This window comes from Tyto alba, unplaced genomic scaffold (assembly GCF_018691265.1).
Source record: "Tyto alba isolate M040663 unplaced genomic scaffold, T.alba_DEE_v4.0 Super-Scaffold_28, whole genome shotgun sequence".
In the NCBI taxonomy this organism is placed as follows: Eukaryota; Metazoa; Chordata; class Aves; order Strigiformes; family Tytonidae; genus Tyto; species Tyto alba.
The window spans coordinates 18,990,907-19,563,286 of record NW_024881302.1 but is presented as its reverse complement, the minus strand read 5'-3'; the positions used below and the strand labels follow the sequence as shown (position 1 = coordinate 19,563,286).

The 572,380-nt window shown below is 45.1% G+C and overlaps 16 protein-coding genes, 1 long non-coding RNA gene and 1 pseudogene across 78 annotated transcripts; 5 read left to right on the top strand and 13 right to left on the bottom strand.

Annotated features, from left to right (window-relative positions):
• Positions 1-24,761: 24,761 nt before the first annotated feature.
• On the bottom strand, positions 24,762-38,701 carry ROGDI (rogdi atypical leucine zipper). 5 transcript variants are annotated; one of them, XR_006165865.1, is made up of 12 exons: positions 38,641-38,701; positions 36,290-36,361; positions 34,235-34,317; positions 32,803-32,857; positions 32,175-32,255; positions 29,645-29,740; positions 28,285-28,383; positions 27,683-27,796; positions 26,886-26,935; positions 26,213-26,339; positions 25,537-25,655; positions 24,762-24,990 (listed from the first exon to the last, which is right to left on the bottom strand). XR_006165865.1 is itself a non-coding variant. In XM_042798749.1 (11 exons), exons 1-11 carry the CDS (start codon positions 38,680-38,682, stop codon positions 25,614-25,616), a joined length of 861 nt encoding a protein of 286 aa, XP_042654683.1. In that variant the 5' UTR covers positions 38,683-38,701; the 3' UTR covers positions 24,762-25,613. The 5 variants fall into 5 exon arrangements, 3 of the variants coding, with proteins under 3 accessions (XP_042654683.1, XP_042654684.1, XP_042654685.1); XR_006165866.1 differs by having other exon boundaries at positions 24,762-24,963; XM_042798749.1 differs by having other exon boundaries at positions 24,762-25,655.
• A 1,670-nt stretch (positions 38,702-40,371) lies between these two features.
• On the bottom strand, positions 40,372-68,582 carry GLYR1 (glyoxylate reductase 1 homolog). 6 transcript variants are annotated; one of them, XM_042798465.1, is made up of 17 exons: positions 66,826-66,891; positions 65,886-65,978; positions 64,724-64,760; positions 63,441-63,520; positions 55,900-56,038; positions 55,034-55,276; positions 51,930-52,016; positions 50,967-51,023; positions 49,819-49,869; positions 49,624-49,697; positions 47,708-47,807; positions 46,413-46,523; positions 46,004-46,105; positions 44,765-44,927; positions 44,168-44,347; positions 43,544-43,668; positions 40,372-43,171 (listed from the first exon to the last, which is right to left on the bottom strand). In XM_042798465.1, exons 5-17 carry the CDS (start codon positions 55,984-55,986, stop codon positions 43,097-43,099), a joined length of 1,455 nt encoding a protein of 484 aa, XP_042654399.1. In that variant the 5' UTR covers positions 55,987-56,038; positions 63,441-63,520; positions 64,724-64,760; positions 65,886-65,978; positions 66,826-66,891; the 3' UTR covers positions 40,372-43,096. The 6 variants fall into 6 exon arrangements, with proteins under 6 accessions (XP_042654399.1, XP_032841728.1, XP_042654396.1 ...); XM_032985837.2 differs by lacking the exons at positions 65,886-65,978; positions 66,826-66,891 and adding an exon at positions 68,498-68,582; XM_042798462.1 differs by lacking the exon at positions 65,886-65,978 and having other exon boundaries at positions 66,826-66,906.
• Positions 68,583-68,849: 267 nt separating this feature from the next.
• On the top strand, positions 68,850-70,985 carry MRPS34 (mitochondrial ribosomal protein S34). Its single transcript, XM_032985874.2, has 3 exons — positions 68,850-69,273; positions 69,351-69,393; positions 70,264-70,985. Exons 1-3 carry the CDS (start codon positions 68,956-68,958, stop codon positions 70,539-70,541), a joined length of 639 nt encoding a protein of 212 aa, XP_032841765.2. The 5' UTR covers positions 68,850-68,955; the 3' UTR covers positions 70,542-70,985.
• A 2,433-nt stretch (positions 70,986-73,418) lies between these two features.
• Positions 73,419-149,820, bottom strand: MAPK8IP3 (mitogen-activated protein kinase 8 interacting protein 3). 31 transcript variants are annotated; one of them, XM_042798431.1, is made up of 33 exons: positions 149,447-149,820; positions 129,239-129,359; positions 128,346-128,416; positions 127,496-127,587; positions 123,632-123,655; positions 118,966-119,110; positions 113,463-113,709; positions 110,658-110,760; positions 107,945-108,063; positions 103,713-103,724; positions 102,311-102,328; positions 99,924-99,981; positions 98,851-99,003; positions 97,193-97,274; positions 95,276-95,427; positions 94,629-94,685; positions 93,981-94,151; positions 90,629-90,755; positions 89,698-89,793; positions 88,062-88,223; positions 86,959-87,124; positions 86,310-86,495; positions 85,508-85,694; positions 84,591-84,713; positions 84,242-84,322; positions 83,640-83,707; positions 82,076-82,224; positions 81,063-81,234; positions 80,824-80,937; positions 79,373-79,411; positions 77,335-77,514; positions 76,961-77,104; positions 73,419-76,386 (listed from the first exon to the last, which is right to left on the bottom strand). In XM_042798431.1, the coding sequence occupies exons 1-33, from the start codon at positions 149,762-149,764 to the stop codon at positions 76,265-76,267; spliced, it is 4,059 nt and encodes a 1,352-aa protein (XP_042654365.1). In that variant the 5' UTR covers positions 149,765-149,820; the 3' UTR covers positions 73,419-76,264. The 31 variants fall into 31 exon arrangements, with proteins under 31 accessions (XP_042654365.1, XP_042654366.1, XP_042654371.1 ...); XM_042798432.1 differs by having other exon boundaries at positions 95,276-95,424; XM_042798437.1 differs by having other exon boundaries at positions 95,276-95,406.
• Positions 149,821-165,014: 15,194 nt separating this feature from the next.
• LOC104368731 (major facilitator superfamily domain-containing protein 1-like) lies at positions 165,015-178,215 on the top strand. The gene is made up of 13 exons (XM_042798655.1): positions 165,015-165,270; positions 165,453-165,553; positions 168,030-168,154; positions 168,249-168,304; positions 169,039-169,182; positions 169,646-169,804; positions 172,238-172,353; positions 173,267-173,367; positions 175,251-175,362; positions 176,006-176,143; positions 176,716-176,855; positions 177,019-177,130; positions 177,423-178,215. Exons 1-11 carry the CDS (start codon positions 165,249-165,251, stop codon positions 176,830-176,832), a joined length of 1,191 nt encoding a protein of 396 aa, XP_042654589.1. The 5' UTR covers positions 165,015-165,248; the 3' UTR covers positions 176,833-176,855; positions 177,019-177,130; positions 177,423-178,215.
• A 5,046-nt stretch (positions 178,216-183,261) lies between these two features.
• On the bottom strand, positions 183,262-194,670 carry JPT2 (Jupiter microtubule associated homolog 2). Its single transcript, XM_042798656.1, has 5 exons — positions 194,535-194,670; positions 189,031-189,176; positions 188,389-188,531; positions 186,410-186,455; positions 183,262-185,669 (listed from the first exon to the last, which is right to left on the bottom strand). Exons 1-5 carry the CDS (start codon positions 194,576-194,578, stop codon positions 185,485-185,487), a joined length of 564 nt encoding a protein of 187 aa, XP_042654590.1. The 5' UTR covers positions 194,579-194,670; the 3' UTR covers positions 183,262-185,484.
• Positions 194,671-196,837: 2,167 nt separating this feature from the next.
• On the bottom strand, positions 196,838-247,316 carry CRAMP1 (cramped chromatin regulator homolog 1). Of its 3 annotated transcripts, none has more exons than XM_032985894.2 (21): positions 246,909-247,316; positions 244,242-244,591; positions 237,236-237,423; positions 235,426-235,579; positions 233,358-233,441; positions 230,641-230,689; positions 222,737-222,822; positions 221,859-221,982; positions 220,645-220,726; positions 218,242-219,507; positions 215,953-216,130; positions 212,518-212,699; positions 211,788-211,862; positions 209,449-209,530; positions 208,598-208,702; positions 207,408-207,586; positions 206,762-206,842; positions 205,179-205,413; positions 204,734-204,898; positions 203,950-204,095; positions 196,838-201,492 (listed from the first exon to the last, which is right to left on the bottom strand). In XM_032985894.2, the coding sequence occupies exons 2-21, from the start codon at positions 244,588-244,590 to the stop codon at positions 201,328-201,330; spliced, it is 3,975 nt and encodes a 1,324-aa protein (XP_032841785.2). In that variant the 5' UTR covers position 244,591; positions 246,909-247,316; the 3' UTR covers positions 196,838-201,327. The 3 variants fall into 3 exon arrangements, with proteins under 3 accessions (XP_032841785.2, XP_042654546.1, XP_042654547.1); XM_042798612.1 differs by lacking the exon at positions 246,909-247,316 and adding an exon at positions 245,074-245,165; XM_042798613.1 differs by lacking the exon at positions 246,909-247,316 and adding an exon at positions 245,074-245,165 and having other exon boundaries at positions 220,654-220,726.
• A 463-nt stretch (positions 247,317-247,779) lies between these two features.
• Positions 247,780-348,145, top strand: IFT140 (intraflagellar transport 140). 4 transcript variants are annotated; one of them, XM_042798950.1, is made up of 30 exons: positions 247,780-247,944; positions 257,710-257,885; positions 259,146-259,367; positions 263,078-263,199; positions 263,873-264,015; positions 268,042-268,217; positions 271,223-271,311; positions 272,484-272,590; positions 273,385-273,533; positions 279,030-279,233; positions 279,603-279,675; positions 281,168-281,259; positions 282,139-282,266; positions 283,934-284,051; positions 284,500-284,627; positions 287,148-287,298; positions 290,331-290,462; positions 291,577-291,773; positions 338,781-338,958; positions 341,530-341,720; positions 342,765-342,860; positions 343,216-343,348; positions 343,438-343,581; positions 343,996-344,124; positions 344,319-344,501; positions 345,492-345,698; positions 345,938-346,150; positions 346,235-346,401; positions 346,739-346,880; positions 347,671-348,145. In XM_042798950.1, the coding sequence occupies exons 2-30, from the start codon at positions 257,739-257,741 to the stop codon at positions 347,869-347,871; spliced, it is 4,362 nt and encodes a 1,453-aa protein (XP_042654884.1). In that variant the 5' UTR covers positions 247,780-247,944; positions 257,710-257,738; the 3' UTR covers positions 347,872-348,145. The 4 variants fall into 4 exon arrangements, with proteins under 4 accessions (XP_042654884.1, XP_042654886.1, XP_042654885.1 ...); XM_042798952.1 differs by having other exon boundaries at positions 247,842-247,944; positions 287,151-287,298; XM_042798951.1 differs by lacking the exon at positions 247,780-247,944 and adding an exon at positions 251,777-252,983 and having other exon boundaries at positions 287,151-287,298.
• On the bottom strand, positions 292,537-322,890 carry TMEM204 (transmembrane protein 204). The gene is made up of 3 exons (XM_032985922.1): positions 321,825-322,890; positions 306,763-306,918; positions 292,537-294,268 (listed from the first exon to the last, which is right to left on the bottom strand). Exons 1-3 carry the CDS (start codon positions 322,102-322,104, stop codon positions 294,024-294,026), a joined length of 681 nt encoding a protein of 226 aa, XP_032841813.1. The 5' UTR covers positions 322,105-322,890; the 3' UTR covers positions 292,537-294,023.
• On the bottom strand, positions 339,994-367,847 carry TELO2 (telomere maintenance 2). The gene is made up of 21 exons (XM_033003967.1): positions 367,743-367,847; positions 366,995-367,272; positions 366,361-366,429; positions 365,524-365,671; positions 365,043-365,145; positions 364,192-364,260; positions 363,165-363,306; positions 361,856-361,992; positions 361,007-361,095; positions 359,879-359,989; positions 359,201-359,286; positions 358,818-358,909; positions 357,660-357,776; positions 356,595-356,666; positions 355,868-356,038; positions 355,060-355,151; positions 354,160-354,259; positions 353,682-353,746; positions 352,917-353,032; positions 349,551-349,661; positions 339,994-340,112 (listed from the first exon to the last, which is right to left on the bottom strand). Exons 2-20 carry the CDS (start codon positions 367,197-367,199, stop codon positions 349,558-349,560), a joined length of 2,088 nt encoding a protein of 695 aa, XP_032859858.1. The 5' UTR covers positions 367,200-367,272; positions 367,743-367,847; the 3' UTR covers positions 339,994-340,112; positions 349,551-349,557.
• Positions 367,848-368,296: 449 nt separating this feature from the next.
• On the bottom strand, positions 368,297-378,531 carry RNPS1 (RNA binding protein with serine rich domain 1). 4 transcript variants are annotated; one of them, XM_033003994.2, is made up of 8 exons: positions 378,452-378,494; positions 375,159-375,350; positions 374,649-374,804; positions 374,125-374,316; positions 372,790-372,892; positions 371,354-371,507; positions 370,738-370,879; positions 368,297-369,437 (listed from the first exon to the last, which is right to left on the bottom strand). In XM_033003994.2, the coding sequence occupies exons 2-8, from the start codon at positions 375,227-375,229 to the stop codon at positions 369,332-369,334; spliced, it is 924 nt and encodes a 307-aa protein (XP_032859885.1). In that variant the 5' UTR covers positions 375,230-375,350; positions 378,452-378,494; the 3' UTR covers positions 368,297-369,331. The 4 variants fall into 4 exon arrangements, with proteins under 4 accessions (XP_032859885.1, XP_042654706.1, XP_032859887.1 ...); XM_042798772.1 differs by lacking the exon at positions 378,452-378,494 and adding an exon at positions 377,657-378,118; XM_033003996.2 differs by lacking the exon at positions 375,159-375,350 and having other exon boundaries at positions 378,452-378,531.
• A 3,650-nt stretch (positions 378,532-382,181) lies between these two features.
• LOC116964396 (collagen alpha-2(I) chain-like) lies at positions 382,182-394,615 on the top strand. Of its 2 annotated transcripts, XM_033003957.1 has the most exons (5): positions 382,182-382,350; positions 388,970-389,122; positions 390,926-391,971; positions 392,112-392,290; positions 393,778-394,615. In XM_033003957.1, exons 3-5 carry the CDS (start codon positions 391,563-391,565, stop codon positions 394,153-394,155), a joined length of 966 nt encoding a protein of 321 aa, XP_032859848.1. In that variant the 5' UTR covers positions 382,182-382,350; positions 388,970-389,122; positions 390,926-391,562; the 3' UTR covers positions 394,156-394,615. The 2 variants fall into 2 exon arrangements, with proteins under 2 accessions (XP_032859848.1, XP_032859847.1); XM_033003956.1 differs by lacking the exon at positions 388,970-389,122.
• A 5,845-nt stretch (positions 394,616-400,460) lies between these two features.
• On the bottom strand, positions 400,461-411,995 carry LOC104364439 (annotated as a pseudogene).
• A 29,647-nt stretch (positions 411,996-441,642) lies between these two features.
• On the bottom strand, positions 441,643-449,374 carry LOC116964405. Of its 6 annotated transcripts, XM_033004002.2 has the most exons (8): positions 448,918-449,236; positions 448,320-448,407; positions 447,401-448,018; positions 446,298-446,435; positions 445,398-446,110; positions 443,797-443,887; positions 443,535-443,681; positions 441,643-443,404 (listed from the first exon to the last, which is right to left on the bottom strand). In XM_033004002.2, exons 4-8 carry the CDS (start codon positions 446,362-446,364, stop codon positions 443,208-443,210), a joined length of 1,215 nt encoding a protein of 404 aa, XP_032859893.1. In that variant the 5' UTR covers positions 446,365-446,435; positions 447,401-448,018; positions 448,320-448,407; positions 448,918-449,236; the 3' UTR covers positions 441,643-443,207. The 6 variants fall into 6 exon arrangements, with proteins under 6 accessions (XP_032859893.1, XP_032859890.2, XP_032859888.2 ...); XM_033003999.2 differs by lacking the exons at positions 447,401-448,018; positions 448,918-449,236 and adding an exon at positions 449,253-449,374; XM_033003997.2 differs by lacking the exons at positions 447,401-448,018; positions 448,918-449,236 and adding an exon at positions 449,253-449,305 and having other exon boundaries at positions 448,320-448,434.
• Positions 449,375-449,828: 454 nt separating this feature from the next.
• Positions 449,829-458,011, bottom strand: AMDHD2 (amidohydrolase domain containing 2). The gene is made up of 11 exons (XM_033004003.2): positions 457,666-458,011; positions 457,008-457,144; positions 456,182-456,321; positions 455,760-455,814; positions 455,110-455,322; positions 454,083-454,171; positions 453,593-453,737; positions 453,222-453,329; positions 452,418-452,486; positions 451,870-451,971; positions 449,829-451,486 (listed from the first exon to the last, which is right to left on the bottom strand). The coding sequence occupies exons 1-11, from the start codon at positions 457,746-457,748 to the stop codon at positions 451,398-451,400; spliced, it is 1,230 nt and encodes a 409-aa protein (XP_032859894.2). The 5' UTR covers positions 457,749-458,011; the 3' UTR covers positions 449,829-451,397.
• A 7,342-nt stretch (positions 458,012-465,353) lies between these two features.
• ATP6V0C (ATPase H+ transporting V0 subunit c) lies at positions 465,354-477,590 on the bottom strand. Its single transcript, XM_033003991.2, has 3 exons — positions 477,167-477,590; positions 467,457-467,640; positions 465,354-466,181 (listed from the first exon to the last, which is right to left on the bottom strand). The coding sequence occupies exons 1-3, from the start codon at positions 477,240-477,242 to the stop codon at positions 465,977-465,979; spliced, it is 465 nt and encodes a 154-aa protein (XP_032859882.2). The 5' UTR covers positions 477,243-477,590; the 3' UTR covers positions 465,354-465,976.
• Positions 477,591-493,228: 15,638 nt separating this feature from the next.
• Positions 493,229-524,316, bottom strand: TBC1D24 (TBC1 domain family member 24). Of its 8 annotated transcripts, none has more exons than XM_042798396.1 (11): positions 524,259-524,315; positions 521,570-521,668; positions 520,634-520,690; positions 515,916-516,051; positions 509,757-510,791; positions 507,372-507,389; positions 503,401-503,559; positions 502,378-502,441; positions 500,192-500,287; positions 499,528-499,762; positions 493,229-497,815 (listed from the first exon to the last, which is right to left on the bottom strand). In XM_042798396.1, the coding sequence occupies exons 5-11, from the start codon at positions 510,713-510,715 to the stop codon at positions 497,661-497,663; spliced, it is 1,686 nt and encodes a 561-aa protein (XP_042654330.1). In that variant the 5' UTR covers positions 510,716-510,791; positions 515,916-516,051; positions 520,634-520,690; positions 521,570-521,668; positions 524,259-524,315; the 3' UTR covers positions 493,229-497,660. The 8 variants fall into 8 exon arrangements, with proteins under 8 accessions (XP_042654330.1, XP_042654328.1, XP_042654327.1 ...); XM_042798394.1 differs by having other exon boundaries at positions 520,634-520,687; XM_042798393.1 differs by lacking the exon at positions 515,916-516,051 and adding an exon at positions 522,372-522,532 and having other exon boundaries at positions 520,634-520,687; positions 524,259-524,273.
• LOC116964399 lies at positions 503,566-508,396 on the top strand. Of its 2 annotated transcripts, XR_004408739.1 has the most exons (3): positions 503,566-503,860; positions 505,855-506,007; positions 508,129-508,396. It is a non-coding gene; the product is annotated as an uncharacterized LOC116964399 (long non-coding RNA). The 2 variants fall into 2 exon arrangements; XR_004408738.2 differs by having other exon boundaries at positions 503,566-506,007.
• Positions 524,317-572,380: the final 48,064 nt, after the last annotated feature.

Here is a 572,380-nt window from a genome sequence, read left to right as displayed (position 1 = left end):
TTTCAAGGAGAGGGGGGAAGAGGGGGGAGAGGAGGGTGTGGAAAGCGGGGATGCAGAGAAAAAGAGAGAGAAACTGAAAGAAAATAAATGCAATTGTGGAGAAAAGCAAGTGCATTTTATCTAGACTCATTCAATCAAAAATAAAGAAAATAACCCCACAAACAACACAATGTTGCCAAGGGAAACCTTCAGGTAAATTAGGGTTCAACAGACAAATTTCAGCCACAACCATTCAATCCATCATAGCAGATGACTAAGATGAGTCCCTCCACATTGGGGCAGGGCTCTGGTGGTGAGGATCCACATGTATGCTTTCAGTTCAGGTAACAAGGACACACAGAATACAGTTGTGCATAACAATGTGCTAGGCAAACTGCAACTAATGATGGGGGTCCCCAAAACGGAGCAACTACTCCAAGCACCAGAGGTGCCTGCACGTGACACAAGGCAGCAGCAGCAAAGGTCCCTCAAGCATAGCTGCAGTAGCAAAAGAGTGGTCAAGTGAAATCCCCCTTTCACTTCCAAGGTATGTTTGTTTGACATGGAGATGTAGGATCGATTTAAGAATCTCCCTCCTGATCTAGAAGGGAAGGCCACAACAGCACTCAGCAGTTAAAGGAGGTGTGCTAACAGAAACAGGCGGAGAACCCACACAAAAGAGAATGTGGCACAGTTTAGCACGTCGCTCAATTCTGGGAGATTCCTGTCCCCCACAGGGAGTTTTACAGCTCTGAAAGGGAGATGAGGCTTGCCCTCCAGCCAAGGAGGATGGTACAGATAGATCTGAGAAAGCCAATACCAGGGGAAAGAGCTGGGAGTGGATCTGGAAGCATCCTTGTGTCCTGCACTGAGAGCCATGAGCCCTCCACTGCAAGGCATGCCAGATTTATCCATTGTCAAGCACAACAGCCTTGATTCCCAGCTACTTCCCTATGCTGCAGAGAGGGTCAGCGTGCACCTAAAGGCTCAGGATAAGTGTTGTCTGCAGAAGCTACCAGGAGCCCTGATATCTGAGACATGGCAGGAGCAGTAGGACATGAATGCCTGGCCGCAAGCGTTATCCCACAGTTGTCTATCTCAGCAGAACATCAGGTAAGCTCTACCCGTTAGGTAGGTGTCCTCCGTGGCAGAGGCAGTTGCTGGCCATGCCTGGAAGTCACCCCCCTGTGATTATTCACTCAGCTCCTGCTCAGATTTTGGCTAACCCAGCTCATGCCAAGGTCTGATCTATCCTGGCAGCAGTGCCATTAAGTCAAAGCAAGAGGACCACATAGGCATGTGTGGTGCCCAGAAAAAGTTAAAGGGCCATGATGCAGCCATGACCACTTGCAGCTGGCTGTCTTCTGCAGCTATCATCTTTTGTCTGGCAGTTTCCTCAGAATCCACTAACTTATGGAAATGGTATAGACCAAACCTCCAGGCTGGAGGGTAAAAAACATCAGCTTACTCAAAAAGCTTTGGATGCAGATCCAAGAGCAGCTGAACTGCTGAGGCTTTCCTGTTTCCCAGTGTGATACAGGGGATGCCCATACTGTGACAGAGGAGCAAGAATGAGCGCTCTCACTGTCGGCTAGGTAACTAATTCTTTTTGTTTTGCTCATAGTTGCGTGTTTATAAGTTATGAAACCTTATGACGTGAATGGTGAATGAGTGAATCTGTATGTTAGACTAGTCTGGGAAAAAGGAGATTGAGCCCGTGTTTATTGTGCTTGTTTGCTGAATTTCTTAATGAGCTCATGACATAAAGTTTAAATCACAGAGTACGTTGTCCTGTAAACTTGAGAGATCCAAACAGACCGTAATACCCCCTATAGAAGACTGCACCCCAGGCTCCCAAAAGGCTCTGCAGTATGAAGCGCTCTGGAAGGCAGCAGTGGCAGCTGGAATGCTGGGAGGGAGATTACTTTTGTCAGGTTATTTACAGATGTCTTACAGTTGTAAATGACTTGACAGATCTAATTTATTCCTGATGTGAAGGAGAGTGAGCAATTTTCTCGAGCTTCTTTGCCATCTGGATCTATTTTGCTGGACAGGATGAATTAGGCATCATCCAATGTTAACAGTAAAGCCTCAAAATTTGCCCAGGCACCCAGACAGATGACCACAGCATGTGTTTCAACCCCAGCCCCAGCCATTGCTGAGCCATGGCAGAGCCAGGAGTCATCCTCCTCTGGAGGAAGTGCTGGGAGCTCATCTGATCCTGGGTGCCGAGTTTTGGTTCTCCTGGGCACAGAGCCCACACAGTACTGTCACCAGGGGTTTCTCCTTGGGCTGGCTGGAGATCTCTGGTTTTGCTCTGTGTTGTGATGGTTTGGGCAGACTAGCACACTGTGTTTTTCTCATGTGAAAGACAGTTTACTCTCCCTGACTGATAGTGAATGGCTTGTAATTACCTTAACTATAGCTCTCTGTCTCTCCTAACATCAGACAGAGACCAGTACTAATTCAAGTATATTGGCAGACACACACTATCATTTAGCTGGTTGGCTCATGCAGGGACCTGGCAGAATCCTTAATAAGTACAACACTAACACAGTCAAGCCCTGGAGATTTCAGCTGGGGTCAGGAAAGACATGAGGAGGCAAACATCTCCCTTGAGCATGGAGCCTGTCTTCTACATGGGCTGGGCTGCATTCTCCCATGCCTGTTTTGCCATCCTCCCAGATATATCACTTACGTAAATGGTGTGGATAGGGAGCCTGTAGCATGACCTGGCATTAAAATAACATAGTCTGGGCTTCAGAACAGGAGTCACAACACTTCCAGATGCCGTCAGAGCAATGAGTATCAACCCAGGCAGAAATAAATGGCTCCATCTGCTCTTACAGCAAGTCCATCCGTCCCCACTGATCAAGAGCATTTATCTTTCAGAGAACAATAATTTCATTTGGATGAATAATGCTCCGGTCAATGGGAAAATAATCTGTGCTGGAGATACCAGGGTTGCTATTCTGCTTGATGTTTCTGGGTGGACACATAATTTCCTTACAAAACTGCACTCAGTGGATGAATTGGGTTTAGCTTCAAGGCCCACATGACTGCCATATACATAATCCCATGTTAGTCAAGTCTTTTTTTTTCCACGTATCCAGAAAGCATCAGTGAAAATAGTTCCCATATTGCCAAGTCTTGAACAGAAGCCAAGGAATATATCAGCAGGCTTAGAGGACACTTGTGAACAGACTAATCCACTCAAGAGACAGTATGTTACCAGCTTTCTGCTGGAATGGCTGGAGGGGCTGCAGTGGGTGTAAAGCGGGAATTACTGTATAGCAAGAGAGCATCAGAATCTGAGTAGTCTAGGGGACAGCACAAAATGGGCATTAGAGCCTGGGGGCGGGGGGAAAGAAAAGAAACGCTAATTTTCTCATCTCTGCAATTATTCTGTTTTATAAGCCGGCTTGTGGAAGCACTAGGCACACGATGAAAGGGAAATGCCCTGCCTCAGCGATAGCAGAGGTGTGCCCTGCACCAGTTTTAGCTTGCATTTTCCCTCTGTACTCACCCTCCCCATGTAGCCCACCTACTCCCCATTGGCACCCCAAGGACCTGACAACCCTCCTCGTATGCCCTTCTTCCCACCCCTCAAAAGGGTCATAAGCACCCATGGGAGCCTCACAGCAGGATCTTACTGCAAGATGTACTGCAGCAGGCAGCTCCCCTAGTTGGTCTAAAGGCACCAGAGCAAGTCAAGTAGTGGCACAGAGAGAATGAGGTGAGGATTTATAGCTCTGGGAGCAGCTGTTGGGAAGGGAGTTGTGAGCTCCTACTAGAGCTGGGGTCATAGGATTTTTGCTCTTCAGTCACCAATTTTACCTTAAACTTCAATAACATCAAGATGAGCATGTGAGAGCTGGTCCCACATCTTCCATTTCTTCTGCCACCACCTGGGACTGAGCACAAACACCTGCCCCTTCTTGGAAAGCCAGCAATGGTTAAGCTCATTCATTGTGCTGGGGCCTTCAGACACAACTGTCCCTGCAAGACTGAGTTGAAACAATCTTCTCAGCCCTCCAGTCCTGGCATCCATTTGTTCTGTGGGTGTGACTGCCCGAAAGTTCACAACAACTTGCATTACTGTACCAATAAAAGGATCCAAATGGAGTCCATTGGATAAGCTCCAATTTGCTGGGCTGGATTCTGAATCAGGCCCTCCCAGAAAAAGGCACATATTTCAAGGGAATATTAAACACAAGTTGTTTAGTGCCATCTAAAAGACCAATGCATTCAATTCATGCCAACAGCTTTGACACATGAGAGAAATATTTTCCATTAAGAAACAATCTCCATTAACAGAATTACTTCAACCTGTGCTCAAGCCACTTCATTAACTGCTCTTGTCCAAAAAACAGAAACAGAAGACACTTGACAACAGCGAAGAGACCTCACAAATTAGAGCAGTAGAACCTGGGCGGAATACACAACACAGGAATATGTGAGCACAAACCCTTGCACAAGGCCTGTGTGGAGCCAGCTGAAGGCTCTCCCATGTCGCATCTCCACAGTACCTGTCCGTGCCACTGCCTGTGAAAACTGCCTGCTGTATATCTGAGCAAAGGGGCCACGCTCCGTAGCACAGCCACACACTGCAGGGGCCTCTGCTAGCAGCAGCCCAGCCCCCTGCATGCCCAGCCTGGCACACAGCCTGCCCCCCGCGCAGTCAGATACATGGATCCCATGCTGAAGAACAGCCTCCACAAAGACTGCAGGTGGAGCAGGCTGTTTGCATACCTGCTAATATTAGAATATTACACAGCTTGCTTCTAATGAAGTGTTCATCCTGACTTCGTGCTAGACAGCAAAATCCTGGTACTATGTCCTGTATGGCTTCCTACCCACAACACCTACCCATGTCCTTCCTACTCATACTAATGACTCCCAGCTGGCTGTTACCCCAGCCAATAGCTAAATCTAGAATGTTGGTCTTAGCTTAAATTTTTCCCAGATGTTTGGGGCTGTTTCAAATAAAGTCACTTGCATCTTTTCCTTGAATACTTTAATGAAAAAAGACTTCCTGGAGAGAGATGATTTTAAAGCAGGGGAAGAGCTAAATGTACACAGTTGTAACAACATGAGCTTCTTCCCTGAGCCTTGACTCCACCACAAGCTGCTGCTGTTTTGCACAGGACCTGGTGCAGAGAAGGAGCGGTCGCACTTGAACACCACAGCTTGGCGATGCTCAGATTACCTGAAGGCTGGCAGCACACTCCTGAAGGCTCTTCTGGGCCTTCAAACCCAAGGAGAAGTAAACATCTCTGCAGAGCAGGAGATCAAGCCAGAAGCACAGGTTTTGCCTGCACCAGAGAAAACTACACTTTAATGGTTTCCTTCACCCTTCTGCCATAGGCTGAGGAACTGCACTATCAAAACCTGCTCTCAGCACAATGCTCCCAGGATAAACTATGCCTCTGAGTTGGAGAGAAGGCCCAGAGAGGCAAAAAAGATTGCCACGGAAGAGCTTGAACATAAGACCACATTCTCAAAACACTATTTTAGCTAGTCAGAAGTTCTGCCCTGATCCTTGAACATACAACTTGTATTGTCCCAAAGGTCCTTGGTAATGCTGACAACTTCAGAATCTGATTTGATGGCTGATGCATATGAAAGTCAGACTTCCTGATGCTCCTTACAGAGGCCAAAGAGAAAAAACTCTTCCTTTCTCCCTGGGGCAGAGTGATGAGCCTCTTTTGCATCATCAACCTTGTGCAACCCCCAGTCACACAGAACCATCTCAGCTCAGGAATCTGAGGCTCTCTTCAGAAGAGCTCAGTTCCTGCATTGACCATGGGGTTAAATGTACATTTTCATGTCTTCCGTCTTGCTAGGAAGGGTCGCCTTAGCTCCTGTAGAAGTGCTGGATCAGGCCTGTTTGTTGACTCCAGGCAGACAGACCCAGTGGACCACCTGCTTGATCAGGCTTAAGCAGCAGCATCCACTTGACTTACTTAGGACAAGTTAGTGACATGGGACAGAGCTGTTCACTTCCAGTGACACAAATACTCCTTGGGATGGGAATCTCTACCTTCACCATGCATCAGTGCCAACAAGCACCAGCTTGCCCACAAGCCACTCTCGTGCAGCTCTTCTCACTCGCTCCACAGAGCCTGTTACTAGTCAAGTCCTCTGAGAGAGAGCATCCCCATGAGCTCAGGATGCTCTGCTGCCCCAGGGCTCCTTTGGGATCACAGCTACATTCCTCCAGAAGGCAGCATCTGTCACAGCCCCACAGGACCTTGCAAACATCTCCCCAGATGAAGCAGACTTAAGGCAGAAAGGCTTACTCCAAAAAGGCTACAGGATTTTCAGGACTGCAGGTACTCACAGTTTAAGTCCTGGGTACTCACAGTTTAAGTCCTCCCAGGCTCCCTTTACCCAGAGACTGCAAGAGTCTCCCAGGCAGTAGCAAACCACACTTTGGACTCTTTTAGGGGGGAGGGAAACAAAACAAGACTTTAAACAATTGTCCTGGGTTGAGTGAGTGATGGAGTTTTTTGGTGGCAGGGGAGGGGGCTATCGGGGCGGCCCCCTGTGAGAAGCTTCTCGAAGCTCCCCCAGCTCCAAGTCAGCTCCACTTCTGTTTGGGAAATTGAGCCAATCGGCTGTGCCTCTGTGATAACGTATTTAAGAAGGGACGTGGTGACGGGCAGTGGGACTGGTGAGGAGGAGTTGCTGCAGCTGCATGAACACCAAGGTCAGTGGAGGAACGGAGGAAGAAAGGAGGGGGGAGGTGTGCCGGAGCAGAGACCCCCCTGTATCCTGTGGGGAGATGGCTGGGCGGCCCCCCTCTGCCACCCATGGAGATCTACGGTGGAGCAGACATTGATTTGTGGCCTGTTGCTCCTGCTCAGATGATCAAGGTTCTGTGCCTGAAGAAGGCCGGGGTCTCCTGGGAAAAGGCAACCCCACTGCTGTAATTCAGTGCTGGGAGGATTGCAGCATGCGGGGGAGTCCCACGCCGGAGCAGCTCGGGAAGGGCTGCAGCCGTGGGAGAGAATCCAGTCGGAGGAAGTTAGTGACCCATGACAGAGCAGTGTGGGGAACGCTGCGGCCTGTGGGAGGAATTCAAGTTGGAGAAAGTTTGTGGAGGACTGTCTCCTGTGAGAGGGGGACCACGATGGAGCAGGGGGAATGAGATCCGGACACTCCCCTCACCGAAGATGATGGAAGTGGCAGCGCTGACTGCACCCCCCATTCCCTGCCCCTGTGCCCCTGGGGGAGGAGGTAGAGATATCGGGAGCAGAGCTGAGCCCGGGAAGAAGGGAGGGGTGGGGGGAAGGTGTTCTCAAGATGTGGCAATGCTTCTCACTGGCCTACTCTGTTAGGTGTTGTTAGCGTCTGTAATAAATGTATGTTCTTTTTTTCTTCCCCTAACGAGTCTGCCTTTTGCTCGTGATCATAAAGGGGAATTTTTCCCCATCCCAGTCCTATCTCGAACCCCAAGCCTGGCTCTCTGTCCCTTCTCATTGCCGGAGGGGAAGGGAGAGAGAGCTGCTGCATTGTGGTTGGCTGCCAACCAGGCCTAAACCACGACAACAATGTAGCCCTAGAACAGCTAAGATGAAGTAACAGGCCAAATCTATTTCTACCCTTCTTCTGAAAGCTCTTGAGCCCTACTGCTCTCAAATGAGCTTGTAAAAACTTGCCAGAGGGCTGCTCTGCATTCAGAAGTTACATCAATACATGGCTTTTACCAAGCAGGGAGGCCACATTATCTGCAGTCATCACTCAAAAGGTTTAAAGCTTACCTGTAGCAATGTAGCGTTCTCCTTGACCAGCCCCAGCCTGGGGCTCTACCCCAAACAGGGACAGGCAGCATCATGGGTCCATTGCCTCCTCCCATGCTACAGGACTCAGCACGGGAAGCCTTCCAGAAAGGGTTGTGCATCCCCCCACTCCTTGTCTCCCCAGGAGGCCCCGCGGCAGTGCAGTGCAGGCAGAGCTCCCCAGCAAGGAAGGAAATGGAAACCAGGGGTTTAGTTCAAGACTGCACAGCTCTACCTTCTATTTTACTGGCCATGCTGCAGAACAGAAACACTGTGCTTCCTGACTGTCTTCTTCTGTCCTTTGAGACCCTCCACCAGCACATGCCAAGGTGCTCCCAACAGTGCCCCATGGCAGCACTACCTCAGACAGAGTTTGCAGATGCCTTTCCTGTTTTTTTCCACCACTAGGCTTTTTTTATATACACACACACACACACATATATATAGGGAGCAAGGGAATGGGCATGGAGTTGAGGGAAGGCATGAGGATCTAGCTGTGCTGGTGAAGGAGATCCTGAGCATAGCAGCCTGCCAAGCAGACACCATCAGAGAGAGCAGAGCATGCTCCCATCCCTGGCTGGCTCTGGAGTGAGCAGGGAGCAGCCCTTGCTGTTGGACTCTGCTCCAGCAAAAGACAGCATGTTCCCCCAAAGAGTGAGCATCTGGCAGGTGCAGAGCACAGCTGGGTCCAGCCCCAAAGGGAAAGGGTTTGTGAATTAACTGCAGCACCAGCTAATGGCAGAGAACAAGTGAACCAACACAAACCAACACACAGGGCTCCTGCAAGCAAGAGTGAAATGAGACTGGTCAGCAACAGATCAACCCCTAGTCCCAGCAACACAAACCCTAAAACCACTCAGGAGCAGCAGTGTCCTGCCCCTGGGGCAGTTGTCTATCCTGGGCAAGGACTGGTGTGAGATTACAGCTCTCCAGCTTCTCATCCCAGCTGGCTTGGGAGGGACTTTGATGTGAGAACTGGATTTTTCAAAATACCTTTTCCTGTGATTAATTTAAAGCAGAGTGAACAGGAGATTCTTAAGCAGTATTTAACACATGCACCTGTCCTGCCAACACCTGAAACAGCCACTGCATCACAGGAAATTTCTGCTCTGAATAGCAATGCTAGCATGCTCTGCCTGCCCGAAGTGAAATATCCCCGGACTTTCTAAGAACAGGCAAAGATAGTTTCCTAAATTGGAGCACTGCATGAGCAGATTGTATAACACGCTTAAGCTTGACAGAGCAGTGTTCAGTCTTAGAATACCCGTCAATTGCTTTGTTGTGTACAAGTGTGAGGTGAGTATATTTATTACAGCGCAGCAAAAAAGTTAGATAGAGTTAGACATATAAGCAGAAGACATCACTCATTTCGTCTGCACAGAGAGTCCTTACAGATGCCAGATCAACAGAAGGAAAGAACCAAAACAGGAAAACATAACAATTGGGGCTTTTTTTCAGGATGCTTTACTCATGGCAGTTCCACAGTCAGGAAAGTAGACTACCTGAGGAAACATGAAAAAACAAGGGGAAAGAAAGCACTCCACAAAACAGACTGGTTAGGAGAGAAAATGAAAGCAGTTAAGAATGATCTGCTCCCCAGCCAATCTATAACAAATGACCAAAGCTAGAAAACTGGTAAGGGAAGGAAGGAGACTGCTATAACCAACAGAAGTAACTTGAAGAGCTGCAATTCTAGCACAGACATGACAGAAAAGTTAATGAACACTTCTGTTCGCCCTTGGCAAGTGGACATAATGTGCTCCTATCATGGGATGCTGAAATACTCAAATACTCCCCAGCAGTAATGAAATCTGGCAATCAACAGAAACACCAGAAGCAGGCTGTAATCAGCAGAACCAGAAAAATTGCATCTAAATTTTCTAGGAACTCTCAGGACAGCCAACAGTGGCTTTCAGTAAATCTTCAAACTCTTTGAAAGGTCTCAGGGCTGGCAGAGAAATTTGCAAAAGGAACCAGGGGGACACAGGTAACTATACAGCCATCAGCCTAATGCCAACTCAGGAACATAATAGAAAAGCTGAAATGGGATTCTTCAATTAATATGTCACTTGATGGTAGGACAGATCTTTTACAGCTGTCTTCTTACATAAAATATCCACTTGTATTGAAAAATATGAAATTACTTTGATCAGAGCTATTTTCGATAACCCCACTTTGATTGGTACTATCAGATCATCCCTGAATGCAGAACAACACAAAATCAGAATAATGCACGATAAGAAGGTTAAACCTCCATTAAAATCTGTACCACAAACTACATCTAGAAAGGGAGAATCACTGCTGAGTGAGTACCACTAGTGGTGTGCAGTCCTTCATCACCCATCTTCTTTGGCAGGCTGGAAGGAGGTAGGCATTTAGCATTTCAATCCAGCTGAATATTGTCTTGTTGTGTTAAGGAAAAAAAAAAAAAAAAAAAAAAGAGAAGCCCCGTTTACAGGATGGGATCTCAGACCTAGCTGGAAATGGAAGTTGTACACACTCAGGATGGAACCAAAGCATGCATTTATTTTACCAGGCAAAATGATAGTTGTTAGAATTGGCAGCAAATCCTCCACCCCAACAGTGGAAATGTTCGAGCTCAGGTCAAAGGCTTTCTCAAAGAAAAGCTAAAGGTCAGCCCCAGTGATGGGGCTTGCAGAAGCTCGTGCAATCCTAGGTTTGCAGAGGAGCAGAGGTTCCTGTCTGACCACCCAGGCTTTCTGGGGTGAGCTTGGGGCTAGAAATATCCTCTGATGGGCAGCTCACCTGAGCAGAAAGTCACTGAGTGGCTCCCTTGGCCCTCTCATGCATTGGTATGAGTGTTTGTATTCCCTCCCTGTCTTCTTCACTCATGATCTGACTCCTCACATGGGTTTTGACCCCCAAATCTGTGTTGTTTAGTGTGGGCTGATCATGCTGATAACCTGAACAGCATTGCCCACACCACTACAAAGTACATAGAGCCTGGAGATCTACTTAAAGAAGGAGAAATTGCTCTCGTATCTATCTTGCACTTCTGAACACCCAGCAGTCACAGGTGCTGGAAGTACACCACGCTCTCCTGGGGGTGACCAGTCCCAAAGTTTAAAGAGGGCAGCTCAGGAATAGGGGGAGCAGCTGGACCAGCAGTGGGAATACAGCAAGGGGGGAGCAGAATGAACAAAATGGGGAGATGCAGCAAGATGCTGAGTGATTTTGGCTCTCAAAAGCCAAGGACCACCTCCCACACTAGCTCCAGCACTTTGGAGACCATGTTTCTCTGTGACCACAAATCATTTTTGCACCCAGAGGTGTGTGAGACACAATCTCTCCATTTTCACCAGCTGCTTAACCTAGTTCTTCCTCATGCTTATTTGCACCTATCTAGCCACTCAGCAAATAAATGCAGCATTTTGCTTCTTGCCCATTCGAGCTTTCAACCTTCCCAGGTAACTTTCCATCTGTCTGCACTCAGCCATCTAGCTGGCCATGTGGACAAATTTATCCAGCCACTATCTCCTCTGGTGTCACTGCCCCATCCCAGCTCTCACAAGCAGCAGCCCAACAATGAGACATAAATGTAATTCCCAACTCTGGGCAACGAATCAGCGCACGTGGATATCTTTCCATCCTGGTTTTGAAGCATTCCTATCCCCTGTGGCTTCACCACAGCCCCTGGCTGATGGAAAGGAATATTAGTCTGTGAGTCCTTATGGAATGGTGCACCTGTCTCTTCCTCTGACCTCTCCAGACACAGGCAGGACTTAGAAGACTGCCCAGGCCTTCGAGGACTCAGCATCACATCTACACACAGCCTCACCCACTGTACATGGCTCCTTTGCCTGTTAATGCGAGGACAGCAGCAGGACCAGCCAGATCCTTCCAGATCACTAGACAGCAAAGGAATCTTACTGCACTGAGGTCTGAGACTCTCCAACAAAGCCTCTCCCACTCCAAGCATGCACCATGTGTGCATCGTTGCTCCTCAGCTTCTTTCTTATAAAAAAAATAGCAGCAACAATATCATAAAAATAGCAGCCATAACAGTCCCCTACCCACTTTTCATGGGAGCTTGTAAGGTCTTGTTAACATTCCCTAGTCCTTTTGAACACTAATCATTTTCTTGAGACAGAGTTAAGCCTGGAAATAGGTGTGCTTTATTAATAATAGAAGACAGCTGGGGATTTTCAAACCATAGAAGCAAGAAAACAGTGCCTAATACTTTACCTAGTACATGCTGTCAGAGCATCCTCCACCCAAATAGACACTGCCTCTCACTAGCCGCCCCAAAAAGCTGAAGACACCCGAGCATTGGCAGGCTTTTCAGTGGGCCTTCCCTCTGGATCCAGCTTTTCCACTACTCTAACACTGCCTTCTTGGCTTGCTGAAATGTCAGTAGCTCCCTCCTGTCTAAGACATATCTTGAGGATGCAGCCCAGCACTGTCATATTCAGGCTGAGCACCTATGGATTCATGTATTCTGCCAGGATCGAACGTTTAGAGGAAAAAAGTCAACACATACCTCAGCCCTGCACTTCTCTCCTTTGATGCCAGCAGGACACCTCGTGCACAGGCCTGTTGCTGATCAATACTCCCTGGGAGTGGAGTATACTGGCTTTTACTAGCTCCAGTCCCAGGGACACATATGCCCTCTCCCCTGTATCCCAAAGCTGATTACACAGTCTTGCCATGATGTCTCCATCCACTGGACTGCTCTACAAGAAGCAAGCAGGGACAGCCTCCTGGAAATGAGCAACAAAGCAAGGTTTCCCCCCCCAGCGTCCCACCCCAGGAATGAGAGCCAGGTCCTGAGAATGGGGAACACTAGAAGGAACAGCAGCTCTGCTAGCGCAAAAACCTTAAGACCTGGGTGTTGGGTCTACCAAGCGAGTCACCTTCAGATGCAGGAGGCCATGCATCAACCTCTGCTCCACCTCCTCCCTCCTGCTGAGGATCAGGGAGATGAGAACAGACAGGCGTGAAACTACACTTCACTGTGATTCTGTGGAGCAAAAACCCAACTGTAAAATCATCTTGCCTGCTGCCATTTCAGATAACACAAGCGCTGTCAAGCCTGGAGTGTGTCTGTGCAAAATCCTTGTCTCAGTCCCCAGGCTTCCTATGAGGAGGCACAGACCCCACCCCAGATGTCGTGGGAGACTGTACCCAGGCAGTGCAGCTGCCAGCATTTGGCTCTGCAGCAGGCTGGCAGAGCCCCTGGGTGCCTCTGCTCATTGGCACCAGACCAGCACACACTGCTGGGAAGAACCATCCTGCTTGCACTTCCACAGCACCAGAACTATTCTGACCCCATGCTGCCTCCCTGAGGAGTGTGCCATCCATCTCCAGCCACCTGGAATACACATCCAGGAAAATCAAGCCACAAACATTTTTAACACCATTAACTAAGGCTATGACAGTTACTACCAGCTAAACATCTAGCCCTTGTAAACTGGAGGTAAAATTTCAGCTAAACTCGCAAGATCTTAGGGCTGCTCAGCTTGGCTCTAAACCCACATCTTTGTCTCACACAACGTTCTGGCTCTGTTTGGATGGCTCCTTCTGGCAAACTAGTTTTGTTATGTGACTTTTTTGTTGTTGTGCAAACACAAAAAGCAGCTCTCAGTATGAGACGTTCCTGTCTGTGAGCAGCATTCCCTCGGGACTACTGTACTGCTCAGTATTATGCACAAGGTTTTTATAAGAAATAGATTTTTATAGCCTCAGTGAAGAGCACTGTGGTCTGAAATTCAAAATCAGTTTTGCATCTTTCAATGCGAAACAACATGGAGGAGCAGGAAAGGCAGAAAATATTGCCAAGAAAGAGGAAAAATTGCAGCAGGTCCTATGGATGCTGCTCTCTGATCCTGCAAGAGAAGGAACATGGGGGTACAGGGGCCAACCGCTGGAGCGGGGCCTCCAGCCTGGTCTCTCCAGCCCAGCAAGCAGCATTATGCTGCTGATAATCCCAACCCACACTAGAAAAAGCCCCTCCTTGGGAGCTGCTTTAGGACAGCTTCCGAAAGCAGAAAGCCAGGGCCTGGAGAAAATCTCTGCCCAGGTACCTCACCCCCAGTACAGTGGGTACCACATAAATGGAAATCATGTCGGCAGCACAGTGGGAAGGCAAAGTGACTGTGTTTGGTGGAGGCAGGTGGGGAATGCTGCAGAGAAGTGCCCCTGGCCTCCATAAGCCCTTGGGGTGGCTGGGCTGCCCCCACTGACAGCGGTTTGTCCAGCCAGGCCCCTGATAACACCAGCCCAAGGGGAAAAGCGTGACTTCCTCCAGCGCTTGCCACTGCCTGGCTGCTCCCGCTCAGCCTCCCCCGGCCTGCTAGCCTTGGCTGACCCCCAGGCCAGGGCTGTCCCAGAAAGCGTAGCAGGACCACGAAGCCCAGAACTGCTGATGAAAGGCGAGGACCCCTGCCCTGGACTGATGTCTGAAACCAGGGTCTGCAGCCCTGATTGGGCTTGAATTAACTTTCCTCCAGAGGTATGAAAAAGCCCCCACCATGCACCCAGGCTCCTTTATTTCCTCCTGGGACACTGCTAATTGCAAGCCATCCTTCTGGACCTGGTCCCTGCTGCCCCAACCTGGAGGACTACAGTGGTGAAGCATGGTGTCAACTGCTCACTCTAGGGCCATAGGCTGCCAAAATCCAGGTCTCGTCCTGCTGGCTGGTTTTGGCCTGGGCACAGCTCCCCCTGTGCAGTCTTCCCAGTAACTGCTCTGATAAAAACATAGAGAAGGGCATAACTGCACCTACAGAGTAGGCTGGGGCCAAGGTTTTGAGCAAGCAAATCCCAATGAGAGCTGCAGGTCAGTGCTGGTACCAGACAGGTGACAGAAGCAGGAACGGCCTGTGCAAGGGCTCCTGAGCCTCCGTGCTGGGCTAATCCCTTGCAGGATGCCACCTCCCAGCTCATCTTCCTTGTTACCCACTGCAATTCAGGTGACGTGAGACCTGCCTGTCTGAGAGCTCCCAGGAGCCAGCAAGCAGCTGGTGTCCAGATGCTGGAAAGGGCTACCTGCAACCAGGCCAGGAGTCGGGGCAGGACTTCCACTCCACAAGAGGTGGGTACTAGAGGCCCTGTCCCCCTCACCCTGGCCCACCCCACAAAATCTTTGCCAGTGCTGGCAGAGGACAGCTGGAGAGAGGCTGGTTTGCTGATTGCCCAGGGATAAGGTGAGCTCTACAGTTGGTGCCCCCTTCCTTGGCTGGCTCCTGGGGACCCACGCGGGCAGGCATGCACCCACCAACCTGGGTGAAGGGGTTATCCACCACTGCAGCATGTTCTGAAAGACTCTTCTTTAAGATGATGTTCCTGGTTAGTAATCACAAGGACCTGAAAGATTATTTTTAGGTCATCAGGGATTTGCTGCCCCTCAGCATATACACACAGACATCCTTATACAAGGAACATGAGTGCAGCTACAATCCCTTTATGCAGAAGTGAATTCAGCAAGAAAAAGGGAAAGCAAGTAGAATGCAACCACATAAAGCGAAACTGCGCCAGGCTGATGGTGAGACATCCTTGCAGGACCTATGCAGGAGGGCTAAGCTGTTTCACAGCCTGTGAGATAAAAAGCAGGCATGATCACGCTATTCACCCCTGAACTACATAGAATATCTCAAAAGCTGGAAGGCACCCATAAGGATCATTTAGTCCAACTCCCTGCAGGACTAGCAGTTTAAAAAATGATCATAAATTAGAAAAAAATAGCCTCATTCTACAATATGGTAGTTCAGTGATTTGCCTCGAGCTGATATTGGCTGGATGAATAAGGATGGCCGCACTCCAAGAGTTGCAGTCAACGGCTCGAGGTCCAAGTTGAGAGCAGTGACGAGTGGCATCCTCAGGGGTTGGGGACAGCACTGTTTAACATCTTTATCGGGCACATGAACAGTGGATTGAGTGCACCCTCAGCAAGTTCCCTGACAGCACCGAGCTGTGTGGTGGGGGACAGGCTGGAGGGCAGGGATGGCATCCAGAGGGACCTGGACAGGCTGCAGTGGTGGGCCCAGGCAAACCTCATGGAGTACAAGAAGGTGAAGTGCAAGGTCCTGCACATGAGTGGGGGCAATCCCCAGCACAAACCCAGGCTGGGCGAGGCGTGGCTGGAGAGCAGCCCCAAGGAGAGGGACTGGGGGTGTTGGTGGGGGGAAAACTGCCCATGAGCCAGCCCCGTGCGCTCACAGCCCAGAACCCACCCGTGCCCTGGGCTGCAGCCAGAGCAGGGGGGGCAGCAGGGCCAGGGAGGGGATTCTCCCCCTCTGCTCCGCTCTGGGGAGACCCCCCTGCAGTGCTGGGGCCAGCTCGGGGGCCCCCAACAGCAGAAGGACACGGAGCTGCTCGAGCAGGGCCAGAGGAGGCCACGAAGATGCTGGGGGGGCTGGAGCAGCTCCCCTGGGGGGCCGGGCTGAGAGAGTTGGGGGGGGTCAGCCTGGAGAAGAGAAGGCTCCGGGGAGCCCTTCGAGCGGCCTCCCAGGGCTTAAAGGGGGGACAGGAGAGGTGGGGAGGGACTCTGGATCAGGGGGTGTGGGGATAGGATGAGGGGAGGCAGTTTTAAACTGAAATAGAATAGATTTAGATGAGATCTAAGGCAGAAATTGTTCCCTGTTTGGTGGGTGAGGCGCTGGCCCAGGGTGCCCAGAGCAGCTGTGGCTGCCCCCTCCCTGGAAGGGTTCAAGGCCAGGTTGGACGGGGCTGGGAGCACGGGTCCCTGCCCGGGGCAGGGGGGTAAAACTAGATGGTCTTTAAGGTCCCATCAAACTCATTCTACAATTCTATGATTCTGTGATATTACTATTCATTTTTACCTGCTGTTAACAACTTGTGGAAAATAAATTTTCAGTATTCCATTTCTTTCAATCAGTTGTGTTGCTCTTTCATTCCACTCAGATGAGTCAATCAAAGTACTGTGCCTTATGGTTCACAATCACTTTCCACTTTCTTATTCCCTTTCACTAACATGATACCTTCAAATTCTCTGTGTGGATTTGGATCTGTCATGTGTCAGCCCTCCCAATCCCACAATCTGGGCAGAGGAAAGCAAAGCAAGAGCCACTGGAGGTCATATGGAGCAGAGGGGCCCAGGCACCACTGGGGGAGGAAGCCGAGTGCTGGGCTGGAGAGGTTTTCTTGCAGAGCAGCTCCTCCGGAGCATACAGAGAGCCCTGTGTGCTCAGGGAAGAGCAGTGCAACGATCAGCAATTGGGTACCACACGTGCTGCCTGAGACCCCACCTGTGAGCGGCTCTCCAGAGCCACAACCCCACAGCATGGCTGCAAACCTCCCCGCTCCTTCCCAGGTCACGCTGTGACACACCACAGGAGAGCACAGCCACAGTGTGGCAGAGCCGCGTGTCCCTACTGTCCCCTCCCAGGCCCCCAGCTCACACTGTCAGTCTTGAAGATGCATGTGGCTGACAGGATGGGCACAGACACCTTGACCCCAGGAAAAGGGCCGCCCTCTGGGGTGCTGCCATGGGGCCAGGACAAGCCTGGCATCAGGCTCCCCTCTCCTCAGGGCTGAGCCAGGAGGCAAGCTGCCTCCAGGCCCTTTGACCGGCTGTGGGAGGGCTGGGGATCCACCTCTCCACAGGGCTGGCACTTGCATCTGCCCAGCCCTGGAGCTGCCCCGCTCCTGAGCACCGTACGACTGCCTGAGGTTTTTCTCCCAATGCTCCTCTGCCAGCCCCTGTGCCTCCCTGCCCCACAGCAGGTACTGTCTGTGGACAGAGATGCTGCTGTCCAGGGACAGAGTAGCCAGCTCTGCCCTAGGCGCTTGGGAAGGGGACAGGGGGCAGAGTTAGCACACAGGCATCAGGGTAAGGCCAGGCCTGACTAACAGGGAAATGTGACACTGGGAGGGAGGGAATGAGGGCAGGGCCCTGGGCCATTCCCTTCTCCTCCCAGGTGCCAGCTGCCAGCAGCCCCAGGCATGGCCTGTCCCTTGCTCCATGGCGTCAGGCCTGGGAAGCATGAGCCAAGGTCCCACTCCCCTGCCCTCTACTCCCTGCAGGCAGGGCCACATTGCGCTGGCAGCCACGGGGGCTGGGGTCTCTACCTCCTTGCTGCCTCCTCCGCCCATTCCTCCTGCAGCAGAGGCAGCCCACGCTTCCAAAATGCTGCAGGCCCTTCCCATTGCCATGCACCCACCCGGCTCTGCAGGCTGGACCCCAGCTGTCCCTCATGCCAAGCAGACCTGCACAGGAGAGCGGGGTACCATGCTGACCCAACAGCCTCCATCTACAGCAGTTGCATGAAACAAGGGCTGCTTTTTCCTGACACAAGAAGTCTTGCCAAGCTCCTGCTCTAGCTTCGGCACAGTGTTCCCCACTCTACAAGGACAGCCCTAAGTCAAGGCTCACCATCAGGGTTAGAAGGATCACCGTGACCCCAGGCGATGGCCTGCAACCTCCAGCGAGGGACCAGCAGAGCACAGCTGCGCTTCTCTTCCAGCCCCACCTGCGAGCAGGGGCTGTCTTGCTGGCCAGCAGGTCTGTAGATCAGCTACCTGGATAAGCTCTGAACAGAAATGGAAACGATAAGCCAAAGCCCAGACCTGGAAAAAGAGATCCATGACCTCCTTCCGGCTGGTAAGAAAAAGGTTCTTTGAGACCGAATGGGATATTGCTGCTTTTGCCATGTTCTTCATCTTAGTGGGTGAGTGCATAGCTCAGCATAAGGCATGTGCCAGACAGCTTGTCTCAGTCATAGGCTTGGCAGGCAGCTGCCCTAATCCCAGCAACTTGTGCAGCCCCCCCAGCAGCACAGCCCTGGATGGAGAAGGGCAGTGTGGCCACTCCATTTACATTCAGCAGGCAAGGGCTGCAACAGCAGTGAAAATACAGGGACCCTGAGGAAACATTCCCTGTGTAACATCTTCTGGTTGCAAGACCACTTTCATTGCCATGCCACCACCCTGCCTAACGCTAGCACAGTTTGACCAGTCCAGGCTCCAATGGTGGTTGTGGGGTTGCTGTACCCTGTGTGATGTACAGCACTTCATGCAAAGTGCTGCAAGGCTAACAGGGGGGAAAAGGGAGAGCAGCGAGGTAAGAAGGTACTTGCTGAAATGTGGGGTGCCATCAGGAAGACAGAGGCTGATGCTGATGTAACTGCTCACTTTTCTCTGGGGACTGTGCTCCTGCTGCTGGGACTGTGGCTCCCTAAAAAAATACAAGGTGATAAAACCCAGCCCGCTAACCCAAGAATGACATACAGGAGCTCCCAAGGCTGAGGCCCACCCTGCAGTACCTGTGTTACTTGTCAAAATGGTGGGGGGGGGGGGGCAGGGCAGTAAGCAGGCAGAGCACTGGACAGACCCTGCTCTTCCCTGTAGACACACTCATGTCTCAGGAGAAACACATCCCAGCCACCAAGGGAGGACATTCACACAGGGAAGGCGATGGGGAAGACAGAACAGGCTGAATGTGCTTGAGCAGGCACAGACGTGCCCAGGACATTTGCACTGTTCTGGGGGAAGGAAGTGGTACCTGGGCTTGAGCACGGACACTATTTCAATTTGTGTGTTCACGCACGTGCAAACTCTATCATCCCCCACCAAAACAACTAGATTTTCAGAAGGAAAGTGGGCATAGGCAACCTGGCAATGGAGCCCTAAACCCATCTCCACCCCACAGCTGGACAGAACTCTTCCTGCTTCTTCCCTCTGCTGCACCTACAAATCAGAGACTGTCTTCAACTTGAGTGCCAAGAGCTGCCCAGCCATTTCCATCCTCCCCTACAACCTCAGCAGCAGCCCTTCCTATTCTCTGTACATGCATGAATGCAAACGCCATGCATGGTACCTGCAATGCCATCCTGGGCCAACACACCCACTTGAGCCAGTCCACCCCACAGTCCTCTAAGATACAATACCTTAATGCAGACTTTTCAGCCACAAGCTACAGATCGTCCTCAGCTACTGCAGCCAAAGTGTCCCCCCATGCAGAGCCAGCAGCCGGGGGAATCACCATGGAGTGAGAGCAAAGAGAAAGCAGGAGAAACTATTGTTTCCCTCCAGCTAGAGGCTGCAACCCTTTCCAAGCTCACACTCGCTGATCACCAAAACATGCTGTGGAGCATCTTCACACTAAGATCCCTTCTAGGATGACTGAGTGGGAAGCTATGCTTCTTTTCAGAGTTTTCTTTGGAGGGCTCCAGCTCTTCTATTACAGGCTTAATTTTCAGCAGGACTAAAAGTGAAGCATAGCACTATCCGCCGGCTGTGAACATCCATTAACAGAGGCAGCACAAAGCTCTGAAGATGCTTCAAAAGCATAGCCACAGCTTCTGGGAACCCTTTTAGTCCCTGTAGAGGTATTTGGAGCATGTCATCAGTGACACAGCTTCCTTTATGTGCTGCGTCCATTTTAGAAACAGTTTACCTCACTCTTCCCAGGGGACACAAAAGCATATGAAGATGGAACTGCTCTGTACAAGGGAGCAGTGGCTCCCTCCTCCCTATTGCCTTTGCAGAGAATGCTTGGGGCACCAAAGAGAAAGCATGTTCTTCATCCAGAAAATTAGCAATGTCTCCAATTTGAAAAGCATCACCCCCTGAAACAAAAAAGGCCCAAACAATAGGCCTCAAACCAAAGTTGACTTCTGAGTGAATTCCCCAACCACCAACCAGCATCTTAGCAGCATGAAATGCAACCCTGGGAACAATCCCTGAAAACTACAAGTAAACAACAGGAAGTAACTATAAATCCCAAATGTAAAGAAAAACAGAAACTCCTCAGACGTGCCTGGATCCTGGCCAGATCCGGACACGCCTGAGTGAGGCACGTCAATCTACTGGCTATCTCCCGTGCATTTTGTATAGACTTGTTTGTTAAACTGTACAAAAGCCAGACCCTCTCACAGCACAGACGCAGACCTCCCCTACGAGTGGGCGCCCTGCGTGGGACTTCCCAGCTGCCGGGAAAGGCTCTGCGACCCTTCGCTGGGACGGGGCTCCCCAGCTGATGCTCGGGGCGGGGGGATGGTAAAGTAGGAGGGCAACTGGTGATGGATCTTTCTTAATCACTATAGCCAGCTTTATGTAGTAATGACTAGGTGCATTACCTTGCTTATTCTTTCTGCTGCTTTAAACTAAAGTAAAATAATCCCATTTCTTTAGCTTGGTGTCTGTGTCCTTTGTGTTAACCCCGCCAATTGGCAAAACACCCCCTTATCTAGCATCTTTATAGTCCCAGGTTAAGTCAGGTTTTCAACTGCTATAGTCCCTCTGCTTTAGGGTGATACTCTGTGTCCCCATAGGTGACCCTTTTTGCTGGTGTGCGTACAGAGCAAGAAAGGTCCAATTCTATCCTGAAAACACTGACTCCAGAAGGCGGCACCCTGAAAGGCAGCCAAGCACCTACTCATGAATGGGAGTGGTGGTACATGTCCTTCAGTTTCCACCATAGCTGGAAGGCAGGATGAGGCCAGGGATGTTAGGTGCAATTCCAAGCAAGTCCTGGCAGTGGCAATACTTGAGCAGACTGGCATCACCACACACATAGACCTGTAGTTTCAACTCCAACTCCAGGAAAAAATGACTGTATCTTTACAGCCTTAGCTGTTCTTGTCTGCTTAGTGCTGAGACTCTGGGAAGAGTAGCACGAGATCCTGCTCAACATCTGTCACTACTCTGCAGACAATGCAGAAATAGCTGCTCAGATCGAGACAGACTAGAGGCAGCCGTAAAAAAAACTTTCTTCATTACTCTTGTAGTGTGTGGTTCTGCTCTGCTAATGGCCTGCTGCAGTGCTGTTGTTAAAAGCTGCCTAGCAAGTGTCTTCTCCATCTTAGTTTGGGCAACTCTAATTCCTTTTCGAAGGGTACGTAGAAGCGCAGCAGCAGAGGCTCATGGACCAATGCCTTCTCTGGTTTCAAAACCAGCAGCATCCAGGCAGCAGCAACTCAGCTGCTGGACCCATCAAAAGCAGGCACCCAGTGGATCTAAGCAGCAGACTTCTATCCCCTGAAGACTAAGTAGAGATTCCCTGGACAAAAGGGAAAAAGAAAGGTGCCGTGAGGAAATGTTTTGCTCATGAGAACTATAGCTTCATAGTTCTCAGAACTACACAGAACAAAGGAAGCTAAAAAAGAGAATAAAAACCCAGCCCAGGAAAAGGCAGACAATCCCATAACTTCATTCTGCTCCAGTTGCACAGCAGCATTCATCAGTGCATGTACCAATCAAAAGCCCTTGCAGTACTGCAGAGCAGCTCAAACTTCACATACACCTTGTGCTGCCAAGCACTTGCCAGAGATTGTGGCCCGCAGCACGTTTGAGTTGCATTTGCAAAGGGAAGGGTGGGCTGCCAGTAGCAAACCCAGTGCCAACCTCACTGGGCTGCAAAAGCCGAGCCCTTAGCACCTTGGAAATTTTCTTCTGCACTCGGTTTAGTGGGGAAAAAGAGGTAAACTGTATGCTGTGCTTGAGCGGTGGGGTTTTTGGTAGCAGGGGAGGAGGCCACAGCAGTGGTACCTGTGAGAAGCTTCTTGAAGCTCCCCGGCTGCAAGTCGGACCCACCTCTGGCCAGGGCTGAGCCAATTAGTGGCAGTGGCTGCACCTCTGTGATAACGTATGTAAGAAGGAGAACCAGGAAGTGATTTAAGACTTGTGAGGAGGAGTTACGAGAAGGATGAACGCCCAGGACAGTAGAAGGAAGAAAGAAGCGGGGAGGTGCGCCAGAGCAGAGCCCTCTATCCCATGGGGAGAGGGCAGAGCCGCCCCCCACTGCCACCCATGGAGGTCAGTGGTGGAGCAGAGGTCGACCTGAAGCCTGTGGAGAAAGCCACTCGAGGGACAGATGGCTGTGCTTAAAGTAGGCCGGGACTCTGAGGGGAGAAGCAGCCCCCGCTGTTGTGGTTCGGCGCTGGGAGGACTGCAACACGCGGGGGTGAGCCAGGACAGAGCAGCTCGGGAACGGCTGCGGCCCGTGAGGAGGCCTCACGCCAGAGAAGGTTCCTGGAGGCCTGTGTGCAGTGAGAGGGGAGCCCCGGGGAGCAGGGGAGGGCTGGGCGGCGTTCCCCCCACCTCCCGAGAAGGAAGGAGCGGCGAGCTGGCTGTAACCCCCATCCCCTGCCCCTGCACTGATAGGGGAAGAGGGGGAGAGATGGGGAGCAGAGCTGGGCCCGGGGAGAAGGGAGGGGAGGTGTAGTTGGATGTTGTTATGCTTCTCACTGTCCCACCTTGTCTGTTAAGTATTGTCTTTGTTAGTGTTTGAATTAAAAATCAATGTTCTTTTTCCTCCCCTAAGGAGACCATCTTTTGCCCGTGACTGTAATGGGTGAGCCACCCCTCCCTGTCCTTATCTGGATTCCTGAGCCTTTTTTTCTTCATTTTCTCCTTCCTGTTCCTGAGAAGGGAAGGGGTGAATAAACAGCTGCATGGTGCTAAGTCACCCTCTGGGCTCAAACCACAACAGACTGTCAAGTCTTTTAGTTGGTGGACTCTTGCTTTATCTTTCAAACCACTGAGTACCAGCTCAGGGCCAGCCTCTTCTGTCGAATCCCACAACTACCTTGCTGTTACCCTGTTCTGTAAGAGTAACCTAGGCAGTGTTCTGTAGCAGCTGCCACTGCCATCTAGCAGTCCTCACCACACAGCCACTGTGCATCAGAGCTGGAATCAGGACAGGTATTCCATTTTGCAGACTCCTGCCCTCCAGAACTGAAGACGACTGTTTTTATCAAAAGAAAACAAGATACACTGGGTTGCATGTGATATCCCTATCAGCAGGAAGCTGAGTTGGAAAGGATGTGGCGACACTGATTGGTCTGCACACACTAGTGTGAATTAGAAAAGGAGCCTCCTCCACACACAGGGAGGGTTAAAGAGCAGCACAGACAGCTCTAGAGAGGTTATTAACTATAAAAATAATCTCATCCAAGAAGCTGTTAATAGTGAGCAGTTCACACACACACAACCACTTTCTAGGCAGAGAATGGCCTGGAACAGAGCAAGGGCTGGTAAATGCACACCCAGGGCCATGACTGCAGATAGTCATAAGGCTAATTGACTGGAATCAGTAATGGGCTTGCTATTGCATCAGCCCATCCAGGCCTCTCTACCTTCCACTTTTCATTACTTACTAACAAAGACATCCATCAGTCACAGCCTGATACTCGTTTGTAGGATCTATTACTGCCTGCAACCTGTAATACTAGCATGTGTTACACCAAGCACAGCACCAAGCATCAAGTCCTCAGAGAAGGAGGCTGCAGCAGTAACAAAGCTGTCACTAACACACTCAGGATCCAAGGGATCTCACAAAGGGACAGAAAGGGAGGTCACAGACAAGGTAGGCCGCACGTGTCCAGAGCAGAGATCTATGCAGGGGAAAAAAAAAAAGAAAAGCAAAGCAACATACCTACCTCTAGTTTCTATCCTTGGAGCTATTCAAAAGCCATCTGGACATGGTCCTGGGACAACAGCTTTGGGTGGCCATGCTTGAGCAGGGGAATTGGACCAGATAGAGCCCAGAGGTTCCCTTCCAACTTCAACTGTTCTGTGATTCTGTGATGTCTTCCCTTTGAGCACAGTGCACTGGAGAGCTGTGAAGATAGGCTCCAATGGCCCTGACATTTTATAGGGATCTCGGTGAGCCTGCAGTCTTCACCTCAGCACACATGTAGCTCCTGCATCAGGTACTCCAGTGAGGAAAGCCACCGGAAACACAGGCTGGACAGGGCTAGCTGAAGCCAAGCAGGAGACAGGTAATGCTTCCTTTGTTAAGCTCCACCTACAGCCTCTTCCAAACATGATGGTCAAGGGAAGTTTGATGAAGTACTTTAAGTAGTACTCAAGTGTCAGACAGCACTGACCTGAGGCTACACAAACCAGTACCAGCCTTCGAAGAGCTGCCCAGATCTGCCTTCAGAGACCACTACTGTTCTCCCGGTAATGCAAACAGTAATCCAGCATGCATAACTAAGAACAGCCACTCATTTGTAAGACAACACATAATCTTTGATACTCTTTCATTCTCAGCACTGACAGCCCACAGGAAAATGGCAGGTCTGAGGATCTTTATTTCACAGTTATCAATGGCTAGAGGGATGAGTTACATACTGTAGCATCCATGGACAGGCAGCAAATCATAGTAACAATGTGGTACTCACTTTGGGTTTAATGACAGGATGTGAGACTGCACAGCTGTGCTTAAGGTACTGAGGCAGCTCCAAAGGCTGGCAGTGAAAACAAGATACTAAACCTGGAAAAAACCAATTGGCCCAATTGGCTTAGGAAAAAAAAAAAAAAATATTATCACATTGATGCCAGGGAAAAAAAAGAGTTCAAACAGCAGCAAGTAAGAATATCCCCAAGGGGGAATCACTAACACAGGCATGGACAGAACAGATAGGAGAGGGAGAAGCCCAGTGCTAGTCATAACCACAGCTGAACCAGATCACAACACATTTCACTACACGAAGCAACATGCCCTACACTTTCAGTGGTGTGTTAAATCAGTCTGTCTTAATCCCCTCCCAGCCAGTTCACAGTCCAGCAGTTAGTTACAGCACTGTGTGCAAATACAGTTAGTGAGAGTAGCCCACAGCTCCCCATCCCTTGTAACAGGCCACTGTAATTCATCAGTCTTGAAAAGTACAAGCCACGCAATGCATATGAGAACGAAGACAGGCGGAAGCTTTCACCAACCACACAGCATTGCTTGGTGCCCTGTTTATGCAGCAGTCCCAGGTTACTAAAATTGTGTCTCTGGACACACTGACCCTACCCTGTGGAAGGCCACATGGTAGAAAACCACAGCACTCCTCAGGCTGACCTGGACTCAGCTGGCATGTTGAAAACAAACAGGGAGATGCTGGAAGTGCTGTAAGGGCCCAGAGACTTCACAGAGAATTAATACGGTCTGTAGTTCCAGTAACTGGAGAAAACAGAGATCTGGAAAGCAAGAAAAGCAGTTAAGTTCCTGTATCCCTTGGGCCATAGAAGAAAGAGCATATAATAGGTGTGTAAAGATTGAACTTTACAGCATTATGCACACCAGTACTGCATTGCACAAGAGCAGATTTGCTGCTGTTGCCACTGAAGAGACTGGGAGCACAAAGTTACTGGCTCAAGCTGGCACCCAGGTCAGCTGCAGAGCTGGAACTGAACACTGGTCTACTAGAACCTAGTTTGCTGAGGTCTCCATACCTCCTCTCCAGCACCCTGGCATTTCCTCACATCCAGATCATTACTGAGAACACAAAAGTGTCTATCTGCTCCTCTCCTTCAGGTCACCAGTTCAGCAAACACATCTGCCACACTACTACACTTATCCCAGATGGCTGTCTGCTAGGCAGTGCCAGCCAGCTCCCTGGCTCCAGAGCATTGATTCATTGCTTGTTTTCAAGTTTATAAGTTGTACAGAATAATACCACCTCAGATTTTTAGGAGATCTGAGGTCCTCTCAAAATCCAGAGTTAAAAGCAAAGCCTCTTCTCTATGGCTATTACCTTGTCCTTCAGTTGCTGGCAAAGCTGCAGTGAAACTGTGAAGAAGACAAGGGCATCATTTAACCATGGTATAACACATTCCACTTTATGGACGTGGCTGACTTCATACCGCTGGTTGCCAAACTCACTGGAGTGGGGGAAAAAAAAGAGCACAGTTTTACACACAACAGCACAGAACACAAAACTCAACTGTCCTCCATTCTCACAGAAGATACCACTAATATTTCTACTACATTTAAAACAGCACCTGGTAAAGTTAACAGAATGCAAACTCTGAATCTACCTCTGATCAGATTCAGAGTTAAGCTAAATCTAATACGTTTAAGGTAGAAACTTTACAACTTTCCCGAGAGACACAAAGGCAGGAAATGCAGATAGCAACACTAATAACCTAATATTCACTTTAACTGACAACTCTCATCTCTAGACAAACTCGTGGCACTGTGTGTGGCGGTTGTATACTGGAAAGTCACATCTTTGGGCCTTTATGACTGAATCATTAAAGAAACACCATTATGGCACCTGTGACTTCACAGGCACAGCAACAGCAAGTGACTCAGTCCAGATTCTCCACTTAACAGATGCTACAGTCAAAACTGCATCCAGCCATTTGGATCTCATCCTCTGCATACTCCTCCACCTGTTACACAGTCCTTGTAGTGACTGTACTTACAACATGGCTCCAGGGTTGTGTAAAATGGACCCTCCAGCAGGTTTGAAGTTCTAGAGGAGAAGGAAAAGGTCATTAGGATTTTGATGCAGTAAACAAACTACTTAGAAGGAAGACATTTAAGGTTTGCACTTTCAGTAGCCTGGCATCAAGAAATGTCTATACTGCATCTGCCTGAATACTCCATTCGTATGGAATCCACGTCACTTGATCTCTTGCTGCTCCTTCATGAAAAAAAATTCTACACAGTGGATGAGCCCAACTTAGCTCCAAATTTTAGCACCACAAAAATAAGATCAGAATATCCAGAAGAAAAACAAAAGATAGATTTTAGGAAAAACAATCCTTATGGAAGGACTGCATTTCATAAAGCTAAAGAATTTAATTCTGGTTTTACAGGATATCAAACTAACCCAGAGGCAACAGGTGAAGCAGAAAAGTATCCATCGAAACTCCATTCAGAAAGCCCAAGATGCTACTTTGATGAAACCGAATTAATACATTTATGCCCTTCCAAAATTATGCAAAATTACCAAACTGTATTGTAAGATAAAGCATTAATTGTCAAAAAAAAACAGTTACTGGATTTCTCCAGAGCACTGGTATTTTCTTCTGGGCTATGACCCACACTAGATTTAGAGCCAGTGTTCTGTCTGCATCAGATCTAAACAGAGACACTTAACACCATTTACAGTCATTTCTGTGTTATCTTATGCACATAACATTGCACTATGTAGCAGTGCGATCACCTTACAGTGAGATGTAGGGAGAGGTAAATAAACAAGGGTAGGAGATGTCACCTTGGTTGTGCTGGGCTGCAGCAGGTGGAGTTGGTAGACAGTCAGGCACAGCTTATTCAGGTTAATATAGAAATTCACAAGGATGTCTGGAGGCAGAGCAGGGGTGAACATTTTCTGGTGAGAAAATAAGTGGTTTCTTTGTCAGTGAAAGAACCATTATTTCTAATGCTGGTAAATCGCTACCTTTTTCTAAGCCATACTACAGTTATCCCACAGGAAGAAGGACACTGGAAAAGAAACAAAGACTGAGCAGCTCACAGGCAATGGTTATTCCTCTTGCTGCACCTGATCAAATGGTGTGTGCATGATGGTGACAAGAGAGGATGGAGCAGTGTTCACAAAGGCAAATCATCCCTGGACAAGATTCCTGGGCAGAGAACAAAACTTCGTCTCTGAAAACCAGAGTCCTTGTGCCCAAGTCATCTGCTTTCCCACAGGAGGATACAGAGCAGCCAAAAATGCTCAGGGTTTGCACCCGCTTCAGCTCTCTCTTTCTCCCTCAAGAGACACTTCAGAAATCCATTTCCATCAGGATGCAGCACAATTTCCTAACTGTTGCATGCTGACAGACTATATGGAAATCTAGACCACCACATACTTACTGTGAGACCACTGGAGGCAATCTCTGGTAGAGTCAGAGTGGCTGGAGTGGTAAGCCGATTTCGGGCTCTCGAGAGTTGTAGCATCACAGCATCCATAAGCTACAAAATAACATACACTGCTGAGCTCTAGATAGTGTGCTACAGAAGCCTACAGCCTTTTGCAAGGGTTACAATCACCACCCTCAGCCCCTCACCCTTCCAGGAATCCAGGGACTTACTGGGAAGGAGTGGCTCCTGCATAAATACAGTTTAACTGTTACCACTGTCACAGACACCTGTGAGACAGGCCCGGAGTGTTTAATACCAGAGAGTGAAGAGAGAACAGCTATTCATTAGAAGAGTAAGAAGAGAACATGAGATCAATTATCGATGCCACAAAAGCATCAACAAACTCATCATCAGCTCTTCCGAGGAGCAGGCATTAAGGAAAAACAAGCTGTGTTCTAGTTCTCCCCATTCCCACATCATGGGTACAACGACTGCTGAATGGGCCTCCTCTGTTCATAACTATCTATGAGTTAGGGCACTAGAGAAAAGAACCAGCTCACTGTCAGTCCAATCCTGTCAGAAACCACCGTTCAAAGGCTCTATTCAGGTAGACCTTTTCCAGAAAAAGTGGGAAGCAACATATGTCTGTTACACAGCTCACAACTCCCAAGATGAAGGCATTTTATATTATGACTAATTTCTATTCCCTACTTCCATGCAAAAGTAAAAAGGCAATACTTTTATTACCTAGCTTCTTCCTATTAGCAGCTCTTGCCCATGTGGAGACTAAAATGGTTTAGCTTTCTCACATTTGATATTCTGATGGGTAAGTCAAACTCTGGAACCTTCAGAATGTGCTTCCAAGCAGAGGGCTGGGCTTTATTGCCACACAGCAGCTGGTCTGTATCAGACAGCGTCAACTACTACTGGGAAGTGAGAAGTCACTTTCAAATCATCAGTAAATCAAGAGTACTAACTGTAATCTTTTGTTTGCTGATGACTGCCTCGTTTCTTCTCTCACCAAAAGCACTCGCTGACAGAGAAAAGCATGAGCTGTGTAACCACAATCATCCAAAAAAAAAGTCAAGGGAGATGCTCCCAGAATACCGCTGCTGTGCAACAGGGCACCAACTGCTCAGATTACTGTTCACCATGACGTACAGCCCTGTTATTGATGCTAAACTGGTACAGATTAATATCAAATATGAGGTCACATGGATACTCCTCGTCACAGGTACATATGGGTACAACTGGGGAATCCTTTTCCAGTAAGAGACCCAGGACAGTAATATGCATTAACTGTGTTTAAAGCAACAAATGGAGGGAAGAAAAATGCATGCTCCTACCCAAGTAGAAAGAGCTTTCTCCTCACCTTGAGAACCTCTGAGCCTGTTTTGAACTGGTAGTTTACATCTCTGTTCACAAGGAGGTAAATGGCCTGGTTAACATGGTTTCTAGCATCCTGGATCTGCAAAGGCACAAATGCAGCCCTATTAAATAAACGCTCTCTATAATACACTCTAGGAAGTAGAGGTTTCCCTGATTACCTTGTTGGCCCTAAGAAAATGCTGACTTCTCCAACATTGGGGCCATTTCTCTCTGAGTACAAGACACTCATAACACTAATCTATCACTGTTGCTCAGATGCATTATTGGGTTCTTCACTCAAGGACTGAAGATACAGAACAGCCTGACAGCTACAACCTGGACTGTCAATAAGAATATTGCTGCTGCCCTGAAGGAACAGTGACATCAGGCACTCTCATCCTGTGACGATTCTGATCATAACTGTTCAGGTAGAAATCCTCACTGTTGATGGTGTATGGCAGTCAGGTCTAGCAACACAAATAATGATTTATTCCTTAGAAACTATTAGAGCTAAAACCAATGACGTAAATTACATCAAGAGCAGTAATAAGCAGCAAACATTGGTATCTAATACAGCATCTCTGGCAGTATTCCAGAGTCCTTCTAAACTGTTGGGGTTGAGAGTTATCTCCAGGAAGTTATCAGGAAGCTGCCATCACGCCGCTTGTGTGGAACTTGATCAGACTAAGGACACAGCTAGCTTAAGTCACTCTTAGGCAAGACGGCGTGCAGCCACGAGACAATTATCAATGCAGGATTGACAGGTCTATCCCAGTGCTTTCATGGGAGCAAGGACAAACCAGAGGAAGAAGAAGATGGCCCTGGGAGAAAGTGACTTGTGTTCAGTTTCAGGCAAGCAGTAGGAAAATTGAAAAAAAGCAAAGGGGTAAATCAGAGGGTACAATAAATGGAAAAGGTAAACAGGTAAACTTGTATGAGAGGTGGCTGCTGGGAGATGGTTAACACAGCCTGGGATATTTGTAGTTTGATACATCTACATTGCTCCCTAGCAACCCCATATGCCAGCTTATCCTTGTAGAAGCCTCCCTGGCATAGATCTGAGCACTGTTTCCTTCTCATCCAGAGATCAGGGATCATAGAATAGCTCTGCTCTTTAGAAAGCACAAGGCACTGGAGGCTACAGAGAGAAGAGAGAGATTACAAAGTCCACTATCAGACTGCAGAGAGATTCTGCAGGCACATGGGCTATAGCATCTCCAAATATCATGCCTTTACGACTCCCAGATGCTTTCAAGCAGGCTAAATTACACTTGCAGTGTTATCCAACCCAGCAGTGCTAATCCTGCTATTATAAGGACTTGTTTCATTTCTATTCCTCCTTGATTTTGCTCTGTTTTCTAATCAAGTTCCTCAAAACTTATTCGCCTGCACTTGCATTCCTTAAAAATGTGCCTATACTACAATTTCTTACCAATGATTTTACTTTGCACAGAGACTTGGCACAAAACTCCAACTGGCACCACTCACTAAGGGAAGAAACTCACAATACTTCAAGATGCTACCTTTTAATTCAGACAGGACAGAGATCTCCACATAATCACTGTAAATGCTTCTGTGCAGAGTCCTTTAGGCACTCACATTCCACATCTGAATAACATTAGAACATAAAACTCTTCCAAGTAAACAAAGGAAGGTGCTTTCTATAAAAGCTGGTAGAAGCCTATCAACCAGGAAGCAGTACAAAACACACACAAAATAGGATGCACTGCTGAGTGTTATCACAAAATCTTCCTATGCCTTGGCATAAACAAACTCAGTCAAGTTTGGCTTTAACATCTCAAGTATACAATTTTCTAGATTTCCACAAAGTTACCAGGTAGAGCTTTCACTTTGCTGCCAAAGCAGCCGCTGGAAGCTGCACTCAAGACCAAATGCACTGATCACCTAGAAAAATCTAAGCCATAGAGTAGTGACGCACATGGAATACATCCTTCTCCGACCTACTCGGGTATGACAAAGTAAGCATGAGAAACTATGTCTCCAAGATCAGGCACTAGGATCAGGTCCTGAAATCAGGTATCTCCCAGCAAAATGATGGGAAAGAAATTCAATGTTCTGGAGAGCCACAACCCTTTAACTCCTTAACTGAGGGAGCTCAGCTATGCTACAAGAGCACAATGCAGTGAGATTTGTTCTCAGCATAAAGAAATGCTTCTGTAAGAGAATGAGAGCAAGCTACTCAAAACCTCTGAAGTTGCTCTTCATCCTGCTAGCCTGGGTTTTATAAGCAGACACAAGTCCAGTACTGCACAGGTACCCTAGGCACTCCTTTTAAAGGATTATGACTGCTATCCAGACAGCCTTCAGCTCGCTGGTTTCAGGAAGAAGCAGAACCCACCTCTCTCTTCTAACAACATAACTGAGTTTAATTGCACCTGCTTCCTCCCTTAGCCTTTATCACTGGAGCCAATGGAGGACAGACACAACCTTCTTTCTGAGAAAGCAAGGGGCAACAGCTACTGCTTGGAGAGTGTAGATGTTACAGAGGGGTAGGCATCTAAAGTTAACAGTACCTGCTGCAATTTCCACTGCTTGTCTTCCCGAAACGCAAAATGCAGGAGCTGATTATTTCTGGGCATTTTCAGATTAACGTCCTTGAAGAAAGAAACAAACACACACATGAGAGCAGACAACCGCCAATATGCAGAACATAAAGACTGCCAGTCTCACTCCATTCTGTCTCCCAGACTGTCTTGGCAAGCTGCTTGCAGCAGTCCTGGCACAGCCAGAACTTCGGTCTTCCTACAGGAAGATGTTAATACAAAGGATAAGTTGAAAGGCATTTATTGAATTTGATCCAGGCAGGACACAGGACCTCATCTCAAAAGACCCCCAAGGAAATTTGATATTACACAACAAATGTGGTAAAAGCAAGGAATCCCCATAAAAGTTGATTCCACCACTCACCAGAGAGTGTGTGTGTTGGGGGAAGGGGTGATAGATGCTGGATCTTGGCAAATTTCAACAGCTGCTGAAACATTAAGGTTTTAAGGCCTGTTAGGGAACACTGACAAAGAATACTTACCAGTCCCTGGTAAAGCATAACAAGGATGACCTCTCCCTTGAGGTCATCAAAGTGTAATAAAGATGACTCCCACCCCTTGATGGTACCACAAAGCAAGAAGCATGGCAAGTACTCACAGCTTGACACAGGGCATCTCCCTGCAGCGTCAACACACCTTTTACCTGGTCTGTGCTGGAATGAGAAGAAGGATTTGGGCAACACAAGTCACAGGAGGCAAGAGACACCTACCAAAATTTCCAACTTGACACTGAACCTCCCTGTCTCGTGTAGCTAGCCAAGTTCTCTTCCTTTAGCTGGGGGAAGTAGATGAACTCTACACACACTTTCAAGTCCCCAGGTCTTGGCTTGCAGCCAGCTACTGTGGTATTCCTTATGAGCCACCTCACCCTAACTGCCCTGCCTAAAGCATTATGTTCCTTTCTGTTCCCAAGCTTATTTTGTGTATTACCTATCAACACTTTGGTTGCTGTTACAGACAGCTCTAGTAGGCACAAACACAAGATACTAGATGAATTAATGACATTGGAGTGCTACATGGTCCATATGGGAGTTGAAAGCTACAAACTCCACCCTGCCCAACCCCCCAACAAGAAAAAAAAAAAAAAAAAAATACCCACACCTCAAACCCTTTAAAAGGTCCTGCAAGATGGCTCACATTTACAGTGAACAGTGGGGGAAAACTGAAGCACCTGGGCCTTCAAGAACTCAGTTGAGCCATATTTTACATTTTAATACACTACACAGAGACTCTTTAGATCAACACTTTTTAAGATCTGCCTTGCAACGACGAATGAAAACTAGAATCAACTTTAATACTTCAAGATCTGAAGAAAGCAACATTCAAACCCAATACAGAATCACTGCATCATTCTATAAAATGCTCACCATGCTGTTTCTAAGGACCAAGGTCTCCCACTTTGCAACAAGCTTGCAACCTCTGCCAGAGTGCAACTATTCAAGGCTGAGACCTATGCTGAAGATCAAAAAATGGACAGCTATTGCAGAAGTGCACTTCTATAGCACCTTCTACACAGGTCTGTTTGCTCTGTGCCAAGTAGATTTATTATTGCTATTTTAGGGAGGTTAGGACAGAAGTTAAGATTTGTCCATAGTCAGAGTCAAAAATTGAGCTAAGAGCAGAACTGAAGTCTTGTTAACTGCAAATCCCTGTGCCCAGAATCAGAAATATGCCCCTTGGCAAAACTGCTGACAGCAGCACACTGATGCAACATACCAGCGTGTGGTTGGGAATCAATGACTACGTCATAGGTGTCAGTAGGAAACACCACACGTCTGGCTAAGGCAGCCCCTGGAGCATGGCTACAGACCGTCATAGTAACCTGCCATAAGTTTGTTCACTTGTTTTCCTTGAGGTGAAATCTGGTCTTAGAGCAAACCCCTTTGCTCTGGTGGGGCCGTGCAGACCTTTGCCGCAGGCACCCACGGAACAGCGCCCTTCGCTGCAGGGGGAGCCCCCCGGCACAAAGAGGGGCACGGCGGGGAGCGGGGCAGAGCGGCCGCAGCCCACTGCCCGCCACGACCACTCACCCCGCTGTGCTCAGCACAAAGTTCTCCTGCTTGACAGCTCCTCCCGAGCCGCTGGCGGGCAGGGCAAACCGGTGAGAGGCCTCCTGACCAAGAGAGGACATAGTGAGTGCTACAGCATCCACCTGGGCCCAGCCCACCACAAGCCAGGAACAAAGACAAGGCAAAAGCAGATATACAGACACTGGCAAGTGGCGAATTGTGGAGTGGTCACCTTTGCACGCCTCCCACAACCCACCTAGCAGAGCACTGTCGTGGTTTGAGCCTGGTCAGCAACCAACCCCCGCAGCTGGTCACCCTCCCTTCCCCCTCCCCACCTGGGAATGGGGGAGGGGATTAGAGGGGTGCAGGGAGACTCGCAGGCTGAGATAGGAACAGTTCAACAATGGCAATAAAACGAGAACAATGATGATGATAGAAAAAAAAAGAAATATATAAACAGGCAATGCACAATGTAATTGCTCACCACCCACTAACCAATCCCCAGCCCGTTCCCGGCCAGCGACCCCAAGATACCAAAATCTTGCAATCACAATCCTGAAAGCGAGAGAGAGAGAGCTCCTTCCCAACCACCCCTCCTCTATATAGTGAGCATGACATTCCATGATATGGAATATTTCATTGGCCAATTTGGGTCTGGTGCTGTGGCCGTGCTCCCTCCCTGCTCCCTGTGCCCTTGCGCACGGGCAGGACACGGGGAGTCGGAGAGTCCCTGAAGTCTCGGTAGCAGCTGAAAACATCAGTGTGCTATCAACATTCTTCTCATACCAAACCCAAAGCTAAATGCAAAACACAGCACTCATCTAGTCCCTGAAAAGGAATATTAACTCTATTTCAGCCCAAACCAGGATAAGCACACAGAATTTCGCTCATCCTCCTGCAGGACAGCACACAGCCTGTGAGAAGGCTCAGTGCGTGCCGTTCATGACAAAAGGCGTTGGAAATCCCACGCTCCAGCTCCATAACCCGGAGCCAGGCAAGGTGGGCAGTGCCCAGAGCGGTTGTCAAGCTGCCCGCAGCAGGAAGGGCACTCTGCACAGCCCGTCCCTGCCTGTCCTCAGGCGCTGTGCTGCTGCCCCTTTCTCAACACGCTTGCTGCCCAGGCTGCCCAGCGCAAGCACCACAGGTCCCATACCCCCATGGGAAGTTTGGAGTGAAAACCAGCACTCATGACCGGTTATACTGGCTGGTGACTGTCCTTTAATCACACTTCACCCTTAAAACTGTAACAAAGTCTTCAAAACAGATACTGTATTTACAGATACTTCAGGTTGTCACCTGCTACTGAGTCACATCCTGGGTCAGCACTACAACACTCCTACTCCCTCTGGCAGCTGTCCCTCACCTCTACATTTTTGCCCTGCTCTTGCATCACCCACTAACCCCCACCAAAACCTCAGTGTTAAGGGGCTGGGCCTGCTGAAAACTAACCTAGCAGGAAAGTGGCAAACTCTCGTGCGCACAATCCCCCTTGGCCAGTTCACTGCCTGGCTGCCTGGAAAGAGCCAAACCTGGCAGCCCACGCTTAGGCTGGCAAAAGGGGCTGAAGACCTGGTTCAGCTGAACACTTGATGCCTCTGAAAGGGGCAGGTGCCATCAGAGAAGTGGGTATATGGAGGTAAGGATGGTTTTGAATGGGGAGAGTGCATGCTACTAATTACTGCACAAGTAGTAGCTTGCCAGCTAAAGGCTATCGTGCTTGTTTCTGCAATCACATGATAGAGTTACAGGCAGATCCATATTCTCTGTTCCAGAAAATATTCAAATCTCGGGCAAATGCTGGGCAGACAGGTCTGTCTGCTTCCATGTCCCTTTTCAAAGCACCTCTCTCAGCAAAGAGGGTCAAGAACAGAGCAATGTAAGAGAAATCAGCTTTATTATGAGTCCTTGAGTCAGACAGCAAGCAAACACTTGGGACAGCACTGGACATGCGTGATGGACCTTTCTGTGCACCCTCTACCAAGATTTTTTCTCTCCAGGGGAAAGCTATCACCATTCCTCACCTGGGAGAGCAACAAACCCACAACACAAAAAACAGATGAAGCAAATTAACCTTACCTTCAAAATATCCTGCAGCTGTTTCAAAACAGCATGGACCTCTTCTTGTAAAAGCCATTTAAATTCTTCTTCCTATGTTGTGGAAATATAGCAGTGGAATCATTAGAAGTCAAACACTGGAAATAAATCTCTCAGAAACATTCAAATTATTTAAGTTCTAAGTATACTGCTATGTCCATGATGTTTAAATCGCATGCTAGAAGGAAAAGAAAAAGACTTCTTCCTGATTTGTTGAAAGGCCTTACTTTCCACTCCTCCACCCCAGTCAAATGAACTGTCCTCATTCTTCTTCTGACTTTGCTTAACAAAGCAGTAATCTTACAAATCACTGTGCCAATAATGACAGAAGTAGGAAATAAAAGGCAGCACAGGATGTGAGTTTCAGAGCAAAGTGCAGATCCTGCTGCTTCAAAATCTAGGGTATCTTTTTTAACTGCTGGGGTGGGCTTACCTTGGCTGGCTGGATGCCAGACACCCACCCAGCCTCACCCACTCCCCACCCTCAACAGGACAGGAGGAGGAAATGAGATGAAGAGCTCATACCTCAGGAAAAAGACAGGCAGATGCCTTACCAATTATGGTCACAGGCAAAACAGACTCAACTTGTGGAGAAATTTGTTGTCAACTAGATGATGAGAAACAAAGACAAAAACTAAAACGCTACTCCTCCTCCCCAGGGGCATTTTACCAAGCAACAGCAGCCTAAAAATAAAGCAAACTAAACTGGAAAGTGGCAGGGGGGAGGGAAAGGCTGAGGACTCCCAATCATTTGGGCAAAGTCAGTACCAGGTTCAGATCTGATGACACCGCCTCAGGCCTCAATCAGTTGTCTGCTACAGAGAAGTCTGTATAAAGCAGATCCTCAAACCACAGCTAAGAATTCCTGTTAAACCACAAGACCCCATGCAGAAGATCATCAGAGAAGTAGGGACAGAAGCAAACAAGGGACAAATAAGAGACTGACACTTGCTACCTTGTAAGAAAGGAGAAACTTGATACATGGAAATTACTGGAAGGGAATGAATTGAGCAGGTTGCCCACAGAAAAACTGGAAAGGTGTGGTCAGCTTAGAAATTTAAGCCTGTGGTTCAGTTCCTGTTCACCATGAGAAACACAAAATAACTACTCACTGATGTGTCATCACCTTATGCAAGAGTTATCTGAACAAAGAGTAGGACAAGGACAGTTTAGTTTCAACAAACATTCATGCAAAGCAGGTACACACAAACAAACTCAGGTAGGATTCTTTGTTATCCTTCAAACCAGTGTGGGTGCAGGACCACTGACTTTCAACATTTAATTGTGTTTTAGGTGTCTGGGCATCATATTGACATATTGGATTCCTTGCTCTTTTGTTCTCTGTAACACTCTCTCTCCTACAGGTTCCCAAAGGAACAGAAATCACATGGGTAAAGCAGATGCCTTTAGTGGCTCCACCACCTCACTGTCATCACACAGATGTTTCTACTTTATGTCATCATTAGTGTCTTTCAGCCCCATGGCAACAGCAAAAGATCTTATATCCATTGGTATTAATTTCAGACTAAGCCAAGTTAATTCACCACGTTTGTGCACTACACATCTGTATTTCTGAGGAATGTTAGTCATATAATTCCAAATCACGTTAATTTTAGAAAAATCTGGTTTTCACATGAGGCTTTCTGCCTAGCCCAAATGCATCTCCAGAATTCCCTCCCTAGATAGGAATTTTTCACTACTTCTTGCAGCTCACGTTCCCGGAGATGTCTGCAATGTGAACTGGTCTACATCCTTCCTGCCTTTATCAAGACAAGGCTGCTTTGACATACCTGCCTGCCATTTGCTAGGCCTGGTTTTCCATCAAGCAACCTGCTGGACTATGAAAAAATCAAGGTCACGTAAGACATTTCATTGTTTAACGTAAGTAGGACTGCCTCCAGCCCTCACCTGCCTCTGGACTCAGCCGAGACCAATGCAAGGAGCGGCGTCAATCGCAACCCGCCCTTGCACTGCTTAGGGGAGAACACCAAAGCGGAGGCTGTTAAAGCAGAGACAGAGTCCGGCGGAGCCCACGGCCTGCTGGGCGGCCGCGGCCCGGAGGCCAGCACAGCCCCGGAGCCCAGGGCCGGGCACCTCGGCACGGCCCCGCCGCCGAGCAGGAGCCTCCGGGCCCGCGCAGCAGCGGCCCTCGCGGCCCGCCCCGGCCCAGGCGCGGGGAGCCGGGGGCAGGGCACGGCCTCACCGCCGCCCGGGGCCAGCCGGGGCGGGCGGCTCCCCACCCGGGCGCGGCCGGTCGGGCCGGGCCTGCGGAGGTCCCGGCCGCCACCGCTCCACCGTTGCCACGACAGCGGCGAGCCCCCCGCTCGACTCACCAGCACCCCCCGCTCCGCCGCACTCGCCATGGCCGCCGCCATCCCGCCCCCGGCCCCTCGGCTGCCAGCCCCGCCCCCCGGCCCGCCCCCAACGCGGCCGGGACGGCTTCTGATTGGGCAGCACCGCCCTCTCCGGGCGCTCGAGGCGTGACGTAGCAGGAAGGGGCGGGCGGATGCCGCGGCGGGCGCTGCCTCAGCGTCCGGGGCGGTTTCCTGTCAACCTGCGGTAAGTGCAGCCAAAACTTAGAATCATAGCAGAATCCTCAAGAATGGGTAAAGGCAGGGAAGTCTCATCAGCTCCTTCTCAAAATTTTGAAATTTAAATAAATTCATACTGGCAGTGAAGTCTTGGCATGAAAGTTGGTGTGTTCCTTTCCCCAGCGGAGGAACTGGTGACGGAGGAATGGCACCACCCACTTCCCCACAGCAGGGCAGCCTGTGGGGGGGAGCGCATCGCCCGCCCACAGAGCAGGTGAAGCTCCTGATGCCGCCCGTTTCTGCTGTCAGCACGGCCCTGACTCCCTGGCCTTCCTCCATCGCTTTCTATCACAGCGCTAATCCCGAGTTTTTCCTTATGTTAGCACCTGTAATTCAACTGAAGCACACCATTAATCAGTACATGAACACCTACTGCTGTTGGACAGCAAACACTGCCTAAATCATCAATAAGCGCTCTTCTGGAGCTTGCAAACACCTCAGTTAAGGGACCTTGTCTTGGAAAACCCCACTCACTGCCAAGTTAGTGCTCAAAAAAACCCCAAACACTAGAAGGAAGGATACTCCACACAGAGCAATCAGGTCACCAGGCTCCCAACACTTACACAAGACAAGTCACCAGCACCAGGAAGTTCCTGGACTTCCATCTTTCAGCATTCTCTCCTTTAAAACAACTTTCACCCTCCTCTCAGTCCAGATGCACACAGTCCTCTACATACGAAGGCTGGAATTTATCCAAATTCATCCTCTGTAGTGCCTCACTGACAAGATTAGGCTTCTGCAATGACTAAAATGCTCACAGGCATACTGCTGTTTTGCAGCAACTCTGATTTTTGAGTGTTTTGAGGAACACAAGCATTTCTTTAATGCCGCAATACAGGTTTGACAGGCTTTAGAAACTTCCACAAGAACACTGTGTTACCAAGAAAGGTTTTATTCTTTTTGCCAGTAGCTTTGTTAATTGCACAAAAAAAATTTTGTTTTGCCATTTAAACATTTTCACACATCCTATTCTGAATGACAAATGTTAATTAAAAACAAGGCAAAAAAATAAAAATTCACAACCTTAATTAACTATAGGATCTATCATTGAGGAAAGAAGAAACTGCTTTTCTTACAAGCTTTTCACAAGTGTCACATTTTCTCTTTAAAAAGGAGGGAGTCAAAAAAAGCAAATTGCTAAAACAGAAATCCTCATAAAAAGGAACTTTACAGAATTGTCAACGATATTAAGACAACATTGACTAGCCAGTTTTATTAGACCATCTCAATCCACAGCTTCCCCCACTTCCCTCCCCAAACCTCAGGCCTAGGAACACCCATGTTCATCCTAGAAGATCCATGTTCAGAGGCTACAGACATAAATACAAGAATCCCAGTGAGACTGACACGAGTCAATCTCAAACAGCATCTGAAACAGTTGTTTTCACCATTTCCATCCCTCCTCCTCACTTCACATCCACTTCAGAGCTCTGTCTCCTTCTGCTCCTCCCCGGCATATCTGTGATCGTATGGTTGGCTGGGCAGCACCACATCCTCCAGCCACTCTACATCCACCTACCTCACCAGAAAGCTGCAGTCACACTTTCCCAGGATAAATTACAGTGTTTAACTAGTCCACACCTGCCACTCCCACATAAATAATGATCTCCATTTTGAGAACTACAGTATTGCTGGAAAACAAAACCTGCAGCAGTGAGTTGCCCAGGGAGTGGTCCTCCCTCTCAAATGCAGTTCTTTGAATTCACTATGAAATACGTGTCACAGGACTTGAAAGACTCTTTTGTATTCTCACTCTATACAGAGGCACCACCACAAAAAAAAAAAAAAAAAAAAAAGGGAGATCCTCCATTACCTTTGCTCAGACCCATTCACCTTCACTCTGCTCCAAGAGACCTCCACAGGGACAGGGTGGGGACACTGGTGCACTGGCTCAGCACTGATTGACTCTCAACCGGACCAGAAACAGTACTTCCCTCTTCCTTCCAAAAGATTTCTTACACTCTAAGGTTTTACCTCCTGTCCCCAAAACCACAATTTCCCCCAGATGCCCTCAATATAGAATTCATGTAAGTGATTCTTAACTGCGGCATGTTTAACCAAGGAATTCTGATGCTACCTGCTGAGTCCGGGATGGGGGAAGCAAAACTTTGTCAAAAGCAGGCTAATGGCTGTTTATCCTGGGTAGTTATATGTGCCTTTAATATGAAGATCTACATGCAGAATGACAGTTGTACTGCCAAAGAAACATGTATGTATAACTAGTATTGTTCACATATACTACTGACAAACGGGCAAAGTGATGTCTAACAGATCAATTACTAGATGTTCACCACAGGACATAATGCATAACACAGTATTAGCCCACAAATAATAGTGATCACAGGAGGTGAAGTATTCAACAGAGTAACACTTACAGCATTAGATGTCATGATCCGTAATGAGTATCTGATACTTTTGAAACTGATCTGTTTCTTAATACCGTGCCCCTGAACCATATGCACTTGCTGCAAAGCACGATTGGTAAGAAATCCTAACCCACACAGGAAAATTTCCCTACACAGCCATTAAGTTCCTAGAAAAATAAGACGGTGGGAGGGACAGACCTCACAGATTAAAAGGAACAGTCTAATTTGAACTTGCTTTCTTTCATTTAAGAATCCCAGCTCAAGGGAGGAAATTGTGCCACTGAGAAGTGATTTTGGCCAATAAAACTTCTTACTGGCACTTTACTAACTCTCAAATCTAAAATGCAAGAACCCTCCTAAAAGGCTAACACTGAGAACAATTTAAAAACAAACAATGCATGCTCTGTGCATTTTTAGAGACAGGCATCCTTTGGACTGTGTTGCTCTGCTATCAACACTGAGAGCATCTCTGCTCTCTAGCCTTGGCATCTGCAGTTAAAGTCCCACGTTTCTAGTCTAAAGCTCAACAGTTGTCTTAGCCTCCCATTTTATTTACTAGTTATTCTAGAAGTTGGTATCTGACCACAAGCAGAGTCACAGGTACAGGGAAAAGTCTCGTGCTGTGCTAGTGTTGGAACCCAGAGTAGTAACACTAAGAACATATATGGAAAATCTGACATGTATAAAGATCACCAATCAGTACACAAAAATATCCCTGTGAGGTAGGTAATCATCACCCACCTTTAAAGATGGGCAAACTGGCTAAGAGATATAACTACCATGCAAAGGCCAGAGAGTGAGTGTGGAAAGGAGCTCAGGATTCTCAATCTCTTCACTCTATGATCATTCTCCTCATGCCTTTCAGACTTATCACTCTGCTTGTGACACTGCTACGATCCAAGACACCTTTGTAATTATTGAATACAAGAGTAAATAACAAAAAGCAGTAAGTAAAGCAAAATAAACTAAGGCCAGGAGCAACCCTAAGGTTTGTTCCTTCTCCAAATAAAGTATCTCTGGCCCCGTTTTAGGCTATGTGTTTCTCTTGCAGTTTTCTACGCAACTGTGTTGATCTCCAATGCTGTTTGCAGGACGGGCAGCTGTGATCAGCCTTTTAGGAGGCTTATTTACACTGGCATTTCCTAAGCTATAGTTGTCTGTTCAGGGGAAGACATGGATACAATCTGTTCTTCTTAACAATACAAGGGAATTTCTCCAACAGAGTGCTGGGGAGGTGGAAGTTTAAAAAGAAACAGAATCAAGACAGTGTTGCATGCAAGCCCATTACCTTCTGAAACTGCCATTCTCCTCCATGGGAGGTGCTTTGTTCTCTAACAGTGGCTAATTAACAGGAATGCTCCTCACCTTACTTGGGACCAAGGACTTTAGTGATATTCACAGGTAGATGGGATGTATGTCACCTGTCCCCTTGATGCAAAGAGTCCAACACACACATTTCACAGCAAAGGAGAAAAGGGATCATTAGAAACAGCATCTTGGACAAGCATACAAAAAGGAAAATAAAAGCAGCCAAGCAGCAGATTTCTGGCAGAGTTGCCTCAGAGCTTCTCAACAAGCCGCCACTGTTCTGTTCCATGACTGTCAGTGCATGGCATGGATTTTTCTAATTAGACTGCAACAATCCGAGCCCCCTCCTCCCCCCCTTCTGCCACCAGGGGAAGGCTCACCACAGCAGTTGCCTCCGTGGCAGATCTCAAAGTCTGTGTATAAAAGGAAATGGAGAGACAGAGATGGACTGGTCCAGAGTTAAAACCCAGTATCATAATAATATTAATCAATAATCATAGTATTAACAGTAAGAACAGTGCAGCCTAGTGGATGTAGGCCCTATACACTGCAGACATGTCGTTGTCTGATTGGTCCAATGCTTTTGCTCGTTTATAGACCTAGAGAAGAGAAATCAGAAAAAGATCAGTTCCTGCTCTTGTGCAAAGCCTTTCAGCAGAAAAATTTCTTTCATGACTATTGCAAAACAGAAAACCGCATAGTATGTCAAGTCACTAGAGCAGCGCAGATCAGAACACACCAAGTCTTGTTGAGGCCATCTGTGTTTACCGATGTGACATTCTAAGGGCTTCTACAATCAAAACAAATCCAATTCCATCCTAGTGAAAATATATTTCAATCGCCGGTCCATTGTCTTAGAGATGACATATTTCTTAGATTTTTTTTTTTTTTTTGGTCTCTTGCTGACAAATGGGTCTATTGAAGAAATGTTGAGAACAGTGAAGAAATTCTGAACACTGGGTAACTCTTACCTCGTTGGCAGCAGCTGCCATGGGAGTTGGATGGTTGACAGAATCACCCAGTGCAATAGCTAATCTAAGATCCTTCTGTATGTATTTCAGGTAGAAATCAGGTTTAAAGTTTCCTTGCAAGATATCTGTTGAGAGGAATGAGTGCAAAAAATAAGCATGACAAAAGTAAATCAAGCCCACGCTGCAAGGGCAGGCAATTCAACACCAAAATTCCCCTTTCCCATGCTGATCACCAGGAACATTGCTTTTAGCTCTTCTGTCTCTGCACTCTATCTTCACCTGTCCACAGCAAACTATGTCACTACTGCCCACTGACAAAGTGAGCTCAGATTTCTAAGCAGCTTGACCTCCATATCACTTATTACCCTGCCCCAATGAAATCCTCACTGTGAACTCAAGTCCTAAGCTGGCTGTAGACAATGCAGAGCCTGGGGTGGATTCTCAGAAGCCCTGGCTATGAAGGGGAAGGAATGGAACTCAGCTCTTCATTTTCACAATGCTTTAAATACCCAGAATCCCATGCTGATGAAGATGGGATGGTTATTTTCTCCCTTTTGCCATTATCTGAAATGCTGCTAGGTTGTGGCAAATGTCCTATAATATAACAATGTAAGAGAACTTTACTTTGGCACTTTTGGTCCAGGAAGATGCTGGCAAGTTGTCCCTGATTGAGGATATCCAGAAGGGTCTGTTGGGACTGGCCAGTCACTTGAGCCAAAGTCAGTCCTTCTGCTATCGTTGCCATGAAGCTGCCTTGGACCATGTTGACAATCAGCATCATCTTGGCAGCATTGCCTACTTCACCTGGGAGTGAGACATACCATTGGGCATTCCTCCAAAACAGATACAGCAGTCTTGCTCCCCCATCCCACACAGTATTAACATTACTAGACTCAAGCACTTGGCAGCTCTCCCTTCCCCTGAAAGACTTCAGAAAACTCACCCGATTTCCAGGAACTCAAAGGAAGGGAGAAATCATAACGAAGTATGATTTTAAAATAAAAAGCAACACAGATCCTCCCAAATGAGACAGTATTCAAAACAGAAACCTTAGGCTGGAGGCTCTGAAATTGGCCAAGTTCCAGAAGAGCAGGCCAGTTTCATATACTGTCCAAGAAGACAAGAAACAGATGGCACATATGCCTCTCTGACTCCTTGCTGGAATTTCCAGCCCTCGCACTGACTAAGAAACTGCTATCAGGCCCTTTGTGTTTCAGTTACCTAGGAAAAAAGAGGTCTTCCCCATCGCTTGAAAACAGCTACTGCAGTCCTCATATAAACCCCTGTCGCCAGCTGCCAGGATCACAAGCATCCCATCATTAGATAGCTGCTGATTTCCTGAGACCGGTGCTTCCAAAAAGCGACCACCCCGGGACACTATCACCTGGAAAAAGAGCATTGCTGGTTACTTGTGCATGAACAGCACACATTGATGCCAAGTAGGCAGCAGAGCAAGAACAATGTTTAGGGCATTTCTGTCCCTGAGGACAGAGTTTTGTAGCAGAACAAATAGTTCAGACATATAAACTGGAGGGGAAAGCACTAACATGTGACACACTGCATCCTGAAAAGGGTACTCAAGACCAAAAGTTGTCCTTGCACTCCAGCAACACCTTCCTGCACCCATCACTGCTGTGCATGTTTTAAGCCACTGAACTTATGTGCTTCTGTCACAGCACCCTATAATGGCCAAGGAACCAGTGCTGAAATTGTACATGTGGTGTAGGAATCTCAGAAAATTGACTGTAATGCTATTTTGCCCCCTTATCCCCAAAGGGGAAGGCATTTGACAGATCTCTTCAGCTAGAGGTTTATTAGTATGTACGACTCTATTCTCCAAATTCATGTTACACACTATTGCATCACCAACATGTCTGCTTCACGAAAACTAGCTTCCTTTCTTTGTGCAACACCACACACTGCCTTTAGGGCAGAGGTTAACAATCACAATGCCAAAGAGGAAATCAAAGATACCACACCTGAAATAATCAGAGCACTACTACAGAATTCCTCTCTATAATACTATTTCTACAGATTGAAACATGAAGGTATTCTTTTTTCCCAACCAAAACACTTAAAATAAGCAGATTATGCATTTTATCAGTCTAAGGTCAGTTACTAATCCAGACAATGCTTACTCCTCCAGTTCGCTACAGAATACCAATCTGGCTATCAATACTTAAGGGATCAAAATTTGGCCAGCTGTTTGTGCTGGTGTCAGCTAACAGCCCTGCCCAATCTACAGGCTCTGCTGTTATCACCAGGGAACATCTCATCCAATTTTGTTTGCTGGTCAAGATTTGACAGTTTATTTTGTCTTATTTGCCTAGGACTTGAGCGTCTCCTAAAAGAAGCCCAAAAATCTTCAGAAGCATCTTTATTATCAACAGTACCACCTGAAGTAACCCACAGTACTGCTGCTGAATCGCAAATGTTAGAAGTTCAATTCAATGTTATTACCTGAGCCAACTCTGTGACTGTATCTGCATCCACAGTGGACATATCCACGTAACACTTCCCTGGGCGAATCCCCTGCAACACTCCACTTGGACCAAGTACCAGCTGTGGGGAACAGAAGAGCGGTAAAGCAATAGCGTGTCTGCAAAGAAACTCCAATCCTGCAGGACAGCAGTTCAAGTGAGCCTGGCACCACAGTGGCAGACTCCTAGAGGGATATCAAACCCCACCCCTTGGGGATTATTTTTTAAAAAAAAGTATGATTTTTGTCAGGACATTTATTTTTACACAGCTGCACTGCCCAGCATCTACAATGACCCAGGCTACCATGGTCAGTAGGAATCAGAACTGGCATTCAGTGACTGTATCTTGTAGTCTAGCTGGTGAAGGAAAAATAAGAGCTAATCCTTACATCCTTTGCTGCTTTTGGATCTGATACACAAGCAAAGGTGATGTCACAGGTGGAGACAACTTCAGCGGGGGTTCTTCCCAGCCGTGCCCCCTCCTGGATGAACAAATCACACTGCAAAAGTCACAAATCCAAACATAAGAAAAATTAAGTACAGAGCAAATGGGTTCTCCAGCATTTTGCCGAAACAAACTCTGCTGCTGGACCCAACTCAAAAGGAGTCAGGCATATGAATTACTGAGCAACTGGGTTGTCTTCTGTTGATTTGTCCACATACACATACAAGGGGCTCTTCTGCAGCTTTTCTGAAACCCCAAGTGAAGAACTTCAAAAGAAAGACACAGGAAAAGAGAACGTTTAGCTGAAATGATAAAAGATTGAATGTTGTGATTTTTGGAGGAGATGAGGGAAAAAAATTGGTAAACAGACACAGCAGAAGGTGTTACTGGACAGTAAACAGATATATGCACAGCTGAGACTGACATGTGTTTTAGCAGGCTGATGCTTCAAGAATCTTAGCTCCTTCTTACCCTATCCACTCATACCATCCATATTTTGAAGTTTAAAAAAAACCCACAATCTTTCAGTGCTTTTTAGCAAAGTAACCACAGTGCCCTTCTCGCCTTTGATATTCCACAATATCATCCGAGTACCACAACTCTCCCCAGTTACCTACTTTTCCTCCTCCTCCGCAAATAACAACACTGGCAAGAATGTAAGTGTAATAGAAGCTCCATTTTAACTTTGAATACACCTATAAAACCCTTCTCATCCTGGTCTTATGACAAAGCAGGTTTTCAACAGAACCTCTGTCATTGCAGCATGAACAGCACAATGGATATGTAGAGGAAGCTGTGGTCAAGCAGTGCATCTTACCGCACCACTCCCAGGCACCAACGACCTAGCACTTGGTGTTTTTGTACAGCTCTATGACACAATGACTTGGCTATTTACATCAGCAGTATTTCCAGAGGCACTTTACATTGCATTCCTCAACACATATACAACATTGTAATTTTTCTGTCAACTCTCTCATGTCATACAAGATGGCAATGGGGTGGGGACTGCTCACATTAAGAGTGACCATACTAGGACAGGCTACAGCTTCATCCAGTCAATAGTAGCCACCAACAGCCATCTAGGAAATAACAGAACAAGGTGGCAAGCATATACTTGAGTTTCTTTGACATCTTCTCCCAGGCATCACCAACTGATCACTCCAGTCTCCCTGAGCTAGAGGTGGTAACTACATGTTTAGAAAGGGTTAAATATCATCTGTACCTTAAGCACATGCCTACCTTCTCAGCAGTCCGGTTCCAGACAGTGACAGTGTGACCCATCTTCAGTAAGTTGGAGACAATGCCACTTCCCATCAGGCCAAGTCCCAGAAATCCTATCCTGAGGGGAAGAGATAAACATTAATGCAATAGAAAGCAATTGGTGTCAGCCTCTCATAGTCTTGAAAAGGATGAAGAGCTAACCCTGAAGTATCACCAGCAAAAAAAATCCCCAAACCACAACAGAACCAAACATGTTCCCCTGTAGTCAAAGCTAGTACAGGCAAACTGAGCTTTAAAAGCAAGCTGGTATTTATTTCGCTTACCAAGGACCCCTATTAATTTCCTGAAGAAAGTATTTAGTCTGCTTCAGGAGCCTATCTAAATATTAAAAGATTTGGGTGGTCTGAGTTTTTTTTTGTTTTGTTGATTTGTTTTATTAAAATTGCTGCTCTTGTGCTTTCTTTTGCCAGTCATTGCCCTATTGAAGACAAAGGGAACATTCAGAGATCAGCAGGTGCTTGTCTAATTAATCTTCTGAATTTTAAACTAAGTCACATGTACAATGACTTGCTTATACTACTGAATGATACATCACAATCTTTAATAGAGCCCAGCAAGTACTACCGGGCTAAGCATCATGCACAGACCAAAGAAAGACCTAGTCCCTGCTCTACAGCTGTGATTTTGGACAGACACAGAAAGAAAGGAAGCACTAGGCCAGTACAGGTCACCATGAGAGACAGTACAATAGTCCCAGACAGCAGCTGCCTTCCCCCATGCTTCTCCCTACCTCCCCTCAAAGCCAACAAGAGTTTTGCTTCTCCCATTTCAGGGAAAAGACAATGTGCTAACAAGTTCCATCTCTACAGTTATCTGCAACAGGAATTCCTTTGCAGTCATTGCTGCAAAGACCCTTTTATGCACCATGCAGCTAGCTTCCTAGCAAAATCACAATTCTAGTAGGAAATTCTCAAGCGTTCAGTTACATGTCTGACGTAACTTCACGACAAGATCTGCCTGGCAATTCCCCAGTAAATTCTTCAGAATTAGCCACACTACAGATGCGCTGTGGCTTTCGCAAGCCACCTGCACTCTCCCAGCTAGCCATGCTGCCTTTTGTTAGAGAAAATTCATTCAGACAGGTCAGAGCAAGTCACTATAGGCTAAACAGCCCAAACAAGGTCCACCTATTTTCAAGTCTCTAAAACAGAAGAGATATTTTCTCTCCCAACCCACCTCTGAGCCACGCTTTCCTGAGACTATTTTACCTGAACAGCTTCATTGTTATTTTGGTTGCCCCCAAGTACAGTTGAGAACTGACATCCCATAAGAACGACCCCAATGGAAAACAGCAAGCTGTGGCCCGAGCTCAATTTGAACAGAGCGGAAGTTAGAGTGAAACAGGAAGCTTAAGTTAGGCTCCTCTCACTCTAGAAAGGAGAAAGGGGACGTTAGAAGAAACCAGAAAGCTCACGTGCTACACAGCAAAGCTCTCATGCTGGAAGAACACGCCTCTCTCTTCCTCTAGTGTTCTGCATGCTCAGGAGAGCAATTAAATAACACCAGTCAACTGCCAAGCACTACTGGAGAAAGATACCCTTTTATCTTTCTGCCTCATACGGCACTCAGAAATAATGCTTAATGTTCTGCAGTATTCCCTGCAGGAAAAAGGCAACTGCAGAAAAGCCCTGAACTGCAAATATACCCAGGCCAGACCTTATTCTGAATTTTTCTACTGTATAGCCCCTGTTTGGTTTTAGCTGCCTCCCTCCGCCCCTGCCCCCCAAAATCAGTTTCACACAAGGACAGTGAAGATCCATAGAAGGAAATGTTAGGTTTATTTATTCTCAGTGACAAGCTGGATAATGGCTGCATGTATGAGCTGGGAAGGAGAAAAAGGAAGGGAAATGGCTGAAGTGCGTTGGAGATCTTACTTTTTGTCTGTAGGTGTGATACTGCCATTGACTGCTGTGCTGTCTGCTGCCTGGATGGAGGTGGATCCTGTTTCCTGGGAGGGGGTGGGGAGGAGGAGGAAGAGGGAAAAAAAAAAATAGAGTGCAGAGCTCTGGAGGAACTGCAAGTCCTCACGACAATAAAGAAAAATGCATCAAAACCAAGATTTGCCTTACCTCTTCACAAACCTTCAACTTCTTTGTGATGGCTTGATAGCAGACAGCTGGCTGTATGGAGAAGACAAAGCATTCAAGGGAAGGACAGTGCTGATTTGCTCTGCTGAGCAAACAGACCATATTATCCTTGTTACATAGAAACAGGCAGCTCACCCACAGACCCCCACCTGCAAAGCAGGAAAACTCTGAGGATGCCCTCTATAGGAGAAAATAAAAACAAAACCCTATTGCAACATACTAAGCTCTTCCTTTCCCACCCTTCCCCCACAATTCAGCTGGTATTCTGATACAGGTACCACCAACTCCTTTCTTAGTTCATAGGACAGGCTCCCCTAAAGGCAAGGATCCAGGGCATCCCTACTTTCACATTTGGCCCAAAGAAACCAGAGGTCTCTAAAGCCTGACATAGAGCACATTGCCTCATATCTATGCTCAGTATGTCAATGCAGCTGTGGAAGTAAAGCCTTCTTGTTAATATAAGGCGGCGCATGGTTTTCAACAAACATTAAGGTGAAGGTTACTCCTTTCCACGCTGCTTATTGTGAGCTTGTCTAGATTAAAACTGTTAGCTGCTCTTAATACTTCTGGCTCTGCCCAGATCTTCAGCTAGATAGAAATCCTTTTTCATCCAATTTGAGCTTTCCTCTTCCTCCTGATATTCACTGAGAAGATAAAATCCTGCAAGGCTTCTGACTCTGAGGAAATAAATTGGCTGTATTTTACATGAAGCTTTTCAGGTCTTGGGAATTCTCCTGCCATATTCAGTTACTTGACAAGTTCATGCAGTTGACAAAACTGGTAGGACAACCAAAGACAATCAAACAACAGGGGTTTTTAAACAGAAAACCAGCTTTTCCTACCCCTCACTGTTCAACCTACAGAACTTACAACAAATCTGTCAAATCCTGGTGCTAGATATTCTTTAATTACTTCAGCTACTCACTGTACTCAATGCTAAATCACTCTAAACCTTAAGGTTAGGAAGTAATTGAGCTACAAGACTGTATATGAGAACTTAATTGTGGCTAGACCTCACACAACAGCATTTCAGAACTCTTTACACATACTCCTTTGTACTTAGTCCCAGCAAAGGGCAGGATGCCAAGCTAGACAGACCAGCAAAATGATCCTCCCTGCCAAATCCTCACCTTCTCTGTCTGGCTCAGCAGGAAGTGATGAAAGTGTGGATCACTGTCCTTCACAGGCTACAAAGACAGAAAGTAAAGGCTCAGAAACATACCCAGAGAGTCACTGAGCAACCACAGCACAATTCCCTTGTTCTCCCAAGCTGCATGAGAACTATAACTTAAGGTGGAACATATAAAATGTATCAGCTGTATCAAGCAGCCTGTTTCAGTTATGCAGTTTACATCGTTTCATTCTCAAAAGCCATTCAAGTAAAATTTCTCATTTTTGGACATCTGTAGGAAAACCAAAGAAGATTATGAGCAAGATTAACATGGCAGGAAGAGATCTGATATCCCCATTTCTTATTCACAAGGGAATGAAAACACTTATTTTCTAGTTTCTAAGAAACTCTTTCAAACAGCGTTCTGGGAATTGTCTGGAGATTATATCTGGCACTGTCACATGCTAGGCAAACCCATATTATCAGCAACAAGGACTGTAGGCCCAGGTGTCTCACCTCCCTGATGAGCATCATATGCACTAGCCTAGTCATGCCGTTCTAACTTGGTTTTACTGATCACTTATTTATGCACAAAAATTAAAGGTTTCCAAAAGCTGCTAATCAATCAAATGAAACTGCCCCATATGATTGTATCCAGACCCGGAGAGAATACCCACATCATCTCCTCCAGCTTTGGAAAGCCAGTCCCAGAAACATTTTTGAAACAAGTGCAAAAATGAGTGCATCAAGTTAAGTATGAATCTCCAAATGGTTCCACAAAGACTAAAATCTCACTTCCCAGCATGCTTTTTAACTGCTCAGGATATCGTCTAGCTTTGTTACACTACATCATGACAGAAGAAGAGCATCTTTCTTGTTCCTAGAAGATGAGAAGATACTGCTATTTTACAGCCCAGACAAAAGATTCTAGATTTGCTTGCAAACTCAGCTCCTAGATCACATATGTTGTAAAGTTTCTCACCTCACTGACGTTTGGTGGCCATTTAAATCCAGCCACTGTTCCAGTCATCACTCTCTTTACTGTACTTGACTCTGGAATTGTGAGGTCCTGAGGAGATAGAAGGCGGATCAGAAAGAGCTTACAACCTGGTTCAGTGGCTGGCCGCAGCATGTTGATCATATGAGCACACATACAGTTTTGAAAAGCACTACAAATGCCTTCCATTTCACATGCCTTTCCATGAAGTGTTCATATTTAAACACACAGTATATTAACAACACGGGTGAGGTGAAGAAAACATGAACTGCCAGCAAAGGAATTCAACCAGTTACAGCTTCTGGAGAATCCATTCTTCATATGTAAGAGGAATCACTGCACTTGTGTAATCATGCAATGAGCAGAGAAGCAAAATGAACACACTTGATTCACCATTTTCTTCCAGTGGATGCAAAAAGCTAAGTAAGTGGGTGAAGAACATCACCACAGTCAGAGGTCTGAAGTCTTCTAATCACAAAAAAAGTATCCTACCTGTTAACAGAAGAACCTTCAAAGCACGAGGCTGATACTCACATCTGCTCAAGTTTGCAGAATTCATGAGACAAACTGCTATGTGGACTGCCCCATTCACTCAACAGGCCCTGATTTGTAATGTCATAATAATACCTCATGCCACTGGGTTTTTTACTGTTGAGCAGATTAAAGTTTATCTTTCTTATTTCCCCAAGATATACAGGTTAAAATAGGTACTTATTCTATATATCATAAACATATGCTATAGACATATAGGTCTTTATGCTATATGAAGAGAACATGCAGGACTTCTGCATAGTTTCTGTTATCTTCCTGAAGTGAGGGTTCAGGAATGGAATCGCATTCCCCTCCGAAATTACTTCCTGAAAATGCACAATACACCTTAGTGTCCATAAAGAAACACAAGAGAAGAGCATTGTTTGCAAAAAAGTTATGAGCAAGACTCCTGGAGGTAACCTAGCTTTATGCAACTGTTTTATCTGTTAGCAGGGACAATTTAGACATCAGTCTCCAACCTTAAAGTGTCCAGGGAGAGCCTCGCACACTAAAATTCTCTCCTTAGGAGACCACGCTGCTGTTTCAACCGGTAAAGCGTGGATGAAACCTGCTCTGATACCTATGTAGTCATGTTGGTCCTCTGAAAATATATATTAAGTTTAAAAAATTAGATTATTTGAATGATCACATATGCCTGCAGAGCATTTCTAGATAGAGCACTCCTCAGCAACGACTGGATTCTTTAATTTTGTGCATCCTTATTACCTGGAAAGCCAAAATTTGGACTGTGATAGGGCAAAACCCCTAAATCTCAACACTGCGGTAATTCAGGACAGCGACATAAATGTTTTCTACCCTAGGGTTAAGAATCTGAAGAAATTCTGAGAATCAGGCAAGAACACAAGAAGATTTTAAAATTATTTCACAGGCTGAAAAATAGTACTAAGGCAGTACTATTACATTTTCATGGCAATTTCTTTAATTGTCAGTACATTACTTTCCAGAAGCTATAAGGCTACTTTCCTACATTAGCCTGCTTATTTGCATGGTATGTGGCCAGACATTTATCACTTAGCTGGCCACCTCTTTGTGATAAGCTGTTTAAAACCACTCTGCTTTCAATATGACAATAAAATAATTTCTACTACCACAATTAACTCACTCTAAACGCTCTGATGACCTCAGGTAGCCAATACAGTAGAACCTACGGATGTAATGCACCAACACATGCAGAATTCTCCCAGCCATTAGTTTAAATCAATTTTGGAATTAATCTAGATCAAAGACTCAAAAGCATTTTGCAAGTGGAAAAAAATGCCCAGTGGCTTACTGTAACAGAAATATATGAAGATACAACATGCTCATAGCAAGACACTTTGAAAGGTGAACGTATGTTGCCAGTAAAGTGTTTTCCTGCAACACTGCACGTCAAGTCACAAGTTCTGCAATTATTAGTAAGAATTCACAAATATGCATCCATTCCTTCCTTCCTCCACCTCCCCCCAAAGAAAGAAACTGATGGGGTCTGTTGTACAGCCTGATTTAATAGAAGCTGGATCTAAAAAAAAAGCCAGTATTTCCTTCACAGCTAATATCAGAGATGATCAGCTTCATTTTACCACATCAAGGAAGAGTTTCCTGTTCAATCAGTGAAGGCCAATCCATTCACAATTTTGAAGATCAAAGACTACCATCTTGACTTGCATCCTTAAGTACACTGAAAGCAAAGATTGTGAAGCACAGTATAACGTGATCCCTTTGAAGCACAGGTGAGCAAGCAGGCTGCTGCATGGTGTATCAGCTGAAGTCTCCCAATGGTCTTCAGGTGTAGTCTCCAATAGAGCATGTGCATTTTAATAATCCACTGAAACAACTATCCATTTGGAAAAGGAAGATCTGGACCACAACAATGGGTTCCACGATAAATAAAAAGGCTGGAACACTATATGAAGGTATACAAAGTATTGGTGGCTATCATTGCTGCCACAACATCCAGAAATAACAGGAAAGTAATGGGGATAAAATAATAATGCTCCAAGGTTGGACCTGTATAATGGAGGATGGGAATATATCCTATAGCACAGAAGCTGAAATGAATACAACTAATTCTTCCAGTGGACTCCCCAGGCTATAAGAGTTTCTTCTTTAAGCCCTAACCCTTAGGAATACCCCAACCTCTGTAAGTACTGAGGGTGACGTTAAGTGACTACTAATCAATCATACAAAGTAGATGAGATGGGAGAAGTCAGGAATCAGATGAAGAACCAGATCTCTTCACTAATCCTTCCCACACAAACTGAACTTGAGGGATGGCAAGATGAAAGGTGGAGTCTCGTGATAAGGCTCTCAAAGCCCTCTCAAAGACACAAACAGAGCCACTCAAAATAACTAACTGGTAAAAATTAGAGGAAGAATCAACAATATGCTTGCCAAAGGTATCAGGCAGACAAATAGACTAGAAGTAGCAACATGGAACAGCTTAAAAAAAACTGATACTGAACTGACTCTTCCTGCTGGCCTGTTAGTCAAGGTGCCAGTCAACCCTAGAGTCCATCTGCAAAGTCCACAGGGCACTGGCGGACATGCACAACACAAACCTTCTCATCCTTCGGTGGACGCCCCCGCTTTCGGGGGCTCTGATCCTGGGCTCTTTTCAAAGGTGATTTTGATCCTCTCTCTGACGATACAGAAGAGACCCTCTTTTTTCCTTCCCCTGTGCCCTTCTTCAACTTCCCTTCAGACAAACTGGCTTTGCGTTTCTCTTCACCAGCAGATTGCTTGCCTCTTTCTTCACTGGAATTACGCCGATTCTTCTCTTCATTGGAGTTATGGGAAGACGCCTGAGAGATTACAGAATAGAAGATGGTAAGGAAAGAAGAGGAGAGCTGGAATGACTTTCATGCAAACCAAGGATGTGAAGGACCCTGTGCTGATTACTATCAAGCAAAACAACAGCACAGTAACTTGAAAACTAGATATTTGTTAGCCTTTTGCAGTCTGCGAGTGAAGTTCCTAGTTAGGTCTCCTGCAAAACCACATCAGTTTAAGTAAGCAAGTAACAGAACAGGCCGCTTGAAGATTTCCTGGGAGTGTGTGCACATATATGCACTTCCAATATACTAAAGACAGGATTAGTAGATACCAAATTCTAGCACAAGACTTATGACTGATATATCAAACCACTGTAAGCAGATCAATTAGCCCCTTCAGTTTCTCCATCAGTTTAACAACACTTTGTTTCCCACCAAACAAGACTGAATGGGGAAGAAGAGAGGATGGGGGGGGGAAACCAACAAAAAAAAACAAACAAACAAACAAAAAAAAAAAAAAACACAAAGGAATGAAAGTGAACCCTCCTTCAACTTGCCAGAGGCAACAAACTCCTTTCACATAAAAATGCATCTGATCATCATTCATGCCAAGGCTTGTTTTGATGCACGCAGTAAAAAAAGAACACACTCACCTGGTCCTTGCCTTTGTTTTTTCTAAGAAACTCCTCTACAGCATCCACAGCTTGCTGAAAACGCTTACCCTTGTTAATCTTTATCATTTCCTCCTTGTGAGGGTGGTAAGGCTTCAGCTGTTCTACTTTAATCCAAGCACTAGAAAAAAAAAACAAAGACAAAAAAGGTAGTTAGTCTCCAAACAGCAACTTTCTCAACCATCCCACTTTTAGAAACACACAGATACTATTTTTTAATCCAGAGCAACTGACAATAGCAGCCCAAACTCACTTGCTTTCTACTGTCTGAAGGGCTGAAACTTCTACATTCACTGAGAAGTTTCTTCTAGCACTTTTACTTGGTTTCTCTCTCGAGTTTTATATCTTCTCATGCTAGCAGTGCTCCACTCTAGCGTTATTCATATTCTCTATCAGCAACACAGCTTTTGGATGTGATCACAGGTACTTGTTTAGAACAAAGGCAGCCTAGTGACTGCTCTTGTATCGCCAGGAGGAAAATCCACAATCACATGCCTCCACATAAGGCAGCCAATATTATGAATCTGCTCAAGAGGATGTTGAAAGTGGAGGCCACATAAAAATTCTAAGACATCAATCAAATCTTGAAACATACTGTGCACACATTAAGTGTCTGCAAAAACTGGAGAAAACCCCCAAAATTATGTATCTCACAACAGAGACAACCACAACTGAAGTGAGTGCAAACACTGCAACTCATTGCTGAAAATATTTCTGATATACCTTGACATTCTGCATGAAAACAACATTTTCAATTTTGAGGAAAAAGAGCCATTTTCTTCACTGTTGATGTTTTAAGATAAACTGGTACAGTAGCAGAGTATTAACCTGATTGCAGTCTTTTAAGGAAACTCAAATGACTACCCTGTTTGTGCTGCTGGTAAAGATGACTTCCTGACATTTACCAAATGGTTAAGTGGTCAAGTACAGGGTGACAACTTCACTTTCCTTTACTGCAGCTTAAGGAAATGCCTTTGCTTTCAACATTCCTTGTGGCTCTTGCAACAATTAGGACTACCCTTCCTCTCTCCCCAGATTCAAGCCCAGGCTTATCAGCCAGACTCTTAAAAAGCTATTTCCATCCTGCTGAAAACAGGCCTGCGTAAGTTTTATAAAAGCTTTTCCTGAGCTAGGATGGCCAACAGTGATTTTTAGCATACAATAATCCAGCACACAGTAAAAAAAAAAAGCCAAACTGATTTTCTCTGGTTCCAAAACATCTCAGTGTTACAAATGCTGACTAGTCATGACTATAGGTTTTAAGTATTCTCCAGTACGGCCTAGTTCCTGCAAGCATGTGAAGTGGTTTAATAGCCGCCTTTTCAAACACTGTAAGCAACGTGTCATACAGCTAAATTGGATGTAAAGGTGAACAGAATAATAGTAATAACGCTTTGCTGGATCTTGCTTGTCCTCTCTTCATGAAGTAGTAAAGCCCAGTAAACTCTTCAAAACTTCATAGAGATCTTTCTCTTCAGTGGCATTAGCCATTGTTTGTAATCAGTAATCAACTTGCTTAAAGTCACATTGGGAAGATGAGACCTCCTGCTAGAACTCACTGGAAAAAAATACTAGCATTCTTTCCACACTGTCAGTATAGCCTACATTATGATTCCACCATAACCTGGAAGCAGAATCCAGTACTCTTTTGCACACAAAACTGAATCCTTTTGCTTAGTTTACATCATCTTCACAACAACTGACTTAAAGTACTATAACAAGTCAAATAATTACTTTCAGACGAGAGCCTGCTGTCCAGGAGCAATTTAGAGAAACCCTCCTAGCTGTTTAGACATCATAGTGAAATGTATCTTAAAATTCTCTTACACTGTAAAGCTCTTTGTGGCATTCAGCAACAAAGCATCCCTAGGTACAAGACAACATCAGCTAACAAGAAGCCATTCCACTATGTATACAAAGGACACAAAGTTTTGGAGTGCATTATAATAAAGCATGTTAAACACTGTTGCCAGATTTGAGTTTCTAAATGGAAATAGCTTTTCTCTATCAAAACATTCTCTTCGGTTTCTGCACATCCTATCCCTCATCACTCCACATGTTCGTTACCTTCCGTTCTCATTACTTTTCCATTGGTATGGAGAAAGTCTGAAGCACAAAGCTTTCTCGCTCCTGGCTTCGAAGGTGCATCTTGGCACTTGCAATCCCTCAGGACAAAGAGCTACAGAACTGAGACAAACTGAGTGAAAAACAGTCTTAAATGCTGCCTCAGGATGGATGGATGGATAGATAGACAGACAGACAGACAGATTTGATCGATCGATCTTTTCCTTTCCAGTTTATTCTTTGTATCAGCTGCCTGGACAGCCTTCTATAAGATACAAACATGTCTTTTGAGACCAGATGCCAATAAAGGATTTGTGTGCAATGTCTGAAACACTTGAAAACATGAAAACTTTCCACCAAACAAAATAATTAATGATAATATAGAAGATCTCTGTTAGGCAGTAACCTCCAATCCAATAAAGACCAGTAATTAGCTAAGAGGTCTCTAAGATACAACATATAAAAGGAACTACTGTTTCTCTCCTGACTTGGCAGTGAATTAATGCCCTAGAAAAGCACTAGTGACATTACATTACTGAAGACATCATATTTAAGATGAAACTGTATTCATACTGCTGCACAGAATCACCTGTTATCTGTAAAGAATGGGCTAAATGGAAAGTGAAAAGATGTAAAAAAAGAAAAACATGTTAGTAATGGGTTTCTTTGCTCCTTTCTCCATACTCTTCCTCATCCCCTCCAAAATATCCTCCTTATAAAGCCACTATTCATGTAAAATCCATGTTATATTCATTAATATTAATCGAAACTTAGAATGTTTGTAAAGCAGAGGCAAGTATGAAAGTGACCAGGAGCTGCATGGAAAACAGTTGCACAGAATAGATGCAACCAGGGATACCAGATTCAAACCCATGATGCAAGCTTAGCATGGGCAAAGAGACCAATGAAAGTGGAGCAATATCCACAATTACTCACTTTTTGGAAGCCTTACAGTCACGCATAGAAAACTGCAGCACTGTATCTCCAAATTTCTATTACTACAGTCTGCTGAAAAAATTGATAAAAGTTTTACACTGTAGCAGTTTAGATGCCCACACTAAATGCTAACACAACCAATTTTGAAAGTCAAGAGAAAATTGCTTGGTTATTTACAAGCCCAGTATGTGTGAATAAACAGAGAAATCAAGATGGGTTTCCTGCTCCTAGAATGGAATGCCCCAATTTTCATCAGTAAAATAACTCAGATGGCTGAACTCTGGAATTTCGTATGTAAACTTCTTAATGGAAAAAAAAAAATAAATACAAAAATGACCACATTGAATTAGCATAAACGTCCATGCAGCTAAAAGGATATGTAGCAAAAGCAAACAAGCATCAGGGCAATACTGAAATAAATTCTAAGTACTAGATTTTTAAAATTTGTGCAATAAAAAAAAAAAAAACCAAAAAAACCTGCAGAGTACTTACACATCCCATGATATCAGTAAGAGGTGGAAAAGCTTTGACTACAGTCATTTTCAGCTACGGCACTCTGCCTGCAGGTATATCTAACATCATTCCAACTGGCTCCACTATACAGCAGTCTGGCTGCAGCAACATGGAGCTCTGCCTCACTGAAAAACACCAGCAGTGTAACCCTGTCAGCTTACCCTATACCCCCTGGCTCCTCAAACTGCCAGAGTGCCACATCCAACTCCTGGCAAACTTTAAGCCAGTGTTTTCTGATTTCAGGACCTGAAAGAACATTTTAGAAAGACTACATCCAGAAATTTCTCTCTCCTTGAAAACCAGGGAGAACAGTGGCAGAAGAAGGTAGGTGTTTGCATCCCAACAGGATATAGCGGATGGGAAAGCAATGAGTACTGCTCTAAAACCACTGTGCCTGATGGAAATAGGCTGCAGATTATTACGCCTACCTTGGATTGCAAGCTTCCTCCACTTTTTCCTTAATGTATCAAGTCAGGATGTGCCCCTTGACCCCATCAGATTAAGGAGGACTATTTAGTTTTGTACTGGTGCTTCAGAAAGGTGCTGTTAGTAAGAATGGACTGCTCCAGCTTCCTATTAAGACTTTGATATATGTGACTTGCAAGACCATTTGCCTATTACAGAATATCTAAGGGGGGAAAAGGGTGGGATGGGAAGTAAATGTGTGTGTACACAGATCTCTGATGACTGTGGGACTCTCCCTAGCGTTTTTATGAAACATAGTAGAATGATACCTTCCAAGCAATGATTTTTTGCTTTGACAATGTCATAATGAATTCTCAAGCATGCCATGAAATGTAATAATATTTTCAATTGGATGAAACACACCAAGACAGACTTGTATGCTATGGCCCTGTCAGTCTATTAGTTCTAACTACTAAAAGCAATAAATGCCCATATAGAGCAGTGTCTAAGTTCTTATGTTGCAGTACTTGACTACCGGAATGATCTGCAAAGATTTCCTAGGACAAGACTGTTGAGCTTGGGAAATAAAAGGGGATCTTAAAAACTATCTTAAAAGCACAGTTAGAAACACAGATAAGAGGTCAAAGTTCCACTTCTATTTAGAAAGACTTAATTTAAATTGTTCTTTATACTCCCATAATTGAATGTTGTTACCCAGCCAAGTCTATGGGCAGGAAACATCAACTCTTCTTGATCTTAAATGAAGAATTCTTTTCACATGACTTGCTCTGGAAAGAAAGACTCAGAAAAAGAACTCCTAGGCAGGATAGAAAAATCTCCTTATCAGTTTGGGGAATAAGTTAATAAGAGACATTACATGAGTATGTGCATCACAATTAAGGCAATCACTTAAAATAGGACATGGGTATTATATTACTGCTATGAACATCAAGTTGGCTTTCACTGTGGTAAAGCACAGGTGTACTTCACAGTTTAAACAAATAATCAAGTTGTTTTTACATGGGTAGAGAATCCTTATCTTCCAGAAAACCTTTCACTTTGAAAGTGACAGAAGCAACTAACTCCACCAACACAATAAACACATGAAGCACAGAGCTCAGTAGAAACTTTATCAAAAGCCAAGTCTTAGAGCACAATCTGAATGCATTCATGCTCTCACATTTATGTCTTTGGCCAAAACTACTTACAGTCTTCCAGTTAATGCATTTCCTTAGTCACTGCAGCATCACACAGGACCAGTATTAGTATTCAATTCACAGGTAAAGGAAAATGCATTTTCTTCTGTGCCATATCCCAAACCATAGAGGATTTCACAAATGACAAAACTTACATCTATATATATACACACTACACCAAAACCACTTCTGAACTCATCAGCATGTTTTTACTCACCCCTCCACTCTGCTCAGATGCATGCACAGCAGTTCTTACTTCCTAAGTAGTTTTCTCCTTAATCTTTGGTATGACAAACTGGAACCACAGAAGTCAGGAGGAAACAGTTTTTACCTAGCCTGAAACAGTGTCATTTCTGGCCACAGCAGTCACCTGGGAATCCTCAGAAGAAAATAAAAACTATCAAGTCTGAGACTGCCTACCCATCGACAAACTGGCTGGCAATCCTCTCAGAAGAGGAATTCTACCCAGCAACTATCATCACCTTCACCTTACACACAACTGGACAACAGGCAAATAGTTTATATCCAGATCCTCACCCAATAAACCTTGACAGAGCAAGGTGATAACAGAAGAGCTGTAAAAATGGATCAGTGGTCACCTTACAAACTTGAAAGTGGCAGAAAGAGAAAAGCGCTAGAAAACAAGCAATGTGCACTAGGAAGAATATGAGTATGAGTAAGTGTACTCGTCACACCATGGACTACAGTCAGTGAGGGAGCTCTGCATCCTCGTATTCATCATGCTATTCATTATGTAGAGTACTGACATTTTGTCAGCTACTTATTTCCACTTACTGTTTATACACACCTAGATAGAAGTATTTGCAAAACACAGTAGTTTACTTGCACAAAATAAGTAAAGGGATTTTCTCTTCACGCTCACATTTTAAGTGAAGACATTTACATTTTTCCTGATTTGGTTCGTTGATTGTGTTCAAATATAAGGATTTTCTCAAGGAGCACACTGGTTAGAACACCACAGTTCTAACCAGCACACTCTTAAAAGTTCCAAGTCACGACAGAACAGGCTCGCAAGCTTCTCTCTCTCCTATCAATATTTTTAAAAAGAAAAACAAAGGGGACAGTATTTATTTCTAATTAATTTTCAGGTAGGGCATGCCAGTCAAAGAGAGCAAATTTCTAAATCAAGCTTTCTAAATCAATTTAGTAGGATAATATTACATTTCACAAGCTGAAGATGGGGAGGGGGAGCCACGACAATGACCACACTACCTTACTCTGCCAGACAACTGGATTTTCCCTAGCCAGAGCTCTAAAACCCCGTAATAAATCCCAATTATTTTGCAGTTCTGAACTGTTGATTTGCAATCATGCTGCTAATCTCAGCTGCAGTACCTCAGACATATGACCACTTTTTCCAAACTTGTCTTAATACAAAATATCTCTATATTTGATTTAATAATGTGAAATACAAGAATCAAGAACAAACGATCAGGATAGAAATAGTGAATCTCCTCAACTTTTAGAACTTGATTAGCTCAAATAACCATGTTTAACAATGCCACCACCAAAAAACAGTCTCTGCCCTCAAATCAACCTTCACCTGCCTTACATTACTAAAGATCCAACCAATGTTCCTATTAGTATGCAGCATTTACTTCTACTCCATCAAGTTTAGACCTCAGTTCTTAATGGAAAATTACTTTTAAATAGAGAAAAAATAATTTAGCAGTCAAAAATAATTTCCTTAAGAAGCATCCATTAAATGGTCTCAGTTCTCCTTTTTTTTCCAAAAACTAAAGTGTTTTATAGTCTTCCACAGATATTTGTAGTTTTCTCCTCTATTGCATGACTTAATACAAAATAGCAGAAAATAAAGAGAAAAACTGAAAAATTAGCAAAATTATTTTCAGTTTCATGAAATACCCAAGTTCTCGGGTTTTTTCCAGACTAAGACAGCTATGATATTTGGAATCAATAAATTCTGCCTTGTAAAAAGGTAGTCTACAACAGTTCTGGCCTTCCTATACTGTAAAGTCTTCCCAAAGCACAGCAAAAATGTTTCCAGTCACCAGGCATGACGGTTTAATCTTTTACAAATGGCAAGTATATAGCAGTTTTATTCTTCTGGCAGAAAAACAAGTGTATACTCTTAGCTGTACCTTTCTCATACATCTAACCCAGTCACATCACACCAACTCCCCTAAAAACAGCAAGCTACCAAGAACTTTCCTTTACAACGACAACTAAAACTCTAACATGATTAAGTATGTAAGTCTTTACAGTCTTCATACACCCACAAGCAGCTACAGCATGCAATAATAGTTGAAATTTTTTTGTGTATAGATCATAAGACAATCCTTTGCAAATTAGTGAATATTTCTTCCGTGAAAGATCCATATTATATGGCACAGTATTTTCATCAGATGAAAACAAGCAGGTACATACTGATCTTCTGTTCCAAAAAACTTCACAAAGAAGCACTTTTTTCCACGAGGTTTCTTCAGATCTTTAGGTGGATTAACAATCTGAAGGTGATTAGAAGTGAAAGTTAACAAGCACATAATGAAAATTTATACTCTGCGATTTTACTGTCATGTGTTACAGCTACTGTAGATTTTTTTTTTTTTTTTAAATCTGACTAGGATGAAAACTTGAATCTGTTTTAAGTTTTTCAAGTAAATATGCAACCCATGTATTTCCTTAGATATGGGTATGCTGCAGCAGAGTGAAAAAGTAACCAGACTCCACCAATAACACCCCCTAAGAATGTGGTGATGTTCCTTCTCCCTGTTGCCAGTAGACGAGTGAGTGAATTTTCTAAAAATTTGAAAGCCAAATGGCATTAATAAAAGTTTGTTCCACTTAGGTAACTTTTAATATTTACATTTAAAGCTTTGTCTTTATTCCCAGAATAGATTACTTGTAAAGTTTAAAATATTAATAAAGACAAAAACTGTCGTCCAGTCACACAGGTGACACCTGAAAGACTGTGGGGGAGCCTGGACTTAACTTGATCCAATAACCAAACATTTATGGTTGTCAGCCACATTGACAACACTTTTCCCTGCCACATGCTGTTATCTCAGCATTTTAGTCCTCATACCTACACCAAAAATAAAAACAAAGTTCTTTTAGAGAAATAGAAATAATAAAAATGGCACATATCATTAATTTTTTTTTTTAATCTTCTTGGCCTTTCATCAGTAAAAAAAAAAAAAAAAAAAAAAAAAAAAAACCAAAAGAGAAAGTTTAACTACTCCCTACCACCAGAATTATTACTCAAAAACCATAGCTCTGAAACAGTATCTTGAGAAGCCAGACTCTTTATTTCTATTATTTAACACAGGGCATTTAACCAATTTACTATGGGAGGAAAGAAATCTGTCTTGCAGAATATGATAAATCTGGGAAACACAATCAGTTCCAGAGCTGGATGAACTGCTCTGTTGATGTTCATTCCACCTGAACTAACAGCTGTTAGTGACAGGATGAGCTTCTAGATCAAACAAAACCCTAAACTGGTTCACAGTTGAGATTTGTGGGGTATGTATTTAAAAAAAATAAACCAGTCACGAAACAAACAAAAGACCCGGTATTAATCTTCATGAAGTGCTTTCAAGCAAAGCTTTTTCTGTGCAGAAGGAAAAAGCAAAACAAAAAAAACACCCCAAAACTAAGAAAGCAACAATGAAAAAAAAAAAAAAAAATCAAAAAGAAACAAACCTCACCTTTCCTGGCCATGGAGGATACCGGCCCAGCTTCCCCCTAGAGAAAAAAAAAGAAAGTATTAGGCACTAGAACCAGAGAGAAAACAATTATCCCATGTCTAACTTTTTTGCATTACATCGTATTTTTCATATTAAGAGAGTTACAACTTGCAGCCAAAACCTACCGTGACAAGCAAGACCTGCCGCTGACACACAAGCATTCCATTATCAGATGCCTGCACCTAAACTAAGCCTCTAAACAGTCTGCATGAACGCGATGGGCTATCAGAACTTAAGTGAACAGAACAGCAGCAGCATAGCTACTGCCTGGAAGATACAATGCTATAGTGCTTATTACTCTTGTGAGACTGGATATCCCCCACAAAGAACTGAAAAAAGTATTGATGCAGGCAATCAAACCAAAGTTCAGGCTGGCAACTTCTATCCATCCGAACAGAAGAGGCTAGTGAGCGGAGCAGCCACCAATTTCCAGCTCAGAGAGCTGAGATTCTTAGAGGTTCTCATAGGAAAGCATTAATGGCAGAATCCCCTGAACAGGTGTTCCATTATCACTTTCTTCAGGTGCTCACCACCACATTAAGATGTGCTAAAGATACAAAAGAGCCATAAGAAAGGCAGAAAAGTTTATGTCCTACACTTGTAAATGTTTCCGTTACAAAAACTACACAAAACTATTTCTTCACAGAGGAGGATGAGAGGTTAGTCTCAGCCTTCAGCATGGTGGCTTTATCATTACCTTAACTTTGTCACTGACTTGGGCTGCAGTACTCTCACAAAACTTTATCAGTCACTGTCTTGCAAGAGACTGTCAAAGAACCTGTGGAGCCCACCAGCTCCTGAACCAAAAATTCTCAGCAAGTGGTACTGCAGCCCCTCCTAAGATGCTACACAGAGGATTCAGTAGCGATGGTCAGGCAGGAACACTGCCAAGAGGTGTGACAGTGTCTCATACCTGCTGCTTCCATTCTTGTACATCCATCAAAATCTTTCATATGTTACTGCCTTACTGATAGAGCTCTTCTGAAGTGGTTCCAGGCACAGTACCTGTCTAGGTTGGCATGTACAAAACTAAAGATAATCTGCATTCCAACACTGAGAGCAGTGTACTCCCCAAATCCTCGTTTGAAAGAAAATTTGCTAAAAGGAACCAATCTTTACTTACTTTGCTATATAAATTAGACAACTTCACAGCACTGTCAATTTTTCGGATGAGAAACTGCAGTTGTCACAGCCTGGAGCACACGTTTCCTTTTATCTGGGATATAAATATAAATGCATGCACTTGCGTGTCGGGGATTACCTATTTCTTGCAAGCCATAGCAGGACACTCTAGCCTATCAAGTACAGTAGAGCCCATTAACTTAAAAATCTGGGCCTGATGGAACCCCCTCAGTTCTGATCAGGAAATACAAAATCATAGGTCTCTGATTATTTGAGAGTAAAACTGAAGTGTCAAAAGGAAATGGCTTCTGTGAGCTCCAACAGGGACATCCTAACCCGCAAAAAACCCTCTGTCTTCCCAGATTGTTGTGTTGCTTTTTTAAAGCACTGCCAAGAAACGGTATCGTTGGTCTCCCTAAACATCTACTAACTTATTTATGTCCCTTCTCGCCTTCCTTGGCAGGAGACCGTATTTCCCACCGAGCCCCGCATCGATCGCCCCTCTGCCCCGCTCCCCTCAGCCTCCTTCCATCTTACAGAGGCTCTTTTACGCACCGCCTCCAGCCAGCCTCCGGTGCCGGCCGGGCTGCGAGTCGAGCCTGCCTCTCCTCGGCCACCCCCGGACCAGCTCCGCGGCAACAGACTAGCCCCCGCCGCCCCCCGCCCCTCCTCACAGCACCGCCGGGGGATGGCCTCGCCACCGCCTTGCCCTGCCAAGCCCCGACCCCGGACCCGCAGTCGCACTTCGGGTGTCCCCCTCGACTACGGGGCGGCAGCGCTGGGCCGGGCCCGGCCCGTCTCCACTCCCGCCACGCCGCGCTCCCCCGGGCCGGGCGCAGCCCCGCCGCCGCCCCACCTGCGCCCCCGCTGTCCCGGGCGGAGCCCCAGCCTCATTCCACAAGAGGGGTCTGCCCTGCCGCCCCCCCCACACCGCCACTCACCACACCAAGTCTCCGAGCCTCAGACTCACGGCCGCCATCTTACCGACAGAGCCACCAGCCGCACCCCGCAAAGCCTGCCGGGACAGGACGGCACCCGCCGCGGGAGGGGGCGAGGGGGAGCGGCGGGGGCGGTGCCGGCGGCGGGGATTGGGCGGCCCCCATCACGTGGGCGGATGGGCCGGTACCAGCCGCTCCCCCGCGGCGTGACCACAGGGGCGGTGCCGATTGGTGCCGCGGCGCTGCCGGGCGGGCGCGAGCCCCCGGCGCGGCTCAGGCGGAGCTGTCAGGCGGCAGGACTCTGGGCTGAGCACAGCGGGGTGAGGGCTCGTGGCGGGCAGTGGGCTGCGGCCGCTCTGCCCCGCTCCCCGCCGTGCCCCTCTTTGTGCCGGGGGGCTCCCCCTGCAGCGAAGGGCGCTGTTCCGTGGGTGCCTGCGGCAAAGGTCTGCACGGCCCCACCAAAGCAAAGGGGTTTGCTCTAAGACCGGATTTCACCTCAAGGAAAAACAAAGGAAGGATCCCGTTGCTACCCGAGACGGCTCGCTGTCAGGATGCCAGCTCTTCAGAGTGGCTGGATACCAGAAGACATTTGTGACCTGCACTTGCATCTCCCAGTGACCCCCATCAGGCCACATTAGGAGGTGGAGGGTTTTAGAACGTGGTTTGTGCTCCATCTCCTGCTGCAGCAGCCAGGAGATGCTGTCTCCAGCTGACTGCTGTAGAGTTACATATTTTTGTTCAGATAACTTGCTGTGTTTGGCGCTGTCCTTCCCTTCTGTGCTTCCTTCTCATGGGGGCCACCCCTATAGCCCCCTCCCCTGCTACCAAAAAAAACCCCGCCACTCACTCAAACCCAGAACAGCATATGACTAAGCCAATTTCACAATTTTTCAAGCATTCTTGTGTCCTCTTTTGCTCTGGTACCCCCCCCCCCCCAAACCTGAATGTAGGAGGTGCCTTAAAGGGCACAAGCTTGATACCAGTGCTGCATAGCCCTAGATATGAGCTATGCACTGTACCCTGCAATAAGTGGTTTAATTGCTCTGCTTTTTCTCCCAAATTTGGGTGGATTGAGGTCAAGTATCTTATTCTAAATTGCTGTTTGTCAACTTAATCAGGTACGTCCTCCTTACTACAACTCCCCTGTCCTTCAAAAGAGATGCACCATATGAGGAGAAAATGTCCTATTTTAAGATCATTAACAGCCTTTAAAAGGGGTGTTTTACTTTTCTGTTGTTGTTGTTGTGTAACACACCCCCTACACCCAGCTTTTCCTCCACACATTGATCCTGGCTGCTGACAAAAACCAGTCCTTGAATGCTTTCAATAATGGACTCTGCAGCAATACTGGAATAGATGTGTTTCCTTCGATATACGACATAGGTTTAAAAATAAAAAAACCTTTCTCCTGACAGGTTTAATTTGCCGGTCTGTAGCCAAAATCCAGGGGCTAATATAGCCAGACCTCTGTATTTTTCTACTCCTTAAATCTATGCTATGGGCAGCTGTTCCTGGCTGTGCTGTGTTGGTGCTCCGCAGCTGGAGTGGTTCCTGCGAGGGGAGTTTTCTTGTCCCTGGGAACCGAGTTACGAGACCCAGCCTCTGCTCTTGGCTGAGCTTCTGACGCTGACCTCGGGCAGCCCTTCAACATTACTTTAATCTTCCTTAAACCTACCTGAGTGGTTTACTCTCTGGCTTCAAAAGTTCCCTTCACCAGGGCCTGAAACAGGCAAATCTGTTCAAACGGATTTTTCTACCCCAGGCTTCCCGTTATTAAGATCCATCTCCACAACCGGGCCGTGCTGATCCAAGGGGGCTGCCCGGCACATCACCGCGCCGGGCCGGTGCTGAGCCGCGCCTCCCGACCGCCCGGGGGCCTCGGCCGCGGCTCACGGCCGCAGCCAGCACCGCGCACCGCGCCGGGCGAGACCCGCCGGGCCGCTGCCTGGCCGGGCTGCTCCGAGAAGCGCCGCGGCGCGGAGCCGCCGCAGCCCGGCCCTGGGCCGAGGAGCCGCCTCGGTCCGCCCGCGGCCGCTCCGCGCCCCCGCAGCCCGCCCCTTCGTTCCGCCGGCGCCGGGCGGGGCCGCTTCCGGCTGACGCGGGAAGTGCCGCGCGGGGCCCCGGCGCGGCGCCATGGCTCGCAAGAAGCTGCCCCGGCCCATCGCCGCCATGGCCAAGAAGATCCGCGAGTACCGGGCGCTGAAGAACCGGCCGCGGGAGTCGCAGCGCTTCGCGCTGGACTACGAGACCATGCGGCGGCCGCTGACGCAGAAGCGGCTGCCGGCGCGGGCCTGGGAGGACGTGCGGCGCGAGAACCGGCTCTTCGCGCTGCTCTGCCGCCTGCCGCGCTTCGGCGTGGGCCGCACCGTGACCCGCAAGTCCTGGATGTGGGCGCACGACGAGCCCTGCTACTGGGTCATCACCAAGGTGAAGGTGGACTACACGGCCGAGGTAACCGCCGGCCCCCAGGCCCCTGCCCCGGCGCCGCACCGCTCGCTACCCTCAACAGGCTCTTGTTTTCTTTGCAGAACATGGATCATGGAAGAGCTTGGGGCTACCTGACCTTCAGAGGTAAAACCGGCTTGTTTTCCTACACGTGAGGTTTGGAGGGAGCATCTGTAGACAGGGCTGGAGAATGACGAGGTAGGGGTATGGGTGGGTGGGAGAGCTGCAGGAAAACCAGAGCCCTTCTGCTTGGGAAATGTTTTTCTCAGATCTGCTGATCAGAAAAGCAGTTCCCCATATATTTGTTTCAAATGCTGGGATCTAGCCCCCACAGAAGGGGCACTGTGGGAGAGCCGGCGTAGGCTGACAGCGGGGAAAAGACGGTGTACTAACAAGATTAGATGAGGTGACAGACTGCTTTGAGACTTTGATAGCGAGGCATAGAATGAACCCAGGAAGGTATTCCAGGTAAAATTGTCAGTAAAACAGGAGTTATGGCAAGTAAACTTATGTTACTGGGATTTCAAATTAATATTTGGAGTTGAGTGAGTGAATTTCTCTCTTGAAAGCTGCTTTATGTTAGGCATATGATTGTCGCTTACTAGAGCTTCTGAAACATTTCTCATTCAAGTTTTAAAGTTGTTGGGTATTTTTAACATTAAATTTCCCAGGGAACTTTAGTCAGTGTAGAGAAACTACTTTTGTTCTTTAGCCATGGGAACTGAACCAGAGAGAGACGAAGTGACATTTTAAATTAAGAGAGGGAGTCAACCACAGAATTGGATGACTTGCCTGTTGTCCTTTCAGCCTGTTTCTGTTTTCTGATTTCCAAAGACAGAAGTGGGATCTCACAGTATAGCAGGGAAGATACGGTCCGATCCTTTGAAAGATTCCTTTACTATTGTCTGTTGTAGCATTTTTGATACCAGACAGTCAACACTTGCTGCATTTCCTTGGGGGATTTTGTTGTCACTGGTGTTTGTCATCTTTTCTCAGGCAAAACCGAAGAAGAAGTGACAGAGATTGACAAAGTCATGTATCACGATTGGCGTATGGTGCCCAAGCACGAGGAGGAAGCCTTCAAGAAATTCACCCCAGTGCCAGAGGAGACCATTCGGTACCTTCCGTACCCACCTCTGCTCCGAGCCATGATTCTCGCGCAGTGGCAGAAAGAGGGAAAACCAATCACAGAGGAGCCAATGATTGACCTGGAGAAGGTCATGGCCTCTCCCCGTCAGCATGGAAAGAAAAAAGCTAGAGGGACACCAGTATAAAGACTTGTTCTACGTCCTGAGCTTCCCACATGCTCTCGCTGTGTTAGAAGCACATCATCTTACAGAAGATCCCCTTGACCACTGTGCTATGGTGTGTCCGGGTTTCCTAGCATTCTCCCCAGCCCCGTACAGTCACCTCATCTGAAAGGAAAGATGCAGATACATTCATTTTTATTTTTTTTTCCCCTAACTTTGGTCTCAGTCAGCAGAGGAACCTTCTTGGTTCTCTTGTATAGTCTCTGAATGCATGGTTTCTGTCATCCAGCTGCAGTTCTTTGGAGCACAGTTTCCATTACAGCCTGAAAATTAGGTTTTCAAGAACATATTTCAGATAATTTGGGTCCTACATAAATCACAGAAAAATGACTGAGAATACCACGTTATTTCATAGAACTCTGTATGAATGTATCTACTAATGAAAATAAATGTTTTCTTATTTCTGCATCAAAGTTTTAATAAAACTTGTTATTTTTTTTTTTCAGTGCATGGAGATCATTGTGAGATCCAAATGCAGAGCCATTAGCTTATCAGGTACAGGCACAGCATTGAATTCCTCTTAACTGCTGCAGAATCATCCGGGTTACTTACGTATGATGGCAATGTACAACACAAGAGGAATGCAGTTTTACTCTGGATACTAAGCTTATCCAAAACTATCCGTTTCTGATTCCCAGAGATTGCTGTCAGGAGATACGAGAAATAATTTTAATTCTGGTGATGCAAAGTGTACAGGATTGGCTTTTGCTATTTGAAGGCAATCGCAGATTACCACCTGTTCCAGTGCACTGCAAACATTACAAAAATGCAACTCCTTAGTGCAGTTCTTAGCAGCTTATTTAGTTCTTTCATCTGCTGTAGTAGGTAGTCAAGAAGTGCTGTTCCATTTGCTGCAGCATCGTGAAATCACAAATAGCCTGAAGGGATTTACTGAGGGAAAACAAAAACTGGACTCTGCCTTGCCCAGTGTGCCCAGCTGGCCTGGATGGGACAGGGGAGCATGTGGCCTCAGCCACCAGGGAAAAGGCTGTCATCAGGCAGGAGCAAATGGATCAACACTGGCTACCTCGACTCCCACAGGGTTCCCCACCAGAGGCTCCTATGGAATAAGAGGGAAGGTTTTTTTCATGAGTTAAAAGCCAGCCCTATGACAAGGCTGGGAAGAGCTGAGCTTTTGGCCCCCTGTTGTGGCATCATCAAAAGGGTGTAAATAACTGATGCTAAAGGCACAAACAGTTTGAGGCTGTGAGACTTCCCGCTGCAGCTGGTAGAAAAGGAGCTTCTCTGGTTTCCACAGCCTCTGCTGCCATGGGCCTTACTGCCCTTACGGTGATTGAGGTGCTACTGAACCAGCACACAAACCAAGGATGAGTGAGGTGGGAATAGAGGTGTAGGTGCCAGTTAGGTGGGATGAGTAGAACAATCTAGCCCTCTGTCCTGCACAGGCAGGAATGGAACACAACCCCAGCACGGGCAGCACCCTCCCTGCCGGGGCACAGGCCCACAGGGTCTGAGCACAGGGGGCAGAGCCGAGTGCTGGTAACAGGGTCCACCAACAGCCCCAGACAAGGCAAGAAATGATCCACAACCAGGGTCCACCCAGGCAGCCCATCCAGGAGCAAAAGCAGATGGAGATAACACGCCATAAAGCATAGAACCATACAATGGCATGGGTGGGAAGGGACCTTTGAAGATCATTCAGTCCAAACCACCCAGTCCAAGGAGGCCATCAAGAGCAGCTGGAGACAGGCAGTTTCAGCACAGCTCAGGCAAAGACTGAAGGCCCCAGCTGATGCTTTGAGGCTCCCGGGCCAAGGGTGGAAAGGGCCCGTGCATGGGGGGTGCCCAGGTGGGGCTAATCAGGACAAATCATGGCCTTAGCAGAGTGTCTTCACACAGAGCCCTGGGCAGCCCAAGGGCCTTGTCTGAGTGTGAAGGTCCCCTTCTGGAAAGCTGCACAGCCCCCATTTGCCATGTGTTCAATGCCTAGAACATGCTGGGAGTTCTGCCAGGCCTCTCAAACCTGTGCATTAATCTCCTGGAGCTTTTAACAGCATGGAGTGGGCTGGCTGAAGGATGACAGCAGTGAGCCCCTTCCTCAGCCACCCGGGTGAGTGCCAGCCATGGCTGCAGTTCCCACAGTGCCTTGCTCAAATTGCTCCTGGCCTCATCAAAGGGTGCAGTCCCAGGGGTGCAGGATGGGTTCCAGGACCTGTTTCCAAACCTCCTTGCTGAGGTGCTTCTATTAACCCAGGAAGCATTGGCCAATGTACTTCACCCTGGCCTGCACACAACAGCAGTGCAGCTGACAGTCATGGAGGTGACTCACCTTAGGGACCCCTGCTTAGGGCAGAAGCCACTCCTGGTGTAAGGAGGTGGGTCCCTTGTCTATTATTGCTATGTACAACCCCGGAACTAATGCAGTTCTACAAAATAAATACAAACATGTCTAAGTGCTGCTGGGACCAAGAGGAATGTGCTTCCTGCAGTGTGGAATGTCACCGATTCCTATGGGACTTTGTGAAGTGCCACCCTGTCTTGGCAGGGGACACAGGCAAACTGAGTCTTGAAAGCTGAGCCTGATATGTTAACCCTGAAGGGGACGACACAAGGACAGCAGCAGCTAGCCAGCAGCTGAACACTTGTCTGTTCTATCTTTTATTTCTGACACCAGGAGAAGCTGCAGATTGCACCATGGCTTGCAGGAGCAGCGCCTTCTGCTCTGACCAGAGTGAGCAATCCACATTTCACTTTTTGCCACTAAATTGCTCAAGGGTGAACACTTGAGCTGCCATTCTCACCCTTTAAAGTGTCTTGCTGTTATAAAAGACTGAGCAGAAATCCCAGTGTCTTCATAGGAATGAGATGCCCTGCACCTGCTGATGTTAACACATTTATTACATACAGAACAGATATGGTTTGTTGTTTGATAGCATAGGGGACAAAGCAGGGGAACGTATTCATACAGCAGTCTCTTTACAGAATGCCATCTTCAGACCAAATAGCGGAGTTTACAGGCCTTAAGACACTTTTTAAAATCCTTTTGTAACATACAAGATACTTTACATACATCACAGTGGAGATAGATATGACAGGGAAGTGTATTGAAGCCAGTCAGTTCTCACCTTGCTGCCCAGCAGCCACCAAACACCACAGGAGCTGACAGCAGTGGCTGGTTCTACTTAGCTGTAGCTGCCCCTCTGGGATATGTGCTTCTCTTGGAGGAAAACATGCACTGAGCTGGAAAGGAACCTGTTGGTAGAGGCCCGAGACCAGTTTCCTTATGTTGCCAGGGCCCAGTGGGTGACAGGAGACGGAGTACTATCACTTCAACTGCTAAAACCAGATACAGAACAAACAGTTAAGAGGTAAGAATGTTGCGAATCTGTATTTTCCTATGGAAGAGTCAATAGAGCTAAGGAACTGGGCCTACTAGGACTTTTTTTTTTTTTTTTTTTTTCCTTTTTTCTCCCTTCAATTAGCTCAAATTATGAAGTTTACCTGGCCCTAACTGGTGAACTGTTACACATCTGTGGAATCTGTGGTCTAAATGTTGATCTTATTAACTCCAATGCACTCTGTGTTGTGATCCAAAGAGTTCTTCCTAGCAGAAGCATTCGGGAAAAGTGAATGAGAAGACTGGCACGGTTAGCAGTGCTCCAAAGAAATGTCCCTGGTGAAAGGTCCCCCTCACATGCAGGTGGTGACTCCAAGCATCCATTAGGCAAATGGCAGCCACAGAGCCAGGTGTGCCAACGGCTGGAGGACACCATCCAGCTTGTTTCCTACCTCGGTGAAGAGTGGTGTGGGTGCGTGTGCCACCAGCACCGCTCACAGGCAACGTGGCCACCACTGTGGCTCTGTACCTTGGTGCCTGAGGCCTCTGTTCTCCAGAGATGTCCTCTTGCCTCCCTGCAGGGGAAATGTATATCCAAGCCTTTTCTGAACTGTGGATCCAAAAATCATTTCAGTACTGCTGCACTGGAACAGATGCCACATGTTAGAGCTTCCCCAGGGAATACTGCATCCCTGCAGTACATGAGTAGCTTCAGACCACAAGCCTTGGGGGCAGCCTGGTCCATGGCAACAAGCACAGGACACAGCTGGGAGCTTTCCAGGAGATGGAGGCTTGTCCCCCTGCCACCACACTGGGACACCCTTATGAACCCCAGAGTGCTGCACACCTAAGGGAAGAAACAAGATGACTGTCAAAGATGACTGTCAGGAACTTCCAAATTCATCACTAACTACTGCTACTCGCTCTAGTCCTGCACATCCAGAAGGGACTGTTCAAAGGAAATGGAACTTGTCCTTGTGAAGACAGGACTGTTTCCACTGTCAGAAAGGGAGGACAAACCCCTCTATATCTGGAGCTGCCATGTTCTGCATCTGGAGCTCAAAATCGCTCCCTCTGGCCCCATTTTTTGCTGCTTGTAAGCAGGAGGCACACTTGCAATCCCCTAGCGCTGCTTACACAAGGAGAGCTGTCAGGATTTTTCTCGGGGGTTGTCAATTCTTTCCAGGAGTCAGAAATTTCCAGCTTTGTAAACTACTTAGTAGCAAAGTCACTGCTCGCTATGTTAGGTAAAAGAGGTTGGGAGACCGGGCCTTAAGTCCTTTTTCTGCACGACCTCAGGCAAGACACAGCCTTTCTATACCTTGACTGCACCTACACAGTCTTTCCTAAGTGACAGCCACAGTGTGAAGGAAAACAGATATCTCCTTCCAGCAGCTCCTGGGATGGGGCAGACCAACATCATCTGCCCTCACCTGCTGTTTTAAAAGCCAACAAACGCTGTGCAGAGATAGCTTTCTCCTGAACCTTTCAGAATGAACTCAAGAATTCTTTTCTGCCTAGCATTTCTGGAAGGGGGTGTTAAAAGTATTGCTGTCTTTTCTGCTCTTAAAAAGAGCAAGGTTCCAGTACCCCTTGGCTACCAGTTTCCAAAGGCCCTGTGGCCTTCATGATCAAACACCCGTCTCCCATCTGAGGCCACCAAACAATCCTCTCCAGACACACACAGTCACCCAGGACACAACTGCTGAGACAACGGCAGCAGCAGAGGAGGTAGACTTTCCATCTGCAAGTATGGAGGATGTGTTCCCCACAGTAATGGCACTGCTGCCTTCTCCAGCCAAACAGCAGAAGTGCTGCCCAAACCCTGACACTCCTTTCTATTGAGGGTTCCTTGGACCTGGCTGCTCCCAGTCCACGGGACATTATTCTGTGCTTAAGGGTGGATAAGGTAGAGAGTCCACTGGTGAACTAGAAAGGACTTCTGCTATGGTGCTGTAGAAGTTGTGATTCACCATCACTGCTTTGGCGGGGTCGCCAGGGGGATGTACTTCTTTCTCATGCAGGTGGGAGTGAGGCAACCTGCTGGAGAACCTGAGCCACCACCCATACAGCTACCAGCTCCCAAGCGCTGGGCAAAGGCTTTGCACAGTTCTAGCTCCAAGCTTCACTTCATCGATGCACTGTCATTACTCTCCTTGTAGATGCCAGCTCCAGAGCAGAACAATAATCCAACCACGCAGAAAGCGCACAGGCCCAAGATGAAAGCGGCAAGTTCAGAGGTTAGAAGGGGGTTACAGTCCAAGGCAGGAGCCATTGCAGTTGTCTGGGGTCGGTTTCCAGCAGTAGGTATAATGCAGGCATTCTGTATGTACATCTTGGCATTCAGGCGGGAGGAGGGACACTTAGATTGGTAGGAATTGAGAAATTTTCACTCAGGGATGTATGATACCTGCCACACAATAATGTGGCTCCTTTCAGCCTTGGAAAGTACTGGCTTCACCTGGGTGGCATCTCCTGCATTCTCCTCTGTCTCATCATCTTCTCCATCCCCTGAAGACAGAAAATGGAGAGTAAAAAAGGCAAGAAAAAAAATCCCAAATTGCACTGCTCTGGAATACTTCCAAACAGGCTACTACTCCTGTTACAGTCTCACCAGTCTAACAGACAGCACAAGTTGAGACCTTCCTTTATGCCTGGAGAACATTTATAGCAACAGGACTGTATGGATGAAACAAACCATTTCCAGCACTAGGGAAAACAAGCCTTCCTTTTGGGGAAGCCAATGTTTATAACATAGCACCCTTGAGCAGCACAAGCGATGACAGTGGGGCAGAAATGTTTGAAGCCAGTGGCACAGATGGTTTTATTCTTCCCAGGGCCATTAACACAGACTGTGTGGCAATGCAGGCACAGGTTGGGGGGCAGGGTTTGGCAGCCTTGTGCTGCTCCTTGTGCATTTTCCTTGTGTGAGGAAAATGCGTGCTATCTGCCCCCACAGCCAGAGGCAGGAGAAACAGAGAGCAGTGCTTTTCAGATTTCACTCCCCACAGCAGTGATCGCTCTCTCCACAGCCACGGCCCTGCACACCCTCACATCCCAGATGACGCCCACCATAGGCACTCACCAATCCGGAAATCGATGTACCCTTCTCCTCCACTCAGCACCAGGACGTTCTTCAGCTTCTGCCCCTCAGTCTCTGTGGCTGCTGTGCTGGGGTTCTCCGAAGGGCTGTCCAACACGCTCCCGTTCAGGGTTGCTAGGACATTGCCTGGGAGAGGACAGAGGTGCTGTCAGTGCCGCTGTTCAGCCCTCATGCAGTTAACACACACATACACATGAAATCTGGAAGTTACTGCAGTTTAAACTACTGATGTCTGAGCCACGGTGATCTGCAAGCACTAGAAAAGGCATGGGACAGCTGCAGATCAGCTCAAGCTCCTGCTGCAGAATGGATGGTGGAACAAGACCTTCACAAGGAATGGCTGTGCTCCTCCTTACCAGGCACAGAGACGAAGAACTTGACAGCATCACGGTGACCGTGGAAACAGAGCTGTGCCTGAGCCATGGAGCAGTAGGGAATGAAACTGCTGGCAGATTTGTCACTGTTGTCATCACCGTACACGTGGATGACCCCACCAGAGCGGCTGCCCTCTCCAGAGGTTGGTGAGGTCTTGTTGGCTGGGGACAGGGAGGAGGAATTTTGTCAGCAATGGATTTGATTCCCATTTACAGAAGGGATTCAATCAAAGAGAAAACTCATGAGCCATGAAGGAAAGCCTTTAAAAGTAAAGGTCTCTTTAAAGGTCTTATGTAAAGGATGTGATGGAGGAGACCACACTAGACTATACAGACCCTCTCTCTTAGGCTGGCAACAATCCACTCATGGTAACAAACTACTTTTTTTCACTAAATCTAGTATCTGGCTACTAATCAGGCACACATCCCTGGAGGTGCTGGGCAAGTGACCTTCGGGCAAGCTAGACAAGGTCTCTGAGGTGTCCCATTGAAGGTCTCTTAACCAGCAGCAATCCTGTCCAGCCTCCAGAAATGACCTACAGTCCCTAGGATCAATTTTGGTCTTTTGTACCTGGCAGGGTATCCAAAAATGTCCACTGTACCCATGAGACATCAAGGGCACCTGGAGGAGAATTACTGCTATTTTCTGGATTGGTGAAGTTGCTCAGTTTCCAAGTCAAATCCTTTGCTCATGCCAAGATGTGAGCACAGAGGCAGTCTCTTGGTCTGGTGAAGGCCTCTCAGCCCAGTAAATATCACAGCAGTGGAGTGAGGTCTGTCCTTATTCCTTGATTTTAGTTGTGACACAAGAAGATCAGCTGCTCAAGCAATGAACACCTGAAAGATCCACAACTTCCAAGGATTTCAAGGTGGGCTCAAGGGCCAGCACCTTCCACGACTCCAAGAATGTGAATGCTTCCACCCACCAAGGAACAGAGATCAATGCTCAGAGCTCAGGATGGGAAATACTTTCTTTCTGCATACACCCACATCAGTAAAACAGAAACAGTACTAAAATAAAAAGGCTTTCACTTTCTGTGAGAGTACCGAATTGCTTGCTTAATTATCTGTAGTTCTGTATTTTGGCTTGGGCTGGATTTCAATTATTAAGTAACTTGGACAAAGTAGACTTTTACCTATCAGGCTCAAGCCAGGATAGCGAGACAAGTACAGATGTTTTGATGGAAGAATAAAAATCAATGTGTGCAGGGGGAAGATCCCCAAAATGAAGGCTCCCTGCACCTCTGTGCTTTGGTTTGCTGTGAGCAGCTATGACTGGATGAGCTCATCTGACTGACAACAGGGCTGGTACAGCACTTCTTCTCACTCAGTATCTGGCTTCTTACTGCAATCAACATCAGATGCTTTAAAAGGAGGAGACATGTTTTGATAATGCTTCTGGACAGCCACAGAAATGTCTCACTATGAGAAAAAAGTACTAATTTCTGACCCGGGAAAGGCTAAGGTAAGAATAAAGTTGAACTCGGAGCCTGCCTTACACTGACACAAAATCAAACAATGCTTAATGTTTATCAAAGTCCCCTCTGGTTAAAAGTCCTGGTTGATTACTTGTAGCTGGCAGGCATCACAGCACCTATTGCCATTGCCCTGGAGCTGATGAGAGAAGCATCCTTGGAAAACCAAGGATGACCAAGGAAGACCTCAGAAGAACAGTCCACACCTACTTACTGGAACTCTGATTGAATGAACCTTTACAGTCCCCATCTCAAACCTGGCCTACCACAATAAGGGAACTACTGATAAAGAAAAGTACTTTTAACACAAAAAACCCCACAGAGGAATGGATGATGAAATGGATGACAATGTTTTTAGCCATGGGAAACGAGGATATTTACATTACTGTCTCTCGTCGCTTTTCTCAGATGCAACTTAAAATGAGAGTGATGAGGAAAAATAGATGGAGAGAACCGAATGACAGGATGGAAGGGTGGGAAAGCAACTGCAAAGGTAAATGGCTGCAAAAGGAGTGAAAGCTGAAGGAAGGAGGCAACGGACTTACCCCGGAGCCCAAGGAGTTGGCCTCGGTGGAGGACTACAGCTAGGCACAGGCAAGGAGTGGAAGAAGGGCATGGGAAGAGACAGGCAGGACAGGAAAGAAGAAAAAGGTGATTACTGGGAGAAAATTCAGGGAGCAACAGAAATGTATAAAACCTAGAAAAACTGCAATGGGAGCTACAGGCTCAGATCACTTTATACCAACACTGTTCTTGCACACTTTGCTTTTATCTTACAAGGACAAATATAGTATAAGAGAGGGACCATGGTCACAAGGATCCATTGCTAAAGTTTCTCATGAGACCTTACTGCTTACCACATTTTTACAGAAACACCAGAAGATAATGCAACTAGTTTACTAAGGGAACAAGCTTAACTCAGAATTAGGACAGCAGCCCTAAGAAAGCATGGGCTCTAAAACAGGGTTTCAGAAATGAGACCGAGATTGCGATGAACAAAAACGACTGTGTCACTGGCTTCCTGGTGTCAGCCTCAGGCATATCCAGGTCCACTAGCCTTAGAGGAGACCATCTCAGCCCTGACTTCCAGGAGGATTACAACAGGTTTGCTCCTCTTATACGAGAGCCATTTACTTCTCAGATTTCCTGCTAGCAGTGGTGAGAAAAACGTTAATTTCGCTGCTTTCTGTTGAAAGCAACTGCAACCAGCCTCAAATCCTACTGCCCCATTATAATATGGAACAGACCTGCAAAATCAGATGCTGACTGGCAGGTACAGAACAGGATTACTAAGAGCTTCAACTAAACTTCCAGCTCCAGAGATGCACCTATTATCTACTACTGCTGGGTCTCCTCACCAGGTTGGTGTAGGATACTGATTTCTACTTGACTGATAAAGTTGAGCCCTAATTTGAGTAAATTAAGCATTTCCAAGGTCAGTTTATGGAAAATAATGTTACAGAGACATTTAGATGTCTCTGCCAAAACAAAAATTCCAGGGAGATCTTCCTGGTGCCTTCTCATCCCATGGCCTCCTTTTGGAGACTTACTACAGTTCCCAAAGCTTTGTTTCTCCTGGTTTCCAGTAGCTACAGAATCAGTTCACATCAGTCTGTTCTGTTAAGGTCATGCTCAAAAAAGAAGACTATACAGATGGTAGAGATGTCATTGGTCCCCCAAGAAGGAAATGGCTTAAGCTGAACTGAAAGGACCTATTTGGTTTTAAACAGGTTAAATCCATCCAACTGAACACTTAATTCATTAAGAAGGAAGAGTTAAACCAAGTTCAGGGTTGCTTGTACTCAGGGCTCTTCTATCTGAACACTGCTATGATCAAAGCTGTACCAAGTTCAGAGTAAAAATGTCTGAAAGGCATTAGCCTGCCAGAGCCATCTGCCGTGCTGCAGAAATAACATGCAAAAGTGTTCTTTTTTTGGGGGGGGGGGAGGGGGAGTGGGGAGTGGGTGCAGAAGTATCTCCAACAAATGTCACTTACTCTCGGTCAGTGGAATGGAGATGACAACACCATTCCCTGTCCCTACCCAGAGGCGGTTGCCAGCAATGAGCAGGGCTGTAATCCGCACAAATGAGAAGCCCAGCTTTCCAGTGCCTAGTGAGAGTGCATAAGAATTGAAGAGTCAGTTATGACTTTGAGCAAGGTCTGCTAATGAACTTTGATATCTCTTTGATCTCGGTAAGCAAGAGACCATTTACTGACAGTCCCTACTGCCTCACCTAGCATCTTGCTGACGTAAGGCTCAATGTCGACATCTTGCAGATGTTGATGGCTGTGGGCATGGTAAAGCCTCAGAGTGGAGTCCAGACGGATAGAAACCCATACTCCATCTCCAATCCATGCCAGCTGTCGCACCTGACTCTCCCGCCGAGGGTGAGCATCAAAGGATTTCTGAAATGCCAAACAAGTGGACCAATGTGAGTTCACAAAAGGTTTGCAATTATCTATACATATACTCCATTTTCCTCAACTGAGATCACTTGCTTGGTTTTCAAAGGTCTTGGAGAAAATATGTTAATGCCAGCTGACCTCAGAAGTTCACTACAGTATACAGAAAATCTCTTGTTTGAAATTATAAATTGTATAGCAGTTCTGCAGAGATTATGGTTTTTGCAGACCACTTCAGGAGCAAGAACGTTTAGAAAACAAGAGCTTTCAATGTGCTTGATAGAAAAGGAAAGCACACAGCTCCTGTATAAATTCCAAAGATCAAACTGCCCTGGCCCACTGATGTGAACTTCAGATTCAGCGCTGCTTCTCCATTTGATTAGAATTATTCCAGGCACTGTCAAATAGGTTTGTACCAACACCACTGTATTGATTTTCAATCAAAAGGCTATAAACATCATTTTTTTCTTAAGCAAGTGGGATCACTGGGGCTTGCTGACTGTACTCCTCTTTTGTGCCACAGTGCCTACAGATGGAGAAGTCTTAGACTATACATGAAGGGTAGCTGCAAAGCACACATGTACATTTGCACAGTACGTGACCTCACAGACTCACTCGTAAAGGCAAAGAAAGTGCTCCGTTTAGACTTATCAGAAGATTTTTAAGCTCTGCAAAGGGAGGAAGGAATAAATCCCCCCACAGCAGACTGGGTCATAACACAACCCAGATTGACAGTCTGGATCCTACAGTCAGCAATGACAATATGACACGGCAGCAGAGAAGAGCTGTAAGAATAAATACAACACAAGCATGTACATGCATACGCACACATTTGCTTTCTTACCTCAATCTGCATTGTCTTAGGTTGAATAACATGGATTTTGTTCTTGTAGCCACACCAGACTCTATCATATACAACAGCCATGCAGCGGATGGAATGGTGAGTGTGACCAAGGTCCATTAGGTGGTAATTGCTGAGATCCCACTGACCATCTGATGTGAAAAACAAGTGTGGGAAGATGCATCTCCTTCATGACATGTCAGTATACAATAAAATCATCTGCTGTTCTATGTAAATCTAGGTATACAGGCTTAGCTAATACTCAAATGCTCATTTTACTTACATCTGTGAATTTCCTGTGAATCCATAATACTACTTTGGGCACAGCCTTACACTTACGAACACGTGACAATAATGTTTAGTTTGGCAGACTGCATGTTATCCAAATTAGGCTAATTTATACGTACTTTTATTGTAATTAAGTGAACAGGCTTCTCTAACAAGTAAAAAAAAAACAGCAGGGGAAGAATAAAGACAGCCTAACAAGACTATGCAGAAACTTAAAAAGAAATGGACCTTGTGGTGAGGCTTTCTCATATCACAGATGGACAACACAATTTCCCCGAAGTGTCAAATCCAGCATAAGGAATCAGTCTCCCTTCTCTCATTCTTATTTTCTAACTAACCCAACAGATACTGTGTCCTTCACAGACAGGTGGCCTCTATGTCACGGGCCTTTACCCTATTTCTGATGGGAACAATTTTTATGTGTCAATGATCAGGCTTGAACTCATTACAAAGGGTGAATCAAAATTTAGATTGCACAAAACCAGAAATCTCTGTATTTCAGCTTGCTGGATAAACTGCTGCTCAATGAATAACTAAGTTCTTAATATGCAAACATTAGTCACAGTTAGCAAATTCCCATGTGCTTTCAGGTATGAACACAGCTCAGGAACTGCAAGGAAAAAACCTACAACAGTGAAGAGGACAAGAAATACAGAATTCAAAAAATATCCTGAAGTGACAAGATTAAGGCACGTTCAATTACTCAGCCATTTTTTTTGAAACAAGAAAAAATGACCGTATGTAATGCAAAGTCTCCATTTATTTGGCATTTCCAGACTTTCAGACAATCCCAGCTTTGCTTGCTGTGTCTGCAGTAATCAGCTAAACTGAGAGCCCAACTTCTTTGGGAAGCAGCAGGCCTATTTGCAACTGCACAGATGATCTGCTCGGGTACTGGCTCAGCTGTATGGAGCTCCCTGTGCATGCCCTGTCACAGCTGATTTGTGAATGCACAGTAACACTGATATGGCCCAAATGAACTAAACTTACCAAGCATGCCTCAAACAACTGCACAGCATATGTATTCCTAAGGTGTTACATTTACTCTGCATGTGCTACACAGCACACACACACGCTTTTGTTCAGAAAAGCTCAGGAAATGGTGTTAAAGTATGCTGCAGATATTTCAAGATGAGGATTACATGTGTATAATAGCTATGCATTTCAACCGTATGTTTGTACTCTGGCAAGCCAGCACCTTTCCTTCTCAGCTTAAAATAGCATTTAATTCACTGCTACACTTTTGGCCACATTTGCTTTTTCCTTACTACGTTCTTACCTTCTCCCCGGTGGAATATGGCTAGTGTTCCATCTGCCAGAGCAACAAGAACCCTCCCTTTCACGTGCCTGAAATCACAGAAAAGTAAATGCTTACAAAAGTCTGTAGAAGGGACCAACATATCCTTTCTGACATACACACATACCATCTTTATGTTCTTAATTCCCATTCAGTTTAGCACTTTCAGAACATCCTGCAAGGGCCGAGAGTCATACCTTTTCACCTTTGTTGTAGCAAGATCATCCATAAATTTTCCGTTGCGGTTAACTTCTTCACACTACAAACTCCACCAATTCCAACAAATTCCACCTCACTGACACCCCAGTGAGATTTTGCCTTTCTCCTCCCCACTTATTTCCTCTTGATACTACTAATCTCATTTAGTACCTTATTCTCTGAATTGGCTCAGGTTTGCAGTTGAGCAGGAAAACGGTTCAGTAGGAGGCTTTCCAGTAACAAAAACCTTGGGAAACCTTCCTCACAAACCAATGCACTTAGAAGAGCAAAGAGAAATACGACTGACAAATTGCTGTTACCCCCGTCTAGAATATCACTTAGGCACTGAACGTTCTCCTTCAGCGTCTCTTGGCATGCACACTTACACTAGACTCAGTACAGAGTCCTTCAGCTTTATCGAGTGCAGACACTTCTTCCAGTTGGATACAGCCGAGTGCACATAAAGCCTGTGAGAAAGGACAGATCAGGGAGGGTTAGCAGCAAGGCCCCACATCTTCAGCCTGACTAGGCTTGAATCTTTTTTTCTGGTAGAAAAGCTAGAGGTTAGGTAAGGAAGTGAGGTTAAATCCCTGTGCCTATGATGAGCTGAGGGCTCAGAACAATAAGCAACGAAAATCTACACCAGAAACAAGAAGTGAACTAAAAGTGTGCGGATGTGAAAAGTGGAGCCCACCGAACTGAGGTGACAGATCTGCCAGCCCAAGGGCAACCTACCAGCCATTCTGTGCTCCCAGCCACATGGTGGGGGCAGCACTGGTGCAGGTCCCAGCAGCATCCCCATTCAACTCCTGATCTGGCAGTGTTGTGGTTGACTCTGTCTTCAGCTGCTCATTGTCCCTGAAGAGGCAAAAGAACACTGTTAGAGGCTTTAGTAGCATCAATGTACAGAATGCTCATCTACGTTCACAGTCTGGCATTCACAAGCAGATAAGGGCCCATGTATACACAAATCACTTCCTCCTCTTCAGTGTTCTTTAACTGCTTGACTCCTGATTCTGCAATTTGCAAAGCTTCCTTTTTTTCCCCTTCAATACAAATAGGAAGTATTTAAAATCTATAGAACTTAACCTAGTGTTTGGCAGTAGCATTACATATATAACATCTTCTCTGTTAATTTCCAACTTCAACAGAAAAAACTTAGAACAACTTGGTCATTTAGGAACAATTTTTATCCAAGACTTCCACCTTGCTCCTCACGCCATCACATCAGACTCATTTGTCTTAAGAATTTTTGGGCAGTGAATATGCTTTCTTCATTATCCTTACAGCACATTAGAGGTACTACTAGAATAAATAAGTTGTAATTTTTACCCATGAATGAGTAAGTTCCTTCAATAAGAACATTAAGTGTGCATGTACTTTGGAAGACCTGTCTTAACAGCTGGTCTAAATTCATACTGAGAGACCAAATATTTGAACTTAAAACAGCTGACAGTCTGCTGCAGGCTGAACCACGTTTATTTTCATTTCATTTCAATTATTTGTCATCCCGTCTGTAAAACTATTTGGGCACAAAACTGAAAAAAAGTTTGACACATTATCAGAAGATAAAGCTGGTTCTCCTACCAAAAAGCTTATGGAAACAGAGCTGATAAATAACTGAACTGGCACTTTGGCCCCAGACTACCTACCCATTCTGCCTAAGAGGTGCCTGTGCAGGGACTGGATCTGTAAACACGTGCTCCGTGAGGGGCCCAGGCCGGGCCTCAGCAGGCTCTGCCTCACCTGGACCGTTCTCTGGTACCTCCATAGCTTCTGTTGCTTCCTCAGTAGACTGGGACTGGTTGACCTTCCCATTGCAGACAGCAGCCACTTCACCTAAAAGACAAAGAACAGTGTGAGGCACAATGGAGAATGAACTGGTAAGTTACCTATACAGAAATCAGGCTGTTATTTTTTAATTTATTCTTCTTTGCCAAATTCAATCAAGCCCTGAGCCTGCACCACAGGCAGCAGATCATTGAGTGTTTTTTCCTGCTTGGATGGGCAACAGAGGCTATTTTAAAGTGAGGTGCAATCTGTGACTAGCAAACCATCAGAAATTCTCCAGGGCTGCCCACTGCAGTATGGAGTCAGCAAGGGCATCATTATAGTTCTCATATGGGCTTAACTGACTTCACAAGAAGACTTGGTTCACAGGAGAAAGCAATGAGAACAGAAGCAGTTGTAGCAGGGCAAACATATCACCTGTTCAGAATACACTGCTATATGACCCCTGCAACCAGGCTGCAAGATGTGAATCACTCAGAGAGAAAAGGAGGGCTCTGAAGAGAAATGTACCAAAAGGGTCTTTGCTCTTCCTGTACCACATTAACAAACATCTTGAGGTCTCTGAAGTAGAAACTCAGGGACAGGATGCAGCTGTAAGGCCATAAACTCATACGGGACTAGCTATAATTGGACTGCTGTTAAGTTTTATGTCCCAAAACTCACTCTGTCCCTTGTCCAGCACAGGTGTGTCACCACGCGAGGAACAGTTGCTTCGTGGCACATTGCAGCGGGTTGCACAGCCCACCAGAGTGATTCCTGCCAAGACACCATCTGTTCCAGATGACTCTTCAGGATTTACATCTCCCTCCAGAAAGATCTCGCCTGGAGGATAATCACTCTCACTGGCCGCTGAAGGGCAAAGAACAGATTCTCCCATAAATCTAGCTGTCACTGCTAATTTAAATGTAGCAGTACTCCTGAGGTGACCATACGGATGGAAGATGCTGACCCTCAGGGTTCACTGCCCCGGGGAGGCACCACAGCATCAGTCAACGTCATGGCGAATCCCCTCATCCCTAGCATCAACACCCAGGCCAGCTACAGAGCCCTCCCAAACCTGGGAAAGCTGAGTCTTGCTCCCAAGAATCATCCTTTAAGTGACAAAGGAACGACTTACTAAACATTCAACAGTGAGGGATCTCCACAGAAACGTCCTACAAGAAGGCAAGATCCGAGTTACGGTTTTGAGGGACAATTACAGAATGCAGCAGGCTCCAAGGGTTAGTTCTGAAGTGAGGATCCTGCTTTTGTCACTCCTCAGTGGAGCAGGTGACCCTGGGCAGATCACAGCCAGTGCCTGGGCCCCACTTACCAGGGATGCTGGAGATGCAGAGCACATGAGCATTGCAGACAGTGAACTGGTCCACCACTGTGCCAGGCTGATTGGCATCAATAATTACAACTTTACTTGTTGACAGCGTGCTAGTGAGGATCCAGACACGACTGGATGTGGCATCCATTTCATGGACTTCCTTTGCCTTCAGGAGAGCAAACACACAGGCAAAATTAGTGCTGCTCTCAGATCAGATTCAGCATACTAGTGCTTGGCAACATTTACACATGCAAATACCACAATGCCAGCCTCAAAGAGCAAAGCCTCTTCCTAGCTGATGCAAATAAACAATATCAGCTATGCAAATTTCATTCACATTGCTGCACTAGTATCTAGATAGAACACCGTCCAAAGAGCCTATCTGGCTTCCTAGGGCAAGAGAAGTTTGGCCATTAATTTGTCTTCCAAGATGTCTGATTAATGTATCACTGAACATTCACTTTAGACAAAATACCATGGAGCTGGGCTGCACTCAACCTACCAGCTTAAGCAAGCTCATCTCAGAAGACTATAGGGCAGGAATGTAAGACAGCTGTGGGAAAAAACTCCACAAAGCAGAAAGGATAAAATGCTGTATTATTATCTGCAAATTACAGCTTGGTTCTTAAAAAACCAAACCACCTAAGACTGTTAAAAACCAGACCTGAAATACAAATCTCAAGAGCTTCAACTTCTGAACCAAATGGGCTCATGGACTCTGCTATGTCTATGTTCTTTTTGACAACCCTTTGCTGGAATTTAATTATGATTTTTTGAATTTACAGTGATGAGGATTCTATAATCTTCCTAGCAAGATCATCAAGCACTTAATTATCCTTACTATTAGGATTTTTTTCAAAATTCCAAACGTTTCAAAAGCAGAAGCTGGAATATTTTTTCCTGGATCATTTATCCCAAATCACACAGAAAGTTACTTGAGAGCCAGAACAACACCACTACCCTGGCCGACAAGACAATGCCTCAAAAGTACAATTTAGAGCATTATATAGCATAGTAGAAAGGCATTAAGAGAGTGGGCATGTCAGGGCTAGAATGAGAAAAAACACCAGAGGGGGAAAAAAAACCCAATTTTGTTTTCTGACCTTCTTCTTTTCAGGAGATGTATGATTACTTTTGTTGTTCTCGCCTTCCACTTCCCTGTCACAGGTGAGGGGATCACGTCCAGGATCCAATTTCTGCCCATTCCCAGGCTCCTGATCCAAAGGTCTCCATCCCATGAGATTGACTCCAGCTGCACACCACAGCTAAGCAACAGAGACAAGAGTCTTAAACTAAGAATTTTGGAGGGTCCTGGGTCTCTTTAAATTCAGACACCTTTGTAGAGAACTATGTGGGACACATGTCAAACACCTAAAATATTTAGTTGAAAACAACAGATCTTGTTGACTTCTACTAGAAGACATAGTCAGATTTGATGGAGGCAAGATAAAGGCTCTCTGTAATCTAGAAAAAAACACTGTTTTTTTAACAGATGTGACTAAAAGATTTAAAGAAAAAAAAAGGTAATAAATCAGATGTGTAGCTGAAAACAGGCTTCTGAAATGTCCTCAGTTTTTCTGACTCTGGGGTTCCTAAGTCATTGTAGCAATGCAAGAAGAACATGGCAGATGCTACTAGCTCAGGGTATGATAAGCATGACTGCTTAACTAAAATTGACAGTGACTGCTTAGCTGACGATACACATTCAGTGCATTCCTGTTCCCTAGTTCCCCTCCCACACCTGGCACTCTTCTGCTTCCTCACACACTCCTTTGCCCAAAAACCAGTGTTTGTCTGATCTTAGAGAGATAATTAAAGAACTAATACAATAAAAAATTAAGGTTTTTTTTTTTTTTAAAAAAGGGAAATGAGAAAAAAAGTTCTCATTTAGCTCCCTACATAACAAGTGTAGAGTGAAAGAAGCACACTGCATATTTTATGAAATAAAATTAATTTAGCTAACTTCCTATAAGCTATTTCCAGATATTTTTTTAGAAGAATGCTGGGAACAGGACTACAGAAACAAATACTGGATATATCCAAAATCATAAAGGAAAGATGCTCAGGAGAATATTATCCGAAGATCATGCCAATCATCTAGAAACAACTAACAGTGTAAGAATTTTCTTACAACTTAATCATCAGAATGACATCCAAAAATCAGCTCTGAATGAAGTTAATGACAAACTGCCTATTTCAAAACAACTAGTTAGAGCAGACACCTGCAGAGATGACCACCTATTCTCAACTGCAATTCTACTCAAAATATTCTAGTACTGATAGACAGCTTCACAAAAGTGTCCTCTATATAATTTTGTCCTGTTACCAGTGAATCCTGGTTAACAGTGGAATCTAAAAAAAGTGATGAAACGCATTTTTACTTTCACCTGTTTGTTTTCATTAATTTTTATATTGTTCTGTATTATACCCTAAGAAGTCTTAGCAAAAAACGGTTGCTGATATTGTATAAAAGCTGTCTCAAAAAGGCGTAAGATGTAAGACAGAAGCATGGGACCTAGCAACCAGAATCAGCTGAGAATTATGTCCTCAGAGAGTGAGGTACTTTTCCCTACATATACTAGAAACCACCGCTCAAAAAAAGGAAGCAGAAGATAGAATTTTGAATATATAATGTACAAAAAAATAGAGTGCTGTAAAAATTGCATATTCAGTGACCAAAATTCTTTGCTTATTCCATATCCCCCTTCTGGGCTGGAATGGTATGCAGAGACAATGTACCTTCATGGTTGGGTCCTTCTCTACTAGTGGGCGACAGTATACAGGCACGGGAACGTTTTTCATGCGAGTGTCTTCCTGACCACCATTGGGACTCAGCTGTGGGGGAAGGGAAGACGAAAAATACATTACAAAGCTGTAAACACCAAGCTATGGTAAGAGAGATGTCACTAATATGGCAGAACCAAACTTGCTAGCCCTGGAGATGGGTGCTGCTGAGGTTTCATCTCACATCTTGAATGAAACAGTGTCCCTATAGGGATGGGAGCAACCTACCCAAGAGACTGCCTCTCTCACCATGATATAGTGCCCCAGTTATGGTCAACAGAGGCTATATGCTGCACTCCTGATGGAGAAAGGGTTGTTAATGGGCGCTCCCTGCAAATAAGTTAAAACACTGGTGTTCCCTTCCATCATGGCCTGAAATTCATCCACTTTCAAGCCACACTGCAAGACTCCGTTCTTTCAGGTGGTCTTTGACCAGTTATATGAGTCATAGGCCAACAAATAAGGCTGACAACATTTGATTTTGTATTACTGCTGGGGACAAATAGAAGCAAACTGCACTGCATTTGATTTTTATACCGAACGATTGGTAAAGGTCTCGGAGTATAAATGAAATATGTAATGTTCAAGCCCGATTACGATAACAAAGGAAATAAAACCAAGTATTGGGCTCTGAACAAAGAAGTTTAATTAATTCCTTTTGGTTTAGGGTAAGGTTTTCAGCACCTTGATGCAGAGGAATGCCCCCTCCATTGACCTTGGTGGGGGTACAGAAAACATTAATTTGATCTTGGCTACAATTATCATACAAATACAACACGCACATTATACCTCTAAATGAAATATTTAAGGACTATGGCTAAAGTTACCAGTGGGAGAGTTAGGTCTTCACTGTGAGGGCTCAGCCTGCCCGGTGAGTGGTCCCTACCTGCTTGTACTTGGCAGGGAGGCTCCAGCCACAGGCCTGCAACCGCCCGTCATCATTCCGCACATGCTCCCGGACCTGGCGGTACTGCTCCCGTTTCTGCTCCCGACGTGCTGAGGATGTACAGTCACTGAGGAGAGAAGCAACAGTGTTACTTCTCAAACTGGTTGAAAACAGAAGCTGAAGATTAAGCAAGTGTCACCATAGCAGGGGAGAAAACAAAGTAAACCAAATCAATTTTTGAAAACAGATGCAGGAAATTGGAGACAGAACAACACTGTTAAGAAGCAGACACAGACATCCCTAACCTCTAACTCCCATTTACCCAAGTGATGTGGCAGGGACAATTCATTGTCATCTCCACTTCAGTGCTCCATGAGCCCTTCAGAAACAGGGAATCAACCTTCCATAAGACCTATGAATCTATGAAAGAAATTACACTAATTTTTGCACAGCTGTTACAATTTACTGATCTAATGTCTCCATCTGGAAGGCATTTTGAGTTCTTCCCCTCTTCACTAACTGCCCACTGCAGGAGAAGATCAAGATCCAGGCCATCTAAGGAACCTTAAAGTGCACAAGTCCATGGGACCTGGTGAGATGCATCTACAGGTCCCAAGGAAACTGGCAGATGAGATGGATAAGCCACTATCCATCATACTTAGGAAGCCGTGCAGTCCAATGAAGCACCTGACTGTAAAAGGGGAAACATAACCCCATTTTTAAAAAGGATAAAAAGGAAGGTGTAGGGAACTACAGACCAGTCTGTAGTTCCACTCTGCCAGTCTTCGTGCCTGGCAAGATCATGGACCCTCCTGGAAACTATGCTAGGGCACATGGAAAATAAGGAGGTGACTGGTGATAGCCAACAGGGCTTCAATAAGTGCAAATCATGCCCAGTGAATTTAGTCACCTTCTACAACACTGTTACAGCACTGGTGGAGAAGGGAAGAGCAACTGACGTCATCTATCTGGACTTATGCAAAGCATCTGACACTGTCCTGTACAACATCCTTGTCTCTAAGTTGGAGCAACATGGATCTGACAGATGGAGCACTCAGCAGAAAACAAATTGGCTGGATGGTTGCACTCAAAGAGTTGCAGTCAACGGCTCCATATCCAAGTGGAGAGCAGTGACGGGTGGCATTCCTCAGGGGTCAGTATTGGGATCAGCACTGTTTAACATTTTTGTTGACAACATGGAGAATGGGATTGAGTGTGCCTTCAGCAAGTTCCCTGACAGCACCAAGCAGTGTGGAGCGGGGACAGGCTGGAGGGCAGGGATGGCATCCAGAGGGACCTGGGCAGGCTGGAGAGGGGAGCCCAGAAAAACCTCATGGAGTTCAACAAGGCCAAGGGCAAGGTCCTGCCCATGAGTCAGGGCAATTCCCCTCACTGAGTGAGGAGTGGCTGTAGAGCAGACCTGTGGAGAAGGACGTGGGGTTGTTGGTGGGGGGAAAACTGGCTGTGAGGCAGCCCCGTGCACTTGCAGCCCAAAACCCACCCGTGCCCTGGGCTGCAGCCAGAGCAGGGGGGCAGCAGGGCCAGGGAGGGGATTCTCCCCCTCTGCTCCACTCTGGGGAGACCCCCCTGCAGTGCTGGGGCCAGCTCGGGGGCCCCCAACAGCAGAAGGACACGGAGCTGCTTGAGCGGGGCCAGAGGAGGCCACGGAGATGCTGGGGGGGCTGGAGCAGCTCCCCTGGGAGGCCGGGCTGAGAGAGTTGGGGGGGTTCAGCCTGGAGAAGAGAAGGCTCCGGGGAGCCTTTCGAGCGGCCTCCCAGGGCTTAAAGGGGGGACAGGAGAGGTGGGGAGGGACTCTGGATCAGGGGGTGTGAGGATAGGATGAGGGGTAACTGTTTTAAACTGAAAGAGGGGAGGTTTAGATTAGATAGAAGGAAGAAATCCTTCCCTGTGCGGGGGGTGAGGCGCTGGCCCAGGGTGCCCAGAGCAGCTGTGGCTGCCCCCTCCCTGGAAGGGTTCAAGGCCAGGTTGGACGGGGCTGGGGGCACCCTGGGCTGGGGGAAGCGGTCCCTGCCCATGGCGTGGGGGTTGGAACTAGGTAGCCTTTAATGTCTCTTCCAACCCAAACCATTCTGTGATTCTATGATTATCGTCAACAATTTCTTTTTCTGTCCATTTTAAAGCCTTCTCTGCTGACAAGGAAAATATGCACTAATTGCTGTTGAAACTGCTGGTTTCAACAGGTCAACTCCAGCTTTGCACTGCCAAAGGTTAAAAGGAAAACTGATTTGTGAGTTCTTAAGATACATTTTAATACAAAAAAGGCTGTTTGAATATCAGTTCCAGTTCTCAATAGGTTTTTAAAGTATCATTCCAAGGTACAAACAATGTTGGCAAAAAAAAATCCAATCCAAAACAAAAAACCCTACGCGCCTACACAGATAATGTGTATACTTGCATATATACTTGTAATATACTTACAAACAAAACCACTGCTAAAATAAAACACTTCCCTGCACATGCTTCCTCCCCTGGGAAGAGGATGAAACTTCTGACAGGAGTTAGTCACATCATTTAATGCACTGCTGAAAAGCACTCAAGACACTACACAATGACTATGATATTGTAATCAGATTAAAATAACAAAATAAAGGCTGTGGGTTATCTATAAAATATAAATTTACCCTTCTGAAGACAATCTCTCTTCTCCTGATCTATCCTCTTTCCAACAAATCCTTCTTATTGCAGTAGTTGTAATACTTTACCATCACATTCTCCAAAGTCCTTCCACAAAAACATACCACATATGAAACTGTACAACCTCGTAATAGTAGAACGCATTTTGAAGTCAAGTACAGCCCAGAAGAGTTTTCTCCCTTCATGTTGGAGACATAAAGAATAGGGAGAAGACTCTGCAGTAGCAACACGTGGTTAAGATTAAAACCAAATATAGTAACCTAAATGTGCTGCTGGGAGAACTTTTCTCTTCATCTAAACTCCATGACAACAGGGTTGGGCAAAACATTCCATCCCACTGTCCCAATGCTGCCATCACACTCTACCACAAAAGCCCTACTTCATTCTATCACACGGTCTGCAAACACGAGTGCAGAACTAGGGTTGAGGCCAACTCAAGCCCACAGTGGTCCCTGCTGAGGTGAGCCATCATGGCCTAGAAAGCCACGGCAGCGATAGGTTTGGGAGGACAAAGTGTGCTGAGCCCATTCACGTGGTAACTGATGAGTGAAAGATCAAGGAGATAAACCACAAGAGTCAGAAACATACTAACAGCACACAGACTTTTTTCTGAAGTGGAGAACAGCTTATTTTAAGAAAAGTTGCTGTATGGGAGAGCTGCAGGGGGACCTGGCTTGGCACACAGCATGCAACTCACTCTTCAGGGAAGAACTCCAGGGTGCGGCTGCCGGAGGAGATCTGGCACATGGTGTGACTGCGACGCTGGCTGAACCCTGCTGTAGTTGGAGACTTGTAGTGGATGTTCACAGATGGGTAGGTCCTCTTTGCTGGTGGGGGACTCGAGGAAGAGCTGAACAGACGGCTGAAACTAGGGACCGAAAAAGGCCAACAAATAAGAGAAAAGGTGCCTTAAGAGACAACACACCACAGATTCACAACAGGGGATGCAAGAGGTATGCAATCAGGAGCTGCAAGCTCTTCATGAAAACTTGTCCTACTTTAAACATACAGCTAAGTTCTCAGTTTGATTGACATAAGGTGTTTTTAGCTTCCAGAAACAGATATCCTCTGAAAACAGCCCTTTATTAAAGCTGATTGTGAGTGTATGCATGTTTCCATTCCACGATACTCACAATCTTTTTCAGCTTGTGAAACAAAACCAATGCCTATGTTCAGATCGGATTTTAATTTCACTACAAAGGAAGACCTTGAAGGCAAAAAGGTTCAGCTAACAACATTTTAGTTGACATTTCATTAATGTCAGAATTTATTAAGCTGCTGTCTAAAGTAGAAACGGCAACACTTCCCCTTTTCTTAATCTAACACAAACCACCAAAGAACTTACAACTGCCAAATGGTGGATTTCTTCTTCTCCTGGACGGATGGGTGCTCACGGGAAGCTCTAAGAACAAACACAGCAGAAGCAAGTTAATTTCAGCATCTCTTACCCAAGTTTCTGCCAACCAGCATGCCACTTCCATCAAGGAAGCCATATCAAAATTCAGAATTCATTCTAACATGTTTCAATACACCATAGAGGAAGTGACAGGCACTGTTCTTTAATGTAAGCACACCCAACCACTCAATGTTGACATGAAGTGCAACTGGGTTCAACAGAACTTTTATCAACTCCCTGCGGTGTATCATTGCCACAGTCCTAATCTGGTAACTACAAACCCCAGCATTATCATCACATCAAGCCATAGCCTTTATAATTCATTAATTTGAAGCAACCCTATAGCTTCTCCTAGCTTAATTAGAACACAAAAAACAATCAAGACAAACAACTGCCCAGCATCTCCAAGTAACTATGGCAACTATGGCACAGGTTCAGGAATAAGAGAGAATTAGGTACTAGGAGAGAAGCATCTACAGTTTGGAAAACTTTCAGCACTTCTCAACCCACATCTTGGTAGGGGTTCCATTAAGCACAAGGTCTAACATGGCCAGGTTCTGTTCTAAATAAGAACATTCACCAACACCCAGTCCTACCTGATCATCTCCGTCCACCTGACAGCCTCCTGGAGCTCCATCAGCCTCTCCTTGTATTGATTGCGCTCCATCAGAACCCGGGCCATTTCCACACGAGTGAAGCGGCGGCGCTGAGCTATAGGAATGTTGTCCTGCAGGGGGGAGGAGCACTGCTTCAGCCAACAAAAGATGGAAGGGGATTGATGTTAGTACAGGGTGAGTCAGGAGACAGAAAAGATGTATTTGTTAGTTCTCCTTCCATTCTGTTTGGTTACCCCCGTATGAGGTGCTAATCCTAGACAATGAGGCCCAAACAATGGCCCACAGACCTCTGGGGTGTTCTGCAAACCCATGGAAATTAGAATGAGAACGACCACCAAATTAAAAACCTCACCCAGGGACTATCACCAGCAAGGTGCTTTGATAGTCTGCAAGGAATTATGAGAACTGGCAGTGGTCTGTTGGTCCAGAAGTTTGGAAGCCCAAGTTTTAGTTCATTAGCAAAGACAGTCACAAGCAGCAGGGAACACCATGTAATGCCATCCATCCCCTCAAGAGGACTAGGAAGGAGGTGTTCTGTTACTACACACTGATAAAGGTGTAGGGCACAAGAAACTGAAGAAAGGCCCTTTTCTCTCTGGTGACTCAGCTTGGCCTTCCAATGAGGGCACGTGCAGCTTTAGCTTAGAAGGCAATAGGAATAAGATTGTGTTTGTCTCATTGGAGGAGCTGAAAATTAGAGCAACACGTCTAAACTGGGGAAAATATCTGCCCAAGAAGAAATCATAAGGATTTGGGGAACCCATTGCTAGGAAGTGGCACTGGGTTGTGCCCAGACTGTGGCAATTCCCAAGCTCAGCCTGGCTGCTGAGTACTGCTGAGAGCTGGAATAGTGCAAATTAACCAAGTCCCTCTCCAGCTTCCTCGGACTTGGAATAAACCTGTGTGACCAGTCAAAACAAAAAGTGTATAAATGAAAAGGAACTTTACAAACTTTTTTATTTCAAAAAACAGACTGCCTGTCAGTTCAGCTTAAAAGAAAACCAGCCCTCTCCAGCATTTCACAAGCACAATTTGAAAATTTTCCTATCTACCTAAATTCTCAACAGACCAAGTTCACCCCAGTTAAGTCAAGAGAATTAGGCTAGAATTGAACTTGCTCCAATGGCTTTTAAAAAGTAAGAATGCGGTAATGTTGAAGTGTACCTAATTCCCTGTCCTAGCAGAGTGTCATTCACAAGGAAAATCTGTTACCGCTTTGGTTTGTCTTTTTTCTTGGCTACAGTTGGTCTTTGTTGAAAAGCCTCTACCTCAGCCAAAGCAGTTTGAAGAGCTATCATAGAAGAACAGTCCATGAGCCTTTTCCACTTGTATCCTCTAACAGGCAGTACTGTCTTACGTAAAATAAATAATGAGAAAAACAATGCCGCAAGATTGAGATTACAGAACTAACAAAACGCAGTTACCGCTGCAAAGCTGTCTGTATAACCTGGATTTCACTGCACAGTGTCCTCACGGCCTACAGCTTCACTGCCAATGTGGAGACAAGCTCTCCTGGAGAAGCCCGACTATCACAAGACCCTGAGAGAAACCACACTGTGCACTAGACTTTACTGCAAAACCAGAGAGAACCAGATAAAATGGGAAGGTGATGAGCAGGGCACTGCTGTTGCACTGTTCTGCAGAAACCACATCATGCATGGTATTGCCGCTGTGTCGGCTGCTCATCTTTGCCAAACTGTGGTTTGAAAGTTGTATGAAGAAGTAATCTCACAGCACCTGTCTATTAGCAATGCTCATCAGCAACAGTTAATCAGCTCTGCCCTCATCATTAATGAAGGAAGATCAATCTGCATCTCAGGACTCATATATATGACGTAATATAGAGTAAGTATATAAACCCCCTTTCCCCGCAGGCATTTTAGTAATGTAATATACCAATTCTGTACAGAGATAGCTGCTTACATCCTCCACCTCCTCTTTGGGTTCTCGTCGGGCAACAATCGCTTCAGATTTCACTCTAGGAAACAGGAAGAAAGGCATCAAACCAGCAAATGATCATGGCTGGCCCTGAGGTGTTTTGGGAGGAGAACCATTTATGGGAAGGTCTGTCTGCATGCATCACAAGGAGACATTTTCAAACTGCGAGCTGAATGTACAAACTATGAGATGCTTCTCTGATATTTTTCCCTCTCGCAGCAAATTACTCTGTACAGCTTCACCAATATCACCCTGTTTCTTTGGAACATTTGATGTAAGCACCAAAATACTGACCACTGGAACAGTCCAGCCGATTTCTATTTCAGAGCCATAATCTATGTTCAAATGTCTGATGAGAACTTAGCCATGGGAAAATTGAGCCATTATCAGCAGTGAAAATGCTGGCTTAAGTTCTTCTGTTGGGCTGCTTCTATTTGCAATGCAGTGAAAAAAGCATTTAATGGGAAGCACAGTTCGCCATAATGGTAAAAAAGAGAACACCAAATCCATGTTATTAAAAAACCTATAGTATTTAACTGAGTGCTTTTAATTTCTTTAAACTCCATACTGAGGTGCAGTCATGAAGTCCCATTTGAATTATAAGCACTTTCATTAACAGCAAGGACACTGCAGGAAAAAAAAAAAATGCTGTCTCCGTCTCCTAAAAAGGCACACTTGCCAGTTAAAAGTCCATGTCCCTACAGTATATTATATTATACTCGTTATGAGAGACTCAAAAGGCATTTTAAAAAATCAGACCTATTTCCACTGCTTGTGAGACTACTTTAATTTCAGGCATTCTGAATAACAAAGAGACAGGTCTGTGTTATTCTTGGTGATTCTGTGCTCAGATTATAGGGGAAATCTTCAGTCCCAGCTGCAAATAAACACTGTCTTCTGAATTGAGATAACACAGTGCAATGTACAGCTAGTCAAAATGTAATTGCGTTGCTTTGAGCCCCATGGGGCATCTTTAGTTTTATGGACGTGAAATCATGAGAGGCTTTCCTAGGCATTCAGGCTCCAGTTCCTCTAGTTTGAGTGGAAAATAAGAAATGGGATCTCTCCAAATGTTACCGTTGTTGGACTTTAGAATCTCTTCTGCTTCTTCTTCTCATTCTTAACATGAACAATGAAACAACTGACAATACTGGCATTTAAACAGTGTTTGTGGGCATCTGTTTTAGCTCTTTCATTAAATGAATGGGCATAAATTCCCCTCAGTGCTGTCTTGGCTGCTGCGAGGATCAAGTTCCTGACAGTTCCCTTCAAAACTATTGGTTTTGATATTCCCTTTTTTATTTTTTTAAATTGCAAATTCAGACTCTGAACACTTCACTCCAGGGAGCCTAGATTTCCAGTTGCTGCTGCAGAATCTCAGTCCTGGGGAGGAAAATCCTGCAGGTTTTCTAAGGTTCAATAATCCATTTCAATCCAATAAAACCAACGTAACACTAAAAATATCTCAGCCACCTACAATCATCCTTGAAGTGCTCTGTAAGGTACCTATGAATTCCAGTGCTAAGCTCCATGAGGGAAACAGTAAAGCTAACAGGGGAGGTGGGTTTATCACTCATGTCCTTCCAGCTCCCTGGGGCAGGCTGTGAATCACTCACCTTTTCAGCTCCTCTTCCAGCTCCTTGACTCTGGTCTCCATTTTGGCTTTGGCCTGCTTTGTTGCTTCAAGCTCTCCCTTCAGCACTTCTTGCTCTCCAGACAGCTGGTCGACCTTGGCAATCAAATCATTCTTCACAACGTTCAAAGCATTTCTTAAAGGTGTGAAAGGAACAATAAGCAAAAATACTCAAAACCACCAGCTGTCCATAAGAGAGACCTGAAACTAAAGTCACAGGCACTACAAGAAGAGTTGAAATGAGAATATTTAAACAATTCAGTGCAGCTATAACTCATGGAAAATTAGATTTTGGCAAGAAGGAGATGCTGAAGAACATACAAATCACCATAATTGGTCAGGATGAAGTTTGTCCAGTCCTGTATCCTGACTCACAGGCCAACATATCTCCTTAAGACGGCAGAATACTGCAGAAAGAGTACTCTATCACCTGAATAAGACTGAAATCTATTTTTAACAAAATTAAGATATGAAATACACCTTTTGTAACTGCTGTTATCTGTAATTGTGGGTAATTGTGGATGATGGTGATATAAATAAGCATGTCCAATCAGCTCCAAAATATCTTAAAATCTTTAAAATCAGCAGCTTCCTATCACAGTTAGTTCTCCAAGTCTCTTCTGGGAGTACTTTGCCTTCCTCTTCCTGGCTGCTTAGCTTTAGTATCTGGTTTGCCAGCCTTTCTCAAAAAGTAAGTCCATTACATTGTCTGCTTCTCCTTTATCAACTATTAAATCTTTGCAAACTCTTCTCAATAATAAGAAAATTTTCTTTTCAAATATCAAACTTTGCAAATAAAAACTGATTTCAGTTTGGATCAGACCCTACCAGCACACGCCCAGAGACTTCACCCTAGTGCCCGCTGAAAGGGAACAGTTAGGAAAGTCACTAAGAAGAGCAATTCCTCTTCTACAATTGAAGGAACAAGTATTCAAGAGAACCTATTACATAAATGAGCAAGCCCCTGTGAGGCAGGAGTTCTGACCAAGACCTACTTCAAGATGACATCTCATTTATAACTAGGCAAGCAGTTCAGAGCACGCAACAGTTCCTTACTTGGTCTCCAGTAGCTGCGAGTTCTCCAACAGTAGATTCCCCACTTCTTTGCCCATTCCTGAAAAGAAACGCCAGGCAGTTTTCACCTGCTTGCCTAGAAATATGAAGCTTGTATGGCACTACCTGACTCATTTTTGAGAAAGAGAAATCACTTTTGTTAGGCTTTCCTAGGCTTCTATGCCCTGCTGTGGAGAATGGCGTGCCTCTTGCTGAAAGACCATGCAGAACAAGCAGAGACACCCATGTGTCCTTCTGTAAAAAGCCCAAATACAGACCCAGATTCTTACCCCAACTTTCCCAGATTCCCCTGAGAGGGACAGAGAAGAGAGCTTCACTAATGCAAATTAAGGGAAGTCAAGTCAGTAACTCCTGATTCAGCCATGAGTTACTGCAACCATTTTTTGTCATCACTCAGACAGAAAGGAGGTAGAGGTTCATGGGTTTGTCACAGAGGACAGCAGAACATTGTCCAAACTGCTGGCCAGATCTGCACATCAGTGATTTTCCTTCTTTCTTAGTATAAGTTAAATTTTCTGTTTCTCAGTACAGATTTGGGATCATAGTTGTGACCAGTTCAGTTCCCATTACCAGACTTCCACTAGAGCAATTTTAATAGGACTTTAGATTGTCCGTATCTCTCTCTACCTTTAACAGTCTTCCCACAGATGTTTAAAATCTGAAGTCTCAGTCCCATCACTTAAGACCCACACTCAAGAAAACACCTACATCAGCCACGCTGCACTTGCACTTGGGCATCAATATATGACAACTGCAATATGCAGACTGGGTCACAAGCGTTTTGAAAAATCTGGGGCTATGAGTGAAAGTTGAATTCAGTACTTCATAAATCCAAACAGAAAATAATTTAGGGACCAAATGCACATCTGGATTGTTTGCTGGCTCCTAGAGTCAGCTTCTGTCTTACAGTGGGGAATAGAGGCCATCTGAGAAACTAAAGGCAAAGAGGCCTCTCCCTGTCAGGGGACAGTGCTGAGGGTTGCAGATCATTTCTCACTGCAGAACCCAGAGCATGAAGAAGTCTCACAACCATCAGTGTTTGTGCTGATATGCTCCTTGTCCTGCCCTCTGAACTACCTCTTCCTTTACAGCAAAGACATCAACAGTTTTCATGATCCATTATTTGCTGATTAATTAATATTTGCAGTAAGATAAAAACAACACAAACTTGAAGTAAATGGAAGTTAGAGAAGCATGGTAGCATACAAGAAGTGAGAACACGCCACAACACTCCAACATACAGATCCTCTTCCCACAGTTAAATGGGATGAATTTATGACGGCAAAAGCAAATTCCCAGCAAGGATGAGTAAGAAGCAGCGTTTTCAAGTTACTTTTGAAACATTAGTGGACAGATAATCAATCACTTTGATGTTTCAGGCAATGTATTCTTTGGATGCTGTGTCAAAGAATACTGAAAACGGCAAAAAAGTGAGAGACACTAACTGCAGTGTAAACTGAGGTGTATTTTTGGTTTGGTGAGGTGAATGACCTGTAGCCCCTTCTTTTGTGTCATGCCCTATGTTGATCAGAAGACAAAAAAGTCATCTATTTATTAAATTATTTTCTTGTTCCTTTTTAGTGATTCTACAAATTATCAAATATTTAGCCAGTAAGACATTAAAATGGCACAAGGATGTTACAAGTGTTGAGAGACATCAAGGGAAAGAGTTCATCCCCAGTTTTTTTAGACTAAATAATTTTCGTTCTCATTCTTGAGTCATCTATCCCTCTCTGCAGCTGCTTCTGGGAGAGAAAGGAACTCTAGTGAAGAGGGTGAGCTATCATGTCAGAACTAAAAGCTGTACAGCATCCCAACTATGAGTATCCTCACCACAGCTCTCACTTTATTTGTGTGTGACAAAGTGACAGCCCAATGCTTCAACCAGGGAGAGGTCTGGAGGGCTAGTCTTGCAATAAGGAAACGGATGAACCCTCCCAGAGCCATAGAATGGACACTATGAAATAAACTTATGCAGGCTGTAATGGGGAAGTCCTGCTCATGGGGAAAAAAAACACTACTGTGGAGTGACTAAAAGGAGATCTCTTCACCCTTTTGTGGCATGAAGCAAAGGGAAGAGAGGTCTGGACAGAGCCCATCCTACACTGTCCACCTCCCATAGCCAGGCAAATAGTGTGAAGCATCAAAGTGGATAATCAACTACAAGAAACAGAGGAGAATCCCCAAACCACCATTACTGACCAGCTGCATCCTGCTTCCTGGAGAGGTGATACCACCATCACAAAAAACCAAACCAAGGTAATGCAAGACACATGGAGGAATGTTGAGTGGATGGAAGAAATTTAGAAAAAAAAATGCACATTTTAAAAAAAAAGAGAAAAAAAAAAGAAAAAAGGCCTTCGCCTTACCAAAGAAATCATCCCGTACTATGAGAGCCATCCCATACGAGAAAGGGAACAGAAAGAGATGGGGACAAAGGGGAAGAAAGGAAGAGAAAAAAAGCAGCCATTAAGTACCAGTCTGTAAAAAACAAACAGAGCAGCTCACCATCTGTGTGTGGTGCCAGTATATGTGATGGTCAGTAGTAACTAATCTGCATCTTGTTCTGCTGCAGCCTGCCCTAAGAGGGATTTACACCTGAGAAGTCAGGACAAGCTCAAGATGAGCTCATTTGTTTCTTCCATCTTCATCATTTCCCCCAGACTACACATCTTTGGGTTTCCCATCCCCGCAACAAAAGTAATTCAACAGACATTATGAACAGGGTGAGGGAACGACAGGGCCATGAAGAAAAACAAAAGGGGGTTGGATATCAAAGCTCTCATCTGGGCTTTTTGCACTGGCTCAAATCCACCTCCACACTGTGGCAAACTCCAACTCAAGTTCAGCAGGAGGTTTTCTGAGAAAGGACCACAAAAAAGTGGCTTACAGGAAAAATAGTTTGAACTAAAAGAAAGGATGATGCCATCCCTTTTGCTCATAACCTCACAGAGCCAACACCAAGAGGTGTCAGGCAAAGGAACATGATAGAGCTTATCACCTCACAGCACTGGGCTATTGTATCTGCATAAGTCACCTGCCTTTACTTCAGGGAAAACTTCATTCAATTTGCAGTGAAATCAAAAGAGATCCCCTTGACTTCATCTGAAACTGCATCAGGGCCCAAGTGTATTTTATGGAAAGGTGCAAACGTTCTGATGACAGCACGTGGCCCTAAGGCAGTGAGTCTCCTCCAACAAAAGACTGAGCTGTCACTTAAACTCCTGTCAAAAGGCAAAGCTTCCACAGAACGCAGAGGCTTTGCCACTCTAATCCATCAAGTGTCTTTAATGTCACTGCAGCTATTCCAGAAGAGGGCCAGTATGCATCAACTAACCCACAGCAGGCATCATGCACATGGAGGGATTCCTCACGGCATGGTTCACTGAGAGGACAGTGGGAACCTAGTTCAATTCTGTGCCCACCCAAGCTCTGATCCAAGCACAGCACCCGTCCTAACAGGAAAAAAAGCACTCTGAGCCCCAAGATCTTGAGTGACAGGCCGGTGTAACACAGTGGAGCAAACCTGCAGAAAGCCACACAAGGAAAGCTTATCGGAACGCAGCAGGTGTGTGAACACAGAGCAGGGACGTCCTGCTGCCCAGGAACCTACTGGTGCGAGGCAACCAAGCGAGGCGAAGGTGGGAGAAATCTGCAAAGCCAATCGTGTTTGGACAAGAGCAGGGGAGTATCACATGTGTATACCATGTCATTTGACCTCGACAAGGGAAAAAGAAACAAGAAAGGAAACTGAGCAGAGGAGATACACACCTGAGAACTCCCCTATGGGCCATGTCCAGCGAAGCACAGAGAGACAAGGGAAAAAAGGAAGTGAAAAAAGGATCAATCAGTGACTGAAACCAACAAAATAAAAATTTTGTTCAAAGAAAATTAACAATGATTCAGCCATTTCAATGTCAAAAGGCATGGAATAGTAAGGACAGGACCTGCCATGACTGTAGATGGCATGACTCTACATACAGGACATAAAAAAAAGGGAAAGTAACCTGTGGTACAACTGAAACCATATGCCTCAGCTACCTCTTTTTTCAGACATGAATCTTAGGCAATCACATCTTACTGGACTCGATAAACCTTTATTTTCTCTTTATTTAGTTGTGTACCACTAAATGCAGAACAGCTAGTTCCCACTACCTTCTCATTTCCCCTCCTCCCTTTATGATCCCATGATTTTAGCAGCTAGATCTTTTGATAATAAATGTGCTCTTTAGTGATATCTCAACTTGCAAAAGACAAATTAGTTGCATTTAAAAAACTTTTTTTTCTTTTTTTTACCATGCAGTGCTGAGACTCAGTTTGATAATCCCACTTCAACTTCTGTAGAAAAAACTATACATAAACTTACCGCTAATATGGCTGAATTTCTCTCTTCACCACAAAACCCTTGTTATTTGAAGGGAGTTTTTAACCTCCAAAACAAACACAGTCGGGTATCCTAAAACTGAAAGGAAGGACCTGCCCATAACATACAGCCAGACTGCTAGTGCTCCTTCACATCCAGAAACTCTTGGGATAGGGAAGAGCAGGAAGAGGGAGATGGGAGAAGGGGACGCCTACCCAGGATTGGGAGGCAAGAACTTGGAATTAACGAGTGAATACACAGGAAAACAGCCAACTAGTGTTCCTAAGGCTGGAGTGAGAAAGAAGGGAATTTGGTTTAGAGTTACCACTACTAAATAATTGTTCTCACTCCACATTTTTCTCCAGAATACCTCCTATGCAAACTCATGTATGTAAAGCACTATTAGACACAGGGGGGGAAACCAACATATTTATTATTTTATATTCAAAAACCGCAATGAAGAGTGATAATTTTGTACCACGAAATGTTGGCCACTTTGCAGATATCTAAAAGGAATGAGTGAGATTTTCCACTCAAGAAAGAGACTTGTCTACCAGCTACTGCTCAAGGGTCATTTCTGTAAGATCCTTCTATTCTGAAGTCCTGTTCAATGAGACTTCTTTTTCTTTAAGAATCTGAGTCCAAAAGGAGAGGATATTCTTTGAAGATCGATTGCCAAGTTTTGAGAAAAACTAGAGGAAATACTCAAATTTCACTTAGGCAGGGTGAACTTCATTATTTCTTCTGATTTAAATAGAGAAGTGAGCTTCAAATACAACCCAGAAAGAGAGGGAACTCTTTTGGCTTTTGGATCTTGTTTCTTACATCATGTCCATGAAGTACAATTTCCTCTGTGGCTCTTCAGACTCAAAGGTACAGAAGGAAGACAGAACAATTTATCTAACAAAAAAGGAAAAATTTTGAATAATGTTGACAGATTTGTCAGTACTAAAATCTAGCCTTTTGCTTCCACCCCATCAGGCTTTCTACTGTGCAAAGCAATTTCATTTCTTGGTCAAACACATGACCTAAGATCTCTCTCTGTCTCCATCCCTTTGTACATTCCTGGCAACACGTGTGTTCATTTTAAGGAACGCTTTTCTGTGGACATAGTCAGTAGCCAGAACTCAATAAAAGGATTAATTAGATTAACATTTCTCACAGAAAACTCATACAACTACCTAACTTCATCTCAGTCCATCTCCGAGGTTTGAAAAGGAACCAGGAGAAGCCTTCCTATTCTGCTAGCCTGCCATGCAATCACCTGCAAGAGTTTTGCTGCTCTGCTCAAACCAGAAAATTGTCCCAGAACAGCAATGTGCTCTTCATAAGCCACCCTATGCGATCTTCATAAGCCACACTTACAAAGGCACTGTTTAATGGCCTCTGCATGTTTTTATTACAAGTGGTAACTGCCAAACAACAGACATCTCACAACCCAAAATCAATCACTGGTCTTTGGGCAGTCTTATTACAGGAAGAAGTGAAGCACCTCTGACTTTCACTGAAACTGTGATGATCAACCTTGCAAGGTTTGGGCAACTAAAATCTTTGGGCCCTTTGAAAACAGTCTGCATTTCTTACTGATCACTGGGTCAGACTACAGGGTAATCCAAAGGGGATGTGGATTCCCAGAAGGCTGACTTCCAGAGTCGGGAAACAAGTTGTCCAAAGCAGTTCATACACCAAACAAATAATTTTCCTGAATAGTAATGCTTAGAAGCTGACAATCCCTGATGTCCCAGCCATTCTGGGGAGAGAAGGAAAGCAACAGTTGGCACAGCGATTAGTGGAAGATAGCCATATAAACAACCATACACTCTCTTAGATAAGGATGCACCTGAGGACCAAGATAAAAGAGATGGAAAATGGGAAGACTGTCCGTGTTTTTACAGCTTTGATTCTGCTAGGAAGAGACTTCTTGTTAATGTATGGGGGCTGGCTACCCAAAATTTACTCCACAGAAGGTAGATAAAGCTTCAACCATCACATGTACTTCCTTCCGTCATGTTCACTTTAACTCTTAAAAACTTTAAAAATTCTTCATTTTGTAAGTATCTGCACACAGTCTCTCTAATTGTAGGCAGAGAAAGCCTGTGCATTCATCCTGAACCTTCTGTAGTATTTTTTTTCATCTGGAAATCTTGATTTGGAGGTGAAACAATAAATATTTTAACACTTCAGGCAGTGGTCATCGATCCATGCATGACATCTCCCTTGTATGTTGCAGGGCTAGCACAATGCTTCTAAGAAAAAACAACAAAAAAAACCCCAAAGAAAAAAACAAAACAAAACAAAAAATCTACCCATATCAAAAAGATATTGCAAGTGTTCTGATGATAGTCTGGATCTTGTTCTTATACTCCAGTCACACTGGTGCCTACAATAGTAACATTTCCACAGATATTTTATTTTGTCTTAGATAAAGCAAGAAGCATTGTATTAACCTCCTTTCCAGTCTTCAGTCCACACTTTCACGGTTAACTGTTTGGTGAATAGGGTAAAATCTATGCCCTCTGCAGAAACATAACCCTTTAGAGGGTCCTGATACAAGACTCATATTCAAAGCTAATGTCTGTATTTTCCTGATTTAATTCTGCAAAGGTGAGCTGCTGCAAACCTGTGATGAGATTCAGCTCATCCTGTTCTGAACATATATACAGTATCAAATTTGTAAGATTATCCATAAGCAGCTCTTACATCAGCAATCACCAGAAAGGAAATGTATACTTCCAGATCCTACTAAATGTATAGTAATGTATACTTCCAGATCCGCTACTAAAGCATGAAAGGCATACTGTTAGAGTCCTCATGTCTTCTAAGGCTCCGTTAAATCAAGCAGTAAACTGGAAAGTGAGCTACGGTTAAAAATTTGTGAGCTGCCTGTGTTGTCTGCGTATTCAAAGACCACTCATACTGTCCTGATTCAGGAAAACAGGCAGCAGGACTTAAGAACATGATTAAATTCTGTCATCAATTAATGTCTAGATACTCAAGAGTCCAACATCAAAAAGTATGACAAGGCCTCAGACTGCCTCCTGAGGCAAAGCTGCTTCTCTGACTGCTCCAAAGTCCTGGTCAGGAATATGGAATACAACCGTACTTTAGGTTTTACAAGCTCTTTCAAAATCAGCCTAAAAAGTAAATTACTACATCTCTTAGACTGACTATAAAAGGGTAAAAACTGCAATACAGACTGCAATATTTCCGTATTATTTAAACTTTTAAAACTTAACAAAATTAGTTACTTTGTTGCAAATTTTAAACAAACTATTCCAAATGAAATGGCTATTGTGTAAAATTACTGGGTGGGTGGGTGGGGAAATTTGGGGGAGGAAGCCGAAGGAGCAAATTTTGCCTTTGAACAGTTTGTGTGGGAGAATCCTGTAGAAAAGTAACTTACATACATAAAGACAACCCAAATAAAAGTTACCCAACAGTTTAAGTTATTTTCTAAGTAAGCATTACTGTACTGCAGGTACATATTTCAGTCACATGATGCCTCAATTTCCATGCCATTTTTCAAAAACCTAAACATCCAATTTATGAAAAAAAGAAACGAGAATTTAAGTACTTCTAGAAGCTTAATATAGTTGTCATTGTACCAGAGAAAACAGAATGGTTCTAAACAAGTTTTTACCTAGCAGATCTGCTCCTTCATCAACATCTCCGATAACCTCAGACCCTGCTGTGGAAAGTTCATGATACAGAGAGTCTGTGTTGATGCCAAATGCTTTGTTCACAATCCCTTGTGTTGGGCTGTTGTTGAAAGAAAAAAAAAAAAAAACCAAAACAAAACAAGGACTCTTGTTACTTGGCAACATTTAAGCTAGAACATTTTTCTATGAAATACTGAGCATCCCAGACCATTGTGATCAAAACCCTGAGAGCACACTCCACCTGTTCATCATGGGCTCATTCAGGGTACATACGGAATTTAAAAAATCATGGTTTATTCCCTGTATCAAGGAAAAGGACCGATCATGCACAGCCTCAAAGCTCACCCAGACAACTTCCTTTTAAATTGTAACAGTTAATGACTATTCAATATTTGATTGAAAAATTTCAATTTGCAGAAGCTCTCAGCTCTGACTTTTCAGACTCTGCAAGGATTCCCACACTCCTATCAATTTAGATAGCAACCTTAGAGAGCAGTAAGATCAGATAAGGACTCAAATGTTAAAAAAGGCAATGGCGTTCTCTCTTTGCCAACCAGTAACTGAAATCAGCCTGATGGTCAGTTTCTTCTTCGGGTGAGTGCCAAAACGCGTCTTCACATGTCAGCAAAATGTATTTCATTAAAGGTAAACCAACGTTAATGTTTTCTAATCATATCATATGGGAGCACATTTCCACCTCTTGGTGTCTTTGGTACCACCAAGAATCTTCTTGCATTTCTTGACAGTCTCATGGCTCAAAGAGACAATAGCTGTTACAGGAGGTGAGGGTGAGGCAACCTCTGGGACTGTTGTTGCCTATTCTAAAAAATGGTCTTTATGTGGGTATAAACACTTCTAAGTGCCCTGACTTGTATGAGGGGAATCAGCCAGCACGAAGAGAATTGTGCAATTTTTCCAGCAGTCTAACAGAAAGGTCAGTACCACTGGAGATTATCTCAAATTGCGTGGCTTCATTCTTAGATAAATCAAGTATCGGTGATAAAGCCTAGAGGTTACAAATGGGGTGTGGTATTGCCTCTCATATTGCAGAGTTACAGCACATTGCAGAGAAAAGGAAAAAAAAAATGGGTTTTTTTTTTTCAATTATAGCAAAATTACATCTGAGAGCACTGATGAGTTACAAATGGGTGCTGTGACTACACCAGATTTAATCAGTTCATGCAGTCTAATGGACAGCATAAGTGACAAGAAGCAACCAGCACTCAGTGTCTAACCTGAAGACCTAATTCAGCTTGACTCTACCTTTTCAGCACTCAACTTTCAGAAGCTGCATATATCTCAGAAGCATTCTGCTTTTAAAGCAGCAAGCACTGTTCAGCAGCTTGAATTAGCTTGTGTCTCCTGAAGCTTTCAGTCTCCCTATCTGCATGAGAAATCACTGCCTGAATAGCTCCCAGTGCAGCAATCCTCTCGGTTCCTTTGTTTTCCTTGGTTTGACCGATTTTCAATCTGATCTCATCAGTCACTTGTCTTCCCTGCACCTGACCCTAAAAATTGTCCACGCATCCTACATATTCTGAGGAGAGCTTAACAGTATGTGGTTTGAGAGCTGAGAAATGCATCTGTTATTGCTGCTCATATCCTTCTCGATGAGGGTGCTCAACAGGGTGAATCCAGTCCAGATTTGGACTGTGAGAAAATACTGCCTTAACTTTGTCAGAGTACTATCTTCTGCATACCTGTAACAGCTAGGGGATTATTTTTGCTGGTGTGGTGCCAAATTACCCTCTGGATGAGGGTAAAAATTAATGAATCCTGTAAAATTAACCACCTGACCTTAGCAAAAATGAATCAAGGTACCTAGCCTAATAATTCTAGGCTAATACATGCCTCACAGGAATACGGTGCCAAGATTAATCGCCTTTAGGGAGCCCCTTAGTTAGCACAAAATGGGTGATGGATAAGAACAAGAGCAACAGAGTAGTTCAGGAGAAGTCTGCTAATTCAGAGAACGCTGTTGAGGTCCTGAGCACAACGATGGGTCAAAATTGCTCGGACCAGCCTCACCCGGGACCCGCACCCACCCACTGGCTCAAGGGCTCCCTTTAACCTCAGGCCTGTGCCTTCAGTCCTCCTCTGAGCTACACTTTAGGTGTACTTGTCTTCAGCCCTGTCTCCCTCTCATGGCTAGCGCCAGGACCTAATTCATCCCCTTGCCTTGTCTGGGGCTGGAGCCTGTTATCAGTTGTCTGCCCTCCCTGCTCAGAACCTGCAGCACTGTGATCACGGGGGTTACTCATGGAGCAGCCCTGCTCCTGCTCTTCAAACACCTGAAAAAAATTAAACTGAAAAAAACATTGAGGTTTTAAAACTGAATTCAGAACTGATCTCTTATTAGACAAATGCATCTTTTCCCTCTCTCTGATAGCTTAAGCCCATCTCCCCTTTGCCTGTTTTAAACTTCCTGTTGCTCCATCTCTCCGTCCCCCCTGATGCAGGAAGGCAAGCAAGGCCAGTTCTGGGTCAGCTGGACAGGTCCTTCTGCAGATTACCAGCAGACATTTGCCTTCTCTGGAGAACCCAAAGAAGGTCAGGGCACCTCATATTCACACTAGGCAGAGTATATGGACTTTCTCGAACAGCTGCATCTTGAACTCAGTGTGAGCCACAGCATCCATTCCTCACTCATAAAACTAAGCAAAAGAGAACACAGTGAAAAGTCACAGTCTATACCTGTTACCGGTGCGTTCCAACCGGGGGTCTTGACACATATCCAGCTCTGGAGTAGAGTCTATAATGTCCTGAACATCGGACCACTCATCGCTGCTGCCCATTCCTAGGTAAAACAATACATATGATCTACAGGATCAGGATTTCACAGGATGCTGTTCCTTGAAGGGACTTTCACAGCTTTGAATACTGAGGTTTCAGAACTTCACGGTGTTGCGTTCAAAGTCTTAAAATAGGAAAAGAAAGTGGCTGATCATCTAGAGTCACAAATGCACCAATGCTGGGACAGTGCCCTCACAATTGCAGAGCAGGAAGACCATAAGCATCCCCTCCCCTCCATCACACCAGTGTCACCAAGGTCACTGGCGTGAATCCCCATTAAAATGTGATAATCAGAAATACTTCATCCATTAAAAAAATTTCAAATAAACTTTTTAATCTGTCAGTAAAAACTCTCAGCTAAAGCTGTGTGATTGAAGATTAAAGACAACACAGTGATCTTCTGTATAGCTCCACAGAGATTACTGTAGTTATGAACCAGCACTACTTGGTTTTAACAGAAATATTTTTTCAATACAAATTCTCAGGTCTACAACTGGTTTAGAAACCCATTACAGTGAAATTTCACTTGAAAATTGATACTTGAAATCTACTCTGGTTTCTATATAAAGCTACAGCCTGAAGCCAATATTTAAAGGAACTTCCTGTTCTTGTCAAGTCACATTTATTAGAACTGTTCAAAAGCTCAGGCTTGCACCTATTCAAAACAAGCACTATAAACACAGTGTCTGTTCACACAAGAAATTCTTGGAGGATTGAAGACCTAATTTGTAAAGCACATTAGTCCTTCAACAATGTTAGATGTGAAATTTTTGATCTTTCCAAACAGACTCAGTAGCCAAAAATACAAAGCCCATGACAACCTGGGTGTGGATTTTATTCTTTTAGGCTGGCATTATGCACCATCTGGCAACAAATGTCACGTTTGAAGACAAAGCGTGATGTGTATCTGTTGCCAAAGTAGGCATCCATACACCTGTGGTTCTCAAGCTCACAGAAACAGAGGCTTCCTTCTCTTTATTTTTTCAAGCTGGGAAGCTTTTCTGCAAATACCTTTGAGTACCTTTTTTTGGTAGTTCAGCTCTAAGGCATTTGCATCATTGAGAGACATCTGAATTATAGATGCATAAAATACATAATTAAAATTCAAGTATCTGTGTTTCTTCTCAGCATGGAGATCTGACTTTGCATTATGTGTGAGAAATAGCTGAAAGGCTGAATATGCATAGCACATAGGAAAGATGCAACTATCTGCCTTAAGCAGATTCCACAATATGATACTTCGACCAAGAAAAAAGAAGCTTTCACATGCACAATGACTTCAGAGTTGCACACATATAGAAGAGAGCAGACTTTGGCCCAAGAAAGCTATTGATGGTAAATGAACTTGTAAAGCAGCAACGGTAAAAATAAGGAAAGTATCTATAGGAAACTCAAAATACTGACATCTATGCTTAATTTCTCTGACACCAATGTTTATACTGACTTGCCTTGGCCTGGATCACTGAACAGATCACAATTTAACAGTTGGTTACGAAGAAGCCATACGTTTTTATGGAGAACTACACTAGTTGCTGGCAGATTGACATCTGTGACCCTGGGACCCCCTCAGCTGCTAATATAAATACAGAATGGGATTCAGTCACAACAATTTTCATTCAAATCCTAAAACAAAAGATGTTACATGTTGGTTTATAGTCTTAATTTGTTAGGAACCAGCTTGTAAACTTTAGCAGAGAAATTTCCCCTGTATTACTTAAGAAAGAAGATGATCATTTGGTTCAGATGCTAACCTTGGAGACCCAGGCTCATACCTGTGCTCCTGCACAGATTTTCCTTATGATCTTCAGCTAGTTTTACAGTCCTTTTGTATATAAGTTCATGACCTGTAGAACAGGCCACTTCTCATTTCTGAAGGCTGCTAAAAGTCTAAGTACACTACAGGCTGGGAGTTGCTCAGACACTATATTGGCATAACTATACTAAAAATCACAGAAAGGGGCTTTTATCATGTTATTACACCATTTTCTGTATGTGAACAGCATAGTGCAAAAGGCTTAGGTGATGGTTTTCCTAACAAATCATGAATTCAAATTACTAAAGGACTCCAGGAAGTGGAGAGAAAACAACTGTAACTTCTGAAGATTTGGGGGGTTTCTTCTATGAGAAGTATGGTAAAAGAGAACAGCTTATTTAGCTGAGAAAAACAGCTGGATATAATTGCTATTTTTAAACACATTAAAGTGTGGGATAAACACAAGAAGAGAAAATAATCATTTAACATGACTGACAAATCTGGCATATGAACAACTGGATATAAAATACTTATTATTAAATCCAGAGAGAAAACTAAATGGAAGATTTTAACTACCATATTGATGAGGTCCAGAAACAGCTTTCCAAAAGCTCAGTCTCAAATGGGACCTGACTGTTCATGAAGGACTTGACTGTTCTATGACATGCACGAATGCAACTGCAGGGGATTGAACTCAATAACCTATTTCCACTCTGTATATTTGTTAAACTATTTGTATTACTGACATTTGAAAAATTTGCTACTCAGAAAACTGCTAACATCCAACTAGCCCTGTCTCACTCGTGCATCTTTCTAAGTAAGGCTACCTCAAATTCTATACTTGTCAATCTGGTTACCCCTCAGTCTCCCAGCCTCTTCCTGTAACAGTGGGACACAAGCAATGGGAAGTCAATTACTTTAATGAACAAGTACCCAAGCTCCAGCTTCCATACCTATGCTGACATTCCTCATCTCCTGTGTGACCTGGACTTCCATGTTCCGGCTGTTCCGCTTTTCTCGTGCCCTCTTATTGCTCTTGGATGTTCCGTTATATTCGCTGATGGGCTGGATGCTCTCATTCAAGGGTGTGACGGCAGCAGAGGGCACAGATGACGTGGGTGTGTTGGACTTGGTTCCAGTGGTGCTCGGTGTGGCAGCTGCTGAGGACTGCCCAGATTCAGACATTTCATCTTGGGGGCACTATGGCAATTCCAGGGTGGGGGAAGAACAAAAAGGGAAAAGTACAGCTATACATTTCAATTAATCTCCCATTTGCTGGTGTATGGCTGCCTTAAAGCATAATGGAGAATGAGTACCAGCTCACTGGTACCAGCTGCATGTCCAACACTCGCTGGTGACACTAAGCACTGCAACCACAATGAGGCAGTGAGTTCCCGTGCTGAACTCGGCAAGCAAAGCCCACATGTGAAAGGGCTGATATCCTTCCTCCTTTATTACTAAACACTGTTCTTCACAAGTCACATCAGTATGTGATCTCTTCATCATGTATCTCAGGAAAGGTGGTCTTACCATGAGTAAGAGCACCTGCAGCTCACACCAAATATAGTGGAAGCTGAAAGGCTTTGGCATTTGCAGTAAGCCAGGCCAGCACTTCCCAAGACTGGAAGACAACATGGATACTGCTTGGGAAAGGTCTGAAGTGGCCTCTTACAGGTCTTGGATGATGTCATTACTGTAAGCCATCAACACAACCTGGATGAAAGAACAGCAAAGTGGGTTTGACACTAAACTGCAGAAGCAAAGCAGATACCAAGCTAGGATGGTCTGACTTCGCTAGTGCAGGAGACCTATGTCCCCATACCACCTTATGCTTGACAACACAGTAGAAACAGGTGTGGTCTCCCCACTTTCAAATGACAAGACAACATAACCCAAGAATTCAAAAATCAGAAGCTGACAAATTTAACACAGGAGATGGATTCCCAGTGTGAAATGCGCTCAAATGGCTCTCAGTTTTACAGACATTACAGCCCCATTTCTTGTAATACCACCTCCTGAAAACCATGGGAGGCTTTCAAGATTTTATACTGTCACCCTTGTTTGTCAATTAAAGCAGCACTGTTTCACAGCTAGCCAATTAATGTCCTGACCAGTGCTATGATCACTCCCAGACCCAAATGAGATCTCCCCACTCTTCACAGCAGCCCACTCTAATTACTGCCTGCAGGGAGATGACAAAAATAATGTTGAGAGTTAGATGTGATAATGAGTTGCAATTGGGTGCAGTGACATTCAGCATCTACACAGCCAAACCCAGCTTTAAACTTTACTACTTGCCTCTCTCCTCCTGTGCACGTACTAGAAAGATTCTGATTCTGCTCAGAGGCTGCACTGAGCCTCCCAACATCGGAGCTGTGACTCTGTTTCAATTCACTAATGTAGAAGTCTCGTTCTCTTGTTCTAATAATAACTTCACAACATGACCAAAAAATTAAAAATGGGATGAGAGAGAAGACTGAAAAAAATGGTGACTTAACCCTTTGCAGCCATATTTTTTTTAAAATCTGGAATCTTATTAAGATCTTCCTTTAATTAGACTGGCCTCTGTATGCTTATCTTAAAATACCCTGCTGTATACTGAACTGTGGAAGTTAAAGGTTTTACATTGCATCTGTGCATTTATATTGGAAATTAAGATGTTTTAAAAATATGTTACCATTAAATATGATCCATATTTTGTATAGAGTTTCTGCATTGTCAGTCCAAACAGCACCCACATTCCCACATGGACATTCAAAGCATCTCCCTGCACATTTACTGATTTTAGCGTCAACACTGAGATGGGGACTTTTCACTTAGACTACTGCATATGAAAGCCACACTTCCAACATCTACCTCATACTCCTGCTTTGGGAACTACTTTCCTAGTACGTAAAGAAAAAAAAAACAAAATGGGTTTTTGAGAACAAATATGATCCAGTAAGCCTTGTGATACTTAACTATAGTTTGCTTGCTGTGCTTTCTAATGCACAGAAGGACAAAGAGTATCAAATATAAAGTGCAACCATAAAACATCTTTCCCTAAACAAAACTTCTGTTGGATGAAGGGACTGAGAGATGTTCTTTTACCCACTCTAAGTCTATAAGCATATCGAAAGTCCATGAGCATCTTAGCACTGTAAAAGAGACATGTGGGTCCACATTCCATTCCTTGTTCATTGGTACTAGATGTCATTCAGAAACCCTGTATCATCAGTGTCTATAGGGCAATATTTGTATCAGAGATATCCTGTAACTTGTTTACTGACATAATCTGCCCCTCAATCAGAACACACCAGTGAGTAATTACCATGGTCTTTCACCTACTCTTTGGTTATAAATCCAAGTTTTATATTTACCTAGAAAACATACTTTATCAACCTACCAGTCTGTGTTGGAGAAATTCCTCCCAAATGTAAATATTACTAAGGTGCTCCTCTTCACAGTCCAGAAGCTCTATTAATCTTTGCTTGTATCTTCCTTCTATTGTCCTGAGTGCTTTATTAATTCTAAGTATTCCACTAAGTGCACAGCTCTCCTCTACAGCATAGGAGGCATTCTCCATAACCCATAGCTCACCCAAAGAATATTCTCCACAATCATCACTTACCTACAGCCATACCTGTCAACCTCCTAAACATCAAATGTGTAGTAGTGACCTCCAATATGCATTGCAAAGGCCCAACATTCATAGCAGTCATATGTCACCATGAGAAGCCACAATTGTATGGTTATAACACTGAAAGCATAGTACATAAAAACGAAAATGTTAAGAACTTTCATCTCCAAAACATTATATAAAATAAAGGTACAACTGAATGTAAAAATAAAATAATGACAGCAGCTAAAACAGAAAATAGTAATAATAAGTATACAAGGACACTTAAAATATAACCATAATGTGGCCCCATGAAGAAGTTAAACTAGTCAGAAAAGTCAGGATATACATACTGGGAAGGTGAGTGATGTGTGTGCAGTTGATGTCAGTGAAATATCAGAGCTGTTGAAGAAGAGGCAAGGAGTACATGAGCAGTACTGCTGAGATTTCAGTCATGCAAAATATTTGAGAAACAGAATTCCAGTTAGAGAGTGTGCAAGAAGCTTGCAAGAGGAAAATCTCCATTTCAAATTGCAAACCTAGTGAGTCAATCACATCTTTTAATTTTTCATAGGTTTGCTCCATACTCTTAGGAAACCCTCCATAACACACTACTCCACCCAAGACTTCCAAAGCCCAGGCTCCCTAACTCCACCCTACTGGCTGGCCTCCTTAAACCCAGCATCCCACTTCTGAGTTTCCCTAACGAGCACCAACAGAAATCCCAACACTACCTGTCAGATACACTTGCAGTAGCACAGTACTACTTCTGCACAAAGCTTTCCTGTAACCAGAAATTGATTTCTTTTTACCTGACACCACCAACAATCACCAAGAGATCCAGTCAGTAATCTTCCATTACCTGAACTTGGACATCAAAGCTTCCAATTTATCTGGGTTCCTGTTGTATTATACTGCAATGCAGACACTCGGTTACCAGTGAGATCCACTCAATTTCTAAAAGAAGTTCTGCAACAGTACCACTTACAGAATTACGCCTTAGCAAGTCTGCAGAAGATGGATTTTCCCAACATCCTCCCAGCTCTTCTCTAAAAACTAACCCCTGCCACACACACCTGATCGCTAGAGAGCTCGAGGACACCATCACACCATAGTGTGCAGCACTGCCTGGAGATCACAAGGAATAAACTGGTTCCAGAACCAGAAGCAGATTGGTCTCCAATGCATTTTGGTTGCTGTGTCCCTGCAGCAGTGTTGTGTTGGCACAGCACTAGTCTGAAGAAACACATTCATGCTCTATCTTCACTTCCACCATCCTTAATTACAATATTGCACTGTGGCATTGCCATTCTCTAATTCCAGGCAAAGCTCTCCAAAAATGACTGTAGGACCTGACTGGCATTCTGCAAGTTACTACATTTCCCAAACTTCTGTGCCTCTAACACTACAGTAAGGGTTGGGTTCCAGGAACAGTCTCCACCCTATACAAAGATTTTGCTTTTGGATTTCCAACTTCCTATGACGGCAGAGGGCTGACAAAGTGCTAAAGTTTGTGCTGTGCTAGGCCTGGCTACTTTACAAAGGTAATGTTAAAAAAGGGAAGTTGCTGCTTTGTTTTCTGCATGAATTTTGAATTTGTCTGAATTTGTTGTGCTACGCATCAAGAAGGCCATTCCTCCATAGTCCCTCAGTCCAAAGTACCATTAATGTAATCTGGAGACATGCAGAATGGGTACAACAACAAGCTGTGGGTTTTCTTTTTTTTTCTCTCTTCTTTGCCTTTACCACTTCAATGTATTTTACAGGATGAGTGATTTACAACTTCTCAAAAGGAGACCCAGTCCTTAGATGTGACACAGAAAACACATGATGTCCTACAAAGTCCAGGCAGAGAGAAATTAAAGTTTTTCAGACACTTTTAAAGCAAACCATAAGCGCTCTGAGATACTGGTGGACATAAGGCATCCTGTGTAGATGTATCACTGGCTCTCAAGCCTGTCACCGGGCATTTGTAGAACATCATTCAAAGAGGAATTTGGTGAGATCCTGAGCACAAAGGCTTTGAGAAGTCTACAAGTATAGATCACGGGAAGTGTGGGTTACCATGTGTAGCCTAAACTGTAAACAACTGCAGTGAGCTGTCAGCTAAGGGTAAAACATTTGGGTCTTTGGGCTTAGACCTGTCTCCAACTGGCAGAGCAGAACACCACAAGCAACAGGCAGAACCATGCAGATGCTTCAGTGCAGTTGCAGTGATGTGAGTTTTCTGGCAAGTCCCAGTGCAGAAGGCAGCCCACTGAAGGAGATAAATGTATTGAAGGTAGACAATGCATGCCTAGAGCAATGAAAAGATATATGAGGAACTTTAAGCACAGTGCAAAACTTGGGCAACCAGAGAGGATTAGTTGATCTTTTTACTGAAGACAGAAAGACCAGAACAACGATCAGTCAAAAAGGACAAACACCGGAGAGCAAGTGCAATCCAATGCCTGGTCCCAGCTGACATGCAAAAGCACTGCTCTTATCAAGAGAGAGAGAGGGGGGGGACAGGTTCCACCATTTCCTCTCCCAAATAAGCTACAAAAAAGTGAAATATTTATCTTCCCTAAATCTGTAACTGCCTCCCCACACATTCCTCTCAACTTGGGGCCAGCCAACTAAAGGAGATTATCACAGAGACATGAAGCATGAGGAGCTGTGTCAAATCCCGCCCGCACCATATGCCAGATCTGCAAAGGTATATCCTCCCACAGCACAGCTACCAAGGGAGCAGGCGCACAGCAGGGAGAGGCTGCAAAGGGTTATGGACACATACTGATCTCCATCTTAATGAAAACATGGGATGCTATTGACAGCGGGAGAGTGGGAAGCCCTTGCTCTGTGACGGTCTATAAAACCTTGTAGCTGGAGTTGGACTGCAGCTGGCCGAGGTCACTCAGGTGCCAGTGGTCCAGTGTTGGGACGATCTTGGCCCCTATCTGCCCACGTACCATGCCATCCGCAAGGGGGAAGACATTCAGAGAGTTAGGACGTTCCTTCCTGCTAAAGAGAGAAACAGAGAGAGAGCAGAAACCAATCTGTTAGCTCTTTACAAGGTTCTTATAGAAAAGAAACAGCACACTAGCTTATGTGACATATTGATCACCAGAAATTGAATTGCACTCCTTCCCGCACATAGCAGCTGTATGAACTCCCAACTCCCACAGTGCTATCTACTCAGAACCATGGTGTCTACTGCTAGAGGTATACCTCTTCCTGGAGAGATTCTAAGAGAGAGGGGGTCAAGTGATCACAACAGGCATGATGGAACACCAGTACAAAACTTTTTGGGGGAATGCGAAAGTGCAGGGAACCATCAGCCAATTTAAGTCAGTGTATCTTCTGAGAAACAAAGGTACTGTGGTAAAACAAGTCACAGCAAACAATCCTCACAGCAACCAAAAAAAGCTCCCATAGATCCTAGAGTTGTCATCACTGGGTCAGGAAAGCAGCTTTTAAGAGTCATCTACATGACACTTATATATATTCAACCCCAAATCTGGTTACCTCCAACATCAGAAATCAGAGGGTTTTGGATCACTTCCAGTATTAAGCAAGAAAAATAGTATTTGTACTCTCTGATCCCCATTCCATATCTGTATTACAATGCACTCAAAATTCAGAAATTAAACACAGGTATAAATGAATGCATCATTCATATTGCAAATTGTCTGTAATTATATTTTCTTTAACCTCTTCTTTCTGGCAATTGCAGGTGACTAGCTAGCTGCAGGTTTGATTCTGAATATAAAAGGTGGCGCAGGTTTTGTGACCAAGTTCCAGTGGGAGAAAATGTAGAGCAAGCAGTGGAGGTGGGAACAGCTACAGTACCATGGTGAAACCAGCAACTGGTTTCGTGACAGAGAAGCAGGCCTGAAGGGACTGAGTACACATGCATTTAGGGGCTATCCCCAGCAGCCTCTGCTAGCTGAACTCCAGTGGCCCTGAAGAAATTAACTAAGCTGATACTCCATGTGACGTGCACCCACAAAGGGGTTCAATGATGGTACTTCACCTACGCCGCTACAGGACTTCCGCTTACGGGTGTGGGGTGGTGAAATCTGCCCTTCTGTACACTAGTATTAGTAACAGTAGACCTTCGCGTGTCTTTCTTTAATCATCATCAACACTGGTCTGACGACCAGGCTAGGCAACCATCACAACCACCTCAGCCATGACCATGGGCAAAACAGCTACAAGCAGGACCTAAGGCCTGCCAGGATGTATGCAAACACACTAACACGGGAGATGGTGCATAAACCAGCTCATTTATGAAGGAAGGAGGTGGAGTGCCTAGCAGAGGAGACAGTGTTTGTGAAGAAAACCAAAATGCCCAACCTTTCCATTCTCGGCACTGCCCAGCTAACACAGTGTGCAGCCCTGCTGTGTCAGTGTCGCTCATGGTAAGGAATAATCACTCTTTGTGGCCTATCTTAGATAGGCAGAAAGGTGTTTCTACTGTGTCCCAGGAAGGAGATTTGGAATGTACTTTTCCTAGGAATCTGCATTAAAATCCTCTCCTGAAGATTCTAAAGACTCATACATGGAAGTTTCACAGACAAACCCTCTTATGATGTTAGCACATAACTGGATTTTAGAGGAACACAGATCATCGACACAACCTGATTAGCCTTACTTTCTTTTATAGAGAAGATGCAATCATCTTTCATCAGATTCAAAGCCAGAATCATATATGACAGGGATTATCAGTCTCCTTGTAGCCTTTCCACTCAAAAGGCATCCTGGTGCATGTTACTTTTAAATATTTACAGTTGCTGAAGGTTTATAGAAAACATTCCACTGCTGTTTGCCTAAATACCTGATTTATGACCTTGTCCTGGTTTAGGCCGAGAGGGCAACTGAGCACCACAAAGCCATTCACTCATTCCTTCCCCTATCAGGGATGGGAAGGAGAATATGATCATCTAAGGAGGAATAGCTCATTCATTATGGTCATGGGCAAAAGACAGACTCGTTAGGGGAAGAAAACATCACTAATTCAAACGCTACCAAAGACAACACTTAAGAAGCGCAATGACATCCAAACACACCTCCCCCTCCCCTCCCTTCTCCCCGGGCCCAGCTCTGCTCCCCATCTCTCCCCCTCCTCCCCCAGCAGCGCAGGGGCAGGGGATGGGGGTTACAGCCAGCTTGCCGCTCCTTCCTTCTTGGGAGGTGGGGGGAACGCCGCCCAGCCCTCCCCTGCTCCCCGGGGCTCCCCTCTCACTGCACACAGGCCTCCAGGAACCTTCTCTGGCATGAGGCCTCCTCACGGGCCGCAGCCGTTCCCGAGCTGCTCTGTCCTGGCTCACCCCCGCGTGTTGTGGTCCTCCCAGCGCCGAACCACAACAGCGGGGGCTGCTTCTCCCCTCAGAATCCCGGCCTACTTTAAGCACAGCCATCTGTCCCTCGAGTGGCTTTCTCCACAGGCTTCAGGTCGACCTCTACTCCACCGCTGACCTCCATGGGTGGCAGGGGGTTAGCCCTGCCCTCTCCCCACAGGATACAGGGGTCTCCGCTCTGGCGCACCTCCTCCACATCCTTCTCCTTCCTTCCATTTACCTCAGTGTTCATCCTTCTCGTAACTCCTCCTCACAAGTCCCAACCGCCTCCCAGGTTCCCCTTCCTAAATACATCATCTCAGAGGTGCAGCCACTGCCACTAATTGGCCAGAGGTGGGTCTGACTTGGAGCCGGGGGAGCTTGGAGAAGCTTTTCACAGGGGCCACTGCTGTAGCCCCCTCCCCCTGCTACCAAAAAAATGCACCACAGAAACCCAGCACAGACCTCTATCCTGCCATTTATACCTGCTCCTAATAGGTCATGATGCCAAAGTACTTTTACCTCTGTTTGTCTTCCTGCATTTACCTCTATATCCTACTGCTATCATTCCAAGACCCTCAAAGTTTCTAACAGCTGTGTTTTAAGTTTCTAAATAACATACTAGGGAAATTTCTCCCCTAATATGAAATCTTCACCCCTGGCACTGTACTGATCTAAAAGCCACAAAACATATAGTCAGTTACGTATAAGAGATTATGAAGAGATTCAGAACTAGAAATTAGAACTTTTCGCCACAAAGACAGAAAATTCCTAGTTTTACAGTTAAAGAAATAATTCAAGGGTCCCAAAGAGTCTACTTCAAATGATTCATTCTTTTCAGGGAGGGGAAAAAAAAATAGGCCATTTTTTGAGACACTTTAACTATCAGTTTCATATCTTTCCTATTCTTCAGGTTAGAATAATGGTCTTAAGGGAGTCATGCTTCACAGGTGTACACAGCTAGAGAAAATTTCCTGTAACTGCAAAACATTCCTTGCAAAACAAGTGGTACAGTCATTACATGCTATTCTATAAATGCTTTTGTGACTGCTGGGATGGCCTGATGTAACTCACTGGCAGCACTGAGAAATATGAGCCATCCCAAACGTATGCTGAGAGACACTAAATTATACTTCCTCTTTAGGTAATGTCTATCAGATTTCTTTTGGGAACCCATAGCTGATTTCTACGTTCATATACAAATACATGCACATTCAATATGCAAAGAGATGCAGCACCCCATTGAATATACAGGGAATGTAAGAACTTCACAGCCCCTGCTAAACAGAGAACAGAGCTATAAAGCCTCCATAGCATCAGAAGCTGTAGATTTTCAGGAAAGGATTTTAATGTAGATTGTTAGGAAATTTCCTTGCTGAGTTTCTTTGGAAACACCTTCCAGCCTCTGTTAAACCTCCCATGGAAAAGAAAAGAGCAAACACCACAGAAAAGCTAACTTCAGCTTTGCAGTCCTGGACTGACTACCAGTCTTCAAAGAAATTTAGAGTATCCTCAGGGCTGGACTAAATTTTGAGTGCTGGAGTAACCTTCATACATCCAATTCTTTCCAATACAGGGTGACTCTTAACACTTGGCTAGTTTTACCTTGTGTTATAAGGTAAAAAACAAACTCCTCAATAAAGTTTTGCAGTAGCCAGAACCTGGGATCAGGATGCTCTACAAGTAACATCTTAAAGCTTATAAAACATAACAAATCTATGATTTGTTTGCCAGCATTTAAAGGCGAGAACTGCTCTCTTTGCAGACTCTTGGCATAGAACTCACTGGCCAGCCCAAAGTCAAAAATGCCTTCAGAGAGCTACTAACAAGGGCACTCATTTTCTGCCCTGCTCAGAAAATATGCATGCCTTGTACTCTATAGTAAAATAAGGGGTAAAAGATGACTTTTTAAAACATTCTGGTATGTGAAGTGTAAATGTCCAATTACAAAGGACTGATCCTATTTTGGGACTGAACTTCTGCATCTTCTGCATATGAGTACACAAACTTCTTCCTGATGCATTATCCCAGCAGCCTGGTGGCTCCCTCCGCCTCACTCACACAAGCAAGTCTAACACAGGTGCCAGTAGACAAAGAGGGCAAACGCAGCGGTACAGTACATTCCCAGCACCACACTGTTGCCACCCAGCAGCAACCTCCAAAACTAGCATTAACAAAGTTAAGATGCAGCAATAGGATTTACCTTTTCCTCCATGACTGGCGATGACTGCAGTGACAAACATAACAGCCAAAACAGAGCACCAATTGCACAAAAAGCAAGACAAAGAAAAACAACCATTAGAGAGCAAAGGTCATGCAAACATGCAGCCCTACAACAGACACAGGGTACACATGCACTGTAAACCACACCACATGGAAGTGTGCACTGTACCCACTACCCTTTTGGATGGCAGTCAATACACTCCCCCCCTCCTCCCCCAACAATTCTTAAACAAACTTCTCCCAAGTTTCAGGCAAACATACTCAGTGTACTTACGGTCTTATGCAAATATGCACCCCTATGCAGTCTAACACACCAAAGCACACCCACAGATGAAAATAAATAAATGCACTCACATTTGTGTGACAGGGCATGAGAAATTATGCCCGTGTCCCCCCTAGCGTGCACATCGGTGCACCAAGATACACAAATGCTGGTGTTCACCTCCATCCAGCTGTGCAGTGACACAAAAACACACATCTGACCCAGGTGCTTGTGCACAAGCATATACAAACACAACTATACACACACATACACACACACACACACACACAAACAGTGCAAAGCTTGAAATGAAGGAAGAAGTCCCATTTCCCACTGGTGGTTCCTACAAACTCAGATCACAGCCCCATGAGGGGCTTTCATAGCCATACAGTGTTTCTTTTTTTTTTTTTCTGCCCAAGAAGACTAGTAATATGCCACAATTAAAAGGGTGAAAGACTAATTTCTAACATGAAGAGGCAATTCTTGATGAAAATTTGCCTTCATCCCAGAGAATGGCGATCTTGCAGATATAACCAGTAACACTTCTCACTGTGCATCTCTTTCACAGAATGATAACATAAAGCCACAATTAATAATAGCTTCTTTGAAAGTTAGGGTAGCAAGATCTCGTTAAAACCAATTTCTGCCATGCACTCCAACCCAAATTTGGCAGGTGCATATATGAACCAACCTTTAAACAAGAGAGGCCCTAAGCATGCTTTTGCCTATGGTGCTCTCATAATATATTTCCACATATATATTTTTATTTACAGAAGGATAGGTGGGAAGGGAAACAAGCCTAACACACTTATCCCATTTCAGCTGTAACACCAGGATCAGACCATGTTCTAGGAGCTCAGTGTGCATTTCCAGACTGCAAAGGAGGGAGGAGAAGGAATAAAAACAGTATGATAAGGGAGATTTTATCTACAGAAGAACACCTACAAACAGCTGGCTCTCTACACCCCTCATACCTGTCTCTTTTGCCTAGGAAGGCTGCCATTTTGCTATTTTTTTTTTCCCAATAGATTTTTAAATTTTGGACAATCCAGTTTTAGCTAGACCTCAAACACTGTATTTTTTAATTATTTTTATTTTCCTGAACCACTCTGAGACTGGTGTACTGTTTTGCAGAAAATAGAGCACAGCAATAACTCGCTATCCCGCCCACTCAACAACTACAACAGCTTTTAGTTACTGCTCTCTAGAAGAAATACTGCAAGACACTCTTTTCTGAAAGGACTATTCAACGGTCAGAAGAGGAAGGGTAAATAGTCCCCCCCTTAATTCACATATAACTGTGTCTTTCTTTATGTAAGGCTTTCATAGCCTTACAAATGAGAGTATAAAAATCTTATCAATTGATTCAGATTAAATCAAGGATCTTTCTTTGAGATACCAATATCTTCCAGCTGCAAGTTAGTCTTGTAGTCAAGCTAAAGAAGCATCTTTAATTATTATGTGAAGTAATGAAATAGCAAATAAAGAGTATTGGAAAAAATTCTTCACTGGCTGGGTGGTTGAGCACTGGAACAAGCTTCCCAGGAAACTGGTCATGCCTCCAAGCCTGTCAGTGTCCAACAAGTGTTTGGATAATGCCCTTAGATACATGGTTTAACCTTTAGGTTTCCCTCTGTGGGGTTGGGAGTTGAATTCGATGATCCTCATGGGTCCCTTCCAGCTCAGGATACTGTATGACTAAGGCTGAAGGGAACCAACAGGAGTACCAAGCTAGTTACCAAAGCTTCCAAAGATTGTCTTTTACTACTCCCTTTCCATCCTTCAAGCCCCTTTCATTGACAAGATGGGGTTGAGTCTCTTTTCCTCTCCCCTTTTCTTTCTGACAATACACAGCCAAAACTTTGCCAATTCGAATTCAGTCTTTTCCAGAGCAGTCCAATCCAGCAACAGGGAGACACAGCAGACAGAGGGTATTTACATGTCCTGTGCCAAGACCTGAAATTTCCTTTCTATTACATTACCCCAAGAACAACTAACATTCTGGTATTTAAGTGTTACAGATTTAAATACACGTTACGAAAATATCCTCACTTATTCTTTCTTTATTCTTAATTTGAAATAATTTTGCTCCTTCTTCATCTCCAAATCTTGCTCAATGCTCTTCTTTTGCATTTCATCATCTCTACTAGATGACACGTCAAAAACCTTTATGGCTTTCCATTTATCTGTTCTTCCAGTACTCTCACCTCTGTGTCCTTGCCCATGTTGCCCTTTATGTATAGTCTGACATGCCACCCCCAATCCTTTTTTTAGCCTAATGCTTCCCAAAGATTTAGGTTTTGAGTGAAGTTCAGTGATACTAACCAGCTGAATTTCACAGGTATTAACCAAGATCAGCCAGACATATTTTGTAAGAGGTGAGTGGGATGCACCTATCAGGCACTCTTTTCCGAGTATTCCTGTGCAGCTGGTACCGTCTCTGTCTATTTTTCAGAACAGCTCCCACAGCTTGTGGTCAACATGTATGTAAAACCTTTTAACATTCCTCAAGGCCAGAAGAAACTACAAAGTTAAAAAAAGACAGGAAAGGTCAACTAATGGATTTCATCTTCCGCAGCATATTACTTGGTCAATATTGTTCCTCTGGAAAACACTGTTTTAGTTTAAAACTTCCTGGGTTAGACAATGTCACTATAGTGACATTGCCTAATCATCATATGCTAATGAGATAATTAACACAAATAGTCATCTGTCATTCATAAAAACTGTGACAGAAAACATCTTTTTAATGCCTGAGTGATTTAACAGATTATGCTTAATCTGAGTAGATTATGTGTTATGTGATCTATTACTTCTCTAACCAGTATTTATGAAATCACTTCCACTTCTCATCCCATGGGCAATGTTACTCATATGTAGTGTCATCACAAAACATCTGGTTCCTTCACATACCACTTTATACCAGATCTATCTGTACTGAAATCAATGTAACTGTGACTTCTGTGCTTTAAATTTGTTCTAAAACTACGAAAGACTAGTTCATCTATATACTGAACTTCTTTCCTACCCCTGCCTTCTTTAAGCAAAAGTTGATTCTTACTGGTGTGGTGCTCTGAAAACAGGGAGGGATAGGCAGGGAGGGAGGAAGATCAGTTACTTGGGCATAGGTAGGTCTACTGGGTGACTGACTTACAGAAAGCTTCCCTTGAAGGAACAGGGGAAAAAAAATCCTATAATGGCTAATGCATTTAATTGCTACAGTTTTGCTGGCCATCACACATACAAAGACACACACACATACACACAAATACTTTGACACCTCCATCAAATGGAGGAAAAATTTTTACACGCTGCCTGAAAATACAAACATATTTTTCCAGAGGCCACACCACAAATAGCAGCACGACAAAGCCTGAGCTTTGTAACAAAACACAAAGTTCCTTGTCATCAAGCCTTAGAAAATGTACCCACAACTCATCCACAACCCATTATGAAAAAGCTTCAACTACAATCCATGCCCACAGGGAAAGATCCTGCTTCTGGTTCCTCTCTCTCAAATACGCATACTCAGTTTGTATATTCCTGAATGGAATACATTACATGGAGAGGTTATGGCCCTACCTTCTCCCAGGTAGACTGCCCTCAGTTTGATTATTTCCCCCAACTTGCTGCATCTTAGATCGCTCAATGTGTTCCACGTAGGTCTGGATCATCTGTGAGGAAAGAAAAATCCATGAGCCAAACAGAGGAGAAGAAGAGACTCATTTTCTGCTTTTGTTTGATCTTCTCCAGCATTCATTTCCAATTCCCTTTCTTTTTTTGCACATCTCGTCTTTGCTTTTGTCTTCTAAACTGATGATGTAAGTGAATGGACCAATCTGACAAAATCTCACAGCAAATGGTGTTGGAAATGACCTAAACTTAAATCTCACAACAGAATAGCCATGAAAAAGCATATGCAAAAATAATCTAAGACATGTCCTGGAGGCTCATTGGCAGTGGGAGATGAGATAGTGGGACAGTGTTCATAGAATCACTAACAGAACAACTAAGGTTGGAAGGAACCTCCTGGGGTCCATCAGGTCCAACCCCTCTGCTCAAACAGGGCCACCTAGAGTTAAGTTGCCCAGGACCATGTCCAGGTGGCTTTTGAATAGCTCCAAGCATGGAGACTCCACCACATCTCTGAGCAACATCTGCCAGTGCTCACCATCCTCACAGTGAGTAAGTTTTCACTCGTGTTCAGAGGGAGCCTTCTGTGTTCCAGTTTGTGCCAGTTGCCTCCACTCTTGCCACTGGGAACTACTGAAAAGAGACTGGCTCCATCCTCTTTACACACTCCATTGAGATATTTCTGATGTTCCTAAAGTTCAGAAGCTCTAGTCATCACTAGCAATGTAAAGCTGAATTCTATGACATGACTTTACATATAGGCTAAGAGTTTACTTATTTAGAAATAATGACATCTTACCTCTGTGTGACGCTGATGTAGAGCATTATACTCTTTCTTCATTTCTGATTCACGTTCCTCCAGCCGTGAAACTACGAAGAGAAGATTCCAGCCATTAGCTTACACAAATCAGGCTCTCAAAGAAACCAGAAGTCTCAAAGCCTATTTTGTTAGAAATTAATCTATACCTACTGAACAAAACAAACAGAAACAGAATAATGCACAGTGTGGAATGTGATCTTCATTACAAATTCAATTCATGGGTACCTGCATGCTCCCAAAATGAGCAGGCCAAGTACTGCAATAAGACCAAAGAAGCAGAGTTCTTCAGCAGTAGCCTGGTGCCCCATAAGTGTCCTACTTTGACAACAATTTAAACAACCCTCTGGGATGGACGCCTCTGGCTATCTGAGGAGCAGAAGTACTGGACAAAACACCAAAGAATTTTGAGGGGAAGCTCAGCCAACAAAACACAGCTACACACGATAGGGAAGTATTTGTAAAAAAATAAACAAACAATAAACAAACTGATAAAATCTGTAAAAATAAACAAACAATAAACAAACTGATAGTTTCTATGAGAAAACAAAGGTGAGGTTCTATTCAGAGATAAAGAGAAACTGGAAACAAGGTTCATTCCAAAGCTCCATCAGTGACCAAAATCTTACACCTGGAGAGACTGAGCATGCCCCACACAAGAGAAGCAGTGAAGCCACTACTGGATTGTTATGGCTACATCCCATCCTTCAGAAGGCTCAGAATTTTATATCAAAGTAAGGGATAACGAGACACTTCAGACTTTGTGTAAATTACACTAGAACAAACAAAAAGTATGAAGAATATTTTCAAATTAGTAGTATTCATGTGTGGAAGGCATAGTGCATAAATCATGTCTGGTGTACAACTTAGCTTACTCTGATCTGCATAGTTTTTAGTCTTCAGCTCCAGCTGTCGAGTCTGAAATTCAAGGTGTTCCACTTGGATTTGTAATTCTTTCTTCTCCTGCTCCAGTGCATCTTCAAACTCTATAAACTTCTGAATAGGTAAGAAGAGAAGGAGGCACGGATGAGGAATAAATGCAAAATGTGTTTGACCTATATGACTTTTCCTCTCCTCATAAAAAAAAGAAAACTGAGAGAATATAAATTACAAAATAGGAAATAAGATTTTTTAAGAACTGTAATTAGTATAATAGCATTTAATCAAGCTGAAGAGACTATTTTATATGAAGAAGTATTAGCTATCTTTAATGTATAATTAATACATAAACTAGCCCAACATGAGTTATGTAAACCAGCGCAACTCTATAATCTTCAACATCGTTCCTCCTCATGCCAGGCTGAATTTTTATTCTTGTTAATTTTATGTCAGAGAAGACAAATTCTATTTCTATGGTCATACATTTACAAATGTGTATGTCAGAAACCTTCAGACCAATTCCTCTATTTGTGAAGCCTTAGAAAGCTTCACCTATAATTCACATGGCAAGTAAATTTTGCAGAAATGTCCAATTATTTTGGAAAAGTTAACCACAACTACGGGCAGCTGAGAGGAACCTCTGTACCCAGAGATGGTGACCTGCCCCAGCAGCAAACTCCAGAAGGGCTCTGTGGTATACAGGAACTGAGGGAAGGAGGAGAGAAACAGGCAAAGGAGGAGGTTCACACAGCAAATTTAATGAATTTATACCCAGCAAGAAAAAGCGTGGCTAACTGCTCTTGGCAAAGAAGGGAGGGAAGGGATTATTGCTGCTAACTCCCATTAGCAACAACAAAGCAGCAGCTGTGCACACAGCATTGTGGAGTCTTGCACAGAACACTGGGCTGAAGGGAAGATCTTTAGAGATATACTCATTTCATGATGAAAAATACAGCAGAAAAATACAACATTTCAGGCTATTATTTCTGTAAAATGTCACTTTTGATCTGGGAGCTTTAGTCATTCTCTGCATTGAATACTAGCATGCACAGTAAAGAAAAGTAAGACGTGTAACATTCAGCCAAGCTCCACTGTAGTGAACTGATATTACACATTACTCTTGATATAAGCTGTACTCACAGTCACTTTAATTAAATATTTAAACTAAACAGGGCTCCTGGAAAGTGAATAGCACCTTCAAACCTCCGAGTATAACTAAACAAGCCTGGTTCTTGCACTATATATGGTCATGAGAGTTTTTCTGCACAAAACACTAACATGTACCCATGTTGCAGAAACTCTCAAACAAACAATAAAAAATAAAATTTATTTTTATGCACAATTAATCAACACTCTACAAACATACAAACAGTGGGTTCAAATGCCCATGAGAGGAGAACAAACTATCACCACACAATCCTGGGGTTTAACGACAACCCAAAACGCCATCCAGATGTTTAATGACAACCCAAAACACTCAGTGTAAAATAAAAGGACTCTCAACCTCGACTAACTCCTTAGGGCAGCGTCCCAACCCACAGGAACCCTGAAGAGTTTCCTTGGGCAGCGTCCCAACCCAAGGGGAGAGTCCTTACCTGCAGCACGCTGCTCCGGGTGGGATGAGCTCCAAACAGCTCCCCCTGGGGCCCCATTTCTACCGGAGACAACCTGACCTGTGGTCAGTACCAGCCCCTGTTGGCCAAGGACCCCAACTGCCATAAAGCCTGAGAGCAAGAGCACGGGAGAGGTTCAACAGCCAGGAAGCCACATTTTCATCAGGCAGGTGCACCTGCCACAACCCACACGCAGTAATGACCCATAATCCATACTTCTGGACTCAGAACTGATCCGGTTCTAGTAACACCCCTGACACAAACTTGTGGAAAAATCCCTAAGTCTCAGAAAACATTTGCTCTGTTAACCACATACAACCTCTCCACAGCAAACCAGGTCTAAAGTGTGGTACCACCATGCTTACAATGGCATAGGATACTAAGGCTATCTCACTAGCTTCATAGTAAGTGCTATCCTGGCCTTGTGAACAAGCCTTGTTACAGCACTTCTGAAGAGCTACATTCAAGGAAGCTAAAACTACAGCACTGTCTGCACCAACCAGTCCAGTAATTAAAACACAAACCTGTCAGCTGAGCATCAAGAACACGTCTGGGGCCAGGATCAGCCCTGGCTTCAGAGCTGCAAAGGAAGAGAGAGAGCAGGCAATAAAGCTGAGTGGGCTTTAATCTACCTTTAAGATGTTTATAGAACACGAGGAACTTGTAGGAGGCAACTTGGGGCTATGAAGTGATCACAAGGGTGCTCCGCTCCTGGCCCTGCCCTGCTCCTCTCTGTCTGTTTGCAAAATGCTCCTTAGGTTGAGCTCTAACAGATCCACCAGCATATGCACATCGTCTGGCTGCAATCTCCTCTTTCTAAAAGCATGAATACTGGTGAAGAAAACCCTTCTCTCACCCTCCTCTGTACTCTGCACAGGGGAAAGTGTTGCTTATCCACAAATAATGCCACTCAACAGGACATGGCAATTTTAATTTAATAAAGTAAAGCCTCATTGTATTCTAAGAGACAGACTCTGGTGAAAATCATTTTTGGATAAGATTCCCACAGAAACAAGTGCATTTAAATGCACAGTAAGGTTATTTTCTTAAATTCTGCATACGAAACAACACGCTTATCCTGCATTCTCAGGATAAGCCCTGTGCAGATTTTCTGTTACTTTTACTGGAATAATCAGTAGTGACACTGGAGCCATCACTATGTTCGTGAACTGGATCTTCTCTCTGTAGATGACTGAAAGGCTACTTCATGTATTATTCTTGCAGACTTTTAAAGATGTTCAGTAAATTCATCTGAATGAGTCAGTGTTCATTCCTATATACCTGTATTTATAGAAACAATCAAATGCATTTTAGCCATGTCTCATTTTTCTGCACTCGGTGTTCTGCAGTGCCTTTAATCTTTAACTGGGTTTTTAACGTTTTTTCCTTCCTGCCCAAATATATTGCAATAAGGGTGGGGGTTTTCCCCCATATGTTTTTTTTCCAGGAGTATTTTCTAGAAATACCAGAAATGCCAATACCTTTCTTCCGCTATAAAGGAGTCACCTCAGAGGCTAAACATTTACTTCTTAATTAAATTTTAATACTGTACAAAGTTTTAGTTTTTTAAGTAAGCATTCCTTCTCTGAGATGTCAATTAAACATTGAACACCCTTAGTCACTCACAAATATCCAGCAATGTTTTATGGATTTTGACAAATTTATAAAGCAATCAGCATTGTAAATTTTCAGATTTATTCTTGAAATATTTTCCAGAATAACAATATAATTTTAAAATGAGTAAAAAGGAAAAAAAAAAAATCCTAACTGACACAGCTACCCCAAGCAACAGACCTAGAGAAGCAGCAGTTTAACATGCTCCATTTGGAGGACTGATCGAAGCTACACTAACAAAAGCTATTTTCCTGGTATAATGTCTATCTCATCGCAGGGTTTTGCTGGAACCACTCTGTGCTAAAGCTCTATTGATAAACCCTTTTAATTACAGCCAAGGGCTAAATCCCCATCACATCGCACTGGCTCAGCTTTCACTACCCTCTTGGCTCAAGATGCCCTCCTGCTCCTAGTTCTCCACCCAAGAGCATGACACCCAGGTCAGGCAGGAATGAGATTTCCAGCAGCAGCAAAAAATGAATGGACTTTAAGGAAAATATTCACAGAGTTCTTGACAATAAATTAGGAAGCAAAAGAAGGTACAAGCCCAATTTTATCCCCACTATGTAGGTCATCTTTAATAGGATTCCTGGATTTGCTACTGCTGTTTTGGTTTAATTCAGAAGAAACTGACTGGAAGATTAAGTCCTCTACAAATAATGGCTCAGTCTTCTTATTCAGTCCTGTCTATTTTGCAGCCCAGAAGTAATCAAAGAAACAGAAAATGAGAAATCAATTAACCATTTGGAGAAGAGACATGGAGACAACAATATTAAAAATTAATATTACCCTAAGTATTCTCAGGGAAAAACAGCATTTCAGATAAATGCATTGCAGTATATCCTGTCGGCTGAAATCAAACAACATTTGTGCACAGGGACCCATGGGCTCTTTACTCTCCCTGTCTCCAAAACACCTTTTAGCTGATCCTGCATCAGAAACCATCTCAACTGAGGTTCTCCCTGTGCATCAGAAGGTCTGAAGGGCTAAAAATAGGAAGAATCCCAGATTCAGAGGAGTGAATGGCCACACCAGCGGGATAAGGATGAGGTTTCACTGCCAGGGCCGTCCCCAAGGAAAGTGCATGGCTTAGCACACAGTCACTGCCACTCAACCTTCATGGTACAAGTCATCTCTCATCAAGGTATTCAGGGAGGCTTTATTTTTTTTCCGCAAGCCAGCCAGCAGCAGACATTTCATACAGCATCCAAGAAAGAGACTTACTAGCCACTCAAAGCAGCAGAGACTGAAATTACCTAGCTCAGGAATATGAGCACGTCCACAAGCACAACTATGCAGTGCCAGGAGTCTGGGGCAAACAGGCACTTCACATACATTTGTACCACTCTTGTGAACAACAGCCTCCAGAGAAAGAGACAGCAGAGGCAGCACTTCGTCTACAGCATGATGCTGTGCCATGGTCCTCAAGCTCATGTGGCTCATGGACCATAATATACGGCTGCAGATGGCCCAGCACCGCCCGGGCTGGCTACAGTCTCCCTCCTGTCCTAACTCAACCTGCCAGGTGCATCCCCTAGCACACAACACATCCTCCTAGCACATGGTGCCCTCTGCACCAACCCTTGCCTTCCCATGCTGCTGGAAACTCATAGCAGATCAGGAGAAACAGGGAACACAGACTGAATAAAGCATATTTTTTTATTTTTTAACAACCAGACTCAGAGGCAGTTACACTTTAAAACCAAGCACATATTTTTGAGTGAATGCAGCTCAGTAAATAAACATCCATAGGCATTTCGGATTTTCCATTTCTTTTGGGGCAGGTGTGAGGGTGGGGTGAGTGGTATACAATCCTGGCCCCACTGAAGCTGTGGGAATGTTCTCAGGAACTTGAAGAGGACCAAGATTTCACTCCGACCTTTTAAACCTCCTAAAAATAAACAGGCAGAAGGGACACTAACTTGAAAGTCACCTTCCCATGTGAACATTTTCTGTCTGCAATATTTACAAAAAGCAGCAAAACCACTTATAACAGAAAAATAATCCTTCTGGTTTACTCTTGCTTCTTGTGGTTTTCATCTAAGTTTCTGTGTAGCCAATCCTATCTAAATGCTGCACAAATGTTCGACGCACAAAGACGAAGCTCCAGCATCTCTGGGGGTGCTAACTAAAATCAGCAAGTCCTCATAAGGGAAAACAATATTCATATGAATCAAATTCATACTTCTGGCCTCAGAAATAATGACAGAAAAAAATTCCAATGACTTACTGAAAGCAGATACTGCAGATATTACTCCAGCTTTATTATAAACTTAAGTATTTAACAGAGTAAGAGTGGGCCAAAAACAAAATACCCAAAACCAGACACCATATCCTTGTAGTCTTTTTAAAGACATTTTAAAATAACTGAGTTACACTATTTACAAAAAACTCTGACATGAATTACAATGCCCAGGGTACTAAGCTTAAAAACTGAAATGCAAATTTGCTGTCTGCATTCTTTCAATTTAGTGCTGCCAAGAGGCAAAATAAATACGGTGCTGGAGGAGAATCACAGGCTTAACTTGCTGCTATGAGCTGCCCTTGATTTCAAGGGTTTTCTCATTTGCAGAGCCAGGTGCTGCAACGGATTTTCTCTGATGGCACAGAGCTCAGTTCAGACCCACACCTCACTGATTTCATTAGAAAACAAGAATAAAAAGAACCAGGTAATTCTCCTGATGGTTAAGTACTTTTTTTTTTTTTGAATCCCACTATGAAAAAGTAGATGAGTACACTCGAAGAAGAAACAGCCCACACTCCCAGTAGTTCTCAACAGGAAGGCTGACCACAGCATTAGTATTTTTACTGTTTTTTAATAATTTTTACTATTTTTCTTCCCAGAGGCTCTATGCTTGCTTTCAAAGAATAATTTCTGAATATGAACAGTTACAGTTAAACAGATAATCACATCAGTAATCTAAGAAAACTGGAGTATGAAACTGCTATATTTAAAAATTAGTCACGTGGCTTTTTTTCTGCTAGCCTCTATCCCCAGATTTCAAGCAGGAAAACTGGTCTGTAATAACCCAGGATTATGACAAACAACAATGGCCCACACACTAGTCTTTACAGAGAAAATATCTAGCGTAAAATCATCTTAAGGCAAAAGAATGAATATTCCTCTGAAAAGCAGTGGTACAATGAAGATTGCTTGGCTTCCTGCTTTAGAGCCTTTTGCAAAGGAAGAAAATGACTAAAGATAGTAGCATATAATCAAAAATCATCACATCACATCAGTGATAAATCAAGCAGAGAGCCAGAGATGCACATATATACAGAAATCTCATTGCATGGCCTTAATCTGCAGTGGCTGGTAGTTTGTACAATGGTATTGCACACCTAAGGGAGCATCCGGAGTTCAATCTCAGACCTGTCCCCTTGTCCCTCTGACGACAGGAGATGGCAGTGCTGTGAGTGTAAAAGCAGCGATGCACAAAGAAGCAAGGAATACACACCTGGCAGAGACATCCGCTCAGAAACAGAGGTCTGCTGGTGAAGTGGGGAAGGGCTCGTGCTGCACCCAACTCCCCAGGGGAGGCCATCTCACCTGCAGGAAGCCCACAGCTGAGAGAGGCAATGCTGGCTGTGTACTCCACCTCACAGCTTCTTGGCAGCACCTGATTAGGTTGTCAGTTTAGCGGATTATGTTGACAGTACTGTCTTAGAAAACACAACAAAGAAAGAGGCCAAGTTCTGGCTATTTAAATCTAACCTCTTCAAAACCAAGTCTCCAGTCCCATTATCAGGCCTGATGACGATGAGTTTTACACGTCACCCAAGGTGAAGACCTTGTTCTTCTCTCTTAACAGGAGCCATTTCACTCAACAGCAACTTCAGAAAGCGATTCAGCAAGTCACACTTCCTTATTGTAGCTCCTGTAAAGGCACTGGCCACGGTCGGATGTCAACAATGCCAGAGCTTCAGGAACAGAGTCTTATAATCTTTCCACTTTGACAATCAGAAAAAGGATCCTTAAATTAAGCTACTTCTCAGAATGACGGTGGTCATCAGCAAAATGCTCCCTCAAGAAGTAAGTTCATTTTCAATAGTTGATATCAGGGCAATTCTGCTTCTCACTTTATGAGGCAGCCTACACTGATGCAACTACTTTTTAGGAGAGACCATTAGAGCTGTCTAAAAATCAACAAATAGTTTAAAATCTCAAACTATGAATAGATGTTCAGGTTTTTATCCTTGTAGGCATTTTATATAAAGTCAAGTCACTTATTTAGCAATGCTGAAGTAGAAGATTAAGGAATTGAGTCATGTCTACCTTACATCAATGCTAACTTGAATCCATTGCATTAAAATATTCCTAATTTCTATCAGAAAGAGAAGCAATACAGATATAATTAGTGTTTCCCTTGTGAAAACAAAGGTTTTGCAAATATTTAAAGGCATTCTCCCTCACTGGTCTCAACAGCTGAAATGCACCCTCACAAAAATAGAAAATTAGGGCTATCAGCCCACACACAGTGATAAAAGCATACCTAAACTTCCAATTTGTTGGATCTAACATAACATGAATTTTAGAAATATTCTGGCTCCCTGAGAGCAGAGTTTCACTAACACATAAAAAGGGACTCCTTGTATTTCAACTGATAATCACTCACCTCACTCCTCCATGCCCCAAGGTGACAGACCCATGGGTTTGAGAGTGCTCTGAACAAAGCTCACCCTTTCTCCTGGAAGACCCATGTCTTCAGAAGACGCTTCTCCTGGTGATCCAGGTCAATCCCAGCCACAGCACCCAAAGTAGGAACCTCAGATCCCCCTGCGGCCTGGATGCTCCCCAGCAGTATCAACACGCAGTGAAAACCCAATACCTCTGTAATCCATACAAAAAGAGTCCTCAACCAGGAACTGTGCGATAAGAAAATACACAATCAGTAAGTGCAAATTTTAATAATAGCCCGTATCTTCTCCATCTCAGAAGGATCTTAGTTACCACAAACAAGATGCTACCTCAAGTATTAGTTTTATAAGACATGGTTCAGAAGACCAAACTACAACACTCCCATAAGTGCACTGACAAAGAGCAGTCCACAAGCTGAAAAAAAGTTCAGCTGCAACTGTGAAATGAAGCAATCAAGAATTTAAAACCCCTGACTACACCACACTTTTTAGAACTCACAGGTAATTCATTTACCATCTTAAATTTCATGCTTGTTCAAAATCTTATGCTTCACCTATCACAAAGTTCAAACTATATTCACAGTACAACTTATGCTACACATCAGCCTTGGGACCAGGAGGTGTCTTTTATCAGGAATGCATATTGAATACCTAAGATATATAACACTGATTCATCACATGAAGATGCTTACCCATAGATATGCATTGAACATGGAAAAATAAATATTGGCCTTCTTTGGCTGAGGTCTCTGACCTCAAGTAAAGCTGACAGTGAAGAAAGTAATTTATTAGTAGAACAGCCAAAACGTTGTAAAAGAGAACACCTCTTTCCTCCTCCTTCCCATTTCTTCTGACACATTATAATGCCATTTTAACTGTATTTTTCACTTAGTTTTTATAATTTGCTACTCCAGAAGGACACATAGTACACAGTTTCATAATGGAAAGATGCTCTGAGCTATGCCCTGTGTCTGAATCTTTGCTAACCTTTTCAAAAACAAATGCACTCCTGAAGCAACATTTTCATCTCCATAAAAGCATACAACCTTCTAGTGAAATAACATTTCCTTTACATCTGTAGAGCTTGAAGATAAAGATTTTTGTTCCTGTTGCTAACTTCAAGGATTCAAAAAGACATCTTTTATCTGCTAGATACTCTATAATCATAGATTGGTCTTTGAATGTCTTCTGCAAAATAAATGTCTTTTTTGTTGATTTATGCAAAGATTACCATCTCCTATATTCCTCTTCCAAGTGATCTGAGTCTTTTCTCAAAGGAAGATCACTTTTTTTTTAAGATGCTCTCTGTGAAGTAGGCTGGGTCCTATAGCACAGCCAGAAGAGGCAGAGGGGACCCTCCCATACTCTTGACCCTGCTCCAGCTCTGCCTGAGACACGGTTTGCCCATCCAGCCACTCACATCTCCCAGTGGCACTAATGACATGCTCACTAGGCACAGAAGATGCACTGGAGGAAAGAGGTGCAGAAGGAAGGAATGGGTTGCTAGCGGAGTTCTCAAAACTGTGTTGAGAACAGCCTTGACCCGTATTTTCACTGGCAAGCATGGCCAACAAGAAAGGAGGTGTGACTATGAAGACTTGCAGATGACACGAGACCTGGAGATGCCATTGGCACTAAAGAGAACCAAACAATCACAGGGGAAGAACTGGATGATGTTGAAAGCCAGAGCGATACTAGGACTGAACAGCACACAAAGGCAAGGGCACACACATAGGAACAGCCATTTCTGCTGTGATGAGGAGGGTTGAAAGGAAGGAGCTGATGACAGAATGATTAGTTAACTGGACCCCATGGTGACATGCTCTGGGTCAGGTATAACTGCAGCATGAGGAGGGCAGAAAGGAGACAGACATGCTGCTGCCTCCTGCCACTCCACATCACAGAGACTGCACTGGACCACGCTAACAAAGGTGACAGCCCTCAGATAAATCTTATTACTAGGACTTTGAAAAAGGCAGTGTGACACTGGGTTACTCCTAGGACAGCATTCATGCCATCATACGAAGCACTGGTAAGACGTACCTGGAAAACCACCCACTATTCCTCCTACCCCTCAGGATCAACCCAAGCACCAGATGTGGCTAAGTGTTAGTCAAGGAAGAGGGGGATGAGGGAATCTGTAGAACAAGACTAGTCTGGCCAGGTGACACACAGGCACCTCCATGCTACTAGGACACACAGCACAGGCCAGCTAACCTGCCTTTTTCAACCAGGGAACAGAGAGCTTGGCTCCAACACCTAGCAAATGCAGACCAAGATAGGACAGGACCAGTTTCCATTAACACAGCGAACAAAGACATAAGTGTTTGATAGAGTGAAAACTTACTAACAGTAAAGGACAATGCCGGCACAAGAACAAACCAGTAAAACCAGGCCATGAATGAAAAAAAACAACTCCACTGCAGTTCATAAGAAGGTAAGAGTAGAGGAAGGACATTGAGGCAGGAGATTTAACTAATGGTTTAAAGACCAAGCTTGACATATTTATGAAACTGATTACATAACTCCATTGCCTGCAACACGAAGGGACTGGACATGCTGACTCAGGAAGGCCCTTCCAGTGTTACTGTCCTAAGTTTTTAATTAATGGGAGTCTTTCTAAGAGTGCTAGAGGCAAAACAGTCACAGTTTTGTTACAAAAATTACCATGCAGTCGGAAGTCCATAGGGATCAAGTCTGGAGTAACTCAGCTTAAAGCAAGGCAGTATCCAGTGCTGTAACTATACATACTATAGTTGCATACATACTTAATACTAATATTAACTTAGATGTGTGTGTGTATAAACATATAGTAATAGACCATTCAGTATTAAAACAACAGGTTGAGTGGATGCTGGATGCTCATCACGTTGCGACATGCACAAACCTCCTGTTTCACATGCTGCTTCCACAACAGGCTGTACTATGGATGCTGGACACCTGGACAGAGGCATTCTCAGTAAACTTACATGGTAAATACTAGTTTAAGATAACTTTCCTTATTTTAAGAGTGTAGATGTTCATTTCCTCCCAAATCATGGAGTCCATCATACTACAAATACAGCAAGTGGAGAGCACCCAACAATTACTATCCAAACTCTTGCCTCTTTGATTTTTCTTTCTTTCTGAATTTTTTCACATATGACACTGCATTATTGAAGTTATGATTTTCTGTTTCCTGCATAGCTTAGGACAAGCCCCCATTCAGGGATATAAAAGATACTGATGCACTGGTTTTAAATGCTGAACAGAAACAGAGCATGGATAACAATGGATAATGAAACAAATATTAATGGAATAAACATTTTGAAAAGAAAAAAAAAAATCAAAATTATGTAAGCTAGTAATGTAAACTTTCTTCCTTTGTGAGGACTAAAGCGTATTTGTATGTATTTTTGTATCTGGAGTTATGATGCAAATTATGTGGCAATTTTGATCCAACTCAGGCTGCACACTACAGAAGCCACCCAGCTCAAGGAACAAAAAAGCAGGAAACCAAGGAGGTGAGACTAAGGTGGGGATGGTAAAATGTAGGCAGTGTTTCAAATAATTGGATTTACAAAGATGCTGCAATTGCATTTAATGTTGCTAGAAAAGGTGGTTGTGCTCAAAAATTGGGTCAAATGACGTAACTATTCTGGGAGGTGCTTAAATCATTATTTTACAGATATAAAAAATTGTAACAAAGTGAGTAGGAGATTTGCCAAAGACCACCGTGCCAGTGAGCAGCAGAGAAGCCATGGAGACTCCAGCAGAACGGGTAGCAGGCTGGTGGGAAGGGCAAGGCTCACTGCCTTGAGCACCCATGGCAGAGCCCTAGAACAGGGGTACAGCCCCACTGAAGCCACAGCTGCCAAGGAAGGAATGAAGCTGACAGCCAACACGAGATGGACAACCTCCACACCATGGCTGTGATCAGCATGGCAGCCAATGGAGCCTGGGATGTCCCTGAAGCTGAATGTGTGGCATGTGTTCTGCTGGACTGGGACCTTCAGAGAGAGGACAACTAGTGAAACCAGATGGCAAGGACTAATGGGCACTGCATTTGGAAAGCCTGATTCCTCATAAAGAAGTGGTTTAGAAATAGGTATCATATGGTCAGTGTCTATTGCCTGTCACAAATTGATTTTGTTAGCTTTCTTTAAATTAATAAAACTTGTAAACTAAAGAGTCTGCAAATTCATTTAATCTCATCAGTGTAGACTTCATACCATTTATTAGAAAAATTCAGAATAACTAATGAAGCATTTTTAGCAAATGGCTTTCCAACAACTGTTTGTCCTATAACACCTCTAATATGCTAAAAAAAGCTATTGTTTTTACACTGAAAAAGTATTCTGCACACAAACTTTTTATGGAGGCAAGATCAAAAAAGTAAAGGGAAGGACAAGCTGCTCCTGCATTTCTAAGAGCATATTTTCCTCTGCCAAACTCCAGAGCATTACATCTTGTATTTTAGCTCTTAGTCTGCATTTGGTACCCCTCCATCAGACCAGCTTGGCTTCTCACCAGAAGAACGTTACACCTCTCCCTTGCATCTCAAAACCAGCGTTGACTAGTCCACTGGCAAGACAGATCCCGTGGGACATGAGGTCCTGGGAATAGACTGGAACATTCGGCATCTTTTGTGACGCCACACTGCTGCCAGCATGGGTTTCATCCACACTGTTGCCCCTAGTATGCACCCTATCACGTGCCGACTCGCCTTACTCCTGATGGAGTGATGCACAAAGAAGGAAGCAAATAAAAAAGGGCAGACTACCATAATACTAAAATCATAGTGTGGAACAGAAGAGAATGGCTGCTGCTCTTAAACCTGTGCAGACGACCTCACAACTGACGTGAGCAGGGGCAGGACAGGAATCAATCTAGAACTGCAGCAAACCCTCCTTCAGCTTGCAGGGGCTGCTCTCGACCCTCACACATCTGAGTAGAGAAAAAGCACCATTTAATTATTTCCCAGCAAATGCCTCTAGTTCACCTCCAGGGGAAGGAAAGAATTATCCGTATCACCATTACTTGCATTAACATTGATCCTAGTCCTGCATCAGAATACACACAATGGGATGTTAAATCTTTGGCTTACAATCCTATTTAGTTTTATTGCTACAATTTTTTGTAAGGAAAGGCATGCTCAGAATCTAAAGATTACCATCCTTCACATGGTGAACATGCTGATCTTAGGTCAAAGTAGTGACAAGGTTGTCACTACTGCTAAGGATGGCTAGTAGGTTTATTTTATCATTTAAGAAGGAAGGGAGAAAATTAGAGTTGTTATAACTAATGCTGCCTACTTATAAATTTGAAACACAGAGGTCTCTAGAAACGTATTTTGTTGTTCCTTACTTTTTAAATACATAGAGCTACTCTTATTATCTTCAGATGCTGAGTTTTAATTATAATCTGCAAGATGATGATCAATTCTGAATCATGTTCAAGTGACATCACTGAGAAAAGACATAGGAGAAGAAAGAGAAAACTTTATTAATAACCCCATGATTTAAGTTTTTTCTCACCCAGAAGACATGGGATCACTTTAGACACTTACACTTGCGTTGCTTTTTATTTCTGAACAACTAAAATGGATATATTTTGGAAACTTAAAACAAGTAACGTGGAAAGTATCATAAATATGAAATCTAACAACTGCATGCTCGGTAGAAAAAAAAAATCATTACAAATATCACAGTACTTTTCACAAAAATAAAGAATCTAGTTTCTCCAGGACCAACAGCTTTTGTAAATCAAGACAATTGCAAAAGCGCACTCAATGCAAATTGGAAGAACCCTCTAATAACGACACAGATTCTGCCACCCATTCTGTTGATGAAATCTGGCGGTGCCCACAGGCTCCAGGAATGGACGAAGAGGGGTCTGAAGAATACAGAAACAGATCTCGCACACAGATGGCTGTGCAGTCAGTCTGCATTTCATGCTTGCCAGTTACTTTCAACTGCATATAGTGGAAAGGATCCACGTGATAAGCAAAGCCTTTCTTTATCTGGTATCTGCTATTCCCAAATGCTTTCCTCCTTCGATGCTATGAGGTCACCATCAAGCTGCAGAAACTCCCATTAATCAGCTATTTGCAAGGTCAGGTTTCAGGGTGGGGAAACAGAAAGTGCCTTCCCAGGCTGCGATTCATTTCACAGAGAAAGAAAATAGCAAGGCAGACAGGAAAAAAAGCGCTTATAGTGGAGAACACCAGAGGTTGGAGCACAGAGCATCACCCTTCTTCACCATCTTAAGAGGAATTAGTGTATGAGGGAAGAGCAATACTTAAAGTATCCCTTAACAAGAGAGGGGTATGGATTTTCAAAAGCCTTTCTGCTGTTTGAGATGCAGATAGGAGCTAGTGAATCTTGCAATTTTGTCACCCAGTTGGAGAGCTCCAAGTACCTCAAGCCACACAGGAACCTGTGGCAACTATAGTCTGTGCCTCTTACAAAGGACCATCTCTTCCCAAAACACTGCCCACTGGTTTTCAGACAAAACACCAGAAGCATCTTATTACATAAAAATTAAATACTGGTAAGTGAACATGCTTATCATGTAAAATAACAATGAAAATAGCAAGCCATAAGAAGTGATGGCCATGGCAACATGCCATCAGACAGAAATGTTGCTTTTTTTTGGAAGTGGGAAATGATGACACCTAGGTGCCTCCTGAACACAAGTCCCCCAGTAGCAATGCCAGCGAAGGGCTTTTATAGTTCACATCCTTTTTGGGTCCTGGGAACCTCAAGGACCAGTATATGCTGGGGCCATGCAGCTGGAAAGCAGCTTGGCAGAAAACTGAGGGTCCCCACGATCACCAAACTGAACATAAGCCAGCAATGTGCCCTTGAGGCAAAGAAGGTGAATGGTGTCCTCAGCTACTGCCAGAAGGTTCGAGGAGGTGATCCTTCCCCTTTATTCAGGACTGGTGAGGCCATACCTGGAGTGCTGTGTTCTCCAGCACAAGAGAAACATGGACATACTGGAGAAAGTCTAGTTATGGGCCACAAGGATGATGAAGGGGTTGTAACACCTGGGAAAAAAAAAACTCAGGAGGATCTCATCAATGTATATAAATACTTTAAGGGAAGGTGCAGAGAGGACAGAGCCAGGCTCTTTCCAGTGGTGTCCAGTGACAGGATAGGAGACAATGGGCACAACCTGGAACACAGGAGGTTCCCTCTGAACATCAGGAAACCTCTTTTCACTGTAAGGGTGACTGAGCACTGGCACAGACTGCCCAGAGAGCTGGTGGAGTCTTCATCCTTGGAGATACTCAAATGCTGCTTAGATACTGTCCCAAGCAACCTGCTGTGGGTGACCCTGATTGAGCAGGGTGGTTGGACCAGATAACCAGATGACCTCCAGAGATCCTTTCCAACTTCAACCAGTCTGTGATTCTGTGAAAGTACCCAGAGCACAGATATACCCATGGGGAAGGCCCAGAAGATGACAATTCAAAAGACTTCCCATTGGGAATGTCACATGTGGCAGCACACACTGCTTCAAAGGGTCTCTGCTGCCAAAGCTTCAAGTCACACCACCAGGCAGCTCGGAGCAGCACTGCCCACCTCTCGGTTGGATCCAACAGCGAGAAAACAAGTCTTTGAGAACCGCAGCCTGGAAGGCTCTGCAACGTGGTCGCATGCCAACTCCTCGCCCCCAGAGCCAAGCAAAGGCCCAAACACTCTGAAATGGGCAGTGTCACCTGCCCTCCAATGCCTGCAGCCCAGAAGCACACCCACCACCCCAGGCAGAAAAGGAGTCATTTAGAAACAACAGCCACATCTACTGAGACAGAGACTTCCTTAACCGCTTTCCAATGGAGGTTGCTTCCAGGTGCTGGACTGCTGTAGCACAGGACACAAGCTACAGAAACCTTTCACAAGAGGGTCAGACCTCTGAACTAGCACTAGGTACTTATCATTATACCATACATATATGCATGTTAAATGAGCATCCAGTTTAAAAATTCTAATGAGCATTAATTGATGTTGCAAATCAATGGGCCAGGGTCTTACTTTGCTATTAACGCACCTTTATTTTATTTTGACAGCCACCACGATTCCCTGGAAATGTATGAAGTTTCACTGGAAGCAGTGTTCATGCAACAAGACATCAGAAGGCCACCTCCAGACTCCAGATTCAGCCTTGTTTTCTGACCTCCAAGAAGCAATCCTCATGTACACCAGCCATCCCTACACTTCTGTGCTTCCTGTCTGTGAAAGCTTTTACATGCATTTACACGTCCATGCTCATCCTGGAATTAGTGCCCAAGCATGACTGACAATCTCTGCAGAAATTAGCATTTAGGGCACATGGTGGTGGTTTTCTTCAAGAGAAGAAGACTCCAGAACACTAGGAAAGCCGCTTACATAAAATAAAATAGCTCATTAGAAGTAGACCCAATATAGCTTGTTTTCCCTGGGGATTTCTACTGGTTTCCCCTATCCTTTTCTCCATCCCAACTCTCCCCCCCATGTGTCTTCTGAGTAGACACTAGGAAGAGATGGCATTTGCACATGGGACCCACCTGTCCCAGACCCATGTGCTGACTGTCCTGCTGTCTACTACTGACCTGCACACTGGCAAGCTCAGCCTGTTTTTCCTCCAGGCAGGACCTCCACTTGGCCTTTCTCGCTTATGCTTTTCACCAAAAAAAAAAAAAAAAAAAGTATATATATTTATATATATAACTAGCCCTTTTTTTTTCTTCCCCCCACAAATATGGCTAAAAGCAGTGACCAGCTTCCTAACTTACTGGGGCTGACTGCTTAACAGAGCTATCGCATATGCCTTATTTACTTAAAAATCAAGATAAAAACAATACTCAGCCAATAAAAATAAATAAAATACCACAAATAAAATACACCACAAATATCAGGGCCACAAAGGCTGTCAATGGACTGGAGCATCTCTCAAGAGGAGAGGCTGAGAGAGCTGGGGCTGTTCAGCCCCGAGAAGAGAAGGCTCAGGGAGATCTTACCAGGGTGTTAAGTACCTGCTGGGAGGGGGCGAGGACGAGGGAGCCAGACTCTTCTCCGGGCAAGAGGCAATGGGCACAAATTAAACCACGTGGAATTCCATTTGAACACGAGGAAGCACTTTCTCACTGTGAGGGCAGGCAAATGCTGGCACAGGTTGCCCAGAGAGGTGGCAGCATCTCCATCTGTGGACACGCTCAAACTCTGACTGGATGCGGCCCTGGACAACCGGCTCTGGCTGATCCTGCTTGAGCACGGGGTGCTGGACTAAGTGATCTCAGGAGGTCGCCACCAAACTAAACACTGCTGTGATTCCATGAAACACCATACCTTGCAAGCAACAATCACTCTATGTTCATACACAATACAAAACAGATGGAAGAAAACAAACAAACAAAGAACCCGAAAACCTGATGCAATCCCACATCTTCAGTAGCTTGCAGGTCACAGAAAACTAAAACGTTGTGTACTAAGCCCCATAACGAGAGACTGACAGCACGGCCTTATTTCAAGAAACTTCTATTTCCAATCCACTTGCCTAGGTGCTTCTGCTGTCCTCTTTTAGGACAAGTGGAAAAGGTGGAGTCACTCTGCAGTGTTTAGAAAATAAAGCAGTAATTTGCTTTTGGCAAGGACTGTTTTAAAAGATAATATATAGAATCATCTTGGAGAGAGACAGAAGAGTATTGAGAAGGAAAACTTTCCTTTATAGCATTTAGCAAAAGTGAAATGGAAGTTGTTAGAAACAGCCCTAAGTTGACAAAACATACCTATAGAGTCTGTTGTGCACAAATGCACAATTTCTGCATAAAGACAAAACATCAAGACTTGATGGTTCTGCAGCAGTGGTAACAAGGCAACACAATGTACCATTTTATGCCAGAGAACAATGCCCACACTTGTGGTTTCAGTTACTTTGAAATTAATAAACTAATATAAAGTAATTATAACTCATGGTCTTTTGACACGATACTTCAAGAGAAGAACAGAGCAGTTTTTCATCTCCAACTTCCAATCTCTCAGTCTCACTTGAACTGTTGTAATTAACACGCATATGCAGAGAGGAATCAAGACTGGGGTCAAATCCTGTTCCCAGCGGAGGATTCTCCCACTTAAAAGTGAGTATCTCACCCCAAGACTCAAGGCACAGCACAGGAAGCTGAACGCTGCTCAAGAAGTAGGACAGACCTTCCCTGGTTACTATGGGCCCTGCTACAGATCGGGAATCCACATTCTGGTGGGAAAGTAATTTTTCTATTTTCTGATTGTTTACAATTATCTGGTGGACAGCAGAATTCTCTGTAATACATAGATTTTCACCTCCATAACATGTAATTTACCACACAGTAAGCAGCATCTGGGAAACAGGTGCAGGTAAATAATGTATTTTTTGCTATATGCAGAGTGAAATACTAGCCATATAGTCCATACAAGATATTGTAACAGCGATTATGTAGGGGCAGAATACTCATTTGTTATCATGAAAAGCACAGTATCTATCCCTTTTTGGTAGCAAGTCTCCCTACAGACACTTTTTTTTCCTTACTTACATTGAGCTGTGCGTAATGATGACAGAGTATCATCACCGTCGATGCTTTTTAAATCTCAGCAAGCAAACAGTAACCTGCCATGGTTCTTGAGTTTCCTTGCAGGGAATGTAACTGTTGTCTCTACATTTGCTTCCAGAAAACACATCCTGTATCTAGTAAGTCAAGAACAGAAATCCACCCAAGTCCAAAGGTGCAACATCATTCCCACTGGACCATTCCACTCCCCATTTGTAGTCCCATTTTTTTTTTCCCCATAAACAGTGCACTTTTTAAGTTTTATTTCTCAGAAGCTTCAAAATACTGCCTCTATGCAACATTTAATAAGTCAAGTTTCAGGTACTCAGAATAATTTTTCAATCCCTATACGCATTTGAAAGAATTTTAGAGGATAATTGATTAGTCCATTAATACATAATTAAAACACAGTACAAGAACTTTAATTGACTGCCTCTCGCTTTCGCTATTAGTAATGGACCACAAGCGTCCTCCTCATTAAGTTAGCAAGATTCTTGCACGCAATTATTTAGCAACAAGAACACAGCTGCAAAAACACTGCATGGTGCTTTACAGTGTTCTCCAGTTCAAAAGCTATTTCAGTAATTACCCTTTGCCAAATCAGAACTTGACTCTGAGGAAGACTACTAAATCTTCTGCTATTTCTTAGTCTAAAAGATTACAAAAAACCCACTTTTTTAATAAGTTCTGTAGTGAAAAGAGGATAATGTGGTGGTGATGCACTTCTTCCACCATCAATGTTCCATCCTGCTTCACAGACTATCACTTCAAGAGGCTTCACAGTCCTCATTTATCGCCGAAAAGATGCTCTTGATTTCAGCAGGGCCAGTCGTAGATGTAGGAAGGAAACAGTGCAAGTCACATCCCCTTTCTGTTTTGTCTGCATCAGAATCTTTGTAACCCAATGATTTTCGTTCCTTTCCACCAGAGGGGTTTGTTCTTCTCATGATCCACTTTCAAACCCCCCTCCCCCCCCCCAGGCTGAGCAGCTCTAATATGGCTCTCGTGGGAGTGAATCCATAGTCCAGGGAACTGCAGATGCTAACTTTGGAAACTACTTTATTAGGGTTCAAGGTGTAGTTTTGGTAGAAACAAGTTTCAAAAATCTGATGGTATACTCTAATGCTAATTTCTCACTTGAACTAAATAGATTACTGCTGACATTTAAAAAGCGGTATAGCTGCACAGAAATTGTCAATTCTAAGAAGCATTTTTTTAAACCACGAATTAGCATAAATGTCAAGTCCTCTATTGTGTTGTTGCCTTTCTAGAGTGAATTCCCCAAATCCGCAGGACTGCAGCTATTCGCGTGGAGCTTTTTTTCTCCCCGGCTCCTCGACAGGGGCAGACCCCCTGCAGAGGCACCCGCCCGCCCGGTGCCGCGGGAGGAGCCGGCCCGGGCCGCGCACCCCGCGGCCTTGCCCGCGCCAGGCGCAGAGATTCCGCCCGGGGCGGGCAGCGGCAGCCCCGCGCCCCACCCGCGGGCGGGGACACGGCTCGCAGGGCCCGGGCCCGCGCTCCCCTTCCAGAAGGTACCGTCGGCCGCTGCCCCGAGCCCTCCCCCCCCCGCCGCCCAGCCCCGGGCCTGCCGTGAGGGGACCAGCCGGCGCCGGCCCATCGAGGTGACAGAACCGAGGCCTGCGGGTAGGCGGCCCCGCCACAGGCCCCAGCCGCCCCCGCGGGCTCGGCCCACCCGCCCCGCGGGCCCCGCCCGCCGCGGGCCCTGCCCTGCGCGGTGCCCAGTGCCCCCACCCGCCGGGCGGCCAAGATGGTCGCGGGGCGGCGTCGCTCACCTCCTCGGCCTGCTTGCGCAGCGCCTTCTCCCGCTCGTACTGCGTGAGGAGCTGCTCGTTGTCCTCCCGCAGCAGCTCCAGCTCCACCTCGTGCTCCTGGTTGTCGGTGAGCACCGAGTCCAGGTTCTCCAGCACCGTCACCACCAGTGGCATCAGCTCCTTCACCACCTCCTCGTCGTAGCAGTGGATCAGCCTCTCGAACTCGCGGTAAATGCTGTTGGCGAGGCCCGAGACCCGCTCCGACATCACTGACCCCGAGCAATAATCGTCGCCCGGGTACCCCCCCACGCCGCCATCGTCCAGCTGGATCTCCAGCATCCTGCCGGCCCGACCGCCTCCCGCGCCGCTGCCGCTGCCGCCGCCGCCGCCGCCGCCGCCGCTGCCGCCGCCGCCGCCAGGCCCCGCCCCGCCCACCGCGTCACGGGCCGCGGGGCCCGGCCGGGGCGGAGCGCGGCGGCGCCTGTCCCCGCGCGGGCGGGACGCCCGTGTCGGGGCGGGGGGCGCAGCTCCGCGGGCATCGGCGCTTCTCCCGCCGCAGAGGCGCGAGGCCCCTCCGCGAACGGCACCGGCCCGCCCGAGCCGCCCCCCGCGCGCAGAACGAGCCCACCCGTGGCCCTCTTCCTCCCCCCACGGCCTGTGGCCAGGGGACGGCGGTGAAGCGTCAGCCGCACGCAGGGGCTGCGCGCAGTGCACAGGAGCTTCACGCGTGGCACCCCGGCGCTGCAGAGCGTCGCACGGCAGAGGTGCGGGGAGCGCGGGCAAGATCCAGCTCGCAGGATGCAAATCACGCTGCGTGCCGGAAAGCCATCTTCCCCGGGACCCGCGGCAAAGACTCGGAAAGTGCAGCTCTGTGCTTTGGCCCATTCGGTTCACCCTCACTAAAATTCAAACCTGGGTGGCCACATCCTGATCTGGACCCCAAAACCAAAGGATTTTAGGGAAAATAAGTTGCCCCCAGCCACGATATGTTAACAAGCTACAAACCAGAGAGGCCTTCAAAGTAAATGATCTGAAGGTCACAAACAAATCAATTCTTTCCTGTTTACACTCTCAAATTCTGCGTCATCTAATGAAAACATAAGAAATGTTACCTGACCTGGATGTTGTTGAATCTGAGGCCTGATCTAGAAGGACTCTTGAGGGAGGGGGACAGTTTCCAGCCAGAAGAATGTTGGAATTTAATGTTGCAACCCAATTATTAATGAAAGACCTCCTAACACCTTCAGACTTTCAAGTCTCTTCCTAGTATCTATGAAAATCAGAGCACTCCTTTGCTCTGTACATGTTAGTTGCTTCTATTTACTTAACTATATTTCCAAGATAAGGCAGCAATAGTTACTACAGTGAAAGGAGACAAGGACCTATTCAGACAGGGATGAACTGGCAGATAAAACCAGAGGCCAAAAGTAGCCATCTTAAGTCCTAGAAAAAAAAAAAAAAAAAAATTCAGCAACTCAGCCCTTGAAAGTAGCAGCACAATTGCAAAAGTTTATCACTAGATTTCTGTAAGCAGCAGTACACTCTCAGATTTGAGAGGCAGACTCCAGCATCCACAGCATAGATTACTAAAAGGCAAATTGATGCATACGATACTAATTTATGTAATACAGAGTCTAACAATAGGGTAGAAATGGGAAATACTGCTCCAAAATGGCTATGTTATCAGCATCCCCCAGTTCTCACTGATGTGATGAGAACATTTCATTATGTTGTTATTCATCTCAGTACCCTTTTGCAAAATATCCTTGTGAATAATCCACTTGTGAGAGATACTGCTTTTTGGGTTCTTAGCTGAGAAAGTAGATTCTGGAACATCAAGGACATACTTCACTATTCTTAACAAAGAAAAAGCAAATTAAATTCTTCACATATATCTAAAATTCAAATGCTTCTCATTTAGCCATTCTAATTAGAAATCAAAATTGTTTACAAGCTAGGTAAGTGGTTTGCGTCACTGGAAAAAATAACATAGGCAAATAAGAGATTTATTAATTAGCCAAGATGTTACTCTCGTTAAAAAAAAAAAAAAAATCAAGCCCTAAGAAAGATTTTATTATAAGCAAAATAACTGTTCAATTACCTTATGATCAGAAATATTCAAATAAGGTATCTCTAATGTTCTCTGAAGGATTATTTATTTCCACTTTCAGGGGATTTCCAACTAATTGAAATGTAAATCTAAACCACAACTGTTGCAGGTTTATTGTGATAGTTGCCATTTGTAATTTTCTAAGCAAAATATTTAAAAGTTACAGGGCAAATTTATGCATAGGAAATATGACCAAATCACTCTTCAGGAGTTAAACTTTCCTTTGTAGCGCCCCAAATTCCACTCCTCTGGTACTCAACTGCCTTTCAGCAGTGTTTACTTCTGTCTATTTTAGGGGTGCAGAACAGCCACTGAGAACTCATAAGCCAGGAAGAACAGATGGCCAAACTGATATTGCAGTAAGATTTCAAATATTAGGGATGCATTTTTTCATCACTGGGGCAACACTTCTGCCTGAGCCTAACAAACAGATGCAGGACTTCATGCCAACTGCGGTAATTTCTGTTAGATGCATATATATTAACACCCAGGAAACTACAGTGTGGCTACATTTCGGGTGCCATTCATCCAAGTCCAGTCTTACTTCTTCTTCCTCAGATTTCTACAATTCAAGAATAGACACTTAAAAAACCCCAGTCATTGGACAACTTAGGTGTTTAGGATCTTAGAACTTTAAAGCTGTCACTTTAAAAAGCTCTATAACTATAGAGCTTTTCCTGCAGAATCAATTAGTATTTTGTACAGTGCTTTTTTAAAATTAAAAGGAAAATGGCTAAAGAGAAGCTAAGAGAACTATACAGCCCATTTATTATAAGGAAATGTTTTCAGTTTGGGTAGTAAAACAAGGAGACCACACAACTGCTTAAATTAACAGCCTAAAATCAGAAATAGGTTTTCAGATTTAGTATAATAACAATACTGAAAAAGGCTGAAAAACTTGGGTAAGAAAGACATACCTGTTTTATAACACCACTGAAATCTGCATTTTGCAATACAGCAGTATTTAGACTAAACCAAGATAATTTAACAGGTCTGATTTTGTAATCAAGCAACACTTTACAGCAGTAAAGACTTGTTTGTATCTTTCTAGCTGCCTTTAAATAGTTTACATCACTAGAGTCCCAATTATTGGATTTGATTAGACAAACTGAACAAATCAAAATATAGATAGTCTCCAAATTTCAACTGGGCAAGGCTACAACCAATAGTGTAAACACCGTGACAAAAAAGGGGATATGCTCCCAAGTTATATATGATTGTGTTGTTCAGAGGCAAATTCAATGGTTCAGTCACCTAGAATATCATCCCAGATATTAGTGGTTGTTATTAGGCATGGCAATAAAATTGGCATGATAGAAAACAACGTGGAACATTTTGCTCACAGATGAACTGAGACACCCACTTCCATTTCTATGGATGTGTCATAAAACAAGTTTCCCTATCTAACAACATCAAATAAGCATACCCAATGTAACCTTCTGATTCTGGTGACTCATATGCTCCTCTAAACATGGGAAAATTATATTTAATCTGAATCTCCAATTTACTAAATATCTAGAAAAGAAATACCCACTAAACCAGTATGCTAGTACTTATATGTAGCTATTTCCCCTTCATACATGCAATGAGTACTAAATCAGATAAATCCAATTGGTTTTTCAGAAACTGTCAGATGTAGTGAAGAAATATGTACTACTTTCAAATAGGTCCTCATTTAAAAAGATATAATAGTGTAATTCAGATCTTGAACTTTTTCTTAAAAATTTTTTTAATTGCACAAATGAGTGTCCTCATGCTTTTGTAAACAGACAAATTTAACATAGTTTTACATGGATTTAAATGTTGCCTTCATTGGAATTTACAGATAAATTTGTTTTCTTAGCATGTACAGGGAAAAAAAAAAAAAAGTGAAACAGAAGATTAAAGTGAATTGCTTACTTTCATGGAAGAGAAGTGAGATCATCCTGGTCATAATGTAATCAAAAAATTATCCACAGTACCAACAGGAAAATGTTTCTATAGCCCATGCAAAGTAAACAGAGCTTAAGGTGGATGAAATTTTCATCACCTAAACAGGGTCATTTTTTTTTTAATCATTAATAGTAAATAAAGTAGCATGTAAAACTCCAAGTACAAGCTACAACAGCAGCATACTAAACACTAGACAAACTGAGGCAGTAAGGCAAAAAAGGCCCCATCTAGAACAATCTTGTGATCAAGGGAGAAAAAACTAGCAAAAAGTCTTGAAAAAATATGGGCAACAGGGAATTTTCCCATACAACAAATGAAAACTAAATACTAAGGCAGTCAGTTGTATGTAGCAGCATATGTATGGGCATATTTGACGAGATGAACAGTGGGTTCAGTTTTGGGCCCCTCACTACAGGAAAGACATTGAGGTGCTGAAGAGCGTCCAAAGAAGGGCAACAAAGCTGGGGAAGGGTCTGGAGCACAAACCCAGTGAGGAGCAGCTGAGGGAACTGGGGTGGGTTAGCCTGGAGAAAAGGAGGCTCAGGGGAGACCTTATGGCTCTCTACAACTGCCTGAAGGGAGGTCGTAGCGAGGTGGGGGTCGGTCTCTTCTCCCAAGTAACAAGTGATAGGACAAGAGGAAATGGCCTCAAGTTGTGCCAGGGGAGGTTTAGGTTGGAAAATTAGGAAAAATTTCTTCACCAAAAGTGTTATCAAACATTGGAACAGGCTGCCCAGGGAAGTGGTTGAGTCATCATCCCTGGGGTATTTAAAAGGTGTGTAGATGTGGCACTTAGGGACATGGTTTAGTGGTAGACTTGGCAGTGCTAGGTTAATGGTTGAACTCTTAGAGGTCTCTTTCAATATTAAAGGTCTCTACCAACCTAAATGATTCTATGATTCTATATCCTGCAAGCAGAACTTGAGTGGGATTACAGCAATATAAGTATTAATGACTTCTGTAAGAAATAACTGTCTTTGGTATGTACGAGTCCACAGATCCACAGCAACATACTCAGTGACTCCCATTTCATAACCACTAATCAGGTCTTACACCTTCTTGTGAATATTGTCTCTGGTTTAGGGAGGGAAGAAACTGAGGCAAAAGTGTTAAATGGACCCATAAAGACCACATAGGGAAGGACTGTTAGAGCTAGGGTTAGAGCAAAGGAGCTTTTGAGGGCTAAATGCAGATCCAGACTCTGCATTTGACCTGTGTTTCCATCCTATGGCAGTGTGAAGCACTGCTGTGGCCGACAGTCTGCCTTAGTGCACTGTAGCTTCCTGATTTTAATAGAGTTGTTAAGGTAGGGGAAATGCCAAAAGATTTGTGCTTGGATAGGGACCAGCTATTCCCTTCTGCAGCACAGCAACAGAAAACCACTGGAGGCAAACCTCAGAGCAGTCAGCCAGATCTTGGGCTCAGCTGATCTTAGACTGTGGAGTTCAAGTAGGAAGGCAGCAGAAAGTCATCCTCTCTGTACTGAGTCCAACCTGGCAGGATAGAGAAATGAGGTGATGATTTGTGAAAAGGCTCCTGACATACACATTTGACTTTGAGCTCTTGAAGAACAGTACAATTCCAAAGTCATGATTAGCAATGACGCTAAGAGCTTCATATTACACAAAGGGAAAGAACGTTAACCCTACCCAGACAGCATAATTGCAATGGGAATATCACATCTCATCAGTAATTAAGTTTTAAGTCTTATGACTGTTTCATCCTATGTTATGTCATTCTAGCTAACTATATTGCTAGTATACTATAATTCATTGCATGACAGCTTTTAAAGACAGCTGTGTTTATAACAAAAAAACCTGTTTGTCTCCCCAAAAAGGAGAATAGAATAGAATAGAATAGAATAGAATAGAATAGAATAGAATAGAATAGAATAGAATAGAATAGAATAGAATAGAATAGAATAGAATAGAATAGAATAGAATAGAATAGAATAGAATAGAATAGAATAGAATAGAATAGAATAGAATAGAATAGAATAGAATAGGAGTAGTTCACTTGGAAGGGACCTACAATGATTGAGTCTGAGGTGTAGTTATGGGATGGGTCAGCAATAAATCACGAGGCATCTGAATGTAACAGTCAGATTTTCGACAGTTCTTCGTGCAGCACAGGTCCAGTTGAGTGCAGCAGATGCAATGGGTGTATACATATAAGGAACAAATATGAATGCATAAAGTCCTGCTGAAAAATTTCAAACTCAAAAAGTTGACCGACATGTTAGGCTTTGATTCACACTGTCTTGCACGGCAAACTATATAGACAAAAAGTTGTACTGTCATTCACAACAAAAATAACATGCCATCAGATTTTATTGTCTGCTTGATTAAATGTTTGATTGCATTTAAAATATTATGAATAAAAATTTACAAGAGCAGATGAAGAGCGAAACAAGGCAGGTAAAGGGTGAGGGAAGGCTTATTCGCCAATTTATTTTCATTCATTCCTCATTACATTGAACTTCAAATTTCATGTAATCTAGGGGGTATGTAAAAAACATTTACAAAGTTTTATTGTGTTTTGCCCACATAGAAACTATAACAATAGAAGCGATGTGAATTAAAACCCATTAAGCTGCATAGCCTGATGAATTCATGGTATTACTCGCACTTCTTGACTGTAATCTCAAAATGTCCAACAGGCATCCCTGAGGTGAGGTGATCAGAGCTTAATTACCTTATCCTTTCTACAAAAGACAGCTTGTTCAAGTCCTATGATGTTGTTAAAGCTCCTACTGAAAAAGATAGGTGATTATCTTAAGTTAAATTATGCATTAAATTATACATACCTGTATTTATAAATCCATAAATAATTAAAAGTCTAGAGATGAGTCAAGAAACAGCAGAAATGCTAGGTGCTGCCATGTGTGAGAAACAGTTAAAATTACCACTTCAAAATGAAAGTTGGCCAGAAAAATATTTGCTTATTCTATCCCTCTTGGTTTTTTTATTGCATCTAGCATAGGAACTTATATATGATTCAAATTTTTATTTGTTGTTATTTGCTTAGCACTAGCAATATGCTAAAAACTATTTGTTCTGTAGAAACAACTGTAAGGTCCCTTTCCTAAGGAGTTTACTTTTCCAAGTAGATCACATAAAGGCAACATCCAAGGAGTGATAAATGGATAGAAACACTGAGGCTAAGCAAGTAAAATCAGCATTGTTTTTTAGTAATGATGTGATCTCCAATTAGGTTGGTTTGTTTTTTTTTTTTTTTTCCCTTGGACAGTTGGAACTTTGCTGTGTGAAAGAATAAACATAGGTTTTAATCTTGATAGCACATGGCCAAGGAAAATATTAATTTGGATTTAGTGTCTAGAATTTACCTTCAAGTAGCAACCAGCTGAAATCCAAGGAGTTGTTTCTGCAGAAAATTATGCATCATAGTACCAATAAGGCAGTTGTAGCAGAGGTTGGATTTCTGTAAACCAGACTTCCTTTACAAGTGATTATTCTTGTTTAAAAATACCTGTAGAGCAGAAACTACTTGTTCTTCCTTTCTATAAGACAGTGTCTGGAGAGCTGACTGGCAAAATTGAGCTGCAGGAATAGGATCGTATAAAACCTTTTTAAAGAAGTTTATTCCTGTCTAGCATAAGAACTGATTAGTGGTATTCCTTTTAAGTTTAAAAGGAATGATTGATTTGGCTTCAAATAGTTTAATGACATTCCATAAGCATTTAAAAGACAATATTTATGGAAGACCACTGAGATCATCTCCCACTACAGAAACTTCTTCCATATTTTTTAAGGTCAGGAAAAAAACATTCTGGTAGTTTTACAAATCCTCATTCATCCTATTGGGTGATTTCTGAATGGTGGTAATGACTTGTGCTTTGGCCAGAGAACATATGTTACAGAGATATCCAGCCTTCATTTTTAAATAAGCAATCTACCAAATCTCTTGGAAATCCTTACCAGTATTTCCAGCTTTAACTTTTTTATTTTTAATTTACAGCCACGGGATCTTAATATACCTTCTACAGGACTCAGGAGATGTATTGAATCAGACACTGTTCCTTGCTGGGTACTTACAGTCTGCAGACCCTCGTATTTCTGTTTGTTCAATTCTCTTCTGACCAAAAAGAAACTGTGTAGTTTTCTACATTGTTACACAGAGTTTTTATTAATTAAATGGACTGAAAAAAAAAAAAGGTAGATAAAACTAAGTATTGGATAGCTTCACAACCATTAATTTTTTTGTAGAGACTAGCTGTGTACATCTACTCACCTTACTGAGCATTCCATCACTGTTTTGCAAATAATACTCTTATTTAGTCAAAATGTAATTAACTGCTTTGATGTAGTGCTTCTCTCTCTGTAACCAGTGGAGAAACAGGTGCACCAGTTCATCCTCTCTAATCTTTTACATTTCTTCAGTAGTGTAAATGGCACTGGTATAAATATGCACAAGAAACACACACACACACTCACACAAAAAAAAAGGCATTTTTCAATCAAGGAGCAGTAGGCAAGATTGTGCAAATACCAAACAAGAACTCAGCTGTTAGGGGCCATGTAATGTGAGCCATTACCGATCCAATCCTAATGGCTAATCAAGGAGGCGTTTTGAAGGTTCTGGCAGAACTGTAACCAGAGCCTTAATCTTCAGGAGAGTTTTTTTGTTTAATGTTCATAAAACATTAGTAAAAGCAGCTTTCATTCTGGGTGAAATTCCTGACAACACAAACACGCATTTCTGCATCCCTGAAGGCAACCCCCCCTTCATTTTTTGTAATCTATTTTATTTGAGTTCTTTAAAGAATGTAAGAAAGCAGGGATGAATTCACTATTAGCACTGTGATTCTGTCTTTGAAATGCTTCAGGTAATTATATTTTTGACAATATTTTGATTAAAACACAGATTTATAAAATCTGACATAATTGTCTTCCAGTTTGCTGGTTTGCTGAACTTTAAAGTGCACCACTCATTGCTGTGATGATACGGTTTAGCAACAGAAAAGTTAATTCCTTCTCTACCTCTCTTCAGTGCACTTCAGAAGCATTTTTGGAACACAGTTTTAAAATGGCATGTTTGCCTAAAGCAAATGTCTTTTTTGACATGATTTTCCAAAGTTAGTGTATACTCAGTTATTTTGATCTGTCACAATAAACTGCTCAAGTTGTGCACTAACTAGCTTGTACCCTGTACTCACAGCTGAAGTTCACTTGAGAGCTCTGCAACGCATCAGGAAATGATACACAAATGGTATACTATTTCCTTAAGAGGGTATTGCACTAATTACCAAACCACTGATTGTAGTGGTGATCTGCCCTGAGGATCTGTAGGACCAGAGTTCCATCTTTGTATTTTATTAATTCTCAGTGCTTTATTATTGATATCCAAGTGTGCTTTTCAGGGGAGATGATAATTACATTCATGGTGAATATTAACACCAAAAATGCATGCAAAGTGTGAGTTCAGGGTTGGGTTTTTTTACTAACTTGCATGTGGACTTAATTTTTTTTTTTTCTTGTTTATTAAATCGATTAGTAGACCTTGAACTGAAGGCAAAAAAGATTTCCTGAATGAGGATAGGATGTCCTGGCCTGCTGATTTTACTCCCTGCCCTATAGAGAGGAGAAAAAAAACGACTCAAACCCCCAAGCAAGCTATATTATATGAAAACCATGGCCACTGCAAGGAAGGGTATCTCGTGGTAAATTAAGAAGGAGTAGAAGTGTAGTAAAATGTGCAAAAGCTCATGATGTTTTCAGAAACACTGGCTGCTGTTAAATGTTTTACAGTAGCCCTTCTGCAGCTGATATCCTTCTATGCCAGTGAGAGACAGAGAGAAACATGAAGGGAGTGGGAGGGGATATTTAAAATGTCAGTTTTGACACATATATTCTGTACCAGCATGCTTCCCGTGTCCTGGACCTTAACCCCAGCCCCACTTTTACTCCTGTGCTTTCAGCTGACAAACTGCAGGTTCAGGGACACACCTGGCTAGGGACAATCTTTTCAAGCAGAAAGGGGCAGCTGCACATACCTTGGTGCCTAGAAGATTTACATCAACTCCCCCAATTCTTTCCATTTGCTTTTTATAAAGTAGGAGACTCTTGGAGAGCCTCTAGAAACCTAAGCTGCATTTAAAAGAGACCTTCAGTACAAATTTAAGGTGACCGACAGATGCTCAGATAGTACAATAAGGGATGCAGTACAAGTACCAGAAGAGTCAGATTGCCTTTATTAGTTGTTCAGCAAAGGGAAAATTCTGCCTCTGTGACAAGGGCAGAGAATATAATTAACTAACAGGACTCCTTAGTTTAGTGCCATATTATATCCATGGTGGGTTTAAGGTCTGTCCTGAACCCATGGGAGGGACAGCTTCTGAGCTAGCTGGAATGAACATCAGCAAACAGAGCAGTAATGCTAGGGAAAGTTACATTATTAATTGTATTAAAGAACTCTCTCGCAATAGCAGGACATTACAGAAAAAAAAAATAGCTCATCCCTCAGACACCGCAGTAAGCAAACACACAAAAATGTAGGTCTTCCTGCCGTGTTGTAAACCCTCTTCTTCGCCCTTGCTCATCCCCTGCATTAAGGATTTTCTTCCCCTCCAGCTTCTCAGCCTCAGCGGTGAGCAGCACACATCCTCTGGTGATGGAGCCTCTGGCAGCATCAGCAGCAAAACAACAGAGCTTGGCAGCAGAACAACCTCTGGGGACCCAGCAAGCCTGAGAGAAGACACTGGGTGGTCAGTAAGAAAAATAGGCAGTCATGAGAAGGATATGGCAAAATATGTTAAATGGTTACATAGTGATGCTCCTGTTTCCTCTGTTTTCAGAAGAAATACACAATTCATTGCAAATTTAAGTATAATACCTGACAAAATAATTTGCCTGCCTGAAAACATTTTACTTACTACAGCTATATTTTTACCTGACTGTTTATGACTGAAGAGATAACAAAAAATACAGTTTCTTTTCAAAAAGATTTAACATAACTTGTCACAAAAACAGTCTCACTGTTTTCTCTCATGTAAGGCAATCTCTTGGAAACAAAATGCAAATAATGACACATGCTTTACTAAGTTAAGTGTTAAACTCACAGGACTGTCCACAATACTTGAGGAGTGCCTGAGACTGAGATCTTGGTGATAAAAAATACAGATAAACAAGAGGAAACATATAACAGAATAGACTGCCCATTTTAAGATAGAAAATATAAGCTATAAAATCAGAAAAACTGGCACAAGAACTTCAAGGGCAGGAGAAGGACTTGATACTACTTTCAGTAAACTTTCTATAAATCTTAATTACAATTATCTGTGTAGATTTTTATGAGAGGAATAAAACCAGGACTTCTGAGAGGTTCAGGAAATAACAAAAGCTCTGCAGTTTTGGAATAAATTTACAGTCAACACAAAATGTTATGATGATACATCTGTGGATGCACAGTATGTAGGAACCAGGTAATCACTCAAATAAAAATCAGAATGACTGAACACCTACAAATTCAAGTTAAGATGAATGGAATTTGACAGAATATGAGAGACCTAATAGCCAGGAGACAATATGAAAATCATAGATATACTTAACAAGGTAGAACCTAAGGCAAACCTTGAGTCAACCAGCTCCACACAACCATGCTCCAGAACTCACAAAGCCATCACGGGCCCTCTGCATTAAGGGTTTCTTTCAAGGATGGTTTCCATAGGTTGTGTTCAGAATCTCCATCTTACTTGTCAGCTAATTGGTTTTTCTTACTGAATATTATTTCTCTTCCCTGAAGCAGTAACGGAAAAAGAGCTCTCCTCCTTCTCTCCTCTGTCTGAATTGGTCTGGTTCTTACCCCGTTAAGTGTTGTGAGTAGATGAGGTTTCTAACATACTGCTGTTTCTTCAGTTTTAAATTTTTTGAAACTTCCTATTCTGTTTGCAACGTAAGCCCACACCTCTTCTACTACATACTGAATAGAATATAGAAATAACAGGTCTTGGGGTTCAGTGTTCCCAAATGGCTTCTAGATCACAAATTTTTAACCAGTCATGTCTATTCTGATTCTTTTCTAGGAAGCTCTGAGCAACAGCAGAGTCACCAGAGCTGCTGACATACAGATTCAGCAGGAAAGTATTTCACCTGGTCATGATCAGAAAGTTATCTTTAACTGACAAGACACCTAAAGTATTTTTATGCCTCTCCCTTTTCTCCCTAAAGGCAGACTAAATGTTCTTCTAGATATGTAGTAACCTGAGTCTGGACAAACATTCATGCCACCATTGCAAATCTCTCACAAGTAATTGACCTCACCATCACTAGTCCTATATACTTATACCTATATTCCTACTAAGGGCTCATGAATCAAACACAATTCCAATTTCTACCCCAGATCATTTATGAGCTGGAATTAAAAAAGGGAAAAAAAAGAGTAAAATTCAAAACGTGAATTAATTCTAACACATCAAATTCACATAGCCTGTTAGCCAAAGATTGAAAGGAGGGAGGGGAGAAATTTTTCATATATGTGGAAAAAATGTATTATATATTTCCATATATATAACATGGAATATTATGAAATATATGTAAGTATATATATTTCCATATATACACATACATATATATACACACAGAAAATATGTCTCTCATATATATATATATATATATATATATGGAAAACAAAACACTTCAGAGGGACAAAATTTGAAGTGTGTGTCCAGACTCACTATGCAAAGGCATCCAATATCTTCAGCCTATTACTTACGTAGCAGGATGCTGATACATATTTTTCCTTTCCATCCCTTTGGCACCACAGTGAATTTTGTTCAGCATATTAGTATTTTTCATAAGCAATGTGATTGCAACACAAGTTCCTGAAGTGTGATACAAATACCACTACTGGCACAAATGCATCTTAGAAGTGCTATAAAGCTTCATACAGTCCAGGAACCTGCTGCTGCTCCCAGCAGTATTGGTACACATCCCTGCCACTGCCAGTGGTAGTTACAGCCTGCGAAGAAACCTGAGAATCTGTGGGCTTTAGTACCCTCATATACGTATTGCTTCCAAGTCTGGAATCTTAAGATTCATTCTTTGAATTTAAAAAGTAGTGCTGTTGCAGTATATTGGTAGCTGAAAAGGCTCTCCCAGACGCCATTCTAACAATACTTGCCAGCAGGTGTCCTTCATGAAGACATAAATCTGAAAGTAAACGAGGGGCGGCACTGTTAGAAAGAACTGGACTTGGGAGCTGTTTTGCCAATTGGCGGGGTTAACACAAAGGACACAGACACCAAGCTAAAGAAATAGGCTTATTTTACTTTAGTTTAAAGCAGCAGAAAGAATAAGCAAGGTAACGCCCCTAGTCATTGCTACATAAAGCTAGCTATAGTGATTAAGAAAGGTACATCACCAGTTGCCCTCCTACTTTACCATCCCCCCGCCCCGAGCATCAGCTGGGGAGCCCCGTCCCAGCGAAGGGTCGCAGAGCCTTTCCCGGCAGCTGGGAAGTCCCACGCAGGGCGCCCGCTCGTAGGGGAGGTCTGCGTCTGTGCTGTGAGAGGGTCTGGCTTTTATACAGTTTAACAAACAAGTCTATACAAAATGCACGGGAGATAGCTGGTAGATTGACGTGCCTCACTCAGGCGTGTCCGGATCTGGCCAGGATCTGGGCACCTCTGAGGAATTTCTGGTTTTCTTTACATGTGGGATTTATAGTTACTTCCTGTTGTTTACTTGTAGTTTTCAGGGATTGTTCCCAGGGTTGCATTTCATGCTGATAAGATGCTGGTTGCTGGTTGGGGGATTCACTCAGAAGTCAACTTTGGTTTGAGGCCTATTGTTTGGGCCTTTTTTGTTTCAGGACCATTTCATAGCTTTTGTAAGGAAGTACCTTAAATCAAAACCCATCTAGTTTCCTAAAACCTGCAAATCATTAGAAAAGCTCTAACCCTAGTTTTCAAATTAATCACACACACAATTTTATATGTTTTATATATTCACAGACATACATATATATTTTTGTATACACACACATATATATACACCCATACAAATGTATATATAAATGTTATTGCTATTCAAACACTTTTATTTTTGCTAAATGATGCTATAAAACACTTTTATTTGGCCAAAAGAGTTACTTTCAGGACCTGGTTCTTAGTGCACTGGATTTAGCTGGGAAAGAGTTTATTTTCTTCACAGGAGCTGATACAGTGCTGTGCTTCAGACTGGTAAGGAAAGCAATATTGGTAACACAACTATGTTTTAGTTGACCAAAGAGATGCCCCATGCCACGTAGCATCTTGTTCAGCAATAAAGCTGTGGTGGGGTGTTTTCCAAGGTTGTTTGACGGCTAAGTGGGCACCGGCCTATTGATGGTGAGCAATTGCTTGTGTATCACTTGGTGGGTTTTTTCCCTCGTTTTTTTTCCCCTTCACTTATTAATCCATCTGTATCTCAACCCACAAGGCTTTATGTTTTTTTTCCTCACTTTTGCCCTTCCGATTCTTTCCCCCATCCCACTGGAGGAAGTGAGTGAGCAGCTGGGTGGGGGCTCACCTGCTTGTTGGGGTCAGCCCATCACTGCTAGGTAAGGATGACACAGGCCAGCAACATGAAGCATCCTCTGCACATGAGGTAATGATGCTGTTTCAGTGTCCCCCACACCTGCAGCTCAAGGAAGTGAGAAATCACAGAGTAGAATAAAATAAAAGGATATCTTGTAGTTTGACTCTGTCCACAAATCAGATGCTCCTAAAACTGTTAGTTATTGACCTGTTTTCGGTACACACCACTGTTGAAAAACTTTTAACATCGCACTGGCTACCTGAATAAACTTTGTCTTGGTGAAGGTATATCATGCGCAGAAACATTCTGTAACACATATCCAGGTCGCTCAAGGTTATTTTTTCATCCTGTACCTTTTCCCTGTTGTGTGTGTATCTTTGACCCACAGACACAGGAGTGGGAAGAAACTTGATTCTCAAGTCCTGCTGCTTGCCGTGAAGGACAGCTATGCCACAGAACCTTACCCATGTATTTATCAAGCTCTGTTTTAAAATGAGGTAAGGCACTAGTCTTTGCTGTTGCTATTGTGAGCCTTGCCTTACTTGAGGACTCTTTGTGCCTTGTTTTGGTAGAAAATATTCTTCGAACAGGAAGAGAAATACACTTACCCTCACATAGGGGCTTGGGGAGGTTTTGTGGTTTTGTTTTGTTAGGGTTTTTTTTATTATTTTTTATTTCCTTTGTCTTCTTTCCTTCTTTTCCTTACCAGGACCCTACTCTTGTGATAACTAGAAAATCCAAGTTGGCTTGTTTCTAGCTACCTGTTATTGTGCACTGTTGCCTACTAGCTTAAGTAACTGCTCTCTTTCCCCATTTCTTATGAGACGCTTCTATTAACACATCCTGAGATATACCTTTTCTCCCCCAAAACCACTGCATTTTGACTCTTGTTCTGTTTATGATGCATTACAAACCAGTTTCTTTTGCGCTGCTGTTCCCTAGTCAGTTATTCCCCATCTTGTATTTACCCCTTTGATGTCCTCCTTTCTGTACGTACTAGTTTTCATTCTCTTTACTAAACTTCCTCTTTTTGACTGAGAACAATCCCCCCGGTTTATCCCGCTGCTTTTCAAATAGCATCCTTTCCCTTCCGAATCTCTTAAACCCCTTCCAGCTTCGGCTCAGCCCTGAGGGGGCGGCCGCGGGGCCTTTCCGCGGCCTACCAGCGGCCTCGCCCCGCGGAGCGGCGGCGGCGGGGCCCGGCCCGTGTCCCCGGGCCCGAGGCGGGGCCGGCGCAGGCAGAACCATGGCGGTGGCGGCGGAGCGGGGTGAGCGCGGCCGGGGGGGCGGCGGCAGCGGCCCGGGCCCCGACACACGGCCGGCCGCGGGGCCCGCAGCGCTGGGCCCGGCTGGCTGAGCTGCGGCTGGGGGCTCGGCGGGGGCCCGCGGGAGGGGGGCGCCGTGCGGGGCGATGAAGGGTGGCATGAGGTGGGTCCTCTCCGTCCCGCAGCCGCCTTCAGGTTCGTGGTGCTGCTCTTCAACTGCCTCCTCACCTTCGGGTCCTACTTCTGCTTTGACATCCCCAGCGTCCTGCAGGAGCAGTTCCAGGGGGTAAGTGCTGGGCATTTGGGCTGCGGACTGGCAGCAGGGAGGGCAAAAAAAGGCAGAACCAGCAAAGCAGAGGCCTTTGTCGCTGGTAGTTTCAAAACCTTTTCTTCTGATGGTCTTACAGGAGTTGTGCTGCAAGGTCTTACATTCCAGATGTGGGGGATGAGGGCTCATTACTGGTGTGATTGCTGTGAAGAAGATGCACGAAGCCAGGGCAGTGATAAAACCATAGAATGGTTTGGGTTGGAAGGGACCTTAAAGCCCCTCCACTCCCACCTCCCTGCCCCGGGCAGGACCCCTTCCCCCAGCCCAGGGGGCTCCCAGCCCCGTCCAACCTGGCCTTGAACCCTTCCAGGGAGGGGGCAGCCACAGCTGCTCTGGGCACCCTGGGCCAGCGCCTCACCCCCCACACAGGGAAGAATTTCTGCCCTAGATCTAAACTAAATCTCCCTTCTTTCAGTTTAAAACCATCACCCCTCATCCTATGCCCACACTCCCAATAAAGAGTCCCTCCCCCCCTTTCCTGTCCCCCCTTTAAGCCCTGGGAGGCCACTTGAAAGTCTCCCCAGAGCAAAGATGGTGAGGGACTCATTATCGGGGAGTGTAGTGGTAGGATGAGGAGTAATGGTTTTAAACTGTAAGAGGGTAGATTTAGATTATATATTGAGAAGAAATTCTTCCCTGTGCAGAGGGTGAGGTGCTGGCCCAGGGTGCCCAGAGCAGCTGTGGCTGCCCCCTCCCTGGAAGGGTTCAAGGCCAGGTTGGACGGGGCTGGGAGCACCCTGGGCTGGGGGAAGGGGGCCCTGCCCGGGGCAGGGGGGTGGAAGTGGATGGTCTTTAAGGTCCCTTCCAACCCAAACCATTTGGTGATTCTGTCATTCTGTGATTAGTGCCTATACTGGACTGGAAGACTAGTGATGTTGGAGATAGGAGATTAGAAAAGACTTTCTGGGCCTTCAGATCCGAAGCTGGTACTGCAGGCATCACATCATGTGTTTGTCTTTAGTCAAAAAACAGCCTTGCAGAGAGATCACAAGAGGACTGGCATATAAAAACCAGTGATATTGTAAAATGCTAGAAAACTTTATTATTCAAGGTTTAGACTGATATCCCAGTTGATTTCTGTGATTTCTCCAGGGTTGCCGGGGTCCCAGAGTTCTTACCTGAATTCCTGACAGATTCTTACTTGACTCATTTATCTGTTGTTACTGCATTTATTTCATGCTTTTTGAGAGGTGTTTTTACTCATGTCTGCCATCTGCTGGTAGATTAGTATGTGTAGGCTAAGAGTCACAGTCCTGTTCTTTGTCTGCTTCAATAGCAAACACAAATATCTATAGCTTGCATGTAACTTTTTGCCTTTTTAAAAATGCGATTAATCCATAACATTCAGGGAGAGAACTCCAGGCTAAACTGGGTGCAGTTTGTCATTGCAAACAGGAGTAAAAAAAAAAAAAAGGTCAGTATTTATTACTTGATCTTCCACAACTTCTGTAGGTCTGTGGGAGAAGACTCATGTATTTATGGAGTAAAGGAAAGGTTATGTCATCTTTTGCTACCTAGGTAACTAGAGGGTAGTGAAACCAAGCCATACTTCTATATGTAAGATACTGTGCAAACAGTGTTTTTATGTGTCAACGCTGTCATCATATTTTTACTCTGGTGAATTTAGCCTCTACTTACGTTACACAGGTTGTACAGTGGTAGTCAGAACATCTAAGGCCAGTGCAGTGAAAACATTTCATTGTAGAGAATTGTTTCCCTGCAACCTCAGACAGTTCCCTACATGGGTTTGTAAATATGATGGCAATATAAAAATCATGTGGTTAAAATAACACTTTCCTTGTTCTTATTGAAGATGTTAAGCTTCTGCCTACTGGTGTGGAAGACCTAACACCCATTTCCTAATGCAGGTAGATTTTTAGTAGTTGGAAGATCTAGGGTTTTCTCCTGATCAGATGGTGTTGAGATGATGTTGCTTTTCAATAGCAAAAACGATGTTATTAAATCATGCTAGGACTGCCAGTTTCCTGCTGTTCAGAAAATGCTTTCTAGCTGTGAATTAATATGGACGACTGCTAAGTTTCCTATATACACACTGCTTAAGACTTTGTAGTATGTAATGAAGAGTCAGATCAAAGTAAACTATAGCCAAGAAACTAAGGGATCAAATAAACCTTCTGGTGCAGTCTCCTGGCTTTTTTTTTAGACTGAAATGTGTGTAAAAGTGCCGAGCCCCTGCCTCTACTGCCACAGAAAGGGAAAGGGAAGATGTGACATGCCGATGGCTGGTCATTTCTCATTTGGCAAGGGCTGGCTTCCTGGGAGAAGACACAGGTACCCTAATTCCTGGTTGTGGAAGTGGGAACTGAGTAGGAGAAATAGAAATCTAGTAGGCAAGAACTTAATTTTTAAAGGAATGTGTGGGTTAGTCATCTGTGTCTGCTGCCTAACACAGGCTCTGTGACTTGTTTTGTAGAACTTGTCCTGCCCCAATGGAACCCATCACAACAGCACTGGGCATAATAGCACGCGGGTCTGTGTTGAAGGTTTGGGAATGACACCTGCACAATACAATTTGCTGTATGCGATCTATGCTTGGACGTAAGCCACTTTTCTCTTGCTTTGGGGGGGTGGGGTGGTTTGCTAGTTGCTTCTCAGCAGTGACACAAATGTTTCTGTTCTTGTTTTCTCCTAGAAATGCAGTGGTGGTTATTCTGGCTGGATTCCTGATTGATAAACTAGGAAATCGCTGTAAGTTCTGAGGATTCATTTATTTATTCCTGTAGTGAAGTGGGATTTCAGGCTGCTCTTTCAGTGCAAAGGGATGATCAAAGGTTCCACTTCAGTAAGATAACAGAGGGGAGAGGAGGGACAGCTCTGTGTGCACTGTGTGATGCTTAGTTGATCAGCTCCATGAAGGCAACTGAGACGTTTTCATCCTTTGACCCCTGACTTACCCAAATTTACACAGTGGTGCAGTAAACGTGCTTTTTTCTGGCATGCATGTAACGGGGAATAGTGATATCTGTTTTCGATGGGACAGACTGATAAAATAGTGTTCTGTTCTGGTGTGTGCCATGACCTAAGACCCAGCAGTCCCAGCAAATGCAGTTATGCTCTGTCTCTGTACAGGTAAATATCTTACAGATGAGGAGAGGGAGATCACTTGCTCGAGGCCATAGTCTGTAGTGGAACTAAGGACAGGAAGAGGGAATCTATAATAGAGTTCAGAGTCCTCTATCTGACTTATTCTGTCTCTCTAGCCTTCCACCATGATAATATCATCATTATTTTGAGAATTCATGGGTCATTTTATAAAGACACCAGTCTTTACAAAATTAAAACAATGAGAGTAAACTGATGGGAACCCACAGGTTTATTGGTGTGTCTTGCAGTTGCTCTTTTGCTTTTTGTCTAAGAATGTTTTTGTCCTGATCTCAGCATGTATGTTAAGGTTTGTGTAATTTTTTTCTGTTTCTCCCTAGTTGGTGTCTTTGTTTTCTCTCTTATGACTGTGCTGGGATCATCAGTCTTTGCTGTAGGATCACATTTCAAGGGGTCACCATACCTCCTACCAATGATGCTAACAGGAAGACTGATCTTTGGCTCTGGGAATGGGTCACTTACTAGTAAGGAATTCACATTCTTAATTATGCCTTACCAGAGGGTTGTGATACATATTTATTTTGTCTCGTAGACCCTTGTCCCAACTTCACCTGCTCTGCACCAGGAACCTACATTGCTAAGAGAAGAGCACTGCTCCTTGAAGGGTGGCATGGATTTAATGTGTGCTTAAATGTTTAAGAGTCTTTCCCTCTAACAAGTTTGTCCTTCTCCCAATGGTGGGGACTGACATGTGATTGCTATGCCTTTGGGGTTATTTTTGCTTGCCTTAGTTGAGGAATTAAGTTCACCTCCCACGTCCCAGCATGATTTAGTATGTTTTAAAATGGACTGCGAGGTTGACATGTACTACCTCCAGTTGGGGTGTATAGAGGTCTCTTATCCTAGCTCAAGTACTCTAGCTTGAGAGGTTGTCTTTGTTGCTTCTGTGCAATGTTCTTGGCCACAAGGATTACTGTCTTCTCCAAGTTGTGCAGAATCGTATCACAGCCTTCTGGTTCAAGGGGAAAGAACTGGCACTGGCATTTGGACTGACTCTGTCTTTCTCACGTCTTGGGAGTGTCCTCAACTTCTTCTTCACCCAGCAGTTTGAGGCAAAATTTGGAATGCAGTGGACACTCTGGGGAGGTGAGATTCTTTGGTGCTGTGGCATTTTGTTTTCTAGACCTGAGGCTAGCCTGTTTTGTCCTCTTATGGAAAGTACCTGAAAGAGATAGTAAATTTAGCAGGAGGAGGCACATTATTTTCCTGTTCTTCCTGTTGCTTTATGTATGCAATGGAGTGGTGTTTTCTTCATTGATGCCTGAAAACCCTCTCTAAAGCTGTAGTGTCAGCCTGACAGTTTTGTCTGCTGCTTTCTTGAGATATTTTAACATAGAATCATAGAATCGTTTGGGTTGGAAGGGACCTTAAAGATCATCTGGGTTCAACCCCCCTGCCCTGGGCAGGACCCCTTCCCCCAGCCCAGGGTGCTCCCAGCCCCGTCCAACCTGGCCTTGAACCCTTCCAGGTTGGGGGCAGCCACAGCTGCTCTGGGCACCCTGGGCCAGCGCCTCACCCCCCGCACAGGGAAGAATTTCTTCCTTCTATCTCATCTAAATCTCCCCTCTTTCAGTTTAAAACCATTACCCCTCATCCTAGTCCCACATCCCCTGATCCAGAGTCCCTCCCCACCTCTCCTGCCCCCCCTTTAAGCCCTGGGAGGCCGCTCGAAGGGCTCCCCGGAGCCTTCTCTTCTCCAGGCTGACCCCCCCCAACTCTCTCAGCCCGGCCCCCCAGGGGAGCTGCTCCAGCCCCCCCAGCATCTCCGTGGCCTCCTCTGGCCCCGCTCGAGCAGCTCCGTGTCCTTCTGCTGTTGGGGGCCCCCGAGCTGGCCCCAGCACTGCAGGGGGGTCTCCCCAGAGCGGAGCAGAGGGGGACAATCCCCTCCCTGGCCCTGCTGCCCCCCCTGCTCTGGCTGCAGCCCAGGGCACGGGTGGGTTCTGGGCTGCGAGCCCACGGTGCTGCCTCACAGGCAGTTTTCCATCCCCTAATACCCTCAGGTCCTTCTCCACAGGGCTGCTCTCCAGCCACTTCTTGCCCAGTGAGGGGGATTGCCCCGACCCATGTGCAAGCATTTGCACTTGGCCTCCTTGAACCCCATGAGGTTTGCCCAGGCCCCCCTCTCCAGCCTGCCCAGGTCCCTCTGGATGCCATCCCTGCCCTCCCGCGTGTCACTGCAGCACACAGCTCAGTGTCATCGCTGAACTTGCTGAGGGTGCACTTGATCCCCCTGTCCATGTCACCAGAAAAAGTGCTAAGCACTTCTGGCCCCAACACCGACCCCTGAGGAACACCACTCTGCAGTCACAGATAGTTAGTACTTAATGTAGGTTTACTCCTTGGGGAATCTAATGTATTTGTTCCTCTGTGTTTTAGCTAGCAGAACATGCTGGTTCTGTAGTGGTGCCTGTATTGGGCTCAGCATAAGATGCCTTGCACATGGACGGGTCAAAACTGTGGCTTTAAATTACTGTGAGAAGCAGAACCTGAATTACGTGTTTCTTAGTGTGAATCTGTTCTAGGGCTCATAGTTTCTGTCCTCTCTTCCGTGCAGTGAGATGGGATCTGTCTCTAGTGGAAGGGGTGATGTGTTTCACAGTGCAGTTAAGTGGTGGCACTCAGGAACTCCTGTGTGCTGGAAGGGTGATGTTAGGGAGACCTGCCTCAGGCCATTCTTTGTGTACAAAGACTCGGTGACTATAGAAAGTGTTATTTCTCAAACAACAAAACAATGTGGCCCATCACCTGTGGAAAAGAGGATGCATATGTGTGATAAATATGCAGAAATTGAACCCCCCTGACTCCAGCTCTCAGAGAAGAAAGGGGCATGGTTTGTTGCATCCTATCTGACACCATTAGTTTTGTGCTCAGGCAGCATTTGCAAGCACAGTGACTTCAGTAGTCCATGAAGGGATAAATACCTCAGACGAAGTGTGTATGCATCACAGAGATTGTTTTGACTCTCTGGAAAACAAAACAGATACAGATCTCTTTCTGAGAGAAGGGTATCTGCAGCAGATGCCCATTGCCAGACTTGCTTCTGGCATAGCCAGCATAATCTGACCCACTCCTGTGGAGCTGAGTGTGCTAACAGGTCAGATTGCTGTAGTAACTGCGGTAGGTCCCATAAATGAAGAGGTATAACTTGGCTTCCAGTACCAGCTCATGTGTGATACCTCCCCTGCTAAGGGGACTGTGGAAGTTTCTTAATGCTTGTTTTAACCTTGGGTTTGTTACGCACAGGCAAAGTGACTTTCTTTAGAGTCAAGTGGGGCTTTAGGTTCACTGGCCTCAGGCAATTCTGCAGGGCATTGGAAGATTAGTGAGCAAAGAGCTCAAGGACTCTGACAGGGTGGTAAGAGTTAAATGGTCCCACTACATGGCTGCAGTAGGGAAGGCGGTGAATGTTAAGAGAAGCCAGGAGTAGGAGTTAGAGAGAATTCTGCATATGACATGCAGTTTTGTCATTCAGCTCTCTCTGCTCTAAGGAATTTCTAATACCTCTTGTGTATTTTCCAGGTACCCTGCTCTGTGTGCTTGGTTTTGTTTCAGCCCTCACAGTCAGTGTACTGGATAAAGTGGGCATGAAGCAACTGGGCTTGGATGGGGTTATCCAGCAAGAATCCAAAAAAGTGGTATGTGGTGCACAAACACCTTTTCCATCTCAATCTTTGAGAGCCTGGGGTGCATGAGCACAGTTTTTGCAGTGCAGGGAAGCCTGCAGTAGTAAGAGCTGGTCCTGGCCAGAAGATGGCATTAACACTGCTTGGTTAAATCTCACAGAGCAGTTCTTCAGATACGTGAGGATATTGCATCTGCAAGCTACCAGAAAAATGTAAATTTTCTGTTCAGAGACTACGTATTTGCAGCCTTCCAGAGAGCTGAGTTAGCACTCTCAATGGTATTACCTTTCTGGGCCAGTTACTTCTTGACTGTAGGTGGCTCAGAGGAGGATTTTGTGCATAAAATTAGATAGCAGTTTCTCTCTGGAACTGCTGTCTAGCTCACAGGATCTGTGATTGACAGAAAACAGCTAATCTGGTCAGTACTGAACTGGTTTTTGTCAGCCCTTCTCTTCCATTCTTCCTTGCAGTCTTCTGTGTAGGAGCAAGCATTACAAGCAATAGGTCGCAATTTTTATGGCACTTAAATCTATTAGACAGCTTCTTTCTTGTGACAGTATTCTTACAGATTTCTCTATCTCAGTGTTGTGACTCCTATTTATATTGTGTATTTCCACTGTATTTCACTTAAGGTTTTGCAGTAGGCTCTTAATAGAGCCTGCTTAGAATAGTCTCTTGCAGACATAACCTTTATAAAAATTAGAAGAAAGCCTTTTTGTTTTCTTTACTGAAGAGTGTTAAAGAAGAAATGCTCTGAAGTCAGCACATGACAAATTTCGCTTAGAGGTACATGAGCTGCCTTTCAATTCCCTTTTACTTGCTGTTACGTAAATTTTTTGTGACCTTCAATGGCTTGCAGAAAGTGACATTAATGTGAAGTTGAAGACTACTTCCTGGTGAGTGAGGTCACGTCTTATCTTTGCAGCGGATTCAGGACATCCAGCAACTTCCCCTTTGCTACTGGCGCCTGGTCCTTACCATCATGTTCTTCTACAATGGAGTCTTCCCCTTCGTCGCAGACGCCAGGTATTGCTCTGTGGCTGTAGTCCCACTGACTGATACATGCCTGTCGGAGCCTTGCAGGCCCTCAGATCTTTTGTTGATTGGGAAATATGGGGGGGTGGGATAGGGAAATACACTGTTCCTTCCACTCATGAAACACAAGAGAAACATGTCTTTAACACCTAGTTAAAGATAGGAGGGTTCTTTGACCTTTCTTTCCCTTCAGTGATGAGGATGGCTTCTGAAGGAAAGCAAAAATAACTTAAAGGGAAATAATTAATCCAATATTTAAAGCTTGGGACACAGCCAAAGGAGGATCAGAAGGATTTGGGAGAAGGGGAAGAAATACTTTATTTTAAAAATAGCCTGTAGACATTCCACCTTTGTGATAGTCCAACAAAGTGGCTGTCTTTTGAGCTGGGTGGGGTGTTAGCTTCACAGGCCTGGGGCAGTTCTGTCCTGAAGTTTCTGCATGTTGTCTGCTGTGTATGGAACAAAGCTAAGCTTGCGTCAGCCTGGGTTTGTGAGCGAGGAAGCCTTTGAATCCCAGTGCAAGGCTTGCAGACTTCCTTTTTTATCCCTTCATTTGCTTAAAACAAGGAAGCAACCTACCGAGCTAAATTGGGTCTCCTGCTTCTGTCCTGTGGCACCGCTACAGACTTGTCATTTTGCTGCTTTTTTCCTGTTTGTGGATGATACAGCTTCTATCACCTAATGAATATAAACTTTTATATTAGCAAAGTCCTGAAGTAAAAAATAAAATTATTTTGGTACTGTTTCATAAGTGATGTATAGTAAGCCACTGTGAAATCAAGAGTGAAAAGATGTTATCAACATTGTCATAATAAATGTAGAAATGTCCTTTTATTAGTAAAATAAAGACATTCAAGATGGCAAGGATCGTCAAGGGCTTGATGAGATGGGCTTTCTATCAGTTGCCCTCTCATTTTAACTGAAAACAGTGTCTGTTGATCACACAGAATCCTCATTTCTGCAATCCTGCCTCCCTGCAGAGTTTGGTTTTTTTGCTCCCTATGAAGCAAAAGTTCTTTCATACATCTTGTCTGTCAAAAAAATGCTATGCTGCTTCCCTGTTGCAAAAGTAATAGTCCCAAGGCCACTGCTCTTTGGCAGATTCTCTTGCAGTAAATCTTCAGGGAACAGTGTCTTGTTTCATACTTCACTGACAGCATAGGCTATAAAGGCTCATTATTACTAATGGCAAGTAGCGAAACCAGGTTTAAGTAGCTACAACACCTCTAAGTAAACTAGTCTTTCTAAGCTGTTACAACTGTAAGACTGTAAATTCTGTAAAGAATTCTAGTAAGTTTTAATGCCCTTTCTGCGTGTCCTTAACAAAGGCTGACCTCTGACAATGAAAACAAAACTTGGTTTGCATGTTTTCTGGTTTAACCAGGTCTCCTTAAAGATGCCAAGGGGGAATTCCTAGTACTTCTGAAATGCAGGTGTTCACTTTAAATGCTGATCTTTGCTGCTAGATTATTCTAAAATATTTTTCTTGCCCTTCAGCATTCTCACCCTTGGATTGGTAATGCTTTCTGCCTCTTCAAAGAGATTTTAAAATAATCCATCCATATTGCTTGTGAGCTGTGCTGATGTAATTGAACATATGCCTGACTTTAACCTGCAGTTTTACTCTGCACTTGCAGAAGCTTCTTGAAAGTGACCATTTAAGCTATCAGCTTGTCTATGGTGTGCACCAGTTAAAAAGAAAATAAACCATCAAACGCTTAGTATTACAAATGAGATGGAATCAAACTTGTTTACAAGGCCTCTCATTAAACCCTTCCTGTCCATATGTTTGTGCTCAGACTTACTTTCTGTCAAAATAACCAGATCAAGAATCGTAATTATGTAATTTTTCTCCCCTTTCATTTTATTTTTAGCAAGTTTATCCAGGATAAATATTCTGGTTACAGTCAGCAGGCAGCCGCTTATATTGCTGGGGCAGTGTATGACAGCTCCCTTGTTCTCTCTGCAACAGTTGGCATATTAATTGTGAGTACCCAAAACCAGAAGTGCTTGCTGATAACTTTTTCCTAAGTTTTTGAAATGTGTTTGCTACAACCCTCTCAACCAGAATTTAGTCTGTTGTTGCTGAATAAGCAGTCCTTTAATTCCTGCAAACTGCAAGATGCACTAGTCTGAATTAAATTACAAGAAATAATGTTAACCTGGTTTCCCCTCTGCTCCTTCATTGTGCTATGGTAGCATCAAACCACAGCAAATGGGTGTGTGTTTTGAGAAATCTGAGACTGGAACAGAATGGATCAGGATCAGCTTTGCAAGTGGATGGGAAAGGACAACCTGCGAGTAATCAGTCCCAGTTTTGTCAAACTCTTCCTTTCCTTATTTATGTAAATGTCAGGGCATAATGGTGTGTTTGCTTCCACCTGCCCTTTATTAAAGCCTGCCATTTCACATGAATACTGGACACTGATTCTCTGACAAGGGTCTCAGTCTCAGTTTAGAAGTATGCAAGAGGAACTGGTAATAGCTAGTCTGCTACAATATCAACAACTAGGAAATGACATGTTGTTGTCCCTCATGCCAGCCCACTTTGCACAGCTGCTTGCGTCACTGGGATCTGTGGGAAGCAAGGATCCCTTGTATGAGGCCTTCTGTTTGTTACCTCTGCCAGGACTGTGTTGGACTGAGGGGCATCTTCGCTGTTGGCTGTGCTGCATTGACTCTGCCAGTCTTCGCTCTCCTGGCATTTACGTTTGTTCCTCCGTTAGTCTCCACCATCTGGTTGGGGATTACTTACTCCTTTGCTGCTGTAAGTTCACAACCTTACCGCTGTAGTTGAGTGTTTTGTGGCTGTGCTCCTTCTGCCTCTGGGACGGCACACACCACTGCCCTTCTGTCCTGATGAGCAGCCTTCGCTGCCAGTCTGACCAGAGTCTTCAGCCCCAGTCCTGAAGACTTTTGTGAGTAACAAATAACCCCAAAGGATCAATATGGAGCAAGATGCAAAGCAGAGTAGGGAACCATTTCATATAGGGTAAAGCATTAATCTGTCTATGCTTTTCTTAGTGCTTTTTTACCTTGAATGTAACACCTAAATCTCCTTTGAGTCTTATTGGTTAAATTATCAGGTCTCACTGCCCTTCAGAAATCTGGAGTCAGGTTATTCCTGTTTCAGGTAACACGGGTTGTCTGTGCTGTCTCAAGCTGATTGAAAAGCATGGGGAGTAGTCTAGAACCAACCAATAGGCTGGAAAGGATAAAAGATTTTTTTAAGAGAAAGTATAAATGTTTATTTAGTGGGAATTTTGTTTTAAACCAGTGACCAGCTAACACCTTTAAATAAGGCTTTGAGTTAATCGCTTTTCTCATTACTCCTGCCAGGCTAGTATGTGGCCATCTATACCTCTTGTGGTCCCCCAAGCAACTTTAGGGACAGCTATGGGGCTTGCAACTTCTGTGCAGATGATTGGAGTTGGCCTTTCAAATCTGATTGTTTGACACATTCTAGGAACGAAGTCCAGGTGAGAATGCTTTTTCTGTTTTTCAAGCAGACATCAACAGTGCTTTAGTGGAGCAGTGTGAACAGAAATCAGTGCCTTTGCAACCTGATGCTACAAGGAAGTATAGAGGTGCCTTAGGTATCTTAAGTGACTAGTTGCTCTATTCTGTTTTGGCCTTTTCTAGTGAATTAAAGATCCCCCTGTGGCGCTGGCAACAGATGATGATCTTTATGTTGGCAAACACTATTGCATGCCTTGTTGCCTCGATTAGCCTCAATGTTGTGGACAAGAAACAGGTAAGTGTGATAAAAGGTGAAAAATAACCTTGCATCACCGAGTTACTTTTATTGATGTAATAGCTGCTGGGTGTGTATATAAGTAATTTCCCTGATATAAAAATGGGACTGCAGAAAAAGAGAACTATTTGCTAAAATATTGATGCAGTGCACAGTAGTCTTACCTAGTATCAAGCTATTGGCAGCTGTATTTTTTTGCAAGAAGGGGAGGGGAGGGGCCACGACACAGCCTTAGCAATGTACAGAAAGAACAGTATCCTTTCTGTCATTAATTGCTGCTTTGAATTTCTAGGGTGGCACACTGAACAGAACAAGAAAGGGAGCACCTGTGGAGCAGGACAGAGGCCCTGCAGATGCAGCACCACTCCTTGATGATGAAACACAAAATGATGGCTCTCTCAGCTGAACCTGTGCAGTGTGAGAACAATGACAGCTGCCAGACACAGCACTGATCGCTTCTGTTTGAAAGGGGGTTTTTAGCCTGTGTAGTTTAAACATCTTTAAAGAGAATCTTGAAGGGAATTGTCTACAGAAAGGGAACGTTTCCACTTTCTTATGCCTGGTACACAAGTGAAGTGTGTCTGCTGCATGGTTCTTAGGCATTCTCCAACATACAGAAACCTGCGTGAGGCACTTTAATAACTACACTACAGTAAGTGAAAGTATCCGAGCCTGTTGAGAAGCCATTAGATAGCTGCTTTTCCAGCTTGCATCAAAACTGCCTGTGCAAGGTGTGCCTGCCTGGTCCACCACTGTTTCCCCATCACAAGGATCCTGTATGTCAGCACTTGATAATCCACGTGCCTTGGTCGGCCTCCTGCTTCAGTTACTGCTCTGGATTAGCATGCGTCCTTCACAAATTACATATCCATGCAAGTGACACCATCATTATTCTTTGGGCAGGAGACTGAATTAATCAAGTTGATTACCTTTTGCACACAAGCCTAGCTTAATTGCTTATTACTTTAATAGAAATGCTTCTGTAAGCCATGCCTATTCATTTGCCTTCAAAAGCATAAAAGGTTTTGATCTGAAATCCTGTCCTTTAAACCAGGGTGCTCTTACTCATAAATGCTAGAGGCTTATTTGACTCGGTCATCTGCCCTTCTCACTACGCAAAATGCTGACAAACACTCCCCCAGTGTTTACAAAAGCACAAAGGATGCTTCAAGAATGAGGTAAACTTTAACATAGCCAAGGACAAGGAATGTTGAAGTGAATGACTTACGTAAATTATTACAAATTCTACAGGGAAAGAGCAGCTCTGCTCAAGTTGCATTTAATATAAACACTAGTAGATTGAAAGCGATTTAGGCACTGACAGCATCCAGTATAGTCACATTTTCAGTAGATGTCACAGAAGACAAATCCACCCACGAGTGCAACATTTTCTTAAACTGATTTACTGAAGAGAATGCATTCAGAGAGCAAGGTCGCCCAAGTTTTAAGTTACACTGTGAATTCATTTCACACCAGGGACAATTAAAGGATTTCCCCGTTGGAGTCTGGTACAGCAGAAATTTGGGTGTGGGATGGTAAGTCACAGAACTGCAAAATCAGAGACTCCTTTAGTTTGGTGGCGACCTCCTGAGATCACTTAGTCCAGCACCCCGTGCTCAAGCAGGATCAGCCAGAGCCGGTTGTCCAGGGCCGCATCCAGTCAGAGTTTGAGCGTGTCCACAGATGGAGATGCTGCCACCTCTCTGGGCAACCTGTGCCAGCATTTGCCTGCCCTCACAGTGAGAAAGTGCTTCCTCGTGTTCAAATGGAATTCCACGTGGTTTAATTTGTGCCCATTGCCTCTTGCCCAGAGAAGAGTCTGGCTCCCTCGTCCTCGCCCCCTCCCAGCAGGTACTTAACACCCTGGTAAGATCTCCCTGAGCCTTCTCTTCTCGGGGCTGAACAGCCCCAGCTCTCTCAGCCTCTCCTCTTGAGAGATGCTCCAGGCCATTGACAGCCTTTGTGGCCTATCCCTGCACTCCCTCCCTAAGTCACCTCTCTTACACTAGGGAGCCCAAAACTGGGCTTGGGAGTCCATGTGAGGCCTCACCAGCATTTGCAGTCAGCTGGTAAATCAGACTCCTGCCAGACCTTGGCTTTAAGTACGCCCCTCAGCCTAGTCACTGTGCTACTCCTCAGTGCTGAAATCCTGCAGATGCATTTTCTTTTCATAGTGGGAAAATCCCATGGTGAATTCCCAAATGTGATATGAAAAACCACATGCAGCAGTACTGTATACTCGCGTTGGAGGCTTGCATACAGAGGAAAGTACGCGTTCAACAGAGCTCATTTTTTGTGTCAATACTACCAACACCTGGCTTAAAAGCAGTGACTACAGCCTGGCTGGCAGGAAGTCATCACCTTGCTCAGTTTATATACCGTATGACGCTGCAGCAGCTAAAGTCCCTGGGGTTGGTCCTGTGAGGAGTGCTGGGATAACCCCTTAAACTCCTGTACTTGGTTCTTCACGGAAGAAGCTCAAAAGCGTATTTGCTATCCCATAATCTACTTCCAAATTACCAGAAGATAATCTTACTTCCTCTGGTTTGAAGAAGAGTTGTGACATTACTTTCCCTAAAATCTGCCACTGATTAACAAGGTTCCTGCCAGTGCGGCGCTGGAAGTCTCCCTGCCGCCTCGGCTAGGTTTCACCGTGGAGCTTTCCTGCCCGTCTCCTACATTCACCAGCAATAAGAACTTCCGTTGACTCCAGGTGGTTTTGTAGGTACCATTGTACAAAGATACCTCTGTGTGCTTTTAAAAACCCTTTCATATCATCTGAAGACGTGGGGAGATTCTAGTGACCTTTGAGTCTCTTGTACCAAGACCACCTTTGTGTTGGGAAGATTCCACTGGAGCCGCTGCTGGGCAAAGAGTTTTTCTTAAAAGACTGTTTATGTCTTTCAGCTCAGCTGAGTAAAGCTTGAGCTGATGTAACAACAGTAAGGAGGCCGAGAATGGGCCTTCCTGCAGCAGCACCTGCTCATCCCCAGTGGAGTTCATCAGTGTCCTGTTACTCCTGTTTAACTGCTATTTTCATTAATTACTCCACTGATGACAGGAAAGCCACCTTCAGCTTTGTCTGTCTTCCCAATTCGTGCTTGTCCCCTGCTGTTGAGATGCCAGAGCTCACTTCTAAGAAACTTTTTACAAAGTAATTGCATGGTGCTCTACTTTGTTTAAGCTTGTCATGAAAACAAAAGGGTGGCATTCACAAAGATCAGTGTGCAGCAAGAAACAATCGGCTGGTTTTAATTTTTGCAGTGTTCCACTGATCATACAGGTAACTAAAACCCCCACCCCCCACCTTCTCTCTAGAAATGGTGAGCTCTTTTCAACAATATTTGGCAGAACCTTCCTTTTGCATAAGACACAGTGGACTGCAACTTGTGAAATATAAAACTGTGAAACTTGGAAGTGGACATCAGTTCGGGCAAGTCACATTGAGGTGGATTTTTTTTCTTTTCTCTCATCATAATCCAGAGTGTGCTCTCGAAAACCAGAACGTGAAACACTGGTACACAGCGGAGCACGTTTTTATGTAAGTTTGTGGAAGGTGGCAGTGGAGGAAGAACCATCATCTTTATGAAAAAACGGGCACAACATCAAGTTCTCTGTTACTTCTGATAGACCTCTGTGCTTCTGATACACATCGAGGCAGAGCCGTGTGTGTTTTTGGCTAAAGCAGCATACACCCAGCATGGGAGGGATAACTGGGAAGGGAAAGGCAGCAGAGCTACTATTTAAAATATACGTATATGTAGGAGGGAGGAGGAAAATAGTAGGGTAAGAGACAGAATTAGAAGCTGGCTGGAGCTCGAGGGTTACGGGCAAACACATTACTGTGTTCTTGCTGGTTGTGGCCAGCACTTTGACCTGCTTGAGGAAGAGGAGGTCCTGTTACCAGTACGAGTTCCAGCTTTAAAGAAAGGGAAAGTTAGATTCAAGAGCAGATAGTCTTCATCCCCAGAAGCAAGATAAAAACAGTAAAAGTAATCCAGGCTGTAAATTTAGCACAATAATTAAAAACTGCTCTTTCTGCCCATTGACTGTGTCTTCAGGGGGAGGACCAAGCAGCAGTTGGGCTGGCAGCCCGGACATCCAGCTTCATCTGCCGCCTGTTTGTGGGGGTTCTGTGCATCAGTCCTTGGCCAGCAATAAATCATTACCCAGTCTACTTCTTGCACAGCTCATAACAAGTAATGACATAAATGACTTATGTGCCAAAGTCTCTCTATAATCCTGCCCTCTGTTACCAGCAGAGCGCCTACGCTCACAGAGGTCGGTATCCTTTTGCTTTCTCTAGTCTAGCACAGCAGAGCATCCTGGTTACGACGCTACTTCATTGCTCAAGAAAACCAATGGAAAACTTCAGCCTCAATATTCTTAACCGTCACCTTTTCCAAAGGGAATTAATAAAGGATTTCAGCAGAGCTTCAGGCTGGAATTCAGTAACAGACATGTCAGCGGGCTTGAACAAAATGCCGGATGGGCAGCTGGCCTCCCGGCTGTGAAGATGCAAGTGGACAACTGAGCACACTCCACACGTTGACAGGCAATCACCATGCTGTCCTCTGCTACGTGATCACACAGGCAGCCAGGGTTCTCAGGTGTCCACGCACCAGTGTGGCCACACTATACATAAGCAAATGTGAGAATTTTTCAGGGAACATATCACAACAGTTACTCATTTAAAATTAAAACTTAAATATTTGTCTCCACACAACACTACGTATGTTCTCTCACTAGACAAGCCCCAAGAATGCACTTTAGATACCCCAAGCCTGATTAACCTCTATAAATCCTTCAAAACAACCACAGTAATGCTACTTAAAACACAGAGAAAGACATTCATCTTCCTCATTAGGAGTGCAAAGTGGGCTGTTTATCAATGGTGAGGCAGCGATGTAACAGAAGAACGGTATCAGACAGCGCTTGCTTACAAGGTATTGCATGGAAGCCAGCAGTCTTAGTAGGGGAAAACATGCCCCGCTGTGGCTGACTCGGCCTCACGGGGGGTCGGGAGGGATGACACACGGCAGCCGAGCTGTTGATTAGGACAGTGCTGTCCTGTACTGGCCAGGCAGAGTGACATATTTAGGAACTAAGCAGCAGCTCTGCCTAGAATTGTACACATGGCTGATGAAAGCATGCAAATCACCAATTCACCACTTTCCAAGCTAAGCTTATTACAACAGATACAATAATTTTCCTTCCAAGACTGAAAAAGTGACCTGGATACTATTCTATCCTAAGTGTTTAAGCTCCAGACCTTCAATTTAGGGGCAAACCAATGAGGTAACGTGCAGACTTGCAAAGTGAAAATATACTGTAGTGTACTAGTTGGAAGAGTTCAAAGGAATGACAGTCCTTTGTTGCTAGTGTGTTATCAAGGATATCCACAAGTTCCCACACTAAGCAGATTCTACCCAAAGCATTGTGTGTGCTTGAGGGGAGTTCTGAACTACAAATGGCAGAACTCCCAGTGCAAAATAGAGAGGTCACTGCAGAAACAAATGCTGGCCGAGAGGCTCTGCAGGGCACCGCAATCTGCAAATTAAGGAACGAAGCAGCAAATTTAGAGCACCCTGGCTGAGAGGCCACCATGTCCAACTCACCCAGAACTGGAATTTCTGCAGCTGTAGTTACCACCACTCTGTCAGCCAAGACAGTTTGGCACAAGGAGATTTTTATGCACCCACCAGAAGTGTAGAAGTGGGGGTACAACTTTTCCACATAAAGAGCATCCCCTGCTCAAGGGGAATTACTACATTATTCTACAAATAGACTTAAACATTTACAATATTTGAATATTTAAGTCTATTTACAATCTTGATGAAGAGCATAACAGCATCCTTGCATTGTACAGAACACCATGGAACGTTGCCCACAAAAAGGCATTGACCTGAACCGCCTGCCCTTGCTACCATCCCTTCACACTCCCCAGGGGTAAGAGGTGCTTGTCTCATGGGCGATCCTGAGCAGGGTGTCCCATCTCCATACTTCCCAGTACAGAAAGTCTGAAAATATTGGTGCAGTTTTTCCAATTTCAGACAACAAAATTCACCAATGTATCTACATAGAATTAGATTACCAGTTAACTTACAAAAGCAGACATCTACAGCACACAATGAAGTAATAAAATACACAGTTTTATTGACAATTGCATGATTTATCATTTGATTTTCAATCCCCTTCTGTCCCAGAAAAATGCTCTTATCAGTCTTACTTGATGAGTTGAAAACATGGGTTAGATTCCAAAGAAAGAAATGCAAGAGAATTAATATAGTTTAACAAATTTAAGGCCTAGCTGGAAGTTGCTGTTGAAAAGACAGGCACTGTAGCCAATGCACATCAGGTACTAAAAGCTGCCAAGTCTACGCTCGGTATTACAGACAGCAGCAATTACACCAGACCCTTCAATGCAGAAATCACCCTCTGGTTGACTTTTCCACACGGTAGCCTCTTAAAACCCTGGCAAGTACTGGAACAAGGAATTGCAATGGATAGATGTGTCAGACTCAGAGGCTAGACAGCAGGCTCAAGAACAGCTGCTGGGAAATACATGTTTGGAAGTAACATAAACCCATTCCAGGGTTGCAGGTAGAATCACTGTCTTGTTTTCCCAGGGGGCACCAAACCTATCTGAAAGGTACAAAGGCATTGAAAGCCCTACCCTCCATGGCTATTTCTACCCTTAGCACTGCCCCATATATCTTCACTATCTGAAAAGGCAACTAAGTCTTCATGCAGTCATCTGACATCAACTGAACTGAGCAGTCTAGTAAGCACTACAATCCCGGAGTGTTTTAGCACCTGGCCCAGAAATAGTCCCCTCTGAACAGTGGCAGTTCCCAGGGACCTGGGCTAGAACAGCAGCGGATACACACAGATAAGGCCACTTGTTCGTTGGCGTACCTGAACAACTCCTGTTTTGATATGTCAAATTTAAAGTCGCTATTAAATACATTGACCAGTAAGCACCTAATGTTAATGTTCATATATGAAGACCCTAGATATGATCAGAAAGTCCATTCAGAGAACTAACAATGGGAGCTACCCTCCCCAGCAAAGACTTGTGCAAAACATGCACATCTTCCAAACATGATTTAAGATAGCCAGCACAACTGAAAGGTTTGTATTGCTAAAGTCTTTGTTTCTCCAACTAGGATAGTCTACAGCATGTCTCAAAACAACTACAACTGTGGTTTGGGGAGAATCCATGCAGATCCCCCAACCTTACCAACAAAAATCTGAGGCAGTCAAAGGCAAACATAAGGCTGACCAAAGACAAGAGAATTCACTAACAGAGTCAGCACAGAAAACAAACAAAAAAATGCACTGTGGTGAAGACAGCAGAACAGTCCTGGTTTCCACAGGGTACAAAGTAAAAAGCTTTGCAGAAACTAAGGCATTTCTATACAGGTTGGATCACAGCTAGCTGGCTGGACACCTCAGTATATTCTCCACGGTAACTGTACGCTTTAAGTTGCTTCTGTTCAAAGAGTACCACAAAGCTATTGTTTGCACCCACATCTTTACCAGAAATGCACGAGCACTTAACCAGGATACTTTAAATAAAAGTCTTCGAGAAGCACTTACATGAAACAGTGTGTTGGACTGACACTATCACTTGTCAAGAGCTAGTTGTAGTAATCAGTAGATTACTGAAGGCATCAGAAAGGCCTGAATACTCTGGGGAAGGGAATCCCACAATATTTATTAACATATGATGGTTTATGAGCAAAGAAACTTTCAGCATGTTTTGCCCTTGTATTAGCAATCATGTGCTGCAAAGCAAGAAAGGAGAAAGAGAACCAAAGACTGAAGACATTCAAAACCACAGTAGCACTACTTGTTCCAGTGGAACAAGGAAGTGACTGGAAGTCAGCTCACACTGTGAAGCTGCATCCTATTGCCTAGAGGAAAGCACAGCCCACCTGCTGTGCTTCAGAATCTTTCAGATGTGACCTCTAGGTCACAGTCACAATGTTTTACCTGCTGACTGCAGGGATAAGCCTGCCTCCAGGAGTGTCCTGAGCCGCTAGCTAGCTAAGAGCCTAAACAGTCTGATGAACTCACCACAAAGTAACACTGATCTTTCACAAAGTTACACCAATGTCCTCCTCTGCCACCCACCCAGGCAGGTCAATACTCAACATCTTCCACAGGGCACCCTTTCCCTCCCCAGCCCTCCCTCCCCAAAACATCAGGTTATCCTTCCCATACACTTTAGCATAACCCTCATCCATCTGCCTAAGAATCAATCCATCAACAATAATCTATAAACTGACCTCACAACCACAGACAAGAGTTTCTGTGCAGACTCCGTTAGTGAAAGTGAACAGATAACCCTAGTAGAATGCAATACTGGATTTCCCCCCCGGCGGATTGAGAACTTTGTTGTGTGAGCGTGGCCTTGGCCCTAATCGGGGCTCATGATTGTCTATCTTGGGTTCTGGGTCCTTGCATTGCTCCTCTTTGCCCAGATATTTTTTCTCGCCTCCATCTTCCGGCTGTGGTTTGATATTTTCTGTAGCTGAATAAAAAGAAAAGGGATTAGATCAACTTGTTATTCTGTAGTGCACAAAGTGCTTCATCTTCTGTAAGGGCATTATTTCCCATGTCTCCCATCCATAGCACACTAAGGTTTCTCTGTATCTGTTAATTTTTCCTGAAGGAAACAGGTGCTGAGGAAGGATTTCACTTTTTACAACCCCTCCTCTCTTCCTTCAGCAATCTTTCTAACAAGGATATGTAGGCTAAGCAACATAACTTCAGAATTATTTTGGCAGTTTCAGGCAATTAAAAGATGCAACTTACCAATGAATCCTTTCATACTGAGCTTGAAAGCAGCGTTCCCATAGTTCTTTAACAATAACTGGCTGAGCAATAATACATTTTGTCAGTCAGCTATTTGTTATTTACAACTACAGCAGGCCAAGATTACATACTTGAAGGAGACGGAAGCAATCTGATAGGATGTTTTTCTATATATACAGATTCCATATATATCTATGTATTCATCCATGGTATCAAGCAAAGTATATACACACCCACATAGTACCAAGACTTATGCCTGTGGTGTTCTCCTGAATAAAAGGAGGAGAACCATTTCCCTGAGACAAGTGATTAAATTTTCTAACAGAAGGAAGACTTCTCAGTTATGTTATCCTAAACACCAGCCTTAGTCTCATGCTTTTAAGAGGAAGCACAATAAACTATTCCTTGGAGCTTATCTTCTCAAAGAGAACAGAGAAAGGAATTTCTCTTGCTGACCTTCTAGCTTCTTTGGTGTTTCATCCTCTTTCAAGACAATGTGATCCTGCAAAGAAACCAAAAAAACTATCAGTATGTTATCAAACAGTAACTCTGTCACAAAATCCTTCAGAAAGTTTTGCCTTGTTCCTGATCTAAGTTTATACATTTATCATGGTAAAAGCCAACAGCTGCAGACACTGTGCAGCCCTTCTTCCTCTCCAGCACTACACAACCCCAAAAGCAGTGGCAGAAGATAACTCCTACATTACGTCAAGGTGCAGATCTCAGAAAATTCATTGAAACACAGATGAAGATGCTGCATTAGTTCATCAGAGGCTTAAAATTTCATCTATGATAAACAGTTCAGTCCAAAGGTCTGGAATTACCATTCTTGTCAAGCACCCACTACCACCCCTGAGAGGTTGGTATTCACAACTAGAACACAAGCAGCCCTTGAGCGTCCTGTTTATATTCAGCAATTACTGTCTGCTGTGAGTATCCACAGTGAACTGAATAGGCAGGTAATTAACAAAATCTTTTAAGACCACTTCCCCAACAATCTCAATCAATTGTCGGAAATGCACAGCAATACTTCAGAAAAGCTTGCATGGTTTCCCATCCCTGAAATTCAACTTGCAGTAATTTTTGCAAATATGCTACTGCCTTTCCATCCTAGTATTTCTCACAATTCCAGTGCTCTGATTAAAGACATCGGAATTTCCAAAGTATTGTCCTCCATTTAGTCAAGAATTCACAGGAACTAGTATTTTACATTTTTAAAAAAGCAACTAAAAAGAATCAGAGACCAGCCTGATAAAGGGGTATAGAGGAACAAAACAAAGCCCCTTCCTACACCAACAGCACTACTCCTGACAAAACCTAGCACACAGTCTTTTCTCCTCCTCTCTTATGACACAAATCCCTCAAAATAGACTCCAGAGTCTGCACATAAAGTCAGGCAAAGCACACTATTGGCACCTTCAAATTTAAGGGGAAAAAGGGGAAAAAAAAATAAACCCCACACAGTTAAATCAGACTAACCTTTTCTTCCTAAGGTTCCAGTAAAAATTAGACTGCTACTGCTTTTTCAGCACAAAGACAGTGAGCTGTGGTTCATGGGCGTTTCCATGCTGACATGTCAAAAACATTGCCAGCATAGCAGCCAGTCACTTAACAGGATCTACTTAGAGTAAAGCAGCAGGTTGTAAATCCAAATATCGGGCATTTAAATACAGAAATAAAGTAATTGGCAATGTATCCTCCTTTTTTCCAAAACTAGATTTGGTCAAAACTACAAGCCTCTCCAACTATTACACATCCCAGCTTTAAGATAAAAAAAATAACAACTGATAGCAAGACACATTTTTGTCTGATACCACAAAATCAAGTACATGGTAGACCCAATACCCAAAGCTGATCTTGAGTTAGCTTTTTCACTGTTGATCACTTAAGCATAATCTCCCGCTGAAGTGCTTTCATGTTGAATGTAGATAGATATAGATATATATATATATTTAAGAGACGTGAAGGGAACAGCCAGGACACATGAAGATTTATGACTGTAGCTCACTGGGGTTCACTGACTTTCCAGAGCTGGCATCAAGATCACCTCTGCCAAATTGCAGAATAAAGATAAATATCTCCCCCTTATCTAGTTGAAATGCCTCTTGGCTGTGTGCCAAGAACTCCAGCTGCACCTCACTTACAAGGAAGACCAAAGGCCTCAGAAGAATTTCTTTCTCTTTTCTTTGAACACACAGCCACAGTCTAATTAACAGTTTTACAGCAAACTACAGAGAATGCTGCCATCTGATACACCAAAGGTAACAAGCTATCAAAAAGAGACTTTGGGCATAACTGTCTAACTTGAAGTTACCCTATGTGTAATTCAAATCTGTCATCTTAAAGAGAATACAGGCATTGCATTGTGACAAGACTGTAAGATGTCTCACTGAGCTGCTAGCTTCTTAGATTGATAGTGAAAGAAGTACAGATACCTTAGGCTTGTTTGGGTGTGCTCGCACAACACTGGTAGACACAGGAGACCCAAAGATATCACTTGTCTTCCCACCAGGTGGATTCATGCGTGGACGAGGCTGAGCAGTACTAGAATCCTCAAAAATACCACTTTCTTTTCCCCCTGCAAGACAGTTAGATTTTTTTTTCCCCCCCTAGAGGACTTAAGTTTTACCATGCTACATTAAAAAAATTTAAAAATATATAAGAATTCAAAGATTTCTAGAACCCTGCTGCTTAGAGACTTGCTTTTGTTTGCCTAAAGATACTAGTTGAAAGCCTTTGTTATAAGAATTCACTGAAGGATCTCAGATTCACAGCTGTACTCACTGCAGCTAACTGATCACACAGCTCTAGAACAGAAGCAGTCTCCTTTCATCACTTCCTAGACCTCAACTCAGAAAGAATTAGACTCAGATGATGTGCTAAAAAGTCTGTGAACATGTAGATCACTGAAATATTCATATATTCAGAAGTCTGAATAGATTTATTGTTCAAGCCCACTCAATTTGTAAAAATGCAACACAAAAAGACAGATCACAGTGTTTCACTTTAGGAATCAGAAACCAGTTATGTGCTGCAATTCAGAGCCCAGTTGTGCTGAAGGTGGTGGCTGCTCTTACCTGGAGGGTTTGTTCTTTTTGGAATGTTCTGAGGTTCTTCTGATGCTCCAAAGATATTGGATGCCATCCGGTGTGCCCTGCTTGAAGGACAAACTTCTGTACTCCCAAAGACATTACTTGAACCTCCTCCTGGGGGTTTCAATACCCTACAGTGCAGAATGAGAGAAGCAAGAGACAAAAGTTTGTTTGAAATTTACAGCATTCAACATTTGATATCCCCTTCCCATTCTCCCTTGTATGTTAGGAGTAACTATTCTGATTCAAACTTACTTCAGGTAATTCTGCTGTGTCCAGGAAGTACTTACTTTCAGGAGTTGTTCTAATAAAATATTCTCAAATTCATCACATATATTGCCAGCTTCCTAGTCAGTAAACTTGATCATTATTTTATCTATGATTACTTGGAACGATCGTAAGTGTGCCACCAGAACAAATGGTTATGCTACCTGAAGTGTTTCAGAAGCAATGGGAGATTAAGAGAAGACGTATGACTCTGGTTAGTATTTTAAAAATAGCCATTACAGAATCAGACTTTCTGCTAAACCGCACATACCAACTTTGCATCTCTTACACAATTCAAATCCATTGACTTTTAAATAAAAGCAGACATTTCATAACTACTAAAGAATTTGCTAGTTTCAACCATCAGTTATCATATTAGCTACTGTAGAAAGATGGAATGCTCAAAAGCCAAATTTGTAGTGGTCAAGATGCAAATCCATTACAACCAAAGCTCTGCACCAGGGATATATCAAACAGATCCTCATAAAAGTCAGAGGTTACAACAGAAACAGACTGACTTACTGAACACCTACCAGAAGTCATGCTTGTCCTTGAGTAATAAGTCCACAGTTAATACCTATGATTTGTTCAAGACACTTCAGGTCCTGCACTGAGAAGGAACTGAACCACTCCTTGGGAGTAGAAGCAGTGGAATTGGAAAATTAACAGAAGAAGCATGAGAAACTGATGAATGCCTATGTACCAAAAATAATCTTTATGGTTATGTCTACCTGACCAATCACTCAATCTTAGCAGCTGAGCAAAAGTAGTAGCTGAATTACACCTCTTCTAATCTGAGTACTTGTTCTGGGACCTAAACTAACCTTTATCCTTATACAAAAAGAACAGTTATAAATTTCAAGATCTTTAAACCAGTCTACCTGAACAGAATTCAGACACTAGTGAATTGATACAACACATCCTCTCCATGGATTTGTGACAGAAGCAAGTCATTTCAGGCTAGATATCTACCAGGCATAAAAAGAGGTTCCTCTCAGAGCCAAGATCTACCCCAATTTAACTCTATGATTTCATTTCCAAAAGCAGAGATATTTGGCTGCCCTGTCAGGAAGCGAGCTTTGTTACCATTTCAGATCTCGGGATGCAGAAGGCAGTTCTACTCTCCTTGGGAGGAAGGAGAAAAACCTTCTTTTAGTCTGGGAGTAGTTTATATAGACAGAACCAGCCTCAAAGAGACTGTCTTCACTGGCCAATTTCAATATTTTAATCCTTAGTACAACTGTGGATTTAATGAACCGCTTTAGCTTGAGGGAGTAACTAGAATTTCAGTAGACTGGACAACTGTCTTGTCTACTGCACAGGTAAAAGCATATCCGAGCAGAAGGTTTATTTACAATTTAGCATCCAACAGACTACAGATCAAATCATGCTATAGGCTTTCCACATATGTTGGAAGATCTAAAGCTGCTATTAAAATAGACAGCAAATATGCAAATTATGTATTTTGATCATTCACAATGGTCCAGAAACAATGAGGATTTAAACTTGGGAGATGGAAGGAAAAGGGAATAATGAAGAAAAACCTAGAGGAGCTTGGGAAGGAGGGGCTCCTGTTAAAGTAGGTCTGCAAGTATCCCCCCATATAATTTAAGTGATTTCTGACTTCATTCTTTTCAGCTATTTTTTTTAATGCATCTAGTCTTTCTTGAGTTCTAAGTATACTAATCTAAGTATACTATCAAAGAGATTGAAAGGAAGAGAAATGTAGTTTATACAGATAGAGTTTCTTACACTATAGATTCATTCCATTTACCATGCTGTTTTCTTAACACATGTCTACAAGCGTAGGAAGGAATAACAAAATAACTATCTTGAGATTTTGTTTAAGAAAAACAACCACTCATAAGAATCAAATTACTTCCCATTTCTGAAACTGAAGAGCCACTGCAGGGAAAAAAAAAAAAAAATTCAATCTAGTGAAACCCCATTTTAAGATTAAAGGTCTTGATTATTCAGTTAAACTTAATTAAGCATCAACAAAAATCCAACACTGATTAACCTTACATTGTCCTCCCATTGTCAGCTCAGTACACACGCTAAGAAAACCCTACTGTTGCAAGGAATAAGTCAGATGCCTCACCTGAAGTGCTTACAAAGCATTTGGACATCAGCATAATAGGTGACCTTTTCTGCCAGTATCCCCCAAAAGATTGTCTTGGCTCTACATAAACAAAGTGGATTTGCCTCCTCAATTTCAGAAACTTCTAATTGCTAGCAACCTTCCGAATATTCCATAAGCTTTCAACTGACTGTGACACCAAGTCCATAAAGTTCTAATTAATTCACAGGAATTACCAAAAATAATCTTGAAGTACAACAACAGTCTTCCAGTTTATGACAGCAAATAGGACAGGCTTTCACGCTCCTTCAGCCAAGAACTGGGGAAAATACAAAGCTGTATAGTCTCTAGAGCATTGCTGACCTCCTTGTACTCCCGTGTCACTCAGTTCTAGATTAGAGGGAGATGTATAGGTCTCCCAAACCAAGCAAGAATATAAGATGTAGCCTGTGAATCCTACCAAAGGAAAACAGCATGCTAAACTCGGTAAGCCAGTGCAAGCTGTTTCAAGAGTACAAGGAAATTCAACATACACTTTATAGTAATTTTAGTTTATACTTTATAGTCATTTTAGTTTATGTTGGTATTATGCCAGTTTACATAGAGATATTTTGGCATATTGTAAGTTAGATCTTTTTTTCCTTTGGGAGGAGGTGGGGGGAAGGGAAAGTGCTGCTTTATTCTTTTAAACAGTAATGAAAAAAAAAAAACCCTTTGCTTTTTACGCAATCTAAACCTGCCTCTTCTCTCCATCCCCTCCAGCAGACTAGAAGTCTGTCAATTCATCTAGAATAGCTAAATTAAGAACCCTACCCTGTAAATTTAAAAGCCTCTACTAATTGCTTTGTTCTCTTCTGGCAGGCTTAAAGAATTTTAATTAGTTCTTATGGTCTTTTTTTTTTTCCCTACATTCTAACACACTTGAATTTGAATGCCCTTTCCTCATTAAATCTTTCAGCCAACCTATGGAAGAAGTGCCAAAACTTATCCATTACTTCAAGACATTGGTTATAGAAATTATTATTTTTTTTTTCTTAATTCTGCCTGAAAGTTAAAACACTGAAGTGTTACCAGTTTTCAGACAGTTCTAATAAAGCAGGTGAAATAGGAGAGTTGCATTATACATAAGAGACCATCACTAAGATACCTAGCAGAAAGCCAACCAGAAAGCAGGTGTTAAGGTTTGCAACACCAGGCTCTAAGGCAAAGACCAGAAAGTTACTGAGTGCACTCCTGCTGTTGGATCAATACAAATTCATGGCTCATTAAATAGCTCACTCGTCTTATAAACAAACAACATGCTTTGTTACATCAGTTTTGCTCTTGATCTGAGAGCTCTGCAATATTCTGCAATAACACTCATGGGGAGGAAGGGAACATTTCCAAGATGGCTGTGTTTAACATTTTCAGCTCTATACAGTAGTTGTGAAACTGCTCACATACTTGATGAATTGAGGATACGTAAAAGCAATGCATCTTCATAGTGTGAACCATCAGTAGAATGACGGAATTCTGTCTTAAAGCAAAGAGCAACAACAACTCTTAAACATTGAGAAATTTTCCTTATTTTGGAAAAGCAAAACTTCATTAAAAATACAAAGCATCATTATTAAAGTTTAATAAAATAAGAGTAGGCAGTTAATTTGATTCAGCAAACTAGTTTGCTGTACTACTGTACACATTAACTGGGTCACTAGAGATACATCTCACTGGACAATTATTTAAGTGGAAGCTTTCATTTAAAATATTTTAGTATCGCTTATTTCTAACAGTAATGCCCCTGTATTATGAAGTTCTCAAAATGCAAACCATTTTTTTTATCATTTCCTCACAAAGATTTTCACATTGGGAAGAGTTATTTTTTCCCACTTCCACAGCTGTTGGTGGTTGCTGCAGGGATTTTGAATTCGGCTCAGTTTTAATTAGAGAAACTCCTATATATCAAGGACTGCAAAAAGATTTGCATTATCAGCAAATAAAGTTTTGTTTAGAGAATTAATAGAATAAGCTCTGGAAAAAGTGTCTTTTAACCAAGTATTTTTCAGTTTTGATGGCAGAGGCCATATGTCAATAATCACCATCTCAGAGACCACTTTACACAATCCATTAATGTAATGTATTGCAGTGCTGCAGTATGTATACTTGCTATGCTGGGTCTGTTTATATAGTTGTGTGTATTGCTAGAGTTTGGCCTCAGGCACGATGAAAACACTCTGTCACAATGGCAGAGAATAAGCTGTAACAAGACCACTTTTGCTTGCTGTTAATTAAAGAGTTATTGATAGTCTTCATACCAGACTCTATCCAGAAACCCAATTTAGAAGTTCAACGTGGCTTCAAAATTACCATGAGAACAGAAGCTTCCCAGAGACTACACTAAAGGCAGAGCATCCTCAGAAGTCTTTTAAAACCAGGTCATAGCTTATAACGACCAGAATAAAAGGCAAATTTAAAGCACCCTTAGACAATTTCGAAACACTTCCTTCCCCTCCGAGCACATGATTACCTAGCAGATGGATTAATCACTCCAGCTCCAAGTTATCAGGATATATGCCCTCATCCAAGCATAACAGAATATTTCAGTTTCGTAAGGCAAAAACAAGCTAACACCTGCTTATGCAGGCATTTGTGTTGGATCCTCCCAAAGCTTCACAGGGCACAACCAGGCCCTCCTTCCTGCTTCAGGAGGCACAAACATGGGGGAAGAAGGGCCTCCACAGCGCCAGGCCTTTCTTCCAGTCCCGGAACCCCCTCAGGATGACCCAGACCCCCTCCCCGGCTCGGTATCGGCCAGCGGGAGCTCAAGCCCGCTCCGAGCAGGCCCGGGCAGGGACGAGGGCGGCGGCGGCCCTTGGGTGCGGGAGAAGTAACCTGAGGCACCGCCGCCCCGCGCTGGCCTTCTGCCCCGGGGCTACCGGGGCGGGGGGGGCGGCTCCCTCGCCCGCCGCGGCCGCAGAGCCCCCTCAGCGCGGACACGCTCCCGCAGCCGGAGCCCCTCCACCCGCTCGCCACGCCCCGGCGGCAGCTGCGTGCCCCCCCTCCCCCCGCCAGTGTCGCGAACAAAGCCCCACCGCGGGCTCTGCCACCGCCCCGCGGCTCGTCCCGGCCCCCCCTTAGCCCCCACACCGCCAAACCGCCCCACCTGGAGCTGGGCTTGGCCAGGTCGGCCTCAGGGCCCTGGAACATCGCGGCAAACGACGAGCTCGGCCCCGCGAGCCCGCACGCAGCACGACTCCTCGGCCGTCGGGACGGCAGGTAGCGCCGGCGGGCCCGCCCTGCCCGGCCCTTAGCTGACCCACCTGTCCATCATATCGAACAGCCTATCGGATGCAGCCTACCCCCTCGAGATCCCGCCTATCCGGTGAGCCTCGCAGAGGGAGGGAAGCTTGAAAAGGGCCCGCGTCGTCGTTCAGCCTGGCCGCCTCCTATTGGCCACGTCGTGCATCCATCAGAGGGAACTGCAGAGCTATTGGCGGAGAGGGGCGAGCGGCGGGAGGACATTTAAAGGGGCAGGTAGGCGCGGCGTCCTGGGGCAGCCGGCTGCGACAGCCCTGAGGGGCCCGCCCGTGCGGGCCTCGTGCGGGCATTTCACCCAAAAAGCCAATGTAAAGCAAAACTCAGGAGGAAGACCATCATAAGGAACAACCTCAGAGATTACTTTATAACCTGATGATTTCAGCACTGTCAGTCGGGAACCTCCAAAGCTGCACCCAGCTTTGTCGGAGAGGAGAGGGCTGCACCTCAGCCTCACTGGTTACCCACCCCGCTACGTCATCGGATCATAAACAGTCCATCGGCTTTAATTCACCTCACGGGGGAGCCTAGGCTGGGACAGCTTCACTCAGGGAGCCAAAACCCACCCGGCCTTTCTAACCCAACATTTTTCAGTGATAGTAACGTTACAAGTTAACGCTTTCAGCTGAAAGCTTTATTTAATGGCTCCACAGTTTTCCATATACACTAAGAAGTAGATTTAGAGGCAGCCATATTGCTGCTTTTCTCTTGAAGGATTTAAAAAAAAAAAAAAAAACAGAACAAAACCCAAAAAAAGAACACACCAAAATACTTGCTTTGTTCCATTTCTTGTTTTGTTAATTATTCTTTACTTCTGACTTGTTCCTTCTAGTTTTATAGTGTTAAGTTTTGGTCATTAAGGGCAAAATTAGATAATCTGTGAGAAAAGAAAGTGTTAGGATTCAGTACTGGCTTTGACCGAAGGTGGAAAAGAATTTAAGGTCTCTTAGCTGTGAGCCTTTGTCACAGCATGGTGGTGGTGAGAAGCTGCACAGAAAGAACTCAGACTTAGTCATACAGTCCAGTCATCTCAGTACACAGGTGCTAGAGATGAGTCCTCACTCTGGATGGAAAGGAAGCATCAAAGATTACCAATAAGGTTTTTGCTGAGTTTTTTGAACCCTCCATTTATGATATAGTTTAAGAATACTCTTGCACTTTCTCAATGCAAAATTAAAGCTGCCATGTATATCACAGAGACCAAAATTCTAAATGTGTACAAAAATAAATTAGTTAATTTAATAACATAGATCACAGGATAATTCATCTTGAAAGGAACCTCAGGCCTCGAGCCTAACCTCCTGCTCAAAGCAGGGTGAGCTAGATCAGTCGAGCTTCCTCCAGGCTTTTTCAGCTTTGTCTTTGAGAGCTCTGAAGTTAGACACTGCACAACCCTCTCTGGGTAACCTGTTCCTCTTCCTGATTGTCCTCAGGGTGAAAAAGTTTTCCTGGTAGTGGCTATATAAAACCTGATGGCCTGAATACAACCTCTGTATCTTAAGTTCCTCCTTATCTGAAGCTGTGAAGGAAAAAAAACCTAGGGAAAAAAAACAACCAACCAAACCAACCACCCAGATATACAATACCCTTTTTATTGTATCCTTTTGCTTGGTGGTTTCATTTTTTTTTGTTGTTTGTTTGTTTTGGGTTTTTTTGTTTGTTTGTTTGTTTTGGTGTTTTTTTTTTTCCTTTGTTTTTGTTGTTGTTTTTCCATTCTCTTGTTACTGGTGAACACAGATGAAGACAGGACATTCAGGACAGACAGCCCTCTGGTTTGACCCATTTCTGACACTCACAATTAGCAGACACTACTGGGAACAGAAGCTGTAAAGCAAAAAAAAAAAAAAAAAAAACCACAACACAACCCAAAACCCTAAAAAAAACCCAAAAAACAAAAACAAAACCCCCACCCCCAAAACCACAAAAAAGCAACCAAAACCTTCTTTCACCACAGTGAAAATCATGAAAATTCTGGGATGGGAGATATCAAGAGAAGTTATGTCACTGATTTCACTGAAGCCAGAATTTCACCTTGGAAGGCTGGGCCTTATGGAGAAATTTTTAGGCCACCTTCAAGGGGCCATTATGTAAATAACGGTTAAATGGAAAATCTGATAGGGCATGAACAGCAAGTAACACACTGGACATAAGTTAGACCAAGTATTAGTATGTATTTATGCACAAGAATAAAAACAGCTTTACAAGTTGAATTGGAAATTTAAACAGAGGAAGTTTAACAGCTTTTGTATATTATATTAAATAACCAAAACACCTTTTTCCAAAATTGGTAAAGAATAAATAATATAATTTACAATATGGTACAAAAAATAATCAGTAAGGACAGGCATTCTGCTTTATACATACACTATATAGGTATATTTATAATCTATAAAACAAATTCACATCTCAAACAAGCCAGAAACCTTAGATGATATGGCTTAACTATTATTAAAAGAAACAGCATTAAATTTTGCTGCCAGAACCATAAGCTCTAAAGCAGTTATCATGTTTCAATAATTAATGATAACTTATTGCCGTAGTGCTTGTCAAGGTTTCACTTAGTTAACATTTACAAATTGCTGTGAAATTAAGAGATTCAAAGGTTTGAAAAGGTTAAAAAAAAGTGCAGTACTTTCCTTATAAATGCATCCAAAGTCTGAGTGTAAAAAACAAAATGCAACTTAATGTCTACTCTGGGATCTGTGGAGTCAGTAAATGAGATGTCTTTGTAGATTAATTTGATCCAAGACATTTAATTCAATTTAGAAATATAAAGACATGTATCAAAAAAAGGCATAACAATGTCATATTAAAAACAATCACTATTCCTATGCTTAGTAGATTTAGTGATAAAGGATAAAATTAATTGTATGGGTAATCAGGATGCAACACTCAGCAGAAAACCCAGTTAGCACACACATGTACATACGGGTAGATCTAACTCTTAGGATGTAGTACTGCTTTTCACCCAGACTATGATGACAATAAATACTGAATTTTCTGCCATTCACCTTGCTGAACTACTCAGAACTTCCTTATTACACATAGTCACTAAACCAACGTGGGGAAAGCTTATAGCAATTAATATTAGAACTGGAGGTTGTTAGTGTCCATTTGTCCTCTCCAACCACCCCAAGAAGCTACAGAGCTAACAAAGTCACACATACCTCAAAAACAATCCTGTGTGCATTTTAGTGTAACTTGCTTGAATGTTTGCTTACGATAGGCTGACATTGTTACACATACGGATTTTGTTACTTCTGTTGGAGAAGCTGAAATAATTAAAATTGGAAAAGCTTCGTGTTTTACAAAAAAAATAAATATATACACACACATAAGCATATATATGTACATGTGTGTGTGTGTATATATATATCTGTATGTGTATGTGTATACAACCCTCCCCCCAGTTTTTCGCTTAGCAGTCTTAGGCACAAACTGATTATGATTAGCATTGTAAAGCACATTCACCTAAAATCTAGAGCTGGTGGAATCAGAGGTGTGTTTAAGTGACCTTTCACATAACAAGGATAACAAATTCTGCATCAATTCAAAATTGCCACAATGATCTAAATTATTTTAAAGTTTTTCCCTGATAAGACTAACTTGTCCTGAAAGGGCTTTATTATTAAATTGCAGTTTGCAAAGCATTACATTTCTGAAATAAAATGCTGATCCATAATGACAGCTTTTAAGAGGCTGATGCCAAACACGTTTCTAACCACAAAATTCTGAATGTTGAATTGACCTCTGTCTTTTCCATTTTGCTACTACTTGGTGCTCCAACTCTACTTGCAAACATTCAGAACAAAGTTTTCTGATCTCATGGCATCACTAAAAATAGCCACCATGCTGACTTTATTCTGCAATTCTTTTATTCCCCTATGGCAACTGAACGTGCTAAGAAAGGGCAGCTTGACAGCTCCCTGTATCACGTGGCAGAAAGTCTTCAGAGATCTTGATGAAGTGCTCAGCCATATGGATGCAGCAACACTGGCACTTATTCTAGGCAACCTAAGACTCAAAACCAGTGTCACATCCACTCCATTACCAGCATGGGTAAAGAAGATGAACTGTTTGTCAAGCTACCTAAATACAATAGAGACCGTCAAATTGATCTTTCAGTATTTAGAAATTTGACAATGCGAGTTCATTGTTTTTTTTTGTGTTTTTTTTTTTTTTTTTTAAATACAGTACTTGATTAGAATGTATCACATCTCCTCCAGCACATCCTGTAACCCATGATCACAGCAGGAGCCCTCTAACTTTTGTCTTGCAAGTCTGAAGGATTTTTGGAGGTACAGCAAATAGGATAATCAGCATTACTAATGTAAGAAGCCAAAACCAAGAGGAAACAATCTGGGGAAAACTGAAGCAAATACAGCTCAACTCGAAGTAAAACTTGAAAGTTTTAGAGGGAGTCACTCTTAAGATTAATGGGTATTCTCTCCATACCAAGAATGAATGCTCAAAACGATAGTCCTCAGCATTAATCTTTCTTCAACTTTTTATATTCTAGGTTTACATGATTTCCTGCATCAGAATTCTCAAACAAGGCTCTGTAAGAATAATGGAAGAGAAATATTGACAGGAGGACTTAATATCCCACATGATGTGCAGTTAGAACAGGAAGTTAGACTACAGGTATGAAATCTCCCCTTCTAGTCATATTTGTTTTCTTGCTAGTAATACGAGTTTGCCTCTCTGTTGGGAACACCCAATGCACTAATGCTGGTTTTACACAGCTGTATGGTTCCTATGTCAAAGCGGAGAATGTAGCAACCTGATAGGTGGGATCTTGGGAATGTCATCCAAATCTCACTACTCTGAGTGAAATCAGGAAGGTTGCTCTGAGCCACAGAAAAGATATATCAGAAAACTTGTTACATTTTCTCTTAATGACAGAAAGTATAAGGCAAACTATATAGCAGTTAAAAAAAATAATCTACATAAAGCAGGGTAAAGTGACTGGGAAAACAGCAAATCCAATCAGTGCATCATGAGCAAAGTTACAAGGAGAAACTCCCAGTCAAATGCCTTGTAAAAGTAGCTAAAGGCAGGTAGAACTACATCCACCAAGTATAGTGCAAGTTGGGAAAATGAACCCCTGATAATAGCCTAAGAGATTGAGAAGTTTTGTTTATTTATTAATAATAAAAAGTTGAGGTTTACATAGAACTAGCCCCTTTGATAAGTTCAGAGCTACTTAAAATAGCCAAGGGACATCCTCTTACTGGAGAAGCAGACAAGTGCTTAAAAAAGGGGCACAATAAAGGTATTCTCTCTCATGACCAGTAGGAAAGGAAATAGGAAAAGTGTCCTGAGTTTTAAAGGTAAAATTGACAACCAGCTCTAGAGAAAGTAACTTTATATTCCTTTGAACCTGCTGGTATCAGGATCTGGGTCTTTCAAATACTAAAACACTAACATTAAATGCACAGGGATTTAGTAGAGTGAGTGCCAGATCCACTAGTGCCTGGGAGTGACTATAATGAAAGTACCCTGAGGTACTACAGAGCACCTGGAATTCACAGAACAAGGAGGAAATAAGGAAGGACTAAGGGATTAAGCTAGGACTTGACACCTCTCCTCTTCATGACACAAAAGAGATCTCAACAACTTTAGCATTAACATATGATTTGGTTTTATACATTAAGATATTCTTTCCTATTTCCTCTCCCAGGTAAATCCTCAATTTTTGTGAAGATGGCAATATATACAGGTTTCCAGCAAAGCCAAAACTAATTACAACAAAGCTTTCATAGTGATTCCAGTAAGCTCTTCTGCAGTGTTTCCTGACTTATAAAGCAACCTTTCTTCAGGGAAGCAAGAAAGCACTCTCCCAGCTAACGGGATGAACCGTGCAATGTGGTGAAGTATCTCAAAGGTGGACAATCTGAGTGCAGTCAGGATGATGATGATTGTGATGTGTGATGGGGTTTAAAAATAGAGGAAACTCCCCAAGGATACGTGCAGTCTGGGAGTATGGTGAATCAGAGCTTCCCTACAAAACAAAAAAGTGAGTACGTGTCCCTGCTGGAATGGTCAAACAACAAAACATAGCCAAGGAAACAGAACGGTCTATAAAAACACAGCATCGTAGAGTTGCAGCGCCTTTGAAGAGAGTGCAAGAATCTTCAGTTTGACTGACTGATAAAAAGAGTGCCAATTAGGTCATGTCAAGATGCAAAATGGTTCTGATACCCACCCCCACCCTTCCTCCTCCTCCACTTCAATGTGGATCACAAATCATAGCATTTTGATTACTACACAAAAAATAATTCATGTAGGGGAGCATCTGGCAATACCCCTCCCTGCTTGAGCTTCTTGCTTAGGCCATTCCAAAGTACAAGTCCAGGACTGTCCCATAAACCTGACATCTTCTATCACTGATGCAAGTGACACACCAGTTCCTGTAATAACTATTCCATGTTTTGTTGTTCCCAGCATATTGCACATTCCAGGACTTGCAAGTACTTCTTCAGACCTTTGAAGACAATGCTTTTCTTTTAGAAAGAAGTGTACAAGATAAGGACAAGTGAGCCTCAGCCGCTTTTCTACAACCTGCCGTTGCCATGATCCAGCGCTGCAAGCTCCAACTTTAGCTGAACGGTCTACACCAACCTGCTGGTCTCATACACTCACTGTGAGAGATCCCCAATTGGGGGACCACCACCTCCTCCATCAAACAGAATTTCCCTGCGGGTTGGCTCAGGTATTGATAGTTCCTGGGCAAGGTCATTAAAACGAGATATGTAATCTATGCTGTTCTCATTCATCATGCAAGCCAGCTGGGAATCCACCACCTAGAAGAGACGTGAGAGGAAAAAAGAGCTACATGTCAGTGGAAATTTCAGATAATTGTTTAGGTTGGAAGGGACATCTTGAGATCATTTTGTCCAACCATCCTGCTCAAGCATCTAGAACAGGTTGCCCTGGACCTTATCCGGCCAGGTGTTGAATTATCTTCGTAAATGGAGATCCCACAACCTCTCTGGGCAAACTGTTTCACTGTTTGACCGCTCTCACATTAAAAACATTTTCTTATATTCAGGTGGAATTTCATATTTCAATTTGTGCCCTGCTACCTCTTGTCCTGAGAAGGGTTTGGCTCCCTCATCTTCATTCCCAGCCTTTCCTCATATGAAAGATACACTTTATCTCAGTTAGAGAACAGCTTTTATCCATGGCTAAATTAAAGCTTCTAAAAAAAAAAAAAAAACCAACCCAAAACTTAGAGTCTCAATGGGCTTAACCTGTCTAGCCTTAATTCAGCGTTAAGGTGCATTAGTAGATCCGCTGTACGAAAACTCTATAGGTATTACCTCTAACATAATAACTGCATTTGTAAATAAAACTTGATTCTGCAGGACACTAAAAGGCCTTTCAAAATTCTCCCATCTTTAGAGCCATTTTTAAATGATACTTGCTTCCTCTGAAGACTCCCACACAAACCCACATCTGCCACAACAGCTGCTTTGGTGTGCCTAAAATGGTGGCTTACCCCATTTTCTTCTGAAGGCAGTTTGTAAGATCAAGGGCTTCAATGTCACTCCAAATCTACACAAATACATTATCATATATTCCTTTAATTAACACATAGCCTGACAGATTCTCACCATGAAGAAAGCAGAACCTTCATATTTATGCCAGGAAGTGGAGCTGTGTGTGGAGCCTGAAGCTGCTAGAGGCACATTAAAACAGCATGAGCTTGCTGCAGTTTCTGGTTACAAGGCCTGCACAGAACCTCCTCATCCAAATCCAAAGGGCAATGGAATAATGACATTTTTTTGCCATCAGGGCAAGCCCCCACAAAGTCACAGTGTACCCGACGTTACACTGTGTCAACAACTATAAACTGTAGGATAACTAAGATTGGAAGGGACCTGAAAAGATCTCTAGTTCAACCTCCTGATCAAAGCTGGGTCACCTAGGAGAACAGGCGAGCTTACTTGGGGCTTTATCCATGTTAGTAGTAAAAAGCTCTGAAGACAGACGCTGCACAACATCTCTGGGCAACCTGTTCCACTGCCTGTCTTCAGAGTGAAAAGGTTTTTCTTTGTATGTAGTCATAACCTTTCTCAATTCAACTTTTGCCTGTTCCTTCCACAATGCATCATCACTCTGTGAAAGGCCTGGCTACATCTTCTTGATGACCTCCCTGAAATTACTGGCAGGCAGTTAGGTCCCTCCCATCCTGAAGCCTTCTCCAGACTGAACAAGCCCAGCACCATCATCCTTTCCTCACAGACAGGTGCTTCAGCCCCCTAATCGTCCTGGTGGCCCTTGGCTGAACTTGCTTCAGTTTATCTATGTCTTCCTTGTACTAGGTGCTCAAAACTGGTCACAGTATTGTAGACATGGTCTCACAGCTGTTGAGTAGAGTGAAATAACCATCACTTTGTTCGATCCACTGGCTATGCTCCTGTTAAAACAGCCTATGACACTGTTGGTCATCTGCCACCAAACATCCTGGGCCACGTTCAGCTTTCTGGCTCTCGAGATGCTCACGTACTTCTCAGCAGAGCTGTGTCCTAAACAGTCAGTCTCCAGCCTGTACTGCTGTTGGGGTTATTCTTTCCTGAGGGCAGGACTTTACATTTGTCCTTGCTGAATTCCATAATGTTCCCAGCAGCTCATTCCTCCAGTATGTCTCTGTCCCTCTGAAAGGGAGCTCTGTCCTCAAGTGTATAGAAGCCTTAATAACTGCTGCTCTTTACCGCTTCAAAGATTTCTAAACAGAAGGATAATTCTACAAACAGAGAAGATAACTCAGCAGCACAGGACCTTCTGCCATCCTCTCAGGTAACTTAGTATTAACCATTTCCTGCTTCTTCCTTCTGGACCTATTTATTTTTTCTACCAGTCCTCCAAGTGTACTGTAGCTGCATCAGTATTAACCTTTATCTCATCTTTAGTATTTTCAATTCCTGCTCTACAAAGCAGGACATACAAAACAGAAGGATTACAATTCCCTCTGTCAAAACAAAGATATGTCCAATAAAGTAAACATCACCTGCGCCAGAAAAAAGAACCTGGGTCGAACGTGCTCACAATAGCTTCTTGCACCAGCTCTGGTGCTGTATACCCTCAACTCATTTTACATCTTTCTGTTAAGACTATAACCCTGTTTTCCTAAGCTAAAGTGTAGATCTCAACACCTCTTTGCCTTAAGTATCTCAGGAAGGTATGACAGACAATATAAAATAACACTGCGCTAAAAAAAAAGGAAGCAAACAGCTGAATGTAATTTGATGACATACCTCTGCTACATCTGCCAGAGACCGTGACACAAAAGAATCCCGTGAGTTTCCATCCAGAAGGCTGGGTCCCAGTAAGGAGGTGCCACTGGTAGTCCCAACAGGAGTTGGCAACATTTTTCGTCCCTTCTCGGGGGAGATGAAACTTGCTATAAAGGACAGGCACATCAGTAAGTCACTGCACTGAATGTTTGCAATTAGGAGGATAAAGAGAAGGACTATGAAAATGGAGGACAGATATTTATTTCTTCTTTCTCTTAAAAATTATGTGTCACCAGCATGAACACCATCAGCACACTGCTAAGAGTACAGAGACTAATTACAGTGGCCCCATTAAATATTAATTAAAAAAACCAACCAAACCCCAAACAAACCCAGTGATCTCATGTCTTTGAGATTATGCTCACCAAGCACAGAACGAAGCCTATTTTTCCAACAACAGCAGAGCCAAGGGCATCTTTTCATTTTGTCAGAACAGCCAAAATGTCTCAACCTAACTGATGAGTCAGGCTCCAAACAGACTACAAAGAACTGCCAAGGAATTATTTGTCCCAAGGTATGGGCCCCAATCTAGCAACAGGATCTTTTCAGGAACAGACTTGTAAAGAGAAAGGAAATGTATTCAAGGCAACACTGTTGAAATGAAAGTAATACAGGAAGAATTCTACAAACCTCCTATCGGGTTTATGATTTTCCAAAGGATTCACTTCTAATAAACAGCACTTTTTTTTTTTTTTTTGAAAGGAAAGAGCTTTTTTGTTGCAATTCTATGCATACTGACACTTACAAAACAAGCTGCTGAGAGATGAGTCTGTGGAGTCATTGGGGTACCACTGGGGATCATGGCTGGGAGATGCAATCCAGTTCTGTTGAGGACTACTGGATGGGGATGGAAGACTTTTGGAGCTGTCACTGCCATTCAGCTTTGCAGGTGAGAGAGAAACACCTTCACCTGTAAGTCAATGTCAGGAATCACTGACTGAGTCAATGAGGTAAAGTTACAAGACACTGCACTAATTTATGTTCAGAAAACAACAACAACAAAAAAAACCCTGCCTACACATGCAAGAAAATAAAGGCAAGGTACATAATTTTATTTCAAACAGATATTAAAAAAAATAAATCAGAAAACCAAGAACTGCTTCCTGAAAGAGTTTCTGCTGACATGTAAGATGACAGGGATTTTTTTTTTTTTAAGTTAATAGGAAGACTTTAGCTAAGCTCAGACTTACTGTATTGACCAGAGCTGATAGCTATTTCAATGATAGAATCACTGATTTGAGTGGCAGGTTCTCCTTGAGAAAGCACATCTTCAGGTGGTCCAGGAAGAGAAATATCCAAGAGAGCAGAAACATTGGGAGGAGAGAGCCGGGTACTGGAAGCCTCTGATGAGGGAAGTGGAGAGGTGGAAAGACCATTTTGGAGGGGAGTCTTGGACAGTTCTGACAGAGAAAGGACTGATGTGCCCTGTTACAAAAAACAGAGTTAACTGTTCATAAATTTATGGAGGACTTGTAAATCTGTCCAAAAAGCAACAGCTTAGATCCTAAGCATCAGAATAAAATCAGACTTTAAAGGGGAGGGAAAAAAAAAAAAAAGAGAGAGAAAAGATTAATAATTCAACAGATAATATTATTAAAATTGTAGGAATATATTATTTATATAATAGATTTCTATTATTTTAATGAAAAATATCTGTAAGCATGAACAAATATGCTTCAGCCCATATCCTGCCAAATCATCTGAAAAAATATGGGCCTGTAACATTCCAAAGAAAATTTAATACAGCCTACATATCAGAAACAAGCATAATAAAATTAACATGATTTTGATGAACCTACAAGATAGTTCTTAAGTATTAATTTGCCTTTGTATAGGCAAAAACCCTGTAACTTCTTGAAGAGTACATAAATATTTTAAACTGCTAACTTACTCCTCTTCACAACCAGACTGCCCAAAACTCAACTGATCTTTCTTAAGGAGTCTTGTATTAGTACCTCATCATAGAAATGTTTGTGACTTTTTTCTGATTTAGTATATATATACAAAGCTGTCCTGAGAGCCATAACCAGAACCTAAGGCCCCATTCCCATGGGTAAATGCCTAGTAGGTTCACATCCTATCATCTGTACTATAAAAAAAATCTTCCTCTCCTTTATGCTCTCCAATCAAATTAATTTGACCTTTTTTGCATGTACCTGTCACAGGAAGGGTGGAACATGCTTCACTGAAAAAAATAAAAGCCTGTATTTTGAGGCTTAAGTATCTAACACAAGGTCCTGGATCTCACTGCAAAAGGAAGGTGGGGATAGGATGAAAATACTCTTACAACTTGGGTGCCGCCACAGTTACTTTTTAAGTATCTACATCTTATTGGATCCAGCAAAAAGAGTAATTCTCTGAAGAGGATGCTGGCATTACAATCACACTTTTAGTCTCAGTATTCCTCCTTCAGCAACACACAAGCAGCAGGACTACCAATTGATGAAATCTTTCTTTGTCATGTCTAAAATACACATGTATGATACAGCAAAGCAAGTATCAACTCCTCTACTGTACCAAGAAATATGTAAAACCTGTTTGTCCTTCAGAAGTCAGAAACCATCAGCTTTGCTTTGCTTTCACAGAGAACAGCACCCACAGAAATTTAAGCAGCTTTCCTAAATTTCTTCAGATGCTACAGATTTCAATTCCCACAAAATAGTACCAAAGGTGCACAGTTACCTGGGAACAAGGGGATTTTAATTAGTAATACCAGTGGTGTTTTCAGAACATTACCTATTTCATACAACTGTTCTTTCAACACATACTCTACCTGGAAACCATCAGGAACTGTCTCCTGCTCATGCCGTGTTGGTAGGCTGATGAATGGAACACGACACCCAGGGCCTGAGCTCTAGAGGCACAACAGAAACCATGTGAGTGACAAATGTTTACACAAGATGCTGCAAATATAGCTGGAGAGGTAACAGACAAATGCATATCAATATTTATGCACGTTCCTTCTACATGTCATGCCTTTCAAAATCATCCATCAACTCCCTGAGAAAATAACACGGACTAACATGTATTTGGGTCTCAATGAAAGAAACAGCAAGGAAAAATCAAAGTTTACATTCCAAATACATCTCTAAAAGTCTGTGTTTTGCCCCAGATTCCTTCCTGATTTATTGTCTATTGAAAAGCTGCTGTTTATTTTCAAGCCCAGATTTCTGGACAGGCAACTTCAACAATCTCACAGCTGAAAGCTATTCTACAGAATGGAAATCTGTTCAATGTGGTGATGATTGTATCCCTCAACTCCAAAATACATCCTATACAACAAAGATTAGGTTTGCCATGATAAGTGTCTAATAGCAAGCTCCAGGAGAAAGCTCACTGAAGAGTCAATAACACAGCTTTTTTATACAGTGGAAGAGCAAGACGCTTTACTTTAAAAAGCATGCTGAGGAGACTCTGACCTCTACAGTGGTGATGGAGCCTCCGTTCTGATGCGCTGCTGTTGACTCCTGCCCTGTTACCACCGTGGTCACTCCATCTGGTGACAATGGAGACACACCTGACAAACCATCTGCATCCAGGATAGGCATAGGGCTACCAGGGATAATACCAGCACTTTTAGCTGCCAAGTCAATAGCACCTATTGTGGAACAAAAAAAGCAAAGAACACATTACAAGACTTTTCTTCAGGAAGTTACTTTGTTGCAACTCATCTAAAAGATGGGTTTTTTTTTTAAATTACCCAGAGTCAAAACTTAACACATGCAAAAAGCAAAAATGGTAATTATCTGATTAGCTCTATCAGCTGTTCCTCTTCACAAAGTATAACATTTCTTTCCACTAAAACGTTTAATTTTTCTGCCCTGTTCCAACATGTTATCAGGTATATCAAAACAGTTTAGAGAAACATATCAGTTCTCCCTGACTGGCTTCTCCTTCTATTTTTTTTTTCTTTTCTGTCCTGCAAATTTTTAAGTATTTGGTTATGCAATTTCTGGAAATTTCCTATGGTTTACTAGATGAGCTCTAAAAACAACATAGCCTTATTTTGCCTCTAGCAGCCATTTAGACTCAACATAAAAAACTTACGTTGTTGCAGGGTCAACCTTACCCCGGTATTTTAAAATCCACTTAAAACATCTGAATGTCTTCTTGTTACAGAGAATCTTCTAAGTAAAACAGAGGCAGTTATTGTTTTCACCTCACTAATCATTCTAATTATGGGACCCATTCTTTTGTTGCAAGACCATATTTGCTTCGGGTACACTGGCACGTTTTTTTCCTGCAGAATTCATAATCCCATGTTAGCAGATAAGCTACTTATAATTTCCTTTCAAATGTGTCACAACCCCTTTTCAAAGTGGTCTTACAACAAAACATCACAAAAGTGGTCAACTTTGGTTGCAAATTCTAACCCCTTGCTTTGCCCACAGGTCAGACACAGCAAAGGAACCTAGTTCAGATTGTCACACCACTGACTGCTCCCTTTCTGCAGTCACACAAAGCCACGGAAATTAAGGTATCATTAACCCAGCTGTCTTCTTTAACTTCCAAAGGCACTAAAGATTTTACCTAGGGAACAGAAACCAACAATTTAACATCATACAGATCACAACAGACTGATTCTCATTCTGTTTAAGGAATTACTTACTAGACAGATGGTTGGTTGCCTGTGTTGGAAGAACTTTGGGCACAATTGGACGAGAAACAGCAGCTTTAGTCAGTGAGGACTGGATTGGCCGAAAAGAACCTCTCCCTAGGACGAAGGATTAAATAACTCTCAAGCAATTGAAATCTAACATCTTTTAAAGCAGAACACAACACAGATCAATGGAAGCAAACAAATTCCGAACAGTAGCAAGCTCTGGGAATGCAAGTAGTGGAGGTGACTAAAGAGACTTGAAGTAGTAATGCAAGCTAACCAGCGCCTTATCACAAAAATGAAACAGCAGGTGTTGCTGTGTTACTGAAGCTGCTTTCATTATTTTCAGTGAAGATAACCTTTAAGGCCTCATGCTGATTTTGAGACTTAAACCGAGACTGGGGATCACCTGTACTACCATCGTTCTCAAGAGTGTATCAGTAGAAAAGGACAAATGGGCAGTATATTGATTACACCATCTGAAATTTAAACAGTATCCCAGGTGCCAGGAAAAGTCCATTATAAAACCCAGACAAATGATTACACCCTACAGAAAAAAAAAATTTCTTATCTAAGTAACTTATTCAAAAATTTTGTCTCCTTATAGAGAACTCCTTACTATTCCCTGCTTTCAATACTGAGAAATGGAAGAAAAAAATTTCTATCATAATCATGACTTGCATAACAAAGATCCAAGAGAACACTCCCATCATCCTGCAGGAAGTGACTCAAGCAACTGTTCTGTGGTTTTGAAAGGATATTTTCCTCTTTTTAATACTTATTCCTTTATGCAGTTTTAAGGGACACTTTCCAGTCCATCTCATGGTGGCATTAAAGTTATAGAAAATATGCTGACTCACCTGTAATGGATGAGTTGGATAAGATAGAAAAAGAACAGACATGCTGGGACGGATTTCCAGATGGCCTGGGAAGCAGTGTTCTCTACGTGAGGGAAACAACAATAAACCAAAACATATTTAAACACAGAAGAGAGGGTAAAGTTCATCTTCTAAGGTACAGAAGTTCATGATACCTTCCAGAATAAGCAGAGTATTTACATGGCATGACTGTCATGCAACAGACACAGCAATAAGGTTTGTGTAATCTTGAGAAAGGAGCTACAGGTAGGAATCATGTTTTCTCTGTAAACTATTATAAGGGAACATTTCCACATGGGACAATTCTCAGATAAATGCTAATTACAACTATATTCCTTTCTGATTATACTTGTAATAATTTTCAAATCTCCCACAGAATTACAGCAGTGATCTTAAGGATCTAGTCTGTGTGCAAACTGATATTCTATTACAATTAAATGAGTGGGAATTAATGAGGCAGTGTGCTAAATTTGTGTGTGTGGCAGGGATTCTGGTAGCGGGGGAGGGGGCTACAGCAGTGGCCCCTGTGAGAAGCTTCTCAAAGCCCCGGGTTCCAAGTCAGACCCACCTCTGGCCAGGGCTGAGCCAATTAGTGACAGTGGCTGCACCTCTGTGATAAAGTATTTAAGAAGGGGAACCTGGAAGGAGGAGTTAGACTTGTGAGGAGGAACTGCATCTATGTGAATACTGAGGTTAGTGGAAGGAAGGAGAAGGAAGCGGGGAAGGTGCACTGGAGCAGAGAGCCCCCCTGTATTGCATGGTGAAACGGCAGGGCCACCCCCCCTGCCACCCACAGAGGTCACCAGTGGAGCAGAGGCCGACCTGCGGCCTGTGGATGAGCCCAGCCGGAGGAGGTGGCTGCACCTGAAGTAGGACGTGACTCTGTGGGAAGAAGCAACCCCTGCTGTTATAGTTCAGTGCTTGGAGGACTGCAACATTTGGGGGCAACTCAGGCTGGAGCAGCTCAGGAAATGCTGTGGCCCATGGGAGGGACTCAAGTTGCAGAAAGTTTGTGGGGAAAAAGTTTGTGGAGGACTGTCTCCTCTGAGAGTGGAACCAGACTGGAACAAGGGGAGAATGCCAGAAGTTCCCCTTTTCCCCCTGCCCTAAGGTGGAAGAAGCAGCAGAACTGACTGCACTCCTCAATTCCCTGGGCCCCGCACCACTAGGGCAGGGATGAGACAGAGAAATCAGGAGCAAAGCTGAGCCTGGTAAGAAAGGAGGGGTGGAAGAAGGTGTTTTCAAGATGTGGTAATGCTCCTCACTCTCCTACTCTGTTAAATGTTGTTGTTAGTGTCTGTACTACATTGATGTTCTTTTTTCTTCTCCTAACGAGCCTGTCTTTTGCCTGTGACCGTAATGGGTGAGTCATAACTCCCTGTCCTTATCTCGATGTCTGAACCATTTGCTTAATTTTCTCCTTCCCAGCTCTGGGGGTGAAGGGGTGAGTGAAGAGCTGAATGGCACTCAATTGCCCTCTGAGCTCAAACCACGACAGGAGGTATGTAGTTGGGAGCTCTTAAAACAAACAGAATTGCATAGACCAGAATATCTCAGAACCAAAAAATAGCATGTACCTAATTTCTAGGTCTTCTACTCTTATACAGAGCAGAAGAGACAAAAAGGTATACTGACACCTGGTAGCTTGTTTTCCCCAAACAAATTTCCATTATTTAGGTTTTAGATTTCTGGTATGTTCTCCACGTGCCTGTGGTTTCACAGTGGCACATACTGTTTTGCTGAGTTATGAGAGTAGTCTAAAGGAGGTTAATGACTGCCCACCACCAAAGTTCCATGACAACAGGCTACCTCTTCCATACCTCTCTCTGCAAGTCCCATTTTTTTCCAGAAATCACTGTTCTTTTAAGTAGCGTTATGTTTTATTTAACTACCTACCCAAGTTTAACAGCCATTAGTGAGTAGGAAGCAGGAAAAAATATCTAAAGGGAGATCTTGTTGCAATAGCAATGTCAGCTCTAGCAGTGACAGATCAGGATACCACATGAACACACTGCCTGTGCATCAGTACCAGCAGGCCCAAACAGCAGAACCTGCTTTCAGAGGACAGGCTCTTTTATTTTTTCCAAACTACCTCATGCATTGGACTACTATGTTGTTGACATTCCTCATAGGAAATATAACATGGCTGGTTACAATACAGAGTAAAATGCCTGTTCCTTCATATGTTCAGCTTCACTTCTCCAGTGGATATACAAGGGAAATTCAGTTTTGTATTTCAGTTTGGTGCAAATCATTATGGCCTTACTGATATCTATTCAGGAAGCAAAACAGGCATTTCACACTTTGGAAATTGTTCTGACCTGTACTACTAATGGCTTCCGCAAGTGCCTGTTCCGTAACTTTCTTGGCTTTGGCAAGAAGAAGTCTGACTGCATCTGGACAAGAACAGGAAATGCATTAGAAAGTATTTTAAGCATGCAGACACAGAATAAATTATACCTCCCCAAATCTGTTTTTCAATAGAGTTGCAACTATTTATTAAAATACTGTGGTTTGTTTTGGACAGTAGAATATTCTTTCTGGTACAGGAGGAAAATTTTTCACCAGAAATGTATTTTTTTCTTCTTGTTTTATGGAGACAAAGCTTTCTCCCAAAAGGGCCATTTCACTACTTAACTGATGTAGCTTACTATGAAATTGTTACTGAGACTGTATATATAAAATAAAATGAGTATTTGGATTAAACACAGTAATGAGGTTGCATTAAAAGTAACTGTACAATAAAAAGTGTATCAGTTTTGCTAAACCTGGCAAATATATTTGCTGGAGCAACTTAGAGTGAACCAGTTCAACTGGGCTGTGTGACAGCATTCAGATTCAGGTCTGAAGAGGTGATGCCACTTCAAAGCATAGTTATATTCTCAAAATCTGACTAATCTCAACTAATAGAATGTTATGTTTGAGGATCACTAGAAGCCTTGCTTCATAGAGAAGCCCATACTTTCTGATGAACAAAAAAACCCTGTAATACCTACTGGAAGCTGGCTCAGGCACAATATGCTACTTTTTCCATTCAGTCATCTCACTTACACTGATTGTGTCTAAGTGCTGCCGGAAGGTCAGTTCTGCTTCTTTGCTAGGCAAGAACAGTTTCCCATGGCGGCTATTGGGTGGTAGAGTTGTAGGAACTGCAAAGAGTCCACCATCAGCATCAGTGCTTCCAGAACTTGAAGGCCCAGCCACCAAGAGAGGTCTAGGGAGGTTTCTTAAACCTGAAAGATTTTAACAGCAATTTAAGTGAAGTGAAAACAAAAAGAAAGTAACTATTTAGTAACTGAAGGATCATACAGAGAGCTGGGACTTCTGGATTCTGGCTCTGCCACTATCTGTTTGTGATCTCACATCATGAAACTCTCAACAGGTCAGTTTTCCCACCTGCAAACTGGCAGTATTTACCTGCTTCACAAAGATACTACAAACATTCACTTACTTTGAAATCTTTGAAAGATGGGGGTTAAGTGCAATTTTACACTACTGAAGAAACTAGAATTTAAGAACCCAGTTTTAAGCCCCCCACAGACTGTGTTAACCAGTCTTCAGTACCAGTTAACCAGTGTTCAGTCTTCAGAAGAGATAGTTGAGGGCCTTTTCCAATAAACAAACTATATATCCACCATTCCTTTTTCAGAGGAAGACAATACAAATACAGACTCATTCTAAAATGTTTATGTTTCATTTACACTCCCCACCCCTTCCCCATAGTAATCCAAAGTGCAACCCCTGAAAAATTATTCTGGTGACAGAGAAATGAAAGAGCGGGGATCAATTTACCAAAATACCTTCCAAAAGATGTATTGTCTTAGAAATATATTTGGGACATTGAAATACTGGCATCTGGTCTGAGTAAAACTTCTCCACTTACATTTAACTTTAAAAAATACTGTAGGATTTCACAGTGCTGTGCCCACTCTGCAGGCATCCAGCTAGGATGAAAACCAGTATTGTTAGTATGTCATTCTGAGATAACCAAGAAACGTACCTGCCTCTCTTTCACAGAAGTGCTCGCTGTGGATGTAACACTGGGTTTTGTTAGAATAGACAATAATGGCTATTTTCACACACATACTGCACCCATACTTGTCATGGTACTCCAGCCTCTACTGCTGGGCTGGAGATCTCAGCTGGGGGGCAGCAGGCACCTGACTCGCCCAGAGAGGGAAGAAGCAATGCTGGCAACAATTAGTCATGCCTGCTGCCTCCCTAGGCAGGAAGGCAACACAGCACAAGCTTGGGCCACGGCAATGATGTGATGGGTATACGCAACAGTATTCAACAAGTGTTTTGAAGAACATAAAACTTTATCTACCTACAAAGAAACATGCAGGTTTTATTATCCTATATAAAGGACAAAATTGCCACCTCCATCCTGCTGCTCTAGGTTCTGCTGTTTTTCCAAAGGCTAGTTAAAATTACAGTGTGCCAGTGTATCTAAAAATCAATTAAATGCAGAACAACGTATCAAGTTGTGCCTCCTGCCTGACCAGGAGTTAGAGAGAATTGTTAAAGATAATACACACAATATTATCTTTTAAAAAGGCAATACAGGGATGCAACTATAGTTATGTAATGGTATTTTAAGCACTATAGGTGATGTTGCACCACAGCTGTTGCTTCACTTTTTCTAAATCTCTTTGCATGATTCTTTTTATCTTTTTTGTCTCTCCAACTAGCTGTGTGGCTTTTGTGGAGCTGTCCGTTTGCGAACACTTTCAGCAATTCTGGAGTGGATAGAGGCTATCTTCCAATCTTTATTTTCTACTGAGAAGGCCAAATCAATTGATCTTTAATTAAGAAAACCTGAAAACCAAAAAAGCAGTTAGCACCTAGTCGGACTTAGGACCAAAGTCTATGAGGGACAATACCTAGAAGACTTATCACCAAGAGTAACCTACCAGTTTGCTTTCTGACAGCCAAATTACTGCAGTTGTTTAATAGCACTGTATGTGAAGATACAAAAAAGACTGATAATCACTGTATACTAAAGGTCACAATCCAGAGCACAAACAATCCTTTTCAAGATCCAGAACATCCTTATCAAGGCTGATAAAAAGATTCAGTTTGTCTACCAAAACGACACAACTCAGGGTAAGGTATCAGACTTGCCCGGGTCTGACATGCTGGAATGCCATCACCTGAGGCCTAAGCTGAGCGCACTACCCAGGCAGAACTGCAGAGAAGCTAAACTAATTAACTAGGCAGAATATTGTAGTGAACAAACTTCTACTGCCCCTCTGTTCGAACAGCTCAGCTAAAGCCACCTTGGCTATCTTTTGTACTGCACAAAAGCAGGAATACGTAAGTATATTTTTCACATCCTGACTTCGCACTAAAGACTATGTAGTGCTACACAACTCCCCTTGTAATTCAGTGATTCGAACATCCAGCATGGACAGTTATATTTGGTTTTGAATCACTGAAGCTCTATGTGAACAGAACAGGTATCTGTTTCTAAGGGATCAGATACAAAGTATTGTCACCTCCTTGCTGTCTCTGTCTGGTATCCTCAATGGACGATTCCTAACGCTTCAGAAGGGGTTTTCAAAGCATTAGAGAAGCATAAAATCCAATCTCATAAAAATGAATGTCGCAAACTAAGAAAGTTTGATTCTACTTTCAAGTCTGATTTAAGATGTGTCCTTCAAACCTGTGTATCTCACTGAAACATAACAATTTATCTGTTTGATCTATTAAAATACTGGCTTTTTACTAGATATGTAAGTACATCCTTGTCTGCAAGTAAGTGCAATGAAGCTTTAGACAAAGATGAAATTGCTATGAATTTTAAATGAAAACCATACAGAGCACCAAGTATGCTTTACAGCATCAGTTAAGTTGTTCATGGTCCACTGTTTCTTACGGCATGGGTGTGAAAAACACAGCATAAGAATCACAATTGTTCCCAGTAACCCTGACACCTTCAGAATTTTCTAAAGTCATAAAACATGTGCTGGAAAATGCAACTGGACCAAAGAACCGAACTGAAACTCTTGCTTTGCATGGCTGGGGCTCACGAGCTGAACATTCTAAAAGAAAACGTAATTCATAATCAATCCATATTTTATAATGACAGAATGGCACAGAAAATTTTTAGTAATTTTATCAACAAATTTCATACCATAAATTTACTCCCCTGCTCTGTAAGCCTTCATTCTCTTGAGACCCCCTATCCTGCATCACTCAGTTCCTAACAAATGCCACCATATTCTGTAAGAGTGACTTCTGAGAGTTCTTCTGGACTGTAACCTGCATTATTTTTCAAGATTCAAAGTAGTATCGAATTTAGGACAACTCTAAAGCAAGTTAACTTTAGAGTTACAAATGTTTGAGGTACAAATGCTCTTAAACAGCTAAGTTTGTAAGGGTAAAAACACTTATTCTCCCAGCGTTACATTATCGGGATGTACTCATCATGGTATGAGGTACTAATGGTCTGGTGTCTTGAAATGGATTTTTATGAATACTAACCTGAGGAGCTGGAAGCAGCACCAGGAGATAAAGTCTTGTTGTTGCGAAGGGCAGACTGATTTCGTGCACAACCCGGACTCCTGGTGCTGATGGCAATCACCTTACCCGGAGGAGTCAGTGACTGCTCCTCTTGAGCAGGTTTTATAGGTGACGTGGCAACAGAGCTCATCTCGGGCATCTGAAAATGCATACACATTAAATGAATATTGTGTATAGTTACAACAAGTATATTGTTAAACTCATTCTACATAGGAAGCTTTCACGAAGAAAAAAATCTGACGTATTACAGTACCTCTGAACACTCCAACCAACACCTCTGTGTGTGTGTGGTAGGCCACAGAACTTCCTTTCCTGTGCAGTTAGCAGAGTTAAATGTCATCGGTTCACTATCATTAATTTATAATTGCTTTACTAATTTTTCAGGCATATCCAGTTATTTCAGTTAACTTGTTAAAACGCTTTTCCAGAAAACGTTCCCCTTTTAAGGAATCTCTGTACAATCACTGGCATAAAATTACTACCCACACTTGACTGCAATGCAATTTGCTACAGTTTGGTTTATGCTGGTAATCTTCATTTAAAGGAATGAACCATAGCACAGTTGGCCATTTTGGCTTTGTTACGTATTATCTTGAGAAAATAGCAGGGATCTAGACAATCAGTCCTTCCTCTTTTAAAGTATCCTGGGGCAAAAATATTAGGGTTCCTGTCATTATTTGATGAAATGCAGAGGATTTAAGAGACAAAACTTTCAAAAAGTCTACAGTATTTTCAATTAGGCAGTAAATATCATCCTTGCCTCCTGAATACGTATCAGTCTCATGACATTCATTGCTATAAGGTGAGTATCTCTTTCTAAAACATAGTGAGTGTAAAGTGGTATTTGACAAATAAAATAAAAGGTTACGTTACTTCTTTTTATTTGAATGTACGATATGGTACATGTCTGAAAGAGTTCCTTTATTTTTCAGTAGCACTACACTACTTTGATTAAGACACCAGGAATGCTAAAGTGACAGGAAAACATTTGCAAAAGTAGCTGCTGGGTTTTTTTCCCCCTCTTCTGTCCCTCTCCCTGCAAGTCTAAGGAGATGTCCTTTCTAGTTTGTGATTGTTTAATCACATCATCCCTGGCTGTCACGTGTCACCAGAAGTAAAAGTAGATGCCAAAGGAGGAGACACTGTCTCAGATCTGAGATGTCAGACCAAAAGTCTTCACTGTTAAAACAAAGTCTATATCTGGAACTGTATCTGAGCAAAGATGGTTTTAAATTTATAAAATCCTACTTCTTATGTCTATAAAATCAGGATCAAAAGGAGCTTCGAGGAGGGCTAAGTCTGCACCAACAAAGAAAGATCAAAGAACTATGTGTGTTTGGGAATAGTGATACATTTGCATCCTATGCTGGAATACAATGCAAATGGTATCTTTAACTCATCATATCTCTACCACAGGCATTCAGTCGGATCTGTTGAATTCAGTGACTTTTTGGTTTTTAAGAGAATGTTTTACTAGGTTTCAATCGTTCGTACTTGGTGGAAATGACTGCCCAGGTACCACAGGGACAGATCTTAAACATTGGCTACGATGCACAAGAAGGAAAGCAAGTTCATTCCCAGCTGTCTGCCTAAGCAAGAAGATAATTTTCTGGGTCTGTTAAACAACTACCCTAGAGTCTGGGAACTTCAACAAAAATCACTGTGGCAGGCACAGTTGCACCGACTATGCTATCCCAAAGAAATAAATTCTTTTCACACATACACCTAGTGTAACTTGAACTACATCAACACTGGAAATTAGGGGTTGCAGTTTTCACAGGGAGTATTAATGTCATCTAGGCTTCCTTTGTCATCCTATTTCACACAAAAGGTTGGACGAGATGATCTTTCAAGGTCACTTCCAACTTGGGCTGTTCTATGGTTCTATGAACCTAAGAGACCTCACAACTGATCTTTTCAGTAGTCACATTAAATGTCCACTGTAATACCACTGAGATTCACAGCAAACCAGAAACTAAAAGGTAGTGTAGAGAGCAAATGCAGCATAGTGAGAAAAAGTCTGTAGCAAGCTGGGTTGTGTTGGGGGATTTTTGTTGCTTTGGTTTTTGTGTTTTTTTTAGGTTTTTGTTTGTTCGTTGTTTTTTTTTTTTTGTTGGTTTTTTTTAAACACAGGAATTTCCAAGATCTTGATAAGGCTGGTCACTGGTTTACTAAGAAAATGCGACTGGGCAATTATTCTCCAGATCAAATAAGAGTTTAGCACCTGGAGCATGAACAAGAACTACTTACTGGTTTGGGATTTACTTCAGTTGAGATGAGTTTTAAAAGGCAGTTTAGGAGTCTCTGCTTGTGAAAGGTGGTACAGGCAGGAACAGCACTCAACTCAGATGTTTGCTCCCTAGCGTCCTGGGTTTCTGGCTCCAGGACAGCCAACCAGTCGTATTCCAGCTGCAGCTTGTTCGGTTTGCCCATCATGAGGTAGACTTCAGCCAGCGTAAGGCTCTCAGAAGTTCGTAGACTCCATCCTTCTTCTCTAACCTGTTGAGAGAGCCGGCTTGGGTCATCCTTGAGAGACTTTGTACTAGGTTGTCCCTGAGGTGGAGGTGGAAACGAGGAGCCCAGCTTCTCTTGAGAATCCTCCATTACTGCATCTGTTATATCCTTGGTACAAGCATCAGGCTGCTGGCCCTGGCTGTGGCTAGCCTGAGTTTCGTATCTGGATGGGCCACTGCCGGGTGAAGCCACACCACCTCTTGGTAGCTGTGAATAGGAGTCAGATGTCTCTGCACTCCTTCCGCTTGGAAAAGTCACAGGAGAAGCATCACCAGCTGCTGAAGTATTATCTTTCCCATGCAGTTTGTCTGTGCAAGAACATTTCTCTGGGACGATCAGGTCCTGACAGGACTTCATGTACCGTGGGAATGGATCGAGCAGAGAGAGTTCCTCCACATCAGGGATCTTGCTGCAAGCACAAGCTGTGCTGCACGATGGGAGCGCAGTTGCTTGGTCACTAGCCAGGGCCTCCCGGCCCTCTGCACAGAGGGCCGCTGAGCTCAGCTTTTTGTGGTTCCCTCCTGGGTCTTGAAGCCCAGAAGGGAGTTTTTGAAGAGGATTAGTGATGCCAAGATTTGAGGCTGTTCCTTCGCCCAAGCCAGGCTCTGGGGTGCCATCTTCAGTGCTTGCAAAAACTTCAGCTGGGAGCTGAGAGGTTCTGCTCGACTCTGTAGTGCTCTCTGCCTTTCCAACACCCTTACCTTCTGTTCCCCGCGTGTATTTTAGCTGTCCCCTAGCTGTCCCCTGACCACTCTGTATGCCCAGGATTTGTGCAGGGGGTAGTAAGTGAGAGTCTTTTGTGTTCTGTTTGCATTTGCCAGTTTCCTGCCAATGTACTGTGCAGAAAGCCTTGGAGTGGACCACTCTGGCTACCCCAGGCAGTGGAGTGAGTGTACAATTCTCTCCTGGAAAGAGATGGAGCATCACTTTCTCCTCTGAGAAGCTGCCTCTTGTTTCTGAGTCTCTGGAGTCTTGAAGCTGCCGTTCTTCTAGTGTTTTACGCTAAAAAAGATGTGTCAAAGAATAAAACAATCATCTGCCCCTTCCAAACAAGCACCTGGTAGCCTATTTTGAAAATTAAAACAAAAACCAACAAAAAAAAACAAAACAAAAAAAAAAAAAAAAAAAAAAACAAAACCCCCCCCCCAAAAAAAAAAACAACCAACCAAAAAAAAAAAGCCAAACAGTAGCTGATTAAGGACATGTTTTCTATTTAACACAGACAGATATGAAGACTCTTATGACCAGAAATTAAGTCATTTTGTGGTAATAAGGACTAGACTGAAGACCTGCTACAAGTACAAACTAAATCTCAGTTCCAGACAATATTACTTATCTCTGCGTCACACACCACTGTGATTGTAAAAAACCCCAACCAACTAACAAACCACAACAAAACCAAGCTAAAACCCCTGTCACTGCATAACAAAACAGACTCCCCTTTCTGTGCAGTGATTTCCATCATACATGTTTTGACATCCTTCTAAGCTTCAAGTGCTGTGCTGCCTCTTCTTTCAGGCTCACAAATTAAAAAGAAAAGCCTAAATCGAAGGACTAAGAACAGGATACAGCGTATCAGTCAACAGGAGAACAGAATGGCTGTTAACTCACAAATCCTTTCACTCCATGGATCAAACTTCAGAGGTAGGGCTATTTCTAATGTTGTACAGCTCAGACAGCATATAGACACTTAACGGGTAGCAGCAGCTACCCAGACAATGACCTTAAGCCTTCATTTGGCGAAACTGCATTAAGTAAGTGGAAAGATCTGTCCTTAATCTCTTTGCTGAAACTGGAAACAAAATTGTCAGTTGTTATCCAGGCTTCTATGGTGGTCACCCATCTATAATGAAACAGACTAAGCTCACTGTTTAAGGGCATGAAATAAAGGCAGGGAGCTTCACTAATTACTAACTAGCTTTTCAGGGGATCACAGTAGAGAAGAGTTGAGGTAAACGTGGAATATTATGCAATTCCCCATGAAAGACTCCATTAGTGATGCTGAGATACTGACCTCTACCTTTACTACTGGTAAATTTGAGGTAGAACCACATTTCTGATGCAAAAATGAACTTAGAATAGGAAGGGAATTGCTCCCAGGACACAGCATACAGAACAGACTAAGCAGAAAAAGGATACAATACGCACTTCATGGAGAGCCCACTTCTGCTTCAGGAACTCAATGAGGCTGGAGACCTTCCGATGTAACTCCACAATCATTCTGTATGCAAGATAAACAAAGCAAGAGAACAGAGGAAAAATGTCAGCAGAAGTTCCAATCACAGCCTCAATGCTAGAATGGGAATTAAGGGAAGAAACTGGCATTCTTTAATACAAGCAGAAGGAACATACCTACCACTCCCAAGCTCTAAGAAAAAAACCCAAGAAAACCAAAAACATATGTTATCCTGCAACTTTAAAATCTAGGTAACTCACAACTGAGAAAGATCTAAAAGCTTATCAGATAAATCTGACTGACGTGATTCAAGATACTAGTTTCTCCATATGGAAGGAGAAGATAGGAAAAGACGGCAAGATTTAGCTAACCTGCAAAAGTGCAGGAAAGGCACAAAGCTACCTCACAAAGTACAGAGAGAAAGAAAAAAAAAAACCCAAACTTATACTTTTTGCTCTCAAATTAGATTACAAAATAAACTTAATGCTAAAAGTCTTCATTCTCCTCCCTACATGATCTTTGGTCATTATACTGAAGTAGTCTATTTGAAAGAACAATCATCATCACAGAGGCCTCGTGTTTTCTGCCCTGAGATTTGGACCAGAGTAAGTACCAGAGTAAGTATCAGGATGAACAGCCATTGATGACACTGAAACAATAGCACCAACTACATTTTGCAGGGAGGAGATTAAGCTACAAATACCTCCTTTCTGCCAGTATCATTGTGTCGCAGTGTGACATGTTCAGCCTTGGTGCAGGCACCTCTGACCACTGTTTTACTTCTCTCCCCTGTGCCTCTGTCTCACAGTAAATTCAATACAAATTTTAGTAGAACTAGTGCTGCGCACCTCCATTTTACTTGCACTCTGCTCTGACAACTGTATGTAAGTGGCACAAGACATATTCATCTCCAACTCTGGTAGCTTCTATCATTACTCAAATTAAAAGACATAAAGAACAATGGTAATCTAATTTTCAAGCCTGGTATCTCATGTTTACAACAATCATGTACTCTGGCTGGACAAAGCCTTCAGAGTAAGTACCTTTAGGCAAACTGCATTATCAAAGATGAACTGCCCAATTGGCAAAGAGAACCCTGAAGATAGAAGAAGACGCTAGAGTGCTGCTCATATATTTCCCTATTCTATTCTGAGCACCACAATCAGTTCTTCATTACCTAAGCCGTGGATTCTGGGCAAGACTCTGTACTCGAGCCCATGCATGATTATTTCGTGGCTGCAACTCCACAGGAACCTTGAGAGGAAGACGTACTGGCTTCTGGTCCTCTTCATCACTAACACCTGAAGGGAGATGAGGCAAAAATGGCATGGGTCAAAGCAAGGACAACTCAGTCAGAACACTATACGCTCAGTTACAGGAAAAAAAAGCACCACAGACATCAGTATCACCTACAGACAACTTGGGCATCTCAGCTTCACCAGTAAAGCCTGCTTCTTTAGCTTACCTCTTGTTCCAATATGTTTATTTTTTCCCTTGGACACTGCAGTGGTACTGGAGCTTCCAGTTGAACAAGCAGTGTCAAAATCAGGTGGCTGGCAACTTTGAACAAGTACAGTATTTCAGACTTTTAGACTGCACTGATTCTATTTATTGGGGGAAAGGAAGAGGAAGGAAAAAAAATTAAAAAAAAAAAAAAAATCACATACCTGAACTGGAGAAGGTTAAAAAAAAAAGTCTAAAATGCTCAGTGCTAATCAACATACTACTGCTTATTCACTATCACAAGGGACTAAACTTCACATATAGTGAAAGCACAACTGGCAAAGCAGTAGTAACCCTGTCTACTGTAGCTATTTCCTTTTCAATTTAGCTAGTGACATACTCCAAAACTTAGAGAGCTGGGTGGGTCCTAAAGTGAATGGGATTATACAAGCAAACAGGATAAGTAAAACAATAGGGACATATCTGTGCCCAACAGACACGTGAAATAGCAAAAATTCCCCTGCTAGTGATGTACACATCAAAACAGGCCTACTCTTATATTCTGCCGACCATCTGCTAAAATGCTTTCAAGTTCCAGCATCTCTTACTTACCATCTGGATCACAGAGTTTCTTCAAAGCCCTGCACATTGGAGCTTTGATACGAAGGTTTCTGCCTTTGTAACGAACAGTCGTAGCCCTGAATACATTGAAAGAGAAGTATTTACAGGCACCATTAACAGAAGTTTGTGAATACGTACATATTAGGGACACAGTCAAATACAAACTTGAATATAGGCACGTACAAAGAAATGTAAGGGTTTGCAGTGCAGATTCATAAGAGCATTCAATCTTTTCTATCACTTTTCATTATAGAAATGCAACTTTTGTGACCCTCCTCTTCCAAACTTTCATGAAACACTGGGCTGTCCACTTGGAGAGGGATTTTCTTTTATAAAACAGAACAGAATTACATTACTTCAGTATAAGAGTACCCTCAGAGACAGTTTCTTCATAAAAGACAAGTGGTTTTGCTTTAGTCTCCTCTTTATACTCCTAACTCTTAATTATGGGAAGAAAAAGTGTAAAGTTTTTGAAGAGTCTTCCATTCTGGAATATCAACACCACATCTGTTGCAGAAATGAGGTCTAACAGCTTGTATGGGAATCTAAACGAAGTACCTTTTACAGTATGATTTCACTGCCTTTTAGCTTCAATACCACATTAACAGCTATAAAGATCCCTAAAAGCAAGAGGCTATTTTTGTTTTCACACAGTGGAACTATTTGCTTTCTTCACTCAGTCAGCCCTGTCTTCTTTTTAGACTTAAAAAGGCAGGCATTGAGACCAACAAAGTTACTTATCACAGTATTTACTACCTAATATCTCAAGCAATAAGGATCAGCTAGCATAGAACGAGCAGGATTGAATGCAAGTCCTTGTATTTAAAATGAAAGAAATTATGGAGAATATTCCTACAGCAGGATCTAATTTTTTCCTATGATGTAAAGGAGACAACATCAGGCAGAAAGAGCTCCTGTCTACACTGTTAAGAGAACAATTCGCAAATGGGCAGCAGAAGAGAAACCAGGCCTGAGAAGATGGAGTTGATGAAGTGAGCAGCTAAAAAATTTCCGTTACTAAGCTGTGAACTTGTATAGATTCAGAATATCCCAGGGCTGGAAGGGCAGATTTCCTCAATTTGCACTGAGCTACCAAAAGCTAGAGGGAATATGTTACCCCTCACTCTTTCTAACAAGCTCTCAAGTAGTGATGGCTCAACTAATGGAAAGAAGAAGAGGCTCTCAAGTGCTGTAGAGAAATTAGCAATAGGACTACTGAAATAAAAACAGAAAAGACCCAAGAGCTACTTACTTGGTCTTAAATAGTGCTTCCTATTTCCACATCTGCCACAGCAGACGACACTACAGCTGCTGTTACATAAGTGTTGTTGTTATCTTTCCTGTTTCAACTTAACACTAACTTGAATTGTTTGAAGACAGTAGGTCCCACCAAGTACAAGAGTCAATCTCTGCCATGTAGAAAGACTTGCAGAGGAGGACACAGTAACACTTGTGGATATCTAATCAACGATATAAGGTAACAATGAAAGGCAAGACTTCCTCCTGGTCATTGCAATGGACACCTGAGCCCTAATGCATGTGGTTCAATAGCCTCCTGTCATTATAGTGAAGTACAGATATGATCTTATCAGAAAATCAGCATTTTTTAGAAATATCCTGAAAGCAAGTTTAATCATAGGCAGCTATACCCTTTTTTTTTCTTAATGCGTAAATAAACCAAGTTTCAATACCAGTGAGGACAACATCAGTATGAATCAGCCTAAACTCACCTATGCCAAGTTAATGGGGACTGCACTGTATAAAGGCAGGAAACTTGACTACAAATTCTGCTGCTCTCAAATTCAGCTGCTCAGTGTTTGGACAACTTCTCTCTTGGGTCTGAATCTTTAGGTGTAGAATCTCTATTTTCTTCATGAGGCCAAACTTTGGTCTCAGCCAGCAGTCAGAAGTGGCAGCCTAGTATAAAAGTGCCTGGTACAAAACCTGAAAGATTTGGCAGAACCTAGAGAATCTGCAGTAAATAAAAACTCTCTATATATATTACATTTCTCTGTCCAGCGCTTATTATTATTTCTTCCAACAACAGTAACTGAAAAAACTAAAAGTCTCCAACTTTTACTATAGTTCCTAGAAATCTCTCTTCCCATTACATATTTTTACACTAAAGTAACACATCCCTCATGATTCACAACACATACATTTTGCCCTTAACTACAGGGATCCAATGAAAGCTACGTTTGCTCTATTACCAGTAATGCAGCTCATCACAGCATTATAAGTAATTTTATAAAGCACATGTTGAGATGATAGGAGGCATGAATGCACCCGACTGCTAGAAAATGCAAAGTCTGGAAACGTGATAGAACAATTGTATGGAAAACAATGCTGCTGCATGAACATGCCAAAATTATTGTCTTCCTTGTTCTTGCAAGCCGTTAATTACAGCATTACAGCAATCGGAACTGCTGTAATGACTTCCTTGCTTAGTGAACACATGCCTAGAGATGTTCTCTCCTGTTCTAGTGGAAAAGGCAGCTTCATAATAGCCTCATACAAAATCCAGTAAAGCCAGTGAAAATAAATCCAATAATTTAATTCACCTTGAAACAGGTTGCTAAATTGCAAATTTACACTACTTTAGGACAGCAAATTCTTTTGACTACTTGTATGAGCTGAGACTTTCCTTCTGCATCTTGACTTTAGCTAATTAAACATCTTTTTATTAAACGTGCCCTTGAAGTAGCTGCATGCAAGTGAAGAGTCAGAAATAGCATTACTGTTATTGTAACTCTGACAGTGTAAGGGCATAAGTGAGAAGGGGGTTTGTGGGGAGAAACATTATTTCTTCTTAGATTAACCGATACGACTATATAAAACAGACAAGCTTTGTGGAAATTATTGTCACACGACTTGAGGGTGACTGAAAGAAGGGCCTGCATGCTCAAAAGGCTGCTTGATCCACCTAGAACAGCTGAGCTAATTTGATCAATGAAAAGGAGGAAGAAAAGCACTGCTGTTCATTTTTCGTATTTTCTATTTCTCTTAAAGAGCCTAACTAGTTGGTCATAAAGTATTCATTATTGAGCCAGGCTTCCTGGAAGTTGTTCCTGACCAATTTGTCTACCACCTGCTCAGCTACACCTTGGGTTACAGACACCCACTATCTGTTACCACCACAGAGCAAGTCACAAAAAAATCCAATGGATCAGCATCATAAGATCCTGGTTGCATTTGTACCTGTGCTTAACAGGCAGAGGGGGAAAAAACAAAACCAAACCAAAACCAAATCAACCAACCAACCAACCAGAACAAAACCCACCACCAAAACCAGAAAAGTAGTAAGAAAAAAGTTAGTGTATAACAGAAAAAATATATATAAAAAAAAAAAAACATCTAGGACAAAAATCTTATTGGAGGAAACAAAACAAATGCAAAACTGCTGATAGCCCTGAAAGAGGAGCAGGAACTACTGTATTTCCCCAAGTACTGAGTGAGAATAGCACAGAAGTTAGCAAGAAAAGTACACTGTTCAGTAAATGAAGGAACCCAGAACACACATAAATTTGACAAAATAAAGTTAAGAACTTCACAATGAAGTTTTCCTGGCACTTTCACGACTACAGAAGTCGATGCTCTCATCTTCATTGTTCTCTAACACACCTTTCCAGAAGTAGCATCCCAGCTTTCTAGATTCAGGTGTCCTGCTTGGGGAGTCGGGAATAATAATTCCCTTTTCCATAAAGTATGATGGCTTCAAGCAACCTTGGAAGAGTTTGATAATAAGTTACTCTTTAAACCAAAATAACATTAGATATATTTAGAGACTATAGTTTCCTAACTGAAATCCACTGCTGGGAGGCTGGAAAAATAATAGTTCTACTAATTTAAAAGAAAAGCATGGTAAAAAGCAGCCTGCAACAGAACTACTCTTAGCTTAAAAATACTAATTTCCTTCTCTTCTCTTACCTAGATCCTGGATGTTTCCAAATGCAGAAAATGGTAAATCTTAAGCAAAGTTCTTCTACTGAATATGCATTAAGAACTACTAGTATAACTTGACACCAAAAGCCTATTCTGCCTACTTAAAAAGACTGTGTTTGTATACAATTTTTTTCAGGATGAATTGTTATTTTATTATCAAAATTTTTATGGGGTCACAAATTCCTCTTCAGCATGCCAAACAGCTTTTACAAGGAAATTGATGGCAAGGAATGATCACTCCCAGTTCACACAAGACACACCCAGAAACTGAACCAGACAGATCAATCAATACCTGTTAAAAGTTTCTGTCTTTAAAGGTCTTTCTTACTTGTGATATTAAGAGCCTCTCAGGTTGGGGGGCAAAACCACATATGCTACCAGTCACCTAGTAGTACTGGGCTTCAACCGTTGCATATTTATGTTATTTCTTTAATTACCTGTTCCTTGTAGTGGGTTTTTTTTGTGTTTTTTTTTTTGTTGTTGTTTTGGTTTTTGTTTGTTTGTTTGTTAAGTCACCCAAAAGTCCTACAGATTTACAAAGGTATCCAGAAAATACTTGTATTTCCTCAAATGTAGGGTTTTTTATTAAATGTAAAGACCGTTGCAAAGCCAAGTTAAATAAAAATGTTGCACTCCTCAAAACAAAATAAAACAACTTTGGTTTAAGTTTATTCAAATGGGTTTCTGCGCAGTTCTGATATAATGCCACAAACCTTTGTTTCTTGTTATATATCCTTATCACACAGTCCAGTGACATACTGTTGCTGTAATAAAAAACTAGCAACAAAGGACTGGACAGAAAGTGATTCAGATTCCCTACAATTTCTAAGGGAGCTCTGTTTCATAGTTGTCCTACCTAATGATTCTGAAAAATTCTTTAAGCAGCTTGTGTGGGCCACTGCTGATATGAGTATGCTGAACTACTCAGACCAGTTACAAAAGCTGATAGAATAATTCTTATCTTCCCCTTGCATTTATAAATATCTAAACTTTGATCTATTTACTAAAAGATCCCTGATTCATTCAACTACAACAGTAACAAAGGCTATGGTATAAGCCTGATTTTATGTGTTACTGCAAATCTGAAGACAAGTATGGAGATGTAGAGCAGTGAATGGCCTTAACTTCAATGACCAAACAGGGACATTGCACACAAAGATTTTACCATTACTTGAAATAGCCAGTTGATTAAGTTTTCAGGCACTATTTAGTATCTGTGACCTGGGTTATAACCTCAGCTAGGAAGATTTTAAATATGGTTTTCTTACAAGCACTTCACAGGGTCATTTGTTTTTCCATACACCATGTGATTATTACAGAAAGCTAGAGATGATGTGTAAACGTAAGCAAAATAAGCATTGAGAATTAGAATGTGTAACTCCAGGGTCTAGAATTGTCCTGTAAATAAATGGCCAGGTAGCTTCTCACAATCTTAGCCTCTCTTGACCTTTCTTACCAATTAAATGAAGCTAATGATTACTTATTTCAGGAGATCATCAGGATACTGCATGCTCACATTCGCTATTTTTAATCACTGTAGATTCACTTTCACTCAAGACCTTCAGCATGGTGACAAGCCTTACAAAGCACACTGAACTCAGAAGAAAAGGAGGGGCATCACACTCAACAGAAACATGTTAGGAATTGAAAAATATAACTGCTTAAAAATAGAGAGGGGGATCGTAAAACTGTAACATCACTGAGCAAGAAGGAAAGTTAAATCTACTGGGATATATGCAACGTGTTTGCTTGTGTGAAATATGAGGCTGCCCTGCATGTGCAGGGCATGAATTCAGATGGTGTAGACATCCAGGTGGTAATGAAGATGAAAACGCAAACATTGTTTCCCCGCACAGTTTGCTCTTCTTCAACTGACAAGGTTTACCCACAAAAGATGTGTCTTGCATCTGGTAGACAAAAAGCCTGTGCAAGAGCAACTATTTCTGAACTGCTGAAGAATGTTAGTATTATGTACACTAGTTTTGGTTAGAAGATCAGCATTAATATTTTCAAATGCAAAGACTCCTCTTTTCAAAATGATTTGTTACGAGGCTGCTTTTATAGAATAAACACCTAGGCTTCACAGAAATCATTAGCCCTCGTTAACAATTAATTAGAAGAACTAAGGCCTTAATCATGCAAAGTGCTAGACTGACAGTACAGCTTTCTAAAGTCATCAGTCTCACTTACTATGGTTTAGTCTGTCTGGATGACCCAGTATTAGAAAGGCTCTCCAGTACAACATAGAGAGACCAAAATGACTGCCTATATCCTGAACTCTAGACATATTCAGGACACTAGGTGAAAAAAGGCTCATCCCAGGCCCATTTTAATTTATAACTCAAATTGAAAGAAGTAATTAACTTTAAAAATCATTTTGTTACATGAAAAAACTTACTTCTAAGATTTTCTTAATTGGCAATTTCTCTGATTTCAAACTTCACAGATAACAAAAGAGTTAACAAGCGTTTCATAAATAATCACATTCTAGACCCACAACAAAACAGCACACTGTACAAAATGCATCTTTCAGGAGATGAAAGGTTAATAAACTGTAAGGAACCCATTTGGAAACTAAGTCTGTGAACAATACAAAGGCACAACAACAAGTATCCATTTTATGTAAAGTCAAAAAGTCAACAGGGGCTGAGTTGGCCAACACACCTTCTTGTTTACAATAAGGTTTACTTCATCAATAATTTGTCTGCTACAATGAAGCACCCTAAAAGCACAAATGACAAAAGTAAAAAGGCATCTGTAACAGACAGAAAGTAACACTATTTTCAAATGGCTTTTAAAGACATGATTAGGACAACCCAATGTCTGCTGAGCAATGCCTGCTCAATGATCACACTCCTTAAAATATCCTTTGAAAGAGATTTCACTTTAAAATACATACATTCTAAACGCAGGACTACTTCAGAAAATTTTACATACAAATATATCAGGTATTCCCTCAATTATAATAGTACAGCACCTTCTAACCCATTCTGTATTCTAAAAGTACATTGCCAAGACTGAACCGCCAAATCCCACAATTCTTTCTTGAAGTGAAGGAGAATACTCATTCTTAAAGTCAAATAGATGCAGAAATAACTGGAGGGCTGAGGCCTACGGCATACTGGGGGTGCTGTTTCAGGTCTTAAAGTCCGGACTTGTGAACACTGCTGGCAGAACTGTCTAAAGATGAGCCCTCAATGGAAGAAAGACACTGAGGTGCTGGAGCGCGGCCAGAGAAGAGCAACCAAGCTGGGGAAGGGTCTGGAGCACAAGTCTCATGAGGAGCAGCTGAGGGAACTGGGGTGGGTTAGCCTGGAGAAAAGGAGGCTGAGGGGAGACCTTACCGCTCCCTCCACCTGCCTGAAGGGAGGTCGTAGCGAGGTGGGGGTCGGTCTCTTCTCCCAAGTAACAAGCGATGAGATGAGAGGAAATGGCCTCAGGTTGAGCCAGGGGAGGTTTAAATTGGATGTTAGGAAAAATTTCTACACCAAAAGGATTGTCAAGCACTGGCACAGGCTGCTCAGAGAAGTGGTTGTTACCATCCCTATAAGTATTTAAAAGACATGTAGATGTGGCGCTTAGGGACATGGTTTAGTGGTGGATTTGACAGTGCCAGGTTAACAGTCGGACTCGATGATTTTAAAGGTCTTTTCCAACCTAAATGATTCTATATTCCCTATAGTGAATCAACACAGTTATAATGCCACCACTTCTGCAAAGAATTCTCATTTTACTATCTGCTTTTCTTCACCCATCATTTCTTACTAATGACAGTTAATGGCTTCATGGAAAAGGGGAGGAAAAAACCCCTACAAAACAAACTAAGAATAGGAAATGTCAAACTGCAGCTCAGAAAAAGGAATAAATGGCCCCTAGACTCTAGATGACCAATTCAACAGTCAAGCTGCTGAACAGTTCAGTCTTAAGAGTTTCAGGAATAAGTTCTTACTTACCCAGCTTGAATGAGCTCATTGAGTTTAGCTGCATTCTTGTCATCCATACCTTTACATGAAATGGGATAACATAGACAATTAGGATTTAGTGATATAGTCATGCACATTTTTGTGTCCTTTTCAGTTTTCAAAGCTATCACATTTTATTCTCACACAGGATTAATATGCGTAAATGTGCTATAACATGCCCTTTCTGAAAAGTTTCCATTTTCATAATGTGCAAGCTTTACATGATCCTTGCCATGAAAATTACATTTTACTTATGGACTAAATGACCTTAGTTTAAGTTCATCTTGGGTTGCTGGGCATTAATCTGACACTGTAGTATTAAAAAGAAAAGCTTCCTCATCTTGCTGCATAATCTCTGTTGCTAAGGCAGGACAGCATAATGAAAGAGCATCAAGCCCTTGCAGCTCTGAACGCAATAAAAAAAAAAGTAAATAAAAATCATAAAATGCACATGTAACCCACAATTTTCTTCTATGCGTTATACAGCACATTTTTAAATGGACATTATGGTAACTTGATCTATATTCCCTGTATTTGTTAGGCCCAGATCTGTTTATTGAGCAATTAATCTCCCTCTGGCAATGCTGAAACTATTCCTGACATGATTTCATGTCTCAATAGCTCTGCGTAAGTCATCTCAATTTCTGGGAAGATGGAACTGGCTGAATACTGCAAGAAAATAAAAAAAAAAAAAAAAAAAAAAAAAGAGAGAAAGACCTCTCCTGGCTGTAGAGGCTTGCAGCTTAAGTCCATTTGGTCTTTGAGACTAGAATTTTCCAAGTGATAGTGGGTAAAATATGTAACCAAGTACCAAAGTTATAAAAAGAAGCACAAAGTATGTATGCATTGCCATGGTGACTGTGTGAAACCTTATTCCCAGTCATTGCAAGGAGGGTCTGTTGTTGCTTTTAAAGGCAAGATGTGGATATAGGGAAGAAACCCTAATACTAATTTCTACTGACAATGCAATCTCTCTTGCTTCTGCACCTTCTTTGTCATGAAACAGTTCAAAATTGCTTTTCCAAGATGAATTAACACACTGGAAATCTTTGAACAGAATAAAGTCAGTATGAACATTCACAACAGTCTCATTCATGACACATTACAATAAAAATCCCACCTGAGGAAATAATATAGCAAAAAAAAAAAAAAATCTGCCGTAATACCACTATCCTATTAGGAATTGTACACATCCACTCATTAACGCTTTCTTGTCTTTTTCACTTTGCAGCTAGTATGACTTTACAAAGAAGTACAAGTATTTTGCTGATTTTTCCATGCCTCACAAATTAAACAGAACATGTAGAAGATGCACTATGATAGAATACTGACTCTACAAAAATCTTGGGGACAAATGAAAAAAATACAAACGTAAGAAAGTATACGTGCATGGACTAATGTATACAGTGCATGGTCCTCTGCCCATTCTCCAAGCTAGTGACATTAAGAGCTCTTGCTAGTCTGGAAGCCATAAAGACCATGAGAACCATGTACTGGGCTGCAGACAGAGCAGGGGGGGCAGCAGGGCCAGGGAGGGGATTCTCCCCCTCTGCTCCGCTCTGGGGAGACCCCCCTGCAGTGCTGGGGCCAGCTCGGGGGCCCCCAACAGCAGAAGGACACGGAGCTGCTCGAGCGGGGCCAGAGGAGGCCACGGAGATGCTGGGGGGGCTGGAGCAGCTCCCCTGGGAGGCCGGGCTGAGAGAGTTGGGGGGTTCAGCCTGGAGAAGAGAAGGCTCCGGGGAGCCCTTCGAGCGGCCTCCCAGGGCTTAAAGCGGGGGCAGGAGAGGTGGGGAGGGACTCTGGATCAGGGGATGTGGGGATAGGATGAGAGGTGACGGTTTAAACTTACAGAGGGCAGAGTTAGATGAGATCTGAGGAAGAAATTCTTCCCTGTGCAGGGGGTGAGGTGCTGGCCCAGGATGCCCAGAGCAGCTGTGGCTGCCCCCTCCCTGGAAGGGTTCAAGGCCAGGTTGGACGGGGCTGGGAGCACCCTGGGCTGGGGGAAGGGGGCCCTGCTCACTGCAGGGGCATTAGACTACCTTCCAACCAAACCGTTCTATAATTCTATTAACATCATACTAAGCCTAAACCCAGGTATCTTGCTAATGCAACTAATCAAATTCCATAAAATGAGGGAGCATTGGTTTAGCATATACTCAGTCGTTTACACTCATCCTTATGGACAAAACCAGCCTCTGGGACTGATAAAGTCAGACTGCATCTTGGTTACACAGTAAAGTTGTTATTTCCAACTGATTCGTAATGATTTTTCATCTTCAGAGTTCAGTAAGATTTAGACAATGAGTTAGAGAAAGGCACAATCCCAGATTTTGAATGCACAGGCAGGAATAGTGGTGGGTGCAAATGGTATCATTTACACATTTAATTGCTTAGTTTTCAAGAATAGTAACAGACAGATAATCTAAGGTGTGTATACATTTAGCTGTCATCTGTGGGTATTACATTTCACAGGTAGCAAGAGCTAAAGAAATCTGAGAAAGAAAAAGGGGACTAATGCAACAGACTAAGAAGGTCTTTAAAAATAAAAATACAGTCAATGAAAAAATGGGTACCACAGATTACTGCAATAGAATACAATGAACACAAATTCCAAATAACTCAAAAGTGAAACTGTACTAGACATTGTCAACTTCAAGGGTAGACACTTCTGATTCTACCACAGAAAAATAATATTAATTCATACTCACATCCCCCAATCTTTTTCCTTAGTTCCCCATAGCAGATTAAGCCATAAAGCTCCAGGGAAGATTTTTTCAGCCCTTGAGAAAACACTGAAAAGCAGAAAAGGTGTGAGATGCAGACTGCAGATACTCATACGCAGCTACATTGCAGATACTTATTTCAGCACTGAGAATTTGATGGCTTGTATTTTCAATGATGAGACAAACACCTCACTGAAGGTAAGACTAAATTCTGTTTCAAGAAACACCGCAAGATGGGTTCACTAATTTCCTTTTGATGACTTAAATATCTGGGAAAGGCAACATTTTTTAGATTACTGAAAAAACAAAGCAGTTTCCACAGGATTTAAACAAATATGCAACAGTCCAATATGCAAAATAAAGCTAATTCGTAATAAAGCTAACTCTAGTATCACCTGTTTACAATTTCTAAAGAAAATGTCCAGATGTCCCCAAGGAAATGCATACAAAAGTCTTATATGAAAATTAAAAGGTAGGTCTAAATTTTAGAGAAGACAGAGAATGTCTTCTGTGCACACAAACATACTTTAGAGATTCAATGCAAATTCCAGATTCCAAATTTTTATACAAGAACTGCACACGTTTTATTCAACAAGTTTTTTTTTCCTCCTTTCTCATTAACACACGTGATATAGACATTATTATTGCTAATAGATCTAAATACCTATGACAGCAAGAAAAGATGGGTCTTGTGGTTTACAAATCAGATGAAAATATTTATTCTTGTCTATTCATCAATAATTCAGTTCTCTGACTAGCAGACTCATTTAATATCAAAATCCAGGCATACATATTTCTACCAATACTAAAGCTAATCAAACTACTGCACTAATTCTTAAATTCCTTCAGCCAATGAGATGTCAGACCTCATAGGTATACATACAGAGCTTTATGTTATCTAGAAAACAGATTACGTTCCTCCATGACACACGGGTTTTTTTAAGTTCTTCCATACTGTGTCTGCTCCAACATTTATTATTAAATAAAATACTAATGACTTGTTTCATTTTAAAGTGCTGTCTTGTTTTGAAAAAGAAACTCAAAAATACACCTTATGATAGGTGGTTTAGATGTCAATTCCATAAACAGACAATATCCTACACTATCTTTGCATGCCTTCATCTTTTTTCTAGTCATACCCATTTCTCATTAAGGAGTTATTTTTAACTTGAGAGGCTCTGGCCACAAATCATATATATGATGTATATGATTAAGGCCTTTACTTAACCAACAAGTTAATGGGAGAACTGACATTCTTCACACCTTAAAAAAGTCAAAAGAACAGTATCTTAGTAAAATCTGTTCACTCTGAAACAGATTTCTTTAACCCGTTATTCAGATTAGGCTACCCACAAATTGACTTGAATTCTCACTGCCCATTATTTAATAGTATACATCTGATAAAATTCAATTATCAGTGATCATATATTACTATTATTGTTATTAAACACCACTAGCAGTTCATATGACTTCCCAATTTCCTTTCCATTCAACAAGCTACGGAAGAAGGGAAAAGAACGGGAATAGGGGAATATGGCAGTGGGAATCTGAAGTTACTGAACCAATGATAGAATTTCAGGCTTATTTAAAGTGTAAGCAAATATTTCACCATTTACATTTGTATCGGACTATTTATTTATTTCTACTTTCCCCCAAGAAGTGCCAAGTAGTGCTGGAGTCAATTTGCTCGATGAAGTCATACCCGACTAACATTTAGGCAGCTGTCCTCAAAGGTGTGTTCCTGAGAACAGAAGAACGTTTCCCTGAACCTGGCTCTTCCCCAGTATTAATACTAGGATCAGCATTTATTATGGTGTGGTGAATTCACATAAAAGCAGTGATACAAATACCAGTTTTTGAGAAGTATTTGTCAAAAACCATGAACCTCAGTATGACCATGCTAATGAAATTAAGACATGTTCACAGACATCCTATTCAGTATTTATTTTTTCATTTCCACCATTCCTACCCTCCACGATGGTACCAAAAGGCAGGACTCCAACCCTCATGAGACTGTGAGCTCCACACTAAGCCCATTTCATTGCATACTAACCATTATCAAAGTCAATGTACTTTGAGATCTTGTGCCAGGTGCGATAGTAGAAATGGCGGACCTGCTCCTTATTCTTCACCATGCTTGCTGGTTTGCCCTTCTTCTTGTATTTCAGGGCAATGTTGTTCTGGATAGCTTCAAAATCCTTCCCATGCTGAAGAATAAATAGAACAAAACCAAATACACAAAACCAATGTATCTTGTATCTTGTCTAAGACAACTCAAACAACATGAAGGACTTTGGGGTTCTTTGTGGGAAATTAGATTCCCATGGTCAGAAACAAAATTATTGGGTATCAGAACTCAACATGAAAAGAATGATATTAGTTTCCTTTCTTCTATATAAAATGCATTAGAGATGCCAAATAAACTACCATCCTATTTATTGAACTGTTTCAAAATAAAGATTTTAAGTTGCTAACGAACTTTAAAAAAACCACACAAACTTTACTCATAAACATGCTAATTAGCAGAACTGATAATCCCAACTTTCTCACTTGGCATTCTTTACTTTCCTCTGCGTTCTTCCCCCTTTCTGTCCTACTTCAATTTCTGACTAGGGTGAATGAAAAGCCTATTATATTTAACAGCTTCATTTTTATTTACAGTAAATTTCATTTTCCGGTTACTAGGAGTACAAAATTTGACATTCAAATAATGAAGGAAAATACTACATTTAATTATTACATTTAAACAAAAATGTAATAATTCTTGCAGAAGCCACATTTTTACACTGCAGGTTATTCAGAAGTTTATTCTCAGGGTAAAAATAAAGATGAGACATGTAAGTGTCCCTTTAAAACTAGCTAATTCCTATAAAATCCTTGGAATTAAAAAGAGGAAAGTTTAATTTTATATACATTATCACTGAACTCCTATCACAAAATTTCTTCATATTCAAAGAAGGTTGGAAATGATTTAAATACAAAGTGTGAAAACCTCTTTTGAAAGGTAGTGACACAAAATGAATGGAATTGGGAGACCAGAGTCCCAAATCCATCAACATAGAGCAAGTTTTGAACTTTTCCCTCAGCATTCAAAAAATGTTTTCTTTGAATGAAGAGATTTAAAAATTACATGATCCCCAGGAATATCACTGGAAGTCAGAGGAGTTTAAAAAAGAAAACAGCGTTTAAGTGTTCATTTTGTCCACAAAATACATACCCATGAATCATCCTACCACTAAAAGCCTGTTTTTTTAAAAAGATGTGCACATGCAAAGAAAAAACACTACCACTTCTTTTGTTTTCACCTTTAGTATGTATTTTCGTAACAGAAGTGCTCTTAAAATAATTATAGGAATAGGACAACCAGGAATATGAGATAAAAGATAAGATGATCTAACTTTTGTCTCTCAGCCCTAGTACTGAACTGGCTCAAACCTTTTCATGGTCAAGATTACACACAGGGCCCACAACTCTTACTAGAATAGAACATATCTTCTTGTTTGGTAATATTACAGGATAAGTGTGTTGCCTTTGAAAGTTGAGATGGGGACATTATTTACTTATTTCTCATTTGAAACAGAACCATAATTGAAAAAAATAACTGAAATTATTATAAACATATAAAAAGAATAAAACTCACAGATATCTCCTGTGTATTTCAAAACAAAGAAAAGGCTTGACAATTTTGAAATGTGGCTTTGATTGACAGCTGGTTTACAGCCAACTGTACAGACACATATACAGACAAACAAATGTGTATGTATGCATTTTGGTCCTGCAAATCTCAACTGCATCAACCTTCCTTAAGAATATCCAGATACGACACAAAGCCATCTAAACTTCTTACTTTCCTCTATACATACCTCATACAGTCCCTCGAAGAAAGTATTTTTGTCCTCTGTGCTCCACGATTCCCACTGCCGTCTGACCTTCTTCCCTTCCTCCTTCTCTCCAGCTGAGGTGCCCAGGTTCCTTGCCGCTGACTTGGAATTCCCAGAAGGATTGCTGGGAGGAATTCCTGATGTGCCACCTGATGCAGTCCCTCCATTATCTGACAAAAAAAAAAAACAAAAAAAACAAACCATGACCAGAGTGAGTATTACACCAACAGTAGGATTCATGGAGGGAGGAACTCAGAAATTTCTCCATCAACACTACTCCCATCTATATTAGGTTTTTTTCAAGATATTTCACTTGAAATACAATAGGCAAATATTTCAAATAACAAGGTTTCTTTTAAAGAAATAAAATCAAAGAGCAAAAAACAAGGAATGTTTCAATGGCTTGATTTTGTACTTCCAGCGAAAAAATAGATAAGCAGGAATATACCAAAGCAACCTCTAAAAGACAACATGCTCTCTGATGCTTATACACTCATGTGCTCTGCAGCTGCCCCTCTGCAGCTGAGGGGAATTTCTGACCAATGCTGAACACTGATGTGACCAATAAAGCAAACTAACAGCCATGAGAAAAATATACGTAATTTCATATCCTGGTCTTTGGTCTTGATCCTAATGCCTCTGAAATAACTGTGATAATGAAAGGACTGAAAAATGTCTACTTTTAGTTCATCACATCACAATGGATCAGCATTCTCAAGAATCTGATCCTCAGTATAAAGAGCACCATCTCTGACACTTATAGCCCATCTAGGATAATTCAAGGTATCTCAAGGATTGCCAGTCCCAACCACTCCTCCTTCCCAAAATCCTGGTGTGTTTTTTTGGAAAATGGCACAGAAGTATAATCTTGATTGTCAGTTATTGGCACCCCAAAGAACATGAATCCAAAAAAAAAGAAAAAGAGACATAAATAATAAAATGAGAATAAAGCCCGATGGAACTAAGAGAACTTACTGTTTATACAAGTAGGGGACAGGGAAGAAAACTGGATGGAGAAACCACAGGAAGGTGACAGCTACCTATAACAAAGAAAGACTCCATGCCCTTACCTTCATTCAGAAGAAAAAGCCTTTTTTTTTTATTTTTTTTTTTAAATAAATCACCTCCGAAACTATTAGTCTTTCAAAGACATTTTAATCAGCAAGGACATTATCAACTAACCTTAAACCTGTGATTTATTCTCAACAGAAATCAAACTAAACATCATGCTTGGTTTGACGCTGTAACAGATTATCAAGAATGCTAATCCAGAAACCAGGGAGATCTTCAAAAAAGTGTACTTATTTTTTTTCCATGAAAATGTAACCATTCTCAGGAACTTGCATTTACACAATATATTCTCTTCAATTTCGCTAAGAAGTATTATTTAAGATTTGACTGCTCATATCAATGCAGCTATGTACTTAATAAAACAGAAGCCTTTTAACACAGAACATACATTGCTCATTTTTCTGGTTACTGCCCTTTATGTTTTATCTCATGATAAATTGGCTTGCCTTAGTTTATTTGCTTATAAATCCAGCTTGTACTAAACAGCAGTCCCAACTAGTTTCCCAAACTTTTATACAGATTAGCATAGTTCTTTCATATTTAGGCTTTAAAAGTTCAGTTATCTTTTAAAATTCAATTATATGAAGCAGTTCGCTTACCTCTCATTCAAGAACTGGGATATCCCAGTTTGATTATCCTGATATTAATTAAAAAAAAAAAAATACTATCAGAAGAATCAACCGTTAAAGGCTTACTATGCTTTAGAGATTTGAAAGATTTGTATGCAAATCTTAACTGTAACTATTCAGCTGCAATTTGAAAGTAATTATTTTGGATGACGAACGGGTATTTCTCCAAATCCTAAAAAAGCTGTTTGTTCAAATAATGAGTAACACTTGAAATTAAACATGGAAGAGAGTAAGATGCATGAAAGTTCATTTTTTTTCCAGAATACAATAAATATTTACTTAATATAAAATATGATATTTTGACCATTATAAGGTTAATGTTTCTTTTATTTCTAGGAATGACTGTTTGATCCTTTCAAAGAAAATTACTGTCACCACAGGGAAGTACATAAGGCAAAACATGAAAAAGAATTGGACATCTAGAAGAAAATGCACTTAGAGAAACTGTTTATTTGAGAAGTTGTCTTTATTTCCTAAAACCTTCACTGGCCACTGACAAAATAATTGAAAGGTAAGCAATTTAATTCTGGTACTGTGAGGATAAATCCTTTTAAAAAGAAAAGTAAACCGTAAGAAAAACCTGAGCATTTTATAATAGATAGCTGAGAAGAAAAACAATAATTTTAAGACACAGAATTGCTTCTTTGTTCTGCAAGTGTGAGATTGGAGTATCACAATTTGCATGGCAAAGAAATACAGATCTTAAAATTTTCGGTCAAGACGGGGGAATTCAAACACATCACTCCTCAATCTCAGGCTACAATCTCCTGTTGCTACTAGCTCCCAACGCAAAAGACATCCTTTTTTCAAAAGACAGCTACAGGATTCTATTCCAGAATTACAATTCTGATCACAGACCTCTACCTTTCTGAGAAATAATTTAGAGGAACAATGAATGTGGGACTTAGGGGTTTTGTTTGTTTGCTGGGTGGTTGGTTTTTGTTTGGGATTTTTTTTGGGGGTGGGGGGGTGTTGGATTTGTTTTGTTTTTTTTTTTTACATCAATCTGTATACATACTCAAGTAAGTAAAAACCTGAAGTCAGCTGCCTAAAGTTCAGATCTTATCAAGGACTTTCTAAAGATTGTACAGTACACTTGGTACACATAAAGTTTTCATTATTAAAAAGCATAAGAAGCAGAAGTATCAGTGAGGACTTTAAATTCTAATAAGACTATCAAGTTCAGTAGATTTTCTATTGGTTGTATGTCAAAGATGGAATTAACAGAATAGTTCTATCAAGGACATGCTAAGGACTCCACTGATTAAACTTCTACAAAGGATACGTAGCTCAATTGCTCTTTTGTTCCTTTATATATACTTACTATTCTGAAAGGCAAACTGTAGTCCTGGAAAGTTCATCATGGTCTTCCTTGTTTTAAATATAAATAAATTACTATCCAAATTACTGTTTAGAGTATCATATATGAAGATCTAAAAACTCCAATATCGTGTCGCCTCTACAGAGATCTTATATGTCATTTAATTCTTCCAGGAATAAGGGAGTTTGCTATATCATCCCTTTGCATAAACTGTCTCACTACTGGGCATGGTGATATTTATTGGGTTGCCACAATCCACCCTAGAGTTTAATGGATCTCAGTAAGAAAGAACTGCTTATTACTGCAAAACAAACCCAAATACTTCTTTGGGCCATTCTACACTTTTTATGAAAAAAATCTAGAGCAACGGCATGAAAGACATCTTCAGGCTTCAGCTCATCACCATTAGACTTTGTTATTTATTTCCTCCTGCCTTCATTCTGCATTCTGAAAATGGATAAGAACACGGAAATGGAAACACTCTAGTTCAAACAGCCCATGATGGCAATGTATTCCACATTTGCTTTTCCCACTGTGGTTACAACATATACATGTATATTCTAACTACTCCTGCTTCATGGAAAAAAGCCCCAAAACACACCTTAAAGCCTGTGCCCAGCAACCATGTGGTGTATTTGTATTTGAGAAGTCAAAACACTCAGAAATCCCTCTTTTTTAGTAATCTTATATTGGTCTGCTTCCTCTGCCTCAGTGAGCATCCCTGCTTTTGAACTTTCATAATAAACTGCCTCCACCCCACAAATTCCTTCAGGTTCCTCCTCTGCTTTCATGGAAGTTACTTTAAGACTTACTTCCAAGCATTCACACTTCAAAAGGCATGCATTGGTTGAGGTGTAGACTATGAACTTGAAAATACAATATAAAGATGACCAACTGTTGAAAATAAGATAATAATAGCTCTTTTAAAAAAAGCATAGACTCATATATTTATGCAGGAAATTTGATAAACCTCTCAGCAATACGAAACAGATTGGCTGTTTCAAACTTTATTTTACTATGCTGCCTTCTACGTTCTTTTTGCCCTAAACTCAAAAGTACAACTCAGTACACAAAAGACAAGAGACAGAATCCAAAGATGCAATTAAAGATTACATCAGGGTAATCTGAAAAATAGCAGTATGTTTATACATGCTACTAGGCAGAATTTGAGAATTATTATGAACAATCTTCCCTGAACCACAGTAAGGTAAAGTTGAAAAGTCAGCAGGTACTGAGTGGGCAAACTCTTCCTACAGCTTACAGTAAAGTTTATTTTATCAATAATCTGTCTGCTAGAATGAAGCACCCTAAAAGCACAAATGCCAAAAGTAAAAGGGGATTTGCAACAGCCAGAAAAAAATATATTATTTTCTGAATTCTTTTAAAAGCCATGATTAGGACAAACTAATGCCTGATGAGTAACTGTAATTTGGAAGAAATTAGGTTTATTGAATACACTCCTTCAGAATAGCCTTTGAAATAATTTTCATTTTAGAAAACAGAGATTCTAAAAGCAGAACCACTTTAATAAAATTTTAAGGTATCAGTAAGGTAATAGTATTACTGAAAGACTAGGACAAAAGTAAGTTTCTGGTTTCACTGGACCAAGTATAAGTTTGGTCTAGCCACTCCTGCTGGCCAATGTTAAAATTACCTTTGCAGCTATCACCTTGGCTGTGACGTGCAAAATGGAAAAGCTCCCAGTTTTCAGAGCTGATGCAAAGCACACGCATTCTAGCTTTTTATCATTTTTGTACTTACAGGGGGAGGGGAAAGTTGGTAGGAAAGTGAGTGGAAGGGTTTAAATCCAATGTTTATTAGTAATCTTCACCCTTCAATTAGTTCCCTGTTGGAAACTAGTTCTGTAAGACACTGCACTCAGAATGCAAAGCCCTGTAAAGTCTCATCACAAGAAAATCCATTACGGAGAATTCAGACAAGCCTGCAAAACCTCTCAGTATGCATCCTGAATGTAAAGAACTCAAATTAGAAAGGATTCCACTCCATAGCTGTGTTCTCCAAGATCTGACAGTTATAATATCAACAGTATCAGAGAAATCAACTTCAATGGATTCACATCAAAACTAGCCAGGCAGAGCTGCGACTGGTCTTACGATTCAAAGAGTGAAAGCATAACCACCAATTTCGGCCACCAACTGTCACCCCTAGTGATTTAAGAAGTTTCCCCAAACCTGACAACAGAGTCAAGTACAGTGATTACAAGCACTATCTATGACCGATTACTGAAATAATATTTTCCACTCTGTATATAATTTTATGAGGGTTATTTTGAAATCTGAATTGCAAAATAAACAAAGTTTGCTTTTTGTGTTGATACAACTAGTTAAATATCGTTCTGCTGCTTTAAAATTGGAAAAGAATGTTTATGTACAAATATACAAACAGGAATATACACGTGAACAAAGATACGTGTATTTTGTTCACATGCGTATACATTTTCAAAGCAACGGAATAATTTCAAATGCATATATTCAACCTGTCAATCATGGACAGCATGTATTCTAAAGAAACACCTCCTTGCATTTAATACTACTTACAACCCTTGAAATAATTATCTGTAGCTAAACACTTCTGGGTATTCCATCTGTTTTGTGTTTTTTGGGTTTTTTTTTTGGTTTATTTGTTTTAATGCAACTGGGAGAAAAATTATGTAGGCCTTTCTGTTCTATCCTCCAGCATCACACATCAGAGTTTTTCCACTTAAAACAAGAAGTTTAAGAGATTAAAGAGGACTTGCGAAGGTATTAAAAAATACTTTAGTCAATTATATAAACTGCCAAGCAACTGAGTTCAAGAATTTTTTCATGATATGGCAATAAGCAAAATATTACAATTTGCACTGCTCTCTTATTGTAACACAACCCTATCATAATTCATAATGTCCACCTGATGTCCAGCATCTGCATGCCACCATAATGGACCAAAGAGTGAGGTTATCTCCAAGACACACATGAAGTTTTATTTCATTTTAGCAGTAAGAGTAAACTTTGTCATTTCAAATGCTGAAGAAATCCCTGAGTGTTGTTTTTCTCAAAAGTTAACAGAAAATAACACTTGAGTACTTTTGCACAAGGTATCCAAAATTAGTCTTAAGTACAGCTCAACTACAGTGCCAGGTCTCATCCAGTAACTGCTGAGCACGCTCAATAGCACCAAGATATTCAAATATCCCTGCTGCCTTCTAGCTACTCAAGTAAGAAACAGCTTTGGAAAAAAAAAAAAAAATCAAGTTCTTATCTACAGTGTTAAAGTCAAAAAGCATGTGTGTGTATGTATGTATATACAAACATCCATATGTATACAAAACAATCCTAATAAAAACCTAAATTACAGGGAAGTGCCCAAACTGTTCTGAAACAGTAGCACAGGACTCACAAAATCTTAGAAACAAATATGTCAATATGTGTATTTCATAGCTGTTCCCAAAACAGTTCTTTGGGTAAAACAGCCATAGATATAATTGGGGGAAATCACCAATGTCTTGTGGGTTGTTTTTTCCCCTTCTTTAACTAGCACCCAGTGAATATTTTGTTATTACCCAAGAACAGAATTCAGAGTGCATCCACCTGATTACACAGCTAGCTAGAGTCTAATTTCCTAACCAAAATACAGGAATTTCCTAAAACTCAAGAGAGATGAAATGCAGGAAAGAATTAAAGGTTTGCTTCAATAATGGAGACTTTTTTTTTTCCACCTCCACATACACATCCAAACCTCCAATTTCTGCAAGTGCAAAGAGAACAGTGGGCAGCAGAGAAGCTGAAGCCTTGGGACACAAAGAGTATTTCAGCTACTGTGATAAACAAGCCCCAAAACACCTTCCCCAAAACCAGACAAAAGATGGCATCTACAGAAGGAGAATGACAACCCCCAAACCCACAGGTGACTCCCTCTTCCACTGCCACCCCCCTTGCCCGCAAGTTTTAAGGATGCCAAAATACAATACCTTTGCCTTTTGCAGCAGTGCTGCTGCCAACTGAAGAGGATGCCTGGGAATCCTTCTTCAGTCTCTTGCTCTGAGGTCTGACGCTGGATCTGAGAAAATGATGCTGGTCCTGGCTGTGGGAGGGCTGGAGGCAGGCCGGGGCCTGTGATAAACTGGGGTTCGGTGGGGGGCTGCCATTAGTGTTGTTGTTAATAATCTTCTCTTCTTTCTTTGTGCTGCTGCTGCCTGGAACTGCCTCTCCTCCTCCTCCTGCCCCTTCTTCTTCCAGGGACTCCTCATCTCCTCCTGTTCTCTTGCCCAGCTTTTTCACCCCTTCCTCCCCGCTGCTCTCTCCCAGTTTCACTGTCATCCTGTTGGGGAGGAGAGAGAGAAAAGAGGGGGGCACAAAGTCAGGCCAGGGAGACCCCCAGAGAGGGAGAGAAATCCCTGGGCTGAGAGGGGAGAAGTTTAGCTGCAGAAATTCCTCTCAACATGGCCGCCGTTGTTTGTTACTAAATCCCCTTTCGTTTGCTGTCCCGACCCAACAACCTGTGCCGAGGGCGGGAGGGGGAAAGCCCCGCCGGAACCCCCCTCAAAGGGGCCCAAAAGGCAGCCGGGCTCCCCCGGCAGCCCTCCGGCACCCTCCCGAAGGGGTTCGGGGCGCCTTTGGAAGAGAAATCGCCCAGCCAAACTCGGGCGTGTGGAAGCGCTCGACAGCCGCTGAGAGGAAAGGCAGCCGCCGAGCCCGGCGGAGCGGAGCAGGGCAGCGCGGCCGGGCCGGCCCGGCTGCTCGCCCCCCATCCTACCCCTTCCGCGGCTCCTCGGGGCCAGGGGGGCTCTTCTTTCTCCTCACCATGGAGCCGAGGTGATCCGACCTGCCGCGGGGGGAGGATTCATATTCCTAGATGCGGCGGCGGCGGCTTCTCCTCCTCCCTGTGTGTGTGTGTGTCTCTGGGGCTGGGACTGGCCGAGGCTACCGAGATTTCCAGCTCCCCCTCCGCCCCCACCCCCGCCGAAGCCCCGGCACCTCTCCGCTGCTCCCCGCGGGGCAGCCCCGAGCCCGGCCGCCCCCTCGGCCCGCAGCACCGCGCCCGTCAGCGCCGGCCCCTGCGGACCGGCCCGCGCCGGGAGCCGGTCTGGCTGCCCGCGGCCAAGCGCTGCGGGCTGGCTCCCCCGGCAGCTGCCGGCGGGGCTTCTTCGAATTAACGGGACCCCCTCGGTTACTCCTGTTAAACTGAAGGGCGACAAACTCCGCAGGCACCTGCGGCAGCTTTTCGCCCCTCACTTCGCGGGGGACCACATAACTCATGGTGATGCTGCGACCTCTTGACCAAGCAAAAAAGTTTTAAAGCGTCACTTGCTGGAGGACCACTCCTGGGCTCTCTGGGAGGCATCGCTAAACAACTTTAGTTCCAAATCTGACATTTGGCCTGGCCACTGGGGAGACCCCTCGCTCTGTCTAACCTCATAAATCCTCTCAATTCTAAAGTTTTTTTTAAATACTTGGAACAAAATGCCAGATACACACACAAAAGCTTAAGGCATTAAATCCTATTACCTGTTAAAACCCAACAACTGTTTGAAGATTTTTTTTTTCCTTAAAGAGTGTAAAAATATTACTGACACTATAGCTAAAAAGTCAACTTCCAAGAAAGAAACCACTTACAGAAAAACAGAAAGAAGCAGCAGTTGCAATGCAGCTACCTTATCACCAGAGAAGGAGCCACAGTCCAACTTTAATAAAGGGAAATGATAAAAAACAACAAGAGAATGAAATTCTGAATATCACAAATAAAGAATGGAATTACTACAGATTAGGCTGACACCAGAATAATGTGGTTTAAAATAAACAAGATGCATCAGCATTATATGGCATACAAATCTGTGTGATTACAGCTTATGGATTGTATTCCTACTATTAAAAATGATGACTTTCCCTTTAGTGATTTTCAGCTAAACCACTGAGTCTACCAACTCAGAATTATGTTGGGCAACGTTGCATTCTTTGCAAATGCTCAATAAACTGATTTGAGCTGTGGATCTAAACTCATATTAAAACTTGGTTAACTATTCACCTGACAGGTCCCTAATTACAAACACAAAATTGTTCTCCCCACAACAAAAATCACAGTGTTTTCAGTTATTCTGATGACAGAAACCTTCCAACTCTGACAGCCTGTGCTCAAAAACTTAAGTAAGGCTTAAACTTCCTTGATTTCAAGTTTAGTTTTATTGCTGCGAATTAAATGATGCATCCAGTAGCATCCCCCAACAATTAGTAGGGGGATAGTGAAGAAACACATCTGGGGGACAGTTACTTACAAGAACAGGGTAGCAAATCCCCGTATCCGCCCCACTTCCCACCAGCTGGCTCCTCACAGTGCCCTGCCTAAAGCCTCCAGCAGCGCTCTTTTCCTTTTTCTCCCAAAGGGAACATCTCCTCAGCCTCACTGCTTTTGTCCTCCAGACCTTCACACTCAGCCGTCCTCCCTTCGCTCTGCCTCCCACCCCCGCTCCGCTCGCCTCCCCGGGCGGGCCCCCAGCGCCGCCGCACCCCGCCTCGACCGAGGGCGCGGGCAGGGGAGCGGGGCAGTGCCGGACCGCCCCCCCGGGGACGCGGAGCCTCCCGCGGGGGCCTGAGGCGCCGCTGCTCCCCCCCGCCAGGGCAGCCCCCGCCCCGGGCCTCACCTGCCGCATCAACGCCGCCGCGCAGCCCCCGCGCTCCGGCTCTCCCGCCGGCGGCTGCCTCCGGTCTTCTGGCACCCGCAGCCCCAGGCACCCCCAGGCTGCGCCCCAGACCCGCCAGCTCGGGAGGAGGCCGGCGCGCCCCGCGACTTCTGCCGACCCCAGCGGCCCTCCCAGCTTCGCCGGCGGCGGCAGCCCCGCTCCCGGCCGCAAAGGCGACCTCTCTTCGCCGGGCTCCTCCGACGCGGCGGCCACGCTCCGCCGGCTCCCCGCTGGGCCTCAGCGCGGCCCCCCGCGCCCGGCCGTCACCAGCGGGCCGCGACCAGGTCCCGGCGGCGGCGGTTCCGCTTCCTCGTCACCCTGCGCCGGGCCGAGGGGGCGGGGCGCGGCGCGGCGCGGCGCGCGGGCCCGGCTGAGCGCGCCGGCGCTCCCCGCCCCGGGAGCCCAGACGAGACACCCCATTGGCTCGCGGCAAGTGGGAGAGAGGCGGGGGGCGGGGCCGGGTCCCCGCAGCGAGCCAAAGAGAGCGCGGCGCGGGGCGGGTGACGAAAGCGTAGAGCAAAGGAAGAGGCGGCAGCTCGTGTCCGTCAGCGGGCGAGGCGAATCCGGGAAGCTGGCTTCTGATTGGCCGGCGCGAAAAAACCAATCGAGGGCCCCCTCGCTGGGTCCCGCCCCCCTTAGCGTCATCCGGGATTCTATTGGTCAGGAGGCTGGTGATTTGCATGCGACGTTCTCTTTATAGCTTGCCGGGCGCCCCTGCTGCTGTTGTTCTTCCCTGCGTTTGCGCCCGGTGTCCGCGCTTCGCTGGGCGGGAGGGGCGGCGGCCCTGGGGCCGATCCCGGGCCGGGATATGGCGGCTGCCGGGGCCGGGGAGGGGGGAGAGGGAGGGAAGGAAGGAACTTAGCTGTGCTGCGGGTTTGATACTGAGCATCCCCTCGCAGCCGGGGCTGGGCGGCTCCTTGGCGTCGGCTGCAGAACCTGCTAACGTCGTGTTGTTTTCAGCAGTTTCTAAGGAGAAGGGCAGCTCCTGGGAGCGCGGGTGAGTGCCGCCCGGTGCGGTGGTGGCCGCACTGCTGGGATCCTCCGAGCTGGGTCCTCCCTCAGGCCCGGAGTGACGCTGGGGCACACCGTGAGCCAGTAGCTCGCTTGACAGCGTGCTTCTTAATAATTAAGGGTGTTAAGCTGTTCATTGTTCACAGAGGTTACAAATAGCATACAAAAAACTGTAATTGTGAAACCTGGGAAAGCCTAATGTCTTCACGACTTTTAGTCTTCTTGCAGATTTTGCACTTGCATAGGTACTCTTAAGTCAGGCTTTTTCTTTAAATAAACTGTCTTCAGGATTAAGAAGTTCTATTCTGTGATGTGCTGAATTAAAGGGAGTTGAATTTCACTTAGTAACCTAATGTTTTAGCCTGTTTTCCACTGACTGCTCTCTCTTCTACTTTTATGTGGTGATTTCATGTTAACTGCTAAGAAGAATGATTTCAAAAAATATTGCAACTGGTAGTGTAGGAGACTGTTGCTTTGGGGGTTTTTTGTTTTGTTTTTGTTTTTTTTTTTTTGTTAATAAACTCTTTGTGGAAAGAATGTTATGTCATCTTTTGAAACTTTGTGACTGTCATATCAAGAAAGGATGCCTTAGTCTTCTGAGGAACACCGTCATAAACTGTAATTTAGAAATCAATATCTTAACAATTTAAACTTCATGATGGTGTCTAAATTCTGGAAGATTGGGTTCCTATGGAGGGTGTTGCAAGTAATCATGATGTTGAACTAAACTTGAACATGCTTTGGGCTCTGTCATCTCCTATAAATATGCTGTAAAGCATATATGTGAGTAAACAAGTGTATTGCTGTAAATGAGATTTGTAAACAACAAAAAAAAAAAGAGCCAAATTGCTTAATGGTCTCGTTTCCACTGTAGAGCTTTGCATTTAAATCTACATCTTAATTAGCTCTGTTTTTTTTGTAGAGCTATAATTTTGCAGTTTTGTTATATTGTAGCACAAGATCATATGTCCTGGTTTTGCTGCTTGGTTTGACCACCACCAATGTAACAATACTGACAGGAAATAATGAATTCTGAATCTACTGTGCCATATATTTCCATGGTGCTTTGCAAAGAGACATGAAGGTATGTTCAGTGCCCCAAAGAGCTCAGATTCTAAGGTTTCCATTCTCTCTGTATGTAAATAACTTTATATGCTTGAATAGCCCCATTGCCTCAAGTAGACTGTTAAGGTGTGAAATTGCTCATGTGTGTAAATGTTTGTGAAAGAAAGACTGAATAAAAAGGAGTTAGACAAGAGCTGAGAGGCGGGGGGGGGGGGGGGGTAGGTTTAGGTTGAGATGTCAAAAGACACTTGAACTTCCTTTTGTTCTTTTTTTAATAGTAGGGAGGGTCCATGAGCATGCTTTGGCAGATCTGCACAGATACAAAATGCAAATAAACTTTCATTGTTTTTTTATCATGTTTTTTTTGACTAGGCAGGAACATTAACTTGAATTTGTTGCACATCCTGTGTGTTTTACAGTATTAATAACAAATTGCATGTTTAATAGAAGTGGACCATCCAGTGCAAAACTGTCCAGCAGAACAGGGAAGTTAATACTTCTGTTTCGTGTTGAGGTGGTTTTAATTTTGCATCTAATGTACATGATTGTTACACTAATTATAACATAAAAATACTTTTCCAAAGATCTTAGATGTAAAAGACACCAATATAGTGGATGTTGCCCTGTATTTTTCTTTTAGGTTACTTAGAAATTACTACATTTCATTCATAACTCATTTGTTCTTTAAAGGCTCTTAAATTGTTTAATCTGGCAAATGATAATGGACTATATTTGTGTTACTAAAGCAGTTCTTTCCCATTCAGGTAAAAGTATTTAAACCAAAGGTCAGACTTCTGGTGTTAATCCTTAATAGTTTACTAAATAGGAAGTCATGCAAGTTTGTTTTTTTTTTCTCGACTTCTGAGGTTAATCCCTTAAAGGAAGGGATGAAATGCACTATGTGCAACTACACTGAAGCCTATTCTCTGCCAGTCCTGGGACTTTTAGGGACGCAGAGCTGTTAGGCATCTTTTATGAGTGCAGTACCCAGGAGGGAAGATCCTGGGATGCTCTGTTCATTTGTCTATTTAGGATATAAATCCTTCACAGCAGGGCTTCTCTGTTGAGTGTTGGAGGCAAAAATTGTGTGTAACATTGAACTAGGCAATTACGAAAGCTGTAAAAATGGTCACTTGAGCAGAGACAGTCAGTGGATTTTTTTAGATTATTTTTATTCCAGTCCAGAAGGGGATTATAGACTAGATGGTTGCTTGAGGCTCCTACTGGCCAAGTATTTCTGACTTGATTGTACTATGTAGTTGCAATAGTTCCCTCATTAGACTGGCCGTCTGAGAAAACAAGGCATCTGCTCACGTTGTCTGCTCCAGTATTCGACTTTAAGTCTGGTGATCTCAAAAATACTACGGGCACAAACTGAAAATTGTCAGCTGGGCAGAGCCAAGAGCCAAGCTACTTTGGGAATGGTACCTGAGTGAGCTAACAGTGTTATTACATGTCCAAGAATCCACCAAGAAAAGATGGCATAAGTGACTTCATTAGGGCTGATGCTTTGTAAGGGAGAAGAGAATTAAAGCGTGATATGAAAAAATACAGGAAATGGGACTTTAAGTTCTGCTGCTCAGAAAACAATTTGTTCTAGAGGGGGTTGCTGAGCTTGTAGCAAGAAGGTCTAAGGACATTTTTTTGCCTTTGTACCTAAAGTCTGTCTTTAAGCTCTGGAAGAGACACTGCATGTTAATGCAGTCTGCCTCCCACCCAGTACTTTTTCCTACTTGCTGACAAAACTGACCATTTTTTGTCAGAAGGGTTCTGGTAATTGCTGTATACTTGGAAGAGAGAAATGGTGTGAACCACCACATACATTATATACCATGTTACACATGGCCAGAGTCAAGGTAAGTTAGCACATGAAGAAACTCTTGGTTGCAGCTGTGCTAGGGGTGTGTCTTCTTTTCATTGGTTTCATTGGAAGTGTTGTGACTTCAGAGGAATAACAAATCATTGTAGAGTTGACAGCATGTTGTGGTTTGACCCCAGAGGGCAACTGAGCACTATGCAGCCATTTACTCACCCCTCCCCTTCTCAGGAATGGGAAGGAGAAAATGAAGGAAAAAAAGGCTTAGGAACCCAGATAAGGATAGGGAGGGGTGTCTCATGCATTATGGTCATCAGCAAAAGACAGACTTATTGGGGGAAGAAAAAACATCACTTTAATTCAAATGCTAACAAACTTAACAGACAAGGTAGGAGGACAGTGAGAAGTGCCACCACATCCAAAAAAAAACCCACCTCCCCAGCTTTGCTCCCACTTTCTCTCCCTCTTCCCCTAGCAGCGCAGGGGCAGGGGATGGGGGTTACAGCCAGCTCACCGCTCCTTCCTTCTCGGGAGGTGGGGGGAACACTGCCCAGCCCTCCCCTGCTCCCCGGGGCTCCCCTCTCACTGCAGACAGGCCTCCAGGAACCTTCTCTGGCGTGAGGCCTCCTCACGGGCCACAGCTGTTCCCGAGCTGCTCTGTCCTGGCTCACCCCCGTGTGTTGCAGTCCTCCCAGCGCCGAACCACAACAGCGGGGGCTGCTTCTCCCCTCAGAGTCCCGGCCTACTTTAAGCGCAGCCACTTGTCCTGGTGTGGCTTTTTCCACACTTCTAGTTGGCCTCTACTCCACCGCTGACCTCCATGGGTGGCAGGGGGGGACGGCCCTGCCCTCTCCCCACGGGATACAGGGGTCTCTGCTCCAGCACACACCCCCCTTCCTCCTTCCTTCCACTGTCCTGGGTGTTTGCATAGGTGTCCTCCTCATCATTCCTCCGAGCCAGTCCCAACCCCCTCCCGGGTTCCCTTTCTTAAGTACATTATCTCAGTGGCGCAGCCACTGTCACTAATTGTCCTGGCCTTGGCCAGAGGTGGGTCCGACTTGGAGCTGGTGGTCACAGGGACCACTGCTGCAGCCCCCTCCCCTGCTACCAAAAACACCACACAAACCTAGTACGTATAGGTGTCAGGTCTGGGTCTTGAATCGTCTCATTTGAGTGCATTGGCTAAACGTGGCGGCTGAGGCTGAACGCAGGCCTGGAGCTGGTGAGGACTGGACATGGAGCTGCGGTGTCCCTGACCTGGGCTGTGCCCGCTGCACCCAGGGTGCTGGGGGGAGGAGGGCAGCGGCAGGAGGGCTTGGTGGGGCTGTCTCCACTAAGGTGTTATGAGAGAAACTTGGCCGCTGCCATAAGAAGTTACCAAATCCCTTTTCCCACAAAAGCTGAAAGGGCTAATGAGCTCTGGGCTGTATAATCACATACAGTTACGATATGCATTTATATTTCACTAAGTTTCAGTTGGATCAGACTCTGTATTTAATACGTGGTCAGGGACCTGAAGAGTTTATGATCAAATCATGATTCCCAGGAAGCTGGGAAACCACACAGTCCATCATCAGTGTTGGAGAGTTCCTCATGGGTTAATTCACAAAATCCTGAAGACAGCTGCCGATTCCGTTATGATCAGAGGTCTCACCAGCCGGAGCCCCGAGAGCGGGTGTCCAAGTGGTTCTGTGCCTGGGGGTGCTGGCTGGTTTTCGGGCCCAGAGGCAGGACGGTGGGACGGCCCGGCGCAGGGGCAGATCTCCTTCGGTAACGTGCGTGAGGGGTGGGATGCCGGTCCCCCGGCGCCGTGAGGGGAAAGAAGCGCTTCCAGCCTCTCCGACTGCCGCTTCCAGGCGCCGTCCGGGGGGCGAGGCCCGGAGCGGTTACAGCTCTGGGCCGGCCCCGACCCGCCGGCGGGGAACGGCGGGGCGCGACGGCCGAGCGCGCCCGAGTCCCGCCGCGCTCGGCACTTCCGTCTCTCTCCGGTGTGCCAGCGGACCGCTTCGGCTGTTTCCGTGCTCTTCGGCGCCAGGTCGGGAGTTTCCGTGCTGCGGGCTCTCCTGGTTGTCAGGGGTAACGCAAAGCATCTGGGAGCGAGTGCGGCCTTCCGTGCCGGGCCCGCGCTCCGGGGCCGCCGGCCGGTAAGAGCGGGGGGGGGGGGGGGTGCGGGGGCCAGGGCCGGCCCGCTGCCGTCGACCCGCGCGGAGGCGGCGGGAACGCTCAGCGGCTCGGCCGGCTTCCTCCCAGTCGGCCCGGGCCCGGCCTGCGGGAGCGCGATCGGTCGCGGCCAGCCTGCGGCTCCGGGGCGGGCGGCGGGAGCGGCCGGGTCTGCCCACGGAGCGCGAACGCGGCGGGCGGGACCCCGCGTGGGGGGGCTGTGGCGGGTTCGCGGGGCGAGTTGTTGTTTTGTGCTGGCGAGTGACGATCGCAGCTCGGCCGAAGTGACCCACGCAGGTTTTGGCCCACGGACAGAAGAACTGCTCGCGAAGTAGGCTGGGCTCATCCCTGTGCATGTTCTCTCCATCCCCCCTGGTGCGGGTTCAGAATTTAATCAGATTTTTACTATTTATTCTTCCTGTTTTACTAATTAGAGGAAACAGTATTTAGTCATTAGCCATATTCTTGTGGCATAACTCAATTTTGTATTCTAATTTTTATCTAGGGCTACCTATTTTAAACATTTTCAAATTTAAAAAGCTAGCATTTCTTCTAGGTAGGGATTATAAGAAAAAAATATGTTTCTGCATAGGTAGCTGTCAAGTCTTGTCAGGGAAACATCACGGCAGCATATACAGAAAACTGATTTTATGAATACAGTTGCTGATGGGTTTTCTGGTAAACTGGTAGCAGTTCTACACGAATAGCAAAACTAATTGTAATCAGCCTCACTTAGATGCTAAATTTGCTGACAACAGACATACAGGGCATAAAAGTAAGTTTTAAAGAATCATCACCAAAGACAGAATAGCGTAATTACTTTTTTTTTTTTTTTTTTTTTTTCCCCTGAACATACATGATTGTCTTTTGAAATATGTACCTGTATTCTGGTTCACTACTGTCATTTGTAGCAATAGGAATCTTGAGGTTACCTATGCAAATCTCAGAAAATTTAAACCAAACAAATAAAGGCTATTTGGTTTGTAATTTATTTTAATACTCTGTCAACTTGTAAGTAATGAATTTAGAAATTTGTGTGAAGGGAAATCACCCAATATCAAGGGATAATATTCCCCTGCTCTTAAAATTACTGACGTCTTGTGAAATCTTATGGATGTCTGTGTTGGTGGGTGCAGACAAACACAGTCCTTTGCCCACACTCTGAGACAATGGCCAGTTATCAATCTACATTGGTCTCTGTATTGGTGGTGCATGACCTGTGAGCTGATAAACCCTGAAATCAGGCTTGATTTCCCCAAAGGACCTGATATCCCAAGCACAGGGCCACGTTCGTATGAGTGTGTGATTTCTGAACTAGATCTGGCTTGTGTCTGGCCAGATAAGAACAGGGGCAGAGAATGACCTTGAACCTCTCTTCACTTTTCTCTATGGGCAAACATCAGTGTCAGGTCTCATGTTTGCCTGTGTGAACGTCATAAAATTCAACAAGGCCAAGTGCAAGGTCCTGCACATGCATTGGGGTAATCCCCAGTGTTAGTACAGGCTGGGGGATGAAGGGATGGAGAGCAGCCCTGTGGAGAAGGAGTTGAGGGTACTGGTGGGTGAAAAGCTGGACGTGAGGCAGCCCCGTGGGCTCGCAGCCCAGAACCCACCCGTGCCCTGGGCTGCAGCCAGAGCAGGGGGGGCAGCAGGGCCAGGGAGGGGATTCTCCCCCTCTGCTCCGCTCTGGGGAGACCCCCCTGCAGTGCTGGGGCCAGCTCGGGGGCCCCCAACAGCAGAAGGACCCGGAGCTGCTCGAGCGGGGCCAGAGGAGGCCACGAAGATGCTGGGGGGGCTGGAGCAGCTCCCCTGGGAGGCCGGGCTGAGAGAGTTGGGGGGGTTCAGCCTGGAGAAGAGAAGGCTCCGGGGAGCCCTTACTGTGACCTTTCAGCACTTAAAGAGGGCTTATAAGAGGGGTGAAGGGTGACTTCTTATCAAGGCCCATACAGATAAGACAAGGGCTAATGGTTTTAAACTGTAAGAGGGTAGGTATAGTTTGGACATAAGGAAGAAAGGTTTTATGGTGAGGGAGGTGAGACACTGGAACAGGTTGCCCAGAGAAATTGTGGATGCCCCATCATGGGACGTTTTCAGGGTCAGGTTGGATGGGGCTTAGATTAAATTGATATAGTGAAAGATGTCCTTGCCCACACAGGGGGGTTTGGACTAGATGATCTTTAAAGGTCCCTTCCAACCCAAACCATTCTGTGATTCTATGAACTCTTTTGTTTTTTTTTGTTTTTTTTTTTTTTTTTTGTTTTTTTTTTTTTTTGAAGTGCTTGTAGGTTGTTTCAAAAGTGTCCATTGGGTGTATCTCCTCTGATTACTGAGATCAGATATCTGGACTTGGTCATGGTCTATTCCAAGCTTCAAAGTGGTTAACCTTTTCAGAAATTCTTGTCTTTTATACCTTGAAAAAATAGATCATGCAGTGCCAGAATAATTTGTAGAGGTAGTGCTACTTGATTATAATTTTTTTCTTTGAAGGCTTTTTTGAAGAAGCATCTGTCAAAACTATAGAGTGTAAATACATGAACTTGAAGCAACAATAAACAAGAATAATGAATTCCCAAGATTCCAACAAGCAAATGAATATTGGTTTAGTGGTTTTTATACTACTGAGTAATCCACTTATATAAGCAATTTATTTATTTGTACACATCCCAGTCTCCTGCACAATTTTGTATAGTTATTGAGATAGTGAAAAATATTTTATATTAGTGATTGTCCATAATTTACATGGCAATATCACCAAATCTTGTTTTAGTAAGTGCTAGTCTGCCTTTTCAAATATATACAGTGCTGATTAAAAAAGTGTTCTTGCTATTAATGCTGAAAGGGATAATTAGCTATAGCTATCCTAATGGGAACAAGCTGACAGTCACCTGTAGCAAAGCAGACAATGTGGCTTGATGTACCCATTAGTGAGTTGATGAAGAGATGCGATTTGTAAGCTTGACAGACTTATTTTCTTCCCTCTCTGAAGTGGACTGAGATAACTAAATAATAATAGTAAGTAATATTTAAGACTACAGATACAAGGAACACTTAACAGCAGGAAAAGGTGGCTCTAGAAAAGGCATTACAGCTGTGTGGTTTTGTGTGAGAAAACCATTATTTCATAACAAATATGTTTTTTTTTTCACTTAGGGATCTCAAATTTTTACTTGAATCTGAAGTGAATTTCTCAATTAGTTCAAAGTTTGAGCCCATATAAAGCTTATATTCAAATATGGACTAAATTCTTCCCCTGTTAGAGTAAAATGAAACAGAAGAAATAAGAACGGAAGTAGTAGTATGGGTACAGTATTTTGGAGCAGGATTAGAGAGATAAGAAAATTGTTAAAAACATGAAATAAAGATGAAAACCACATTAATTTTTATTTGAATGGTTTGTTGGGTTTTTTTGGTGTGTGTGTGGCAATGAAACTATGAGTTTCATTTTCAATTAAAAATGAGTGTGAAGATAAAGGTGAATGGATCTTGTTGAAAGATCAAATTGCGTGTTATTAGGCTGACTATTCTTGGTTCTGTTTTCATGTTTTGTAGTTCATGTTGTTCCTTCTAATATCAGAGGCAAGATACTGAACTACCAACTTATTTAAAAAGCTTACCGACCTTTCTAACCCATCTAATCAAAGGTGCTGAATCTGTTTTAATTTTTCTTTTCTTTTTTTTTTTTTTTTTTTTTTTTCCCCCTGGGAGGAAAGACAGCATTCTTAAAGCAAAATATTTATTTTAAGCACTGACAGAATATTTGAAGTAAAGAGACTTTAAAACAGGGGTTTACATCCTGCATCGGTGTCCAATTGGTGACTTAGGCAAATCTAACTGATGCACATGTGTACCTGCAGGTTCTTAACTCACGGTTTAGCTGTGCAGAAGAAAAAGCCTCTTCTCCTGAAATGTCAAGGGAGTCTTTTGAACCTGTCACAGTTTTTTTTGTTGTTGTTGTTCTTTTGTTGTTGTTGTTTTTGTTTAGTTTTCACCAGGTCTTGGCATTATTTGCTAATAATGCAAGGTGTTTTTCTCCAGCTGTTTTTCTTTTGAAACCAAGCCAATAAGATCACACAACACAAATCCCAAAGACCATCTCTCTATATAAGATATTAAAGATTATTAGTGACTTCCTTCATTTTCGACACCTGAATAGAGCACTGCTTTCAGGTTCTTTTCCTTGGAACATCAACAGTTATTGAGTATTTTCATTCAAATGTAGATAACAGTTCAAATGTAGATAACACTGTAAGTTAAACTAATCTTGCATAATTTCAACAGTACACGCTCCAAAGTGGTGACAACTCTTAAAACTTTGAAAGTCCAGATATGAGACTTACAACATATAATCGCTCTGTGACATCTTTGGATAAGAAGTACTGGAGGTAGCTTTCTGGTGTTCAAAGTTATTTCAGAGGCCTCTGAAATAAGCCAGCACAAGCCACTGGTGAGAGATTCATACTAGCTTATGTGTACCATGAATCTACCGACTACAAGGCTCAGTATTCCTCTGTCTTTTTTAAAAATACCACTATGACCTTTTTCATGTCTGTGTTGTGTGTACTAACAAGAGGATGCTGTAGCTTTACTTTTCCCCCAATTTTTAAAGTAATTTTTTAATTGTATATATAGCATATAATATATATAATACGGCATGTATACATATTATATACTTAAGCATACCTGATAGAAATGTTTATTTTCCTTGCACAGGTTTGCAGTCAGTAACAGCTTCTGTTGATATGGCTGTGTATGTGGATCATCGAACAGAAGCTCCCGATTCAGTTGCCTCCCCTTCTCATATAGCATGGCACCCACTTCATCCACTCCTGGCAGTTGCTTCCATCAGCACAGCATCTGGGGGCTGTGTGGATATCTACCTGGAACAGGTGAATAATCAGCAACTTTGCAGTTGGGCTTGATATCATTTTGCTGGTTTGAAACTTCACTTTTTTTCTCTATATGCTTGAAGCCTTACTTACGTTCCTTGAATCTCTCTCTCTGGATTTTAATTACTATCCATGTCCCATGCTATCTAGGTCATGTCAGAATCACAAGCTACTAATTAAGTATATTTTATAAAAAGGTCTTCATAAATTAAACTGATCTTTCTATTGAAATTTAATTTTTACAGCCTTAAAGTCTTTTTTGTGATGGTTACCGATTTACTTTTTACTTCTCATAGTATGAGAATTTCTGGCTTGTAAGTAAAATGTACACATGCTGCTTTTTTTTGTTGTTGTTTTGTTTTGGTTTGTTTGTTTTGTTGTTGTTTTTTAGATGGTGGGTGAATAAAATGTACAAAGAAATGTAAATTAAAACAAATCATTCCTCCACCTTGAGACTAACTGATTTGCTAAACTCATCTTGTTCTGTTTGGGTGGGTTGTTTCCTAGTATGGTCACTGCTTGTAGACAGGTATTTCCTTTGCATACTCTCAACTTTACACAGGAGGCTTATGTAGGACTTTGGTTTGAATAATTTTCAGGAAAAAGGTGTGCTGCTTAGGGAAATGGTACTACAGACTATCTAGCAGCAGACATACTGGAAGTGTTCAAATCTGTTATTATAAATAACTTATAAAATGTATGCTTTTTGAAGTGTGTTATGAAAAATTGTCATCCAAATTTTATAAATGGAAAAATAAATACATAGAGAAGTGAAATGATTTCCCTGAAATATTTTTGCAAACCATGCACAAAGGGGGGTCTACCTTTAAGAGCTGTTTAAGTGTTAGGTTATTCTGTGTCCTCAGTCAGGTGCTTTAGTCTTTTTCCAAACTTGTTTTTTTTTTACCTTGAAATATGCTCGAAGCCTTCTTATCCTTCATGCACAAGTAAAAGCTTGATATTCAGTGAGAGCTGCTCATGTATGCTGTGAGGGAAGAACAGCCTGGAAGAGCGGAGTGGTGAGGCAGTCGCTTAACACTGCTGTGTTTTCATTAGCAATTTTCAAGTGAACATACTGCATGTTGTAGCACGTTTTTATGCATGTGAAATAGCTGCAAAGAGAATTTTCGTATGTCTTGCAGGAAGCTCTATTACATGCCAGTCTTTTATCACAGAATAAATGTCTTGTTGACTGGGAATTGAATCTGAAGGTTTAGCTGCATCCTTGTACTGAACTTGTATTTTAATTTCCATTTGCAGGGAGAACATGTGTCCGATGCGCATGTTGAGAGAAGCTTTCAGGTCACATCACTTTCCTGGCATCCTTCCAGACCAATTCTTGCAGCAGGCTGGGAGACGGGAGAAGTTGTGATGCTTAACAAACAAGACAAGGAGCACCACACTGTACCACCAAATCATAATGCCAAAATTACAGTCCTAAACTGGAGTACAAATGGTACCCACCTCGTGTCTGGTGATAGAGTGAGTAGTTGAAATACCAGATGAGTGTTTGATGTAGCACACAGTGTTGCAAGCCCTCTGATGGGAAGTGATTATGGAATGGGTTGTTAGGTGAAGAGATAGTTGCAGGGGGGATAAATTTCCTCACTTTAGGTACAAATTACAACTGTTAGGGAGTAAAATCAAATCTCAGTTGTTTTAACTTTTTCTACAGTGCTCCTTGCTGTTTTATCAATTTATCTTTAAGTAGAAGTGTATCTAAGATCAGTATGTGCTGAACAGTAGATTAGAGTTTAAGGCTATTTAATGGATGGGATAATTGAGGCATAGACAATTTGAATTATTTGCTCCTGTCTATGCATGAATTTTGTAGCAGACTACAGCTGAATTCTGGCTACAACATATTCATCCATAGTGAGTGCATAGCTATGCTTACTTAAATAGAGAAAACTAATGCTAATCTCTGCTGTTCTTATTAATAGTCTAAAAATGAGTCAGATTTATTGTGCAGAAAATATGTTGCGGAAATACTTGAAATGTGATAGTCTTTATTTCCTGATGAGCTGGTTGCCCTTTTATATAGTGAAATGAGAAACTAGCTATTGAATATTTAGTATTCAGGATTAAGTATTCATAGAAGATTCTGGTTTTGCCAGTTCTTGAGTAAGCAAATGAAAAAAAAAAGGTGGGTTTTTCTGTATTTTCCCTGATATAAACTTGAGCTTGTCCAAGAATTTAATTTCTGCTCTTTGAGAATTCTTACCTATGTGACTCAGAGGAAAATACAATTTTAAATCATTGTTTGTAAAATTCTGTTGCTGCATTTGACAGAAATGAAAAATTGAGTAAAAAATTAATTCATCCTCTTCTTTGTGAGAAAAGAGATAGTGCTGCCCAGACGAAGGTGACGTACCGTGTAACTGAGGCCTTGTTTATATGGAGATAATATGTTAACATAGCCACAGCTTACATTAAACCTACATTTATGAACAAACTTTTTTCAAATTTATTGATTTGGTGTCAAAACACAGTAATGAAGTCATCTTAAAGTAGATATAGCCATCCTTATAGTAAAATTTAACAATTTTATAGTCTCATCCTAACTGTTCTTCTGATGAGGGTATTAATCAAAGTAGAATAAGCAGTGGTTTCAAGGAAATACCTTAACATGACAAAACAAAGCCTATGCACGTGTTGACATGAATGCTCTTCAGTTTCATGTAGTTTCAATTGCTGTAGTTGGAAAGACCAACCACAATAGATGGAACAGCAGAGCTCCATGGTGTCCCTAGCCGAGGAAACGTGGGTCCTCACAAACCTGCAGCTGTGAGTGTGGTGGCCAGCTCGAGCTAACTGGCTTTGCTCAGAGCCCAGGCTTGTGAGGCTGAGCCTGCAGATGGTTCAGCATCCCGTGGCTAGCTCCAGGATGGTGTCTCTGCCCCATGCTGCACTGGGTGGGCCTTTGTGTTGCACATTCAGTGTCATTGTACCGTGGTTCAGTGTTCAGCATAGGGATGCTCTGTTTCCCACATCTTTTCCAATAGCTTTTAGGTTTATTTTTTAAAATGTTTCCCATTAAGATTTATATTCAGGAAGCTTCCATTAGGTGAATGCTGTCAGGATCATACTCTATTCATAATAGAGGAACACCCCTAGAAAGAAGATAAATATTTGGGCCCTGATTTGGTTTCTGTTTGATCTTCAGTGGGGTGTCCTAACTGAGAATGCTCAGCTGAAAACATTCGGTTGTCATAAATCCTGAGTTGCGAGAAAATTATTTGAAAATAACTTCTTAAAGTTAGAATAGGATTCTGTGGAAATCAGAAGCTCTTAATAAGTATTTTAAGTAAAAAATAACATGGATGACTTCCAGGTTTCAGTCACACAAAAGACTACTAAGGATCTAGGTGCTTTCTATAATTAAAGTGTATTTATGAGGCAAATAGGCTTTATAACAAGAAGCTAAAGCTATGGGTTGTTAAGAATGATTGGGAAGATACAGGTTACCTTAAGAGTAAATCTTAGAGATTATAAGGTCAATGTCCTTTGTCCTTTTCAAATGCCATTTGAAAACAGACCAGTTCTGCATCCTTTCTGTAACCAGTCACACTTAGAACAGTTAGTGAGCTTTTTCATTTCCAGTCTCATGTGTTCCAAACTCAGAATTGAGTTTGCAACCAGGTTATCTGGATACAGGATGGCGTATCTAGAATGGGATGGAAGGAAGGTCAGCAGCTTTATAAAGCTGCAGGCTTTTCCTCCAGCTTATAAATGGTGCAGGTGTTCTTCGTTGGGATCCCTGGAATTTGGTGACATTTAAAGCTGAGAGAAAAGTGAGGGGAGGAGCCAACAGGACATGAACTTTCAGATCATAAGATCCTGTGATTTCCAGAGGTAACCAGCAAACATTGTACGAACCGTGGTTGGCTGTTGGAACAGGAGATGCACAGCTGTGTCACACTCTTTAAGCTATGAGAGACAGCACTGCACTTAATAAACAGTTTTGGGTGGTATAAATATTATCTTACTGCTGAAAAGAAATTAGAAATTTGATTCTTAGGAAAAAAAGAAGGAAATGGTACCTTTGAAGGCCTCAGCTGCATCTCATGTGGCTTCTAGTTAGGATTGTGAAGAGTAAGTGTTTAGAATGTACCACTGCTACTTGTCTTTCACTTCTAGAAAGACTGTACTCCACTGAAAACAATACAGAAAAATAGAGCAAATTATAATACCACTTTATTATTTATCTTAATGAAATAAAATTAGATTGAACTTTGTATTGCAAATTATTGCTGTTTTTTTTCATGTAACACGCAGAGGGCCTCCAAATGCAATTTGGTTCACTAAACACTAACATAATAACAACAGTAAATAATAATCTTAAAATTCCATCTGTGAGGCTGTAGCATAAGTCAGTTTGCTGGGATGGTTAATGTGTATGTCATGCTGAACTGTCTTTTTGCTTCTTTGCCTTATCAATTCTTTCCAGTCACCAGGGTTTTGGTGCTCATTCTGAGCTCTCACTGCAAAATGTGTGTTAACTTCAGCACCTGTGCCAGGCTCTGAGGGCCAACTTATATTGACTGCTTTTGAGTTAATTAGCTAGCCAAACTTCCTTTATTTAGTGTCTATGATTCTTCTAGTTACTAAGTTCTGTTCCTAAAAATGAATTCTTCTTGTACTTGCATGTCTACTCTAATAGAAGAGGAAAGCTCCAGAAATTTTGAAATCCTTTCCTTGAGTTATCTGTATCCCATGGCTTCACATCTGTCTAATCATATACCTATGCTCATCTATATGCACTTACTCAGGGATGCATATCTTATGCTTTACTACCCTTTATCTCAATATCTTTTGTTTTAGCGCTCAGACTACTTGCAAGAAAAAATGGGAAGGGTGTTACCTGAACAAATATTTGCATATGCTACTTGCAGAGGAAAACCAAGGCTGTTTAATTAATTGCTCTGGCAGTGTCATTTTACTAAGAAAGGATATGACCAACAAGATTTTTTAGATAACTTGATTTTAAATAAGCAGATAATATAAGGTTAAAGATAATTTATGCTCCTTATAGCTTAGTTTTAAGTGGGAGTAAGTGTATGTGTCAACTAAATGAAAGGAAAAGTGTTGTTCTGTCAATAAAATGTTTAATTTTATGTCCACTGAGTACCTGGAATCTGGATTCTCATCTGTGTGCAAAGTGTAATGAATTAACTGTTGACTCTTCCTAGTACGGTGTCTTGGTTCTATGGAGAATGGACCAACGAGGCAGAGTGCAGGGACCTGCCCTGCTGAAGCAAGAGTATGGAAAATGTCTGTCTCACTGTGTCTTTCGACCACCTCCTCCTGGAGAGTAAGTATTGTGCCCTGTCAGAGCACAGGCAGAGCAGTCTTTCTCTTGTTCCACAGAAAGGAAACCCTACTCACAGACAAACCTTTTTTTAAACAGATATTAAAAAAAATTCTTCTCCTAGCTGTCCTTTATTTCCAGGTTCTTCTCCCACTCTAGTAGCTGGCTATTTGTGTCCTGTATGCAGCAACAGATCTTCCTTTTGTCCATATCTTTCTGTCTGTTGCTGTTGACTCTTCTTCCTTTAGTTTTTCTAATTAGCGATGTTGCTGATTGTGAAAAGCAGAAAGCACACTGAAAACACAATTATCCATGAAGTTATTGGCAAGAATAATTAAATAAAAAGTAAGTTCTTAGACATTATTTATTTCCTCTCCAAGGAAGAAATAGGAAACAGCTCTAGTAAAAAAAAAAAAAAGAATTTTCCTTGTCTGAGCCACTTCTCTTTTAACATCTCTATAAAAATAATGATGCTTATGAAATAGGTGAAACAATGCAAATGAAAACTAGTATTAAAATTTTGCTTTATATCTTTTCGATTTTGTCCTTTTTCCAATCAGTGTATGAAACACCTTTATTTTCTCTTTACCGTGTGTTTTATTAACTACTAATCCATTCTTTGAGATGGAAAGTACTCTGTTCTGTAAGGAACTAGAAATTAAGTATCTGTTTGCAGGGACTTTGTACAGCTGGCAAAAGCAGCTGTGAGTGGTGATGAGAAGGCCTTGGATATGTTTAACTGGAAAAAAGCTGGAACGGGAGCACCTCTGAAATTGGGACTCCAGGAAGGACTCTCCTTCTTTATCACTTTGATAGATGGTAAGAGCAAAACCACTTTTCCAGTCTGCTGCAAATGTGTTTCCTTAATGCTTCAAAATAGCTCAGTGCATAATAGTCTTGTTTTCATATATCCAACATTTAGAGTATATCCATATATCCATCATATTCATGTGTCCAAGAGGATAGAGTATTCATAGGAGTTGAAGAATGTTTTGTAAGAAGAAATAAATAAAATTATTAAAATCTTAGTATCTTCAGGTCAAGTCCTCTCTGAAAGGACACCGTAGGTATTGGATTCATCAGGTTCACAAAGAAGTGAGTGTAAGGAAAGCGATCTCTAACACCTGAGTGTAAATCAGATTAGAAATGGTCAGCATTTTGTGCAAGGCTTCAAAATAATGCATGTGCTGTGGGTTTTCTTTCTAGAAATAGGCAAATGTTGCTAGAACATACCTTTTAAAATTGTTAATTTACTTTTTCACTTTTTTCTCATGCTTCAGTCTAAGGAAGCAAAAAAGTCTGAGTATCTCTTTTGTTAGTTTTCTTCCTAATATCACTCCTTCCCTGCCATTTGTCTTTTCCTCTCCCTTTTACTGTTCTGGGTACTAGTTTGCTCTGAGCTCATTTTCTTCCTACCCTGGTTGTTCTCATACCTCCTATCTCTCTAACCTGCTGACTCTTTGGACTGGAGCCAGAATGTGTGTAACAGGTATTGTAATGAGTATGTTTCTGGTAGGTGATTCAAGTCCGTAATCCTCTCGATTCAAGCGTTAACTACTTCAAAAAACATTTAAGTTATGCTAGTTCTTCAGCTCAATTACAGTTTGATTCAGTGTTTACATTATACAGAATGAGACCCATCATTTATACCAGTATAGCCTTCTGTATGATTGCAGGAGTCGCATTTGCCAGCTGTATGTTTGCTTTGCTGCATCTTCACTTGATTTGTGAGTTACGAGCCTTTTTACAAGATATGAACCATTTAAATGAAAAAGGGATATAGGGCACTTAAACGTACAAGGGAGAGAATCTTTGAGTAGCTGTGCCCGTTAGACCCTCACTTTCAAAGAAACTGTTGTGGTGGTACACAGCTCCATCTAGGGACAGGCTCCGTATCCTGCAAGTGGGTGTCCACACCATGTTTCTTGGACCTCCTTGTTCAAATTTTCCAAATTTCAGTCAAACGACACTGACCGTTTCTTTTGAGCAGACTCATTGCCTAGGTTGATTTGGGCATATGTATTTGGAACCCAGTTCTTAATCTAGTAAGTGATCTTTCATAACTTCAGAATCAGTTAATGTTTTGATAGTGTTTAAATGTAACCTGTAAATTTCCTCTAAAGTATGGACTCTGAGTCCAAACTTTTTAATAAAACCGAATTAAAAACCCCAAAACATTCTTATTGCATGCTTTTAAATATCTCAAAAGAAATTTGACTAAAGACAATAGGGCATTTTTTAAAGCAAAACTAAATAAACAGTTAAGCTCCTCATGAAAGCCCAAAACAAAACAAAGAAACCTCCCAAGTTTCAAGGATCTATTAATCTAGATATTTTTTGATGCCTCCAAGACACTGATCGTTGTAGCAAAACAATAGTTGCAATTCAGGTAATATGTTACATGAGATGCTTATCTGGAGAGTGGATACTTGAACTGATAATTTTTGGAGGTTATTTTGCAACACTTTTCATGAGCACAAGGAATCATCTTCGCTACTGAGCATTTCAAATGACTGGCAGAGGTATTGGGACATAACCTGAATAGCTGAAGTAATCCTGAAGTTTTTACTGACTGCACCCTTCTTTGTCTTCACTGCAAACATTTTAGGTCATGAGTAATAATTCTCTTCTGGTCCTCTTTGCATTTCCTAAGAAACATACACTTTCTGCTGCTTTTTGTCTCCTGAATGTCAGAGTTACTTGCTCTACTTCTAACTACCTTAGATTTTTTAACTTTTGAGATCAGTCTCTTGTGTGATACAGTGTGAAAACTTTCTTAAATTTACTCAGAAAGCTATAAGCCTCTTCCTAACCACCTAAGTAGCTTCAAAATAGTGGGTAGTGTTATCTGTGTGATACCTGATACTTTGCATGGTAATATCCAAGTACAGAAGTTTAATTTAACTTATGAAACAATTTCAGATGTCAAATAAAATCAAGGGATTGTCCACTTCTTGTAAAAGATCCCATTAAACTGAGATTCGATAGATGATCAGTTACTGCAATGTATTGCTACAATAAACAGATATCTGTGATAAAAAATGCTACATTGGAGAACTATCCCAACAATCCCCAGGATCACTACAGACTGGGTGATAAGTGGATGGAGAGCAGCCCCAAGGAGAGGGAGTTGGGGGTTACTGGTGGGTGAAAATCTGCCCGTGACCCCAGCACCATGCGCTCACAGCCCAGAACCCACCCGTGCCCTGGGCTGCAGCCAGAGCAGGGGGGGCAGCAGGGCCAGGGAGGGGATTCTCCCCCTCTGCTCCGCTCTGGGGAGCCCCCCCCTGCAGTGCTGGGGCCAGCTCAGGGGCCCCCAACAGCAGAAGGACCCGGAGCTGCTCGAGCGGGGCCAGAGGAGGCCACGGAGATGCTGGGGGGGCTGGAGCAGCTCCCCTGGGAGGCCGGGCTGAGAGAGTTGGGGGGGTTCAGCCTGGAGAAGAGAAGGCTCCGGGGAGCCCTTCGAGCGGCCTCCCAGGGCTTAAAGGGGGGACAGGAGAGGTGGGGAGGGACTCTGGATCAGGGGGTGGGGGTAGGGTGAGGGGTGACAGTTTTAAACTGACAGAGGGCAGAGTTAGATTAGATCTAAGGCAGAAATCCTTCCCTGTTTGGGGGGTGAGGCGCTGGCCCAGGATGCCCAGAGCAGCTGTGGCTGCCCCCTCCCTGGAAGGGTTCAAGGCCAGGTTGGACGGGGCTGGGAGCCCCCTGGGCTGGGGGAAGGGGGCCCTGCCTGGGGCAGGGGGGTTGGAACTAGATGTTCTTTAAGGTCCCTTCCCACCCGAACCAGTCTGTGATTTAACAAGAGAGATGAATGAAGTTATCTGTTCAGTGTTTTGTTTCAGGGAGAAATTTATACTGTGTGGGAGGAGGTGGGAGAAGAGTTTGAATTTTTTTTTATATGGTTGGAATGTAACAGATGATTAAGTATTTGCAAGAGTTTTGGAAATTAAAACATTCTTTTTAATTACATCGTATTGCCTTTTGGATACAATATTTTAGCATGGATCCTTAATGTTTGTTCTTATACATTTGTGGTTCCTGCTTCAGCTTTTGGAGGAAAATATTTTTTCATGTCATAGGGTTTTTGGATTTGCACTGGTTTGAAATGACACATTTATATAATATGATTTGCTAGGAAACTGTGTATGTGTGTGTGGCATGACATCTGTCCGATTTCTGTTACTTCATTTGTTTGGGTGATTTCTGTAATACCATTATAAGCTGTAATACTAATTCTGGGGTTTTTCACTGGGTAGACCTATGCATGACTTATACAGTATTACAATTTGACAAAATGGTAATGGCTTTTAAAATGTTGATAGGGGCTGTAGCTGCCAAGTCACACACTATGTTGTCTATTCTCAGAAAGACACTATCCCATTTGCTTGTGAAATAATGTAGAAAAGCTGTTTTTAGTGTGTGTGGTGGAATGTTTCTAAACCATAACGAAGAACTTCATATCCATAGTTTTCTATAAGCTAGACTGCTGTGAATCGTACCAGTTGTTAGCCGCTGTTCTTCCTTCATAAATTACTGTCAATACTGAAGATTTCAGAAGCCATCATTCATATACACATATGCAGAAAGAGTATTCATAGTTTAAAATCATTTAAATGATTCCCCTCTGGATTTCCTAGATGGGGAAAAGGTAAGTAAGTTTTGGTTTATTCCTCTGGGCAACTATCATAATCACTGACCTGAGACAAACTAGAAGACAAAAGAATTACGGTTATTTTAACTTTTCAACACTTGAGGAATATTTTATTAAGGTAGAAAGCAGCAAGTTTGATTTTTGTAGCTAAAAACTGTTTACTAAAAACTGTACTTTCTTTATATGTACTGCAGGTTCTGTGCATTACGTGAATGAGAAAGGAAAGACAAGGCATGCATTTTCCACAGACAGTCTGGTCCAAAAGCTTCTGTTCATGGAGAAAAGAGATGTTTTAGTTGTAGTAACAGAGAAGCTGCAGTTGTCCTTGCATGCAATTACTCTTGAGGGAGAGGCAGAAGAACTTGTGAAGGTGAGACTCGGACTACAGGGTAAAGTTGCAGTGTTTGATCTTTATAAGTATTTGTTAGATTATTTTGATTATCACTTTTTTGCTTACAGATGAATCGACTCTCGTTTTTGTTTCTCAGATCATACTTTGATGAGCAAGTATACGCTCATTTAAAAGTGGAATAGAATGGTGTGTTAGTGAACTTAGAAGGATGGTTTTCATCTTGCCTTCCTGTTTTTTCTTAGTTTCTTTCATTTTGACCCTATGTTAATCCTTTCACACTTCATTTGCCTTGTCTTAATGAATTAGAGAAGAATTGAAAATTCCAGTATAATCAAATATTTGTTAAAATATCTTGTGGATAAATTGTTGATAATCTGTGTCCTCATTTTTATTATCATCAGTCGCTCAGAGCTGTCTCATCTTTCAGATTAGTAGGAGCAGTACCTCCTCTTGGTGATAATGTCTTTGTCTGCAAATCTGAAAGATGGTTTAGTTCTTACATTTTGAAAGTGTTCTTCAAAGTTGTAAAGGCTAGGAATCATAGAATCATAGAATAGTTTGGGTTGGAAGGGACCTTAAAGATCATCTACGCCACGGGCAGGGACACTTTCCACTAGACCAGGTTGCTCAAAGCCCCGTCCAACCTGGCCTTTAACCCTTCCAGGGAGGGGGCAGCCACAGCTTCTCTGGGAAACCTGTTCCACTGTCTCACCACCCTCATAGTGAAGAATCTTTTCCTGATACCTAATCTAAATCTACCCCCTTTCATTTTAAAACCGTTACCCCTCATCCTATCCCTACACTCCCCAATAAAGAGTCCCTCCCAATCTTTGCTGTAGCCCCCTTTAAGCACTGAAAGGATGCTATAAGGTCTCCCTGGAGCCTTCTTTTCTCCAGACTGAAAAACCCCAACTCTCTCAGCCCCCTGATCATCTTTGTGGCCTCCTCTGGCCCCGCTTGAGCAGCTCCGTGTCCTTCTGATGTTGGGGCTCCAGAGCTGGCCCCAGCACTGCAGGGGTTTCTCACAAGAGTGGAGTAGAGGGGGAGAATCCCCTCCCTGGCCCTGCTGCCCCCCCTGCTCTGGCTGCAGCCCAGGGCACAGGTGGTTTATGGGCTGCGAGTGCACGGGGCTGCCTCACAGGCAGTTTTTCATCCACCAACATCCCCACGTCCCTCTCCTTGGGGTTGTTCTCCAGCCACTCCTCGCCCAGCCTGGGTTTGTGCTGGGGATTGCCCCGACCCACGGGCAGGACCTTGCCCTTGGCCTTGTTGAACTCCATGAGGTTTGCCTGGGCGCCCCTCTCCAGCCTGCCCAGGTCCCTCTGGATGCCATCCCTGCCCTCAGCGTGTCCACCACCACACAGCTCCGTGTTGTCAGCCAAGTTGATGAGGGTGCAGTCGATCCCACTGTCCGTGTCTCCAACAAAGGTGTTAAAAAGTTCCAGTCCCAACACCAACCCATGATGACAGCCACTCGTCGCTGCTCTCCACTTGGACATCAAGCCATTGACCACAGCTCTTTACTGCGACCATCCAGCCAATTCCTTCTCTACCAGGTGATCCATCTGGCAAGTCCACGTCTCCAATTTAGAGACAAGGTTGTCATGCGGAACAGTGTCAGAAGCTTTGCACAAGTCCAGGTAGAAGATGTCAGTTGCTCTTCACTTATCCACCAGCGCTGTAACCCCATTGTAGAAGGCCACCAAATTCACTGGGCATGATTTGCCCTTAGCAAAGCCCTGTTGGCTGTCACCAATCACCTCCTTATTTTCCACGTGCCCTAGCATAGTTTCCAGGAGGATCTGCTCCATGATCTTGCCAGGCACAGAGACTGGAACTGTAGAGTGGCCTGTAGTTCCCTGGGTTTTCCCTTTTTCCCCTTTTAAAAATGAGGTTATGTTTTCCCTTTTGCAGTCAGTGGAAACTTCACCAGACTGCCACGACTCCTCAAATATGAAGGATAGTGGCTTATCCACTTCATGTGCCAATTCCCTTGGGACCCACAGATACGTGTCATCAGGTCCCATGGACTTGTGCATCCTCAGATTCCTTAGATGGTCTGGAACCTGATCTTCTCCTACAGTGTGTGGTTCTTCATTCTCCCAGTCCCTGCCTTTGCCTTCTGCATCTTGAGCGGTGTGACTGGAGCACTTGTCAGTAAAGACTGAGGCAAAAGAACCATTGAGTGCCTCAGCTTTCTCCATATCACAGGTAACCAAGTTTTCAGTTTCCTTCTGGATAGAGTCCACATTTTCCTTAGTCTTCCTTTTATCACCAACATACCTATAGAAGATTTTCTTGTTGTCCTTGATGTTCCTGGCCAGATGTAATTCTATCAGGTCTTTGGCCTTTCTAATCCTATCCCTGGCTACCTGGGCAGTTTCTCTGTATTTCTCTGTATTTTTAAAAGGAAGCGTATAAAAAACAACAACCCACAAGTCACAGAATCACAAATAGTAACATAGTGATTCCAAAATTATCCTATGGGGTCTAAAAACAAACTGACCTCATCCAGGACTTATAATCACTTTGGCTTAAATAAAATACTGTACTGTTGATGAATACTGTTTGAGGGGATGGAACGCAAACCTTCCCCTTCCTAAGTTTTTTTTTTAACTTTTATCTAAGATCAAAAAGGACTGGGCACTTATGTATTACAGGGCTGTCTACTTCTTATTAATTAATCATTACTTATTTTTGACTAGAAGTAAGATTTGGTATTTCACATTTTAAAGCAATCTTTATCAGGTTCTAGGGGAAGATCTAGTACAAGAGACAAAAGCTGCTCCTTACCTACTTAATTAACCCAGTACAAGGTTTCTTTTATTAAATTTATACATCATATAGTTGGTGCATTTAGTGGTGATCACTGCCTGAGAGAAACTATTGATCTATCTGAACTGACAGACAGGTCTAGTTATTCTCATTTTAAGTTTTTAGCTAAACTAGGCAATTCAGATGCTTACTGTCTTTCAAGTGTGTGCTCCTACCATCTATAAACCTATTTATTTACTTGTTAACAGGTGAAGTTGAGTGGGAAGATAAATCATTCTGCAGACATCATTTTAATAGACAATAGCCTTGTTACAGCACTAGGTGAGACAGTCATCAGGTAAGAATCCTGTTTGAAAGCTGTTTTGGTTGCCCGTGAGAAGTGCCAGCTAAAAGGTTTATAGTCTACAATGCAGACCATCTTTTACTGAACTGTATTTTTTTAAACCAATAATGAAAAAAACTCCCAATATTTTCTAATTTTGTTTCTCAAAATAAATAGAAAAATTAACTGAAAAATCTATTTCCATGAGGACAGAAATGAATTCTATATATCTTCCTTTGTTTTTGTATATCTATATTCTGTTTTGTCAGGCAGTACTACCCAAACCTGTTCCTTTTTGTTACTGATTTCTTCTGAAAACATATATGCATTTATGGTTTTTGCATGAAAAAGATAGCCACTTTGCTGTTCTTTCCGTTGTTATCGTCTGATTGTTAGGATAGTCACAGCATTAGCAACAGTGAAAAAAGTGCATGCTTTTCAGGATGTTTTTTTGTTACTGTAATATAAGACAAGTATTTCGCTTACTTCTATCCCCAGTTCTTTAAAAAATGTATGTTACTTTGCCATGCTGCTACGGTATCATGTTCTGTAGTTTTTATCTTTTTGCATGTTTTTAAAAAAGGTATTAAATCTTCTTCTTCCCTGTCTTTACTATGACATGCTCTATTTGTTTCCTCTACCTTTTTTGTGAGAGTGGGGGTGTTCCATTAACATCAGCAGTTCACTTTCTTGAGCCTCTATCTTCTACTACCAGATAAAATCATCTGTTAAATTTGTGAGTGTGTGATAAGGACCAGGTATCAAGAAGGAATATGTCTGATGACAACTTTTAGTTCTAGAAAATACATCTGGAGTCCAAAGAACTACTGGTTAACCAAGGAATAGTCTTAAAACAGAGGAGGAAGCATAAGTAGAGAGGAGCAAAATTGCGACTTCACCTCACTGTGTTTTCTTTTTTTCTTAAATCTGGGTTTGCTCCTGACTCCTTTCTTCATAGGACAGTATCACAAAACATGCTGCAGAATAAAAAGTTAAAGAAAAAGGAAGGTGATTGTTAAGAAAGTCACATTCCAGAGGCAGTTGCTGGCAATTTAATTTTAAAAATTGAATGATTTGGGCATTATGGAAATAGCAAATGAATGCCACGTGCAGCATCCTATTGACTGTGTTTAGCAAGACACCTGGAAGAAAAAGCATTGTTAAAACGCTTGTTTTGTGTACCCTAGGTTCTGGGATTTGGACCGAGATGAGAACTATGTGCTCTCCCTAGATGTGCAATTTGGCTTTGAGGGAGGAGAATGCATTAACTGTGTTTCTTACTGCAGTGCTAAAGGTGAGAAATAGCATGGCAGCTGTGATCTCTGGATCCTAAACCTTGTCAAACTTCAGCCTTCAATGCCCCATAGTCATGTCAGTATTTTTGTCTTGTTACTGAGGATTTCAGTAGCAGCATGTGATGTAGAAGTGTTTTAGTTTGGATCAGGAGTGTGCTTTTGAAGGCACAATGAGGTCATTTGATACTCACCACACCTTGCCTCAGCGTGGAGTTGTCTTCTGGCACACAAGCTCAATTCCCTTTGATCACACTGAGCTGGTACAAGTACTCCTGGAGTACACCTAGTGCGCTCCAACCTGGTACAGGCATTCAGTCTATAAGCCCACAGTAGAGCTAATGCAAAGTAGAACTCACCAACCATATTTAGCGTGGTCCTTAAAACTGGTGTTTCTACAAAGCTATTCCCATGCATCACCTTGTTTGCCAGTGTAGGCATAGCTACTGTCTGCTAGAATGGGTTAATGGTGACTTGCCCGTGGTGACTACAAAACCAGCTATTAAAAAATAAGTGGTTAAAATGCAATCATTGTCTGATACGTTTAAAAAATAACTTTGTCTGTTAGCTTAGAAAATGGGCCTTGCCACATGAAACTTCTCTCATTGTTTCTCCAGAAAGTTTCTCCAGTTCAGGACTAGGATGCTGTTTTGCAGGAAGGCAAAGATGGATGCTGCTAGATGGAGGCTTCTCAGGACCTTAGAACCAGACCTAGGCTGCCTGCTACTTTGTATAATGTTGGTTTGTTTTTCTGAAGTGTAAGATACAAAATGCCTAAAAGGTTTGTGAATGGCAGGTCTCTTAGCAGCTGGTACTAACAAAGGGAGAATAGCTATGTGGAGGAAAGCAGCAGGATCCGATCAGAGTGTACGGGCTTTGGAGGGCAAGGAGAAGTGGAAGCTCCAGGCACCTACAGAACTTGAAGGAAATGTCACTCAGATAAAGGTAAGACGAGAGAGAGTGTTCTTGCATGTTAGTAGGACTTCACAAGCATTAGATGAATAGGTCATCTTTGTGAAACAGATGATGATTACTATCATACAGATATGTGCACCAGTAGAGACTGGTCCTCCTTCAGGAGAAGGAGGATAAGCCATCACGATCAAGTAACTTTTAAAATTGAAATGGGCAGAAAAAGTACCTGTTTGTAGCTATTCTGTTCCAGGCAGGGTTGAAATGCTCAGCAAGATAACACACTGAAATGCAAATACATCTCTCTGTGAGAACTGGCAATCACGGCATCCTTAAATCCAAACATGTCTCCATTTTATGTCTCATTGACAAACCCTTTGCATTCAGCACCCTGAAATTATTTTCTGGAAGATAGATTGTCAGAAATATCAAGTTTACATAAATTGATTAAAATAGCATGCAAGAAAATCTGACTAAATGCATGATTTTATTTGTAGAGAATTTTTTTCTTATTAGTCACTTTATCAATGTAAAGTTTGCTCTTACTGACAGCCGCAAAAAGAAAACAATGTATTTACAACCAAATATTCTTTGGTGAGAAGATGTGCCATCTGGAAGGGAATGTTGTATTTTTACACACAAAATTATGTTTTCATCTGTTTTTTTTTGTCAGAAAATATTTCTTGTTTGCTAGATAATATTTTTATATGTGCCGGCATCAGACTAGATGTGGATATTAAGTTCTCTTTTACAAATGTGCAGAAACAATGCTTTACAACATTTCTACTGCTCTTTACAATATTTTAATGCTGAAGGTTATGACAATACATAGCACTATAATATTTATTTTTTAACCCATTGTCTGTTAAGTGTCAGGGTGCAACATTTTTATTTATTTGAAATATTTTCATTTGTCACAGTAAGTTTAAACGCTGTCATTCTATGCTTACTAGCATTTTGATATATAGAAAAGAGAAATGCTGACAGTTAGAATCATAAATTTAAATTTAAAAAGTTTTACATTAACAAACATTTAGCTTTTTTGACCACCACCATTCTGCTAAAAGGCAAAGCTTGTGCTTTTAGCTCCTCCTGCTTTTTTTGTTTTGTTTGTTAAACCCTATTATTAATTTTTTCCCAGTTTTTTTTTTTTAGAATTTCTGTTATAACTTAGTTTATTCTGTTGCTGTGCTTAATATTTGGGAACAATACTCATTTTCTTTTGGGAGTAATGAAAATCAAACAAATATATCTGGTGCCTTTCAAGAGAAAGTAATTTTATGTTTTCTTTTATTCTGTTTTCACATAAGAATGCAAAGTATTTAAAAAACAATGGCATTTGCTTGCTCTGGGTTGGCATATAGCAAGGGTCTGTATCAGAGTCCTACTTAAAAATTAAAACACAAGTACTACTAAAGTAGAGAACTCAAATCTTTTGTTAAGATATTTCAGTAACAAAAGGTCCAGGATATAGGAAATAGTGTGTGCCATTAGTATATCGTACATCTGCTAATAAATTGAGGGAAGGGAAGAGATATAGGTGTTTATGTCAGCTTGACCATTCAAGCATTTTCCAGATAACAGGATACGGAGTGCTGTCCAGAAATAGCACCTTGTTCCTAATGTTTGTTAGCATAAACAAAAGCATTGCCAAACAACTGTCAACAATCACTGTGTTTTTATCTCATGTTATAAGGCTGTCTTTAATTATGGAAACTCTAGATTATTTTTTATTGTAATGCTTACATTCCAAAAAATATTTTGTAAAAGATTTTAAAAATCGTTACATGTGGAATCTTGTTGTAATTCCTGTAAAAGCCTTTTCCTATATTACCATAAAAAACTTAGAATAGAAAGCTATATACCATGCTGAGGTCAAAGGGCAGCAATAACTTCATGTGACTCCTTGCCAACCTCATCTTTTTTCAACCTGATATGGTGGCCTCAAAGAGAGGTGGTTGGGAAATGTACTCTAGCTCATCTATTGTGCAGCATAAAATTTAGTTACTTGTAATGAAGCACCATTAGGAAGAACCCCCCCCATAGCTTTATTTCTTAGATCATGCTCTTGAATAAAATGGAATTATTTTCAAACGCAACTATTTAAATCAGTATTGTTTGAAAGGTATAGCCACAAAAATATCAGTGTATCAGGAAATTAATAGGAAACATTGAATAACTTTGAGGGAAGCAGATACCTTAGAGACTTGGCATATCCCTAGAGTTTATAGGATTTATCAGTCATGCAAGGACAGAGAAGTTCTTGGACTTCAAAGGGATTTTCTGCAGCTCCGAGAAACTATAATTTATCTAGCCCATGAAAGTATGTCTGTATGAATGGTCTCTGATAGGTTAAAAAAAACAAACCAAACCAAACAAAAAAACAGCCCCAAGCCCCTCTGCCTGTTCCCTGGAGCCCAGAGGGAGCTCCTGTGCTGAAGCTGCACAGGGAGCTATGGACTCTGCTTATCAGGGAGCAGCACTGGTGGTGTGTGGCAGCTCAGGAGTAGTTCCCCTGCACTCCCATGCATAGTTACAGCTTCCAGACTGGAGTTTGGATCGCTTCTGGCTAATGTGGTATGTGCAAAGAGTTCACATGTAGTCAGCTGGTTGCCACAGTCTTTCTGGCAAGAATAATTTTTTGGTAGGAATAAACATAAATAATGTCAGACATCCTTGTTTAACTCTGAATATAGAAAGAAAGAATGAAAATGGGAGCATTGCTTTCTCTTTAATAATAACTAGCTGCATGTTAGAAACTGTCTTTGCAAGCCTTCTTGAAAACAGTTCTTATCTTTCTCCCATTGAATTTTGTAAGTTATTTTCAGCTTTAGAATTACTCTGTGTAGGTGCTATTTTTCAGTCTTTAAAGGAGGGAAAGGTAACCTTCACAGAACTAACTGAAAAAGAGTTAGCTGGAACATGGAGGTTCTTCCAGGAGAAGCGAGTTGGAAGCCACCATGCTGCTAGAAAGCTATGACCTAGTTGCCATTACTGAAACTTGGTGGGATGGATCCCATGACTGGAGTGCAGCTGTCAATGGCTACAGGCTGTTCAGAAGGGATAGGCAAGGAAGGAGGGATGGAGGGGTTGCCCTCTACATCCAGGAGTTCACAGTCCTGAGGGATATGGATCAGGCAAAGAGTAAAGTCAGGAGCCTGAACTTTAGGAAAGCAGAATTCCAGCTGTTCAAGGAGTTACTCAATAGGACCCCCTAGGAAACTGCCCTCAGGGACAAGGGAGCAGAACAGAGCTGGCAGATCTTTAAGGACACTTCCCATAGAGCACAAGAGCTCTTGATCCCCAGGTGTAAGAAATCAGGAAAGGACACAAGAGATCAGCAGGGATGAGTTGAGACCTGCTAGGTGAACTAAGGGTCAAGAAGGAAATGTGCAGGTAGTGGAAGCCTGGACAGATATCATGGGAAGAGTATAGGGACACTGCCCAGTTATGTAGGGATGGGGTCAGGAAGGCCAAAGCGTGGATTGAGCTGAACTTGGCAAAGAATAATAAGAGCTTCTACAGGTATGTCAGCCAGAAAAGGAAGGTCAGGGAAAGAGTACACCCTCAAATGAACACAACTGGCAAACTGGTAACAACAGATGAGAAGGCTGAAGTACTCAACTTTTTTGCCTCAGTCTTCACTGGCAACCTCTCTTCCCACACTCTTGAGTGAATGGACCTCAAGGCAGAGATGGGGGGAGCGAAGTCCTTCCCACTGTAAAAGAAGATCAGGTTTGTGACCACCTGAGGAACCTGAACATCCAGAAGTCTATGGAACCCGATGAGATGCATACCAGAGTCCTGCGGGAGCTGGCTGATATTGTTGCCAAGCCACTCTCCATGATATTTGAAAAGTCATGGCAGCCAGGTGAAGTCCCTGGTGACTGGAAAAAGGGGAACATTGCACCCATTTTTAAAAAGGGTGAAAAGGACGATCTTGGGAACTACCAACCTGTCAGCCTCACCTCTGTGCCTGTGATGATCATGGAACAGATCCTCCTAGAAGTTATGCTAAGGCACGTGGAGGACAGGGAGGCGATTTGAAACAGCCAGCATGTCTGCACCAAGGGCAGGTCTTGCCTGATCAACCTAGTGTCATTCTATGATGGAGTGAGTACATCAGTGCACAAGGGAAGAGCTATGGATGTCATCTATCTGGACTTCTGCAAGGCCTTTGACATGGTTCCCATGACATACTTCTCTCTAAACTGGAGAGATATGAATTTGATAGATGGACTGTTCATTAGATTAGGAATTGGTTGGATGGTCACATCCAGAGGGTGGTGGTTGAGTGCTCAATGTCCAGATGGAAATCGATGATGAGTGGTGTTCATCAGGGATCCACACTGGGACCAGTACTGTTTAATATCTTTATCAATGACGTAGACAGTGGGATTGAGTGTACCATCAGCACATTAGCAGACGACACAAAGCTGAGTAGTGTGGTTGACATGCCTGAGGGGTGATGGGATGTCATCCAGAGAGACCCAGACCAGCTCAAGAATTGGGCTTACATGAACCTTATGAGGTTCAACAAGGTGCAACCCCCAGTATCAATACCCTGTTGGAGTGGGTCCAGAGGAGGCCACAGAAATGATCAGAGGGATGGAACACCTCCCCCCTGGGGAAAGGCTGAGAGAATTTCTGTTGTTCAGCCTGGAGAAGAGAAGGCTCTGGGGAGACCTTATTGTGGCCTTTCAATACTTAAAAAGGGGCTTCTAAGAAAGATGGGTACAGACTTTTTAGTAGGGCCTGTAGTGGTTGAACAAGGGGTAGTGGTTTTAACTAAAAGAAGGTAGATTCCGACTAGATATAAGGAAGACATTTTTTATGATGAGGGTGGTGAAACAGGTTTCCCAGAGAGGTGGTATATATCCCATCCCTGAAAACATTCAAGGTCAGGTTGGATGGAGCTCTGACCAACCTGGTCTAGCTGAAGATGTCTGTGGTCACTGTAGGTGGGTTGGACTAGATGACCTTTAAAGGTCCCTTCCAACCCAAACTATTCTATGATTCTATAAGGGGAGAAGTGTACTTTTGGACCCCTTTATCCTGATTTAGCACTTTTTTTTTTCTAGGGAATTTGAACTACATTTATGGAAAGGGTTATTAAAACCGCAGAAAAGAATATGGTAGTCAAAAAAGAAACTATGCATGCAGCTTGATTTTACAGATCACAGCATTATTAAGCCCTTTAAATCTGTGATGCTTTTCTGCAGTAGTGTATGTAAGGTGGTGCAATAATATCCTAGGAAAGAAAAGTGGTTTTTATTTAAAAAAGAGCTCCTCCCTTAGACTAAGGGAGTCTGAGTAGCTGGGTAACCAGCATAATAGTTTTAATCTGTAGTAATGACTAGTCAGTGACTATAGTTGTATTTAGATAGAAGGACTTTGTATATGTATAAAAATATTTATACTATTCTACCCCTTGTCATCTGTCTTGGGACATTTCTGTGAGTGTTCAGGATCTCAGATTAAATTATGTGTTGTGCTTTTTTTTTTTTTTTTTTTTTCCATTGTGTGCAGTGGGGCTCCCGAAAAAACCTGCTGGCAGTGAACAATATCAGTTCTGTGGTGATCCTCAGTGAGCGGGCCATGTCTTCTCATTTTCATCAGCAAGTAGCTGTTGTACAGGTGTCTCCCAACCTGTTTGATGTGACCATTTTCTGCACAGGAACCACACACAGTCTTCATGTTGATATGAACGTTAACGGAGTCTTCGTTACCAAGGTTAATTGGGGTTTTTAATTTATTTGCTTGATTATTTGCCTAGTTAGGTGTATGGAGATGAAACTTTCTGAGTCTTTCATATAACCCTTCTTTGATATTCAATTTATTACCTAATGGAAGTAATTTTATGATGGTAGCAATGATGCTGTGGTGCAGCTGATTTTCAGATAGTACAATGACTCAGTAATTCTCTGGGTGCTGACCAGAGAACTTCAGGGTTACCAAAAGCCTTCCAACTCAATATAGAGGAGAACTAGAGAATGGTGGCTATTGTGTGGAAGGTCTTGCTGTTTTATTGCATGAATTCCTGTATGATTCCAAAATAAGCTGAATGTATATATTCTTTTGCCTTTTTTTTGTATGGTTTAGGATGCTGTAGTATTCTGGAATGGGAAGCAAGTTACTGTCTTTGAGTGCTCAGGAGATACCTTCAGAAGTGCAGGTAGGACTTAGAACACTGATCAGAGTTGCAATGGTTCTCTTCCTCCAGAGTTACACATTCTCTTCATTCGTGAAAGCTGTAATTATAAGTGCAAAGTGAAACATATTATTAACACTGATTAGATTTCATATTCCCATTTTGCAGAATAGACAGATTAGGGTTTAAAAATCATCTACAGAACCAGAACTCAGATGCCAACTCCTACATCTGTGCTTTATTCAATAAATGTGCTGGGATATAATGTGTGGGTTAACCTCAGAATGAGTTGGTATTCCTCTATAGGAGTAGCAGTGTGGCAACAGAGGTAAAATGAAAGGTGACGTGCATCTGTAGGCATAAAATTAAAATATACATCCTCTTTACCTCTGTTCAGCTACAATCCAACCCTGGTAGTACCTAAAGATTAAATGTGCCTCATTCATAGAGTTCCTAAGACATCCAAGTGTGTGACTGACCTTGACAAAACCAAACACCTTGTTACTCTTTCCCACTGTCCTGACTGTCACACCTAGACTTGAAAGGAATCTTCAGAGCTAGCATATCATGTCGGGCCTTGCACAACACATAATACAAGGATAAGGCTGCCTCTTATCTTTTAAGTAAGTCATTCCAGCAGTTGATCAAGAACATAATTTTTTTCCTACTTTTGCAGCCATGGATCCTGTTGCCTTCTATGGATAGGTCATGGTAATGGCTGTTGAAGGCTTTTCTACTTTGCTTGGGAGCAAGTGTAACCAAGGTTACACAGCACTTACCATAGGAACCGGGAAGGAGTGGGTTTTAGTCCCAGCTGTCAGGAAAATCTGTTCCATAAATTACTGTATATACAGCTAAATCAAGTAAATTATTTTTTTCTATTATTAATTTTCCCTAAATATTTCTGCCTTGAGAAACAGGTTATGCAGAATTCCATCAATCCCATCCAAAATCTTGAGTGTTTAGGCTTTGTCTTTTAAAAACCATCAAGTGTTTCCTGAGAATTGACTTAATCTTGTCTGTATTTACTCATTTATTTTATAACTTTTCCATGCTGAATCAATGCCTTATTACCACCAAGGTCCCAACTGTCTACAACACTCACGAAATTATTTAAGAGTCACTCTTCTTTTCCGACAGAGATTCTTTTATCACTTTTCAGTTGTAGCTCAGTGAAGGAAGGAGTGAATTCTCTCAATGGAACCTCACATTGCACTCATCTTTTTCTTTCCTTCACTCCCTATATCAACTCTTTCCCCTTCCTCTTCCACTTGTTCTCGTGGGCAGAGTGTACAAAACAGCTGTTTTCAGTAGGAGTCTCAGCTTTTAACTGTAGTGGCAGAATGGAAGAAGGCTGCAACACCAAGGAGTTTGGGAATCAGTAGAGACTGACAGGTTGAAAAATGGATTTGGTGCAAGACAGTGGAAATGGAATGCTTTAAATCAAAATTATTATATTTTTTTCCCTTTTAAAAAATCCATTTTTGTAATGATGGCTTTGTGGTGATTGTTCCAGGCTCTTTTCTTTGTGACTCCCCAGTTCTGTCCATGCATGGAGAAAATCTGTACACAGTTGAGCCGTATAGGGTCCAGGTCCGCACCTGGCAGGTAAGGGCTGATGAAACCACGAACCAGTGAATATGTCTTACTGTTTTCAAAAGTTGGTGTTACAGCTTAAAAGTTAAGTGGATGTTTTGTAAATCTATCAACTTTACCTTTGTTATAGAAAAAAATATTTTGAGTATTTCAGCAGAAATATCTTTGACATTTTGTGTTCTTTAAAAAGTCTGTCACTTTAAAAACAACTGCACTGTAACTAATAAGTATTTATAAAAGAAAACAGAATTCTGTAGGGGTCAGACTTTAAGAGGATCAAAACTGCATGCAGGTGGAATATGCATACGTACATTACTGACAGGAAAATGAGCATACTGAATATTCTTATAAGGTAATGAAAAATACCCTCTGCACATTCTGTGTGTTCCCGCAAAATCTTTTGCTTAACTTTTGCAGCCTTTGCTACTCTGTGAGAACCAAAAAGAAAAATCTAATTATCAGAGTTCTATGATACATAACTTTTTTTAAGAAACAAATATTGTATTCAAGACTGGGTGCTTTTTATCACAATAAGGACTGATTTAATTAATATATTTGGTTTTGCAGCTTTATATTAAAGGACTTTCAGGGACCTGTACTTCTGTATCCCTTAGTTGGAAAAAGTTGTATTATTGATGTGGAAATCGTTGCAGAAGGATACCTCTAAATTTTTATTTTTTTGGAGACTATACATCCACTTTTCAACCTGAAACACAGATTGCATTTGTAGAGATTGTGTGCATGCGCATGTATGTGTGTGTGGTTTCTCTCATTTTGCTCATAGTGGTTTATCTAACATAGAAGTTCAGCAGTTAGCTACTTGGTGACAAAATAAGTCCCTTCTAGTTAGACCTTGAACACACAAACCTGGTGTTACATGTTTCTCCTCAGGGCACAGTGAAACAGCTGCTGGTGTTCTCTGAAGCAGAGGGGAATCCGTGCCTCTTGGATGTCTGCGGAAATTTCCTGGCTGTGGGAACTGATTTGTCTCACTTTAAAATTTTTGATCTGTCTCGCAGGTATTAATAAGCCTTTTAAAAACATCTGTTTATAATTGAGCACATATTTTGTGGAGGAGGGGGGATCTTTAGTTGGTTTTGATCTGATGAAAAGTGATAGCCACTTTGAATCTTGAGACAGTATGTGCAGCCTATGTGAACTGATCGCCCATCCCTGAAGCATGGGAAGAGCCACAGAATTATTAGACAAATCATGACATGAGTAACAGTTACAATTTTTAAAAGAGGGTATTGTGAGGGATATCTGTGTGTATTTGAAAGTGGGTGGAAAATTTATGGAGGATCAAAATAAGGATGTCCCTTGTTTCTGCTGATAACTTCGTCAAGACCTTAATCTCAGAAGAGTTGAAATAAAGACCAAAAAATGCTGGGTCTCACATCTCCTCATAAATCAACAAACTTGATTTGGTGAATCCATGGAGGAAGTGAACCTAGAATTGTGGACACTGTTCTTCTTCCTGTTTAGGTTACAAGAGAAGTTTACTTGACTTTATTAAAACTTATACTGTGTGTTCCCATGCCAACAAACAGCTGTGGCATGAAACAGATATGTGCCTAACATGACTTCCAGTTCAAAAATATGTCTGCTAGTGGCAAATGTAATTTTGAAAACTTGAAAAACCTCAAGGGTGAAATGGATTCTGTTCTTCCTTACATACTGTCACCAGAGGAATGATAAAATCTAGTTAGTTATCCATTTGGAAACTTGTTACCTGTGTTGGGATGGCACAAATTCTACATGGGATACAGTATGAAGTTTACTGGACTTGGGCAGGTTGTAACTAGCACAAATACTGGATTACGATGTTTGATAGTGGAGAAAAAATAGCTTAACTCCTGAATGCTATGTTAAATTTTTGTGGCTAGTGATGAAAATACTCCTTCTCAAATGATGACAGTATAGCACTATCTAATTTCAAATCAAGCATAGTTGGCTTAGAATAAATAAGAGGTCTATACATGTAACCTAAGAGTGTTATTTTTACGGAACCAAAGTTTTTTTCATGGGATCATATTATGGTTCTAAATTACTGTCACTTCTTTCTGTCACATTCTTTAGATTCATGAGATTTGTCCTCTGTTGATGAATGATTGCTGGATTTGTATCTATACCAGCAGTAAGATTCTTTCAAGATAAAAAAAGCAGGGGGTGGGGGATGGGGTGAAGGGTGGGTATTAAGTATATGAATGATACAGTATTATGGAACTTAGGTACAGAGGGATAGTGACCAGTAATATAATATAAATATGATGCCTCAATTATATTTCTTTATTTCTGCTCCACAGTGTGTTTTCCATACACAGAACTTTTATGTGATGGGCTATATTCAACATTCATGGTACTGTTCAACTTATGTAGGAAAACCAGACCTCTAAATTAAAAATTCTGTTAGGATGTTCTTGCTATATGTTTCGGGAATCCTGTAGGAGGATTGAAGTTTATTCTTGATGATTGATTGAAGAAAGAGTGTCTCATTAACTTCTTCCTGAAAGAAAGGCAGATTGCAGCAGTTCTCTGGAGAGGAAGCTGGAGTCTGGGGTAGTGGTGTCATAAGGTAGCAATAGTTTGTTTTTAAAAGTCTTGCCCATAATTTGAAAAATGTTTTGGCTGGTACGTATTGCCAGTTACTTGCCACAATATGATTTAAGTGTATTCCTTTCCACAGAGAGGCAAAAGTGCACTGCAATAGCAAGAATTTCTCTGAGCTGTTTCCTGGCCTTGGAAGCATTGCATCTGTCAAGTGCAATGCTAATGGCAATAAAGTCAGCATCCTTGTTAGCAAGGTGAGGCAAAGCTCTTCGTTTATCACCCTAGGACCTGACCATCAGTTAATAGACTGGTGCAGTTCAAGAAGATTACTGAAAACACAAGATTCACTTCTCAGAAATAAACCTACATTTTCTGTGCAGTGTATGTGGCCTTGAAATGTCATGTCCAAGCATGTAACTAAACACTAAAATTAAGGTATGTTGAAGTTTGGTGCATTTGGTGAGAACAACCCAGAAAAGGAAGCAATATTTTAATTACTGAAGCTACTTTGTAGCATTTCAAAGAAATCAAAGGCTAACTTGCTAGAATAGAAAAACAGCAAGAAATTTTTTGATATTTCTTCCAAATACTGTTGTGTGATTACCAGTAAACAAAACTTAGAGCATAAATCAGATGAGCTAAACATGCCTTTTTTTTCTTTTGACTGCATGCTTCAGCAACTTTTGTTTTCCCTTCTTGTAGGTGGACGGAAACATTGATTCCAAGATCTGTTTCTATGATGTAGAAATGGACAAAGTTACACTCTTTGATTTCAAGGCTGAACAGGGAAATAGTAGAGAGAAGCTTTCTTCTAGACAAGGCATTGGCAAGTAAGAAGCTTTTATTTCGATAAGTATTACTTGCGGATTTAAGATAGGAATCTGCCCTATGAAGACAGGCAGCATTTCAATATGACACTCCTCTGTCTTTGTGTAGGAGCTTGTATGAATTTAGTTATTTTATTTCTAAAGAATTAATTAAAACTGGTGCATTGTATGTCAACCAGCCTCCATCCCTGTCTCTTCCAATACGTAAACGAGGGAGTGTCAGATGAAGGTTTCAGAAAGCAAGCTCAAAATAAGCAGGAGGAGGTGGTTCTTCAGAAAACATGCAGCTGAGCTAAGGAATTCCTTGCCAAAGGAGTTATGGATGATGAAGGAAGGGTTCATGGAGGTTCATAGGAGAGAAATGCAGTGAGAGTTATTAGATATGTGGAAGCCATATCTGGCTCAGGAGGTCTCTGAGGGGAGGAGGATTGGGTGCTGGGGGAGTATGCATAGAGGTATTATATGAGTATTATATGACTGCAATCAGGATCTGTATCTTAAAATAAAGAAAACTCTTGAAGAATCTCGGAAAGCTATGCTTCCATTAAGAGTGTACAGGGTAGGAACTGAAAAGAGGACATTCTGAGGCTCCTCCAAGGAAAAAAGTTAATTTTTAGGTCCAATACAGGATAGTTTTGTATGGGTAAAAACTCATGAAATGTCTGTTTAGAACTGACAGCTTTGTTCTCATTCAAGCTCTTCTGTGGCGAATACATTAAAAAGCCTAGTAGCAAGGCAGCAAAATGCAGTGAACTAGGAACTGTCATGTAAGAACAGTGGAATGTTAGGGTACAAATTCTCATCTTGTTTTACAATAATTTTTCTGAAGAAGAAAACAGCATTAGAAGATGATTTTCCTTGTTAGCAACTATCTGCTATAGGTATTACAATCAAAAAAAGATTTACTCTAGTTACTACTGAAACCAGAAAAAACTAAGGACAGTGCAAATCAGTTATGCAAACAGCACAATAATGAGGGTTATTTTACGTGTAGTATCTTGTGTAGCCCAACAGAGGCCACCACAAGCTAGTAATGCTATTTCACTCATATTTAAATACTAGATGGTGTTGTGAATAATCCATTTATCTGTGCTTCATTTTAGAGTGTCTTAAAATTGGAATAAGTAAGCTCAACAGAAAATAATAATAATCTACACTTCTTCCCTTTCTCTCTCTTCTCCTGAGGCAGAATGTAAACACTCCCAATTTTTTTACACAAATACTGTTTTTCAGCTTGTGAGTAATTTATTTTGAATTCAGGGGCATGGATAGCACATTGTGTATTTCTGCGTCCCTTTGAATCTCTCCCTTAATTTGCCTTCCAAACCTACTCCAGTCCTCCCGACGAAGTCCACCCTTCAGTAGTGACATCAAATGAGAAACATATTTTAAAGATATCTTTGGTTTATCTCTTTTTAAACAATTTGACACCTATTTACATTTTGTATTTCTTCAGAAGAATCCTGAGCCATTGCTAAAATAGTCTGATTCTGCATGTCTAGAGTCTTAACATGGCCGGCACTGAAGTAGTATTTAAATGCCTGAAGGAGGCAGTAAAATGTTTCTTATTTAAACTGCTGCCAGAGTGGCTCTTCTAGGGCTGCAAGGGTTGTCCTTGTGCTTAATGGGCTATTTCACAGTGCCTTGGAATTCTTCATATGCAGTATGATGTTCAAGCACAGTAATGAGGAAAGGGAAGGAACTGTGGCATATCTAGAGACTGAAGTCCCCCAGCTGCAGGTCAGGTTCAGCTGCAACTCTGGAGTTTCCCTCAGCACTGAGAAGTTCAGCAGTTCAAAGTATCAGTCACACAGCATGCCCAGATCTCTGCTGAACTCTCAGTAGAGAGAGATCTGTTGCCTGAGAATATAAACTAATTTCTTACTTTTTTTCCCTATCAGTTTAAGCGCAATTGTCTAGTTGTGATCTCTTATAACCACTGCTTAGCTGGATTTGAACATGAGACATTTGTACCAGAAACTCTCACTTTACTGCTTATCTAAATGCATGTCAGTGTACTTAAGCTATTTTTAACCTGGCTGGACATTTCTAGCAGTGCTGTCAGTAAGCACCTTGGGGCAGGTTGTAAAACCCACAAGAAGATAGAGCTGAGATAGTCCCCATGTTACAGTACCTACACTGATAGCAGTCGCTAAGGCAGATCATCTGAAGGATGTTCAGGTATTTATGTGGGGCATAATCTTAGTGGGGGCAGATTTTGGATGCCTATTTGTATTTGTGGCAGTACCAGCTTTTTTTTTTCTACTGAAATACTTTATGTCCTATAGTCATGGTTAATGTATAGAGAACAAGTTAAAAGTGGCATTGCCACAGATCAAGTGTTAGGAAGTAGGAAGATGTAAAGATGTATATGGTTAATGTTACAATGCAGAGGTACTGGCATAGATAACAACTGATCATCATCTGAAATTTAGCCCTTGGTTAGTCCTTTATTTACATTCGTGCACTAAATGGGCTGAAATTATGTTGTCTCCCTTTCTACATTTTTTTGTTGTCTTTTAGTAGGTCTGTTGTGGAGTATCCAGAGTTGCACAGTCACATCCCTGCTTGCCATTTCTGGGACCAGAGTGAACCAAGACTTTTTGTATGTGAAGCAATTCCTGAAACAGACAGAAAATCCCCAGACCAGAAGGAAAACCAGACTGAGAGCACAGTATGGTCTTTTTGTTTGTTTGTTTACTATTCTTTAAATGGACTTAACCCTGTCCAAGTAATAAATCATTGGTCCTTCACTAAGGATGCAGGAGTAGGTAGTATACTTTATCTTGTACAAAAATGAGTAGTGAAACAGTGTTTGGTCTCTGTGGCTTCAGGCAGTCACTACACATTAGTATTCCTGTTTTAGCCCTAGCTTGAATACAGTGACAAAGAAAAAGAGGTGATTTCTTTATGTATGCTAGAATTTTGAGGATGATCACAATGCAAGCTTGTATATGGACTACAGTTTTTCACGTGATATTAATGTGTGAATTAATAATCTAGAGGTTTGATACGTATTCTCATTTTTTAAAAAATAATGCTGATTTCATATCAGCAAGTGTCCATTTTTAGCAGCAAGAATTAACTTGATAGAATAATAGAGACCCTACTGTTAAAGTGAGCAGTGAAGTACGGTCTTCTCACCCAGTTCTTACCATCTCCTGCTTTGCTGGACAGACATTGTACATCTTTCATAGAATCATCAAATTGTTCGAGTTGGAAGAGATCTTAAAGGTCATCCACTCCCATCCCCCTGCCCCGGGCAGGGACCCCTTCCCCCAGCCCCGTCCAACCTGGCCTTGAACCCTTCCAGGGAGGGGGCAGCCACAGCTGCTCTGGGCACCCTGGGCCAGCGCCTCACCCCTGTACAGGGAACAATTTCTGCCTTAGATCTAATCTAAATCTCCCCTCTCGGTTTTAAACCATCACCCCTCATCCTATCCCCACCCCCCGATCCAGAGTCCCTCCCCACCTCTCCTGTCCCCCCTTTAAGCCCTGGGAGGCCGCTCGAAGGGCTCCCCGGAGCCTTCTCTTCTCCAGGCTGACCCCCCCCAACTCTCTCAGCCCGGCCTCCCAGGGGAGCTGCTCCAGCCCCCCCAGCATCTTCGTGGCCTCCTCTGGCCCCGCTCGAGCAGCTCCGGGTCCTTCTGCTGTTGGGGGCCCCCGAGCTGGCCCCAGCACTGCAGGGGGGGCTCCCCAGAGCGGAGCAGAGGGGGAGAATCCCCTCCCTGGCCCTGCTGCCCCCCCTGCTCTGGCTGCAGCCCAGGGCACGGGGGGGTTCTGGGCTGTGAGCGCATGGTGCTGGGGTCACGGGCAGATTTTCACCCACCAGTAACCCCCAAGTCCCTCTCCTTGGGGCTGCTCTCCATCCACTTATCACCCAGTCTGTAGTGATCCTGGGGATTGTTGGGATAGTTCTCCAATGTAGCATTTTTTATCACAGATATCTGTTTATTGTAGTAATACTTTGCAGTAACTGATCATCTATCGAATCTCAGTTTAATGGGATCTTTTACAAGAAGTGGACAGTCCCTTGATTTTACCACGCATTGTAGGAGATCAGGTTCCAGACCATCTAAGGAATCTGAGGATGCACAAGTCCGTGGGACCTGATGACACGTATCTGTGGGTCCCAAGGGAACTGGCAGATGAAGTGGATAAGCCACTATCCTTCATATTTGAGGAGTTGTGGCAGTCTGGTGAGGTTCCCACTGACTGCAAAAGGGAAAACATAACCTCATTTTTAAAAGGGGAAAAAGGGAAAACCCAGGGAACTACAGGCCACTCTACAGTTCCAGTCTCTGTGCCTGGCAAGATCATGGAGCAGATCCTCCTGGAAACTATGCTAGGGCACGTGGAAAATAAGGAGGTGATTGGTGACAGCCAACAGGGCTTTGCTAAGGGCAAATCATGCCCAGTGAATTTGGTGGCCTTCTACAATGGGGTTACAGCGCTGGTGGATAAGTGAAGAGCAACTGACATCTTCTACCTGGACTTGTGCAAAGCTTCTGACACTGTTCCGCATGACAACCTTGTCTCTAAATTGGAGACGTGGACTTGCCAGATGGATCACCTGGTAGAGAAGGAATTGGCTGGATGGTCGCAGTAAAGAGCTGTGGTCAATGGCTTGATGTCCAAGAATGGTACTTCCTAAGTTTTTTTTTATGGTCTTTTTTACATTAGAAAATATATTTCATTCTTATTGATCACAAATGGTCTAATCAAATATTTCTTTCATCAGGTCAGCAATTCTTCCCTGCTTCCCCTGCTAATGTGCTGGTAGTGGTGCCTACCATTTTGTCTGTATAGAACTGCCTGTCCTTCATAAATATTCCATTAATTTGAAATGTGCATGTTGATTTAAAGTTTTCTGATTTGTTCATGGTTTAAGTTAAGCCTCTTCCAACTAGAGACAGAGAGCACTTTGTTTCTATTGTTTTTTTAAAATTACTTTAGGAAAATCATGGGAAGATCAAGGTAGAAATGAGGAATGGAGTAAGGATGTCTCAAAAGACATTTCTAGAGCCTTCTAGCAAAGAGAATAACACTTCAACCTAACAGTCTTAACATAAACAAGTAAAAATGTTTGGCTTCTACATAAAGTTGAAAAATAAAAAGATATAAAAGGAATGCAACTTACTTTTTGGCCCTTATTCAACAGAACGTTTAATGGTGTGCCTTTAAGAAATGAGAAGTCTGATTAACTTTAGTTGGAAATAAATGCTTCATTTTGACTGGAGTCAGGCCAATATTTAAGCTGTAACTATTTTTAAGTGGCAGGTATATTCCTTGGGAACTCAATCATCGAGCTGCTGAAATTATAATAGAAATAATATAGTTTAAAAAAAATAATTGTTGAAAACAGTTAGGTGTATTTCTTTGATCTGAGTCAGATCTGTTAGAGAGACTTCTAGAATAGCAGTCTGAGGCCAGGGACTTTGCTCTGTATGGTCGGTGAAGTTGGTTCTTGAAAGGCAGAGGTCCCTTTGCAGTAGGAACAGTCTGTAATGTAGAATGAGTTGTTGGCTACTTACGATAGGGAGGAAGCATGCAGCTCTGCCCTCTCCAGCAGGTGTGTGCTTGTGAATATATATGTCATATTATTTTCAAGAGGAGGTTCTGCCAAGTGAATATGGAAAATAAAAACAAAATGGAAGAAGGATATTGCAGCATAAAACCAAAACAGTGCTTTGCTTCCTTTTCCAGATGGGTGTTTGGATTATATCATTCTTCACTACTGAAGAGCATGGCCTTTTGCTTCAGGACAGCTTTCCATTACCTTCATCCTACCAGGTTCTTCTGGGCATAGAGGTACCACATTATTACTTTGCAAAAAAGGTGCGGAAATCTTTCACAGTTCCTCCCCTTCTCATAAATTCAGATTTTTCACTGCATAGGGATCAAATTTAACCAAACTGAGTCTGGGAAATTGGAAATGTAATTTAGTATATGAACAGAGTCTGCTTTAAATGTAGCAAATAGAGTTGATGCAACACGTCTGTTTTGACTAAATTTTGTTCTGGAGTTTCTCCATATTCATTATAATGTCTTTTCTGTCCTGGTTCCAGAAATTCCCCAAATTGTAGTCAAATACATTTGCACTTTTGATTTCTGTCTTTTACTGTATCTAGTACTTTCGTTGTATAATAATATAATACTGTTTTTTAATTGGCTTCTGTAAACCTTAATATTTTGTTATCTAACTATACAATTGGGGTAGAGTATATGTGAAATTTGGTGTCCTTCATGACTCAGATGATCTTCCACTGTGTTTGGCTTGTGAAAATTTCCTCGTTATATTCTAGACAGATCACTGGATACTGATGACTGACTTTATTCTTTTTCTGACTAATGGTTAAATTGCTTTGAGCTGCCTTTCAGTGACTGGTGAAAGTATCACTGAAGCTCCAGAGGCTCCAGAGCTGCCAATTGCATGGGGAAGGGTTTGAATCTGAGCTTTAGTAGTATAAATACGCAGTACTTATGAAAGCCTCATATGAAGGCAGGAATAAAAGAATTAGATCTACATAGTTAACTTTCAGAACAGCAGACTCATTTTTGAGAAGAGACTAACCTTAGAGAAATGTTTATCTGAAATCTCCAGAAATCTGGGGGCTTAAAATAGTAGTTGCTATTGTAGCAATAATTAATAATACATGTAAAAGTAGTTATGATAATAGGATGTTGCCTCTTCTGTGATATTTTACCAGTCTCCAAACTATCATTGACATATTGTGATTGTTCATTATGGTATGCTGAGTTCTTCTATGATGTTCCATATTTTTGGGCATTTTCTAGGAAATTCTGAAACATTGCAGCTGTTGTCACTATTGATCATGATTCTGCAGAAACAGAAAACTTGGACTGTAGTAGAAATAATGTAATTAATTCCATGTACAAAGGAGTAAGTTTAAACCTACTTGATACCTAAATTGTAACATTCTCATTTTAGCTGGGAGAAGCTGAGAAAGGACAAGCAGAGTCTAGCTCAATAAAGGTCTCTCAGATGGTTGCGAGAAGACCCATGAAAGATTTCATTGGATTAGGAGACTGCGATAAGACTACTCGGGATGCCGTGCTGAACTTCAGCTTCTATCTGACTGCTGGAGATATGGATGAGGCCTTCAAATCCATCAAGCTGATAAAAAGGTATAAGTATTTGTATGTATTTATTTATGGGTACAGTTTATTTTCATTAAAAATTTGTATGAAGTTTTGATCCTTCAAAATTCTCCTTACATTTTTCCTTTCTGATTTCATTCTCCCTTTCATTTTTAACAAGATGAAATATCTTTATCTTACAGACCTTCTAATGTATTCTCTGCTTATTCTTTGTCTACAAGACATTGCAAGCTCTGTGGATTCTTTTTTACTAAATGGGAAAAAGTGATTGGTAATAAGTGACCTTATTCTGTCTCTGAATGGCAAAAATCTCATGTTATTACTAGAAGAAAATGAACATTCACAACTTTATTTATACATCTAAAATAATCACAGTAATACTGAGTATTACAAATTTACTGACCACATAGCTGATTTTAAAATTTAAATGTACATTATTATAATATGGATATTGCAATATTAGAAGAAATATAATAATGTCTTTTAAATATTCCAATATTTTATTTTTAAAAAACCCTGCAATGAAACATAGCATATCATTTCTGGAAAACATTTTCCAGAAAGTAATGCAGGCAAATGAATACAAATCTTAGTTGGTTTTTACAAACCTACTGCTAGAAGAAACTCTTTGTCAGCTTTATGGTATTCTACCCTAATAGTCTAGAACAATGCAGTTGTTCTAGAGCATCTCTCTCTGCAGAGTGTTGCTCACTTTGAACATGGTGCAGAGCAGCAGTTGGGGTTGAGTTTCTTATTATATTGGAGCTGAATGCAGAACAGAACTCAAGAGCCAGCTTGATGATCACATTTTAATGAAATGTGGAAAAGTATGGTGGAAATAATGATGAAGAAGAAAAGCAGTGTACTCAGCTGGGAGCGACACAACAGTCCTAAAGAATTTGTAGTATTCATAGTTTGTGGTCCTTCAAACCTATCAGTAACTGTGCTCAGAGTAGCATCCTTAGAGTTTTTAAACATTGTCATTGCCTCTAGTTCCTGTACCCTAAGTATTTCTGCATAATAGTTTTTGACCTGTTGTTTTTATTCCTGAAAGTTACATGCACATGACATTTCTGAGCCCATGTGCTTCTCCAGGTCAGGCTTATAAATATTATGCCTAATTCCAAAGGTACTAATTATTTTTATTTCATTACCATATTAAGTTACCAGGCAGGTCTTTTTTAAATCTCATGCTTAAGTCCTGTATATGTGTCTTATTCTCCAATTTGGGTGCTTGAGTAGCAGTTAAATTCTCCAATATTCACTGTGTTATGTGCCTCTGAGCATTGCTGGGCAGAGGTGGTTGTCCTGACGTAGCACTCTAATATGAAAATGTCACAGCAAATGTTAAAGCAAGGTGGGAAGAAAAGAAATTAATTTGGGCTGAAATATCTGTTCTTAGTAATCGTTTCCAATAATGTAAATTAATAGTATCTCTGATCATTAGGGAGCCAGGGTAACCTTCTTCTGTAGATATTTGCCCTCATTGTAACACTGAAGTAGATTTTTCAGCAACATGTATGGCCTATTCTAGATGCATACACTTTTCATTTTTAATGGCATGTTTGGTTACCTATAGGATAAACCCAAACCTTTGTCTCAGGATACAAAAGAAGTGTCTGAAAAAATGCAACTTAATTCTTCTGCATTCCCTTGCTTTACAATTGGAATGGTTAGAGGTGCTTTTGCTTTCTACTGCCTGGGCTGTGCTGTGGCTGGGGAGCAGGTGTTGCAGCCAATGAGAAGTTCCTTGAAGAGAGGTGGATGGAAGGACTAAAGATTCATGAAATTTAAACAGCTGTTAAAATCATCACTTATTCTGTAGTGAGTTTTCTGCTTTCTCAGATTGCCTGTTAACTCCAAAGCTATTGTCACTGGTCTTCTATAGCTTTTTACAATATTATTATGGAGTAGGATAACTTTATGCAGACAGAAAAAATGTGTTTGGTTACCTCTTTTCTATATTCTCATTGCATACACTCTGTGTCTGCTACAGCTGACATGTAGCTGTGATGCTCTGTCAGGATTCTGACAATCCAACATTCTGTGCTGTACAGCAAAGGGAGAGGGCAATATAATATAATATATATAAAATTATGTGTTTTATACATATGTATATAGACGGAGCCCATCCAAATAATAATTGAGGGCCTCTGCCCACAAGAGTGAGCTTTGTGATGTCTTTCATCCCTTAGTTTTAAATTATAGCATATATTTATAGAAAACAACTCCAATGCAGATCTCCTTGGAGATCTTTCCCCTTTCAAGTCCACTCTTTCAGCACGGTGACTCAACGTAGTCGTTTTCCAGGCCACGGCGAAACCGAGCGGTCAGGGTGCGGCTAATGACAATGACCCGGGGCGCCATGCAGTCCTCACGCCTGTGAAGGATGTTCCATATGAGAATGGCAGCTGCCAGTGTGGCCAAAAGACAGGCTCCAATGTTCAGATAGCAAGACCAAGAAAGGTTGGTGTATGGTCCGATGCGATAGAAAGTCACCAATCCGATAACCAGAACAAAACCTGCAAGGAGAATGTGAGAAATATTTTTATTGAGTTATTCGCTTGAATTTCTGTAGTGGCAGGATGCATTAAGCCAACATTCGTGAGTCTGTAAAGCCTTTCCATGCCTATTGTGATGTGCTGTATGTGTTCTTGAAAGCATATTTGGGCATGATGATATATGCAAAGACTGGGTGCCTGAAATAGAGTCTCAATGTGAGGTTTAAATCTGTTCACTCTGATTTCAATTTCTTACTCCCACTTAGCTGTATTTCACATTGTGTTTTTTTCCCCATCCTCTTGTCTCACTTACACAGATGTCCTCTTTCTTATTACCACTGCCAACACAGAAAACTGGTATATTAATGATAATAATAATAATAATGAAAATCTTTAATTCAGAATATGGTACACTTATTCTGAAATTTTAAAATGTTTATTTAAAGCAGAACACTATGGTAAACTGCAAAGGTGATGAATGGCTAAATATCTTACAGAAATAATAAAAAAAATGTACAGAAGCTTAAAAAAAAAAGGAAGGTGAAATAAATGGGACTTTATGGTCCTACTTTTTCTATGCTGGAAAAAAATGTTATGATTCGGGACTAATATCATGCCTCCAGAAACTATCAAAGGCAAGGTTTCCACTCCCTTCCTAACCTTAAGCACAGTAGTAAGTTCCCTAAAAGGTAGATAATATTAGAGTGATAACACTGCACTTGTCTAGCATTTCTATCTGCATGTCACAATGTGATTTGCAAAAAAACTGAAAAAAGTATTTTCCACATTCTTTTTGTTAGATGCCACTGATAAATAGTAATGTTTCAGAGATGAGGTGGGATGACTTTTCTAGTCATGAAAGAGGTCTATATTAGAAAAAGGGGCAGAATCTGTATTCCTTGACTCCTACTTTTTTCTGTTACTAAGACTGCCCTTTCCCTGAAGAATGCATTGATAAACACACAATTACTTTTCTGCCCTCTGTTTATTGTATTGGTCTCTCCTTCTGTCCCTGTTCTCAAATAAGACTACTTTTCAGCTTTTTAAGAGAAGTAATTTATACATGCGATTAGACTGAAACAAATCTAGAAAGAGGCAAATAGGTCTCACTAACCGAAAAAAGGTTTTCTCTTTGTTCTCTTACGCACTTCTTTAACCACCACCATAACACAAGAACTATCACTGACAAAAGGACACCTTCATGAAGGAAGACTAGAATAAACAAAGGCCCATAAACAGCCAGAGGGTTTCTAGATACCATCTTCCTAAATTCATGAGCAAGGACATGTCAAGAGCAAGTAAATCCCAGTGGCTGCATGCTCTTTTCTCAGTTAGCCATGCTGCTTGCAAACAGTGTTGCCACAGATACATGGCAATGCTCTAAAATGGTGTGACACCTGGCTCTGGTCCTTGGTTTTCCATGAAAGAGCACATCCTGAATATGCAATGTGTCAAGTTTCTTTGCAGAAAGAGTACTAGTAATGCAGTGAAGATGGAAAAGACGCAAATTATATACAGATAAAAAAAAAATGAGAAGGGAAATTAAATAAAAATAGGAGAAAAAATCAATCAATCAATCACTACTTAAGTAGGTGTGATACTTTTACTATTCTGAGAGTCAACAATGTGAAGGCTGAATCCCCTTCCTAATAAAACAAGTAATGAATGAGTACTAATTCAGGAGACATCTAGCATCCTCAGATCTCTTTTATCTACCTAGAAGGTGGTTTGTAACTCAGTTGTTTCCTACACCTTCTCCTCCTGAAGTAGCACTGTCCCACAGGTGGCATGTACCAAGGAGGATTTGAAGTGAGGCTTCTCTTCCTTAGGATATACGAGGAGGAAATAGGTTCTTAGAGGAGGAGTAGCTTTTTCCTGCTCTTTTGCCACTCTGCAGTAACCTTTGCTGTGAAAAAAGTGTAATGTACTCTGGATGGGTTTTAGGATGTCGAGTCAGTTGTAAGAACAGCAATTAATAACTCCTTGTTTTTGTCAGTAGGTCTACTCGTTAACGGTTCAGCTTAGTTATAAATGAACAAGTTTCATATGTGAAAAATGTGGCCACATGGAGCACACTGACTTAACTGAGTTGCAGAAATCACTGATCTGTACAGTATTTTGCTAGCACTCCCAAATTGAGTCTGTGGGCTTACTTAGGAGGCCATTTTGATGTTAGCCAAGCTGGAGATGGGATCCCAATACATAGGTGGTCATCTAGCATTATTTCAAAATATACAGGTTTTAAAGTTGCTTCTCAACTCCTGTTCAAAAAAATACTGAGTTACGGTTGAGGTAGAAAAATGGTGAAGTTGTGCTTTTGACAAATTACACTTGAATCTTAATTTTTTTCAGTAATCACCATTGGATGACACACCTTGTATCAGATTATGCATGCTTTTTAAAATCCCGGTCTCCTGAAGCCAGGCAGGTGTTATCTACCTCCCTGGATGGACTGTTGAAGGCAAATCATCTGTCTTTAAAGTAGTTAATTTTTCTGTATATTCATATGCTTAGCTCATCACCACGTGAAGGTGGGAAAGTTCTCTCCTTGTGCATTCAAAATCCTCACTGAAGTTTGTACATGTTTTTTCAGCATTCACAGAACACTACTTTTATCCCAAAAGCCACAGTTAATTGTGCTCCTCCTTTTCTGTGATGTTTACCTGACTTGCATTTGAATTCTCATTACTTCGCTGTTTGGTATTATCTGGGTCTTGTACGACTCGAGTCTATTTCTCTATTGTTAGCAGTAATAGCATACAAAAAGATTGCAATAGAGCTGGGAAACAAAATAGTTTTCCCTCATTTCCAGTGTCATTCTCTGAGTTCAGTTTGTCCTGAGACACATGCTAGAGAAGAGAGGAGGAGATCAGGTCCTGTATTGTGGAATACATCAGTTTTTTTAAACTCTCCTCTGAGATGGCTTGCTTCCCCATCTGTGGAACCAAGATGATAAAGCTTCATTTCTCCTGTGTTTTGATTGTATTTCAGGACTTCAGGAGCAGAGCATGCTAGCTGTAATGTGCTTATAGAGAATGTGTATCTCTACATCTACATTTGAGGTCTTTAGGTCTTATAATGCAGATAAACACTGATAGTGCTTTGCTTTTCTACAGGTTGCAGTGCACTTTTCAAAGAATGATAGATACTCATTTTCTCATAAAAGTAGGAAACTGAGAGAAAGGGAGATTGCTTGCACCTCCTGCAGCCAAGCTGTGTACCTGTTTCTTTTCCTTCTGATATAAAATTTGCAGGAAGGGGGGTATTGAGTATTGAGGTACAAATCAAGAGGCCCATCTTACTGATGAGTCTGGCACATGCCAAAACTTTGTGTGGTCAGTTTTTCTTTTCAGTTTTTCTTTCAGAACTCTCTTCTAGTTCACATACTTTCACAGGTAATCAAAAAAACATTAAATCGATTTTAAAAATGTATGAAGCAAATCATAGAACCTTAAGCGGAAGAACTTTGAACCTAAGCTGTTTGTACCAGTGACCACCTGCAGGTACCTCTGAGGGACAGTTATAAATATTAACAACAGTCCACTTTACACTGTCTTGCATTATTTGAGGCTGTCTTGGCAGAGGGAGCTAGGTTCAGGACCACCAGTTACACAGAGTAACTATGGTAACTATGATGCTATGTCATGTCCTGCAGCTTCATTTCTAGTTACTGAATTGTGACTGGTGCTTTCCCACTGCAAATTTACAGGTACTTACTCTACCATTATCTCTAGCTTAGAGAAGTAATGGATGATTAGCACTTTGAGTTTCCTTACTGAAAGTCAGGTCTGCGTGTGTAAATCTGCTGGGAAAAACCTTTAGGGTTCCTGGTGCATGTGAGAGCTGTACTCCCTTGGGCATGAGTTTTGCCCCATTCTTTTCTCATTTAGCCAAGACAAGCAGCAGTGGTCTACACACATTCCTTTATGGCACACTGGAAATAAACACTGTAGGAATATTTTCAATATTTAAACTTTTTTTTTCCAAATATCCAGCTTTTAATTAAATTGCTTAGCTTTTTCTTTCTTGCTTATGTATCCCTTATGGCCAATTACTGTCCTAAATGGCTACACATCTCCATGCTAGACCAGCCACCTTCATGAGCCTCCTTCCATCTGATGGAGCAATTATCCACCAGGAAAAAGCACTAAGGCTTCCTTACGGGTCCCAAAATAAGACTATTTATGCTAGCAAGCCTATTTCCCTTCACAAGCCCTTTGCCTGAACCCTGATCAGATGAGCAGGCAGTCATGCAAGAGGCTTTCTCTCCTTTTGCAATTCTGTGCCAGTGTCTGAGCAGAAGGACACTGGGAGATAATGGGTTTGAGAGCTACCTGACTTGGCAGGTAGCAGCAGTGTGACACAGGAGCTGTTCAGTGAAAAAGGTAGGATCTGTTTAGAATACTTTGCTGCAGGCTAGACAGGAACTGACATTTAAAAAGAGAAAAATATGACAGAGGTGGGAGAGTTGGAAGTATGTTACTGTAGAGTTTCCATAATTAGTTTTACAGTTATGCCAGTGTAAGTGAGCTTCAGAATTATTATTTTCCTGCATTCTTATTTCATATTAGCATGACCTGACATTGGATTTATAAATGTCGGAACTCAAGAGCAAAGCGTGAAGAAATCATACCGATCCAAAAAGACTGAGTTTGCGTAAGACGGTATTTAAATTTTGATGAATGCTGCTTTTGTAAAGATGTCATGTGAAAACCCCCAAAGTTCACTTGCAGAGATTTTTGCCTGTAGTAACTTAATCAAAATTTGACTTCTTGAAGCAAAGTGTTCCTATGTGCTACTTGTTTTCCTTGCCCTTGAGAGAGTGGTCTTGTACACCAGCCAAGAACTGAGATGGAAAATTTAGCAGCAGCTAAATGACTGGGCAGACACATTCAATTCACTCATTTATGCCAGCCTGGCCCATCTCCTTCAGTGATTCCTCTTTCTCAGGGAAAGTAGATTTTTTTTTATTTTTTATTTTTTAATTCCTTTGTTATAGGTATCTGAGGAGTACTTTCTTCCTAGTTTGGATGAAAACTTGCGAGTAATTATGTGTGTACCTTTTGCTTGCAAACCCTAGTGTACTGATGCAATAATACTCGGTTTCTGTAAGGAAAGAGAATAGAAGTGAAGTTTGACTAATGTTTTATTTTTACTAAGATAGCTAAAGCAGAGTATTTTCATGATATTGGTATCTCCTCTTTTGCTTACTGCCTTCACTGTGAGTGTTACGAGCATTAGGAAATCTCTGACAACACTTTAATTTGTTGCCTTTGAATATTGGTAAATACTGGCAAATATTCAATTAGTGTATCACTTGGTGAGAATTTAGTCTAGGACAAATGGCACTGGAATTCTGCTCCTACTGATGGTTGTGTAATATGGGTATAACTCAGATATTAATGTAAATATACCAGTGCAGAATTTGGCTCTTTATTCAGAACAGCCAGAAGTACACCTACAAAAATTAACCATGTATTAAGAATAGCTTATGTTTTCATGACTAAAACTGACTAGTGTGACTTTTCAATGTTTAGATAGATATTTAACAATGTAACATTGAGTACCAATGTCTGAATTTAGTTTCAGTATTCCAATAAAATACCTGGAGGGAGACAGTTGGCTTCCCAGTCTATTTCCCATAGGTAACTGCTAAAAATAATCAGAAAATTGCTCTATTTGCCATCAGTCTTCTTGATATCTGAATTTACAGTTTGAGGAGGGCTGCAAGTGGGAAATATTTCTTTAAATTTAGTTACCAAAACACTAAACATTTTCATCTGGTTTAGTTTCATTTCTGTTTTGTAGAAATGACAAGACTTTCAGATGCATGGCTGAGTTTCCCTGAATTAATTTAATTACGTATGTCAATCAATTTCAGATTATTTCATTGTGTATTGTCTAAAGTCTGCACAGAGGCCACATCTTTACTAAAAATCCTGATGAGATTACTTAAAGTACTTTATTTTCCCATAGAGCTGCTGTTTATCTCTAGTTGTTTCCCATCCGTAACAAAACAAGCCTGGATTGGGGGCGGCTTTTCCGCTGGGGAAGGAAACAGATAACGAATTCACTAGGAAGACTTTTGGTTGGGACAGTATTGACTGTGTGAGTGGGGGTGGGTTGGGAGAATGTTACTTTTTGAACTTCCATTTCAGATCTGTATACTGAATTTCCTGTTTGACCATAGCTGGCTGCAAGCCAACTACAGATTTTTAGCATTTTAAAAGAACTCTCATTGTCACTTTTTTACTTCTGTGATAGGTTGTTTTTTTTTTTTTTCCAGACACCCCTTAATTTGCATTCCTTATTTTTATTGGTACATTGATAATGCAGTTGAAGAAATTTACATCATGTTTTTTATGGGTTGGTGGAAAGCCTATATTGGGAGTTATACTCCTCCTCTTTACAGCCTGCCCTATGGGATGACTTTTGCTGCCAGGAGAAGGGAGAAGGAAAATAGAGCAGCCAGACTGTTGTTGAGAATTCACAACCCACGCTTTTGCAGCAGAACTTCAAACAGGGAAGGGAAAATTTTCACCCCCTTTCTCTATGCACCTCATAAACATTTACAGGGAATGATTTAGTTACAATGAGTCACAAGCATGAATAAGCTGCTTGTAGCTCAACTGTGTTTATCAGAGCAAGACAGATTCCCAAAGTGTGATTGCTATAGGATTTATGTAAATTATTAATCAATTCACACCTTCTCCTGTGTCAGCTTGGCACAAAAGAGAAGTGTTACAGTACAAGGCAAATGTGGAGCTTCTGTAATAGTTGTGTGCTCTTCGTTTTAGTACCAGGCTGAAATCTGTAGAAGTATGCTTGCTTTGGTTAATAACACCACAAAGACTTTAGTGGCCTTTGAGTTTTCAGTTGTATATTGCTGAGTACAATAAAAATTTCCTTCCAAGATTTTGGTAGAATGTAACATCTCTTAGAATTAAAAAAGTTATGAGTAGCAAAGCTGCCCAGGAGCAATAAGACCCTCTTGTCCTTCACTCTTCACCACTGAATTACAGTGGCTTTCCACCTGTGCTGTTCTTTTGAGTTTGTCAGTCCCTCTTTGTCTTCAACCTGATAAGGTTGGGAGATTTAGTCAGTGTAAGACAATGAATTCTACTTTATGTTGGTTGGAAATCTTCAAAGGGAGATGCAGAGCACGGTTTTAACAAGTTTAGGTCTACTGACAGTGAACTTGCTTTTCTTGCTTACGTTTTGGAGGTTTCCTTAGAAATTACGTGAGTCCTTGAACTGAAGGTTGAAAAGCATTCCCTATGAATTAGACATAATTCCTGTTGGGCAGCTGTTTAAATAAGGATAAATATGCAGACTTTCACACTGAAAGTCAGCTGCAAACGTTGTTTGGCACCTTGGATTCAGAAGCAGCTGGAGTCAGTGAAAACTGGTTTTGATCGCAGTAAACTTCGTATCAGACATGGTAAGAGCTCTTGTCAGCCTGAGCAAAAACAACTTGTGCAGAGGGAAGCAGTCATTGACAAGCAATCCTCCCGGAAGTTTCAGTGCTTCCATTTTTCAGGTGCTCTGTCCATCTCCTGATGCATCAAAGGGTAGGAGTTGCAAAACTGTGGATCTAGCTAGGCAACTCTGAAACTTTCCTAGGAGACATCTCCATGTGTATATAATATGCATATTCATAAGCAATAAAGTGAATATTTGAATTTAAGAACTTTTCACACACTTTCTTCTGTATTACTGCATTATTTCTAACACTGTGTCTGTCATAAAACATGTTCCTTATATCCCAATGATGTTTATCTGGCAATATATTTTTTACCATATTTCTAATCAGAATATGTGCCCTTGACATTGAGATGCTACAACAAATTATCTGCTACTCATTTTAGTATTTAGACTTGAAGAATATATGCAGATCTTCTCCCTGCTGCAGTTATACAGTGGGATAGGCTTTCATATTTTAAGATCTTTGAAAATGCGGTTCATTTTGCAAATGTGTGAAAACAAGATCACTTTATTGTAAGATTTGCAGTCCAGATAAAGAACAATCAAGTTTGGCACTGAAGTGAAATAAAACTGAGAAATAATTAAAACATTTAGCACAAATCAAGCAGTCAAGTTCTCTTTTTGTTATGATTTTTAGGTTATTTACAGTGTCTCATTTATTTGCTTCCTTTTCAGGAAGTATTAGGTTTATAGCTCCATAGATTTCATCTTAGAACAGATCTGGCTTGAGGGTGCCATGAAGGAAGAAGGTGGAAGGAAGTAATACAGAAATTGGGATCACATTGCTATCGTGAATATCTTCAGCTATATTCTCCAATGGCTGCTTTTCTGGTCTGTTCTGCACTAAGATTTTCTGGATATCTAGCAATCTAAAGTTGTAATACCCAGAAAGAAGAGAGAAGGTAAATGGTCTAACAATTGTTTGATTTAGGTTTAATAGCACAGAAATGAGAGTATGCATGAACTCAGATTTCCTGTGATGAGTTAGGGGTCTGGAGTGAAATACACTGTCAGCAGAAAAACACAGTAGGAAAAGCTGGAGTGCAATGCTTGAAATTCAAGAGAAAGGTGAGATTGTCATTTATTTGGCTGTAAATGACAAGCTCAGTAGGAACACAAGACTTTTTAATCTTCAGGGTATTATGTATTAAAGTAATTTAATGCTGAAAACAGACTGGCAAGAATATTAATCATTATGATTCAGGTTTATTCCAATCTCGGACTTTTCAGGAACTAGGATGAGATCTCATGTAAGGCATGCTTTATCCCTGGTTTCTCCCATTATGCTTCTAACATTTCACTCTAAAATCTGTGATAATCACCATTGTACAAGAACAGAGACTTGGATAGAGTCCCTTAAGGTCTGATCCAGTCTGGCAGGTTACTGCTTATAGTAGTTTAATATTCTCTGATGTGCTCTTTATTCCCTATCCTGTTAGTATGGATTTCCCTTTCCAACTGCTCTTCTGTCAGCTCTGTTATTCATCCTATATTCAGCACGTGGAGTTTGTAACAGTTCCTTGGAAAAAAACAGAAACCCCAAAATCCTCTAGAGGGAAATTTCTAAGTGTTGACACAAAATTCCACATACAACGCTGGTTCCATTTTCACCACATGCTTTTTCCAAAGCAAACAGCTCGCTTTCCTGTTAACTGGGAGGTGTGAGGTTGTGGAGCTTTGGAGCTGTGTGAATCCCGTTGCTGTCCCAGGAGCAATGCTGTTTCCTCTCTTCTTTCCTTCCTCTGCTTCCTGGGGCTTTATTTTCTGTTGGAGGTCCATCCTTTTTGAATGACTATCAAATGCTTGTGCAGGTGGCAGAAGTGAAAAAGCAGTGGAGCCTGGAGTCATCGCAAGCTCTAGTGTGATCAGAGATGGTTGATCTGAACTTGTGATAGGGTTTGGAAGATAATACTTAGTACACTTAGTTTTCTGAAACAAAAAGAACTTCTGTTCAGACCTCAGGAAACTATAATGAAACCCACACATAATGTTTCAGTGGGTAAATTCTGACTAAAAATAACAACATTTTAAGTTGAATTTGTGATTTTGAGCCATATACTCAAGCCTTCCTCCATGAAACTAGATTTCATTCTACTGGTGACCATTTGGGTTCTCTTCAGCACTTGTTGGCATATTCCAGGATGAAAGTTAGAGATCAAACAGCAGTTGGAATTAGAGGGAATGTTTCAAGGTAATTCTTTCTGAAATTACTGACAGGATGAGGTATTGCAGAACAATTGTCCAGATAATTTGGGTTTTGAAAAGGAAAAAACAGGAGGTGGGTGCTTGTGTTTTTGGTAACATATTTGAAAGTGTAATAAACAGGAATTACCCAGCCAGCACTCAAGAAATATTCAATACAATCTAAGTATGTACATTCTTAAATATTGTTTGCTCTTCTCATGCAAATGATCTGTCTGGACTAAAGTACATTGGCTTTAACCCATAAATGGAGTATGGGAGGGCTTCACAGTGATTTCTCTTGGGCTGCTTTGTGTGGACAAAGTACTTTGAAACACAAGCTTTGTATCCACTGTTCTGATGTTTTTGCCTAATATTGCTACTTTACTTTGCAAATAGATGAGAAGTTGCCATCTTGGAGTGGAGGCTCAGAGGCTGGGTATTAGTTGTAGCTTATAGGATAAGGGGTGGCCACTTTCTTCCCCTTCAATAAAGAAATCTTGGTCTCCAGATGTAGCAGCAGTCCTTCATCAGAGCAACAGAAAGGCTGGACTTGCTCGCAGTCTGCACATGTTTTGTTTACTACCAAAGCCATTTTGGCACTAATGTATAAAATGCTGTCACCAAGGCCCAATCCAGGGAATTTGGTGGATGGTGCTGATTTTTGTGGTCAGTTTGAGTGGTTCAACATTACAGACCATATACTGGGTTGTGTGAAAGAGGAAACAGCCTCTTTTGTCAGTGCAAGCTGTATTCTGAACCACCTGTCCTGCGAGTGCAGAACCTTGATTACCCAGGTAGCCAGAAGTTGATGTACCACTCTCCTGGAAAACTAGGGAGGTCTCCAAGAAGTCTGTTTTATATTGGGATAATGGCAGATATGATGACTCCTTCCCTCTTTTTTCAAAAGTGTACGTTCCAGAAGACTTCAGCTTGTTGTTCTGGATATCAGGAAGAAATTTGTTTAAACAAAAAATTTCCATTAAGATAATGAGATGCAAAATGAATATCATGTTACTGACTGCAAGGCAGAAAACCATCTGATGATGGTGAAGGAGAGTATGACATAACTGCAAAGGAGGATGGGGAAGGGGGGGCAGGAATAGCAACCAAAGTCATTGCATTATTTCTGCAGATAGGAAGCCTTTGATTCATAAAGTGCAATGTCTGTCTTTGTAACTGTCATGAGCTGCCAGATCCATCTCTTCACACCTTTTGAACACAGACAGGCAAATGAACTCTTTGATTCAACAGCTTCTTCAGCCATTCTCATTAGTGTTTTGTTAATCATTCTGACTATGGCTTTCCTCTTCTATCCCCTCCCAGCACTGGGGATTTCAAGGTTCAGCTTGCATAACAGGTAATAGCAGGCATTTCCTTCTCCTGTGTCGGGATATCCTGGCGCCCTTCAGTCTCTCTCTGACTGTGTTTAAAACAGACTCCAGCACAGGAAAAAAAAAAAAAAAAAAAAAAAAAGGGGAAAAAAAGCACCTAGTCTAAAATTAGCAGCCTTGATAGAAGAAAGGCACACGGCTGTCCACTGTGCTGTTTGTCAATGAAACAACACATCTAAACAGGGCCAGAATGCATTTCCTCTCTGCGAAAAACAGACATGTCAAGTTTTGGGGAGGATGGGAGGGAGTGAGAGTAAAGCAGGCATCACACCGACAATCAGAGAGAACTATCCCGAAGGTATCCAGAGTTACAAAGACCATGGTGTACATGAAGAGGCTGTAGGGGGGTCTTGTTATGGCAAGGCTATGTATCTGTCTCTTGGTAGCACTGACTGATGCTTGAGGGTCTTGCTGCACCGGGAAGCTGGATCAGGTGCTTTGAGAGTTACAGAACCTCTGCAGTTTCCTCCTCTTGTTTGGATTTTAGGTTCATCGTCCTTAATGGGTGTTTATTGCTGTGAGGACTGTATTTAAATGACCTAGGCTAGATTCTGATTTTGCAGCACTGTAAACCTGAGGTCTCAGTATGTTTATAACATTCTAATTATTCTGAGTTTTTAAAGTTGAAATTAAAATTTAAAATAAAATGGTGTTACTTTATTATAGCCTGTTGTTTACATTAATAATAGTGATATATTTTTAATCCAATCATGTAAGCAGGTTGAATGTTATACTCCTTTAATGACAGTTTCATGCATGGATATTTTATAGGATTGAACTCTTGGTGTAATGAATACTGAGTGACTTAGGTAGTAAAGAAAGGTATTATTGCAAAATGTTTACAGTTTGTTGCCACTGCTGTCAATATGGAATTGTGATGCAACCATTTCCTTCTTTCCTTAGTCATTTCTGTATACAGTCTGCATCCATGAGAATTACTGTGGGAATTTTATTTATAGAAGTCAATGTTATGAATTGACTTCAGCTTTCTTTGCTAGATTGCAGACATATCTGTCTATCAAAGTCCAGCTGATGGTCACTGAGTAAAGTTCAGTTAGCTAAAAACAAATAATCATATTTTAGCAAGACTTCAAAAATTTGCTCAGCTGTTCTGCTCTGCTTTCAAACAGTTCCTTTAGTATATTTTGTCCTGCTAAATTGTGGGATTTCATTGCATCCAGTTAATTTCTTTCATGTTTGCCTTCCTGGTTTCATAGGAAATAATAAAGGCTTGTTTTTCTTAGTTGGCAGAAGACTCATTCTGATATATCCAAGATAAAAGGTTCTATTCATGTACTGCAGAATCTCATGGGGAGCACTTTTAAGAGACAATGAGCTTACTTTTAGATTTAAGCCTTTGCTATTCTTTGTCACTTGAAAGATTTGTAAAGTATGAAAATTTTCTACCTGGATTTAATAGAGACTAAGTATTTTTCCATCAGTAAAAAGACTTACTCGCAAGTTGGAACACGGCAGCTATGGCCTCCTCCCACCACTGGGTATCCTGAGAAATGATGGGTAGCTCCATCAGGCCCAGGACGAAGATGAGCTGGCCAGCAGTCAGAGCAACAGTAGCAATGAGGTTACAAGCACGCATCATGTCAAACTGCACTAGGGAAACATAAGAAGTAAGCATAAAGTTAAAATTATATAAAAAATTGGGAAAAAGCGAATCCTGGCTGAGCAGATATGTAAAAATTGTCAGTCCATAGAAAATGATTCTCAAACACTATTCCTACTTCCAGCAGTCCCTTGCTCTAACTGCATTACCCGTGGTTTGATTAACAAAAGATTTTCTTTAGGATGTATATTGAATCTTTCCTTTAGTTACACAGCATCCCATAAGTATTGCTTCAGTGCAAAACAATGTTGTATGAAACAAGCAGCTGATTTCCAAAGATGGCCCACTGGAGGTGCTTGACTTTTGCCCTAAGAAGATTCTACCTATAATCAGTAGCCAGAATTGTTTGAGGCAGGAATGGTATTTGTTTTGCATTTGTGTGGCACCGACTGAAATGGAACCTTAGTTCATAAATAGGTTTTCAAGGCCCTAAAATAATAAACATCCCAAAGACAAATCTGTAACACCCTGAATTTCTTTTTCACCTAGTCCATCTGTACTGTCCTAGGAAACATCCTGTGGATGTTAATGCTAACATCTTATTGGTTTAAGGGAGCGTTGTATAGAAGATTCTTACCTTTTCCTTCATTTAAAATTTATTATTTTTTTAGATGCACTGGAAAGACCCTCATATTTCTATCTGTGTAACAAGGGAAATGGTTACAATGAGGATGTCAATGCTTGGCAGCTCTGAATGAGGTGTTATGGCATAATTTACATGTACAAATAAAAAGTTACTTTTTTTTACATATATATTAGTTCATATATGTATTAGTGGATGTTGTTGTGCGAGTCTACTATTGACCACCCAGCCAGGTCACTGACACCAGTGAATTAGTCTACAAGTTGTTAAGGGGTATCTCTAGATCAGCTGCCTTTGTCCTTATGGGTGATTTTAACTTCCCAGACATCAACTGGGAATATCATACAGCAGACACAAACAAGTCCAGGAAATTTCTGAAGGATGTTGAAGATAACTTCTTGGTTCAGGTACTGAGGGAGCCAACTAGGAAAGCTGCTCTCCTAGATGTGTAGTTTGTAAACAGAGAGGGACTTGTGAGCAAAGTGATGACTAGTGGTTGTCTTGGTCACAGTGACCATGAAGTAGTTGAGTTTCAAATCATTGGTGACAGGAAAAAAACTGTCAGTAAAAGTTTGACCCTGGATATGGGGAGAGGAGACTTGGGGCTGCTGAAGGATCTAGTCAGTAAGGTCCCCTGGGAATCTGCTTTTGAAGATACTGGGGTCCGTGAATGCTGGTCACTTTTTAAAATCCATCTCTTAAGAGCACAGAGGCAGGTAATTCCCAAGTGTTGGAAGTCATGCTAGTGGGGCAGAAGGCCAGCTTGGCTAAGCAGGGATCTTCTAGCACTTAGGCAGAAAAGGAAAGCGTATGGACATAGGAAGTAAGGACAGGTGACACGGGAGGACTACAGGGGTACTGTTTGCCACTGTAGGGAGAAAATTCATGCAACCAAAGCTCAATTAGAGTTCAAGCCAGCCAACACTGTGAAGGACCACAAAAGGGCATTTGAAAATATGTTAACAGCAAAAGAAGGACCAGAGATAACACTGATGAGGTCATTCACCTCACAAGTAGAGATACAGACAAAGTGAAGACATTTAATGTCTCTTTTGCCTCTGTCTTTAACATTGATGATGGGCTCTGGAACCCCCGGAGCCCTGTGTTGGAAGACCATGACTGGGGGGTGTGATCACCTCCCAGCCAACCCTGAACTTGTTCGAGACTCACTGCTCCAGCTGGATGTTCATAGATCTGTGAGGCCCGACAGAATTCATCCCAAGGTACTGAAAGAGCTGGCTGATATCATCGTGGGACCTCTCTCTCCATTAGTTTTCAATGGTCTTTGGAGTCTGGAGAGGTCCCAGTTGACTGGCAGCTGGCAAATGTCCCAGTTTGCAAGAAGGGTAAGAAGGAAGACCCTGGTAGCTACAGGCCTGTCAATCTCACTTCAGTGTTTGGTAAAATTATGGAGAAGGTTATTCTGGGAGTTACTGAAAAACATTTGAGAGACAATGCAGTCATTGGTCATAGCCAGTATGGGTTCACAAGGTAAAAGTCCTGTGTAACCAGCTTAATTTCAATTTATGACAAGGTCAGCCATCTAGTTGACCAAAGGAAGCCAGTAGATGTGGCAGGTTTGGATTTTAGCAATGCTTTTGATACTGTCTCTCACAGTATCCTTCTGGTTAAACTGTCCAGCGCACAGCTAGACAAGTCCACAATACATTGAGTGGGCAATTGGCTGGTGAGTTGGGCTGAAAGAATTAGAGTAAATGAGGTTACACCTGGCTAGCAGTCAGTCACCAGTGGGGTTCCCCAGGGCTCAGTTTTAGGGCCAGTGCTCTTTAATGTTTCTCTAAATGATCTGGATGCAGGAATCAAATGTACATTAAGTAAGTTTGCCAACAATACTAAACTAGGAGGAACTGTGGACTCCCTTGAGGGTAGAGAGGCCTTGCAGAGAGATCTGGATAGGCTAGAGAGCTGGGCAATTACCAAGTGTATGGAATTCAACAAAAACAAGTGCCAGATTCTCCACCTGGGATGGGGTAATCCTGGTTATACGTACAAAATGGGGGACGAAAGGCTGGAGAGCAGCCCCATGGAAAGAGATCTGGGGGTCTGGGTTGATGGCAAGTTGAATATGAGTCAACAGTGTGCGCTGGCAGCCAAACGGGCCAACCTGGGGTGTCCTGGGGTGCACCAAAGACAACATCACTAGCTGGTTGAAGGAGGTGATTGTCCCATTCTGCACTGCACTGGGGTGGCCCCGCCTCAAGTACTGAGTACAGTTTGGGGCACCTCAGGACAAGGACATCAAACTATGAGAGTGTGCCAAGAGGAGGGTGACCAAGATGGTGAAGGGTCTCAGGGGCAAGATTTAGGAGGAGCAGCTGAAGTCATCTGGCTTGTTCAGCTGGGAGAAGGCTGAGGGTTGACCTCATCACTGAGGCGTGACCTCATCACAGTCTACAACATCCTCAAGGGGGGCAGTGGAGGGGGAGGTGCTCATCTCTCTGGTGATCAGCGATGGGACACAAGGAAATTAAATGAAGCTGCATCAGGGGCAGTGCAGGCTGGACATTAGGAACAGGTCCTTCACTTGGAGAAGGTGGTTGGTCACTGGGACAGGCTCCCCAGGGAAGTGGTCACAGCACCAAACCTGTGAGAGTTGAAGGAGTGTCTGAAGGACGCTTTTAGTCATATGGTTTGTTTTTAGGTAGTCCTGTGAGGAGCAGGGCATTGGACTTGATGATCCTTATAGGTCTCTTCCAACTCAAGATATTCTATGATTCTTTATTAAATATAAAGAACAAATGCAGAAATTATTAGAGACATAGATATCTAGAATCTTGGTTAGAAACCTGATTAAAATGTGTCTCCCAGCTGGCAACTGAATAGAATATATTCATTGCAAAGTTGGTACTTTTAGTCAGGCTTTTTTCCTACTTTTCCTGTTAACCTGATGGATGTCCTGTTTTCATCCTTTTCCTTCCTCTCTAGCAAAAGGTGGGATTTGTAAATATCATTGTGCCAGTCCAACATCTCTTGCTAATATGTCATTGGTATTCTGAAGTAGAAGCAGCTCAGTGTTTAAGCTAGCATATAATAGAAAAAGAAAGACACTGGACGTGAATATTCACCAGGTTTTCAAAAGTGATTTAAATGGTTTTAAGTTTAGAGGGTGCACTGACTACCAGTACTTAGTTCTGGATTTTCCAAGGAGAATGCTAGGAAGTGCAGAAAACAAAATGGATATAAACAAGAAAGAGTGAAGTTGCATCATGGTGATCACAGAGTCTGGTCTACTTTTGTGAGTCATAAAAATGAGTTTACCCTTTATTTTCCCCTCATAGGTCATCTTTAGTTTCTGGTGCTCTAAGTAATAACAATTCCTGATTTAATTAAAATGTAATAAAATATGGTATTGTATGTGAAATAGTTAAGAACCATAGTCCATTATATTTCTTCACACTGAGTAAGAAGTTAAGATGATAACATACTAAGTATTTTTGTTTTTTCCTAGTGAGTTCATCTCTGACCAGTCAGAAAAATTATTTCACTCAAAAAAATAGTTTGCTGAAAGATTTTGTGTTTAACTTTCAGAGTTGTCCTTTCTAGTATTGGGAACATCTAGATCTCTTGCCATGTTGAATGCTTACATGTCATGAAGCATGTTGGCTGATAACAAAATCACATTCAGACATCTGAGCTTTGTAAATATCAGTAAAACTTTGAGAATTTTGTTTTTCCACTTAAGTGGACTTCTATAGTACTTGGAGGATCAATGCTTGATGAAGAAATAGTAATGACTTTCAAAGGAGAAATGTACTAAGAGCAGGCTTGCAGCCATTATTTTTAAATTAACTTGTCAACAGAGCTATCTGTACTGTCAAATTTAAAAAATAGTTGTTTTACAGCCATAATGAATTCTGTTGCCTTGTCTGTATATAGTGTGCAAAAAAAAAAAAAAAAGCCTCTGTTATTATATTCTCTATAAGTGTCTGAAGCTTATCCCAGAAATACATACTAAACCTTGACTTAGAAACAAACACCAAATTTTTGCCTTCACTGTTATTCATGACTTCTTTTTAGCACTTAACTGTATTATAAATTCTTTTGGCTTTGCCATAAATGATATTATGTTTAGCATACTACAAATAGTAAGCTTATGACTGTGAATCAGCTGAATTGCAACAGAATTTGTAGTAATTTAGTCTTTGAATAATGGTTCTATGATTGCTGTCCTCTCTTGCAGTTGGAGAGTGCAGTAGCATTAGATGTGTAGCACTGATGATCTGTACTGTTGTTTATAAGAAATGCAAACTTAGGGATGTTTATTTGCCCAATATGCTACACTGTTCAGAGAGGTGTAGAAACACAACTCATACTTTGCATAGTTGCTGCTTCTAATGAAAAAGAAGGTCACAAATTGTCCAAGTTAGAATTGCAACAGGATGATGATAGGTAGAATAAGGAGGAAGCAGCTGATATGATTTCATTAAATGTGAAGACAATTATTTTTATGTAATAAGGTATTACAAGAATTGAGTACCCTTCCATATCTCATATTAGGATGCTGTTGTTTTATTCAAACAGGTTTAATATATGATCTGTCATCTTTTGGTTTTGTTCTAGAATTGTAATGATTCCTCTTCCTCAGAGGGGAAAAAAACTTTTAATAACATATAACTCTTTACAAACTCCATTCTTCTTGCAGTGGAACCTGTTAATTGTATTCAGCCTGAAAGTGCCACTACGCAGATGACTATGCTTTCTTACTTACAGCCATTGTAACTTTGCATGTTGTCAGCTCAGCACAATGTAATTCTGTTCTGTACGTACATAACCCTAAGCTGAGATTCTGCAACGTGAAACCTACCACCCCAGAAGGTGGCAGTTGTGGAAAGCAGCTCTGGCTTCCTTTTATTGAGACCAATAACTGTCCAACCAATGGACCACACTGATCAAGAAAGGGAATTGAGTGTTCAATTTCAAAGCATTTCTTCAGAGCCTGTACCTAAAGATGTTGAAGATGTAAATCATATTGAGGAAGGCCTGCCCACAAAACTCTTTTCCTGCTTGAATGACTGCTTAATCCAGGAATAAATATTTCTCATCTCTTGTAAAATTGGCTGCAATATAGTTCTTGTAAAAGCTGTGAAATTTAGTATTTACCTTTGCGCTCTTTTACGCTGCCTGTTACTATTTTAAATTACATGTAAACCAGAAATTCCTCCATAGCCAGCTTTAGTCCATCCTGTTGTGTTTTCTATAGACTTTATAATTAGTATGAATTTATGATGGCCTGTTAAACCATTTCAAACATTTCTGCTTCATTTACAGTAGCCATGATCCCACTGTAACTTTCTGTGGCCATTACAAGCCTCATTAGCTTCTGTGGAATGATGTATGTTAGCCACAATTTGTAAAACAAGAGGTTTGTAATGATTACAGTGTCTGCACAATTACTGGTGGCATTTGTGTTAACCATTAGCTTTTAGAATCTATTGTCTAATACTGTCATGACATAGGTATTTTGTATTTTGGATGTCCTACCTTTTTTGGCTTGAACTCATTATTGTTAATGTCACCCGTCTCTTAAAGTGTAACTGTGAAAGGGGTTTCCTATAGCTAGAGGTGGATGTTTCCACCAGAACAGAACTGGACGCTGCAGAAGGTGTTTATACAGAAGGTCTGACATAGGTGAAGAAGGGAGGGCAATCCAGAGTACATCTCTGCTTTATACGTACCTTTCCTGACTCTCCCTTAAGATGCAACTTGGCTGTTGAGAACTGGAAAGGGGTAGACACTGAATGGCTCCAAAACTCTGCTCTAAGCAGTTGTTGTTCATGAATATAAAATGCTAGTCTCTGACTTCTTCCTTCTGGAAACCCATCTTGATCCCAGTTTACTCCGAGAAGTAGTTAATTCATGGACAGGGTATCCAGCTGGGTCTCTTGTACAGCTGGGGGTACCGGCTAATGAATTCTGCTTTATTTAAAACACAGTGATCAGTCAAGGGTCAAAACTCAAACTCCAGGGATGAGACCAATTCAAACTTCTCGTTGTTTTGCTTACTTCCTAGACCAGATGTATCCACCTGGACTAGAAATGATGATTTGCAAGTAGCAATTTTGTTTTGTTATGTTCCATGATAGCCCCGGGACTATTTGTGCTGTGCAGAAGTAGTTTAGTCATATTGGAGAGTAATTTGCAGTGTTTTGGGATAATGAGGAAGGATGACCTCACTGAGAAATCAATTATGCTAATTTCTCATGGCTTGTGAGGTTTTCTTCCCCTCTTCTGTCTGCATGTAGGGAAAAAAATAATCGTATGGGGGAATTTAAGCTTTTTACTGATTAAAGCAGAGAGTGTGTATGAAGGAAACTAAATGGCCCAAGATAATCTTCATATTTGTCTAAAACTTCCCCTGATAAATACCACTTTTTCTGCACAAAAATTATAGTGGAAACTGAAGTCCAGCTTTTGTAACTTATTAAGTTACCAGCACTGGGAAGACTAGTGGCTGCGCATTTACTCTCCGTATAGGAACAGGACTGACTCTGAACACCTAACCGCGGCTTCACCATTTCCCGCTCGTTGCCTGAAGTGGACTGTGAGCATGCTGTTACTGTGTCCCTGCAGGGTTGCATCTAAAAAATGCTATTGAAACTTTGCAATTAGATGGGCAGGGATTTGCTGTGCTTAGCTGAAGCATAGTACCGCCTTAAGCTGCTCTAAATTGATTACATCTATCAGTTTATCTATACCTCAGATCTCCAGAGGGATTTTGCTTCCTTGTTTCTATTGATTGTTTTGGCGTTAACTACTTTAGTTGTGCTTAACTTCAGGGGTTTTTTAACCAAAAGCTACCCTTTTAGGTAAAAATTTTAAAAATTATTCCAACCAACTAGAGTTCTGAATGTAATACCTCTTCATCATTGACTTGCTTTTTAAACATTACTCAGTTGTTAACCTTTTTTCACTGTCAATATAAAAAGGCAGACTTTATAGAAGGAATTTAATGGTTGCTGTGTTCGTGATGAAAGGAATTTAAAAAAAAAAAGTATTCTATCAGTGCTCCTTCCTTTTTACGATTCCAGGGCTTATTTATTGATTACTTATTCAGTGAATTATTGAGTATACATTCTGAGATGTACCTGACTGCCTTCATAAATGCTTAATGTTCATATGTGACTTTATTCTGGAAAGGAGGATAAATGGTTGCGTTTCTGAAATAGAGGTTTCTAAATAATTATGGATAGAACTGGTAATGCTTCTTATGCTTAAGTTGCTTCACTTATTTTTGTAAGAATCCATTTTCAGTTATTTATAACTTTGCTAGACTTCATCTTCTTGGGCTGTGTGCCTGCAGGCTGAGATCATATTCTGCTGTTAAAATTTAATCTAACTAGGTCAGTAATTAGATTTTCTATCAAGAGATTGTAACTGAGTATGTTTTTTCTCTGGAACTTGACATTTTGCTGAGGTGTTATCCTGAGACAAGGGATGCATCTCCTGCTGTTCTATTAATATTCACTCCAGTAAGTAGTCTGGTAAGCCTTAGTATAAAGTGCATTAACAGAACCACAGCTGGCAACTAAATCCTCTGAAAGCCCAGCAGTGCTAGGCATGTCCATCACCTCACGGTTTTGTTGTCACAGAGCAGTGGATATGCCATAATACTGGTTACAGTTCTCGCATATGTTCATCCAGCCACTGCCGTACCAGGCACTCAAGAGCAGAGAGTGAAGAGTTTGTTCTGTCCAAGCCCTGAGCCCTTGCTGCGTGGCTCTGCTGAACTCACTTCTCATTCCTGCCCCAGTTACTAAGCCATTTGGAAAATAAGTAACAGTTATGCCTGTGCCTTAACGTAAAGGTTTGAAGCCTCTCCATGATTTAGGACGGGCTCAGTGCATGGTTTTGTATAGCAGAGTTCTACTTTTTCAGTCTTTTGGAGTCATTTTTGAAAAACACATTATAGGGACTTCAGAAATGCAAAGTCAAGCATCCAAAGACTGGAAAAAGCCAGAATAATACACTTTTACCTAAATAGGCTTATACCATTTTTTCATGGGAGCTCTGATTCTTTCAACACATGAAACAGTGCTTTGCAAAAAAGCTGAGGTGGTGCTCTTTAGACCAGCTTTCTATTTGACTTCTGTTTTCCTAACTCTTACTTATGGTTTTGCTGTTAATGCAGTTGAGTTCCAACCTGGAGAACTGAATTCTGTATTAATAAATAATTTTAGAATAAACCCTTTTTTGTAATTCTACAAACATCTACTTTAGCTAAACTTCTGGCAACTAATTGTGTGTTCCTCTTGTTTCAAATGTCAGCATTGTCAGCAAAGATCAGCTGTGCAGAAACAGTCTCTGCAGCTGATATGGAAATCAGCTGGAGCTGTGCCTTGAATATCAAGAGCACTATGAAAATGCAAAGTACAACTGTGCTTCATTTTACAACATAGACATAGGAGATTCGGCGCTTACTGTTAAAATAGTTAAGAATTAATAAGGACAATAAATAAAATCACTGTAATTATTTATTGACAGCATCATGCTAGGCCTCCCAGACTTGTGCTCTATTTATGAAGTCTTTGGACATTTCCATTCTTTTGTTGATTAAAATTTGTGATATTTATGTTGTTAATCTCTTAAGCTATTTTTTGGAGTATGCATTAGGAAATATCTTGAGACACTTTAAAGGTATTTGTGAAACAAACTAAACGAAATGCTGACAGTATCTAAGTGCACCTTTGCATGACGATGTAACTGGGACTGTGGGAAGATGTAATTAAAGCACTGCCTCTTTGATACAGATATATTTTGATGGGCTGAATATACACTAATTTCTTAACACTGAAACAGATTTGAATCTAGTTTTCTCTTCATCAGTTTGTACCCTTTCTGCATGAGGATGTTGTTTGAATGACTTTTTCATGCAAAATTTTCAAAAGCTCCACAGCCATTTTCACTCTTAACGCTTTAATTGAATTCAAAGTCTTGATAGTGAGAGTAATCAAACATTGATTTCTCTGATAATATTTCTGTGCAATTTATGTGAAGGTACTGTATCGAAACATGTTTGGTTCATTTTTCTATCCTGAATATCAAAAATTTTTGAACTTCTCTGATATAAATACACTTTATAGTAAAATCCACATTAAAATGAGCATTTATTCTAATTTGAAGAGCCAGACCTCTTACAATTCACCTCCATTGACCTCTACCCTGAAATTAGTAATTTCACTTATTTAAATATTGATCATATTGCAGATGTTAGGAGGGGAAATCACAAGCCCCGAGCTGCTGGCTGTCTGCACTGCCTCCATCTCTGCGTTAACAGCTTGAGCAGTTTACCAGACAACCACATGTATAATGTTTTGGGCTTTTTAAAATCTGTCTTCTCCAAATGCAGTGGGCCTCCTTTCTTATCTGTATATTTTGAAAAAGTAATGTGTCTACAACATGCTCAGCTTCCTGACTCAGCCTGGCTTCCATCCAGCCGAATTTCTGAGAAATTTGTGGACACTGGAAATTTGTGGAAATACGATGGACACTGGCACTCAGGTGAACTGTTGCCTCTACAAGCAAACATCAGCTCCTTATTCCCACACTGAGCAGCATCCTGCCTCAGCCACTGTATCTCATAGTGTATATGTGTTTGCATAAATCATACATTTAGGCTGGACAGGTGTTTATATTTGGTCCCTATGGCAGTCACACAGTCACTCATGATACTGTGCCTCTCCCTGGCACTGGTTTTACTTCCTTGTAAGAACTACAATTAATGAGAGCTGTTTTGCTCTGGGCATCTGTAGTTGACACACGCTTCCCACTGTTGAGATTTTCATTATGTCCTGTGGAGTCCTGAAGAACTGAGCAACGTTTTTATATCTTTTTCAACCCCTCCCTATTCCTGCATCTCCACATTGTTCGTAATGTTCTTTAGACAAAAAGGGACGGATTGTGACCTTGGCTAATGAATAAATCAGCTCCATGTGTCCACCCAGAGATAGCCTTGTAGCACGGTAGGGCTTAAGGGCATATTTGTACCACGCAGCATGGTTAAAAATATCTGAGCCGATTCCAACTAATCTGGTGTGTTCACACAGTACAACTGGCCTGGTGCTGGGCCAGGACGTAGGTAATGGTGGCTTTGAGTAGGTTTGGTTTGCTCTGAGTTTGCTCTGGTTTGCTACATCACTGGTGGTGCAGCTACGTGTTCTCACTACTCGAGGTAGCTTGTGTGTCCCTGTGTGATGCGGCATCGTTCGGTACGCTGTGTCTGCTCATGCATTAAGTGGGCACAAAGCTGAGTATTGGGTACTCAAGACATGCTGCCTTAGCCAAGATCTTACTGAGTGTATGCCTCTACATGTGGCCTTTTTTTGAAGGGTTAAGAGATGCAGACAAGCATAATCTGAAATTTTGGAACAGCTCTGAAGCTGCATCTCTATAACCTTTGGCAAATTTCTTTGTGACAGGAGAGTTAGGCTACCTGGCTAGGTTTCCTGGAAGTGTTTTGAAGGGTGGATGTACCGTCTGAGTTCTCAGTGAAGCCTTTAAATTTGTATTGTCAAGTGGTTTATCCACATTAGAAAAGCTTTAATTGGTGTCCTCAAAACTAGGCTCTGATTCTCAGCATAAGCACAGATTCCAGATCTGATTGTTGTCACTAAAAGTGAGCTGTCTCACCCATCATCACACCTGCATCACTTAGCTTGTGCTAGAAGTAGTATTTGTTGGACTCCCGATAGCACCGTTTAATCCAACAAAAAAATAACTGTGCAAAACCCCCATCCCCCACTGCAACCTTCCACTCTAAACCTGGGCATTTTCTTGCTGTTAGTCATTTGAACTATCCCACAGAAGCTTTTTAGCATCATGGATGGTTGAAAGAAGGGTGCAGGCCTGTGCAGCGAGAAGGAGAGAAAGAAGTGGATAAAGGCAAATGGAAAGGCCTGAGATCTCCCCCTGCCAGCAGCAGTGAGGCTTGAGCTTGAAGAACAGAGTTGAGGTGCTTTCCCCTAGGACCAAAGTCATTCACACTTCTTGTGCTGTGCCTTGTTGAAATAGTTCACATTGAGATGCTTTGTTTCTGGATAATGTTTTTAATATCATTTACTCCTGTCCTTGGATTTCTTTTTTTTTTTTTTTTTTTCTGATCTTTTTTTTTCTCACAGCATGTCTTTGCTGTAGCATCTGTGATCTCCCTTTGTCTCTTATGCCACTTGGTGTTTGTATCAGTGGTCCTTTACTGACACTTCAGTATCCTTGATGTAGCATTCACATCGTAGGATTTGAATGCAAAACACCTTAGTTTTCCTCTTGCTCCAGTGGTTTGTGTAATGGTGAAATAATTCATCCAGATGTCCTGTTAGCAGGGAATTGTATCAGAGAGGTATTTGGTATGGAATTTGACTTTGCGTTTCCAGAGGGGCTTTTGGCAGACGTGGTCCATCACAGTGACTTTTTCTGTTCATTCCCTGTGCAATCTTTTGACAGATCAGTTACTATGAATTTTACCCAAAATGTGCAAAACTTCAATTATCATTTGTTTCAATTTTCTGTAGTTTAGTTTAAGCACATGAAAGTCCTGACACAATGAGCTACTTCCGTAATTTTTCTTGCACATCATTTTGCTTGAGCTGTGTATGTGATAAGAGGAAAAAAAAAAACCACCCCAGCTTTACTGTCCCCTGAAAAGGAGCTTTGGCAACAATCTCAATGGGAGAAAGAGCAGGCAGTGAGTCAGTGAAAAATAGGTTTTCAGAACGTGTGTGTGTCTGCCAGTGGGCTAGCCTGCCTATAGTAGTGCATTTAGTTAGCTGTTGTTTACCTACTACTTGTACAGAAGTCATCAGTGTATGGAAAAGCAAATTCTCAAAGGTTTTACAGTTTTTCTGTTAAACTGTTAGATAAATAACTTGACCCCCAAATGCTTTTTTTTGATATGACCAAGATTGTGGCCTTTTTTGCATTGCTATTGGAAGAACATATTGTCTATTTACTGTTCTACAAATGGAATCCAAAATACTACATGTTAACTTTTATCATTGAGGAAGGAATTTTTTTGTTCAGAAAGTTATTTTTTATATGTATGTATATACATACACACACATACACGTTTGTGATTTATCTACAACTGACAGATGAGGATTGCCATATATATTACATGTGATTTCTTGTTAGAGAAATTATTTAAAATGACAAAAACGTGGATGCAGGCTCATATTGACTATGTGCACAATCCATGGAAACATCTGTCTTAAAAATATGTGCAACAGACTTGTTTCCTACTTGGTTTGTCACAACACAGCTGCAGAGGTGATTTTATTTTTATTCTTTTAAATACTTTATAAAGATTCACAATTGGCTTTTTGCTTACTATTTGCTTCCAGATTAAGCAGTGAATGGATGCTTTATTCCTATACAAATTGAGTCATTGGGCTTCAAAGGCCTCCTTTAAATTAGAATTTTTAAGACTGTTAGAGAATTCTTCTGGGGGCTTGATCATGCTATAATTATTACTTTGAAATTTTAATTGTTTTTATCACATTTTGCTTCTATTCGACATAAGAAATTGCTGCCCGTACAGTTGTGCTATGAAACTGATACCTCTGTGCCAATCTTTATAGCACCACCCATCTTCTGACCTGTGCACAGCAAGAAATACAAGTTTGTGTTTTAAAATGCTGCAGGAGCCAAATTCAGTATGCAGGAGCTCATTCTAAGTGCTGAATATAGAACATGTACTTTCAAAATTCATGACTGGTATGCATGTTTTTCAAGTTAGAACACGGCTTATAAATATTAATTGGGGCAGTGATTCCAGTGATTCAGTGATTGCACATTGCAGATACATATTAAGGAAATTTTTCAACAGTCTAATAATTTTTCTAATTACTTGTCATTAGAAAAGTACTTTCAGTTAAAAAAGAACTGAAAGTTAGGTTTAGGGATTTGTAACAGTTTAGAAATTATCTTTTTTGTGATTTATGCAGGTTTAATATTAGCGAATCTGCAAAAGATGTTACTGCACAATTTTGTGGGAAAACATGATATGGAGTGGGTCTACACTAAAGCATTTTCTAAAAAGAAATTCCTCTCGTATTTCTTTGTTTTCGTCTCCAGAGGGATATAAGAGACTCTGAGGAGGAGCAGAGCGTTTTGCTCTTTTTTCACATTTCAAATCGTGAAAGAAAAATCTACCTGAAATCACTGATGCTACTAACACACTGCCCTTTGCAGGCACCGGAGCTGTTGATGAGCACTGTTAATTAACACCTCTGGAAAATCCTCGTGTCTGTCAAGGCACGAACTTTCTAGACATTTGTTCTGCTCAGTTTGATTCCTTGAAGGAGGCAGCTGCGGCACCGATCTGGGGGAATGAGCTGCGGGCCCTGGCCTGCGAGCAGCTTGCTCAGCTGCGGGAAGCCGAGGCGCTCGCTGGGGCAAACACCGTCACAGGGCGGCCAGCTGTGCTCACAGCCACGGCACCCGCGTGGCCGCAGGGATTCCAGGCGCAGCCCTGCTCCAGTTTCTTAATGACAACAGGGGTGCGCCGTTAGCGTTATGAATGTGATCAGTAAGGTGCACTTTTTTGTTGTTCATCGTTATGGTTCTCAGCATTGGCTTACAGGTTTTATCTTATAGAAAAAAAAAATAAATAACTAGCTCAGTTTAAGCTACATGCATTTTTCAGATCCCATGTGTCTGTGAATTTGCAAAATGGGAAATATGCCACGCTTAATGATTTCCGTGTTCCCCAAGCAGTATACGAATTGTGTTTTTCCACCAAGAAGTTGCACACATTAAGGCCTATCTCAATTTTATGTTTTTACCAAAACTATTTCTGTCTTTTCCGCTCCTGGCACTCCCAACAAAAGTAAACAGAAGAGAGAAATAACTTAGTATGGCATCTGAATACTTTGTTTGTTTGTTTTCTAATTTTAGAGTATTCAGAGCAGTTGTGGTTGGGGTTTAACGTACTGAGCAGGGAAGGATATGCTTGTAGCAGGAATCCAAGAGCGCAAAGTGAGCAGCAGATGTCTCAAAGCCTTAGGACTTCACTGATGATTTTTTTTAAGTACATCATTCTATATGCTGTTTAAACCAGACAGCACAATATAGATTACTGCTTTTGGGGTGGGAGAAGGAGGAGTTCAGTTCATCACTGGTGGACACAATTATTACTTTCCCAAATTAATTTATTTGGGGATGAATGTTAAGAGATGTTTAGAATCCGATAGTTAACAATGATTTCGGGATGCTCTGCTAGGCTATAAATCTCCTGGGGACCGTGTATACCGTATCAGTCACGACCTAGCGTAAGCAGAGAAGACAAGAGATTGAACTTACGTTTGACAGTACTGCGTGATTCCTGGAACCCAGCTGACTCTGAACCCCAGCCCAGGGCTTCACACTCGCGCTCCTCCCCTTGCCCATGCCTGGCACTCGTGCTTGCACCTCCTCTGCTCTTTTCTGCCAGCCAGCACATCTTCCAGAGCCCCACGCTGCGCTTGCGTCCGTCCTCCAGGGTCTGGTACACCCAGTTGGGAGTAAAGGCGGCTGCGTTGTTAAGAATAAGTGAGACCAGGGCTACCAACACAGCTGTGGCTACCAGTTTCTGGACAGTCATATCTGACTGTCAGCTTGCTGCCGGTCTCTATTTGCAGACAACACGAGGTCTCAATCAGCTGCAGCACATTGAAATTGGACTTGAAACAGAGGCAGCTTTGCTAAGATGTTACAAAGGGCTAGAGGACATCACCGTTCATTCTCAAAGTCAATTCCAGACGTGTTTCTGATCACGGAAATGAGAATTTTGTGAGGTAGGTAGGAGAATTCCATAAAATAAGAACACAAAGAAGCTTTTTTAGGTCCTTCCCAGCTTTGGCTTATCCACCTTCTTCCACTTTGATAAGTAATGCCAGTCCTGTGATGAACTGAATGACAGGGAGGTCCATTCCTTGTGAGATGAGGCGAATCCAGAAAGAATCCAGTCTCGAGGCTGGAGCGCCTGAGCTGCTGCGGGGCTGAGGTGAGGATGCTCACCAGCAGTGCACCGCGTACTCCGAGTCAACCAGCACTGCTCTGAAACCGTTGTTTTCAAGTGCAGACTTCAGAAGGTCCTGCAAACCATGACAATGATCATTCTCTCCGAGTTAAGCCAAACTGGAGGTGAGTGCTGTCATCCCAAAGGAGCGCTGCGAGTTTGGAGTATCTCGAGGAGTCTGCTTTGTCGTGCCCCTCTCTGAAGATCCGAGCTGTGAGCGCAGGGACGGGGGAACAGCCACTGCTGTGAGGAAAAGGCCCCCCCCCACTCTCCACGAAGAGGAAATGGCTGTTTTTGTGGCTGGTTTGGTGAGCCTCAGGGCGTAGTCGACTGCAACAAACAGAGCCAGTGCCACAGCAGTCAAACATTAACAGGATGTGTTTCCTGAAAGGAAAAGACTAGGGAGAGTTCTGAAGTTGTACCTCCTCCCCTCAGAGAGCCCCCCCCTGCCCCGCTCACTCCTCCTCCCCTCCCAGCAGCCCAGAGCAGGGCTGCACATTGCAGGGGAGCCCAGGGAGCAAATCAGAAGTCCTCTTTAAATGGAAAAAAATCCCCAGACTCAATGCTTGGAATATCAGGTCTGCAGACACGGATCGAGGAGAGGGATTTTGAAATGCTTTTTACTGAAAGCAAAACAGTATTGGGGTTAGCTGTTGGACAGCGTGAAGGAAGCAGTGTGTGTGAGGGGGCCCACTGCTGTCCCCCTTCCTCTCTGCAACCCTAAAAAGGAGCATGGCAGATAAATAGAAAATACAAAATCTTGAGATGCTCAACCTGATAAACAAATGAATTTGGGGGTGTCTGAAAAGGCAGCTGCAAGTGCTACGATGTGACCGAAGTTGAAAGCTGCAAAAGATGCAAGGAAAACAGCTCAAATAAACAGATTTTAAAAGAGTCGTTGAGGGCATTTCAAACTATCCATGAACATGGTTGTTTCCAGAAGGGTCCTGCAGAGACTGGGTCTCCAAATGGCTGTTTGCTGTTTGGTGTTTTCATCCGGTGCCACCACAGGTCCTGCAGCAGGACGAGGCTGAGGGCAGTGGTCCCCAGTTCTCGGGCCCCTTGGGGCACTATCGCCTGTGGTTATGCCCTTCCTTGAGCTATCAGAATTCTTTAGGCTGAAAAAATACTGTACCTGGTGTAGTATTAAATACTGCCTTGGGAAATGAAAGTGTGACATACTTGTCAACAGCCTGGAGAGGGAGTAGTGAGAAGTCATGGCACAGTACCTGCATCACCAGGCACAGCTGCACCGCACCAACGGCACCCGAGATGTTGACAGAAGAGTTGACAGTATAATAAAATTAGATTAGAAACTGATTTAATGTTACAGCAGCTCTGTCTTACCAGCTAAGTTACTCTGCCTCAATGCACATAGACAAACTGGCTGGAAGCTTTTTTAAAAGCAGTATTTTATTTTCTAAGACTTGTTGCTGAGAGCAGTGGAAAATATTTCAGTGAAGTTCATATACCCCTATGATTAGTTTTTTGGCAATTGGAATTGAATGCACAAATCTGGCTATGAATTCACCCCTCCTCTATGTGCTTGGTTCAGTTTTAATACTTAAATGGATTAAGCTTTAGGTGCTTTGAGCATCTTCATACTTTGATGGCAGTACAGCATCTTTGGTTTTTGTTTTTTTCCTGTGACTGATCGTATCTCTATACATCTCTGGTTTTAGAAGTTTCACACTGTTGCCTGCCATTTTTCAAAGAAATTTCCTAACAACAGTGACTATATTTTTGTATTTTATAACCCATGGATTATTTGTTATTATTTTAAGCCTCTGATTCTGTTGTGGTTTGAGCCTACTCAGCAGCTAAATGCCACACAGCCGCTCACCCACCCTCCCCCAACTTGGGAATGGGGAGGGAATCGGAGGGGCAAAGGGAGACTCGCAGGTTGAGATAAAAACAGTTTAATAACAGTAACAGAATAATACACTGACAGCAATATCAGCAGGTAATGTACAATACAGCTGCTCACCACCTGCCTGCTCCCAGCCAGCGATCCCCAACACAAAGGCCCCACAGCCCCACTCCCAGAAGTGGCCCCTCTCCCAGCCCTCTCCTGCCTTTATATAGTGAGCACAATGTCACGTGACATGGACTATCGGCCAATCGGGGCCCAGCCCTCCAGATGTGCTCCCCCCGCCCCCCCACACAGGTGAGGGCACTGGGCCCTGGGGAGCCCCGGGGGTCTCAGGGGGCTGCAGCTCCTCCAGCTACTGAAACCAACAGGAACTCTAGTCCAGCCCCAACCAGGACAGTATCCACCCCTTCTTCCATATCATTTACGTTATGCTCACGTTCCATATTTCTAATACATTATTGTTATTTACAATCCTCTTCCTTGGTCAAAGACATATGCATACAGACGTCATTCCCTCAGTCCATAGCCCATCACTGCAGGATGTATCATGAGTCGACTTGGTCCATAGCTTCAGGTTCCATCTGTCATAACAGCCCCTTCAGGCAGAAGGAGCAATGCTCAGTCAGTAGGGCAGAGGTGTCCTTGGACTTGACAGGAGGATGGCATGCAGTCTCTGTTGCAGCTGGAGCTGATGCATCTGATGCTGTCTGTATTCACAGTCTGCGGCAGTCGCTGGACATCAGTTGCTGGAACCAGTCCTATTTTCATCCAAGTTCATGTTTGCCATAACAGCATTGGTAGGGTGGTGTGGTGACTAATCTAATACAGCTTATTGGCTATTTTCGCCTAACATTAAGTCCCCTTGAGGTACACATCAGACTTCCCCGTCCTTCTGCATTACCCACCAAGTGCACCCAGGTCCTTGGGCAAAGGTAATCCCACGTATGGGCTTACCTTTACCTGAAGGAGGTATAACCCAGACGGTCTTCCCCAGCATGTTTTTAGGGTGCACAACCGGGACTCTGTCTCCATCTACAGTATGTAGAATGTTTGACTGCACAGGGCCAGCCTGGTTGGCAGATCCTCTAGTATTGACTAACCAGGTGGCCTTTGCTAAATGTGTGTCCCAATGCTTAAAAGTTCCGCCTCCCATTGCTCTCAGCATGGTCTTTAGTAGCCCATTATACCGCTCATTTTTCCCGGAGGCTGGGGCATGATAGGGGATGTGATATATCCACTCAGTGCCATGTTCTTTGGCCCAGGTGTTTATGAGATTATTTATAAAATAAGTACCATTATCTGACTCAATTCTATCTGGGGTGCCATGCTGCCACAGGACTTGTTTTTCAAGGCCCAGAATAGTGTTCCGGGCAGTGGCATGGGGCACAGCATATGTTTCCAGCCATCCGGTAGTTGCTTCTACCATTGTGAGCACATAACGCTTACCATGCCGAGTTTGTGGGAGCGTGATGTAATCGATCTGCCAGGCCTCCCCATATCTATACTTTAACCATCTCCCTCCATACCAAAGAGGTTTTAACCGCTTGGCCTGCCTGATTGCAGCACATGTCTCACATTCATGGATAACCTGTGATATAATGTCCATAGTTAGGTCCACCCCTCAGTCACGAGCCCATCTATATGTTGCATCTCTTCCTTGATGGCCTGAGGAGTCATGGGCCCAACGAGCCATAAATTTTTCGCCCTTATGCTGCCAGTCCAGATCTACTTGGGCCACCTTAATCTTTGCAGCCTGGTCCACTTGGTGGTTGTTTTGATGTTCTTCCATTGCTCGATTTTTGGGTATATGAGCATCTACGTGGTATACTTTCACAACCAGGTTCTCTATTCGAACAGCAATATCTTGCCACAAATCAGCAGCCCAGATGGGTTTGCCTCTACGCTGCCAGCCACTCTGTTTCCACTGCCGCAACCACTCCCACAGGGCATTTGCCACCATCCATGAGTCAGTGTAAAGATAAAGGACTGGCCATTTTTCTCGCTTGGCGATACTTAAGGCCAGCTGGATGGCTTTCACCTCTGCAAATTGACTGGATTCACCCTCTCCTTCAACAGCTTCTGCGACCCGACGCGTGGGGCTCCACACAGCAGCCTTCCCCTTCCGATGTTTCCCTACAATGCGACAGGACCCATCGGTAAATAAGGCATAGCGCTTCTCACTATCTGGTAGCTCATTATATGGCGGTGCCTCTTCAGCTCGGGTCACCTCTCCCTCTGGTGACATTCCAAAGTCTTTGTTCTCTGGCCAATTTGTAATTACTTCTAGTATTCCTGGGCAGTTGGTGTTTCCTATTCAAGCCTGCTGTGTGATGAGTGCGACCCACTTACTCCACGTAGCATCAGTTGCATGATGTGTTGAGGGGACCCTCCCTTTGAACATCCAGCCCAGTACCGGCAGTCGGGGTGCCAAGAGGAGCTGTGCTTCTGTACCAATCACTTCTGAAGCAGCTCGGACCCCTTCATATGCTGCCAGTATCTCTTTTTCAGTTGGAGTATAACGGGCTTCGGATCCTCTATATCCTCGACTCCAGAATCCCAGGGGTCAACCCCGGGTCTCCCCTGGTGCCCTCTTCCAAAGACTCCAGGTAGGGCCATTCTCCCCGGCTGCAGTGTAGAGCACATTTTTAACATCATGTCCTGCCTGAACTGGCCCAAGGGCTACAGCATGAACGATTTCTCGTTTAATTTGTTCAAAAGCTTGCTTTTGTTCAGGGCCCCATAAAAAGTCATTTTTCTTTCGGGTCACTTGATAAAGAGGGCTTACGATCTGACTGTAATTTGGAATATGCATTCTCCAGAAGCCTATCACACCTAAGAAAGCTTGTACTTCCTTTCTGCTGGTTGGTGGAGACATAGCTGTTATTTTATTAATCACATCCATTGGAATCTGACGACATCCATCTTGCCATTTGATTCCTAAAAACTGAATCCCCTGTGCAGGGCCCTTGACTTTACCCCGTTTTATGGTGAAGCCAGCTCTCAAAAGAATTTTAACTATTTTCTCTCCCATCTCAAAAACCTCTTCTGCTGTATTCCCCCATATAATGATGTCATCAATGTATTGTAAATGTTCTGGAGCTTCACCCTGTTCCAGCGCAGTGTGGATCAGTCCATGGCACATAGTGGGACTGTGTTTCCACCCCTAGGGCAGTCTGTTCCAGGTGTATTGGACACCCCTCCAGGTGAAAGCAAACTGTGGCCTGCATTCTGCTACCAGAGGGATGGAGAAAAAGGCATTGGTGATATCGATTGTGGCGTACCACTTGGCTGCCTTTGACTCCAATTCGTACTGAAGCTGCAGCATGTCTGGCACAGCAGCACTTAGCGGTGGTGTGACTTCATTCAGGCCCCGATAGTCCACTGTCAGTCTCCACTCTCCATTAGACTTCCACACTGGCCATATGGGGCTGTTGAAGGGTGAGCGAGTCTTGCTGATCACCCCTTGGCTCTTGAACTGACGAATCAGTTGGTGGATGGGAACTACAGAGTCTCTGTTGGTGCGATATTGCCCTCGGTGCACGGTCGTGGTAGCGATCGGCACCTGTTGCTCTTCACCCTTCAGCAGTCCCACAGCAGAAGGATCCTCTGAGAGCCCTGGCAGAGTGGACAGCTGTTTGATTTCTTCTGTCTCCAAGGCAGCTATGCCAAAAGCCCACCGGTACCCTTTTGGGTCCTTAAAATACCCTCTCCGGAGATAATCTATTCCAAGAATACAGGGAGCTTCAGGCCAGTCACAACAGGGTGCTTCTGCCACTCATTTCCAGTTAGGCTCACCTTAGCCTCCACCACAGTCAGCTGTTGAGAACCTCCTGTCACTCCTGAGATACAGATAGCTTCTGTTCCTTGGAAATTCAACGGCATCAGGGTGCACTGGGCACCAGTGTCCACCAAAGCCTTGTACTCCTGGGGATCCGATGCGCCAGGCCATCGAATCCACACAGTCCAGTAAACACGATTGTCCCTCTCCCCCACCTGGCTGGAGGCAGGGCCCCTCTAATGCTGCTCATCGTATCCATTGTTGATGAAGGGGTTAGTGCGGTCTGTGCGAACCTCGGTCTCATCCTGGTTACTCACTTCTTGTAAGTACGACTCGGAAGTTCTCCTCATAGGATCAGGAGCAAAGTCAATTCTTCTACGCTGTTTGGGTAACTGATTAGCGGAGACTGGAGCAGCACTTATCCTGGAAGAACCTTGATTTGTAGCCATTCTTCCTTCCAACTCTCGGACCCGCTCCCTTAGAACGTAGGTGGGTTTCCCGTCCCATTTCCTCATATCCATGGTCGTGCAGGTAATACCATAGGTTCCCCCATGGTGTATACCGTCTCACTTGAGTAGGGAGTCGTTTGCTCCTGATAGCCGAGACCTTAGTCTGTGGAGGTGGAGAGTAGGACATGTCCTCTTTGAGTTGTCGGACTTCTTGTGACAGTTTCTCCACAGCCACGACGATGGAAGAAGAAAGACTTTCTTCGTAGTGCCGGAGTCGGCGAGCCAAGTCATCCATAGTTGGTCCCTCTTCGTCTCTCCAGTCAAATACTGCTAGTGCATTCGAATGTGAAGATGGAGCACTCCGTATAAACTTCCGCCACATGGGCCGGGTGCATTGGACTTCATCTGGGTCTGGGGGTAGCCGCGCATCATCTGGATCATAATAAACCATCTCCCGCACAGCCAGTTCCCTCCGGTATTGGATGCCTCTCTCCACGGCAGTCCACTTACTTAGATGACATGTAAGATCTTCCTTGAAGGGATAGCTGTCCCTCACGCCTGACAGTAGTCATCTCCAAAGGCTGAGTGTTTGTGTCTTTCTTCCAATAATCTTGTCAATGCCTATGTCCCTGGACAGGGATCCCAGTTGCCTGGCTTCTCTACCTTCTAATTCCACACTGTTGGCCCCGCTATCCCGGCATCGGAGCAGCCAGGTAAGGAGGTGTTCCCCTGGATGGCGGCTGAAGTCCTTTCGCATGTCTCGTAGTTTACTCAGGGATAGGGATTGGGTGATTACCACTGGCTCTGCATCCTCCTCCTGTTCTTGTGAGGGCCCTGGTTCACCATCATCTTTTACAATGTGAGGGGATTTTTTAGTGTATTTCTTCTTCTGTATGGGAGCAACTGATACTGTTGTGGATTGATGCTCCGGTTCACCTGCAGTACTTACCGTAGGGGTCGGATTGGCTGCAGCGTCGGTCGCCCGAGTTGGAGTGGCTGCAGTGCCTGGTGGGGGTGTCAGGGTGGTTGCAGTGCCGGTTGTTTTGCTCGCAGATGCAGAGACGTCTTCCTTTTGAGGGTACTGCATGGTGGCAAGCAGGGTTCGGTAGGCATGGGCCAGGCCCCAGCATGTTGCAATGATCTGCGTCTCTCTTGAGGTGTCAGGATGACAGCACACCTTTTCTATATATTTTACTAATTTCTCAGGATCCCGCACTTGTTCAGGGGTGAAGTTCCAAAACATTGGAGGTCCCCACTGCCCTAGGTACTTGCCCATGCTACCCCACACTCCCAACCACTCATAACGCTGCAACCCTGGGGTAGAAATCTGGGTGGTATTCAGAAACAGTTGCTTAACCCGAAACAGAACCTGAACCACATTCAGGAACACTACAGCTTCCAGAAACAAGACAACGTTAATATGAGCATTCCATGGATATTCAGAGTTCTCAGCATTCTCAAGTATACTTGCAAGTAGCTTGGAGAAGGGGAAGATGGAAAAAGGTATCTCCCCCTTGGGTGGCTTTCCGAGGAGAAAAGGTGGAGGGTATAGTTACTAACCCACTCCAGTAGGTGCCCTGTAACTCCCAGGACTGAAGATTTTATCATGCCATAAATTAGAGTTACATAATACAGCAAGGCAAAAATCTTAATCCAATTCCCACAGGTAATAAGCAGCAGCATGGGGACTACATATGGTAAGTAATGTGACGTATAACACAACTGCAGCAACAAACCCCACGATTTTAGGAGCCAAGCAAATGACACTATAACAGGATGGGCAGTCGGCATTATAACAAACTTGATAGTACCCACAGATCAAATCTGTTATTATCTCAACCCTTCGTGCCCCACGTTGGGTGCCAAAAAGGACTGTTGTGGTTTGAGCCTGGTCAGCAGCTAAATGCCACACAGTCGCTCACCCACCCTCCCCCCACTTGGGAATGGGGAGGGAATCGGAGGGGCAAAGATAATCGGAAGGTTGAGATAAAAACAGTTTAGTAACAGTAGCAGAATAATACACTGACAGCAATATCAGCAGGTAATGTACCATACAGCTGCTCACCACCCGCCCACCAACACCCGCCTGCTCCCAGCCAGCGATCCCCAACACAAAGGCCCCACAGCCACCCCACCCCTCTCCTGCCTTTATATGGTGAGCACAGTGTCACATGACACGGACTATCAGCCAATCGGGGCCCAGCCCTCCAGCTGTGCTCCCCCCGCCCCCGCACACAGGTGAGGGCACTGGGCCCTGGGGAGCCCCGGGGGTCTCAGGGGGCTGCAGCTCCTCCAGCTACTGAAACCAACAGGAACTCTAGTCCAGCCCCAACCAGGACAAGCAGCAAGACAGAAACAATGCCAAGAGAGATTTACCTTTAGGGAAAATCTCTTCTACCCGATCATACACCTGCTCCTGCCCTCTCCTGTCTTTGATTTTTATGATTTGTTGAAGTCTGAGCATGTATTTTCAGAAGGGCACAAACTTTCTTTGCATGTTACATGTGAAAAAAACCCAATTGTATTATACAAGGGCTGAACAAATCAGTCTAATAATGTAAAACTTAGTCACATCTCTTCCTCTTTCCACACCAATTATTTGATGTGAGAATATTCAACCTCTTTTTTAAATTCCATCAACAATAAAAATAAATCATATTCTTCCTAAGTCATACTTGCCTTTGAGCATCAAGGGGACCAGGTGATCTAAACATGGCATTAATTTGTGGTTTGAGATACATGCTACTTGAGAAATTCTTCGTGTTACATGTTCAAATCCATGCAAGTCAATGAGTTTGCATTTAAGGCGGCTTTCCTAGAAGAAAAAAATAAATCTCTTTCTCTCTCCCAGATTGCCTCTTCTCGTGGCTGTACAGTGAGTTGCAGCTGAGAAGAGATGCGGATGAGTCAAGTGAATCAGTTCACTGCCACACAAAACACAGGAGGTGGCACTGGGACTGGTGACAAAGTTGGCCTTAGATGCTTCATCCCTCTAGATCATCTCCAAAAAAGCTGCATAATAAGTGCATGTGGTCTCTCTGTTTATGGGGACTGCCACATCACAAGGGGTTTGGGACTTTTAGTTTTTGTGATGATGGAAATTTTTCTGGAAGCCCAGTTTTTGTGCTTACAGAGCAGAAAGGACGACAGAACTGCAATCTTCAGCTCACCCAAATAATACCAGTATGGAGAGTATCTGAGGAACAACACGAGGCAGTAGCAATTGCCATTGGCTGCAGTAATTCAGCAAGCACATGATGACTTTTTTTCCCATGACAAAATTTCTGATGGATATTCTTGTCTGGAAGTAGTTGTTTGCTAATTGCTCCATGCTAGAGAGTGGTTCTGCTCAATGGCAGGTTAAATTACTCCATAGTTTGCATAGCAGCTTATAAAGCATTTTGGGTCTTTCTGGGTGAGAAATCAGTTATGTAAAAGTAATTTTACTTTCAGAATCTCAATAATCTAGATTATATCAGATAAGTAGTTGCTTCCATACTGAATTTACCCATTTACTACCTAATAAATTCTGTTTACAGTTGTTTATGCAGGGCATAATCTTTTTTCTATGATTATTGTAATAGTCAAATGGCTTTTTAACATTCCATTCAACTAAATAACTATCTAAAGATGTAAAATTGGGGAATTCCCCACATGAGTAGATCACACCAAGTCAAAATTAAATGAGTTTTGCAAAGATCTGGTAAATTTTCCCAGCCTGCTCATACCAAAATGCCTCAGTTACTAATTTTTGTTACAATTTTAATCTTGTAATTTCTTGTTGGCAGATTCACAGTCAGTGACATTCTCTGTCTTCACTCAGAGATCTTGTGCTTCCAGTACAAAACAGTCCAGGAATCCTTCTGATCCTTAAAAATATCACCTTAATGAACACTTCTCCACTGATAAATGTAAAGCAGTATATTCAGTTGCAGTACTTACTGCATTCCGCAGGACACAAGAGTTTTGTTTGATGCAATTCACACTGAACAATAGCTTGGTGTTGATTTTATCAGGATAAGTTTGGAATAGACAAAGCTATGGATTTAATATGGTATTATAGATCCTGTTCTGTAAAGCTTTTGTTGCTTTATCAAATATTCTGTTTCTACCAGGGAAGAGTTTTTAGGAATAATCTGGACAGCTTTCAGTGTTTTGATTGTACATGAATAATGCCAGACATATTTCCTAGAGAAGAAATAATTGAATTTAATGAGATCCTTCAATATGATCAATATCATTTAATATGATTAACACTATCGAGGATTTCATTGAATTGTTGCAACTTTTCATATATTATTTAGTTCCTTACCTTTTAGTCACACTGAACAGGCATAACCAGCATCTGATAAATGCATTTTAAAAGCATCTAACTTAATATAGCTACATCAGAGAAAGCTTCATTTTTTCAAGTCCTGAGTTTTTTCCAGGTTACAGGAGAACAAACAGTAAGCCACCAATTTGACTTTTTAACTCCCTATGTATTTTGCAGTGGTTTGAAGATAAGATCAGTGTCCTTTTTTATAGATGTGTTTCAAATTTTACACAGTACTTCTAAATGATCAGCTTTTCATCCATGCTAACCCTAGGTGTCACGTAGTTTGTCTCATCTGACCATGTCCAAGACTTCTTTTAGTTGTTATGGTCCACAGCAGGATGCTTTTATCCTATGAACAGTTTACCAAATCACGTATGTGTAAAGTTGATCATAAATTAATTATTTGTACCTTTCAGCCAGGGGTTGGGAGGTGCAACTTTAAGTTGCTGAAATACAGGCAAGAGATTAACATTTGAAAAATAGTAATAGATGTTCATTTTCCTTGGGAAGCAACCCCTGCTTTGTGCCATCCTTTTCCTTTGCACAGAAAATTCCTTTGCACAGGAGAGGTGCCTGAGCAGCAGGCAGGCAGCCAGGGGAGGCTGGGGAAGGGCAGTGCCCAGCGCCCTGCAGCGTTTGTTGAGGCCAGCCCAGACACCCTTCCCCTTAGGGCAAGTAAGTTCCCCTTAGGGCAGGTCTTGTAGCAAACACTTTGCTGGTGCCAGTTCGCCGAGCTGCTGAGAATCTGCTTGGAATTTCTTGTACGGTTTATTTTGTGATAGGGACCTGAAGCTTCCTTGTCCCCACCCTTGGGTCAGCAAAAGCTCTCCCACTTGCTGGATTTATTTCCATGTTTGATAGGTCGGGCTGTGCCTGAGGCACAAGGGGACACCCACCCGCTCCAGGTAGATGTATGCATTAGGGATGCAATAATATGATATATTATCTACAAGATAATGTTACAGAGCAATAATAATAAATTATTATATATAATGTAGTGTTATAGATACTATATCTGATATTAGTGTTACAGATATTATATCTTATATTAGTATTTCCCTTTGCATTATATACTAGTCTTTTAAAGCAGAATGCTCAGGGTTCTGTTGAACAAAGTGGGCCCCAAATTGGAAAGAGAGATTCTTTCAAGATATTTAGAGGCAAGAGACAGAACATATGCTCTTTTTCCAAATATCCCCCATGAAACAGAGGAAGAGAGATTTTGTAGTGAGATGCTTCAGACATATAAATCTCCAGCACTTCTAAATAATACTCCATTTACTGGATTTTTTCTTTAAACTTTCATGCAAAATGGGCAATGGAAAATATGTAGGAGCAGAAGGGTTTGTAAAATCGGACTGTTAGATGCTATGAACATAGTTTCGTAGAAAAGCAGATGCAAAAGATTAGATACAAAGGAAGAAAAACTTGTTCATCAAATACGTGGTAAAACTTGTGTGCAGTCTTAAGAGGTGTCAACGTTTGCTTTCCAAATCTGTAGCACTACTGATGTGGCCTGAAGCTTGGGGAGCTTGGGGTGCAGCAGCAGATGGTTTATTTGTGTGCTTCGTGGGGAGGCATTGCCCCCCGGAGCAGAGCGCCCGGGGAGCGCGCTGCCACGGCTCGGCGCGTGCCATTGCTGCGTCTGATCTTCATTAAGTTTCCAGCTTCAGCTGATGAAGTACAGATGTGAGCGGCTTTCCAAGGAGGAGAAAAGGAGGAGGAGGGGAAGAACCGGAAATTCCCAGAGCATGAGCTGGGGGCAGGGTAAATCATTACTTGGCATTTTATATGCGACAGCGGGGCCAGGCCTGGAAAGAAGAGTTGCTGCCTTTTAGGGATGTAAGGACAGATTTGTCCTTCTTGCTACACTAACAGCTTTTGAGAAAGAAACCGTGGTTTTGCTTGGGATTTAAGTGAGCCTGTGCTGCATCTCCTGTGTCTTGTTCCTTAACCTGACCTGCATTAATTTGCCCACATTCCCGACGGGCAGCCAGACTGATGAGCAGACCTCTTGCTCTGGTGCTGGCGATGCCCGTCTGCCAGGGAGGTTGTGCTGTCCTGAGGCTGAGGCTGGTCCTGAGACACAGAAACATGGAAATGCATTGCTGATGCTTCTCAAATTGATCTTTTCTAAACCCACCCCTTGCCTGCAGGCCTGCCTGCTCCTGCTAGCGAGCCTGCTGGGTGCTTTGAGCCGAATAGTTTTGCAAGGGAAATGTCTGAAAAAGAATTTGGCGTCATAAGAAGTGTCTGTTCTTTCTGATCAGCCATGGTGGGGAGAGGCTGGACGTGTCTTTTTAGGGCGAAAGTAAAACTGAGGCTCTGACTAAAGGGCCGCTGGTCTTTCTGCAGGAGCTGTGGTGGGTTGGTCCCGGTGTCCTGGCGCAGGGTTGGGAGCAGGGTCTGCTGCGTTGTCCCCGCTGGTTTCAGTGAGACACAGTCTGTGCCGCTGCCCGGCCGAGGCCCGGTCGCGAGGCTCTGTGGTGGCCAACAGCTCTGCACTTTGTGCCTCTGTTGGGCAGTGAGACCTCTCATGTAGTGTGTGGTAGTTTATTTTTGTAAAATACTTCAGATCTTTTGCATTTCATGGGGTGGTGTTACTCTGGTACCTTTCTAGTTTTTAAATAAGATATAATAAACAATATACTAAAATAATAAATACAAATATATTAATATCATAAATTCATATGAAGATGGTCTTTGCAAGCAAATGGTACGTTGCTACATCAGAAATACTCGTATACCTTAGCAGCAGTATGTGGAGTGTGGTGCTAAAATTAATGGTCTCTCAAAGCAGAAACAGTTTTCTAATATTTTGCTGCAGGAAGAAAATTGAAATAATACGTGTATGTACCTTACAGAGCAGCGTCCTTCTTGTGAGGGACATGTCTGCTGGAGAGAACCAGCCTCTGCTGCAGCTCCACACGGACATGAGGAGGTTTGTCTGTGGGCTCTCTCCTGTGCAGCGGCTGGCAAAGCCACCCTTCGCTCCAGGGGGAGATTGGGAACTCCTCTGTGCAGGGCCAGGGTTGATAGACGACTCATTCCTTCAAGCACTTCTGGAGGGCAGAGGCAGAAGGGGTGATCAGAGGGAGGCAATGCTTTTACATTTCATAGGTGTTTGTGCTGGTGAGCTGCTCTCAGCCTGTATCTTGCTTTGGCCTTAGTGCTGGGTAAGCCCGTGCAAGCACTGCTCTGCCATGAACAGTTCCAAATTCATTGTCTTTGGTCTGGTTTGACCACAGTGCTGAATTCTGATGTGTGCTCACCGTCTGCCCAGCTGGGACCGTTGGGAAGGCGGTGCTTGCCAAAATAAAACCAAATGCAGACCACATCAGCTGGAGATGTTTCTTCCTCGGCATTTGCTGCACCCAAGCGGTACCCGATTGCTGGAGCCTCTCAGGTTAGTTCTGTAAATGGTTCGGAGTGGAGGAGAAAGAGGTGGGCTGGCAAAGCTCTGGCTCCTGGGGGCAGAGGTGTATCTGGGTGGTCCACGCTGTACGGCTGGCATGGGTGCTGGGGGCAGGCTGTGCGTGGGGAAGGAGCTGCCGGAGAGGAATCCCCGGGGCAGCAGCTCCCACTGAGTTTTGAAGCTGGCAGGAGCCACTGCCATTTAGGAAAGCATAACGCAGCCAAAAGAGGATGAGTAGCATCTTCTAAGTCCTGCTGTGTGTCTCTGTTATCTTTTAATTTTGTACTTTAAAATATACTATTATTTGGTCTATTTCCTTTCAGAAGTTTCCACTCCCTGTAGTCTAATTAAGTTTTCTCATCCGTTTGTCTGTTCAAGCCCATGAACTCTCATCTTCTGGCACTGAGGGAATTGCAAGCTGTCAAGGCTTTGAAAAATGAAGATTTTGATTTCCTTTCAGAAACTTGCTGTTAGTCACTCTGACAAAGCACAGCACAGGCATGTGTTCCTTCACTCAGAGTGCAATGGCTATTGGCAACTTCTTCTGGCATGCTACAGATTTTGGAAAATACATTTCTTTTCCTTGTGCGTAGTGAAGCGCAATCATGCCCACGTGCACAAGATTTGACATCTTTTACTAATGACAGAACCACTGTCCTTGTTGATCAAAGCCAGGTGACAATAACATGACCTAAATGTTCTTTAAAGGTGATTTTCCTGCTTTTTCCAGTTCCAGATACAGGCAGTGGCTGGAATAAAAAAGAAACCAATTCCAACTTTTCAAAAATTATGAAGGTCACATCTTTTGCTGATATAAGTCAGCGTTTCTATATTATGTGGCGATGCATAGACTTACACTCAGAAGGATCTAGCACTGAAGTTTATGTAAGGCCTTTCCAGTTCAGAAATTACTGCACTCTGTTTCTGGGTTCTTTTTGGCCTCCCAGTCTGGGGGACTTGGATGTGTCAGAGCAGAACATGAGAGGAGGCTGCATTTGAACTACATTCAGCATGGACATGCAAATGTAAACAACTCAGTAAAATATTCAGACATGCATTTTTGCTTTTTTAAGCAAACAAAACTTCTGAACTCTCTGAAATTTGCCCTGATTTATCACTTCCGATCCTATTTTTTCTCTGTACTGTTTGGCCTTAATGAAATTTATGTCAATATTTACGTTGATTACTACATGAAAACTTTATATCAGTTGTAGTTGCAAATACAGGTTGATCGAATTGTAAAGTAAATTAGGAAAAGCATTTTTTCTCTGCCTTTGTTTACTGTATGTATTTGACAGCATGTTGTGTCTCATCTGCTTCCCGGTTAGTCACTTTCCCCTGTTTGTGCAGGGCTTTCCCACAGCAACTGAGAAGAGCAAAACATTTTAATCATAGGAAAACTGGAAGGGGATTTGCTTCCAGATGCAGGACTTGGAAATGTCATTCAGCTCTTTTTTGTTTTTCTTTTTATTCCTTGCTTTTATCATTTAGATACCTATTTTGTGCTGTGGTGGTGCCTAAGAACTGTGTGGACCGTACCTTCACTGAGGGCCACACACTGAAAAAACACACAACCACCATCTTTTGAATGTTTATGGTTTCTGTTAGTCAAACATACTGCATTTTATCCTGAAGATCCTCAAATGTAAATAGAACCTGTGAAAATCTTTGTGTGTCACCCCACGTAATGGTCACCTGCGTTGCAGTCCTTGTGTTGAGCAATGCTGCCTGCTGAGACCTGACGTTCCTGGGTGGGAGCACGGTGCTCAGCCAGTCCCTGCCTCTGTCGTAGCGGAGGAGTTTGCAACGTTAAGTGTGAGCTCTTAGCCCCGAGTTCTCATTCTGAGCATTGCAAAGCTTTTCTTTGTGCCATTTTTTATGCAGGTTTTAAATTAGAACATGACGGTTTAGTCAGTTGTTTCTGACACATCACTCCCTGTCACTGAGTGCAACTCTTAGGCTCCTAATAGCTGTTCCACGTTTGAACTACGCATGACAATAGTGGGATGTTTCCAGTGTAAGGTTTATGTATGTAAGACTTCTCTTACAGTATTTCTTTTGAATTCTGAGGGTATTGTAAATGTCTATATGTTGCAGCTACAGCAAGAATCACGGTGATGAGTGCATGATAGAGGTTTATATACGTGCAAACGTAGCTGCATTTGTTTCAACATTGGTGTAGAACAAACCCCACAATATTTCCTTAAAGCTTCAGCTCCAGAACTAAACTTTATGTCTGAGGCCTTTCTGTTCCTCTTCGATCTTCATGCAGCAGCTGGAGTCTCTTTGTTACATCCAGCAAGTGTCCAGTGTACTAATGCTTTTTCCGTTCACACCCTCCTCTTTCCTCACATCTTACCTGCTTAGTACCCAAGCCTTGAAGGTGACACCATAAAAGCTCTCCTTTTCTTTCCCGTTTCTCACAGTGAGGCTGTCTGGGAGAGCATGGCTCGCATGTGTGTGAAGACTCAGAGGCTCGATGTTGCCAAAGTTTGCCTTGGAAACATGGGTCACGCAAGAGGAGCCAAGGCGTTGAGGGAGGCTGAGCAAGAACCAGAGCAGGAGGCCAGAGTGGCTGTGCTGGCCATTCAGCTGGGCATGCTGGTAAACCCACCAACCATACACATCCAGGAAGAGCCACCCCGCTTAACTAGGGACAAAAATGAGAAACTGGTCATTTTTAAAAAATTCTGAGATGAGAAAAACCTTGAAGAGGAGTGAAATCTATTGTTGGGTTTCCAGGAAGTGATGAAGAATAGTTCTGACAATTATTTTCCTGAAGTTGAGTTTTTTCCTAGGGAAATGGGCATCTCCTTCAGCACTGCACAATCCCATGCTGCACGATTCCTGCGTGACACTCATCAGGGGATTTCCCTAAACTCCAGAGGCTCAGCAGTCCCCTGAGCCCTTTTTGTGTTCCTCAAAGAGTACATGGGAGTGAGCGTGGCAGAATCTGATGCCTGCAAACAAGAGTATCAAGAGCCATAGCCACCTAAGGGCATAGCAAATTAATTTGTCTGTTTTCTTAACTACTGTACATCTTTTAAGGATGATTTATATGTGAAACAACAGAAAAACTGTTTTCTTGGGGCATAATTCTTCCAAGCTTAATCATTCCAGGTTTGACTGGATTAAAAGAATAGGATGTACTTTAAAGTTTTCTAGTTAAACGTTTCAACAAACATATTTTAAGGTCCAATATGGAAGATGTATGTTCCATTTTGACATGTTTGTTTGTAGAGTGAAAGGCTAAAGCTGCGTTCTGCCAGAGTGAGGGCTGGCTTAAGGCAGTTAAACAGTTCAGGCAAAATTGATGTTTCCTGTGGGGCTGGAGAGCTCTGAGGAGTCACATTCGCTGCTTGCGCTGTCTCAAGGATGCCTGCTCTACTGCAGTCACCCAGATTTCCCTCCTGGCTTCTCCTGTCATGGGAGCAGTAACCTGCCTGGATCCCGCACAGCCAGGGGATGTGGTCAGGCTGTTCTCCCCGTAGTCTGGTGCACGGGGCCCCTTGTACCTCTATCTGGAGCCTGACCCGGCACCAAATACATACCAAAACAGACTTTGTCTTTCCCATGTGTCCTTACTGTAGGCTGAACCCACTCCCCTTGATTACCAATAGAACCGAGATCTAAAACGAGTTTGAGAGCAGCATTGTTGTGTGTATTGAAAACTGACCGGAGCGCTGTTCGGTTAGATGAATGATAAGAGCACGTATTCCACCCGGTTCACCTTTATTTAATGTGTCTTCATCAATGATCTGTAAGAAAAGCAAAGATTTTTACTTTGGGAACCATAAAAGATCCAGGCGTGTGATCTGTAAGAAAGAACTGGGAAAAGAGAACTGATGAAATACCCCACAGTTCATGGGAAATCACACATTAGATATAAAAATCGCAAGGTGCTATGACAGTAAAAATCTGTTTGAGGCTGTGTTAGAGGAGACAGCACATCCTGGGGTTTTCATTTGATAACTTCTGTCTATGTATTTGTTGCAGCTACAGCTGGAACACTGACTTCCACCCTTAAGAATCTCATTACCAGAAAAAAATGTTGATGAACTAGGAGCTCAGAGAAAATCAGTGCAAATTGTTAAGCTCTAAGAAAGATTTCACAGACAAGGGAATCTTTGAGATAGGCAAATAATTAGAATTTGGCTTAAAAAGGTGTTTAGCCATCTACAACTATTTTAAGACTATAAATGCCACAGGCTCTGGAGTAACTATCCTGAGGTAAAGTGAAGAAGGAAGATTCAAACTAAATGTTTAGGAAAGCTTCCTGGCAGAGAAAGTGATGAGGCCGAAAAGTGTCAGTACTGTTCTTGTGGAAATTTAGATCTATTTGGAAAGATGGAAGGGAACTGTAGCAAAATTAATGCAGTTCTGTTGCTTTTTTTTTTTCATCTCATACAGAATCATAATGCAGGCATCTCCCTTCTGTACTTTCTATGCTTTTTTAATTTGAAACAATAAGAGACAGAAACTATTTTTCTGTCTTGGACAGATAATCTCAATTTACTAAATATAGTGTTCAGCTGGACAGCAGTTGGGTGGAGCAGGAAAATGTTCCTTCCACAGGAGTACCTCGCAAATCATAAAAATAATAGTTCCAAATTTGCTCATCCTTGCGTCAGCATCGGCAAAATCCTCCTGTTCTAATTCTATCTTCAGTTAATAGCATTTATTCCCAGGAATGGATCTCGGTTACCCACGAACAGCATTGCTGCCTGTTGGTCGCAGAGTCCCCTGGCACATCAATGCCTTCTTGACAAAACCCCTAGTTTTGGCCTAGGACCTTCTCCTGGACCTCACCTCTAGTGGGTCTGTTGACTCTAGCCCCACATGAGTGTACCTCCCCTTTCTGAAATGGCTTATGCTCCTGATGACAGCATTTAATTGTTGATGGCTTGCTCATGTCACCCCCCGTTGATACTGTACAGTAAATGCCAGGATCTGAGTGCTTTCCTTATTTTCACATAAACATCCTGTTTCCAAGTAATGTGCTATTCCAGGCTTCTTATATTTAGTTGGTTAAACCCCCTGCCTGAATTATTGTTAGTTGAATTGCGTTACAGTGACCTGTGCTAATAAACTACTCTGAAGTGCCGTGGCTGTTGTGAAGGACACCTATGAAAGGCTGGTCAGAGCTAACGAGGTGTTTGTGTGCTCGGCTTCCAGGAGGATGCGGAGCGACTCTACAAGGCCTGCAAACGCTATGACCTCCTGAACGAGTTCTACCAAGCCTCAAACCAGTGGCAGAAAGCGATTGAAACAGCTGAAGCTCATGATCGGGTTCACCTGCGCACCACCTACTACAACTATGCTAAGCACCTGGAGGCAACTGGAGAGCAGAGTCTTGCACTCACCCAGTAAGCAGCAGCCTGTGGCACCCAGGGCGCCTGGAGCCTTGTTATCCTGTGAAGACTGGAGGGAGGCTGAGGGGGATGTCTGGTGATGACTACTAATTAATTGACGTCTTTTCCTGTTTCTGGTGGTTTCTATCTCGTGGAGTGAAGGCTTTGTGACAAAAAACTTCCCAGCACCCTTCCAGGCTAATAAAACTTAGTAGCAGAAAGGTGAAGTGTCTTATCAGGGCTAACATTTGAACCCCACTAATAACCAGTCCTGTACTTGTCTCTGGAAGACCACTGTCCTCCTTCCCTTCCTTTTCCATGACAAAACCACTTGTTTACTTCTCCTGACATGACTGCTATGGCAGAATTTTGTCTGACTTGGGTGCCTCTGGCACATGGTCCTCTCCTGTGACTAATGAGTCCCTAGAGAAGTTAGGGGATGTGATTTTTAACGTTGTATTTGTTGTTTGAAATCTTGGGTTTATGTGAGTTTTACCATATGAAGCCTCACAATATAACAACAACGATAATAATCTAAGGTCGCTTCTCTTCAGAGTCAAATTAGAGCTCTGATGTGATCAGACAGCCCCGTTAGGCGATCAAGGTGGGCAGGGAGGTGAGGAGACTCTAACAGAACCTGGTGGCAGAAGTGGAAAAGAAGCTGAAGTTGTGGTGGCCGAAGAACGAGGCAAGATGAGGAGTCCAGGCCTCTTGTGACCTTTTCAGCCAGTTGCACTAGGATGTGCCTGATGTTTGGGGAGCTTTCCAGGATATTTCTTTGGACCATCACCGGCATTTTTAAAGTATTTACTGTCCTGTGATCACACTGACTCCTTGATTCCAGGTGCTTTGCCAGACCATTGCGCTTTTTGTTTTTGGATGGTGCTGGCAGACTGTAACTGGTCTTAACAGGGAACTTGATAATACAAATGAAGCAATGGGATCAGTGTTGTGGCTCTGTGGCTGTTAAACAACAAAAATAGATGGATTTTGTTACACAGGAAGTGAGCTAACACGAAGGCAGACATTTCACATCTAGTATGTTCTTTTTCCCTACAGCTATGAGAAGTCAGACACGCACAGGTTCGAGGTACCCCGAATGCTCTCTGAAGACTTACAAGCCCTGGAGAACTACATCAACAAGATGAAAGACAAGTCAGTGCTATGCTTGTTCCTTCTCCCGAATGGGGCTTTCAGGTCTGAAATACAACTTGGGAAGACAGCAGGAAAGGAGTATGAATCCTCTCAGCCACAAGTTCAGCCCCTGCCTTATCCATTATGATCCTCCTACAGCTTTTCCGGGTTATGCTACACCTCGCTCGGGAACTGCCACGTTATATTTGTAGGCTGACCTCCCTTGTAGCGCAGACCTTTGAATGTCACCCTTGAGCTGGGGGGTAACGCCCTGTCAACATTCTAAAATAATTTATCTAGGGTTCAACATCTCTGGGGTGAAAAACGCAGTCTCCGGCAATTCTCGTTACTGCAATTAATATTGTTGCTTTTCTAGGAGCCTGTGGAAATGGTGGGCACAGTATCTGGAAAGCCAGTCAGATATGGAATCTGCACTAAAATACTATGCGCTGGCTCAGGATTATTTTTCCCTAGTCCGTGTCCACTGCTTTCAGGGCAACATTCAGAAGGTAATGCAGCCTGCTCCCAGCTGCTTCCAGAGGGTTCTCTGCTGGGATGCGTATGGGCATGAAGTAAAGCTGTATGATTTCCTTTTCAGGCTGCTGAAATAGCAAATGAAACGGGGAATTGGGCAGCATCCTACCACTTGGCTCGCCAGTATGAGAGTCAGGATGAAATCAAGCAGGCTGTGCATTTCTACACCAGGGCCCAGGCATTTAACAACGCTATCCGCTTGTGTAAGGTACGCAGAGAGGTACATTTATGTCCAGAAGCACAGTAGGATTCCAGCCTTAGGCAGCATACAGAATGAAAGCAGTTCAAGTTTATGTGGCCATTCCCTCTTGTGTGTATGAGCTTACTGCTCGTACACAACCTGCTGTAAGATGCTCCTAATTTCTGCCTGCATCTTCTACAAAAGATGCTTCAATAAAGTCTTGGTTGTATGGGGCCTTGTTTTCTGGTATACCTCAGCAGAAAACTGCCTGAAACAAATTATCATTGTTGCAGCTCAGGGTTACTTGGGTTGGTATAGGTTTTACACAGAAGGGGGTTGTTGGGCTACTACATGAGAGTATAAAGCTACAGGCTTGCCAGAAGACAGAGTTATGAGATCTGTTTGCTGCATACCTAGAGCCAAATCTTTGCTTTTGAATAGGAGAACAATTTAGATGATCAGCTGATGAACTTGGCTCTTCTGAGCTCTCCAGAAGACATGATAGAGGCAGCTTGCTATTATGAGGAAAAGGGGGAGCAAATGGACAGAGCTGTCATGTTATACCACAAGGTAAATGTCTTTCTAGTAAAAAAATGCCAAACTTTAACAGCAGAGGAATATTAAATCAACTGTAGTTTTTGCTATATGTACTGTTTATTAGTAATTTCTTCATGGCGGGTAATGCTTTATTAATCCACTCCAGGGTATCCTGTAAACTGATTCTGCAAGTGCTCAGTCTAGTCTTTAAAGACTCAATTTTGCAGGCAGGACATTTCTCCAAAGCACTGGAACTAGCCTTTGCCACGCAGCAGTTTGGGGCCCTGCAGCTCATTGCTGAAGACCTGGATGACAAATCAGACCCAGCTCTGCTAGCCCGCTGTTCTGATTTTTTTATTGAGCATGCTCAATATGAGAAGGCAATGGAGTTGCTGCTAACAGCCAAAAAGGTAAGCTCCAGCTTCTCTGGTCCCTCCACCCACAGCTAAAGAGGTGCACAACAGGTGTGTACATGCATGCAAATATGTTTATCTTTGTTGGTAAACACGTACACAGGCACATCTGTAAGGTGTAAAGCTTCCTCTCATGTCAGTGACTCACGGGGTGGTAGCCCACTGGCTCAACCCAAAAATGGATTTCTGACCTTGTCTTATTTCTGGCTTAAAACCTACAGATTTTGCACTCTTAGGAAAAGAAGAACTCTTAATCTCTAAACTAACATATTTGGAGATAGGGAAATTATAACATCATAAGTGAAAAAAACCCCAATGCCGTCCCTCTTGTCATACCACCAATATAGTTAATGTGTATATTTTGCACCTAAACTTTTATGCACTTCTACCTTGCCCTCATTACGGTGTTGGCACCTCAGCCTTTACCAAAATGCTGGGTACTGAGGCAGTCCTGTACCCGCTCCTCTTTAATGAGCTCCAGGTCTTACTTTCTTCCATGTTTTGCAAGGGTACAACAGCTCTTTTCTGGACTAAAAGCTATTGCATATCCTACTCATAATTTGTTTCTACATGGGAAGTAGCAAAATATTTAACAAAATCTTTCAAATGCCTCCATCTATTTAATTCGTATTTGCTGAAAACCTTAATATAATCAACCATGCCTAATGAATCTGACTGGTATGGCTCTCAGAGAGTCACGTTCAAAGAGACAAACTGGATGAATCTTTAGTGCCACACTAGTGTCCTCGAAGAACAGGTGAGAATCAACGGCCTTCATGGAAGAACACATGTGTTCTTAAACAAAAAGATGGCATGTCCTTGAACAGGAGTTGAGGTTGGGATGCTTAACTACATAACGTTCTAGATAGAGCATCCACAGCTGCTAACATTTGTGCCTTCATGGAGATGATTTCTATAGGCTACACCACAAGCAATGTGAAGTATCACTACAGTGTTTGCAACATCTTACTGCTTTGCTTCCGTTAGTACCATGAAGCTCTGCAACTTTGCCTGAAGCAGAACCTGACCATCACAGAGGAGATGGCTGAGAAGATGACGGTCTCTAAAGACTCCAAGGACCTCTCGGAGGAGTCCCGGAGAGAGCTGTTGGAGCAGATTGCCGATTGCTGCATGAGACAAGGCAATTACCACATGGCAACCAAGAAATACACACAAGCAGGAAACAAATTAAAGGTCAGCCTGGATACAGAGCGGGGGGGGAAAAAAAAATAGGCAAGCTTAAGAGGCTGAGTCTATATTACCTTCCTAAGATTTCTCAAAACAAAGGTGTTTTGAGAAGTAAATTTTAGAACAGTCTTCATGCATTAGACTGTCTAGATGAGGCTCCCTATCCATCTTAGCATAGCTTGTGTTTTTGCATTCACAGTGATATTTTTCCTCTTCTTCCCCTGTGCTCCCCTTTCCATTGCTAGGCTATGAGAGCACTGCTGAAATCTGGAGATACTGAGAAAATTGTCTTTTTTGCGGGAGTTTCCAGACAGAGGGAGATTTATATCATGGCAGCCAACTATCTACAGTCGCTGGATTGGCGGAAGGACCCCGAGATTATGAAGAACATCATCAGCTTCTATACCAAAGGAAGGGCCCTTGACCTGTTGGCAGGTTTCTATGATGCATGTGCTCAGGTACAGCCCCCCTTCTGTCACTGCCAGAGGCATTTGGTTTGTTAGCTCTGGAGCAAGACGTTCATCTCATTTCTCCTCTGGCAGGTAGAAATTGATGAGTATCAGAACTATGAGAAGGCACAAGGAGCACTGACAGAAGCATATAAGTGCCTTTCAAAAGCAAAGGCTAAAAGCCCTCTGGAACAGGAAAGCAAGCTAACACATTTGCAAAGCAAGATGACCCTGATTAAGCGATTCGTCCATGCCCAGAGGTGACCGTGTAAACTAATGACCAAAATATCATACAAGAATAAAAGTTATACTACTACGTGCAGTTTAATTAATAACTTGCAGACTCACTTCTAAAAGCTGCTGTTACCTTTTTTCTAGCAAGGAAAGCATCATGTAATTTTTAAAAGTACTGTCAACATTAAAGATGAAAAGGTAACTTGAAATGTAAGCAACTGTATTGACCAAAGAGAGTGTAACAAGAAAGGTGATTATGAAATGCAACACATTAAAAAAAAACAAAAAACTTCCCTGTTCTTCAGATGACAAGCTAAATGCTCTCCCTCGGATTGTTAACAGTTTCCTTTTACTCTTTACTAGAGTTTACTCTGAAGATCCCAAAGAAGCGGTCAGACAGTGTGAACTTCTCCTAGCCGAGCACGATTTTGACAGTGCCATCCGTCACGGCGATGTCTTGGGATTTCTGGTTGAACATTATGTACGAGTGGAGGAATTCCATACAGTAAGTTAATTCTTAATTCTTCCAATCTACAGAGCCGGTCTTACATATACACCAGTGCAGATTGATATAGCATGGTTCTCTCAAACAGGAAGACATTCCACATTAGAGGCTCATTTTCAGGAGCTAAACTGCTCAGCAGGGTGTGGTAGACCTCAAGAACTATATCCATATTAATATATTTTTCATTTCATGGAACTGAAGAGAAAAAGAAAGCTCACAGAGCATAAATAGTGGTGGATTCTTAAACATTTATATAAGAACAGAAGGGTCTGTCTGGCTGCATATCTCGGAAATTACACTATACTTCATTTGCCACCTAGCCAAATAAAAGAAAATTGTAAAACTGCAGTCATCTGAGGAAATGGTGAATCACTTCTTCAGGGCAGAAGTGCCACACACACCAGCATTTGGACTAACCCGTAACCCGCCACTATTATGAAACATAAGGATGCCAAGTGCAAATTTCTCCAGCTGTGCTGATTAACCTTATTTTTAGCTTGTTATTTTGACAGTGCTACAGTTATCAGGAAAATGTAAAACCAGCTTTTGAGACCCCTTCTTTTTTAAACTGAAAAAGACAGAATTGACACGAGTCACTATGAAAGGTCATCATGTTAGCAAAGGCTACAATTCCTGGCTAAGCGTTTAGCACCCTTCAAACACCGAGCTCCTGTGAAGAGCTCAGCCACGCACTGGTTTTTTACAATTTGCTAGGACTCATATAGCATAACCCGTGCCCATATAGCGTAACACTGCCGTAAGAGTGAGTGATCTCTGTGCATTACTTTAGGCTTACCGCTATCTGGAAGAGATGCAGAAAAGAATTCCACCCGTGAACCTGAGCTACTACGTGACTCAGAAGACCATTGAGGCAGTGCACCGAGGAGTAGGCGTTCCTGTGAGCCGAACCCTGGCTGCAGAGCAGATCTGCCACAGCAACATGGAGAACAAATTGGTGGACGAAGTGGCTGATGAAGTGGAGGACCCTTGACAACTTGCACTTACCAAACGTGAAGTTGACTTTAATACGAGGTCATTTATTCTGTCCTCGTGAGGGGCCATATATCAGTGAACACATTGCCGTGACAAGGCTTTTTGGTTACCACCAATAAATTTATTCCTACTGTTTGACTGTAACAAGCAACAGTATTTAAATGAATATGTTATCTCAAACACTACACAAAGATTCACATGTATATCCTGTAACGAAGCCGGTTTTAGTACTTTAATAAATTGGAGGGGGGAAAAACCCAACAAGAACTGCATATTGTAACTTCAGGCCTTTTTCTGAGTACAAAAGAGAGATGAATAACTGAGGTGGAAACCCCTGAATTGACAAGATTTTCAAGTACAACTTTAATCTGCTAAGGTGCTAACAGATTGGTCATTCCCTGAAGTCAGAACTTCTGAAAACAATCTCTGTCCCGTTTGGGTAGGAGCTTGGGTACAAGTCAGACTACTCACCTACTGCAGAATGGAGACTTTCCTCAACCCAAAGCTTTTGTATTTAAATACATCATAGGGTCACGTAGGCTAGAACTACCACGTACAAAAATCTGGACTAAGCCTCAGAATCACAGAATGGTTGGGGTTGGGAGGGACCTGTGAAGGTCATCTGGTCCAATCCTCCCCGCTCAAGCTGGGTCACTTTGAGCCAGCAAAGCTTCTTTCTCCCTCTGAAGCTTTTCCAAACACCAGTTATGTTAAGCTACTCTGTACTAGTCAGATCTCAGGATGTAGATTTCTTCCCTGGCCCGAGTAGGACCATGAGAAGTGAAGCCCAACATTAACCAACCAAGGTTTTGCTTGCTGTTAAGCCTGTTACCCTGCCCCACAAAGGTGTACGTATAAAATCACTCTCACACATTTCATACCAACCAGCCCTTCTGCTTAGAGTGATTCTTCTTTTTCCCGTTTTGTGACTTGCTTCAAAACCTGGGGTGAATATTAAGTTTTTAAATTGTATGCTTTCAGGGAAGAAGGGTTGGGGGAGACTGTAAGGTGAAAATCTGGATGTTAGTTATCCTTTAATCGAAACTTATTTCTGTACTAAAATTACATAAAAAGAATCCCTGCTTTGTTCCCTCCTAACCACAGCACAGCTCTAGGTCAAGCTTTTAAGGTTTGGCACATTTTCAGAACTTCAGTGTAGCTATTCAGTTCCTACATCTCATCAGCAGTGTCATTTGCTTCGCCATGCCACCCCTTTGGACAGCAGGCCAGTGACTATTCTGCCAAACAGTGACTGCGAGGAGACGCGGGAGCCTTTGTTAGAGGCATGGCAGACTTAGCCCTGGGAGGTAAGTGCCCTTCTTCAGCTCTCCTGTTTTTCTGACAAGAAGTCTGCTATGAGATCTTCCCTGTATTTTTAGCAGAGCACTGAAACCTGCCAAGGTTATAAATAGCTGAGGGTGGGGGCTGGGGAGGTGTGGAGAGGATGGCAGTGCTAGCCTACCTTCCTGCATCTGTACACCCCGTACCGGATAGCAATAGCTCACTAAATTGGCCTCCACTACAAAGTCCAGATGTCAAGTCAGGTTCGCTGGCTTACAGCTCTGCACCCTTCCCCCCTTCTTCCTCTTCTCCAGCCAGGTGACTGCTGAAGAAGCCCCAGAAGTGCCTACACACATCCAGCTGGCAAGAGTATGAGGTAAAGGTCATTTCTTTTACCCTTCAGCTAGGAAGGGACAGTTCTGAGTTTCTTTTTCAGGTTCTCCATTAGTAGCAAGTTCTGCAAGGCCAGCCTCCTGCAGTCCCCATCTGGATCTTTCTCCATCACATCTGTAAAAGAAGCAGCCACTGTTAGTTGGAAAACGGGAAAAGCTGCCCTTCACCTAACAGTTCTCTCCTGTCTCACTGACCGTCACAACAGCACTAAGTGCAACAGCAAATGCAACTAAATCTGGGTAGACATCAGCACTTGCAGGAGTTCTGTTAGACCAGAAGGCAAAGATGCAGAAACCTGATCATTTTAAGCAGTGAGTTTAGCTAAACCCTGACTGTCACATGTAATAATGCTCAGTTCATTATAAAATCGCTCTCATGCATTTCATACCAACCAGACCTTCTGCTTAGAGTGATTCTTCTTTTTCCTGTTTTGTGACATGCTTCAAAACTCAATGCTCAGCTCATTCTTGTAGGCAGAAACAAATAGTCAGTTGGGTTGAAACACTATAGAAACTGCCTGACCTTGCATTCCAGGAGATAACCTCCATGCCAGAACTTGTACTTGTGCCCTTGAGCTACATGTAACCTTTGTGCAGCTGATCTACTAGCATGAATGCAGTCTGCAATTAGAAATCCACTTACTCAAAAGCCTAAAGCCTCCATTCTGCCAATTCGAGCAATCTAAACAAATACTCAGTGCTGCTTCCTGCAATCTGTGGTCACGCTGCCCTCCAAATGGGGGAAAGAAAGAGGCAGGCCCCAAGTTTCAACATATTCTCCATTCTGTTCTGATAAACTAGTAGTTCTTTCACATTTGATGCAGCATGTAAGGGAGGGCATGAAGCTGTTTCCAGCAGCTGTTATTTCAGGGGCCCTTAATGGGCCTGCAAAGTAAAAACCAGGATGCATGCAGGATGTCTGAGCAGAGGGAGCCTGGAAGAGCAGAGAGTCTGTGTAAGGATATCCTGTACGCACAAGCAGTGTGCTCAGAGTGCAGTACTGTCAGCCCAAACACATGACTCATTCAGATGGAGTAGGGCTATTTATAACCTCAGGGAGAGCTCCACAATGGTGTTTCCATACTCCCTCTACAGAAGGCAAAAAGGGGGAGGCTACAAGACAGATGAGTACAAGCTTGAAAGCTAAGAAACTGATGTTGGCACTGCTTCTAGTTGCCATGAGCATGGACTTGAACTGCTGCCACTGAAAGGGAGGCACGGAGCACCAGAGTATCGTTCAGATCCTTACATAAAATAAACTTACCTATGACACAGCTCTACAGCACTTGCAAAGGGTGGGGAATTCCCTCAAAGGCAGCTGCTGAGAATCAAAGGAACTGTTTCCTAGAAATGTTTAGGTATTCCTTCCCTCCCCCAGGAAAGGTTAGGCTACTCAGTAGTAGGTCCAGCATGGCATTAAGTCAATGCATAAGGGCATTAAGGCAATGACAGGCAAGCACAAGGTGGATCCTAGCCACTCTCCCCAGCTGAAATGTCCCAAAGCATCCACTAAGTAGACAGTACCGTGACAGTGACTGAAGTAGTTTCTCACACCACAGTGTGAACACCTACCGAGGAACAGTTCTAGCTACAGCCCAAAGGCTGGAGGGCAGAAAACGTCAGTCATATTCACACGATGAACTACAGCAATCTGCATGGGCTGTGATATAGTAACAAAGGATCAGATTTGTAGATTTCTGCTAAATGCTTCATAGATAACATTTTCTAGCCCACTGTTCCTCACTGTGCTTTAGCCATAGCAGGAGAGAAGTAGATGCTTTTAAGCTGAAACCCAACGGGGTGACCTCTCCTGGCCATTAGGCATGATAGTAGAAGGCTTGCACACTTGACAGCTCGTCATTTTTCCCAGCTACAGCAGCAGATCTAACACGCGACACCTCCTGTAAATCTTGTCTGAGAGAGTCATGAAGCACCAGCAAGTCTGCTAGCTCAGCACCATGATTTGGTCACAAAAGCAGATCTCTAGTGACTGACTTCACCTGTTGGAGCAGCAGGGAGGAGCCCAGTGCCTGCCTGTGATTGCTGCAGGATTGTTGGTAAACAGCTAAGAGCAAAGGCATAGCCCAAGAAGCTGTTGTGTTTCAGGAAGCAGCCCTAGAAGCCCTTTTAAACTGCACCTCCATGGTACGGTATCTGAGCAGATGTGGAGCTGAGTTGTATTCTTTAAGGTTTCTGAATAGCTCCTACAACGATTTCCCCTTCTCTACTGTACACACAGCACTGATCTTTATCCTGCTCTCATTCCCACCGGGATCTATCATACAATTTTCATGGAAGAGCACTACATGTAAAGAGACAGCTGTTACACAACCTACAGGCATAAGAAGATGCTACTAGCTCTGTTGTCCTACTCCTTCCAAACATAACTCATGAAAAACAGATTATGCAGACCTTCATGTTGAAAATCCATTTATAACTTTCCTGGAAAGGCTTTACTTGGTCATAGCAGTGTTAACTGCAGAGCACACCACATCACGGAAAAAGTACAGGTTTTGACCCCACAAGGCAGCTCTCTTCCTTTTAAAGGGCACAGAGCTCCACAACCTGCCAGGATCAGAGGCCGGCTGTGTCAGTGTCGCTTCCTGCCTGCTCCCTGTGGGAAGCCAACTCACCAAGAATAAGAATGGTGAAGGAAACCAACCCAGGGACTCACATGAGGCCCACTCAGAATACAGCGGAGGCTTGAGCTATACAGCACACAGCGTTATTTCCTCTTGTATTTCCAGCACACCACCATACCTGACCACCAGTTTGTGCAGTTCCAGCCTACCAGACCCACAAACCTAACTTGTGTCGATGCAAGGTGTGCTGGGCGCAGCATGCAAAGTCATTTGCTTTCCTAGGTGGTTCTTTCCATCAGCAATAGGAAGTTAGGAGATGGGGCCATGCTCTTCCTATTTTCAGCACTAATGAAACCCATCTTCTGTACACATGGTGTAAACAGGTCATACAAGCCTTGTGTGTTACTGCTGGTCAAAGTCACTGCCTGGATGTAATATGCAATATAACAATACTTTCTGCAGCTTCATGAGGTGGTGGGTGGTTGGATGCTTAGACAGAGAAAGGGGACACATTTGGGGGTTTTTCGGTTGGCCTGTAAGATGAGGATAGTCACACTTTGGAATGCCATATGCAGCTCTCAGCTTATGCTTTAGATACCTCAGTAATACATCTGCACGGCACAGTGTGGTCTGTTATTTGTCCTACACTTACAAGCAAGCAATAAATACGCTTATCGTGCAAATCTCTGGTGCACAACACTAGACATTACCGCTACCACCACAATTAAAGAGATGCTGCACAAAGGCCAGAACCAGAAAAACACTGATGTTACACCACCACACCTTACCTTCCAGCCAGGACTGAGCCTCCAGAAGCTCTTCTGTCATGTCTTCCAGAAGACGCTCCGTAGGGACGCTGAGGAGCATGGAGGAGACACAGGACAAAAGACCCTGGCGCACATACCTGTTGAAGACTGAACTGGTTAGAGTCTGCAGCTTCCTGCTCTACCTTGATTTCCTCACCTCAGGGGTTCACCAGTTTCAAATGCTTGTGATTACGATGACTTTTGTCATATTCCTACTGATGAGGAGTGTAATCACGCACCAGCTGGCAGAGTGGCCACATACAGAGCCCCTGCCATGCTGTGCCGCAGGGAGCCTGGCGTGATTCAGCGTCCTGTGCAAGTCTGAGATCAAAACAGAAACTGGATGTTTACAGCATTTTGGCTACATGTCTTAATTTCTTTCCAGGTTGAATGCTAGATTTGAATCTAAAGTTTTCTGAGCTCCCTGAGTAAATATAGATGAAACTATCACATGGATAGTCGCTCAAGAAATTTGCCTATAGATAATTCTATATATAACGACTGTACCTCCACACTAGAAGACACTAGCTAAGTTTCTACATTGAAACTTTACATTAAAGCAATGCCTTCATTACATATTCTTGCAGTAGTCAGTCATAAGAACACAAGGCTGGAAGAGAGGATAGAGTTAATGCATTAAGTTGTTGACATTCTCAGTCAGCTGCTAGTCTTGGACAAAGATAAGCCATAGCTGGAAATTGGCTTGCAGATGATCTTTAAAAATTAAAACATAAAACTACAACTCACGAGTCAGTGTGGAAACGCACAGCCCAAACAAACTCCATCAGTGCCCTTCCCATTGCAGTAACTACCTGCAAAACAGGATTATGACAGAAACACTGAATACCTTAAACATTCACACCAGCCCACAGAACTGGACCTTGAGAAGCACTGTTGTGAAGATCACGGTTACAATTCATTTTATTTTACAGATGAGGAAACTTAGGCAGTAAAGTGAAATCACGTGCCCAACTTCCCACAGAAGTTAATGGGTTTTCTATCACAAGCAGCAAAAGATAGTGCAAGGGTGTCTTGAATCCTATGTCTCTTTTCTGACCATTTTTTCCCAGCCCTTTTCACAACTTCTCAGCACGTGCAACTCAAACTTGCTGCCAGTTTAAGTGTGGCAAGCCTTAGAGCACACTGCTATTTCAGAAGGCACCTCTGAGTTCCCAGGCTATACAAGTCTCTCCTGCTATCTCCAAGCTCATGCAGCCTTTCTTACCACAGTGTTGACAGCCAAGTACATCAGGATTGCTAAAGTGTGGACTAGTCTTCCGAGGACAAAGTGATCTTCCCCCAGGAGATCAAATGTTGTCAAAGGCCTGCAAGTGCAAGATACACAGCCCTGTAGCAGCGAGACCAATCAGTACATCTCTGAACAGTCAGGCTGGTTATGCAGGGCAAACTGTCCCACACAAGCCTGAATCCCTATGACAACTGTCATTATACAGTCATTCCCAATTTAACATAGGCCACAGATCTTTGCTCTCATCCTCCCTTCCAGACCAGCAATATCCTCTACTCTTACAGCAGGTATCACTCATTCTACCAAGATGCTTTACTCAGAAAGAACTGCACACAAAAGCTAGCACCACTACCATACTAGAAACAAACCGTTACGACTGGTATTACAAGAATCAATTACTCAGCCTTCCTTAGGTAAGCAAAGACTTAAGTGATTGACAACGAACCCGTGTCCTATAACATCATCACAAGGACCAGTCCGGGTGACTCTGGGTGCCTCTGAGACAGAGGTAACTTTGGTTAAAGACTGCGGCCCGAGTTCCGTGGTTTTGTGTAAACCTCCCAAGGTGGAAGGTCAGCCAAGACAACTGGTTTGGTACTGCCAAAATCATCCACCTGTGCACCTGGTGACAGGTTATTCTTCATAATGTATCTTCACGTCTGCAGGCTCTTACATACTCCTGCCCAACAAGACTTCATAGGGTAAGTCCAAAAGACCACAAACCCCTCCCCTCTCTAAGAGTTCTGCACAAGCCAGGCATCAGCATGGTGTCACTGGCCTCCCACACAACTTCTGGGCTTTAGCCTGCTGCTGCAAGGCAAGCAGAACGGTTCGCTGGCAGCTGCAATCCCCACATCCCCAGGTGTTCACACTCACCTGTCGAAGTGCTGAATCAGTGGAAAAAAGAAGTGCCCAACAACAGAATTGAACTCATTTGGGCCAGAAGCCAGTTCCACTTGTGACTGACCCTGTCCAAGAGAAAAATGAAGTCTAGACGTAAGATGCAGCACCCTACTCTTCACCAGACACTGTCATGACCACAGTTCCTTGCAGCCATCCCACTGTCAGCCACTGCTTGTTTATATGCTTACAGCTACTAGTTTCCAGGCTGGATGGCTCACCTCCCACTTCAGATCCTCTCGCACATCTAAATATTTTGGTGCAATATAGCTCAGTAGTGCTGGGTTAGATACAAGAAACACGAATATGCAAGAGATAAAGGACTTCTGGAAAGCAAGTTCTCCAGAATGAACCACAGGGAAGTTCTGGGAACTGGGAAACTGGCATCAATTTATCTCCCTGAAAAATAGGAAGGCTTAGACAGTCCAGTCCAGAGGCAGCTGGTCTGATGGAGGAGGGTCTGGGATCCATGAGGTGCAGTCACAGCTCCCTGCGGTGGCCAGACAAGCTCAGAACAAGCACAGAGCAGCAACTATCCCTCAATGCAAGGCAAGGAGTTAAAGCTTTATTTTCGTCCTGCCAGGAGAGGACTACAGGAGTTGGTACTCTGCACTGAAAGATTCAGCCAGATACTAAGATAAATTTATATTTGAAGTTACAGTCTTTCCTTAGGATTGGGCCCAATTTCACAGGTAGTTTGCTCTTTCCGGATAGAACTACAGCACCTCCTAGTGTCCCTAGTTTTGCTTGATATGACATTAATTTGTTTCTGCCCTGGCCTCACCGAAGCAAATCTCTGGGTCTTGCTTTTGATCCTCTCATCAACAATTCTTCTCCAGTCCTTAGAACTGTCACTTCCAGGCAGGAGCTGGATACAAGGTTTTGGGGCACCAGAATGCTTGGTCTTCCCATGGGATTTGGGATAGGACAGTTCCTGAGCTGCCAAAACCAATACCTAGATTAAAAAGAGGGAGATTCTGTTAAAAAGGGGTAATCCCTGTAGAAGAGAACAACAAAGTTACCTTCACCCAAACTGATAAGAACAACAAGGGAGAAAGGCACAACAGGTTTAAAATTAACAGCAAGGTAAGTAACCCCCAACCAACCAGTTGGCTCTGAGGTACTGATCAAGCACTTGGTCACTTAGCCCTGAAACAGAACAGCAGCTCCTTCTTCGGACACAGTAAGTGAAATGATGTAGGAGTCACAGGCAAATTGATGTCTTTCAGAAAGCGAAGATACAAACAGGCTGAGGACATGCTAGGAGGCAGTGGCTTCTCCCAGGCAAATGATCATCACACATTTTGTAATCTGTAGGGGAGGATCGCTGTATAATTGGTGTGTAGCAGGGTTATCAGCAAGAGGGCAATGCCAGGCACAAATACTAACATAAGAGATCTCCGTGCTTCTGACTTCTCCGACGTGGAACAAAAGGTAACCCCATTACATCTCAGGGAAACAGCACTGGTGCAACAAAAAAACAAGGAAACTGGGAAGAGAAGAACACTTACATCGAGAATGTCCATGCGCTGACGAAGACTGTAGTTCAGAGCATAGAACTGGGAGGTCAAGTACTTTGCTACCTGTACAAAAAAATCAAGGCACAAAGAACACAAACCCAGGCTGGAAACAGCCTTCCCACTAATTCTAAAAGCAGTCTATTTCAGAAGTCCTGCTTCCTCTGTTAGTTAACTAGCCTCTAAGAGAAGGGAAGAGACATGCTGTGCAAATAGGGCAAATTCAGACACTTCCGCTTCCAGATTCTCCCAAAGGAAGTAAATGACAGATGGGACTTTGCCATTCTTTTCTCCCTCTCATGCAGAGGTACCCAAACAATTGCTACAGCAGGTTTGGCACTTTGAAGTAGACCTTACTGCAGCCTTTCAACACTTAAAGGGGGCTTATAAGAAAGATGGAGAGACTTTTTACCAAGGCCTGTACTGACAGGATGAGGTGTAATGGTTTTAAACTGACAGAGGATAGATCTAGATTGGACATAAGAAAGAAATTCTTTACTATGAAGGTGGTGAGACACTGCAACAGGTTGCCCAGAGAAGCTGTGAACATCCCATCATAAGAAGTGTTCAAGGTCAGGTTGGAAGGGGCTCTTAGCAACCTCATCTAGTGAAAGATGTCCTCGCCCATAGCAGGGAGGGCTGGAAGTAGATGGTCTTTAAAAGGTCTCTTCCAACTCAAACCATTCTGTGATTACAATCACTAGTCAAGTCTTCTTCTAGATAAGCCCTCTGCCTCAGCTTCCCTCTATGCGAAACAATCTTCCTGCAGTGCAACAAGTCCTTATCTAATTTGTCTTGTCAGGTGGACTCACACTAACAGTCTCCAAACAGTTCCACCAGTCTGTTACAGCTCTGACAGTTTTCTCTCTCCTATCGTTTCAGTCATCCATTGCAGATTCTTCATTACATAGCCCACCTCTGCATAAACGCTGTCAGACATGAACTAGCTATTCTAGCACACTCTGATAGCTGCTTCTATCAAGCTAGCAAGAGACTTCAGCTGCTTCAATTCTTGCCTGTGCCTCAACCAGAAAAAGAAAAGCAGTAAGAGGGACTCACAGGTATTGGATCTGTGGTTAAAACAGCTACTTGAGCTCTCTGACGGAACTCCACAAAACCTTCAATGCAGGTCTTCTCCTCCAGATGCAACAGTATTTTTGCCAGCTCCACGCTAACCTGCTCAAAAGTTGAAAAAAAGTAATCAAATCCCCGCAGGTGTTTTCTTTCTCACAGGATTTACATAGCAGCATCCATTTTCCATTTCTAATGTCTAAGCAAAGACAATGAGGGTGTGGAATACAGGCAACACGTCCATTACTTAGAAGGGAAAGAAAACACATTAAGCTAAATGCCATCAAGACAGATTGCTCAAAACATCGAACAAACCCCAATGCTGATTTCTCTGTTCACCTTCACTTTGGCTTTTTGGACAAGCATCGTGATATAGGAGGACTTGTCACTACAACTAATGGGTTAAGGGGTGCAATATCACACCCAAAGCCCATCCAGCTCAGTAACATGTCTGATGAGCAGCAGCACATTTCACATTGTTTACCAGACTACATCCCTTCCCTTTCTCAGCTGGCAGAGGCCCGTATCTCTGTCACCTTCAAGTGTTCATTAACAAGTAGCAGTGAACACTCATCACACTGGTGACCTTGTCCCAAGTTCCTCTCACCGGAGCTTTTCATCTTGACCAGTACAATCCAACCACTCCCTCAGGAAGACATTATGTTTGTACAAGCAAATAGGTAAAGTCCATTTGATTTCATCTCCCTTTTTGTTGGGGAATAACAATTAAATTCAATTTCAATTCAAATTCAATTAAATCCAAAATTAAAATCAACTGGTCTGTGGAATTCATGGCTGCTCTGTAAACTGCATTTCCAACGTTTTCTCTGCCCGGCACAAAGCATGGAGCTTTCTCTGCTTTCTCACACTACTAACAAGCTCTACTTGCATTTCATTCTCAGCACTGGAGATGCTGAATGCCATACTGTTGCCAACACCTTTGCCTCCTTCTTTGTTCCTTTGTGCTCTGTAGCCTCACCTCTAAAGCAACTATTTCCTCCTGTTTCCCTTCCCAAATTGAAAGCTTTAAATCCAGGTACGCATTAGCCTGGCCTGCTGCTCTGTTGGCATGTTTAGTCACCTCACGAGGGCAACGGGATAATCCTGTATTGCAGCCCACTGGTAACTTAGCTCATACTACTTCACCTCTCTCGTTGCTGCCGGATTCTTTCGAACCAAGCTCTCAAGAGCCTTGACTGTAGCTTCCCACTTGTCCACATCTTCGGATCCCGTCAGGACTGAAGGTAAAAGACAAAGAAAAACTATTAACAGAATGGTTATGCTTGGGTATATACCTCCAACTTTCATCTGCCAACAGTTTGTCTTGTTATAGGCAGGTATCACTGACCCAGTGCATGACTGGCATTAGGAAGTAAACTGAAATCATTCAGAAATTACAGTTCAACACTTGATCCCAGATTGCTGAAATCTTACAGCTTCTTCATATTAGCTCAGAAAAAATAAACCTAGAGATATCACTCTCCCAAACCAGTATGAAACAGACAAAGACTCAGCCCAAAATCTCCTACCTTCAATACAGTCTCGGATATACACGGGAGCCTTAATCTTTAGTTCTTTATCCTCTGACATGTCATAAGGGATGAGGTCGTCATCACTGTAAAAGAAATAAAGGCATGAGTTAGTCTATGGAGTACAGCTGCTCTTCCTTCCCCTGGCTATCCACACAAAAGGGAAAGAACCAGCACATACATTGTCATAACACCATCACTCACGCATTATCCAGAAGCACTGTTAAAGCCTAGCTTGAAAGGGCTCCTTAGGAAGTTCTGTGACCAGATCTGGACCTGGATCCTCCTGGTCACGTACAGGAAGGAGTCAGGTGACCCACAGACTAGAAGCTGATTCTTGAGATTTCTTTATATATTGGTAGAGTGACAGAATAAGACAGGTCTACTATTAAAATGGGTAGATAGATCCATAATTCCAGAAACACGTACCTATCTAAGTCGAACAGAATAAATACAACAGTTGTACACGACGTGGGCTTTGCCTAAATTATTAACTAACATATTTGCGTGCAATTTTCTACACAAAGTCCTACTCTGCTGCATACCACTCATATGAACAAGGTCAGTAAGCACATGATTTGCCAAGAAATGCAGCTATCAATAACTCCTTTCTCCCCACATCTGCTCTTAAGAGCCAGCCACTTGTTTTCCATTTCCTACCAGCTTCTTGCCCCCTACCTGTCAAGCTCAGCATCCGACTCCTCATCTGGCATCACAGGAGCTGCTGTATGTGATTTCTTGTTACTTTCCAATACCAATGGCAGTGCAGCATCTGCTTTCTCATTCCTGCTGTGAGGAACAAGAAGTATTAAAACCAATAAAGTAACAGTCCTCACTCATAAGCAGGAAACTACCCACATCATTAACCCTTGCTGCGTGAACAAAATGGCAGTTAATTTTTCTGCTGCGGTCTTCCACCTAGCTTGGCTGACACAAGCAACAACGTCCTGGGAAGGAGAATGGGGTGAGGGTAGAAGAGAAGCAGAGTCTCTCAGCAGAAGAGCAATGGATAACAAAAATTAAGCTAGCCAATTTGCTGTGTTCCCCTGCACTAACCTGTACCTAGGACTGCTAAGACTCACCTATGATAACTAGATCACACTGGCCTGCACCATACCTGAAGCTGTGAATGAAACTGAACAAATGGGAAAGAAACACCTTTAACCATTGCTAGTAGGATGAATACAGTAACTGAGAAATTTTTTTCTGTCCCTGTACCTATTTCTGTGGACTTTGGCATTGTTCTTTTATCTCTCTGCTTCTCAAATAGTTGTCTATGCTGATTATGCCCCTAAAATGGGAGCAGTAAATTTTCTGTACTCCACTGAAGTGCTGGACAGCTTCATTTGCTAATAACATGAAGTGCTTCGTTCATCTGCTGATAGAACTAAGTGCTTCAAAGAGCCTCAGCAGTTGCTACGGAAGTTAAAAGCACCAAAGAACCAGTCTTTAGATTGACAGATATGCTAGACTTTTGTCACAGATGAATGGGCTGGGGGCATATGGCCCAAATGCCAGATTTACAAGATGTGAACAGAAAGGCCCATTTGATTCTACCCAGGGACACATTAGACCCCTGCAGCATGGTTTCGCCACGTGCAGCTATCAAACAAGCAATTCTAATACATGCTACCATTTGAATTAGCAGTTTAACACAACTCCACTGCATTGTAAGAATAAGATGAATAATAACACTTAAGAATATGTAAGACACCTTGAATACTGTCTATAGTTCTAGTGTGTAACTCAAAAAAAGGTAGGAAGAAGGGCAAAAAGATGGCATAGAGATGAACAGCAGTATCTTACTCATCATCTGGAAGGCTGGGGACAACACAGAATGGTGGAGTCTGCACCAGAAGGGACTTCAATTCTCTTGCTTCATCATTTTCTTCATACTAGACATTCAGAATAACCGTTACCACACTCTATTTGATTGTAAACATGCCCAGCATTCAACATTTAACCCTTCTACTGCGTGCAAACAAAGACTGAATCATGAACAGAGGAACCCACACAAACCCCATTTGCTTCAATCACTGTGCTGCCAGCAGTATTGTATTTATGCTCCATAGCAATCTGTGCCATATGTAATCTTTGTTCCTATATTTAACAGCAGTACCTGATCAGACCTTGCCTGAACATTTAATAAATGGCAATGCGACATGAGGGATGATGCAGGTTTTTAAAGAATTAATGTGATTTAATCATGTAATTCTTATAAACTCTACTGGAAAGAGCAGAGCATGTAACCCCACATCCGACTTGAAAATGTCAACTCAGAGCAGGTCTTCCCACCACGTCCGGGACTGAATGTTCACTACTGGTTTAGGTTTGAAGCTCCCTCTCAAGTTCCATGGGTCAGATTCAGATTCCCTCATGCAATACAATAATCCTGTAGTAGTCCTTTATTATCACCAGTTTACCCTGAATTTACCATCAGGTTACACTCTTAAGGTCACTCTCAGCCACATGGCTATTGTCTATACAAATGTTTTTTGTAAACAGACATCCTCTCTTCCTGAGAGCGTTGCTACCTCTCCTTATTTCCAGATAATAAGTGTTAGAACTTGCTATAATGCCCTGGATCGTCTGGTTTAAAGCTTTTATTTCCTTTAAGCCCTGCACATCAGACATAAATTTCATTATAACCTTCACCTGAAACTTCAGGACAGGCCCATCAGTGTTTATTTTTGAACTGATGCTCTCTGCCACAATCATTCCCAGACACCGTATTTGTGGCAGATTGCTGTCCAAGTGGCATTTCACGCCCTCCATCATGCTTGTGAGAAGCTCTGAAAAAAACCCAAAACAAACAGTGCTAGAGAATGACAGAAACAAAGCTGCAGCCACTCACCACCCAATAATGGGTAGAAAGATAGGAAGGGCACATGCAAACTGTGATTTCTTTTTCTGCAACAGCAGAATTGCCTTTCAGCACCAGTATAATAAAGCCATGCTTTTTCATGGGATACAAAGTCAACAAAACATTACAATACATACTAAACTTGGAGTATTTTGGTCTCCACTGAAGCAAGAAAGGATGGTAAGTTAAGTCAATCTTTAGCTTGTTTTTACAGTGCTTCAAAGCCACTTAAGTGAAAAGTAATGTTTTGAGGAAACTACAAACTCTGACCAGTACAACAATGATGGAGGGAGAAATCTCCCTCATCACAGTTGAAACAGGCAGATAACACCAATATTTCTCAGCCCACACAAACTCAGAAAAGCATCTTTTCAACAGCTAACAAATAAAAAACAGATTATAAAAGTACAGTGCTATTAGTAAACAGGTCACTTATTCACCTAAAGAATTCATTCTAGAACGAAGCAAATGAATAGGTCCTGTAAGTCAACCTCCTCTCCCACCAAAAGCCACACACACACACGCGCAGAATTAACTCTAGATAACGGACAGAATTTTTTATTGCAACAGAAATTTTAGACCAGGACCCCAATGTGCTACGCACTGTTTGAATACAGAATAGGAGGCCCTTGCCAGTAACTCGCTATCCCTACTCACCTCACACTGAGGGGAGCAGAATGACACAGAGGAATGCACACAGATAGTAAAAGACCAACCAAATAGCTTTTTATCCTGATGTACTCTTCCCCTGTCCCCTTTAGAGCCTTACTCATGCTCCAATGGTAAGCCTATAAATTGCAAATCACAACATTCCTCTAACCAATCCTGAAGTCAATCCTTGTTTTCCTCTGACAAAACTTAAGGGTTCCTTAACCACTGTCCAGGGAAGAACCTTAGTTCAAAGACACGCTTCTCATAATTTAAAGCTAGGCACTTGTAATTATATCTTATCAGTGCTAGAGGATTCCAGAAGGCTAGCCCATTTGCCAAGATGAAGATGGGACAATTTTGTTTACCTATAGACTAAAACATGATGTTTTTCTACTCACAGTCAGACCTTCTGTTAAACTAATCTAACCCCTACTTCTCCCACTGCCACACCTTGTCTGCAGCTCTCAATTTCGGGCTCCTTCAGGTGGGAGAGGCAGATAAGGATGGCCTTGCAAATATACTGCTGCTGCTCAGGTGGAGAGTGCTTCACAGCACTGCTGCTGCCCCAGGTCTCCAACAGGTCTTGCAGCACCTGAATCACAGAATGGAAGTTGGCTTGAAAGGGATCTTTTCTACATAAAAACAATCTTCTTTTTGAAGCACGTTTTTGAAATGGCCCTTTAGTCTTCATGCTTCCCAGTGAACTTTACATTCCCTAATACAGAGCTAACTTTGTATTTCAGTGCCCAAAACATGCTGTGTTTGCCTAGCTGAGAATTCCACACCACCTTTGTATAATATATTGTTAAATATGTTTTTTTCATTTTACAAGTGATAAGTATGTTTATTTCTCATAAATATTATACACAAAGCAGTACGTACTATTGTCATAAAACAGTGTTACATGGTTTTATACGTTTTTAGGCCAATCTTATATACCTGCCAGTACTTCCAGATAATTTTAGAACTGGTAACCACTGGAAAAAAAACCAAACCAAACAGCAGAGACTTCCAGAGATAGAAATTTCGTAGAAGTTTCATCACACTGCTGACTTGGAGAGGGAAAATATCTGCATACCCACTAGGGAAAAAGTAGGTAAGAGAGATTCTGAAGCATCAACCATTTCGCACAGAGACAGCTCTCAAGCAACTTCATCACTTGCTGCCATCTGCCCAACCACACAAATAGGGGATGACAGAGGATGGAGGACATGGGACATCTGTCAGAATCAAAGCCTCATTAGTTTTGCTACTTGGGTGACAATTTACCAATTAAGTATGAAAAATTAATGCCAGCTGTGCAGAAAGTTTTTCATTTGCATATTAAAATTGTGATATGGTAGGGCTTCCCTCACTCTCATAAGCAGCAACAAAAGTATCTTAGAGAAGTACCAAAATTGTGCACCTCACAGACACATACACACACAGTATAACTTTTTCCATCAGCTACCTCACCAGCAATGTTACTTAACCTTACTTTGATCAATAAGCCACGCCGAAGGCTATCCAGGGACAGGTAGCCAAGGAGGTTCTGCAGCACTGCAGTCTGCAATGAAAACCAGGAGTCTCACATTAAGTCATGAGTCACTGGGCATAAAGTTGTCATCCAGCAAAGACAAGTGTGTATTTTCACTATGTTGAACTTTTCATTCTGAGAGACTGGTTGACAACATTCAGAGACAGAAAAGTAAGGTAATATGAAAAAAAGAAAAAATAACCAAACACATACACACACGCAGCTGCTGATGAAATACGTAGAAAAACAGGACAGAAACACAGTACAGTAATTTTACCATTAAAATACAGATCAGCACAGTCCCAGGCAAACACAGAACACAAAGTCTAGAGAGCATCTCTCACAATACCCTGTGGCAAACTTAGGTGCACAAGAAAGAAACAAACTGGCCCTTGTCTCACCTCTTCAATCTAATTCTTATCTCTGAAGGTGGGTCATAGCTTCTTCAGTCTCTTCTTTCATATTTTTAATTAGCTAGATGTTTCCAGCTCCCCTGAACACTGAAATTATTTGCCAATAACCACTTGGTTCCAGAAAAAGAAGAGTACAGTAATTCTGCTAGTCATCATCAACCCTGAGAGAGTACATGAATCCAGTAATTTCAAAGCAACTGTTCACCACTCCCTCTTCATTCCATTCAGCTGAGGGGATGTAAGTGAACAGCTGCATAGCTCAGGTACATGTGAAGAGACTGAGGGCTGATTTCAGAATGAAGAATCTTATTCAAGATGACCGTGAGCTCCGCTAAAAAACACACTGGCACTTGGGAAAAACATGCATTACTACACAACTGTTCAATGCAGAGTCCTTACCGTGTGGCCATACTGCAAAAGCAGGACCTTCTGGGTCACCACAAACTGAGCTTTCTTGTTTTTCACAACCAGGTTCCCCAGCAACCTAGACAAGACATCTGCCCTAGCAAGACATGTCAATAGCAAAACGTTAGGAATCCATGTAATTACCGTCATGCTGCTGCTAGTCATAGGAAATTCTGTGAGTAGCTTTTTGTAACAAAGTCTCTCAAACACCACTAAACTTTAAGAGCGAGTCAGTAATTGCAAAGAGTGTTTTCACTTGTTTTTTCACTGCGTGTCATGCTGCAGATCTCTAAGGAATGTTGCAGGTTCTACATGAGAGGGAACAATCAACTACTTTATCCCTAGAGTCTCTCTGGAAATGGCACTGTAATAAACACACACATACAACAGCCTCTTTCAGAAACTGATTCTGCAAGTATTTGTGAAAAAATTCCAGCCTTTACTCTGGGATCAGGGAGGAAAGCAGAGTTCTTACCCAGGTGCTCTCTGCACAAAACCAAGGACCACTGCTTCCATCCAGCGGTCTGGCACACATTCAACCAATCGCCAGCATATTCTTTGCCAGATGCAGTCTGACTTGGTGAGATCCGTTAGGCGAGGTAGCAAAACGCTCAGAATTTCTTCTGAAGTGGAAGAGAAAACAGTTAAGTACACCAGATGGACAGAAATGGTACAGTGGTACTCAAGGTCAGCCTGCAAATTTCAAGATCCCTACAAGATGAAGAAATACAATGTACAGTTTGCAGTTCTAAATTGCTCCTGTGGTAAAAACTAACCTAAGCAGCCTAAGGAACTTGGAAGTATTCCTCATCACAGTAAACAGCTAGAAAAATCTTTCCTCTTCTTCCCTTGTTACTTACTCCTTTACTACAGAAGTTAGCTACTTCTGCACTCAGTGGCTTCAAAGTCATAAGCAAAGCCAGACTGAAGGCTACTCAGGTGAGAGGGTTATTACATATGGGCAGTGATTTATGCTGGTATTTACAAGGCACTTTCAGACCACTGGATGAAAAGCACTAGGAGAGCATTTAACAGTTAGGCCCCAAATGGCAGGATAAGACTACTAAACCCATCAGTTTTTGAGAGAACAGATCACATTAACATGAGCTGACAGAAAAGCATCAACATCTATCAGATACATAGTTGAGTAGCCTCAGAAGGCAGAGAGCAGCCTGTACTGTCTAACTCACAAAAACCCCCCAAAGTATTAACTGGTCGGTCTCCCACTCCACTGATCATCACCACGGTCATCCTTTCTACTACAGTAAAACAGACTTTCCCCCCTCCAAAAATAGCATTGTAAAACACTCACCTTGTCTTCCATGAACACACACCTTCCCCAGGACATGAGAAACAAAAGAGATTGAGCAATCCAAGCCACCTGGAATAAACCAGACACAAGCTTAATGGGGATCCTCCAAACAACCTTCGGAAGGAGGTGCATACACTTCTACAAGTACTGAAGCCTGAAAACACAGATTAACTTTTTCTCTTCAAGCATCACCTCTTCTTCCCTCTACCACCTTCCTTCAGGCACAAAACAGCATCCAGTGTTATTTATACACAGTGAGAGTAAGAAGACTAAAGTAGCTCAGTCCCACTTTAACTCAATGGTAACAAAGTCACTGGTTCATTCAGTTCCATTTAAATCTTCCATACAATTCCTTCAGCGCAAGCCAAGTGACCACAATTAAGCTCTGGCAACAGATGACGCTATTTAACCACTTGTACGATTACAGCTTTCAGTGGGATTTTAAAAAGCCTCTGCCATCTTCCTCGTACCTGGTATATTATGCTTTTAAGCACAACAAACTTCAGCCTGAAGGATGAACATGAGATTCTGCAATACCTATTATCTGTATTTCAAGCACTAACCAAGAGGGTCCATACACAAAACACTTATTCAGAAGAGCCATCTCTACAGCACAGTCTTCTTGCAACCTTACCTCTTAGAGAATCAGAGATTTTCTGCAGCACCTGGATAACTGCACCACCCAGGAAAGGAAAGTAGTTCTGAGGGAAGAATATTGCTGGGTTTTTCCCCTGGAGTTTATTGCTCACGTGATCAGGCAAACATACAATCTTGTTGAGCAGGGTCTCCTGCAGCTCAGGTGAGCCAGCCTGTGCTTGCTGCTGGCAGACCTCCCACATCAGAGCTGAAATCCGTCCCTCCTGCAGGAACTGCTCCAGCACCTCAACGACCTCCCTCGGATGAAAGTTAGGGCTGAAATAAAGTAATCGGAATGAGTCCCTGCCCCTTTTAACTGATAAACAAAGATGCACAGTCTACTGTTTTTTTTGCTGTAGTCTTACAACTACAACACTGCTGCTCTATCACACAGAATTTTAATCAAAACCAGATTAAAATCAAAGCGATTTTAACCTCTCTGTATCGCTCTAACTTCCTCGGTTTCTAACATTTCAGGACATTCAGTAAGCACAGCTGAAGACAGTTTGGTGACCTCTGCTGAAAGCATCAGTCCTGCCCGTGGGTTTTAAAACGAAGGGACTGAGGGGGCCCGAGAGCAGAGCAAGGCCTCCCGCCGCTCACTCGCACCTCCCTTCACCTGCACACTCACGGCCCCCGTTACGCTACAGCCGGGGCACCCTCAGACGCCCCGCGCCTCTGAGGGGGACGAGCCCCTGCCCGCTCTCCCGGGTGACAGCAGAGCCCCGCGGGCAAACCGGACTGACCCCGGGGCGGCGAGGGCTTCCAGCAGGACGCAGAGGGCGAGCCCGGGCGGTGCCTCCAGGAAGCAGCTCTGCCACAGGCCCTCGGGCCGCGCCGCGCGGGGCGCCCGGGCCAGGCTCCGCAGGAAGGCGCCGAAGAGGATCCGCTCCCGCTCCCCGAGGGCGACCGGGCCTCCCGCCGCCGCCAGAGCGGCCCGCACCGCGCCCAGCGCCGCCCCGGCCTCGGCCTCAGCCCCGGCCTCGGCCTCAGCCCCGGCCCGCTCCAGCGCGGCCGCCGCCGCCCGCACCGCGCCCTCCAGCGCGGCCGCCGCCATGGCGCTGAGGGGGCGGAGCGGCCTCCCGCGTGACGCTAGGGACAAAGACCGCCCACGGCGGCCTTAAAGAGACAGGCGACCCCGGCGGCGGGAGCCCCGCCGGTGGCTCCGGCTCTGCCGCCCCCAGCGCGGGGGGTGGGGGGCGGCACTGGTTTTACCGTAAAAAGCCCCGGTAAAAGCAGCTGCCGGCCTCGCCGCCCCCGCGCAGAGCGAGCGGCTGCAGAAGGGAGCAAGCAGGCTGGCTATTCTCAACCCTACTGCTTTTATTCAATAGTCGCTTGTCCTACACAAGTACAAACACAACATGGCCCAAAAGGCTACAAAGTTATACAAAACAAAACAAAAAAAATCTTTATAGTATTGACTGTACAACAGGTGGTAAATTCTTTGTCTTTGCGTACACAACCCCGGTTAATCCAGCCAGCATCGCTGCCCCAAGCCTCCCTCTCTGCCTTGCAGTTTCCAGGGGGTTGATGCTCAGTCGCTAATTTGAGATTTGTAAAAGCAGAACCACTCACACCATTTCACTGAGTGGGTTGTTTAGGACGTTTTTACCAAAACCCTTTGAGAAATGGTGAAAAAAAAAAAAAAAAAAAAAAATCACTTACAGGGACAGCTATAAACCCGTTTTTAAGATTTCCAGCTTCTTTTCTAAAGTATCATGTTGAGTGGGCTGGACTGCTGTTTCCGTGACGATTCCCTGGTTAGGCAAGTAAGATTAAGAGCTTAATCTGCAGAAAGAGCTTACTCTGCAGAAACTAACAATCTGTTTGGGAATTGGAATAAAGCAACAACTCTGTATTTAAGTTTCAAGCAGATCTGGACTCCAGCTGCTCTGAAAAATCCTGTGCTGGCACCTAGAGATCAAGTTAAATGCCTCCCTGCCTTACTATACAGGGTTTCTGAAATAGCTCAAGATTTACATGCTTGTCTGTACAGCGTGCTAAGCATTTAGAGATCACCAAGCAGCAACCTGCTAACTGGAGAAATAGAGGCTGTAACATCCCTCCTTCCATTTATCTGGAAAAGATGTTTTTTTGCAGCCTTTAAAATCAAAGCCATTTTTAAATAATTTCAATTCAATGCCAGGAAACTAGAAGCCCCACAGCAAAGGCTATCTACTGGCCAGGAACTGTTGCTCTCTCCTCTTAGGTTGACTTCACTGACAGGATTATCTCTCCTCACCCAGACCCATTATAAAAAAAAAAAAAAAAAAGTACAATATTTAGTCTGATGGGATTTAAGTTAAAAAATAAAAAGCTGTCCAGTCTTTTTGCTTTATCGTGAGGAGTTTGAGCTAGAGCGGCTGCGATGGCGCCTTCGTCCAGGAGATCTGGATCTTGATCGCCGGCGAACAGGAGATCTGCGCCTAGGAGACCGGGACCTGACAAAGAAGAAGGAGAAAGCTTTCATTAGGAGACAAAAGCAACATGTGTCAGTAATTTGTCAGCTCATCTAGCAACTCTTCAAAAACATTTCCCCACCCCCCTCCAAAAAACCCTCACACATCACGCTAAAAAAGCTCCAGTGAAATAATGCCAGCTCCAGCGAGGAAAAAGGCAATTCAAACGTTAATTAGACAGCAGGAATATTCTGGCTACCCTCCCTCTGTTTCAGGAAGTTGAAATAAATGTTTAATATCCAAAGACAGACAAGAATCTTGTCTTCTTCCACAAGCAAAACAAGCTCATGTTCATTCTACATCAGATTCTCCTTCACCTGAAAGGTCAGCTGTGATTCCTGAAATAGTGGTATTCAGGGAAAGGATATATATAAGCCCTTTCAAACCACAGGAGCACTTTGTAGAAGCAGCCAGTTAAGCTTCAAGCTCTTCAGTACCACAATTATACGGTACGGTCACCAATATGACACCAAGGTTCCAGGCACGGAATATTAACAGAGCCTGAACAAGATAACAGAAGTTAGACTAGGGAAGAAAACAATGAGGAGGGAATGCCAAATCTAGCACGTGCCAGACCTCAGTAAAAAGCATGTTTAAAGGAAGATCCGCAGGCAGTGGATCTTGTGGCATCTCAACTAGTTTGCATTTTTAAACCTGTAGTTCGTAAGCTGTTCAGCAATCAAGTGGCTCAAACAGGAGCCACTTTCACTAGTAACAAGAGTTTAAGCAGATTTCCAAGACAGAGAAGCCCATCTAGATGCTGAGGAAGATTCCGAAAGACTTATTATCTGAACATGTTCAGGCAGCCCCAAGTTGCACAACAGGTGCATGAATGTCAGGCCACATCTTGGGGTCAGTGTACGCTGCTCACCTGGTGCAGGACGACTGCTTTTTGGTCATGTGCCCATTCACAGAAATAGGGGAGGGAGGTGCAAAGGCTTCAGAAAAGCAAGCAGCTGGAGCACGCTGCCAAAAGCATTCTGCCAGCCAGAAGTCCATTCCCACTTCACCTCAAGGCACTTATGCGGAAGGGACGCCAGGGAACAGGCTGTAAAGTATCTGACATTTCTGACAGACTGCATTCAGGGTGTGGACCAGAGCGGGTCACCCTGGTGCTAAGGAGTTAAGAAGTACAATCCAGGTTCAACCGATGCCCAAAAGGTGTTATGTCATCTGGAGGGGAAAGTCAAGTCCAACAGGATGAAACTGTCCCCATGCCGAGTCTTTCAGCGATGACATGTTGTGACAGTGAGAATGAAATACAAATTGTCACAGCTCTCACCTTCTCCTCATACGAGGGGGTGACCTACGCCACATTGGTGGTGGTGGCAGCATCCTCCTGGGTGGGCTAAAGCGTCTGGGAGGCGGCCTAGGTCGTGGTGCCAGCACAGCTGTGGCAGTGATCTCCTGACCATCAATCTGGCCTTTTTAGGGAATCACAGAAACAGGAAGAAGTAAGTATTTTCCAACACTAACATCGACGTATCACATTACTGCAACTCACAGCTTTCTCACAGCAGCTGAAACATGAATCAGCCTACAGTGCTATTTCCATCACCCACTCAGTGGTTATTTTGACAAAGTCCACATACATACCAGACTACTAAATCTAACATCCCATCAAGTTGCAGTTCAGAAGTTAAGCGGGAAAGATTTTCACAGAAACTTAAAGAATTTTATGATTATTTTTTAAAATCCCTCAGTTTTAATAGTTCTGTGATTTTTTTGATCTGTTCTGAACCACACAAAAGCCAAGCCCATTTGGGCTAAAAACAGACAGTATTTCAGATCTGTTCCCCAAAGGTTTCCCCATCACCTCTAACTCATTTTCAGATCAAACTCATCTGCTCCAAAGATTTTTAAAAGCATTCAGCCTCCTTGCAGCATTTGATACCTACCTCCATCCATGTGTTTCAGGGCTTTCTCAGCATCATCTGGGTTTTCAAACTCCACATAAGCATAACCTTTAGAGAGGTGTGGATTTAGCCTGTCAACTGGCATGTCAATCATTTTAATCTTTCCATACGTGGAAAAAATTTCCATGATGTGATCCTGCAGAGAAAGAACAAGTCTTAAGGACACAGACCACACTTACCGACCAGGTCTGGACAGCAGAGAGCAGTAAATCCACAGCACTAGATTAGCTTTAAATCAATGCCATCATCAGGAAGAGACATTTATTTCATTGGCCAGATGTGGAAAGGATTGTCACTGCTTTCTCTACTGTTGCCCACACAGTTCCTCCTCAGATTGACCCAAACTTTCAGTTCTAGCAGTGTTACTGCTGCATGTCAACACTGGCTACAAAAACACAACTAGTGTAAAGATCTTCTTGAGGACCTGGAAATGGAACTTATGCCCTCAGCTGAAAACTCACAAGGTGCAATTACTAATATTTTGTAAAAAATATCCTTTTTGCAGCACCCTAAACCTCTGAAGGCCTCTGAAGACCCTTAAATTACATTTTGGCAAAGACAACTGTTGTGGTTTGAGCCTATTCAGCAGCTAAATGCCATGCAGTCGCTCACCCACCCTCCCCCCACTTGGGAATGGGGAGGGAATCAGAGGGGCAAAGGGAGACTCGCGGGTTGAGATAAAAACAGTTTAATAACAGTAACAGAATAATATCTGACAGCAATATCAGCAGGTAATGTACAATACAGCTGCTCACCACCCGCCTGCTCCCAGCCAGCGATCCCCAACACAAAGGCCCCACAGCCACCCCCCCAGAAGTGGCCCCTCTCCCAGCCCTCTCCTGCCTTTATATAGTGAGCACAGTGTCACATGACACGGAATATCAGCCAATCGGGGCCCAGCCCTCCAGCTGTGCTCCCCCCGCCCCCCCACACAGGTGAGGGCACTGGGCCCTGGGGAGCCCCTGGGGTCTCAGGGGGCTGCAGCTCCTCCAGCTACTGAAACCAACAGGAACTCTAGTCCAGCCCCAACCAGGACAACAACTCAAACCAGCCCAGCTCTCTTCAGATCCTTCATCAAGAACCTCCAGATTTCCTTAATGCCTCCAAGGCAGTTTCAGCTTTGTCCCAGCTTCTACAGTTTTCTTCTTAGTAAGGCAGAATACATGGTCTGGAACACTGACAAAGCAGACAGACCTCTTCAGCTCTACAGAGTCTCAGAAGCCTGCACTGTATTTGACTCAGTAAAATCCTACCAAAATTTTTCTCACTGATCAATTTAGACACAAAGCAAGAATTTCCAACAGTGACCCCCTGACGGCACTCTAGCAACAAGTAAGTTTTGAGAGCTTTAGAAGAGCCACTCACATGTCCTCACAAAAGATATGCAAGCTTGCCATTACAGGGGAGCATGCCATTACCTTGGTCACGTTTCTAGTGAGCCTTCCAACATGCACTTTTGTAGGCCTGGGGGACGGGCTCCGCCTCTTCCGCTCCTTTTCATCTCTCTTGAGTGGTTTGGACCTGATTTTGACAACAGAAAATGTTTACAGTTTCTGGGAAACACGCAAGACAAAAACAAGGAGCCAGCCATTATTGCGTGATTAAAAAGTACCATTTTCTTGGGAGGGCATCTTTTTTCTTAAGAAGTTACAGTCTAGGAAGCAGTGGGGTGGTGGTGAGGGTGTTCCACTTAGAAACACATCAGGACTTGCATTTGCCTTGTCTGCTTTTGCTTTAGAACCTTCTGGAATTTGAGAGCCTTTTTTTGTGAGTTTTCAACTCTACTGCAACTAGGGTAACAAACATGAAATTAGCCAGTATTTCTATAAAGTCCTTGTCCATAGTTAAAGAACTTCCCAGCTGTTAACACAAAAAACATTCTTTGCCTCAACAATTAAAGAGGCAAAATGAGGACATAAACACCAAAGCATACAGCCAGGCAAATGAATGGATCCAATGATTTGTGGTTTTGTATCTTCTGTTCACCACAGAGGTCCAGAAATGTCACTGTTAAAAATCTCCACTACTTAAGTAGCTGCAATCACAATTTCTTTGTAGTTTGCTTTTTGTTTTGCTTTAAATCTGGAATGTAATTTTAATCTGTAAAAAATTCAGTATGCAAAAAACTTATGCTTCTTCCTAATCTTACTGTCCATAAATTGTGTGATATACTAAAAAAAACATACTGGCTTATAATACTTGAGTATATTTTATCAGGCTTCAGCACCTTACCTACAGAATTATCCAAAGGAAAAACTGTATGGACATTAACGTAGCTTGATTCCTACCCTTACAGGAAAATGCTTCCTTTGACCCCCCTGCCATTTTATTTTGTTATACATAAGAATATACATATACACATACACGTAATTTTCAGCCCTGACTTTTCTGTTAGTCTTGGCTATACTTTACAGGAACCAAAGAGCCCATATAGTACATATCTCATCTAGTGTCCATATAGTACCATATTATTGGGGAATCATTGATTTTCCCCCAAAAGCAATGGGGAAAATCTCTACAAAATATGATATTTAAAATCACTCTTTAAAATGAGGGGGTTTTATCTCTCTTCTACAGGGCATATGATTTGACTGTAACCAAAAGGAAGACACCCATCCTAACAAAATTCAGATCTTTAAGTTATAGAGAAAGCAAATGGTCCTCAGAAAACCATCTATTCTGATCATAATCTTGTATTCTACGTGGAAATTAACCTGCCGTGTGGTTATTCCTAGAAGGCAACTAAAACTCACTTGGAGCGGGAGCGTCTCCTGTTGTCATGTCTCCGTCGAGATGGACTTGGAGATCCAGAGGAGCTGCTGGAACTGGAACTGCGGGATGTGCTGGAGCTCCCAGAGCGGCTTGAGGCAGAAGAGGAGCTAGATCCACTGCTAGAACCAGTGCTGGAACTGGACCCTGAACTGGAAGTTGAGCTGGAACGGGATCTGTTAGGGGGCAGGGGGTGTATGGAATAAAAATGAGTGAAGTATCCAAAAAAAGAATGGCTGAAAAACTTCTGCTAATTGCAGAGAGAGAAACTGTGAGTTGTAACAATAAAAACAGACACTCCATAGCTCACTAGACAGCCAAAGGAAATTAATATCAAAAAAAAAAACCCAAAAAACTGCAAAGCCCCTAAAGATAGACAAAACTGCACTGTGACTAATACAATGCAAGCTTTCAACAAGTCCACAACACAGGGAATTAAATGTACCAGAAATCAAGCTGGTGGTTTCTGAAAACAGTGTAATATGTTACTGGCTGTAAAAATAACTACCTGGTACTGCTGCTCCCACTGGAAGCACTGCGCCTTTTGCGTGTCTTGTCTCGACCACGATCCTTTTCACCCGATTCCTTAGTGGCTGCTTTATCCTTGGACCGGTCCTTTGATTTCTCTTCAGACCTATCCTTGCGCTTGGTTGGTGAGGGAGCCCTTCAAGAACAAATTGCAGAAGATGATGTTTAGTATAGAAAACCACAAACAACAAAAACCCCACACCCAAACAACAGAACAGCAAGACAAAACATTGAACTTCAAATGTAACTCAAAATCACCATAACTGCAGAGTTAAAGCAATAGGCAAGGTTGGACTTTTTAGAAAAAGGAAAATATTTTACATTACAGAGCAGCTTTGAGGAAGATGGCTATAGAATACAGAAATTCTCACATACAGAAATTCACACAGAAAGAGGTACATTTCCAATTCCTCACCCTCACTGGGAGAGTCCTAGCACCCTATAACATCCCCAGTTTGTTAAGCCTAGAAAATTTGGACAGAATGATTACCTAGTGTTGGATTTTTTATTATTTTCTTTGAGTCCTAGCAAACTCTTCTTTTTCAATCCTGATAACTCCATTTCCCCTTCGGAGGCGTCCAAAGCAGCACCGAATGGGCCTCACTTATCTCAAATCTCACTTCTAACTCCTCGATTCTGAGAACCGATCCCTAATCGAGTGCAATAAACTCCAAAGAACAGCCTAGTGACAAGATAAAAGGGTTTAGAAACAAGAAATTAACAGATAGGCATAAAACAACAAACTTGCTTTGCAACAATGGCAGCACACTGGGCATCAACTGACTTGTACAGAGACTTCAGTTACACATACTGTTACCCGGCCATTAATGGCCAGCCTCTGTGCCGGCACACACTGGCACTGTGTGCCTCATGTAAAAGTCTGAAATCACGTTTAAAGCCATCATTTTGTCATTCACCGAAGTACAAAGGACCTTAATTATCCAACCAAAAAAAATATGGCAGACTGAGGACAGCCATTTCCTCTGCAAAATGTACAGGCAGCTCATGCTTCTTCACAACAGCCTTGTCTCCAGAGGAGTAAGCACTGATTTTCTCCAAAGCCAATTTGTGCCAGATAGCATATATTTGTCAGGGAGGAAGGGTTGTTGAGAACAATCCCCCCCAGTGAATTATGGCTGCTTTCAGCCTCAACAAGCTGCTTCCAAAGCTCTGTCAGCCTTGGAAAGACCAGATTAAAGGGCCCAGTTTGCTGCACTGCTGCAACAGCAGATCCCACTTTAACTGCTTAGCAGAAAGTCTACACTGGATTCTGACCTCACCTAGCCCCAATCAGTTCCCTCTTTACTCTAGATCCAAAAGGAGACAAATTTAACACCCCACTGTTTAACACTGAAATGTTGGGCATTAGTTGAATTCCAGATGTTTCCCATGAGGGCCATATCCCTCACATATTCTGTGCTGTCTAAACACATTGTTGCATTTTGACTATTCCACATGGATTGTTTAACACCTGCATTACAAAGCTGCCTCCAATGTATGTTTTAATAACCACTAAAAAAGTGTGGCAGGCTTCATTTGCTGTAACACCCATTACCTATGTATGAATGGAACACTGAGGAAATGGAAGAGTGGGCACAAGCATGTCTGAACTGCCACGCTTCTCTGAAGTGGCACTGAGTATTCACAGTACTGCACGATGTTGGAAACATCTCTACCTCCACAAGCATCACAGGCAAAATTAGTTAACAAGAAGGAACAAGTCTCCAGCTCACTGCATCCAACAGTCTTGTTTCTATGCTTCTGGTGTCTGGCTCTGGTAAGCAATTACTTTATTCTCTAAATTGCCATTACATTTATGTTTGGGAAGAGATCACTTCTGAACAGCTGAACTCGCTTTCCTGATTTTCAGCTTCACAGTTTTCCCTAATACAACTCCAAAAAGCAACACAAATGAACATTCCCAGCTCTCTGCAGATCCAGAAGTCAAAAAACACCCCTGCCTTCTTGCACTGAGAACAGGAAACCCACAACACAAATGTCACACTGGCAGGGCTTGCTGGGAGAAGAAATGTCTTCTATAAGACCAGTGGCAGTAGCTAGGACAGAACACAGTTCACAGACTGTGCCATAGGTGCTGCAAAGGTGACCAAGAACAGCAAACCCATGTATGTTCATTCATTCAGCTTTATGACATTTCTAACCAGCCCTATGCCTCTAGTGCAAACTGCAGTTCAAACATTGAAAGCCACTGCCTCAAACCAGCTGACTCACTTGGAAGAACAGAACAGACAAGCTTCTGGACTCACAAGACCAAAAAACTTGACATTTTCCTTTCCCACCTTTCTTCTCTTAAATATACCACAGTCAGGTTCGTGTAATCTCTTCCTACACACCAACTTCTCTTGCATCTGTGGGCTATCACAGTGACGATGCAATGAGCTCAGCCATGCAAAACTATTACCATCTGATAGCTGGCTCCAGTTCTACCCCTACTAGAAGGAAGGAAGGGAGAGAGAGAGAGAGAGAGAGAGAGAGAGAGCGAGCGCACAGATGAAGACCAGCACATGCTTTACTGTCATCCAGCCTGCTGCTGGAGTGGTAGCTAATACTTCAGTTAAACAGCTCCACTCCTCAGGACAGGCACTTACTAGACAAATTAGCCATATGATGTTCATACATTCAGCAAGCCTCCAAACTAAACTGTTTTCTCTCCATCAAAATATATGTACTTCACTCAAGAGTGCCACTTGCCTAGCTTACTTCAGTTGGAAACCTCAGCCTAAGAGACACAGCCTGGGGGCACTTTCACCTGCAGGGGTTCAGACATTCACTGGAAGATGTGGAAAGAATAAAAATCATGGTCTTCACACAAGGGTGTATAACAACACATTTCAAAGCAACGTGCTTCTTTCCTACAATCAAAAAAACTCTCAATCCCTAGAAAGTCAGTATTTTCGCAGCACCCACCCCAAACCAGAAAGTCTAAGAGCAATCTACACAGGCCAAACATTCATGTCACACACACACCTCTCTGCTTTAAAGAGTTGGTTTGGACTCTTAAGAGAGCTGCAATTCTGTAGCTCAGGAAGCAAACTCAGCTTTCCCTCGGACTTTCTGCACGACTACAGGCAAGTCCTTTAATGGCAGTTTGCTTCAGATCCTCATTTGCAAAATGGGGAAAAGATTTCCTCGTGTGAGGAGAGGGTTCAACGCTCGGCAGTTCTCTGCACAGTTACGGCCGCTCGCCCAAGCTAACTACAGCGAGCAGGGCCGGAGGAGCGCAGGGGCAGCCAGCTCCGCGTCCCGGTTCGCACGCCATGGGGTACGTTACGGCGCCGGGCGGACCGAGGGCTTGTCACTGCTGACCGCACCGTACGTGTTGCCATACTATGAGCGAAGCCAAAGCGCGGGCTGAGGAACAGGGAGAGAAAAGCACAGACCAAGCACAGAGTCGGTTCAGAGCAGAGCCCGCACCCCGGGGCCCGCCCGCACCCCGGGCCCGCACAGCGCTCCTCCTCCCGCCGCCCCGGCGGCGGGCAGCGCCGAGGCCCCCGGCCCCCGTTCCTCCCCGAGCCCCGGCCCCGCCCGGCCCGGCCCGGCCCCTCCCCGGCCCGGCCTCCCTCCCTCCCTCCCCGCCCCCGGGCGCGGTAGGCCGCGGCGCCGAGGCCCCATCCCTGACCCTCGCCCCGCCATCTCCTCCTCGGCGGCTCCGGCGCGCTCCCCTCGGCACCCCCGTGCGGCGACGGGGCCGCTCCGCGCCGCAGCCGAGCCGGATGGCGGCCGATCCCCCGCGGCCCCGGCGCCCGCCCCGGCCGCACTCACATCCTCGGCGCCCGCCTCCGCCGCCGCTCCGGGCCCGTCGCGAGCGATCGACGCAGCGCGGGCGGGAAGGGCGGCCGCGCGGCGCGGTCCGATGACGTCACGCGCCGGAAAACGGAGGGGGGGGTAGGAGGGGGAAGGAGGGCGGGCGGCGGGCTTAAAGGGACAGTGCGGGAGAGAGTCGGTCGGGGTGTGCGGGGGGATGCGGGGGTGTGAGGAGCGGGGAGGGCCGGTGAGGGGGTCCGAGAGGTGTGAGGGGGGGTCCGGGACGGGGAGGAGGGGAGTGGGTCCGTCAGGGTGTGTGCTGGGGCTGAGGAGGGGAGTGGGACTGTCAGCAGGTCGAGGGCAGGAGCGGGAGGAGGAGGAAACAGGCCGGTACTGCAGAGAGAAATTAGTTGCTCATCGGAGAGCTCCAGTGGCGATGGGCTGTGGCCTTGACAGTCCAAGGGTACAGACTGCCGGGACAAGCTCTGCGGCTGGAAAAGTCCGATCTCGTTTAGGAGAGCAGCTGATGTTCCCCTCGGCAGAGGGGCTCAGCCCCGGGGGCGCCAGACCCGCTGGTGCCGGGATGTGTAACCTGTTCACCCCGCGAGCAACTAGTCCCGTTTGTACCGGGCTCGCTTGCCTGTTCTTTGCAGCTACGCTTATTGGTACAGTAAAAGTTGTTAAGTCTTCCTGCAAACCTTGTTCTGCTTGATAACAATAATAGCCAGGGCTTCAACTCTCTGCTTCCCAGGAGCGACAACCCAGCAGGCTGTAGGCCTTCGCTGGTAGGTGCTGGGCGCAGTGTCACGCCCAAGCTGCAGGATCACGACAGGCAAGTTTCTAATTTGAAGTTGTGGCAGATGCGTCCTCTCAGGGGACAGGGAGCAGAAAGGGATGTGTACCACTGAGAGAGGACTCACCCGCTGCCTGCCTTGCAGAAGTGCAAGAAAAATTAGAAAAATTAAATACTTAAGGTGGAGCATTGTCCAGTAGCATTTCATAAATCCAAAGATTTATGTGGGAAGGAGATTTTCGCTCTTTTATTTTTTTTTTTTCCTTCCTTACAAAACATGTGCTGTGAACTTACAAGGAAATTTGCCACTGGAGGCATTGATCTGACCTAGTCACATTGGATTCCAGCTATATTGGCTGCCTGACTTATGACTTCAAAGGAACAAAGTCAGAAGTGTAATTCGACCCCATTCCTAATGCATGGTCTTAAATATGACAAACCTTTCCAAAAAGCAGGCATGCTAGTTAGCTGAAGTGTGATCATAGGCATTTTTGTTAAGTTCCTGAGATTTGAATCCTTGTACTCTTCCACGAAGACAGCTCCACCTCCTGAATGCATTGCAAGAATATGTGTGAGAATGCAGTGTAAGAGTATGTCCTCTTTACCTCCACTACAGAATGTGAGCGAGAACATGGCAGTTGTCTGTAAGATCATGTGGCAAGAAGAAGAATTGGTTTATTTTCTCTTCTGCTCCAAACCCAAGGGGGTATTACATGAAACTAGCCATGGGCAGGTTCGGAAAAGAAAAAAGGAAGTTGTTCTTCACACATCTTGTTAAAGGGCAGATTTCCCTGCCATATGATGTTGTAGCCTACTAGAAGTTTATATGGGTTCAAAGAGAAACTGGACTATGTCTATTGAGGACTATCGGTAGACTGTCATGATAACCTTAGAATCACAGAATCATCTAGATTGGAAAGGACCTTTCAGATCACCGAGTCCAACTGTTAACCTGGCACTGCCAAATCCACCACTAAACCATGTCCCTAAGCGCCACATCTACATGTCTTTTAAATACTTATAGGGATGGTGACAACCACTTCTCTGGGCAGCCTGTGCCAGTGCTTGACAATCCTTTTGGTGTAGAAATTTTTCCTAACATCCGATGTAAACCTCCCCTGGCTCAACCTGAGGCCATTTCCTCTCATCTCATCGCTTGTTACTTGGGAGAAGAGACTGACCCCCCACCTCGCTACGACCTCCCTTCAGGCAGGTGGAGGGAGCGGTAAGGTCTCCCCTCAGCCTCCTTTTCTCCAGGCTAACCCACCCCAGTTCCCTCAGCTGCTCCTCATGAGACTTGTGCTCCAGACCCTTCCCCAGCTCGGTTGCTCTTCTCTGGCCGCGCTCCAGCACCTCAGTGTCTTTCCTGTAGCAAGGGACCCAAAACTGAACCCAGTATTCGAGGTGCAGCCTCTCCAATGCTGAGTACAGGGGTACAATCACCTCCCTAGTGCTGGCTACACTATTTCTGATACAAGCCAGGATGCTGTTGGCCTTCTTGGAAAGTCTCCCAATGCTGCACTGTAGGGAGTGTACCTTGGGAAGGGCTACTACATGCTTGAACTGCTTTTGTATCCCTACCCAGGCATCTGCTAGTCAGCCTGCTGAGATGGGGTGCTGAGCCAAAGGAACCTGTGGGCTGACTGTTATTCTCTCCTTTCTTCCAACTAACTTGTTACATATGAAATTTTGAGTGCTGTAGCTTTAATTCTGGAGTTTTATGGTGCTTTGTTAAAATCTGCAGTGAAATTTTGTGCTGCCCATTTTTGTGCTAATCATTTTTGTCCATATTTAGAGTAATCACTGGGCGAAGGAATACTTAATGAATGTGTCCATTAGATAACTGCAGCTATGGGTGGAGAACAAGACATGATACATCCAGACCTCTTCTATACCACATTTAGCTGCAAATCTGAAAAATGCTTTATGGAAGATGGCAAGTACCACTACCTTGATTCAATAAATGGCAATATAGACTAAAGGTTAGGTGTCACAAAGATAAGCCAGAAGTCTCAGCCTGCCGTAGCCACAGGACCCACAGCTTTCAGCAGGTTGTACTGTTTAGTGACAGTCTTTTAGTGCTCAGTCCCAGTCTAGCCTGCACCCCAAGTATTACTGCAAAGAGAAGGTCCCGCTGGACAGGCCGTGCTTCCTTGGGCAGGATGGATGGAGCTCAGACTTGTTCCCACTCAGCTGTGCTCACTGCTGTTAGGCTTAGGGCATGATGTTTAAAAATTTCTTCTCCCTCAGCTGTAGAAAAGCCATAATGGCTGGCTGATCTCAAAGCCATGTGCGCCCTTATTCTCATAATGGCTCTCTTCTCTCCAAGGGTGTTCAGGTGAGTTCACTGAACCAGCAGAAAAATAACACTACTGTGAAAAAAAAATACGTTTCCTACCAGTTGTCTCCCTGAAGCAGCTCCCCGCAGAGTTGTGAGCAGGAGGTCCAGCCTCGGGGTGGTGGTGGCAGGGGGTCTCATCTCTTCTCAGTGGCTGCTAGCAGTCACTAAGCCTTAAGGCCAAGCCTGAGCAAGATGACATTTGAGCACCACATTTCATTTGGGGCCACAAGCACAGGTGACAACCGGTCAGAACACGTGTCTGCTTCAGTTTCAGAGTGAACAGCACCACTGTGGCCTTCCCCCCCCATGCCAGCAGCTCAGCCTGGCGCAGGGCAGCCCACCATCACTGCTGTGGTCCTGCGCAAGGAGCTGGTGCTTCCAGGTCTGGATGGGACCTCTGGGGACGGCACTGCTGCCTCCTGCGGGGTATCTCCTCTGTCCTCGGGGATGGGGTGGATGTCAGGTCTGAGCCCTGAGGCTGCGAAGGTGATGGGGCTACTCACGGTCCTGAAGTGAGGCTGCCCCGAAAGAGTTAAGAGGAGCGCTCCTCCCTCTCGGTACATAAGTCTCCTCCTGGGTGACCTTCCCGGCAGCCTTTGCTGGCTCTGCCCCAACCAAACAAAGAGGGCAGGAGCTTTTCAAACAGCAGCCTCCCAAAAAGTTGGCTGCTGCAGAGCTGGGCTGTACTGGGATCCTGGCTGGCCACGGCCACCGGCGGATGCAGCAGCGACAGCAAGTTGGTGCCGTCGCCTGGGAGGATCCTGGCAGACGTCTTTAGTCCCTGTACGTAGATGCTCAGCCTGTTTGCTCCTGTGCATTCAGCTGGTTTGGATGGTGGGAGCATGATGGGGAAGGACAGAGAGAAACTTCTCGCAGTGGTAGTTGGACGGGGGTGCGAGTGACAAGGAGGGGGGGCAAGAGGCTGGCGTTCGTGAGCTCCTGTGGCCCACAGCCATTCCCTGCTCCGTGGGACACTGCTCTGGATGGAGCGGACCGCTGCTGCTCAGCACGCAGGCCAGGACATGCTGAGCAGGGATGTGGAGGTGTGGTGCTGTGCTGAGATTCAGTGTCAGAGCTGGGAATGGCGTGCCCAAGCTGAAACACTGTCCTCCAGCTGCTCCTTGAACTCAGAAACCTGCGTAGCAATTTTCCAGCAGAGGTGCAGACCTTCTTTAGAAATTGCCTGTGTGTTGATAGACTGCTGGGTGGTGGATTTAAGGCAGCAGACAATCACAAATCTGCTCCAGCCAAAACACTGAAGATGAGCAGGAGAGGAAAGAACGGAGCTCCGAGTGCTGCTTTTGGATCTTGCCTCTGCCTTTGGCTGTCCCTTCATTCTTGCACCTCCAGGCTGCTGATGAGAACAATGCTATTTACTCCCACCTCTGCGGGTGAACTGCTTCCCTCGTGGTGGTGGATGGTAATTAGGACTAATTAGTCAATGTCTAAATGCCACCTGAGGCTGAAAGTGCTTGTCCTGTGTGTTGCACCATCTTGCAGCTGAGTGCTTAATTTTTCCTTCCTATTCCTTGGCTTCGGGTTGTGGAGCCGTGGTGGCGTGGCTACAGAGAGCTCTCCTTGAGCCCCCCAGATCCAGGTGATTGGTGGGTTATTTTGCCAGCAGAAACACTAAACAACCGGTGTTCATTTGTCGTGGCGAGGTACAAGGGGCATTACATTGTGCTTGTAGGGATTGTGCTACAGTGTTGGCTCAGCCCACACGCTCTAGATGCTGATGTTTTCCCTGTGCTGTAAGAGCTTTGGTCCATCTCCCTGCTCAGTCCGTTGGACCTTTTGCACCTGTATTAGGGTGGGTTTAGATGTGTGTCAGATTTCAGAGAATACAGTTTGTGTGGCTTCATTAGAGGAATTGCAGGATGGGGGATTTGTCTTCTGAGGGCTTGGAAACTTTTCATCCTAATATGTAGTAACAGTTGTGGTTACCTCTGCAGGGAGTTGAGATTAATCTGAGTTTCCAATGACTGCCATGTCAACTATATAGATTTGGAACAGCAGAAAAAATAGATTTTGGGGGGTTCCCTCTGATCTGCAGAAGGTGAATTTAGCATTTTAGCTGAAACACTTCCAGTTGATTAAATCTTCAACAGTAATCTCTGAACATCTGGCTTGCCCTCTCTTGAGGTCTAGGGCTCATTCTTTCAGTGCATACTGGCAGGTAGGCCATGCACAAGCTCAAGACTTCAGAACTGTCTGAACCTGAATGTGTCTATGCACACATTTGTATTTCAGGGCTCTTTTAGCCTAAAAACTGTGCCATGATGCATGTTTTCTGTCTTCCCACAACACTTGAAAAGTGTGCCCTGACACTGTAGTAATATGCCTGCTCATTGTTAACCTTCTTCAGATATCCTGATTTCAACAAAAGGGACAAATATCACTTTACTCTTTGCAGTGATTTATTTGTTTCCTCTTCAAGCACGTGAAAGATGCTAGAAATTCAAGATATGCTTGTGGTTTAGCCTTTGCAACTCTCCCTGCTTGAAGGGCTGCATCTTTGAAGAGCAGAGATGTAAAGCTGCAAAACACTTTAAAGAGAGGCTGATGTTAACTGTACAGGCAGGGTAGTGGGATATTTCTCCGAATACTTAAGCTCAGCTTAGTGAATTTGTTCAGTCCCAGAACAGAGATGGATTTCTGAGCCTGGATGTGAAATCCAGCCTGTCCCTCTCCCCGAGGCCTTTCCAGGTGTTTTGTGAAAATCTCTTGTTCCTTCAGGCTGTGATTCTACAGTCCTTAATCAGTTTGGAACCCTTCAGATCATTTCTTAATACAAATCTGACAGTTACCAGGTACAGGCAGGGCATCACAACCATGCTGAACTTGTCAGACCACGTGTTATGGTGTTGACATTGACCTATGATTTTTGAGCTCTGGTAGAGCTGATCCAATGCAAAGTGTTTTTGTACAAACCTATCCATCAGTATGATTTTATAGTATCATTTCTTTGTGCTGTGTGTCTTGGGACCCTTTGACCATCCAAGTGGATTTTTCTGTGTTCCTGGAACTCCTCCTTTCCGCTCCCCTCAAACACGAGGGAATAGTACTATGTTTATGTGGTTGTTACCTTATGCCCCTAAACAATTCTAATACTCATTACATATACACGCTCCTATTTATTCTATCACCTTATCTTTATACTCTATTCCTCAGTTAGCACACAGCTGTAGCGACATTGTCTGGGTCAAAAGCAAACTATGTGTATCAGCCTACTCACAATTAGTTTTGCAAACCCCAAAACTGTTAATTAAAGAAACCTTGCAGGGACCCAACTTTCTTCTGTTAGCATGTACTGCAAACCTTAGAGTAGAAGGTTTAAGTTTTGCATTCTCCATTTGAGGATCTAGTTTTTAAAGTGTGGCCAGGCAGGGGGCTATCTCCTCGACTGCTCTGCAAGCAAAGCCTAAAGGAACTGGTCAGCTGTCAAGGTCCAGGCTCTAAATAGCTCACTTCCAAATCCTGGGCCAGATATACAACCCTTCCTTCTCTACCGTTCTGACAGCTGAAATACAAGTTTATTAAAAGGCTTCTTATGAGGTTATCCCTTCAGAGGGGGAGTCAACATGGCTCAGGTAACAGCAGCACTGTCTAAATTCAACAGGCCTGTCTCCTTTTAATAAAGCCTGAACAGAGTTGCTCCTTCACCAGTTTTGCAAAGAAAATCAGGGCTCTGTAACATGGGATACAGCAATCTGTATGACTGGTAGCAATCAATTTTGTTAGATGTTATTCCTACCACGAGGCTTGACAAATCCTGCAAAGCAATGACCCAGGGTAAAATTGCAGCCTGGAAGAAATAACCATTCTTCCCTGTCACAGATCTTCCTGCTTTGGCAACATGTCAGCATAGGACACCTAATACTGCTAATCTTCCTCCAAGCTAAGCACCGTTAAACCACATTGCCAGTTCTTTCTGATTACCTGTCTCCATGGAGCTAAAACTTTCCAGTCTGTTTGTACAGCAGTGAAGCTGTTATCTAGGTGAAGAGCTAAGAACTATCCATGTCCCTTCATAGCTGTGCTGGGCAGGTTCTGAAACAGGACCTTGAGGGCAAGAAACCAAGTGGAGCACTGCCATATCAGCTTGTCCTTCCTGTCCAGCATGGCTGTGTTCAAAGCACATTTCTCTGCAGGGTGAGAAGGAATCAAGTGTTCCTCCGGCAGACTCGACCCTTCCACGGCATCTTTGCCTTTGCTCTACTTGAAATGCTTCTTACTTTCTTGGTTGCAAGAAGCTCTTTTCCATATCTGAATCAAGTGTAAACCAGCATTATCCTCTTGTGCTTCTGGAGGATGTTTTTAATTTTTTTTTTTTCCCCTCTGAGCTGTTGCAGAGTGAAAAAGGACTCGTCTTGCCAGTTTTTGCAAGTGGCTATTTAGAAAGTTGTGGGAAAGCAATAAAACCGATGAGGATGGATCAGTGTCCCTCCCCAGCTGCTTCCAGCTGCTCCAGCTTCCCAAATGTGTGCTGGGGATCTGAGAAGGAGGGCTGAAAATCAGAGGCAAAGAGGACCTCATCAAGTTGCTGCCAGCCACAAAGCCCAGGGTAAAGGGAAGGCTGGCAGATTGGGCTTATGGCTCCTTACAAGGTCCATGAGGATCTATTCCCTTTTGCTAACGTCTTCCCCTTTGTTTTAATGTGTTTGCATAGCCTGGGATGCCCTGTGCATCCATCATCCATGAATGAGTCATACTGTTTCCTATCCCATGCCCTGGTACACTGGCATTGCACTGTACAGAGGCAGCTGAAGTTGAAAGGAAAGGGGTATATCCACACCTAACTTTGTCCTTTGTGGTCCTACATGGACCTTCTTAGGGCAGGAATATTTTGCACTCTGCCTCACCGCAAGCTCTTGAGTCCAATGTGCAGTGGGATGTTAACATCATAAAGTGGCTGTTTTTAATTGCTGAGACTGGGCAGGATGAGCTGCATCTTCTCACTCTCTGTGGGTTGCAGCTTTTCCTTCTCCCATTTCTTCTTCTTCTTTGGTCACAGCCATTCTCAGTATCAGCAATTTGTCTCACTGGTGAGACGTGTTGCTCCACCTTGGTATCTGCTACCCTTGCGGCTGTGCTGCTTCTGAAATTATAGATTGGAGCTTGTTGCTCTAATTAAGTCTACATCTCTCCAAGGCTGTTCCATCCCTGAGGGCCAGGCTGGCCGTGGCCGTGCTGCTGTGCAGCTAACCCTGATGACTTAAATAGCCATTGAGGTAATGCAACCCCAGGGTAAAGCGATTGAGTGGTTGTGGCATGGCACTACTGTCTGCTGAAGGCTCTGCAGGAATCTGACTCTTCCCTGCTTCACCCCAGCATGAGTTTCAGAAGAAACTTTGCTTGCACCTCCCAAGGGCATAAGCTGCTTGTGTCCAAGAGCAGGCTTGCAGCTGTGAGGCAGAAGGAAGAAGTCAATCTTCCCAGATGCGAGTTGACTCTGAGGTCACACAACTTACATTTAACTTTTGGGGAATTTGGCATTCAAACCCTGCTAGTCAGGGCTGCAGAAAGACTGGGGGAGAAACAGGCAGCACTGCAGCCAGTGGGTGTATGTGTATGCAGGCAAGCAGGGGAGCTTTACACCAAGGGACTTGCAGGATGGATGCTGGGGTGCTTCTCTTCCTTGATTTTGCTCCTAGCACTGGGACCTGCACTGGTGCAGAAACAAGTGGTGAAGAGGAAAAGCCTGCTGCTTGCCCTAAGGCTAGTGTTTAGGTAACTTCACCTGAGTCATAGGAAACCTGGATTCGTGTTCTTCCTACTTCTCAGACCTTAAATCCACTCTGTTCTGAAGAGAACTCTGGGGCATGCATGAGTGCTGCCTTCTTTCTCCTTCTTTCTTGAGGATATTCCATTTTGTATTTAATATTTTCTGGGCCAGAGAGCGCAGGAGCTAAGGAAATAATCCCGGTGATGAGAAGGTTGTTCCAGACTCTGGTATGTGTTTTTGTGGATATTACTGCGTGCAGAGTTATGGAATAGAAGTGTTACCAGCAGCACTGCCTGGTTAAAGGAGATTTCCTGGCTACAACTAAGTACTTAAAGACTTTAGGCATTGCAAGGGTTCAGCAGCAGCTGAAAGAAAGGGTGGCTGATGTGAAATTTGGACAGATGCCTGAATTGGCAGGCTGAAGTGAAATTCCTTTTGCAGGCCTAGCTGTATAACAAAACATGCAGCTGCTCACACAGATGTGTATGTCTAACTGGCTGGATAAGGTCTCAAAAGCCAGCCCACCAAAGGCCAAAACTTGGAGCCTGTGGTGCTGGGTGGCAGCTCTCTCTAGCTGTAGCTGTATACCGAGTGTGTCAGTCACCACATCTTCCCTCTGCAAGTATGGGTCCCCACTACAAAACAAGGGGTGTCGGTGGGGGAAGGACACTTGCAGACCCACGAGGAATCACACTGAAGTTATCCTAGCTCACAGGGGAATGATGTTGTGTTCACACAGGCGTAACTTCAGGGCTTGCAGAGTGACTTGCAGCTGTGGCTGATGCACAGTGTGGTAGCCAGGCAGGTGGAGGCAAACCGTGACTTCAGAACAAGGGACTTCTAGTGCCCCCACACAGCTCACAGCACCTGTACTTTGTATGGAAACCTCCAAGCCAAGTAGACTTTGTGGTGCTGCTCTATTGTAGAAATAGCAAAGGCTGAGTCATCCCAGATGAGATTGTTCCAGGGACTTTCTGGAGGAGATCAAACCTTTCTGTTTTCCTGTTATCCACAGAAATGAAAAGGGATAAAGGCAGAGAGTAAGCACACGATTGCAGTGCTGTGAATTTTTTTCCGCTAAGGCTCTCTGTTTCCCTGTCTCCCTGCAAAGCCACCATGGAATTAACTTCTCCTGAGTGGTGTAAGAAACCTTCAGAGGAATCATGTCACCCCCAGCCTGGCCCTGAGAAGTGAAGGGAACTCCATCCCCAGTGCAAAATCCCTGAAGTCTAGGAAAATCCCTGAATCTTTCCCTCTCATTGAATTGATTTTTTTTTTTTCCTACCTTGTGCAAAAAATTATTGGAGAGTAACAAACATCTTTTAGGTCAGGTAAGTGTAAAGGTCTCATCTTCATGAATGTGTAACTTGAGCAGCTGTGTTGCATAAGCTGTGTGTATGACACAGGCTGCAGCTCCATTGGAAAAATCTGCTCTGGAGAAGGAGAAAGAGGAGAAGGTGATGGACTCAGCTGTGGGAATGGGGAGCATGTTTAGTACAGAAAACTGCAAGTTTGCAACAGGACCTGGATAAATAAAGGCATAACTAGAGATGGAGCCAGACCCAAGCTGTCAGAGAAGCTGACTGTTGTGATTTTGGAGGAAATAGCTGGAATACTGTATTGTCTGAAAGGGTGACCTGTTTCTTTCACTGGCAACCCTTTTCTCCTACCTGACAGGGTAGAGAGTAGCTGCTGCGTGCTTTGTATGGCCTCATGGTGTAAGTGAGCAGGATTTGAGCTGGATTTCACCCTGCCCAATCTGCCTTCGCTCACCTCCTGCTCCCCAGCTGGACTCTGACCCACAGCCTGCTTTTCAGCATCTTCTCTGAGGTGGGTTTCCAGGTCTTGGTCTGTCTCTGATCAGTAAATACATATTTTTTAAAAGTCCTGATGCAGAGGCAAGTACTGTTCTTGAAGCATAAGGAGCCTGGGTGAAGCTAGCCTTGAGACCTGGGGTGCTCATATGTACCTCCATGGAGCTGCTGCCCGCAGCTATCCTCTGCTGGTGTAGAAGCATCCTGTGGAGCCATGCGCTGCAGCGAGGAGCCATCCTGGCCAAACTCCTCACCCGACTGCCCCTCCAGCAAACTGGTGGCTGCAGGGGAACACCCTGCGCTGGGGATGCCCAGCTGACATGGATTAGCAGGGCAGGGGCGGTCGGTGCCTCCCATGAGCTATCCCCTAGCCTGGGAAGGCAGGGCAGTGGGAGCTCTGTGGAGGGCTGGGGTAAGTTCAGAGGGAATGAGCAGGTGAAGAAGGAAGGAGTTGGGACCTGGGGATGTTAGAAAGTGAGCCACATCTTCAGTGAAGAGGAAGCTGGGAGAGATGCTGTGTGGAGTCAGTACATATCCAAGGTGCTCTTATCTCTCCTCCTGTGCGGAGGCTGGATAAAGGCTGTCGGCGTGGGGCATTGGCTTTCCTGGCATTTATGTAAACCTCATGTTTCTGTCATCTGCTGTTCAGGTAGCTGCACTGCTTTGCTTTTGCTCTAGTGTCCTCTGTCTGTCTTGAAACACTCTGAGAGGAGGGCAGAGTATCTTGCCAGGGCCTAAACTTCCCATACCTGCAGCCATAGGAAGCTCAAGGTGGTGGTTTCCTTGTAGCATCTCCCCTTGGCATGGGGAAGGTTGGGTATTCCTGACCTTTTCCTCTTGCTCTGCAATTGCACTGTCTGCACCCAGGGACATCTGTTGTCCTATATCTACTCCCCTAGCTCTTATCTACAAGTTCCCTAACGCCCATAGCAGGGCATGGGGTGGCCTTTGGATGTAAACAGATCTGGAACAAAGTACAATCTACATCTCTGGAGTTAATGCCTCTCTCTTTTGCCATGGAAAATGTAAAACGCAGAGGGGCACAACTCCTGCGTCGAATTAAGTGGCTCCGTTTTTCCCTGTGGCTTTCTGTAGCTGATGTACAATAGTCTCTGTGCCTCTGTGGCCAACAAAACACATTATTGTCCTTTTTAAGATCCACATGTGCCCGGGAAAGTAGGGTTTGGAAAAGGTTCCTATATCACATCTGCTTGGCAGTAGCTTGACATAGTCTCTATTATACATTGCTAATCTGAAAAGTGTTTTGCTGTTTTATGGAAATCCTTGGAGGCTATTTATTTTGGTGAGGCAAAATCCAAAAGCATGTCCTTTAAGCAGCAGCTGCAGCACTGAGTGTCCAAGAAATGCCTGCTGATAAAGGAAGCTGATAGGAAGTAGAAAACCCCTCCATCATACTTGTATACACACATACATGTGTACATATACACATATATAGGTATATCCCTGTGTAGGTGTAAGTGTGTACATATGCAGCGCCAAACACTGTCCAACCTGACCTGGCCCTGGTGTGATGCCTGTAACAAGGGAAGGGGCTGGTCCCACCACATTCTTTTGCTCCAGAGTGCGACCCAGAGGACACACAGATGCAGGGGCCATACCAGCAGTGCAGTCCCTGCTATGCCACCCACACACACGCAGTGAGTGTGACCCCATCCTGAGGCACCGTCCCCTGACTGACACCACCAGCCAAGGCTGTGTGTGAGGGGAGGGAGGGGAAGTACAGGAGGTAGTCATTACATTTGCAGTTGTGCCTTCTTTACAACTGGTATATAAAAGGTTGGTTTTGCTTCTCTCAAAGGTTATGGGACAGTGTCGTCTCCAGACCTGAAGGGCAGCTTCTGCAGCACCAACTGTTTTCCATGCAGTAGTTGTCGACGTGGGCATTCCCAGTTCTGCTTGCTGTAACCTTCCAGGCTGCCAAGGAGACGTGAGGCTTCAGCAGGGATCTGCCAGCCTCATGCGGTGAACCGCTGCTTGCCAGGACTCGCACTGAGCTTCCTGAGATACTGAGCTGCTGCTTGGGATCCTGACTGCTCCTGGCTCCTCACTTTACTGCTGGCAGTGGGGATTCAATGTCCAGTTTGGAACGCTGGGCAGAGCCAAGCCTGTTGCCATCTGCTGTGCCCTTGGTGGACCGGGGAACCTGGCTGAACCCCCTGTTCTGAGGGGGGCTCCGTGTGTGCCAGAGACAGGTTTTGGGCTGCCCCTAATCGCTCTGGTGGGAAGAGCCACCTCTTTCCTCCTCTCCAGCTGGGAACTGGGTCACTGCTGGAAGCTGGGGATGGCGCTGCATGGACCTGGGGCCAGAAGCCTTGTGGCGGAGCACTAGAAGAGCCCAAGCATCATCTCGGTGGTGCCTGGGGGGCTGCCGGCGTCCCCACAGCCGCTGTGCTCTGGGGATGTAGGTGCCGGGCGCAGGAGGGGTGCTGGGAGCGATGGGCCGGTTGGACGACCACGCCAAGAGGAGGATCGTGGAGCTGCGCAGGGCTGGGCTGAGCTTCCGCAAGATCAAGAAGGTGCTGGAGCTGGACAACATCCGAGTGACGCCACAGGCCGTGTACCTCTTCCTCAAGAGGAAGAGCATGGAGCCGGGGGCGGCTGCAGCTGGCTGGGACGGGGAGCAGCCCTGGCCCCCGCTGCAGGGGCACAAGGCCGAGCCACCCAAGGTGCTGAGTGCCCAGCTGCCTGCAGTGCCTGGTGAGGGCCCCGTGGGTAGCCGGGCGCCCTGTCCCGCTGGCAGCCAAGCCGTCAAGGAGGGCGTTCGGCCTGTCGGCACGGCCTCACTCTGCAAGGACGGCGGGCAGCCTGGGGAGGCCCTGTCCGTAGGACGGCTCCCTGGGAATGGTAAGGCCTGGTTCCCTGCAGGGGGTCACCACCATGGCCACCCCCTGGCAGTGCTGGGCCAGGGAAAGGGCTCCCCACCCCCCCACTGTGGACCCCCCAAGGGTCTCCTTTCGAGGAGTTTCTCTCGCTGTCCCTTGCAGGCGATGATGGCTCTACAGGCACCCCCTTGGCTCCGGGGAGCTGCCCCGCTCCGGGGGGCCCGGCCACCCCTCCACAGCCCCTGCCCAGCCGAGGGCGGCCGGTCGCACCCCCTGCCAGGAACCCAGCCCTGACGGTGAAGAAGATGATCGTGGACAAGGCTGTCCTCCTGCAGAAAAAGGTAGGATGACAGGCGGGACGGGAAAGCCCATCTGATCCGGACAGGAGCCAGTGCGGTACCACCTGCTGGGACGGCCCAAGACACCCTTCTGTATCCAAATCATGCAGATGAGGCGGGCTATCAGGGATGGAAGGCTCCTGAAATACCCCGCTGACCTCTACTAGCTGCACTGTCGCACAGTGCTTGACCCTGGCACCTGGTGAGCTTGTCTGGGAAGCACCTCTGTCAGCTGGGGCCATGGGGCATGCTGCCCCATAGGGCAGCCAGCACTCATTGCTGCCCTTGGGTGATGCTAGCTGCAGCGATGCCAGTTTCTGTCAGCATTGGCCTCCAACCTGCAGCTCTCAGAACCCCTCTTTAAGGCTTAGTTTCAGTACCAGCTCAGGAGGTTCCCCAAGCCACCACAAGGACACCAGCAGCTGAGTGGTTTGGTGCCGTACCAGGAGATGAAGGGCTGTGGCAAGCCAGGACGGGGTGACACAGCCAGGATGGCCATCCTCTGAGATACATCTAGCTGCCGTAATTCCTAATGTGTACACCCTTGCCTCACCATGCCATGAGGCCCCCAAGGCTGTGGCCATGCATGTGTTGTCCCAGCAGGTCCTTGTCCCTGCGGCCATCCTGCCCACCATGGTGAGCATGCCGCTGGCTAGCCAGCCCCATGGCCAAGCCCAACTCTGCTGACAGCCATGGCGAGCCATGGCGCAAATGTAAGTGACCGAGAAGTCCCAGGACCAGCTCTGAGTAGGCTGGCAGCAGGGCAGTGTGGCCGTGAACCTGCCCCAGTGCTCAAGGTTTACCCCTCTGACTTCACTTATGGGCAATGCTTTTGCCTCACAGAGGGTGGCAGGATTCTGGCACCTGCTTTTCTCACCCTGGCTTCCTGGGTGCAAAACACAGCCATGAGTCAGGCTGAGCCTCCATCCACAGCCCTGTCTCTGCTCAGACAGCAAATACCTTCTCCAGCCCACTCAGGTGTTTGTCAAGAGTCCTTGCCAGCTGCTTAAGAGGACACAGGTTGTTCAACATCCTTTCCAGGAGAAAGCCTCCCCTGGGGTTCAAAACCAGCACTTAATCCCTCTGGGTGAGCAGAACAGCCCTTTCCCTCAGGGTGCAATACAAAAAATGAAGAGGCTGGAAAGAAAAACCCAGAATATGCTATTTCTGTCCCTGAAGAGAGCAAACATGGTCCTGGCATCAGCACGGGCAGCCCAGCTGCCATCTAACATCATCCACCATCAGATGGCTAAGCCATGCAGACAGCATGCAGAGCAACGTGGAGTTCCTATGGAGAAGCTGCATAGGGGCTGGGTGGGGATGAAGTGCAGCTCAGAGCACGGTGAGGTCTAGAGGTCTGCAACAAGCTGATGACTTTCTCTCACACCTTGTAGCTAAGTGCAGAATAAATCTTTCTCTTGCTAAATGCCATTGAAGGAGCTGTTGATAATGTTTCACCTTTCCTTCTCTCCTGCCTCCCACTGCTTCAGGTCAAAGATGCCAGCACTCAGACTGCCCTGCTGAACCCCACGAGTCCTGGAAATCAAAACCTTGCTTGGGGCGGACCAGTGCTTCCCCCTGCTCCCAGCTCCCATGCCGTTGCAGAAAAGCTGGATGCTGTACAGCTGGAGATCCAGAAGCTGAGCCAGGCCCTGCACGCAGTGCTAGAGAGGCAGTGCTGCCTGGAGCGCCAGCAGGAGCACCAGCAGCGGCTGCAGCAGGAGGTGCTGATGACGCTGCAGCAGCTCAGCTCCACTGTGAGCCATGGCGCCGTGCCTGCGAACCAGCCCTGCATCCCCTTCAGCAGCATGGCAGAGCCCTCGCCCACTGTGCCAAACTTGAGCCAGTTCAAGATGGAGCTCATCTGACCTCACACAACGCCAGCGTGCTCTAGCAGCGCTGCACTGATGGCAGGATGAAGCCATGAAAAACTACCTTTCAGGGGCTGTGGCAGCTACCTAAGGATTATGTGGGGCATCCTGCAGAGATGGTCACTGGTGCCTCATGTTTTCAGCCCTGTTGACTAAAAGGGGCTGCTTGGCACAAGGGGCCGGGCAATGGAAAGCTGAGGCCTCACTTCTCCCATGCTGCTCATCCCGGTTGGCACTGGAGCTGGCTGGTGGCCCATGGACTTGAGCAGCACAGGCAGCCTGCCTGCAAGTAGAAGATGCAACTAAGAGAGACACAGCAGGTAGGTGGGTCTCAAAGAAAAGGCGAGGCTTCCTCTCACGAGAGTCAGAGCCGTGATAGGCAATCACAGAAACACTTCATGCCCTCCATTTGCAGAGCTTTGCTCAGTAAAAATCTATATACACCATGGTTCAGAAACAGTGTGTGATCTCTTCATTTTACCTACCCTTTGCCCTACCAGCGAGCAGGCTGGCTCTATCTTGGGTGCTGCCACCACGCGCAATGCTGCACAGGATGTTCAAACCCATGAGATGAGACCACCGCTCCGCACACGAAGGATGCTTCTGGCATCAGCTGCTGCACTGTTAGGGATATAGCACACTTATGTAGGAAACAATCTTCTACTGAGCAGATTCCACTTAGGTCGCCCTCCTCACCTCAAATTCTCAGCAGATCTGGAGTCTGGCACTGGTCCTGCCCACTGTCTGACCGAGATAGGGGCAGGACCATATGAGTAAGAGTTGCACCTGGGCATGAGCTGGGTATTCATCTCTCCTCTAACCCCTTTTCCTGAGCAGGACGTCCTACTGGTTATGGTCCCCAGCAGCAAAGACTCTCCCTAGTGCAGGCTGCTGGTGTGCAGAGCTGCTCAAGCAGAGAGGGGCACAATGCTGAAAACCCCCTTCTACAGACAAGAAGGGCTCAAGGGAGGCTGATGTACTTCCACTGCAGCAGGGGAGCCCGGAGGGACTGGAAACTAGACTTGCCTGCTGGGTGGAAAGGTCTGCTGCGAGCGTGGCCTTGGCTCATCACCCAGCCCTGAATCTCAAGAGGGGATAGAGGATGTCCTTCCTCTGCATTAGCCATGCAGGCTTCTTTCTTTCTGATCACCACGCTTAGCACAAACTGCCTAGAAGAGGTCCCCAGCCTCCTTCTTTGGACTGAGGTCAAAGTTGTGAAGTATAAAAATAATTCAGGTATTTTATACATACATACACACACACACACACACACACACACACACACACACACACACATATATATGTATACCTGGGCATTTTTCAGGTCCTTGCAGCAACCCCAGTGGATGGGAGGGCTGGACAACCAGTCTGCCCCCCACAGAGATACATGCCCTGGCCCCAATGCTGTTAGACCTTGCTGCTACAGCTGTGCTTGGGAGCATTAGAAGTCTGCTGCAATCTCCCTGTGGTCATTCATTTTGATGTTGGTGTAATTTTAGGGATGTCTGAAGAGCAACAGACAAAGAAAAATGAAAGATCAGTTGCTCTGCTCTTTTGCACAAGGCAACTAATCTGCATCTCAGCTTTACACTTAAAATGAAGGGGCTGGATGACCAGCCTTCAGCAGGCATGGTTTCCTAAGGTCTCTGTTAATGTTTTGGGGAAAACCAGGAGCAGAACACCTGCCATCGCCTGGCACAAGTACATCAACTTTAAACCACCTTGATTTCTGAAACAGCTTCTGTAAATCTGACTTAATGGTATTTTTAAAATTATTTTTAAAAAATACATGCTGCGTTTTCTATTTCCCCAAAGTATTTTAAGAACTTTCCTCATTTCTAACTCTTGCACATCAGCTCCCTACCCAATGATGAAAGATCAGTAAAAAATGTGGGAAATAAATCACCTGGGCTTGTTAAATAACCCATCCACTGTAACATTTGTTTCAGACAAATACACAGCCTAAGTGCTAAGCTGCTGTTTGCCTGCTGACAACATTAGGGAATGCCAAGTAATTATTTAAAGTGGTGTCATGTTATAATGTGAAAACTGCTTCCCATCAAGGTAATCCTAAACTGTCTACTGCTTCCACCCTGCTCTAAGGAAGAGCTCTTCCCTATGGCCAAAGCATCATCTCTCACTGCCTCTTGCATGCCCTGAGCCTTCAGCTTGGTGCTCTCCCACCACAGCATCTTCTAAGTCAGGTTGATGGCCTTTGCACTGTGCCTGTTGACATGCCTGGCATTAGCCATGGTTTTATTGGCGGTTCTTAACCTCCTGCAGAACCTGCAATCTGCTGCATCAAAAGCAAAAGGGCTTTGCTGCAAAAATTAGGAGCAAAGTGTTGGAGTGTTTGGGTGCAGCATGTGAATGTAGGTGTTCACCTGAGTGAAGGGGCAGGTCCCTGTGCAGCAATTAGAGAGGAAGCAATGTGGAAGGAGAGGGTGAGAGATGCAGATGGGAAGGTGTTTCTCACTTTTTGATGAAGTAAAATGCCAGGCTGACCAACAAGAACGTGAGCAGGAGAGATCCCACAACAAACCGGGCAATTTCCCAGCCCTGGAAGGAGGCTGAGGGTGCAAAGGCAGAGACAGAACATTGTAGCTATGACCCTTCCCAGCACAAGGTGCCACCAGGAGTCGTAGAATCACAGTCACAGAATGGGTTAGGCTGGCTTGAGTTAGGCTGGGCTGGGTTATGTTGAAAGGGACCTTTAAAGGTCATCTAGTCCAACCCGCCACCATGGGCAGGGACATCTTTCACTAGATCAGGTTGTTCAAAGCCCTCTCCAATCTGACCTTAACACTTCCAATGATGGGACACCTACAACTTCTCTGGTCAACAACCGGTTGAGCTGTCCCAGCCTCCTGATCTGGAGACCCCATTCTTCCACCCCCTCAGCTGCATCCTCCGTAGTGTGCCAGCTCTGGCCAACTCCAGCCTGGGTGCCAGCTGCTTCTCTGAGCAATGGGGCTTCAGGGCTATGTGTCCAACAGCACCAAAAGCAGGGGGCTCCCTGGTGAAGCCCAGACTCACAAGAAGATTTAGACACCCAAACTTCCAGTGGTATTGGCATGATAGGGCTGACTACCCCATCACACCAGAGGAACCAACCATTGTTACCTCTCTTGTAATGTTCCACCAGTTTCTGGAGGGCAGCTGGTTTTGGGAAGTGTCACCAGAGGTCCTTGCTGGCTTGCCCTGCATTTCCCCTCTCACGTGGAGATGTGGCCTGACTCTGGCCCTGGCTCTGTTCACTGTGCTGGAAGCAGATCACCGTGCTTAGTTTTGCCTCCTACTCACCTCTGCTGTGCAACATGGATGGTGCATTTTTTGGGGTGACACAGTCAGGATTGGTTTTCAGCACTCTTCCACCCACAGAGAAGGGGTGGAGGCTGGCCAGAAAGCCCTGGATCCAGGTCTTGATGGACTGATGCTGCTCCAGCTGCCGAGCCCACACCTGGCCCCAGACCTTCACCAGTAATGCATGTCAGGTTCAGCTCTGTGGAGAAACAACAGTGGGTCTTGGGTGGTCGGTAACCCTCCAGCTGTTTGAGAACACATTCCCATGACTTCATGTCCTGCTCCAGTAACACCCTCCTGCTCCCATGCTCTTCTCTCCAGCTCTCTGAAATCATTCTGCTGTACTGTATCACAGGTAAAAAGCACATGCTCAACCTTTCTTTTGGTGACAAAAAGGCCTTGGAGTTGTCCTCCCAACCCAGCAGAATACTTTATACTACACTTGGTAACGTCATGATCTCTACCAGCTGGTGAGAGTTGTCTGAAATTGTTCAAATGTCAAAAAGGTGTTTGGGCAACAGAGATGAAACATGGCTGCGAACCCTTAATTTCCTCACAAAACCAGCCAAAAAATAGGAAACATTTTTTCCCATCCCTCAAAAGCTGTAAGTCTCTAAGACTTCCAGAAGTGACTTTTTGGTCCAGATACTTCAAATAAGTATAGGACACTGAAGGAGTCTGATAGAGAAAGAGTTGAGAACCAGAGTCTTCTAGAATGCAAACGGCTTTTTTGTTTTGCTTGTTTAGGATCTTCAGTTTGTCTGGAAGACATCTCAAGGCATCAGCAGAGACTCTCATTCCTCATGGTTTCTTTAGTTTGCCCTTCCTCTAGTAAGAAGCCTGTGCCAGGTGCTCTCCTGCTCTCTTCACTGAAACCCCATGCACCCATCGCTGCTCCTCCAGCTCCCGTCACTCGAGTGCAAGCCTGCAAGTTTGGCTTGAGAAGGGACTATCCTGATGATGAGCAGCTGTGGACAGTGGAGGGAGGAGGGCACTGCAAACCAGGCAAGTGGAGCGGGGCACCAACCTTGCAGGTAGAACTCAGAGGCACCACAGGAGCACTTCTCCTCTAGGGAGCCCACCAAGACCCTTCCCAAGCTTTCCATCACCCTCCTGTGGCGCAGAGTCCACATGGAACAGCCTAATGGAAAAAGAGAAGTGGTTTTCTGGTTGCAGCTTGGGGCTGTTAATAAACTCCCAGCTGCGTGCCCCTTCCAAAACACTTGGCTTCACCCCTGAGCTCAGGAGTAAAGCTCCTCCAGAGCCTCCATCCCACCCTCCTTTGCATCCCATTCTCCTCTGCCCCCCACTCCTGCAGGATGAGTCTTCACTTCTGGACTTCTCCTACCACATGCGCCAGCTTCACTCCTTCACCAGCCTCCCAGGGTGGTGGGGAGGAGGCATGCCCCACAGGTCCCACCACTTGGGCCAGTACAGTATCTCATGCTGGGACACTGCCTGCCCCTCTCAGGAGGCTGGAGGAGGAGTAGTAACCTCCATTTCATTTTACCCAGGTCCTGACTGCCTCAAGCAGATCCAAGGATGGCCTTTGCAGGGGCTGGAGACCCCACTGTACTTTTGCTTGTTGGCCAAAGTCAGGACTGAACGCTTTGTTCCCACGGTTGGGCTGAGACAGAAGGGTTTGCTGGCAGTTTCCCTGACCATGCCCCAACCATCACGAGACTGGGATGGCTTTCCTGCTGTTGCTGCAAATCTAAAGCCACAGAAAGAAATCCTGATCAGGGCTTGGCCCTTCCTGAGCAGAGACGAAATATGTGGCCACCATCGTACAAGAACACATTGAAGCTGTGAGTGAGGCTGCCATCTGGGGATGGCGGCATTGCATCAACACATGGGTGTCTGTACCAGCTCTCCCCCATCATGTCCCCTTTCATTTCTGGGAGGCAGCAGGGTCCTTGCCAGTATCCCCCTCCCATGCCATGGGAAGTTGGGGTCAGCCCCCTGCCCCAGTGCCCTGCCCCAGCCCTCCCACCCCGCACCAGTGGGGGCACCCAGTTCCACTCACTGGGTGTCAGGAGGTAGAGGTGGAGTGTCCTGGGGACTGCTGTTCTGCAAACCAGGGGTAGGGGCCGAGATGGCAAACTGCAGTTCTGTGCTGGCGTTGCTGCAGGCATAACGGCTCAGGGACATGGGCCTGTCCCCAGAAGAGGAGTGAGAGCTCACCAACACATCATGCACCTTTCTTCCCATCTCCAAACAAAAATCCCTCTCCCCAGGCCCCAGTTCCTGATGCTGCTGGGGATGATGGAGAGTTTGCTGGAGCTGGAGCTGAAATCAGCTTTCACAGAGCCATCACAGAGACGGGTCCAGCCAACCCCACCAGTTGGAGAAGACCTGGGCTTGGCCAGAGCAAACCTATTTGGTCTGACTGGCTTTTGTAGGAGTAAGATTGCTGCCTCATTACAGCCAGCCTCCCAAAATGAGGAGTTTGTCCTCCAGGATGAGTTTTTCAAGCTACACAATATCTGCCCCTGCATGTCACTAAGCTATTGTTTCCCTCCCCACACCAGGACTTAGAAACTTGGTCAGGATGCGAGGAAGCAGCTTTTCTGGGTGTGGTTGTTCAGGGCTGGACTGCCAGAGGCTGCCTGGAGTCAGCCCATGTGGGGTCTCCCACCAAAGCACTGCCCCGACCTTGTGAATAACCACCCTGGTGAGGTTTCAGCACAACGTTTCAGCCAGCCAGAAGCTCAGTTTCCCAGGAAAACCACGCACGTGGAGTTGCGCTCTGTGCACGCGTGCTTGTGGGGGAGGCTACAAACACAGAACCCTCTGTCACACCAGATGGGACAGGGGGGCAGAGAACTTGAGGAGGGCAGACTTAATTAACAGATGTGATCTTGTGGACAGGAGAATCTCTGCTAGTATTCCCACCAAGAGAAGGGCTCAGCCCTATTTGTTGTTGAGTCCACCTAGGAGCGAAAGGGATGTTGGGTTTTGTTCTACTGCTCACAGGGATATCCTTTTTTGTTTGGTTTGTTAGTTGTGGGGCAGGTTTTGTGTTGTTTTGTTTTGTTTTGTTTTTTTTTTTTCTTTTATAAAGAAAAAGTTTTGCAATGAAGCATATACAGCTGCTATCTGTAAAGGCTGCATTCCTTCATATGGTGCCATACATCTCCCTTGGGGGAAGCAAGTTAAGTGAGCCATGGAGGAACAAAGTACAATTCCCTACGCCAAGGGCAGGGAAACCTTTTCCGTTGCAATGTGCTATGCACCTCTGGTTTTCACCACAGCACTGGTGAATGCATTCAGCCGTAGAGGAGGCAGGACAAGGCAGCAAGCTCGGCAACATGCCATCTGGAGGCTCTGGGCACAGGGAACCCAAAGACATTTTCCCAGAGAAGCAACCTCACTTGTCATCCTTGCAGGACACAGCGTAAGATGAGCCAAGGAAGTCCAAGTGTACTCCAGCTCTGCTGGGCTCACACATGTAAACCAGGGCATCCACCAAGTTCTCTGATGTTGCCTTGGTGCCACCAGGAATCAAGCTGGTGCTGTGCACAGCAATAGCTCTGGAGCCTTCACTAGCAGCAGAGATGTCCTTGAAAGTCAGGTTTGTCCCATCTGAAAATGCCAGGGGAATCGTTGGGTTGATCTAGATAGTATTAGGGTGATCTAGATAGTGTTAGGCTGAGCTTTGAGCCTGACAGGACAAGCTGGTTACAGGAACTCCAAGAACATAAACGCGAGACAAAATAATGGTGGTGACTGAGGCTAAGTAAAGCTGTAAAGAAGCACCTGCTTGTTGTGAACACAGCTTTCCAAAAAGATCAAGGTTCCTCTGAGATGAAGAGTCCTCTTCATGCAGCCCAGCCAGAATTTAAGGTGAACAAAAATAAACCAAGATAAACAAATGTGCTGAGGAAACACCACCTCAGGACCAGGAAGAGGCAGCAGCAACACTGCAGGGCTCAGTGAGTGTCAGTGAACATGACATCAGTGAGCCACCCGACAGTCCTGGTGGACCCTGCTTCTCCTAAAAGCCCCCTGCCTTGGTACCAGCAGGAGAAGCTTTCAGTCCTCCCGGTCCCTCTGCCCGGCATGGGAAGCTCAGGAGAGGCACTGAGGAGGATTAAGCACCTTCTCAGCTGGAGTGTGATGGAGCAGCCCAGTCAGAACAAAGAGAGAAAAAAAAGGAATAAAGGACAGGAAAGGCAAGGAAGAGTTGTTCCCCATGCCATGCAGTCTCCTCCATCCCTTTCCTCAAAGATGCTCAACCACCTGCCCATCTGTTTGAGGATAGCCCATACGCAGGGTCTGTGCCATCAGCCTCTCTGTGCCTGTTGCCCTCCATCCAACGCAAGCACAAACAGCCCCACAGCTCCAATGGTGCTCCTAAGAGGGATGCTGGCATGTTCCTTGCCTTCCTTCCCCAGGAAGAAGACCAGGCTGGGCCCTCCCAGGCTGTTGCCAGGCTTCCTCTCCAGCTCGACAAAGCGGTGGGGGGTAGCGCTGCTGGCCAGGCACAGCTCGCTGATGCTGACGGCAGGAGGGATCAGTGCCGAGGAGCTGCTGCAGAAGTTCTCCCCCAGTGGCGTCACCATGGTCACCTGTGGGTAGACACAAAAGCTGCTGTCACTACTACTGGTCCCATTTCTTCGGGTGGAGCGATGGCTGCTCATGGCATCACTTCTTGTTTGTGCCTCTTTGGTGAGGCTCGAAGAGGACGTGGTGGTTCTGCCTCAGGTCAGCTGCTCTTCACTCCTACCATCTGCTCCTGACTAGGGGTCCCGTCACCATGCAGCCCCATCACTGTCTTTGCTCCCACCCTCAGGACTAGGAACCATTCTCTTTCCCTACTGTGGAGAGCATGTCTACACTTGTGTCTCCAGTCCATGACATAGCTTCCTTGTGGTCCTTTCCCACTGCAAACACACCTCCCTCCTGCCAGCACACCTCTTCTGCTTCTAGAGCAGTTTTATCGCCCCAGCTTTGGACCTGATCACACCTCTGTGCTGGCCTGATTCTAGCAGGCATCAGCAGCGGAGCAGCAAAGCCTTCCCTCACCCAGCTTTGTGCAGAACAAGCATACATACTGTCATGTTCCTTCAGGGGGACTATCTGAAACTACATACTTTGAAATAAAAAGGAAAATTTTAGATGAATTAACACACACCAATCACACCAGTGGTTGAGGCGCTGCAGGAAGCTGCGTTTCCAGGGACCTGATGTGCTGTACCACGCATCCCGAAAGTGGCACCAAACAAGCAGGGGAGGTGGCTCCACATCTGGCTTGGGGTAACCCTAGAATCCAGGATGCTGCCCAAAAGCAGACTCTCCAGTTCTGGGGTTGGTGGCATGTGAGCTGTCTTCATGGATCTCCTGGTCCCAAGCTACGCTGCGCAGAGCAGGGAGCTGTTACCTGGCCAACAAACAGGTGAACAGGGGAGGTGAGAGCTGGTGAGAACATCAGCAGATGGCAGGAGGTAGATGTGGCTCACCAGAATGCTCTTCTCCCCAAATAGATGATACACATACTGAAACACAGCTGCTGCCTTCCCAGTGACTATGGATGGAGAAGGGAGATCTGCCATCAACCCACCGGGAAGCTGTTCTGCTCCACACCTCGGCTGTGGCAGCAGCTCAGAGATTTGTCCTCGGTGCTGTGAGAGTCATTTTTGTACAGGATGCTCTGCCCTGGTACCAGGACTTTAAACAGCTTGTCTGCCCTCTGGCATTCAGGACATGTACACCACAGCATCCACCAGCCCCTCTGCGATCACATACACGTTGACCACATAGAGGGTGGTGTTGCTGTGGTAGAGAGCCCCAACATCTGCCCTGTTCTGGATGGTGTTGGGGAGCAGCCTGATCACGGGTGCTGGGTTCATCATGCTGTTCCCCACTAAGAAGTGACCCAGATCATCTGTGTGGTGTCCAGACAGGTTCAAAACACTCTAGGCCCAGATATTTTCACTGTTGTAGAGGACCAACCAGTATCCCTGGAGGTCAAAGTGTGTCTGTCCAGCATAGAAGGGTTCGCAGTACTCTGCATCCACTCCTCCCCCTGGGTTGTCTGGGTTCACCTCGTTGATGAGTAGCTTGGACACTTGCAGAAAAGGTTCTTGAGTCCCTTCTGGCATCTCTGATGGGACACCTTGGAAAGCAAAAATGTCACAAATATGGGCCTAAGCACAGGGCATACAGCAGGGGAAACAGGGAAACAACACAATATTGTACACTATTTTGCTGGGGTGAGAAGAAATTCAGCAGAGAACTGAGAATGCTGGCTCAGAGGTTTTATCATCTATGCGCTCCATACTCCTAAGAAGAGCCCAGGCAACATTCTGGCAACAACCAGCTCTAACAACATCTGTTGCTGTTATTCCAGATAATGGGCAATATGGGCTCTAGTAACTGGATGCGACTGAATTGGAAGGGATCTTTGCCAGAGTTGGTGAAATGGAGGGAGGCACATCTCCCTCCTCTAGGAGAGCTAGACCCACCTGTCAATCCTCAAACACATCGTACCCCGCAACCTGCAAGAATGATGACTGGTACCTGGAGGGAAGTCCAGCACATTAATATCCTTGAAGCAGGAGCTTTCTGCTGTGATGGTCCTTCTGTCAAAACTCACAAGTCTGGGTGTCTCTAAGGTCTTGAAGGCTAGCAGCAGGCTGCTCAGCTGCTCCTCTGACTTAGCAGTTATCAGAGTAGTAAACACAAGTCCCGAGTCCCGGCAGGCTGCCTTTGGCTCTGCAGAGGCAAGCAGAGAACTGCCTCAGTTTCCCCACGCCACCGAAGACCCACTTTCTCCTGGAAGAGACACACAGCTCACCATCTCCTCTCTACCACCACTGCCCTCCTGGTCAGACTGACTCGGGGCAGCTCATACCATTCGCAGAACGCTGTGAGCTCTGCCTGTGCCAAGGGGCACCCTGGGACCAAGTCACACAGCACACCCGGACACTGTCTTCATCCTTCTGAAGCCTTGTAGTCCCAACAGGGAACAGAACAGTCTCTCTGAGGGGTGTCGAAACATAAGCTAAACATAACACTGCTGACAATGTAGGCTGCAAAATCATGCTTTTTCTCGTCATGCGTCTGCATGTGCTCATCGCACTTGCACACTTAGCTAGTAGGGGTATCAGAAAAGCAGACCAGTAAGTCCACCTGCATTTCTGCTGCAACTTGGCTTAGTTCATATGGAACATAAGGTCAAGTAGGCAACAAACTCCTAGTCAAGATGTCAACCCTGTTGCCACATCTGTCTGACTGCAAATGCTCAAGTCCGAAATGGCTGGTGGTCTGCAGATGAGCACTGATGCGTGTTGGTGGATCAGCAGACGGGAGCACTCTGCAGAACGTGGAAGAACAGCACCATGCTCTGCCTAACACTCGATATTTCTGTCATCAGCACCAAGTCCAAATTAGCTGGGATCCAAGCTAGGAGGACGCAATGCAACAGGGAACACGGGGCTGAAAATCAGAAGCGAATGGGCATTAACCACTGGTGGTGCCTGGGTTGCCCTGCTCCTGCCTGGCTCAACTTTGAAGTAGGCAGCAGAGACTCCACAACTGCAGGATCCATCAAGGGCCTGGACCAGAACCATCAGAATCTCTTCTGACTTCAGGAGCCACTCCTGGAAATCTACGAAACAAAAAGCCAACTGTTATCCAGCTAGTGCAACCTCAGTCATGGGAGCCAGCTCATTCTGGGATGGGTGCAGCTCAGCTCCTACTTATCACTCAGAGGGCCTGGAAAGGCTTCTCTTCACCCCAAGCAGTTGGGTGTGGGGATGAAGACTGGAGAAGCTCAGCTTGGCATGGGTTGCCATGAAGAAAAATATTGTAGAAAATTTTCAGGTGTCCTAGCTGTGTTTCCTTTAGTGTTATGTTCACACAACACAGCACGACTCTGGGTGGTTGTCCTGGACAGCTCTGGCTTTGTGCATGTGCTCTTGTGCTTAGGAGGTCCTGCCTACAGGAGCAGAAATAACTGATGGTCACCTGCTACATGAAGGCAGAAGGAGAGAGTCTGGCTGAAGTGTCTCCTGGGGCAATCATTGAACTTGCCAGAGGTGGGCCTGCTGAGAATGTAGGACAAGGAGTCCTGGGTCACAGGGCTGCAGTTGCACTGGCTCATGGACACATTTCCCAGCTGGTGCCTGCAAGAGACAGTAAATGAAAGAAAACACCACCTGCCAGCCAGAGACCTGAGTGCTCTTCACCCACCAGTCACACCTGCCTGCACCAGTGAGTGAAACCATGCACTTACAGGCTTCTCCCTTCACAAGGTTTGGAAAGATATCCCATCCTCATCAGTACCTCCTTGTATTAAAAAAAAAAGCCCAAGAGCTCACTAAATTTTGATAGAGAAGAGCACAGGCTTCATCCGACCCTTTCTCTTCTAGCACTGACTGCCTTTTTGACTGATCTGAAGACAAGCAAGTTAGTACAGACACATTCATGCTAGGACTACTAGGAAGAATGATGGGGTGCAGCTAGAGAAACTAGAAAGGCAGCACCTGGGGGTGAAATGCTTGAGCAAGAGCCCTCAACTCAAAGGTGAAGAGGATGATTGAGGGTTGGACTAGATGACCTTTAAAGGTCCTTCCAGCCCAAACTATTCTATGATTCTGTGAAGCCCCACTGTGAGGAGCTGCACAGAGCAGAGCTGCTCAGAGCTCCTTGGGGAAGGAGACCACCTCCTTACAGGACAAGTGCAGATTTTGTTTCACAAGGGGAGGAAGATGAGCAAAGAAAAGAAGAGGAATATACTGCAACTAAGTAGTGAACCTGTCATGGGAGTAAACTACACCCTTTCCTGATGTGGTTGACTCCATTGTAGTCTCAAATGGTCTTTTCACAGACCCATCCAGAAAGGACGAGTCTCCTCCAGCCACAGAGCCAGAACATTGCTATTTAGTTGACAATTGCACACAGAGGTCAAGTCTGGTGCTTTGCCTTCAAAACCACAGACAAGAGGTTGCCCAGACTTTTTTTTTACTTATTGCCTGGTTCTACACACTCTACCCTGTCTTCATGTGCATGGCACCTTGCTGCCCTTGCTCCTTCACTGTCCTTCACCCGCTCTGTTGTCCGCTTTCTCCTGTTAGCAGAGCATGCCTAAAATGTGAAGGAAACAATTCTCATGTCTCACAAAAGCCTGAGGTTAGTAACATTTCCCTTAACCCATGAAGACAAAAACAAACCCTAAAACCAAAAAGAAAGTTGCTCAACCCAGAATGAACAGTAACCCTGCTTACAATCCTTGGTCTGGATGAAGCAGAGCAGGGATTTCCTGGCGAGTGATACTAAAGTCCTTCACTTGCCCTCATTTTGACCTGGAATTCCATCCTGAACCTAAGAAAAGCCTTTTCTTGTTGAAAGCAATACTGGAAAATTTATTAGATTGACCGCTACACTTTTATAAGCAATAAATAATTAAAATTACAAAAATAATAACCAGCAATCTTTTGGTCAGAAAATTCCTCCTCAGGTACTTTATTCTGCAACTGTACAGCTGTGCCAGGGCTCCTGCGAAGAGAGGGACACCCACAAACTTAGATGAGGAGTGGAAAAAGGCCGGGACTCAATACCACCATAAGAAAACCCTGGTCTGGCGGTGACACTTGTCTTCCAGTCCTGACTGGGGTTCGGGGCAGAAGGCAGGGTTGACCCAGCAGGCAAGGGAGACTCTGGTGCCAAACTCTCCTCCCAGCCCTTCCCAGAGAGAAGCCTTTCACCACTTTTCCTTGTTGGCAGATCTGCCAGGGGTCAGGATCTCCAGCAGCTCAGGGTTTGGTTCCTCGTTGCTTGTGGACGTGAAGGCATCCAACAGGCCGGTCACTGGCAGAGACTTCCCTGGAACAAAACTCCTGCTGTTGCCTCTGTAGATGGCAATGGCATTGGGGCCACCTCTAAGGACAGGACAGGTGGTGGTCTCTGGGAATGGCAGATCCACTGCACACCAGCAAGGAAAGGAACAGCAACGGCACATAAGCAACACAAGAGCGATCCCCGCTATGTAGGAACCCAGCATCTTTTCGGCCCTGAAGAGCAGGCCACAGGAACTCAGAAAGTGGCTGGGGTTGTCTGATTATTGCAAATTTGACATTTGCGACCCCATCTTTCTGCTCACTAACCTTTTTCACATTTGCTCAGCCTGAATTTCCCCATTCATGGCCAGATCCACAGTGTGGGAGAGGCTGGAGGGGGAAAACTGAGTAGAGTTCATCCTGCTATTTAGGTTCTGTGAACAGAGGAGTTGATTCATGCATAAGCAGGGGAACTGGTAAGCAATCGCTGATATGACTTGGTCTACAGTAAAGTAAATTTTTAATTCTAAGAGAGATCTGAAATCTTCTTCCAGATAGCAGTTACTTTAATAATACACAAAAATATTTAGGTATTCACATTTTATTCTTGCATTTAAAGGTCCATGTTTTTTACAAACACGCTACACATACACACATATTCATCAAAGGCCCAAGACACCAGCATACAGAATTAAGGTTGAGGTTTGGTGGGGTTTCCCAATTTCATGAGCTTCCCCATTTCCTTCCTTGTATTTACTGTCCCCTTCACAAGCTATTTCCCAAGCACCCAGCAGGAACTGCTGAGGACGTTAAAAAGCAGCAGACTGCTGATGTTTCAATACTTCTCCCTGCATAAATGGTTCTGGGTAACAAACATTAAAGGAGGAATCACATGAGAAGCGGAAGGGTAAGGAGAAGTGGTTACTCCTTGAGAAGTGCCACCAGGGCACCTGCATGCTAAGGGACAGTCCTGTGCTTTAGCCTTGATGCACTCCTGGCCAGGGGACTATTTTTCCCCTGCCTGACTAATCTGGTGGCCTTCTACAATGGAGCGACTGTGTTGAAGGATAAGGGAGGAGCAACTGATGTCATATATCTTGACTTCTGCAAGTTTGACATGGTCCCACAAAACATCCTTGTCTCTAAATTGAAGAGATATGGGTTTGATGGATGGACTATTCAATGGATAAGGAACTGGCTGGATGGCCACATCCAAAGAGTTGCCCAAATGGAGATCAGTAACAAGTGGTGTCTCTCAGGGGTCCATAGTGGGACCAATACAGTTCAGTATCTTCATTAATGTTAGGCAGTGAGTGCACCCTCAGCAAGTTTGTGGACGACATCAAGCTGTGTGGTGCTGTTGACGTGCTGGAGGGAAGGGATGACATCCAGAGGGACCTTTACAAGCTAGAGGAGTGGGCCCATGTGAACCTCACGAAGTTCAACAAGGCCAAGTATAAGGTCCTACACCTAGGTCAGGGAAATCACCAGTATCAGTACACACTGGGGTAAGAATGGATAGAGCATAGCCCTGCAGAGAAGGACTTGGATATACTGGTGTATGAAAGAAGTGGACAAGAGCCAGCAATGGGAGCTTGCAGCCCAGAAAGCCAATTGTACGCTGGGCAGCATCAAAAGAAGCGTGGTCAACAGGTCAAGGGTGGTGATTCTCCCCCTCTACTCCACTCTCCTGGAGTACTATATCCATTTCTGGGGGTGCCAGCACAAAAAAAGACATGTACCTCTTAGAGCAGATCCAGAGGAGGGCCACAAAAATGATCCGAGTGCTGGAAGAACCTCTTCCATGAAGAAAGGTTGAGAGACTTGGGGTTATTCAGTGCAGAAAAGACTCTGGGGAGACCTTCTTGCAGCCTTTCAATACCTAAAGGGAGATTACAAAAAAAATAGGGACAGACTTTTTACCAAAGCCTGTACTGATAGGATACAGTTTTAAGTAACGGTTAAGTAACAGATACCGTTTTAGGTAACGATTTTAAACTGACAGAGGGTAGATCTAGATTTGATGAATAGGAAAGAAAAGTTTTATGATGAGGGTGGTGAGATGCTGGAAGAGATTATCCATAGAAGGTATGGCTGCTTCATCCCTGGACATATTCAAGCTTAGGCTGGATGGGTCTTTGAGCAGCCTGGTCTAGTGAAAGGTGTCCCTGCCCACGGCAGTGGGGATGGAACTAGATATCTTTAAAGGTCCCTTCAACCCAAACCATCCTGTGATTCAGTTGAAAGTTTTCACACTGGCATCTGTCAATGGAGGACTTTTGCTCTAGTGCTCTCACAGCTTGAACTTCTCTGCAGTGATAGGCAGACAAACTGTACAAAGACAGGACTAACTATCTGGGCCATTTTAAGAGCTCCTGTCCCAGACCTGAAATGGTCAGGTTAAATCAACTTCTTACAGAGTGCTCGGCATGGAGTCACTATGAAAGTAGCCTTTTAAGGCAATTAAGGGGAAAACCTTCCACAGAAATGTGTGCAGTATGCTTGAGACATCTTGACAAAGCCTCATTGGAAAAAAATGCCAAAGCATATCTCTACCTTCTCGACTTGAGTGAACCTTGAGGAAGACTTAACAAAATCCTTAGAAATTTCCTCCTTAGTCTGAAAGCTGGCTGCGCTTTTACATCTGTTTCTTTGACCCTCCTCTTAGCTGTTGCCTGCTAACAGTCCCAGCTCATCCAGAGGTAAGAGCAGAGCACATTTCCTGGTGAGAAAAGCAGAGCTCAAGCGGACAAGCAGCTCTTCTACTTGTGAGAGTATTTGGAGCTGTTTGAATTGTAAAAAGGAGATCAACTGCTTAAAAAAAAAAAAAAAAAAAGTTTTAGTTGCAAAAGTATTTTTATTTTTATTATTACAGCTTTGTAAGAGATGAATATACTCCCTGACTCAGAAATCATGAGTCAGTGAATTACACAAGACATCTGCAGAGTCAGTGTCTCCAACTGCCAAAAACTTCTTTGAGGTGCCCAAAATAACAAGATATTTCTTCGTCCTCTGGTGGCCTGGAAGAAATTTTAAGTGTTGGGAGGAAGTTTAGATTGCAGCTTCACACAGTCAATACACGTGACCTACATTTGCAATGGAAGAAAAGCCCTTGTGCTTCTTCGAGAAGAGACTATGTATCTGCTGTGAATGACCACCAAGCTGCACATAGAGAAGGGGGGACACTTCAAGGAGACGTGGCACAGTCAGGGTCTCACGGCAGGCTGGCCACAGGGCTGGGAGCAGAACCGTGTCCTCCCAGGCAGCAAAGGCACGTGTGGTCTTCCGATCTCCACGAGGTCCCTCACCTTACGCTCTGCAGGTCTGCCACCACTGCGAGACATACCACCTCCACTTGTTTGTCCTGAAACCACCTCCTTCTACCTTTTTTCTGGTGCCTTTTAGTTCTTGTAGCAGGAGATAGGGTAAGCAATTGATCACTGTCCACTTTCTTTAGGTTACTCACATTTTTGAAACCTCTGTCAGGGCCCTCCTAAGATTGCCCTTTTCTAGGTGTACTTAGTTATTTCTTCTGTGAAAGCATTTCCAGAGCATTATCCATCCTAGCTGATCTTCTCTGAATGTCTCTAATTCTAATATAACTTTTTTGAGATTAAAGTATTGTACCACACAAGACACAATTAAACATACAAGCAAACCATGAATTTATACAGTGGCATAAAAGATGCCTTCCATTCTTTCCTCTTCTCCTAATAATTTTGATATTTAATTTGCTTTATATAATTCCTTTTCAAATAATTTCTAACATTTGACTTAGTTTTTTATCTGCCACTGAGTTCTGAGTCACATTTTCATTGATCTCTCAGAACGCCAAACAACAAAAAAAATACGACACATGCTCCAGCTCCAAACTGGCTGATCACTTCCCCAGCTCTGAGGTAGTCATCAAAATGCAGTCCTTACCTGGGGTTCTGCTTTGTGCTGGACCAAAAAGAAGTAGCCCATCCAATGAGGTTTTGTCCTAAATGTCCACAGTGAAATAAATGTCTTTGGTCCGACCATCGATCAGCACCAGAGCAATGTCCCTCAGCACGGTGGAGTGGGGACCCTGAAGCTCTATGAACTTGAACTCTTCAGAAGAAGAGGCTGCAAGGACCTCACTGATCAGGACAGAAGATGCCTTCAGCTGAGAAGTTAGGATGGAGTGGTTGTCTGTGCCTGGGGTGGGCATGCCCACTTGGGAGATCCACTGAGAATCTGCCCCACAGCACCTTCCTATTGATCCAGCCACAGTCCTGAAGGCGCAGTCCTCCAGGAAAGCATCTCTGCCAGGGGTCAGTACCCTGACCAGCGTATCTGCTCTCTCTGTCTTCTCAGTCTTATTGACCAACGCACCTACTAGCCCATAACTTGTGATGTTCATGCCCTCTTTGTAGGTCCCTTTTCTATAGTAGGGAGCAATTGTGTCAGGGTCATTCTGGATAGGGTTCTTGGGAATAATTATAGCAGGGTTCACAGAAGAGAATCCAATGAGAAAGAACCCTTGGCTGTTAGTAACTTTGCCCTGGAGGTTTAAAGCTTTGTAGGCTCGGTTGCCGTTACCATTGTAGAAGACCAGATAGTAGCCATCCAAGTGGGCTGTTTGACCACTGCTGTGATAGAGCTCCACAAACTCTGAAGTCAGCATTTACTTCACTGATCAAGAGGGTATGCTCTCTTTTCTGGTCCCTTGTTTTTTTTTATGAGATTCTGAGTGGCAACCTTGGGGAACCAGATATACACAAGTACCATTAATCCAATGTGCCAGATACCTCCCATGATGAAGGATGGGATTTTTGTTTCAGTTCAAATCTAGAGGAGAGGGGGGTCTGTCCGTTTCACAGCCACCAATAGAGCACAGAAGGAAGCTGCCACCACTTGGCTGTTGCAGGACAGCAGTGCAAGGCCTCCAACCTGCACGCTTACTGGCACAGGCACTGGCAGAGGCAAGCACACTTCTTCAGGGAGTTCTGTTTTGTAAAGCAAAGCAAGAGTCCTGCAAAAATCAGACTGAGAAGGGTATGGCTTGAATAAGAGATTCCCCAGCTCAGTTCCTTTAAGAGTCAGGTGTGGGGCGGGAGTGGGGAAGAAAAATCTTGTTAGGAAACACAGAAACACACAAGTGAAATTTAACAGCTTTAAAGCCTTGTAATTTTTCCTCCCTGTGTTTCTTCAGAGGTTTAGTGAGATGCATAACAGCAACTACAACGGGACAAAGCCAGCAGTTTCAGTGTTCGAAACCCTGAGACTTGTGTGGACCTTGAAAGTTGCATGGTGTCTGTGTTAACAGTTAATTCCTTGGGTCCAATTTATTCCACAGGAATTAACACAAAATGACACTAAAGATGATAGTAACCATCTTCTCCATCAAGGTGAGGGTGGGGAAGGAGAGAACAGATGGTTTTGGTTGGATTCTTGTCACACGCATTGCAGAGCAACTCCACTGGCCACCACACCACCCAGCACTGCCGCAGCCCTGGCAGATGCAGAGGAAGTCTGCAAGAATAAGCAGTGGGGAGGAACTGACAATTTAAGATGCTTGAAAAAAAAAAAAAAGTGAGATTTGTTTTCCCATTTCCAGAGATGTTTCCAAGAGCAGCCATGCCGTCACCTGCTGAGTTTAGGTGACCTCTTTGCAGTCTTTGGCCAGCTGTGTCAGCTGTGTGGAGGTTTCCAGCCTGTGCAATGCTTTCCAGCATGGATGCTGGAGGCCCAGCTCCTTCCTGGGCTGCAGGACCACATCCACGTGGGGCTGATGGGTCAGTAACGCATCTGACCCTCCAGCTGCTTCAAGTCATGGCTGATGACCACAGCAGCCCAAAGGGGTGACTGCTAAGTGGGTAGATACCCTCAATCTTTCTTAGGTGAAGTGCCAGCTCCAGTGGGACTGTAGCATTCACAGCCTTCAACTACGGATGTAAACGCCCAGGCTTGTGAGTGAGCCTGCATGGTCCCGTTTATCATGGCCACCTGGGCTAATGCCAGTGCCCAGACGCATTCTCACACACAGGAGGAAACTCCAAAGTGTGAAGCTGACAGCGATTCCATAAAAGAACAGACCCCGATGGAGAGATGATCCTGAGCTGCTGCCTCAAAATGCCTTCCCCTTTTGCTGCCCCTGACTGACCTTAAACTTATCTGCTCTCAAGCTACAAAAGATGGAGAAGCACACACACGCCTCATGCCTCTAATGAACAGGACCAGCCCCAACAGTGCTCTCTCTTCTGTTAGATGGTCGCTATCAAAAAAGTCTCTGCTCCCTTTCAGGCACAGATCATCCCCAAAATCGCTATCGACGTCCCTCCTCTGGCAGGCTCCTGCTCCTGTCCAGCCTTCAAAGAAAAAAGAAACTGCACCAGCTTCTCCTCCCCACACCCATTCCCACAGGTGCCCTGTTTCCACCCCGTCTCCCCATTTCAGTCAAAGGCGGGAGAAAGGAGGAGGAACGCACGGGGGAGCTCCCGTCCAGGGGCTGCACGGAAGGAAACCCACCAACAACGGGAGAAAACAACAGGAAAAAAATAAACCCCCCCCAAGCTGGACAGACCGGGGGGGCAGGATTCCCGGCTGCCCCCTGTCCCCGCTCCGGAGCTACGGCCCGGCTGCCGGCGGGGCTCAGCCCGGGCCACCGGGAGAGGCTCTGCCCAGCACCGCCCGCCGCGACCCCCCCGCGCCCCCCCCGCGCATCCCCCGCGCATCGCCCCGCACCCCCCCCGCGCATCCCCCGCGCCCCCCCGGCGCATCCCCCCGCGCCCCCACCGCGCATCCCCCGCGCCCCCCCCCGCGCATCCCCCGCGCATCGCCCCGCACCCCCCCCGCGCATCCCCCGCGCCCCCCCGGCGCATCCCCCCGCGCCCCCACCGCGCATCCCCCGCGCCCCCCCAGCGCATCCCCCCGCGCCCCCCCCGCGCCCCCCCCGCGCATCCCCCCGCGCATCCCCCGCGCATCCCCCGCGCCCTCCCGCGCCCGTTCCGTGGCGGAGCGCGCAGGGAGGAGCAGCTGCGGTGGGGACTCGCTCGGCCCCGCCGCACCACGCACTCACCGCCTCTCACTGCCACGGACACGCCGCCACCGCCGCCCGTGGGGGAGGGTGGGTCAGGGCGGAACGGGATAGGGAGGAGAAGAAGGGAGAACCGTTCACGAGGCTCCATCCCCAAAATAAGTTCACTCTTCCCCGCGGCCCAGAATATCCTTCCCCGGCTCTTCCTAGCTCTTCTCCCCCGGCGGGATGCGTGGATGGACGGATGGACCGATGAACCGACAGATGTTTCCCAGCTGTGTATCCGCCCCCCCGCCGCACTGAACTCCCCAGCCAGGCCTGGCAGCACGGCTGTGCTGGAGGACGTTGTGTCCCTCCCTGCACCAGCCCCACTGGCTGCCCCGGGAGCTGGAAGGCTGCGTGGCGGTGCCAGGGGGCTGTGCCCAGCCTGCTCCAGTGCCTGCGGCGGGGCTTTCCCACGGGACTGGTCCCCGCAGCCTCCCTGAGCCACTGTGCCGTGTACCTGCTGCGCAGGATCCAGCGCCCAGCCTGCCTGCATGAGGAGGGAAGAGCAAATACCACTGTGCGTCTCCCAGCACACCTGGCCGGAGGGATCTTTAAGCCCCCCACAAGTTGCACCCCACTCCCTGAGCGATGGGGAGGAGGCAGGCCTGGCCTTCCTCTTCCTCCCCATCAACTCTCGGGTCCTTCTCCCCCAGACCTGCTCATGGGGCCGGCCAGTACACCTTCACTGGATCTCCCCATGGGGAGGCATGGGGGTTACTGCCCCACTCCACCAGACACAGGGACTCAGTGGGAGGAGGGTGTCCCACTCCCACCCGCTCTGGGCTGGATTTGGTGCTAAACATCCATTTGTGGAAGCTTCTGCCCCCGCAGCTGGGCCAGATGTGGGCTCCTGCTTGTGACTTAGCGGCCTGGTGTCTTCCTCTCTCTTGCCAGTGGAAACCAGTGCTTCAGAGCAAGGGAGGGAGCTCTGTCAGAGGGGCTGCATTCGCCCCAGGTCTTGCTGTCTTGGCTGGGGGGACCTGTGCTCCCACAGCCTCGGTGCCTTCATAGGATCCGCAGTTATTCCTGGAGGAGAGGTTGTGCCTCAAGGGGCAGGATATGTCCCTCAAGTGCTCCTAGGGGTGTAAAACAGCGCAGGGACATCTGCACCCCAGGGAGGGGGGGACGTCAGCATTATGGGCTTTCCCACAGACTGGCGCAGACTCCAGGAGCACGTGCATCCCCAAAGCAGTGCTGGGGCAATTCCCACTGGGGAATTGAGCAAAATGAATTCCCTGAGCACACAGAGCTGATTGCAGGGACTGACTGCTCCGCACGGCTGCTCAGTGACAGGGTAGTAAAGCCAGTATGCCTCCTGACAGGGTTTATTCAGTTTAACTATCAAATTTTAGAGACACTGTGTTTATGCAGTCATGAGGCTCTGGAATGACAAAGGGAGGTGGAGAGCTGTTGCAGAGAGGAAACACCATTACCCAGAAGGGGCCCTGACTCAACCCTTGCTGGGATCTTCGTGATGCAGTCAGGCTCAAGGGACTCCCTGTCACGCCTGGGGCAGGTCCCAGACCCACTCAGGTCCCACTCTGGTGGGGAGCACGGCCTGGACCCCCAAAAAGCTCCTTCCTCCTGTTCGCACCTTCTCCAGCTGCACAGTAGCCCATCAGGCCGTGGGGAGTCATAGTGAGGTGGGGTTTGGGGACAGGAGACCAAATGTCCTGCCGTGAGATGAAGGTGGCCTCGATGGAGCTACCACTGTGAGGGGCTGTTGGCCAGGCAATGAGCAGGAACTGGTGGGGGAGAACCTGGCCCCCACATCGGAGAAGTGCAGGGGTGACAGGGCAGGACCTCCCATTCATGGCCACCGTGCCCAGGCATATGGCTGATGCCTGAATTCCCTTCGTGTCCGGTCTGCCTGGGAGGTGGGTCTGCAACTCTGGGCCATGGCACCAGGAGGCACGAGGTGGAAAGCTGCAGCTCTCACTGCTTTTTGGGGGGGGGTCTGTGTCTGATGGCTGGGTGGGCTGGGCACAGCCACATCTACGCTCTCCAACCTACAGTGAGCACAGCGTGAGGTGGCTTTGACAAGGCAGAGCTCAGCAGGACAAGCCTGTACAGCCCTGCAAGAGCTTTAACCACTTTTCGTTAGGAAAACGTACCTGCTGTGTGAGGGCATGTTTTCCTCATGTCAAAAATACACCCTCAGCAGAGGAAGCTGCTTTGATCAGGTGCTGGAGTGTGCCCAGTCTGTACCGGGTAGACAGGTCTTACCGCAGAGTGGGACTTGCAGCCAGCGGAGGAGGTCGGAGGTGGCTGATTCTGAGCACGTGGGGGGCAAGTGGGAGCACCCATTGGTGCCACTGAGGCTGAGGGGCACCAGTGGGACCCATGAGGGACCAGCTGGGGCAGAACCGGCTCCAGCTCCCTCCAGCAAAGCCCCTGGGGGGTATTTGGTGAAGCTCATGCCCAGCATGGTGCACCATAGCCCCCAGCACTCCCACCCCGTGGCTGGCCTGGGCACTGTGAGGGGCACACTGCCGGGCTGGTGGGGGGGCAGGGATGTGGTCAGATGTGACAGCAACTACCAGGAGCCCGCATGGGGTGGATTCCCCGTGGGTAGGTGCTTACCAGTGCACTGCAGCACTGAGGGGTGGGGACGGCTCCCTGCGGCTGCGGGCATTGCCTCTGGATGCTCATCTGTGGCTGCCACATCCAGATGGCCAGTTGTGGCTGTAGGTGCCCTGTCCTGCTGGCCAGGTGGCCATGGCCGAGCTGCCGCTGGGCACACGCGGCAGGGACAGGGAGAGGGGAGGTGAAGAGAAGAGATGTGCAATGAAGCTCAGCTCACTAAAGCAGGCAAAGAAAGCTCAGTGTTTATTGGGTTTGCTCCAAATGGTTTGTACAAGGAACAAGCTGACTCCGCTGCACCCGCAGACACATGCACCCGTTGCTGCAGACTGTCTCGGCAGCTTTCCCAGCATCCTGGAAGCATTGCCCAGCCTCACAGAGCAGGGCTCTACCAAACCCCCCTCGGCCAACACTGTTGTGCTGCCTGCCAGGCTCTGCCTGCGCCCATGCTGCCAGTGAGATCCCGGGCTGTGCCCCAGCCAGTACCTGCTGCAATCACCAGCATGCGCCTGCACGGGCACCTCGCACCCCTCGGCAGTGCGGGTGGAGGATCTGGCACAGTCTGAGCCTGCACAGGGAGCAGTACTCCCCAAATGTCTGCTCTGCTGTCACAACAGAGATATCTCTGAGCTCCTGCCCTGCAGTTAACAGGACTTTTCCATTTTTATTGCTATTCTACATTGCTATGATACCTCTCAACTAGCAAGTGCTGCCTCTAAGGCTGCTGCTGCAAAGCAAGTCTAACACACACTGCCCTCCCAAACCTGGAGACATCCTTGCTGCTTATAACAAAGTGCTTTTGGAGCTGCTGAACTGTCCCTTGCAGGCTGAAAGACACCAGGCATTTACTGCTGGGTGAGGCGGGCTGTACCCATCATGGGGCCAAGGTGTGAGCAGCCAGCCGGGATGATCCCCACCCTTAGGATCAGATATCAGGGCCTGGGGAGACCATAGGGGCAGAGTCGGGTGAGCTGCAGCCCCCCTGTGTCCTCTTCCCCTTCTGCAAAGGGCTGGTGGGTGGCTTTGAACATCACCGGCATCTTGCCCAGAAGGACAGCACCAAACACAAGGTGACCCTGACAGCCGCTGGTGCCGGGACAAGAGAATAAAATGAATAAAAACATGTGACTGATCCTGTCCCATGGGACCCAGGTGATGCTCCCAAGCTGATCAGCCCAGTTTTGGGGGGTGCTTGTCCCTCCAGGGGGATCTGCTGCCCCAGGTGAGAGTGTGGCCCTTACCCTTCCTTCCTGATGAACACACCCCGGCTCCAAGAGCTCCCACCCTGGCACCTCTCGAGAGTGAGCGGTTATTGTCTGCCTGGAGGCTATTTTCAGCATCTTTACGCTGCTCACCTGCATCCAACTCTAGATGAAATCCTGAGGAAATCCTTACTATTTATCCATTTCAACATTCTTCCTTCCCCATTTTCTGCTTATAGCAATCATGAGTCGAGAGATCTGTTGCAAGTTGTTTTGTTTTTCTTTTCTTGGCAGACTACACTCACTGGTGCTGTGCTTCCCATAGGGTCTAACTGGCACATGTCCCAGTGGAAGGACAGTGAGTGTGGAGCAGTTAGAAAATGCTCCTTTGTGTACCTTTCTGCCAACCCAGCAGCAGGGATATTTAACTGGCAGAGCATCCTAGCCCAGCTGTGGAGGGGGTGTTTTTTGCCTCCCACCCACCTGTGCTAAGAGTAAGACTCCCCCAGGACTTGCAACTCAGCCCAGAAAAGCCAAGATCATCTAGGGACCAAAGCAGAGACTACTGCCTTCAGGTCTATCCTGGAGGAACATCACCATACCAGCCTTTGGGAAGGCTCTCCTCCCTCCTCTCTCAGGTTATGGCACAAAGGCAAAAAGCCTGAGGACATCAAATACTCACTGCAAATCCAGGCTGAAGAAGTGAGAGTGCATTGTGGACAGCTTTTACGTTACAAAAAAAGGAACTGAAAAAGCCACTGGATGGGGTTTAGTAGGTTAGATGGGATGGATCAGCAGCCCAGAGCATTTCTACCGGCTGTGATGGCTCTTCTTCCCCATTGAGCCTCTGCCCACTGTCTCGTAGTGTCACCAGTCACATCCAACTCCTCTGACTTCCAAGTGCAGTCATGTGGGAGTGAGCTTTGGAAAGCCATTGAACAGGGAAAAAATGCTCTAAAGAAGGATGTGCAAGTGCTCAGCGCCAGCACCTTCTGGCTTCACTCTCAGTTCACAGCTGCAGGTGACAGCTTTGGGCTGGACCCCGATAGTGGGAAGAACATCCAGCCCCCTGGTTCCACCAGTGTTTGTATAAACCCTGTCTCCCCTTAGCCAGAAGGGTCAAGCCAGGCAGCCACCAGCTATAAATGCCAGCAGTCCTCAGGCTGTGGGACAGATTTGGATTCTGTGTGGCCTGAGACAGGCAACTACTGTGCTGATATGCTCAAAGAGGCTGGCCAGGCCAGACCATTTGGTGTTTCTTGAGATGCTGCCTTCTCTTTTTAGGCATTGCCTCTTCTCTCAGGGCCGTGTGTGGTGCTGACCAGGGCCACCAGCTGGGTGGGAAGCTATGGCTGCTGAGAGGAGCAGGGAAGGGCTTGCTGTGGAGCAGTCTGTCCTCAGCCAGTGAGTGTCTGGTTAGATGAAGACTGCAGCTGTACAAAGAAGATGGGATGTTTATTCCCAAGAAACAGCAAAAGGTACCTGACCTGGCCTCAACACAGGGAAAGCTTTTTGTCTTGGCCGCAGTAGAATTGCAACATCAAGTATTGCAACCCCTCACCCAAGTATGCCCCTAAAGATGCCCTAATCCCATCCCACCCCACCAAACCCCTTGGTTCACTCCAGGTCTCTTCTGGGAAGGCTGCAATGACAGTACTTCTGCAAGCTGCCACCACACACAGTGGAAGCCGAAGCTGTCAGGGAACAGAAAGGAAAAGGGAATGAGACCTGGCTGAAGATCACAGAAGTGGGATGTAGACAGAGACTCTGGGAGGAAGAGCAGGAGTAAGCACTGACAGGCTGTGCCCTGGTAGGAAGGCAGGCATCTACTCGGGGCCAACCTCACTTAAAGGCAGGTGACAATAATGGTGGCAAAGACCATTTCTCAATTGCTGGTTCAAGTGGCTCTAGAAAGACCAGCAATGCTTCTTCCAGCTCTGCGTTTCTTACAGAGGTCCAAGCTGTGTCTTGGCAGCGCTGAGAGAGTCTCAAACTGGTGAATAGATCATGCACATGGAAACCACATAAACATGAGGCTGAGGCAGGAACCCTGTGGTGGTGGTGCAATGCAGGCAGGGGGGATCAGCCCCAGCCCTGCCCTCTGGCAACATCCAGGCAGGGACAAGCCAGGCTGGAAGAGGCATGCTATGGGACTCCAAGCCCACTGGGACTTCTGATCCAAGACAAAGCACAACCTGAGGTTCAGGACATCAGCCCAGCCCTTGTGCTCTGCAGTTTCTCAATCCATGGACATGGTGGAGAGACAGGACAGCCACACATACCGCTTGTAGACAGGTGTCACAAGCTGTGGCCACCTAACACCTTCAGCCTGACAGAGCTATATGAAATGGGCTGTGAGTGATGGGGGGACACTTACCAGCTATGGCTCTAAGTAGTATCGGTCTCAGGCTGAATGGCTGTTTCAGGCCTGCAAGAAAAGAACAAAACTGAAACACGCAGGCAGAAAGTGAGGGGATGACAACCGCATCTTGAAGCAAGAGGAGAAACTAAACAGTGGTGTCACCCTTGGAGGGAAGGACACTTTCACTGGGGTAGAGCAGTGGTCCTCAGCCCAGTGCTTCCACGTGGGACCTGCTGATGCTGCTCATGGGCTGAGGATGCAGCAGTTCAAACCAAGGTCACTGGGGACAGTAGAGCAGCTTTTGGCCAACCCAGTTGCAGAGCTCTTTGCACACTTATGGCTTCAGCCCAAATACTCATCTTCTTTACCCTGGTGCAAAGCCCAAATTATTTCAGTGTCCCAAGCTGGACTTTACACCATAATGAGCTGTGACAGAGCAAACCAGATGAGCAAACCAGCAGCCGCAGCAGCTCAGGTTGTCAAAGGCCCTTCCAGCATGCAGGGGCCTGGTGCCCACTCTTGAGGAGCATCCCAGCTATGAAAAGCTGAGACTGTTTGTCCAGTGAGTGCCTGAATGTTTGCACATCAAAGGGGGTTGAAACATGCACGTAATCCTTGACGCCAGGAAGCACAAGAAGTCCTTGCTTTCAGCTACATGCAACCCTGACAGAAAAGGACATCTCTGCTCATCAGCTCCTGGGAGATGTACTCTTCCAATCTACTTCACTTCTCTACTATGTGCTCAAGGCAAAAAGGGGAAGCTGCCAGAACATCTGCCTGGTCCTGGACACCGGCTGAGCATCTTCACATGGAGTGGCAGGGCCAGGTCCTTGCTCCCTGTTGAGACCCAGCCCTGTGACCAGGACATGACTTTGCCAGCAGCAATGCTCTGGGGAAGCAGGTCCCACCAAGCCACCTTCCCCCTGACATGGTGGACGGTGGCTGACATGATTAACCAGGGTCCCACACCGAGGAGGCATGGACATCCATCTTCCCCACTCCCCATCTTCCTCTGAACTGACTCTGCCCCGGTGCAGCTGCCAATGAAAGAGCTCTAATTATAAACTGGTAGATGTTTTGCATGTCTGAGCAAGGTTATTTCAGCTGTCAACATAACCTGATGCGGGCCCCTTGGTCAGCTGGAGATTGCCATGACAGAGCATTTAGCATGACCTACCTTGCAGAGCCAAAGCAAGGTTAAACCACGTCATTACGTATACATACCACACACACAGTATATGCTCTATATGACCTAATATATTTCATACAGCTAATGCATCACAAATATCCCTGTAGGGGATACTTAGCAGTAAATGTGCATATGTGAACTATCTTCAAATTTGCTTAATTTCATGAAACAAGCACAAATGTTTAACGTGTGCTGAAGAAGATGGAACTGGGCAGGGGTTGTTCTCAATACATACACACATATCTATATATGCACATACATTCATCTATACTCTGTGCATTAGGCCAGACAAAGAGCACTACTACAAGGTGCGAAACAAAGCTCCTCCAAGCTGTGGATTATAGGATGACTCTCAGACTGCGTAAGCATCAACTGCTGAAGTGGAAAAGAAAGAAAATCCCAAGCATATGCCTTTTAATGACTGTACAGTGTAAAAAGAGAGCCACACCTTTTTTTTTTTTTTTTTTTTTTTTTAATCCCTTGCTTTCCTCCCTTTCCTGAAGTAGCTAGAAGCTGGGCAGGCAGCTGCCTGGCAGTAGGAGCCCACACTGGGTTTCCACAGGTGCCATTTCTCCCTTTCCTGTCACTTAGGTCATGGTAAAATTTGGAGCTGGACTGAGCCTTCTGTGACATGGCTGTTCAGCTCCGGTCCATCAGCATGGCTCATTTTGAGGTCCCCGAGATTTCAGTGAAGGGGCTCAGCAACAGAAATAAAACCTTCCCTTTATGTCTCAAAGGTGTAGTCCCCAGCACCCCTTGCATGGTGACTAAGGACAGCTCAGGCAACGCAAGACCATGCTGCAGCGTTGCTGCCGGGGTCCCACTTGGCACAGCCACTGCAGCCCATCAGGACGCTGGCCAGACTCCTCACTCCGTCAAGGGCTCAGGTGCCACCCAGAGGCAACACACTGGGAAAGGCCTCTCCATTTCCACAGAGGTTCCCAAGATGAGACACTGTCCCATCCCCCCAGACACTCGCACACAGCAGGTGAATGACGGAAGCCAAGTAGGGCCTTTGCTGGCCAATTCGGGCCACTCATGAGACACTCTTCACTGGCCCATGCCAAGGAAGAAAATGATGCTGCATCTTCCTCAGCTCTTCCCCTCCCACATGGCCAGAGCTCCCGCCCCACGTTAACAAGAGTAAGTGTCCCAGAGCCACCTTGTATTCCTCCCCATCCCCCGTTTTCACAACTTCACTCATCCCCAACCCACTCCTGCCCCAGGGCCACCGCACACCTCCCACAGGGAGCCACCAACACCGTGATGAACTGCCAACAGTTGTCCTCTCACCCCATCCCAATAAGGACACAGCTGTGCTTAGCAGAAACAGAGCCCAGAAGAGCAGGAAAAGAAAGGAAGAAGGAGGCAAGGAATGCTACAGCCAAAACAAGATGCCCATGGAGAACTGCCTTTACCGGTAACCCTCACGGTATCTCCTGGAAGCAGTCGGGCGCTGTCTTCTTCTCACATAGAGATCTGTGTCTACCGTCTCCTGAACCGCTTGCTCTGGAAGCAGGACAAAGAAAAATATACCTCTGTTGATAAGCTCCTTGCAGTTGTCAGCAAGTCCTGCAGGAGACTGCCTGCTAATAGCTGCCGGTGGGGTATAAGCACTGCAGGAGGTTAGGAAAGGCACTTCTGAGTGCTGGATCTCGTGTAAAAGTCCAGAAAACCTGTACTGCAGCCCTCTCTTTCCTCAGTTGAAAACCTCTTTATCCTCTCAAGCTCCATTAAACTTTTCCAATTTAGTGCGTTTTTTGGGTGGTGTGTTTGGAAACCCAGCACACTGACCTCCTGAAGACCACAGCTGCTGCACAGTGCAGGAGACCATCACTTCTGCATTCTCCAAGACTAAAAAGGGGCCCCTCGACTGGGGTCATACCTGGCCCCACACCACCAGTACAATGCAGTCACTGGTTTCCAGCACAACTGCAGCCCTTGTCTGCACACAGAAATAATGGTCTCCAAATGAGCTCATGGACATCTTTCCAGTCTCCTCTCCTCCGTGCTGGCCAAGAAGGCTGGACTTACACCATATGAAGGCAGCACATCCTCCTTCAATACTTGAAGCTACCTGTCCTGTTTTCCTAGGAAGCACATCGCCTGCTGCATTTCTTACATAGGTTCAGACAGCTCAGAAGAGCACAAAACCAAATGGCCAAACCAAAAATCACTCCCTGTTTGGAGAATTGCCATCAGCTTGTTGCTGTTCAGTCTCTTCCTTGCCAGCTGGTGCAGCTGAAAGTCTGGCCTTGTGCTTTTTGTGGCACATGGTCCATTGTGAACTGTTATACATATTTATTATGTTAAATAAGTGTGTACATTTAGCATAATAAGGAGGTATATAAATAAGCTGTGGTTTCCAAACATAAATCTGCAGGGACTGCAGAATGAGGAAGTGGGTAAAGCAGCTTTACCTGTGTATGATAAAACAGAGGAAACTAAAATTAAGAGGGCTTCCTTCCCTTCAACACACACAATACTAAATGGCTGTAGAGCTAGTCATATCAAATTTTGGCAACAGAAGACTCCTTGTAAAACAAAGCATGGATTTAATTATTTCTTTTTTGGTCAAAAACGTTTGTTACAATGGTGGATAGATGTAATAAAAGTTTCCAAATCTGCTATCAAGAGTAATTGCCAGAAATTTTTTGTGGTGAGCAGCTTTGAAACCCACTGACTGTGGAAGTGCTGGGGTGGGCATGAACGCCTCTCCACTCTTGTCCTGGCAAACCCACATTTCTTTAACTAGCTCTGTTCACTAACGACTGAACTTCTGGTCTCACTGCCTTCACGTGAAGGAAGGGTCAGTTTGTAAAGGGAGAATATAAAATTTGATTCTGAAGTCAGTGACATATTTGCAAATCAGGCCAAGTGAAAAGCTTAGGGAAGGGCTTTAGCACGGGGCTGCCCGGCCGGGCGGAGCAGGGCGTCGAGGCACTACCGAGACAGAGCCCGTGGAGTGGGCTGGCCTGGAAGAGACTGACGGGAGGAGAGGGAAGGCAAGACTGAGAGTGTCCAGATCCTCGCTCCCTTCTGCTGCCTTGGCAGTCCCTGGTGGTGGTGGGTCAGGGTGAGCACCACACTCATCCTTTCGTATGTGACCTCAGGCACAGGCAGGGAACATGCCGCTTGGCCGAGCGTGCCAGCCACAGAGCCATGCTCCCCGGGGGTATCGCCCAGGCCAGTGGGAGCATCTTCTGCCTCCCGACCCCGTCTTCAGGGCTCTGTAGGCATAGCCACACTGTTCAGGAGAATGGTCTGGGTATACACCCTCATGAAACCAATGCCCGAAGTCAGCTCGTGGCTTGATTTCCCTGTAGGTTTGCTTTTTTTCAAAAACTAAATGCAGGGAAATGCCCACTTGCCTGGCATATAATCCACAGCGCTTGCAGCCAGACTCTGGGTGCTAAGAAGGAACCTAAATATTTAGCTCGGTGTACAGATATTCATGAATGAGATGGCAAAGCCAGGAGCTTTTTCCCCATCACTCCTGGTTGAAGTGGCAAAAGCAAATGCCTGCGTGGGGGGAGGTTTCTCTAACCATTATCTCACAGTTTGGCCCAACTCACCAATCTCTTCCACAATATTCTCAGTGCTTCCAGGAGGAGTGGTTTTCTCCTGTTCAGAAACAAAACAAAACAAACAAAAAAAGAATAACAACCTCAGGTGGGTGCCCCCATGACCTGTCCTTTTGCTCTGAGGGAGGAATAGGAAGTGCTGAGGCTTTCCTTGTCACCTCTGTGATTAAAACCACGAACACCCTGGGGACAGAACTGCTGCCCTCCTACTGTCAACACCAGTACCTGCTGTCTTCAGCCACTCCACCCAGCAAAGTGGTGTCAGTCCCATCCAGTGCAAGTCCTTCAGTTATGCTGCTATGCAACTATCTCAAGAGCTAAGTCCTTCTCCTCAGGGATTTTTTTCCTTAAAAAAGCAACATTCAGGTAACTCTGCAACTTGGCACTGTTTGCTCCAGAGATTGGGAAAAAGAGCAAGAACAGCCACTGTTCACTCTCCTGAAAAACACTGCTAACACGACTGACATGCACACAGAGAAATGACGAAGAACAACACGGCTCCCAAACCTGCAAACTCATTCTTCCTTATTACGACTTTAAAGTGATATGTTTAGAGTAAGCAACTATTAGAGATTTGTGTATACAAAAGGTTTAAACCCCAGAGATACACAGCCACTGGCACTCCAAACCCAGTTAAACACATGCTATTCCCCTGCAGCTGCACCCATCAGAGCTGCCTGCAGACACATTCGGGGCTTCAGGAGCTGGATCTCACCCTCCTGCACCAAAAGAATGGACCTGGGAATCCACTCTCTCTGACCTGGGAATCCACTGACCTGTAATGCCAGATAAAGCTTTCCTAATTCCAGCTGAACAATGAATGCAAACACCTTAAAACATCAGATGTCATTTTCTATTCTGTTAAACGCAGCTACCACAGTGTATATAGAAAAAGATGAGATAAAATGATGTTATGAAGTTCCTTAGGGGTTCACAGAGTTTATCTGTGGAAACACTGAGTACATGGATCCCACAGATGCTAGAGTACTTGGTGCTTTGTTATTTGGAACAACAAAGGAAATCACGCCACAGAGACAATGAAGTGGCACCCAATTTTAAATATTAAGGAAAAAAAAAATTAGAAAAAATTTAAGAAGAAGCTTTAGAAAATCAGAATAAAGAACCCCCTGTTTTTTATGGTCATAAGGAGAAAGCAACGAAACTCTGATTTGATTCAAGTGCAGGCTATCACTTCTAGTCCCGTGCATGCGTCAAGTATATGCTGCTGTTATCTTCTGTGCCCTCTGCTGTCAGTAGCTTCTCACTGTGACTCCTCTCCCATTAGTTTGACATGTTCACTGTCCTTTCCCTGCTCACCACAGGAGCCAGCTCAGAGTCTCGTGTCTTGGGCAAAAAGAAGCTGAAATCAATGCAGAAATAATATTTTAATTGATCACAAATTCTCTTCTGGGCTTTCCACCATGTCTTGCATCTTCTGTACTCATCCTTCTTATGTTGTAAACTTGCAAATAAATATGACTTAAGGAGGAGAGCTGTGTCAGAGCAAGAGAGATGCAAGTGGTTTGGAGTCAGTTTGCAGGTCTGCTGGCTGAAGCTAGCCAGCTCCCTTTGCTTCGCCCATTCGCAGTGACTGCACGTAGCACTGACTGTGCAGTGTCCTGCAGTATATCAACAAGACCACGCGCCAGAGCTACGAACCAGAAACCAGGGACATGAGTGACTTCTGAGCTCTCACACTAGTATTAATCTTAAGGTTGTTTTGGATTGTTTCCTCACCTATGCATTACACCGAATGGGCTGTGAGTCCAGCTGCCTGGGTGATGATGCTGCTACCAGCTGGTTTGCATTTTGGGTTAGCTCATAGACAGGGCTTTCTTGTGAGCAGGTACCCTTAGGGGTCACTCCTCATACATTTGTGAAATGAACCTCTCTGAACTCAGAGGAGCTCCTGTTAATCTGCTTCTTTGGTCTCCAAGCACAGGTGTGGCTTATTAGGTTTCTTTGTATGTGAGCTGGTGCAAGGATTCCCGTTTCCTACCTGAATAGCAAGCCCAAGCAGCTGAACAGGACCTGACTTTTGAGCTGAGAAAACTCCTGTTCAACGTACAGGCCTCTCTGAAGGCAAGACTTACTGCGGGACTGCTATGTGGGCTCTTTGCTGAGTGCTGCCTGCCCTCCAGAGGTGTCTTTGAACTTCATCAACCATCCAAGGGCTTTCAACAAACTGAAGAGACCATCTGGGCCACCCAGTGGAAAGGTTGGCTCATCTGGGCTTCAATACTGCCCTCCAATATCCAAAATGTTATGTTTTTCCAGCAGGTTAGGGCTGATCTGCGAGCGGGAACAGCCAAATAAAGGAACGGAAAAATACAGAACAGATGGGAAAAACATATTCAATTAGCTTGCCAGGCTGCACTTTCAGAAGCCTTCCTTTTGGCAAAGGTGCGCTGTGACATTAACTTGACCTTTCTGGTTTAAAGACTGCCAATGGCTCCTGCTCTCAGTTGGGATATCTGAACAGGTCATGTTGGCATGGTCCTGCATTCCTGCGGGGCCCTGACTGTAACTCAATACTGTTTGGGTCAGGCAGTCCATATACTGCAGTAACCTGCCTTCCAAGACCCCTGGCTCCTGCTTGGAGGCCATGAGCCACAGGAGTGCCATTTGGAGAGGGCAGGTAGCAGCAGCATGCGAGGGCGATGCTCCAACACAGACAGGTTTCAAACAACTGACAAGTTTTCCAAGGTTTTTCCAAACCAGAGCTGTGGGGTTTCTGGGAACACCATTCAGTGGGGAAGCCCACTGCTTGAGACCAGAAGTTGAACAAGAGCAGCCAGGAAGAGCAGACCAGATGGTCGGACATGCCAGTGGTGGTGAACTCAAACCACCCAGCTCCCCCAGGTGCAAACAGTTTACAGCAGCACCCACTGTCAGGCAAATACACACAGGTTTAACGCTTCCCTTGCAGTTGGTAGGGTATAACAAACTAGGTGTTACGTAGCTATAGCTACCCCAACTGGCATGAACTTGCGCTTCCTAAATCCAAAAGGGCATCTACCAATAAGTGGCACCCATGGATGCATCACTGCCACTGGACACAGACAAGTGCAAGTGGTGGTTTTGCTTCATCCATCCTCAGACTTACTACAAGAGATCAACTTACTGCATCTGAACACTCTACTACTCGAGTGAGCCAAGGCATTCCCTGATTGGAAAGCAAAATGACTTAGAACACCTTGAGAGTGATTTAAGCTAACGCTCAGATTTCCACACTTGCAGTGGGCTTAAAGAATCCATATGATAGTTCCTGCATCTCTGCTGGGGAGTTTTATTAAAACCTACAGAATCTTTCAACACTTTTTTTATTATTTCCCTCACCGAGTTTCTTCCTGATCACTTCCACTGTTACCCTGCCACTACTCTGGGCTTGCCCTGCTCTCTCCATCCAGGAAGTTCTCTGGACTTAACAGCTTCTTGTCCAAGTTGTCCTTTACAGAGATGGCCTTCAACCTTCTTTGTTCAGCCTAAGGAAGTTCAGTTAGCTACTTCAGACATCCTCCTTCCATCCCTGTTGTCCCATGACTCCTCAAATTCATCTTATTACTCCTCTCCTCCATCCCTGATGAAACTAGTATTGATAGTCCACCAGTCCATAAACTCTGGTCCTATCTGGCTTACTGTCCTGAAATACCTCCCCTTTCATTCTTCCTCAGGCACAGTCTTGTTCACATTCCACATTCATCTGCTTTTTCAGTTTATTACCCAATTCTAATCCCCACAGTCCTCTCCATACTCATATTGCCTTCAATTATTTTCTTTCAGTTCCTGCTGGAAGTCCCAGTGCCAGCAATCACCTTCTCTACTCTTGAATTGCTTCTCATTAGTTATGAGCTAAATCAAGAGAGTCTTTTTATTTCTGCCTATTACCTTTACACTGATTTTATCTTGGCGTCCCTGCAAGGCATCATCTCTTGGGTGTCTACATCACCTTTGTCAACTTGATGTGCCATAGACATACCCTCTATTTTCTTAGGAAGAACTCATGCCATTTCCTTTCTGTCCCAGTCACCTTAGACTCCCTGCACAACCTAAGTGTTAATACTAGCAACACTTGTCTTTGCCTCTGCACACAAGCTTTCATTAAGTCCTGGTCATTCATCTTCCTCATCTGATCTTTGAAGAGCTAAAAGGCGTAGATGAGCATGTATTCTTTCTCCTCTTGCAACCCCATTCTACCCTTTCCTTAAGGCTTTCTGATGTATGGGAAAATTGGCTTCATTTTCAGAAAACAGACTAAGGTTGTGTCTCTCAGGAGCACAATGTACTCCCCAACCTACCTCCCATGCATTCAAAGCCTTTGTAGATGGCCCATGAGCAACCTGTGTGCATATGCTTACTAGTGACCAAATGGCCTTTCGGTGTTTATCTGAAAAGAGAACATGCTATTTTCTTTGTGGAGCTGATCTTGAGGGCTGCCTTCAAATGCTCTGCAAAATAAAGCCCATGGTCCGACCCAAGCTATGAGTATCCTTCTACTGTCAATACTATCCTTCTACTCACCAAAGACCAGGAATCTAAACAAAACTTTATATTACATATTAATACTTTACCATCAGCTCCCAAATTCTGAAAGGTCAGTCCCACCTCATCAGTCTCAAGAAAGCAGTACCTTTGGCCCACTGGAAGAAAGAAGTTGTTACCATGTCTCGGACATTACCTTTAGTCTTTTAACGGTTTCTCAAAGGGTTTAACCCAGCTTGGTTTCACATCTTGCTGTAGGCCTGTGTGCTCTTTCAGAGCACCTCTGTAATGCACCAGCATTTTTCACAAAGCTCTTCAGCTGTCTCAGACCTCAAGACAGATATATGATCAGCAGTAAATCTGTCACTCTAAATGCTGGTATCATTGCTCATTACTGAGACTTGGATAGCTAGCAACCATGCTGGATTCCCTTCTGGTGGCCAGAAGATTTTGAAACCTGGTTTGTCAGAAGTGAGGCAAGATGAAACAAATGGCTCGCTTCATTTATCTGTGAGTTCACCTTATATGCTTGCCAGGAGTCAGGAAACTCTTCCCTTTTGGACAGGACTCCAAAGGCTAAATATCGAGCACACCTGCCATGTCCTGCCTTCATTCAGCCTATGAAATAGTCTACCTTTCAGTCCGAAATAGTATTTTTCAGTCCAAATCTAAGATATAACATATACAAGGTAAATTTTTTTAGTGTGTTTTATGTTTCGTTTTGGCTTTTTTTTGTTTGTTTTGGTTTGTTTTGGTTTGTTTTTATGTTATGTTTTTTGTTGTTGTTTTTTTTATGGTTTGTTTTGTTGTTTTTGTTTGGGTTTTGTTTTTTTTTTTTTTTTAACTAAGGACATGCACGACAACTAGCTGTCCTTTTGGTTTCAGGGATTCAGGGACAAAAGTGTCTAAGAGCCTGTCATGACCCCAACTTCTATGAATGCGCTTATTTCTTTAGAAAGCAATTTTGGCAGAAATTCACACTTAAACTATGTGCTCTGTAACTGCTGCTCTGCTTTAAATCTGATGGTTGGCAATTTTGTTGGCTAATCCACATTTTTGCAGGGAAAGAGATAGTGCCCAGTCATTCCCATCTCACCTTCTCTGTCATTCAGGTTTTACAGACTTTACCATATTCTCTTAATCTGATTTTCCCCAAGAAACATTTGAAATTTAGATTCATGTTTTTTGAAACAAAATTGAATTTGGTGTTTGCTTAGAAGCACAAATATCAACAGCACCGAAGACCAAAATCATGTCTACAAAACAGGCTTGGCATGGACAGCAACAGCTCACTCCACAGCTTGTGCAAAGACTTTGGCGGGTACCAAATGACATAAACCACACGTGTTTCCTAACAACTGCACTGGATCAAAAAAAGATGTCACAGAAGCCACTGGAAAGTCAGATGCAAGAGTGTTCAATCACTATCAACAAGTTGATACTTAAGGCATCCACTTGAAGACTACTGTCTTGAAATCTACTGTCCACATACAATTTGCTGAAATATTCAGTCACCTGCTCAAGTGTGTTTTCAGGCATGATTTGCTTTGGGAAAGATTCCTTCAGAACTAAGGACCTGCCTGAACAGCCTGAAGCAAATGTGTTAATACAGCTTAATGAAGTTCACAGCAGGGTAATTTCAGCTAACATACTCTGGACTGCCATTGTAGAAAGCTCACTGATAAAGAGGAATTCATCAAGATGCAACAGTTCGTCACCTTATGATAATGTAAACATGTGTTCACATACAAAGAAGAAATGACAAAACTCCAGTATTTCCTTCTCAAACCAGTGTCTAAGACATTACCTCTTGTAACTCTTTCCTTCAGGAGGTTTCTCTTTGTATGATTGCCAGTTTACAGGAAAACCTCAACATAGGACATTGAAGATCAACTACTTTAGATTTTTAGATTACCCTGACTAAGTAATAGACATTTTGTTTTAAGGTTAAAGTATACATTTGTTAATCTTTTTGTAATTTGTTTAACCAGGATCAAATGGGATCAAATGTTCTTTCCAGAACATGATTCTGTTTCCAAGACCCTGAACTTAATGGGAAGACTCCTACTCCTTTATTAGTCGGTGGGTTGTACTATTTATGCAGACATACCGGGCATTTTTGCCCGTTTCACAAGAGTCTGCGGAGCCTATGAAACGAGTGAAAAGAATTCTAAAAGGTGACCTGCAAATTGCAGAGCAATCTAAAATCTAGTGATTTAAAATAATTGCTGAGGAAAACACTGAGCTAACTAGCATGAGTGGAGCACCGTTCCAACAGAGCCGCACCACCTGTTCCCACCACCTTCTCAGATCTCTCTAAACCACACTGTGCTGTGCCATAAAGAGAGAGGGGACTCATTGTCCAGCTTGGGCAATCCATCTAAATGGAGACGGTGATGCACAAAATGAGTCAGTCTTTGAGGGTGCCTGTTTCTTTCCCTTGACTACAGACAGAGCCAAGGTTAATTAGCTCAGGGTTTAGACATCTAACTCCTAGGTGCCCAAATTCGGGCACAGGAATTCTCCTCACACATATGTCTCAAGTTGGACAAGTTCAAGGTTTAGGCTCAGCCTCTTAAAAGCATTCGCAGGCATGGCACTGTTGAAGACTTTGTCATCCCCGAGCTGGAAGTTTGCACTCCCAATTCCTCTTTTTCGGTGGCAATGTCATGGCTCATCAGAATGGTGCAGGGTAGGGGTGAGCTAATGGGAGGGAGGTGGTGTATGGTTAATCATACCATTAATTTAACTTATTTTAGGCATTTTATTTTTGCTTCTACCTTCAATGCTCTAAATCACACCTCTCTCCCAGGGCACCTCAGTTAAATGTCTGTGGTTAGATACTGCAAATACCCCTGAGGTCACTTCTGCTCACCTTAAAATGTTGGCAGGGATACAGCTCCAGATCTGGTAACACTTTGAGCTGAGCACACAGAACATAGTGATCAAAAATTGCTCTCGGTTAGATAGATTCCTATGTAGCAGTGGCTGGGACAGCACCACTGTCGAGCAGACGCTTGGAGGACAAACTGATATGCTGAAGCGAGAACCAGTGAGGCAGCACTGGTATCACAGCTAGATGTAAGAATGAAATCATGCTAATTTTGCTTATATTACGAGGTTGTTTGCTTTTTTATAATAATTTTCTTCTGCTAATCTTATCTTGACTGTGCCTTTTGGAGGTTTGTAAAGCCCACCCAAGTGGTGTTTAACAAGCAGAGTCAAAGCAGCACTGAAATGATCCCCAGATTTGACATGGAAGATAGGACACAGATGCTACGACCTTCCTAAGCATAGCTGTGAAAGAGTAAGCAGGTACTGACAATGGTGGCAATGAGCAAGTGGCACAACTTTAGACTAAAGCTCAGCACCAGCTCATCTGCAGGAGATGTGGTACCTACTCTCACCAACACTGCTTAATTCAAACAGCCAGAAAAAACACTGGAAGCTGGCAAGACTCTTCCAATGGACTCTTCTTCATTAGTTTTCCCCAAAATAACATCAAGTCTTTCTACTGTTTCCCAAAGAACAAAATATCTTCTTGAGTTGATATGCCCTCTTTCTCTTTCTTCACCCTGACTCACCCAGCTCTATGAGCAAGTGCTACATGATTAAAAATGCCTCATCACAAAGCAGAACAGTTGATACTGAATGGATAACATGCAATACAATCATCTTATGAATAACCTGAAGGCTGAAATTTATTTGCACAATGTCCTCAAATAAATAAGATCCAGGGGCAGAGCAATTTGAAACTTTGAGTGTGGACAGTTTTTTGAGAGCAAAGGTCCACGGAGGACTGTAAATATCTATCTTTTGCCATTCTAAAATTTCTACTAATTTGTCACCTTATACCCTTCCTTTTATCTCCTTTAACCTGTATCTTACATCCACTACCGAAATGGGAAATCAGTTCAACAAGCCTAAAAATGGGAGTGTGTACAGGATGACAATGTTGTCTCACTTATTCTCTGAACATTATTCTATCAACTCCTGCCAAGTCCACAAAAAAACTCCTACATGCTGTCTAACAAAGCACGAATGATTAAATCCATGTTCTTCTCCTCTTGCTCCTCCTCAGCCTGCATCAATCCTTCTCTTCTAATGCATGGGGTGGAGCCCCCCCCACACATCTACATTGCTGAGTGCCGGCTCACATTACAAACTGCTGGGAAATGCTGGATTCTTACAGAGCTTGTGGATCCCATGAAGGCTATGCCACAATTATCTGTTCAGGCAACTAGAAATTAAACCTTGCAAGTAAAAAAATTCTAATCTTCTAGACTACAAATATAGCTGTTACTTAACTGTCACCAGCTGCGGAAGTAAGGGAAGTGATTCAAGAAGAAGGAAATTCTGTACCTGTAAATAAATGCTTGTTACTGGCAATAGGCTTGAAACCTATTGAACCTCTGATCATCTTGCTGGAATGGCCTAGCCTTGTTTACGAGCAAGGAAAAGCAAGGCAGAATTGTGTGCTCATATTAAAAGAGAAACTTAGAAGTTCACCATATTTCATGTGCTGCTTGGAATATACCCGATTAAAAGCCAAGGCTGGAGCACAAATATAGAACTTCCCGATATCTGCCTAATTTACTTCTCTGGTACTACAGTGTGTGCTAGAGAGTTAAGAGATTGGGAAATACCTAGATGTAATACAGAGATGGAGAACCTGGATGGAAACAGAGATTTCAAAAGAAACAGTGTTTTGTTTTTTTCCTGCACAAATGCTCAAATTTTACTGTGTCAGAGGATATCCAAGTATATATAGAGAGATACTAAAAATCTGACTAGATGCAGTCCCAGTCCTGGTCAATCTGCTCGAGCTGACCATGCTTTGAGGAGAGGGGCTGGACTAGCTGATCTCCAGACATCCCTTCCAACCTCATCCACTATGTGGTTCTACAAGGGACTGTATAGATCAGGGGCACCCTGAAACACAAACGTGGCAGACATTATCTTTTCTGAGAACAAATAATATAACTGGGGGAAAACAAACAAACAAACAAACAAAACAAAACAAAACACAAAACCAGAGAAGCTTTCAGGCACATAAGCTCCACAGGTACAGTGACAGATATCCTCTCTGCCTACAAACCTCCATGCTTGAAAAATGACAGCTGCAGCACATGATGGCAGCAGGATGGCAGGTCTTCAGAGGATTACAGAAACACGCCCTAACAGTATTTTCTTAGGTAATGTCATTTAAGGTGTCTATTACCTCAGCATGAGATCCACAAAGACTTTATTCATAAGGTTGCATTAGCTGTCTCCTTAGTTTTCAGGGCCTGTGATGGCCTGCAGTAGCAGACCATTGAATCCAATGATGAACTGATGGAGTAGAACCTCTTGCAGCATGATTGAAACCACCCAAAATCCACCGCAAATGCACTGCAGAAAGCTTGCCACTCTTGCCAGATCTGGAGAAGCGAGGAGGCCCAGTGCTACACCACAGAGTCAGCCTTGTGTGGATGAATAATAACTATTTTTCCTTGCAGCTCTGTCTATTTGTGCCATGCTCCCATGAATCACGGCTGTATTAGCACTGAAATGTCATCCCACGAATTTCCATGGGTACAACTCAAAAATATTCAGGTTGAGGACAGCACTGGAGCTTACTGACTATGGGAATCACTTCCAGCAGCAGCACTGGTTTTGCTGAACCTCCTGACCCATGTCAAACATGGGATACACAAATACAGGTCCAGAGTCAGGCAAGTTACCACGAGTTTACCCAGTGGTTATCTCACACAGTCAGTGACGACAGACATCTCCACATGCTCCTTCTGAGCTCAAATTCTTCCTGTTACAGGGCACACCCCAGTACTCAGTCAAGCACCTTTGCAAATGACTCTCAGCTCACCATCAGCTGTGGCATTGCACTGGCTTTTCCCCCACTGCATGGCTTGAAGCTGGCACTGTGTGTTTCCTAAATCCATGGCTATGTTAAAGACTTCCAACTTCTGCCTTGTCCTAACAGGCACATGTGCTCTACCACCTGTGGTACGTACCACAGACTGGCTGGAAATCTATTTTTCCAGTGTGTAGGAGGCACATGCCTCTCTGCCATCTGCCACCATTTATTTTGCATTGCTTCTGAAAATAACCCTGCTCTGATTAAGTTTAATGAAGCAGGAAACCCTCAGAGTACATTTTTCCCAAATAATCTGCTTCCTGCTCTGTCACACCTACTGCCTTTACCCTTCTTACCCTCCTGCACCTCTGAATTCATTCATTTGTTCCAGTTTTGACTGTAACAAGTGGACTTCTCAGTTTCTATGAGAACAGGGTGTTATTGGGTAATGAGGGGAAACCCAGAAATTATTTTTAAACCATTTAATAATTTAATGTGTATTGTAGACATTACAATAAATATATATATATATATTTATAAATACAAAGAGAAATTCATAAGAAAATATGGATTCTACTCTACTAGGCAAGGGCTTAGACAAGTGCAATTAATGACAGAAAATGTCCTACCTCCTTCTAAACATCTGTTTGCAAGACAAAGCAGCTTCCTCTGGTGGAAAATGGGATAATTGAAGGTGTCTACACTGATAGCTGACCAACTATGGCCAAAGTCCATTTAATAAGTCAAATGCCCCCCGAGAAATCTGCAACTAGGATTGCCTCTTGCCAATACTATTACATTATTCTGAATTTCCACAGATATTGCTTCTGAATGTCTTTGCCTGGGGCTCCAGCTTGGTGGTATTTTCTCTTTCTCCATCCATAACAGGTTTTAGGTCGCTCCTCTCTGCACAGTAGTGCCAGCAGAGCTGCAGGCTTTTTTTCAAAACTGGGCAGGGAAAGCAAGCAGAGATCCTGGACATGGCTGGTTGAGAAGACTGGCACACTTACTGAAGAAGCTTCTGCTGCAAGCAATCCTCCCCCTGCTAGCCAATGCTGAGGATTTAATTTTCCAGAGATCCTAATTTGGCACGTCCCAACAACCTACATTCGCTCTCAGAGACAAATTCTCGGTAGAAGGAAGAGAATGATACCCCCTCCCCGAACAAAAGCATCCGTGTCCTTCCCTGACCTGAGAGAGATCTGGAAGCTTTCGTACATACCCACACTTTTTCATGCCCGTGGATGGCACCTAAATCACGTTCTGAGCTGACTGCATCTCTGTCGTGCCGTGCACCCAGGTAATCATGCTCAAACACAGCTCCTGAAACTATCCCAACATTTAGCCTTTACCTGAGCAATAAACAAACATTGCCCCTCCCAGCAATTTCGGCACTAATACTATTCCATGCAAAGTTGAAGTTTTCCATTTCGCTTCAGTGGCTGGACAATTTATTGACAAGTGCTTTTTTAGGTGTGTTTAGATGGTGACTTCTTTCTTACTGTTCTCAAAACACAAAATGAGGAAAACCAAAATATTATTTCTGCTACTTTGCTTCTGCATGATTACTGTTCATTTCATATACCAAAGGAGCTTATATTAAAGTTTTCAGCTGTCCAAAGGAGGATCATGTGCTGCATCAAATCTGTGAAAAAGTGTACTCCCTTTTTCTAAGCAAGTGAATGTTCCCTGAATCTAACTAGAATTATATTAAACTGTAAGAAAATAGTGATCACAGCACCTTTTCTTCCCAATCCGTATTCTGCAAACATAGTCATCTTGAACCATAGTAGAAAAATAAGTTAACACTGTTTTTTTGCAGCGTGATCCATTTCCACAGTGAAAAATTATTGCTATTTTTTGATCTGTAGTAGAACTAATAAAATAGCACCTTCTTCAGCAAATGAAATGTCAGTAAGTAAATACCCACTTGAATAACTCATTCTGCCCATGTACTCTGCACAACATTCTCACATTTTGTATATTTGCCCCTCTGCCTTCAACTGGATGTACTGACTCCCACAGATAGCTCAGGCAGCTCCTGAAGACTTAAGAAGTCATAATGTCCTGGCTCACTGAAAAGGCTGTTTACAGCAGTGCCTTCATCACTAAGAAATCTGTCTCTTGATTCTTCAGCAAGGTGCAGTTATTGACATCAAGGTCTGGCTCTCCCCTCTAAGGTGAAGGCTTTGTACTGGAGCTCCCACCTGGCCCTAGAATGTGCTCAGTGACAGAGTGGGGCTCTGGCACTGCAAGATAATGTGTCTCAAGAATGAAGAATATAAACAGCTGCTAGCATAAAGTAACACAGCCTCACATAGCTGCCATGAAACTCTGTCATCTCAAGGGCAAAATCTGATGTATTGCAATGAGGATAATGATAAAAATATAAAGTCATGCATCTTGTTCCATCCCCTAAAAAAGAGCCTTGGCCAAGGCAAAGAGAATTTTGCAGGTTGCCAATAGCGACTTTCACGTTTACAGAGTACACTATGCATGATCATTGTGCACAGCAGCAAAATTACATAAGTATTTCCCATAGCTTGATACTGTGCATTTACCACCAGCTAAGTGTTTGCTGAGCTCCTGTGCCCTACTGGGCCACATCCTTACCTGGACAAACTGGCAAAACACTACTGTATGTGAGGAAAGTAGGAGATTTATAACAGCAGAAGAGCTGCACAATAAGTTCTTGAAGTAAGAAATGATACGTATTCCTATTAATATAGAAAGGAATAATTTACATAGATACACACACATGCATAGATGCTAATGTTGACATCTTACACATGTAACATACATACTACTTATGTCACATAGAGCTGTCTCTCAATGACTGCTTAATGTTGAAATACACAATGCAAAAACAGGAATGTATTTTACTTCAAAATAGTGAGACTTCCCCCCCACTTCTTCCCCATTCACGTTCATGGACTATGTGTTTCAACAGGGTTCACTACCTCAGCCAGGAGCTCTAAATCTGGTTGAATCCAAAAGTCTTTATAAGCCTCATACCTGAACTCTTGTGTGGCTTGACAGATACTGAGAGCGTGCTACCTCCTTTCCTGAATGCTCCTTAGTTTCAGACATAACATCAGCACTTCTGTGGTGGTGGTGGTGGGACTTCTGATCATGGTGGCCATCTCTTTTCCTGGCTTCTGTGTCAAACAGGACATGGGTTAGCCTGTCCAGATAGTTCTCCAGCTCCTCCTGGGTATGCTCCAGTTGTTTGCCGACATTACTGGGGAAAAAGGAAGAGGACGGCGGGGGCATTTTGCTTTCCCTCTCCTTCTTAGCCTCTTCCACATGCGGGTTATGCCTCATTAGAAGCAGGACCACGATAAGCAAGATCAGGCAGAGATACACAACCCAGACTTCTTCCATCTCGGTGGTGAGATACGAAGGAGCTAGTAGTGCCTGTTGATGTATTCAAAGGGAAGAAGACAGATGGGCCAAATACAGTAGGTGCTCAGTGCTTCTCAGCTGTCAGCATCCACAGGAAGGACTGTTGCCAGTAATCAAAGCACTGTGGTAGCTGACGTAAAATTTCAATTTTCTAAAGCAGTGTGCCTTACAAACCTTCCTGCAGTTCTAAATATGAAAGCAGCACAAACAGTGAGCACCAAGAAAATTTAAGCAAAGAAAATACAACAGCTTTGTCCTTGGAGTAAAATAACTTCAGCAGAAAGATACAAAATCATCTGTCACAGCTCCATATGATCTTAAAATAGCAGTATCTCTCCTCTTTTTTTGTTAAGGAATTTCAGGTTCAATGCTTATTGCTCTTCAAATAACTTTCCTTCTCTTAAGTGTTCGAACTGTTGTCTTGCTTGAAGTGTTAAGCTTGTCTTCTTTCTAATTCAAAGAAAAGATAAGTTAGGATTGGGGTTTTTCTCCCCCAAAGGAAGGTAATAGAATATTTTTTCCTTTAGGTGTCACTAGATGTTGAGTCCGTCATCTACCCTCGGCACTCTTAAAAGTTTAAGTAGCAGAAGGGAATATTAGTCACCCAAGTTACAGATTCAGCAGGACCAAATTGCTGGCCTCCTCCTGTCTTTGCTGGTCTTGGGAGAGGGAGTCCTCGCAGAAGCGGCTGCTGGGACTCAGGAGCTGATTTCAGCCGAACTTTGCAGGGATCCCTCGGAGATCCTTTGTGGGCTGTTCCTCAGGGACACTGCCCCCCCTCAGTGACTCAAAGCAGAAGATGGGCAGCCCAGGGAGCAATAAATGCATTTCCACTGGCCAAGCCCAAGGGAAGGGGGTTGGAAGAACTTACCAATTAGTGAGCACCATCTAGGTTAAGAGCCAAAACGCAAGCAGGGACAAGCAGCCACCGGGACAGGGCCGGTCTGCGAGAGGGAAGGCTGGCCATCGCCTTGTCATCGCAGAGGCAGGGTCTGTCTGGGATGGGATTGCATTTCCTAACCTTTGCCAGGGGGATCTTTTTACAGAGGAGTGTGCCAAGCCTAAAAGGAGCAGAGATCACACCCAGATTTCTGCTGCCTCTGCGTGGAAACATTCTTGGGATCACCCTACCACAGAAACAACTCTAAAATTCTCCACTTTGCTCCCAAAAGTGAGACCTTTCCTCTGCTTTGCTACAGTGAAAGGTCTGACAAAAGTTGTAGTGCTCCTTTATCCTGTTACTCACCTTAGAAAGCCGAGCCTCAGCTTTTACTTTTTCAAGACCAACGCTGTTAAGCAAGTTTTGCTCTGGAGGCACCGTTGTACTTCACACTCCCTTTTTGCCTGGTCTTTAACTCATTCCTGAGGTCACAACCATGCTGGAAGATCTTGTAAGCAAGCAGTTTGCTGCCTACAAGCCCGGGCCCAGCACTGCTGCACTACATTTAGGTGGGCAGTCACCAAAGAGATACAGGACTGCAAAGCCAGTCACTCCTCTCACTGATCTCAAATGCACAGCACAAAGCTGAGGAGAGGATGCAAAAAGAGACAGGCAGGTCAGAACTGAGCTCAGTTTTCTACCAAAACTGAGCCACATTTCCTTAATGCAAGAATACCGGGACAGAGAACTCCAAGCAGATGAGAACATCTTCTTTCTCCCTCCTTGCTGAACATCATTAATGCCTTCAGGCACGGGCCATACCTCTCTGTATTACAGGAACTAGTAGAGCAAAGCCCTGACCCAAACCTGACGCTGCTGTAATAAGAGACATCACTGAAACCCTTAACAGCACTGAAATCCTGAAAAAAAAAAAAAAAAAAAAAAAAAAAAAAAGAAATGCTAAAAGGAGAAAACATGATTTTTTTAAAAAATGTCATTAAGGCTGCATTGTGAGTCCTGCAAAGGGCAATGGACTGATGGAGCTGCGACAGAATTTCTTAACTTGTAACAAGGTTGCTTGTTTCCGTTTGAACAAATGATATTGCAACAGAGATTCTTCAAACATCGGAAAGCTTAAGAGTGAAGTAGAGTGCTGTAATTTCAGATGCAAAATACTAGAGAGTTGCCTCTTCAAGACACAATCGTTAATAAAATAACTTGAGCACGTCTGCCAAAAATACAGGAGGCATCACCTTGACTGTGGAAGACAGGAAGCGGACACGGAAAGGCAAAATGCCCCGTGCAGGATCACCCAGCCGACTCGTGGAACTGACCCAGCCAGCTCTGGCCTTGCACTCAACTCCACAGGTCGAGCATGACACTCAGGGCTATAAAGTGTCACGTCGATGAACATTTGCTCTCAGTCCTCTAACAATGAAGCACTGTGAAAGGAATATGGGCTGTCTTTGCAGGTCAGCATTATGTACGGACCTCTGAAAAACCACAGGAGCTGTTCACATATTAGAATATGTTTTTCTCTGACCACTCTGGAGATAAACTCTATGGATTAGGTTGCCCCAAATGTCCACCTCACTGGTATCTTTATTCTAATTGTGAATGCCGAACAAATAGTGTAAGCATGGGGCTTGTAAGAATGCTTCTCAGAGTAGTCCTGCAGCCTTCATCAGCACAGGATTTTATAATGTTTTAGCAACTCTAGCTTTACCTGAAACAAGACAAGGAAAAAAAATCACTATTTCCCAGATATGTGCTGCATAACCAGCTAGGAAAGAAAACAGCAGTAGTTCTAAGGTCACATACAAGATGCTCTTTAATCTTGGTAAATGGCATGAAAACACTAAAAGTTTGACAACTACACAGCTTTTGTATGTTTCATATAATATCCCAGAAATCCAAGAAGTATTGCATGTTGTTCCATTCAGTCAAAGTAACAGCAGTGCTCCTTGGCAAGTAAAATAATAATCTACTAACCTACTGATTTCCAGTTTTAACCTATTGATTTCCAAGACACTTACATGTATTTCTCCTCATCAGGTATGTCACCCAGGTTTAGTTTCTCCTTATGGCTAGACAAGCATTCTTTGAAATATTTAAAAAAAAATATCCTCACAGATGCAACTGACTGCATCAGAGCTTAGTAATAATTTTTTTTTTTTTTTTTTGTAGTGGACACCGTTTTTTTTGAAGTCTTTCCCAGCAAATGTTTTCCATCATCTCTCAGCTCCTCTCAGTACATCCTGGAATCTGCCTACACTCCCATTTCTCACTTTTCATAGAGGATGACTTGACTATAAAAAGGAAGGAAAGCACTGCACCCTAGGGACACCTGATACCATGTTTCCTTTTAAAGGACTTCTGTTCCTTCAGCTTTTTTAGGCTTAGTGGGGAAGATTTTCTATATGAACATAGAAAATTGGTTCAGTGGCTGAAGCAGTATCGAAACACTGGAGACACACATTCAGGAAGCATTCAATACAAATCAAATGCAAGAGTCTTTGGGCTCTCACACTTCATTTCACTGCCACCCAGGGTTTGGCATGCAGCTGATTTATCCTCTGAGTTACTGATGGCTATAACTCGGCTACTTACAAAGTAAACTTCTTTTTTTAAGAACTGATTGTACATCCTTCCTGGCTGGCCAGAACTTGGCTTCAGCAACAAAAATTTTTCCCTGTCTGGAAACAGCTGTCCCTACATACCTAGGTTAGATGAAATCAACATTCTTAATCTATACCTGTCAGTTAAATGATGAGCAAGGATGGCTCTCACTCATCTTCCTCCAAGATCCTGAACTCATACTCTCTAGATGGCAGTGATGACACACTGCCCAGTGCTTTCTGAATACCGGAAGATGCATTCACACAGACTCACGTGGAGCAGAAGCATCCAACTACCCAGTGTGCTTACGCTTCTGGATCTCCACAGAAGCTGGATCTTCATTACAAACCATTCCCTTCCATATGCACGCTGCCTCACCTGCTATAAAAGGTCTCCTCTATTTAAAAGCAGTAGAGAATGGGAAAATCTCCCAGTATAAAAGACAGATTCTTAGGTTAATGTCAATTCTATAGGAAGAAAAACAGATCCTTCCAGACTGTGCTGATCTTTTGCAAAGGTGCCTTTCTACAGTGTGAGGAGAGAGGAGTACTACATAGGCCGAGTCTTGGGGTCATATGTGTGGTAGGTAGATCTGTTTTAAACCTCTAAATAAGGCATTCTGAAAGAGGATCCTTTCTTTAGAAAATACACAGGGATTCTTGCGTAACACTTTTTGCTGCACAGCATCTTACCACCATTCTTAGGTTTATAGGAGATTTGGCACAGTTTTTAGCCACAGTTTTATTTTAAAAGACTTTCCTACAAGAAATTAAAGAAAAACTCTTCTTGGGAAGTTGTGAATTTGAATAAGCCTGTGTTAAGTGTGCTGGGTGACTCTGAAGGGGATCCTGCTGAACCTTGGCTTTTCCTGCAAGCTGCTGAGCGCTTCCGGAAGAACTGGCAGTTCTTGTTGAGGATGTTCCCCTTCACTTCCACGATCCTGGCAGATTTCACAGCTTAAAGAGGGCAGAAAAATGTAATAAGAGATGTTCAGTCATCTCATATAATGAGATGCCACTCTGCAAAGCAATATGGAGGACAGGGGCAAAGCCTTTTCTCCTCTTCCCCCACCACGCAAAGCTCTACCTGCTTCCATGAGCTTCAGCTCTTTGCACCACTCCTCCTCCATCTTCTTCCTGTAGTCCCCAAACATGGCCCGCATAAGCTGACGCTTCTTCACCAGTGGAGCCTTGTCATTGCGCAATGTTCTGATTGCACGGAGAGCCTCCTCAACTGAAGCAGTGCAACGGAGAAACAACACACAGTTTAAGACTCCTCACTGGCTCTGCCCCCGTGTGCCTGCCAGCCCTTCCAACAGGGGAGATCTCTCATTCACTTGAATGCTTACCCTGCTTTGGAGTGGATTTCTGTGTCTTCAGGCCAAGTTCCAGCTGTTCCACACACCAGTCCACCTCTTTCCACAGCTGGTCATCTGACTGCTATGCAACAGGGAGCAGAGTGAGCATGAGGAAACAAGTAATCCAAAAATTAGAGCAGCAGTTGCTACACAGGAAAACCTAGGTATCTGCATAAAGTCAGGACTAATCCAAATTTCATGTTCTGGTGATTACTTTATAGACTTTGTGACATTCTCCCTACAGTGTTTTTCATTAGATAAATCTAAAGCACTGGACAAATATTCAGTTGCAACTCACTGCCTCTATCTGATGGATTTAATATCTGGCTGCCACTCAGATTATGCTGTTTTCTGGAAAGCTGTCCAGACCCTCTCCTCTGAAAGAAGCCATCAAATCAACTTACAGATGGGAGGAATAAGCATTAACAACAAAAAAACCTCTACCCCCAAACTTGTCCAGAATCAAAAAGCAAACAATGGACAAAATCAGAAGCCGAGTCTTGGGTGTCTCAGCTCCTGTGGGCTTGCTCAACCCAGAAACGTATGAGGAGAAGGATGCTGAAGCTCTTGAAGATGGAAAAAGCCAAGTCTCCTCGAGCAAAGCCAGCTGGCTAACTGAGCAGTGGAAGGGAGAGGGAAACAGGGCTGCGCCCTAGGGCTGAAACAATTCTTACCATGTAAACACAACAGCCCTCTTGCTGTCTCCTTTGTTTCCTTACAACAGACTCCTTCCAAAGGACTGGAAGGGCTTTACATCACCTTCAAATCTTTCTACCTTTCTGGTACTCAGCAGTGTTTATCGGAAGGGCTGTTGGTGAAGCAGCACTTTGCATGGAATGCTTCAAGAGACAGGTGAACACTCAGTGGGACTTCTGGGTAGAATATTAAAGAAAGCAAATTTGTTCTCATTTTGTATTTCAGTACCGTTCAGCTGCCACTGTTTGTTACTAATAACTACACCAGTGCTGAAAGGAAAAATGAAATGAAGACCTGGACCTTTGCAGAACATTAGAAAGCCCCAGGGTGTGCCTGAAAGGTGTGTTTACACATAACGTGCAACTTCAGTTGATTTCTGGGTCACGCTTTACAGCGGGAGCCTTCTCAGAAGCACCCTTAAAGCTCTGCACCAGACCCTGCCACAGCCTTGGCTATCACAGATAGCAGCTCTGCACCTCAGCTTTGCTATTTGCATGATGTGAGCAACTCATCCTACCCGGTAACATGCAAATCAGGGATACAGTGCCTTGTTAAGCACACACAGATACCAGGCTGGCACTGACTGAGGAGTGTTACCTCCATTTTAAAATTTTTTTTTAAGAAAACGTGGCACCCAGCTTCCCAGGATTAATCATCACAAGTCTAAACATGAAATGTTTCAGCACAAGCCTGAAGCAGACAACGAGGGGCCATTAACTGCCTTTCCACTAGTTAGGTTCCTCGAAAGAAAAGAGCTGCTGTAAGAAATAAGCAGCAGTCTTTGCCTTTCAGCTTTCATCTCAAGCCAGTATACGAACTGTTAAACTATGCAAAGAGATAGTTTCTCTTCTGCTCAAAGGTTTATAAGTTATGGGATCCCATCAATATTTAAATACCTGAGAGGTTTCATCCTGGGGGGAAGTATCTTTATTTTGACATCTGTTAGCTTCTGCCTTTGCCTTCCTGTTGATCTCAGTTTCTCCTATCTCCTTTTTACTGACAGATGTTTTTTGTTTCTTCTTCTTTTTCTTCTTCTGTGCAGCTCCATCTGTTGTTGATACCTCTGCCACTGTCTTATCTCCAGGAACAGTCTCTGGTTGGGGGATCTTTAACATGACATGGCTTCTATCCTCTTTGGGTGCACTACCTGTAGTTTGAGTCAACTGAGGCTTCTGCAAGGCTGAAATCTGTGGCATGCCTGCTGATTCAGTAGGCAGTGAATTACTCAGCACTTTATGATCTGCTGTATGCTCTGTATGTTGGCTTGCTGGAACTACCTGAGCCTGAGGACAGTCTTCAGGTGGGATGGCAAAGTTGAAAGCAAACTTGGGTTCCTGTCCAGAGGCTCCATTCCAGTTCTCCCGCTCAGTGGCTTTTACACTGGTTTGTATCAGCTCAGTACCACTGACACCAGGGGCTGCTTCCAAAGCTGTGCCAGTTGCTTCTGGGTCAGTCTCAGAAAGTGTAAAATCAAATTGGAAGCTGTTGTCAGATGACATGAACCACTCTGGCTTTGCCTCAGAGATTTGGTCAGATTGCTTCCCATACACCACATCATCTGCAGCCTGCCCATTGCTTTGCTGCACTTTCACATCACCAGGCTTCACGTCTAGAAAAGATAAAGAATAATGTTTCTATCAATATGCCAGTGTCCTACTATGGGGATGCCATTGCTTCTGCAACTCCCCCTGCAGGGCACTGCCACAGAGAGGCAATCCAGTCAAAAGCTGCAGCCTAAGAAATCTACAGAAAAGAACCAACTATCACCATCCCCTGAAGGAACAGTTCAAGCTCACCTGCTTTCTCCGTGCTTTTTTGATCCTCAGCCATCTTGAGACGGTAATCCCCAAACACATGGTTCATCACTTGTCGCTTCTTCACAAAAGGAGTCTCAGAGGAGCACAGGACCTTGAGAATGTGCTGTGTCTCCTCTGCTGCACTCAAGAAAAAGACCAAGAGAGACACGAAACAGGTTATGGTGGGCCTCACAAACCAGATTGTGGGATGCTGATGACTGGGTCTCCCCTGAATGTGTTCTGTGTTTGTACTGCTTCTGACTAATCCATGACCGGTACGTGCTCGAAAGGAAACACCAAGTGCTTCTAGAAGCTGGAACGCCATGAAATGTTCTTAAAGGAAGACAACCAATAGACCTTAACTGCTCATTATATATGGTAAGAATCTTACACTGCAGGAAGTCCACCCAGGGGTTAACAACCCTTCCCCCAAGGCATCTGACCAATCCAAGAGCCTAGCTCAGTATTCTCTGGAAAACTGGAAAAAAGTCTGAGTGAGTAGCGAGCACACCCTGAAAAGCAGAACTATTGCTTGACTCTCATACAAACTGGCCTGACCACAACAGCAATAGCAATTCTTCGTGTCAGAGCAAGTTCTCTAAAAAGCACCGTTGTTCTTCTCTGACAGCGGTCCCCAAGACCTCAGTTTGGGAGCTCCAGATGTGCGCAGTCTTCTAGTGTTTGTCTCACACATTTCAAGCCACAAAAAAGCTTGATGTACTAGACTAGTGTTTTGGAATGGGCATACCCCCATCTCTCCTGGCTGCAGCGCATCTCTCTGGGACTTTTCAAATGAGGTGTATCTTGCAGATCCAACACACGGTCCTGTGCTAGGAATAGAGTAACTGCGCACAAGCATGAGGCAGAGATGCTGCACTGGAGCTGTAGCCACTCACAAAAGTTGGATGTACCTTTATAGCACCTGGGTATCAGGGTCCTGCGCACACATCCCCCCCTTCTTCAAGGAGTTTAGCTGGCTGCACTCAAGGCCTGTTCACTAGTAAGGGCTGTTACAAAGAAAGAGCTAGAAAAAGGTTCAGGGGGACCCCTCCCCTCCCTCACTTGGGAGTTATTTCATGCATAGCACTGCTGCAGCCAGGTACCTCATTGATCCAGACCTTGAATTGCTGGTTAGAGCTTGGATCTGGCTCATCACTGCAGACTTCTCTGGTGATCTGGATTCCAGGCAGAGTCTGGTTACCATCAGCAGTACCGTTTGGCTCTCCTGGGTCAGGTACTGTGCAACAGGCCATTTTCTGGCCAAGCCATTGATTGCCTCTGCTGGCCTTGTCACTGTGCTCAGCTCCTGCCTCCCCTCCAGGAATACCCTTCCTCTGCTGCTGCTGGACACTAGGCACTGAGCACAACATAGAGGTGTAACAAAATGGTCTGATGCTTAAGCATGGTGTGTGGGCACGTATTAATCACTGCTACATGCTCAGGTGCACCAGCAAAAACTCATTTAGGCATCTTACAAAGGGCAGCCACACCCTTCCTCTGAATGTTAGGTACTAGCCGTCAGTAGGAGCAGGACATACGTCTTCATATATTTACAAATTGGACTGACTAGACCAAGATATGATCTTCTGAGAAGTATTTTTATAGGATTTTATCTTTGATGTAATTTCTTCTTGGAACATGAACAATGAGGAACAAGCTTCACAAAAATAAACCTACTGGCATTTAAGGGTGAGATGCACTGACACAGTATTTCCTTAAGCCTGGAAAACAAAAGCAGAGCTGTAGCAGAACCAAACAACGATCCATAAGATAGGAAAATGAGAACATGAGAAAGAATATAGAAAACTGGGAGAATGAACATCACAGGAATGAAAGCTAAAGCTGCTTCCAGTCAGATAGTTCTTAAAAGTTCAATGTTTTATGGTGTTTTGTATTTAGAATAAATCCCATATAACACAAGAATAGGAATCAGATGAGAGAGAAGAAACAGAAAAACGTCCAGGTCTGCTAATCATAACTGAGGTTGGAATATGGCTTCAGACTATGAATGAGGCAACATACCTTGTTTTGGGGTTGGTTTGAAGCGAAGATCTGCCTCCAGCTGCGAAATGCAAAACTCCAGCTCATCTTGGAACGTGTCTTGGGGAGCCTTGGACATGGGAGGGGCAAAGGCACACTGTTTAAAAGAAGCACAAATCTCTCACCGGCAACATTTATTCCAAAACTGAGTTTTCTGAAGGCCTCTCTCCTCTTAGGTGAGATCAGACTAGCAGGTCATAAACCTCTTTTCTGGCTTTATGCTTGAGGTGTGCTGTGTAGCAGCTCTGTTTACACTATAACACAGCACAGAGTGGGACACACACCCTGCAGTATTACCTATTTGGAGGGCACCAAATGAGTGCTCTTCATGACAAAAATTAGAGCAAATAAACTCTTAGTAGCAGTAAACCACCCGGTCATGACAAGCCAGGACTTCCCACAGATTGTTTTTTTTTCCTCCCTTTTTTCTCCTCCTCCGTTTTTAAAGGCCCCAAAAGGAAGATTTCTCATTTTTCCTGAAGCCTGTTCTGTGGTGTAATATGTCTCCACAGCAGGAAATTTCCCTCCAGCACAACTCTGGCAATACACAGAATTTATTTTTACACTAAACCTTGACTACCTTTGCTGTATTTTACCCTGCCTGCCTCCTGCTAAGCAGGCGGAAAGTCAGGCTTAGAAGTCCACCTGTGAATAAGACAGTACAGCACGTTAGGAAAAAAAAAAAAAAAAAAAAAAATTCCACAGCAGAACAAGGAAGTGACCAGGAACAGGGAAAGGGAAGGCAGGCACAAGCGCCAGGGAAGTCCTTTACAGAAAACCTCCCGAGAGCGGGGGCTCCGCGGCGGGCTGGGGCGGCGCCTGGGCCTGGGGCCGGTGTCTCGGCCAAGGGCGGCAGGAGGAGAGGACGCCCCGGAGCCGAAGCGAGAGGGCGCGAGGGGGGCGCGGGCAGCTCACCGGCTCCATGCTGGGCGGCCTCCCCAGCGCGCAGGCTCCGCCCGCCCCGCGGCGCGGCGCGGCGGAAGGAAGGGCCCGGCCGCCCTGCGCCGCCCGAGCGCCTCCGTTCCGCCCGGGGGGTGGGGCACCGCGTGGCCTGCGCCCGCCGGGGAGGCGCTCCGCCGCCGGCTCGTCAGGGGCCGCCGCCGAGGGCCGGGGTGCCGGGCACAGAACCTTCCCGCGGAGGCGGGAGGGCCAGCGCTTGGGGGTGCCTGGGCAGGACGGCGGAGCCCGGCTCCCCCCGCCGCGCTGCGTTTGCCTCCCGCCCCGCAGGGAGCCCCGCCGGGCCGCCCAGCCGTGGCCTCCCCCCACGCGGGGCAGAACTCCGTGGCGCCGGCGGGAACGCCCGCGACAGCCGGGGCCCCGGCCAGAGGCCGAGGCCTCGGCCCGCCGGCAACCCCGGCTCGCCCCCCAACCCCGCGGGTGGGGAGCGGCGTGTTGGCAGTAGACACACAGACACAGGCATTGTCTAATTCCATCTCTATTTTAGATTTTCTTTCGATCCTTTTGTAAATAATAAAAAAAAAAAGTTAGACACCTTGTTTCACACGCATTTTTTTTTCAACAGCAGTCAAAAGTGCCCCCGCTGAGACGAGCGATGCTGCAGCGCGTCACACTTAAAAGCACAGTACCTGATGTCTCTAAAATGCTTCAAATCCTGGAGGTTATAGTTTCTGCTGGCATTGGCAGTCGGTGTGAGGAATTCTCCAAGGCTTCCAGTTATTCCGGCAGGGCTCTAAAGTGCTAGGAGAGCACTTCCAAATGTTGCTGTTAAAGGTTATAAAAAAGTACTGAAAAAAAATCGGCACACTTATGCCAATCCTGACCAGACTTGCCTTGCCGTACAACCTCCACCCTTGCTAAGACAGCCCTTGTCTAAGCAATCCCCTCACCACAAAAAAACATCTTACTGGTTTGAGGCTTATCAGAGGTTGTCTAAGACTTAGCACAAGGCCTTTCTGACTGCAGTAGGTTTGAAATCAGCATCAGTCGTCGCATAGAAGTGTCCAAGTGCCAGAAAAAGAGTGACAGTCAAGTATTGAAGACAATAATGAGCATGGGAATAATGAGTTATCAGCAATTGTCTTGAAAGGCCAAAAATCCCACAGCAGTTCTCCTCTCCCTCGGTCCCTGAGCTGGACTGAGGGCTTGTGAGCCCATCACCACCAGTCTGGATGCATCCCCTAAAGCAAAAGCTTCCCGTCCGTGGCCTGAAGAACGCACAAACCCATCAGACGATGCAAAGGCTCTGCTGGGTATGGCTGGGCACAGAGCCTGCAGTATCCATCTAGCCAGAACAAAGGGTTAAGAGGAACATTGCTTTCAGTGGCAGGATGCTGTCTGTGTCTCCAGCTGAAACCACGTGCTGTGGACTCAATGCCCATGCAGGGAAAAGGCACAAAGGACCAGCAATGCCTCATTTTTCCTGGGTTTGATCTCTGCCCTGAGGATTCAGCCCACATGGATTCACAGCCCCACAATGGCACCAAGTCAGCGAGCTGTGGCAGCCTTGCTCCAAGGACTGAGGGACTGCTGGGGGATCAGAACGCGATCCTCAACTGCCGCTGACACAACAGGAACCTTTTAACGTGAAGAGCTGCGAGCTGAGCTGGTGGAAGCTGATGTCTAACCAGCCACGGCTGCCCGGGAGTGAGGCAAACAGCAGGCAGAGGAATGGAAATGGCTTGAGCCTGCCTCGGGCATGGTGCAGGTTAGTGTGTGCTGTATAAAACAGTGCAAAGGCTGGGACAGCTGCACACTGCTGTAAGGTGGAAACAGGAGCACCTCAGTCTGGGGACTCCATGCAGGACAGCTGTGCAGTCCTTCAGGTCACGCCAGGGACTGACAGTCACCCCCAGCACAGATCTGCCTGCTTTCCCCACTCCACCAACTGAGCACCAACAAATTTGTTGCAGGCATGGCTGTAAATTGGAAGCAGCAGTTGCGCTGGAAAACACAGCTCTTTGGTATGAGGCTCCTTTAAGGGAGTTGCAGGAAGGAATTTAAAAAAAAAAAAAAAAAAAAGAGAAGAGAGAATTGGGGTGGTTACCAAAGCTGCTAACCACAGTGCCAGGGAGCCTCAGAGGGCACCAGGACAGCCCAGCGTCACATGCCTAACACATCCTGTCTCCAGACTTCCTCGCCTGCGATGTATGTGGCTTGCACATACAGACCATCATTCAGCATCAGGAAATCTGCATTGGACAAGAGAGAAAGGAAGCAGCTGTCAGGGAAACGGAGCAGCTGAAGCTGGCTGGGAAAAGCTGGGCTCAGTGGTGAATAGCTTCTCCCCCCCCCCAGTAACGCAGCAGGACAGCAGTGTGGTGCCATCCTTGCTATGGCAGCTCTGCTCCATGCTTGGCTGAGATGTGGCGGTCACGGAACACCGCCAGCATCAAAAGGAAAAAACACTGGAGCAAAAATCACAGAGCAAATCCCAGGCAGAGCAGGACTCTCTGCAGCTCCCTCTGAAGCAGAGGATGAAGATGCGTTCGCAGCAGCCCCTGCTTTGCTCCACCACCTGAGAGCCCTCACACCATTGTCCCCATACCAGTACCTGCTGTCCCCATACCGGTACCTGCATCGGAGTCATAATCTAGTGTCCCCTTTTTGTGTTCAATCCCCAGGAGCTGAGCGGGATGCAGAGACGCTGCCTCCAGTGCAGTCTCTACTGAGCACCCTTGGACAGAGAAGGGGGGGAGACATTAGGGCAGCAAACAACCTCATTGCCAGAGCAGCCCAAACCCCCCTAGCCAAGGCAGCAGTCAGCCTGGCAGTGACCCGAGCTGGAACACCCTCGCCACAGCCAGATGGAGCTGGGGAAACGTCACCACGCGAGACAGTGGGCAGCAGAGAACTGAACACCTAGGTTATGGGGAGGGGAAGATAATTCACCTTTGTGAGAAAGGAGCAGGAGAGTTCACCTCTCATTAATGCTATGGGTTAAAATGAAACTTCCCCCTCAAAAAAGTGCTCATCTGAGGCCACTGCTGCTGATCCCAGCCCTTCTCATCATGTCTCAGGTGAGAGGGAATGTTCCCGGGTGGAGCGGACACAGCTGGCAAGAGCAGGACCTCTTCCTGTGTCAACATAGGGAGCAACAGCTTGTGGAGAAGGTTTACTTACCTGTGGCTTCTTGGAAGTGTCGTACACACGTGTCCATGGTTGCCACACTACCGCTCAGGGTCTTTGTGCCTGGGAGAGGAACAGGATGGCACTGAGCTGGTCCCACAACTCATAGCAAGGAGAGGCAGGGTGGTAGGAAAGCATAATGTGACCAGAAGGGGCAGAAATCCCAGGTTGCACGAGGATCAAGTTGAAGGCCCCACAGCCATTGCTGCTGAGTGACAGAACAAGGCAAGAGAGAGCCTATGCTGACAGCGCAGGGAGAGGTACCAAGATGTCACCCTGCAGCTCTGCTCTAAGATATGATGGACTGGGTGAAACTAGCTCACAATGCAGGCACTGCTGCCAGAGACAGAGGAAGGGAACTGAGAAAGGAATGATCCTTCCCTGAAATACCTCCCCGGTCTCCAACTGCTTGAAGCTTAGGGAATTTAATTAGCAAGAAGTGGTAGTGATATAGTAAAGACAAGGGACAATAAATATCTGTAGGATTTTCCCATCCTTTCTGACCCCACTGGAACCTCTGGCATCCACGACACTGGGCAACGAGGCATTCAAAGGTGTTGCAGACAGCTACGAATTGACAGATTCCTCCTCACTCCATGAACACGGGGCACTTCCCCTCTTTGTGAGGTGCCTCATTCTCCCCAGGGCCAAGCCACTGCAGAGCCATCAGGCACCAAAACCCAAGAGGGTGGCACAAGCTCTGCCCTACACTGACAGGCACTGCAAGGTGCGCTGATCTCTCCAGGAACGGGCACGAGCGGCGGCGCTGTCGCCAGCTCTTTAGCAAGAGGAAGTTACCTGCAATGTAGGTGTTCAGCCCGTCGATCTCCACCACCTGCTGACCCAGCGTGTGCCGACCTGGTGCCAGCCCCATGCCGGCGATTGCATCCGTCACCAGCACCAGGCCTGAAGAAGGCAAGGAAGGAAGCTGCGTTAGTTTTGCAGCTGGTCTTGCTGCAGGCTCCAAGCACTGCGCCCCACTGGCCCTCCCACAGAGGGGCTAAGGTGTCTATAGCCAACAGCCAACCGAAGCAAGAGGGCTGGTAGATCAGCACACACGGCTGTGACCTCTTTCAGGCAGCGAAGGCAGTAGGCCACGGCGCTTGGGTGAGTGTTTTGCGGGAGACGGCACAGCGCTGGTGACGCTGCGTGGGCCTGGCACGGCTCACCTTTGGGGTGGGCTCGGTGGGCGATTCGCAGGGCGGCAGGGTTGGTGTGGATGCCATCGGAGATCATGCCATAGAAAACCCTCCGCCCAGCAGGAATCTTGTCACTTGTCAGCAGCCCCACGATCCCAGGGTCGCGATGGTGGAACTGCCCAAGGGGAGAGAGGACAAGCTGTGGAGCATCACCAGGACTTGTGGGCTGAGACCCTTCCCATCAGGGGACGCAGATGCCATCTCTATCAAACAGTGCCTGGCAGCTGGGTGCTCCGTCCTTTACCAGACAAATCTGGGCATTTCCTCAGATTTCATGTCTGCTACAGCTTTGACTCTCTTTTAGATCAGGCGGTAGAAATGTGACGCCAGAGGTTCAGTGCTGAAACCTCATTGCAAGGCCTGTTACGAAACAAGCTGGAGAGAATATGCATGTGTGGGGAGCAGGAGAGAAAGCACAGAGAGCGATACCAGTGCAGGGCCACAGCCCTCAGATACTCACCGGGAGCATGGCATTGAAGAGGTGAGTGATAAAGGTAGCACCATGCTGCACAGCCTCCTCAGCCTGGGAGAGATTAGCCACCGAGTGACCTGGGAACAAAGACCAACGCATGATTTTTCTGCCCATCTCTCAATTTATTTCCCTAGTGAAGCTGCTCTGTCACTAGGACTTTCTGCTGTCCTCAGATACTTAAAGGCTTTATAGAGAGGTGTCAAGGGAGTATAGACAGTGGGGACTTAGCCAAAAAAGAACATGAGTATAAAACCATACAGAAAGAAAATTCTGTTTTCCCCAACGTGGACAGCAGCTCTAATGCTCTGTGGGCAAATCTTGCCTTTCTATAATTCTTTGCCATATGTGGCTGTGAGATATGAGATGCTCTGATGTATGAATTTAATGAAATTAAACTTGAGGTTTAATTTCACCCTGAGTAACTCCCTCCCCCCCCCCCTCCTTTTTTTTTTTTTTATAAAGAAGAAAAGGATTTCTTTGATGATCTGAGGCAAGGAAGAGTTTGTGAAACAGAGGACAAGAAAAATGCAGCCAGTTTTAAGTCAGTGACCAGCATGAGCTGAGGGAGACATCTCCTACAGCACTTTTGGTTGAAACACAGTTACCAAAACCCAACAGTAACCTTTGGAAAATGATTTCACCTGTCAAATAAGGCCTAAAGCAATTGAACTTCAGAGTTTGAACCTTTCCACATTGTTAACCCTCAGTCACATCTTTATTCAAGACTGATGTTCTTTTCTGTGTTTGAGCAGCACCAAATGCTACCTTGTGTTAAATGGCAGGGGCTCCTTAATCAGTATGAAGTTTCGCCCTTACCGTACCAAGGGCAACAGATTCGCAGCATCAGGTGAGGTCCCCATTTGTGACAGGTCTGTCACCTCCATACACGCCAGGCAAAAGAAAGCCCCACCGCGTCCAGTCACACCGAGACACCGTTAGAGATGTCACAGCCCCAAGAGAGAGGCTGCCTGGCCCACCTGGTGCCTCCCTAAGCCTCCCTCGCCCCAGCCCTTACCCAGCGAGACACAGATGCCCCGCTTGGTGAGTTCCTGGATCACCTCACCGCTCCTCTTCATCTCTGGGGCCAGAGTGACTATCCGGACACAGTCCAGGGACCCGTAGGTGGCAAGCAGGTCCTGGAAGGCACCTGTCTCAAAGGTGCGGAGACAGTGCTCTGGGTGCGCCCCTTTCTTCTCCTTGCTGATGAACGGTCCTTCCAGATGGGCCCCTGCCCAAACAGGAACACAAAGCCATGACCTTTCCTCTCCCAGCCAAGGACCAAGAAACATGCTGTGTCCACCCTGCTCCAGTCAAGCTCTTGTCATTCTCCTGCAGCAAAACACATGGCTCGGGTAACTCCGAGCTCAGCACAGTGAAAAATGCCATGCTGGGAACTGGCCAAGCCAAGCCACCTCCCTGCCATTGCCCTGTGGGGCCCAGAAGGGCCAGAGTGGTGCACGGTCAGTGACAGAGACTGTGGCAAAGGCCAGGCGCGGGTTGAGGGAGAAAGCAGTCGGTGCCCACCTGCGTATCCCTCCCATCGAGAGAGCTCCAGCCCCCCCTTTGTGCTGTCCCTACAGTAGCTTCTTTTCCCTTAACAACAAACAAGCTAAGTGCCTACCTAGAGTAACACCAGAGAGGATAGAGAGGGACAAAACCACTCACCCAGGATACCTGCTCCGTGGGCTCCACCATTTCTTATACCGATCTGAGGGAGAACCTAGAGAAAGCGGTTTGTCAGACATGGCACCCCAGACACAGCACCCCAGCCTGCCAAAACAAACCCACATGTTGTGTCTGGAGAGAGCTTTATAGCTGGACCGCTTGGGACCATCGGTCAAACACAGCCTGCAAAGAAAAAAGCCAGCTGCAAGCCCTGTTGTGCAAAGCTGGCTTGTGAGACATCGCTGTCTCAGCAGTCTAAAGGGCAAGGAATCCAGGGGTACAGTCCAGCTCCTCATGCCCATGGCTTTTCTGCCAAGGCAGCTATCCCAAACTCTGCAGACCCAGCCTTGGCCCTCTTACCTCCTGGTACCAACCTCAGCCCTTCATCACCCTGCGGATGAGAGGGGGAGAAAGTCACTTACCTGGTGGTACACAGATGGAGGAGAAGTCACCAGGGTGGGACAGAAGGAGGTCACTCCATGGGAGAGGATTTTCTGACTGACCAGGTCAATCCCTGATTTGAAGTCATCTGTAGCCAGGGAGAAGTCCACCCCAAAGCCTCCTGCACCATGAACAGAGATGAAACTGCAGCTTCCCCAGTGGGTTTTCCCACCCGAAAACGCCGAAGAAACATTTTGCATGGCCGGAGTGAGCCACTCCATTTGTCTGGCATGGGCCAGAAGCGAAGGGCTTCCATCAGCACTTCTGTCCTACGTTCACAAGGCTCTGTGAGTACAAATCCAACCAACACTATCCTGCTGAAGTGCTTTTCTCCACAGCATCCCAGCATTTTGCAAGCACCAACTTTTTATTTTGATGCAGTGCAAAATCTGAGGATTCCCCATTAAAGAGAGGATCAGACTTCCAGCATAAACTACCATAGAACAAGCCCCTCCTGACCCTCAGGAAAGAGCTATTGCAGGTAACGTTTGTTCCCTTGCTCTGTTCTCCCTGCATCCAGGAAACCGGGCATCCTGCCAGCACAGGGGCAGGATAAAATGCTGATAAAAACGAGGTTAAGAGGAAAGCTGGGCTGAAGCCCCCACCCAGTCAATGGGGATCAATTACATGGCAGCAGCAACCATGGGTAAAATTGTTCTTATCATTAGTTCGGTGACTCACATCTCCCTCAAGCAGCTGAAACACACTTGGTCATGGGCGGTATGCATGCAGCAGGGTTTGAAGATGTGGGATGGAGAAACCTGGGACCCCCCCACCCCTCTGCGAGGGCACATGGCTTCACCGTACCATTGATCTGAACGTCGATGAAGCCTGGGGCGATGATGCTGTCCTTACAATCCAGCTGGATGTCAGCAGAGCCCTTTTCGTCAAAGAAGAGTTTCTCCGGGTTTAGGATCTTCCCGTCTCGCACCCACAGATCGTCCCTGAAGGGACAATCACACACATGCCAAGCTCCTGTGCCACCTGCGGTGGAGCGCGTAGGAGCAGGTGGCCACGGCCCTGGCGACAGGGGTGGCCCCGGGCACGGCAGACCCCACCGGCACCCTCCTCCAGGGGCTCCCCAGTATCTACTAAGGCAGAGCTGCTCTTCCATAAGCTAAATGACTGGTAGCCCTCTCTCTGCCTAGCCTAGCCCCCGGCATTAAAAAAATCACAGGATTTTCATGGGCTGCCCATCAAAGGTGGTGGCATCGGCCAAGGGGCCCAGGGGCTGGCAGAGGAGCCAAAACGAAAGCCGAGGGGAGCGGGAAGTGGCGACCAGTCTCCTTCCGAAATCAGAGGGAGGGGACAAGGGAGAGCGGGAGTGCGGGGGGCAAGAGCTCACAGCTGATGCGTGGGGGGTGGCCGGGGGACAGTCCCTCGTGGGAACAGCTCCAGGTTCCGGGTGAGCTCTGCAGCCCGGCCACGTCCCCCGGCGCCCCCCGCACCCCCCGGCAGCCCTCACCTCTGGAGCTGGTGGCTCCTCAGGATGCGGCAGTTCGTGAACTGGACGATGGGCGCGTCCGAGACGGATTTGTTGGACGGCATCGCGGGGCTGGAGGAGCCGGCGGGAACGGGGGACGCCCTCCCGGGGACTGCGCTCCGGGGCGCAGGGAGGGGACGGGGGGTGGCGGAGCGGGGCAAGGCCGCGGGCGCCGGTGCGAGCTCCGGTAAGGGGCGGCGGGGCGGCGGGTGGGCCCCCGCCCCTCCCCGGGGCGCCGGGCCAACGCCGTGAAGACAAGGCCCCGCCGCGGGACCCGCTCAGGGCTGGGCCCGGCGCAACCCCCTCTCCGCGGGGCGGGGAACGGGGGGGGCGGGGGCGGGAGCGGGGGGCGGGGCGTGGAGCGGAGCGGAGCGGGCGCCGGCGTTACCCGGCAGCGCCGCGGGTTCCCGGTCACGTGAGCCCGCTCAGCTGACGCTCCGGGATTCCCCACCCGTCCCCGCCTCACGTGACCACCCCCCCCGCCCTCCGGCAGCCGCCATCATGGGCAGGGCGCCTCCATCATGGGCAGCGGGCGATGCTCCACCGCGGCCACGGCCTGGCTTCGAGAGCCGGTGGTGAAGGAGAACCGGCGGCGGAGGAGCTCCGTTCTACAGCTGTCCTGCGCCCCGGCGGCTCCTCAGGCCTGGGGTCACCTGGCGCGGTCACTGGCACGGAGGTGGCTGTGGGAGGATGCCTGCTTTTGCCTGGGAAGCCAGGGAGGGTGGCAGCCCCCCTACCCTGCAGGCCCGGGGCCACACTCCTTGCAGCGAGTCTCTTGTGGAAGTTACTCTCTGTATCTTCTTTAATCACACTAAGCATTAAATAAAAATGAATACCGTACCCTATCAGAGCCTCTATGGAGGCTTGCAGCAGCGTATGCCCGTGTTTTGCCGCAGTGTGTAACACGAAGCTGGTGAAATGCTCTTGGAGGGGTTGACAGCAGTGGGGAGTGATCTGTGTCCTACGGGAACCTGTCTTACCCAGGGAAACTCCAGCTGCAGCTCGGGGAAGCTGGAGCTGGGTGGGGAAGAACTGCTGTGCTGACTGTGCATGTGCCAACACCTGCTCATCACAGCCACCTCCCCAAGACCTTCTTGCCAGTCTGCACACACCTCCTGCTGCCTCTTGCCTTATGCTCTGATAAGAAATGTTTCGGGCAGAATCTGGAGTCCACTGACCTCAAACTGGAGCTTCTCAGTGCAGGTGGTCTAGAGCATCATCACAGCCCCAGGATAGACTACAGTAAGCTCGAGCCACCTCTACCGACCCAAGTTCACTACTAGCCAGCATCTTCCAGCCAAGGGTCCTGCAGTCCTCTGTAAGCCACCATGCAGCTCTTGTACAGGCACTGCCACCGCTAGCTGGGCAACCGAGTCGCATGTCAAGGGGTGAATGCCTTGGTGGAAACAATGTTATCCGCTACGTATTACTTTTTATCAGGCAAAGCTGAAAGGCTTGAGAGGTCAGAAGAGGTGAATTAGTGGTTCCTAATGGCTTATACATCTGTGAATTTGTAAGTGGCTTGAACGGCCACAGTGGATTGGTTCCTCTGGGGAATGATTCTGCCTGGAGGAACTGCTCAGCTTGCTTTGTGGCATACTGCAGGTGCCTGGGACAGCACATGCGCTGTGCTGCGAGGGGCCAGCGGGCTATATCCCCTGTGCAGGGAGGCAACTCCGCACGCCTTGCTTCACGTGACTCATGTTTATTTACTTCTTGAACAGCAATCCTAGGCAGATCCAGGTGTGCTGGATAGACCTGTCACAAAGGACCAGCAGATCCTCGCCCCTGAGAGCTGGTTAACAGGTGTTGCAAAGCATGTATCAGCTTGGAAATCTGGCTGGGCACAACAATAATGACACTAACAAAACTAAGTTTGAACTGTTGACTCAGGCAAAGTAAGGTTTCTGGACACTCCCCTTTCACTGTTCCTTTCTCGGTCTCAGCTACAGAGAAAAAGTTAACTGCAACCTGGACAGATAATTCATTACTTCTTTTAAATGCTACTTTCTAAGCTGACAGTACTGCTGCAGGCAGGCTCCTGAGGTCATCTGACAAGACTGCAGCAGCCCGGGAGAGAAGACGGGAGAGCTTGTTCTGTGCTCTACAGTCAGGCCTCTGCCTTTTCTCTCCAGCAGACCATGCCACCAAGGGCCCTTATGTCTGCAAGTCTCCGAGACCAGAAGGGCAACAATGTCCAATATCCAAAATGTTAAAGGCAAGAACTATGCATTGTTCAAATTTAAGCTAGCGTCCTCAACAGTCTAAGCATTTGCTCCTGAACAACTGCTGACAGATGCTTCCATTTCCCCTCTGTCCTCTTTGCTCCACAGGGATTGCTGCATGCTGCAGCAGTCCACCTAGCACTCTCACTTGCATGTTTATCCCATTTGGTGTCCCATGGTATCACAGAGAGAGTCAAGTGTCTCATCAAGGACTGTGTCTAGGCAGTGTGAACTCTGCTGATGAATCACACTGAGAAAAGATAAATAATGGGGAATGTAATTGTGCATGAATGTAACATCCCCGTCTGGCCAGGAATTTAATTTCAATGAGATTTTATGCTGTACTTATCATTCCATGATGTCAATGCCTGTCCACTCTGCCTCTTACTGTCAGCAGGATGCCAGTAAAGGCCCCTGAAATGGAAAGCTGAGAATGATATTGAGTCCAGGAAAACTGTGGATCACTATTTTGGGAAATAGAGGCTAAGAATGATTTCAGGCAGGTTTTCCTCATTGTGGCTGAAATTATCCACATCTGGGTCACACAGCAGCATATTGGTGGGAATGACTGTGGTTTCAGCACAGGTGAAGTCAAGGAAACTCCAAAACTGGAAGATTAGAAAATGCATCCTAAAAGTGGATCTCAGGCCTGATTATTTGAGCAAATGACTTGGTGAGGAAGGAAGTACCACTCCAAGCTGCTAAACTGAATTTGGATGCCAAAAGCACCCAAATTGCCTGTGGCCAAAACAGGGCACTTTCATACGTATGTACAAGCTAACAGACTTGTGACAGTAACTTTTCTTGGCAGTGGAAGAGGCATCTAGGTATATGCAAATACCAACTGCTCACAGATAGTAACATCCACTATAAAAGATCCTGCCACTGGGTCCACCCTGTTGACACAGCTTCACCAACCTTTCAGTGACAGAGACCCAACGTTTTTCTAGGCTGCAAGCTCCAAAGCAAACCACTAAAATGGAATGCTGGAAAATGGCCCAGACCTCCCTCTGCACTGCTGGGAAGAACAGAACAGCCTGTGCCAAGATGAAAGGTATTGAAATTTGCCTCATCAATTCTGTAGGTATGTTGCCCAGACCAACTTTCTACCAGGTATTTGTCCTGCATCCCTCTGGATGTTCTTTTATTTCTCAATATTAAATTAACTGTGTCTTGTCTCACCCATAACTGCACGCTCCTCCTCTAATAATTGCATGTTCCTTCTACTTCTCAGTAACAGGCTGAGGGAATTACGAGCTGTAGTTCCACTTGTGTTTTCTTTAGCAAATGTTTTTTTGCTCAGGTTGAGTTATTTTTAACCTGGCTCAATTCCCAAATTAGAATCACTGCTTGGTGGCATGAGAAGTTGTACCAGCACACTTGGGAGAGAGAGGGGAGTGCATATTACAGATGTGAAAGAAGGTCTAGGTGTTCAGAGTGAAGTGTCTGAGATGCAGCCTTGGCTTCTAATTTTTCACATCCATTCACTAAGAGGTCTAAGAAATCGTCCTAATGAACATAAGAGCCAGGGAGGCTGTTTACACCTATGAGTTGATAACACGCTGGCGATCTTGGGAATATATGTGATTTCTTAAGACTTGTCCTCAGCCTACCTTAGGTAGGCAGAGCCATCAGGTGTAGGTGGTCAGATTCATTCTCTGCCACTTGAGGTCACCCCTTTACTCTCTCCTAAAGGCAAAGGAGGAAAGCACAGATGTAACAGCAGAGACAGGACATTTTCAAAGTGCCAAAAAATGGTCTGGCACTGAAACAGCCACCAGTATCCCCGTGGTAAATCCAGAAGAGCCAGGACTTGAGCCTGTGGTGAGTGCATCTCGTCCCCTCAGCAAAAGGAAGGTGGCAAACACGAGCCACTGCTTCTCCAGGAATCTTGTTTTGCCTTCCTGCTACCCAGCTCATACTCTCACAGGTCAGTGACTGTCAGACAACTGTCAATGGCCTGTAGAAGCCTTGTGGGAGGCTCTCGGGACCCTGCAGTTTGGCCCCTAGGAGAGCTTTGGGACTCACGCTATAAGGTTGGGGAGAGGATTGTTTTCTGTGTGCTTTGTCATTATGACACAGGAACTAGCTCAGAAGAAACTCAGTGATAAGAGTTGCAAAGCTGTGACTGTCTCAGGAGCTAAATGAAGCATGGCTTGCAGAGAAAATGAACAGCATTCATTAGTGAGTAAGAGGAACAAAAATGGAGAAGCTTTCCAGGACACAATCCTTTGACACTGAAACAGAAAACTCCCACTCCAAGATAAGTGGCAATGGGAAGACTTACTCTGGGTTTAATTAAATTATGTCAAGAGAAAAAGATGGTTAATAGCTGTAGACCAGAAAGATATACGCTAAGAGCAGAGGTGGCAAGTCCTGTGTGTCAGAGGTAATTCTCACCTGAGGAAGAGTGATGGTTTGTACAGTAAGGCTAGATGGAAACAGCAAAAAGCCATAGAATCAATATCCACATGGTTAGAGCGCGAGTGAAACAAGGTTTACTGAGAGTTGTTTTCATTAGGTATGTTGTAGTTGAAAACAGCAGCTTAGTTCCTGGGATCAGTCTCTCTTAACAAGATTTTTATTTCCCCAAAGCTTCTCTGTAGATTACTATGCTTCTCTGTAAACCAGGTCTTCCAAGGAAAGACATAGTCTCTGAGCAATCACAGAAAAATCCTACTACTTAAAAATTCTCCTCCAACAGAGCAGTAAAAAAACCTCCAAAATTAGAAAAAAATCTGCAGCCTTTTTTTAAAAAAAAGAAAAAAGACAGTTAAAAAAGAGAAAGGTCAGCAAGCCCTATGAAGGCATTGTCTATGCAGGCAGCATTTAGCAGCAGGCATCCCTTAACCTGACCTAGCCTGATCCGACTGCTAATGGACTTTTACCCTCTGCTGCTGCTGCAGAGCTACCCTGCTCTGTTCTCTCTCTGCAGGGCTGACTCACTCTGCAGTGCACACTCACAGTCATACAATCTGCCACATTACAGAGGACTATTTATGTGCCAGCAGACACCACCTCTTTTAATCAGGCACTCTATGAGTCTGTCATTTCACACTCTGAGCCTGCCTGTTCCTCTCTTCCAAATCAAAGTCAATCCCTGCCAGAATGGACTGCACTCTGATCTAGCATACTGCTGTCAGTAAATGAAGGAAAGGGACCAAGAGGTCTGTAATTTTCTTAGAGACCTGAATCACTTGAGAAATGTGCTGATGCAATACCATCACTGAAGGACTTGAAATTTGAGTTTCCACCTGGGAGTCATCAGTGGGGATCTAGGGCATCGCAGTCAGAAAATGCTTGGTTGAGGCAACATGCTCAGATTGTTAATTTTACTCCAAGCATATTGGCAGGTACTCTGTGCAAAGCATTCCTCCACCTACGCATGCTAACCCCAGCTTTTGTTTTATACTCTGTTCTCTGCCTGCACGTGTTTATATATTAAGTAAGGCCTGACATTCCAAGGCATAAACCAAAAGGCCATTGATGGGATTTTGCATGCATTTGGTTATGTAAGCATCCATCGTCATGCTGACCCTAGTAACTGTCTTCTGCAAGGTGTCACCAAGCTACAATAGGATCTTAAGAGTTCCTATAGTTGGGTGCCTTCAAACTGTTTATTTCTCTTAAGAGATGAGGGCTACCACCAGCATTTAGTTGATCTCTTAAATGCAATTTGCTGATACACTTGTAAATTGGCAAGAAATGAGGCTGGCAGCAGGTTCCCCTTACAGAAAGTAAAACTAGATCTTAAATGTATTTGAAGCTCCAGCCAGGATCTTGCGTCCTGCTACACAAGCAAAATACAATTTCTTGCTCCAGCACTGCAAGATGTACGTGGCATGCTTTCTAGAGAGTCTGAATTCATGACTCACACCCTCTCAGCTGCAAACTCTATCAGACTCTGCACAGAAGTACTGGGAAGGCACTCATTGTAGTCAGTGCTGAGAATTATGCTACAGTTTCCATATATGTTCATGACTCCTGGGTAAAATCTAATTCAGTTTAGTCTACTACTTTTGCTGAAGAAACATCAACACAAATCTGATCAGGAATCTTTCCCTTACCCCAGGCAATGCTTCAGCAGACATCCAGGATTTTCCCTAAATCAGCTTACGCCTCTATACAGCCCAAGCACCACTACTGCTCAGCCTGCCATGAAGAAAAGCCCTTCCAAAACACAAAACCACTAGCACAGAGCCCACCCCAAAGCCAAGCAGCTGACAGCCTATTAGATAAATGCAGACAGATCAGCTTTTCAGCAAACAGAAGCAACCCATTAATTTGTTAATAATTACTGATCAACAATTATTAAAACTACACCTTCATAAGAATCTGTGAAAATACATACTAGCAGAATGATTGGCTCAAAGCTGAAGTCTCCTAAAATGGTCCCGAGTTCAGAGACCAGCTATCCAAAAGGTTCATAAGGCACCATCAGACCTGGACTGGTGAATGCCCCGACAGGTTAGAAGCTCCAGACATAACTTCAGTGAATTCCTTATGCTCTGGCCACAGCTCTTCATGGTACTTACACCACATTTGTTTGCTGCATAGGTACATCAGTAAAATACATGTACAACACCACCACACCTCCATTCCCAACCAGGGCAACAGAAGAGGTTTTGACAGATCACTCCAGATCCCTCAGCATTGTTTGATCACAAAGGCACAACTAGTACCAGGTGTCTGTGTAATATTAACATTTCCGCTTGAACAAAGTAAAGCTTGTCCTGTTCTCTAAGCTAAACAACTAAGATTAAGGGGATGTACTTCCCAAAGACAGTTTGGAACAAGCTCTACATTTGAAAGGGTCCAAACAGGTATTTCTCAGATGAACTTCATCATTGCTTTGCAAGTCATAAATCCTCAGGACAGGAGGTTGCTACAGCATTCATTAGCTGCAAAGGCAGAACTTCACAGCTCAAATACTCCTGATTTACAAGCTAAAAACATGAGTTCTTGAATAAACCCATTTTGTTGATGAGACTATCGTTCAGGTACTTTAGAGGCAAATGCTAACAGTGCAGCTTTCCAACCAGCTAAGTTTCTGCAGAACCAGCACAAGGACAAACTGCCTAAAGGCTCTTCAGCAGCTCCAGTCACACACTGAAGCCTGCACCCTTGCTCCCTGACCCAGGCCATGCTGTACAGCCTATTACATGGAATTACCATGTCCCAGAGCAAAGATACACTGCTTGATCAGAGTGAGCATAGCACTGCAACTGCCTTGCCTTCCTGCTCACCACAAGTGCTGCCCGTGAGCAGCAGCTGGAAACAGCATTGCTACTTGCCCAGAAGAGGGAATGCTTTAGCAGTGATGATAGCATTACTTCTTCATGGTGCTCAGTTACTTCATAAACCTGTCACCCCCTAAAGGAACCCGACCTCTTCTAAATGAGAAGCAAAAACATGAAATCAGAGGCAGAGGAGTCATTACAGCAATGTAGTGAGGAAGTTTTATTTGGAAACATGGTATAAGTTTGTAACCCAACACTGGGTGCACGACTCTGATGCCGGAGCATACGCAGTTACTACTGAAACACAGGAGTGTTTCGGACAATTGCTGTAATAGAACACAAAATTCTCATACTCCAATACCAGGACACTACAGCAATCTTTAGAATTAAAGTTACATCCAAGGAATTCTCTGCACTTACAATTGACCCCACAGTGTAATCTACCTATATATAAGATTAATATATATAGCATGGGAAATTGAAAATCCTTGCTCCATAGATGTATGAACATGTCAAGTCTTTTATAAATAAACATCCAGTGAAGAGAAAAAATTACATTTCTAGTTCATATTTATACATAAAGTACTAACAGCAATGGGTGGAAAATTGCACACAGGCCACCCCAAGCCATGCAGCAGGCTTGGAGGAGCCCATCCAATTTAATATTGAAGTACACACAGGACAGACAAGTCACTAACATACATTGCGCATTTACAAGAGATCAACTACCAAATTGGGACAACTGTACACATTGGAGAGACCATTTCCATTCTGGAGCTTTTTTTTAAATGTGGATTTGTTACATCTCTTTACATCATACCGCAACATTTACTTTGTGGAAAGGATAAGGGCAACAATGAGGCCATAGAGACCCAAGACTTCAGCGAAGATCAAAATCAGGATCATGCCCACAAATAACCTGGGCTGCTGTGCTGTTCCCCGTACACCTGCATCACCCACAATGCCGATGGCAAAGCCAGCAGCCAGACCACTGAGGCCCACACTCAAGCCAGCACCCAGCTGAAGAAAGCTCCTGTAGGACAGAGATTAAAAGAGTTTCAGTGGCAGGCAACAGGACACCCAACCCTTCAACTTCAGGCTAGTCTTTTTTTGCTCTCCCCAAATGAGGTAAGAATTAACATTTCAGCATTTAATGGGAACCTCTTTCCTGAAGAGCTTCTATACTCTTTAAGCAAACACAGTATGTCTCACAAAGCAGATGATTCCTGAGACTCCTAGTTCTGAAAACTTTAAAAAAAAATGGGCAGCTATGCAAGCTCTTTAGCTGATATTCAGGTATGGCTCACAATAAGTGAAGCGACTGGGCCTGCAAGTTCACATGGCCACCCAGCTTGCCTGCAGTCGCTTCAGCCAGCTGCAGGGTTAGCATGCTGCCACAGCTGTACTTACTGCACTCACGTGGGTCTAGCACTTGCAGGAATACTTGTCCCACCAGTGCTGTGTACCCTGTTAATAGCTGCTTGTGTCTCCTACCTTTAGCAACCTTGTACAGCCATAGCACATCCAGGTGATTATTAGGTCTCTTGCACTGCAAGAGTTGGACAGGAATGGTCTGGTTTTCCAGGCAGGGGTACCCAAGGAACAGCCCCTATCAGTATCCTGCCAGCTGGTAGCTGCAAAGGAGCATTTCTACCTGCTGTTCCTTAGATCATGGCTTCTTAGGCCAATGACACTGCTCATCAGCTATAGCTTGTACAGTGACACGGGTATCTACTGTTAGACCTCAGAACCATTGTTTTATTCTGAGAGGTCTCAATCAAGCTGGCTCCAGCTATTCTAAAAGCCAAGAGCAGATTAAGTTTCAGACTGTAGCTGGTATAGAGGCCAAATGTATAGCTTGAGGATTGATTTACCAGCACATAAAGCAGTAAGCAGCATTAATTATTCACTTGCATCTCCCAGGCAACAGAACTATTTAGACAGTCTGATTACAGTCTTGGAAAGACCTGTGTATTCCATGTCTATAAAGTGGCACCATAAAACAAACTTAGCCTCCTATCCCAGTACTGCCTGTACATGGTTTCTTTCAAGCCATAAACCGCTGCGTTATCTCTAACAGTGTGAAGTCTGATCTGTTAGCTAATACAGCAAACTAATTTGGTATCACTACCACTGAGGCTAAGGCATCAGGTAGGACAGTTGAAATCCACTGTATATTGGTGAGCCCAAGTTAGAACATTTAGCATTGACAGTCCTCCCTGGGGTCTTGAGCAAAACCCACACGTTCAGTAGCATCAAAATAGTGACAAGACAAGCTTAAACAGAGCTGACAGATGCAGCAACTTACTTGAATAGTGTGATAGAAGGTGAGAGGGCATTGGCAATGAGGACTGCCACTACGAGGCCATAGATAGCTATAATACCCGCCATGACAACAGGGATGATTGACTTCATGATGAGCTCAGGCCTCATGACAGACATGGCTGCAATACCCGTGCCACTCTTTGCTGTTCCATATGCGGCTCCCAAGGCTGGAAGAGAAAAAAAATGCATTAGACACACACATTCCCAAATACCATCTCCTTCACTAGGCTGCAGCATTAGAACAGCTGAGTCAGCACAAGGAAGAATTGTGCAAAACTAACACAGTCATCTGACTACTTGGTTTGTCAGCCAGGAATATTCCCCTAAGTGATGAGGAAGTGACCTATCCAGAATCCTAGACCAAAGCTAGGTCAATAAAAAGGTGCTGTTCAAACAGTACTGATAAGAGAATACCCTCTTTCAGCTAACTTCACAGCAGGGTATACTCACTAGCAGACATTCAATTCCCTGTTTAAGAACTGAAATTTAAGGTCCAAATCTTAACTTGTTACTTCAGTCTGTGCCCTCACACAGCCCACACTGTGAGGCTCTACTCATCTAACTGACAAGGAAACACAGCAAAGCCTATCTTTCTATTGCAGCAGATTGTGGCCTGGTTGTAAGCCAGATTTTAGTCACTGAGCTTTGAGCCAGTGGGGCTGAGTTCTCAGATGCACCCAGTGTTTAACGAGTTGCCTTCACATGGCATCTTCTTCCACAGAACTTATCTGCCTATGCTTCAGCCTGGGGTTAACCATGCCAATTCAACTTCATATGACATATACTGAGATAGCAAACTCATGTATTTTTTTCTGCACTTTAATTCCTTGCAGAAAGGATACCCTCTTCATGTGTTATTCAATAACCTCACCTGTGGAGGGTCCAAACACTTGTTAATCCACCACCAGAACCACAAAGTAGAGTATGGCTTGTAGGTTAGAGAACCACAACCACCTGAGCCCTAAGGTTTGCTGACCACCTGTGCAAACACTTGCATGCAGACATCAACACAGGAATCCAAAGCTTGGTTTTCAGAGCAGAACATAGGCTTACCACCCACAACTGAGTTGCCAGAAGACTCCCAAAGCACCACCCCAAAAAGTAACTTCTGCCTTGTAAACTTTGTATTAGTCTCACAAAAGCTTCCACAAATACATCCTTCTCTGATTCTGAAGTACTCGGAAAGACCCCTTCCCTTCCAACCTGTAGTACTCTAGGAACTGCTTAACTCTGGACTGCACTCACCATCACCCAAGATATGATATGTAGGTCAGCAGCCATCTACGACTAAGTCCCTGAAGCAGCACTGCAAGGTAGATGGAAGGGTAGGTCATCTTTTCAGACACCATCAGCCTGATACTCAAAGGTAACAGTCCTATTTCACATGAAAACGCCCTTGCCTGCTCTAAAAAGCAACTGGGGATTGCAAATCTTTGCACTGTTCAGACTTACTATTTGAGTTTGCTCCACAGTCTTAAAACTAAGGTTTTGACAAGGGAGAGCTGCTTGTTCCACAAAGCTGCCCTACACCAGCATCCAAGTGTGAGACGGTACACCTTGCCTTAAGAGTTGCTAGGAGGTATTCAAAGGGTTTAGGATATGCGATTTCCTGCTTCTCACTCAGCATTTACATAAAGCCTATATTTGTCAAGATAATGAGCAGTAATCCTCCTGACTTTGCACTAAGAAACTTCAGAAGATTAATAAAGATAGCACTACTGCATTAACACAAGATTCACTGTCAGAAGGAAGTTTTGGTTATAAAAACTTGAAGATAAAGCATAATTATCAACTAATAAATTGCTTCTGTACTAGCGAATCTCTTGAACGTCACTGAGCCAGATGGAAAGGGCTGTCCAGTGCAATTCAGAACTAGAATCCAACTTAGCAGGAAGTCTGAGCCAAGAGCAGAAGACAGGTTTTACCTGCAGATGTAAGCTGAGCCGGGAAACTAGCACACAGACTTAGCCATCAGTGTCAGTGATGGTACTGTGTAAGGGTCTAGCTCCTAGGAAGTCTAGCAAGAAATCACTAACTTAAATTAGGAACCTTTACTGTTGGATGAAGCATCTTCTCGATTCCACTTACTTCCAGTCCTTAGATTCAGGCCTTCTAGATTTCCAGATTGGCTATAGCATTTAGCAGAAACCACTTGTCTTGCCTGGAATGTTTTATAAACTTCTCCAGAAACAGAGGCTCATGAGGGAAGTTCACTACTTAAAATTAGATCAATTACTTCCTCCACGTCTGAAGTTACTTAAAAGTGTTGCAATTAATGCAGTGATGGTTTACAGAAGCTGATTTTACAATCCCACTTACAGAAAGTCAGTCTGTTTAAACTTTTGGGGAGGGGCAGATTACCACAGGTTGTTAAATCCCAATTCTATGCAACAGGCAAGAGCTCATGCCTTGAATTTGGTCTAGGCACATTAACAAATGTAGTCTATATATACTCTCTGGCAGCTAGTTTTCACATTACACTTTTAGATGGCACTGAAGACTATTACACTCCCACCTGTGGACAGTTACAGGTGTTACATATACAGCTTCAGAGCTTGGCACATCTGCTCCCAATGAAGTCTTTATCAGCATCCTGACCAACAGGCTTACACTGGAGTCCCCTGCAGATGCATCTCCTGTATCTTACAAAGGAGCTTGTCTTACTGCTCTTCACTAGCCTAAGAAGTTCTCCTTGCACCTTTGACAATACCCCAATACCAGAGTCCAGGGGGCAAAGATATCCACTTCCCACCATGACACAACCACCTAATGGCACAGCTATTCAGTTATGGGCTATCTGGCACTTAGGTCAATCCTTCTCACACATCTTGACTTGTACCTCTTGGCAGCTGTGAATGTTTGAAGCACATATGGTTCATATGCTACATTTAAATATCCCAATGAGTTCAAAGGACATGTTTTTTAAAATCTTCTCAGTGAATCGAGTTTGAAGAGATCTATGTGGAAGACAGTAAAAACGGAACAAGAGCTGTACCACTGTTACATGCCAAGACTCCAGATATTTGCTTCATATCGTATAGCTCCATCACTTCTAACATACAGACCAAAAACTGCAACGCAACCTTTAAAACATAAAAACATGGAGCTATCAAAACAGTTACCTGGCAGTCAGAGAAGCAGCACTTTGCCTACCTAACTCTGTCACAGAAGAAAGCCAATCTGGTCTATAACCAGGAACCGTGTCATTTACAAGTTCACTGATGTTACAATACAGAGAAGCTGTTTTACACCATCATTCAAGACTACCTACTCCCAGTAAGACTGTTTCAAAGGGTAACTTGGTTTTTAAATACTTCTGAAGAGTAACTCGAGCTCACAAGGCAGAGTTGACTTAGCACTGCTCCTGGGGGCAAAACACAGTCCCACAGGGCTGTGAATATGCTCTGCATGGCACCTTGCCACAGTTATTTCATATTAGTCGAAAGTGGTAGCAGAGGTAGTATAGCTGTGCAGCTCCAAGGTGAACTAGAAAGTAGCTTGCCCTACAGGCAACAGCTTCAGTAAGGACTGAAGACTAGTTGTAGTCCTGCCACTGCCAGGACTTTCAGAGGAGCTTTGCCTCTGATATTCACTGTCAGTAGTCAAGCACAGCGTGTGGTTTAGATCAAGTGCTAGTCCAAGTATTAGGACCAATCTTCTGTAGCCATAGTTACAGTGCTCAGTCAGTTCATGCACCAAAAACATTAATCTTGCAGCTAAGTTTGCTGCAAGTCACCTCATGCGATGCTCCCTCAATATAGGAAGAGGCTATATTACAAAATGCCTCACATCAGTTGTGCAGACATATGCAGCACCTGTGGACAGTGACCACATTATCAAGGGCCTTCAAGCCAGGGAACCATTTACATAGATGCTGTTTCAGCAGCTGCAATACATTCAGGCATGCTCAGCCCAAGAATACAGAGGTTCAGAACCAGTCACACACTCCAGCAGTATTTGGTCCATTCAGAGTCAGTGATTTCTCCTGGGACCCACCATGGAGAAGCAGGTTTTCACAATGCAATATCTGAGATTTTCTGGGCAGTAATAGGCATAATCACCCCACATTAGGAAGTGAGCTAGTAACACAAGTCAAACTTTCAATTAAGATACCATGGGCTACTATCATAACAGGTCTGAAAGACCATTCTGGATGAGTACTTACATCTGGAGCCTTTTATAATTAATCCATTATCCAATGGGCTGCCCTCTGCAGTAGGTAGGCTTCCCCTGAACCAGACAGCACGCATCAATTCACCTCAATGCCAGTTCATCCTTGAGCAGATTGTTCTTAAATGTTTGGAGAACTGTTAGCAGTGATATCTATGTCAAGTACAGTCCTTGCTTTACCATGCCAGAAACATGAGCATTTTCAAAGAAACAGGCTGCTTCTCACTGGTATTCCAAGGCCCCTCCCACACTACCACATTTAACACAAGCACAGCCCTACCTCAGATTACTGTAATGGATACTCCATGGCTCTCTTGGAAAAACCCTGTTGCTATGTCCAGTTGCACCTCCACAGAAGACACAGCCACATCAAAGGAACTGTATCTGGAGCCTATGCAAATTCAGATCACACTGACTGAAGACTGGCTATAACCAGCCCCCCAGTGATAACTGGAGGGGTAAACAGATAAGCTGCCCTACAGAAAGCTGTAGACTTTGAAAATCTTTAGTGAATCACCTGTTATAGGATTAGGGGCAGGATGTTTTCTGTTTTTCCCTTATGTTGAGCACATGTGGGGATTTCAAATAAGCCTAGCACCATCAGCTTACAGCATTATCAAAAACAACCTTCAAGGCTAGCAGGCCATTTACTCTTGTTCAGTAAATTTGACAACTTAATAGTCTACCAGCTCTTTGAGAAGCTGCTGCAATAGCAGCAGTCGAAAGGAAGAAGGAGTTATCAGTCAACTGTCCAAGCAGCTGGGACTCCTGCAGTTGGTACTCTGGATTGTCTAACATCACACAAAGCAATTTTAAAAAAAAAAAAAAGTACGGTAATGCTGACACATTGCACCAGAGTACAGGCTTGCTCTTCTACAAGCAGCAAACTCCAGTCACTTGTTATTTATCATCATACAAACTTCCCTGCAAACTTAAAGATGACCCATTTCACAGACTGTGTGGACCACTGTACTCCCAGTACTGACTGGCAGAGTAGGTTGTCACACTAGACCACTTAGCAGGAGCTCCTCTTCATCTAGTCTAACAGCAGCTTACACCACTCACCAACAGGCATCCACAGCTAAGCTGCTTCATTTCTGAAATGTGGGAAAGACAAGGTCATCTATGGCTTCCAGCACACTCCTGTGGCCAGAGTAGCCTGACTTGAAGCCTCATCCTCGCAAGATTCGCTGTCTGAAGGCATCAAGTTCAAGTTATGCCTTACTGTTGGTGAGGACAGCAAGCAGGTAGAAGCATGCAAACTTCATTAAAACCATTGTTTCAAGCATCAAACAGCTTAATCAGGCTGGAGACTTTTTCAACTTGTAACCGCTGCTTGAAATCAGTCAGGCTCTGGACAGATGGAAGAAGCTAGTTTTAGGAAGGGAAGTTGACTAAGAGGTCTTGAGGCAGCTAGCATTCATCTCCACTGCTGCTTGGAATGTTCCTGGAGGGGAAGTACCTGTAGACTTTGTAGTCTACAGAGACTTCAGGGTAAGACAGGAGTCCCATCATATATACCTTTAAGCCACAGTACAAACAGCAGCATACCTGCTTAAGCCAAGTTTTGTAGAGCCAATGGTTTATCCCGATGCTCGATCTGTTTTTCAGATGATCCTAAGACTAGCATTTACTGAGTGGAAATGATGCCCTTGTTGAGATGTCTTCCCTTAACTGAGCTGTAGAAATACTGCCTATCTGGTTTACTTCTTTTGCAACACATGTCTTAATAGTCCACTAATTTACCTGCTGTTAAAGATAAATGCTTAAGCTAGTCTCTCTAGACAGTCTGGTAGCTGAACCATTTGACCCATTGAGTTTTCCTACCCATACCATGATGACTTTGAAGTACTCTTTAGTGATTTGGAACAGAAGACTACATTGAGCTGCACTCTGTTCTGCCATTTAATTTTTACCTGCAAGCTACGGCTAAGGAGTCTGCAAGCTCCTCTTAGGATGATATCTACAGCTCCTTACTGAGAAGCAAGCAGCTCTCTACCACCTCCCCACCCCTCAAGAGACAGTATTTCAGGAAGCACAGCTGTAATTTGCCTTCAAGGCTGAAAATTGTTTACAGCCATGATGTCTTCTAGAATAGGACTGCACAGGGCTGTCAGCTGCATCAAGCTAGATGTTCTGAGCCAGCTATTTCACCATGGAGGTCCTTTAATAGCTAACCAGCTGCTACAATATCTGCAGCCCTAGTTTAAAATACAAAGTACTATGGCATTAGCTCTGTAGCAACAAGACGGCACAGGTCTAATCTTAACACTGCTGGCTAGAGTTCTTTTCATTAGCAGTCTTCCAGATGCTCGATAGTGAAGCAGTATTGAAGGCACTGGATGGCCTTTCCAAGTGCAGGTCTAAGTAAAATTCCTTACCACATTATGGAAGCCACAGTGGGGTACACCTGGCACAGCGTGCTTTTCTACACAGAACATCAGCAATTGCAGAATCAGACAGCTTTGCCCAATACCATACTTGTCCATTTTAGCACACCAAAGTTGCATGGAAAAACTGCAATAATCTGATCACTCAACAGCACCTGACACTGAGCCAAACACGTGTTTTACACATAGGAAATAAAGGAACTTTTGCTATCAGAACAAGTTGTAATCAACAAGTGAATAAGCAGGCTCGAAGACAGCCAAGGTCACAGCAGACTGCTTTAATCTTTCTAGCTGCCATCAGTACTAGCTGACCAGAACAAGTTTTGCTATCTATTTACCATCAGCAGTTAATGTTCAAACACCAAACAGTACTGCATAGAGTCACTTGTTTTTACATCAAACTAGCCTGGACAATATAGAACTTGAACATGTTTACTCGAAACAGGTCTCAGAACTACAAGCTCCACAAGAATCTGATCTTTAGATACAGCATGTCAGACATGGTCACTGCACTAATTAACACTGATCTATGGCAGTTTCATATAGTTTTACACTGCTTGCCCAGACAGGTTTAGCTCCTTACTCCTAAATCAGGGTGGACGTTTAACAGCTAATGCTCACTTAGCAGCAGAACACGCTTTAGTGTCACATCCCTATCAGGAAAGCTACATGACACTGCAAGTTTTAGTTTATCCTATATTGATAGCTCTGCCATATTGCCTTGAAAATCTAAGTTGCTTCACTAAACAAATGGTTCAATAACGTTCACTAAAAAATAATTTTGCATCAGCTGTATCTATAATCTGTGGTTCCAGTGACTAAAGCCATCAGATGCACTTAGGCCCTACCAAGAGACTAACCTCATGGCTCAGATCTGCTGGTATTAGGACCACCTGACACAGATTCTGCATTAAGGACCAGTCACGTACCAGCAGCAACATGATAGTTACCAAGTTTTCATCAATATAGCTTAGGCACTCACTCTGAATTACCCAAGTCAAACTTTAACTTGCAATCACACAGTACCATGCTGTCAAGCTCAGGGCTTCTAAGAAATGCTTCACTTCTAGTTTAGACATGCCAAGCCACACTTTGAATTCCTATTAAAATGCTGACTCAAGTATGTATCCCTCACTGAAATTTCCACTGAAGCAAGCTTGCATATCACAAAACTAAAGTCCAGAAGGCCAACCATGTTCTTTTGCTTCTGAGTTCAACTTTGCAAGAGGAATCCAGTGACTCCTTCCTCAGGAAGAAAGCTCAGTACTTAGGACCTTCATCACTGCAATTTTGCAAAAGGCAGTAATCTGCTGACGTTTTTTCCAACAAGTAACTAGGCCTTAATCTACTCATCCATTATTTTCATTAGCTGAGAGGCAGGTAGGTCAGTAGTTCCAACATTGGCTCCAACGCCATTCCAGCTATATTTTTTTCAGGAAAGTCCTTACCCATCAAGTGCTAGTACAGCATTTTTACTCCAAGGTGGCTGGCCACTAACTGCCCCCAGCACAGGACAGTTGCATCCCACCGCTGGGTACAAACTGAGCAAGACTGAACACAGCCAGTCAGGAATTTTTTTTTTGCCAAGACTAAAGCCATGTACATGGCTGGTGTGAAATCAGTCAATGGTGCCAACACCAGCATGGCCAGACAGCTTCCTCTCAAACATTAGTTTTAATTTGTCTACTTAGCTATTTACACAGTTTAATCTACCATACTAATCAAGAGCAGCTTCCACAAATTTGCCTTGCAGACCTGGCTACCATCTCAGAGGCTATTTGAATATGAGACTCCAAGCACACAAACAACTGTATGTACAAACTACAGCCAATTCAATACTTGAGTGTTTTGATTCCTCAACTACGAGTCAAATTAGCAGGCAGATAAAGACAAGTCAGTATGCTCACACATGTGGAGATACTGGCTAAGTCTTCAGAAGAAAAAAACAGACTGATTCCTAGTTCTGGTATTACTGGTTACTGTAACACTTGCATTTGGGAAAAAAAAAAAACTAGCTGGAACCTTCCCCATGTTACATCCCAAACACAATGGCAGGTCTGCATCTACCAGGAAACAGTAAATCGTCAGGGACAGCAGTCATTTTCTGCAGAAGGTTTACTCAGGCTTCAAGAGAGGCAAGGCATCATATGATGGTCTTTCTAGTGTAAAACAGCATTTATGGGTCTCTCCATAAAACATTCTTCAATAGGGAGAGTGATACTGCAGCATGACCCAATTTACTCCATGCTGAACCTCAATGACTTAAGGTGCAGATGGATGACCACTAGAAAAACCTCCTTCTTCATTACTTCATGCATCGCCCATTTTAAAGGGAAGGTCAGGAGCCTACTGTCTCCTTTTAATGTCATTAACATCTTTACAGCTGACTACACTCCTAACATTTTTGCATACTTCGGTTTCAATACCACTACAATTTGGTCTGGCATTAGCCAAGGGATATTTTAAAAAGCAGCTGTGTCCTATTTACAGCAGAAGTGCTACACCCAGCCCCAGGAGAATCAGACCAACCCTCCCTGCCGGGATAGCCCATTGAGACCTTCCCACGAAGGAAGACCGGGGCAGACCGGCCACCGAAACGGCCAGAGCCCCAAGGAAGCCCCCGAGGGAAGCCGGGCTCGGCAGCAGGCAGCACACGCCGAGGCACACGTTATCGCAGCCGGGACTACGGCCCACCGTGACACCGGGTTTCTGGTCGATAAGCCCCCCCCGCCCCGTCCCGTCCGGTCACCCGGCCGCAGGGCGGCGTGGGGGTCTGCCCGCGGGGGGAAGAGGCTCCCGGGGCGGGGCGGCGGGAGAGGGCACGGCCGCCCCCGCGGGGCCGCTCCGGGCGGCAGCGCCGCCGCAGTCACGTGGGCGCGGGGGCTCCGCGGTGACGTCACCCGCGCAGACCCCCCGCCGCCGCACCCCGGGAGGAGCCCGGATGGTGCGGGGGCGGGAGCGCGGCCCACCCCCGGGCCCGGGCCCGCCGTCGCCCTGCCCCCGGGGATCCCACCCCACCGAGGACGCGGAAAAGCGAGCCCCCCACCTCCCCGCACGGCGGCCCCCTCACCCCCCCCTCCCCGGCAGCTGCAGGCCCCAGCACCCCCCCCCGAGGGGTCAGGCGGGTGCTCACCGCTGAAGACCATGGCGGCCGAGGCGCCCATCACGGCGAAGAAGGAGGCGTACTCGGGGCTGGCGCTGGAGGACATGGCTGCGCGGGCCGGGGCGAGGCGAGGCGCCGCTGGGAACGGGAGCGCGAGAGGGAAGGCGGTGAGCTCCGCCGCGGCGCCGGTCCTCCGCGAGCAGCGCTCGGCCACAAAATGGCGGAGACGCTGAGGGCGCGGGCGGGGAGGGAGGGAAGGGATGGAGACGGGGCGGAGGCCGGCTGCGGGGGGAAGGGGAGGGGGGGCCGGGAGAGAGCGGGAGGGAGAAGCGGACGGGCAGCAACGCGTCGCCCCGTCCCGGCGGGAGTGCGCGGCGGCGCGGGCGCTGCGCCCTAAATACTGTCTCCGCAGGACAAAATGGCGGCGGCGCCCTCCCCCGCCCCCCGTCACGTGATCCGCCCCGTCGCCACGGCCCGCCCCGCCCCGCCCTCGGCCGCCACCACGCGCGTGCGGGTGGGGGCGCCCGTCCGCCATCCCCTCCACCCCCACCCCCTTCCTTGGACGGCCATGGCCGCCGAGGACGAGTGGATCCTGCTCTTTCCTCCGCGCCCCGTGTCGCGAGTGGGGCGCTTGGCCGTGCTGGCACCCCCGCTCTGTTCCCCCCAACTAGATCTTCCCCCTCCCTCCGCCCGGGTGGGTCAGTCCTGCTCGGCGGCCGCGTCCCGCTGAGCGTGATTCAGCGTTCATTATCATAAGAGGCGTGTCCACCGCGCGGCCCCGCCTCCGCGGCGGCCGGTCCCTCCCGGGCCCGGGGCGTGTGGCCGCTGTGGCCGCCCCCGCATCCCCGCATCCCCCCTGGGCTGTGCCCCCTCGGCCCTGTCCCCTCTCCTCGGTGCCACATCCCCCGTGGCGTGTCCCTCTCCCACCCACCGTGTCCCCAGTGCCGCGTCCCCCACGGCACATCCCACCTGCCGTTTCCCATGACCCCGGCGCCATGTGCCACGTCCCCTGGGCCCTGTCCCCATGTTGTGCCCCGTGTATTCTGTCCCCTCCGCTGCGCTGACCTGCCGTGGGCTCCCCCGTGGGGGACGTAGCAGTGCCCATGGGGCCTTGCTGGTTTGGGCCCCCTCTGGGGATCTCTACCCCCTGCACTCCACCTCCTCCCTGGGTCTGGGTGCTGGCAGCATCCTGCTGCCATTCTCCATCTCCCCCACTCCTCTCCCCAGTGTGTCTCCTTCTCTCTTGCAAGGTGGTGGTTGGTGCCCCTGGCCCATCCTTTTCCCCCCGGGCTGGGTTTGAACTGCGCTATCACCCCACTGCAGGCGCTGCCACCCACGCGCCGCTGCAGGCAGGGTGCTGGCAACCCCTCTCTGAGCTAACCCCATCGCAAAACATCCCAGAGAGATAGTGCTACAGCCTGTCCTAAAAGGATGACTGATGCAGTTTCTGTTACCCAGGGTACGCTAGAAAAAAACCCATGTTAATTCTGGGTTGGGGGTGTTCATGAATAGTTGCCTGCGCCTGCTTTTGCTGCTGCTATAAATCCTGCTGATCTTCTGATGTCCTGAAATACCAGATCTCTTGATTAATTGAGAGCCACCTACCTTTTCCCATTGTTGCCACTTTTCCAGACACCTCAGCCTTGTCAAAGCTCACAGGGAAGGTGAGAAGAGGATTTAAATCCTCCCTGGCAAGTGCCCTGCCTGCTGGTTAAACACAAACAGCCTGGTTGCTGCAGCAGGCAGATGAGGCAGGCACTTGCTGGAGACCAGCTCCAGGGTACATCGGCTCAGAGGAGGAGATGGGCTTGTGGCAGGTTCTGTCGCCAGGGCTCTGTGGGGACATTCAGCACAGGGCCTGTGGCAGGGGCTGGCCAAAAAGCTCAGAGCTGGCAGGAGGGCCATGGGGCACTGCAGGGGTGCCAGAGGGGACCCCATCCTGAGCCCTGGCAGAGGTGGGCACAGGGGCTCTGGGTCCCACACGTGGAGCACACCACCGCTACCACTGTCACCATCATCACTGCCATCGCCACCACCACCATCACTGCCACTGTCACCATCACACCACCACCGCTACCATCCCATCACTGGCACCACGAACATGCTGCTTTTCCTGCAGTGTTGCACCCTGGGATGTGTAGTTTGTCAGCATGCTACTGTCATCATTGCTAGGGTGGTGACTGTTATTACTAATGAGCATTTCCAGCAGTCCCAATTATTATCAAGAAGCCTTTCGCTACTAGGGTGGGGACAATCCGTGGCTGAGAGGTCCAGAGTGATGGGGTTTTGGGTGAATTTCTCATCCCTCAGGCACTGGTGGCCTTGGCAGTTTGTTCACCAAGTTCGGGCTGGTGAGGAACCAACGGAGCAGGGTGGGTTTTAGGGGGCCCCAGAGGACACTTCTCTTCGGGCACTCGCTGCCACCGGGGTCTCCCCGTGCCACTCCTGGATCCCGCTGGGCAGCCCCAGCTGCCCAATGGAGTGGTTCCCATTGCCCCATGTGCTGTAACACGGCTTTCTCCTCCCCTCATGCCCGGCGCTGTGCCGCCTGGATGCCTTGGCCCCAGTGCCCCTTGCTGGCTGGTGGCTCCCTGCAAATCACCCGGCACCGTCTCTGCACTGTCGCTCCCACCCACCCGGCGAGCAGCCGTCGCCAGTGAACAAAGAGCCTCCTTGTAGCAGCAAGCTCACGAGTTGTGACGGCGGCGGAGCTTTGGGGATGCCGTGGCTCCAGAAGGGCTGAGCGCTGGCTCCGTGGGACTCCCAAGGGCTGAGCTTCCCTCCTTCCACCCTTTGGAGCTGCAGGACACCGGGAGCCTCCTTGCCCCTGCACCACGGTTGCAGCCAAAACCCCAGGGGGCACGAGTGTCTCAAGCCAAGCCCTCTTGCCCTTCACCCCCTTCCTCCTCCTCTCCCCATTTGGGACTCACTCAATGTCTCTGGGTCTCAGTTCTCTAGCACCAATGATCTACTAAATTGGGGTTTCGCCAGAAATTGCTGATTCATAGAAAGGACTTTTTTAATGCTTTTGACAATGCTTTCTTCCAAAATAATTAATTTTACATTTTCTCATGTGCTCTGTATTTATTTAGGCCCCCTATGCCCTGCTCATCTCTCTGCTGCTAGAGCTGGCAAGACAAAAGCAAGAAGAGGTCATGGGGGGGGGGGCTGGTGTGGTTACTGCTACACACCCCAGTGCAAACACGCTCCTCTCTCTGGGGTGCACGTGTGGGGAAGGTCTGGGTGCTGGAAATAGGAGCATCCATCTCCCTCCATCTGCCCGGGACAGCCTGGTCCTCCTCCACTCACCCCACACGACCCTGGAGTGCCCATAGCCAACGGAGGGGCCGTGTGCCGAGCACCCACCCAGGGGGCCTGCTGAGTCACACCGAGGGGTGGCTGCGATGGGTGGAGTGGGCGGACGTGAGGATGCACAAAGCCCGTGTGGGCCAGAGGAGGGGAAGAACCATTTGGATGCTGGTGACAGCACGTGTAACCTCTTTGGGCTCCTTGTGCCCAGGTGCCAGGCGAGCTGTAGGGGGTACCCAAGAGTAATTTAATGCTATTCAATCCTTTCTACACTGTTACTGTTGAAAAGCATGGTATGTCCACCCTCACTTACGCTCTGTTGCAGCAGCTGGGTCTCCTGGCCTGTGCACACCCAGGTGGTGCAATGGGCACTGCTCAGCTGGGGTCTGTCTCATCCTGCTCCTCAGAGCTGGGGCCACTCTGGATGCTTCACCCCATCCAGTCCCCCGCACGGTGCCACTGGCTTAAGCAGGGTCACCCAAGGCTCTCATACCAGCTCTGCTTCTGCCTTGTGGAGGTGCAGGGATGTTTTCTTCCTCAGGAAAAGGACGACGAAAGGAGGGAACAAAATTCAGTGCAAAACCAGGAGGCAAATGCAATATCAAAGGCAAAGAGCCAGAAGCCCAGAAGCAGAACAACCCAAATTACTGTTCCCACAGCAACCCGCGCTCACCCTCCTCACGCTGCCAGGCAGACGCTTACCAGGCTGCCACCAAATGTGCGCACACGTTCACCATGGAGGCTGTGAGTTTGTCATCTCCAGTTTTGCCTTTTAATTTTGGCCCTGCTCCATGAGTGCGTCCGGTGGTATTGCACAGCACTGCACCAAACACAACCAAAGGGTGATATTAGATTGTCTGCTCTCATCACGAGGAAGGGAGCAGAAGGTTGAGATGGGCTTTCCAGGAGGTGCAGGCTCTGGATGCCACCAACCTTTTTGGAGGGTCCTTTCTCAGTGGCCTTATGGCAGACGCCTTTCCCACCACCCTGGGACCATGCGTTCATCTTTGCACGGACAAAATGTGCTGGGGTGTGATTTAACACGGGGCCCCAGATTTTGTCAGCTGCTTTTAGCGAGCAGGAGCCGGCCGCAGGCTGCTCTGTGCTGCCGTCTGGGACACCAGGGCTGCTTCTCTGCCCTGACCCTGGCTGGTTTTCAGCAAGCAGGATCAGCTGTTTGCCCGGGGATCCGTACCCGCTCCAAGCTCCTGTTCCTAAATATTGCAGTGATGCTGGCGGCCTTGCCCATGTCCTGAAGCAGGGCTGGAAGGGGTCTGGAAAGCCAGCTGGGAGCACCCTGCCCCTCCAGCAAGTCTGGGCACGGAGGTGCGTTGCTGTGGGACAGGGGTGCTTTGGCTGGGGGTGCTCTGACCACCTGGCCCTCCCAGGGGGATTTGGTGTTAATGTGCTACAAGTGCTCTGTAACTCCCAGGTTCCCCCACAGCTTGGTGCCTGGCAAGCCCGGGTGGGCTCTTGGCCAGGGAGACGGGTGTCTGACAGGGTCAGCAGAGCTGAGCTGGTGCCAGGAGGGGGGATGGCAAAAGGAGGGCTGACAGCGGCCTCGTCACTCTCAGCCTCAGCGGCAAACACTTGCCAGCGATGGAGCAAACCTAGCTGGAGCATTTCCTCATTTGCTGTCTCCTGTGGTGTCTCCCCAAAATCACATGGGCCAGAGTCACGGGGCTTGGGGGGGCGACTGTTCCCTGGCTCCTCCCTGCTCCCCATGTCCCTGGGGTCACACCATCTCCCAGGACATCGGGATCTTGGACGATTTGCAAATGAGGTTCCTCTTGCTCTGCTTGGGTCTTAATTAACTGATTTCCATCCTGAGCTGTTAGCTCCTTATCTGGGACACTACCCAGTGCTAGACTTTTTGATAAGGCAAATTAGGGGCATTCTATTCTATTCTATTCTATTCTATTCTATTCTATTCTATTCTATTCTATTCTATTCTATTCTATTCTATTCTATTCTATTCTATTCTATTCTATTCTATTCTATTCTATTCTATTCTATTCTATTCTAATTCTAATTCTATTCTATTCTAATTCTATTCTATTCTATTCTATTCTATTCTATTCTATTCTATTCTATTCTATTCTATTCTATTCTATTCTATTCTATTCTATTCTATTCCATTCCATTCCATTCTATTTCTATTTCTATTTCTATTTCTATTTCTATTTCTATTTCTATTTCTATTTCTATTTCTATTTCTATTTCTATTCCCATTCCCTTCTAATCTCTCTGTCCAAGACTTCCCTGCCCTATATAAAACCTCTGAGCTTCCTCTTTTCCATGCCATGCTGTGGGTGAATGCAGCTGGGAAACTATCCTTGTTTCTACAGTTTCTTCAGCTCCTGGGGACTGTGCAGAGAAAAGCTGTTGTTTTTTTTTTTTTTTTTTTTCCACCATGCCTTTCCTGACGTGCCCTGTCTGGGGGCAAGTGGGAGGAGCTCGTGGTCCTCTCCTGGACCACATGCTGTATGTTGGTCGGTCGCCCCTGTCCTTCCCTTCGCAGGGCATCCGTGCCTGGTCCCCAGCGCTCAGCTGGTGGCTGGGATCAGCCAGGGGTCTCCATGAGGAGGTTCTGCCCATGGTTTGAAAATAGCATTTATTTGCTCTGGGTTACCATAGTTACTTGTGGAAGTTGCGCGGCGCCGCTTCTGCTGCTTGGTTGGGCGACTCTCTCCGACACAGCATGAGTGGATAATTTTACCATCAAACGGAGCCATCAAAATTACAGGAATTTCTTGGGCTCTGTAAGCTCTGTGTGGGATGCCCTAGCCATCACACCTTTCAGCAACCCTCTCTTTAAAGTTCTGGATACGCCTGCAGTGCTGGAGCAGATTTTGGGTCCTCCGTCATTTGTTTTGCATTGCTAGAAGGAGCTGACGCGGTTTCCCCAGTGCTGAGCCTGTGCTTGTGCTGCATCTTGGAGCTCTTGAGGACAAATATGGAGAGCCAGCATGGCAAACCTCCCTGCCACAACCCCACGGCCTGGTTTTTGGGAAGCTGGTCTGCAAATGGGGGACTGGAGTAGCAGATGTGTCCTGGAGAGGCACTTTTGGAGAGGTGATGCTTGGTGATACGGGGATGCAGAGTGCTGCTCTGCTGTGGGCTGGAAACTGGCAGTGACGGCTCTTCAATCAACGGTGACCAGCAGTTCAGTGTGTAGAGCACTGTGCGTGTTTCTGTGACTTTGCACAAGCGATAGAGCTTGTCCTTGATTCGGACTTGGCAGAAGCGAGATCCAGCAAAGCCGGTGGGAGGGATGCTTGGTGGCTGGGAGCCACGTGTCGGGCTGTGCTCCCATGAGGAGACACCCTGAGCGGCATAAAGCCAAAGTGCAGGTTGGTCTGGCACTGGAGACTCCAAACCGTGGGATTTTCCTGCCAGATGCTTGCAGAAGCAGGTGGTATTTGTTATCTTCCCCACAGCGATGGCAGACACTATCCCATGAGGGAGAGCCAGGAGCCAGCCCAGGCTGCCGGTGGGACTCTCCTGCTGTGGATGTTTCCCTGCTGTCCCGGGGAGCTGGCAACCTGGCTGCCCCACAAGCAGATGCCCAGGGAAGAGCAGGCGCTGGGGGTGAGGGGCATGTTGGGGACAGGACATGGCAGGGCGAGGAAGAGCTTCGGGTGCTCTGCTCTGGCTGTGAGGTCACCTCTTTTGGGGGATGAAGGGTGGATGCTGAAAACGAGCAGCCACAGGGCACTGAGGAAGAGAAGGCTGATAGTGGGTCGTGGCTTAGCACCACACTCAGTTTTGGGGAGAAAACATGGGTTGGTTTCTACCAGGAAAGGTGAGGGCAGAGGCTTTCTGCTGCTTGGATGGGAGCTGCTTCAGAGCCATGTGCTGGGCTGGGACAGTGCCATGGCTCTGCCCCACCTTCACAAACCCCCTCCTCCTCCGTGCTGCCAGCTCTCCCTAAGCCTGCAGAGCTGGCAGGCAGAGAGGGAAATAAAACCTTGGCTGGCAGGACACGCCGCCCTTCTGCAGAGCTGCCGCTGCCGTGTGGTGAGGCGGCTGAGAAAATCACTTTCTGCCCCGAGCTGTGCCAGGGCAGGAGCCTCCTCTCCTCTGAATCGCTGCCTGGCTCAGCTCTCGTCAGAGCACCCCGCTACCAATTAGCAAATTAAATCCAATCCCTCTGGCACTTCCCAGGTATTCCCACCCAGCTGCTCTGCTTTCGGGTCCTCCAGCCTTGGCTCCTGCACTCTGATGGAGCACCACCGCCGGCATGCTGCCTCCGGCCGGCTGCCGTGCTAGGCCATGCCGGCCTCTCCTCTGGGCTTCTCGTGCCTCTTGTCCCTCAACAACTAGAGATGAGATTGAGCTGGTGTCAGTGCTGGTGACAGCTTGGTGGCATCCAGCTGGGAACCCCCAAAGCTCCTCTCCTTCGGGTCTTATCAGACACAGCATCCCCCTGCCTCCCACCCTCCTCCCACACACACTTCTCTGTCAGGCTTGACTAATACACATAGAAAAGGATATTTTTGACTGGGTGAAGAAATCTGCCAAACGGGGTTAGACTGTCCCCAACAATGTTCTGTGCATGAGTTGAGGTGACCAGTTTTCCTGCAGATTTTTTTCTCGGAGCGGAGGGGTGCTGACAGCACCCCAATCTTGCTCTGCCTGGTTGGGGGGGTCCACGGGCACCACACACCGGCCCCTGGCAGCCTCCGTTAACTCACAGTGGGGCGTAACATCTCCATGATCTCACCTCCCTGCCCAGCTGTTGGGCAGAGGATGCGGCAGCTGGGTGGGCTAGCAGCTTTCCCAGCTGTGTCCTTGCTGCCTAGAAGCACCCAAACCAGAATGCTGTGGATGAGCCAAATTAAACAGCACTTGGTTATCACTTTGTTTTAGCAAAGACAAACTGGAAGGGAGAAGGAGCGTGTTTTCCTTTGCTTTTGTTATTTCCCTCTCAGGCTGTTATTTCCTTGCTTGGTTTGCTGGGGAATGGGAGCTGCCTGCTGAGCCCAGCTGGCTCCAGAGCTGCTGCTGGGCAAGGCGGGAGGCCTTTTTATTTTGAGAGTAATTTTTCTGTTTCCTGGGTTTCACATCTCTCTTAAAGGCAGTTCCTTTCCTACAACACCAGACGCAAAACATCATGCCGGTAGCGGGAAGACAGTTAAGTAATCGTGGAGACAAGTGCCTGTCTGCTTCTCTGAGCAGGGGGCCACGCGGTACCTGCCGGGCTGTGCCGGCACGCTGGCCGTCGAGGACACTGCCTGTTTTCCAAAAGCTTGTGGATGCCTTATTGGGAATGATCAAGTCCACAGTGATGCAGGAAAGGCTCCGGCAGTGGGAGGGAAGGGTTTCTGTTCCTCTTGGGCTGCAGGAAACGATCAAAAAATGCCACTGGGCAAAATTCGAGTCCTGAGATGGGGTGGGCCGGGCTGAGCTGCCAGGGTCTCCCCCTGTCCCTGCCTTCATGTGTTGCCTTCTCTTCTAAACCTCCAGAGAGAAAGCGCTCGTGCTTGCAGCCAGGGTCGTACCCAGTCCCTGAAGACTGTAATTTAGAGCCACCTTGCAGGGGAGAGAAGCAGCACAAGATTTCCGTGTCAGCCCCAGCCCCAGGCTGGGATTTGCCAGACCAGGGTGGCTGGGCCAGCTCTGCGCGTGCCTGTGAAGGGGAATGAGCAGTGAATGTCTGAAGCTGCTGCTGCTGCAGAAAGTGGAGGCACATGCAGGTGGGACCACTGCCTGTGGCAGCCTGGGGCTGTCACAGCTTTTCTCCAGGGTGCCAGAGGGGCTGGGGACAGTGCTGGGGTTTCCTCTAGCCATGCCCATCAAACACCCTCTCTGGAGGAAGCTCCATGATACCTAGTCAAAGATGGTCTTAATTAGACCACTTTGCTAGCCTAGCAAAGAGAAAAAAACAAAAAAACAAAAAAACAAACAAAAGCATAAAGAAAACCAGAGACCTCTAAAGTTTTCAGCAGAGCAAGGAACAGGTTGGTTACCTGTGGGTTCCTACAGTCTTTTTGTATTTTTATTACAGGTGCACCCAAGCCTCAGCCAAAGGCAGGCTCCAGCTGTGTCCACTGCTGTCAGCAGGAGATGCACTGCCCTCTAGGGCAAAATACCCAAGAAAGATGATATTTGGTAGAAATTACTGTGTATCATGGACCTGCTCACCTCAATGCCACCAAAGCAGCAGATCTGGACCATGACTCCAGGGTTTCCAAAGTCCAGTCCTCTGCTTTTTAGGCTGGCCACCCACCACGGGTTCAACAGGCACCTCAGGGCTGCAGGGAGATCTTGAATCTGGCCTCCGTGCTGCACGCAGTGAGGCAGGACTACATTAACCACTGGGTTTTGAAGAAGACACAGCCTGGATGGCAAAGTTCACTGGATGTGGATGAAAAGGGCAAGAGCGTTTCTGGATGACAAAAGATCACACAGGGACATTGGCTCAAAAAAGGGGAAGAGGTAGAGGAGACTTAGTGGAAATATGTGAGGGACACATGAAAACAATCAGTTCCTCTTTCGACCATATCCCCTAAATCCAGTGCAGAAATTAAAGGGTAGAATATGTGGAACAGACTAAAAGAAGCTGATTTTATGTATTTTATTTACTGTCAGGTTTTGAAATACACTGGCATGGTTCAGAAAGCCAGAGGTAAGGGCAGTTGCAGCGTGAAGCCCAGATGACAACGCAGGTGACAATGAAGCAATCGTGCTTTCCAGCGCCATTTCGAGGGTTTTACAAAACCACGGGGTTTTTACAGTGGGAATAAATCCAGCTCTGTGACTCCTTTGACTTTTGAGAGAGAGAAAAACACTGTCGCCTTTTAGTCCCCTGATGGAAACTGGGGCCAGCCAGGGACAAGCTCAGTCCCTGTGGCATCCCCGCAGCCTGGCCCTGCGCTGGACTCTCCCTCCCGACCACCCTCCTGTCCCCGGGGGGGCAGAGTGCCTGGATACCCACGGCATGTGCTGGGGAAGGGAGGACCCCCCCCTGCAATGTAGTGGGCTGTGATTGGCCTCCAGCCCCTTAACTAAGGTCAGGGCAGTAAATCTCTGGCAAGCCAAACATCTCAAAGCTGCATTTGGTACCTCCTCTCTTTCCTCCCTCCAGGCCTCGCCAGGGCTCTGTGCTCCCCCCGTCCCCCCGTGCACAGCTGGCTCCGCGCTGGCTGAGCACAGGGGAGATGGGGGATGTGCACAGTCCTGGGCCTCTCCAAGGAACATGCTGTTTCTTCCACAAAGAGAATTTTTTTTTTTTTTCCCCATCAGCTGACACAGTCAGGATCACACGGGGCAGCCTGAGCTCAGGAATAGCTCATTATTGAAGAATGCCCATATGGCTACATACGTCTTAGTAATATTTGCCGATGCACAGGCACCACACTCACCCAGCTATTGCTCTGTCCTACTCATCCTCGTGGCCCAACCCTCCCCATTCCCATGCTCGCAGGAAAGCTGCTGTGTGCTGGAGCAGCCCCAGCAGGGCCTGTGGCACTTGGCTCCTCACTATTCACTCACCAGGAGTCATGGGTGAGGGGCTCCCGGCCAAGGTGGCTGCACGGGGGGTGGTGGCCTGATGCTCTGAGCCTTGCCGGGGAGACCCTGGGGACCACACAGTCTAAACCCAGCTGCATGTTGGAAAGGCAGCAGGAAACATTTGTGATTGGGACAGAAATTTTTGGCAGGAAGTTTTTTGTTTCAGTGACTGTGAGCAACCAGCAGTGCGGAAGATTTGTTCAAGATCAGGTCCTTCAGAGAAAACACTGAGTTTGAGGCCAGGGCAGAGCTCAGAGGACACTGCAGGATGGACGGAGTTTGTCCCACGGCCTTGGCACAGCCCTGGGAAGGGAAAGGCGCTGCTGTGGCCGTGCCCAGGGCCACGGAGGGTTTGCTGCTGAACGTGTCTGCTTCTGCTTTGCTAAGAGTGGCATGTTTCTGCAACAACACTGCCCAGTGCTTCAAAACTTTCAAATTCTCCCTCTTTCCTGTGCTCGCAGCACAACTCCTTTGCCCTGGAGGTGGTTGTTCAGCATGTGCCTTTCACCAGCCCCAGCAAGCGTCTGGATTTCACAGCCCTGTGCTGCTGAAAACCTCCCAGGCTGGAGGCACCTGGACCCAGGAAGGGAAGAAGACCTTGGGCAAACATCTCCCAGTCTCACTTAACCTCTGCAAGTTCTTCTGGTTAGTAGGGTGCAGATTAAACATTAAGCCCTTAAAAACATCCTTTGCCTCAAAGAAACCAGTGTAAACGCAGGGCAGGAACTGGTTAGTACGGATGGTCATGAGAGTGTACCCTTGTCGTGTGTACAAGGAAACACAGATCCAGCCTTTGCAAGTGGTTTCTGGCTGCGCAAGACATGGATCTTGGCAGAGGTCATGAAACACAATTCAGGCCAAAGGCTTCTGCTTGGAGCTTGTTTATACCAGTTTACAGGCCAAGAGCCTTCCCTTCCCTTTTCTTTTGGGAGCCCTAGACCCTCTTCTTTGCAAACAGCTCTTTAGGACAGCCCGGGAGCTGGGGCAGGCACCAGCTGGGGGAATATCTGTTCCCACCAGCCAAAGGAGCAGCACATCTCCCCTCCCAAATACAGGCTAGAAATTCTCTCCAAGATGCCGGTCTGAGCTAGAGGCAGCTCCAAAATTGTCAGAGGGTTGAACACCAGGTAGGCAGCCGCTCTGGAAAGAGGGGTGCTTTGACTCTTGCTTGGGAACCTCTACGCTTGCCCCAACCTCCACTTCCAAGGCTGTGTCGAACAGACGTTAATCAAATTTCCTCTGCTAGTCAGTTATTCCCCCTGTGGTTTCCACTTCCGCAATTTCAAAAATCTGTACATGATTATGCTATTTCTCATTAGGGAAGGAAGCTGTCCCAAGAAGACCGACACCCTCAGAAATCCTGAGAGTTATGGTTGAGTAGAGTCTTCCAGTCCTTGAAGCTAAACTACTCCCCTCCGGAGTCAGGAGCTGACGAGCAGGGAACAAACGCAGGTGCACAACCCACAGCGTGGCTGCAAGTGAAACTGTGACTTTGAGAAGTGCTTTGCCTTTATCTGCCCCAAAAGAGTGCAAGATCACACTGCTACGTAGGAGTTGTGGCTGACATTCCTGTAGCAGAAGAGAAAGCATAATGGACTTAGGCATGTAGGTTACAACAACTGGTCAAAATTAGGCAGCTCCTGAGGAAGAGAGTATCAACAAGTACCTCTGTGAGCTGTGGAACTGCTGAAATCAGTTTTCCTCTGACTTTGTCTCAAGAGTGGGTAACTGGGGGGACCCTGTTATCCAACAAGGGCTAGACCCTTGCTGCAGCCCTTCCCTTTGGGAGGCAGCATTAGAGGCTCTCTTCCCTGATCTGTGACACAGGCAGCCAAACCTGGAGAAACTCAGCATCTCTGAGACTTTGTTGTCTCTTCCCCCAATTAAATTTGTGTGCACATGGCTGTGAGAAAGATCCTGCAGCCCTTTAGCTGTGGTGGCAGCAAGGAAGCCTGGACTTCCCTGTTCCATCATCCCCAAGGGTTATTGCTGCTTCCTCTCCTCCAAGTGAGGGGAGTGGGTGGCTGCAGCGTGCTGTATGGCTTGTGGAGACACAGCTGGCGTGCGGCAAAGCTTCTGTGGGTGTTGAGGTGATAGAGGACTGATGCAGACATATCTGTCCTGCCAGCTGGCTGCCACGACTGGCTGAAGGGCACCGCAGCTCAGCGAGACCCCGACAGCCACCAGCCTGGTGCTGCTTGAGCAGGCAGAAGCTGCCCACTCGCTGCTAAGGGCCATCTCCATCGAGCATGTAAGACTGAGTATGCAAGAGGTCAAGGGACAAAATACCAGCCCGGATGTACACCTCTACCCAGCTCAGCAAACACTGCAAACTCTTGAAGTTTCAGTCCTAAACCTCCCTTGAATAAAACTGGACAAGTTGTGTCTCTGCAGGATTCGTAACAAACAACAAACCTCGTTCTAGATGTGTTCTTTGTTGGGCTTGAATTCAGAGCCTCAACAAGATGAGCCTATCAAAGCATGGCATACTCAGACCCCTGCAGAAGGTAGGCAATGCAGAAGCCCATGTGCAATGGTTTTGAAAGAGACTGGCTGCCTGAGGCAATCCCTGCAGCACAGCAGAGTGTCTGACAGCATGAGGGGGGCAGAAGTGGGTCTTCACATTAACCCAGAGGTCTTTAAGGAAGAAGGATTTCACAGCATGAGGAGGAACATTTGAGGAAGAGAAATAGACTGTGCCCCAGCCACCAGCAGTGGGAAGGAGCTGGCTGCAGCCAGCTGGTCTTGCTGAGCTGGTGAAGCCAGTACTGGCGCTGCTCCATCTGCAACATTTGCAGGTCAAAAACATGGACTCCCACTCATTTATGGCAGAGGATCCAGCATCCTGCAGCCTGGGAGGACAAGGCACTGATCACTGGCTCGCTGGATTTACACTCTTCCCCCTCTGGGTTTCCAAAGCTGCCTCCTTCACCCTGTGCCTGTGAGATCAGGAAAAGGACAAGCCCAGTTAGAAGCCCCACCAGTCAACGGCAGATGGAGGGCACGGCCCTTAACTTTGGAGGACAAATTAACCACAGAAAGGGAGGTGACTCACCAAGCAAGCGATGAACTGAAGCTGTGTCAGCAGCTGGGAGGCGTATATCCAGGTTCAGGGACAGCATAGGCAGTCCTAGCGCCTTATCTTCTGTACTTGCATGAGGAAAGTCAGCAACACGTTAGCAAACCAGGAGCTGAACACTCTCAAATATTGCTTGGCTAAAGACTGGATCGAGTTCCCCCGAGCAGCTGTTTGTGTGATTTGAAAACAGAGTCAGAAGTGGACTACGGACACCAGAGCATGGCCAGCCAGTCGAGCCACAACCCTGCCAGCTGCTCACGCAGAGACTCTGCAACCCAAAGCAGCGTTTGGGAAGGGCAATAGCCAGGCAGGTCTGGGAACTCCCAACAGGGTGCTTTAAAAGGCAGGAAAAACTTTGCTGCCAGAAGCAGTCTTGTGCATCAGCTAGTTAGAAAACATTTCTCAAGGAAGCAGGTATATGTTCACATTTACAGAAAAGACTGTGCAGTGAAAATCTAGAAAAAAGGACACAACTAGCAAGAATCCCGCTCTTCTCATACCACAGCAAGACAGAGAACAGCTTTCATTTTCTAGGAGTTAAGGCTCCTCCAGCTTCATTAACTACCAGCCCCGTGAGGCATCACCCATAACGTTCCCATCACCAAGCCATCCAGGCTTGATAAAGAGCTCCCACTACTTGAGGCAATCAAGCATAACATTTTCCTTTCGGGTCTTCAGTCGCGTAGTTTAAAGCAGATGTAAGCTTCAAAACCAGCTGCCTGCATTGCTCAGCTCCTCAAGACCCCTCAGTTGCGTTTTCTGGCTGAGCACCTTTGTTACTAAGTTTAAGGTATTTAAGGGAGTTGTAAAATAGTGATTTATTGTATTTAATGCTAAACTCTTTCACTTTTGGAAAGCAAGTGAAAAAAGCCTATTCATACCCCTTTACCCTACTGCCATCTCTTTTAAAAAAGAAGTGCTCAGCCTCATAATGTTTACTACATTCTGGGACTTTTGGCTGCAAGAATGGAGTTTTTTGGCTATGGAAAGAAACTGACAACCAGGCGAAGGGGAACCTCTAGTGGCCACAGGCTTTCTTTGCAGCAAAGCCTCATGGCAGTGCAGAGCCGGCATGAAAATAATCGGCAAATTGTTTCTGCAAGCTCAGCAATCCCTCTTTTCCACATTGCATTGCCTTAGAGCACAGCTTTGTTCTTGGAAACACCCATTTACAGCAGCACAGGAGGCCCCCGTGTTGTGTAGGAGGTGTATATGTTGGGTTTTGGGGTTCTTTGGTTTGGTTTTGTTTTTTTTTTTTCTTTTTTTCCTCCTTCCTGCCAGGAGTTTCACTCAAACCCCAAGAATTTAGTGGAATTCACTGGAAATTCAAACCACTTTTTTTTTTTTTTTTTAATTCATTGGTCTTTGCCTGCAGAGACTTTCCAAAGTCATTTTGCCTGGAGGATTTTGATATCCTCCAACTATATCAGTAAGTTCCCATAGTTCCCACAAGTCTCATATTTAAGTTTCAGGCGCTGGCAAAGACTAGGCTTGAAGCAACAGGAACATTTATTTAAACCAGTGCTGCTACCTAGAGACACCCCCTTCAACCACAGCAAAAAGCATCTGTGCTGTTACCAGGGACACGGGCAGGGAAGAGATCCAGGTTAAAACCAAGCCATCAAGAGGAACAAAAATACTAGTTTTAAACAAGCAGCTCCACGTGACCGAGCTGCCTGCCTGCCGCTAACAGCCCCATCTGTGCTGGCACAAGGCAGGCACAGCCTCGAGCGAGAGCAGCACTGAACGCAGTGGCTGCAGGACTGTAGCCACGTCAGTGACAGCGTTCACATGCAGAGGGTGCATCAGCACCAGTGGTCTGGGCCACAACTTACGTGTCTTGGTGGCCAGAAGACACCCCTAAGCTCCATCTGAAACCCAGGCTGGGCTGGGGCAAAACACACTCTGGCCTCACTAAAGGGAAGCAGGCTCATTTCAGAATTTGGCAATCTGTATGGTTTTTTTTTGTTTGTTTGTTTGGTTTTTTTGTTTCTTTTACAGTCAGTTTGGCACCTGATCTCAGTGGATGCCTTGTGAAATCTCCTAGAATGGTCAGGAACTGTGCAATTGCCTCACTGTAGCGAAGAGCTCCTGTGAGATAACACATGCTTCAAGGTTTACTTCTCAGTTTCAGCCATGAGGTCTATGGGAAGGAAAATAACTGAATGAAGGACAAAGTCAGCAGCCTCCACAGTCAAACATCTTTTAATATAATCCAAGATTCTGCACAGTAACAAAAATACCATCAATGTAGGGCAGTGTTTCCAATGATATGGTACAAAACTGGTTCAGCAGCACACCACCGCTCATCTGAAGATAAACATCACCCCAAGTAATTCGCACACTCATCTCAACGATGAATAGTCTGAAATTCATGACACAGAGCCAGCAGAAAGGCATCTCAACGTTATCAGCCATGTGCCCAAGCCTCCAATCTATCCAACAGCCAGACTCCAGGTGCCAACTGCAGGAGCTGAGCTCTTCCAGTGCCATGGCTGCAGGCGAGCTCTTGGCCCCCACTGGCCGTGGCATCGGTATCTCTGGGGTGCCTGTGGGGTCAGCGGGCAGAGGAGCTCACTCCCCATCAGAAATAAGGATGGATTTCCAAGGACAAAGTGCACAATTTCAATGCACACGCACAGAGCAGTTGATCAACCTGCAAGTGCCACCCCTCTATGGCTAAACACGTATCGCTATTGGCAAGATATTTAACTCTTTAAAGAACAGTACTGCCTGCCCCTCCAATTTGTCTTCAGTTATTTCAACGTAGAGGAAATGGGAGTCTTTCCCTCCCCTTTGTTAACTGTGGCCTCTATTAATAGGAGGCTGATTAACATGCTTCATCAGAAAAGGGAGCATGTCAAAGTGCATGATCTGTTGGAACGACAGTTTGGGTGCAGTGATGAAGTCTGTCCAGCCCTAGCTGACAGCTGGAAATAGTTCCTGTGGCCTGGGAACAGCTTAGATGCCATTTACAATAAATTCAAGTTTCTGATGTCAGGAGTCTCAAGTTTCTGACTTCAAGAGAATATTGCAAAGCAAAAATGGCTTCTTGGGAAAGCAAATACAATCTTGAAGAAACGTGGTAGCTAACGCCCAGCCTTCAGCTCCCCAGCTACACACTGAAGAGCTGATCAAGCAGCACTGGCACTCCCGCTGACACTGCTGCTAGCAGGACTACAAACTACACCAACAGTTGCTCAGAGTTACAACGTGACCAAAACACTTCACAGCCGGGGTACTTGAGATACTTTTAACTTTCTGATAAGGCGCCCATTGTAGAAATTGTCTTAAAAACATCTGTGGTCTCTGCCTCAAGTTTTGCATGAAACAAAACTGTTGGTTTAATTACCTGAACTTTGATATACACTTGGTCAGCAAGAACCATTAACTACACAGGCAAAAATAAAATGCCTCTTCACTACTGGAAAGAAAACCAAGTCACAACGCTATTCCTCTAAGGTGTCTCATAACCATGACAAGAATCACACATGAGGATTTGCAGATGAAAAGGAACATTCATTTTTACTGAAGTATTGCATGACGATGACACAGCACTGTACAATTCCTCTCGCTAGATTATTGTGGTCTCTTGCTTATTTAGGCTATGCAATTTAATTTAAAACACACATACTAGTCCTGCAGGACACCTGCAGCAGGGTAGTGCTGTATCGAACTAAAGCCATTCCTGCAAACATGTGCCTCAAGTTTGATATGAATATACGGAGTCAGAAGGAGGGTCACCTGGTAACCCTTCTGCCCCTTGCTGTGATTTGCAAACTCATACAGGTCACCACTCAAATTGCTCTGGGCACAGCGTGTGCTCCAAGTGGCTGCAAATGCACAGGCACAGAGCAGCTGCTGGAGACTGCCAGCCGCCCAGCATAACGTCTGTCTTTAAGAATGAACATTTACCTTTACTCCCAAGCAAAAAAATGGTTGGGCATCTAGATAAGCTACCAAAAAGGGGGTCTTCTGTGGACCTTTGCTGCCAGAGGAGTCAGAAGCTGTACTCGTCTGGCACAAGGGAAGCTGAGCTGAGGCCTGTGATTGACTTTTGAAAGACACTCGAGACTCAGATGCCTAAACCTCACTGATTTTCAGTAAAGCTCCTTGGATTCTCACACCAATACCCTGTGATAAACTTCTGAGCAACTATGAGTTATTTCTGATTTCAAGCACCCAAATCCCTGTGCACTAAGAGCAGAGCAGGGAAAGGAACAGCGTTTCTGAGATATGGCTTAAGACATAGTATAGTACTCAGGTTTCGCTGACATAGCTGCATCCAGCAGGGATGGGGAGTGAGAAAATCACATCACCATGGCCAGCTGCAGGAAAGATTCTGCAGATAAAACCCTATTCATTTTGACTGTAATACTGAAGTCCCACAAATCCTGCCAACACACAGCTCCAGGGAATTTATGACAATTTAACAAGCTGAAAATTAACCCTATTGTGTTTTGTTGCTTGGGTGGTTTTTTTTTTTTATTTTTTTTTATTTTTTTTTCCCCAAGGACACCTCAGACAAGCTTGAAAGGGAGGAGATACAGACAAAACTGAAATCCCACCTACATTTAAGACAAGCTACTAAATGGGATATATTTTCTAAATGATTTCTTTTGTCTGAGGAAGCTTATGGGATACTAGCAAGTGCAAAGTGATACAGCTAGCTTTAAAAAAATAATAGAAGGCAGTATCAGCTAATATTTGTAAAAAGCCAGATATGACTGTTACAGATCTTTCCCATCAAAATACGTAAGTATAGCTGAATTATGTCTCCCTTTCCAGTTCAATCAAGCTTACAGTAAACCTATGAAAAGACAGCTGGACAGAATTCACTGAGTGGGAAGTGGGAAGAAGGACCAGTGCCGACTCTCAAACAGGGTGAAGTAATCTAATTGCAAATATAAATGGTGCAAAAGGCATCTTAAACTGCTGTATACGCAGTCTAATATTTCAAAGAGTTATTTTGACAAAAATTCAAAATGGCACCTTAGGAAGCAATTCACATTTTTGCCAAGTTTGTTTATGTACTTTGCAAGAGGCAACACTTTACCAAGACACATGCTTTTTTCATTGATGGCAAGCTAAACAAGCCAACATTACCAACAAGCCTCACCTGTGACCTCTGAATATTAACATGACCCTGGCCAGCCTAGCTGGGATTTTATCGCTATAAATTTTTAATTTTTCCTTTTAATGAACTGGAAGTTTAAGTAGTAATAACATTTCCCCCACTCCAAAGCAATTTTTTTAGATTAACTGCTGAAAAAAACAGCAATTCCTCTTTCCCTTCCTTTTACCTGTTGTGGTAAATCATCTTACTAGCAAATTACCCACTGAACCTTAGATAGCATCCCGTCATATGCTCTGGACTATCTGTCAATGTCTATATACTTCTGCTTCATGTGGGAGTTCTACAGCAGATACAGTAAGCTTCAGATAAAGACACTGGGCAATTGCCTCCAGGCATCACACGGCACAAGGCCTGCTTGCAGAGAACTGTATGAATTCTCAGGAATGAGCAAAAGTCTCTTTGCATCATCCAAACCCTACCAGAACACTGCTGGCAACAAGCGTTACCTTTTTCAGGATCTCATCACTGAGCAGACTCATGATAGGGAGAAACACTGTCACCCAGAGTTCTTCTGGGAAACTCATCCACTTCCAGAATAATATTACGCAGAAGATTTCCCTCCCACCTCCCTTCATTTACTTGTGGGGAGGGCATTAAGCTTCTGTATCACAACACCTAATTCCCCAAACATGATACCAGCACAGTTATTCTCAGATTTAAAGCTCCATTTCAGCTTCCAGGAAAGATGAAGAAAGGAAAGTTTCTGAGCACTGCATATATGCTCTGGCTTTCAGCTGCCTGAAACACGAGTCAGTTGAAGTCATTATACTGATATGGAATAGGAATGTAAACAAAATCAAGCCTTTGAGACATCGTTGTCCAGTCTGGATGCCTTCCTCGGGGGCCAACTCCTCAAACAGATGCAAGTGGAACGTGACAAGGGTTCAGGTGCAAGGAGAAGGATAACTATCAACCATGATTCCTGTGTGAACTGAGGGCTTTCACAACTTAAGAAACGTTATTGATTTGTCTGCACAATATCTGCTTATAATAGGGCAATGATTTAATGAACTACTGTTCTATGTCAAATCTGAGGTCATTCATGTTCCCTGTGAGCAGACATCTGATATTACTGGCTCAAGGCAGACATTAGTGCCAGTGGCACACTGCTCTACAGTACACCTCAGCCAGCTCTGTGCTTCTGAGGAATCGCATCAAGCCACAAATCTAACCTGTGATATGGACTTGTATCCGTTTAGGATGGTTTGAAATCATTACAGTTTCATTTTTACCTAACAACAGTACCTGAATCCAGATCTCTAGAGGTAAAGAGCTAAGGAGTTAATCTGATACATTGCTTCACCTTGACCTATTTTAAATAAAATAAGAGTAAACAACTGAGCCCTGCATTCAAGTGCACCACTCAGTACTTACTAAAAACCACTGAGCCCAGCAGAAATTATGTTCTAACTTAGCTCCTGCATTAGAGTTTGCCTTGGGAATCCTAGGACGAGTGAAAAACTAGATGATTAATGATAGTCACATCAACCATTCATGGTGTCTCTGAAGCCCCACACCTCCAAGACAGATATCTGGAAGCTTTCAGAACACAATGGCTGATTATTGAAAGTATTGCAGTGGCTGGTTCTTCCGTGGTTCAGATCTGCATCGAGGTAAAGAGCCTGGCCATCACCACCTCCTGTGAACAGACAAAGACAAGTGTAAGGGTGTCTGTGCACTCCTTAGCATGGGAAACAGTGTGCTATTGTGGCAAAGAACCAGCGGGATGCTGGGCTGCATCAACAAGGGCATCACCAGCAGAGACAAAGAAGTCATTATCCCACTCTACTCAATGCTTGTCAGGCCACACCTGGAATACTGTGTTCAGTTTTGGTCCCTACCATACAAAAAAAGCTGTGGACAGGCTGGAGAGGGTCTGGAGAAGGGCCACAAAGATGATCAAAGGACTGGGAAACCTGCCATGTGAGAAAAGGCTGAGAAAATTTGGTTTGTTCAGCCTTGAGAAAAGAAAGCTTAGTAGAGACCTTATCACCATGTTCCAGTATTAAAAGGGTGGTTACAGAGAAGATGGAACCTCCTTTTTTACAAGGAGTCACATGGAAAAGATGAGGGGTAATGGGGTACAAGTTACTCCTGGGGAGATTCCAATTGGACATAAGAAGAAAACTTTTCACAATAAGAACAGTCAGTCATTGGAATAATCTCCACAGGGACATGGTGGATTCCCCAACGTTGAACAGTTTTGAGGTTCAGCTGGACAGGGAGCTGGGTCATCCTGTCTAGACCATGCCTTCGCCAAGAAAGGTTGGGCCAGATGGCCCCTGAGGTCCCTTTCAACCCGGTGCTCTATGATTATAAAACACAGTGGAGTTAAAAGCATTTTGATTATCTGTGGGTCTGTGTCAAGATTCAGAAAGCTTACAGTCAGAGAATGCAGCAAAGTGACACGAATTTAGACAGAAATGTGTTAGGAAAACAAAAAGGAAGATTCTCATATTGCTTATAGGGCAAACATCTAAGAATAGATACCAAAACCATCTGAAGAATCAAAAGGGTGGAAATTCTGGTCTACAGCTGGAATCATGTACAATATTAATTTCTATATATCTACTACGCAAGCTTGTATTTCTCTTATTACTATCCATAGTGTAATACATGGTAAATACAAGCGACACTCTTATCTAAGGCTGACAGAAAGGGCTGGTGGGATGTATGCTCAACAGTAAAGGTCTCTGAAATATCTGTGATCCATCATTAACGGTGATTTCTAATTCAGTTACACATGTACTGAAGCTCTCACCAGCCTAGCTGATATGGGAGCAGCCCAACTTATGGCTGATTAGAGCACAGGCTACTAAATGGGAAATCAGCCAACACTTGATGTTACAGAGAAAAATCACCAGGCTAGTTGCTCTCCTAACAAGTGTCAAGTAAAGCTTTTTGTGAAAAGGACAACTATGATTTTATATCTGTTTCCTGTAAATCCCATTTAGGTGACAAATTTACTAAGCAGGCTTTTGCCAAAGTCAGCAGCATCACAGATCCAGTGAAGTTTCAGGAGAATTAACTTGTTTTATAGTTTACCCTGTGTTTCAAAAGCCTCAGTGCAAAGTCAGTTCCTCTCCAAGATCTATTTCTCATCATGAATGAGGCAGTATGAAGGTATGGCTGTGCTTAAAGCTTACGAATTACAATCTTACTCTAAAATGATTGATATGCAAGTTTTCCCACAGAAAAGTTTTGTTGGGTAATAACATCAGGTTTTGGCCACTTTTATCTCTAACTGTAATGATACTGACATACATATATGGTAAATATAGGTGACTCTTTTATGTAGGGCAGATAGGGAGAGCTGGTAGGATATATGCTCAAATTCTCACACTGACTTACCTATAATGATGCATTCACTGCTGCCAGCCATAAACATGGAGGCTGTTTTGGAAGGCAAGTTGAAGTGCCGGGCCGATAAGAAGGGCGAAAGGCGATCTGAGGGGTCTGATGGGACACTGCTGGAAGAAAGGGTGCTGGAAGCTGGTGAGGCATGATTTTTTGGCTCTGAACCAGTCGTGGCCAGTTCTGGGTGTTTTATGATCACCCACTCGTAGCGTTCCACTTCTGGTTGCAGCTGCACAGGGGCAGAGAAGAGCAAAGTTTTAGTTAGTGCAGGTGCACTACACAGAAAGCTCTGCACGGCAAAGAACATTTAAGCCCCCTCGGCTCCACCTGTATGATTAGTGGCAAAGATTAGATCAAACTGTCTTTTAGGCCAGGTGTTATTTTATTTATATCTTTGCTTTTTAGGTGATTGAAGAAATGATGCAGTGTTTTCTGAGTTACCTTATTACATCTTTTCAGAAAATATTCTGTGCAAGGGGAGAAAAAGGGTTAGCACAAAACTGAAAAGTACATTTTCCTCCTCCAAATTAAGAGTTCAGTAGACTTTATACCTAGGAGGGTGCATAATCCAGCCTGTTCAAGTGAAAAGGAAGTAAGAGTTACACCAACAGAGTGGTTCTGCCTTGCTACTGGGTAGCAACAACAGAATTTTACTCACCCTAAATACAAAGCACTCCCCAGTTCCAAAGAAACTCAGCTTGTTCCCTCCTCGTCTGCGCTCGCTCCAGTCAGTTGACAGATAAGCACCACAGACCTAGCACAAACAGCACGGTCAGGGGGCTTTCGTTGAAGAAGAAAGTGTGTTAAACCAATTGATACCAACATTTCAGATTCCAGAACTGAAGGTTTTATTTTAGTTTGATTTTGAAAATCACTGTATCAGTGGATTAAGGCAGCACAAGATTTCAACTGCTTTAAGCCACTGGTGGGTACCCTTAAATCCTATGAGTTTCATAAATTATTTCACATCTCTGAGGCCTTAAAGGAGAAATGTTCCAATATAACCCAGGTACCAAAATACAAATCAATCCAAACTTGAGAAGCCTGACTTCCTCATTTTGGCATCTAAAGCAACAGTACTGTCACAAGTGACAATATGAGCAGTTCTACCTGAACATTTTCTGGTCAAAACCAGTAGCCTTGGTGGCTTTCTCCATTTCAAACTGTAGGTTAAAATCAGCTTAGCTAAGGCAATGCTGAACTACCTCAGATATTTAAAGCAGCCTATTCAAACAGCATGGGGTTCACTAGTTTCCAATAAAGAGAAAACATAGCCTTGGAGGGCTAAGCTTTTCTGTCAAGTCTTTTGTTTGCACTAGAAGAATTTCTCACCACCAGCAATAAGCATCACAGCTAATTGGACACAGACCAAACAATGAAGCTCCAAGAATGGGATGAAAGCAATCCCACTGGTTTTTTTTTGTTGTTGGTTTTTTTTTTTTTTTCCCCAGAAGCTATGGTTAAACAGAATTGTTTTAAGGTACATTTACTGTTTTGCCTCCACCAGCATTACAAAAGCAGCTCCTAGGACAAAATCACCGAAGAGCATTTTTTACACAGATAAATCATGTGTGTAAGCAAAAAGATGGCCCAAAACTCTGTTTGATCCGATATGCCCAAAACATACGGGAGCCAGAAAATCAGAAGGCAAATTTTCCTCTTTCTAAAATGTAACTATAGACATATGAGTAAAGGATGAATGCAATCCTTTGCAAAGAACCAAAACCCACAACCAAACAAAACCCCCATACTTTTCTTCTACTTTTTTGTTAGGATTTTTTTTTTTTTTTGAGGGGTAAGAAATGAACTATACTATAAAAACCAGCATCTCATACAAAGCTAGACTTCTGACATGCTCCAAAACAAGAAGCAAAATAATAAAGAAATATTTTCCCTCTTCCTTACAGATACCACAGGCCATTGGCATGTCAGTGCTGGTTTGGGATGGCCAGAAACAATACACAGAACTATGAAACAACCCGGTGCCTTAGCATTAGGTAGATGCGAGTAAGTGTAGAAATGGGCCTGTTTCCTGGACAGCAATGCTGCAGGAACATAAGCAGAAATGTAAGCCCACAGGCTGCAATATTAGCTTAGCATTATATGCAGAATATTTAGAAGTCACGCACAGTGGCACAGACAACCAACACTCATTACAGGAAGCTCCTATGTGTCCTCCTTCAGAGGTTCTGTTAAGCTTTCTTGTTTTATGCATTTTTTTTTTAACAAGCATGATATGAAGATAATGTTTCTGTTTTCATATTATGTTGTCCAATATTGTCATATGCAGCAGAGTACAGAACCAGTACTCATTAGGTCAGGCACCTGTGTGCATTTCTTCTCAGGTTCTGAGAGCTTTCTTGTTTTATTTATTTTTTTTCAAACAAGAATTAGATGAAGCTAAAACTTTTGTTTCCACATGATGTAGTCCAATATTATTCATACCATTTAAATTCTGCTACCTTCTCTCCTCATATCCTGGAGAAAATGAAAATATCTTCTATGAATTATGAGTTTCTTAACACAATCCCCCAGGCTTTCCCTCTGAATCTGCAATCTGTCCAAGAGCTCAATGAGTTACTCTAATCCATCATCCCACATTACTTACAGAAGAAAGAATAGCTGGCCAAGACCTAGTTTACAAGATTTACCCACAAATGCACAGTCCCATAATCAACAAATGGAACCGTTTAAAGCATGTATTGTTAAAAAACCAAAACTAATCCCCAAGCAATGTCAGGTCCCTTGCTTCTTCATTTTATTATAAACAGTTGTGTGGTGCAATACAGCATTACATAACTGTCTAAAAACCTAATTTAATCAGTTGCCTTTCACCTCACTCACCTCTTTTGCTGTGGTCTTGATGAGGAGAAGAGTTGGTTCGTGTCCCTCACTGTGAGAATAGAACCTGAAGTGCAGAGTACACAAAAATGAGCACTCAGCTACCACCAACTGCAGTTCTTTTCCTCCTCAATGTCAGCCACCACCTCCTCCTTTAACCGATGGCATGGCAAAAAAGACATCTGAAGACTAAGCATATTCCTGCAAATGCTTTCTACAGTCCATTGTAAACAACAGAGTTGAGTGTAAACTAATATTATTAAGCAATTCTTCTCTACTCAGATCTCTGTACAGTTGCTTACACCTCTGCAGAATAACTAAAGGACTACCTATCACAACAGTGGCATTTTACAGCAGTCTGAATCAAGAGAACCTAAAGAAAGTTGTGTCCTGAGGATGATGGCTATCTAAAGAGCTTTTGGTTTTCATAGAAAATAATTATGATGCATTCTCTTTGCTTGCTTTTCCTCACCAGCACACGGGGCTGTGACAGCATACCACTCCCTACCTCGGTACCTCAACTGCAGATGCTGGAGGCATTATTAGGAGCTACAGGATTATAGTCTTCTGTGTCAAGTGCAAGGAGAACTCATATCTAGTTTATCCCACTTCATAAATAATAACAATCACATTAATAGGTAGAAGAATCTCCAGTTTCCACTTCTCTTATTCTTTGGATCAGTTTGAATGTGGTTATCTATCAAAAGAGCCACTGAGTTAAACCATTCATACCCAGTGGGGAATGAACCAGTCTCAGACAAGCATATTCTGTGAACTGATGCAAGTTTGACTCTTCCAATTGGTCCTGGACAGTTTAGAACGGCTTGCCATGTTCTGGCATATGAAGTACCCTGGTCAAATGCTGTAGCCAATAAGAATTTGTCACATTTACATCCCACTGCTAATAATATTCTTTAGGTCAAGTTCTGACTAGGCATGGCCTGCTTTTTGGTCAATCCAGTGAGCAGTTCACCAGTTGCTCTTTTTTGCCCTACAGTAGAGAAGAGCGGGGGAGGTCTTCCTTACCTGCTCAGACTACAGCCATGTTCCAAGGTGGTGAAAAGCAAGAGGGGCTGGCAAAGTGCAAATCGCTCTGGGATCCACGACCAGATATCTCGCATCTCTTTCACACTGACAATTTCAGACTTGAAGTTCTCAGCATGAACTGCTAAGTGCACATTCTGCCTGAGAAATACAATACAAAACATTGAGAAACTATAATTTAACAACAAAACAAGTTTTGGATTACTGGACAGTAACACGCAAAGACAGCTGAACACTGAAAGACTGTGGTAGATAAGCTATTGTTCAAAGCTCTAGCCCATGGGATTAGAAGGCCATGACTTAGTGAAGATAATAAACTACTGCAGTTTAACACAATCCTCAAGGGGAAGTGATCTGGCATTACTGAAATACTTGGAGCAATTCCTCTGTATGGCAGCTGTGGCCCGCACCTTTATATATATCGGACATAATGGTGAGCCAGGTAGGATGACCATGACCTTAAATAGATCAATTTATATTTGCTGTTTGAGACAGTCTTACTGGCACTAGTATTTAAGCATAGAGAACAGAATACCTAAAGAAACAGCCAGGATCTGAAAGGAAGAGGCAGTACCTATTCCCCCTCCGAGGTCCTGCCTGTATCATGGAACTAGAGAATTCCTAAAACCCTCAGAAATCTTAGAGGAATCATTATTAGTAGGCTAAGAAATTTGAATCCAGGGCAAACATTTGAAGCTTTTGTAAAGTCCCACCTCTTGGAAACATGTAATGACCAATGACTTCCACTTCATTAAGAAGCAAAGAAGTTCCTAGGTTCGTGATTACAGACAGAGCCTGAAAACACGAAGGAAAACAAATCCCCATACCCCCCGAGGGGTCTGATACAATTATAAGAACTGATTCATGGCTTTTAAATGCTTGAAGGTAATAATAACACTAATCATCATCATCATCATCTTAACCAGCCTTTATTTCTCAGATTAAATAAGCACACAAACTCAGAGCCTGGGGATTAAACAAGTGTTACTGCATCCATGGCTGGTGTTAGAGACTTTTGAAAGGCAAGGGTGACAGCCAAGTACATGGCAGAAGTGACATAGGAACTTACACAAGATTCTGAATTACTGGGTAGCCATTAGTTAAATAAAGCTTTATGCAGTTTGCGCTGCATGCAAGGGCTCAGTTGCAAGTGTTTCCCAAATTCTGGTGGGTTTTTTTTGACAATTACACATTTCATTCCTCTTAGTTTCATGGAACATAGAGAAGACCTCAATACTGCAGATCTGAATGTACCTGAAAAGCTTAGCTCCCACTCCCCAAAACACACAAAGTATACATTTTGTATCATTTTTTTTTTTTTTTCTTGTAGAAATCAGCAGCATTTGCACTGTACTTCAGAGCAGTGCTTGCTTGGAGACATTGGGAAATGCTTTCTGAACTTTACTGTGGCTGACTTAGTGTCAGCAGTTCTAATGAAGTGACACCCTGTGTCTTCCTACAACTTTTCCATGTAGGTAGAATATCACCTTCAGAAACAGATCTTTCTGATTTACTAGAAAGCATTTACCATTGTATTGGCTGTTGAAAACTATTCCAGGCGTGCCATTCCTGCCCACTGAGTATCATGGCGAATCATTTTATAATGTCACCATTCAGTTAGTAAAACCTAGACTGTAGCTTGACTGAAGGATTTGAAATAAAATGACCTGCTAGTTCCCAGTCATAAATCACAGCTGCAGGTGCTTAAGACTGAAACCTGATCCTGAAACCTGAGCAGTGTCAATACACAGCCTGAACCTACAAACAAAGCTCTGTGCTGCTTAACAAAAACACAAATTGTTTTTTGTTGTTTTTTTTTTTTGTTTTGTTTTGGGTTTTTTTTTTTTTTGGTGTTTGGTTGGTTGTTTTTATTTTCTTTTTTTTAGGATGGGAGGGGGAATTCAGAAAATTGCAACTAGAGTTACAAGTATCTAACCTGTATTCATCCTCTCATTTTTGAAAGTACTTTTGGTATAATGACACTGAAAATCATCTACTTCAGTTGGGTAGTTGCTTTTCAAAGTAATGAATGAGTGAAAATGAACAGCATGCAAGTTAGCTAAGGTAAAAAAAAAAAACAAACCAAACTACATTTCCGTCTATATTGACAGATAAAAATTAAGTTTAGCTTCCACCACACCAGAGGTCTTTGAGGGTTATCTGGTTGAAAAGCAGAATTTTGACAAAACACTACATTTGGACTGGCACCGCCTTAAAGTCTACCATTAGAACTGAACAAATTCATTAAGATTTTACCCTGCATGAACATTTTCCTCAGTTCTTCATGTTGGCTTATTGGGATCGGCATGACAACTTTCTATTTATCGCTGATGTTGGAAAGGCATGTTCAACTTTTATTATCTCAAAGGAAATTAGATTTAGAAAAGTAGCACAAATTAAATGTTTAATAAAACAGCTTACTTGTTATTTTCATAGGACTGTTGTTTCTACAGCTGTATCACTAATACAATGTGCTTCAGAGACCTCAGAGTTCCTGAAGATAAAGCCAACGTTGATGACATGCAGTAGCAGCTGTCACAGAAGATATGCTCTGTATGTATTCCAAGATAACACACACTACTCCCCAAGGTATGACTCACTGAATTACATCTTCCTGCTCTATTTTGTTTTGGGTCAAATCTTACAGGTCCTGCATTATCTTTAAGATCCATTATAATTTCAGTTAGGCATGGCAGAAGTGATACGTTGTTTCTGAATCATAAATAGCAATATAAGCCATATGTGGTGTATAAAACTGAGACCTAATCCCGTGTTGAGATCAGTGTGAACAGACACCCTGCATCTACCTGAGGCCCCTCAAACCCAAACTATGTTCCTCCTAGCAGAAATCAAGGCTTTCTGGCTGCTTTCAGAACACTGTAACTACAGCAAAATACATGAACACTGAAGATCTGCTTGTCTGGAATTAACAGTTTGCTGATTTATTAGGGGTAAAATCCTTAACACAGAAGATATGATATGAAACATGCTTCAATAAGCCTCTTAAGTTCTTTCAGACATGAAAACACAAGGAAATTAATTCCGATTTTGATTTTATAAATTAGTACAAATGTTAGTGTGCATCACTCACTAAAGTTAACTCAGGGCACCTGCAACAAAATCAGAAGAATCTCAAAGGCATTAATTCAAACCCATACATCTGTGGTATTTAATACTCATACTCCCTTCAAGTTCTCTGCTTATCAGGTATCACAATCCACGGGGTTTTATTCTTTAAGATTTGCTCTTCAGGCCAAGACTTGATGAATGACTTAATTAACCATTAATGCTACATGGCTGAGTAACTCTGACCTCATTGACACAGGAAAATAGTCTTGTCTTCTTGCCTCTAAAAAGACCCTACCTAGTTAAAATATAATCTAGTACAAATAGACACGAGTCACTTTTATGATTGTACCAAGTTGGGTTCAGACCAACATCTTTTCCATCAACTGCAGAAAGCTTGCAAAGAAGAAAAAACGCTGAGTATGTCTCACATCTATTGCAACAGCATATACCAGGTTTGGATGTGGGACAATACCTAACAGCTCTGAAGACATGTTACTTGAAATGTTCTTCTTTAAAAAAAAAAAACAAAAAACAACACCAAACTTTTTCTTGCAATGCAGAAAGTACTTATATCCCACCATTAACATTATTATTTTCCATTCTGGAAAACGCAGGCTTGTACTGTTGTATGAAAGTGCTATGCTGACTAGCTTGGGTCTATGATCCATTATCTAACAACTTTGCAGGTGCTTTGAACTAACTTTGCAAGAGTGTAACCAGGAGACATTACACAGCAATTGGATGCTATAATTGCTGCCCTGCTTCTCCTGCCCCAGCATTAGCAATAATGACAGCCTTGAAAAAAAAAAAAAAACCACAGCCAGCCAAAGACAGAAGAAACGAGCAAAGGAGCAAAGTCCAAAGATTCAAGTGCTTTAACCTACCTTTTGGGAGATGCAACACTGCAAACAGGAAGGGTGGAGTGGATATGGAATTGACAGAAGGAGAACGTACAAGGAGAAAGACAAAAAAAGATAGAAAAGATCAGTGATTTCCTACAGCTGCAACAAAGTGCATGAAAAGAGCCTGGAGAGAAACAAAGTAAGGTTTGATTTGAATCACCAAGCATGAGAAAAACAAACAAACAAACAGAGAGGTTAAGATATTTCTCATTTCTCCATATATTTTTTTCCTTTCCTTTTTGCTACCTACTCTTAGTTATCTGATTGGAAAATAATTCATCACCTCCTTGCACAGGGCAAACACATGTGGACAAGAGAACTCACTCACACCCTGTTGGGACCTGGAGAAAAGCTCACTTCTCCAGCACCCACATCTGACTACACTGGGATCCCAACTGAGCCAAGTTCACACCAGTACTGTGCCAGGCGATACTGAGAAGCTTCAGTATGTTTACAAAAGTAGCCAAGAGAAGATAACAGTTTCTCATTAGCAACTCTGGCTGATAAGGCAGTAACTGCCAGTATTATTCGGGTACAAACTCACTGTATTTTCCTTTGAAGGCATCACTGTTGTTCTGAGCAAGAATACCTCTACAATATTTAACACAGCAGGAACCTCTGGGGTTTTTGTGGTTAGTTGTTGTTGTCTGTTTGTAGTTTTTTTGTTTGTTTGTTTTGTTTCTTTTTGTTTTTCTTAAAGAAAATTTTGATTTTAAAAATTTATTTATTTTATTTAAAGCTCTCATCCTGTTGCTGAAGAATATGCTCAAAAAGGATGTTACAACTCTTCAATACAGGAAGAAAAGACACACATCGGAAGAGTTAATACTTCTGTTTGCGAGTCCCAAATACAGTGGTCTGAACTCTACCCGATGTGACATTCTAGCGGCTGAGATCCTTGAAATATTTGAGACTGACAGACCAGTCTCTTCCAAGATATGAGCAAAATAAAACACCAGCTAATTGTAAGCCAAACTGTGAGTCTAAAAATAAACTGTTGGAAAAGACTGGAGGGACCTTTACATTTCTTTAGGCAGATGAAAGAGGTTCAGCTAACTTTTTTATAGGCTGAAATCTGCTAAGTATATAGTTCAATACCATGGAATGTATCTGTAACTACTGTAACAAACTCAGCAACACAATTGGCTGTAAGATCCTAATACATCAGTGGCTGGTACCTTTTGATTTTTGAAGATTTAGAGAGAAGGAAGGACTGTCCCTCTTTCTAGAGGGACCAAGTTCTAGATATCACACTTACTGACCCCAGGAGAATTCTAGAAGTCATCTTCCCTTCAGAGTTCAGGACAGCTGATAAAACTGTTCAACGCTTGAACTTAGATTTCAAAACTAGTTGGGAGAAGTTTTCTGCAGCCACAGAAGGCCTTAGGAGAAACAGAACATGACTACAACAACAGCATTTAACTGCACATACATTTGCACTTGGCAAGATGCTAATTTTGTTTAGATTCACGTATTGCTGCCTTTTTTATAAACATGGAGAGGTCTTTCAGCTAAGCTTTTTATTATCGTGGCTTTTACTATTATATTGGAGCAGGATTTCATTCACTGGTTTCACAGCTGGGTTTTCCTCCCCTCATTTCTGAAAAGAAATTGTGATTATGCAATCATCGTTTGGATAAGTACCCTCACTCTTCTCTTCCATGGTTCTTTCAAAATCATTATTTCTAATAGTATATGAACCTGTCACAAAATAGGTCAACTCCTACTTATGATTACTATACTCTTGACTTTCAGGGGGCTTGCAGTTAAACTAATTTTAAAAGTAACCTGTAAATAAGACTTATTTCTTCCTTGCTCTGTTAAAATAACTTCCCAGTTCAGCAAAACATTTCCAGCTGTGACAGTGCTTGCCTACTTACACTAAAGAAACTACTGAATTCAGAGTACTGAGCAGCATGAAATTGACATTTTATACAAATAATCTCATACTTAAGAATTAATTTTCACATTTGTTTGGGTACTTTCCTTCCACGCAATTTATCAGTGTTTTTTCCAAATTTGCTAAAATACTTTTTAATTTAAAAACAGCTTGTGAAAGACACTTTTGAGATACAATACTTCCAATTAATACTTGTAAAAAGTAATTATAAATTCATCACTGAGTAAGCTATGAGAAACTGCTTTGTTTCTCTTGTATCACAACATTTCAGTTACACTTCTCATTACAATACCAGAAGTGCTTTAAATCTGGGGCTGCTGACTTCTTCTGAAGGGCAAAAAAATCAGCAGATACCGGCATGTACCAGTAGAGCTTCCCCACCATTCACCCGGGACTGACTGACCACTCATTCATCATGCTGGGGAAACTCACAAGACCACTCACACTACCTGTAGTGAGTGTCCTACCTTTTCTGCTTGACCGTGATGCCCTTCTGCTGCAAAGCCTTCTCATTAGCCATCTGCAGAAGCTGGATCTCCTTCCGTGAGAAAAGACGGATAGCAAAGGCTTTTTCCAAGAGCCTCTCCGGAGACACTGACTTGGCAATGTCTCTCACAAAAGCTCGAATGTCCTGCTGGATGCTGTCAGACTCCATGGGCTGCCCAGCTCTGACTTTGTGAAAAAATTTCAGAAGAGCCAGCGCAACACGATAGAGAACTTTGTAGCCCTCCACCAGAAACACATCAAAGACCCGAGCAATGTACACCATAGGCAGTTCCCCAAAGAGCCACCGCTGCCAGTCGGAGTATACCTCCAACACATCCTCGGACACAGCCACCATCAGCTTATGTGCTGCCTGACAGTACTTGTTAACCAGGTCACCAAAGGTCATGCAGGAGGACTCAAAAGCTAAGAACGTCTGATCGATGAGCCGCTTAGATGGGTCATTGCAAGCAAGGATGCGACAAACCTGTTCAAAGCACTCTGCCTCATCTTTGCTGTAGTGGAGGAGCAAAGCTACCACAGAAGGCAGGGCTGGGCAAAATGATATGTCTGGGAACTGATTCGCAATGCACAATATAATCTTCCTGACTGCCCCAATGCCTTCTGCGTTCAAGCAGTACGTGGGGACCAGGCTGTTATCCACAAACTCTGGTAGTGGAAGGGAGCTACTGTTACGTTTTCCAACAATCTTTACAACAATGTCCCGGTACACATTTGCATCTGGGGTCACTGTGCGGCATGGGATATTGTTAATTAGTTTGTGGTACACTTTGGCTCTCAGAGAGTGGTTCTTGGCCCAGTAGCCCTGGCGGGCCAGCTGCTTGAGCTCCTGGAACTCCGTGCAGGTTAGCTCCTTTGCATCCTGGCTCTGGACAGTAACATCCATTTTGTCCCAATCCACAAAGCGGTTGTATTCATCCATGGCTCCAGGAGAAGCATATCAGATGAATCATGAGAATGGAGACCTTATTTGGTCATTAAATGACTTCCAGCTTCTTCTGCAGAAGTAAAAAAATAGAGGTTTGAGTAACACGTAATCTCCCATTTTCTTTAAGAACACATATGTACATTATATTCAACTTGATCCTGCAATGCCAAAACTGTTTTCCATAGCAAAGGAAGTTAAAGATACATGTCTTTTTATTTTTAAGGCAAATCTTAATTCTATTCTGTCAGTAACTCATACTGAAATAATTTATCAATGGCCAGCCAAGAGGTTCTGAGGACTTATCCACAGGAAGTTAATTTCCCTAACTGAAGGTCTAAGCTGCTGTTAACTTCTCACTTAGAAGAACAGAAGCCTCCCACTTCAAAAATATCCACTGTAAAGCCTGTTCAATTTGCAATCTTTCTTCCTAATTCCCTGGGGAAGTAACTGTTATTTATGCTACAAGGATGCAGCCTCATGAGAAGCTTACACTGTTCTAAGACTGCATGGCCAGTGACAAGATATACCGATCCCCTGCTAGCCACAGCCATGTGTCCTTAGAAACTTCTTTGTGCTGGTACGAGCACTCATGTGGCCACACAGTTGCTGAAATTAGCTTGTTAATCTGGTACAATTTTTCTTTTCCATCGGCTAAGCAAGATGTGCAGCTTATGGTCAGCCACATAGTGTCAGAACAAAGAAGACGAGTGCAGGACAGAATCACCCTTTCTGACTGCAGCCCAGGCTCAAATCAGCTTAAAACAGCTTCATGAAACTGCTTCTTAATTCTCTTGGGTACTGCGCTGGACTTCTGCTCCTGACCTTGCACACACTTCAATGATCAAATCACCCTCTAGAGGGCCTGCTATCACCAGCATTAGAAGATTTTAAAAATGCACATCACTGCAATAGCACCAGGAGCTGAAAGATCAGGTTCTGGCCTCTAGTTCCTTGAACCACGTGCTTATGTGATCTACCAGTTGATCCAGCTTTAAAGTACACCTGTGTCCCAACAGACAGCATGACTGCAATCACTAGCAGCCATATCGGAATCAGCTTTAATCACATTACTGCAAAACAAGAAAGGGAGATACACTAAAATGCACTAACAGCAGGCAACAGGTTTGCCCAATGCTGGAACGTCTTTTCCAACAGTTCCTCAGTGCCACATTAAAGCTAGGAAGCACATGTTGTACACTCTGCAAAGGCAGATAATCCCTATAAAACACAACAGGCCTGTAAAACTGTTTTGTACAATTCCGACTTTACACAGCAAGGTTAAATCAACAACAACAGTTACTGAAATGCTTCCAAAGAACCCTTAGCCATTCCTGTGTCACCAGACTGGAGAATGCATGGAACTTGACATTTATCAGCATGGGCGGTCATACAACAGGTGCAATTAAAATGAACTGAAACTCATAATGTAGATACATCATCAAAACAGACAACTCATCCTCCCTACTTTACTACAGGAAAGCAAAACAAACATTTTGCCGCAAGCAGACAGAGGTTTGTAAACATACAATTAGCATTAGCTTGGACAGCCATACATTTAATTCAGACAGTTCTAGATTCCGACTAAATATTAATCTGGGTATTTTGAAATCACAGGCTGAAACTGCAAAATTTAACTCCTCTTAAAATGTTGGCAGTAACAGACAGATGCCTTTCAGAGAAGGCTTTTGGATGGCTTTTCTCCACCAAATATTTATTACTTTTTTAATTAATAAAAATATTATTTTTGAGCCACCTTTGTACGATGTAAGAACAATACAGAAATGCTCACAATTCTTCTTGTTGTATTCTTTCACATCTGAAACTAATTCTCAGACTGTAATTAAAGGAAGCAACACATTGTCTCAACTTCAGTTCTGAAAGCAAGGTATCTTATGATGTTTGGAAATGATACCTCTCAGTGTGAGCTGAGAGCGTGTTTTCACTATATGCAAAGACAGTAATGGCAGGTTACCAGTCCTTTGCAGAGTCAGTGACAAATCCATGGAAGTGAACACTTTCCTGTCATTCTCCACCTGGGAATCACAGGGAAACTCATTATCTTTTAAAACAAATCCTAGAATGAAATCCTTGTGGAAAAGAGAAATGTAATCCTATTTGGCAGTGACCAAAGCATGGAGAGATGAACCACTCTGTTCACAGTCACTTCAGTATAGGAACTATTACTATCCTGTGCTTGCTGGAGTCTGCACTATCCAACAGCTTCCCCCTTCTGTCATCATCCTTGGGGAGCTCCTTATATTTATATAAGGGATGGTTAAGTAAAATTTCCATCATATGAGACAACTTCTAAGATATGCAGTTACATCTCGGCTGCCCTTTTTCCTGTAAACCTTCTTCTCCCTTCCCCACACTCTTTCCTGTCTTATGTTCTATAATTCGGAGACACAGACATATTTAGGGGTTGCATCAAACAGGCATTCTTCTTTCCAGAAGTTACTGCCTATTCCTGAAACTAATGAATCTGATGCGTATGTGCTCCTCAGCACGCTCACTGAAGTCTGTGGCTCAAGGATGGAAGTCAGACAGCCAGAACTTTTGTTGTGAGCTTACAGTCTTATACATACTTGGACTGGGATAAATCTGCTGGCTCTGCAAGTAGTTCTGGATACTTATACTTTTCAAAGCTCTAGATGCTGCGAGAAAATATGACAGCAAAGCAAATGGGCATTGTCAAGGTTGCCAGAGCATGACCAGCTCTTAACTGTGCTTGCAAAACCAACAGAATTAGTGTGCTTCAGTGTAATGGTGCATGGCTCCTGACACCCTGCCAACAGCTACTGTGAGCCAGCAGGCCTCAAAAGGGGAGCATTTACTTGCAAAGGAGAAGAGCCCAAGAAATCTCAAGAAAAATCCAGCCAGACTTCATCTCCTCCTCCCATTCCTTCCAAAACTTCCTCCATCCCTCTGGGCAAGTATTCTCTCTTATGGCAACCATGTAAAGAGCAATGTTTAACTCTGAGCTGGTGGGAAGAGTAGACAAAAACTCTCTCGCATTCAGTAGCAAAAAGCTGGTGGTGGCTGTCTCCTACCCACTTCTCCCACCACAAGGGAGCAAGCAGGAAGTGCAGACTGTTATATTTGGAGGGATGGAAGGCTGGAGTGTGAGTTAAGGAGCAAAAATAGATTAAGATGGCTGTGTAAGAGTGCATGCTTGTATCAGAAAGTCCCATCTTCACCTCAACTAGCTCTCACATATAAGAAGGGGTAAGACACAGGCAGAAAAGACATTTCATAATTAAATGTCTGTATAAAGATATGGTTAAAGGCAGGCAGAGACACCCATTTATATCCCCTTATTGCAAACCTCTTTCCCTCTTCAGTAACTTTAGAGAAATTAGCATCATGTGGTAAGTATCCTCTAAGTGGACATGGGGACAACAGGATGGATCAGAACCTGAACTGCACAGAACTGAAATTCTTTCAAATACCTGTTAGAACAGAATTATAAAGGGATTGTAAAAATTCGCAAAAAAATTTATATTACTCATAACAAAGCTTGATAGTTATGTATACCTTATTTAAGGGGAAGCAGTCATTATCCTTTCTAATCAGACTGACATTTACAAAACTGTAGGAATTAATATAGAAGAACAGAACCAGGAGAAAAAGTTTTTACTTAGTAACTGCCTCACAGTTTTGAGACTGCTAGATCTATTAGTCTATAAATGAGCTCTTCACTTAACTCCACTGTAAAAAAAAAAAAAAAAAAACAACAAAAAAACAAACCACACAAGTGAGAAGTAGAACTAGAAAAATGCATATTGAAGATATGCCAAAAACGGCTGCAGAACAGGCAAAAGATTTTTCAAGGTTAAGTTTAAACTATGAAGCAAGCAAGCAATCATTACAATTCAAAACCAAGCAATGACCATGGTAACTGGAACTGGCATGATTTCAAGTCAGTGACTAAATTTTTAGGAAATATTTAGCTTACTAGTCTAGCCACATTTTCCATTCCATTCCCTTAGTTCTTCCCATTGTCATCTGAGCTACTTTCAGAAAACAGTTGAAAACTGTGCTGAATTTGTATAAAATACACAGCAGTGAAGCCAAGCATGACAGTCAAATTCTGATACTGCCTGTGAAGAAAAATTCCATTAAAGTGTCTAAAAATAAATCAGGAGGAAAAGAGAAGATTTGAATTATGACTTATCTTGCTTATGAGGAATATGAGGCTACAATTTTACTAAAGATAACATGGCTAGGGACAACTTTAATATTTTTTTTTGCTTTCCAAAATGCAGGAATTAGTAAATGGAAATATTTTAAGTACAACCAACCCAGAGCACAATTATTTCTTTCAAATCCAGAGTACACACAGTACTCCACAGTAGTGGAATATTTACATACTAAATTCCAATTTGGCTAAAACATGAGATTGTGTGATTTGATATTGCTTTTAATACGCACAAGAAAGTTTCCTAAAAAAACCCCAATAATTAATCAGAACAACCTTGTCTGCTACTCCATTCTTGCAACTTTGTGTTCTGAAAATTTGATTACAAATTAATATCTTATTAACACAATTCACTCAAATCTAGTATAGCTGTTTTATAACAAGAACCCCAAACTTTGAAAATAACATTTTTCATCTTAACCATGGACAGTTAAAACACCTTTGACTCGGCTATTTGCTACGTACTGTACAGATATAGCTAGATACCAACGACCAAAATTTTGGTATACATTTTTACAATGTGCTGACAGAAAGCAAATATTTCCTTTTGCTGCCCTACAAATCAAGACTAATGCTAAGCTCCCAGACCTGCAGCATACTGACTGCTGTTTATACTATTGAGTAGTGATGTAGCAAGGGAAAAGACTCTTCTGCTCTACTTCATAACCTCATTAAACTAATCTGTTCAGAAGGCACATGAACAGATGACAACTGCTTCCTCAAGACTGCTAGCTATTAGTCCTCATCCCAGTAACAGAAAAGTAAACAGTTAAACCCAAAGCTCCAAGTAGATGATTTCCCATCCTTGAGGAATACTCAACCACGTCTGAGATGTTTGCTTCATACACCAAGGAATCTGACAGAAGAATGAATCAACACAGCAAGACAATAATAAAAGACAGAATAAAAGACAACTAGCAGACAGTTACTCTCTCCTCTCTGAGTACTTCAGTGCATCCTACAGTTTTCCTCAAGCCCATACTTACAGCAGCATACCTTGACATCTCTGCTACGTGGATCTGGAAACAAGACTGGACACCACAATGTCATCCTCCCTTTCCCCAAACACCTCCTGATCAGAAGCATCTTTTGTCACGTTTACAGCTTCAGTTACTTCCTATGCCACAAATCACTGAGGAAGATGTATGCATCAGAGCCAAAATTACGTACTCCATTTATCACTAGAACAAGCCGCACACGTTGCGATGTATGTTTCTGTGTATATGTACGTATATTTGAATGGAAAGTATATTTGTATTAACAAGATACAGGCTGAGACTGTGATGGACTAGTTCTGCTTGTACATCACTTGAACAAAGCCTTCCCTCTAGGCTGCAGACGAGGCTCCTGATTCTACCTGGCCCAACCTAGCAGATGTGTTGTTAAATCCCACACGGAAAAGTCTACTGTTTTATGGAACAGAAGGGTAAAACCAAAACCAACCCAGTTACAGTATAGTACAGATCATGACTTGGAGAGTGCTGAGGCTGTCAGTAGGAAAGCATATGGGGCTTTGTAAAAGGGTGTGCTCATCTCGGTAAAGCAGCTTGCGTTCTCTTTCTCAGTGTGGTACTAACCATGGCAGTCTGAGGCCAGGGGCCTCCTCTTAGCTGGGAGGCTTGTTATGTTGCAGTCAGGCTGCATTAGCTTTAGGACCTGCACCCACTGCAGTTTGGATTGCCAAGTGTTCAAGCAGCTTAGAGGTTGCATGGGTGCACCGCAAAGGCTGGCCCAGAGTAGAAACCAAACGCTTCAGAGAAAACTCCTGGACACACTGTTGTGATACTTCATCACAAAAACTACTGAAAAAATATAACCACGGACTGTTGAAACTAGTCAGAGAGTGGGAGAAACAGGTCTAGGCGGCATGCGCTCTTTAACCTCTGAATGTTTTTCTCATATTAATAAACCCATAAACTTCACCATTATCTGTGAAATGCTTCTAGGCAAACATGTCTCTCAGATATTAGAAAAGTTCACACCTAAGATTGAGTCTTCTACTTGTAAAAATCTACGTGTGTTTTCATTAATTCTGTCAGATGCTGTTCTGGACCTAAAAGAAACTCTAAACACATAAGAAAGAAAACATGGTTACATGTACTCCTGTAGAGAAGGCTTAGATAGGAACAAAAGAAATAAACGTGTTCAACATAAACAAATGCAGACACTGTGTCTCAGAGAACATTTCAAAGCACAGATATTTAAAGATATTTTTCTGCCAGTAAATTTTTGTAGTGGAGAGAGATCTAGAGGTGGTAGGTGTCAAATTGTCAGCATTCAATTCAAGAGAGCAAGAATATGGATTGGTTTATTGCATATGAATTTGCTACCATGTCAGAGTGTTTCACTGACGGTTACACTGCATCTTTGGTTGCACCTAGCAGACTGTACTTCCAAATGGAGAAAGATATAAACTGAGGTGTTTAGGGAAAGAAAAAAAAAAAATTAAGACTGAAGATTGCATATTCTGTGTAAAATTTTTATCAGAGCCACAGTTCACTGTTGAAGGGAAACCTGTTTCTAGTTACTTCAGCTTTTGAAACAGGAAGAAGAATAATTAGCACAGTGTGAGGGATTTTTTCATTCTTACAATTTGGAAGAAACTAGAAGGAAAACACAGTCAATAGAGTAGGAAAATTGTATTGATCTTTCTGCACTACTGTGACAGATGATTCTTTTTTTAATTGGATTATTTTTTACACGTAACGTAAAATAATTTTGCTGCTTAAATTCAGTTTCCTTTTGGGTTGGGGGGAAAAAAGATAGGTATTGTTCTCTCTTTAATTTTACTAGTTGTTCCGTGTTTTTTTTTATGACATAGGCAGGACAGAAAGCTCCTGATCTACGTGTTTGATAACATTTACCATCCAGTATCATCTTACAATGCTCTTTTCTTTAGCCTTTTTCACCCTTTGTGGAATAATTAACCATTTATTTTCTCTTCCATTTTTTTAACAAGTGTTTTGTTTTTTGTTTTTTGGTTTTTTTTCCCCAGACTTTATCTTGTTTGGTTTTTGTGAGTTTATTTTGTATCTCTACAGTATTCTAATGATCAGTACATCTCACAGTATCAACAGTGATTGAGCATCAGAAGTGCTTGTCAACCCAGGGCAGGAGATGGGAAGGAGGGTTACTGCTTTCTACTTAAGTGCTTGCAGATACAAGGCATACACATTCTCTTAAGCATAACCTACTGTCATTTATCTGGCCAGCAGTGAAGAGCTCATTGTGTGTCTGAACTTTTGACTGTAATAAAGTACACAATACATTAATCACAGGTAATTTAAAGACCCTGTTTAAGAAGGCAGTAGTACTTTCCTAAGAAGGAAAGCATGGGGTTCTAGGACAAGCCTTCTGTGACTGCTTCACATGCAGCGGTGACATTGCAGAAGAAATCATCTAGATGCCTAAAATTATTTGCTCTATAGTGTACTCATATCAGGTCTTTATCAGTTACTCAGGAAAAGTGAGATGTTTCTAGAGTTTGTTCCAAAAGACTGCAAAAAAAAAAAAGTGGGAGCAGCTAACTAATCCCCTATTGTTATTGGGAAATTAGTATTAGAATATTATCCAGAACAGTATTCCTGGAGTCCAGCTTCTGCTATACCCAGTGCCCAGGGCAAATCATAAAGAGATCGAACTGCATTTAACCTCATTAAAGCAATCCATTGAACTCTGTGTACTCTACCGAAAAGGATCATTACTCCAGAATGCATCAACGTGTTCCAAATTGCTCTGCTACACAAGATGAACTAGTTGCTCATGTATGCAATATATGCTCCTGGTTTTATCCTTTTGTTCCATAAAACAGTAGCCTTTTCCGTGTGGGATTTAACAACACATCTGCTAGGTTGGGCCAGGTAGAATCAGGAGCCTTGTCTGCAGCCTCCAGGGAAGGCTTTGTTGTTCAAGTGATGTACAAGCAGAACTAGAGCATCACAGTCTCAGCCTGTATCTTGTTCATACAAATATACTTTCCATTCAAATATATGTACATATACACAGAAAACATACATTTCATTGTACATATACATACTGCATATATACAATATATAGACAAATATATCTAATTATTTAAAACTACTGCTCAAATTCAGTTTCTTCACAATATTGACATTTTTCAAAAATATGTCCACACAGATGAATATTGTACATTCTTCTCTCTTGCAAAAGGTTTAAAATATGAACTGTGCTATTTAAAGTCTGCTAAGGAAACAAGCCAATGCCCCAATTCTCCATGTCATCTTTAAAACAAAACAAAAAGATGATTTAATCAAAACAGTACAAGTATCAGTGTGGATACTTATGCCAATTTAATTTGTCTGTTAAATTTATAGGACATGTTTATATTGATTTTAGACCTCTCAGTGCAATCTATGAATACACAAAGCATTAATCTGACAGTGCTGGAGATCTTAAGGGATACCTAAATTAAGAAACAGGTAGATGAACCAATAACCCCGGTCTAATGAAGCACACAAGTCCTTACTCTGTTACTGAGCCTATAGAAATTTCTACATGCACTCCTTGTCTCTGTAGTAAGCAAATGCGGAGGTATGCTCTATTCACATCAGCAGTTATCACTAGATCTTGTTTATTCCAGGGTACGTCTTGTGCTCCCATAATTTCAGCCAGCAGCTAAAAATGGGTAGGAAAATCTTATCATCTTGGACTACTTCATCATTCTCTGCACTAAGAACTAAGGGTGCAGAAGGTTTATCTTAGAAAAGACAAGACAATTTACAGTAAGGTGAGCATATAAAAAAATTACAAAGTTAAAGCTGTCATTTTACACAGAATTTATTTTCTTCTAGCTCTGCAAAACCCTACAGATTTTTTCCCTTTCCCCCAAGATTGCTCAGAAGAAAAGCTTCAATAATCGGGTATCGCTGATAATGGATTACCTCTGTCCTGAAAAAAAAAGGGTAGATTATCCTACATACAAGACAGAGTTCAGATGCCAACATCAAGCCAGTTCCAAATACACTTTAAAATTAAAGGAGGACCTAATTTCAGGCAGAATGCCAATGGTTGCATTTCAGGGAACTTGAACAATATATCACTACATTTTAATACTTATTTCTGTAGTCTTTCCAAAGTTATGCTTTATTAAGACAAAGAGTAGCAACAAACACCTCCGCAGCAGCAAAGGTAGAGAAACAGCATTTCATAATGAAAAACTAATCAATGTAGAATTCCAAACTAGTCTTGCATTATTTTGATTATGATTTTAAAATCAAAGGGCATTTATAACAACAGATAAGGCTGCTGAGTTTATAATCTTACTATTAGTATATATCGCTAATCTCTAGACTTACTATAGGGGAAAAACTTTGGGAAGACTTGCCTTGTTAGGAGGCCATTAAGATAATTAAGGGGCTAGAGCACAGGATATATAAGAAGAGTCCTTGCTGTTGATGGTGTTCCTTACCCATGTGCTTGTTCTGAGTAAACCTAAAGGAACTTAACATACCTGACATGCCTACTCCTCTGTCAAGTGTCACTGCACCAGCCAGTGGATTCAAAGTCTTTCAACTGGAGGAGAGGACTTACAGGCATATTGAAATGTAAATCAGGAACAGGAATCTTGTTTCCTCATGGAACCAGATTATTTTCTGTATACAGTGAAGATATAACCAGAAAACCCCCGAACAAAACAAAGAACCTCAACATTCCTCTACCCTCCAGACTGAAGTGCTTTTATTAATCCTTACCTTAGAACTTGTCCTCGTATAGATCTTCTTATGTCTTACTCCCTTCTGCTGGGCCTGCTGGTGGTGGTGGGAAAAATTTAAAAATGAGACTGTTTTTACACAATGCACTGGGCAATGTCCACATGCATCAGCTGCACTATTAACTTCCATACCTTTTTTTTTAAAAAAAAAAAAAAAAAAAAAAAAAAAAAAAAGAAGCTATCTGCCCACACTTCTGCATGGCTTCCAACCTTCATACTTGCCATTGCAGTATAAAGAATAAGGTGACAAATATCCTCACAATAGAGAAGAGCAGCTAATTAACCACATTACTAAAGTGCTTACGGCATAAACAACTCATTCCAGTCTCTAAAACCATTGTCATAAATACTTAACTAATACTCTCATTGTGGCTTACTGCTGTGTTTCAGGGGGGAAGGGGCCCCCTTTCTCTTCGGGAAGTGAAAAATTCTGCATTAAACAGGCAAACTCTGGAGAGTGTCTCTCTTCCTAGGACTAACTGGGGTGTTTGCTGCACAGGTAAGGGATTTTAGAATACCAGTTCTGCAGCTTACAGTATTTAGATACCCAGCTCTGAAACAAAAATAACTATATTCTGAAGATATGCAATGGAGCTGACTTGCTGAGGGCTGATATACCAGGCCCTTGTCCTATTAGGTAGAAAAGTTTGAACTACTCTGAACAACACTATATTTCTTTTCAAATGAATGCTATTCAGTGTAGCAGATTTTGAAATAACCCAGTTCTAGTTTCCTGCAAAATACAGTTATTACAACAACTGCGTGCACAAATTATTTCTCCCTTAAGTTGCTTTCCTCTGAAAAACGTAACAAAAATAATCCAGTGCTGGTGCAGCTACATGAAAGTTACACCTGTTTGCTAACATAATGTAGCTGTGTACACCCCAAGAACAATTAAGCACGCTCATTGACATACCAGCAGTCTATGAGATTTCTTCTCTTTCCTGAGACAGTGGGAATCAGCAACACGTGGTCTTTCGCAAAATGGCTGAAAGCTCAGGTAATTGTCCTCTAACTTTAGAAGTTTAAGCAAGAGTAGAAAAAACGAGATATGGTAAAGCCTAAGAGTGTGAACACCACAGATATGAGCACTTTCATATGTTAATCTTAGAGAACTTAAACCAGTTGATTCTACAGCTGGACATCTCCAGCACGTACTCCCACCAATAAACCTGGACTTCAAGGAAGTCAATCATTAATATAGTGCAATTAGGTCTGTCTATTTTTATATCAGAAAGGTCGTGTGACTGCCTGGTCAAGTACAAAAGCAGTAAATGCTAAAGGCTAGTATTACTTAGACAAACTCCACTGCACCCCCCCTCAAAACACGCCCCTTGCAAATGTATCAGAATATTGCAAATAAACCCAACGATAAAGGTATCCCCAAATGAGCAGACATTTAAAAGAAATTTTAGTTCTCAGTCACAATTCAAGGCTATGTATAGATGGAATATAAATAGCTATTTTTCTTTCAGACCATTAACGTGGTTTATCTATTTTAAGTGTTAATGTATATCTATCCACACAGCCTAACACAAGCAGTTTGAGTGGCCTCTCCAACCTAGCAGGCAGGGCAGGATGTGTTCTAAAGAGCTAGATGAATAGCAAGGACTAAATTCATGGTTTGCTGACAATAACTTGGTTGTCATTAACTCTATCCAGCTTCAGCACTTACAATCTAAACAAATGCCAGGGTAGTATTATCAGACTGCAATAACCTTGGTGTTGGAGATGGTAAGACACATGTGCAGTGTGGAGTGGTTTGCTTTGTTTGCTTGCCCGTCTGGCTTAAAATTACGGACAAGGTAATTTTAGTGCAGGAATAGCTTCTTCTCTCAGTTTTCCTTTACAGTCCAAATGATGAGGCTGATCAGGACACCTTTTCAATATTTCAAATTAACAGAATGAAGAAGAAAAGAGAACGAAGAGGAGAAAACAAAGGTTGCAATAAAAGGAGAGAGCTGGGAAGAGCAGAGGTCCTTAAATATGTGACAGGTCCACAGACAGCCTGTTAGAAACATTTACTTAGCAGCATTTAATTATTAACAGCAAAAAAGCAAAGCAGAAAGCTGCTCTCCCTCGCCTTCAAATTCTAGCTCCAAGAACACCTGCAAACTTTCAAATATTAATGACAGAAAAGACAGTGCAAAGATTCCCAATAGCTAATTATTGTGCAATACTATCCACTGCCATTTTGCAAATTACAAAGGACATAAGTATCATGCTTAGGTTGACTGGAAGCAACAAAGAGCTAACATAAAATGCTGCGGGAGTGCTTGGATTCGCGTTATCAATGCTGTTTCTGCAAAGTAACTATCTCAGAGAGGTCTTTTGCAACACAGTCAAACTATTAGCGATTGCACAATGAAGGAAATTTTAACAACAGGCAATTCCCTTTTCTAGTAATACAAAGCCCTAAATGAGATCCATGGCATTTCTATGCTCTGGGTATTCCTGGATGCTCTGACAATCCTATTGGGATTTCCCGTAAACCAGAAAAGCTTTCAGATGCTCCAGCTTCTTATAGGAACTGGACATAAAAATGCAAGGTTTCAAGACAGTGCAGTTCAATATAGAACCACCCACTTCCCTCTCATCACATCTAAATAGCACCTGCAAGGTATCATCCCTTCTGCTGCTCTTGGACACCACTTGGGGCTGGAGTCAACTAAGCATATTGCATCCACTTGGTTATTTGCTCTCCTGCTCATAGGCCCAGAGAGGCTGAGGATCATTTTGGCAAGTTCTCGTGGGCACCCTAAATTCAGTGTTCAGCTGGGTAACATTCTGGCAGCCCCAATATCCCAACAGCCATCATCCGCCTAAGGGTGTGTTGCATATACGTACGCATGCTTCAGAGTGCAGTTCCCTGATAACGACTAACATGAAAATAGATTCGTAACAAAGTTTTACTTTTGTGATAGCAATTTTTAAAAGTTCAAGGAAGAAGCTGCAGAACACAAGCTTTGGGTTTAGAGCTCTTCATGTGAATATGAACTGCCCCTTTAATTAGCAGCAGCTGGCCAAGTAAGCATAAACTGTGAGTATTTGGGTGAGCATTACCAGTAACCAGAGGATCCACCTTCACCTCATCCCCACATCTTGACATATTTTGCATTAAAAGCAAGCATAACAGCAGAGAGTATTAACGCATGCATTCACGCCAAGAAGCACCCACAAGCCATTTAAATGCCTTCGAGAGCCTCCACACACCAGAGCAAACTAAAAGGCTAAATCCGAAGCCTCCCAAGGCCGGCTCGCAGCAGAGGGGAGAGCGCCAGCTCCTCCAGGGACCGACAGCTCCCAGCGGTGCCGCGACGGGCACCGGAGCCCACGGAAGCAGCGGCTCGGGGCCGTGTCCCCACCTTCCCCCGGCCGCCCCACGCCAGCCGGGCACGGGCAGCGACCCACAGCCCGGCACCGGGAGCGCGTCCCTGCGCGGAGCCCGAGCAAGGCCGGGCTCGGGGCAGGCCCCCTCCTCGTCCTGCCGGGAAGGCGCCGCCGAGGTCCCGCCGCTCGGCACCCGGTTCCGCGCCCCCGAGCCGGCTGCCGGTGCCGGCAGAGGTTCGCCCGCCGCATCCCCGCCGCGCTGGGGCCGCCCTTACCGCCGCCATCCTCAGCGCCGCCGCGCCCGCCAGGCCGCCTCCGGGGGGAGCGAGCGCCCGCCGCGCGCATGCGCAACGGGCGCCGGCGGCGGGACGCGAGCGCGCATGCGCTCTTCCGGGCGGTGCGGGCACGTGCGCGGCGGCCCGGGCGTTGAGGCCGAGAGGGCGGGGCTGCGGGGGGGGGGGGGGGGTGGGCGGGGAGGGGGCGGGAGCGGTGAGGGGCGATGGGGGCATGTGAGGGGAATGGGGGGCTGTGAGGGGAATGGGGGGTGGCGGGGTGCTGTGAGGGATGATGGGGATGGTGAAGGGCGGTGGGAGGTGATGGTGGTGGTGAGAGGCAAGCGGCTGTGAGGGGCAGGGGAGCTGTAAGGGACAATGGGGGGCGATGGGGGTTTGTGAGGGGAATGGGGGGCTGTGAAGGGTCGAGGGCAGTGAGGGACGACGATGAAGGGCGGTAAGGGGCGATGGGGGGTGATGGGGGTGGTGGAGGGGCAGGGTGGCTGTGAGGGGCGATGGGGGGCTCTGGAGGGTTGGGGACAGTGAGGGACAACAATGAAGGGCAGTGATTTTATGTTCCAACAGCAATGGATTCATTTTGGAAACAAAGGATTCCCATAGTGTTTATTTGACTTGACTTGGCAGCAGTGTTCTGTTTACGACTGGATAAATAACTGCCACATTATAGATTACTAACTCGGTATGCTTAAGTGACCAATAAAATACTAGCCTTTTATATGGTGTTGTAAACGTCCACACCTTGATAATGCAGGCTCTTGCCAAACAGATAACAAATCCCTTACCCAGAAGATTTATAACCTAAAAGAAACCGCAAAGGACCACAAGGAAAGATCAAGACATGATAATGAAACATGAAGCAGAAAGAGGAGTTGTAGCCATTGCAGCTGGATTTGAAATGGGGTCTTTCATATTTATCTTAAAGCTACTAGGCAGTGATCAGAAGCAAGACAGACACAGCACCCACTGTTCCGGGGCAAATGGTCAGTAGGGTCTTGGGCATTGCAGTGACTGGCAGTGCTGGGTGCTCTGCTCTGACAGCGGCTTGTGCTTCAGCAGTCAGGGCAGTGCCACTGCTTCCAAGAAGGGCTAGGCTCATAACTCACTGAAAGCACTAAGAAGACCTGATAATATGCACTTCCTTCAGGGCTTCCTTGTGACTGGCTCATACTGCTGTGGAGAGCAATGAACTCGTGTCACAGGAGCATGTGACAGCCATTTCCAGAAGCTGTGCTGAGAAATCATCCGTTTATCCAAATTTAAGCTGGAAATATGCATTATTTTACATTTTGTGTTTGTGTTTGATTCTGTAGGTTCCTAGATGGCACTTGCACACATGGAAAAGATTACATTCCCTACACCAAATGAAGTGGATCTAGCAAGGAAAGTAGGCTTAGAACAGGACAAAAGTAGATGGAGGAGTGTGGGAACAGAGACAAGTGTGGGCAGTATTTAATAAGATTTTGTAGGATGAAAAGCTTCCATCTGTCTTTAGTATTTATATCATCCTTTCACTGTAGTATGTGAGTCGTATGTGGTCTGTATATTTGGGCTTAAGGTGCTCCTCTGAGATCAAGCAGTGCTTGTATTCCCATGTTTCTTCAGGGAAACTGCAGCACAAAGAAGGTGCTCACATGGTGTGAACAAAGCTGGGGATTGACAGGCGTTAGAAAAGCAAGAGCAGGCACAGGGAGATGGATTGGACTTCAGGAATTTCTCTGCTGAAATGTGAACTGTGGTTTGAACAGAACATACCCTTCAGCCTGTGAGTTGTTCTTAGTGTTCAGAAAGTAGAAGTAATGGAAGGCTCTTTCCGAACTTCCATACCGATGCTCAGCGATGCACTATCAAGATATATCTTAGGAGTATAATGGCGACACTTTTGTCACCCAGGTCTCTGCGTTGCCTGATGGTTTTACCATTCCAGTAACCCAGGTGCCATAGGGGATAGTGTTCAAGGAGGTAGAGACCTGCACAGAGTTAAGATCAATGTGGGGAGATCTTTCAGAAGGGAGGCCTGTGTGATGGCAGGATAAAAGGAGCCAGCAGCCTGTGGACTACTGGAAGTTGAAAAAATGGCACATGATGTGAACAGACTGGATGCTGTGTGCTCTTAAACCTTTGGAGACTGCATGGCTGTGTGAATAATCTTCATTAGCCTGTACTCAGGCTGTTGGACTGTCTGTGACTATGTGAGAGGGAGGGTGAAATCCATGCTTGACTAGATGATCGATGGCTGATGGAAAACATGTTTGAATGCATCTACTTTTCTTCCTGGAGCAGGATGTTCATTGCTGGCACCTTTGCAGAAGCCAAGGAATGCTAAGGCTCTAAGTACTTGTCGTGATTTGAGCCTGGTCGGCAGCCAACCACCAAGCAGCCACTCCCTCCCCCTTCTCTTCCGGCAATGAGAAGGGACAGAGAGCCAGGCTTGGGGTTCGAGGCAGGACTAGGATGGGAAAATCACCCTTTATGGTCATGAGGGAAAGGCAGACTCGTTAAGGGAAGAAAAAAAAGAACATACATTTATTACAGACACAAACAACACATAACAGAGTAGGACAGTGAGAAGCATTGCCACATGTTGAGAACACCTTCCCCCCACCCCTCCCTTCTTCCCGGGCTCAGCTCTGCTCCCGATATCTCTACCTCCTCCCCCAGGGGCGCAGGGGCAGGGAATGGGGGGTGCAGGCAGCGCTGCCGCTGCTGCCATCTGCGGTGGGGGGAGCTGCTGGAACTTCATCCCCTGGATCCATCGTGGTCCCCCTCTCACAGGAGACAGTCCTCCACAAACTTTCTCTGATGTGAGTCCCTCCCACAGGCTGCAGCATTTCCTTACACTGCTCCGGTGCAGGACACCAACTTCCTCCGACTGGATTCCCTCCCACGGCTGCAGCCCTTCCCGAGCTGCTCCGGCGTGGGACTCCCCCGCATGCTGCAATCCTCCCAGTGCTGAATTACAGCAGTGGGGCTGCCTTTTCCCACGAGACCTCGGCCTTCTTCGGGCACAGAACCTTGATAATTCAGGTGAAAAACACAGGCCATAAATCAGTGTCTGCTCCACCGTAGATCTCCATGGGTGGCAGGGGGGGCCGCCCTGCCGTCTCCCCACAGGATACAGGGGGGTCTCTGCTGCGGCACACCTCCCCCCTCCTTTCTTCCTCCGTTCCTCCACTGACCTTGGTGTTCACGCAGCTGCCACAACTGCTCCTCACAAGTGCCACTCCTCCCCACCACGTCTCTTCTTAAATACATTATCGCAGAGGCGCAGCTGATGGGCTCAGTTTTTCATGCAGAGGCAGAGCTGACTTGGAGCTGGGGGAGCTTCGAGAAGCTTCTCACAGGGGGCCGCCCCGATAGCCCCCTCCCCTGCCACCAAAAAACCCACCACTCACTCAACCCAGGACAGTACTAAATCCTGCAGTGGCTCGAATTAAAAGCAAGACTTGGTGACCCGCTGGACACTGAGGGCAATGAGCCTGCAAGGGCTTTCTAGGAATAAATGAAAGCTATTCACTTATCGGGCTGCCAATCGACATCTTCCCTGGGTGTTGCTGAACTTTCACGTGGCATGAACTAAGTAGTTCCACAAGTGCAGTGTTCAGCGAAGCCTGTTTGCCTATGAGATTGTGTCTTGAGGACAGCTTTTCTCTCTCTTCTCCAAAGACTAATAACGGGTGAGCTCATACTGAACCATTTCTTTGTGTAGGATGCTATTCCACTTGAGTATTCATTTTCCTGCAGTGTATTGGAACAGAAATTTCTCCAGTGCATGCGGTTGTGTATCTCTCATTTTCTTATGAAACCAGGCCAGAGTTATGGTCTAGGCACTGGATGTAATGGAGTTCTTTTGGCAGGGGCAATGAAGGGACTGGGAGGCTGGATTGGGAAAGGACATAAAGAAAATAAAAGAGAAAATAAGAGGCGTGGGAAGGGAAGGGGAGGTGAAGGAGAGGAAGGGAGAGGAGAGAAGAATGAGAAGGAGGAGAAGAGAAGGAGAAGGAGATGAAGGAGAAGGAGAAGGAGAAAGAAGGAGAAGGAGAAAGAAGGAGAAGGAGAAGAAGAGTGGGTGGAAAACTGTCTGTGTGGGTGTCCAACAGCCTTGGAGAGGAGGCTAGCACTTGTATGGCGGGCAGGAGAGTGGCTGGAGCATTGGCAGAGAATGCCGGAATGCGAGGAAGGGACTTGGGCCAAGACCTGAGCTGGGCTAGTAAAACGGTGGCTTTGCTGGTCACACAGCAATGATTTTTCGCAGGGTTGCTTGCACGGAAAGCTGATAAGCCTGGCAAAGTGTGCCCTCCTGTGGGTAAAACTGGGAATTACCATGGGATAATTAAGCAAATCTTTTTCCTATCACGTGCCAGCATCTTAATAGGAGGTTTGCCCAGTGGTGTGGATCACTTTCTCTTCCACCTGCAGCAGCCAGACCTGGTTCCCCACCTCTGGATGAGCTGCTGGTGTTCCTCCTGACAATGACGGTGAGGCAAAAGCCAAAGGTGCCAAAACTGGGAGAGTGCTGGTGGATACTTTAATGACACTAAAAGGGACGTTGTTGCAAACACGACCACGCATTTCTCTGTGTCTCCGAGAAGTGCTCTGCTATGTTTGCCATTTGGTTGGATGGGTTACAGCCAGGTTTTGCTGCTTTGTCCCTTCCCTCTCCCCAGCTACGGTACCTCCTGCCTTCTAGGGGCAGGCAGTCATCTTGTCGTACCATGAACACCACAGGAAGGGTTAGCTTTTGGTACTGGGTGATCCTCCTGCTGTGGACAGGGGATTTGGTAGGAGGCAATTTGCAGCCTCCTTTCTGGATGACTTTAACCCCTCTCCTCCACGAGGGGACCAGGACATAGCTGTGTGGTGACACGTGCAGTATGGTCTCAGCATATTGCATCAGGTGTGATGATTCCCTGCTAACATCTGGCTTTGGCTGCAAGTGCTGCTGTTGCATTAGATACCCAGTAGGGTCAGGTCCACAGAGATCCCTCTGGCTGTTGGGCACCTTGGGGCACTCTTTCCAGTTCCTGATTATCTGGAGGAAGAGAGTTCATTGCAGAGGGATCCTGCATGTGACAGTTTGCCTCCACCCATGGAGTGGGTCTGTGGGGCCTCAGGGAATGGCTTGTTTTCCCAGGGCTTTTCCTGAGAAGGTAATTTTGAAGGAGTTTGTTTATTCTCAAGTGCAGGTGTATCACATTCAGGTGTATCCAAGAACTGTTGGTGAATCACATGCTACAGTCATGGATGGATAACTAAATGGTGCTTGATTTATGCCCTGTGCTGTCTTTGACGTTGTCTTGGTCCCTTCCTTCCCCCTGTACTCATCTGCACCAGCCCAAATGCAGGACTGCCTCTTCTCAGGTGACTTACTGGCTTTCGCCAGTCAAAGCAGGATCATATCTGCTGGACAGTGATCTTACTCATAGCCTTGTGCCTCTGCCCGATCAGCTGGCTCTGGGTCTTGGGTACCACATAGTATGCTGGAGTGGGAGCAGAGTTCACAGCAGAGGTGACTGGACAGGCAAGTGCAAAATGAGGCTGTAATCCGATGGCTTTGCTTTTTGGAGACCTGAGAATTGGCTGAACCCACCTTTGGTGAAGGGTAAGAAGAGGGTGTGGTGCCCAGAGGGCCTCTGGCTGGAGTGGGTTCCTCGATGTCCCAGCCAAAAAGCCCGGTATGGTCTCTAGCTCTGGCTGTCAAGTGGGCTTTGCACAAAAATCCATGGCACTGGGTGCTCTCAGACCTGTCTGTGTTCTCCCCTAGGGCAAAGCAGAACCTGCAATTAGTATTTCCAAAAGGTGTGAAATGGAGCCAGAGCAAAAGCAGGCTCGGTGGGTGCTCTGACCCAGGCCTGGTCCTCGCAGCCCTCGCACCTGCACCGGAATGTGAATTGCTACTCTGTGTGCCAATGCCCCTCACCCTCTCTGCACACTCTGTTTTCATTAGTGCATACTCTTGGGTTAAGGACTGTTCTCACTTCCAGCTGAAAAAACACTTTCCATCATGTGTAAAATCCAGTTTGGTGCTAATAGGCGTCTCCCCCCACCTTTCTCCCTCCCCTCTGCCACCTTTTGTGCAGTTGGCAGGACAAAAAAGTGGCGCTATTACCTGACTTATTATCGGCACGGGACTGTAATTTATGGCATATGCTTGGTAAAGTGCCATGCTGAAAACATTTATGGCCCACTTAGAGTCCTGCGGGGTGGTGGGGAGGGCGATGGCTGTAGAGGGGAAGCCAGTTGTTCCACCCTTGCAAAATACTGCACAGCCCGAAAGCTTCCTCCACTTTCTGACAGCAGCACTGTGGGAGGGCAGGCTCAGTGCCCCTGCCCCATGGATGTCAGACCAGTACCCAGGACAGATGTAATGCCTTGTTGTCCGTAGGAAACACACAGTTTTGTCTCCCTTTGGTCATTTATCAGATTCCTCGTCTTTACTGCTTCTGGTCCTGTACAGTCTCACCCCTCAGGCCAGGATCTCAGACCCTGCTTTCCTCATGTTCCTCATACATGTGGCACCTCCTTCTTCCTCCCCAGGCTCCAACATCCTGTCCTTTTGTGGAAGAACAGATGCCAGTCTGCAGAAGCTGTCCCATGTGCAGCAGATCAAGCACAGGAGCCGTGAATAAATCCTCGTAAATAAAAGCATTATAGCAGGTCAGCTGCTCTCTAACAACCAGGTTCATCCTCTGTCTGAGGCAAACAACCCAGTCATTTAGTTTGCCACATCTAGATTTGACCTGGAAATGTGAAGAGAAGGGGACAAATGAATTGTAATTGCTGTAGGTGGGTTGGATTTGAATAGTAATCTAGGGGGCAAGGGAAGGTCATTCCTGGCAGCAGTGACTACTCCAATGATTGAAGAGAGCCTTGTGAGAAATGGGACTTTATAGCCCAGTCTTGCAATGTGTGGTATGGAAATTCGGCGTGGAAAAGTGTTTTTGACAACGGGCTATTTGCTGATTACTGAAAAGTTAATGTTTGCTGTTGAGATTCTCTTGGGAAACATCATCATTCATCTTTTAAAGGTACTTGGAGCTTGGCTGTCTGCCCTGTCCAGTTGTCCTGATTCAAAGGATGGGGAAGCAGAGCACTGTTCAAACTGTTTTGCCAGCTTCAGGAGCACACTTTCCCTGAAGCTGCTTAGTTAGAAAGAACATTTTCTTGGCCTGCATCACAGGGCAGTTTGTCCTCTTTCTTCGGGTTCAGCCTTTGCCAGCTGCTGGGTGCAAAGCAGTTCTTATGACCCTTCCGCTTCAACAGTGCCGTATGTGCATCTGTGTGCTAGTGCTGAAGGGGATGTTCTGTCTGTGGTTGTGTTGGTGCACAAGTCCCATGTGCTCTCTGCTAGGTGCCATCTGAAGGTCTGCAAGATAAAACCTCAGGAGCCGGATGACACAAGGAGTTGTGTGATGTCCACAATGCCAAGCTAATGCCACTTCCAAACGGAGTCACCACCCCTGGCTGCTGTTATTTCTGGACATCCTGTCTGATGGGTCCCAAGGCTGAGGTTTTGGTCTGGGCGAATGCCTTGAGCTGGAGCTCCTTCACTCATGCTGTGGTTGGGCAGAGCGCGTGTTTTGGATGGCATTCATTTCCCCAAACAGTAGCTGTCTAGAAGTTTGCCATCTGGTGTAATTTTGTCCTTTAAGCTCCATCTGTGCTGTGCAGTGGGGAGAGACTGAAGACTCATGTGAGCGAATCAGCCCATTTGTCTTAAGCACTATCGGATGAAGCAGGTCACTCTGGAGCTGCTTCTCTTTCTTCTCACTGGAGCTTAGATATTCAGGTGCTGAACTGGCTGCTAAAATCAGAGAAAGTGAAAGCCACCCCTTGCACTTTTTGTGTGAGTGAGGGATGGTGCGAAACTCACATTGTCTGTGGGATCTGAGCCATCGTTTGGCCTTGTTCTGTTGACTGAGTTCCAGACACACCATGCCAAGGTCAAATCTCCACCTGGATCCTAGAAAGAGCCCCCCTTTCTCAGATGGTGTGAAGAGGATGGGTGGCAGTGTTAGGGCTGGATCCTATGGATAACGGAGAAGAACCACAATCTTGAAATGCTTCAGTGCATCCCACAGGGTGAAAGCAGTTTGGCTGATAATAAAACCTCTGCTGAGTGCAAGATTATTCAATGGGGGAACAGGGCGGGGGAGAATGGCAAAAAATACCTGTCTTAAGAGGGTTCACTGTATGTGCACCTGATAAAAATCATAACATGGGATCAGCTTTCTCTGCTTGCTCGGCTTTTGGCATGAGTAACCAAGCTCTGGCAGGCAGGGCAAATTTCCTTCTCCCCGGGGTCGTTAAAAAAAGACCATTTCCCCATTTAAAGAGTGGGAGGGAGTTGGGGATGGAAAAGGGAGCTGAGCCAGGCAGCAGGGTAGCCCTGCCCACGCTGCTGCGCGAGCTAGCAGTGCCTTGTCTCTCCCACCCCCACCGCTCACCGCGGCGTTAGGCACGTGGGGTTGAGGGGGGCTGGATGGGTATGAAAGCAAACACACATCTGGAAGTTCCTCCAGTTAATTGGGCAATTATTCATACCACTCTTGCTGGAAGCAGCCTGCTACTGCTGAGCCAAAACCAACAACAACAGACCGTGGGTGTACTCCATCCCCGCTTGGAGCAGGGAGGCATGTGTGGTGAGGTGGGGCTGTGGAGGGCAGGTTAAGCAGTGAGGACATAGACCTGCTCCTGGGCTGCTCTGCTTGGCTGTGGAGGTGAGAGGGTAAGCCCTGGAGGCCCTGAATGCAGTGAGATGCTGCGGAAGCACTTGCTTCACAGCACATGTGGGCCCCAGGTGGGGAGGGGGAAGCTGCTGCTCTGGAGCACCATGAGAACCCAAGTCAACCTGTGTTGGGTTTTATTAGGAGCTTGGCAGGCCGTGGTGTCAGTGAAGGTAGTCCAGGCCCAGCTGTGTTCTGTAACACTTTACTCCTCGTAAATAGTGCGTTCGCTGCCATTTCTGCCCAGCTCCCACCTGAGCAAGGCTCTGGCAGCCCGTGTTTACCTTTCCCTTTTCATTTCCCTTCCTCACATCCCTGGTTCCTCCTTAGTGACAGCAGTGTCACTGCACGTCCCCATCGCCCGTTCATTTCTGGTACCAGTGCTGGGCAGTTGGAGCGCTCTGGGAGCGCGATGTTTGCTGGCCTTGGCTTTGTCAGGTCCTTCCCCATGAGTTGCCTGTGAGATGGGAGCCCGGGTGCTTTAGCCAGAGCGGCTTTCCCTGCAGCAGAGTTAATGGGCCTCAGCAGATCCTCAGGGAGATGATGTGCAAGGAGTATCCTGGACACCATCAGATTTGAAGCATTGTCTCTCCTCCTTCTTATCTCTAAATCTGGTGGGATATAGGATTGCTCCTGAGGCTGAATTCTCTGTGATTGCGTATCAGTGGGACAGACCACATCTTGAAAGTGTTCCCCTGGAACTGTGGCTGACTGCTGTTTGAGTGCTTTGCCATTCCCTCCTCACTGCCGAAGCTGACAGGAAGCCTACTCCCTTCCAGCAGAGTATCTGTTATTGATAAAAACGGTCCCCTTCTCTCAAATTGTGCCTGCCGCAAGGAGGTGGGGGTGCCACATTTAGCCCATCTGCTTCCCTCTTTGCCTGAGAGCGTGTCTTTGGCACTGGGAGATATTGTGGCAGCCTCAGAAGTGCATGCAGCGCTGGGCTCCACCAGCATAATTAGAGCCAGCTCCAGCGAAGCCCAGCTGGGATGTGGAAGGAGAAGAGTTCCCCTTGTTCCCTCTTTCCTTGTCATTTTCCCTCTTCCATGAGATGGGTCTTTGAAGAGTTTCAGTGCCATTGACTCAAGATCTTCCTTAGGATAACGTAAATCAGACAGCCAGTTTGGCTCCAGGATGGACGTACAAACGTAAGCAAGGCTGTACTGAGGCACATCATGGAGCTGTCTAGTGCAGGATCCCCTCCCCAACTGGAGTGAGTGCTCTAGGAAAGGGCTTAAAACAATGCATGCATGGCGTGTGTTGTCCTGTCTCTTCTCTGGCAGTCCATGGACGTGATGAAAGGTTTATCTAGTGGGTGATCAGCTAATATTTTACATCTTTGTTTGTCCATTTTTGAAGTGTTTTAGAAGCATCGATGGTTCTAACTCAAAAAGGCTTGGGGATGTAAAGTTCTCTGCATGAGATCTAGTAGTGGTCTCAGAAGTACTGTGAGGATATCTCACCATCAAAAAACACTGGAGAGAGGGGAGCACGATTCCCGGTTTTACAGGGGGGAGCAAGGAATTTAAATGTCTTATCCGAAATCTCAGTGGGAATACTTAACAGAGTGTGGTGTTGAAACCAGATTCTTGGACTTCTGTGACTGTCCAGCCTTCCTCTCTGATAATCACCCACACAGAGATCTAAGTTAGGATGGGAACTGATCGTTGAGGAGCTAATGCAGAAATAAAAATAACTGAAGTGAAATCCTTCCTTATTGTCAAGGTGGATGACTATGCTGCAGGAGGAGGATATTGCCCAGGTAGAGACGCCAACCAACAAAACTTGCTTTGTCTGTGTTTAAGAAACGGAAATGTTGCTGAGGAAATATGATGCTGAAGGTGCTCAGAAAATCAAGATATATGGTGAAAAACAAATGAGAGCAGTACAGTGTCAGGGAACAAGGAGTGAGTTCGGGACAGGATCAGCTAGTCAGCCAGAAGGGACAGGCTAGAGCCGCCAGCCATGTCGAAGGGATGGGAAAGGTAGGAGGGTGTACGGAGCTGGGCATTGAAATGAAACAGCCGAGATACAACCACCAAGGGACAGCTCTTGCTCTCACTGAAGGGAATGGACTGACTCCCATTGACGTCAATGAGGGCTGAACTGGGACCCTTGCGAGAAATATATTGAACACAGACAAATCCAGCAAAGTCAAAACAGATGATGCAGGCCACTTAATACAGTCACAGGGAGCTTGTTGCGAAACCTCCTAACGAGGCAGTTCTGTCAAGCAGCCATCTCCAAGCCCAGTAGGCTCCAGCCTAGAAGAGGAACATGGGAGGCTGTGGTCCTGGAGAAGGCATGCCCAAGATGGAAGGCAGAAATAGCATGGGATGGGTCCTCGTTGTGCTTGATCATAACCCCACTGGCAACCTGGTTTGTGTGACCTCCCTAGCTACCTTACCACACCCCAGGTGCTTTTTCTTGAGGCTTCACTGTCCTACAGATGAAGCTTTTATGAAGCTGGAGGCGCGGACAGACTGGACAAGTTGTCACAGCGGAATATGCTGCTGTACATCAGCTGACAGTGAGGGGCATCTGTGTGCACACCCTTAATCCATGGCACATGCAAGTCAATTCAAGCTAGCCAACGTGACGGAACCGCACTAAGCTGGCTGAAATGACCTTATTTGCACGGACTAAGCGAATGCACATGGACTGTAATGCTGACACGCAGTGACTGGTTACCGCGTGATAGCCTGTTCCTGTGTTTGCGCTTAGTCTGTGACTCATCGCCCCAAACTCTTCCCTTGCTGTGCTTCTCAGTCCCTCATTCCAGGTTCCCAGTACCCAGTTTCCTTTGTGTCAGGAATGTCTGTGATCATACCCCAGCCCCTTGTCTCTCCAGAAAATAGGTTTGGCAGCTCTTCTTCCCTGCTCCGTGAAGTCACAACGATCTCCTCCAGGGACAGGCTCTCCTAGTCCTCTCCACAGCCAAGGGTACTCAGGCAACCAGCTCCTTGTGGAGCCCTGGGTCATGGCTCAGAACATATCACCTCACTCCACAAACGCCTGTCCCTTTCCAGCCCAGAGGCCTCCTTTGGCACCATGACCTGCCTCTCCTCCGTTTTGGCTTGTTCTCTCCACTTGGAGAAAGCAGTGAGTCAAGACAAAGTGGTACCCTTAGAAAGCAAGAAGATGCAGAGCACCCGAATAAGGTCAGAGGGAAGATCTGGGCAATATCCTCTCTCTAGCACAGTGGGAGTTTGGAAAAGGTGAAGGAGTGCAAAGGAGAGGCGAGATGAAGTTACCAGTATGGATTATGAAACTGAAAACAGAAGGAGCAGAGTTTTTGGATGCTCGGGAGGATGTGGGCCTCTGAACGTGACCTGACTTGTCCTGATCAAGCCCTGGTTCAGGCTGAACAGCAGAGACTGCAGTGAAGCCACCCTTACTCTACACCACGTTGAAGCAGAATCCAGTCCTGAAAGTCCCATCTCCCCTAAATCTGGAGTTGCACGTCCTAGCTGTGGTAGGAGAGAGGACACAATCTAAATCAACTGATTTGCAGCCTGAAAATTCAAAGGAATGGGAAGAGAGTGCTGGGATGAAGACAGGCAGGGGGCATTGTTGCTCTTAAAATGGTTCTGTACTGTATGTGCAGCTTAGATGTTTTGGGAAGGGTGGAATTTTGCCCTTGATTCCCCCTGGTTAGACTGGGCTGCAACTTTGCCTTCCTTTTCATCCTGGATCCACTGAAATAGCAGCATCCTGGACAGGGACCAGCTTCCTTGATGTAAAAGCAGCGCTTTGGGCAGGAGCCCAAGAAGAGACTCTTGCACAGGCGGTGGAAACAGGGACAAGCTACCTGCAGTGGACATCGAAGCATTGCCTGAGCTTTCAGGAATGGAGTGATGAAAGCCAAAGCACAGCAGTGCTGGAGCCAGCAGATGTGAAAGACACCAAGAAAGGCCTCTTTCAAGTATGCCAGCAGCAAAATGAAGGCTAAGGGAAGTGTGGGCTTGCTGCTTACTGGGGCAGAGGACCTAGAAACAAAGGACATGGGAAAGGCAGAGATACTCAATGCTTTTTGAAACTGGGACCAATCATGTTTAGTGTCTTTATTAATCGTTTAGAGTGCATTCTCAGTCAGCTTGTGGATGATACCAGATTGGGGGCAAACAGTTGCTACACTGGAGGGCACAGCTGCTATTCAGAGGGACCTTCACAAGCTGTCGCCTGTTTTATGCTGTGATGTGCGTTCCAGGGCTGCTGGCCTGGCTTTTCTCTGCTGCCTGGGCTGCTCATTTGCTCCTTGGTTCCATTTCAGGCAGCCCTCTTTCTCTGAAGATGTTGGAAACAGGCTTCCCTGCTCAAAGTAAGCAGTTGAAGGGACTGTGCTAGACTAGTCACCTCTCAGTGTGTGAAATTTGCGCTATGAGCCATAGTTTTGTGCTTGTGGGTTTCCCACAGTAACAGCATCGCCAGGGCCCACGTGTAAGCTACTGTATCAGCCTCATGTAATTTTGATGGTGACTTGCCTCTGGGACTTGAGGAGGGGAAGAGGCTGGATCTGACAGGAGGTATAGGCTTGGAGGAGCCCTGCCCCACATTAGCTCTCCAGCCACAGCCCGGCACAGTGCTGCGTCCCTCTCCGTGCAAACTGGCACGTGGGGAGGGGAGTAACCGGAGAGGTCCACACTGTGTGGCAAGGTAAAGGTGTTTCTGGAAGCATACAGGAAAGCAACAGCAAGGATGGTGGGAGCACATCATCAGCACCACCGCCTCCTTAGCTGTACACAGCTGCACAGCAGTGTAAGCAATATCGTGTCTTCCAGGCGGTACCTGGGACAGCCTCCCCCAGCAGCACTCCTACTTTTCCTTTTTTATGGGCATATCACAGAGTGAAGTGTTATTATTTATAAGACCGATTTTTCTCTCTCCCTTGTCTCTCTATAGCAAACACCGTTCCTCTCCATGTCCCACGACCATTCACCTCCTTCAGATATCTGTATGAGGATGTTTATTGACATGACAGCATGCAGCAGTCAGCGCTGCCAAAGTCAATGCATCCTGTGTCCGTTGAGGGCAGGCTGGGGCTGTCAGCTTTGTGTCTCCTGAGAGATACCAAGGCTGTTTGTTGACTTTGCCCTTGGCCAGTGTTAGATAAACAGTGAACTTCTATTATTTTTGTGCTTCTTCCTATGATCAGCTCAAGCGCTGTAGTGGGCACATCAGTCACTGACATCCATTGTTTCCTCTGGATTTTGTTCTGAGTGTTTGGTGAAGCCTGGGGCAAAGACACCATTATCTTTAAAACCCGTCTGGAAGGGTGAGAAAATCATGGCCCTTCCTAATTTTCTAGGGCCTGGGCATGGCTGGTGCTGCCTGGCCTTTCTGGGTGCCGGTCTCCCAAGGCGGGGTGCTGCTTCTTTCCATCAGGTACTGGCATTCTTGGTTATTCTGCTTTTCAGCATTAGCCTCTCTGTTTTATGGTGGTGGCAGCCTCCATGCAAGTCTGAGCAGCCAGCTTGAGGAAACCTCTTCTCCCAGGGCTCTGTCTTCTCTGGTAGACCATCTGGTGTCCTGGAAAGTGTGAGTCCTGTCTAAAGCTTCTGCATGAGGAGGGCACTTGGGGAAGCTCTGTGTACTGTTTTCTAGGGTCTGATAGAAGCTGAGCTCTCACAGCAGTTTTCTGTGTGTGTTCCTCCCATGCAGTTGGTAGAAGAGGGGGGACCTCATGTCACAAATTGAGACGGACTATTAGCTTCTTGACCCCTCCGTGAGATTTGGGTGAAACTTGCCGATGGGTTCCCAAGCTGTTGGGGATGGATGAACAAACACAAATGGTGTGATTGCTTAAGTTTTGTTTCTATTGGAAACGAGGCTGAAACAGCCAGCTCCACCATTCCCTATGGGATAGCTTGCGACCAAAAGCATTGCAGAGGTAATGAGAACAATGCTTCCTGGTTTCCGGACAGGATCTTTTGTTGGTGTAAACTAGTTCTGTGCCATTGGAACCAGCTGACAGATGCTGATCTGCAGCAGCTGGCCTGAAACTGCAGATCCTGGGTTTCAAAGAACTTTGTTAAGACATGCACAGGTAGCTAGAGGAGAAAACTGGGTTAAGAAATGCTTGATTTTGGTCTTGGGCTTCTGCCAACAGAGAGCAAGCCCCACCGACCACAGTGGGGACACAGAAGTGAGACCAGTTGTTTTCCCAGGTGCAGAAGTCTCTCAAAGCGAGTCACAGTGGAGCAGAGTGGCCTGAGGTGTGCTGGGCCTGGTGGGGTGCGCTTGCTCGAGACAGGTCCTTCCCACGGGACACCAACCAGCAGGAGGATGAAGTTGCTGGGAGAGGTGACCTGAGCAGTCTTTGTTCTGCTCAACTTTCCTGGCTATCTGGGATTTTGGTTTGTGGCGGTAAAGTGGAGTTGGAGGCCAGCCTACTCCTGCAGCACAGTACTGTGCTTTGGTTCTTCACCCTGCATCAATAAATTATGCCTAATCCATGGGATTAGAGCATGTCACAGTTTCCTTCCAGGCTGTGTGTTCAGCTTTCCTTCCCACAAGACTCAGCAAGGGAGAGGGCAGATCAAACAGTCTGTAGCTGGTGTGAATGATGGTTAGCACAAGCAACATATTATGAACCACAAAAATGGTGAGCAGCGGAGCTGCTCTGGTGGGATTCAAGGCTCTTTGGGAAGAACAGAGGAGATAAGGAAAACCAGGCAAAGCGTCCTTGGAAAGATAAACAGAACAAAACAAAGCAAGTTACAGTTGAGTTAGGAAGAACAACAACCACTGAGAGCAGCAAAGGTGTTTCTAGACAAAGAACTGCAAAAATTTTAAAAGGGAGCCAGAATAAAGAAACCGTGAGCAACTGGGCAGGCTGTGACCTCCACTGAGCCTGAAGGAGGAGAGTTGGCAGAGCTCCCCACCTGATGCTCTGCAAATGCCTGCCCAGCACCTTGAGGTCTTGCTAAAGGCAGCACTTGTCACTGCTTAGCTCCTGCTGTCTTGACTGACTGACTTTGGCATCAAGAGTGGGAGGGATGACCATGTTATCCTTCTCCTGTGGAGCTGCAATGTGACTTGATTTCCACTAAATACTCTTGCTGAAAGGTGTTTCTAGGTCCTGAAGTTTAGGCACAGTTACTGTCTCTGACTATCTCATACTTCTCAGTCCTCAGCACTGAAACCCTTGGAGGTAACAGAGATAGGTAACTGAAAGACCTTATTCATAGATCTCTTCCTGGCTCCTTGTTTTCTATCGTGGCTGGTCACACTGCCTGTTTCCCTTTCCCAGTTGGTCTCCTACCCTCTGTGCCCATCCACTCCCCTTCTGTCCCATCCTTCACATCCCTCCCGTAGCCTCCCTAGTGCTGTGATGCCAAGAGAGCAGATGTGCTGCTGGGGATGGAGGTGGCTCCTGCCATGCTGACGCTGTCTGTGAGCTGTCTGGTTCCTTGTGCAGTTCCTGGCACAAGTCCCTGTGTGGCAGCTCTGTGCACTGCAGTCACACAGCCGATTCTGGAGCCGACCCACAGCTGCAGCTCCCCATGCATTTGCCACTGCTTGCAACACCCACGCAGTTGTGGATGGCAGCTGGCAGTAACATGCTAAGCAGCAGTAATGCAGTTGCTTGTGAGCATGTCAGCGTAATCGTGGTGGTTGCCTGTGAACGTGTCAGAATAGCCTTGTCCTAGTGCCGTGTGCTTTTCCATGTGGGTGTCCCTCCTCCCAAGTGCCCAGCCCGAGGGGGGTTGGACAAGGTGACCTCCAGAAGTCTCTTTCAGCCTCAACCATTCTGTGATGCTGTGAGGTAAGAAGCAGCCCGCCACAAGGAAGGATGTGCTCGTACAGAAGTGGGGTGGCATGGCATCTGTACCTGTGAGGTGATGCTCCCCTGGTGTGGCTGGCAGTCTTAAGTATTCAAAGAGGAGAAGCAAAGTGAGCCTTTTACCAGGGAATGAGCTCAGGGAACTGGGTATTCAAGTGATAAATTGCTGGAGTGTGTAGTGGTGTGTCTTGTGCCCCGGTGCAGGAGCTGGCTTGGAGACTAAGAGGGCTTTAGAAACAAGCAACACAGCAAAGATGTGCTTAGGGGCCACGGGACACAGTCTTGAGCATCCAAACATTTGCCTTTGTAATGCTGCTCCTGGGAGCCTTGGCTGCTTGAGATGATAGTATGTGCCTGTTATCTCAGCCGGGCAGGCCGAAACACCCAGATGCTGTAAGATTTTTTCTGCAGAACCAAGCTGAAAATCTTTCCTGGAGGCCGTGTGTACACTAGCCTCCCGTGGCCAAGAGCTATCGATTTATAAAACCGTTTTGCGTAACAGTGGGAAACAGAGATGCTGAGGTGACTCGCAGGTACTGCTGGAGGAAACATGTTCTCCCTCTGAAAGCGCTGCCCCAGTTGTGGGCTGCAGGCTGTGCTGGAGAACAGAGATTCATGGTGCTTATCAGGATGCTTGCTCTTCAGTGGCTCCACCCAAGGCCACTGTCTTGACTTGTCCTCAGCTTCAGCATGCCTTTTGCTCCCTCTCATCTGAGGACATGCACTAGCTGTCTCCTACATCACCTGCAGTTGCTCTGTAAGAGGCAGAGGAAGAATACTGTAACTAATGGGACAGAGGTTCACTGGGATGCTCCTTCCCACCCTCCAGATAAATCCACTGAGGCTGGCCGGGACGTTTTGGTGTCTGGACAAACTTCTGCAGCAAGTGGCAAGGTGAGGTGAGTGGATGCTGGAGTCCTCCTTTTTGATTTCAGGGCAGAGCACGGTGAGCCGCGTGCATGTCCAACAGAGACCCCCTTGGAGCTGACCCTGCTGCAGACCAGCTCTCTGCATATGCACACCCGCAGGTGCATCCTACCAAAGGGAAGGACGCTATCCTCATGCTCTACAGACCCTTTCTGCTTGGGTCTGAGGACAACCAGGGATGAAATAGAGGGGCAGCACCGTTGTGCCAGGTGGCACCCCAGGTTCAGGCTATGTCAGGACCTGACCCTCTGCCTTCCTGGCCGAGCTCTCTGCCTGCATGTGGCTGCTCTCCTGGTCACAGCAACCCCACTGTCTCAGACTCAACAGCTTGTGAGCAGGCCCCCAGCTCCATCAACACCTCCTGCACTGGGAATGTGCCTGCCTGGACCAAGGCTTGCCTGGGGGAGCTGGCATGGGATGAGCAGCCCCTCTTCGCCACTGTCCCTGACACGATGCCCTTGCTTTGCTACTGGCAGCACTGGCCTCCGCCCCCATGTCTCTGAGTCCTGAAACATCAACTGACTTACACCAGCCCGGCAGCAAGAGTTGGCAAATTTTTTTTTTGTCTGTTCATGCAGGGCTGAGGTTCCCACCCTGCTCACACACGGCATTATGAGTAGGGCAAGGGAACAGCGTCAAGAAGACAAGGATTTTTGGTGATGGGACAAATGCTGGAAAGAAATGGGACAGTCCCAGAGCAGAGAGAAGTGGATAAAAGTTGCAAAGAAGACAGTGAGGAGCTGCTTCCGAGGAGCCTCCTGCTGAGCTGCAAAGGCCTGTTTGATGCTTGAGAGGCCAACTTCTCAGCCAGCGCACGGGTGCGGGTGCTGAAGTGCTCGGGGACAACGGTCAGGGAGGCTGTCAGAGACCTGCACTCGCAGCTGGGGGCCCACAGCCTCTGAAAAATGCTCCTGCGAGCTGTGTGCGACCCTCGCGGGACACCTGGCCGGGGCTGGCTGGGACAGCCACGGAGACCTACTCTGGTGCGGGAGCGGGGCCCCAGGAGGGAGCAGCATCCCAGCTACAGTGCTGCTGGCAGCACAGCCTGCCAGGGAATTACGGATTAATGTGGAACTGATCTGAGATGAAACGCTTTGGATCAGGACCACAACCAAAAATATTTTGAGTCGGATCAAACTGAACCAAACAAATCTGTTTGTTTCCTGCTTTCCCAGCAGTCAGTCAGCCTTAAAGGTCACAGAGCTGAGAAGTGCGGCTGGGCACAAGTGGATTTTCCTTTAGAAAAATTACAATGACAGAAAATTCCTGCCCAGCTTTGCCCTAGGGGTGAGAACGGAGTGATTCACCTCTCTCAATTTTAGGCCCCTTCATGAGGAGCTGAGGTTGGGAGCCTTGGAATGGAGAGAGTTTGGCATCTCCAGAAGGGAGCTGGCACAGACTTCCCATCTCCCCCGGGGACATGGCCAGCAGGAGTGATGGCTGGTCCCCCTGCATCCTCCTGTGTGCTGAGTGGAGGCTGAGACTTCTAAAAGTGGCTCTCTGAACTGCTGACTTTTGGGTAGTGGGAGCTTTTCCAAGCCTTGAGGACTGTGTCAACATGGCGTGAAGGTATGCAGATAGGTTTAGGCAGACAGGAACAAGAACAATCACACTTATCCCTTTTGACAACTGCTTTTTTGATAACTCCCTGTATTGTTAGCCAGCATCAGGCAGTGACTCGGAGACAGAAAATCTGGCAGGGACAGGCTTTGTAACCACCCCAGCTGCTGGTCCCCCATTCTCCCCCAAAAACGAGGCCCCCATACTCCGGTCAACAACCCCGTGGGCATGCTGAACACTGGACCAGGCAGCTGGTGAAGGCTGGATCACTGGTGTCTTGCTGCAGGCAGCCACACTAGAGGAGATGCTACGGGGCTGGAAAGCTGCTGGCTCCCACCCGAGCACGGGTCCCCCCTGATTCAAACCCACGGGCTCTCAGCTCCGCGCCATGAATTCACCTCAGTGGCTGGCCGATCCCGGCGGTGATCTCACCCACCAGGTTTTTCTGCAGGTGGGAGCAGCCTGGAAACTCACACCGCCATGGGAGAGCGGCAGCAAGGCGCTGGCTCCCGGCGACGGCGCAGCTCCGCACGGCCGGCTGCAGCCTGCGCTGGCTGCTGGGACCCTCCCGCACTGCTGCGGCTTCCTGCAGCGCTGCTCTCCCCGCTCCTCGGGGAGCCCAGATCTCCCAGGCAGGTGTGAGCAAGGGAGCGGGCCCAGGGTGTCCGCTCTGCACCCAGGGCTGCTGCCGCTGGAGAAGCAAAGCAGTGGCCAGACACGTATATGTGCAAGCAGCTGTGCGCACGTATAGATGCGTGTCGGAACACACTGGGTATACTCAGCCTGCATCCTTCATCTCTTCTGGTATACTCACATCTATACTCTAGTTTCTAAACTAAGAACGTGCACTTTATATTTGGCAATATCTCTTTAATTCAAAGGGCACTTTTAAGATGCTCAGATGTATTTGGCAACCGTGGTCTGTTTTTATTAGTAAAATGATAGCATATGATATCAAAGTCTGTTTTCATTGCCCTTGTTGAAAGAGATGCCAAATGCAAATCCATTTAGAGAAGTGAACAGGATTTATAAACTTCCTTTTGCTGTGCCTATTAAACCGGTTACCAGCCAGGGCCTTGGAGCGAGTCTCATTTTCCAGGCTGGGCGCTGGGTGCTGGACTTGCAGCAGCACCCGCCCAAGCGGCGGCAGAGGGTGCTCTTCCCTTGCCCAGAGCCGGCTGCAGGCAGGCAGAGCCGCCTGCCCCAAATACATGCAGACCTGCTTTGCCTCTAACCAGCTGGGAAGTGGAGGGGAACAAACTCTTCAGGCTTCGGGAGCGGATCTGCTGGAGGTGGCAGGGAGGCCTGTGGAGCCCCGGGAGAAGCCCCTGTGCCTTCCCTTGGCTCTGCTGTGACCTGGCTGTGCCACGAGCTGCCCGCAGACTCACCACAGAGAGCTTGGCTGCCACGGTCCGTGGGAGCATCCCTGGGGGCTCCCCGGGGAGAGCCCTGCTGGGGACTGGGACTGATGTGCCCAGGGCCACACCACAGCCGGTGGCAGAGGAGAGCTGATCTCAAACCTCTGCAACCCTGGGGACAAATCTGGCTGCTGGAGACCACCGCATGTTCCCTTTGGCAGGTCTCCCTCCCCATTCTCCGTTTCTCCCCTGACACCCCAGTAGCTGCATTACCTGTGGAAGATACCTATGTTCTGATGCATGTATTTTTCTTCTCACTGTCTGTGTGGCTGTTTGCCCTGTGCCGTGGAGGGGCTGGAGCCTGGCGGCACACCCAGGGCACCCACGTGCCCTGCAGAGGGGAACTGTGCCCTCACGGGAAGGCTGTGCACGGTGGAGGTGCTGGGCAAGGTGCTCCAAGCTTGCTCTCTGAGTTCACACTGTTGCTGACCTCCGTAGCTGACTTTGCCTCTTGCTGCCACAATTTTCTCTTCAGTAAAATGCAGGGAACATCACGTCCCTGGGTAATGTCATGTGGAAGGAACCTGTGAGCCAATATTATCAGGGGGATTTGTTCTCGTAGCCTGGCCCTAGTTCTCCAAAAAACATCAACGCTGCCTACTGCACCTCCCAAACTTCCCTGGACATCTGGCATGGAACACCCATCCGTGTTCCCCACCAGTTTCTACACTTCTTACCTTCCCTTCATCACCTCATAATGTCCCAGAGGCCAATTTTCTGGAATCTCTTCCAAGAACCTGGTGGTCCCTACCCCAAATGCCTGATGGCTGCAATTGCCCAGCCCGGTTCCACGATGGGCATGGGACCCACAGGCCTGTGGGTACAGCTCCTTGACTGGTGTGCATCTGTACTAGTGCAAATCCAGAAGATGCAGGGCTTGCACGGCATTAACAGCACTGACATGTTGACATGCTGTTAGCATCATAATGGTGCAGAACACGTGAAGTGTTATTTCTAGCAACAAGCCTCTTTTTCCCAAAGCATCTGAAATCCTGAGGACACCGCTGTTGGGTCGGACCTGGGTTTTTCCAACCAGGCACTGGGGTATGGGAGCCCCATCTGCCCTGGACTGATGGAGCATGTGAGGCTGGCTGAGGCAAAGATGGGCTTCAAGGATGTGGGGATGGCAAAGCGGGGCACAGGGGAGAGTGGCAGGTGGCACGCTCTGCCTGCAGCTTCAGGCAAGCTGGGTGCAGCTTGGGGTGTCAGCCTGCTGTACCTTATGCCTGTTAACAGGGATGACCTGATCCTCAGGGCAGAGGCTGGTCCTGACGGAGCCAAGAGCTGCTCTTTTCCACCGTGTTGTGCCCTTGCTGCCTGTCCTGTAGACAGCCAGGTACATCTGCCTGGCGCCTGGGCAGCAGCCACTGCCCCAGCCAGCGCTTCCCAGCTGAAAACAGATGTGGAGGGAGGGAAGTGATTCACTCAAAGCCACCCAGCAAGTCAGTGGCAGAGCTGGGAATAAAACACAAGTCTTCTCCTGCTCAGATCACTAACTCAGCCAGCTCCTCCGGGGAGGTCGAGTGTGTTCAAGGGGACCGTGAACTATTCTCTCGCCTGCTTCAGCAGTTTCCAAGAATCAGGGCTGTGGAAATAGCCCATTCCCGGTTCCAGAGCAGACGCTCTGCTCCAAACTGCACTTGCAAGATCGGTTGTTTAGAAAAACATAACTAGCCCAAGGAGCAAGGCAGGCTCCTTGCTCCTGCCAGGCCAGAGCACAAGGGTCTTTGCGCAGTGGAGAGGGTGGTGAGCCGGGTGTGGAGACCCTGACTCCAGCCCTCGTGCGGTTGCAGGCACGGCGAGGTGTCCAGGGACTTCCAGCGTGGGGTCTAACAGCGCAGCCACAGCAGCTTAATGATTTACTGCCCTTCATTTTGCCACGGTCACCCCATGTGCTCAGCCACGTGGCTGGCTGCGGTGCAAGGGGATGGGACTGCGCTTTGCAGCCCAGCCTGACCTCCCTCCACCCCACAGCCGGAGCTGGGCACCATACGGCAGAGCCAGGAGCCGCAGCGTGGCTGGGTGCTCGGGCTTGCACCCCAGGGTGCTTCCCCTCCCCAGCACCCAGAGGTGGGAGCTGGCGTCTGCCAGGGCTGGCTGCTCCCTGGTCAGCGCGTGGCAGCTCCGCCACCCTCTCCTCCCCGCGCCGCCGTCTCGCTGGGACTCGGCTTTCTGAGCGGCTTATCTCTGTTTCCAATGCGCAGGCCTAGCCAAGCCGTGCATGTTTCTTGTTTGTTCGTTGTTTCAGCCCTGCTCTCTGCCAGCCGTGGTGGCAGGCAGCGCCGGCAGCCGAGCCCACAGCGACCACAGGGGTGGACCTTGCTAAACCTCTCAGCCGTGCTGCCGGCACAGCCGGGCTGGCCCAAGGCAGCTGCGGTGGCAAGAGGCAACAGCCCTGGAGGAAAGGGTGTTTGTTTACCCTGGGCCACAGGCGTGCTCGTGCCGAGCCTGTGGAGCACGGTCCAAGCCACAGTGTCTAGCGAGCGACTGCGGGAGGACGGAGTGCGCAAGGCATGGGAGCTGTGGTTTCGGCAGGCAGAGGAGCCAGTGCACGGCTTCGCGGTGGCTTGCAGGAGAAGTGGCCCCTGGCTTTGTAAAGGAGGGATGGGGAGAGCCCCAGCTCTCTGTGGTGCATCTGGATTGCTCTGTTTTGGTTTCCAGTGGCTGCTCCGGAGGTTGATCTCATGTCTGCTTCCCTCCTGGTCCCCACTGGTGGAGCGGTGCTGGGAACCCAGTGACTCCTGCTGCTCTGGACAAGGGGCTGGGGGGGTCTGCAGAGGTGCTGGCCTCCTAGCTCATCCCCAGCCCGGTGAGCCCAGCAGCTGCAGCTGTGTGGGTGCCCTGCTTGCTCCATGATCCTGCTCCACCATCTCAGGGCCCACACGGGATGGAGTGGCTGGCTGGAGATGCCACTCTGGCACAGGGATAACCATCACCCCTCTATGGCTGTCTGAAATAAACTGGCACATAGCTTGTTTCTTCCTTTCCCAGGGGAAACCAAAGCACAGCCCATTTCCTGAAGCCACAGGGGGTGTGGCGGTACTTGTGATGGAGACCCCCCGGGGCAGGGGAGGTGCTCACACCAGCGCTGTTCATCTCCCAGGTTCCTGGTGTGTCCTTCCTCCTGGCCAGGATGTCAGGCTGTTGCTTGGACCATGCTGAGGAGGGAAGATGGAGGAGACACTGCAGTGCAAGGGGCCATGGAGGTCTCAGGAGCGGACAGAGGTCAGTCTTGATGCTGTCACTGTGCTCTAGGGATAGGGATGTACTCCTCCATCCTACAGCAACCAGACCCTGGTGCTAGCAAGGTCAGACTGGTTGCCTGTGGCCCAGCACTCCAACCTGCACCCCGTATTCCCTCCAGCAGGCATGGACATGCTTGGTGCTTGAATGGGGAGACGTGGAGGAGCGCTGGGGTCGGCCTGCTGCTGCTCCAATGCCCAGAGGAAGCTGCGGTGGCGGCTGCGGAGCCAGCCCCCTTGGGGAGGCGAGGGGGTGGATGTCTGCATCCTCTTCTGCACCTCATTAACAACAAGGCGTCCCCTGTCACCAGCTCACCCCATGTGGGATCCTGCTCCCTCCGGGCCGTGCCGCTCCATTCTCCCCTGGCTGCTGAAAGCACCAGGGGGTTTGCTTGCAACTTTGCCAGGCTGGCAGTGAGCTGGGAGGGCTCCAGCTGGCGTGCCACGGTTAGCCCCAGGCTCGGCAGCCCTCTGACACAGGAACCTCAGAGGGAAAATTATTCCCACCCAGGCAAGCGGTCAGAAATCAGGGCCAGGCTCTGCTCGCTCACCCTGTGTGCTCTCAGTGTCGGAATATTGTTACTATCACTGCTTGAATCACGTCGTCTTTGAGAGCCGGGGTAGGGGAAGGGGGGAAGGCTGGAGGTATCTCTGCCCTGTAGCGTGTGGTCCCGGGTGAGGCGAGGTGACCCCAACCTCCCAGCGCAGCCCCCAGCCCCACATCCAAGCCCTGTCTGCACTCAGGAGCTGCAGTGCAGAACCAGAGCAGAGCAACTGTGGAGCCCAGCCAGGTTGGCACATTCCTGGACACTGCTCGGTGTCAAGGCTGGCACCTCCTGCCAGAGGTGCTGCGGCGGTAGGACAGGATGCAGCAGCTTGTGGGGATGAATTATCACCCTGCAGCTGCTGATGGTGGCAAGATCGGCTCTGTTACGCTTCCCTGACAATCTCTTTATACCAATTTCATGCCTTGGATCTGCCCAAGATTTGCCCTTTTTCTATAGGAAGAATAGCACGCGAGGGGCTCCTCCTCCACCCGCAGACCCTGGCCGGCTGCCACTGCCTTCCAAGGCTGTGGCGAAGTCATGCCACACTTTAATTACATCAATTAATCCCTGAATACCAGCCTTACTATGGCATGGGGCAGGGCAGGGGGGGGCGGGAGCCAGGAGCACAAACGGGCCGTTGTATTGTCCTCCTGTCTCGTTGCCTGCCAGGTCCTGCTGGCCTGCCCCTGCACTCTGAAATGCTTCAGCATCCTCGTGGCTTGCCCGAGGCACTTGGCTGTAGCTCCCCCTCCAAACTGGATGCTCTGGACCCTTTCTGAGGACTCCTTGTGCCAGGAGAAAGAGCTGAGAGCTGTTGAAGTTGGAGAGGGCTGGGGTCCCAGGGGAGCGGGCAGTGTTGTGCCCATCCCTGGGGCTGCACTGGGGATGCTGTGGTCCACAGGTGGGGGACACTTCCCAGGGTGTGAGGGTGACTGTGGCCACTCTCCGCGGTGTCCCTGTGAGGCTGCCTAGGACAGCCAGAGGTTACGGTGACCTTGCGGCTCCGGGGGGTGTTGCTTTGCTCTGGTTGACATCAGCTACTCTCCCAGCAGCTGGAAAGCTGTGGGCATGCTGTGGGAGAACCCAGCCAGCTCTGGGGCTCTCACAGGGCCATCCCACGGCATGGGTGGCTCGGGTGTCTGGGGAGTTCACCTGTGATCTGGTTCCCACGTCCCTGCTCTCCATTCCCATGGAATTCCCAGATCCCATCCCGTGCTGGGTCTTGGTTTCCCCCGGGGGGGAGCAAAGCTCCTCGCTGCCTCCAGGCTGTGTGAGGCCTCCAGGGGCATGGAGGATGGTGGAGGACTTCCTGCTCATGCCTGGGAGATGTGGTCTTCATCTTGCTGCCAGCAGCCTGGGGGCTCAGTTTGTTTTGGATCTATGGGTCCTGGTTCTTGCTGGGGGATGATGGCATTGTCACACCCCGGGGGCCCCCCTGCAGAGGAGGGGTGTGCTAACGGGAGCAGGGTCGGGGGTGGGCAAAGAGCAGGGGCTTGATGAAGACGAGGAGAAAGGCGCCTGAATGTTTGTTTGAGCTCTTGGGTGTAAACCCTGCAGCCACTGGAGCCAGTTTGCTATGGGGCACGGGATTTGCCCTGCACAGCCAACTGGGTGCCACACTGCCCTCTTCTGTGGTGAACCCCAGGACCTCTGCCCAGGAACACTCTAGAAAGTATTGCTTGGCTCTTGCTGTGCTCCTCTCTTGGTGAGGGTTTGCTGTCAGAAGTTGCTCCTCTTGCATGCTCCGATGGCTGTCCATCCCGGGGGGTGTCCTGCCTGCGCTAGGATAAGCTGGGCAGGGAAAACCCTCTGCCTTGTGTCACTTTGCACTCAGGAGCCCAATTTATCTTCCAGTCCCGGAGCTGAGGCCACTCCTCGCTCAGGTTAATCCCCTTTTCTCTGATGCCATTTTATTCACAGAGATTTGATGATTTTGGGCAGCGAGCCGGGGTGGAGCGGGGTGGGGAGCCAGCCCGGAGCAGAGGCAGGGTGGGCAGAGCTGCCTGCTGGGTGCTGGTTAGGCAGCACTGCCAAGGCAGCGGCTGCTGGTGGCCCTGCTCCCAGCGGAGAGCATTCTGAGGAGGCAGTTTAATTCAGCCCATTGTAATGCTATCTGCAGGAGCATTTTTGCAGAGGGTTTTTGCTCCTTACAGCAGAGGCATCTGCCGGTGTTTCCCTGAATGGGTCCCCCCACGCCACCACCTCCAGTGCTGTGAAGCACTGGGGGCTCAGGCTTATGCTGCTTCCCCCCCCAACTCCAAATCCTACGCCCCACCCCAGCCCAGCACTCATGTGCTGCGGCCCCGCTTGCAAGCCAAGCTCACAAATGATTAACTGGTGTCTGAAAGTCAAATGCTCTTTGTGTGGATTGCATGCAGCTGGAGCAGAGAGGAGGGAAATGAAAGAAAAAGAAGAGAAAAAAGAAAAGGAAAAAGTAAGAGTAAAAGGAAATAAACAATAAGAATAAAAAGAAAAGGAAAAAGATCAAAAATAAAAGAAAAATGAAAGAAAAGAAAAAAAGCAAGAAGAAGAAATGGTATACTGAAAATAATAATTAAAAAACATAAAAAGAGAAAGAAAAGGAGGAAAGGAAAGAGGGAAAAGAAAGACAAAATAAAATGAAAAAAGGAACTGAGGTCAAAGTACCATAGGGAAACAGCCCAAGCCTATGTGGTGCCATCAGCTGGGAGTTTTTCCCGATGGGACGGCATGCCTGCAGGGCTGGCTGGAGGAGAAAGCCAGGCTTTACTCCTTGCTTTACATCCAGGCTTCCTCCTGGATGAAGCCTTTGTGGTCAAAAATGATCAGAGGGTAGAACACCTTTCCTGGGGGGAAAGGCTGAGAGTTGGGGTTGTTCAACCAGGAGAAGAGAAGGCTCTGGGGAGAACTTATAGGGGCCTTCCAGTGTTGAAAGGGGGGTACAGGAAAGATGGGGAAGGACTCTTGATCAGGGAGCGTAGTGGTAGGATGAGGGGTAATGGTTTTAAGCTGAAAGTGGGTAGATTTAGATTAGTTATAAGGAAGAAATTTTTTACAATAGAGGTGGTGAAACACAGGCACAGGGTGCCCAGAGAGGTGGTAGGTGCCCCCTCCCTGGAAGGGTTCAAGGCCAGGTGGGAAGGAGCTCTGAGCAGCCTGATCCCGTTGAAGACGCCTCTGCTTATGGCCGGGGGGTTGGACTAGATGACCTTTAAAGGTCCCTTCCAGCCCAAACTTTTCTACGATTCCGTGATTCTGCTTTTTCCGCAGGGTGTTTCCCGGGAGCCGGGGAGGCAGTGTGTGCGGCTGCCTGGGTGGGGGCGGTGGGTGCCGTCCTGTCTGCGCCTGGGGCGGAGAGGGGCTTCAGCCGCTCCCCGAGGATGCTCAGCCCTGCTGCCCACCCAGCCTTGCCTGCAGCTGGAGTGGTGCTGGGCACCACTTCGCCCACAAAGCCACTGCAGGGTCGGTCCTGCCCGTCATCACACCTGCGCCAGCTGGCACGCTGAGAGGGGGCCCGGCGTGCCATCAGCTCTCCTCCAGCTTGCCCGGTCTCCTACATACACCCAGGCGGTGCCTCAGGGGAGGGGGAGAAGGGTCCCCAGCCTGCTGTCCTGGGGCAATGGTAGCTGCCTGCAAAGGTGAAATGTATGAACTCGCACGCCTGTGTGCAAAACCGGGTGTGAGGTTGCATGTGTGGATGCAGAGGGGTAGGGTGTGAGTTGACTATGTGCGTGGAAAGAGACAGGATGTGAGCTTGCACAAGTGTGTGCAAAGGTGCAGTGTGTGAGCTTGCACAGTTACAAGCCTGCCTGCATGCCTGTGGGTGGCGGTGTCTGAGCTTGCACATGTGTGTCTGGATATGCAGCATGCGGGCCATTGTGCAAATGGGGCGTACATATGTGATCCTACTCACATACTACAAAATGGGCTGGGTGTGAGCTTGCACGGGGATGTGTGCAGGTAGGTTGCTCCAGGGGAGACAGGGCCAAATGGAGCCCCAGGGCCTGAAACAAGAAGGGAGGATAATTTTTGCAGTGAAAATGTTCCCTTTGCAGCAGAGGGTTAGAAAACAAACGGCTCTTCCAAAACAAATGGAGCTCGTCGGCCCCAGCGATAGAGAGAGCTGCCAAGAGGCTGCTGGGTGGGAAAGGCCATGCAAACATTGGTTTAATCCCTCTGCCCTCCCACCGTCTGCAGGGATGCTCCAGCAACATCCCTGCTCCTTGCACCCCGAGATGCCACAGGGCAACAGGGCGCTGCCTTGGGGATCGCTCCTCACCCAGGGGGTCTCCTGGGTCCCCCAGCCTGGCTCCCCCAGGCCTGCCCTGCGGAGCAGTGGAGGTCCCCGGAAGGTTTCCATCCTCCATCAAGGCTTCATGCTCCCTTTGCTGTAGGGTATGGGGCATTTGGTTATCCAAGATCAAATGGAAGAGTGCAGGGAAGATGCAGCTAGGGCTTCTCGAAGGTGCACAGAGACAGTGAGAGGCAGTAGCAGGAGCTGGAACAAGGGAAATTCCCTGTAAATTCAAGGACAAATCATGGGGCCACTGTGAAGGTGCTCAAATACTGGAACAGGGGCCTGGAGAGGGACGGGAATCTCTGTCCTTGGAGATACTCAGACCTTGACTGGAGCAGCCTGCTTGGGGCTGGCCCGAGTGGGAGCAGACATCTTCATTAGGCTCCATCACCCGGCACTGCACCCTGGTCTGGGGAGAGGGTCCCTCCCGACTGGGGGGTTGCAGGTGGGAGCCCCATGCTCACAGCCCAAGTGGGGCAAGCAAGAGTGGGCATGGGGACTCCTGCAATCCCTTCCCTCCCACGCCGCAGCCACGAGTCTGGGTGCTGCATCCTCGCGTCCCAGTGCTGCAAGTGATGAATCTGTGCTTGGCTCCCATGTCTTGGAGTCCACCCTGCCTCCTCCTCCTCCTCATCTTCATCCTCCTAGAGCATTTTGCTCTGTGAAGGCCCTGAGGCACAGCTGCCCTGCTGATGCACTGTGTTGTCTGCTTCAATCTAAACTAGCGTCTCACTCACCAGAACCACTGAAAAAACTTGGGACGAGGCTCAGCAGTGTCTGGCAAATGTAGGATCTGCTCAAAAGATGTTTATGAAAGGGGAAAAAAATAGCAAAAGGTTGAGGAAAGAGTGAAGATGACAGACAACAACCCTACGAGACCCTCCCCTTGGGAGCAGGAAGTGGGAAACATAAGGAGCCATTTTTAAACTAAAGTATAAATATTGGAATACAACAAATGCATGTAAGAAAAGAAAAGTTGGTCTGAATCCAAAGATTTCCAAGAGGTCTTGAGCAAATATGTGTGATTGAGTCTGGCAATGTTGTGTGTGCTGGTGCATGTGCTAATCAAGAGCTGCAGTGCTAGATATGGCATCATCCCCCCAAATTAAAACCAGAGCAAATTCAAAATTGGGATAAAAATGCATTCAGGTCTTGAGGCTGGGGATAAGATCAGTGTGCGGGGGGTTGAGACTGGGGAGTGCCCCGCTGTGTCCTCGCGCTGGGGCACGTCCCTCTGAAGATGCCTGCTCTGCTTGGGAGCAGCGCCGTGCTGCCGTGCCCAGTGAGCAGCTCTGGGGTTACAGAGCTTCAGCCTTTAGCAGCAGTCCTGGAGCTTGCTTGCCCCCTACCAACGCTCGTAACTCTGTGGTCATCCTTGGGCAGCCTTCGGCTGATCTGTACCAGCTCCGTTTGGACCAGAGCCCCGCTTTAACCTCAGGCAGAGAATAAATCTGATGGGCATGAGGTGCTGGCCCTTGTCATGCTGCCAGGCTCAGTGACAGTCAACATACTGCTCTGCGCATGGTGCCTGCTTTGTGTGACTGCTCTTATCGTGGTGAGCTGACATGTTTTGCCCTTTTGTTTTCATCCATGTGAAGTATCGCCCCGGTCCCTGAGGACCAGCCCGGCTTTCATGTGCTGCCCACGCGGGGGGTTGGGATGTGCTGGTGTTTCTGGGGTCTGGGGCATTTCTGTCCCTCCCCCCTGCCAGTGGCTGATGCTTAAAGGCGGTGTAGGAGGGGGGTAGGGACACCAGGAGTGTGCCAAGTGCCGGACTGGGCTGTGAGTGGCCACAGAGCACACAGTGCACTCATACCCCCCCGGGCTGCCTGCACCTGCACCCTGCCTGCACCAGCACCCTGCCTGCACCAGCACCCTGCCTGCATCAGCACCCTGCCTGCTCCGGCACCCTGCCTGCACCAGCACCCTGCCTGCATCAGCACCCTGCCTGCATCAGCACCCTGCCTGCTCTGGCACCCTGCCTGCACCAGCACCCTGCCTGCATCGGCACCCTGCCTGCACCAGCACGCTGCCTGCATCAGCACCCTGCCTGCACCGGCACCCTGCCTGCACCAGCACCCTGCCTGCATCGGCACCCTGCCTGCACCAGCACGCTGCCTGCATCAGCACCCTGCCTGCACCGGCACCCTGCCTGCACCAGCACCCTGCCTGCATCGGCACCCTGCCTGCACCAGCACGCTGCCTGCATCAGCACCCTGCCTGCACCGGCACCCTGCCTGCACCAGCACCCTGCCTGCATCACACCCTGCCTGCTCCGGCACCCTGCCTGCACCTGCACCCTGCCTGCACCGGCACCCTGCCTGCACCTGCACCCTGCCTGCTCTGGCACCCTGCCTGCACCAGCACCCTGCCTGCACTGGCACCCTGCCTGCTCCAGCAACCTGCCTGCACCGGCACCCTGCCTGCAACGGCGCCCTGCCTGCACCAGTGCCCTGCCTGCACCGGCACCCTGCCTGCACTGGCACCCTGCCTGCTCCAGCAACCTGCCTGCATCAGCACCCTGCCTGCACCGGTGCCCTGTCTGCACCAGCACCCTGCCTGCAACTGCACCCTGCCTACACAAGCACCCTGCCTGCACCGGCACCCTGCCTGCTCCGGCACCCTGCCTGCACCTGCACCCTGCCTACACCTGCACCCTGCCTGCTCTGGCACCCTGCCTGCACCTGCACCCTGCCTGCACCGGTGCCTGCCTGCTCTGGCACCCTGCCTGCTCCAGCACCCTGCCTGCACCAGCGCCCTGCCTGCACTGGCACCCTGCCTGCTCCAGCACCCTGCCTGCAACGGCGCCCTGCCTGCACCAGTGCCCTGCCTGCACCAGCACCCTGCCTGCACCAGCGCCCTGCCTGCTCTGGCACCCTGCCTGCACCGGCACCCTGACTGCACCTGCACCCTGCCTGCACCAGCACCCTGCCTGCATCAGCACCCTGCCTGCACCAGCGACCTGCCTGCACCAGCAACCTGCCTGCTCCGGCACCCTGCCTGCACCAGCACCCTGCCTGCACCGGCACCCTGCCTGCACCTGCACCCTGCCTGCTCCAGCACCCTGCCTGCATCAGCACCCTGCCTGCTCCGGCACCCTGCCTGCACCAGCACCCTGCCTGCACCAGCACCCTGCCTGCTCCGGCACCCTGCCTGCACCAGCACTCTGCCTGCAACGGCGCCCTGCCTGCACCAGTGCCCTGCCTGCTCTGGCACCCTGCCTGCACCAGCACCCTGCCTGCAACTGCACCCTGCCTGCACCGGCACCCTGCCTGCACCAGCACCCTGCCTGCTCCGGCACCCTGCCTGCACCGGCGACTCATTGCTCTTGGCCGGCTGTGCCAGCCAGCAGCTTGTGGAGCTGTGTCCTGCTGGCACGGGGCTGATGCCGCTGCAAGGGGCTGGACGGTGCAGGGGGCATGCCAGGGCGGGTGGCTGGTGGTGAGCAGCCCATTGCCGGGGCTCAGCAGGACCTTGGGTTCCTTGTCCAACCCTGGCTGTTGCTATGCCGCTCCTTCACACCCCACGCTACCGGCAGAAAACCACGGAGAGAGGACTCGCCTCCAGTACTGCCTGTTTGATCCTTCAGGAGAAGTGCAGGACCGTGGCTCTCTCGGTGCCAGATGTGTCTGAAGGATTACAAATAACCCGAATAACAGATTACTGTGTCACCACTTGTTTGCTCTGTCTGCCACCGGCATTGTCTTACATTGCTGTGGTCACTGTGGCCTCCTCCAGCTGCCATCACTTGTCACCATCAGTCACACGCACTAACCTCAGACTTGGCCATTAGGCAGATTAGCCTTAATTGGTACTGCCCGTCATCACTAATCACTATCTTCATTGTCAGCTTCAACACCACCCAACGCCTACAATTTGGATTCTCTGTCGCGTGGTGTCTCTGATCTAAGATCAGATATCTGCTCTAAAGGGGACAGCCTGGCTCCAACATGTACTGGGGACCTGGCTCTCTCAGTAGGCTCCTCCAGCTCTCCCAAGACGTTGAGCAGGTTTGTCCCTTCTTGGCTTAGAAAGCACCTGCTGCCACCCCTTGCTGCTGGTGTGGGATGCTGCTGCGGGGGAGTGAGGCCCAGGCTGTGCCGAGCCCAGGGTGCCTGGGTGAGCTGCGGGGATGCTGAGGCAGCGGCGCCGGTCCCGTGGGTCTCGGGTGGGGATTGCATCGGCTGAAGGTAGAACGCGGTTGCAGACCAGCCCCCCTCTCCATAGTCCCGTTCCCCCCCACTTGCATGGGATTTTTAGGCAGGAGCAGACACCTGGCAGGTGGAGGCCCTGAGTCGGGATCTTGGGCAGGCTGGGCTCCCAGGGTTGGTGTCCTGCTCCAAACTGACCTGAGCGGGACTCAGAGCTGGGCAGATGCAACGCAGAAGGTTGTTTTCCTCCAGGCTGGTCTTTCCTCTAGGCTTGTGGCACGGCTCCGAGCTGTGCCCTGCCCAGCATCCCCTGATGCCATGTCCCAGGAGATGCCTGCCGTGCTTGTCTGACGTATGGCTGGTCCCAGCAAGGAGGGAGCAGCTGCCCTGTGTTTAGGAGAGTCCCAGAAAGGATCGGGGCAGGTTACAGGGAAGGTCAAACAAACCATTTATTTTCAGGCAGAATGGTCAGATGTGAGCATCTCTGTTTAGGAATCACATCCAGATGCTGAAGTTAAACATCTGGGGTTCACCTCTGTGTTTTGTCTACACCCTCCAAGTGTGGTGCAGCCTTTGGAGCCATCTGCCGAGGTGTTATCACCTCATTCATCAGCCACCCCTCACCTCTGGCCAGCGCTCCCACATTCCCTCCGATGTGCTGGGAATGGCTGGAAAGAGCCGGGATTTCGGAGCTCCGTTTCTGGTCACACTCTGCCCGCCCTCTGCGTCCACCTCTCAGGCTGCTCTGCAGCTGCCATGGGTGCAATATACATCCGAGGGCCTCAGCTGCACTGACATTTTGCCCCTTTCCCTGGGCAGCAACACAGGGATGCGTTCAGTGCAACTTTGAATTGGTCCTTTCATGTCCTGGAGAAGATGAGGGCTCTTCACACGCCACAGAGGGTTGGGGGGCTGCTGGAGGGTTTGCACAGCCCTGGGGGAGTGGGACTGGCAGTTACGTGCTGCCAGCCCCATGCCCACAGGGCAGCGGTTTGTGTGCTGGGTGTCTGCCACCCAGGCAGCTAATATCCTGTTGAGCAATTCAGCTGGCACAAACAAATCTATCTGCAGGAGGAGGTCCTGAAACTCTATGTGCAGCCAGTGCTGGAGCAAAGCTGGCAGCAGGACCACAGTGCAGGGTGACATGGGGCACGTGGCCAGGGCACGCTCCAGGCCGGAGGGTTGATGCTGATGCTGGTGGGTGCAGCCCGCTGCCGGTGAGGTGGGTCTCAGCAGAGCTATGCCATGAGCAGGAGAAGCCAGAGGCTCTGTTGGATGGCTCCAACAAGCTGTTTTCCCTGGTGCTGTAGCTGCCGAGTCCTCTCCACGCGGCAGAAAGCTGTTCTCCCCGTGGGGTGGTTTCTAGAGAGGTTCTGGGGCTTGCAGACCCCATGTTGTATGATCTGTCAAGGTTCAGGCTCTTTGGACATGTGTACTGCATGCAGAGCTGCTGGCTGGCTGGACTGGAGCCCTTGCTTGCTCTGGGTGATCTAACCCATGCGGTGGCACAAGCGATGGATGGCAACTTCACAGTGGTATTTGAATACTCCATATGTTTCCTCTTCCTTCACCAGCCCAAGGGAAACTGTCCTTGTACCAGATAACCTCTGGGAGATGAATAAGAAGGTGCAGTTTTTCTCAGGGGACTACAAGCCTGTGGTTTCAGTCATGAGGTGGGATGTGAGTCACCACTGTCACAAAAAAACCAGGACCCAGCTTTTGTGACCTGGCTGACCCAACCAACTCAGGCCTGCCTGTGTTGCTCTAGATGTTATTTTGGTCCTAGCTTGCTGCTGCCACTGCTTTTCCAGGCAGACCCCCCATATCCCCAGCATGCCCGGAGGCAGGGTGCGCTGGAAGACTCACTCAAGTCTATTTACCACCCAATTTCCAGGCCAGTGCTGCAGACCTGAGAACTGCAACAGGGAACCTGAGACCCTAAAGAAGGACGTGAATTCCTACCATGGTGACGGTCCTGCCTCCCCACTGTCCTTTCACTTGCAGAAACCCAAGACACATTACATTTTACAGCCTTGTACCAAGGACTCACCAATTCGGGGACAGGTGATCAGGCTGGGTATTGCAACCTTTTCCTTTCTGGAGGTTAGTCTCTACGATCACTGGGGGAGATGAGGTTTTGAAGCAGAGTTGGACAAACGCAGCACCAAAATCCTCCTTGGTACTATGAAATCTTCAAAATCCAGGTTTCAATTTGAATATCCCAAGTGACCCTTCTGGTTCAGAAGGGATGAATTGGCAAAATGCCTGTTGTTCAGTAGGCATCCTCCATCTGCAGAACTTTACGGTGGTGAAGCAGCCTGTGCTGTCTGTTATGGATGCACTGTATGCATGGGGGAACCTCACACATATTTAAATATGCTTTCCACCCTGGGACCTGGAAAAGGCTTACCAGGAGATGTCCCTTGAGGTGAGCAGCAGAGTCAAGGTCAGAGCTCTGGTCTCCAGCACCCATCTGTGGTCAGCCCTGCTGCAACAAGGCCTCTCTGACTGTGGGAAGAGGCTCAGTGCTGCTGTCTAGAGCATGACCAGGAGGAATGATCGCACACCTGAATGGGAAGTGCAGCTTCATGCTCACTGCTTCCTTGGCTCAGAGTGTGAGACCCATAAAGATCAGAGCTTCCCCTTGTTTTGCTTCATTCTTCTGCTGGGAAACTTTGTGAATGTCCTGGCACAGGCGGCCTTGGAGCACCTTCTCTGTGCAAGTCAGATCCAAGATAATAAAAGAAAAAATTTGGTTCCTTCCAGCTTTTCCAAGAGGAAGGGAGTCTGACCACGAGCTGAAGCAGCAGATCCCAGGCGTGTTGGTGGCACCTCCAGTCCCAGTTCCTCTGCTTGGGGCTGGGACAGCCGCTGGCTCTGGTGCCCTGGACAGGAGTCCCTGTGCATGTTTCCCCATGGCTGGCTCCGTGTGCAGGCAGCACTGCTCAGGCTATGTCAGCCGTGGGTAAATCACGCTGGCCTTGGTGTGGCCCACTCTGCAGAGTGCTTCATCCATATTTTGCTTTTCTTTTGTCTTGTGAACCCGTTCTTTTTCCCCCCGAGACTTCAGCTGCAGCTCTGCCTGGAGGCAAGTTGCAGTTGGGTGTTACGATGGGGCTGATGCTTGTCCCTCTCTTTGGGATGCTGGAGTCGGGGGGTCAGAACAACGGGCTGAACGGCATCCATATGCTCTATCTACCATCCCCTGCCAAACAGGCAGCACTGCCTGTGCTCTGCACCTGGAGCAGTGCAGGCTCTGGCTACAGGGAGCAGCAGGGTGGCCACAAGGGTGGCCACAAGAGTGGCCACGCAGGGTCATCCCAGCTTTGCTGATGGCACTCCTGGCCCCTCACCTGCAGCACGAGTGGGTCTGGGTGAGTGTGCCCCGACACTGTGTTTCTGGCCTCATGTTCAGGCAGGCCACGCAGAGAGACATTTGGAGCTGATTAATTAGTAGAAAGGAAACAGGTCTAGAAATAAGGAGCAGCTGGCCATCTGAAATGGAGAGCAGCAGTAAGTTTATTGCAAGGGCCAGAGGCACAGAGCAGCAGCTTAGGAGAGTTTGGGGAATTCCTTGCAGCTAATTGCCATATGACAAACCCTTCTCGACTCTGCAAGAAGCTCCCACAAGACAGGGACCGGCTTGCGATGATCCGCAGTGCCTTGGCTGCAATTTTTGTTCAGAGATAGGCAACAGGCAGGCTTGTTTTATGCTCTCTGTTGATCATGTCTGATTCAAAAAGGGATCAGAGAGATTTTGGCATGTTGATGGCTGTTGAAGACAGTGATGTGGATGTCACAAAGCAGCTGACTGCTCCTGGGAAGGTCCCTCTTGAGTTCTAAACATCCATGATCAGCCAGTGCTGGACACAGAATCCCAGTCAGTTGGGCCTTTCGGTGTAATCTTGTACGGTGTCTTTAAATGCATTCCTGTGAGCTCCCAATAAAATTAATCTTTTTCTTGGCTTTTCTTGGCACCCTCCCTCCTGAATGTAGGACCTGACCAACTAGAAGATGGGGCATGGTGAGGGAAATCAGGCAAGGCAGACCCTGTATAAGAGCATCCTTACTGAAGACATCTGCCTTGTGCCTTCTACCAGGGCTCAAGCTCAAGCCTGACTTCCACGCAGGTCTTTTGGTGGCTTTTCTGTGTAAGAAAATATCTTTCCCTTGAGTACTGTCATTAAATATAGCACTGTTGCCTTCATATCTTTCCTGAGGTCACGATCTTCAGGATGCCCCAAACGTTCATGATTGCCTTTCTTGCCCTACCTTGTGCACCCTGTGATTCCCACGGGTCTCGCTCCTCTGTGGCTCAGCAAAAGCTGGTGGGGATGACACCAGTGTTCGGCTCTGATGCTGTGAACAGGCTGAGAGAGGGGACCACACGATGGCCCTGATGAGATGCTGTGGGCTCCTGTTTTATCGAACAACCAAGAGCCCCTTTTGGGGAAGGGGCTGCAAACCAGGTGTGTGTATATATGTATAATATATGTGGGTATCTTCCGCATGAGTGGCTGGAGCCTTCTGGCAGCACTGCTGGGGTAAAGTCCTGGGAGAAAGTGGCTGAAAGTCAGGAGTTTTGCCCTTGTGGAAATTGTGATATTTCAGATCTTTTTTTGTCCTCAAGAGGGTGGAAAAATCAACTTGTTAAAATCTTCTGTGGGATGGAAAGTTCCAAAAAGAAAAAAAAAAAAAAAAAAAAAAGAGAGCTGAAACGCTCAATTCAGCAAACTTCATTTTCAGCTCCCACTGCCAGCTCATGCCCTACTGAGCTGGTGGGAGATCTCCAGCCCCAACTCTTTTCCCTGGACCGAGCTTCACAGGGGCCTGGGCTCTTGTGGTGCAACTCATTGTGCATGACAATGACCCGTGATTTGCCACAGATGGTTTTGTGTCAAGCTGACCTCAGTCTGTTCTGGTTTGGCTAAACAGGCCCGAGGCTTGGCCTTTGGGAGAAAACCAGAACTTTCTTGCGGGGAAAACATGACTTTTGCAGAAGCTGTGTTTTCCACCAGAGAACTGCTGACCAGCAATGTTGTGGGCAAACGAGGCTTGGCCGAACATGAAGAGCAGGATGTCCCAAAAGTGGGGAGAGGCTGTGCCAGCCGTGGGCACCTCTGCCCAGCCAAGGGGTCTCTGCTCTAAGCTCGTCAGCAAAGCAGCGTGGAGTCCAGCCTCCTGTGGTCGGATGGGAAGGACCACCCAAAGGCTGCTAATGGAGGTAGCCAGCGCCCATGATGGTCACACAGAGTATCCTTCTTCAGCCTGGTTCCCCGATGCAGAGAAGATGATTAAAAGTGGGTGTCTGCGGTTAAATTGGTATTTTGCCACTGAGAAGAAGAGGGGAGCTCCAAGGTCTTCATCTCATGTGTGGGGTCTCACCAGGAATCACTGCTGAGGATCTTCATCCCCATGAGGAGGTGGCATGCTAACCCAGGAGAGCACACAGAGGGACAGAGGGACAGGTGGGAGTGATCTGCACCCTGGACAGGTCCAGCTTTTCATCACTGGGAGAAACAATAGTAATGTCCCTTTATTTCCCCTGGGACTGGCTGTCCCTGCTGGCTCCTACCCTTGCTCTGGCTATTGGTAGGGCAAATTTGTGCAGCAGATTAACTGCTCCGCAAGGTTGGAAATAAGTTTCCATTTTCTGTGAAAACACATTAATTAATAACACGGGAGACACTGCGATTTTGTCCATCTGTGGCAAGGCAACGCCCGACGGCACCTAATGCGAACCAGCTGCTCCCTGGCTCAGAGCTGCCTGTGGATACACCCCAGCGCCCTGCTTATGACCCATTGTGACCCCTTTTTTGGAGACTTTTGGCCAGGGAAGCTGTTGGTGTGGGAAGGGATGGTCTCTCCATTTTTGGGAATGGGGATCCTGGGGGTTCAGGTTCCTGCAAGGGTGTGCGTGCCTGACCCAGGTGATAAAATGAAGGATGCTTGGGTGCTGGTCCTCGTGGGATGCCGGCTCTCCTTGCAGGTGGGCACCGCGAGTGATGCCTGCATGGGGCTGGGCTGGTGGCGTGGGGTCTGGGCAAGGCGGGGACGGGAGTGCCCTGGAGCGGAGGGTGCTGTACTAGCCGGGGGGGGGGGGCTCTGGAGGTGGGGGGCGGAAGTGATGCTTGAGGGCAGGAGAGGCAGGTGGAGACAGCTCTGTCACGAAGCCAGGGGTCCCTGGGGATGCCCTGCTCAGCCCCAAGGCGGGTAGGGCACTGCCCCTCCAAGCTGCTCTCCTAGCCGGGGGGGAGGACTTGGAGGTGCTTTGCCCTGCTGGGGCAAGCCAGACCCCCTGCTCAGCATGGGAGCCAGCGAGCAGCTGGCCCTGTGGGGCAGAGCTCTGTTTAATTGGGCTAATTAGAGTGTAATACTGCAGAGAGCTTTCAAAAGGGCAGCGTGTTTGGGATGTCACATGAGTGTCCTGGGTGTTCTCCCTGCTTTACCCATTCCCGCTGCCGGGGGAGCGCAGGAGAGTTCTGCAGCTCCGTGCTGCAGGGGCCACCCCATGGCCCACCATCACTGATCTCCATTGCCTCTCACCACTGGGCTGCTCATGCCCGCAGCTCCTGCCACTCTTCCCACGGCTTGTCCTGGTGTTTGGCTGTGAAATTCAGCACCAGCTACCCACCATCTGGGCTTGGACCCAGACCTGGCGTGGTGCAGCCTGGATGAGCGGACGGGGCCCCCACAGTGCCAGGGCATCTCCAGGGCAAGACAGCAGGCTGAAGTCCTGAAGGGTTACCAAGAGCTGCTAATTAGGAGGCAGGCTTGGCCTGAGACAGGATCCCACTGGCACTGGCACCCAGTCTGATCCGGTGGGCAGTGCTGTGCAGAGCCTCGCGCTGATGGACAGTGCCACTTATGGCCATGGGGTTTGGATCTGTCCCTGGGTGCTGCCTGCTGGCTCTGCCCCCGTTGCACCAGCTCTGGCTTGCTGTCCCTTCATCCTCCTTGGTGGCAGAGGGCGATGGGCTGGTAGCTCTTAGCTGACAACTGGCTGCTGTGTCGGGGCCGGCTCTGCTCTTAGCTATTTTGGGGTGAGGACCAGGCACATCTTCATCTCCGGGGCAGTGTAGGGATGAAGTGCGGCTGCATCGCAACTGCAGTTGCTGAAGTTTCCAGCCACCGTGGAAAACCCAAACCCATGAGTCAGAGGGCTGGAAAACCAGAAGGTGAAGAAACAGATGGGTGTTTATTAAAAGTTTCTGCAATCTGACAGTTTATAAGCCCACCGCGCCATTTTGCTGGCTTTCTGATGAAGTTGTGGTGGGAAGGCGTGGGCACAGCTTGTCTGGGTGTGTCCATGGGGACTAATGGCTTGGCAGGTTTTAGATCAACCTCCAATCCTACAGGTTACATGGCCAGAAGCCACCACCTGACTGGCCCAGACCCCAGAACAGCTTCTCTTTGAGTGATGCTGGGAGGGAGCTCACTTTAGCCTGTCTCCTTTTTGGCAGCTGTGAATCCATGCAGGAGGTAAATTCCTGTAGAAGTGTTTGAGCTGCTCCTCAGGGCATGTGGCACCACCCTACTGAGGCCAGAGCTTTGCTCCCCCCCTGCCTGGAGCGCTGACATGAGCTGCACAGCGATGCTCTGGACATGGAGCTGTGAATCGGATGGCTGTTCCAATTAATGGAGACGTTTCCCTTTTCAGCGCAGGACGAAACGTCTCATGGCACTCCCAAACCCAGAGATCTCTTCCTCTTGTTGGAGCAGGAATCAACCGCCGCTGTCCTGGCTGCTCTGGGGACAGAGTTGGCCTCAAACCACAGCGGTGGCAGAGGTGGTGACGAGGAGGGGGTCTTTTCTCTCAGCAGACTGCCACTTCTAAGCCCATCTTCCTAACGCCGTCTGGCTTTGAAGGAAAGCTCCCAAGTATGCGTTTCATTAAGATTTAATAAAGCAGCTGCCTGCTCCTGAAACACAAAATGAATATTAGACCCTTTATTGAGGATTAATAGCTATGTAATCAGCACGTATCTGGTTCCTACAGGCATCTATTACATAGCTTCTAAACCTCAGTGAATATGTTTCTAATTGGCCTTTAAGAACATGCTGTTGCTTTATTAAACCCTAATTAAATGCATATTGGGTGAAGTCCATTCAGAAGTGGTTATTGCAAACTACTTGTCATTACCTAATATGTGCAACCTAACGGGCGTTCTGCTTATTTGCTCTGTTAATTATTAGATTTTACGACCTTTGTTTGGGCTTTGTTTTTGTAATTTGGATCACATATGTTGTTTTCTTCTCTATTCAAAGTCTTCTGAAGAAATGGGTGCTACTGTACAGGCAGGGACTGGCACTGGCTTTGCTAAACAGAACAGACCGGGAGAGGGTCTTCCCAGTCTACAGGTCTTTTTAGGGGTGCTCCTGCATCGCCTGCTTGCATGGGGCTCCAGCTGTGGCACCTTGGCCTCGGTGGAACGCACGGCTTCAGGATGGACTGGGGGCTTCAGGGTGGGCTTCGGGCTGGACTGTCCTTGGAGGTCCTGGGGCCACACTGAGGCCTGGGGGCAAGTCCATTATCAGGCTCAGCTGCAGCTTCTACTGGGGACCTAAGAAACCCTCCGGTCTTGTTTCTGGCCGTTTCCAGTGGGGTGTGATGGCAGTGCTGGGGCAGCCGTGCCAACCACGAAGCAGCCTTCAGCCTTGACTTGGCTTGCGGTCTGCAAAACGGGGATGTCGGCTCTGCCTTTACACAGGCTCTGAGCCCTGTCAGGCAACTCTTACACGTATGCGAGCCTGTTTCTCAAAACCTTGTGTAAACAACAAAGTGTAAGACACCCAGTATAATAACTAGGGGATGTGGAGGAGGTCAGAGTACGGACTCTGGGTAAACAACGGAATAAGGGATGCTGATGTGGTGTTTCAGCAGAAAAGAAGCACTGCAAATGCAGACAGTCAGCAAAACGCTGCTGGGAGGATGCGGTGTCGAGGAGCATGGTGGGGCTGAGCTCTGGGAAGCTGCATGGATTTCAGTTTGGGACCTATTTCCTTTTTTTTTTTTCTTCTGGCGACGTCAGCACATCTCCATTTAGCAGATTCATGACAGGCCATTTCCAGTGCAGGTTTGGGAAAAAATGACGCTTTGTTTTAATTTGCTATTGCATTATGTTGTCTAAGGCAAAACGGAAAAGTCAAAATCAAGGAAAGTCGGAAGTGGAGAAAAAATGCTCCAGTTTGCCCAAAGCAAATTTTTGGGGTTGTTTTTCTTTTTGCTTTTTTTTTTTGACGGAGAGAGGAAGAAATTTTCCATTGTTGGAGAATTTCAAAACTCCCCAGAGCTGCTTGGAGGGGGACAGTGCCAGCTGTGCTTGCTACACCTGGTCCCCATCCTTTGCTCTGCTGGCCTGCTCTCTAGTGAGCCTGAGCAGGGTGCTCAGGGCACAGGTGCCCCCCCTGGCTTGGCTGGGCATCAGCTGCACGGTACCGCATCTCAGCGGGTGCGTCCAACTCCACAGTGGGTGGAGGCACGTTGTTAGGGGTCCAGAGGGAAACCGTGTCATCCTGGGACCTTCTCTAGGTCACACGAGGACCATCTCCAGGTCATCCAGGGACCCCTCCAGCTGCTGAACTGGAGAGGTGGCACTCTCACCAGAGTGCCTGACCTCGCCCACATCAGGGTGTCTTGCAGGTGCTGCCTGAGCTGTCACCCTCCATCCATGCTCTGACGTCTTGCACAGGACTGAGCTCAGCTCCCAGCCCCAGGCTACCCCGGCCAAGGAGAGCACAGCAGCCCGGGCCCCAGGGGCTGGCTCCCGTACCAGTTCCTGCCCCTTGATCCTCAGCTTCCTGCAGCTCTGTGGTGTGATCATTAGGATAAATACAGATGCTCTGACTCACAGATAATAAGCACCTCGCCCAAACTTTCACCTCCAACTTGAACCACCCACAAGTCAAACTTGCTAAAGCGTGAAAACCTTCAGTTAGCCCTCCTCCCCACTATTTTTTTTCAGTTTTTTTGCAGCCTTTGTACTTTCTGCATCCCTGTTGGAAGCAAAGGTGCCAAAATACTTCACGAAAGGCTGTTCTTGCAGTGTTTCCCAGACCTTCCCACACTAGGAAATACCGGAATCCGTGGGAGTAAGCCTGCTCACTGGAGAGCCCCGGCACAGGTTTTGCAGACCCTGGAGATCTGGAGACGCTTGAACTTCCCCAGGCGCGGACCCCTCTCCAAAGCCAACAGGAACTCAGAAACTTTGGGGCCTCTTTGGTTTTGTTCCTCTCTAGACCCTGAATCCTTAAACTCAACCTTTGTTTTATATTAATATATTGCGTGAATATGCCCTTATTTTTCTAATTAGGGTTGAAAATTCCTCGTTAAAGCTGCCTGCAGGCCAGGGTTTGTCTTGCTTGACTTAAGGCCAAATCACAGAAGTATCCAGGCTTGGAGCTGTATCTCCTTGCCTTCCTTTGGAGCCAGTGGAGAAAGAAAATTATCCAGACCTCAGGGCAGTTCTCCCGGGAAAAGGGTTCCCCTTCTCTTTGGCGAAAGGTGGAGATCAGGTGGCTTCAAGAAGGAGCCAGAAAGGGTTTTAAGTGACATTGCCAAGGCAAGCCAAAGAGGACCTCCTCTTCTGCCTGAACTTCAGTAGGGACGGAGATCCCTGTCCTCAGCAGAGCCAATTTGGTTTGAAATTTAAGAAGAGCAGCAAACCATTGTTTATTCATTTAACATTTCCCAATGACTCTGCTGCCGGCTAATTTATTTCAGTGGGCTTCCCCTTCCTCTAGCTTTATCTTGAGTTTCTTCTCCTTCCTAGAAAATGCAAGGGAAAGGGGGGAGGAGATTTCCCTTCCCATGGAAATGGCACTTGGCTGCTTACCTGCCCTGGGTGGGGGAGAGGGAAGAATTAACGGGAAAGCTGAAAATGATGAATTTTCCTTTTGAAATTTCCCTTAAAATAAAAAAGGTAACACTTTTGGCAAGCCCTTCTGGCCACAGTTTCCTTTTGTCCCATTTCCAACTAAGGAGAGAAGTCTTGGGGTGGGGATTCCTGCTGACTGGAGCCCCATTTGGGTTTGCTCCTGCTCTGGTGACAGCGTGGACACAAACCCTGACCTAGGGCATCTTCAGCCTGCAGTGGGGCTGGGGCACAGGCTGGTGAGCTCCGAGCACCCTGCCTCTGCTCTGGGACCCCTGCCTGGCCACTGTGGAGCCCTGGAAAGGGATGGGCACAGTCTGGAACATGTTGGGACTCCTGGCCTCTGGCAGAGGGGCAGGACGGGTGTCTGGACACATCCTCAGCTGCACCAGCAAGGTCTCCCCGAGCCATCGCTGGGGGAAGAGGAGTGAGGCACCATCCTGGGTCTCCTCCTCGCCTCCCGTCTGCCGGTTGCTCATGGGTCGCTCTCTGATGGCTGGATCCTGCCCAGCTCTTCCTGCCCGTGTCTGCACAGCCGAGGGCAGCTTCTCCAAAGCTCTTCTCCCAGCTGCGGTGATGTCAGTTGGCGTGTGTGTACCATTACACCCTGTGGCGCAGACACAGTGCCGGCGGTGCGATCGGTGTTGTCACTGGAGACAGGGCGGGCAGAGCTGGTTGAATGGCTCTCCGAGCAGAGGCCTGGGCTGCAAGCAGCATCAGGAGGAGATGCATGGCCGTGGGCACCTGGGGTGAGGGGAGCCCAGGGCTGGGCAGAGGAGCCCTGAGCCTGGCTGTGCTGGGAGGAGTGGAGTGGTGGCACGCTGGAGATGTGGATTCTGGCTCACCAGCTTTCCTTCTTTCCCTCTCCCGCCTGGTTTCAGTGCTGTGTCCCCCCAATGCCCATCCAGTGACCCTGCAGATCACCCAGCTGAGGGCAGACACGGCTATGGAGGTCCCACCTTGGAGGAGAGCTGGATCTCTTCATTTTCTCTCCTCTCTTGATGTTCCCCTTGGCCATGGAACAGCTGGCGGGACCCAGCAAGTCTTGCAGCAAAGATGAGCAAAAAAAAAAAAAAATCTCTTCATGCCTGTAAAAGGAAAAATGAGAGTGCAGCAGAGACAGGCTGGCTGATACAGCTCCACTTTATGCTGTGGAGGCGGGAAACCTTTTGGACAGGATTTATTTTGTATAGTCTTCTACGCAAACTGGATCCCCCTCCCCTCCCAGCCCTGCCCGGCCTTAAATCATATTCTTTGTAATGACATTTCATGCTTGTGTGGCGCCTCGCTTCTGAGCATCCCCAAGTGCCCTATAAATAATGGATGTCTCTGAGCCTGACAGGAGGACGCAGTACCACCCCTTCTGCACCCCTGCCACCCAGGGAAGGCGACAAACCCTTCCTGCGGTCTCACCTGGATGCCTGACTCTGCCGGGATTAGCATGGCAGCCTCCCTGCACCCCTTTTGGCTCTCCTCCCACCCCGGCCACCCCCATGGACATCTCTGTCCCTGCTGAGGTGCCTGGGGCGAGGTGCTCAGGGATGAGCAGCGCTGGTCTGCAGCCGGCAGGATGCTGCCCTGCAGCCTGGTGTGTGACCTGCAGCCTTACCTCCTCCCCAGGGGACCACGGGGAAGCCCCTGCCAGGGAGCTGGCACAGCCTGCCCCTGCTGTGGCTGCAGGACTGGTGATAAAGCCACCCTCTGTTTTCCCAGACCCCTTTTTTTTAGGTCAGGAATGGATTTGCCTGGCACACTGGGTCCTGGCACTGGAGCAGAGCGGGAGTTAACCTCATGGAAGTCTTGCTTGCTAATGAGTCCAAATAATACAGCCTCTCGGGTTCCCTCTTCCCTGTCCAAGATCTTTGCTGTCATCAGGTTCTTCTTAGTCCTGTCCAGAGGTTTGTTCGCAGCTTCAGTGTCCCAGGAGATGCAGTGGTTTTCATCGGACACCGCTCTGGCTTGGCCTGTCAGTGGGAACAGTCTGCCTTTCCGGATCTGCTCCGGGTCCTTTGGCTGCTTGTGTTCCTCCACTGGACATCCCAGGCTGGGGGCAGGGAGGAGCCCATCTGCTGTACAGATCCTTGGCTGTCTGCTGACGAAATACCTGCATTCAAGCAGGATTTTTGGCTTTGCTGGATGGTTTTGGAGCCTGCCTCCAGATGACTACTGGATTTTTCTGAAAATTGACCCCCTGGGAAGAAGCCTTTTAACTTGTCTCACATCTGGAAGTCACAGCACAAGACTTAACCAGGGCCAGTGACACCTTCTGTCTGGGAGCCAGTGGTGTTCCCATCTCTGCTGCAGCCTCCTGGGTGACCCTTGCAGTCTACACAGTGGTGGTTGTGAAGGGTCTTCACTGGGGAGGAACCTGCTTGTGTATGGTCTGATCTGTACCAGACCGGCGGGCTGTGAATGGGAAAAGAAGAGACTAATTCTGGCTGTAGATGTCTTCTTCCAGCTCCAGCTGGTCACCACTGGAAGAGTCAGTGCACAGACCTTCATGGGCACATGGGTTGGCTCCAGGAGCTGATGCTTCAGCCACCTCCTGAGGGTCCGGAGGATGGGGCTCGAGTCTGCTCCATGTAGAGCAGACCTGGTGCCCTGCCCCAACACTCCAGGGACTTGGCCACAGGTCTCCAGTGAGCCCTGAGAATACCAGGCTGCTCTGGGCTGCTTTGTCCTGTGCAGAAAGTCAGTTTCCTTTTTCTAAGGCATCTTGAGGAAAAAGATTGAAATCTGAGGGAAGGTTTGTGGTAAAATGGGGAAAAGCAAGTGCTCTCATCTCATCTCATCTCATCTCATCTCATCTCATCTCATCTCATCTCATCTCATCTCATCTCATCTCATCATCTCATCTATCTCATCTCATCTCATCTCAACTCATCTCATCTCAACTCATCTCATCATCTCAATCTCATAGTTTTATCTCATGCCACCCCATCCCATGCCACTCACCCCATCGCATCCCATATCCCATCCCTCACAACCCATCCTACCCTATCCCATCCCACTCCATCCCACCCCATGTCACCCCATCCCCATCTCTGGGTATCTGTGCCAGCCATCCCCAGACAGAGCTCCTCCTGACGGTGGAGCAGGCCCATTGGTGGAGGCCACTTGGAGCATTTTCTTATCCAGGATATATGTCAGCGAAAACAGAAACCCAATAAGCAAGATAAGGAGACGATTTATAATGGAGTTTGTGAACTTTAGGAAAGAGCTTTACAGCCAGATTTTGCAGACCACACAGGGAGAGGTTATACTCTCCAAAACCTTGGAGATTTTTAAAAAATATTTTTATATTAAAAAAAAAAAAAAAAGAGTTTCCAAGAATTAAATAACACGAAAGTGTATGAAATATGATGTAGGGAATGTTCCCATTGCTCTCACATCTGAAGTTAATTTGGGAGACACTCTGAATAGCTTTTTAAAGAGTGGATAAACATTGGCATCAAAAGTGTAAATAAAGTTACCAGACAAAGCGGCCGTTCAAAGAGAATCATCTCTGGGATATTGGCTGGGCAATTTTAATGGCTGTGTGCAGGAACATCTGAAGATAAAACAAGGGCCTGGCTGATTAACACGGGGTGATGTTCTCCGCTTTTTCTCCCTCTCATGATGTCAAAGACAAGCAAGTGCTGGCAGCAGGATGTTTCCCACCCAGAGGCAGCGCTGGCGAGAGGTCCCATGCCCGTGGGACCCTGGAAGCCCCCTGCACTGCTGCTGCCCAAAACTTTGGTCACACACTTCCAGGCAGGAGCTACTGAAGATCCAGCCTTAAATTTGATGGGTGCTGGGCCCTTGGGAGATTTGGCTTTGTCAGAGGTGGTGGGCTGGTGAGAGCCTGGCCCAAAGCATCTGTGAGAACCCCCTCATGCTACCACACCTTGCCTCTCATCTGCTGCTTCACCCAGGGTTGTCCTTCCTGTCCCCACGTATGTTTTGATAGACAGGTTCTTGGTTGATCACAAATATTCTGAAATACAATAGGTCTTTTGACATTACCAGCTTTAAAACTACAGCCGGTTGGAAGAACATGGAGGGGTTGGTTGTCTTCCAGAGCGCATCTCTCCACCAGCATCAGGATTTGCCATGACAGTCCCCCAAAGTCTGTGGAGGGAAGGCAGAAACTGTGAAAGGAGACCTGACATCTCTTTTTAATCTTTCCAACAGGAAGGAAAATTAACACTCTTGAACTCATGTTTTGGTTCGCATCTTTTGGTATGAGTTTGAAGGGGAACCTTTAGGAGTTGTCTTTGATGGAGCAGTTTGTGAGTGAGAGGTGGTCGTGGGTTGGAATGAATCTCAGTTCTGGCAGCCAAATCCTCATCATGGGGTGCAGCTTCTCCTTGCCCTATGGTTGTACCAGAAGGGATTTTCCTGGGAGCTGTTGGACAAGCAGGAATGGGAGTAGATATCCACACTACACCTAGAAGCTCTTATGTCCACAGAACTCAATGTCTAGGGCTGCGGTTGCACTTCAATATATGGAACAGTGTCAGTTCCTGCTTTGTCTGAGACCTTGGTCATGGACCTGAATCACTTGACTGGTGAAGATAGAATGGTAATAACAATGTCAATGAAAAAAAGACGTGGTGT

Bases quoted from the DNA above. Each gene is read 5' to 3' on its own strand.
- ROGDI (XM_042798749.1), bottom strand. From the start codon at position 38,682: ATGGCGGCGGCCATGGCGAGTGCGGCGGAGCGGGGGGTGCTG. The intron at 36,362-38,640 runs GTGAGTCGAGCG...TCCACAACATAG, and splicing joins CGGCGGAGCGGGGGGTGCTG to GAAGAAGAATTTAAATGGCT. The intron at 29,741-32,174 runs GTACTGTTAACT...GTGCCTTTGCAG, and splicing joins AGCAGTGGAAATTGCAGCAG to ATCCAGGATGCTAGAAACCA.
- GLYR1 (XM_042798462.1), bottom strand. From the start codon at position 66,863: ATGGCGGCCGTGAGTCTGAGGCTCGGAGACTTGGTGTG. The intron at 49,698-49,818 runs GTAAGGCAAATC...ACCCCCTCCCAG, and splicing joins AGTTGAAGGTTTGTGAAGAG to GAAACAGGATCCACCTCCAT. The intron at 44,928-46,003 runs GTAATAACATTG...CTCTTTTTCCAG, and splicing joins CAGTCACAGAGTTGGCTCAG to GTGATAGTGTCCCGGGGTGG.
- MRPS34 (XM_032985874.2), top strand. From the start codon at position 68,956: ATGGCTCGCAAGAAGCTGCCCCGGCCCATCGCCGCCATGGCCAAGAAG. The intron at 69,274-69,350 runs GTAACCGCCGGC...TTTTCTTTGCAG, and splicing joins AGGTGGACTACACGGCCGAG to AACATGGATCATGGAAGAGC. The intron at 69,394-70,263 runs GTAAAACCGGCT...ATCTTTTCTCAG, and splicing joins GGGCTACCTGACCTTCAGAG to GCAAAACCGAAGAAGAAGTG.
- MAPK8IP3 (XM_042798431.1), bottom strand. From the start codon at position 149,764: ATGCTGGAGATCCAGCTGGACGATGGCGGCGTGGGGGGGTACCCGGGC. The intron at 84,714-85,507 runs GTAGGTAGTCTG...TTGCCTCTTCAG, and splicing joins GCACCTCTTAGGCAGAATGG to GGACAATGAGCAGCTGAAGA. The intron at 81,235-82,075 runs GTAAGAAAGCAA...TTGGCATTTCAG, and splicing joins CTAAGACAATGCAGATTGAG to AAATCCTTTGATGCTCACCC.
- LOC104368731 (XM_042798655.1), top strand. From the start codon at position 165,249: ATGGCGGTGGCGGCGGAGCGGG. The intron at 165,554-168,029 runs GTAAGTGCTGGG...CTTGTTTTGTAG, and splicing joins TGCAGGAGCAGTTCCAGGGG to AACTTGTCCTGCCCCAATGG. The intron at 168,155-168,248 runs GTAAGCCACTTT...GTTTTCTCCTAG, and splicing joins TATGCGATCTATGCTTGGAC to AAATGCAGTGGTGGTTATTC.
- JPT2 (XM_042798656.1), bottom strand. From the start codon at position 194,578: ATGTTCCAGGGCCCTGAGGCCGACCTGGCCAAGCCCAGCTCCAG. The intron at 186,456-188,388 runs GTATCTGTACTT...GTTTCTTTGCAG, and splicing joins CACACCCAAACAAGCCTAAG to GATCACATTGTCTTGAAAGA. The intron at 185,670-186,409 runs GTCAGCAAGAGA...CTTTTTATTCAG, and splicing joins AACACCAAAGAAGCTAGAAG to CTACAGAAAATATCAAACCA.
- CRAMP1 (XM_042798612.1), bottom strand. From the start codon at position 245,117: ATGAATCCTCCCCCCGCGGCAGGTCGGATCACCTCGGCTCCATG. The intron at 219,508-220,644 runs GTATCCTTTTTC...CATCTTTTTTAG, and splicing joins CTCTCCATGAAGTGCGTATT to CGTAAAACACTAGAAGAACG. The intron at 209,531-211,787 runs GTCAGAACAATT...TCCCTCACGTAG, and splicing joins GGAAGCCATTAGTAGTACAG to AGAACACTGCTTCCCAGGCC.
- IFT140 (XM_042798950.1), top strand. From the start codon at position 257,739: ATGGCTGTGTATGTGGATCATCGAACAGAAGCTCCCGATTCAGTTGCC. The intron at 263,200-263,872 runs GTAAGTATTGTG...ATCTGTTTGCAG, and splicing joins CGACCACCTCCTCCTGGAGA to GGACTTTGTACAGCTGGCAA. The intron at 271,312-272,483 runs GTAAGAATCCTG...TGTGTACCCTAG, and splicing joins CTAGGTGAGACAGTCATCAG to GTTCTGGGATTTGGACCGAG.
- TMEM204 (XM_032985922.1), bottom strand. From the start codon at position 322,104: ATGACTGTCCAGAAACTGGTAGCCACAGCTGTGTTGGTAGCCCTGGTC. The intron at 306,919-321,824 runs GTAAGTTCAATC...ATGTTTCCCTAG, and splicing joins ATCACGCAGTACTGTCAAAC to TGCAGTTTGACATGATGCGT. The intron at 294,269-306,762 runs GTAAGTCTTTTT...TTCTCCTTGCAG, and splicing joins TGCCGTGTTCCAACTTGCGA to GTTTTGTTCTGGTTATCGGA.
- TELO2 (XM_033003967.1), bottom strand. From the start codon at position 367,199: ATGTGGGAGGTCTGCCAGCAGCAAGCACAGGCTGGCTCACCTGAGCTG. The intron at 363,307-364,191 runs GTAAGGTTAAGT...TCTGTGATTCAG, and splicing joins GGCGTGGCTTATTGATCAAA to GTGCTGCAAGACCTGTTGGA. The intron at 359,287-359,878 runs GTAGGGGGCAAG...TTTCTTTTACAG, and splicing joins TCGGATGCTGAGCTTGACAG to TGATGACGACCTCATCCCTT.
- RNPS1 (XM_033003994.2), bottom strand. From the start codon at position 375,229: ATGGAGTTATCAGGATTGAAAAAGAAGAGTTTGCTAGGACTCAAAGAA. The intron at 374,805-375,158 runs GTAATCATTCTG...TTGTTCTTGAAG, and splicing joins AATAAAAAATCCAACACTAG to GGCTCCCTCACCAACCAAGC. The intron at 374,317-374,648 runs GTAGTTATTTTT...GCCCCCTAACAG, and splicing joins AGTGGGAGCAGCAGTACCAG to ATCCCGTTCCAGCTCAACTT.
- LOC116964396 (XM_033003956.1), top strand. From the start codon at position 391,563: ATGGGCCGGTTGGACGACCACGCCAAGAGGAGGATCGTGGAGCTGCGC. The intron at 391,972-392,111 runs GTAAGGCCTGGT...TGTCCCTTGCAG, and splicing joins AGGACGGCTCCCTGGGAATG to GCGATGATGGCTCTACAGGC. The intron at 392,291-393,777 runs GTAGGATGACAG...CCACTGCTTCAG, and splicing joins CTGTCCTCCTGCAGAAAAAG to GTCAAAGATGCCAGCACTCA.
- LOC116964405 (XM_033003997.2), bottom strand. The intron at 446,111-446,297 runs GTGAGCTTGAAC...TATCTTTTCTAG, and splicing joins AAAAAGCACGGAGAAAGCAG to ACGTGAAGCCTGGTGATGTG. The intron at 443,405-443,534 runs GTAGAGCTTTGC...GCCCTCTTTAAG, and splicing joins GCTGAAGCTCATGGAAGCAG to CTGTGAAATCTGCCAGGATC.
- AMDHD2 (XM_033004003.2), bottom strand. From the start codon at position 457,748: ATGCCGTCCAACAAATCCGTCTCGGACGCGCCCATCGTCCAGTTCACG. The intron at 455,323-455,759 runs GTGAGTGGTTTT...CTGTTTGGGCAG, and splicing joins CCACGGAGCAGGTATCCTGG to GGGCCCATCTGGAAGGACCG. The intron at 453,330-453,592 runs GTGAGCCGTGCC...TGCCTTCTTCAG, and splicing joins CCACCGAGCCCACCCCAAAG to GCCTGGTGCTGGTGACGGAT.
- ATP6V0C (XM_033003991.2), bottom strand. From the start codon at position 477,242: ATGTCCTCCAGCGCCAGCCCCGAGTACGCCTCCTTCTTCGCCGTGATG. The intron at 467,641-477,166 runs GTGAGCACCCGC...TTTCTCTTCCAG, and splicing joins GGCCGCCATGGTCTTCAGCG to CCTTGGGAGCCGCATATGGA. The intron at 466,182-467,456 runs GTAAGTTGCTGC...TCTGTCCTACAG, and splicing joins CCTTCTATCACACTATTCAA to GAGCTTTCTTCAGCTGGGTG.
- TBC1D24 (XM_042798397.1), bottom strand. From the start codon at position 510,715: ATGGATGAATACAACCGCTTTGTGGATTGGGACAAAATGGATGTTACT. The intron at 502,442-503,400 runs GTAAGGAAGACC...TCTGCACTTCAG, and splicing joins CATGGCTGTAGTCTGAGCAG to GTTCTATTCTCACAGTGAGG. The intron at 500,288-502,377 runs GTGAGTGAGGTG...TGTTTGTGCTAG, and splicing joins TCAAGACCACAGCAAAAGAG to GTCTGTGGTGCTTATCTGTC.